The sequence below is a fragment of the Saccopteryx bilineata genome, chromosome 6 (assembly GCF_036850765.1).
Source record: "Saccopteryx bilineata isolate mSacBil1 chromosome 6, mSacBil1_pri_phased_curated, whole genome shotgun sequence".
Classification (NCBI taxonomy): Eukaryota; Metazoa; Chordata; class Mammalia; order Chiroptera; family Emballonuridae; genus Saccopteryx; species Saccopteryx bilineata.
In genome coordinates this window covers 175,434,230-176,007,701 of record NC_089495.1, presented here as the reverse complement: position 1 = coordinate 176,007,701, position 573,472 = coordinate 175,434,230, and the positions used below count along the sequence as shown (strand labels likewise).

Here is a 573,472-nt window from a genome sequence, read left to right as displayed (position 1 = left end):
TGGGAGCATAATTTGAAAGTATGTTTTACACAATCTTTCAGGGTGTTCTCAGAATAAAACTCCAGCTGCCCATAGTGGTAACCTGCTCATCAGTAACTTCTTTACTGGCTGCCTTCTCTTCCCTGTCTTCCTTCCTCATTCTCTTGCCATGTTTCTGAAATCATCTCCCATATAAACTACTGGACAGATCCTTTCCCCTGAGTCTGCTGTTAGGTAAACCCAAAGCAAAAAGATAGCTCTTTCCCTTTTACCCACAAATATCTCATCTTGAGGCCTACAGTTTTATTGAAGTCACAAGAACTTGCCCAGTAAACTGTGAAATTGTTACAACTTTCTCAAGGAAACACAAACATTAATCTTCCCAAAGTACCATCTTATCAAAGAGACCACCAACTGCATTGAAAGTACTCAGTCTAGATCAGTTGAATCTGCACTAACCCGCAGATATGAGAAATAAATGCTTATTGTTATAAAAAACTGAGTTGTTACCCCAACAGATGAGAAGTTCTATACATTTCAATTACCAGAATGGTAATGACTCAAAGGAAAACAAAAGACTGAGAAAGAATTTTTCTCAAACACAGAAGAAAAATATATATAATATATAATGAATTTATTTAAAAAGTGGCAATATCACAAAGAACCAATAAATTAGAGATGAGATAATAATTTCACATAAATAAATACATTTGAAATATTGAACTTAAATAACAATAACAAGAAATACAAAATAAATCTGTAGTAAGGTACCATGCTCAACTTTCTACCTATTAAATATGCAAATAATGGACATTGAGTTTTAGAGTAACTAATTTACTGCTCTTCAAACAGAATCCACAATGATCACGAGGCCTCCCCTCAGCACTACCTCTCACCTCTCACCTCCTTCACCTCTAATGGCTCATTTCCTAAACATTCTACCCTTCTTCCTGCCTCGGTTGTCAACAATACAAGGTCCCATCAGACTGGAAATTTCCCTTCCCCCTCTTCCTTTCCTCCACACCCCAGCTCTTCACTGCTCCTTTATTTTGGTTGACACAAGTATACTCTCTAGGAATTAACAGGCAGAATTGTCCATATTATTTAAATTTATATCTATGTATTAATTTTTTATTTAAGCACATTCATTTGATTTTATGCAACATAAATGTATGTTTGGTTCAATGCCACTTTGTGTCTTTATGACAATGGAATCCACTCTAAAATTTAAGTACAGAATGCCATTCTATTGACCACCTGCTATGGGTCTTACATTACTTTCTCGTGAATTTATGCCTCATAAAATCATGGTTGTAACATTGCAAGATAGCAACAAATAAATTCATTTTATAAATGGAAAAAAAAGGGACTCAAAAGGAATGTGTGAGGACTTAGAGCTCTGCTCTAACATGTAAAGCACTTGGAAGCTGTCGCTCCCATTCTTACAATAATAAATGACCAAACAACTGAAATTTAATGACTTTCCTTGGACCTATCATAGAACTAAGGTAGAGGTACAAATGACCACTTTGAAATCTGGAAAGACAGAGGTATCTAGAAGTCATAGTCAAGACCTGCTTACTTGGAACAGAAGCTTCTGGAACCATAAAGTATAACTAACATTGAAATAGTAACTTGGATGAGTTGCTAGAGGCTGGGAATTCCAGTCTTGAAAGGTGGGACCTAAGCATTCAAGGGGTTGACTTCCAGGAACCCCATGAGGCCCTCACAGTGAAGATCCAGGAAAGATATCCTCCAAGCTCTGAATAGGAAGGGAAGAAATAACCCTTGAAAAATATGTCCAGAACATTTTCCATAGCATAAATCTACTCTCCAGAGGCAAAACATGGCCAGAGCCTATACCATCTGGGAAAGGGGGATTTCCTGCACACCAGTTCCCTCTAGCCTTCTTGTTTCATCTAATGGGGTAAGGAGACATGGTCAACAGTAGACAGGGTTCCGAGGAAATGGGTGGGGAATGTTGAAGCCAGGGAAGGCAGTAGGAGCAAAGCAGGAAATAGCTCTACTATGTACTAGTAGAGCTTATGGAAGTCATACCCCAAAGACAGCATGACTAAAATCCTGAGATTTAATTGAAAGACTATAAAACACCTTCCCTCCCTAACTTCTTTTCACCACACTTACAAGGTTCCAGTATATAACAGTGACTTATAGATGAAAGCCTAAACAGACTCTCCCTGAGAAGAAATACTTAAGAAAGCCCAAAGTTAAGGCAAAACAAGAATATGGGAGGAATCCTAAACTTTTTTGCACCTATAGCTACCCCAAGCCTTAAAGAAAGTCAAACTCCTAACCAGACAAACACGCAACTCCACACTAAAGGTTTATTTACCACCTAACCAGGCAGTGACACAGTGGATAGAGCATTGGACTGGGATGTAGAGGACTCAGGTTCGAAGTTCCAAGGTTGTCAGCTTGAGTGCAGGCTCATCCAGCTTGAGCGCAGGCTCACCAGCTTGAGCACGGGATCACTGGCTTGAGTGTGGGATCATAGACATGATCCCATGGTTGCTGGCTTGAAGCCCAAGGTCACTGGCTTGAGGCCAAGGTCATTGGCTTGAGCAAGGGGTCACTCACTCTGCTGCAGCACATATGAGAAAGCAATCAACAAACAACTAAGATGCTGCAACAAAGAATTGATGCTTCTCATTTCTCTCCCTTCCTGTCTGTCTGTCCCTCTCTCTGACTCTCTCTGTCTCTGTGAAAGAAAGAAAGAAAGAAAGAAAGAAAGAAAGAAAGAAAGAAAGAAAGAAAGAAAGAAAGAAAGAAAGAAAGAAAGAAAGAAAGAAAGAAAAAGGGAGGGAGGGAGAGAGGGAGGGAGGGAAGGAAGACTTATTTACCTTAGTTTTTATTACCCAGTAAAACATTTAAAATAAAAAGCGCAGTCCAAAGAAACAAAGTAGCTATCAGACACAAACTCAGATGTGACACAGATATTTTTGTTTAGAAATAAAAAACACTGTAACTCTAATAAAAAAAATGCCTTTGGTGGGTTTATCAATAGACTTAACATGACTGAGGAAAGAATCAGTGAGCTTAAAGAGAGGTCAATAGAAACTCCCCAGACATACCATCCAAGACTGTGGGACAATTTTGAAAGGTAACATAGGAAATGGTGATGGACAAAGACTTAACTTGGGGGGGATGAACACACAGTACAGTGTAGAGATATGTTGTAGAATTGGGCACCTGAAACCTGTATAATTATGTTAACCAGTGTCACCCCAATAAAATCAATTGAAAAGAAAAAATAATGGTAACATGAATAATTGAACTTCCAGAAGAAGAAAGAAATGATGAAGCAGAAGAAATATTTGAAGTAATAATGCTGAGAACTTTCAAAAACTAATGACAGACACTAAAATACTACAGATCCAGGAAGCTCAGAGAACACCAAATAGATTTAAAAAGACAAAGAGAAAATCTTAAAAGAAATTACAGAGAGAGAGAGAAAATAAAAGAACACCTTACCGATGAAATAAGAACTATGGTGGGCTTCTCCTCAGAAACCATGCAGCAAAAGAAGACTGAAGTGAAATATTTAAAGCATTTTTAAAAATGCTATCAACCTAGAATTCTATGTCCAGTGAAATTGTCTTTCAAAAATGAAAGACTTATAAAGACTTTCTCTAACAAACAAAAATAGAATTCACTGCTAGTATACCTGCCTTGTAAGAAATATTAAAAGATTTCTTCAGGCAGAAAAAAAAATACTATAAGTAAGACATTTGAATCTATATAAAGACCTGAAAAGTATCAGAAGAAACAAGCAGAAGTAAAAAAAAAAAAAAACAAACAAACACATTTTTTTACTTCTATTTTTCTTAAATTAGTTTAAATAACTTTTTAAAAGTACTAATAGTAGCAATGTATCACAGTGAGTACAGCATATAGATAAGTGATATAAATAACAGCAATGTCACAGGAAATTCTGAATTAAATTTTCAAAATATAAAAGGACTTCTACACTACAGAGAAACCACTAAACAATTGTATGTATACTTGATATGCTAAAAGAGGAAATAAAATAAAACAATTATATAAAATGCTTAATTAAAACCAAAGAATGAAGAAAAAGGAGAAAAGAGTCAAAGAACAATACAATGAGAAGAAAATAATTACAAACATGGCAGATACAAATCCAATTATATCTGTAACCACTTTAAATGTGGATAATCTAAATATACCAATTAAGCAGAAGAGCCCAGCTCTGCTCCCAAGATGATCTGGCTCATCATAGAAGCTCTTTGTGCTGAACTAGAGCAGCTGGATGATTCTATTCTTTTTTCTGGAGAACTCAGTCACTGGCATGTTTGATACATGAATATCTCCTGACTTAGGTTACATCCATCAAAACCTAAAGAATCACATAGAGTAAAAAATTGGAAATGACTAAAAAGTCAGAGTTGTTAAAAGGAGATTGCATTTAGAAATTAGGAATGTGTTAGGATTCAGATAAGATCATACTCAACAAATAAGAGGTTAAACAAAGAGGAGTTTAGATTTCTCACCCAAAAGAAAGGCTAGAGACAGCAGTTTCCAGCATGGGTCTGCTGCTCAGTAGTGCCGTTAGGGAGCTAGACTATTTCTGCTTGTTCATACTACTTCCCTGACCTTTGTCCCCATCTCTGTTGCTTCATTATCGCAAAACAGCCGCCATAGTTCTGGACTTCACATCATCATTCCAGGTAGGAAAAAAGAGGGAGAGAAATGTTGATAGTGTATGTCCCATTTCATCAAGAAAGCAAATGCTTCCCTTGAAATTCCCTCAGAAGACATCTCTTTGGCCAGAACTGTATCATATAACCACCTGTAGTTACAACATAGACTAGGAAAAGGAGTGTTTTACTTTGCAATCCATGTAATCGAGGTAGTTGAGAGAGAAGAAGGTACATTAACCCCCTAGAATGGCTACCATCGCATGTCCAAATAAAAAGAGAAAAACTGATTTCTAGCTATCATCAGTTTTGCTTTTTCTTCCTTTGTTGTCTAAACTTATGATTTCTCAAAAAAAAGTTTGTATTAAATATTCTGCATATGAGCTACAAATTCACTTAAAACTGAAACAAATCTTTCTTTTTCATCTAGTTAACACTTTTGCTCTTCAATCCCTAACACAGAGCTGGTCTCCAAGCTACAACCTAAACCATATATATGCTTCCACGAATTATGAATACACTTCAAGTGAAAACGGAAAACCTCAAAGTTAGGTGAACATGTTGTGCAAATGATGCATGAAATCCCTCTAGGTCTTGTACACGGTTTCAGTTGTTTCATTATAGGATGACTGGAAGTCTTTGGTGTAGAGCAGCAAGCCAGCAGTCAGATAGAATGTTCTCGACTGCACGTGTTTCAAATCCTACTCCAAATTGCTTGCTTAAACAATAAAAATTTTTTGGTCTCAGCAGAGTCGTATGCAGTGTATTATCAACCATAACACCAAGGCTTTTGTTTTTGTTTTTTGCTTTTTGAGTGTGCTTTTTTTTTTATCTGTCTTCTCTGCTGATGATGATATCAGCTTCACCCTAAGGCTGGGTTGGCTCACGGTCACCTGATGACCACCAACAACTGCAGGGCTAAAGTGAAACGAGAGAGCAAGAGATCTCTTTATCTTATCCAAGACATTCAGTTTTCAGTTCTTTACTTGGCTCTGACTGAACTGAACCAGTCACTTTATCGATAGGAGCACAAAGGTCTGCTTGGCTTTGGCCAATCAAGGTCTATCTAGCCCTATAGCTGGGATTGGGATCAATTCCATGCAGAGTGCATTGTTGCATCATGGGCAATAGAGAATAAACAGGGTACTGAAGAATCAATCACAATGTCCTCCAGAGCCAACTCCCCACTTTGCTTCTTTATCATCTGTGAGCAGGGGTCCCAGAACCTCAGATGCTACCTCTGTAACATATGACTAGCAAAACCTGCTCAATCCACTCCTGGGGGTCTTCATAAGAATTGAGTAAAATACCATAGATGAAGCTCCTTTGTAACCATGTCCTCAACAGTGTAAAGGTACACTTAAATTGCGAAGTGCTGAAGGTAAGCTCTAAATGCATTTCCATTACACACATTGAGCTGCAACTGTCAGCAACTTGCCTAGATTCACCTGGCCCTTCCCACTCTTGCTCACACCATCCAAATTCTAACTGCCAACATGTACATCCCTTTGCCTGAGGTTTCTCTCTGGGCACTGAAGCCCTCTCTGCCTGTGTGGGAATTAGGTCACAAGTGCTAGGATATTAAAATCTTTCTTCTCAGCCCAGAAGTAGGCTAGCTTGTGACTGACAGAGTTGAGCAATAAATTTCTTGCTCCTGATGTGGGACAGTTCTGAAGCAGGGTTTACAACAATCCCCAAGGAGTGTCACCTCCATTAGAATAGGCTCCAGGTGTCTACTCTGGTGACCAGCTTGCTAAAGCACCTTGTATCATTCTCCTCCCCTCCCTTTCTCATTGCCCTCCACCTCCTGGGACCACCCGAATAAACTTCTTACACTCATAGCTTTGCCTCAAAGTTGGCTTCTGGAGGAATCCCAGTGAGGACATACCTCAGACTAGTATCATATGAATATGAGAATGCTTATATGGCATAAAAAGTATATTTCTAGACATGTAATTTTAAAATGCATTTAATGACTCTTTTTAAGTGTTTTTTGGGTGAGTTTTCATTTTCTATATAGAGCATACCTTTGTTTCTAATTAATTCATTATGTTGCTGGGCTGACTGAGAGGTCAAACATGGCCAGCCTGTAGACAAAGATGAAACACTAGCAATGGTACCCAGATGTATGTTCACAAAGTCCTGTCCTGAAGATAGATAATGCTATTAGAACTGAGAGTCTACAATTAGTATATTTTTCAGTAAAATACACATCAGAATGTGATGAATTTGCATGTTTGAAGGTAAAAGGGAAAAATATATATATGTTCAAGATGCATTAACTTAGCCATTATTTTTTTTAAAAAAGTTCTGTTTTGTACTGGGTTTATTTCTATTATAACCAGATTATTCAACTGAGCTGAACAGAACATCTCACTTAAGCCCATAAGAAATGATGGCCTGTTGTGTTACGTGAGCACTTTGAAAGCATCGTTTGGTTTTGAATTATTTAGCAGGGCTGCATACAAATGTTATAAATTGAATATCTAGCTGTATTTGTTTTCTTATTTTACAGTTGCATGCAAATTTGATTTAAAACTTTACCCTGCCTCAGCGCCTTAGCACTAGCTGATTCCTCTGTCTTGTGGGCAATATCTTTGCCTGGCTAGCTCTTTCTCATTTGGGGGTGGTAGAAAGTCCCTCTTTATCCACTATTTAAAGCTGTGCTGTTCAATATTGTAGCCACTAGCCATATGTAAATGCCAAACACTTCTGAGGTGCCATGTATATAAAATAGACACTGAAGTTTGAAAACTTGGTATAAAAAGAAGAAAGTAAACCATCTCAATAATTTTTATATTGTCTACATGTGAAAATTTCATTTTGGATATATGAGTTGAAGTGTATGTTATTAAAATTATTTCTTTTTCTTTTTTCTTTTGTTTCATTTTGCTTTTCTTAATGTGACTACAAGAAAATTTAAAATGGTGTATTTGCCACATTTGGCATATTTTTGCCAGTACTAATGTAACGTAATGCCCACACCAACATCAACACCCTGCAAAGTCCTACCATCATAGCGCCTTATCACTCCTACAAAAGGAAGTTCCAAACTATTTCTTTGTATACCTGAATTCTACAAGTAAATCCTAAATCATTCAGTTTTTTAAGTAAATAAATAATTGACTTGTCCATTGTAAACTCCAAGGATCTTATTGGCTAATCTTCCCCTAGTTTGGCCAATAGCAGAGGTGAAAATTTACTTAAAGAAACAAATCGATGAAGGAATAAAAGAATAAGTAGACCAACCATTGTCTTCTGAGAGCTCCTCTTGTCAATAATGACTCAGCCTCACTAAGTCTTCACCAGGCTCAGGAGCTGAACTCAAGTTCTTCGGAGGAAGAGAAAGCGGCATCACACACAAAAAAAACAGAACTAGCTCCCTGGCTACTTCTTAATGATATTATGGGGTTTTCTTTATGAAATCACAATCAGCTGTACAGGACTATTTGGTTCATCTGGTAAGAATAACCAGCACACCTAAGACAGATCTAGCTGAGCGGAGGATTTGCCTGTTATTAGGAAGCTAATGACTCAGTACCAAAGCAATTGACTGGGGTCAAAAAGACTTTAACTGACCTTCTGCTTAGCTAACGATCATTATAACCATCAAGAAACTAGAGGCACCTCTTTGGGCTAAAAGTCACCACTAATTGCTGAACTTTGTGTCCCGTAACTGCCATCAAACGGCTACCAGTGATATAATTAAACATCATAGTTGACAACCCCATTAAGATGAATGGGAAAGTTCACACTTTACTCTCTACTATTATTTTTAGATTTGTCTGTCTGAAGACTCAAAGACAACAGTGTGGTGAGTACAGAAGGGAAAGGTGGGCGGGGGAAGTAGAAGAAGGTTGGGGGAGGATAGATGGTGATGGAAGGAGACTTGACTTGGGGTGGTGAAGTGCAGTGCAGTGTACAGATAATGTATTATGGAATGGTACACTTGGAACCTATGTAATTTTACTAACCAATGTCCCCCTGATAAGTTTAATTTAAAAAGAAAAAGATATGGTCCAGACCAAGTCAAAACCTACTTATACTTTGCTCACTGAATTGGCTGTATCTTGTACAGAAAGTCAACAGTCTGAGATTAGGCAACCATATAGCCCTGTAAGTTATGTGATAAATTGTACTTACCATCTTATTATCCTAAAATAGTGATGTCCAAATTCAAAGAGCCAAGAAGATATGTGGTTTTCAGCTCACATCCAGGGACCTTAGGGGTCAAATTCTATGTGGGGCACTGATTTACAGAAAGGTTTTAAACAAAATTTTAACCCCTTTCTGCTCCTGTTCCATGATTTTGGATATATTCACTGCAAAAATACTTTTGTTGCCATTAAAATAAAGAGTTTGAGTTTCATGTACATACCGGTGATACCTTTTTTAAGACATAAATTACTTCAAAAATTAATTAAAAACTTGTCATCTAGCATGAATATGTAAATAGTAAAACCTCTCTGGGATTCTCCATCAGTCTTTGTCAAAAGCTAAGTAAATTTCCACTTTATTAATATTTTTATATTAATATCCAGATATCACAAATATTCAGTTATTTTGAAATATCTGAATCTTCACCTTTTTCATTTTTAATTAGATTCTCATTATTATGTAAACATGACCTGATAATGAACAATGCTATATTTCTACCTTTTACATAAATGCCCCCCAATCTGTTCAACTTTTTTTTCATTATTAATTCCCACTTCATCTCACAAACCTACATATTCATTCTCATCCTTATTCTTATTTCCCTTTACTAGAATATCCTTTCTTTTCACATCAGTTTCCCCAAGTCCATCTTCCCAATGGATGCCTGTTCAAAGCCTTCTTCCTCCCTGAAACCTGCCTACAGTAACTGGCTTCTATTCGAATAACAACAACAAAGATAATTTATTTCATTCTCTCTCTTTCTTTCTTTTTCTATTTCTTTCTCTCTCCTTTCTTTCTTTCTTTCTCTCTCTCTCTCTTTCTTTCTTCCTTTCTTCTCTCTTCCCTTCCTTTCTTCTTCACCCCCCTCTCTTCATATATTCAAAAAGCATGTATTGTGCTTCCGCACTCACTAAGACACCATCCGTGAAACAGACCCAGCTCCTTCCATCATAGAGCTCTGCTGCTGGAAGAGATAAAAGTGAACCTGTTTGACACTACAGCGAACTCACAAGCCCCTATAGAACAGGCAACCCTTTTCACTCTGAAGCACAAAAAAGGTTCTCAGGAACATCTCTGAAATTGACCAATGCCCCGTAAGTGAATTTGTTATTTATGTTCATAACTGACTTGGTGTATTTGCCTCTAGGAATCAGAAATTCTGGATTTCCATGGACAGCTGCTCACCATGTCCAAGGCAGGGCCTTACACCTTTCTGGGAAATACAAAGGTTGTTGAGGAGTGAAACCTGTCCTCACGCAGCTGCCAAGATGGTGCCCAAATCTAGAGATTTAAAAGTCAAGGCATTTCTTGCACTTCATCTCAGTGATTTTTCCTCTTCTAGGGTGGCTTATATTGTAGATTACCTCCTTCAACCAATGGTGCTAACTTTTTTTCTTTCTGTCCGGCCTTTCCAGGGCCTTATTCAGGAACTTTTACACTTAGGTAGCTTTATCTGGCAGTGATAATACCCATTAACAAGTATGTGAATTAACTCTTAAAGATTCTTTCAAACTAAAGTGTCTCCCTTCAAAATGATTCTAATAGATTAAGTAGCAATTTTCTCCTAATACACACAAAAATGAGTTGATTTCCCCAAACCCAAATAACAGATCATTTTTAAATAAATTTTCAAAGGCACTGTGGCCACTTCATTGACTGTTTACATCTGCATTCTTTATGATCTCTGAAATCAACTAACAGTGACCATCTGAGACAAACACCATAGAAATGAATGAAGAGTAATTTTAACATTGTCAGTGCCAGATGTCATTTGCAACATAATCAGTGTTAAGAAGATGAGTTTCCCTTAGAATACTGTAGGTTGTTGAGTTTGCCACTTGGGTATGCATCTGTTCTTTTTTTTTTTTTTTTTTTTTTGCATTTTTCTGAAGCTGGAAACAGGGAGAGACAGTCAGACAGACTCCCGCATGCGCCCGACCGGGATCCACCCGGCACGCCCACCATGGGGCGATGCTCTGCCCACCAGGGGGCGATGCTCTGCCCATCCTGGGCGTGGCCATGTTGCGACCAGAGCCACTCTAGCGCCTGAGGCAGAGGCCACAGACCATCCCCAGCGCCTGGGCCATCTTTGCTCCAATGGAGCCTTGGCTGCGGGAGGGGAAGAGAGAGAGAGGAAGGCGCGGCGGAGGGGTGGAGAAGCAAATGGGCGCTTCTCCTGTGTGCCTTGGCCGGGAATCGAAACCGGGTCCTCCGCACGCTAGGCCGACGCTCTACCGCTGAGCCAACCGGCCAGGGCTGCATCTGTTCTTTAAATTATCATTTTCCCAGAGCAGAGAATCTATTGAGAGTATCTTTTCTATGCAATGAGCACTAACTATGTTCCTAGAAGTTGGTCAACCCCAAGACTGAATAATAAACCTCAGCATCATAAGAACCAGCACTATAAACTCGAAGTCGCTTCTCTCTCTCTCTCTCTCTCTCTCTCTCTCTCTCTCTCTCTCAGGCTAATTTGCATCTCTCGTACCTACTAAGGAAATATATAGTTGAAGCACAGTGTCTAAGGCTGGAGGAAAGCACAGCATTTGGAACATGCTTTGCTTGATTTACCATCAACCCACTTGATTTAATTCATCTAGATATATTCAGTTTGAGGAGAAAAAAAAAACCCTGAAAACATCTATACAGTGACCAAAGAAGGAAAATGACATTTGAGTTAAATTTCCAGCATCTCTGGATAGTGTTAGCCAGGGCAGCTCTCGGCCTCTCGGTGAAGGGGAGGGTCTAGAGCAAGCTTTATTAGCCATAATGATAATTACACACACTTTCAAAGAGGCTTTTATCCCCAAGGCTTAAAGTGCTCTATAAACATTAATTAATTTAAGTCTGGGTAGCCCAGTGCCATTATGTCTTTTGTAAGGAAGGGTAAAGCGAAGTGCACAGGAGTTAAGTGGTTTTAGTAGGTTCATTCAGCCAGCCCAGTGCATAGCTGTGAACAAAATCAGGTCTGAATGACGGCTTCCAACCCCAGTCTCTAGGGCAGGAGGCTTCCAGGGACAGAGAGAAGGCGAGATACTGAAAAGTGGGGGCAAGTGAGAAAATGGCTAAAGTGTAACCAAAATAACAGGTTAAAGAGTGCAGCACAGTTGAGAGGATGAACCTCAGCAGGTAGATAACTATGGACACCAGTTTTTTTTACAACAGAACTTTTTTAATGTTAATATGCAGCTAAATAGCCTGGGGGGCCTTGCTACACTATGGACCCCACTTCAGTAGGTCTCTGGGGAGGCCTGAGGATCTTCAGGGCTAAACAAGCTGTCCGACTGCATTGTGATAATTGCCTGTGTCATTTTTTTTTATTCTTAATTTTTTTTACTTTATTCAATTCTGTACTACTTGACTTTTTTCAGTACCCATGTATTTTTTTTTCTTTTAAAATGGTTGTATGGTATTTAAAGGGGGAAACACACAGGTTTTAAGTGCTTGGTTTTAAGAGTTTTTATGAAAGTATGCATGCATGTAACCCAGAAGTCTATCAAGATAGAGACCATTGCCATCATCCCAGACAGTCTACAGCTCCCATTTTGTATAATCAGATCATAGGCTATATATGTACAAGGATATTGATTAGCTTCTAAAATGGGAGGCATATTACTTCCCTTGGGCCTTTTAATTTAATAAAATGGCATCACCACCAACCTCAACCACTTCACCGTGAACGTCTCTGTAATTTGGAGTCAGACTTGCAAACACGTTACGTTGCAAACACCGGTCTGGAATCTAGGCCACCTGCCCTTTGATCCCAGCATATAGAGACTGCCAGTTCTTTGAGCGGATCTGCCTTGGCTCTTCCTACAAAGTGCACAAAACAAATTCCACCCTCATGATATTTATTATTCAATATTAGTATTTTTAGTGTTTCTCAGCCTTTCCCTAGAGAGGAAACACTAAAATTTTTAAGTATTTTTTTAAAAAGGAAGCAGCGCTTGATGGAGGCAAATTTGCACTATTTAAACAAGGGAGCAAACACGGTTAGATTGATGAACAAATGAGCCAAGGAATTGAGTTTAAACAATTCTAAACCACCAAGATGAAAAGGAAGATATTTGATCAGTCACTCAGGGTTTTCTTTTTTTCTATATGATGCAAAACATCTGGACACTTGGAAACGTTTGGGTAATTAACTCATTTTTTCAGTTTTTCAAAATAAGGAAATTAATTGAACGACCTTTACGGTCTATAAAGCATGTTGCTGGGTTCCACGGGAATGGAGGGTTGTGTGGACTCTGGAAAGGTTGACGGTCCACTTTCACTCACATTCAGCAAAGTCAGAGCCTGTAGGAAGGCACAAGGAAGGAAGAAGAAGGTTCAGTAAAGGGCATGTCCATCTGGGAGAGCAGAGGGAGTTCGTGGAGGGGGTAGCCTGGAGGTGGGACCTCATCTACAAAGGGTTGTCATAAGGCAGCCAGTACGCCAGGGTAAAGGAATCGAACAAGTAATGGCATAGAAGTCGGAAGACATACGTGAGAGTGTCAGAAAACAAATTCTTGTTATCCTGTCAAAAGAGAAAAAAAGTTTATTTTCACTTGCATTTCATTGAAAAATGTGACTCTGGCATGACTACACTTTCATCTTTCAGTCAGTAAATGTTATTAATTGCCCACCAAGTCCCCGGCACTGTGCTAGGCATTGGGCATGCTCTGATGAGACAAGACAGACATGACCCCTGAGCTCATGGCTCATGCAGTCTAGCTGGGGAACCAGACAAAGACAAGTGAATAAACAAACAATACACATTCACCACTGACGAAAAATGCAGTAAATGATAAAAGCAACATAGACCTGTGGTGGAGACAAATATAAGAGGAGGGACCTATTTTCTCTACAATGAGCAAGGAAGACCTTTCTGAGGAGATGACACATTAGCCAAAGTCTGAAGGACAAAAAGCGGCTCGGCCTTGGGGAATGGGGATGATGGCAATGACCCACAGAGCAGAATTGTTGTGCCAAGGTTCCAAGGCAGGAGAGAACGGCTGTGACCCAGGAACTGTGAGAACTATGAGCCTGGTGTTGAGGGAGTCAGGAAGAGAATGGCCCAAGATGAAAGAAGGCAAACAGGCAAAGACCCCATCTCGTAGAGTCTTATGGGCCATGGCAAAGTACAATGCACAACCCTGGATATCTTTTAAGATGAGAATGACCCGACCTTATTTGCTGTTTAAAAAATCATTCCTGCCCTGGCCAGTTGGCTCAGCGGTAGAGCGTCGGCCTGGCGTGCGGGGGACCCGGGTTCGATTCCCAGCCAGGGTACATAGGAGAAGCGCCCATTTGCTTCTCCACCCCCCCCCTCCTTCCTCTCTGTCTCTCTCTTCCCCTCCTGCAGCCAAGGCTCCATTGGAGCAAAGATGGCCCAGGCGCTGGGGATGGCTCCTTGGCCTCTGCCCCAGGCGCTAGAGTGGCTCTGGTCGCGGCAGAGCGACGCCCCAGAGGGGCAGAGCATCGCCCCCTGGTGGGCAGAGTGTCGCCCCTGGTGGGCGTGCTGGGTGGATCCCGGTCGGGCGCATGCCAGAGTCTGTCTGACTGTCTCTCCCCGTTTCCAGCTTCAGAAAAATACAAAAAAATAAATAAAATAAAATAAAAAATCATTCCTGGTGGTTACGGGGGAGGGGGAGAGGGAGAGGGAGAGGGAAAGGGGGAGGGAGAGGGGCACAAAGAAAACTAGATAGAAGGTGACAGAGGACAATCTAACTTTGGGTGATGAGTATGCAACATAAGTGAATGACAAGATAACCTGGAGTTGTTATCTTTGAATATATGTATCCTGATTTATTGATGTCGCCCCACTAAAAATAAAATTATTAAAAAAAAATCATTTCTATAGATAAGTCTCAGAGCTCCACTAAGATAATTATAGTACCTACAGCTAATAATACTGTATTATATCATTTAAAACTGGCTAAGAGGGAAATTTTGTGAGCATTCTTATTACAAAAATAGTAATCAATAAAAAAGGTGGAAGGAAACTTTTGAGATGATGGATATGTTCATGGCATAGATTGTGATGATCGCTTTACAAACATATACTTCTTTTCAGACTCATTAAGTTGCATACATTAAATATGTACAGATTTTTATATATCAATCATAACTTGATAAAGTAATTTTTAAATAAGAAATTAAATTTATTCTAAAAAAAAGAAGCAGTCCCACTATTATAGGAGAAAGGGATTGGAAAAGGGCAAGAGTGAAAATTAGGTGAAGGCTGTTGGAGGCGCCTTAATGAGAACCGACGGAGGTCTGGCTGTGAGGCTGGAGCTGGGGCCAACGTGCTGGTGAATTTTAGATGCATTTGGGAGGCAGAGAATCGGTAGGCTTTGCTAATGGGTAGGCTGTGAAGAGAAAAGGAGAAATTTGAGCAGGTGGATGGCAGCACTTAATTTGATGCCATTTTGGATTTTTCCATTCCACAGCTACTTATATAATATTAGTACACATCTTTAAACACTGAATTTAAAAACAAAGAAATGTACCACCCAGTTCTCATAAGCATTCCAAAAATGCTACTCTTATGCTACCAAAGGTAACATCTCTTATTCAAATTCTTAAAAAGGTCTATCTTACTAGAACACTCATTAAGAAGCAATCGCTACCCTGGCTGGTTGGCTCAGTGGGTAGAGCATTGGTCTGGCATATGGACATCCCGGGTTCCATCTCTGGTAAGGGCACACAAGAGAAGCGACCATCTGCTTCTCGCCCCCTTTTTCTTCCCCTTCCCTCTTCCCCTCCTGTAGCTAGTGGCTCAATTGGTTTCAATGTAGGTCCCAGGTGCTGAGGATATTGATTGGTCCCAGTGTCAGCCTTATGGGCTAAAAATAGCTTGGTCAGGCCCTGGCCGGTTGGCTCAGCGGTAGAGCGTCGGCCTGGCGTGTGGGGGACCTGGGTTCGATTCCCGGCCAGGGCACATAGGAGAAGCGCCCATTTGCTTCTCCACCCCTACCCCCTCCTTCCTCTCTGTCTCTCTCTTCCCCTCCCGCAGCCAAGGCTCCATTGGAGCAAAGATGGCCCGGGCGCTGGGGATGGCTCCTTGGCCTCTGCCCCAGGCGCTAGAGTGGCTCTGGTCGAGGAAGAGCGACGCCCCGGAGGGGCAGAGCATCGCCCCTGGTGGGCGTGCCGGGTGGATCCTGGTCGGGCGCATGCAGGAGTCTGTCTGACTGTCTCTCCCCATTTCCAGCTTCAGAAAAAAAAAAAAAAGAAAGAAAAAAAAATAGCTTGGTTGATTCGAGCATCAGCTCCATACAGGGGTTGCCAGGTGGACTCCAGTCGGGGTGCAAGCAGTAGTCTGTCTCTCTATCTCTCCTCCTTTCACTTAAAAAAAGAAGAAGAAGAAAAAGAAGCAATTGCTAAGCATGAGCTACTTGTTCAATAACTGGGTGCTATGGTTTGGGTGTTATAAGTAATGTATAGATTCTTTATTAACTAAATACCCACAACAATTAGCTACTATTATTACTCCCGTTTTATGAGGAAAATCGGAACAAAGAGAAAGCTAGTAGATTGATCAGGTGACAACTTAAACCCTTCCTCTCAAGTTAAGATAAATAAAAATGAAGTAAAATCTCTCCTTCACAAACTCCATGATGAAACGTCTATATGTATCTACTTCATAAGCAAGCACTCATATCATTGCATGGATCAAACTTTTGTATCTTGTTTATATACTGGCACAATTTTTGCATTTTCCACTGCATTTGAAATAATGGTCTATTTTAATAAAATGGACCTTTTGAGGTTAAAATAATAATTTAATTGATATGAAAACACAATTATTAGATTCAGTGAACATGGTCAATACTTGCATTTTTATTAATAGTGACTTGTCGTACTTTCTTAGCCATTGACTATTTCTATGGATGCCACAACTTGTAGAGATTGAGTTTAAAGAAATGGTTTATACACCGATAAAAACCTCAAGCTCTGTCAAATGGAAAAACAAAGAAAGTAATTCGTACTGTCAGACCATTTTTTTAAACTTAGAAGTTGGGTTGGGGGCTGGGAGCTTCAGGCTAAGAAATGCAAAACCTGCAAGGATAAGCTCACCTTTTAAAACACTTTCTGACCCAACTCTTTAAACCCATTTTGAAACTACAATAAACGTGCCTTTCAGGGGAAAAACAGTGTTTATCCAAGTGCTTGTCACATTGGCTCACACAAAAACAGCCTTGCGAAATCACTTCGCATAAAACTTTAATAACACCATAAGACTTCACTGAATCCTCATGAATATAATAACTCAAATGATATTACTCAAGCATCTATACGTTCAAAGACTGATTTAATCAGTCTTTGGAGTACTGATTGGTTTTGGATTTCCATAGTTTTATTTTAATTTTAAGACGTCTTAGTTCCAAATCTCAAACAGCCTAATTGCTTTCACAACAGAATTCCCGACCGTTGAAGGGAACGGGGTGACAGAGACTCCCCTCAGAAGGCTGAGCTGTTGGGCTTGTCTGGACCACTTATTGTCAATTATTTTACATCCACAGTTCACAGTTTCCCCCGACACTTCCAGGATCGCTCGTTGGAGTTTTCAAGAGCCTATTTTGCCCACCTTTGTAATAGAATTCTTCCCCTGGGCATGGAAATATTGCTGGAGCCTCTTTTAATAATGTTAACGGGGTGTGTTGCAAAAGATATTTATTTTGTGTGGGGCGAGGTGTGGGGGGAATTGCCTTTTTAATCATGGCTCATATTTTCTTCCCAGTTGAATAAACTCCACTTTGGATCTGGTCTGAGTTGGCTGGCAGTTTAAGGGTTTTAAGACAGAATAGGGCCCAAGATGTCAGTGTAGAAAGCAGTGGGGTACCATCACCCATCTGCGGCCACCTCTGCCACCCCTTTCTGACAGGAGAAAGGACAGACAGACTATGATGGAAATGGAAGGCAGAGGACAGAGTTTTGGTCACCAAGCGCAGAGCCAATGGATACCACCAGTCCCCTCTTCCCCTTATAGGGAGCTCGGAAGTTCACCTTGTTGGGTACGCATGCGGTCTCCTGCCCGAAAGGGCCAATGTCTTGGTTCTTATATTTTTCTGGAAAGGTCTGTTATTGAACTTTGGGAACATAAATCAGATTTAATGTCTTCTCTTGACCCTTTGCTGGCTTTCCCTGTTTCTTACAGTAGAATCAAGTCAATCCTTTCAGGAATGGGGCCCATGCCCATGTCTCTAAGAGCCACCTCCACCATGCACCCCCTTGCTGCAGTCGGCCAGCCTCCCTCTGTGCCTCGGGCATGCCCACTTCTTCCCACCTGCAGGACTATTTTAAGTGATGAATCTTTTGCTTGAAACCCTCTTCTAGTCTGTCCCTCTGCCAATCCAAGTCTCTATTTAAAGTCTGCCTTCTTGGTGATGCCCTCCCTCAAGCTCTCTTCCTGTCCTGTAGAGCAGGAAGAAGTGAGAGTGAGTGGCAAGGAGCCCACAGAAGTGGTGTTAATGGGCAGGTTAGCACTGTGGCGATGGGTTGAGTCCATTTCCCCAACTCCTGTGTGAGCACCAGTGGAAGCAGCTCACAGGGTGTCCATCCCTGTGTGCTGGTGGGAAGCACTCCTGTGACCAAAGAACACCTTCAAGCAGAGTCACAAGTGATCAAAGTGAAGAGTCCTTGTCATCTATCACTGGTGCCAAGGCAATATGAGACATTGGCAGTGTCTGTTGCTATTTTATAATCCTGAGGGGACTAAATACGTGGACAACATCCCTGGAATATGGCCAGTCTGGGACTGGACATCTTGGATTCAAGCTTCAGTCCCTGCGGTGACTCACTGTGCATACTCAGGTGGCACCTTCCTTTTCTAGGGTTCAGTTTTTGTTTTGTTTTTTACTTTAAAATAGGAATTGAATCAGAGCTGGGTTTCCAAAATGTGGCATACGGATCACAGGTGGTACCAAAGTAAGCTTAGGTGATAACTAGATAGATATGTCCTCATTGTAAGGGTGATACATTTTTATTAGACAGGTAACTCGAACTGCTAAAACAAATAGCTCCAAGTTCTCAGTAGCTTAACATGGTAAGCATTGATTTGTTACTCATGGACAGTCTGGTGCTGGTTGGGGGAGCAAGAGAGGGTGCAGAAGGAAGAGAAAGAGGCCTCTGAGCTATGAGAAGACTTAAAACTCAACCTTCTACTGATTTTGCCATTTTCTAGGATGCTGTAATCCTAAACTATACTCTTTACATCCAGCCAGTAGATAAGGAAAGAGAGAGGCATGCGCAGGAGATTTCAGGAACCACATCTAGAAATAAGACAACTAATGCCAGTAATTCTGACCATTCTTTTTATTTTTTTTTATTTGCAGTTGACATTCAGTATTATTTTATATTAGTTTTAGGGTACAACATAGTGGTTGGACAACTATATAATTTATGAAGTGACCCTCCTGATAATTCTATTACCCACCTGACACTGTACATATATACGTTATTAAAATATTATCGACTATATTCTCTATGCTGTACTTGACATCTCCATGACTATTTTGTGACTACCAATTTGTGTTTCTTAAACCCTTCACCTTTTTTTTAACCAAATCCCCCAAACCCCCTCACACCTGGCAACCCTCAGTTCATTCTCTGTTACTTTATGTCTGTTCTTATTCTTATTTTATTCTGTAGATTCCACATATAAAAGAAATCATATGGTATCTGTCTTTCTCCGTCTGATTTATTTTACCTAGAAAATACCTTCTAGTCCATCCACTGTTGTTGCAAATGGTAAGATTTCATTTTCATGGCTGCATAATATTCCATCGTATATATGTACCATGTCTTCTTTATCCAATCATCTATTGATAGGCACTTGAGTGCTTCCATATTTTGTCTATTATAAATAATGCTACAATAAACATAGGGTGCATATATCTTTTCAAATTAGTGTTTTCTATTTTTTTTTTTGTTATATACTCAAAAGTACAATTCATGGCTCATAAGGTAGGTCTACTTTTAATTTTTTGAAAAACCTCCTTATTGTTTTCCATAGTGGCTGCACCAATTTGCAATCCCACAAATAGTGCCCTGGTGGTTTCTTTTTCTCTACATCCTTCCCAAACACCTGTTTGTAGATTCATTGATGAATGCCATTCTGACAGGCGTAAGGTTTTATCTCATTGTGGTTATAGTTTGCATTTCTTTGATGATTAGTGACATTGAGCATCTTTACATATGCCTATAGTCCATCTGTATGCCCTCTTTGGAGAAGTGTCTATAGATCCTCTGCCCTTTTATTAATTGGATTGTTTGGGGAGGGGGTTGGTGCTGAGTGGTATGAGTTCTTTCTAAGTTTTATATATTAATCCCTTATCAAGTGTATCTTTGGTGAATGTGTTCTCCCATTCAGTCATTTGTCTTTTCATGTTATTGATAGTTTCCTTTGCTGCGCCAAAACGTTTTAGTTGGAAGTAGTTCATTTGTTTATTTTTTTCTTTTGTTTTCTTTGACTGAGGAGATATATCAGAAAAAAAAATATTGCCAAGAGAAATGTCTGAGATTTTACTGTGTAGGTTTTCTTCTAGGAGCTTTATGATTTTGAGTCTTACATTTTAAGTTATAACACATTCTGAGTTTTGTTCTAGTATGTGCTATAAGAGAGTGGTCTAGTTTCTTTTTTTTACATGCATCTGTTCAATTTCCTGATACCATTTATTGAATAGAGTGTCTTTATACCATTGTATGTTCTTACCTCCTTTGTCATATATTAATTGACTGTATAGCTTTCGGTTTATTTCTGGGCTCTCTATTCTGTTCCATTGATCTACATGCCTGTTTTTATGCCAGTATTGTGTTGTTTTGATTACGGTTGTTTTGTTGTATAAGGTAATTTTAGATAACATGATACCTACAACTTTGTTCTTCTTTCTCAAGATTGCTGTGACTATGAGGGGTCTTTGTAGTTCCATATAAATTTTAGGATTATTTGTTCTAGTTTTCAAAAAATACCACTTGTATTTTGACAGGGATTGTGTTGAATCTATAAATTGCTTTGAGCAGTAAGGATATTTTAACGATGTTAATCCTTCTTATCCACGAATACAGTATATGCTTTCATTTATTTGTATCTTCTTCAATTTATTTCTTCAATGTCATAATTTTCCAAGTATAGGTCTTTTACATCCTTGCAAAAATCTATTTCTAGTTATTTTTTATTCAATTATAATTGACATTTTCTTAATTTCTCTCTCTCTCTCTCTCTTTTTTTTTTTTTTTTTTTTTTTTTTTTTTTTTTTGTATTTTTCTGAAGTTGGAAACGAGGAGGCAGTCAGACAGACTCCTGCATGCGCCTGACTGGGATCCAGCCGGCATGCCCACCAGGGAGCGATGCTCTGCCCATCTGGGGCATTGCTCTGTTACAATCAGAGCCATTCTAGCACCTGAGGCAGAGGCCACAGAGCCATCCCCAGCGCCTGGGCTAACTTGGCTCCAATGGAGCCTTGGCTACCAGAGGGGAAGAGAGAGACAAAGAGGAAGGAGAGTGGGAGGGGTGGAGAAGCAGATGGGTGCTTCTCCTGTGTGCCCTGGCCGGAAATCAAACCCAGGACTCCTGCACACCAGGCTGACGCTCTACCACTGAGCCAACCGGCCAGGGCCTAATTCCTCTTTTTGATAGTTCATTGTTGGTGTGTAAAATGACCCAGGTGTTTCAGAAGTGTCTCTTTTGTGGGTTGTATGTGACCTCCTGTTCTAGTTGAGGTTTGATTGCTGTCAGCATGCCAGTGGATGGGTGGGGGGACCTCAGGATGGCTGGCCAAGAAGATTGACCATGTCCATAGCATACAAGCTGCTGTGCCATAGCTGACCCATGGAGCAGGATTCACCCAGTGTGGTCTGGTTTCTGTCAGCATCTCCTCTTAAGTATGCCACCTGTGGAGCTAAATAGGTGGTAACCATTGTGGTCTGAAGCCAGACACCAAGTGTGTGGGTTCTAGTGCCTCTCGGGAAGGACTCTGGTGCAAGTCAATGTCACACACTGCCTGTGACTGGCCCAGGGCCACCTATTAGAGGTACAAAGCAATCTACAGTTGGCAGCTGCCTGTTCTGGACCTAGATGCACACGGGAGAGGCCAGCCGAAGCTGGCTGCCACTAGCACTAGAGCTGGGGCAGGTCAGCAAAAGACCAAAAGCACCTTGAGTCCTGCTGTTACCTGCCAGCTTCCAGAAAGTTCTAGTCACTGAAGGAGCTCTAGACTGTATGTGAGTTGGCTGATAGGGTCTCAGGCAATCACCAGAGTGAAGCAAGTGGCATTCACTAAGCTAATAAGAACTTATATTGGCACCAGTTCTGACCTGAGGCCACTCAGCAAAGTCTAATGGCACACCGTCAGCTGCCACCCTCTTCTCAGGACCAACCGACTCTTTCTGTGGTGAGGGGTCTCAGGGAGTTATCAGGGTGCAGCTAGTGGATTTTACTAAGCTAATATATCTCCAGATTTGGGCATGTGGGAAGAGGGTTCAACACAGGGACAATGGTGGTTGTTTCTCGAACCCTCATCCTGAAGCCACACAACTTAGTGTTTTCTTGCATGTCTCTTTCATCCCTGGAGCTGCTGTCCTTCTGCCGGAGCCCAAAGTGAGTGCCTGCCAGTGAAAGTTCACACACTGGCCCTTTAAGAGGACACCTGGGTTTCCAGCAGCCTCCCAACTCCAGATGGACATACTCCCTGACAACTTTCACAGCCAGATATTATGTGGGCTCCTCTTCCTGACACTGGTATTCCGGACTAGGGAGGCCTTTGTCGGTTTGAGGCACCCTCACTCCTCAGGGAGAACCTCTGAGATATTTCTTCAGATTCTCAGCTGCCACACATGAGTTGGGGGCCAACCCATTTGGCATCTCCACCCTCCCTACCAGTCTCGATATGTCTCCCTCTTTATATCCTTAATTATGAGATTTATGTTCAGTTAGTCTTCAGATGCTTATTCAGGTTAATTATTGTATAATTTGGTTGTAATTTTGATGTGGTCATGTGTTTCCCATCTTGACCAGAACATCTGATTCTGATCATTCTTGATCTAACCACTCTTGGCCAGAATTCAGTTACATGGCCTCACCTAACTTGAGAATGTAATCCTTCTATGTGTCCAAGAAAATAACAAATGAGATTTTATGAATGTACACATAGAAGGATCCTTACCACAGTATGGGTATACATATGGACATACAGGTATATATATAGATACAGGTACAGATATAACTATAGACATAGGTATAAGTATAAAAAAATATAACAACACATCAAACTTTGATTTCATAAATATTATTGCTCAGTTATAGACAGGTAGAAATGTTGATTTAAATGATTAATTTGAAATTAGTCAATGAACAAAATTAAGTTGAAAATAATGAAGAAATTATATAGGTGTGGCAAATTGTAAAAATGGGATATGAATATCTTCCAACTATATAGTTTTATATAGAATTTATGTATTCAAGTTTTGAGTACGTAAATATGAATCTGAGTCATAGACAAACAATTCAGGTACTTTTCCTAGTAATATTAGGAATCTGTTAACAACAATCACTCCAAAACTCGGGTGCTTAAAGCAATAATCGTTTATTCCTATCTATAGAGCAGGTGGAGGTTGGCTGACATAGGTTACCCAGCTGACCTTGGCATTCCAGGCTGCCAGTTGGGTCCAGTTCTGCTCCACACATCTCTCATTCTCCTTAAAATAGTCACTGCCTAGGGCAGGAACACAAGGTTAAGAAGAAACACACAATGTCTCTAAAGACTGAGTCTCAGAACAAACACACATTCACATACCACCAGCCAAAAGAAATCATGTGACTAAGCCTAATATAAATGAGGTAAAATACACTCCACTGGGAAACTGGGGAAAGTAATGCAATCCACCACAAGTCTCCTCAAAGACATCCAAAGGAGAAATGAGCGACTTGGGGGAGAATAAAATTCACACCCTATTTACTCAGTTACCAAAACTTACTCTGGTATCAGCTTCTCTGATCATGCAGTTTCTTCTTACAGTTAACTGAATGATGAACATTGAAAATATGGAGAAACAAACTAGACAAAGTATCGTGTGTCACCTTCCTCTGCGGTCATAAGGGACACTAGTGAACAACTTCCTCAAGGTCTCAGGATGAGCCTAAGGTCTTACTTAAATAGACAAAACCTATATCTGCTGATAACTTAACAATTTTGAAAAGCACACAGTAGGATCCTAAGTTAAGATAAACAATACAGGATAGTTTTTTTTTCCCCTCAATTAGGGGAAAGCTGAATTGAACTGGAATTAACAAAGTTGAAATATCTTTTTTGCTTTTTAAAATCCAGATGTCCCCTCCCTCTTCACCCTTACAAACTGCAACGTAGTCAGTTTGGGAGATTACAAAACCAGGCGCAATTTCCTGTTCATCCCTTATCTAAACCCTCTGCAGTGTGCCTTTGCAACTGCTCCCATTAAGCGGTGCAGACCTTTTGCTCACATTTTGAGTCTGGACCAGTGTTCAGCCAACAGAATGCAACAACAGGAATGCTGTACATGTTCTAGACCTAAGCTAAGAGCCTTGCAGGTTCCCATTCTCTTTTGGATCCTGCCACCCGTATGATAACAACTCAAGCTAGCCTTCTGGAGAATGAGACACCATATGGAAAAGAGCTAAGGTGACCCTGAATGAACCATTCCCAGCCCGCTTGCCACTGGACCAGAGATGCATGAATAAGACCAGCCTAGATGAGGAAAGTCACCGCCATCAATTCATAGACTTGTGAAAAATAATAACTTTAAATCAGGGGTCTCAAACTCAACTCAGCATGTGGGCCGCAGAGCAAGATCACAGCCGTTCGGCAGGCCGCACTAGGTCTACAAAAGGCAACTGTTACGCAACACTTTTCAGTGTCACAAAACGACCAGAAACTGTAGTTCGTGGATTAGTCTGCGGGCCGCAAAAAATTGTTCGGCGGGCCGCGAGTTTGAGACCTCTGCTTTAAATCATCCTATGTCAATGAGTTTTAGGGTTGTTTGTTACACAGCAGTAGTTATTAATATAGATGGAATATACTCACCCCAGTCTTCCTCATCCTCAGTGTGCTGATGTTAGGCTTAACCATGGTGCTTTGGCCAATGAGATGTAAGCGGATGTGACATGATGTGGCTGGGCCAGACCTCTTGGAGTTTCCACTCTCCATCAGGGAGCCCCACATTAGTTATTACTCTGTTAGCTTCAGTTTTTCAGTACAGACGTGGGGAACATGTCAGCCAAGATCAGTCAAACCACAACTGATCTGCAGGTTTGTAGTGTGAATTAAAGTGTTTGTTACTGTAACCCACTAACAGTTTGGTGTTTTTATTAAGCAATATTATCATAGCAGAAACCTTACTAATTTATTGAGTATTTACATATAAAGTCAATGTATGGATACTATGGGACGCACATTATCTTACTCCATAAACTAGCAGCATACATAAATACATATACAATTGTTTATTAATTGTATCTTAATTGAATTGTACTAGAAAATTTTACAAGATAAAGAATGCTATTGTGAATGCTTTTTGTAAAACAGCAATGCATGAAAAATCTTTAATCACATTGACTTTTGAATTCAGATTTCATATATTCACTGAATTAAGTTGAAACATATATGAAGTCCAAAAAAGAGTATAAGAGTTCTAGTCCTGACACCTCAACGATTATTATCCTTGGATAAATCTAAACACTATTAGAATTATCTGATAAATTCTACCCTTTAGCTTACGGGATAACAGAAATAAGTATCTGTAACAGAAAAAGAGATCATAGACTTTTAGAAAAAAATATGCTATTTAATTCAAAATAGCATGTTTTGTCTGACCAGATGGTGGCACAGTGGATAGAGCATCAGCCTGGGACACTGGGGACCCAGATTCAAAACCCAAGTCTGTTGGCTTGGGCATGGAGTCACTGGCTTGAGCGTGGGATCATAGACATGACCCCATGGTCACTGGCCTGAAGCCTAAGGTTGCTTGCTTGAGCAAGGGGTCACTGGCTCGGCTGGAGTCTCTCAGTCAAAGCACATATGAGAAAGCAATCAATGAACAACTAAAGAGCTCTAACAAAGAACTGATGTTTCTTATCTCTCTCTCTCTTCCTGTCTGTCTGTTCCTGTCTGTCCCATTCCCCGCCTCTCTCTTGCTCACTAAATATATATATAGCATTTTTTAGAACATATGAGATTATACTAAGGAATTCATTAAAGACATAGTCAAAACCTATCTTCAAAGATGTATCAGAGAGTATTTTTATTCTCATTTCTGTTTATTGAGGTACAACTTACAGAAAGTACATGTCTTGCATGAAGTTTACAGCTCAATCAGTTTTTCCATATAAATGTATTTATACCAGCACACAGTTCAAAATAGAACCCGTTTGGAGCTCTGAAGGTTTCCTTGGGTTACCTCCCAGGCTGCACTTCTTCCAAGGTCTTTCATCATCTTAGATTAGTTGTGCTTGTTAATATAAATGGAATGATACAGAATCCATTCTTTTGTATCTCTTTTTTATAGTAAACATTCTGTCTGGGACAGACAACCAGTCATCAGTTTTTTTCCCATTGATGACTAGTATTCCATTGTATGGCTATATCAAAATTCGTTTATCCATTCTAAAATTGATACATATTCTGATTGTTTCCAGCTGTAGACTATTAAGAATAAAGCTGCTAGGAATATCCTTACACATGCCTTTTTGTTGATATAAGCACTTGTTTTGTTGGGTATACCTCTCTTAATGTTATTTTAATTAAGGAAATTTTGTACCATGTAAGTGTTCAGAAATAGAGGTTAGGCTAAGTACATTATGATATATTTATACAAGATCATATGCTGCAGCCATTGAAAGCTTTCTTTTAGAACACTTTTAATCACCATATACAATATGGTTTCTATTATGTCCCAAACTGTGTAAGAATTTCTAAATAGGTATATGAACTATGTATATGTGTGTGTATGTCTGAGTGCATGTGTGCATATAAACAGGAAAGAACTATACCAGAAGGCTAACAGTGATTATCTTTAGGTGATAAGTATATGTAAAATTTCAATTTTTTAACATAATTTTCCAGATTTTTAACAGTGACAAATACTGCCAGACCAGGTAGTAGCACAGTGGATAGAACTTCGGACTGAGATGCTGAGGACCCAGGTTCAAAACCTCAAGGTCACCGGCTTGAGTGTGGGATCATAAACATGACCATGGTTGCTGGATTGAGCCCAAGGTCGCAGGCTCGTGCAAGGGGTCACTCACTCTGCTGTAGCCCCCCAGTCAAGGCACATATGAGAAAACAGTCAATGAACAACTAAGGTGCTGCAATGAAGAACTGATGCTTCTCATCTCTCTCCCTTCCAGCCTGTCTGTCCCTGTCTGTCCCTCCTCACCCCTCTCTCACTTAAAAAAAAAAAGAAAGAAAAAAATACTGCTTTAATCACAAAAATGCTTAATAAAAAAAGATCAAAGTCACAATAGATATCTTCTGTTATTTGGTAAAATTTTATATGATAAACCACAGTTTTGCAACACTTCCTTTGACTTACTATATTTACTTAATCTAAATAATGCAGAAAATCTTGTTCCTCACTGTACCATGCATCAGGATTGAATCAGGCCAAACAGACATCCATCCACGTGGCTCTGCCTGGACTAGTCCATGATTCCAGTTTCTGCTTAATATTACCCAGTTACACATTATTCAAGAAAAGTAGAGATTCCAAAATGGAGAGATGGAAGAGCACAGAGAAAGGCAACATCTGAGTGTTTAATTGAGATAACTGAAGTGCTAGATGAATCTCATTAAATGAAATCATTACCAATTAAAGTGGCCTGAAAATAATAGCCTGATATAACTGTGGATTATGTTGCAGAAATGAACACTTTTATAATGACATGTAAGTTTACTAATTTAACATGTAACCTACTTTTTGCTACTATTTAGTTTATAATAAATGTTATTTTAAATGCTATATCCAAGAATGTAACTGTTGTTTTATTATGCATAATCTACCAAACCTTAATTAAGTTTATATTCTCATATAATTTGACACAAATGGTCATTGGAAAAATCTCAGCCAAAGTCAAAGTCAGCTTAGAAAAGAATCTGAAACCCAGAAAATCCTGCAGCACCAAGTAGTTCCTATGAGAGTCTTTCTAGTCCAGGGATCAGCAACTATGGTTTCCTGAAATAAAAATGGTGTTTATATTTAAAACACTAATACTATAAATGGCTATTGTATACATGATGTGCTAAGTTTTTCTTCTTGTCCCACAAAGCTGAAAATGTTTACTTTCCAGCCTTTATAGAAAAAACTTTTTTGGCCCCTCCTCTGGTTCATCCATTTTCACATACTGGTAAAATGAATGGTGCATCGGGAGAGGTCATTTCAATGTGGAAAAAGAACTGTGCATTCAACATACACATTTTATTTTCCTCTTAAGTATACAGGAACTTTGTATTCCCAACCATTCTTGCAGTTGGCTGGGGCCATGTGACTGAGTTCCAGCCAATGGTTTCTGCTGGCCTTAAAGCTTTCCTACAAGGCTCCATATGCTCTTCTCTCTTTCCTAGTCTGCTGATGAAGTTTCTAGAAAATGCATAGCCAATAAATAAAATAACCCAGGGCTCCTTAATCAAAGGAAGACTTCCCTTTGAAGACCAAAATATTTCAACTTGCAAGAAATAAATTTTTATTGTGTTAAACCATTGAGCTTTAGGGGACTGTTTGTTATGGCAACCAATGTTACTTTCCCTGACTAATATATGTATAAAAATGTTTCAGTATTGTTGTGCTTCGTATCACCATCACATGTTGTTTACTCATATACACACCAAAAAAAGTGTGAGAACAGTTTATCCTCAAGCTTTGTGAGTAAACAAAACATCCTTTCAAAGTCTTATTTGGCATTCACATCCGCCAACAAATCTTTATTCCAAAACACGACTCTTTGTTTGCTGCTTAGGGATAAAATTGAGCTATGATTTCAGAACTCAGTTAGACAGCAGGTAAATAAAGGAAAATCCCGACCTTTGTAAAATAACAACCACCCAAATTTGAGCTCCAAAAACGTGTAAACAGCTCTTTCATGCTTATTCCTCCGCAAGGCTATTTCTCATCTAACTTTCATCATCCTGTTTAGAGTTTACCGAGTGAGAATCTTCAGATTTTAGTTGGGACACATCTGGCTCACAAATGAGGCGCTCCACCCCCAATCATTGTGAAATCCTGCCACAAGCCCTGGTGATGAGATCTTGTGTTTATTAGTAAAGATGTGAGAACCAGCCCGTCGCAAAACTATTTTGAGTGGAGACATCTCTGATGCGTCACTTAAATTTGTCAGTTTGATCTTTCTCTGCTGAGAAACTGCTGTCATAAGTTCACTTCTGAATACAAATGCCGCCATTTTAGCTTTCTTTCAGTTATAACCTCACCTGGGGCTGTTGAAAAGATTATTTTACCTCCTCTTTAGTTGTGAAAAAAGAGTTAACATTTTCAATCTGTGGGGTGGGGGTTCTTTATTTCACTGAGCTTTTAAAAATTTTTCTAGGTATATTTGGATCTGCATTAAAAAATGCATCATAAAGGTAGGATTTTACTATATTTAAATCACTGAAGAGAATTGTGATTAATAACAAATTTATTTTTCCTTCTTTTTTTTTTTTACACCCAATTTGGCTTTCTAACAAAAAGAAAGAAAAAACAGAATTTAAGGCTAATCTAGTAAGAATAAATTGATAATGACTTTGGGTGAGAACAAATTTAAAAAATAAGGGATTCATAGAGGAAAGTCACCCTCTAATACAATCACAGCCCACTGTTCAGAGGGGGCTGGCCAAGATTGACAATTTAGAACAAAGTGGAGTAGGTTTTTTGGAAAGTAGGTAAAGTCTTGGTTTTTTTTTTCTTTCCATATATGAAAAAGGTAACACACCAACATATTTTCAGTTAAGAACTTTTCCCACTTAACCTCGTAAAAATGACTCAATATTTTTGCATCTTGAAAGAGGGTTCCCAATAACTGGGCAAACTGGCATCATTGACCTTGTGATGTGATACACTGAGGGCACATTATTCAGGCCGTATCCTGCCCAAGGTGCACGGTTCAAAACTAACCCTGGAAAAGTACTCGTGCAAGTATAAACTACAGGGATTCTGCAAAACCAACTGGCCTAAACTTTCTAAAAAATGTTAATGACATTAAGGACCAAAAGAAAGTTGTGGGAAGAAGATGGAAGCTGTTCAAGACACATAGAGACATGACAATGACAATTAAGTGAAAGGTAGCCAAAAGGTACAAACTTCCAATTACAAAATAAATAAGTCATGGGGAGGTAATGTATGGCATGGTGACTACAGTTTTATAATACTGTCCTGTATATTTGAAAGTTCTTAAAAGGGTAAATCTTTTTAAAATTTATTTATTGATTTTAGAAAGAGAGGAAGGGAGAGACAGACAGAAACTTTAATGTGTTTCTGTCTATGCCGTGACCAGGGATCAAACCAGTAACCTTTGAGCATCAGGACGATGCTCTAAACAAGCAAGCTATCTGGCCAGGGCAAGAGGGTCAATCTTAAAAATTGTCATCACAAGAAAAAAATTTTCATTATTATTGTATGGTGATGAATATTAATTAGACTTACTGTGATGATCATTTTGCAATATCTACAGATATTGAATCATTGTTATATACCTGAAACTAATACAATAACTCAATTATATCTCAATTTTTTAAATCCAGTAAGTAATTCTCACCTGAATTCTGGATAGAAAAAAATATATAGTGATAAAGGATATTGTAGGGACAATTAGAAAATTTTGAGTGTGAATTGTAAATTAGATATTATTGTATCAATGTTAAATGTTTTGAGCATGATAATAAATTATATTGCGATGACGCAGGAGAATATCTTTATTCTTAGAAAAGATAAGCTGAAGGATTTGGGCAAAAGAATGAATGGTCAGTTTTTACTGTATGACAAACCCCCAGACCACAGCAACCAATTCCTTTGCTCATCATGCTGTTTAGGCCGAGCTCATCTGGGTGGTCTCTGTGAGATTGCTGCTGAGCTTCCTCAAGTGTCTCTCATCAGCAGCAGGTCAGCTGGGTGGATCTGCTTCTAGAAATAATCTGGTTGTTGACTGCAGTGGACCAGGACCCTGTCTCTTTTCTTCCAGCAGGCTAGTCCTGGCTCATTCACAGGCAAGTGGCAAAGTTCCAAGACAGACACAGAGAGGAAGCATGCAAGGCTTCTTGAGACCTGACCACAGAACTGGTGTCATAACACTTGTGCTCATTATTAGTCAAAACCAATCACAAGGCCAGGCAAAGACAATCACAAGTCCAGCACAGTCAAGGAGTGAATGCTCCCACATTGTGATGGGGAAAGCTGCAAAGTCACGTGGAAAAGAGCTTTGACACACTGAAGAAAACTGTGGTCATTAATACACTCTTCCCTAATGATGTATGGTTGTTTATTCAATTATACTTGCAACTTTTCCATAGGTTTAGATTTTTTCAAAATAAATAATTGGGGGTAGGGCCCTGGCCAGTTGGCTCAGTGATAGAGCATCAGCCTGACACGTGGAAGTCCCAGAGCACACAAGAGAAGTAACCATCTGCTTCTCCACTCCTCTCCCTGTCCCTTCCCTCTCTCCCTCTCTTCTCCTCCTGCAGCCATAGCTCAGTTAAAGCAAATTGGCCCTGGGTACTAAGGATGGCTTCATGGCCTCGCCTCAGGCACTAAAATAGCTCAGTTACTGAACAACAGAGAAATGCCCCAGATGGGCAGAGCACCGCCTGGTAGGGGGTGGGTGGATCACAGTCAGGGCACATATAATAGTCTATCTCTCTACTTCCCCACTGCTCACTTAAGAAAAATTAAAAAAAAAAAAAAGTTGTGGGGAGGAATAGAAGATAGTACAAGAAGCCAGGTACAAAAGATAATATACTAATAATATATTTTCCTAAAGACAAACCCAATGTATGGTGATAAAAGTCAGAGTATTGGTAACATTTGGGAAATTAGCTTCTGGGGAGCTGGTACTGTGCTATTTATTTATCTGAGTAGTAAAAATTCCATTGAGCTATAAACTTAGGACATGTACTCTTTTCCATATGTATGTCATACTTTAATTTTTAAAAGTTTACCTTGAAAAATAGGGCATTGGTCTTGGAGCTGGGGAACTTGTTGCTGCCACCAAGTCTCTCTGTGATATTGAAAATGTCTATTTCATCCTCTGGGTGTGAGTTTCTTCATCTGTAAAAGGAAACTAGATGAACTCTATGGGCCTCTTCTAACTCTGAGACTCAATTCTGACTGAATAGTTTGCTCTCTCTTCCTGCTCAGAAATGATTTGTCAGAGTTAAAAAAACAAACAAAAAACTTACATGATGAAGCACTTTTCTCTTCCAGCTATAACGTGTCCCTGTGATTTTATTTTGCTTTCTAGAATTTGCACAGAATTAAGCATAAGCAAAGCAAAAGCAAAGGGCCTATTATGAAACGGATGAACTCTTCAAGGGCCAGCTGTTTGCAGAAGAAGTCAGCAGAAATGTAGTCAAGGATCCTGCCACAGAAGGAAGAACCATCATGAACACTTTCAAAAAAGGTTTTTAACCTCTTCTGGTCACATACTCAGTGGTCTCTTGCGTTCTTGGTGCATGTTGGGGCTTTTAGGACCAAGTGGAGAGCCACAGGCACACCCTCTATCTTAATGTCCCGTGTCTGTGTTAGAGATCCAGGAGGTGGATGGCCCAGGTGTCCCACAAGCCGAGCTGTTGCTCCAGGGGTTGGAACCCCTGGGGCAGCTCTGAACCTCTGAGGGTGAGGATTTTCTCACTTGTGAGCACCATGAGCCCTTCTGAGTTCAAAGGACTCTAATGGAACATCACTTGGGGCTTTTTGTTTGTTTGTATTCCTTTGAGGGCTTAGAGTTTACCTCTAAGTCTCCTTTCAGCTACAATTTTCAACAGTTTTCTAAAACCTGCATCCATTGAACAAACATTACAAAGCATCTACTTTGTGAATTCAGAAGTGAATGACAATCCTCCTGCTTTCCTGCACACTATTTGGAGTCCTTCATCTATTAGAAAGAAAGAACGGGTGCTATTCATTTTGTCCTACTGTGGCGGCAATATTTGAACTTCGCAACAGCCCTGGAGTAGGCATTCTCAGCTCCAAGTTAGAGGTGAGGAAACAGACTCAGAGAGGTAAAATCACTTGCCCAAAAGTAAGTCCGTCCAACCCCACTTGCAGTAATTCCTTCATCCACGGCACCTAAGATGAGGTGGTGTCTTGCGTGAGTCTGTTAGAACAGAGGCTGGCACTGAGACATGCGGTTCGGCTGCCTGTTTGTGTACGCAGAGTTTGACTAAAACACAGCCACACCCATTTATTCATATATTTTCTTTGACCGCTTTCCCACTGCAACAGCAACAGTGGGATTGAGTAGTGGTGACAGTGACCTCAGAGCCCACAAAGACAAAAAGCTTTGTTATCAGACCCTCTAAGGAAAAGGTTTGCCACCCCTCCCTCTCAGGACATTGCCTACTATGTTTGTGACAGTAATGTAAAGCCTTATACAAACCCTAAAATTTTGGTGACTTAACACATGTTTTTAAAAGTTTATTCCTCAATCACACAATAGCCCAGCCAGGGTATTCTGGGTGGAGTAAGGAAGCCAGGATGATCATTGGCCTAAGGCCACCCTGGGCAGGAACATCCAGCCAGCAGCCAAAGTGAAAAGAGAGAGATCATGCAGAGGACATTTTTATGGGCTAGATATGGAAATTGCACACATCACTTCCATTTGCATTTTATTGGCCAGAGCTCAGTCATATGGTTGTATCTACATGCGCAGGATATTGGGAAATGTAGTTTACCAGTACGTCCAAGAAGATGAGAAAACAGGTTTTGGTGAACACATAACAATCTCCACCATAATCTCTAAATGCTAACTAATCGTTTTCACATCCAAAAAAAATGTCTCTAGTTTTGACATTTCAAATCTGTCTTAAAGCTCACATACAGTATAAATGTGGGGTGTTTTTTTTATTTTAATGTGTTTTAAATTGTCTTACTGGGGTAAGTTCGACCTTACCCTTTTGAGATACATGTTAAAATATGTACAAGTGAAATGATATGATGTCATGAATTTGCTTCAAACTATTCTCAGAGGGAGGAAGTGTTTGATAATATAGATGAGACAGGATAGGCCTTGAGTTTTGCTGAAGCTGGATTATGGGTATATAATGATTCATTATATTATTCTCCTTACCCTTGTGTATGTTTAAAAGCATAATATGATAAAAAGTTGTATTTTAAAGATTGCACTAACACTACTCTTTGCTGCCCTGCAACAGATATTAGTAATAATAACAAAGTAGTGATAATAATAAAGTAGAAACAATAAAGACCTTAACTACAATAGACCAAAAGGTTCTCTTCGATGATATTCACTGCAGGTGTTCTGGCTTATTGTTAATTTCTTTTACATTTTGCAAATATTTCAGTCAAATAAGTTTGTCGGCAAGATAAAGGGACCAATAATCAAAACTAAGGGGAAATCTATGAGGGGAATGGTATAGTCAAATGACAGAAGAATTGATATTCAAGGTCAGTCAATTATAGTAGGAACACTCTCAAGAGAGTTAATTTACTAAGTAGGATCTAAATAAAGACCTGATTTATTACATTCATTAAACAAACACTGTTTGAGCAACTACTCGATGCAAGGCATTATGCTCAGCTCTAGAAATATGCTAGTGATCAGGCAGATGTCCCTGTCTCGAAGAACATACCACTTGTCGGGATGGGTAATACTAGCTGCTATAGCAAACACCCAACAGTCACAGTGCTTCCAACAACCAAGTGTTATTTCACAGCATGCAAGGTTAAATAAATCCCTGATCCAATAGTTCTCTTTTGCGTAGTAACTGTAAGAATAGGTCTTCTTTCACCTCAGAGTCCTTGCCATGTATTAAGGGAAGAGAGAGTTGTACATAGAGGATCACTCAGTTGATTTCTGGCCAAACGTAGAAGAAGTAACAGAACTCTTCACTTCCTCGCCTAGATTCAAGTGTTGCTGAGAAATGTTTATGTAGCTGTGAACCTGAGAAGAATAAAACTGGATAATGCAGGGGTGTAGGGGAGAGGTATGCTCTGGGATGGTTTACCACAAAGGTGACCCAGGTCTGGTGGGAGGGTAGACATGTAATCAGACATTTTACTAATTAGTTAGATATGAGGATAGCGCTGTGGGAACTTTGAAGGAGGCACAACTTTTAAAACTCATCAGCTATTAGTAAGATTTCATAAACATGCTTGAAACTTAAATTTGTTTAGGCTATTAAACTTGTCATTCTCCAAAAAAAAAAAAAAAAAAAAAATTGTCAGCTCATGTTCCCTAACTCATCAAAAGCAGATCGTTGCTGGCAACCCTGTTTGCCAGCTCTGTCCCAGAGCACGGACATTTATCGATACTAGTTATGTGTGCTTACTAGAACATAAACTCACCTGGAATTTGGATCTCACAGCGTGAAAGGATTTTAATAGCAGTCATTCATACATTTGTTCAACATTTTATAAAGACTTCTGTCCCCAAAATTCAATTTACAATTTTTACAACATCTTACAAAAAGACTTTGATCTCCAACTCTCCCTGTACAAATTTACAAGAATTTACACTCACTGAAAGGATTTCTTTCCAGAGTTGTTTTTTTTTTTTAAGTCATTTTTTCTTAGGATCCAAAAAAAAAAAAAAAAAAATGTTAATTTTAGATGAGAGGAGAAGCAGTGGAGGTTCACATGTGGGGACTGTGTGTGATGGAAACACAGGACACAGCAGCGCCTGGATTCTAATTTGGAACAGCCTGCCTCAGGCCATGAGAAAGTCATTGTCCCCGTGCTCCCGCTTCACAATCTGGCACAGAGGGGGTTAGAGCCTGCCCTGAACCCGGGCTGGCTACAAGATTCCAGTTTGCCATCTTAATTTATATATTCCACCCATGTGCTGACTCCCCTGCCCTGTCCCCCACGTGACTCTAATGAGAAAACACACTGGAGGATCCTCGTGGGATCTGCAAGCTGCTGGGATCCTCTCCTTTGATCTCCCATCTGAACCACGGACGGTCTATTATTTCAAATTCTTCCCCCAGCGCTCCGGTTGGCAATTATTGGCATTTTAGAGCCTGGAAATTGGGATTAGATGCCTGACAGGACTGACTGCCTAAAAATCCAAAGCAAGCACTCCTTCCAAACATCCTCCCCCCCCAAAAAAAAAACAATAACACCAAAAAGAAAAAGATACAGTGTACTTTATAAACAGCTGCCAATTCATTAACACGATGCTAGAGCAAGATGAATTGTACAGATGCTGAAGGCATTTTTAAAGTGATAACTAAGCCCTTCCTTTCCCGAACGCAAATAAACTAACCAGCACCCCATACCTTAACCAGCGCTATTTAAATTCTGCACAATGCCATCGTGACCTGTGGAACTTTCGGAATGATGAAAGTGTTTCTTGTCTTAATCTGGGCGAGACTTGGCTGAAGTGCCCTGCGCGTCAAGATGTGAAGTCGGAAGGTAGTTGATTTAAGAACCTTTCCTCAGTTTGTAACACAGGGAGGAGGAGGACAGAAGCCAGGCGGGGGGACAGGCACGCCAACGAGAAAGGTCTGTTTATGTATTTAATATCAGTCACCAAGGGAGAATCGGGATGGCCCATCCCAGGGACCCTGGATGCGAGATGGACTTGGAAATTTGCGAAATGCTGGTATGCGAACGCCAGGACCGAGGGCTCCGCAAACCGGGTGGGAAGGGCTGGGCGGGCACAGGGGAGGAGGAAACCGGGGAGGCGGAGAAAGCTCATTATAAAAGGCACCAGACATGCAGAGCGTCCGCCACTCCGAGCCACTTCTGGAAAGGGGGAACCACAGCAATACCCAGAGGGAGGGAAACTTGGCGTGCTACTGCAGTTATCTGAGCCCACCGTCGGACCCAGTTGGTTCCTGCATCGGAGGCGAGGAACCCGCGCTCTCTGCCTGACCCAAGCCCTTTCACTCGCCAGCTAACCTCTGCGAGGCATGAGCGGCGCGCGGGAGCCCGAGGCTGCAGACCGGTCATGAGGCGGTGGCCCAAGAACGGCGGCTGTGCATCTGCAGCCTCCAGGTCCCCTCCGGGAGCGGCGCCTCCAGGATGAGTCCCCCGACCCGCGACTGGCAGAGCTGAGATTTATCCCCAGTGCCTCGCCTGCGTTCTGCGCGCCTGAGCCGCGAACACTCGGCCCCAGCATCTTCCTGCCTCGACACCTGCCCGCTGGACCAGGCCCACGCCCAGCGAATCCGATTTGCTTCCCTTCCCAGGCTCTACAGGGCTACACGGGTGCGTGAGCAGCGGTGCTCAAGGGGCGAGCTGCCCAGAGTCCAGGAACAAGTGTCAAGATCCTCTGGAACGACTCTTTATCATCCATCCCCCTCTTACGCACGCCAGATTCAGGCGGGGGCGCACAGTCGCAGACAGACACCTGGCTTGTCCTGCGCCCCCTCGGTTCTCCATCACCACAACTCCAACTCCACTTTAATAAAAGTTTCTAAACTCGCTCAGGCACCCCCCACCACCACCACCGCCCCGAGCCTCAGTGCGCACAAGGGCTGTGCCCTCTTCGGCCACAGCGACTTCGGCAGCGGTGGCGCGCACTTGGCACAGCCCGGCTGGCGGAAGCGGACCCCGGAGGGGTGCCCAAGTCACCTCCAAACAGTGACAACCCCCGTGTATCCGCAGCACCCATCTGGGGCTAGCTCAAACTAGCACTCGGCAACGGGGCGGTGCGTCCCGCGTCCCGAAGTAGCCCAGGGAGGAGGGGAGGTGGTTCGTCGGGTGAGTGGCTCAGGGCGGGGGAGCCAAGCGTGGAGGTAACTCCGGGCCGCCACTGAAGCCCTCCTCCTCCTCCTTCTCCTCCTCCTCATTCTCCTCCTCCTCCTCCTCCCTGCGCTCCTCTGGCGGCCGCTCCTGCTCCAGCTGCGGCGCCGCGGCCACATCTGGGGCGCCCATGTGCGCTCGGGGGCTCGGCTGCGCCCGCCCCGCCGCCGCCCCCGCTACCCCCTGCCCGCAGGGTGGTCCCAGGCCCGGCCTGGGTCGCGGGCAGCCCCCTGTCCCTGCCGCCGCAGGGAAGCGCCGGGGTTTGCTCCGCAGCCGCCTTGGACGCCCCCGGCCCCGCCGTGGCTCCGCCGTGGTGCGGTGGCGGCGGCGGCGGCGGAGGCGGCGGCGGCTCCTGCTCCCCTGGCCCCGCGCGCCCCGCCGCGCCCAGCGCCAGCCCTGCGGGCCCGGGGAGCGGGGCCCCGGCGGGGGCCGAAGCGGGAGCCGCGCTGCCGGGCTCCGGAGTTCCGACTCCTCCTCTCCCGGCGCCACCGCCGCCACCGCCCGCCGCGCCGGGTCCTAAAGCCGCGCGTCTCAAGAGGATGGTTCGCCTGGCGGCAGAGCTGCTGCTGCTGCTGGGACTGCTGCTGCTCACGCTGCACATAACGGTGCTGCGCGGGTCGGGAGCCGCGGACGGGCCGGACGCAGCCGCGGGCAACGCCAGCCGGACCCAGCTGCAGGTGAGTGCGTCGCCGGAGAGGGGCGCGCGTGGCATCGGGGACCCGGGGGAAGGGGTGCCGAGCTCGCACTTGATGTGCGCGAGGAGGCGGTCCCCCGCCCTACCCGAGAGCAACTGTTTTGGCAGCGGTTTTGTCGGGGCAACCCGTATTAGGCAGAGGCGGAGCGGGGATACGTGTCGGGAGGCTGGACTTGGCGCTGAGCTCTGGCGGACGCGCGCCCTCAGGTCTGCCACAGGTCAGATATCTGGGGGTGCACGGCGTGTAATGGGCGGAGGAAGTGCGGAGCATGTATGTGTTTGCTTTGGGGTGGTGCCAGGCTTCGGTGGCCCTTCAGAGGCCGAGTACTGTTATCGCTCTGGGAGGCGAGGCGTGCGAGGTTGCAGAGGGAAACTTTATAGGATAATATTCTCAAACTGGGTTTGGGAGCAGGAATCCCGGTGAGTCTGCCTCTTCAGAAAGCAATTCCAAAGGTCAGGAAATGATTTCCCGAGGAGAGTGGCCAGACATCCTCTCTTCTCCCACACGGTCCCGGTGCCTCCGATGTCCCTCGTGGGCCTCACCCGAAGCTCCAGGGTGCGCTCTTGGCCAAAAAGAGAGCACGGAGTTAAGACACCTGCCCTGTTTGGGGCCGGGGTTACCCGGGGCTTTCAGACTTAGCAAAAGACTTCTTCCCAGTGCTCTGTCCCTGTTGAAGATCACCTTGGGAAAAGGGTTCTACTGATCGATTTTAGCTCCGAACCTGAGAGGTGGGAGCCAGGTAAGGATTCCCTGCAGTTACCTTGGAAAGCGCTCTTTTCCTTTGGTTGGGTATGACAACTGTCAACTTGGGACATGCGTAGAAGTCTGCAGGGATTTTCTCAGAAAGCAGCGGAAATTCCCTGGCTCCTAAAATCCCCTCCTCAAATTAGCCCCTCTAAAACTCTTTGCTATGTCGAGATAAGTATTGTTTATTATTTCTAAGGGGCTTTACAATCATAGTCTCATTCATTTTTAACCTCTTTATGTAATTTGTTGCCAGGGGTTGGGGATTAAAAACTTTTACTATTACAGTAACACTTCACTTCAACACTTAAAACAGTGCTTCTTATGCTACTGTTTTAAGTGCTTTACAAAATTTAACTGATTTAATGAGGTACTATATCATTAATATAGCACAGAAAGGTTAAGGAACTTGCCAAAGTTCACACATTCCAAACCCTTGATTAACTGCACGAAGCTTGATCTTCGCCAGGTTGTTATAGACTAAAGCAAAGTGACCCTTGCACACTAACTCAAAACCAGGAATGGAAAAGTATACGCCCAAGAGCCTAAAATTCACTTCAGTTTGGGGCATTCCTGAACACATCCTAACATTGTGAGGTCCTCACACCTGCTCCTGGTGGGCAGACAAGTATGGAGACAGACCGATGGGATTTCTTTGGGGGAAACGGAAGATAGTACCATTCTATGGACTGTGCTACACCCACCGTTCATGTAGGAATAATACCTAATATCTTCAAGATTTCTGGAAGTCATATTTTATACATGATGCTTTCTTTCCACATGGGCTCGTGAAAAACTGTAAAAGTGATGTTCTATGGAAAAGTAAATTTGGCAGATTTCTTTATGAGGTGCTTGCTATCATTAGAAGAACCAGGGGGCAGTCTTTTCTGCCTAAACAGTAAGGTAATGAGAGAAGCAGCCGGTGGAAGTGGCAACTGCAAAGGGGAAGTGGATTACATTCTCCAAAGGGTCTTTGGCCGAGGACCTGCCCCCAGAGAGCAGAAGAAATGTGGGACTTACAGAGTCATGCTCTTAGGAATAACTTGAGCCCCGAGGACCTGTTGCTCTACCAGCTTCAGTTTCTCTTATTGGTAGCATTTGGTTATGCTGTCCGTTCAATGCACTTATCCAGGCAGAATGATGAGTTTAACAGTTTAGCTCATAATTTCACTCTCTTTTGTAATTTGTTATTATAAAAGTTTTATAGTCTTCCTGACTGAAGTTATTTCATTGGCCCTCTGACTCCCCAAAGGTATTATGATTCAAATGGAGAATGTATGTTCCACCGAGTGAGGAGGTGTGCAAAAGACATGTATTAGCCTGTTGTTTTCAGGGCCCAGAAGGTAAATTTGTTGGTAACAGGTGTATTTGAAAACAAAACTGTGGATGTTATGCTCTTTCTGTCTACTGGACTATTTTAAACTCCATTTAAATGCATTGGCTCTGTGTTATCTTAAGCTGCTAAAACCATTCTTTGCAACTGGAAAACTAATCCTTATACTACATTATTTTTTATTATGTCTCCTTGAAAACATTCTAAAATATGAGGTCAGAGTCAGAAATACAAAATGGTAGGTTTATTTCCCCAATTTGAAGTATATTTTGGGATCATTTAAGAAGAGATACACTCCTATATTTAAGATCTGGTAATTCTGACATATCAAGGATACTCAATAAAACAGTAAGAATAACTATAACAGCTACGATTTGTAAAATGTCTTTGTGTCAGACACTGTTCTTAGCACTTTAAATATATTAACTTTTTTAAATGTAAACTTTTTTTAAAGCAGGTAGAAGGTGCTTAATTTTTTTATTATTTTATAGTGTGAAAATATTTAAAGAATATTTTCATTCCAAGTTCTTGGAAAGTCACCATGCTGACCACGAGAGAGAGAGAGAAAGAGAGAGAGAGAACCTTTTAACAATTTACATTGTCAAACACATCTCAACAGTTTTCTATTGTTAGATATGAACAGATATGTATATATACACATAGACTGATTCACATATATATATATACATACACATATACAAACACACACATATATACATGTGTATATGTGTATATATCTATAAGACCTAACATTATTTGGTGGTTTCAGCATACTCAGGGGGATAGAGTTTTTTGCCTCTGTGACTGTCCCTATGCTGGAGTTACTCTGTTATGAGATGGCAGTAGACTGCTTTGAATTCACTATCTCTATTGGTCGTGTGGCTCATGAAAAATAATGATGTGTTTGTACTATTATCATTATTTTAAAATATCTAATAAAAGTTATCCAGTTGTTTTCAACAGCTGCATAAAGTGCAGAGACATGAACTTTTTTCACTTTTGAATGAAATCTTATCACCTCTCAGCCTTCTGGCTAAGATTAAGTGTAAATGAAACCTTACCTTTTCATTGAAATAAGTTTGGCTCATGTTGATTACATATGCAGATTAGTTATTTTGCATGTCTTTAATTTATAATAGTAAGAAAATATATATATAATAAAAGCAGCCTGAAAGACAAAGCATTACAAAATATATAACCTATAGGAGATAATAATAATAATATAATAACTCTTTAACTTGAAATTCAAATAAGTGCCTCTCTACTAAATCTCAGTCAGATTTAGAATCATGATTATCTCTAGATTTTTAAATAGTAAAGCCATTAAGATAGTGACATTTAAACAAGTATTATAACACATTAAGTTGATTATTTTTACAGTAACATTAAAGCAAACCAAACTCTGAAATGTAACTAAATGTCTTGGTTCTCAGTCTCCTAACTACAATTTCTTCCTTTTATCTCTCTACTTGCATTCAATAAACCAGCTGAGCTTCTTGTACTCACTGCTTCTCTGGATTCACGAGTTCATCTGAGCTATTTATATCAGTAGAAGCAAAGGAAACATTTATTTGTACTTAATACAAATAAGGTTCTTTAAAATGACCTTTTGAGATAGGTAGTATTTATACCCATTTCACAGATGAGGAAATTGAGGCCTGAAGAGGTCAGCGTAGCTTGCTCAAGGCCACACTGCTCTGAGGGGTCAGCACTAGGATTCAGACCCAGGCAGGCTGACTGTGGATCCCAAGTGCTTGTTTCAGTCCATCAACAAGACTCCACCAGCTCTGACTCAAGTCAACATCCATTGTGTTTCTTGTTTCATGACTTGCCTGCCCATTTTCTAGGCAGGCTGTTTGCTCTTGTCCTTGCAATTATATAAATGATGAATAACTGTCTCACTTAGCTATTGCTGCCTAACAAATGCCGAAACTTAGTGACTTAAAACAACCACCATGTTATTTGCTCATGAGTTCGTGTGTCATCAACTTCTCTGGAGTCACGTGGGTGGTTCTGCTGATCTTGCCTAGGATTACTCATAGGTTACAGCCTTCTGTGGGCATGATGTGAGCTGGATGGTTCAAGATGACTTCACTCGTGTGTCTGATGATTGGTGCTGGCTGTCACTTTGGCTCTCTCTCCATATAGTCTTTACTCCTCAAGGAGGATTTAGGGGCGTGCCTTTCCATGGTGGATTCAGAGCAGCAAGAGACTAAAAGCGGAAGCTGCAAGGCCTCTTGATGAATTTGTACATGTCACTTCAGCCACATTCTATTGGGCAAACAAATCACTGGGTCAGCTCAGATTCTAGGGAAGAAGAAATGGACTCTTCCTGATGGCAGGACCATCAGGTGAAATTTTTATTCATATTTTGTGGACTGTTGTCTGGAATACTTTTCTTGTTCTTTATTAGTATTACAACTCCTGCTTTATTTATTTAATTTTTGAATTTGTTGGGTGTTTTTTTTTCACCTTTATTATCAAACTTTCTCTGCCTTATTTGATTTACGTATGTCTCTTGTTAATAACCCGTAGATAAATTTTCTTTTGTCATGCAGTTTAACCTATTTATATTATTGTAATTACTAATAGATTTGAAAATTTTTTTTCCATTTTATTTGGTGTTTTCAATTTTATAATTTTTATATTGCCTCATCTTCTCCCCCTCCACTTATCTGTGTCACCTTTGGCAATAGGGTTACCCTATGCCTAATTTCCTCATCTATAAAATGGACATATAATCACTATTTCCTAACATCTTGGCATTTAAACATTTAATAAATACTTAAATAGTGTTTAATTTGGTCATTTTTCCATCAAGTTTTGACAGTGTTTTATTTCTGTTACTTCTAATATTTTAAGATTTGCACTTATATTTTTCTATCAATACTAAGAATCCATAAATGTTTGCAACCTACCCCTCCCCTGGAAAATACAATATATTGGCATTTTTTTGTTTCTCATGTCCCTCAAATTTTAATCACATTATCTGAAAATTTAGTGCTATATTATTTCTTTTTTTTCCTTTTCTTTATTCTGCCTTTCATTCTTTCATTTTCAGTGTAGTTATCTTAGAAATAATTTCTTAGCAGTTTTATTATGTTCCCAATAATTATTCAGATTTAACTATATTTCTTTATCTGCTGCTGCTGCTTCTTGAATCTCATATTTTAATCTTTTATTTTGTTGGAATACATCCGCAAAATGTTTTTTTCAGAAAGGTTTTGTTAAAGGGTAAACTTTATGAGATCCTACATTTTTTTAACATACATATATTTGTTTCTCACACTTAAAATGCTAATTTGATAGTTGGCTTGTTGAATATTGTTTCCTCATAGAATTTTGAAGCTATAATCCAATTTTACTATATCATATCATGTTTCAGTAAGAAGCCTGATGCTGTTTCTTTGTGGATAAATTAAAAAAGAAGACTGGAAGCCTTTCAGCTTTTTCTCTTTCTTTATAACATTCAGAAATTTTATCAGGCTGTGTTTAGATTTAGGGCTTGAGTCATCACCCTGTTCAGCACTTGCTGGATCCTTTCAGTCTTCAGCCTCAACTGAGTCTTTAGCTTGAGAAAATTTCTCTAGTAATACCTTTGATAATTTCCAATATCCCTGTACTCTCCGTTTGAAACTCTTGTTTGAGTTTAAAACCAATATTGGAATCTCAGAATCTATCTTCAATGTCTCTATTTTGTCTCTCATATTTTTATCTTTGTGGTTTTCTGATGTGTTTTATGCCGTGGCTCGATCTTCCATCGTTGGCGACCCCAGAGCTCTCTCCCCCCTCCACTCTTTCCTGTCCTTACTCTGTTCTCCCAGCTTCTACCCATCGCCTCTCCTCTCTTCCTCTCCTTGTCATTCTCCTCCACCTCTTCCTCCTTCTTTTCTTTCTCCTCCTTCTTATTATCTTTTTCTCTTCCTCCTTGCATTGTTCTAAGGTTTGTCAATGATAAATAATTTACATACAGTAAAAAGAATGGATCTTCAGTTCCATTTTTGAGAATTGTATATATGTCCATGTAGCTACTATCAAAATTAGGAAGTAGAACATCTCCTAACACCAGATAGTCTTCTAGTACATCTTTGTAGGCAATTTACTCCTCTCAGAGATAACCACTGTCTGGTTCTTATTACCGTAGATCATTTTTGCCTGTTCCACATCTTGATACAGATGGAATCATGCTGTGTGCATGATTTTTATGGTATGTCTGGCTTCATTTGCTCAACATAGTGTTTTTGAAAATAATTTGTGTTGTTGTATATATAAGTAGATTTCTCTTTTTCATTGCTTAGTGGTATTCCATTGAATAACTATACCACAGTCTATTTACCTATTCCCCTATTGATGTACATTTGGGTTGTTTCCCTTAGATATTATGAATGAGATCATGTTAACATCTTTGGACAAGCCTTTCTGTGCACACGGGTTTTCATTCCCAATCATTTCCCACTAGTGAAACTGATAGCATCTCTTTTTGATGTTACATATTATGGGAATCTCTCTAGGGAAATTCACTTCTTTAGAGATCTTCCTTTCACTTTCTCGGCGCTGTGGTGTTTCACTTTCAGTTGGTTATATTTGTTTCATACCTGGCAGAAACCATTCCTTCTTCCATAGGTGGCCCCTTCTCAGCTTTCCAGTTCTGTTGTGATTTCTTTTCCTAGTTTGTCTGCCCTTTCAAAAGAATTTGAAGGGGGGAGAGCAGTGAACAAAAATGCTTGGCCCACCACCTTGAACTGAAGCACTATCATTTTATTTCTTAATTTTACTTTCCTGTAAAACAGAAGAGAGTTACATTATTTCTGCAGCCCCGTCATTCATTGTCTTCCAGCCGTGTTCTAATAGGGTTGACCCTTGAGGCTGGCGGACAACCCCGGAGGTTGTGAGAATTACCTAAAGAACAATCTATTTTGGTTTTAAAGCCTCTAAAGGAAAGAATCCTGCAACCGTCTTCTATATTTTATATGACTGTATATTTTTTGACAGCCTTAGTGGCAGAACATTCTTCCTGGAATGTGTCCTTTAACTTGCTTCATGTTTGCTTTTTTTCTTCCCACTATATAGGAGCAAGTGACTTGTCCTCTTTTCAAAAAAATATCTCTTGCAGGACTTGAAGGTTATTATTTAATAGTTCCTCTGTCTTCCAGATTTGATTATCTCAGTTTCTTTAGCTTGTCTCATTGGTATTATCTTACAGAATTTAAGTCGTTTCTGTGCTTTTTCTCTTTCTCTCTCAACTTCTGAGACTGTCTTTTGCCACGCTTGGCTTGGGATTTTATGATTTATAAGGAAAGCATGGTGACGAAGCCCTTTTCTTCAGTGATGGCTCAGAGTGTCCCTCTGTCAGTGTTCATCCTCTAAAGGACAGAAGATTAATTAGGGGAAGGGATAGGGGCATCTGTTTAAGGCCCAGAATTATATGCAGTGAGTTTAAGAAACAGCAAGGGAATGTTAATGAAAAAAAAAATCTCATTGTACATTATATTTACATCTTGTCTGTACTCCCTTTCCATAAGAACTTAATAAGAAGCCATGAACATAAAAGAGGTAAAGCTTAACTTATTTCTTCTGTGACATATCAGCCCAGAGATTAGGAAGAGTGCCATGCTTGTAATGTCCACACGCTGTGGCCCAGCATTCCTTTTGGGACGACATGCTCACTGCCCGCTGTAGTCACAGGCTTGATAACATTACCTACACCCTTTCCTTGTCTGCCTTCTTTTTCTGTCCCCTTCCAGCTTTCTGGGCTTATCTCTGAGTAGTTCTACTTGCTCTTTGCCTCAGGTTTTGCTTCTAGGAGAACTCAAATGAAGCACCACTCATACCTAAGTCCTGAGGATCGAGGCGGCTTCTATAGGTAGTAATGGTATAGGAAAAGTAAGAGGCCAGTATCCATGCAGCACCTGCTTCTTCTTCTTGTTGTGAATGAAGTTGAAATCTGTTAGCCTCAGAAAGGGGCGTACCATAGGCAGCAATGGAATCAAGCCACACCAGGACCTCCCAGAGCAGCTGGGAATGGAATTGCAAAATTTTAGAAATGGGAAACATCAGTCCTAGCCAAAGCCTACAAATTGCTGGTATTTAGAGAACTAGCTGGTCGTGGTTGTCCTGAGGCCTGATTTTAGGTAAGAGGGTGAGTGGCCGTGGGAAGTCATGGGAAGTCATCAAAGGTGTGTGGGATTGTCATCTAATGCCTGGAAAAGGCAGAGGCCAAGGTGCCTTGATAAATATAGCTTTACATCAGCCCTCCCCCCCAGGCACAGACTAGCATGTGTCACTGGAAAGTTGTCTCTGTAAACTGCATAGAAGTAAAAACAGTAGGTTAACTGCCCCTTCTTCCTGTTAGCCTGACTCATGCTCATTTTAGTAAACCGAGTCATCTTTCACCGAGCTGTCTCTGTGACTGCTGTACTTCTGTAGGCCAGCAACATCCCATCCCCTGGAAGAGTCAGTGCCACAGGGCCGTGGGATGGGAGAGTTCTATCTTCAAGTTTGGGGCCTTGGGCTGCTGGAATTGCAGTTTGGGGCACCTCAGCCCCCAGATGTTTAACAGAAAAGACCCGGAAGAAGGAAGGTAGACTGCGAATGCAATAGACCACTTCCTGCTGGATACTACATCTCTATTTACAAAAACAACAAGGTGTGGCTGGAATCTGTATGAAGGGTGCAGGAAAGCTGGCAGCGATGTCAGAGGCCACCTGGTGTTAACTCACTCCCACGGGTGTCCAGGTAGAATATTCATGCCAATGCCAATGAGACAAATCAAAACCATGCCTTGGCTCCCAGCCGCCTCATGGAGATAAAGATGGGAAGAGAATGAGGGCAGAAGTGGCAGTTGTGTTATTTTTTTTCTAATACAGCTTTCTTGGGCTGTAACTGACATACGTGGATCTGCAATTACATATTGAAAGTGAAAAATCTAATGAATTTGACACCTGTGAGACCATCAACACCATCAAGGTGTAGGAAGAACTGTACAATCTCCTGGAGTTTCCTATACTCCTTTGTGAGTCCTCCCTCATTCTCTAGCAATCCCCGGGCCACCACGGCTCTGCCTTCCGTTACTCCAGGTTAGCTTTGCATTTACTAGATGTTCCTATAAGTGGAATCACACAGAATGTACAGTACAGTGAGCTTCTTTGCTCACCGTGATGATTTTGAGATTTATCCAGGTTGTTTTGTGCATAAAGAGTTTGACCCTTTTTATTGCCAATTAGTATCCCATCGTATGCAATCACAGTATGCTCATATGTTCACCCACTGAAGCACGTTTAGGTTGTGTTCCAACCGGAGCCTATTAAAATAAAGGTGCTATGAAGATTCAGGTATAAGGCTTTGCATACATATATGCTTTCATGTCTCTTGTGTAAAGACTGAGAGCAGAATGGCTGGATCATATGGTAGATATATGTTTAGCTTCTTGGGAAATAATGGCAGTCTTTTTAAGGCACTCACATAACATGTTTAGAATCTACAACAACCCAGGGACATCGTTGCAGAACTTCAGAGACTTTGGAAGTTGAATCCCAGATTGGTACTTTCCTACAGTAAAAACATAAGTGTGTGATCTATAGAATAGTATGAAAAACTGGAAGAGAGAGGATACTATCTCCTTGGAAAGAATTCTCCTAGTTTTTTTAGACTACCCGAAGGACAAACATCTTATGGAGCTCCATTCTCCAGGTTATGGTGGTCATGATGGTGGAGGAAGAAAAGTTAGGTGCTGGGCAGGAAAACAGAGTGGAGAAGTGTCCCAGCGGAAGACCCAGGCTGCTCCATAAGTTCCCTTCATCTTCCTTACCCTCATGCCCTGCCAGACTGGAAATGAAGAAAAACAGGTATAGATGTATCTCTTGTCTGGGGACTCAATTATATTGGGACTTGGAAAGATGCTATTGGTTATGAGCCCAACATGAACTGAAAGTCAAGTTTATTGTTAGGCATTTTCAAATTCCAGGAAGTAGAAAAAACAAAAATAATAAAAAGGGGTGGGGTGAGATCTCATTAGGTATTGTTTGTTTGTTTGTTTTTAAGTTAGCAAGGTGAGGGCAGACAGGGACAGACAGGAAGGGAGAGAAATGAGAAGCATCAATTCATTGCTGCAGCACCTAGGTTGTTCATTGACTGCTTTCTCATATGTGCATTGGCCAGGGGGGCTCCAGCTAAGCTAGTGATCCCTTGCTCAAGCTAGCAACCTTGGGCTCAAGCCAGAGACCTTTGGGTCATGTCTATGATCCCACACTCAAGCTGGTTATCCCGCACTCAAGCTGGTGAGCCTGTTCTCAAGCCAGATGAGCATGTGCTCAAGATGGCGACCTCAGGGTTTCGAACCTGGGTTCTCAGCATCCCAGGTCAATGCTCTAGGCACTGCACCCCCACTTGGTCAGGCTGATTAGGTGTTTCTAATCCTTAGCCCAGGAAATAGGCTGAGGAAACTTTAACATGAGCTGACCTCCCGGCCACTCTGGACATGAGGAGAGTGCAGATTATTAGACACGTACACTGTTTTCACCAGAAGGCAAAGACTGTCCTTCCCTTACACTTAAGGTGGCCCATTCACTGCTCCGAAGTTCAGCAGGTGCAGTCATGGCCCAAGGTGCAGATGAGAAGCCCGGGATGACTCTGCCCTTGCACCCAGAGTGTGGTCTGTGGAGCAGCAGTGGCAACAACTCCTGGGAGCTCCTTAGAAAATGGAAATCTCAGGTCTCACCCAAAGCTATTGAGTCCAAATCTGCATTTTAACAAAAGCCCCAGGTTAATCATATACACAATACAGAAAGAAGCACTAGTCAAAATGCATGCTTTTTCTGCAAGTTGCAAGTTTCAGAAAGTACTTAATAAAGGTCAGGTATTATTTAGCTATTGCCCAATTTGGGGAGCATGACAAATTACCCTAAAACTCAGTGGACTGTAAAAATAGGCATGTATTCTCACACTCAGCTCTCTGCGTTGGCTGGGGTTCAGTAGATCTGGGCAGGGTAGGCTCCAAGCTGTGGGTTGGGTCTGGGTGTCTCCCTTGTGTCTCCCGTACTCCTGCAGCCAGCAGTCTACTATACATCTCTCTATAGCAATGAAAGAGCACAGAAAGGCAGAGGTGAGCCCAGGTGGTCAGCACACCTCAGCCTTGCTTGGGTCACACCATTAGCACCCCATCAACCAAATCTAGTCACAGGGCCCAACAGAGTGGCCAAAGGCATGGGGAGTGGATTTGTCGGTTTCACTTCTGCTTCTCACTTTCTGTGTGTGCCCTTAGGTGAAAGTCTCATGCTTCTCTGTGCTTCTTGTCCTGTTCAGTAAAAAGGGGCAGAAATACCTACATCACAGGAAGGCTGTGAGGACCATCCTTGGTGCATAGCAATGGTTTAATGTGTGGGTGTTGGTATTACAGTGCTGTGTGACCTTGGGCAATTCACTTTAACTCTGCATTTCATTTTTTATATTCAAGATCAGACATTCTAGTGGGATAATTACTAAATTTTGAAGTTTAGTATCAGAATTGATGATGATGATTATGATGATGATATAAAGGCTGACATTGAGCATTTATTCTCTGCCAGGAACTGCTTGCTGTAAGGACTTATATATGTCCTTGCACTTTTAATTTTCATCATAGCCCAGCGGGGATTATCTCTATTTTGCAGCTGGAACACACGTCACAAACTAACTGCTGCAGTACTGGCTGGCTCCCTGTGGCTGCCTCGTGTCAATCAGTGATGCTTCTAAAAAGGCTCTTCTTGACTTCTCTGATGTGAAAGTAGGAAAAGACAGGGGCAGCTTGAGAGAAGGGACTGGGGAAGCAACTGGCCTCCTGGTTAAGCAGAGGCCCCCTCCCCACCCTGCCTAACCATGCAGCCACGTCCTGAGAAGCAGATGCCCGATGGACGTACTGAACATTTCCAGTGGGATCCAGCCATTACCTAGGGCTGTGTTGTGGGGCTGCTCAGCCTGGCCCTGGGCCAGAGTGAGGCCGAGGTGGAGCCCAGAGGATCCTGCCTCTGAGAAATGAGAGCTGGGAAAGGCCTGGGTTGTTCTGGCAGCACAGGACAGCGCCCAACAGAGGTTGTTTCTGAGTCAAGACGCACAATGTTCTTCTCTTCCCATCTTCCTTCTGAATGGTCTCCCTCATGTTGTTGCACTGCTTAAAAATCTTGTGCTGCATCCTGGTAGAGACAATAACTGTATCCGCCAATGTGCCACTCAGAGCGCTGTAATAATTTGAGCCTGCCAGCGCTTTCGCTGATGAAGCGGTTCCCCTTCCTACCTTCTCTTCTCAGACATAACAAGAGAAACAGGACAGGCCCGGGGACAGGAGTGCCACAGGCTCTGTATGCTGTGGACTCTGCTTTGTAATTACTGTTGCTGGCCAGAAGCACTTCTTCCATGTGACTAATCAGATTTTCCCTTTCCTCGGTGTACCACAAAGCCCTTTCTCCTCAAGGTCTTCTGAGGAACCAGTGGTCAGAGTTTTAAAAATGTTCTCCATAGTTGAGAGGAGTTTCATATTTTCTTTTTTTTATTTATGGCATTAACATGGCTAATGCCAACCAGCTGTGGACCGCTCTGGTTCTAGATCTTGTCTTGTTGTTCTTCCTAAGTCCCTGACTGCCCTGGGCTGCCAGTGAATGTTACCATCCTCTGTTGTGTCTCATTGGTGATCTGCTGTGTCCCACGCTTCAGTGTGTCCTACACCCTCTCTCCTCTCCCTCCGAACCTCAACTGTTGAGTTGGGACCAGTCTCATTTTAACTATTTTAATAGCTTATTAATTTGGTGATTATCACAGAATTGAGCACTGACTGGGTAGATAGGTAAAACAGAAAAGAAAAAATAACTTTAAAAAAATGTATCGCCACTAAAACTGTGAAATCAGCCTATTATCCCACAAGAATGGCAAAATGAAAAAAAAAAGAAAAAAAAAAGAAAGAAACACGAAGATGGCAAGTATTGGCGAGAATATGGAACACCTATAGGGAATGTAAACTGCTATGACTCCTTTGGAAAAAAATATTGTTTTTCCAAAGTCACTACTAAAACAAAATAGGCAGGGCGTGGTAAAAGTCGATTTAGAGTTGTGATCGTCTTTTATTATTATTTATTAATTACTGTATTATTTTCCATACGAAGAACTGTAAACCTACTTTTGCCCACTCTGTATATGTGTAACCTCTCCCCCAGCAATCTCCCCCTACCCCGGGTATAAACCCAACAAAAATATCTTCGTATATGTATACTCAAAGACCTGGAGAAGAATGCTTACAGCAGCACTATTTAAATAGCCCCAAACTGGAACTGGCGGCAACACCCATCAACTGTAGACTGGATAATAGTGCAGCAAATGCACATACTGGGAACAAGCAGGCGGCAGCTGCAGGCGACACACACAGCCTCACAAATGTAACATTGACTGAAAGGAGCCAGGCACAGGAGAGTACATGTCATCTTGATTCTGTTCCTGTGAAGTTCATAGCCAGGAAGAACTAATCTGTGCTGGGGGAAGCGAGGACACCGGTTGCCCTTGCCCGGGAAGTGACCAGAAGGCAGTACTGGGGCCATCTGGGGCACTGGGAATATTCTGTTTCTTGATCTTAGTGTTGGTTACACAGGTGTGTCCCATTTGTGAAATCCCACTGAGCTGTACAGTTACATATGTCTATTTTTACTTATGCATATCATACTTCAGTTAAAAATATAGTAAAGAATACAGCAGGCAGGGGTATAGTACCGAAGAGATAGCCATTTTCACTGGCAAAAGAAACCTGCAGCCCTGGAGCCCACTCTTAGGGCTCCCTGATGTGCACTACCCTTCACACTGGTCTCCACACTTCAATGAAATGTGGACTAGTTTCGATGATGGAGACCCTCCTCTGTCTCCGAGGCCCAGTGCTATTGTTACAACATCAAAGACCAACTGCTGGCTAAGATACAGTCCATAGGAAAAGAGTGACCAGCAAATTTACTGCTTGACTTCATTCCCTTTAAATGGAACTGGCCCCATGGTCCCTCTTTCAAAGCTCAATTGTGGACATATATCTTCTTTATAGGACATTGTTACAATAAAGAGGAGCAATAGCTTAAAATTTTCAAAAAAGAATACCTCTGAGAACGCCATGAGATGGGCCTTCCATCACTGTGGTTACATGTGCCCACACTCCTACAAGTCTAGCCATTGGTCTGAGGGCCCTCTATTCAACATGGTGACTTTTTTTAGACTAATTGAGTTGTCTTTTCATGCTCCAACCCTTTCCCTAGGCTCTGCAAGGTCTTGGGAAAGTATTAATGAAAGGTTGGTCTACTTCAAACCAGAAGGCCACCTCCCTGAAATCAGGCAAAATGGCGAAGTTCATATGCCATTACTCATTAACTTATTTAGGGTTGCCCTTCATAGAGTAAACATTAATCAAGGAGGGAGGCCCAACTCAGCTCCTAGATCAGTTCCATACAGTCCCCCGGTATCTATGTGGATAGCATTCCTCCTCACAGCCCTGGTGTGGAAATCTCAGGGAGTTACTGACCTTTACAGATATTAGAACAGAGTGGGAAAAGAACAGAGTTGTTTCTATGCCTACCAGGAGATGAAGAATGTTATGACCTTTCTAAGAGGGAAAACAGTTATACAGTATACAAGCAGAACTACTTATAACATAAAGGATGTCTTTGGTTTAGCTTGGAGTCTGACCCAGGTGCTGGGGAAAGAGGCATCTGAGATCCAAGTTACCAACCCACTCAAAACTAAACAATCCAGAATGATCCTTTCAATATGCAATCACTTATTACAGCTGTGAATCTGCCCACAGGGGATAAAACACTTTAAAGAGTGGCCAAGTCATACTGGCTCATATCTTCCATTCCTGTTCAATCTATTAGTCTCAGAAAGGTTCAGCACTGCACTGTGCTGGCCAAAGGCTAACTGCTGCCTAGATCTTTTTCTCTCTGCTCCCCTCACTTATGTAGGAAGACACAGCTACTGGTGAAACAGCTGCGATTTTCTGCTGTAATTGGATGAAGGCAAAACACTCAATTCAAAAGACACCTATGAAATGAGAGAAATCTCACCTGTAAGTGAGGATAAACATCGACTGGCGAAGACCGGGAATGTTTGGAGAGGCTGCGGAATCGCAAGGAGAATGACTCTGAGTACTGAGCAGCAGGGAGGAGTAATGGGAGCCAGGCTCTTCAGAAGGCACCTGCGTCAGACGGCTTTTCTGTTCCAGGCCCTCCCCGCTGGCCTCATCGCCCTGCCCTGCGGTCCAGTGTGGCTCCCACAGCCCAAAGCGGCTCTCTCACTGCTTTTTCTCCAAGGGCCAGCCCAATGCTACATTCAGGAATAACTCAAAATGGTGCATTAATGTCCTTGGCCTTAAATTTGCATATAAATGGAGGAGAAGAGAAGGAAGGTGGGCCTAACCAGACCCAGCAAACTCAATGACAGAACAATATGGCCCAAAATAAGGGAAGAGTTATTTCCCATGGGGCTGAGATTACAATACCTACCTTCCTAATGTGAAAGAAGGATGAGGATCTGAACAGAGGGGAAATGAAGAGAAGGGGTCACAGCCTTAAAGAGGTACCCCTTTGTGATGGAGACTGCATGGTTTCTTGGGACCTCTGAATGGTTGCTCCAAGGCTGCTTAAACCATTAACTCAGTTTCCTTTACTTTGAGGGCTTCTGTGTGTGTCTTGTTCCTTCTGTTGGAGTTCTTCCTGCCACTTAGGATGCAGTGCAAATAGACACGATCTGGAAGCCGGCCAGTGAGACAAGCCCACCCCTTTTGCCAGAGTTGTCCGCGGGCTGCACAGACTCCCTTTAAAAGAAAAACGCTGCACCCACAAAAGCCCAAGTGCTCAGCCTGTAGCAACAGGAGGGGGCCATCTGTGGGCTCCTCATTAAGATCCAAGGACAGGAGGATGCTGGCAGGAGAATTGCTGTGGCTGTGCCCCTGTGATGTTCAGTGTCTCTGTCCTAACAACCCAAGTGGAATGCCTTTTGTGTCACCAGGATGCATGGTCACATGACAGGTGCTTGTGTATAGATAGGGGTCACTCCGTGGCTGAGGTGTGGTCACTACCCTGCTTCCTGGGTTGAACCAGAGCTTTAGCTAAGTTCTGTCCACCCCCACAATCCTAATGAGGTACTCTGCTTAGAAGGCAGGCACTCTTCAAATTCTAGTATTTTGTTGTTGGCAAGAAACTTAGAAAAGAGTCCCAACATCATATTTTATACATGAGAAATCCAAAACCCAGAAAAATGAAAGAGCTTGCCCAAGACTATACCCTTCATCCCAAGTGGACTGACTTGCCAGCCAATTCTCTTTCACAAAGCCACGCAAACCCCCATTTCTGAATATCCTTAAGAGAAGTTTTCATGGTCTTGCCTTGCTGTAGAGAATTGCAGTGAAATGTACATCTAAAATGCCCAGACTCTGCAACATTCCAGTTGCTATTTGCTTATTACAGGATTTGAAAGAAAATTAAACGACTGTGAACTATGTCTCTTTTATTTCAAGTTGCAGTCAGATAAATGAAATAATGTACATATAAGTATAGCGCACAGACCAGCACACAGTAAGCATCCCATGGTTCCTTTCTTTCTTTGAGCATTTGCATATTGAGTGCCTATTATATGCAGGCATTGGGCTGGACACTGGCTGTTCAACAGAGGACAAGCTTATGTTCTAGGAGAGACTGACAGTAACTGATTTATAAATAAAGTAATTATTATAGTGATAACTGCTTAGCAGAACTATAAAAGGGAGCAAAGATAAATACCTACTAAAACAGGTGACCAAGAAAGGACTTGGTAGAAAAGTGACACGCTTGAGCTGGGGATAAGAAAAGGCCAACTCTACATACAATTAAGGGAGAGCAGGTCAGGCAGGCGGTCACAAGCACCAAAGCTCTGAGGTGGCAGTGTAGATATAAGGTGGGAACATAAGAGTTAACACGAGAAGAATGAAATATGCACTGAGGACAATGCGGAAGAGGAGAAGATCTGGAGAGAGAAGAAATGAAACAGTCATCTTGGGTACTTGGAAAAGGCGAGATTGTGAGGAAAGAGTAGTTGATTTTGGAACAGAACTGAGTACTCATTTGAGGTTTGAGAACATGAATCTAAAATTGAGCAAATTCTTCGAATCGAGCTATTTTATTTTATTTTTTATCACCGAACTGCTTTGGCTACCAACCTAGAGAAGTTGGGTCAGTAGGTTCAACCAGAACTGGGCTTTGCAGATAGAATAGGTCAGAGGGAAAGAAGGTGGCAAGGAGGGTTGAGAGGACTTGCAAAAGAATGGTTCTAGGAAGTGAATATGTGCTGAATAAGAAGGAAAGTAAAAGTTAGAGAAAGCTGACAGTTGGTGAGAAGGTGGTAGGGGACTGGAGACCTCAATGAGTTTGACCACTAGGGAAATGAGCGAACAGACAGGAAGTATCTTTGTGTAGCGGATTTGCTGACAAAGGGCACAGGGCCTGACCAGTGGTGTCACAGTGGATAGAGCAGGGATCCCCAAACTTTTTACACAGGGGGCCAGTTCACTGTCTCTCAGACCGTTGGAGGGCCGGACTACAAAAAAACTATGAACAAATCCCTATGCACACTGCACATATCTTATTTTAAAGTAAAAAAAAAAAAAAACGGGAACAAATACAATATTTAAAATAAAGAACAAGTAAATTTAAATCAACAAACTAACCAGTATTTCAATGGGAACTATGTGCCTGCTTTTGGCTAATGAGATGGTCAATGTCCAGTTCCATATTTGTCATTGCTAGCCCTAACAAGTGATATGATGCGCTTCCGGAGCCGAGACGCGTGCGTCCCACGTCACCGGAAGTAGTACTGTATGTGAGCGACACTGTGCTTTGTGGCACCACCATATACAGTACTCCAAGAGCACAGGATGCATCTGCACTGACCTCTCGCTGACCACCAATAAAAGAAGTACCCCGGGGAAGTGCAGCGGGGGCCGGATAAATGGCCTCAGAGGGCCACATGCGGCCCACGGGCCGTAGTTTGGGGACCCCTGGGATAGAGTATCAACCCAGGATGCTGAGGTCCCCAGTTCAAAACTCCAAGGTTGTCAGCTTGAGCACGGGCTTGTCAGCTTGAGTGCAGGCTCGCCAGCCTGAGCACGGAGTCTCCGGCTTAAACCCCAGAGGTCACTGGCTTGAAGCCCAAGGTCACTGGCTTGATCAAGGGGTCTCTGGCTTGGCTTGAGTACCCCAGTTGAGACACATACAAGTAGCAAGCAATGCACAACTAAAGTGAAGCAACTACAAGTTGATGCTTCTCACTCTCCCTCTACTTTCTGTTTCTCTCTCCCTTCCTGTCTCTGTCTCTCAAAGAAGATAAAAGGGCAGAGAAGGATTGTTAGGAGCAGAAGATGAAAAGGTTGGTGGTGATGAGTATGTCAAAGAACTGGAAAACTCATCTACATGGATGTTGAAGTCACCCGAATAAGATAACAGAGGAGACTAGTAAATAAGACTGGGACACAAGCTTAAATTTTCAGTGAATGAGAGAGAATGAACAGGAGCTGAGTAAAAAAGTTGGAACATACATTATCCTGAAAGAAGCAGAGTTCTTTTTATTGTTTTCATGATGAGCAAGCAGCTGTGGGACCAAGAAGATCTAGGAGGAGGTAGAAGGGATAGTCAGAGAACAGGTTGAAAAGGAGAAGAGATTGCTTATCCTGGAGTGGAATACCTGGAAGGCTCAGTAGAAAAAGGATTTGGGAAGGTGGAGGGAGACAAGTTAAATTCAACTAAAAGGCATTCATAGCATTGTGGGGTGGAAAGCCTATAGTCATGGACAATCTCTCAACAGCAGACAAACCATGGTGGGAAATGGTCTTAAGCTTCTCTTGAATGGAAGAGCCATCCTTTGCTCAATGGCATGGTAGCTTCTGAGCTCTTGTTTCTGTGGTTATTTAGGTGGGGGTAAAGGCATCAGATGAGTGGTGGGGGTTAATTAGGCCTTGGAAGATGGGCTTTTGGCATTAGCTCCCCTCGTGTTCACATGGAGTGGTAGAAGCTGGTATCTATGTAGCTCTCATCTGATTTTGTCCACCTGATTTTGCCAAACACTTATATAGCACTGGCTGTGGGCCTAGCACTTTTATTAGCACCTGACTTATATTAGTTTATGTAATCTATTTAATCCTTGTAACAACACCATGGGATAGGCACCATTCTTATCCCTATTTTACACAATAAGTTTAAATAACTTGCCGCACAGTTAGTAGAGGTAGAGGCAGGATTTACACTTCAGCTATCTGCATCCCAGAGCCCATGCTTTCAACCACTGTGGCTTCAGCGGCTCAGGGGAGAAGTTCCTTTTCCATTTTCAGAAAGAGCTCTTGCCTTGAGAGTCGAAGACATGAATTTGAATCCCCATTCTGGCACTAACTGGCTGTGACCTTGGGCACAGCTTTTAACTTCTGTGATCCTTAGCTTTCTTAGTGTCAGATCCATGCAGTCATTCAGGGACCCAGGCTGATGGAGGTTATGATGTCGTCTTAACAGTCCCAGCTCAGAAGGGACACACATCACTTCTGCTCACACCAATCACACCTTGATGCAAGATGGTCGAGAAGTACATTCCCCGCCTGGGAGTCTGCCTTAACCTTGGAGCAGGTGGCCAGGCAGTGCTCTCTGCCATATGGCTCAGTGGTTTATGGTTTCAGGACTCTGTATGTGCACCTATGTGTAACACACGTAGGCCTGTGCTCTCAGCTCTCTGTCTTTTTCCTGCCTCACCTCGATGAATCTCTTGTCATATGACAACAACTGACCATTAACCTCCATGCAGCCCACCACTTCTCAGAATACAAGACAAGAGTCAAAAGAAAACATATTCTTTCCCTGGTGTCAAAAACCAAAGGAAGAAATTAAGCTTGCCCAGATTTTCTGAGCCATATTCATCACCTCTTACCATCTGTTTTCACAATGAACATTTAGCCAGATGCTAATCAGCAAAACATAGTTTGGGTGGGAATTATAACCCACAGTATTTCCGCAGTTAGAGTAGCAGTCCCCCTGAAATAGTCAGATATAGGAAGGGGAGGTGGACTTATTTTCTCAGATATGGTTGTCCTGTGGAATAGAGATAGACCTCAATGCTCCTGGTATTTTCAGAGAGAAGTGTTCATCTGTTCCCACACATGCAATGGAGGACGCATTGATTCACCTTCAGGTGAGAGAAAGAGCCCATTAGTGGTTTAGAAAAGAAACACCATGGACAAACCCAAACAGTGTACTCGGCTATCTTCTTCAACCGCAGACTGGCAAAGTAAACTCAGGGAGAAGGTTTGCCTCAGTCTTGGACGAAATGCAGAGATCTGCTTACACTTTCAAAGACTGAATGCGCAGTCTCCATGGGCAGGAGACTGGATTCAGAATGACACCTTTCTTACTGGTTTACAGGTGGCAGTCTCTCACCACTAAGACGACCACGAGTCTCAACAAGGTGTCAAGCAGAGGCTTTGTTTCCTACTCTGGAAGTGTCATGTGAAAAAAAAAAAAAACACCCTAGCCTTAGCTAATGAAAACAGAGTGTGATTATTTACTTGGGCACTCTAGGTCCTTAAAGTCCTACAAGTTACGTAGTAAGGCAGTTTTGTAATTTGTTTTTCTCACAACAAGGAGATTGGTGAAAAGAATTTAATTACAAGTAATCACATTTCATATAAAAACATATTTCAAAGATTTAGCATGGAGATTTATTTCAGAGTTCCCAGGCATGATATTAGCTTTGCTCGATCCCACCAAAATAATTTCAACATCAATCAAGAGACAATGCAGTTTCTTAAACATCCCTGACCAACGTTTTTGTTAACTATCATTCAAGTATTCTGATGGTGTTAACGCATTGTACGATGACTCATTTTATATTGAGAGAATATTTCCCTTTCCTAGGCCCCTAAAAACAAACTCCAAGGCAAAAATCAAAGGCGGGTAAGATGCATTAAAAGGAAAGGTGTATTTCACCCAAGTGTCAGATTCAGAAGCATCTGCCTGGTGTGTATGGTATTAATTTCCTGCCAAGTTTTCTATTGGCGTGCCCCCCGAGTCGCTTGAAATTGAAAATCAAGTCATGTTTTATTAATCAGCTCTAGGAAACAGTGAGAGAAAGAGGTAGCAGAGAGGTTTCTCTTTATGAAAAATTTCTAATATCAACAAAGCCTAGAAAAAAAAAATGTATACACAACTTTGGGACGTGAATTGGGGATTTTAATCTCAAGAGTATTTGTTCCCTACCGTCTTCATGTCAGTTAAGTATCTCTCTCCCTGTATGAGATATTGCTGGTTCTAAAATGAGTGGATTAAAAAACAGACATTTCTTATCTCAGAATTCCTGTTCGGGCACAGCGTAGCTGGTCACCTGTGGTCCAGGCTGTCTCACAGGCCGCAGTTGAGTTTAACAGACAGGACTGCGGTGTCTCCAGGTGGGGCTGGAAGAGGACTGGCTTCCAGGTTCACCCACTTGGTCACTGGTGAGATTCACCTCCTCGTGGGCTATTAGCCGGAGGCGCCCACAGCTCCTTGCCACGTGGACCTCTCTATCAGGCAGCTCAAATGCGGCAACTGGCTTCATCAGAGCAAACAGGAGTGAAGCCGGAAAGAGAATGTGAGTGAGACAACATCCATGATCTTCTGTAACCTGAGCTCAGTGACATCCCATCACTTGTGCCATCTCCTGTGTGTTACAAGCAGGTCACTTCCTTCATCCCGCACCCAAAGGAAGGGGATGATACAGGATGTGAATTCCGGGACATAGGGCCACTGAGGGTTGTGCGGAAGCTGCTTCTGTCCTCCTGTCCTCGTGTACGCAGGTAGCTGACCGTTCCTGTTTGTCCCAAAGGTGGCAGGACCCCTTCACGGTCTGGCGTGGTGACCTGGGTCCTTATTTAACCAGATCTTGTTAGTTTCTCTCTCCTTGTGTCCATTCAAAATACAACACTCAAGGACATCTTCTTAAAAAGTGTTGCCTTCCCCAGCTTAAAAACTGCCAGTGGTTCCCTCAGTCCTTGCTCCAAGCGGGTAGTGAGGAACTGCATGCCTGGAATTAATCAACTTTTCTTGCCCTTTGCTTTATAAGTATATGCAGCCAAGGGGGGCTGTTACTAGTCCTTGTGCCCTCTCCATGATATTTGTCCTCTCTGCTTAAGCCATTTCCTCGGCTCATACTGTCTTTCTTCCAGTTTCCAGCTGCACAAATTCTAGATAAGCCACCAAAGCTTTTCCGTGAACTGTTGAGGTGAACGTGGGCCATATCTAAACCCTCATAGTATTGTGCCTCCATTAAGGGATGATTACACTCTTTTGCATATATAATTATCTGAGGTATGAAATATCCCCGGGGCCCACTCTGTCTGCCAGAACAGAGTAAGGGCTTAGAGAGCAGGAGCAGTAGCTTGCTTTCCTTTATGCCTGCAGCACGTCATGTAACCCTTGCCTATAGCAATAAAGTCCGGGATGTCAGTGGGGTTTGTGTTTTCCAAAATGCCCTCACTACATTTGGGGAGACAGAGAAGATATTGTTGTTTTCATTTTATAGATGAAAAAACAGACCCAGAAAGTTTACCTACTGACTGACAGCAGACAACGACAAAGCCCCTATTAAATTCCCAAGTCCCAAAGAGTCGTCCAATCTCCCAGAGCCCCATCCTCTAAGAAGGAAGTGACTAGGCTGGGCTTCTTCATTTGTATCTGTTTCTTTCGTTTTCAATGTAAGACCACCTACCTTGACCTGATTTTTAATATAATAACTCAGTCCCTCAACAACTCCTGCAGGTAATAAAGTCCCTACTCTTTGATTGACTTTTATTTTTTTATTGCATATTATTTATTTTGTTTTACCATTCTAGGGCAAAGGAAGAAACAGAACCGAGAGTTTTAAAAAATAAATTAGTAAAAGAGCATCAGGGGCAAGAGAAAGGCCTGCGCCTGCGGGTTCTTATTATTCTGTGACTTAAACTGTTTAACTCACCCAAAAAGCAGGTATAGGAAACATGCTTTTAAATGTCACCTTGTGTGTCTCTCGCTGTCCCCTAATTCAGTTCTGACCATGTGATGAAGTTATCATGCAGTTTGTGGCCTCCACAGGTCAAGGCTGTGTTCTAGTGACCTGCAACACCTTTGCCAGATGCTTGGGTTGGAACCACAGGCATTTCTGTCAGGAGAGTGGGGTGTGTGTGTGTGTGTGTGTGTGTGTGTGTGTGTGTGTAGGAGTAACTTGAAAGAGAAACTTAGGCAAAGGGATAATTATTTCTCAAAAACCCACTGCCTAGACCTCTGTAGGCAATATTCTGAATTCAAAATGACTTTCAGCCAAGTCATGTTTGCACCTGGGGACTGTGAAAAGTATTGAAAACTTCATAAAGGAGATGAAACTTGACCACGACAGGAAGTGACTTACAGCCCCAAGGCTCAGATGTATTGACATAAGGTGGTGAAGTAGGAAAGAATTATGGTTTTCAAAAAGAAGTCAGATCCTGGTTTCTCTTTTATCTCAGTATGAATGTGTGTCCTAGAATAAAATCCTCTAACCACAGTGCAAAAGTGACATTCATGTAACAGGCGTGGTCTGAATCCCTTGCTTTTGTGGGTCTGATACTGAGGAAAATCCAAGTTTCCTGTGACTTGCTCATCGTGTGTCAGTATTGTGGTTTCCAAACAGAGTGTAAACCCAATTTTCCAAGTTCCAGGTGGGCTGCGTGGGTGATGGCAGCAGCTAAAGTGCTGTAGGAATTGGCTACAGCCCCTGGGTGACTTGGAGACGGAGGCTGTGGCTGCCAGATTGATAGTAGTGTGTTTCTTTGTGCACAACTTAGAAACCTTAATGCTCTAGCATTCTTTCACTCAGTTCTCCTTTAAGAATATTTCTTATTGCTCCCCTTGAATTAAGGGTCTGAAGATCAGCAGCCGGTGATTATCCAAAAAGCTGAGCATAAACAGCATAGCTTGTACGTGAACTGACCCCATGGGGCCATGATCACCTGGAAAATGTGATATAAATTTGACAAGTTGATGCGCCGTCACCTTAACAATGAGATGGCTATACTCCACAGGAAGGTGTTTTGTTTTGTTTTAATGTAACGTTTTGCCCGCCATGCCCCTGAGAAGTCCACTGCGAGAGGATCTCAGGTTCCGTGGGAGCACTCTCCATCGCTTCCCACCAGGTGACTTCATAGTACACACCCCACTGAACTGCACCTCTTGAGCCTCGTCCCATAGCACTCATTTGTACCAGTTCTTCTCCTGTTCCTCAGGTGACCTGCACTAATTTTGTTTCTCCCTTCAGCCCGCTTATTCCTCCCTACTTCACCCCAATCCCCGTGTCAGAGTAACAACTTCAGTTATCAAGAAGGGATAAAACATGATGACTTGTGACACCACTTCCTTGATCTCACCAGATGTTTCCCTGTTCTGCATTGCCTGTTGTCCGGAGCAGTGGGATTAGTGGAATAGATATATATTTATCTCGAAAGCATAGCACTGGCTTTGGATTTAATGGGGAGATGCAAATGGAAGACAGGATGAAAGTATAGGAGGTAAGGAAGAGAGTCAATAAACATGAAGATCATCGAAAGGGCTGTTCCTTCTTAAGTTGCTCATATAGGAAGAAAGGCTGTTTATATTGGGGTGAGATGAACTTAACACGATGGGCCAAATTCTGACCCCAAGTACGCATGGTCAGCCAACGAGCCCTGGAAAGGATCTGACTTTGCCTTTGTCCAAATATTAGTCATTGCTGGGTGGATTTTTTTTCAGGATAACTTTTGAAAAGACAAATAAAAGAAAGACACAAAGACCTGGAGGAAAAGCTGTGTTTCACAGGGAACAGGGTTCTCAATGTTCTTCTGCCTGCCTGGGCACTGAGAGGTACCGACACAGGCGTCAGGTGTGAGCGAGGGCCAGCGGTGATGAGCCTGCCTGTTTCACAGATGGACCCGGACTTGGGAGTTGGTGTAGCCAGCCCAGGCCCAGGGCCTTCTGCCTCCCGGTCGCTGGTTCTGCCCAGAAGACCACTGCCGCCAGACATGAAACAAGAGCAGGCCCAGCAAGAAGCCCTCTGTGCCCCGAGTGGACGGACGCGGCGGGACCACACGGAGTCCGCTCTTCCCCAGCAAAGCCGTGATGTGTTCCAGGCAAAAAAAACACACTCTAGGATGTTTTGGCTCAAAGGAAACACTTACAACCAAATTATACACCTCAAAAAATAAATGAGCTTTCATTTTGGAAGGAAACCCTGCCAGGCTCTTTATTATTTGCACCACAATCATAAAGTTGGTTTTAATCTCTGTAGTGGAATGCCACTGGCTTGGCCAACTGGCAGGCTCTGGTGGTTTGAGTGGGGACCACTTCGCCCGTAAGAACGCAGAATGGGAAATGGGGGAAGCACTTCTCCTTCAACATTTTTCTCAGGATTCATCATTTTGGGGTTTTGTGCCTTTTTTTTTTTTCTGGCACATTCATTGCAACTTCAAAGCAGCCTCCTTTTTTCTTTCTCTTTTCTTTTATTGTCGTTCTTGAACATTCCTGGGGCTTTCCAGAGAAAGACTTAATGTAATGTTTCCTTCCTAAATTGATGAAAATCCAGGAGTAGGTCCAAGAAAGTATAATGAATTTCCATTGATCACTTGAAGGGGAACAGGATATAAAAGCTCAAAGAGAACAAGGAAAAAGGGTTTATTGAGCAAGTTCTTTTCTACCTTAACAAGAGAACCAGGTGACTTAAACCTGCTGGCAGTCTGCTCCCAGGATTCATGCCATAAAACGGCCTGTGGATATGACCGCCAGGAGCCTTAGGGCTTCTGGGACAGCCTGGGTTTCTAATATTTTATACCATGATCAGATTAGGTGCTGGGTCATGTGTTCTGATTTAGGTTTGGCATTAAAAAGGTCATCCTGGCCTTGGCCGGTTGGCTCAGCGGTAGAGCGTCGGCCTGGCGTGCGCGGGACCCGAGTTCGATTCCCGGCCAGGGCACGTAGGAGAAGCGCCCATTTGCTTCTCCACCCCCCCCCCCACTTCCTCTCTGTCTCTCTCTTCCCCTCCCGCAGCCGAGGCTCCATTGGAGCAAAGATGGCCCAGGCGCTGGGGATGGCTCCTTGGCCTCTGCCCCAGGCGCTAGAGTGGCTCTGGTCAAGGCAGAGCGACCCCCCGGAGGGGCAGAACATCGCCCCCTGGTGGGCAGAGCATCGCCCCTGGTGGGCGTGCCAGGTGGATCCCGGTCCGGCGCATGTGGGAGTCTGTCTTACTGTCTCTCCCCGTTTCCAGCTTCAGAAAAATACAAAAAAAAAAAAAAAAACGAAAAAAAAAGAGGTCATCCTACCAGTATTGAGTATGTGACTAGTACTTTGAGTTAGGAAACTCTCTCAAAAGGGCACAGACTGGATTAAGCTTACCGAAAACTTCACCCTTCTGCTGAAGTCGTTAGGATGGAGTCTTTGTAGGCACACAGAGTTTCAGAAAGCAGAGCAGGAGATACTTAGGTGAGCCATGGGCAAGATTTTGGTGCTCATTGATTGGACCAATCATGGAACCACAGTTAAGAATCCTAAGTGATTCCCAAACTTTGCTGAACTTGGGAATCCTTTAGGGATCTTTGAATGTATGGTGCCCGGATTCTACCCCAGACACCCTGATGAAATGGTTTAGGGTGTGACCTGGGCATCGGGAGGACCAACAAAGTTTGGGAACCTCTGCTGAAGGCTATCAACTCTACAAGGACTAGGACTCTACCTGTCTCCCTATCATTGTATTTCCAGCTCTTGGAATGGAGTAATTGGCTCTCGTTAATTGTATGATGGATGAGTAATTGAATAAAGGTCCTAAAGCTCATCTGCCCACATACCATCAATATGAATTCCCGCTAATTAGATGATTTCAGGTTGTAAGTAGTTGCGATTGTTCAGGGTGGAGTGTGGCTTCAGTTCTAGGTCTTCTCTGCCCTCTCTATTTATTCTCTACTTTTCTCTACTTAAAACATCCTGAGGATGATTGTATTGTATAACCTCTTCATAGATCACTTTTAATATTTATGACCTGGGCAATCTTGTACCTCAGGACCGTTGATTGCTTTGTGTTTTCCATAGGTCAGGCGTGTTATGCCTGAGCTTCCCTGCTCCTTGGGTTTCCTGGTCCCTCTCTGTGCTACAGCAGCCCCCGCCCCCTTTATTCCCACTTCTCACTTTCTTTTTAATTAAGTGAGAGGCAGGGAGGCAGAGACAGACTCCTGCATGTGCGCCGACCAGTATCCACCTGGCAAGCCCCTTACCAAGTGATGCTCTGCCCGTCTGAGGCCAAGGCCACTGCTCTGTTGTTTGACAACTAAGCTACTTCAGCGCCTGAGGTTAGGCCACAAAGCCATCCCCAGTGCCTGGGGCTAACCTGCTCAAACCGTTTAAGCCAGGGCTGCAGGAGGGAGGAGAGAGAGAGAGAGAAAGGGGGGGGGGGGGGGGCGGAGAAGCAGATGGTCACTTCTCCTGTGTGTTCTGACAGGGAATCAAACCCAGGACTTCCACACGCCAGGCTGACACTCTGCCTACTTCTGCAGTTTCAGTTACCTGCAGTCAACCATGGTCTGAAAATATCAAATGGAAAATCCCAAGAGCAAACGATTCATATGTTTTAAATTGAGTACTGTTCTGAGCAGTGTGATGAAATCTCACTCTGTCCTGCCTGGGACATGAAATCATCCCTTTGTCCAGCATATCCAAGCTGTCTATATGGTACAATAAGGTGTTTTGAGAGAGAGACCACATTCACAGAGCTTTGCTTATGGTATATTATTATTAATGTTCTATTTTACTATTAGAACTATTTTACTATTATTTTTTCTATTTTACTATTATTGTTGTTATCATATCTTATTGTGTCTAATTCCAAAGTTAAGCTTTATCATAGGTATGTGTGTACTGGGAAAACATCATATAGCTAAGGTCTGGTGCTCCCCACGGTCTCAGACATCCACTACAGGTCTTGGAAGATATTCCCCCATAGATAAGGGGGAGTAACTGTACTTGAATTATTTGAAGGTCGATCGACCCAGTTCTTTGCCAGCAATACTGTGTGGTGTCCTTCACTCAACCGTTGAAGGCACAGCACTTGTTCTCTTATTCTGATGCTGAAGTTTCCACTTCCCACTCCTTGCCTCCATCCCACTTCGCCCCTCTCCAACAGACACCGAATTCTGGCAGTGGATAAGTCAGCTTTGATTGTAAAAATGTTTATGGAGACTGTCAGTTCTTAACCTTAAAACTGAACCATGCTGTTTGTATTTTTCCAAGTGATGGAGAGTGTGAAGGACTAATGAAAATGGAGCGTGAAGAGATCAAACATGCGTCGTGAATCTTTGTTCAAGACCTGGAACGGGAGGCATTCCCTTGGAGGGGGGAGGAGTGGAATTTCAGGGAATAGGATCTTCTGTTCATGGGCTCAAGGCCTGAGATCATGATCTGGCACGAGATACAGTGAGGCGCGAGGGAGCGAGGGAACCAGCAGTGGCTTGCAGGAGGGAAGGATCCTAAGATGCTCTCCTTTTCTTTTGAAAAGCCAAAAACATATTTCCTTTGGTCAGAAAGGGAGCAAATCCACTCGTAATAAGCTCTATCTTCTGACTTTCCCAAGCCTGCTTTCGAAAGTCAGGATTTTGAAAGACGTTGTTCCTAAGTTTATAGAACACGGTATATTGGAGAACTTCCTGCGTCTCTGCGCCTTCTCTGTAGACTGCTGGGGAAGGTGAGCGTTTGGAGCTCTGAACACCTGAGCTTTCATTTAAAATTGGCTGGGCTTGCCCTGGCCAGATAGTTTGGTTGGTTAGAGCGTCGTTCCGAGATGCTAAGGTTGTGGGATCGATTCCTGGTCAGGGCACATACAAGAACAGATTGTTGTTTCTGTCTGTCTCTCTCTCTCTCTCCCTTTCTCTCTCTCTCTAAAGTTAATAAATAAAATTTAAAAAGTGAAAGGGCTGGGCTCTATGAAAAAACCCACTCTTTCTATCTGCAGCCTTGGGGAGTGAATGGGAGAGTCCAAATGAGCAAACAAATGAAATTTTCACAGAACGAGAGATAAACGTGCTGGAGTAGAATGAAGCTCTGGTTGTTGCATGGACCTTTCCAGTCCGGGCCTGTGCAGCTTGTTTGAGAGCATTTATGGGAGCTGGATTCCTGGCAGCAGCTGACCCTATTCACTGAGCCTTCAAACGCGCAGGTGTGAATGTATCCACCAGACTGCTGTTTCCAGAGCTCCCTAGAGCTTCTCAGGGTGTGTCTTCTTTAGACTAGGCACGTTGGACTTTTGGTTTTGATGGTAACTGCTGTGTATATGCTGGGAACAAGTAGATTTTGCTTCTTCAACTTTATACATGAGTCACTACTTTAATCTTGAAAATGGCCAGTTAGTTACAGGACAGTCTCTCCTGTCTGATAGGCTTACTGTGCATGGCAGGGGGCATTCAGGGCACCTGGGAGATTCCAGGTTTAAAGAGGAGCCATCTTCTTTTTTTTTTTTTTCCCTTTGATATACTTTAATGTATTTTTATTATTTTCTATTTCTGCAGGCATAAATAAAAGAACATTTTCATTCTCTTTGTTTCTTTTCTGGCCATTGTTATGTTTAGATTTATTTCATAATTATTATTTTTTTAATAAATTTTTATTAATGTTAATGGGATGACATTAATATTTCAGGGTACATATATTCAAAGAAAACATGTCTAGGTTATCTTGTCATTAAATTATGTTGCATACCCCTCACCCAGAGTCAGATTGTCCTCCATCACCCTCTGTCTAGTTTTCTCTGTGCCCCTCCCCCTCCCCCTAACTCTCTCCCTCCCTCCCTCCTGCGTCCTCCCTCCCCCCACCCCTGGTAACCACCACTCTCTTGTCCATGTCTCTTAGTCTCGTTTTTATATTCCACCAATGTATGGAATCATGTAGTTCTTGTTTTTTTCTGATTTACTTATTTCACTCCGTATGATGTTATCAAGATCCCACCATTTTGCTGTAAATGATCTGATGTCATCATTTCTTATGGCTGAGTAGTATTCCATAGTGTATATGTGCCACATCTTCTTTATCCAGTCTTCTATTGAAGGGCTTTTTGGTTGTTTCCATGTCTTGGCCACTGTGAACAGTGCTGCAATGAACATAGGGCTACATGTGTCTTTACGTATCAATGATTCTGAGGTTTTGGGGTATATACCCAGTAGAGGGATTGCTGGGTCATAAGGTAGTTCTATTTGCAGTTTTTTGAGGAACCACCATACTTTCCTCCATAATGGTTGTACTACTTTACATTCCCACCAACAGTGTATGAGGGTTCCTTTTTCTCCGCAGCCTCTCCAACACTTGCTATTACCCGTCTTGTTGATAATAGCTAATCTAACAGGGGTGAGGTGGTATCTCATTGTAGTTTTGATTTGAATTTCTCTAATAACTAATGAAGTTGAGCATCTTTTCATATATCTGTTGGCCATTTGTATTTCTTCCTGGGAGAAGTGTCTGTTCATGTCCTCTTCCCATTTTTTTATTGGATTGTTTGTTTGTTTGTTGTTGAGTTTTATGAGTTCTTTGTAAATTTTGGATATTAGGCCCTTATCTGAGCTATTGTTTGAAAATATCAGTTCCCATTTAGTTGGCTGTCTGTTTATTTTGGTATCGGTTTCTCTTGCTGAGCAAAAACTTTTTATTCTGATGTAGTCCCATTCATTTATCTTTGCCTTCACTTCTCTTGCCATTGGAGTCAAGTTCATAAAATGTTCTTTAAAACCCAGGTCCATGAGTTTAGTACCTATGTCTTCTTCTATGTACTTTATTGTTTCAGATCTTATATTTAGGTCTTTGATCCATTTTGAATTAATTTTAGTACACGGGGACAGGCTGTAGTCGAGTTTCATTCTTTTGCATGTGGCTTTCCAGTTTTCCCAACACCATTTGTTGAAGAGGCTTTCTTTTCTCCATTTTGCGTTGTTGGCCCCCTTATCAAAGATTATTTGACCATATATATGTGGTTTTATTTCTGGGCTTTCTATTCTGTTCCATTGGTCTGAGTGTCTATTTTTCCGCCAGTACCATACAGTTTTGATTATTGTGGCCCTATAATATAGTTTAAAGTCAGGTATTGTAATGCCCCCAGCTTCATTCTTTTTCCTTAGGATTGCTTTAGCTATTCGGGGTTTTTTATAGTTCCATATAAATCTTATGATTTTTTGTTCCATTTCTTTAAAAAATGTCATAGGAATTTTGATGGGAATTGCATTAAATTTATATATTACTTTGGGTAATATGGCCATTTTAATTATATTTATTCTTCCTATCCAAGAACAAGGAATATTTTTCCATCTCATCTTAGCAATGTCTTGTAGTTTTCGTTATATAGGTCCTTTACATTCTTTGTTATGTTTATTCCTAGGTATTTTATTTTTTTTGTTGCAATCGTGAAGGAGAGGAGCCATCTTCAAATGATGGGAATAGTCATTGGCATTTGAGGCAACTGAGGGAAACTCTTAGTCTAACACACTCCTCTGTCTCCCACCATCTCTCTCCCCACTTCTCTCACATACTGATGGGTAATTCCTCCTCTCTCTTAGGCCTGCCTGAGGGCCTCCTCTCAGGTCTTGCTTAATCATCTCCTGGCCTCTGAGCCAGAAAGGTTTTATCCAATCAGGACCCAAGCCTGTCTTTCCCCATGGGCAGACACAGAGAGAGGGGGCGATCAGCTAGAGACCCTTTGCTGCCCCATTTGGGACACTTGCTACCTCAGCACGTGTGCTGAGGCTAGACTACACTGATGCTGAGAGAAGCTCAAGTTCACCCTCCATCTCTGGGTTTTCATCTTTGCACTGTGAGCATTGATCACTGACGCCGCCTGACTCGGGAGCAGCTCCCTTCACCCAGGACCCTGGAGTGTGAGGAGCTCTGCCCGCCCCCTCACAGTGCCCCCACTGGGGGGTCCCAGAGGACTGGGTGGCTGCCCAGGCTAGACTGGATGCCTTGGGGCTGATTTGCTAATTGCCTGACTACATTTCCCCGAGATAAAAGTGCACAACCATTTCCCGAGCACCTTTCCCTTTGCAAAAGTGACCCTCAGAATAACAGCTATGTAACTGTTCCTCAGCCAGTAGCCTTCATCTTCCCGGGTTGAAGCCAAGGTTCTCAGATGTTAGCCCCACTCAGAATCCCTGAAGGGGCTGGTCAGACCACAGACTGGCGGCGTTAACCCCACAGACTCTGATATACAGGGGCATTTCAAATAGGTGCCCAGCTGATGCCGATGCTGCTGCTCTGAGGACCACACTTTGAGAACAACTAGATTAAAGTGGTAACTCAGCATTGTCACCAGCTCTTCTGTGAGCTTGTTTAGGACACTGAGGTCTTACAATTAAAAATTAAAACTGAGCCTGACCAGGCAGTGGCGCAATGCGTAGAGCATCAACCTGGGACATTGAGGACGCAGGTTTAAAACCCTGAGGTTGCCAGCTTGAGCACAGGCTCATCTGGTTTGAGCATAGGGTCGCCGGCTTAAGCGTGGGACCATCGACATGACCCCATGGTCTCTGGCTTGAGCCCAAAGATCGCTGGCTTAAAATCCAAGGTCACTGGCTTGAGCCAGATGGAGCACCCCCAGTCAAGACACATATGATAAAGCAATCAATGAACAAATAGGGTGCTGCAACTATGAGTTGGTGCTTCTCATCTCTCTCCCCTCCTGTCTGTCTGTTCCTGTCTATCTGTCTCTCTCTCTCTCTAAAAATAAAAATAGATAAAATAGAAATTAAAGTTAAACCACACATCCAGATGGGTATATATAAATAAATATGTATGAATATTTATATAAGTATACATATATAAACTTATAAATATATACTTGTGTATACATTTTATATATACACAAATATATATTTGTAGGTGCTTGTGTACACATACTTCTAAGTGTGTGTATTATAAATAAATATGTGTATATATATATATGTATATATATGTAAAATCTTTGAATTCTTATTTGACACTGAAGAGAAACAAGCAGATTCAGGAAATGTTCAGTATCAGAATTGAATTCAAAAGAGAAAAATACCTGGGCCCCTATACCTCAGCTCCTGTGAACCTCCTTTCTGTCCCTGCTTCAAATCCCTGCTGTCCCGTGGTGTCCACCAGGGCTGCTCTTCGGTGTACTTGCTGAACATTAAATGGTGAACTGGTCATACACAGGTGGCTGTTGTCATTGGTACATCCAAAGCAGTCTCTACATTCTCCCTGTGGACAAAGGGAGGAGCCAGGCCCTGCTCATGACATCACTGTGCTATAGCATGTTGTGCCAGGACTTGGGGTCACTACACAGGTGGACATCAAGCCAGAATCTGAGCCAGAGAGGTTTTTCTCCACTTCTGCCAGAGCTTCCCTCCATTCCTCCACATCCTGGACCCAAATGTGGCTCCAGAGATGTAGGGTGAGGCAACTGTGCCCGTGCCCACTGGGCTTTGAAACCCTGCCTGTCCATTCATTCACTAATCTATTCATTCGTTTAGTGAGATCCTGCTATGTACCGGGCTCTGGGCTAAAAGCCAAGGATACAGAAATGACAGAACAGACATAGTCTTGCTCCAAGGAGCTGACATCCTGGTAGGGGCTGACGACAAAGAAGAAAGTCCATAAATAGAGTAATTTCAGCTTCTAATAACTACTGGGAATGAAATAAACAGAGTGATGGAGGGAAACTGTTCAGGGAAGAGGGACAGTTTTGGATGATCAGAGACGTTCTCCTTCTGGAGGTGAAGTTAAACTGGGACCTGACAGAGTGACGATGGCAGTCTGCACTAGGATGGTAGCAGAGGAATTTCAAAAGTGGACAAAGTACTCCTTTTGTCCCTAGATATGCATTTACTAGAAAAAGTTAATGTGACTATTATAATTTACCCCTTTGTGTAGCTGAATTTACAGTTAAATTACTTTTTATGTGCCTTGATTAGCCAGAAACTGAACAAAAATGAATACACATTTAATAATATGTATAAATAGAATAAATGAAGTATTATAAGGTACAGAAGTAACGCAGAACAAGCTGAGATCAGGGAAGGCTTCCCAGAGAAGGCAGTATCTAAACAAGGTTTTAGAGGATGCATAGGAGTTTTATGTTAATAAAGGAAAGGAAGCCTTCACAGGAGACAGAAAGAGGTGTGGCACGAGCGCATCTTTAGCCACTGCTTTGGGCAGACAATAACCCTTTCTTGGGTCTGAATTTCAAACTCCATATGGCCCTCACCAGACTCTTGTGCCACACCCAAACTATATGGTATGCCAGGCAGCCCTGAACGGAACCACCGGGAGTCAATTGTGCCCACACCTATCAGCCTTTGAAATCCTGTATGTTCATCCCTCCATGCATCATCCATCCATCCATCCTTCCATCTATCCATCTGTCTGTCTGTCCATTCATTCATACATTTATCCAAAGGGCATTTATCAAGGTCCAGATTTTTTGTCAAGACTACAACTATAAAAGGAAAAGCTAATTTGTGTGATTCAGTCATGGAAAACCACAGAGGGAAACAGGATAATGCCACCAAAGTAGCCAGTTCACTAGGAAGAGTTCCAAGCTGGGAGTCAGGAACCCCGGATCCTGGGCCCAGGCCAGATACACTCCCATCTCCTCTGGATCATATTCTATAAAAATAAGGGGTTGAATCCCAAACTACCGTGTGCTCAGCTCCTGCCATGCAGATCGGGTGTGACTACTCCCAGGACCAACTATGATATATTTTAATAGGGGATGGTGGAAATGAAAATAACTTTTAAACTCAAAAGACTAAAGCACTGACCCCCACCCTTCCTGAGGTGGGCCTCTTTGGTTGGGAGTGGTCTGGGTCCTTTCTCTGTATCTTGACCACTCTCTTTACACTGGGGTGGTTGGAAGAGATATTACCACTCTTCCCGTGACTTTAGACAACACAGGCTGCCTTCTCTGTGTTCACTGGCCCAGTGATAAAAGATGGTGGAGGTGGAGGTGTGGTTATGACTAGGGAAGAGAGGAGCTGAGCCTGAGGTGGAAAATATTCAAGAGAGAAAAACAGCCATAAGTCTTCTCCACAAACCTCATTTTATTCTGTTCACAAGTTTTCGTTACAGTACTTACCTTTCCCTGTCGGAATCATCTCACTTAGCATAGGGCTCCGGGTTCATCCATTTTGTCACAAATGGCAGGATATCCTTCTTTCTCATAAATACCCCATTGGATGTATGAACCACATTGTTTTTTATCCATGCAGGATAAATGGGGTATGAAGAATGAGAAGGAGTTTGAAAAACAGGAGAGGAGGTTAGATATGTGTGCTCAGTAATGAATAGGGAGAGAGGGGCCTGCCATCCCAGATGCCAGGGAAATGGGCCACCCACGGCCCACCTTCTCACCTGGCTCCCAGGGCTCTCAGTGGCCTGGTCCTCTCTGGAATTAAAAAGAAAAAGAAAAAAAAAAAGATTAGGTTTTAGTTTCTGAGGAGAAAAAAAGAGAGAGGGAAAGATAACAATATAAACTGAGTACTAGGAAAGACCCACTGAGAAAGGGGAATAACAAAGGGTAAAAAGAAGTCATTTTACCACAGAGATTCTCCCCATTTTACAGATGAGATAACTGAGCCACAAGGAACTAATGTGCCAAAGGTGGAGTCCCTCTTTTTTCAAATGCATTATTTCCCTGAATCCTCTGTTGTTCAGAAAATAGCAGTAACAGAGAAGCTAGGTGTCTTTAAGAAATGGCTGTGACCTTGTCACTTGCTACTCCGCTCTGGTTCTATTTCCATTTTGTCTCTTTTGTGTTGTGGGCAGTTATGTAAGTTCTGAATGTAAGTAACATACATGCAGAGGAGCACAGATCACACATGAGTTTTCACAAAGTGAACACACCTGTAGATCAAGGAACAAAACATGGTTGGGGTCCCGAAAGCCCCCATCCCCACAAGGCCTTCCTTCCAGTCACTAACACCTTGAGGGTCACCACTGTCCTGACTTCTAACAGCATTGGTTAGTTTTGCCTGCTTTTGAACTTTATATGTAAAGAATCATAGTTTTATGCTTCTTTGTGTCTGAATTCCTTTGTTCAACATTACATTTCTGAAATCCATCAACTATGTTTCTTTCTGTGACTATTTTACATATATGTTTTACTTATATGTTCTTCTACAGATGGCCATTTGGGCCCCTGTCCTTTTCAGAGTTCACTGCAAATATTTAGAAGGTCTGAGAAAGGGTGTTGACCCCTATTGTCCAAAGCAGTATGTGTTGGCATGTTGGAAGCCTGGCATGTTGGAACCTTTCTGTGTTTTCTGCTTCCACTGGCCCACCCAATAGCTCCCTTAATGTTCGCCAGAAGGCCTTTGTCCCATTTATTCCTGCTTCTTCCTTCATGAATTAGTCACCATCCATTTTATTTCATGCTTATTATCTCAGGGTTCTTTTTGTTGACCTAACTGACCCTGTGACGTTGTCAGTCTGCACAAGTCAAGAAGCGCTGAGCTAGTAAGAGTTTTCCTAAGAAAATGAGGCCAGGACTCCTCATCAGAGAAGTGGGAAGCAGAGTTGAGGATTCGATCGGTGATGTGCTTCAGGCCAGTGTTCGTGGAACCGTTACCCCTGGACGGGGCTGCCGCTGGGAGAGGATGAGGACTTCAAGGTGGCTGCAGACGCTCTCTCTCTGAATGACACCTCCAAGGAGCAATAGGACAGCATGGACAGAGGAAGGCACAGAGCGGCGGTGGCGCCTCCTTACCAGCCCAAGGGCCTCGCCACTTCAATCTGCTCATCCCGAGAACTGGGGTGCACATGTCCACCTCAATGGATATTGTGATGATTAGATTTAATGTCCAGTGTCTGGCACTGGTGATGCTGTGTTCCTGCCGATATGTCCCGTGTGCCCAGTAGCTTCTGTGTAAGTCTCTAGCTCCAGTGTTTGCCCTTCCATCCTAAGCTATGCCTTAGGGACGTGGTCTGGATGTATTTTATCAACAGGCTCCCTAGCCTTGGGCTTCTGATTGGATTGGCCAATAGCAAACCTGGCAGGAGATGACCAGAAGAGGAGAGGGAGGTTGTAGTATTTAGGAAGCCCCCATGTCCTCCCCCAACACACACACATCTCACACGCACACACACACACACACACACATATCTCCCATTTAGGATAATGTTAACCTCTCCCCTTTCTTGCCCATTCACACCTGGGGGTGTACGATCTTCCTGACTTTATTGGCGCTGGGCACTCTAGCATCTTTGATGGGTGCCAGTCTCTGCCCAGACACCTGTAAATTGTTCCTTTATTAACCCCCCCCCTTAGTCACCCAGTACCTCAGGGACATCATTTCCTGCCCAGGTGCAGACTGAAACACCCCAGCACCATGATGTCCATCGTGGGGAAGAGTCATCAATGTGCACATGTGTTCTCTGTCCCACCCCCTTTCGTTACCACCTCCCACATGAAAACCACTGAGAATTTTGCTCTTTTCTCTTCTTGAACCACAGCCTCACCCCAGTTAGGATGAGCTCCCATGGGGGAATGATTTTCATTGAGAACAAAACTGGGGTGTGCTTTTTTTCTCTCTAGGGCCAGACCAGGGAATTGTATGGGGACAGGGAGGTAATAACATGATTGAAAGGAGTATGAGTGCCTCCAACACTAGGCACTTGGTCTCCTGTCCTTCTACGGGGCCCCTCAGGCAGGAGAGTCCCAAGAGCAGGCCAGCTCACAAAGCATGCTTCTCCCTGCTGGTTTCAGCTGTGAGGGCGTTGGACCCATGTCCACATGGAGGTCTTTGAGAGAAAAAAAAAGAACATAGTATGTTGACATTACAGAATCAATACACGGTGAGTTGTAGAATCATTATTAGGAGTCTGCCTGATTTTACTTCCTCATATTGAAAACTTCCACTGCTAAAGAATTTCTTACTTTTGACTTTACATTTTATAGGTGTGTAAGCATTTCCTAACCTCCCCAATGGAGTCTGAAGTCCCTGAAGACAAAAGCCTTCCAAATATGATTTTTATGATATTAAGAACATATCTTAGAAAAATACATCTAAAATGAATACTTTTCAAATATTTATTTAGCTAATTAACAAGGGAACTAAGAAGATGCTAATGGCAGTTTAGAGTGTTTGAGAAACAGATAATTACAAAATCAGTTGGGAAAATCATGAGGAAGTAAATTTGTAAGCTAGAAACAAAACTGGTTATATCCCCAAAGGCAAGAAGACACTTTTTATAAAAACCTCCCACTTTGGCAGTGCTGGTCAATCTAGTCCCTACCGCCCACTAGTAGGCGGTCCAACTTTCATGGTGGGCCAATCGCGGCGCCATTTTGTTGCTCTGCTACCGCCCACCATGAAAGCTGAAACGCCCACTAGTGGGCGGTAGGGACTAGGTTGACCAGCACTGCAAAAGTGGGCGGTTTTAATAAAAAGTTTGACTACCCCTGCGTGAGTAAGCTTTGAGTTGTTCTTTTTTTTCTCTAAGTTTATATAATTGACGTATCACATCATATAAGTTTAAAGTATACAATATAATGATTTTATACATATATATATGGTGAAGTGATTACCACAATAAATTTAGTTAGCATGCATCACCTCATATAGGTACATTTTTTTTTCTTTTAATGAGACCATTTAATGAATTATTGTTTCAACTGGACAAAAAACATTTCTATTTCTATAGAATGCACATCTACAAGTGAGCATGTAACTTTTAGTCTGGGCCCTAACCAATAGTAAGTAACAAACAAACAAACAAAGGAACGGACATTCTCCCAGAGAATTAAACAATCATGGGCAGGCCTGCCATACCGTGCCCTGGGATGAACTGATAAACTTGCTATCATCCTTTTGCTTCTTTTGCTTTATTTTAACAAGCCATGTGCAGAGCCCCAGGCACAAAGCACACCCCCAGGAAGGGTTTGTTGACCACAGCGAGTGCACCCCAAGGAGGACAAGCACCTCCACCGTTTAGGAAGAAGGGTTAGCCAAGCTAAGTCAAGGGCCCATAGTTGTGTCTGCAGCCCGCTATCCAAGTGGAGATCAAACAGTTTCCATGGCGAGAACAGAACAGCAGTCCAGACAGGCACAGTCTGTCCAAGCAGCGGGGAGAGGGGGCCATCCTGGGAGCTGCAGCCTGTTCTTCACCTCGAGTCGCCGCTAGTCTATGGTAGCACTCTCATAGTCTCATGGTGTCAGTAAGGGTTCCCAATAAATGAACATTGCTAGTTTCTGACCGCCCACAGGGATATCCAGGTGCCTTCTAAATGTGGAGGGAGAACTGTTAAGGCTGCACTCAGAATATTTGAAAGCCTGTCAGTGAGACTGTTAGCTAAGGAGCACGTGTAAATGACAGAACCAGTGTGGGAGGGACTCCCCAGCTTGGAGTCAGCAGGTGGGGGCATCGGAGAAAGGGAAGGTGCTCTGGTCATTGAAGACAGCAGTTATGTTGTCTGCCTTTAGAATTATTCGGTTCTGTTTAATCTCCCAATCCTCAAATTGATGTTTTCAGCATTTGGGATAAGTTAATTGTTGGAAAATAATTTCTCCAGAACAAGTGTCTCTTGGGGGTTTCATTTCGAGGATGTCAGAACTGAATGGGTTGAGAGGTTTTCTGCAGTTCCCATTTTTCCTCACCATGCCCATTTTACAGGAGAGATAACTGAGGTCCTATATCAGTTAGCTTTCCCTGTATAACAAACCATTCTGAATTTACTAGCTTAAAACCACAAATATTTATTATTTCTCATGGTTCTATGGGTCAGCTGGATGGTTCTTCTAGTCTGGGTTGGCTCACCGGGGCTGGATGGTCTAGGATGGTCTCCATTTGAGTGACTGGTCATTGGCTAGCTGGTTGGTCTGGGGAAGATTATCTTTATTTCACATGTGTCTCATCACCCTGTAGGTTAGCTCAGGCCTTTTCACACAGTAGTCTTCCGATTCCAAAGAGCAGCAAAAATAGGCAAGACCCAATACACAAGCACTTGTCTGTGCTTACTGTTGTCTATTGGTCAAAGTAAGTCACATGACCAAGTGCCAAGCCTATGGGAGGCAACACCCAAAGCATGGATATTTAAAGAGAAAGAATTTGTGAACACTTTTGCAAACCAATCTAACACAGGTAGAGGTACTGTAGCAGAGAGATCTGTCATAGGTTTCAACGACAAGTCTTGATTTGGGGTTTTGAGAGAAATCCATCTTCTTAATTAAAGTAATAAGCTGGGCAAGGGCCCCCAGGGCCACCCCACCGCAGAGTAACCTCAGAACTTCGCCATCTCATGCACTTTGGCTTGCCTTCCAGGTTCTGCCTTCCAACAGCAGAACACCAGCCTTGATATAGGCCTTGAGTACCCCCCATTCCATGTGAGGATATGCAGAATGACTGCAGGGACTATTAGCTTCCTGGGTCTCCTTGTGTTCAACACACTCCCCTTCTGATCAAAGGAGGACTTAGATAGTTGGGCCATTTGGGCGTACTATTAATTTGGTGCCTCTACAAATTGGCTCCCAGATAGTTACCACTATTCAGAAATGGAGAAAACATAACTTGAAAATTCCTCAATAATCCAGTCCTTAAACATTTGCTCACAGTTTGATTTAAAAGGAGGCTGAGATCCACACAGCTGGGAGCAGGGATCAAAGCCCCCTGGTGGCCACCCTGCTCTTTATAGCCCAGAGCAAGTTAGCTCTGCCCTCAAATTCAAATACCCCCCTTGGCAGACAAAGCCCTCCCTTAGCACACTGTTAAGGAGGGTTTCTCTCATACCCCCCAAGAGACCTATTAAAATGCTCCTTCTAGGCAAGCCCACCATTCCCCCAGAGAAGAGTTCTGGGAAATACAATTTCTCCATCTTCTTACATTTACAAAGATGTTTTAGATGATGAGTAAAGTTTTCTTTGGCCAATTTGGCTTTCCACCCTTGTATTCTACTTCTTACATGTTTTCTTAGACTTGAAAGACTAGTTCATGTTTCTCTTCTGTTCATTCTTTCGCCTCACAGGACATAAAGGAAATGGGTCCTGGAGAGTTCCCACTCTGTTTTCTTTGCCAGCAGTGGAGAAAGCACAACTTGAAAAATCACCAATAATCCGCACATTTTCAAGATCAAAGCTGTTTACAGAAGTATCCCAGGCGAGCCAGTGGGGTGTTGACTTCCATTTTGTCAGCTGGCCCCAAGAGCCTTCAATTAAGAAAGAAGCACAGGGGAGGGTGGCCCACACTAGTGGCCCCTTCCCCTGTGGAACCCACGTCTTGCCCAAATGCAAGGAGTTGCCCACCCTTCATTTCTTCTGAAGTGTCGACTGAGATCATAAGCAGGGTCATTCCCAAGCCCTAAAATAAACATGCTTATGATACATTCTGCCAGTAGAACAAGAGATTCCTCAGCTTTTAGTCAGGCTTTCAACAGAAGGCTCCATTGCCAACCAAGACACAACTGTCCTGCATTCTTCAAACACGCTGTGCTTGCGTCACCAGCTCTTAGAGTTGGCTTCAAGGTCCCACACCAAGGACTGATGCTCATTTCTGGCCATCTCCCCTCTGCCAGGAACTTGCATTTTCATCCTCGCTATAAAATAGAGCCACTGATGTGCGTGCTCTGTTCCTGATGCCTTCGGGGAGTGACTCCATCACACACAGGTAGAGCAATCAGGAGGTGGCCGACCTTGGTCTTGCGTGACAGTGTGTGGTTCTTCCCCTGGCTCCTGCTTACTCCTTCCAGAACAAGACCCCCCCCCCCCACCATAGCCACTCCTACGGTGATGGTCCTGAGCCCCAAGGACAAGTATGCCCCCTGGGAAAGCAGATTTTCCAGTCTGAAATTCATTTTGTTCTCTCTCTCTCTTGGTTTTCTCCTCCAAGGGGACCCTTGCTCCCCAGTCATATGTAAAGATCATCAGTGTGCCCTTTTATTCTTTTCTCTCCCCTAGCAGAGAAACTTCTGTACTTCCCTTTGAAAATACCACCAATGGCATTCTTGAACTTATTTTTAGACATGTGGAAGTGTTCCAGACAAAAATCGATGCCCATCACAGATAAAACCCTGAGTGTGTTTATCGTGGGTAGAAGCAAACGGAGTGTTTAATGTGGAAGGAGCACAGCCATATGCCTGGGTGCAGCATGGCTTCCTTTAATCTGGAAAAAGGAAACAAGCATTGTCGATAATAATATGCAGATGTCCAGCCCCAAATGAGGACATATTGCTAATTAGCTATATTGTTAGTATGTTTTAAGGAGAGAGGCTGCAGTGACGTTAATTATAATCTCTGTTGTTTGTTGTTCAAAGTCTATGAGACCAAAAGCATTGCTAATAATATCTTCTTTAATATCTTCAATAGAAGATTCCCAGATTTTTTTCTTCTTTAGAATCCCACATAAAAGCCACATGAGGGGTAATGAGGTCTATAGCCTGAGTCTAATTAAAACAAAATCTGACTAGGCCTGTGGCCATCATTATCATCAAGTAGTACTTATTGGGGCCTCCTGAGCCTGTGGAATGGGAGGGTGTGGGGTTTGGGATTGCAGATACGGCCAGTTCTCTGCCCTCCAGAGATCTGCCATCCCGTCGGCCTCCAAGAGGTCGGCCTGGTTGTGTTACCGTGGGAACACTTACCACAGCCTATTTTAAAAAAAAAATCAGTAAAACTGTCCTAGCCAGCCACAATTTGTTCTAGTTTGTGCCTCTTCTGGAGGTGCTGCAAGTGGTCGGCTCAGGCCTGTTTTCACACACCAGCGTTTGGCGGATGTTTGCAGAATAGGGCAGGTGGCTGTTTGCCGCCTGAGACACGATGCTTAGCAGGCTATTTCCAAATGTGGACCCCATCGCCCATTTGTACAACATGATCTCCCCTCCTGGAGCCGACTGCCCTAACTGGCCCTGAGTCTTGGTCTTCAGAAATCCCCTCCCTCTCCCTCTGCCTGAGCCGAATGACTAGCTGGGAACTCTGACCATCATGACCACTTTGACCTTGATGTGGCTTTGGTGATCCACCTTGGTCGCAAGGATTGCTGAAATGAGCCATGCAGGGGATGAAGGCAGTGCTTGGGCATCCTTGGTCTTGGGCCAGTGGTGTCCTGGGGAGAAAGAACATAAATCATAAAGCACCTCGGCTTCATCTAAGAGTCCCCAGTCTATAGATGAAAGATTTTCTCTTTTAGTTTCGCTTGGCATAGCTTTCCCAGGGGAATTTAGGGCCAACCGTGGAGAGCAAGGGAGGAGAGAAGACATCCCAACACAGATAGCTTCAGTCAGTAAGCCTCCAAATGACCCAGGGAATGCCACCAGGGAAGGGGTGGCCCAGTGGAAAAGTCCCAACACATTGTGATAGAAAGCTTTCAGATCAACAGCACTGGGTCTGACACTGTAATGTGGAGCTTGGCATTGATAGTATTTAACTTGGTGGTATCTTACTAAGACAGCAGATTGGCCTGCATCCTAGCAACCACTGCATTCCAGCTCTGATATCCTTCGGGTCCCTGCACCAGGTCCTGGGGAGCCCCCCCACCCACCATTTCCCTTCTCCTGCCGTAGTCACTGGCCCACCTCCCCTCTGCTCTCCTCTCCTCACCTGCTGCACTTCTACTCACCTTTTCAATCTCAGCTCTAATATGTCTTCTTCAAGAAAACCTTTATTTCTAACCTGTGTTCAAAGTAAGAAGGGTCATAGTTCCTACCTTGAATGGTGACAGTAGTTTTTCTGTCTTTCTTCTGTGAGTACCACATGCTCAGAGGTTTTCATAGATCCCATGTGTGGTGGTCAACGGTAGACTTCTTGTTTTGATGCCCAAATTGTCTAATCTTTGTGCAATGGGGCCCCTTCAAGCTGGCTCCTGTGTTCTTTAAAGAGGACGCCGTTCACCTGACCTGGCAGTGGCACAGTGGATAGAGCATCAAACTGGGATGTAGAGGACCCAGGTTCAAAACCCCAAGGTTGCCAGTTTGAGCGTGGGCTCATTCCGCTTGAGCGGAGGCCCACCAGACTTAGCGCGGGGTCGCTAGCTTGAGCGTGAGATCATAGACATGACTCCATGGTCGCTGGCTTGAAGCCCAAGGTCTCTGGCTTGAGCCCAAGGATGCTGGCTTGAGTAAGGGGTCACTTGCTCTGCTGTAGCCCCCAGTCAAGGCACATTTGAGAAAGCAATCACTGAACAACCAAGGAGCTACAATGAAGAATTGACACTTCTCATCTCTCTCCCTTCCTGTCTGTCTGTCCTTATCTGTCCCTCTCTCTGACTCTCTCTGTCTCTGTCAAAAATTAAAAAAAAAATTAAAATTAAAAAAAAAAGAGGACACCATTCATCACTAAAATCTCCCTTGCTTTGTGATACAGTAAAGTACCTCAAACTCACCTATACTTTTCTGCCCACGCTCTGGAATCAGCCATTTACTTTCCCAGGAGCTCTGATTCCTTTTAGTGAGGGCAAGCTCTTGGCCATTTAAGACAGTGTTTTAGGACAAATTAAAGGAAATATTACATTGCACACTGAGTAATTTCATATATGGATGCTGTTCAATGAGAAGACTCTGAGTGTGTATGGAGATGGGTACAGATGGCAGAGTTGGCATCGGGTATTAAGAAAGTGAGCGACACAGTTGACATCTGGTTGCCACTGTGAAGTTACCATGATGGTTCACTAAATGCCAGGACTGGTATGTGAGCCATAATAAGATATCTTCCCCATCATAGGACTTCCAATTTCTGAAGAGTTTGGGGGCATGAGTTTTATCCAAAGTTTATAGATAAATGTGCTTTGGTGGAGATGCAAGAGTAATTCAGATCTACAGAGACTGTGATTAGCATTTTTTTTATTTCTTCCCATCTTCCAAATCTTTTACAAGCACTGAACTTGGTGGGGGTGGCGGGGGCGGTGAAGGGTATGGGCAGGGAAAGGAGCGGATTGGAGAAAGATGGAAAAAAGCCACAATTGCATGCCTAACTCAAGCCAAAACATACTTTAGCCTCAGTCCATTCCCGGCAGAGGCACTTGTGGCCTATATTGTTCAGCCAATCACCTAACTCTATACTTCTCTTTTAATGTGTTGATACAACCTAACCTGAGATATCTTGACCATCCTGCTGGGATGGTACAGGACTCTCCATATAGTCTGCTCTGTTTTTCATGGGGTCGCTGAGCCACAGAGTCATTAAAGGGTTTTTTTTTCTTGGTCCATGGCTGAGCTGGATCACTCTGTGGTGAAGTATCTCCCACCAGGAAAAATTCCAGAGCCAGATCAAGAAAACAACAAGATGCGAGTCTTGCTTTTTCAGCCTTCTAAGTAAAATGCCAAATAGCAGCAAAAATACACTTCTTATCTCTTCTTCTAAAATATGTTCTAACTCAGGGGTCGGGAGCCTATGGCTTGTGAGCCAGATGTGGCTCTTTTGATGGCTGCATCTGGCTCACAGACAAATCTTTAATAAAAAAGATAATAATGTTAAAAATATAAAACATTCTCATGTATTACAATCCATTCATTTCCTACCGCTCATGTTAATGGTTGTGGGTGGCTGGAGCCTATCACAGCTGTCCTCCGGGACAACACTGAAATTTTATTGGATAATGCGTAAATTACACGGGTCGTTGTATGGCTCTCACAAAATTACATTTTAAAATATGTGGCGTTCATGGCTCTCTCAGCCAAAAAGGTTCCTGACCCCTGTTCTAGCAGGAGAAAGAGTCCTCCATCACAGCAGAAAGCAAGCTTCATTTGCAACCCAATTAAGTAGGAGCTCCCATTTGCTACAATGCCATTAGGGCTGGATTTGCAGGGAATTCTTTAAACAACTGGCAAGCAAGTCCTGGGCCCCCTTCTGAGACTTATATTCCCTAATGCTGTGCAACAAATTTTCCTTGAGAATCTAACTGCCCCCACTAATGCTGGTGGGGAAGTTTTGGGGTTGGAGATCCAGGGAGAAGAGCAAAGGAACGATTGCATTTAGCTACTTCCCCTTGGGATGTGATAGAGGTCTTGTGTTGAGAAAAGACATAGTATGCGCTCTCGCTTTCTATCTCTGCATGCACTGGACTCTGTCTCAGCATAAGACATTTGGCTCCCATTGAGTCGAGCAGCCCTGGGGATGACAGACCAACTCCCTCTACGAGATTTGCCAGGAGACAGCAACCATGGCAGAGAGGGGGCTGGAAAGGTGAACAAAGACACTGCCCCAGGCCACATCTCCTGAGCAAAAGAGAGAGAGAGGGCAGGCGAAAACACGCTGGGAGCACCCAGCAACCCCTCTACACCTCCGTGTTGCAGAGGAGACCGCAGACGTGCCGTCTACCTCAGCCTTCTCCTTGGCCTCTGGGAATGTCCACAAAGCTGGTCTCTGTGCCAACGGGATTACCCCTCAGCCCGATTCCTGTTTAAAGAGATAGGAGAATCCATTCCCTCGTGTTAGCTCTCTAAGAAGGTATTTATCCGCTGCATGAGTTTCATCCCAGGGCCATTCTTGACCTTGGGGACTCAGAGTCAGGAGTGTTTTGATCCCAGCTGTAACCCTTTGGCTGGGTCAGAAGCACTGTGGTGGGGGCGGGGCGTGTGTGTGGAGACAGTGTGCTGGAATATACGCTCCAAACCCCAGAACATGCCCAAGAATAACAAGAACATTAACCACTCGCCCAAGGGCTGGTGAAATTCTATCTCCACCTCTCCCTCAACCAGTAAACATGAAAATGCCAACCCCGAAGGAGTGCAGGAAGCCTCCAACGTGAGGTCCGGAGAGAATGCGAGGAGAGGGGCTGGTTTGGGAAAGAGGTCCAGCAATTTCTACACTCTTCAATCACTGGAAAAATTTCCCCCGAGTGACAACTCAATAGAGACATTCTTCGTGAGCTGGGAAAAACAACAGACTTGCACTTTTCAGAATACAGTCATTAAATGTTTGGAATCCTTCTCTTCATCTCCTGCTGTTCCTCCCTCCCTCGCTCTATACCTGCCTCACTGGCCTTCCTCCTGCCCCTCAGTGGGTCACGTTTATACCCACCTTGGGCCTGTCTCACTCGTTAGCGCCTCGACTAGAATGTTCTCCCGCAGATCTTTGCAGGCTGCCTTCTCCTGTTCAAGTCTCATGTCAGATGCTACCTTCTCAGAGAACTGTCCCCTCACTCCCTAATGGTCTCCCTGGCTGCTCTCTGACATTTCCCTTTTCCTTTTCTTCTTAGCAGTCACACTCTCTGATCGCATTTTATTTATGTATTCGTGTAGTTATTGTCTGTTCCCCTCAACTAGATGTGCATTCCAAGAGAACAGGGCCCATGTCTGTCTCGTTTATGACTATATCTCTTGTGCCTAGCATGTGGTTGGCATTTGTTGATTGGATGGATCGAATGGGAGGAAGGGTGGAAGGGAAGGAGGAAGGAAAGAAGGAAGGAGGATAGGAGGGAGGGAGGGAGAGAGGGAGGGAAGGAAGGAAGGAAGGAAGGAAGGAAGGAAGGAAGGAAGGAAGGAAGGGAGGGAAGGAAGGAGGGAAAGAGGGAGGGAGGGAGGGAAGGAAGGAAGGGAGGAAGGGAGGGAAGGAAGGGGGAGGGGGAGGGAGCGAGGGAGGGAAGGAAGGAAGGAAGGAAGGAAGGAAGGAAGGAAGGAAGGAAGGAAGGAAGGAAGGGAGGGAGGGAAGGAAGAGGGAGGGGGAGGGAGGGAGGGAGGGAAGGAAGGAAGGAAGGAAGGGAGGGAGGGTTGAATGAATGAATGAATATAATCAATGATTTGGCTGAAGTATTTTGTGCAGTGTGGTCAGATCTTTTACTCCATGATCCCCACCAATGAAAGAAACTCTGGACTACAGGGTTATAACTAAAGCCAGAGTGGTTCATCAGTTGAAGCTGTGAAAAGGAAACCATAATTTGATTCCAATTTTAAATGAGCACCTACTGTCCTTCAAAATAGTACTTGTGTGTGTGTGTGTGTGTGTGTGTGTGTTGATGTGTATAATGTTTAATAAATAGCCCATACCTCATTTACCCTCAGAAAGTTCCCAAGTAGCAGGCTGAAGGAAGTGTCCTGATGATTTGGCTTATCAAAGATGGAGACAGTAAACCGCAGGGCCATGAAAATGAATTGGGAATACCATCCTGGCTTATCCAGCCACTGCAGTTGTCCTTGCTCCTGAGTTTAATGGACCGTTAAGGGTGGCATTTTTTAATCATGTCCTATTTATTTGTTCATTTCCTTGTTTGTTTTAGAATAACCTCAACGTGGAAAGTGATGCTACATCAGAAAGCAGCTTTCCTTTCTCCCGAGAAGCCCCAGCGGAGCATCTGGACCACCAGGCTGCACACCAGCCCCTCCCCAGACAGCGATTCCAGCCAGACACTGGGCACCCTTCACTGCAAAGAGATGGTCCAAGATCTTTCCTCCTTGATCTGCCAAACTTTCCAGATCTTTCCAAAGCTGATATCAACGGGCAGAATCCAAACATCCAGGTAAGACATAGCAGCAGAAAGGTAGAAGAAAATGAAACAGTCTGTCTCTTTGTTTCCTGACCTGATTTCAGAGCAACTACCACCTACCTCGCTTTCTTTTTTAAGCTCTTAGTGAATCCTGCTTATTGTCAGGTTATCTCTATAGATAATATGTGATAAATATACATATGAGCAGTGTTGTATTTTGTCTAGGTAGAACCCTTGATTGTGAGATGAATGAGTGAGTGAATGATTGTGCATCTTTATTTGATAAACCACTAAAAAAAGAAAAAAGAAAACATTGCTAATTAAAGTATGATACACTGACAATTATTAGATAGAGGCATTGTTTTCAGAGGCACTGAAATGTCAAAACAAAGCAACACAAAATAATATGCCCCGAAACTGATGAAATACGGCCGTTATGGGGAAGGGCTAATCTAACACGTGGGTAGACGAGGCAAATCGCAGTCTGGTTTCACAGGTACTCAGAAGTTTCTCTCCTTCAAATGCCTCTCTAGCTTGCCTTGGACACCAGAAATTCCTTAAGGATCTGACAGCACTCCAGTTCTAAATAGTAAATGACTGATAAAAAAAAAAATTGTGGGGGTAAGAGGAAGGGCAGTGAGAACGGAAGTTCCTAAGTGAGAGATGAACATAACTGAGATAGAATGAGAGGAAGCCGAGGGAAGTAGAAGGCGATGCAAAGGGGGTGCCTGGGATTGAAAATGGTAATACTCATCTGCACTGAAATAGCCCAGTAGACTGCGCAAAGCAAATGTTGATCCGATTTGACTCTCCCAACACCCTGATGAAGCATAAGTCATTTTCCCAATGTTAATCAATAATGCGATCAGTACTCAGAAAGCTACTGTTTGGTGTGCCCAAGGTCCCATGGCTAGTAAACCACAGTAGTTGGGGGCTCAAATCTAGGCTCTCCAGCTCCCAGGAATACTCACCCCTCAAGTTTGTGATTCAGAGACAAACTCTCCATTTTGGATTTTGCTTGGACCTCCCTCTAGTTCTTCCCAGAGCTGGTCCCTGAGAGCTGAGGGAGGCTCCTTCTCAAGGCGACCCAGTCCGGGGGCAGCTCCTGCTGTCCGCCTGCTGCCACGCTCTTCAGCTTTGTTCTCAACTCTTTCCATTTGGGGAGGGACAGCGTTTCCACATTCTTCCTCTCTGCATCAAATTACAATTAGTTTACACGGCAGAAACTTCCTGAACCTGACCCCAGAGCAATTGATCCTTAATTAACTTAACTGTCTCTCTCTCTCCAGACTGACACTCTCTGCATGACATCATTTTAGATCAGGTTTCCTTGGCCCGAGAGTTGCTTTGCTCATACCACCAGCGTCATGGTGGCTAACGAGTGTCACTGAGAACACACCTCATTTAGAGAACATTGGCCACCCCCTCCTGTGTATAAAATGCTATGCTAGGTGCCGGGGAAATTCAGATATGTAAGGCCTTTTTCCTCCGTGAAATGGCATAGGGGTGAAAATCCTAGCTGCCACCAGAGACGGTGCCGGAGGGGTCACGGAGACCAAGGAGGAAAGGCTGTGTTCCACAGGGGCGGGGGACGGGGGGGGGGGGGGGGGGTGTAGGGCGGGCGGGCAGTGTTGACGGTGCAGAGCTGGAAAATGTTTCGGAGGTGACTCTTTGACGACCCATGCACAGAAATCTCTGCGTGCCTCCAAGTAATATGTCGGAGGACTCTTGTATTGTTCTAATTGATTAATTGGAAGAAAAAACAACAACAACAACAAAAACAGGCCTTTTGCTCCACTGCCCTCTCTCCAGGAACTGGCCAGATGGCTCTCTGATAAAGAACAAAGGATCCACCTGGAGAAGGTGCAGACTGGGAAAATAAATAAATAAAAGCGCGAACATCTCCTTACTGTTGCTCAAAATCACTCCCCATCATGCTTTCATCTACTGGAAGCCATCTCTCCCTGTTCACAGATTATAAGGGCCAGACGGCCCTTACCCCAAAGTGCTCAGGTCATGCCTGGAACAATTTTAGGCTTGCTGCGGCTCCTGTTTTTTTTTCCCCCAGAGGTAGGTTATGTCACTGGGGGACTCAATGCTAAGGACTGAGCTATTAGTGTAATAGGTTTTAAAATTCCTAATGTAAAGTTATGAGAACATGCCTGGATGCAGGGGAATGCAAGGCTTCAGGGAGTGCTTCCCCTCATTGAAACGTCACTAAGTACGTGGGCCTTCACCGAAGAATTAAATTTCTCAGGATTCCCCCTTTCTCCCCGATAAATTCCTCCATCAGGAAACCCTCAAATTCCACCTATACCTCACTGGGGCCCCTTTGAAATATTACCTAAATGTTAGGGAACGACAGTGGTGCAAAGGCAGTCGGGGCCCAAGGAGCTGGGAAACCCACATTACTTATCCAAGGAGAATCAAAGCAGAGGGCAACCGTGGGGCGCTAAGCCCTCTGCAGCCCGTGCGATGGGGCTGGGCATGAGCTCAAGAGAGCAGTCAAGTTCGCAACTCATTTGCCGTCACAATAAGCGGTGTTGTTCGGCCAGATGGGAGGTAAAGAATGCACCGGAGCAGTTTCACCTGGCCTCCTGAGAGCTGAGGGAGCTGTCGGGGCTTATTGGTGTGGAGAATCCCGGAGTGAGGTGAGCGCACAGAACTAAAGGCAGGGCGAGTTAGGAGAAGGCCACACGCGGTTCTCCCTGGCAAAGCCTCTCAGGCTTTTATCAGGTGCGGCTCCCCACGCGCTGTCACAAAGGCGCGGCTGCAGAGAGGACACAAGCGGAGATTATTCGCCCTCCTCTCCTCTGAGACCCCAAGCCACCTGCTCCTGTAGACTGGTAACAGGTGAACAGTAACAATGGGTGCTTTGTTTTCGCTCTCTCTTACCTCCCACCCCAGCACAGGAACCAGAAGTTCACCTCCAGGTGCTGCTTCTGAAAGAAATGCTTTGGAGCCCAGGGCTGGAAGAGGAACAGGGCCACTCCTATGAGGTCCCCATACTTTTCTTGAGTTACCCTTTGAACAGCAAAAAATCACCATAGCCCCCAAGAGCACAGGTTTTCCCATAGCTCCAACTATCAGGGTTATTGGCAGAATGGATTAGAAACTAATGAGACTCCAACCCAGATACCATTAAACTCAAAACCCCCAAAAGACTAGGCAACATCACCTTTTTGCCCACTGCCCAGTCAGGTCAGCCCCTTCCTCTTTGCACAATCCCTGCATCGTTTAACCTTCCGCAGGCACTACGGAGGGCTGGGGCGGCCTGTGTTTCGTTGATCATTGACCTGTTGTCTCTAAAGCAAAGAAAAGTGAGCTGTACTTCTGGCCTTCCCTTTCTAGAAGACTCTGAAAGATTAATGTTGGTCACTCAAAAGGATGTTCAAAGAAAGAAAGAAAGAAGCGGCTACTACTGCTGGGAATCCCGGCCCTAGGTCTGCGTGTAAGTGTGTGTGAATGCACGTACACACGGGCATGCATGCGCGTACACACACACAGGGCTGGCCACACAGCCCCATGCACCACTGCCCTTGACTAAACCAGTTCCCCGGTGGTCCTTTAACGATGAGGTGCTTCCGAACAGGGGGCGATGGTTTCCATGTTGGCAGCCCGAGCCCCTTCCTGCAAGCACTGCTCTTTTGTTGAAACCCACTGGTTTGACAGGGGCGGATTCAGCCAAGCAAACAGCCCTGCTGGTCACCGAGGTCCCCTGAAAGCATTTTCTCTCCCTGGGGAGCAGAGCGAAGACAGGTGAAGGACGATCAGCGGGCTGGTTTCCGCTGCCAGGGCCCCCACCCCCCACCCCCACCTCCGGGCCGGACTCCTCCTCCCCTGGCAACCTGCCCCTCACCCCCCTCCCCGTTTATCCCTGACTGGAGCCGGGGAGCTGAACAGGAATCCGATACCCCTCTCTCTGAGCCACTCGCAACCCCTCCAGTGTCTGGAAGTGTTTCCCACGCCCCAGGGCTGGGGTCCTCTGTCCCTCCTGCCGAACAGCCCACACTTCCAAAGTGATAATGCTGAGCCCAGGCAAGGGGCCACATCCCTCTTGGGCCTCTTGACTTTTAGGAAGGGAAATCCTTTAAAAAGCCCTGCTTTGTACAGCCTTTTTTTTTTTTTTAAACCCCCGTAAACCAGGTGGCCTCTCTCCCAAGTGGCCCAGGCTCTCCACTTTGAGGCTGGCTTCAGGCTGTGGAAGTGAGTGGGAGAAAAATGTGCAAAATTGAAAGAGATCGCCTCAAACGCCTGAAACCGATCTCCATATTAAATTTAAAACAATACTAGAAGTTGGGTTTTGTTCAAATAAATAAATAAGTAAATCGTGCAGGAAAGAAAGTCGATCCCCTCAGGACAAGTTAGACTTGAACTTTAATGTCTTTGGCTGGAGTTTTGGTCTGTAGCTGATGGTCAGATAACAAAGACAAAAATCTCTAAAATAAACTCATTATTAGGCTTACTGCATCCATTCATTCCCACAGTAGCTAGTTGTCACAACCTACTATTTCTCTGTTCTAGATCAAGCTGAGATTAGGATTCATTTCAACCAATATACTTATTTCTTTTCTTCCACTGAGAAAGAGTTTAAAATAGTCATTTAGAGGCCTTTCTTTTTCTTACTCAGGTGTACTTACATGGTCACAGGCCTCTTGAGTGCCACAAGATACAATCAAACGAGCTGGCCGGACTCTAAATGTCATATGTGCTTCTATTTCTGATGCCCCTCCCCCCCTTTTCTCTGATAAACTCTAGGACAGTTGGAGGGCCAGACTATAAAAAAAACTATGAACAAATCCCTATGCACACTGCACATATCTTATTTTAAAGTAAAAAAACAAAACGGGAACAAATACAATATTTAAAATAAAGAACAAGTAAATTTAAATCAACAAACTGACCAGTATTTCAGTGGGAACTATGCTCCTCTCACTGACCACCAATGAAAGAGGTGCCTCTTCTGGAAGTGCGGTGGGGACCAGATAAATGGCCTCAGGGGGCCGCATGCGGCCGCGGGGCCGTAGTTTGGGGACCCCTGCTCTAGGAATAGCAGGTTTGGCGGCATAACAATCAAGAAATTTCTATGCTCAAGACATGGGCCCACACATCCATGGGGACAACAAGCCTGTAATGTTCAGATCCTCAGTGGCCTCTGTGGCTCTGTGCAGGTTGCTTGACCTCTCTATGGCTCAGTTTCCTTGCCTGTAAATTCAAAATGGCAATGCCACCTATGATTACCTATATGGTACAATTCTACCCAGGAGGAGGGTTGTTTGGAGGATTAAGAGAGAGCGGCGCGGGAAACGCTTAGTACAGGGCTAGCTGATAAACTTCCCCAAAAGAGTAGATGCCAGTATGTGACAACAGTATAATGAAGATGACAGAGGCAATGTGTCTGAAACAACTGGAAATCAGAAGAGCTGGCTTTGAGATCAGCTCTACATTTTCCTCGCTGTTCATCTCAGGAAACTGAATTCTCCAAGCCAATCTCTATGCCTAAAATGTAGGTCTAACTTCTGTGGAGCAAGCAATAATGTCTGGGCAAGCAGGCGGCACGTGTCAAAGCATTAATGACAGTTAGCCAGGGTAGCCGGAGCTGTTTTTGGAGCATTATTGAGTCTGAAAGAGACAGAGTATATATTCTTCTGGTCCATTTTGTCTTCTTTCTGTAGCAGTTGTCAAAGAAGGAGGGTGTGTCATCTGGGGCCTAATTTTCCACTGAAGACTACCTTCCTGATGCTGGATGTCTGTGTTCCTGAGGAATCCATTCAGAGCTTAGTTTACTGTGTGAGAAATACTGACCCATGCCTGTCCAGTCACCAAGCTCGCAAGGTTTACAGGACCAACCAGCTAGAAGAATCTCGAAGAGTCTCCTGAGTTCGGAAGATCAAGGTTTTTGTATTTTGTGCTTCGTTATCAGTTAAACTTGATAATTGTGTTCATTTTCCTATGGAAAGTGCTTTACAGAAAAGATATAAAGCATTTGTTTTAATTATCAAGAGGAAAATGAAACTGGTAACGTGACATAGGAGCCTCATTTCCTGATTTTGGACAGAATTCTCCCAAATTGGCATGGATTTTGAACTCTGTTTCTCAAAGCTGATGAGATTTTGCCAGGGGTTGGGCTTGGCTATGTTGAAAGAGTTTTTCTTTCTTTTATTGTCTTGACTCATGGTGTGGAAAAGTCCAGAAGAAACAAATACACTAAGATACTTTAATCATGTGCATTAAGGGAGAGAAAGGATGGTAAGATCTAGAGTCTTTATCAGCTTGGAAATCTGCTGTGTTCACTCCCACACCTTAAGCTCATCACATCGATTATTGTTCAAGACATTTTTATAAAAGGCCTCTTTGAGGCTAAAGAACATGTAAGTAGAATGAGAGCAACAGGAAACATAAAACTAATCCCCATCATTCGAGAAGTCATTGATCATGCTCATTAAGTCTTTTTAATTGTATGCCTATAAAATTTCAGCTTCAAGATTAGATTTCTCCTTTTGATATCAGTATGCGGTTTCCACGTGAACTGGAGGGAATGGTGGATCCTAAGCTTTCTGTGGGGGGTTTTTGGTTTGTTTTTGTTTTGTTTTGTTTTTAATTCAGTTGAGGTAGCGGCTAGAAATTAAAGGGGAAAAAGAAACCTCTAAACTGTTGAGATTTAGTCATCGATATAGTTTTTGGAGTAAATTCGTATTTTGCTACTCATTGCCTGGCCGGGCAACACATCTATTTTGTTTGGATCTGAGCACCAGTTTGGAAGAAAAAGAATTCTATTGACGGTAATAGCTTAAAACATGAAATTGTTTTTTTTCCCAACTTGGAGAAATTGCAGGGCACGTTTTGTTTAGGCAATCCCTTTGACTCCAGTCTGAATACAAACGGAATACCAAAACCGTTGGGCGTGTTCCCCTTTATCTCCTACCCGGAGACTGATTTCATTACGATAATTGCAGGCTTGCCTGGCTCTTGGCAGCTTCTCCACTCCAAGACCCTTAACAGCCTTGCAGACGATTGTCAAGGCTCAGTTGTTCTGTCTGCCGGCAGAGGGGGATGGGACTGCAGGGGAGAAAGGTTCTGTCCCCAGAGGCTCAGCGGTGTCCTGCCGCTGCTCAGCTGTGCACTCCTTCTGCACTTGTCCTTCCAGGGTTGTGTGTGGGTCCCAGTCACTGTCACTCCCCCCGGCAACCACCCATTCTAGCAAACAGCAATGATGCATTCATTTTCTTCTCTTCCTGGGATTACTAAAAGTTCCATGATTATGTATAAATATGCAAGGGATTCTTACAAAATGGGGTTATGGCAGTAGCATGGAATAAATCCAATGGTGCCCTTCTAGGCATCCGACACCAAAGGAAAGATGCACTTGACCTGCTACAACCCACGTTTACTCTGGGTCTTGAAGGCCGCACTTGTTTGGACCACAGAAGGCCACAGTCCAGGCCCACCATCAGCTGGGCAACTTCCTTTGCATGTCAAAGTGAGTAGAATTCAGACTTTCCCATCCCTAACACAGAAGGAAGAGGCTGTTTGTCTCAGGATGGGCACACCCTGGTGCAGTTTGGCAGAGCGTCCTGCAACCCTCTCAGATGTCGGGTTAGGGCAAAACTAGAACTCCGTCTGCCCGGTACATCTTGCGCTGATTACTTGGAGCACGTGTTTCTGATTCATTTGCACATAACTCATCCAGGGGGTGTTGCAAGAGCTATGTGATGGCCAAAGGAACCCAATGAGTTTTTATTATACTTTTTAAACAAGTTTCTCTACATTGATTGTCTCTCAGAGCCAAGAAGCTGCATTCTTCCACTCCCGTGACTTCCAAACTAGGCTCAGTAAGTCCAAGAGCAAGTTCTGACCTTGGCTCTGAGGCTGTCTGTTTTGAACCTGAGGGTTGCTTGAAAGGTGTGCGTGCTGGGTCTGGACTGCAGTAGAATCACAGCTGGGAAAGCCTGGGCCTTGAAGACCTTGTGTTCACACCTTTAACCCAAGCTGTGGCATCCAACCTCACCAGCACCTTGGCCACTTTGATCCCTTGGTGGCATGAGAGGACAGTACCTCTGTTATTCATTTGCTGACAGATGGTGTGGCAAATTGGTAAGAGCCTGGGTTGTGGAACTAGACGACCCACATCTGCCAGTTCCTAGCTGTGTGATCTTAGGCAAGTTATTAACTTCTCTGTGTGCCAGTTTTCTCTGCCTATAAAAAGCTATCTATTGCCATCTGACAACCACTCTAAAATTCAGGTTGAAGGAACAATTGCTGGACTGCTCGTGGCCTCTAGGGGTCAGGAATTTGAGCAGGAATCAGCTGGCAGAGCTGTTCTCTGCACCACGTGGTGTCAGCTGGGATGACCTAGCTGGGTTGGATTATCTAAGATGGCACCATTCATACAACTGAGGCCGTGGAGCTAGCCAGTAGCTGAGGAGCCCCGCTCTCCTCTTTGTGGCCCACCCCCTTCGTGTGGTCTCTGTGTAAACAGTCGTCTAGATTGGGCCTCCTTACATAAAGGTAGGAACATGCCAAGAGAATGAAAATGGAAGCTGCAAGACCTCATGAGATTTGTCACATTGTAACTCCTGCCACATTCTACTGGACAGAGTGTGTCACAAGGCCAGCCCAGAGAGAAGGGGAGAGGAAGTAAACTCCACGTCTTGATGGGAGGGGTGGCACATACCTACAAGGATGGGAGGAACTGCCAGAGCCTTCTTTGCAAATCATCCATCATAAAGGCCAATCAACCAAACTTAGAAGGTTATTATAAGGAGTAAGTAAGTTAATATATGGAAGAGCATTTAGAACAGTGCCTGGTACAGAGTCAGTATTCAATAAGTGTTCAGTTTTATTATAGTTTATTCTTGTGGCATTTCAGGAATATACAGAATACATGTTTACTCCTTGAATTTAAGACTTCCCTGCAATGTAGTCATCAGTAAATCAGTGACCCTAGTAATGAGTTGTCTTCTACCAACCCATGGCCCAAGTACATCATTCTCTCTGGTCGTGGGGTGCATTCAGGGGTTTTGCACCCCCAGGGGTTTTGCCACCCCTGGGGCTTTTGCACTCTGTGTCACCATGTAGTCTCAGCTATCCTTGATGAGGGACCCATCCATCGTTTGTCTCTGCTCTCTCAGACTTTCTTCCAAGGGTCACCCAGCTTGGAGGCTATTGACTCCTCATTGACCCTGGCCTGTTCTGAATTCTTCAGGTCACCATAGAGGTGGTGGACGGTCCTGACTCTGAAGCAGATAAAGATCAGCATCCGGAGAATAAGCCCAGCTGGTCAGTCCCATCCCCCGACTGGCGGGCCTGGTGGCAGAGGTCCTTGTCCTTGTCAAGGGCCAACAGCGGGGACCAGGACTACAAGTACGACAGTACCTCAGATGACAGCAACTTCCTCAACCCCCCACGGGGGTGGGACCGTCCGGCACCAGGCCACCGGACTTTTGAAACCAAAGAGCAGCCAGAATATGGTGAGTTTACCACCCAGTGATATAAAATTGGTGGGGAGAATAAATGAGGATGATGAGGACATGGAGCCAAGACAAACCCAGTTTACAGTATGTGGCTTTTGGTCTGCTATGAGGCATACCTCATAAAGACTCTGCTCCGCAGAAGCCCCAAGAAGGCACCAGCAGCCACATTTTTCTGGAAAGACTATAATTTTAAAATCACACTAATTATCCTAGGAGAGACTTTTTTTCTTTTTTTCTTTTTTTTTTTTTTACTTAGGGGTCTTTGAGGTTCTGTCTCCCCCCTCAAAAAAATTAGTTTTATTTCTAAAAAGGAAGAAATCACCAAATCAACTTCCTTATATATTTTACTATAAAAATGCACACTGAAAATCAGTTTAGTAAAAGAGATGTGTCCAGCTGTTTCCTTTGACCAGGCCACTATGTTACATTTGACATTGTCAGTGGTGTGGCCCTTGGGAATCCACATGAGCATATGTTTCATAGGTGAGGCCTCCCCACCAATAAATTTTAAGACCCCCAAGTTAGGACTTCTAGTGTTTCATGTTTTTAGAATAAGACAGGTGAGGTAACAAAACTTTCAAACTCAGTAGTTTAAATAATAAAAGTTTCTATTTTATTTGAGATGTGAGACAGGGTAGGGGAGACTCAGCTCCATTCAGTCATTCAAGAACCCAGGCCCCTTCCATCTTAGCGCTCCACCAACTTTTAGAGACTGAGAGTTATCCGTTGGATGCTCTCTATGCCACTCAGCCAAGGAGAAAGACACAGTCTGAAAAAGGTACAGATGCTCTTAATCCCTTCAGTTTAGAGATGTAGCACATCACATTTGCTCAAATTCTATTGACCAGACCTGATGATATGGCCCCACATAGCTGCGAGAGGCGATGAGAAATCTGTGTGTCCAATAAGAAGAACCTGGCTTTGTGAGCAATCAGGCAATGTGCCTTATACTATAGAATATCTGCTATCTTACAAATGCGTCCATCATTGTTATATTCTGTGGCTTTACCATCAGCAGTCTTAGGAGCAGACACTGTCCTGACGAGGATGACTTGTCACGAACTCTCACCCTTATATACCTGTTTTCAGCAGAAAGACCGGTTGTTTGTTGAAGAGTTATTTCTGCCCACTAATAGATCATTCTAAGCAACTTTCCAAACAGCAAGATGAATTTTTTTTAGCTGTATCATTTAGTTGTTCAATAGACATTTATTAAAAGCAGCATATCTTGTCTTCCACATTATGTTAAGAGCTAGGAATCCAAAAATAAGTAAGACACAGTCCTTCCCTAAAACAGGTCTTACCTGTATGTGGATAAGGGGAGAAAAACTACCTGACAGAGCAAAAGAGTACCGTGGTGGAAACACACACCAAACGCTAGCAAAGCAGAAAGTGCGCTCCCAGACCTCTTTCCAACCAGGAGACTCATGAAATCTTCCCCTTTCCCAGAGGATGCCCAATTTCTCTATCTTCCAGGAGGAAGAACTAGGACTGGTAGCCAACATTCATATAGCCCTTAATAGACGCCGATCCTTCTTCATGGCGTTTAACATGTATTAGCTCATTCATTAACTCTCTGAGCTAGGAATCCCATTTTATAGATGGGAAAGCTGAAGCCTGGAGAAATTAAGCAACTTGACCTCAAGGATTTATCTGAGTCGGTCCTCTTGTTCACTATGTTATTCTACCTCTCAGGGGACAAGGAGGGTGGGAGGGGGAGGGGTAGCACATTCTTTAGAGCACTAGAGTGGATCTAGAAATGATCACTTGGATTGGAAGACAGGGATAGAAGGAAAAGTTCAGTGACGTTGAACAGTGAAACGAAACACACAGCCTGACATTACACAGCTTTGTGGCTGAAGCTGGTTGCCCCTCCCACACAGAACATTGTTTCTATGAGTGGGGCTTAGACCCTCAGCATCAGAACCCCTTAGTTGCATATTTAAAAATGCCAATTCTTGCCCCAACCTATCCCTCTATCTTAAAGGTCCTCAAAGTTTAGTCCCCAGACTAGCTCGATCAGCATCCCCTGGATGCATGATAAAAATGCAGACTTTCTGCCTCCTGATCCCCAGGCCTACTGGGTCATTCTTGGGTCCACAAAACCTCTGTTTGAATAGGCTTTCCAGGAGCCTCTGGTACATTGGGCATTTAGCACCAGTATTTGAGATCGGTGATTCTCAGGCCTGGTTGCTCATTTTGCTCACCTGGGGAATTCTTTTAGAACCCTGATGCCCAAATTTCTCTCCAGACCAGTAAGCTGGGATCTCTGGAGGCAGGCCCTAGTCCCTGGTGTGTTTTAGGCTTCCACGGGTGACCACTGTACAACTCAGGTTGAGGGCCACTGCTGACCTTCTACGGAACCAGAATGTCAAGCCAGGAGACCTGGAGTCTGTCTTTGCTTCTTCGTTTCTTTTTATTTGCAATCAAGATTAGCAGGTGATTTTCATGCTCACTGCAGTTTGAAGACTAACCTTAGAAACAAATCTTTCATCTAAAGATTGTACAAAGTACCCTCAGCTGAATTCATAACCATTAAGAACATCTTCCATTTCAATCTTGAGGATAGAATTTGCTTCTACTGGCGCAGCTCCTGTGGCTGCCTCAGCCTCCCTCACCCTGGCTTCTGGGCTTATGATACCTGTAGAGAATCTTGTATCTGAATCTTACAGCATCTCTGGGTCATGAAGAAACTCCTATCTTTTGTGATTTTGGAGCCTCTTTTAGAAACTTTCTCATCGTTAGGCTAGATGTCAGGATTGCTACTTTATAAAGAAAAATGTATCCCTTATAATGGTTCCAAAGCAGCGCTTTCCAGACTTTAATGTGCTCACAAACAACCTGGGGGTCTTGTTCACATGCAGCTTCCGAGGCAGTAGATGTAGGTAGGACAGGGTCGGGAGCCCAGGTGAGGCTGACCACCACTCGACCTTGGACCACACCTGGAGTGCCAAGACTTGCCACGCGTCATGGCTACCCATGCTGTATTTTCAAAATGAATGAAGAAGTATTGCTTTCAAGACTGATTCACAATGAATAGGAGATTTCCAGAATTCCATACAGCATTGGATGAGCTGAGTCCTCTTTTATTTCAATCTACAAGAAACAGTGAAATTTCTAAGTATTTATCCCTAGATGAGCTGCTGGGGAGGACCCAGGGAGAGAACGTCCTGCCCAGGAAGGGGAGGTTCGTGTACTGACGTAGCATCACTGTGCCTAGTACCTGCTGCCTTGTCTGTCTGAGGCGGCTCTATTTATCCCTAGATGAGCTGCTGGGGAGGACCCAGGAGAGAACGTCCTGCCCAGGAAGGGGAGGTTCATGCACTGACGAAGCATCACTGTGCCTAGTGCCGGCTGCCTTGTCTGTCTGAGGCGGCTCCTTCTGGAGGGTGCCGACCTCAGATTTTTGAAGGTAGGGCTTTGAATACAAGTTTAAATGCCTGTGGCCAAAGAGTATTTCAAAAAAAATTCCAGGTGAAATAAATAAAATAGAATGGCATCTTAAGACTAATCTACAAACTACACAACAGAAGTTAGTCAGACCTAACTTGTGATCGTGGAAGGCTCTATGTATTTGAAATACTACATTTTAAATACCTTCTGTGTCAATACTTAAGTTATTTCCCAGGGCGAGAAAGAGTTCAAATAAAAGTTTTCTGTCAAATAGTAGTATATCATTCCCAAAGTTGTTCAGAACAACCTGAATAATAAGATTAATAAACACTTCTTGTTTTAACCTAGGCTGGGGCTCAATTCTTTGCAATTCTCTTACTGGTCATGGTCCTATTCTAATAGAGTTCAGTGACTGATATTTTTTTTTGAGGGTTTTTCTTTGTAATGTTAGATTATAGCCACATAAGTAGGCGTTTCAAAGAAAAGAGGCCAGCCTGGGCCAGAATCAAAGCTGCTGGAATACCACGGTATAGAGCAGGACACAGCAGGAGTAGACAGACCTCAGATCTCATCCCAGCTCCGCCAAGGTTAAGCTGTGTGAGCTTAGGCAAGTACCTTAACCTCTCTGAGCCTCAATTTTCTTATTCATAAAGGGAGGCTGTTTCTACCTACCTTGCAAAGTTATGATAGGAGTTAAATCAATGTGTTAGAGCGGCTGCTTACAGCAGGCCTTCAATACTTGGTAGCCATTATCACCTAGGATTGGTGGAGGTTTTCCAGGAGCCGAGTTGAGACCCAAGTCACTTCAGTTGCCTGAACGTCATGACCAGCCCACAGAACTCTAGAGCCTTGACACAGTATAATGACTACTTTAGAATTTCAAATGACATGTTTGAAACCCAGCTCTCGGCCACTGGACTGTGCATTGTTTTTCTTCCCTCCCTGAGCAGTTTGATGTCACAGATAGGGGCTATCGAAGCCCAGGGACTGGTTTTTACTGTCATTGCCATCATCTTTGCAATTGCTGCTGCTCACATTCAGTTTCTGCTCAGAGCGATGCTGCCTCCTCGGTGAGCAGACGAGAACAAGTTTGTTTGATTAGAGTAAAAAGGAATACTGCCCTCAAAGCTTTGTTCCACGGTCAGAAATTCTCTTTTTGGTTCCTTAAAGACAGTAAACAAATAGAAATCCCCAAGAAGAAGAAGGTCTTTGCTAGAACGTTCACCCGGGCAGTGTGCTGTGGAGGCGCTCCGGTGGTGAGCTGGTGTACACACTTCTCCTACCTAGGAGGTCATTTTTGTTCATGGCTAGCCCAATAGAAATAACTAAACACCTACCTGGCTCTATAACTGTTCTGTGCTGAACTCAGAGGGACCCGTAGAAAAATACGTTTGGAAGCTAAGTGGCTTTGTGAGCACCTTAAATAAAGACATGAAGAAGCCACTTACTAGGATGAGAAACCCTCTTGGGTCCAGAGCCTGCTGATATCGAGAGAACACATCTTGGGGGAAATGTTCCGCTATATTTATAACAGTTAACCTGTGCTGCTTAAAACCTCCCCTAAAACTCAGTGGCTGAAAAGAACTTGTTCTCTTAACAGTGCGCAGATTGTCTGGAGTGTTCTGCTCTGGGCTATCGTGGCTGGGGCTGGAGGTCTGGGATGGCTTCGCTGACAATGATGGGAACCCAGCAGGACAGCAGGGGCGCTGTGATAGCTGGGCCCTCTCCTCCTGGTTCCTCCCCCTCCAAGGCACCGACCCCACCCAGGCAATTCACATGGCGGTGGAGGAGTTCCCTACATGAGCGCAAGCCCTAATGCAGGAGCCCTTGCCCTGCCTCTGTTTGCATGAAATTGGCTATTTTCCTATTGGCCAAAGCAGGTTGGGTAGACCGGGCTATGTGTCAGTGTGAGAGAAGGAGAGGAACCCTTTGGTTCCTTCTCCCTTTGGGAGAGGAATTATGGAAGTCGTTTTTCATGTAATCTGACACAGTATTGACATCCAATAATTTTGATTCATGATACCAAAACAAGAAATGACTGCATGCAGAGATTCCAGTGCAAGCGTCATGGTGAGTTTCATGCTAAAATCTCAGATTTCAGGGTGACATTGCCCAAAATTAGCTCTCCATATTTATTGCAACACTGAGGAAAGGTTGCCAGTGATTTGTAGATGGTTGGGACCCTGTTGCTTCTGCTGAGCCAAGCAGGACACCTCTTGGTATCATTGGATTGTCCTGTGCCTGTACCCACCACACAGGTGACGAGGACTCGATCTGTGTGATTTAATAATCTTTCTCTGTCTGACCCACTGGCCCCTTTCTATGAATCTAAAGACATTCCAGTCTTTACCTGTGACCCGTGCTGTTGGTGCTCCCGCCAACAAATCCAGCTCATGGGCACATGCAGGATGCGGTTGAATGTGTTCACATGTGTGTATAATCTGCTGGCCCGGAAGCTCCTGCTTACAAGTGTGTGATCCCGTGGTTGTTCCCGGCACCCCTCGGTGTAGTGTTCCTGGTGAAGTTACCGACAGCCCCCCAGCTGCAAAGTCTCTGAGGGAGCAGCAGTGTCCCCGATCTCAGGGCACATCCCTCTGAAAGTATCTTGTCACTCCAGCTCTACTTTGATCATGCCTGGTCAGAGATGGGAACCAGGAGGAAGGCCAAGGCCGGGAAAACAGCCCCAGCTCCCTCACGCGAAGCAGTAGTATCAAACATCTGTTAGGCCATGTTGTTGGGAAACGGTGTGTTAGAAGAAAATCAAAGTTCAGACACATTCTTTTTTGGAAAGGCGTAGAAGTAAATGGGGTTTCTGGAAGCAGGTGACATGTGAGCAGATGCTCCATTCTGGGTAGGGGAAGAAGACACAGCCAGGAATCAGCCCCTGCCCTCACTCTGCTGACGAGCCGAGGAGACTCCTGTGTTTGAGAAGTTCAGAGCAAACGCCATGGAAACAGCAGCTGGGAGGCTGGCATAGGCCCGCAGCTCAGGTGGAAACGTGTGGGGATGACACTCTTGCCCCACCTACACAATCACAGTCGCCACTACCTGTTGTGAATGGAGAGGACCACTTCTCTGCACCGCACATGCCTGTAGCTCTGAGGCTGGCACCAACAAAGGGCCGCAGGCTGTCAGGACATTTGGAAAAACCAGGAGAAATTAACACTGAGTGGAGATGCTTTAGAAAGAGGGCTCAGCGTGAGAGCCCAAGTTTTCCTTCCGGTCACCATTATGACCTTAGATAGTCACCCGGATGCTGCAGGACTTGGTTTCTTACTTATGACACGAGGAATTGAGTGTTAACAATATACCAGCCTCTCCCACAGCACTCACACATCAGGCGCCTCTAGCCTGGCTGCTGCTTCTATGCCACTCACCCACCAATCTCCTGTATAACATACTCATTCTTTGTTTGCTAATTATTGTCTCACTCTTCTCACTAAGGTATTAGTTCCACCAGGGCAAGGAATCTTTGAAAGTTCTGTTTAATGATATATCCTACATACATAGAATTATGTCTGGCATATAATAGGGGCTTGAAATATCTATTGGATGGATATTGGGCAATGATCTCAAAGGACCATCTCTGGTTTCATCATTAGATACCTGTTGTCTATTCCCATGTAACAAACCATCCCCAAACTTCATGGCTTAACCCAACACTTGATTATTTCTCCTGAGTTCAGACAAGGCCACACTGGGCAGTGCCTCTACTCCTGAGGGCACCAGCTGCGTTCAGCTGCCCACTGGCAAGCCGAAAGGTTCATGCATGCTTCATTCACATGGCTAGTATCTTGGTGGTCCATGTGGCTTCTCTCTTTCCATTCAGTGTCCCATAATTCACGGGTTAGCCTCAGCTTCTTCCATAGTGAATGGATTCCCCAGAGCAAACATCTGAGGCTGTCGGGCCTCTGAAGGCCAAAGCTAGCACAGGTTCTAGGGAAGGGGAAATAGTGTCTCTCTGTCTGTAAATGTATGCACAGGGAGATATGGACCACTAATGGTGATCATCTACCTATTGTTATTTCATGATCCCATGCTCTGCAAAGTTATGCATTCTCAAGAAGCACTCCCTGGGCACCTTTTGGGGGTCATGTGCTGATCATATCAGTGCCCAAAAACTCAGACAGAGTCACTGCCTTCATGACGTCCGTCCCTAAAGTGAACCCTGGGGCTGTATGCCTTTTGACTCCAGCAAGCATCTGGGCCCTCCAACAGTGAGAACGATGGAAGAGGACAGTTGGCAGGCTGCTTGATGGGGTGGACCTGGGGACTCTTTGGGTGAGGCTGTGACTGTCTCCATGGCTCCCTTCCAGATTCCACAGACGGGGAGGGCGACTGGAGTCTCTGGTCTGTCTGCAGCGTCACCTGTGGGAACGGCAACCAGAAGCGGACCAGGTCCTGTGGCTACGCGTGCACCGCGACGGAGTCGAGGACGTGCGACCGGCCCAGCTGCCCAGGTGGGTGATGCAGAGGGGTGGCTCCGAGGTCAAGGGGAAGTGTTTGATTCATGTACTAAAACTTCTAGAAATTGATTTTATTTTAAAAGACAACCACTCCCATAAGAAGAATTCTAACCAGACTGAGACAAGAGACAAGTAAAGAGCTTAATGATGTAAAGCTATCGGGGGTGAGAAATAATTATGACTGGAGCAGTGGTTGTCACACGACAGCCTGTTTTCCTGTGGCCCACACATGTGTAAAGAGTTATAGAAAATAAGGAGGAGGAGAAGAAAAAGAGGAGAAGAAAAGAAGGAGAAAGAAAAGGAAGACTATGTGGCCAAGACCATACGTGACCCACGAAACCCAAACTATTTAGTCTCTGACCCTTTACCAAAAGTTTACCAATTCCTGGTCTGTAGTTTTACATTTACTATGTGTCCCTCATTTCCAGGTAGAATAACAACCTAAATTAATACCTTTAGGCTCTTCCAAGAAACCACATATTCCAAATGGCTTCACCTCAAAGAATGTCAGATGCAGAAAATTCAGTCTCTGCATCCAGGACTTCTCTTTCTAGTCCTGAACTCCATTCTCAACCCATAAGGGGAGGAGAGTGTGGGGGACAGGAGGAAGGAAGGTGAAGGGATTAGCCAGAAAACATAGCTAAATAACACAGAGACCCAGTCAGCAGTGTGCTGGTGGCCAGAGGGAAAGAGAGGTGGGGACTACGTAGAAGTAGGCAGAGATGGGGTCAATAGGGACAGAAAGAGACACTGGTAAGGGCAAGGGGTGCAGATGTTGGTTTGCTGAGTGGTGCACTTGAAACCTGTATGGTTTTGCAGACCAATGTCATCCCAATAAATTCAATAATAATAACAAATTTTTTAAAGGAGAAATGGAGGAGCAAAGGGGTTTCTGAGGATAGAAAGGAACCATCAGATTGGCCATGTGTAAGTTAGCTAAGGGGCGTGTGTGGGAAACAGGGCTGAAATGTCAGAAGTCGCGGTCCCTGGCGCCCCGTCAGCCGTGCGGGGACTTCAGAAAGTGGAGCGAACATCAAGATGCTGTTCCTGCAAGAATTTTCTGAATGAAGCTGAGGTAGATGTCAGGCAGCATGGGGATTTGATGGGTAGAAATAAACCATTAGATAATAATAATAATAATAATAATAATAATAATGGAAGGAAGGAAGGAAGGAAGGAAGGAAGGAAGGAAGGAAGGAAGGAAGGAAGGAAAGAAGCAGTCCAGGAAGAAAACAAAGAAGGAAGAGGAGAATGAAGAAGATGAAAAAGCAAATGATGAAAATAAGATGAGCAAAAGAAAATAAAGATAAATATGAAGAAGATGAAAGTAATGAAAATTATGATTATGAAGAGTAGAACTTTGAGTATTTCGGCATCAAGCAAATTTCTAAGATTTTATATGTAGTATTTTGTTTATTCCTCACAATAGCCTTACGAAATAGGTATTTAGTATTGTGCCCATTTAACAGTTGTAAAAACTGAGGCACCAGGCTTAATTTGCCTGGAGTCATGCAAGCAGCAAGTGATCGCTCTGAAATTCAAACCCAGACAGTCTGATTCCAGAGTCCATATTCTTAACCATTAAACTGTTCCACCTTCAGCAGGAGGAAGGGGATCAGGCTCAGCCACACGTGGACACAGATAGCATTTGAGTTAGGGATTGGGGGATTGCCTCTTGTTTTCTCTTCCAAAGCCGGCATCCAGATCCAAGATGGTCCTTTAGATATCTCATTAGGGGAAGGTTCCTTTCTGGGCACCCATTTAGAATATCGCCTTCTCATTTTCCCTCACCACTGAGAGGGGTGTGGCCAGCAGCCCTGCTCATACTTTTTCTTCTCATCTGACTTAGCCCTCTTTCCATCTTTTCTGCCTCTTTGTTCCTGGCTCTTCCAGGTTTTCTGGACTCTCTTGGAACATGAAGGCTTTTTTTTTTTCAGGATCTCATTTCTTATTTAGTGTGTTGGTTCTCAGCCATATTAGAGTGAATCATGGGGCCAGGTGGTCTGTCTCCTCGGCCTCAGTGACCGCCTTGTAGAAGTTTTTCCCATCTAAGTCAACCCTATCAATAAGTTCAAGGGGCTTCACCTGTAATCAGAGAGAGCCTCTTCTAAGGAAATCAAGTCATGCCTAACAGGTAGCCAAAGCGCTCCAGCTAGGAGTGCTTCAACTGCATCAGCTTGCTCAGGATTCCTGTTTGTGGAGGAAGTCTGGGTGGGGTGGCAGTTTGGAGAGGAGAGGAGAGCCAAGAAGTTTGAGGCAAGCTGGGTTCAGTCCCTCAGAGCAAGTAATGACGAGCCCAGTTCAGTCATTCTGAGCCATCTTCAACAATGCTAACTGTTCCAGAATAGGAGCTACCTGGTCTCAGCTATGGACTACTGTATCCTCAAAATGAGCTGGACACGTATTCAAGGAACAACATCAGCTAACTGCCACCACTTGCTACTTAATGCTTTCTTGACATGTCCCTCATTTAATTCATTCAACACTGTGTGGTAGGTCATCTATTTCTCCCCATTTTACAGAAGTGAAAATAGTTACACAAAGGTTAAGTGGCTTGCCCAAGGTCACACAACTAGTAATGACTTAACCCAGTCAGTCAGTCCTTAAGACTGGTATTGACCACTAGACCGGTATTGGCCACTGCCTCCAGTTTAGTTTGTCACCCTGACCCCACCAGATCATCTTAACATATGATCCCCACTGCCCAAGCATCAATCCTCAGCCCAGTGAGCAAGGTTCTCGGGACCCCTTCAGGCACATTTGGATCTGATTTCATGCTTCACATGGTATCTGGGGTTTTAATATATTTTAGGCTTTGCTACCTGCTTTTTACTGTTTCCTCTGTTGGCAAGTTTCTACCCAGGAGTAGTAATGAACACAAGAAAAGGCTTTGTTGAGGTGTATTTGTTTTTTTAATTGGTGTTGGGGGAGGTGGAATTTTTCCATATAACTAGAGAAAAATGAGCTCCTTTCTGTGTTTAGGAATTGAAGATACCTTCAGGACAGCAGCCACCGAAGTGAGTCTGCTTGCCGGAAGCGAGGAGTTTAATGCCACCAAACTGTTTGAAGTTGGTAAGATTTTTTATTTTTAATTCAAATGTTGATTTAGGATTTCAGACATTCCTTTTGCCTTTGCTATATCATCCTTGGATTCATTTAAATGTTTTAGTTTCTTAATATGGGGTCCAATTCTCGCAGCAAATTTCCTGCACAACAAGTTCCTTAATGCAGAACTGCCTTTGTTTCCCGACCTGTAAAATGGTATAAGAAACTAGTGCATACCTTATAGAATTATGGTAGAATTAAATGAGCTCATGTTTGTAAGGCATTTAGAACATGTTGATCACAAAGAACATCTATATAAGTTTGATAGATAAAAATAAATCAACGGATGTCCCATAGGTACATGAATTATGATAACCTGCCAGACTGGCGGGAAAATACAAAGCTGTTTTCTGGGGCTGCACCAGATTTTGTTTCTGATGACCCTTCCCCCTGGAGGAGACCCTGCTGGCTTTGCAGACACACTTCCCAGGATGGAACCCCACTCTCTCTTCCATGGCTCAGTCAAGGGTTCTCAGGGATGGAATCAGAAAACTCAGCCAACAGCAGCCTGCCTCTGCGTGTCCCTGCTCGTGACACCCTGTCCTGTGCATTCCCGTGTTCCCTCCCATTTAATCCTCATCTCAATCAGACAGGAGCTGTTTACACTTTCAATTCAGACAGGAGAAAACTGAAGCACAGTGAGGGAACATGCCCTGCGCAAGGTCACAGAGCCACTGAATAGTGGCGTTGGGGTTTGCTCCCTGGCAGTCCAGCATTGGAGCCCACACTTTTCACCTAAGCCAGGACTGGCTGAGCTGCCAAGAGGTGCTCCCTCTGTCTCTTCCTCGTCTCACTGAAGAGGATCCCAGCTCTCCTCTGAGCTGCCCTCCTCTCCCCGCCCCTCTGGCCCCTGGCCCCTTGATTTTCACTCATGACACCACCCGCCTCCCGGGCACTGGGGTCAGAACTGGTGAGTCACCTTAGATGTCTTCTTCCCTTGACCCTCAAACCCACCACGGTCTGGCAGCCTTATTTCTCTCATCACTCTTGATCACACCTGCTGTTCCCTCCCTGGACTTTTACAATTGATATCAGCACCGAATCTTATCTTAATGTACAACTCAATTAATCGCTCACGGTTGCTCAAAAATCCTCAGTGCTTACATCAGGGGTCCCCAAACTACGGCCCCAGGGCCGCATGAGGCCCCCTGAGGCCATTTATCCAGCCCTCGCAGCATTTCTGGAAGAGGCACCTCTTTCATTGGTGGTCAGTGAGAGGAGCATAGTTCCCATTGAAATACTGGTCAGTTTATTGATTTAAATTTACTTGTTCTTTATTTTAAATATTGTATTTGTTCCCGTTTTGTTTTTTTACTTTAAAATAAGATATGTGCAGTATGTATAGGGATTTGTTCATAGTTTTTTTTATAGTCCAGCCCTCCAACGGTCTGAGGGACAGTGAACTGGCCCCCTGTGTAAAAAGTTTGGGGACCCCTGGCTTACATAGTGCTCTCTGAGCAAGCCTAGCCTGCATTGAAGACCTCCATGATCTGACACCAGCAACCTACTCCCCTGTCACCTCTCCTTCAGTGAAGGTGTGTCCCCACCACCAGAAATCCACACCAGATTCTTTCTGTTGTTCAACCTCGATCGACACAAGTGGTCACTCTGCCTGTTCACTCAGCCAGTTGTTCCCATAGGCAGTGCAGGACTGGCATAAACATCTCTGGTTTTTCAAATGAAACCAGGAATCCACATTAATAAGTGGAATCACCTAAATCTTAAATGTTAGTGATTAATTCAATATTTTTAATACTTTAAAGGCCAAATACAACTCTGGGAGCAGTTTCTGGTTTGAGGCCTAAATGTCAAGCTCCCTAAAAGCAGGACCACCAGCATCTTTTCATATGAATTAGGATACAACGATTATTACTGTTTGGTGCTTAAGGTTAAGAGGTTAGGCCATGAGCTCTAGTTTTAACTGGTCTGGAGTTACTGTCAGAAATACAACTTAACTCCTACAAATATTACTTTGAGTAATTTTCTACCCCATCTGTTTAAAGAAAAAATTTAAAAGGGCCCTCTGAGTTATTGTGAATTTTCTTATGGCTGATAATGGGGTTAAGGTTAACCCTATAACCCAATATCTTTTCTTTTTTTTTTTTTTTTTTTTGGTAGGGTTATTTCCCAAAAATAGAACAAATGAAGCTTATATAATGATGGTTAATTCTAGCGATGGCATAGAATTAGTCAAGTTCAGAGTTCCCAAATCCAAGGGAGGTGAGCTGGACTGGTGGCTCCTGGAGGCTGCAGGGGTTGACCCTGGGAGGGGAGGGGTAGATGTCAGTGTCATCCTGCTGTCTGTTTTGCCTGTGGTGAGAATGTTTCTTTGGCACCTTTTTCAGACACGGACAGCTGTGAGAGGTGGATGAGCTGCAAAAGCGAGTTCTTAAAGAAGTACATGCACAAGGTGATCAATGATCTGCCCAGCTGCCCCTGCTCCTACCCCACTGAGGTGGCCTACAGCACGGCGGACATCTTCGACCGCATCAAGCGCAAGGACTTCCGCTGGAAAGACGCCAGCGGCCCCAAGGAGAAGCTGGAGATCTACAAGCCCACTGCCCGGTACTGCATTCGCTCCATGCTGTCCCTGGAGAGCACCACGCTGGCCGCCCAGCACTGTTGCTATGGTGACAACATGCAGCTCATCACCAGAGGCAAAGGGGCGGGGACACCCAACCTCATCAGCACTGAGTTCTCAGCGGAGCTTCACTACAAGGTGGATGTCCTGCCCTGGATTATCTGCAAGGGCGACTGGAGCAGGTATAATGAAGCCCGGCCTCCCAACAATGGACAGAAGTGCACGGAGAGCCCCTCGGACGAAGATTACATCAAGCAGTTCCAAGAGGCCAGAGAGTATTAAAGAGAGACCACCACTGATATTGTGACACAAACGTACTGCACTGACCTGTCGCCTGGAGCAAAGTCCCTCTTATCCGCACTCGTGTGTGTTTGTATATACCACATGAGTATCTCATTACACTATGGACATGCACCGGGCCCAGTGACCACCACCTGAAGCCACCCTTGCCATCTGCACATGCCCACGGGCCTCCTTGGAACTCCTCCTAGGGGTGATGTGGGAAGGAGGATGAGGACAAAGAAACCAGAAGAACCAGGAAGCCGCAGTGGGTGGGATTCAATTCACACCCAGATCCGGTGTTTCCTAGAGAAGCAAAGGGGAAAAGAGACTGAAGTTGTAAACATTATAAGTTTTTATATATAACTTATTTAATATGAATGTGACTTAAACATAAACTTTTCTCTGGAGTTGCCATTGTGAAACTGTTTAATCACTTCTGTGAGAGTTCAGACAGGGCTTAGGGAGGTGGAAGAGAAAGGAAATTGGTGACGATTTCTTTAAAAATAATTCAATAGAAATATACAAAACAAGAAAACACCCACCCCACCGTAAACCAAATATTATTTAGTAATGAGGCACCTTGCTGAAATCTCAGCATCCAGAATGTTCTGGCCTAAGACCGGGATGGGGTTGGGGAATGGCTATTTTAGGGTGAAAACTGAGGTTTTAAATAGGCTTTAAAATAAAAGGCCAATATTAGCATAATGCTTTGATCCTACTTAAAGGCTTCAGAGTGGCAGAATTTCTGCTCATGTCTTAGAAAGTCCAGAAGGCTGTAGAAAAGTCGGACATAAAAACAGGGAGTAGCACTTTTCCAAAGAAAAATAAAAGCAAGATAAGTGAGAAAACAACATGGGTCTCACTTCATCTATTTTATTTTAATACCAACTTAATAACTTTTTTTTCCACCAATATAGTCACAGCAAATAAATATAAAAAAAAGGAGGAGGACTCAAGTCTAGGAAATCCTAATTTTTTATGTTTTAAGAAAGGAAAATAAAACTACATTATTTTTGTAAAGTATTTATTGAGTCATTAAGTCTAGTGCATCAAGCAGTTGTAATATGACCTAGTTCTGTAGTGTGGAACTTAGGACAAATAAAGAGTTGGTTATTATGCAATCTTTACTTGCAAAACTCCAGGAAAAGAGAATATATAATAAAATCATAATAAAAATGTGTTACCTGCAGTAAATGTGTTACTTGCAAATATTTATGACTCGAATACCATAAATATCTCTGGTGAAGCAGGGCTTTGAGGCATGGCAAAGAAAAGTTCCAGCCAGGTGGTAATAAAAGACTCTTTGATTGATGTGATGGTGGGTGGTATAAGTCATCGCATCTTTAGCACCAGGAGTGTCAACCCAGCCCCCAGGAGGATAAAGCTGATGGACCCACATACAATATTTTGCCCACCCAGAGCTAAGCAACAGCTATGAAAACCAAGCCAGAGCAAAAGCTTAACACAGCCCTGGTGAGTGGGGCTGCTTCCAAACAAAATTCTGCAATTACAGTATTAATCATGTAAATTATTTCTTTTCTAGATGACAAAAGCAAAGCTCAAATAAAATAAATCACATAGGATCCATCTTTCATGTCCTTGCTCAGGGCTCTTTCTACTATATCAAATTTTTGGTGTCTTCATATTCTTGGTGTCTTTGGTTTTCCAAATGACTCCACCCTTAGGTTCTCCTAATAAAGTCTTGTTCTTATGGAAAAGTTCTTATCAGTCATTTACACTTTAGAATGAATTATCCATGTATTTGGGATCTATTTCCAATTATAAAATTAGAAGCCTTATTCATATGTGAAGGAATTTTAAGTAACTAAATCAGTAGAGAGAGAATCAATAGGTCTATATACATATAAGGGAAGCAGATCTGGTCTCTAATACCAGGTAAACTATTTTTGCAAAAAGTTCATTGAAATGAAATGCACTACCTATGAGGTGGTGAGTTCCCTGTCAGGACAGGTATTCAATCAGAGGCTGGAGATGAAGCAAAAGAGAAGTTCAACTGAGCGGTGAGGAGAGAGAAAAATGTACAGCCACAACACCTCTGATTAAGAGTAAATGCAGACCCTGGCCAGTTGGCTCACTGGTAGAGCATCGGCCCAGCGTGTGGAAATCCCTGGTTCGATCCCTGGTCAGGGCACACAGGAGAAGTGCCCATCTGCTTCTACACCCCCTCCCCTCCTTTCTCTCTATCTCTCTCTTCCCTCCCACAGCCAAAGCTCCATTGGAGCAAAGTTGGCCCAAGCGCTGAGGACAGCTCCATGGCCTCTGCCTCAGGAGCTAGAATGGCTCCGATCGCAACAGAGCAACGGCCCAGATGGGCAGAGCATCGCCCCCTAGCATGCATGCCGGGTGGAATCTGGTCAGGCGCATGGGGGACTCTGTTGCTCTGACTCCCCACTTCTCATTTCAGAAAAATACAAAAAAAAAAGAGTAAGTGCAGGCCCTTGTTGGCTCAGCAGTAGAGCATTCACTTGGCATGTGGAAGTCCCAGGTTTGATTCCTGGTGAGGGCACACAGGAGAAGCGACCATCTGCTTCTCCACACCACCCCCCATCTCTCCTTCTTTCCCGCCTGCAGCCATGGCTTGCATGGTTTGAGCAATGTTGGCCCCAGGCACTGAGATGGCTCCATGGCCTCGCCTCAGGTGCTAAAATAGCTCGGTTGCCAAGCAACGGAGCAATAATCCAGACAGGCAGAGCATTGCCTGAAAGGGAACTTGCCAGGTGGATCCCTGTCAGGGCATATGTGGAAGTCTGTTTCTGCCTCCTCACCTCTCACTTAATAAAAAAAAAAAAAAATTTTTTTTAATGAGTAAGCACAAATTATGATGGGAAAATAGAGAAAGGAATCAGGGATGTACCTGTTGGGTCTAATGGAGAATTGGTATTTCATAAAGCAGTGAAGTGGAAAGGAAAAGAGAATGCATTCTGAGTAAGAAAACAGTATGGACAAAGTCAAGCAACTAATAAAGAGCTCAGTGTCTTCCGAAGACTGGGATGCTTAGAGTGATGAGCCGAAGAACAAGAGTGGCAAGTTATAGAGCCATGTCACAAGTGTTTTTGTTAAGAATTTAGAATGAGAGATGAAAGGCAGCAGAGCTTTTTCTGATTACAGTGAGAAGGACTGGGGTGAGGAATGTTTCCAATGGGCAATTTGCCTTTTCATATCAGATCCAAAGAACTGAGAGTTGGGAAGTAGGGTAAATCGGGAGCAGGGAAGAGCTGGGCTCTTCACCTTGTTAGAACACCCTTAGCATTCTCTGTGCCATGAGGAAATTTGCTGAACTATAATCTGTCTCTATCACGATGAGCTAGTTTTCAGTCCCAAAGCTCTAGGAGGCCAATGAATGAGCCTCGAAATCCAGACCGGTCTGCTCAGGTTATGGCCTAAGACAAGGAGACCTTATCTTACTCAATACATTCAATACAGGGCCCCACGCCAGCCCCAGGGTAAGCCCAGGTAATTGATTCCCTCATGGAAAGTTTGCCTGCAGCAGAGCAGGCTCTTTGCACCCACCCTTGTGCACTTGTAAATATGAACCCTTAGCAGCTGCACTCATCAAATGCTTTGCTCCTTTGCCTCTCCCTGGAAAGACAGCCTTATTTCTAGTAATCCACTGAGCCCCTTGTAGCATATGTGAGTAAGCCAATAGTGGCAAACAGATGCCCAAGGCCCTCTAGTGGCTGCACATGGGAAGGGCAAGGGAGAGGTGAGGGAAGTGCTCCGCTTTCTCTTCAGCCCATTGTGTCCGCCATGATTATTGTCTTCTCAGCATTTCTGTCTTTGTAGCTCAGTGGCCAGGAAGGAGTAGTTCTCCATCCTAAGCCCAGGGATCAAAGAATAGTTACTATACCAGCCACTCTTTCCTGAGCACACACTGGTGCCTCTGCACTAATCACTTTACCAGGGGAGGCAGGCATATTAAATCCATTATACAGAAGTCCAACAAGGTTAGCAAATTTTCCCAAGGTCATAACACACTAATGAGCTGTTTGAAGCCAGTTCTGTCTTATCACCAAACCCATGTCCTTAACCTTAACCCTTTGCTCTATACTCTTTCTAACTCTTCCCAATACTCACAGAATTTGTTTGTTTGTTTGTTTGTTTGTTTGTTTTACTCTCACTTACCGTACTGCCTTTGCTCAATTTATTCAAATCTGCCAAACAAACGTTCCTGCACCAACCTTTTTAGTTTCTCACACTGGAGACAGAGGATCTGTCTTCATGTCTCCGTATTCTGCTCTGTTCTCATTACACAGAGAATAGTTGATCCTGTGGCTGAGCCTTAGCTCAGACTAGGTAGGTAGCAGAGCTCAACATTACCAGAAGAGCTCCAAGACAAGAAGAGAGACCTGTCTGCTTTCCCCACTGCACATAAACCCCATGCTGTTGCCTGGTGGGTAGACCTCAGGGGCTGGCGCTGTGTCTCACACTCTCCTACAACCCCAGCTCCTAGCACTGTACCTGGCAGATGGTAGCAGGCAATATGCAGAGGACATAAGAGTTTGAGGGCTGAATCAGACTGCCTGATTTCCTGTCCTTATTCCCTTACTTGCCTGCTGGGTACCACTGGGTAAGTTAACCAGCCTCTATGCATTTCAGTTTCCTCATACAGTTGTGAGAATGAACTAAGATAAGAAACATGGAGTTCCTAGAAAGGGTCTGTCATGTGCCATCTGCAATAAAGGTTGGGCATGGTATTTAGTAACTAGACAAATATTTATTGAACATCTACCAGTTGCCAGACATTGCTCCAGATGCCAAAGATATAGAAGTGTACAAATTCAAGTGTTCCAGTTGGAGGGTAGACAGCTGATGAATAAATAAGTACATAATCTGAGATCATGATAAATTATATAAAGAAAAATAAATTATTTGATCACATGTGTATGTTGCATTATTTAAGGTAATGCTAATAACTATTATAGGTAATCCTCAAAATCACAGTGGCTTACGACAGTGAAAATCTAGAGTATTTTCAGTGGCTCTCCTCTAAATGGTGACCCAGGGACCACGGCTTCTTCCATACTGTGTCCCAGTCATCCTCAAGGTGTGCCTCGCTAAGATAGCTGGGGGTCATCTCTATTCCAGCCTGTTCTGAGAGTATGCATAAGGGTTTGCAAAGGTGAGGCAAGGAAGTAATATACATCACTCTCACTCAAAAGTCACAGATCTGTTCACACTCTTCTGCAAAGGAGCCTGGGAAATGGAGTCTAGTGGGAGGCCCAAGAAGCAGAGATGGACTGTGTGAGCACCCAGCCAGTCTCTGCCACACAAGTAGCCCCCCAACTACCTGATTACATGAGGCAAAAATGAAAGCTACCAGAAGGGGCTCTGGATGGGCCCAAAGTAGGTGATTAAAGGGAGAAATCCTTCTCATCCCTTCACTGCCTTCTACTTGGTGTTAGAGTGCTAAACTGGACCTTAGTTTATTATTATCTATAAGTTAAAGAAGACCACCTAGCCTACTTACTCATTGGCAGATGCTTTGGATGGCCTTCACATACCCTTGGCACTTGCCATATCTGTGTATACCAGACTAACTCTCAATTGGAAGCTCTTACATGTTTTTACCTGATGGCTTTCTCTGGCCAGTGGGGTCCACCCAGCTTGCATAGGGGCAGACTGGGGGGTCAGGGAGCTAACAGTGGCCCCCAGCAGAACTTCACAGTTGACTGGCAGAAACACGGTGAATCAGTAGTCCAGCTTCCTCACGCCTCAGGTGGGACAGGTCTCAAGCATGTTGCATACCTTTCCCAGAGCTCCCAGTGGGCTTGAACTCCAGTCGTGCACGGTCACCTGCTTGCTAAACCACCATTTACTGGCTTCCTTCCCATTCTTGTCTTTCATTTCCACTTCCCTGCTGCTGCTCATGGTTGCCTCTCCCAAATGAACTACTTGCTCGGAGCCTTCTCTCCGGATTGGCTTTTGGAAGGTTCCAAACCAAGACAGCACTTCATGCTTTAATATTTATTAAGCACTATTCAGAATTAAGCTTATTATTATTGTCATTATGCTCATGTGGAGATAAGGTTCTACTGGTGATAGTTCTACTAAAAAAGTAACTTGAATCTCATTCTGACCAGAGATAAGATTTCTATTAAATTTCAGTACCATTGTGTTTTTACTAAAAAAAAAAAAAAAAAATCAATAACCCCCCAGTCTTTATGAGTAAGTTCAACAGATAGAAAATAACTCTGTCAAACACCTCTAAAAATTTCTAAACATCTTTTCTGATTTTTGAATCCATCTCCTTGCTGACTACAGACCAGTCCCGCTCCACCGCCCACACTTTGAGCCGCAGGGAGCAACACCCCCATGAGCAGTGATTCTGGCCTGACGTACGGAGACTCACAGAAAAGCTTCTCGGGAAGTATGTGTGGTGAAGAGAAGGGATGGGCTTCTCTCTTTGTCATCCATTTACAATTTCCAATGGAAAACTGTGTGGGTCGTCACCATTATGCCTGCACAATTTCATACTAATTAAAGGCTTGCCTCAGTAATTACTGGGTGGGTAGACACAGAAACATGCATCCATGTGTCCAGACCCCGAATACAGTAGTGTCGATTAGGGCAGAAAGCATACAGCCAGTTGTTTTTCTGAAGTTCAGTGTTGGTTTACTGTATGGGATTAGAAGAGGAACATACATTCTCTAGGATCATAAGGTAAGACATTTTCTAGGAACAAATTTATGGGACTAGCAGCTCTTTGTGGAACCCACCAGAACCAGAAGAACAAAGCTTAGATACAGACTTTTTTTTTCTTCTTAGATCTCTATGTAGAGATTTGGAAAGCCAACGCATATAGACCAGCACCTTCCAGGGGTCGTCAAACTTTTTATAAAAACCGCCCACTTTTGCAGTGCTGGTAGACCTGGTCCCTACCGCCCACTAGTGGGCGTTCCAGCTTTCATGATGGGCCAATCACCGCGCTGTTGGTTGCACGGTAGGGACCAGGTTGACCAGCACTGCAAAAGTGGGCGGTTTTTATAAAAAGTTTGACGACCCCTCCTTGACTGTAATGGCAAAAATAGCATCATCCTTAACCATTTTAACAACAGGGAAATTGGAGGTGGGGGGAGCAGTTGAAACACAGCTGCAATAGCAGAGCTGGATAAGATTTTTATGACTTTGCTAATTTTCTATCTGTTCTGGGAGTAATAAATGTGCCCTTATAGATATTCATAATTACCTTCAAAATGGAAAAAAAAAGTCTTTTAAATGACACAGAAAAGCCTTTCATTCTTGGAGCATGTACTTCATGGATGATTTTCAAAATGTCATGTTTGAATTGGGAAAGAAACATTTCTTGAATTAATCAGCCAATTGCTTCGAGGATATGACTCAAAGGATATAAAAATTTCAAGCCTGGCTTTTAAAAAATAAAAAAGATTTTTTTTCTATGCAGCTAAGTTTATTTTTCACAAAGGTCATAGCTAAATATTTTATTGGCCATGGAAGAGAACAGCCTAAATGAAGTACACTTTTAATTCCTTAGTGAAAGAGAATGGTAGCAGATCTTAAGGACCACTTTAAAATTTTATACCACTAAACGTGCCATTTTACTTCATCTATCTGTGCCCTCTTTTATCCCCCCCCCCCCCTTTTAGGAAAACGGCCAGAAATTAGACTGTTGTCCTGAGACAAGTCTTTGGTGTGGACTTTGGAATGCTAAATCCTGTGGGGGCAGAACGCTGCTCTGGCAAGCACTGATAAGATTGTTTAAAAGGAAACAGCTGCCCTGGCCGGTTGGCTCAGCGGTGGAGCGTTGGCCTGGAGTGCGGGGGACCCGGGTTCGATTCCCGGCCAGGGCACATAGGAGAAGCGCCCATTTGCTTCTCCACCGCCCCCCTCCTTCCTCTCTGTCTCTCTCTTCCCCTCCTGCAGCCAAGGCTCCATTGGAGCAAAGATGGCCCGGGCACTGGGGATGGCTCCTTGGCCTCTCTGCCCCAGGCGCTAGAGTGGCTCGGTCGCTCTGGCGACGCCCCAGAGGGGCAGAGCATCGCCCCCTGGTGGATGGATGGAGCCCGGTCGGGCGCATGCGGGAGTCTGACTGTCTCTCCCCGTTTCCAGCTTCAGAAAAATACAAAAAAAAAAAAAAAAAAAGAAAGAAAACAGCTGATCCCTATGGCCTTTTCCCTACATACCTGAAAGGTACTAATTAATTACCCTTCTCTGCACCTGAACCCAGGCTCTGCTAATTTGCTTGGTCAGCAAAGAGACCAATAAATACGATGAAGCTGCAGAGATCTGGGCTCTTAGTTCTAGAGGCTGGGAGTCCCCTGTACCCATCTTTTCTGTATGTTGTCTCTTGTGTGTTTTTTTCTTAAGTCCTCATGCACACCCATTGCTGAGCTGGTCTCGGCACCCCCCCCCCCCCAACCATCCCTTTTTTTAACCTTTGGAGAATTCAGCAAATGGAGGAGGGAAAAAAAGGCATAAAAAAAAGCCAGGATCTCCCAGGATAAAAACTCTTTGGGGCCTCTAACATAATTCACTGTCCCTGTTGTCAACATAACTAAAGTGGGGTCTTTATAAAGAGGAAGATTGGAAAGCCCCACACCACTCACACCACTGATGCACCTGTCCCCCAGGGTCCTTCACATCCCCCCTCAGGGATGGCTGGGTCCTGCCCAGCTAAGACTAAGAATTGATTTCCAAAGGACGCACATGCCTGACCTGTGGTGGCACAGTGGATAAAGCGTTGACCTGAAACACTGAGGTTACCAGTTCAAAACCCTAGGCTTGCCTGGTCAAGGCACATATGGGAGTTGATGCTTCCTGCTCCTCTCTCCCCCACCTCCTCTCTAAAATGAATAAATAAAAATCTAAAAAAAAAAAGATCCAAAGAACTTATTCTCAGAGCCACGTGACCAGGATTCTTCCAGTCGCAAGAGAGCACGGGGCTCTGTGCTGACAGCTAGGAAGGGCAGCACTTCCTGTCAAGAATGTTTTAGGGTCCTCACATGGGGATTCTACAGAGTGGAGGCCATGGTCACCTGCTCCATGTCTCAGGAAAAAGCCACCACTGGCCACTCTTGAGTACTCCCTCTTGCTACTTCAGGATATTATAAAAAGGTGGAAAAAATGATGAAAGCAGGGATCTAGTTTCAGATGTTAGAGGCTGGTTCACACCACTTACCTGCAGCAAATGGATAAAACTGAGCTTGAGATATAAGTATAGATTTACTTTCCATTCCTACTTCTCTGATATTTTGCCTCCCAACTGGCCAACTTGTAACCAATTTCCATTCTTTGGGCCAATTAAAAAAATATCTTTGTAACACTTTGTTGATAAGTAACATATATTGAGAAAGATGCACACCTGTCATAGGTGTGCAGTTCAATGAATTTTCACAAAGTGAACATATTTATGTATCCAACATCCATGACCAAGTTTAAGAAATAGAACATAAGCTTCACAAGGGAGTTCTCTGGAATGATAAAAGTGTTCCATATCTTGATTATGGTGGTCACTACACAGCTATATCTAATTGTTAAAATTCAATGAATTGTGGGCCCTGGCCAGTTGGCTCAGTGGTACAGCCTTGGCCCGGAATGTGGTTGTCCCAGGTTCGATTCCCAGTCAGGACACACAGGAGAAGCGACCATCTGCTTCTCCACCCCTCCCTTTCCCCCTTCTCTTTCTCTCTCCCTTCTCCTCCTACAGCCATGGCTTGATTGGTTCAAGTGTATCGGGCCCAGGCACTAAGGATGGCTCTGTGGAGCCTCTACCTCAGGTGCTAAAAATAGCTCAGTTGTGAGCATGGCCCAAGATGGACAGAGCATCAGCCCCAGATGGAGGTTGCCAGGTAGATCCCAGTTGGGGTCCATGCAAGAGTCTGTCTCTCTATCTCCCCTCTTCTCACTTGGAAAAGAAGAAAAAAATTCATTGAATTGTGCACTTAAAAAATTGAATTTCTGGCCCTGGCCAGTTGCCTCAGTGGTAGAGCATCAGCCTGGCATTCAGGAGTCCTGGGTTCGATTCCCAGCCAGGGCACACAGGAGAAGCGCCCATCTGCTTCTCCACCCTTCCCCATCTCCTTCCTCTCTGTCTCTCTCTTCCCCTCCCGCAGCCAAGGCTCCATTGGAGAAAGTTGGCCCGGGCTCTGGGGATGGCTCTATGGCCTCTGCCTCAGGTGCTAGAATGGCTCTGGTTGCAACAGAGCAACACCCCAGATGGGCAGAGCATCGCCCCCTGGTGGGCATGCCAGGTGGATCCCGGTCGGGCGCATGTGGGAGTCTGTCTGACTGCCTCCCCGATTCCAACTTCAGAAAAATACAAAAAAATAAAAAAATTGAATTGAATTTCATCATATGTACCTTTTACCTCAATACAAGATAAATAAAACATTTTCAGCACTCCTGTACCTTTTTGCAGTCAGTACCCACTTCCTACAAAAAGCATCACAATTTCTACACTAGATTAGTTTTGCATGATTTTGATCTTCAAGTTAATGGAGTCATACCACATGTGCTCCTTGAGGTTCGGCATCTTTTGCTCAACATCATATTACATGGGTCTTCCATACTGCTACATGCAGCTACAGAGCATTCATTCCCATCAATATTTCACTATTCTACTCTGAGTCAGCATTTGGGCAGTTGCCAGTTTGGAGCTTTTAAAATAGCGCTGCTGAGAACAGTCCAGGGCATGCTTTTTAGTGCCCATATGCACACAACTCTATTGGGAGTGGAATTAACAGGTCATAAGGCATACACAACTTTAGCAGATACTGTCCAAGTGTCTTCCAAAATGACCCCATTGGTTGACACTCTTCAGGAGTGTTTGAAGGCTTTGGTTCTTTGACCAATCTTGTTTCTACTCGTAGGCTAAATCTTCCCTAACCATTCTGTTCTTTGATCTCTTCATTCTTTAGGTTGAAGCCACCATACATGTACAGAACAGTTACTGTGTGCATGTTGCCATTCACCATGCTGGGTGACACAAAAAGGAATGAACAGAAACCTTTGTCACAAATGAGTGGTCCATGGGGTTGACTAACTCAAATGACTATACTACAATGTGATAGGTACCATGGGGCTAGATGAGGGAGGTGGTTGTAATTAACAAACCAGTGTTGCTACATTTTATTTAGGAAAACAAATCTGATAATACCCAGTGATGGCAAGATCCTGAGGAAACAAATACTTATTGCCATTGCTTGTGGTGATGTAAATGAGAGAATAATTTGACTATTCCTAGTAAAGTTGAAATTGTCATGGAGCAGAATCCATCTATTTCACTTCCATGCCCCCCCCCTTTTTTTTTTACTATTGAAAATTGGAAACAAGTTGTCCATGAACAGGGAAATGGCCAAATAAAACCACATTGTATTAATGAGATAAAATGCCATCCAGCCATTGAAATAAATGATTCAGAGCTACAAATAGTGTCACAGATGTGTCATAAAAAATAGAGTGGGTAAAAAAGCAAATTGTAAATAGGTTTGTAAAGTATTATACAATTTCAATCATGTAAAAACTCGCAAAACAATACTGTAGTATGTCATAAAGGTACTACTAAGTTATGCCTGGTAAGGCTAACCACCAGCTTCAAGGTAACATTTACTTCTGGGATGATGACAGCAGGACTGGGAAGAAGGGACAAACTTTAGAAAGAATGTTTTATTTCTTTTTTAAAAACAGAAACCTAAAAATATGTATATGGTGAATGTTAATACTGGTTAAATGACAATTGTTATATTATTTTCTGTATAGTGATACATGTTAAACTAAGTACTAAAAATGAGCAAAGCTGAAAAAAAAAAAATCAATGATGTCGTTAGGTTGGATGGCAACCTACCAGGTCATGAGTCTAAGGTTCCTGGGCACATATGAGTCCACACACACAGGAGGGTGTGCAGGCAACATGGATTGATAGCAGTCAGGTCATCTGTGGTCTCCAGTCCCAGGAAGGGAGGCCACTCCTACCAGCCACCTTGGGTCCTCCAGGGGAAGCGTGCACTGCCTCTCCCCGACTTCTCCCTTCCTCTCTCTTGTGCCCAGTCTGGGATAAACAGAGCACCGGACTGGGAACCTGGTCCCAGACAAGCCTATCCTGGACAAAAGGCCTCCAGCCAGTGCCCCAGCTTGCCGACTCACCGTGCGCCCGGCCCCTGCAGCCCAGCCTCCGGGGCTGCAGGAGGGTTGGGGCAGCACGAAAACGCCCGCTCCGGCCTCTGGCTCCGCCTCCCGCTGAGACGCCCGGTGCCGGGTCCTCGCCTTCGCGCTAAACTCCAGCCTGGGAAAGCAGCGCAATCACCGTTTTAAAATGTCACAGGTGAGGACCCCAAAGCTCCGAAAGACTTGCCCACCATCACAGGAGTAGATCCGTATTGAAAACCGGATCTGTCTGGCTCCCAACCCGTATTTCTTTCACAGTTTGGGCTTTGAATGTGGCGATGGTATCCCCCTGTCCGCACCAAACCAGCCGCTGGGTGGGGTGCCGGGGAGCGAGATCTGGTTCTCTTCTGGGCCCCTCCTAAATCTGAGCGGGGCCCTGTGAAACCAAACGGGCCTTCCCCGGCCCTCCACAGCCCTGGTGGCCCATCCCCCGCCATCACCGGTGACTCGGCATCTGAGTGGGCCCACAGATGTGCCCTACTCTCTGAAAAACTGAATTGTCTAAAACCAAACATCGTAAGAACAACTGGACTCTCAGCCACTTCGGCTTCCGCGGGATGAACCAGATGTGAGCCTGGCAGGCCAGGTGTGTCTACTTCTTGTCCAAAATGGGAATAACAGAAGGCAGCGTAGGCGCCCAGGGCCGCTGATCCACCTGCCGTCCTGGCATCCCAGAGGCCAAACGCTGAGGATTGAGCCTCCCTTAGTCCTTGGAGAGCAGAAGCCAGCGACACAAGGCACAAGTTAGAGAAGAGAGAAAACTGAAAAGAAAAAAGAGATGAAATGGCAGCTGGAAAATCCCCTTCTACTTCATTGATTTGTGCCGAAAATAGAGGATTGGTTTTCAGTCCTGCAGTTGCTGGATGGGTTACCTTTTGGTCACAAGAAAGATTACTGTAAATTAACTTCATCCCCAACACACACACATACACACTCGCACCAGACATAAGACAGGCCTATGAAGGGCCTGCCCGGCATCCTGTCCCACCTGGCCTGAGGCCCCAGGCAGCACCTGGCACGTGGAACGGCTGGAGTCTGGTTAAAGGAAGGGGCTCTCTGACCCTCACGTCCCACAGCCTGTGCAGGGCTCTGCGGTGAGCAGGGAGGTGCCCGTGGTGCCCAGGGAAGAAAGCATGGGCAGTTCTGAAAAGGCCACCTAAGCACTGGGGATAGCATAGCTGCACAGCCTGCTCTGAGGAGGTAGGTGATCCTGGACTCCAAAGTCTGAGGCAGGGGCAGCGGGCGAAGCTGGAAGGAAAGGCAGGGGCCGCTCCCTCTCCGTGGCCCCACTCAGAGTGCCCTGCAGTGAGAACTCGCTCTCACCTCCAGTGCTGCTGAGGGGTTCATGGGCCCTAGGAAAGCACAGCATGTTCTCAAACCCACAGGAAAAAAGAGTAGAGTACACCTTAGTAAAAATAATCTCCAAATTCCCAAGAGAGTTCAGACTTCTGTGTGGTACGCTTATACTAGCTTTGTTTGAACGGGCATTTTAACCCTAAAAGCATCGGCATTACCCTGTTTGCAGACCCAAGGGCAGAACTTAGAGACAGACATTATCAGCCAGGGCTCAAGGCTCAAAACAAGATAACTTAACTCTAGTGAATTTAAAGAGAAGGAAGCATATTGGACAGATATTAGGCACTTAACAAAGATCTAAATGCATAAATCCACATCAATGCTTATTTTAAGAGGGAAGCTATTTCAATTCAGATTAGGTTTAACTACATTAGGTTAAAAAAAAAACAAGATAACTCTGGCTTAAATAAGATAGAAATTTCTTGTTCTCTTGTGAAAAATAACTCTGGAGGTAGATAGTCCCAGGAAGGTACGGGACCCAAGTTCCTTCCGTCCCATTGTCTCATATTCCTCTTCAAGCAGTTTCCGGTTCATGGTCTACGATGACTGCCAAAGCTCCACCCATCACGTTTATATTCCAGTCAGAAAAAATAAAAAGCAAAGAGCAAAAAAGGACTTTCCAAAAGTTGCACACACCATTTCTCTGTGCATTCCATTGACCAAAACTTAGTCATATGGCCACACAAGTGATGATGAGAAATGCTATCTTCATGTGAGGCAACCATATGCCCAAGCAAACAAATAAGAATTCTAGGTCAAATAAAGAAGAGACTGGAGAGAAAATTAGTACCGTATTTCTCCATGTATAAGACGCTCCCGTGTATAAGATGCACCTTAATTTTGAGGCCTGAAATTAAAAAAAAAAAAAAAAAGAATGTATTACATAATGTTATTGAACTCAGGTTTTATTCATCATAAAATTCATACAACTCCTCATCACTATCAAAACTCCCATCCATTAACTTGTCCTCATCTGTATCTGATAACAAATCACTGTCTTCATATACAGTATTCCTCATCCTCAGTTCCATCTACGGCATTTGAAATGCCACTCTTCTTAAATGAAAATCTACTCATACTGTATAAAATGCAATCAATTTTTAGACCCCAAATTTTTCGGAAAAGGTGCGTCTTATACATGAGAAATACGGGTAGTTTCTCCCACAGGTGTCTAAACCATATGAATCATGACTATGACGATGATAGTCAAAATTCTAATGTCAAGTGTGGGCGGAACAGGTAGGGAACCCCTCTGGAGCACGCTGCCTGGAGCAGGGATTGTCCCCTCTGGATAACTGACGATTGCTGTTTGGATCCAAGGAGAAAAATGCCCTTGCTCTAGGAAGTTCCAGGACCCTGGCCCCACGGCATCTAAAACCCGCAGCAGCATTGCAGTGTAAATGTGATTGTTGGTCTCTTGGCCCAGACCCGTTGCCTTGAAGCGTCAGCTTAAACACAGGGACCTGGTGTGTTTTGGTCACTATTCGATTCCCAGCACCTAGTTCCAGGCCAGGCACACACAATTTGCTCTCAAAGAAATGTTTATGAAACTGATGAATAAACTGCTACATTCAACTGCCTCCCATATAAATATGTGACTAGTTTTCATGTGTATGTAAATACTTTTAAATATTACTGAATTCATAAATTTATAACTTCTTTCCATGTGTATTTTCTTGGTGAATTTCTAAGTGTGCATATGTGTGTTGAGTTGTGGGGGTTGGGCAGGCAAAAAAATCAGACACTATACTTGGAATACTGCATCTGCCTCATGCTCGCTGTGTGACTTTGAGCAAGATACTTAACTTCTCTGTGCCTAAGTTTGCTCTTTTGTAAAATATGGTTACTAAATGGTACTGTTGCTCATCAGGTTGTCATGAAGACTTATGAGTTAGCACTGGTGTTTTGTAATTTGTGTGCATATCACTTATAACAATGATCGGCACAGAGGGTTAAGGAAAATAAAATATTAAAAATGCAAGTCTTCTTTTGCAAATGCACCGTTTTATTTTTTAATTTAGAGAGAAGAGAGAGAGAACGGGAGGTGGGGAGTACTGGGAAGCATCAACTCATAGTAGCTTCTTGTATGTGCCTTGATCAGGCAAGCCCAGGGTTTCGAACCAGCGACCTCAGCATTCCAGGTCAACGCCCTATCCACTGTGCCACCACAGGCCAAGTTAGAGGATCCGCTAGGTCCAGCCTAGAGGATTTTCAATTTAGCAGCTCTTTAGGTTTCAGCAATTTCTTAAAATTGCCCCCAGTTCCTCTTCATCAGAGATAATTTCTGGTAAATCTCCCTGGTGTCCCAATCTAGGTTAGTTTCAGTTGCCCCAGAAGAAGGGAATCTCCTCCTCCCCAGCCATGCTCACATACACCTCACACCCTGTTGTCTTAGCGGATGAATCCAGTGCCGGAACTGACTATATTTCTCTCTCCAAACCCTCCACCTGCCAACTAGCTCTGTTCTTAGCATCCCAGCCGCTGGCCATGTTGCAAACAGAGACCAATTCCCTTTGATGCCCACCACCAGACGAGGTCCATATGAGGCTCTCAAACAAAGCTTTTGCTTTGTTTCTAAACAACTTAAGAAGAATTCAAGGGGGAAGAAGAACCCTGTTTTCTCTGGCTCCTTTTCCTGCTCAAACAGAAAGAAAAACCCAAGATCCAGGGAGGGACCCAAAGAGACAGAGAGAGGCAGACTTTGGGAAGGAGACAGACGTGCAGGACGCAGAATGGCTGCAAAGCTTAGATTACTTCCTAACGTATGGGGGGGTGGGGATACATGATCTTTATCTAATCAGACAGTCTACCCAGGAAGTCCCTGAGATCAAAGCAAGGGGCCTTTTATTTAGCCCTGTGTCAACTTAAAAACAGTCCTGGCAAAGCCACAGATCTGGACAAGCTCACACCTCTCCCACCCCCACCGCCCTGACCTGTCTCTCTCCATCTGAACCCTCTTAACATTCCATTTGGAATAAAACCCTGGGATGAAAAGAGTCCCTGGGATTACTGTAGGAAGACACAACATATGACAGAGCAGGGTAGAAAACTTGGCAAAGCCACAATCCTTGCTGGCTTCCCAGGACAACTAGGTGTGTGCTTTAGGGTCGGCACCACCATTTTCATGTCTCTGAGTAGATACCCCACCACCTGCCATTCCTCAGGATCAAAGGAGTCCCCTGGGTGGGGGTACAAAACCACTTGTCACAAGCCTTTTCCCCAACCTGCCAGGCATTGTGCCGAGCAACTCGGAGAAAACGCAGGCTGTAAGAGAGAGCGACTGGACCATGATGTGACATGGTGAGGGACAGAGGCCAAGAAAGCAGAGATAACCATCTTCAGGCCTTTTCTGGCCCCAAGGATGGGATGGTGGGTGGCACCGGGGTTGGGGGTGTGTCCATAAAGCAAGAGAGACACAAAGGCTGAAGAAAAGACAGGTGTTGAGGGGACCAGGGACTGGTTTAAGAAGAGGAGGTCACTTCCTGGAAATTCAATGGCACAAGAGAAGTTAGGCCCTGGCCGGTTGGCTCAGCGGTAGAGCGTCGGCCTAGCGTGCGGAGGACCCGGGTTCGATTCCCGGCCAGGGCACACAGAAGAAGCGCCCATTTGCTTCTCCACCCCTCCGCCGCGCCTTCCTCTCTGTCTCTCTCTTCCCCTCCCGCAGCCAAGGCTCCATTGGAGCAAAGATGGCCTGCGCGCTGGGGATGGCTCTGTGGCCTCTGCCCCAGGCGCTAGAGTGGCTCTGTTCGCAACATGGCGACGCCCAGGATGGGCAGAGCATCGCCCACTGGTGGGCAGAGCCTCGCCCCATGGTGGGCGTGCCGGGTGGATCCCGGTCGGGCGCATGCGGGAGTCTGTCTGACTGTCTCTCCCTGTTTCCAGCTTCAGAAAAATGCAAAAAAAAAAAAAAGAGAGAAGTTAGGCAGAAAACTTGGTATCACACTACAAAGGAAGAAAAGTTCATCTTCCAGAATGGTAACCTATAGACCCAGAGCTCTGGTCACTTCTAATGCACTGTCATAGAGAAAGCTCAGCAACATTTCTCTCCCAGTGCAGTTAACTCCGTGCATGCTCTTCTTCCAAAACCATAGATGGCTCCCTCAGTACAGAGCTATTTGAAGGAGCTAAGACTTCTTAGTCATTTACTTTGTTGGGCATTTAAAACATATATTCTCTTATTTAATCTTCATAAGTACCTTATGATTAGGCTCATCAATTGGGAATTGAGTTTTCTTATACATGCTATGGATGGCTCTGGAGTTGATAATTAAAAGAATTTTTTTTTAACCCTAACTCTCACCCTAACCCTATAAAAGATATACTTTTAAGAGTATTTAACTTTCACCTTGAAGAAGACCTGGGGTTCTCTTTGAACCCCAGCAGTTCAAAAAGGAGGCTTACTAATGGCTAAATAGACAAATCTTTTTCTGTCCTCTTCTCCAAACAAATACTCTATTTTTTGAACAACCAAATCTATGAGAATTGCATTATTTCTTGTGATTCTTTTTGGGTTTCTTATGGAATCAGTTCTTCGCTCTTAGGATGTGTTCTCCTAAAAAAAATGTTATCTGCTGTCTTTCTAATAAGGACAACAAACTGCACGAATTGGAATTATAATTATAATCCAAGAAACATTGGAAGTAATTTTTGATTTTTTTTGTAGGAAAGCACTTTAACTTTTAGGTACCATCTCTGGGTTCTGGCCATGAAATCATCTTTAATAACACTCACTAAGGCTTGTGTGGGCCTTTACACAGCAAGTCCCTGTGGGATCTCTCACTTTCACGGCCCCAACTCACAGGTAAGGAAAAGGAAGGTGAGAGAGCCATTAAGTACACACTTGAAAATAATAAATACAGTCTGCCCTGTGGTGGTGCAGTGGGTAAAGCTCCATCCAGAAACTCAGAGGTTGCTGGTTCAATCCCCCCGTCAGGGCACATACGATTGATGTTCCTGTCTTTCTCTCTCTCTCTCTCTCTCAAATTAATAAATGAAGATTTAAAAAAGAAAATATAACTTCTAGCTTCAGGACTTATGAAGCCTTAAAATGATAAAGAGGACTCAAAGGTGTGATAGAGGACCTTGCCCACATTTTTCAGCAGTCGTGTAGGATTTAAATGTACATTCTATATCCCTCTGAAAATGAGTGGCTTTTAATAGTCATTGGATGGGAATTTTTTGGCGAAAAAAACTAAACTAAATTTCAATTGGCATAATTATGCTCTAATCACGATCGCCTCTTTCAAATAAATGCTAAGGAAGCTTGCACTGCCACAGATAGAAAAGGCTGCAATATGGAGGTCAAAGAGAAGTCCATGTGTTCCCTTTACAGTTTTTCAACTTCCCAGACACTGATCTCTCTGCTCAGGGCTGATGCAGTCTGGTGGCAGAAATGGCATCCAACACCCCTGCAGAAGACGCTTAGTAAACACAGAGCTATTAGCTAAGTTTAAAACTGGAAGCACATTTAGAAATAACCTAGTTTGTTTCTGAACTTGCCAATTGAGGAAACTACAGCATGGGGAGGGGAAGGGGCACAAAAAACCTCGTTCAAGCAGCTGAAGAAAAATACAAGGACTCCGAGCTCTGATGACCACATGTTAACACCATTGGTCAGAAAATGTTTCCTTTTCTGCTTCTGCTTCTTCTCTCGGTGGTCAGTTCTTTTTTTCTCGCTGATGGAAAGGAACAAATCAGAATGTTTCTCTTTGTTTTACACCAGTACTGCAGCCAGGGAACTTCTAGATGCAAAGAGCAGGGAGCCAGTCACCTAAGTGACCACCAGGGGGTGCCCACAAGACAGTCTGACAAATGGGGGGGTGACCCTGGAGAGTCTCCCTTCTCATGGGAAACACATGTGATACCACAACCAAGACTATTATCTTTTGTTCTTAGCAAGGGGTTAGAGGTCTCAGGTCCCTTCTGAAAAGCGAGGTTGCACATCTGTCCTGGGAAAGAAAATCTGCACCACATGCAAACCTCCTGCTTAAGATGTATTTGTTTAGAGCTCTCGTTTTCTTGCTTGCTGCTCTGATGTCTGTCTCCATAAATAAAATCAGGAGAATCCTGTCGCTTTGATTTCCATACAAGGCAGAAGAGAGTTGAGATTAGATGTCACGAGAGAGCTCACAATTTCTACTACAGGAGAGGTTATCATATAACTCACCCCTCCACAACCAGTTTTCTAAAACAGTCTTCTGGTTGTCTCCAGAGATTTGACCATGGACAAAACCCCTCTGATGGCTTCAGAGACAAAACTCCCTTCAGGAGGAAGCCAGATCCAACATGATCAGCTCTTCAATGAACTCCACCTGCATCAAACCACTGAAATGTGGGTCATATGTATTCATGCATAATTCCCATTTGGAGAACTGGCTTCATTATTTTGGCATGATTTGTCATATACGGTATATACCATAAAGTACTTACAGAGCTAATTATTAAAAGAAACTTTAAAAAGAAGAGCATTTAACTTTCACCTTGAAACAAAACTTTGTTCTTCAATTCCAGTAGTTTAAAAGGCAGGTTCCTTTATGGATTAAAAATAAAACAGTTTCATCAACCACCACCACTACCAAAAATTATGTCTTACCTCTTGTTATAGTCACGTGTTCTGCCTTCACCCTGTTGACCCCTGGCAACCTGATCACTATGGCTTTGTCTTTTCAAATGTCATGTAAATAAGATCATACAGTGTGTTCTTTTGTGACTAGACCCTTTCATTGAGCATAAAGCCTTTGCAATTCATCCAAGTTGGGGGGGGGGGGGTGTGCGCGCACGTGTGTGTGTGTGTGTGTGTGTGTGTGTGTGTGTGAATGGTTCATTGCTGGGCAGTATCCCACTGTAGGAATATACCACAGTTTGTTTATCCACCACCCACTAAAGGACATTTAAGATGTTTCTAGTTTCTAGATTGGGGCAATTATGAACAGAAGTACTATAAACAATTATGTACAGGTCTTTGTGTGCACGTAGAATTTCATGTCTCTAGGGCAGTGGTCCCCAACCCCCGGGCCATGGACTGGTACCGGTCCGTGGGCCATTTAATACCGGTCCACAGAGAAAGAATAAATAACTTACATTATCCGTTTTATTTATATTTAAGTCTGAACGATGTTTTATTTTTTAAAAATGACCAGATTCCCTCTGTTACATCCGTCTAAGACTCACTCTTAACACTTGTCTCGGTCACGTGATACATTTATCCATCCCACCCTAAAGGCCAGTCCGTGAAAATATTTTCTGACATTAAACTGGTCCGTGGCCTGAAAAAGGTTGGGGACCACTGCTCTAGGGTACATATCTGAGAGGGGCATAACTTGGTATATGGTTGACTTTGTAAGAAATGACCTAATGACTTTCTGGAGTGCCTGTGCCGTTTTTGAATTCACACCAGCAAAGTAGAAAGCATTCCATTTGCCACATTGCCTCATTAACGCTTGTTATTGTCCGTATTGTTAATTTTAGCCATTCTAATAAGTATGTGGTGGTGTTTAGTTATCTTCTTAGTTTGAATTTTCTTAATAGTTCATGATGAATGTCTTTTCCTGTGTTTATTCTCCTTCCATATAGCCTCTATAATGGAATATACATTGTGCATTTTTAAAATTGGGTTGCTTGTTTTATTACTGTTGAGTTTTGAGATCTATATACTCTGGATACAGGTCGTCAAGTATGTGTTTTTTAAAATATTTTCTCTCAGGATGTAGTTTTTCTTTTCATTTTCTCAAGAGTGTCTTTGGCAAAGCAAGGTTATTAATTTTAATGAATTCTAATTTATCAATATTTTTCTCTGACTTATCGTGCTTTTGGTGTCATGTCTAAGATATCTTTGTCAAACCCCACAGCAGGAAGATTTTTCTCTTTTGTTTTTTGTTTTCTTTAAAATTTTTTTATATAATTTTACATTTCATATTTAGACCTATGATTCACTTTGAGTAACTTGTATAAAAAGTGCAGTTTAAGTCAAGAGTTATTTTTTGGATAGGCTGTTCAATTATTCCAGTACCATTTGTTGGGAATAAAAACCATACTTTCTCCTTTTAATTATCTTTGTGCCTCTGTCAAAAAATCAGTTAATTTTACTTGTGGGGGTCGTTTTCTGTTATGTTAATTTATAAGTATATCCCTTCCCCAATACTTGTTTGTCTTGATTGCTATAGCTTTAAGATAGTCTTTAAATCAGATTGAGCCCACCAATTTTATTTTTTGGCAAATTTTTAAAATTTTTTTAATTGTTTTTTTTTACTTTTTTTTTTACTATAATTTTTAAAATTTTCTATATAAATTTTAGGATCAGCTTGCCTTATCTCTAGAAAAATCCTGATAGTATTTTAATTAAAATTGCAATAAATCAATATGGGAAAGCTTAACATTTTACTGTGTTTAATATTATAATCCACCAACATGGTATGCCTTCCCATTTATTTAGGACATCCATGATTTTTTTTTCCCCACCATACAATGAAGTCCTTAGCATACAGATTCTGCACAAGTGTTTTTAGACTTATAAATTATTTCTTTTTCTCTGGAGCTATTGTTAATCTTTGTTAGGAGCCGAACTATGTCTTCTCAACATTTATATATTAAAGTCTGAAACCCCAGTACCTCAGAATGTGACTCTATTTGAGATAGGGACTTTAAAAAGGTGATTAAGTTAAAATGAGGTCATTAGGATGGGCCCTAATTTAATATGACTGGTATCCTTAGAAGAAGAGGAGATTAGGACACAAACACTCACAGAGGGATGACCATGCAAGGACACAGACAGAAGACAGCCACTTACAAGCCAAAGAGAAGAAACCGACTCTGCCAAAACCTCAGTCTCAGACTACCAACCTCCATAATCATGAGAAGATACACTTTTCACTGCCTAAGCCCCCAGTCTGCAGCACCTCATCATGGCAGCCCTAGCAAACTCCTCATACAATCATCTCGCCTTTTCCAAAAACTTTATTTCAGTTGTTCATTGCTGGTATATAGAAAAAGTATTGATTTCTGTTTACCTTTTATCTTGTCATCTTTTAAAACTCACTTATTAGTACTACAAGCTCTTTTCTTTCATTTCTTTTCTTTTTCTTTCTCTTTCTTTCTTTCTTTCTTTCTTTCACCTTAGTTCTTTTTTTTAGAGATTCCTTGAAATTTTCTACATTGATAATCGTGTCATCTACAAATACAGACAGTTTTTATTTTTCCTTTCCAATCTAAATGCCTCTTATTTCTTGTTCTTACTGTTGAAATGATTAGGACGTTCTCCTTAATGTAGAATAGGAACAATAAGAAAAGACTTCCTTGCCTTGTGCTGAATCTTAGAGAGAAAACATTCAGTCTTTAGCCACTAAATATAATAGGTATAAGATTTTTAATTTATCATTCTCAAATTGGAGAATGTTCATTTTGTTCCTTATTTTTACCATGAATGGATGTTAAAATTTGTCAATTACTTTTTCTGTACCTATTGATATGAACGTGTGGCTTGTCCTCTTTTTTAACTGCTAATATACTGGATTATACTGATGAATTTGTAAATATTGAATCAGCCGTGCATATGCTCAATAGACCTTAGTTAGTTTTATATATTGTTACATTTTATTTCCTACTATGTTTTTGTGGATTTTGATCTGTACCCATGAGGAATATTGATCTGTAGTTTCATTTCTTGTAGTGTCATTGATTTTGGTATCAGGATAAAAATGGCCTCATAAAATGAGGTTAGAAGTCTTGCCTTTTCCTTTACTTTCTGGAGGAGATTGTATAGAAGTGGTGTTATGTCTTCTTAAAATAAATAGTACAATGTGCCAGTAAAAAAAATCAGGCCTGGTATCTTCTTTAGCAGAAGCTTAACTATAGATTCAATTTATTTACCAGTTTTAGGACTATTCAGGTATCTATTTAATCTTGGGTAAGTTTAGAAGTGTGTGTTTTTCGAGAAATCACTTCATTTCATCTAAGTTGTAAAATTTATGTGCACCTAGTTATTCATAGTGTTTTCTCACGATTGTTTTAGTGTTTGTGGGGTCTATATTACTGCTTTCCTCTTTTATTCCTCACATTGGTAATTTTTGTCTTTTCTCTTTTTTTCTCTTTATCAGTCTTGCTAGAGTTTAAAATTTTTACTAAACTTTTCAAAGAAGCAACTTTTGGTTTCATGGATTTTCTCCACTGTTTCTCTGTTTCAAATTTCACTGATTTCTGTTCATGTCTATATGATTTCTTACTTCTGCTTGTGTTGGGTTTGTTATGCTCACTTAGTTTCTTAAGCTTGAAGCTTAAATTGATTTGAGAAATTTCTTAATTCCTAGCATGAGCATTTAATGCTTTAAATTTCCCTCTAAGAACTGCTTTACTTGCATCCTACAATCTTGATATGTTGTGTTTTCATTTTGTCTAGTTTAAAACATCTCTTAAAGTCTCTATGTTTGTTATTTTTGTTTCCTCAATCCTCTGTTTCCACTTTCCTGCCTCCTTTTGGGTTATTGAACATTTTCAGTATTCTAAGACATTTTACCCAAGTCTCAGATTGGCACTTTCAACAAATCAGTGGCGCTTTTCTCCTGATGCCAGATACAGCCAAAAATAACAAGGACATTCAGGAGTCTCCTGCTTTAAGAAAAACCATCATGCCAGCATTTTAAAATACATATTCCAGTAGAAACATGAGTGATTATTTACATCAAAAAATGTATTTAAAGATTCTGTAGGCCCTAGCCAGTGGCTCAGTGGATGAGCATCAGTTCAGCATATGGACATCCCAGGTTTGATTCCCAGTCAGGGTATACAGGAAAAGGCAACTATCTGCCTCTCCTCCTTCTCACTCCCCCTTCTCTTCCCACAGTCATTGGCTCAATTAGTTTGAGCATCAGCCCCAGGAGCTGAGGATAGCTCCATTAGAACATATCAGCCTCAGGTGTTAAAAATAGCTTGGTACTAAAGCATCAGTCCCAGATGGAATTGATGGCTAAATCCCAGTCAGGGCACATAGAGTCTGCCTCACTATCTCCCATCCTTTCACCTAAAAAAAAAAAAAAAAAAAAAGAAAGAAAGAAAGAAAAAGAAAGAAAGATTCTGTAGTGGAATATTCAGTCTCCTTGTTCTGATAAAATCACCTCAGTTTTCTTTTGGGGAATTGTCTCTGCCCCACTCATATTTCTTGGGACCTGGGTTATACAAACTTACAGTTTTTTATTTTTATTTGAGACTGTTTTAAATGAGGTTTTTGTCTTTTTGTATTTTTTTGTTTGTTTGTTTGTTTGTTTGTTTTTGGTCACTTGCAATGAAAGGGTCTTGATGATTAATAAAAATTTCTATAAACAGGAATTTACATAGTGCTTTTCAGTATTTTTTTTTTACTTTACTCCCTTCTTTATTTGTTATATTCTATGACACTGACCTGTGAATTCCAAAAGGACAAGGACTGTGACTGTCTTGCTTACTGTGCAATATTCTATGACTAATATATATGTGTAGAATGAATGAAGGGTCACTGGTCATCAATTGTAGTTAGTATGTGTCAGGGTGCAAATGGGTTGGTTGACCTAAATGTAATAAGGCTAGACCATGTTTTATGACGATGACTGGGATGATATGTGGTAATTCCCAATGTGACTTCCTCCCTTGGGCCATGGTTATCATGAGACACTCATTGACTATGTCCCTGGAAATCACAAAATCTCTGACAATTCCTTTATAGTTTTGAAATGTAGATTACTGTACTTACTTCGAAATTGTATTAGCTTGTGATTTTGTCTGTCAAGGTCAATACTTGCAAGCAGAGTCAACTATGTAATTTGTGGAGCCAGGGCAAAATGAAAATATAAGGCCCTTGTTTAGAAAAACAGGAAAAAAGTGTCATTAAAGTTACTAAAATATAATGCTCTTTCCTTTCATGGTCTCCTTCTTGACTTGTCATGATGTTTTTTATTTGCTATTTAATGTTGTTCTAAGTAAAAGACAATTGAAATACAATTTTAAGTTATTTGGGCAAACTTTACTGTTCATCTTTATATTGTGCAATACCAGTTTTAAGTATAAATGTAAGAGTATTTTACTTGTATGCAGAAGCACCAAAATTATACAATTTGTGTTTCATGGCTTGTACATCCATATGGATTTCGTTCTTACCAGAACAGTAGAAATGTTGCAAAAACTAACTCAACTGTTTCATTTTATTTCTTCAAGCACTTACAAACTTTCAACAGACTCTACATTAGAAATGAGTTAGGAAATGGCTTAGAAATGAATTAGGAAAGCCTGAGAGGAAAAGGAACAATACAGTCTGACACAGTCTTCTCTCGTTCCTTTTCTTTCTCTGTCATTCTCAGCATCTACATTTGGTTATTATAGGGTATAACTTTTTTTGATCGTTCACATTTCTTACAAAACCATTTTCTTCTTTCTGCATTGGAAGCAACATAGAATGTGTCTCCCAGGGCTATTTATGCTAAAGCTTGCTCTTCATGTTGTAGACATGCATGCTTTGAGTCTTGCTGAACTCCCATGTACCACAGGTCCACCCTAGTACTATGTTCATGCGTCATCTCAAATATTATCTGCAAATGAGCAGCAAAGGACAGCAAAGCAGCATATTATTGTACATATCTCTTGTGCTCATGTGCATACTCTGTTGCCCCATCAGACTTCATTTATACATCACAAGTTAAAAGATCAAATTATTAAGATTGTCAAGATAACAACAGCAGAACATTCAACCATACATGAGGCCCTTCTGAGCACAATTCGTGCAACTGCCCAAGTTACATACCTGTAAAACTGGCCTGGCATATATTTGTGGACATCGCCAATAAAGCAATTCTGCATTTTTTTTGTTTGTTTTACAGCTTTACTCACACTTGACTTCCTGGGAAATCTACAGAATGCAGTGTGACATTTTGAGATCATTAACCACTTGACAGGGGAGGAGAGAGAAATTTAAAGCAAATGTGTCAGGAGTCACACCTAATCAAAGATCAATCTAAAGCAAAGATAAAAGCACCTTGGAAATTACAACATGAATCAATGGCAAGATAGGATTTGATCCCAAACATTTTGGAAACAGGTCAGTTATGTCAAAAAACACATAGCTGTTCTCCAAAACATAGTGAAATTAAAATATTCACATTTTTTCCACCTGCCACAATCCCTTTACACAGCCTTCTTTTAAGGAGACAGGGTTGATGTTCCATCTGTAAGTTATAATGTTCAAACTTAAACATCTTGGTGGTATAAAAGGATTGTTGTCCATATGAAAAATAGTGCTTCATTGTTCTATCAACAAGAAATAAATTTTATGATAAATTGAAGGTAACATTGCCCTTTATACATTATATAAATATGTTTCTTGTTTCATTTTTATTATTTTTGAAATCTTAAAAAAAATGTATTACACACTTATTTTTTTCTTAAACAGAGTGTACAGACTCTTACTTGACCTTTTCTTGAAGACTAAAGATTATCATGTCAAACATCAATTCTCATAATTTTTTAAAATTTTTATTTATTGATTTTTGAGAGAGAATAAGGGAGAGAGAAAGAGACAGGAACATCAATCTGTTCCTGCATGTACCCTGACTGGGGATCGAACTGGCAACCTCTGTGCTTCAAGAGAATATTCTAACCCAGGGGTCCCCAAACTTTTTACACAGGGGGCCAGTTCACTGTCCCTCAGACCATTGGAGGGCCGGACTATAAAAAAAAAACTATGAACAAATCCCTATGCACACTGCACATATCTTATTTTAAAGTAAAAAAACAAAACGGGAACAAATACAATATTTAAAATAAAGAACAAGTAAATTTAAATCAACAAACTGACCAGTATTTCAATGAGAACTATGCTCCTCTCACTGACCACCAATGAAAGAAGTGCTCCTTCTGGAAGTGAGGTGGGGGCCGGATAAATGGCCTCAGGGGGCCGCAGTTTGGGGACCCCTGCTCTAACCAATGGAGCTATCCAGTCAGAGCAATTATTGTATCTGTGATTGGATTCAAAACACAGTTATTCAGGAGTATTCACAGGCAAGACATTATGCCAAGATTAATAGCTGTTTCAATCAGTGTGGGCTGCTATAACAAATACATCATAATCTGGCTGACTTCTAAATAACAAAAATTTATTTCTCAAAGTTCTGGAGGCAAGAAGTCTGAGGTCAGGATGCCAGCATAATTAAGTTCTTGGGGAGGGTCCCCTTGCTGATTCGCAGACAGCCAACTTCTCCATGTATCTTCACATGTAAATGGAGGCCTGTCTCGCTCTATGGCCTCTTCTGATAAGGGCACTAATCTCATTCTGAAGGGCTGCACCTCACGACCTAATCACCTCTCAAAGATCCCACCTTTAAATACCATCACATTGGGAGCAGGGTTTCAACATATAAATTTAGCGGCTTGGGGGTGGATCCATCCAATTCATTGCAATGACCCTTGATATTTGGTGTGTATAATCCAACTGGAGAGTATAAAGTTCAAAATTCTTAGCAAAACACAAATGCTATTATATAAATCTAAACAAGAACCATGGGAACACAGAAGAGAAGGAAGCAAGAGAACATTGTGAGACTTCAAATGGATCCTGAAGGATGATTTGTGATGGGCATGTTAAGGTGTGTGCCATGCTAAGAAATTCACAGTGCCGAAATGGGAACTGACAAGCATGAAATAGAGCAAGGTAATTTAAAATGTTGGAACCACATGTGTTTGGCCATAGATGGAACAGTGAGAGAACGTTAAACGTATTTACAGACAGTGGGAAGCCATTAGAAGGTTTTGCAATAGGAGGATGACATCAGCATTACACTTTAATGCAGCAATGCGTTTTGAAATATGTAGAACTGTTTGCACCTATAGAAACTGTCATGCTCTTACATGTTTTTTAAGTGGTTATTCTAAGTAGTCTGTTATCTTTTGTTTTGCCAGGTGGTGTTCATAGTATCAAAATGTCTATCAGGATATAGATAAACTCAGATCTCACATTCTATTAAAATTCTGCCTCTAGCCTATTAAAAGCTAGGAAACTAAATAACCAAGATTATTAGAATTATCCGAAAGCATAAATATGTTTTGAGAAATAGACTAAAATATGCTATTTCTCTAGATTATTTACTGTTTTGTTTAGTAAACAGCAAGGATTAGCCAAGATTAGCACATGGATTTAGCTTTTAAAAAGGATTAAGATTTCTGAAGGAAACTTCTGGTTAAAAATAGTGAAATTCATCAGGACTATCTTTTCTTCCTAACCCAATCTCATTAAAATGGCTGCCAAGGAACTTTAAAAAAACAAATTAATCAACAAGGTTAAGGAGAATAAGAGACAATTTGCCATAAATGCTTTCAACAAATTTTTGGAAGGTGAGAAATGGATGGAGGAACGGTAATTGCCTTGGCTGAATGAAGAAAGAAAAAAGCCAATTGCTTGCAGACAAGTGGGAACAGAGCTGCTTTACCCCGAAGAACCTCTGACTTGCTCACTGTTTATAAGAAATGAATATTCCAAAACGAAGGTGAGAGCAAAACCCCCAGGAACAAAGAGCGTTTGTTGGAAGTTGGCCCACAGGGTGGTTGAGCCCATCACATCTCTGCTCATCGTGTGTTCATGCAGCAACCCTTCCCTTGCTTCCTGGCAGAGCTGGAGGTTTATTCTTTGGAGTAACTGGGCTTGGGAAGCAGGCCCAGAGAAATGCAGAGAAGTCGCAAGGGTGAAATAAGTCTACATGTCATACTGTAGACTCCCCACTCCCCCTCCTCACTCTGCTTCCAGAACTCCTCTTACACACAAGGGCTAGAGAGTCAGCTTCTCCTCTAGAACAGTCCAGAAAGAAAAAAACAGTGGATGACATTTGGGAATTCTTCAATAAATCGGTGATTCCCTTCCTGATCATTCTTTGGTGAGGTTGAGAGAAATGTTGCCTCCCTGGTCTTAGCACACCAATCACAGTGCCTCACTCTGGAATAGAGACCAAGAGGGTTTTACTTCCTGACACTGAGTACATGGTGTCTTTTCCAACTCTCTGCCACCCCCTGGAGAGCCAACAGTTCAGATCCCATAAGTTCAAGAGCTCAGTCCCATTGCCAAGGAACCATTTAAATCTTGTGCGTGTTGACAAAATACAATGTATTGTGTGGCTCAAAATGCTTCCTGGTTTGATTACCTACCCAGATTTTATTTAAGATAAGAAAGGATGACAACTTCACCAGAAATGACTCAGTGATATTTAATTTGTAGATTTGAGTTGAAAAAACATATTTTGATAAGTAGCAATAGCTGTTTCTAAGAAAATTATTGCAGCTATATTAAGAAGTAAAGTCTATTAATCTAGTTATTAATTCTCAAATCCTGTGTGTGCATGTGTGTATGCATATACGCATGCGTGTGTGATATCTTCTAAGTAAATCAAACCAAGTTATTGTTCTATTTCAACAACCTATGAAACAATTCCTTAACTAATGTTGTGAAAGGGACACTATGATAATATATATATTACAACATAGTAGAATAAAAATAGTCTGGAAATACAAAAAATTAAATAATTACATAAATAAATGGCTCAGTCTCACAAGACCGCCCCACTCAGATGCCAATCATAAGTCTCAGGCCAGCAGTAATTCTGACTAACCAGTTATAAATCAAGGGTTCCCATGACCCTTTCCTCGGGTTTGATAATTTATTGCAACAACTCACAGAATTTAAGAAAATGCTTTACATAGTATTACCAGTTTACTATAGAGCAGGGTCCCCAAACTACGGCCCGCGGGCCACATGCAGCCCCCTGAGGCCATTTATCCGGCCCCCGCCCCACTTCTGGAAGAGGCACCTCTTTCATTAGTGGTCAGTGAGAGGAGCATAGTTCCCATTGAAATACTGGTCAGTTTGTTGATTTAAATTTACTTGTTCTTTATTTTAAATATTGTATTTGTTCCCGTTTTGTTTTTTTACTTTAAAATAAGATATGTGCAGTGTGCATAGGGATTTGTTCATAGTTTTTTTTATAGTCTGGCCCTCCAACGGTCTGAGGGACAGTGAACTGGCCCCCTGTGTAAAAAGTTTGGGGACCCCTGCTATAGAGAATACAACTCAGAACCAGCCAAATGCAAGAGCTGCACAGGGCGAGGTATAGGGGAGGAGCACAGAGTTTCACCCCCTGGCACTTCAATGTGTCCACCTACCCAGAAGCTCTCTGAATCTTATGGCTTAAAATTTTTTACAGAAGTTTCATTATATAAACTGATTAGATCATTGGCTTTTGGTGATTTTAACTCAATCTCCAGCTTCTCTCTCCTTCCCAGAGGTCAGGGGGTGGGGCTGGGAGTCACAACCCTTCTAATCATGGTTCGGTCTTTCTAGAGACCAGCCATCATCCTAAAGCTATCTAAGAGCCCCTCTGCCAGAAGTCCTCTCACTGGTGTTAGCACACCCAAAACATTCTTCTCACTCAGATCCCAGGGGTTTTAAGAGTTCTGTGAGGAGGAAATGGAGACCAAGACCAAATATTTTTATTACATCACATAAACATGATAATTATGAAATGCCTCCAACAGAAAAGAATAAGATAAAAAAAATTTAAAAAAAAAGAAATGGAAGTAAGAATGAATAAAAATATTGAAAATGGTATTCTTAAATAGGTAATAAAAAATATTGATAAAAAATTGACAATGTTGACTAAAATTTTCCAAGGGGAGGAGGCAATAACAAAGAGAAATAGGGAAAGAAGAAAAGCAAATCAGAGGAGTGATTTAACATCCAGCAAAAGGAGTTGCAGAAAGAACAGAGAAAGAGAAAGAAAAATTATCAAAGAAACGGTGCAAGACAATTTCCTGAAATAGAAGGACATGGGTTTCCAGACTGAAAGTGTTCTGACAGCTCTAGACAACAAACAAAAATTGACACCAAGGCACACAGTTGAGAAATTCCTAAATACTGAGGTGAAAGAGAAGATTCTAAAAGCTTCCAAAAGTTCATAACAAATCACATAGAAAACACTGGTAACCAAAGTTATGGGGCGAGAAGGTTCCCACAAGAAGAGTCCATGGACTCACATGATGCTTTCACAATCCCAAGAGAGAAGGAGTTCCAACCAGGACTGGCTTCACGGATGTGATACCAATGCAGTCGCACAGCGCCCTCCACTCAGAGAGGGGGCGCCACACTTGGGTTTAATGGCGTGATCACCACTTTTAAAATCTTAATTTTATCTTTAAACTTATACTTTGGAAGAAAAGGCCCCCAGAAGAGTGGCACGTGCGCGTGCTGCTCCTGCTTCCTCCTTGCCACCCCCTGGCTTGTGCTCTCGGCTACCTGCTCCCAACCCTCTGGGAGGCTGCTGCTCCCCTCCAGCCCTGCCGCTGGCTTCGCAGGGCCTGGCACAGGTGCAGCGAGGATTGGGGTCGGGCATGCACACGCGCCAAACTTGGCTGTCAGGCTGGGCTCTCGGTGCCTGTGGAGATAGATCTACACTTAACCCACGAGTGTCCCCATGACTGAGAGAGCATGACATTAAAATAACAAATAAAAAAATATATACTGTGAGAGATTGCGAGAGGTCACAAAAGAAGTGAAAAATCTTTTTCCTTTCTTTTTTGGAGGAAAAAAATCCCACATTTTTATTTCGCACTGGGCCCCATGAATTATGTTGCCATCTCTGGTTTCAATTTAGAGACTGCTTGAGGAGGAAGAATTTTTCTTTTTGTACCTCGAAAGCTCAACTGTGAATATCACCAAAGATAAAAAGAGCAGGTACTCCTAACACTGGTTGACTTTTTTAATGATGTCAAGATGGTTCCAGTGTGGACCCTCAGTCCCACATTTGGAAGCTCCTGGTTCCCGTGCGTCTTTTCTGAAACATACCGACCGGATCAGGGTGCTGACACCGGCACCCTGTGTCATAGCCAAAGAGCCACAGTTTCTGACCCAAAAAGACAGGTTCAGACAGAACTTGATGCTCCTAAAGGAATCCACAGGTGGATCTGGGGGCCTAGCGGAGTTCTTGCCGTATGAATAGAGGTACCTGTTTTCGGAGAGTTTCTTGGAGTCTTGTAAATCCAAGTGAAGGCAATATTACCATAAGGAGAATGTGAGACTTTGAAACAGGCATCCAAGGATGAGGAAGATGTCCATCTCTGGGGAATTTTAAGAAGAAAAGAGATTCCTGCTCATCTGGATGGGCACAGTGTGGGCCAGCAGCAAAGGGCAGGGGTCGGGGACTCGGAGGGACTCTAGCCACCCCATCTACTTCCTGAGTCTCTGATTTTTATTTTCGTGGACACCAAGGTCATTGCCAGCAGCGAGAATAGCCAAGTCGCGACCTTGCTTTTAGAAGTCCTGCTACTTGCTTCACGCTGGTTGACCTTCCCAAAGCTCTTAACTCTCCCCCCATCTCTTCCCTCGCTGCCACCCCCCAGCCCCGCAGACCTCACTGGATTTGGTGACCTGACAACTGCCCTTTACATAGGGATTTGTATCGTAAATTACCACTAAAAGGCTTCTGATACACGTCTTCCTCACAAATTTATCTGTCGTGGTTTTCAGACAGAAACCGGCGTGCACACATGTGGCATGCCCGAGGTTCATCAGACAGGTTCTATTAACTCGGTCGCCAGGTGGTAACCATATTATTTCATGTTTCTCGGTAACTTTTGTGCAACACAATTACCTTTGACAGTTCTTGAGTGGGACAGCAATTTTCAGCAAATGTTTTCAGTAAGCAGAGGCCCGAGGAAAGGAAACGTGAGTGCTTCGGTTAAGCTCTGAGTGCAGCTCTGACAGCTCTTCAGCACCTCTGTGCTGTTGTTATAAATAGGAATGCAGTGCGGTGAAAATTCAGGCACATGGAACTGAACGGAAGGGAGCAGAGCAAGGCCGCTGCTTTCCACTGTATTAAAGAAGGAATTTGCCCTTGCACGGGATAAATTCTCCATGGTGAATTTCTTCCAAACTCCAGAATACTGGAAGTTTCTTTTAAGGGAGTTTCATGCTAACGATGTTTTGTCCTTCAGGCTCGTTGCACACTGCAAGCAGGGTGACTTTCACCTCTTAAACTTGCCTGAAATCACAGTACCAAAGTGTATCGTGCCTTCGGCATTCTGCAAAGTTACCCAAGGAAGATTTAGATCGAGTCAACCTCCACAAATCACCTTCTAGTTTGAAGGAAAAGATAGTAAACTATCACAGATGGGCTGTTCAAAATATGATCTTACAGAGTGAGAATGTGCAAGTGAATTGCTTTTCCACACTCCCCCCTCATCAGCATCTCACACATACATATTCACACTCACTTACACGCATGCAAGCATGCACATGCATGTGCAACAGCCACTTTCTAAAAAAATACAAAACAAAGCACCTTCAATCTCTAGTCATACACCATAGAAAAAGAAAAAAAACACATTTGGTCCCCCAAATCATCAGGAATTAAAAGGACTGATATACACAATTGATAAATCTGTAGTGTTTATGGCTGGTAGTGTTGAATGTGCGGTCACATGCCCACAACCACATCCCAGAGAATGTACTGTGATTCACATCCCACTGGCGTGGTGCACACAGCAAAACTCCCTTTGACACACCCAAGAGAAGAGCCTACTCTTTGCTCCAATTTCATTAGCAATATTTTATAGACAAGCTTTCTTTTGATCTCCATTGACTAGACACATTATTTCATCAGCTCTAAATCAAGCCACATTTTCCCCCTCTGCCTAAAACTGGTCTCATTGGCGAGGACAACATCAGCTAATCTGTAACATGTTGCAGATTGCAACATCTCCTGGTGTCATCATTTGTCACCTTCTTTATTTGCTAACCAGCCACTTTGTCAATAACAGTTGGTGGTTTTCCTTCAAGACTCAAAGAAAGAATTTTGATTATGAATTGTTTGCATACCTCATCCCACCAAAGTTTGATATTGGCAATGATGCTTTTGAGCTTGTATGTGTCTCAGGACTTTGTTCCTTCCTTAGATGTGATTCTTGGTAGCAACAGCACCCCAAAAGTGATCCGCAGAGGGCATGATATAGAATGACTCAATTAGACCTGGTTCTTGTCTCCCCTGTCACAAGTGGTGGTCTGTCAACCTTTTTCAAGTGTTGAATGTTAATCTTCCAGTTGGTTTGAAAGACAAGAGGAAATATGAACAAGAGGCAACAACACATGGATAATCAAGCTGTTCCCGCATCATGGTCAATATGCCAAGAGTAGGTTGAGGTCTTTTATTTGATTACATTAAAAATCACAGACCTTAACCAATGTCTTTTTTATTCTAGAAACATATAATATGTCAGTTACCAAAATATCAGGAAATATAAGCAAGCAAAAAGTGAAAAAAAATAAATAAAAATTCAAATTTCTCCTGTGGGATCACCGCTGGTCCTTAATAGGCTGTCTCTACTAAAGAGTCTGAAAAAAATAAATCATACCCAACCTCCCTCGCAGCTTAGGTAGTTGTATGACACAGTGCTAGTCAATGAGACCTAAATAGAAAACAAATAAACAAAAAACTCTTACGGGAGATTCTGGAAAAACTCTGAATTCTCCCATTTTCCTTCCTTGATTTGGAGCTCCAGCAGCTATCTTGGGGCCATAGCAGGAGATAATAAGCATAAAAATGAAAATATGTTAAGGGTGACAGAGTGGATATTTGGGCATCATTGAGCAACTGAACCAATGCCAGCAACCTCCCACCTTCAGACTTCTTACCTGGTAAGAAAATAACTACCTACTTATTTAAGCCACTGGTAGTTGCATTTGCTCTAGTAAGCAGTATTGTTCGCTGAAACACCCAGCCACCTAGAATACATTCCTTATCCCACTGTGCTAAAGTGTTCTGAGTGTTCTAAGGCTTTTGCTTTTAAAAGAGGTAGAATACATGTCTTGTTTAGCCAAACTTTTCAAATTTGCCATTTAAAATAACTGCAGTAATAACTTTAATCTTGTAATAATAATTAATAGTAGCAATTATAATTGATATTCTTATGGTACTTTAATTTTCCTTATCTTATTCTCTTATCTCTATCTTGAAAGTAAGAAAATTGTGACTATAGTTAACAATACCGTGTTGTATATTTGAAAGTTGTTATAAAATAAACAAGAGAAAGTTGCTAGAGAGTAAATCTCAAAAGTTCTCATCACAAGAAAATTGTAACTGGCCCTGGCCAGTTGGCTCAGTGGTAGAGCATCAGCCTGGCGTGCAGGAGTTCCAGGTTCGATTCCCAGCCAGGGCACACAGGAGAAGCGCCCATCTGCTTCTCCACCCCTCCCCCTCTCCTTCCTCTCTGTCTCTCTCTTCCCCTCCTGCAGCCGAGGCTCCATTGGAGTAAAGTTGGCCCAGGCGGTGAGGATGGCTCCATGGCCTCTGCCTCAGGCGCTAGAATGGCTCTGGTCTCAAAAGAGCAATGCCCCAGATGGGCATACCATCGCCCCCTGGTGGGCATGCCAGGTGGATCCCGGTCGGGTGCATGAGGGAGTCTGTCTGACTGCCTCCCCGTTTCCAACCTCAGAAAAATACAAAAAAGAAAAAAAAAGAAAATTGTAACTATGTGAGGTGAGAGATGTTAACTAGATTTATTGTGACAATCATTTTGCAAATATATATATCTAGTGATTATATTGCTTGTAAATTATATCCCAATAAAACTGGGAATAAAAAAAGAAAGCAAGAAAATTAAGTGTAGAAAAGATGAATTTTCCCAGGAAGTAAGTGGGGCTTAAATTCACGTATTGTGGGCCCTGGCTAGGTAGCTCAGTTGGTTAGAGTATTGCTCCTGAGGGTTTGATCCCACATGTAAGAATCAGCCAATGAATGCATAAATAAGTGGAACAACAAGTTGATGTTTCTCTCTCTCTCACTTTCCTTCTCTGTCTCTCCCCCAAAAAACATTTTTTTTTAAAAAAAAAGCACATTCTTTTAAAGAATTGCAAGTATTGTGGTTGTAAATACTTGCCTCTTTCAGGCATATTTCATGCTGTCTTCTCTAGTGAGTTCTAGCAAATACTCAAACCTGCAGCTTAGAGGCTGAGTAAACAGGAACTCTGCTGAGGTCAATTCTAAAAGCCAACTGAGATATCAGTCCCCAGGCACAGAAAGTTTTACCTCCTAACAGGTCACCCAGACAGAGCCTGGTGTCCCTAGGGCTCATAACTGTGCTAAAGGTGGGACTTGCTTCCTGCCATGGACTGAATGTTTGTGCCCTCAAATCCATGTGTTGAAACCTTAATCTTAATGTGACAACATTTGGATGTGTGGCCTCTGGTTGGTAAATAAGACACAAGTGGAGCCCTCATGAATGGGATTAGTGCCCTTATAAGAAGCCAAAGGGCTAGCTCTGTTCTCCACTGTGTGAGGATACAATGAGAAGATAGCCACCTGAAGAAGAGGAAGAGGGTCCTCAGCAAGCCCCCAACCATGTCGGAATCCTGATCTCAGAGTTTCAACCTTCAGACTGTGACAAATAAATGTTTTTTAAAACACCCAGTTTATGGCATTTTGTTATAGCAGCCCTAGCTGACTAAGACACATCCCGAAGTGTCATCGTGGAACCAGATCAGCATGCTATCTTTTTCTAGTCCTCTGAAAACAGAGTATTTTCACCTTTCCTTATCTCGGACATCAAGCCACACGCCTAACATCATCGTGCTTGGGAAGAGCGGAGCCAGGCTTTCACCCCTGATCTGACTCTAAGGCCCAGGGGCTAATTCACTAGGCAGGACTGTCCAACTACAGCACCTGTTTGATGTTTTCAAATATTGTGAAAATTCATTGTAAATTTTGCAGGTGGGAGAATAAGACCTTACAAAAAACTAGACAGGTCAGGGCCTGTATCTTCAGCCTGCCATTTTGTAATAAAAATGAGCACCTTACCTGTCCTGTTTGAACTTTGCCTATAAATTTAGGCAAAGGAGATGATGTATACCTGAGAAGGCTGGGAAAACAGCACTGACAACCCCTCCCCTGAAGTTTCCTTCTATCACCTCTCCCTTCTCCCCACCCTTCTTCTGATGACATATCTGTTGGTATACCTATTTACTTTTAGATATAGCAAACCACAGGCCCTGGCTGGTTGGCAAAGTGGTAGAGCATTGGCCTGGCATACGGACGACCCAGGTTCAATTCCCAGTAAGGGCAGACAGGAGAAGTGACCATCTGCTTCTCTACCCCTCCCCTTCTCCCTTATCTTGAAGTATAGAAAAGAAAGGCTCTTAACATGAATAATTTTTTTGGCAAAACTTACTTTCTCTAAAATAAAGAGATAAGCAGAACTTACTTTTTATGAAAGTAAGTTACTCCCTATTCCTAGCCTTGAGAATAGTCTCTCAGACTGTGGCCTTGGACTAGCTTTGAAGTAGCAGGTGTTCTCAGAATGTTTCTCCCTGAATAAACCCTATAGGTAAATATTGTAAGAAAGCTTGTTTCACTGCTTTGTTTTACTGCTATGCTTTCTCCCCTCCCCATTCCTCAGTCAGTATGTAATATTCCCTATAAAAGCCAGCCCCAAACTGTGTTCAGGGCTGCATTGATTTGAACGACTTAGGTTTCCATCTGGTCCTTGTTGCTGGCTAATTAAAGACTTATATCATTTCTTAATTTGGCTAATTGATTGATTGTGTGGCAAGACATTTGTTTCTCGCTATTCCGTTCTGATATAACATATATGGAGGCCCCAGTGAGATAAGAGTCTTTTGGACTCATTTGTCTTTGCAACTCAAGCGGGGTGCTGACCTCCTGGGTCTGGTTGCTGGGAGCAGAAATCTACAAGGGAGGTGCCACCTGAGACGTTCCAGGGCCCCGCTGGTCTTTCTGTCTGACCAACAGTCAGCCGTAGGCAATCAGCATGCCCATCCACCCATTTGGAGTCATCAAGAAAACCTCAAGAGGTAAGCAGAGCAGATTTGCAATCTGCTCAATCTGTAATCTGTCTGTGGCTAGCCGTCTGTACTATTATGATCGAGGGTCAGATGCTACCGAACTCACACAATAGGCTCTCCAGGGCCAAGAGGCTGGCAAAGAGTTATTTGAAAGAGGAATCTGTGTGCTCTGGGAAGGACAGTTGCTGGGACTGAGTCCCACCTCAAGCTTCCCAGGACATGTTTGGAGCTGCCTCCATATGTCCGCCCTTTGTTTGGTTTGCTGCTTTTGTTTATTTTTACAGGGTATCCTAAGACCCTGGTCGGGAAACTGTGGCTCACAAGCCACATGCAACTCTTTGGCCCGAGTGCGGCTCTTCCACAAAATACCACGTGTGGCGCTACCTCAATAAGGAATGTACCTACCTAAATAGTTTAAGTTTTAAAAATTTGGCTCTCACAAGAAATTTCAATCGTTGTACTGTTGATATTTGGCTCTGTTGACTAATGAGTTTGCCGACCACTGTCCTAAGACATCTCCTGGCTCGGTCCTCCTTCCAGCATTCTTCTCTGGATAGAGGACCTTTATTTTCAAGGGTCCCTCTCTGATTTTACTCCTGCTGAGATCTCATTCTTCACTTTTGTTTTGTTATTCTGTCTGTCTCTGTGTTGAAAACCACTGAGTAAATGTGTGAATAAAGATCTCCAATACCAGAGCCTGAGTTTCCAGTGTGTGGTTCTCCACGGGCACCCCCTTCCCTTTTTGTCTGAAAGTTCTTTGTTCTTTGGTTCTACAGGATATGATCCAAAGGGGGACATTTTACAGAACTGGCACAAACCTCAGTTCATGACCCGTTTTGTAATATTGGGAAGTTCTTTGGACTCATATTGTTTGTAACAATGGGGGAAGGTCAAAGAGTCAAACTCCTCTTGAGTGTATGCTTAAGAATTCAAATTTGGATTTTCTGATGATTATGTTGTAAAACTAAGCAAAGGGAGACTTTGAACTCTTTGTGAACTAGAATGACCACCCTTTGTGGTAAAATGGCCAAAACAGAGTTCATTAGATCATAGAGATGTCAGAGCCGTATGGAATGTAATAGCTAAGCCACTGGGCCACCCAGACCAGTTCCCATATATAGATCAGTGGAGGGCTCTGGTAGAGAATCCCCCTCCCTGGATGAAAGGCTGTGCTATCAGAAACGGTCATCATGTTTTGCTAACAACAGCCCCAAAATCAGACAAGAAGGTCCCTGTTTTGTAAGCTGTTCAGGAAGGTTCAGCATTTCCCACTCCATATCTTCCTCCTCCGTGGGCTCCATTCGTCACAGACAAGTCTCAGCCTATAACAGGACTGTTGGAATCTGTGCTATACACACATTGCCCCACCTGGGACGAGTGCCAGCAGATTTTAGTTACTTTGTTTACTACTGAAAGAGAAAAATAAAATCAGAGGCTAGAAAAGCTGTCATGCTGAGGAGAAATGGCTCTGAGGAGGACAATCGGGACCACCTTGATAAGGTATTTCCCATTGTCCGGCCTAAATAGGACCCTAACACTACTGTGGAACGGGAAGCTTTGAACACTTTTCACCAGTTTCTGTTAGCCGGGATCAGGGGAGCTGCTAAAAAACCCGTGAATCTGTCTAAGGTCTTAAAGGTTATCCAGGGCCCACAGGAAACTCCCTCAGCTTTCTTAGAGAGACTGCAAGAAGCTTACAGGGTCTGCACTCCTCTAGACCCTGAAGCACCAGAGAATGCTAGGGCACTTAACTTAGCTTTTGTGTCACAGTCTGCTCCAGTTATCAGGAGGAAGCTACAAAAATTAAAAGGCTTCCCAGGAATAGTGATTTCCCAATTGTTAGAAATAGCTCAGAAAGTTTATAATAACAGAGACACCCCTTGAGGAGAAACAGACTAAGAAAATAACAAAGGTAGTTGTAGCTGTTTTAGAACACCAGAATAAAAAGAAAAGGAAGCCTAAGTTTAGCACAAATCACTGAGCTTACTGTAAAGAAGGACATTGGAACAAAGACTGTCCAAAGCTGAAAGAAGTGTTACAGCAGACCCCAAGAATCCTTAATCTAAGGAGGACCAACGGGGCCAGGGCTCCGTACCTGTTAGTCTTTACGAGTAGGAGGCTACCCAGTAGACTTCCTCACTAGCACTGGAGCTTCTCGCTCTGTTCTCACTGCCCCCCTCAAATCTCTCTCAGGGGAGCAAGTGCCCACACAAGGTGCTACTGGGAATTCAATTCTTTACTCATGGACTTCCTGACAAACTGTCAATTTAGGAGACAGCACTGTCACCCATTCCTTCCTGGTTATTCCGGACTGTCCTTATCCTTTACTTGGAAGAGATTGTAGATGTTCAGCTTACTGCAAGTGCCATCCCCATATGGGTGAAGCAATACCCTATGTCAAGGGAAGCTAAAAAGGGAATAACCGCCCATATTAAAAGACTGTTAGAAGCTGGTATTCTTGTTTCTCGCCAATCCCAAAAGAATGCTCCTTTACTGCCTGCCCAAAAGCCAGTGACAATAGACTATCGTCTAGTCCAGGACTTACGGGAGGTAAACAAACGGGTTGAGACGATACACCCAACTGTGCCTAATTCCTACACACTTTTAAGCCTGTTGTCACCGGACTTGAAATTTTACAGTCTTAGATTTGAAACATGCTTTCTTCAGTATTTTCTTGGCCCCTGTAAGTCAGCCTATCTTTGTCTTCGAGTGGAATGACCCAGCGGCAGGCATTTCAGGACAACTAACCCGGACCAGATTACACAGGGATTCAAGAATTCACCGACCCTCTGTGATGAGGCACTACATTAGGACCTGCTCGACTTATACCAGGAACATCCAGAATGCACGCTGCTACAGTACGTAGATGATTAGCTTCTAGCTGCAGAAACGGAGGTAAACGGCTGCACAGCCACTGAGGGACTTTTACAAACACTGCAGACCCTGGGGTACCGGGTGTCAGCTAAGAAGGCACAACTCTGCACCTCTAAGGTGACCTATCTGGGCTACCACATTGAGGTGGGGAAGCACACTCTCTCCTCCAGTCGTATAGAGGCAATCCTTCGATCCAACCCTCACTAGCAAGAGAGAAGTTCAAGAATTTCTCAGGGCAGTTGGATATTTCAGGATGTAAACATTTAGGTTTGCAGAGATAGCCAAGCCTTTATACTCCTGTTCAGCAGGAACCCAAGAGTTAATTTGGACATATAAGGAACAAGAAGCTTTTGAAACCCTCAAGAAGGCCCTCACTGAGGCCTCTGCCCTGGCTTTGCCAGACATTACCAAGCTTTCCAGCTCTTTCTTCATGAAAGAAAGGGAATAGCAAAGAGGGTTTTGACCCAAACTTTAGAGCCAAACGTTATTGCTTATCTCTCTAAGCAGCTAGACCCATTGCATCTAGGTGGCCAAACTGTCTTCGAGCCATAGCAGCTACTGCTACACTAGTGAAGGAGGCAGATAAACTAACCATGGAGCAAGAATTGTTCCTGACAGCCCCACATGCAGTGGAGACTTTGCCTAGAGGAACTCCAGAAAGGTGGATGTCTAATGCTAGGATCACGCAGTATCAAGCCCTGCTCATAGAACAGCCTCGCATTAAGTTTGTTCAGACGCAGGCTATCAACCCAGCAAGCCTGATGCCTGACGAAGAACCAAGCATCCCCTTGCATGACTGCTCTGAAGTGTTAGACTGTTCAAACTGCAAGACCAGACCTTACTAATTACCTCTATTTAATGCAGAAGTACAGCTATTCACTGATGGCCCCAGTTTTGTCCTAGATAGGGTTCGATATGCTGGGGCAGCTGTAGTTACTCCTGATGAGACCATATGGGCCCAAGCCTTGCCCCAGGGTACTTCAGCTCAGCGGGGAGAACTTACCGCTCTCACCCAGGCGTTGAGGTGGGCCAAAAGAAGGAAGGTCAACATTTACACTGACAGTAGGTATGCTTTTGCTACTGCCCATGTTCATGCAGCAATCTATAAGGAGAGAGGATTCCTGACATCTGCTAGTAAGGACATCAAAAACAAAGAAGAGATTTTAGCTCCACTAGAAGCTATTTGGTTGTCGGACACTGTAGCACTTATTCATTGCCCAGGACACCGGAAAGCAGACTCAATAGAGGCAAAAGGAAATCGGGAAGGAGATAAGGCAGCCAAAGAAGTTTCTTTGAAACCAGTAGAGCAGGGGTCTCAAACTCAACTCAGCATGTGGGCCGCAGAGCAAGATCACAGCCGTTCAGCGGGCTGCACTAGGTCTACAAAAGGCAACTGTTACGCAACACTTTTCTCACTGCAGTTGAAAACAAAAAAAAATCAGTACAACAAGCACAATCGTACATGCAGTTTACTCGGTGTCACAAAACGACCAGAAACTGTAGTTCGCATCACAACTGCTGTTAACTAAGCTAATATCTAGCTAGGATGCTAGAGAAATGAAAAATACAAGTAGGCCCCTAGGCTTACTTAATTTTATCCAAAATATTTTGAACTTCGTGGATTAGTCTGCGGGCCGCACAAAATTGTTCGGCGGGCCACGAGTTTGAGACCCCTGCAGTAGAGCCTTGGTTCTGGCCGGTTGGCTCAGTGGTAGAGCGTCAGCCTGGTGTGCAGGAGTCCTGGTTTCGACTTCCAACCAGGGCACACAGGAGAAGCGCCCATCTGCTTCTCCACCCCTCCCACTCTCCTTCCTCTCTGTCTCTCTTTTCCCCTCCTGCAGCCATGGCTCCATTGGAGCACAGTTGGCCCAGGTGCTGGGGATGGCTCCATGGCCTTTGCCTCAGGCACTAGAATGGCTCTGGTTGCAACAGAGCTACGCCTCAGATGGGTGGAGCATCACCCCCTGGTGGGCATGCCAGGTGGATCCCGGTCGGGCGCATGCGGGAGTCTGTCTGACTGCCTCCCCATTTCCAACTTTAGAAAATACAAAAACAAAAACAAAACAGTAGGGCCTTTAGAAATCTTAGTATCTTTACCAGAATGCTTATTGCCTCAGACGCTTTTTTATAACAAACTAGAGGAGGATTTTGCTGTAAGAAAAGGAATATCTAAAATTAAGAAGGGTAGTTAAAGTTGACAGACAAGAGACAATTCTTACCTGAAGCCCTGAACAGAGAGGTTATCAGTCAGCTACATCAAGCTACTCATTCAGGCCAAACTAAGCTTATAGAATTATTTAAGAAAAAGTACTACTTGCCAGGTTTAGAAGCTATAGCAGAAAACATAGTGTCCAAGTATCTAATTTGTGCCCAAGTAAATGCTAAACAAAATAAAGAAGTCATAAAGAGAAATAAGAATAAAGAAGCTTTCCCAGGTGAACATTAAGAAATAGATTTCACTGAGATAAAGCCGCCAGCACAGGGATATAAGTATATATTAGCTTTTATTGACACCTTTTCAAGATAGGTAGAGGCTTTTCCTACTAGAAATGAGACTGCAATCACAGTTGTTAAGAAATTGCTATACAAAATTGTTCCCAGATTTAGCTTGCCCATTAATATTAGGTCTGATAATGGGCCTGCATTTGTATCTAAGGTCTCACAGCTAGTAGGAAAGGCACTCAACATAAAATAAAAATTCATTGTGCTTACAGGCCTCAGAGTTTGGTTTATTCTTTCAACTTATCCCAAACTCTGAAGTCCTAACTAAATTTACTTTATAAACTGGTGAAAACTGGACTGACTTACTCCCCTTAGTTTGCTAGAAGCTAAATAGAGAGGTACCTTAAGATATGAGCAGACCAACATACAAATTTTTAAGATACAAGCTGTGACTTGGTCCGTATTTTTGTTCGAGATCCAAGTGAAATTCCGAGATATGAGTCATGATTCAGAAAGCTGCCGCTAGTTGGCCCATTGGCGCACGGGTCTAGTATCGGCAGCACAACACCAGCATCTCGTTCTTTCTCACGTGTTACTCACAGAAGCAAGTCGAATCTCATGTGCTGTACTCTTTCTTGCATCATTTTTTGCATTTTCACTAACTTTTTTTGTGTGCTATCATGGGGCCAAAGAAAATGAGTGTAAAGGAGAGTGGTGAGGAGAAGAAGAAGAGAATGATGCCTATAGAAGTAAAGCAAGAAATAATAGAAAAACATGAGCATTGGTGTATGAGTGATTGAACTGGCAAGGCTGTACGACCGCAATACATCTACAATTTGTACCATCCTTAAACAAAAGGATGCCATCAAAAGCGCAAATCCAGTGAAAGGAACTACAATTCTGTACCAATGAAGGACAAATATCCATGAAGCAATGGAGAAGCTTCTGCTGGTGTGGGTGAAAGAGAAAGAGCTGGTAGGAGATACAGTGACAGAGACTGTAATATGCAAAAAGACATGTATTATTTACGGCGACTTGAAGAAGAAAGAAACATCAACCTCAAAAGAGGCAGCAGAAGATATGTTTAAGGCAAGTTATGGCTGGTTTGAAAATTTCAAGAAGAAATCTGGCATCCACTCGGTGGTGAGGCATGGTGAAGCTGCGAGTGCTGACATTAAGGCAGCGAAGAGGTACATCGCACATTTTGCTGCGCTTATCACAAAGGAAGGCTACATCCCCCAACAAGTGTTCAACTGTAAAGAAACAGGAAAAAAATGCCCTGGAGGACTTCTGTCACTGCAGAGAAGAAGAAGCTGCCAGGCATAAACCCATGAAGGACCGTCTAATTCTTACATTGTGTACAAATGCTAGTGGTGACTGTAAAGTAAAGCCACTGCTAGTGTATCATTCCAAAAATCCTCAAGCCTTTAAGACTCACAAGATTCTTAAAGAAAAACTGCAAGTTATGTGGCGCGCCAATGCTAAAGCATGGGTTACACGGCAGTTTTTTATTGAATGGGTATATCTCATCTTTGGTCCTGCAGTGAAGAAATATCTTCAAGAAAATAAACTCCCGATGAAAGCATTACTAATTCTTGATAATGCTCCAGCCCACCCACCTGGTCTTGAAGATGACATTCTCGATGAGTTCAAATTTGGGAAAGTCCTCTACCTCCCACCCAACACGACTTCAATCTTGCAACCTATAAATCAGCAGGTCATTTACAACTTTAAAAAGCTTTACACAAAGCACTTGTTCCGCCGCTGCTTTGAGGTGACTGAGAATACAATTCTAACCCTTCAAGAGTTTTGGAAAAATCACTACATCATGATATGTTTACGCATTATTGACTTGACATGCCAAGAGGTTACAAGAAGAACTTTGAACTTGGCATGGAAAAAGTTATGGCCTGATGTTGTTGCAGATAGGGACTTTGAAGGATTCGAACCAGAGACTGAGTCCGAGGTAGAAGCATTGGAGGAGATTGTGCCCCTCAGAAAGTTGATGGGTCTGGAGGTAGATGAGGGTGACATAAACAAGCTCATCAAGGAACATAAGGAGGAACTCTCAACTGAGGATTTGAAGGAGCTACAGATGATGCAACATACGAGCTTCTGCAAGAGATTAGTAGTGAGGAGGAGGTAGAGTCGGAGGAAGTAATTTCTACAAGTGAAATTTAAGACATGCTGGCAATGTGGGAGACGCTTTCAAGTTTCACTGAAAAGAAACACCCAGAAAAAGTTCCAACTGGTCGTGCTTCAGCACTTTTGAATGACACTTGTTTGTCATATTTCCATAACATTTTAAAAGGCAGGTAAAAGAAAACCTCTTTGGATAGATTTTTTATTCAAAAGTCCTGCAAGTGAAAGTGCCGAAAGTGCAGCCAAAAAGGCAAAAACAGGTGATGATTAAGTGAAAAATACATAATGTTAAGCTTAGGTTAAGTTTAAAATTAAGAAAGTATTTTTTTACAATTAAGTTTTTGTGATTTCATTTTAAGTAAAGAAAGTGCAGATTTAGTTTTGTTTAAAGAAAATGCAGTTTTAGTTTACATTTACTGTTAAGAAAGTGCAGTTTTAGTTTACATGTCTACAGTGACTGCATCCCTTCCTCCCTCCCTCCTCCTCCGCCATTCACTTCCTTTAGCCGCACTCATCTGATCCAAGGTAAGAATACAGTACTAAATAACACTTTTTTCTTTTATTTCATATATTTTTTGTGCATTGGTAAAGTATACATGTGTGGTTCTTAATTAAAAACATGTCTTTTTTCATAATTTAGGATGGTTTGGGAATGTTTCACAGGGCTGGAATGGATTAAACCTATTTCAGTTATTTTAAATGAAAGAAATTTGTTTGATATACTAGTTGACTGACCTATGAGCTTGGTTACAGAATGAATTAAACTCCTATCTCAAGTCGCTACTGTACACCTTGGGAAAAATTCACCCCACATAGAATTGTACTAGGCAGGGTGATGCCCCTTCTCCTTAGGCTCCCTTGAAGACCTTCTCAGAGGCAGAGGTGGTGCAAATGGATCCTTCCAACCCCTGTAAATTGACCCTGAGAAGGATGACATGCCCTGCTCCAGTCACAAACCAGAAGCTGGCTGGTCTATGCACGGCAGAAGCTTAAGGAACTTTGCCACCATGAGACTTCTTTATAATTAAACTTTGGGAAAATGGGGAACTCAGGTTAAGGGAAGGCCAGAGCGAGTCATCTTAAGATTTAATACATGTGCTGCTATGAGTCATAAAGAAGGGGGGTATAAAGCTCTTTGCTAAGAAAGAAGACTATTTTTTTAAAAAAAATGCTTATTGCTAACTTAAGTTATCACTGAAGGTTAAGATCTTTAAAATTAAGAGTTCTGGAAAAAAAGGGATTATATAGTTTTGATAATAGAAGGTGTAAGGTATAAATGTACTTTTAAGAAAAGAAAAGAGAAAAAGTAAGTTTTTATGAAAGCTAGTTATTTCTAAATAGATAAGAAAGCTCATGAAAGCTAAGGGTTTATGTATGTTGCAGAAAGTTTGTGCAGGTTGTAAGTGGTTTATACAAAGAGAACAAAAAACAGATTTGGGGAACAGAATAAGCCTCTATTATATATTCTAGCAAATGTTATTCCTCAATTTTATTTGTATACAAAATAAAAGAGGTTTAGATTTACTTTTCCTTCAACAAAGTAGCTTATGTGCATCATTAAGAGAAACTTGTTTCTATGCTAATAATTCTAGTGTAATTAAAGAAAGCCTATCTTTAGTTAGGGCAAACATAGAAAAGAGAAGAAAATAATTTGAACAGTCAGAGAATTGGTTTTAAAGAATGTTTAATTGGTCACCTTAACTCACTACCCTTTGTCTGCAGCAATTGATCCTCTTACTTTAATTTTAACTTGTTTAATAGTAGAACCATATTTAATTAACTTATAGAAAGGTTTGTTTGAGAGAGGATAGCAACAAAAACAAAAATAAATCAATGATTTGATTAAACTTTAATTAAAACCAGTAGGGAATGAAGTGTAGAAAAGAAAGGCTCTTAATATGAATAATGTTTTTGGCAAAACCTACTTTCTCTAAAACAAAGAGATAAGCAGAACTTACTTTTTATGAAAGTAAGTTATTCCCTATTGGCCTTGAAGCTGGTTTCCCAGACTCTGGCCTTGGAGTGGCTTTGAAGTAGCAGGTGTTCTCAGAATGTTTCTCCCTGAATTAACCCTATAGATAAACATTGTAAGAAAGCTTGTTTCACTGCTTTGTTTTACTGCTATGCTTTCTCCCCTTCCCATTTCTCAGTCAGTATGTAGTTTTTCTTATAAAATCCAGCCCCAAACTGTGTTCAGCGCTGCACTGATTTGAATGATTTAGGTTTCCACGCGGTCCTCGTCGCCGGCTAATTAAAGACTTTTATAATTTCTTAATTTGGCTAATTGATTGATTGTGTGGCAAGATGTTTGTTTCTCACTGTTCCAATATAACATATATGGAGGCCCCAGTGAGATAAGAGTCCTTTGGACTCATTTGTCTTTGCAACACAAGTGGGACACTGACCTCCTCAGTCTAACTGCCAGGAGCAGAAAGCTAGCAGAGGAGTTGCCACCTGAGATATAACAATCTCTATCTCTATCTCTATCTCTCCTTTGCCCTCCACAGCCATGTCTCAGTTGAAGCAAATTGGCCCCAGGAGCTGAGAATAGCTCCATGGCCTCACCTTAGGTGCTAAAATAGTTTATTGCCAAACAACAGAGCAACAGCCCCAGATGGGCAGAGCATCGCCTTCCTGGTTAGGGGACTTGCTAGGTGGATCCTGCTGGGGGTGCATGCAGGAGTCTGTCACTCTGCCTCCTCGCTTCTCACTTAACAAAAAGAAAAATAAAGAAACCATACAAACTTAGTGGCATAAAACCACCACCAATTATTAATTTTCAAAACTCTATGGATGAGCTGGGTGATTCTTGTCATCTGGGATGGCTTAGCTGACTCCTTCATGCATCTGTGAGCTAATGGAGGTGATCAGCTGGAAGCTGGCTGCCCCAGAGTGGCCACAACCACACCTGGTGGTTGGAGAGCTGTTGGTCAGGCAATAAGGGGACTGGCCACACGTCTGTCCCTTTCCACCAGGCTAGCTTGCACTGACTCATATGATGGTCACAAGAGAGACAGAGAAAGGGTGCACTATCCCATGAGGCCCAGACTCAGACCTGGCACATGCTCAGTCAAGCAAGTCCCGGGCCAACTCAGCTTCCACAGGTGAGGAAGTAGATTCTACCCCTCCATGAGAAGAGCTGCAGTGTTCAGGAGGCTTTGTGGCCATGTTAGCAACCAGTTATACTCCTCGGCCAGCTTTTGGAGCCGCATGTATGAGCCAGCCTTCCCAAATCTTCTCTGCCCGAAAATCCAGACAGAGTTTATTTTTCCAGTGGGACACAGATTGCAGGTCTGGACGGGTGTTTGTTTTTGTGTTTGTTTTGACTTTTAGCTATTTCCAGGATGTTTCTTCCAGAGAGAAGAGGGCTCAGTTCTGTCTGCCATCTGTATTGAGATGACTTGTGATGGAGCATCGCTCTGTGGTCAGAGGCCCTGGCCCCTGGTGGGAACAGTCCCGCAGACCGGGGCAGGCCCTCGGGGCACTGGAGCCTGCCCTTCCAAAATAAGAAGACAATCTCCCTTCTGAGGTGCGTGGAGCTGCCTGGCAGCCAGGGTTGTACAAGTCCAAAGCCTGACCCAAGTAGCTCAGCCCTGCCAAGAGTGACAGGGGAGTTCACCTCCCCAGCTAATCGGAGACACTCCCCGCCTGATGAATCTGTGGAACTCCCGGCCCTTCGATGACAATCTCTGGCTCACACTTCCTCTGCCTTCAAGTTTGGAGATTGCACAAGGGACGTGAAAGGTTGCAGAGGGCCTTGGAATGTCCTGTTTGATGAAAGTACACATGGGGCCCCTCTGGGCGGAGATGAGGAAGGGTCACAGACTCCCGACAGGGTGCCTCCTGAAGGCATGTGAGGGTCGCAGAGTGGGTGCCTACCCAGCTGGGGTCACGTCTCATCATCAGGGGCCAGATGAGGAGATGCTAGAGGATGTGGCTGGCAGAGAGGCAGGGAGGAATGTCTCAAAATGAACAAAAAACTGCTCTCATGCACTTTGCTGGCAGAGCCTCTGAGGATGGAGCCTTGTCCAGAGGAAATATTGCAACATGGCTGAGACGCTGAAGAGTCAGGGTAGGGTCTCAGACCGTGGGGGCACATGTTCCTGCCCTGGCCTCTCACCTCAGGCAGAGTCCTGCCCCGTGGCATTCCTGTGTGAGTGGGCACAATGGGGGATCCCACTGCCAAGCCCACACGTAGGCATTAAATGAGGCCCATAAGGATTAAATGAGGCCCGTAGGTATTAAAGGAGGCCCAGGCCCACACGGGAAAGCTGGAACCTCGGCCAGAATGATCTGTGGCCACGCTCACCCACCAGTCTCCTGGGAGAGCCGAGGCTCAGCAGTGCCGAGGGAGGCAGTTTGGCTTTGGAAAGGGGCCCTGTTGGGCTTCATGTCTCAGATACATTGCCTTTAGAAACAGGGCTAAATTCAGCTCTCACCCACGTGAAAGTTTCCAAATCCAAAAGCCAAGGAGACTGCACACCATACCTGGACCAGGGAACACACACACAAAAGAAATCCATCTCCTTTTCCTATGCGTTTCTCCCCACTCGGTGGGGCCCCTGGACCTGGGCCACGCAGCTGCGGTCTGTGCTCTAAGTACTACGAAACTCCTAATCAAAAGATGGCTCACCCTGACCTGAGCTGAGAGGGTCCCCAGTCAGACCTTCGTGCTCCCCGGGGCCCCGGTGAACTGCATTTCGGTCTGCTTCCTCTGTTCTTTCACCTGCCGCACCTGCGACTCCTGTTTCCGGAGCACCTGCTCTGGGTCTCCCAGCAGACGGCGGCGGCCAGCCTATCAGAAGAAAGATGCGAGGGACCCTAACAAACAGAGCCCACTCCTGAGGAGCCCAGAACCAGGCAAAGTTCCTAAGCCTAAGAGGGCAGCCCTATTTCCCATCCAAGTACTAACCAGGCCCGACCCTGCTTAGCTTCCGAGATCAGATGAGATCGGGCGCGTTCAGGGTGCTATGGCCGTAGACATCAGCCCTATTTCCAAAAGTAGCCAGCCACTAGAGCCAGGCTGGCCTGGCCATCCGTCCTCGTGACCCACAAGCCTCTGCGCACACCCCACCGAGGGATGTCCTTCCTCTGAGCCCTTCAGCTTGTCCACATCCTACTCCACCCTGTCCTCAACTTTGCAACCCCAGACTGAGTCCATCTTTTTTGAAGGAGGATTCTCTTTTCTGGCATTCAGCGGAAGTTGTGTAATACCAGGAGAAATCACATCCTGATGGGAGAAGCATGACCTTTGAAGGTCAGAAAGTACTCTTGATCTTGACATCCAGGCTCTGGGGGCATAGATGGCATTGTGGTTTACAATAATAAATATGTATTTGGCTGGCTTCCCATTTCTGTCACAGAGCTTCTAAAACCCTTGAAATTTCCTAAGTGATGAGAGCAACTAGGGTATCTTTTGTTATGTTAAGAAGGTGAGTTTTGGAAATTGCCTGGGATGGGGGACTGGTTGCCAAGGGAACCAATCGGGTAATTAGGGAGTTGGAACTTTTAGCCCCACCCATACCTCATTCCCACCTTGGGGAGGGGAGAGTAGCTAGTGGGTGAGTCAATCTCCAATGGCCAGTGATTTAATAAATTGTGTCTACATAAGGAAGCTTCCAGAAAAACCCAAAAGATGAGGTTCAGAAAGTTTTCAAGTTAGTGACATGTGGCAATTTGGAAAGACTGGTGTACTCAGAAATAGCATGGAAGCTCCATGCCCATATGCTGCCCTGAACGTCTCTGTCTGTTCCTGAGTTACAAGCTTTCATAACAAACTGGTGTCTAGTAAGTCAAGTGGACCCTGAGTTCAGTGAGCTGCTCTAGCAAATAGGATCCAAGGAGAGGGTTGTGGGAATCTTTGACTTATAGCCAGTAGATCAGAAGTGTACCTAACAATATGGGCTTGAGATTCGTAGCTGAAATGGGGGCAGTCCTGTGGAATTGAGTCCTTAACTTGTGGAATCTGATGTTATATTGAGTAAATAATGTCAGAATTGAGTTGAATGGTAGGATACGTAGCTAGTGTGAAAAAATACCCACCACATACACACGCACACACGCACGCATGCACGCATGCGCACATACATTAGAATGAGAATCAGAATCCTATGGGGGGTCAGATCTTGGGGATGACCTCAATGTTCCAGAGTATCTGGAATATACACACACACACACACAAACACACACATACACACACACACCTGCCCAGACTAGATTCTCAAGCCCAAAGTTTCCTTCATAACACCTTTAGAATCAGACTTTGCAGATTTTGATCAAAGTACGGAATTAATTTAAATAAATGCTTAATTTAAAGACTGTAAATAAATGGAGTCAATGGGAAGAGGTGGGTGTCTACATAATGGGAAGGGGACTTGGAAGAGAAGAGCTGAAGGAGTCAGCGGAAATACCTGCCAGTAGAGAGCTCTGGGCCCAGGGGAGCCTTTCCTAGACTCGGCGAACTCCCGGCTACGCTGGGTAACATGGGAAGAAAATGTGAAGTGAGCCCACAGGGTCGATACCTGTGAGAGAGGAGGGCCTTCAAGGCCACGTTCCCCAGCACCCTTTACTGTTCTGTCACCTCTGTCTCCACGGGGCCTTGTCTTCTCCACGTTCCCCTCGCCCCTCGCCCCTATGGTGGTCCTCCCCCACCCACGTGGGCCCTGTGTTCACTCCACTCCAGACTCACTCAGCAGCTGCCTTGATTCACGAGTCTCACAGGCCCAGGAGACAGCCCCAGTGGCCTCCAAGATTTCTGTGGCTGGAGGCATGGTGGGGGCCTTCAGTCGTTACTGAATTCCATTTCGTGTTTAAAAAAAAAAATTGGCCTCACACAGGTAAGCACATCCGGTCAACCCCCCAACTCCCAATGCACCCAGGTTTATGCGTGTTACACACAGTCACTAGGCTGGACACCTAGGAGCAGAAACCTGCCTTGTGCCTTTGAAAAACTGGTGAAATGTTTAAAGTTATTTCTTTTCCATATTTTCTAGTATGAAGAGAATATAACCACATTACAGAAAATGAAGAAACCACAGTTAGAATGTTTATTTTTATCTTGGTTTAGTCCTTACTTGTATGCATACAGATTTCTTCTACTTTAAACGGTAGTCATCAGAATGGAGGGAACGCGTTGGCTGGTCTTTCTTCACTTCGGCAGCACTTTCTGAGCCCAGAGGCCTTTGGGCACTGGGATTCAGCAGTGGCGAGGTGGCGTCCACGGAGCTGCTCGCTGGGCTGTGTCCTCAGTCCTTACCCTAGACAACATGTGGTGTCCTTGACCTCCACAAGGGGCCAGGAGAAAAATGAGTCACCTCCCTGTGCTGAACACCCCTGCATGTATCCAATATCAGGTCTCTGGCCCTGCTTCCTGGTGGGTCTGCCTCTTGCGAGAGGGAGGTCTAACACGCACACTTCCCAGTGGAGTGATGCAAGGCAGGGCCCTGGTAGAACAGAGCCGTCAGTGTCTCCGGAAGATGGACCGTGGCCCCGGACTCCGAGTGGGTGGAACACTGGGGGCTTGTTCGCTGAGCCAGCTCCACCAGTTCCTCTGTTTCCCCAAACCCCGCGGGTTTACCCAACTTGGCCTGAGGTTGAAGGAGGGGCAGCTGGGAACGCTGAGTAGGACTCCGGGGGACGGACCCCCACCACTGTCGCAGCCTCCTCAGTGCCTGGTCAGTCACTTCCCATGAAAACATGCAGCTCCCTTTGAAACCGTAAAAGACGAATGAAGAGCAGGTCTGTTCGGCCAGCACACTGGCCGAGGGAAAGCTTGGAGGCGGCTCCAGGGCTACTGCCCATCTGACAGGGGCCGTGCTTCCAAACACAAATATTACCCTTGGCAATCCAGCCGTCTCCTGCTCCACGACTTACACGGTGCTTTTTGGGGTCCTGTTTAAGTTGGGGAAGAGAGAAATGAAGCAAAAGGATGCAAAGTCTCCTGGAACAAAGCGAGCTTTTGATTTCTAGACAGTATTTAACTGGTACGAGTGTTTAAAATCCACCCTGGCTAAAGGCTATTTTTTTCTAGGAACTGCTAGAGCTGAGGGATTGTGTGGGTAAATTTTAGCAGCTCTTCTTGATGGGGTCAAGAAACATGAAAATTAAAAATGTCAATGCCCAGATTCTTGGAAAGGATTGCAAAATTCCTCAGGTGATAACCAATCAGCACACCTCAAGACTGGAAGCTTAGAGGAATGGTCTCATTAAGCCTGAAGACGTGTTCAATATCCTGGTATGAGACGGTCGGCAAGTGTGGTCACAGGAGGAGACACCAAGTTTATTGGGCTCACAGATCTAGAGACAAGAGGCAGGGCACAGCACACAGAGCCATGTAGGAGAGACACCAGCGTGGTCAGGAGGCAGAGACGGGACTGAGGGGACAGCTTAAGCCAAGGCCTTTATTGGGGTTTTTGTAGGAAAGGAAAGGCAGGGCAGGGTAAATAATTTAGGTTTGACTAGTTTGAACCATTTTGGTGGGCTCTGTCTCTAGGATAGTCTATAGCTCCCTGGCACCTGGCTCTGGTCCCATGATGATCAAGGCAGAGGAAGATTGCCTGCTGGGGTCCATGGACCGGAGAGAAGAGGTCAGGATCTAGGTAAGTTAGTTTGCATATTAAGGGCATGTTCTTGGCTGGGTCCTTTATTATCTCCAAGAATCACCTAGCCCAGGGTGGGGCATTCTCTACTCAGCCAGAAAGATTTTTCTAAGATGTCAGAACGTCCTAATAAACAGAAAATCTTAAAGGTGTACAATACACCTAGCCATCTTCAATTGAGTCCACAGCCGATAAAAACATACCTCCCCTGATGAGGGACGCCAACTCCAGAGGATGACATTGGTTCTGTCCACAGAACAGAGCTAACAGCAAATGTCTGTGGTGTGCCAGGAGGCCAGTGCACCCAGGCATGAGAGAGAAGAGTTTCCTGGGGACCCAGGAGCTGTCAGTTGCTTGGGGGGGGGGGGCAGCAAAACCCATCTCAGGGTTCCAACCTTTGGAACCAGGGCTCCCAGACTTCTGCAGTCCTCTGGACTTCAGAAACATACACGGATTGTCCTTCATGCTCTAGTTCTCTTAGCTCCTGCAGCAACATATAATTCAGGACCTCTTCAGTAAGGAAGGTGTTGTAATACACAGTATTTGAATCAATGATTCCAAGTCTGCTACTTTGCCCTGAGGAAATAATCAGGGACAAATGTGGTCTTCACCTCTTAGAACTTGAAGTGTGTTTGTAATAGAAGAAATCTGAAAACAACAAAAGTCCAAAGTGAAAAGTGAATTGGCTTCGGTGCATTAAGTACAAGCAAGCAATATGCAGCCATTTAAAATTATGTCTTCAATAATTTAGTGAGAAAAGTGTTGATATGGTAACTGAAAAGGGGTTATGAAACAGTATGTACTGTGCGATAGCAAAAAGGCGACAGAACACAGTGTGCGGTATAATACTATTTTTACTTAAAATGTATGATGTGTGCGTTTATATATTCTCATAAAACATCTCCATGTGAGGGAGTCCTTTGCCTGCTCCCTGTGTTACTGCTGCAACGCAGAAAACAGGAGCTTTCTCCAACTCCGACTTTCTCCAGGGGCTGAGGAAGAAGTGCCCAGCCGTGAAGCTGACCGCCCAACCTAGAGAGAGGGACTAATCTTAGTTGGCATATGGACAAACAAATAAGATGTGGTCCTTCTGCCTCAAAATCCCTAAAGGAAAACCTCCCTCTCTCCTGGACTGTCAAGCACAGCTTGTTTCCTGCCTCAGACAAGCCCGCCCAGGCCTCTTCCTCTGGTCCCAGCCTCCCAGACTGCTCTGGGTGAATGAGACCGGCCAGATTCACCTGAGGTCCAGTTGCCTCATCTTGAGCAATTACCCAAGCTGATAACTTTTATTCTATTGGGCTCAGTTCCCTGTATTTACACGTGACATCTAGACTCTGGGTGTGGTAAGAGGTGAATGATAGAATTTAGTCAACAAACCCCACCCTGGAACCTGGAATGACTTAAGGTAATTAGGGCCTAGGAAACATTTGGCAATGTCTGGAAACATTTTTGGTTGTTCCGACAGAGGTGGGGAGTAGGCAGGGAGTTGCTGTTGGCATCTAGTGATTAGCAGGTAGGGGCCAGAGATGTTGCTAAATAGTTTACCATCCACAAGGCAGCCCTCTGCAACAAAAGTTCAACCGGCATGAATTGTCAGTGGTGCCAATCTTGAAAACCCTGACCTTAAGAAAGTATACAGAACTGACTGCAATATGTCTTCTAGTTTCTAAATTTTCTTTTTTTTCTATAGCGTATATATGTTATTTTAGCAATAAGGGAAAAAAAACTAAGGTTACTTTATACTTTTATATAAAGTAACTATACTATAATTAGTATTTGCCAAATAAATGAAGGAAAAAAGTTGTAGATACCATGGCTTCTGTAAAGGGGGTAGCTAAGACCATGAACTTCTTGAAGTAGAGATGTCTGTATTTTGTATAACTTTGTATTCTGAGCACCTAGATTAGTAGCTGGCACATGGTAAGTGCTGGGTAATTGGAGATGGATGGATGGATGGATGGATGAGTCCTGTTTCAACATTATCAAGAACACTTACATGTGTTACACTAATCATTTTGCAATATATATGTATCAAGTAATTATGTTGTATACCTTAAACTCACACAATAGTGTATGTAATTATATCTCAAGAGAGCTAAAATTTAAAGAAAATAAAACAAGAAACAGTAGCTGAAGCATGTCAAAAGTTTGGCTGTGGCAACATGTGCTGAGTATTTATTGAAAAGAAATTAAAATCTAGTTCCAACCAACAGTACCAGGCATTCTTTGGAGCCCCCAACATCCCTAGAATGAAAATAGTGCCTGAGAGGCAAAGAGATTGGATTTGATAGAGTCCACTCATAGCTGTGCATTGCATATTGACAAAACTTGGCAAGTCAACCCATCCCTAGAGACCTAATGGATTCTGTGTTGGCTTATTTTTTCTTTCTTTTCACTCAAATGATGTGAATTTTAAGCTACTGACACTGTTGTACGGGTTCTGTAGTGCATGCCAGGGAGCCTGGTAATAAACCATAGGTTTATTATGGCTGGTCAGTCCTAATTAAAAGACTCCCTCGTCTTGTCTTTAAGACTTCCAGACATGGCGCCTGGGCTTTATTTTTGGCTCTGAGCATCTATGTTGCTTCCTGTTTTGTTGCCAGATTAATGATACACAGCATGTGGGCTAAGACAGCCCAAGAGAAATATTTCTCTCACCTTCCTTCCTATTTCCTACAATAATTCTGGACCCACAGCAGATCAAATACATCATACAGGAGCCAGCAACTCTGACGTGCAAAACACCCATGTCCTGCCACCTCCCGCGTGTTGGTATTTTTGACAGTCCTCAATTAAAGCAATACAGTTAACTTCAGCCTGTCATTTGTGTGGGCTAAGCTGTTTGAAAAATCCTGGAGGGGTCAGCCAGTGGTGGGAGGACCATTTTCCTATAAACAAATGATGGAACCTTGATGTCTGGAAGACACAAGCCGTGGTTTGGTTCCGGGGGCCTTGGAGGGGGCATAAATGTTAGCTCCCTTCCTCTCGTCTCTGTGGGCTGGCTTATTCCTGGGACTGCTGCTTTTTCATTCTGCTCACAGAAGCCCCTGATGAGACCTCTGGACCACAGGGATGTCTAGTTACAGTTTCATTTTATCATTACTAGCGCTTAAGACTCCACCTTTACCTCCAAGTAACTATATATAATAGAATAACTCATTTGAAGGTGTTGCTGGGTATGAGATTATAAATCCTTGAGAACACCTAAGAATGTTGAGTTGAGTTTTAGAATAGTTAATCTTTCAGAAGACCAGGTCACCAAAACCACTTTTGCCATAAACTGTTCATTTGGAAGAATATACAAAAGCCCTTATATTAGAGGCACGGGAGGAAAAGCATGCAGATCATCTAAACGGAGTTTAAATCAGGAGGGAAAAAATTTAAAAAAATGAATATGCAGCTTTATTTTACATCACTTATGACTTGAATTTTTTATCTGACTTTTAGGAGATTGTTACCCAAACCTTAATATTAGGAAGGAATCTCTGCCTATTCATAAATAACATGGTATTCTATGTAGAAATTTGCAAGGAATCTATAAAATAGCCCCTGGAACTAATAAATGAGTTTTAACAAGGTCATTGAATATAAGGTCAATATTTTTAAAATTCAATCATATTACTATATACCAAGAACCAACAATTAGAAATCAAAAATGTTCAAGTGCAATTTAAAATAAGTCCAAAAAATATCCTAATTGCATAGAAATCTAAAAAATATGTACAGATTCTGTATAATAAAACTTATAGAACAAGAAAATAAATTAAGGAAGATCTAAATAAATGGAGAGACGTACCACATCTATGAACCAGAGACGCAACATAGTTAAGATGTTCATTTTCTCCAAAAAAATGACCTCAGGATTTGACTAAATTTTCATCTCAATCCCAGTAGGATTTTCTTTGGTAGATTCAGTAATGCTGGTTCTAAATTGTATATGGAAAAGCAACTGGGACAACCAGAACAATTTTAAAAGAAAATAATAAATTTGAAAAAAAAAACACTATCGAAGGTTTATTATAAAGCAACAGTAATCAGAACCACCAAAATTTTTTTAAAAATTTCTTTGTAAAAGATACTACTAAGAGAATAAAACGAAAGCTACAGATTAGAAGAAATATTTGCTAATTACACATATCTGACAACTTATAACCATAGTATATAAAACAACTTTCAAAACTCAACAGTCAGAAACCAATCTGATTTTAAAATCGAAAAGATTCGGATAGGTACCTCTCCAAAGAAGATACAAAGATGGTAACTAAACACATTAAAAGAAGCAAAACAATTAGTCATTAATTAGAAATTACAAATTAAAACCACAATAAAATACTATATACATACATCTATTAGAGAGATAAAAAAAAAAGGCAATACTCAATATTGACAAAGATGCAAAGCTACCACTACAGTCATATATTGCTGTTATGAATGCAAAATAACATCACTATTCTGGGACATTGTTAGAAGTTTCTTATAAAATTAAACATATACTTACCATATGACCCAATGACCCTAGATATTTATCTTAGAGAAATGAAAGCTTATATTCACATTGAAACTTGATCACAAATGTTTTAAAAGTTTTATTAATAAACTCCCCAAACTGGAAATAATAAAGATGTCCTTTTATGAGGGAATGGTAAACAAATTGAGATACAAATATAAAATGGATTCAGGCTAGAAGAGGGTACTTGCAACATACGGAATCACTCTTAAAGGTACCAAGCAGTGTACAAGAAGCCCGTCTCATAGAAATGTCTACTTGAAATCTATATAATCTTATTAAACAAGGTCACTCCAATGAGTTTAATAAAGCAAAAAAAAAAAAAGCCTGTCTTAAAATGTTAAAAATTATATGATTTCATCTATCTTACATTCCTGAAAAGGTAAAACTGTAAGAGCAGAAATCAGATTAGGGGTTACTTGGGGTGGCAAAAAGGTTTGCATCTGAAAGGGCAGCATGAGGGAATTTGGGCATTTATGAAACTGGTTTGTATCATTGTGTGGTAGTACTTTTATTAAAACTCAGAAATGTACACACACACACAAATGTTTATATTACAATATGTAAATTTAAGACTTTTTTTTAACTTAAAGGTAGGCTTTGTATAAAACCGAATCATACCCTGGCCAGTTGGCTCAGCTGTAGAGCATTGGCCCGGCATGTAGAAGTCCCAGGTTTGATTCCCGGTCAGGGCACACAGGAGAAGCGCCCATCTGCTTCTCCACCCTTCCCCCTCTCCTTTCTCTCTGTCTCTCTCTTCTCTTCCCTCAGCCAAGGCTCCACTGGAGCAAAGTTGACCCAGATGCTGAGGGTGGCTCCATGGCCTCTGCGGCAGGTGCTCGAATGGCTCTGGCCACAACGAAGCGACACCCCAGATGGGCAGAGCATCACCCCCTGGTGGGCATGCTGGGTGGGTCCCAGTACGGCACATGTAGGAGTCTGTCTGACTGCCTCCTCACTTCTAACTTTGGAAAAATACAAAAAATAAAAAAAATTAAAATTAAATAAAAAACAAAACACGTCTGACCAGAAGGTGGTGCAGCGGATAGAGCATTAACTTGGGACTCTGAGGACCCAGGTTCAAAACCCCGAGGTCACTGGCTTGAGCATGGGGTCGTCAACTTGAACATGAGATCATAGACATGACCCCATGATCACTGGCTTCAGCCCAAAGGTCACTGGCTTGAGCCCAATGTTGCTGGCTTGAGCAAGGGGTCACTGGCTTGGCTGGGACCCCCCCCCTCCAGTATTAAGGCACAGATGAGAAAGCAACCAATGAGTAACTACGGTGGCACAACTGTAAGTTGATGCTTCTCATCTCTGTCTCTCTGTCTCTCTCTTGCTTGCTAAAAAAAAACAAAAACATTTTGCCCTGGAGTGCAGAAGTCCCGGGTTCGATTCCCGGCCAGGGCACACAGGAGAAGCACCCATCTGCTTCTCCACCCCTCCTCCTCTCCTTCTTCTCTGTCTCTCTCTTCCCCTCCCGCAGCGAGGCTCCATTGGAGCAAAGATGGCCCAGGCGATGGGATGGCTCCTTGGCCTCTGCCCCAGGTGCTAGAGTGGCTCTGGTCGCGACAGAGCGACGCCCCGGAGGGGCAGAGCATCACCTCCTAGTGGGCAGAGCGCCGCCCCCTGGTGGGCGTGCCGGGTGGATCCCGGTCGGGTGCGTGCGGGAGTCTGTCTGACTGTCTATCCCCGTTTCCAGCTTCAGAAAAATACAAAAAACAAAACAAAACAAAAAAACATTTTGGTTTACTCTTGAAACTAATATAATATTACATGTCTATTATATATCAATAAGAAATAGGTTCAGTGTAACCATAGAACAGTGCAAGAACTTTTGGTAATAAAAAGATTCTCTATCAGTGATATCCAGGACTATAGCAATGGTCACATGTGACTAGAAAGCATTTGAAATGTGGCTAGTGTGAGATACTAAATTTTTTTCTTTTTTAATGATTTTAACTTCATTCACATGTGGCTAGTAGCTACCGTATTGGGCAGCACAATTGTTGAACATCAGAAATGTTGTGTTGTGTTCCTGAGCTTATTTAACTTGTATAGATGCAAAAAGAACCCATAGAACGATCTGGTTAAGGTTTTAAGAAACCTGTGTTAAAATAAATTGCATTCTCTCAGCATTCGATGACTTGCCACAGGCATGTGGACTGGATGTGGTGGGAGGGGGAGGGGAAGGTGGCTGGAAACACACCCATAGCTTGTGTGTTTGCAGAAAGCCAGTGTGTGTCCTTTTCTATTTGCTGTAAATAATTCAAAGGCTGTTACTTATTGACTTTTCTTGGGTCAGCCACAATGAGTAACCGTGCTACTTCTCAGACCAGACACTGTACAACCGTTGAGCTAATGTTTTAAAATAATAACTGAGACTCATGGACACAGATAAAAGTGAAGTAGTTATCAGAATGAAGGGGTTGTGGGGGAGGGGGAAAGTATAAAGAAGGATAAATATACTGTGACAGAAAATGATTTGACTTTGGGTGATGGGTACACAACAAAGTCAACAGTTCAAATGCTATAGAAATGTTACCAGAAACCTATGCACTCTTATTGATCAATGTCACCCCATTAAATTAGATTTCATAATTAAAATTTAAAAAAATAAAATAATAATGCCTGACCAGGCGGTGGCGCAGTGGATAGAGCATCAGACTGGGATGTGGAAGACCCAGGTTTGAGACCCCAAGGTCGCCAGCTTGAACGCAAGCTCATCTCATTTGAGCAAGGCTCACCAGCTTGGACCCAAGGTTGCTGGCTCAAGCAAGGGGTTACTTGGCCTGCTGTAGCCCCCTGGTCAAGGCACATATGAGAAATTAATCAATGAACAACTAAGGAGCCGCAACGGAGAATTGATGTTTCACATCTCTCTCCCTTCCTGACTGTCTGTCCCTATCTGTCCCTCTCTCTGACTCTCTCTGTCTCTCTCTCTCTCTCTCACACACACACACACACACACACACACACAAATAATAATAACAATGATACTTAAGAAAATACATGGTTTTTATAATCTGGCCGCTGACCACCTCTTATCACCCTCCAGACACACAGAAGGATTTGTGACTGCCACCACCCCCCACCCCTCCCCACCCCACCCCACCCCCACTACCGGCTCTGTCCCTCTGCTCTGACTGTCGGTTCCACATGGAACCCTGTTTACTCTCTCTTAATGTAATAAAGATGCCTTCCTTTCTTTATCACCGAGTCTCCCAAACATCAGTCATTTTAGTACCTCCTTCATGGTATTTGGCCATGTCTATATCCCTCCTGTACTATTATTTATCTTAATACTTTTAACTGGACTCACTCTCATTTACTTAGCTTGTCTTAAAGCAATAATATCCATGACATCATGGGTTTGGTGTGCTAGTTATATTTTTGCCAACACACACTAAAACAAATAATCTTTATATACATATATATATATATATATATATTTAATAATAAAAAGGGTTTAGTCATTTTGCCCTAAAAATCAAGTCATGTGCCTCCAGTGACACATTTAGCAGCTTGGGTAACATGGCTTTTATAGGCAGATCAAGCCTCTATACTTCCAGGAAGTAGGCTGTGCACCCCCAACCACGCCAGCAGTTAGGCCACATACCACTCCACCCAGGAAGAAGACTCTGCGATGAGAAAATGAGTGCCGCCCTGGCCAGTTGGCTCAGTGGTAGAGCGTCCGCCTGGCGTGCGGGGGACCCGGGTTCGATTCTCGGCCAGGGCACATAGGAGAAGTGCCCATTTGCTTCTCCACCCCCCCCCTTCCTCTCTGTCTCTCTCTTCCCCTCCCTCAGCCAAGGCTCCACTGGAGCAAAGATGGCCCCAGGCGCTGGGGATGGCTCCTTGGCCTCTGCCCCCAGGCTCTAGAGTGGCTCTGGTCTTGGCAGAGTGACGCCCCAGAGGGGCAGAGCATCGCCCCCTGGTGGGCAGAGCGTCGCCCCTGGTGGGCGTGCCGGGTGGATCCCGGTCGGGCGCATGCGGGAGTCTGTCTGACTGTCTCTCCCCATTTCCAGCTTCAGAAAATTAAAAAAAAAAAAAGAAAAGAAAATGACTTCCCAGGTTCTGGCCCACTGCCTGATTCTACCATGAAGCCTCCCACCTTAGAATATAAAGTTTCCAATCATGTTTTAAGTCATTTACCGTAAAGAGGAGCAGAGAGCCAAAGACCACCAGACATTTGAGGAATGCCTTCTAATGTAAGAGTCACAGACCCAGACAAAGACAGGGGAGAAGAGGACAGAGAAGGACACAGAGCTGACGGGATCAGAAGAAAACTTCAAAAATTGCGCTGAAGTGAACACCTTAGATTAAAAAGGGAAGATGTTGCATCTATGAGACAAGAACAGAATACAGTGGTCCCTTGTCTATTGCGGGAACTAGGTTCCAGAACCCCCCACAATAGGCAAAAATCTGCAAAGTAGCAACCTTATATTTTATTATTTATACACATTTTAAGGCTTTATAAACCCTCCCCACACTCTTATAAACCTTTCTCACACTGTCATTAACATTTCCCACACTTATTTTGCTTATTTTACTGCAAAAATAATTAAAATAATAAATATATAAAAATACCTGTATACTGGAAAATCCCATGATATAGTGAAAAATCTGTGATACAAAATTAAATATATACAATTTAAAAATCTGCGATACAGTGAGACCACGAAAAGTGAACCGCAATATGGCGAGGGACGACTGTACTACGGAAAACAGCGAATTAAATAATAAGAAAGAACTCATAAATGTAAAATAAAATGGTTAAATTTTTTTTAAATCAGGAGATGGTTTGAAAAATAAGATAGATGAAACCTCTCAGAAAGTAAAACAAATAGAAAAAGACTCTTCTTAGAGAGTGATAAGGGCCTTGGAGAATTAATCCAGGAGATCCAAAATCCAAATAATAGCCATTCCAGAGACTTAGAGAAGAGGGAAGAAAAGTGTCAGTGAAATAATAAAAAAATAAAAGTCCTTAATTGAAGAACGTGCCTTCACTTTGAAAGGAACCACAGGGTGACTAGTAGTCTGAGGTTCATCAAAATAAAGATTCAAAACAATACTGTCACAGAAAGAGAGAGAGAATGTCATTCACAAAAAGATTGGAAATAGAATTTCCATTGGACTAGTCACAGCAATATATGAGCAATATGCATCTTAGAAGATAATGAAGCAATTGAGTTTCAACCAAATTATAAGTAATCGTCAGAGGGAGCATCAAGACATTTCAGATACATCTTGAGCTGCAAAATGACTGCTTCTCATGAGTCCTTCCTTGGGAGCCACTAAAGAAGAGAATACAGTGGGAGGTAGTAAGCCAAGAAATTGGAAGACGTGGGAGCCTAGAAACAGAGCGTCCAGAGGAGAAGTCACAGGGTGATGTGAAGAAACATGCCAGGATGCCAGCTGGGCCGCGGCCCTAAAGACCACGTCAGAACGGGACAGGGGGCCCCAGAGAGTCTCCGGAGAAAACAAACAAAATAGAACAAATAACTTATCTGATATGTTTGAGGTTTTAGAAAAACTATCAATAGGCAATGATACATCTGATGAAAAATAAATAAATAAATGAATAAATAAGATAAGATCCAGGCCTGACCAGGCGGTGGCGCAGTGGATAGAGCGTCGGACTGGGACGCAGAGGACTTGGGTTCGAGACCCCGAGGTCCCCAGCTTGAGCGCAGGCTCATTGGGTTTGAGCAAGGCTCACCAGCTTGAGCCCAAGGTCGCTGGCTCGAGCAAGGGGTTACTTGGTCTGCTGTAGCCCCCTGGTCAAGGCACATATGAGAAATCAATCAATGGAATCAATCAATGGACAACTAAGGAACCAAAACGAAGAACTGATATTTCTCATCTCTCTCCCTTCCTGTCTGTCTGTCCCTATCTGTCCCACTCTCTGACTCTCTCTGTCTCTGCCACAAAAAAAAAAGAAAAAAAAAAAAGATAAAACCCAGGAAACTCTGCAGGAGAGAAACAACCACAAAAATAAAGGATTGTACGGGAAAGATAGTCACCATTTCCTTCTTGGTTCTGGGGTAAATCATGTCAACAGGGACAATTGACTTAGGTAGAAATCATGGCACAATTATGAGATGAGGGAGACAGGAAAGGGGGAGGGGGTATAAGAGAATATTGTGTCCCGACTGAACACAGCAGGAGGTCTAAAATGAATACGTCCGGAAAGAGTATAGGCACATGGGAGAAATGCCCAAAGGAACCGTCAGAAAAGATGAAAGTGAGTCTTGGGCAGCAGGACCTGCAGGTAGGAAGGGCAAAGGCCCCTGCTAGTTTTGAGGTATATTATTTAATTTTAAAGTTGTGTTCATATACTTTATGGAAAAAAATTTTTTAAGGGATAAATTATGGTTGCTGGGCTACAGATCAGAGAGCAAAGGTTTAGTTCCTGAGAGGAGCTATAAATTGTAGCGCCACCAACTTTCTGAAGGCCCCTTCTCACACACATGACCCCCAGATGATGTGACGGTATTAGACCAGGGAAGAGAAGGAAAGCCATGCGGAGCTCCACTCTGTCTTTGGGGAGATGTTTGGCTCCACTCACAATACTGAGTCTTTGTTTCATGGTGTTTGCAGGACTCTCCCCTTTTGGAGGTGAGATGTTTATTTTCCACGGCCAGAAAGTTTCTTCCATCCCTACCCACCATACACGTGGCAAGGAAGTGCAGAAGCCCCCGAAATGCTTTCTGCAACACTAGTGTGTCAACCTTGGCTGCAAGTGCTGTGTAACATGATAGTGGCAGGGCCATTGAAATGCTTTATGGACTGACTCTGTCTTCCATGCCAACCAGATGAATAGTTAATGATGTAGCTAGGAATCTGATTGGTGGGGAAACAGCAACTTATTGTAACTGCATTTCATTGCCCTGTAACTCTCTGCTCTCCTTCTTCCTAACTTCCCAGTCCTGTTCATCTTGGTCAAGGAGGTGCCTAGTCAACAAAAAGTCCTGTGGCGATCTCACTGTGCTTCACATTGGCACAAAATAGCCATGTTGATGCCACATGTCAACTTGCTCATAACTCAGCTACCTGAGAGATGGGGTTTTCTAACAACCATCCACCATTACACTCACATACTAACATGCTGTTGGTACTGCTTCTCACTCCTCATTCCCACTGGATTTTTTGGCAGGGAAGTTAAACTTGGGTCTAGTAAAGCAATCATGAATCAAAAAATCTAAAGAAGAGATGACGTCAGAGTAATGGCGGAGTAGGAAGCGATACCGATAAATCTCCCCCAAAACTCAACAAGATCTTCAACCAGAAACAGAAAAACCTATACTTGGAGCCTCCAGATGCTTCACAATACACCCGAAGGTATGGTCGAGTGAAAAATTGGCTAAATATATAACCAAATCCTGAAGGAAATAGGGAGTAAGAAATGCTCCGCCTTCCTCACTAACCTAAACAGGGCGGCTTTCTCTGGTAACTGTGAATATAGAAACTGAGGCGGGCAAAGGGGGTGAATACATCCAGGCCGCGCACAAAAGGCCGAACCAGGCTGTGGCACGGAGATCCTAGCCGAGGAAAAACTGTTCCTGTGGCAAGCCGGGCAATACAAGCTAACACTCGCGCCAAACCCAAACAAAGAAAGACAAGCGGGGCAGCCATTTTACCCGTTCTCCTGGTTGATGCGCAGTTAGTGGGCGAGAGATCTCTTCCTAAGCCCCAGAAGTGGGTGTCCGTGTTGCCCCACAGAGAGGCAGGGTCAGAGGCCTTTCTGTGGGCCGAAAGCAGAATCTCTGGGCAGCCCCAGCGCCCTGGGAAAGCCGCGCACGGGAGGGAGCGAGAACTAATTGCAATGGTGGAAATTTTCCGTGCTGGTGAGGGTTTCACTCAGGGAAACGCGGCCGGCCTCATATCCTGGTGTGCGCGCGCAGATAGGTAGTGAGCGATTCCTCCGAGTGCCTCGGCAGGGCACGCCTGTGTTATCGCACAGAGGGGCAGAGTCAGGGGCCTTTGTGTGGGCAAAAGCGGAATCTCGGGCCGCCCCAGCGCCTTGCAAAAGCCGCGCACGGGGACAGAGCGAGAGCGAATTCCAGTGCTGCAAATTTCCATGCGGTTGGGGGTTTCACTCAGAGCGTGAGACTGCTGGCCTGATATCCTGGTCTGCGCGCGCAGATAGTGAATGAGAGTTTCCTCCAAGCGCCCCGGAAGTGGGCGCCCGCCTGTGTTACCGGACAGAGTGGCAGAGCCAGAGGTCTTTGAGTGGGCGGAAAGCCCGCCTGATTATGCTAGCAGCTCTGACTGACTGAGCCTTACCCAGAGCCCTGTGCTGAGTGGAAATAGAGTGGGGAGTTGCCAGCTCTTTGAACCTCTTACTATCCAGGCAGAGGCAGCAACAACCCCATAGCTGGATTATCAGGCTACTAATTGAGGAAGGAAAGACTAGGAGAAAGGCTCCAGGAACACGGACTCTCTCACTGTCGGAGCCTATGAAAGCTAATGAGCCTTGACTCCCAACGAGACTAAAGCACAATACATGACATTGCCATAGAGACTTATCAACTGCAAACCTCTACCTGAGCGTGCCAAAGGGGCAGAACCTGGGGTACAGAGTCACCGACCAGGAAGAGGGAGAGAAAAGAAAAAACAAGAAGATAACCTCTCAAAATCAAGAATAATCTGCAGACTTTATAACCTATCCCATTTTATTATATTTGTTCGTTTGTTTCTCTTATCTTCATTCTTGATACTTTTTTTCCTACTCCAATTTGGCCGATTAACTCTCTGCCGGTCTTACTCTCTCCTCTCCTTGAACTACACTACCCATAAGTGTTACATCTCCCATTATCTTTTTTCTCCTCTTCCTTTCTCTCTATGAGGGTTGCACTCCAAAACCCTTAACTCTCTCTCTCCTTTCTTTTTTCTTCTTTTACTGGTTCCCTCTTTTTTTCTCTCTCTCTCTTTCTTTTCTCCCTCTATATTAGTTTCTTCCTTTCTCCTTTACATCTCCTCTCATTCAAACCTCAATAACAAACAAATTATCTTATCTGGGACTCAAACTTATGTTTGTGGCATTTTGGGGGTTTTTTACTTCACCTTTTTAACTCACTAGCAGTGCTCCCATCCCTGGCTCTCCATATTATCTAGTTCTTGTTCCACTAAATACAATAGTAATTTTTTAATTTGTCCCCCCATTTTTCCGTTTTCCTCTTATTCCTCTCATCATAACTCTTAGACAACACCAACACCTAAAAGCAAATCATTTTATTCTTGACCCAAATTTTTTCCTTATTTGCTTTCTGTGGGTCCATACCGCCCCCTTTTTTTTTTTTTCCTTTTTTTTTTTTTTTTTTTTTTTTTTTTGCCCCTTTATTACTTTTCCCCAATTCAGGACCTCCATCACAGGCATTGTTTGTTATAATTCACAGTTCACCACAAGATTTTCTCAAGAAAAAGGGGAGAGGAGAGGAAAAAAGGAGGGGGGGAATAATTTCCTTTTTTTAAAAATTATTATTTTATTTTTCTTTATTTCATTATTAATTTTTAAAAAAAAAAACAACTCTTTTTGATTTTTTATTTTTTTTAACTTTTTATTCTTTATTAAATCTCATTAATACTATCAACAAAACCACCCTCAGATGCCATTAAGGAAAAGAAAATCGAATATCATGGATACAAAAGAAAGAGAGGTAACACAGCTAGATGAGGAAAAATCTATGGAGAAAAAATTTAATATATTGGAAACCTTGGAGCTAAATGACAGAGAATTCAAGATAGAAATCCTAAAAATCCTCCGAGATATACAAGAAAACACAGAAAGGCAATTTAGGGAGCTCAGAAAACAACTCAATGAACACAAAGAATATATGTCCAAAGAAATTAAAACTATAAAAACAAATCAAACAGAGATGAAAAACTCAATTCACGAGCTGAAAAACGAAGTAACAAGCTTAGCTAATAGAACAGGTCAGATAGAAGAGAGGATTAGTGAAATAGAAGACAAGCAACATGAGGCACAACAGAGAGAAGAAGAAAGAGACTCAAAAATTTAAAAAAATGAGATAGCCCTACAAGAATTATCTGACTCCATCAAAAAGAATAACATAAGAATAATAGGTATATCAGAGGGAGAAGAGAGAGAAAATGGAATGGAGAACATACTCAAACAAATAATAGATGAGAACTTCCCAAGCCTGTGGAAAGAACTAAAGCCTCAAATTCAAGAAGCAAACAGAACACCGAGTTTTCTTAACCCCAACAAACCTACTCCAAGGCATATCATAATGAAATTGACACAAACCAACAGCAAAGAAAAAATTCTCAAGGCAGCCAGGGAAAAGAAGAATACAACATATAAAGGAAGGCCCATTAGATTATCATCAGATTTCTCAGCAGAAACTCTACAAGCTAGAAGAGAGTGGACCCCAATATTTGAAGTCCTGAAAGAGAGAAACTTTCAGCCACGAATACTATACCCATCAAAGCTATCCTTCAAATATGAAGGAGAAATAAAAACATTCACAGATACAGAAAAGATGAGGGAATTTATCATCAGAAAACCCCCACTCCAGGAATTACTAAAGGGGGTTCTCCAATCAGATACAAAGAACAAAAAAAAAACAGAGCCACAAGTAAAAGCTCCAAGAAGAACACAATAAAACCAAATTTAAACTGTGACAACAACAAAAAGAAAGAGGGGGAGAAGATGGAGATTAACAGTAGCAAAGGACGATGGAGTGCAAAAGTACTCACAAAATAGTTTGCTACAATGAACAGGGTAGGGACCCTTTTCATTACTCAAAGGTAACCACCATTGAAAAAACCACCACAGAAGCACATGAGATAAAAAAGATAGCAACAGAGGAAAGATGTATGGAATACAACCAAATAAAAACAAAAGATAGAAAAACGAAAGAGAAGGATCAAACAAGACACAAAACTAACAGAAAGCAAGATATAAAATGGCAATAGGGAACTCACAAGTATCAATAATTACACTAAATGTAAACGGATTAAACTCACCAATAAAAAGGCACAGAGTAGCAGAATGGATTAAAAAAGAAAATTCAACTATATGCTGCCTACAGGAAACTCATCTAAGTAACAAGGATAAAAACAAATTCAAAGTGAAAGGCTGGAAAACAATACTCCAAGCAAATAACATCCAAAAAAAAAGCAGGTGTAGCAATACTCATATCGGATAATGCTGACTACAAGACAGGAAAAGTACTCAGAGATAAAAATGGCCATTTCATAATGGCTAAGGGGACACTGAATCAAGAAGACATAACATTTCTTAATATATATACACCAAACCAAGGAGCACCAAAATATATAAGACAGCTACTTACTGACCTTAAAACAAAAACTGACAAAAATACAATCATACTTGGAGACCTCAATACACTGCTGACGGCTCTAGATCGGTCATCCAAACAGAGAATCAACAAAGACATAGTGGCCTTAAACAAAACACTAGAGCACCTGAATATGACAGACATCTACAGGACATTTCATCCCAAAGTGACTGAGTATACATTTTTCTCCAGTGTACATGGATCATTCTCAAGAATTGACCATATGTTGGGCCACAAAAACAACATCAGCAAATTCAGAAAAATTGAAGTTGTACCAAACATATTTTCTGATCATAAAGCCTTGAAACTAGAATTCAACTGCAAAAAAGAGGAAAAAAATCCCACAAAAATGTGGAAACTAAACAACATACTTTTAAAAAATGAATGGGTCAAAGAAGAAATAAGTGCAGAGATCAAAAGATTTATACAGACTAATGAAAATGACAATATGACATATCAGAATCTATGGGATGCAGCAAAAGCAGTGATAAGAGGGAAGTTCATATCACTTCAGGCATATATGAACAAACAAGAGAGAGCCCAAGTGAACCACTTAACTTCCCACCTTAAGGAACTAGAAAAAGAAGAACAAAGACAACCCAAAAACAGCCGAAGAAAGGAGATAATAAAAATCAGAGCAGAAATAAATGAATTAGAGAACAGAAAAACTATAGAAAAAATTAATAGAACAAGGAGCTGGTTCTTTGAAAAGATCAATAAAATTGACAAACCCTTGGCAAGACTTACCAAGGAAAAAAGAGAAAGAACTCATATAAACAAAATCCAAAATGAAAGAGGGGAAATCACCACGGACACCGTAGGTATAGAAAGAATTATTGTAGAATACTATGAAAAACTTTATGCCACTAAATTCAACAACCTAGAAGAAATGGATAAATTCCTAGAACAATACAACCTTCCTAGACTGAGTCAAGAAGAAGCAGAAAGCCTAAACAGACCTATCAGTAGAGAAGAAATAGAAAAAAACATTAAAAACCTCCCCAAAAATAAAAGTCCAGGCCCTGACGGCTATACCAGCGAATTTTATCAAACATTCAAAGAAGACTTGGTTCCTATTCTACTCAAAGTCTTCCAAAAAATTGAAGAAGAAGCAATACTTCCAAACACATTTTATGAGGCCAACATAACCCTCATCCCAAAACCAGGCAAGGATGGCACAAAAAAAGAAAACTACAGACCAATATCTCTAATGAATACAGATGCTAAAATACTAAACAAAATACTAGCAAATCGAATACAACAACATATTAAAAAAATAATACATCATGATCAAGTGGGATTCATCCCAGAATCTCAAGGATGGTTCAACATATGTAAAACGGTTAAGGTAATACACCATATCAACAAAACAAAGAACAAAAACCACATGATCTTATCAATAGATGCAGAAAAGGCTTTCGATAAAATACAACACAATTTTATGTTTAAGACTCTCAACAAAATGGGTATAGAAGGAAAATATCTCAACATGATAAAGGCCATATATGATAAACCATCAGCTAACATCATATTAAATGGCACTAAACTGAAGGCTTTCCCCCTTAAATCAGGAACAAGACAGGGTTGTCCACTCTCTCCACTCTTATTTAATGTGGTACTAGAGGTTCTAGCCAGAGCAATCAGACAAGACAAAGAAATAAAAGGCATCCATATCGGAAAAGAAGAAGTAAAGGTATCACTTTTTGCAGATGATATGATCCTATACATCGAAAACCCCAAAGAATCCACAAAAAGACTACTAGAAACAATAAGCCAATACAGTAAGGTCGCAGGATACAAAATTAACATTCAGAAGTCAATAGCCTTTCTATATGCCAACAATGAAACAACTGAGAAGGAACTCAAAAGAATAATCCCCTTCACGATTGCAACAAAAAAAATAAAATACTTAGGAATAAACATAACAAAGAATGTAAAGGACTTATATAATGAAAACTATAAACCATTGTTAAGGGAAATTGAAAAAGATATAATGAGATGGAAGAATATACCTTGTTCTTGGCTAGGAAGAATAAATATAATCAAGATGGCTATATTACCCAAAGCAATATACAAATTCAATGCAATTCCCATCAAACTTCCAATGACGTTTTTTAAAGAAATAGAGCAAAAAATCATCAGATTTATATGGAACTATAAAAAACCTCGAATAGCCAAAGCAATCCTAAAGAAAAAGAATGAAGCTGGGGGCATTACAATACCTGACTTCAAACTCTATTATAGGGCCACGACAATCAAAACAGCATGGTATTGGCAGAAAAATAGACACTCAGACCAATGGAACAGAATAGAAAGTCCAGAAATAAAACCACATATATATAGTCAAATAATTTTTGATAAAGGGGCCAACAACACACAATGGAGAAAAGAAAGCCTCTTCAATAAATGGTGCTGGGAAAACTGGAAAGCCACATGCAAAAGAATGAAACTGGACTACAGTTTGTCCCCCTATACTAAAATTAACTCAAAATGGATCAAAGATCTAAACATAAGACCTGAAACAATTAAGTACATAGAAGAAGACATAGGTACTCAACTCATGGACCTGGGTTTTAAAGAGCATTTTATGAATTTGACTCCAATGGCAAGAGAAGTGAAGGCAAAAATTAATGAATGGGACTACATCAGACTAAGAAGTTTTTGCTCAGCAAGAGAAACTGATAACAAAATAAACAGAAAGCCAACTAAATGGGAAATGATATTTTCAAACAACAGCTCAGATAACGGCCTAATATCCAAAATATACAAAGAACTCATAAAACTCAACAACAAACAAACAAACAATCCCATAAAAAAATGGGAAGAGGATATGAACAGACACTTCTCCCAGGAAGAAATACAAATGGCCAACAGATATATGAAAAGATGCTCATCTTCTTTAGCTATTAGAGAAATGCAAATCAAAACAGCAAAGATACCACCTCACACCTGTTCGATTAGCTATTATTAGCAAGACAGGTAATAGCAAATGTTGGAGAGGCTGTGGAGAAAAAGGAACCCTCATACACTGTTGGTGGGAATGTAAAGTAGTACAACCATTATGGAAGAAAGTATGGTGGTTCCTCAAAAAACTGAAAATAGAACTACCTTATGACCCAGCAATTCCTCTACTGGGTATATACCCCAAAAACTCAGAAACATTGATACGTAAAGACACATGCAGCCCCATGTTTATTGCAGCATTGTTCACAGTGGCCAGGGCATGGAAACAACCAAAAAGCCCGTCAATAGATGACTGGATAAAGAAGATGTGGCACATATACACTATGGAATACTACTCAGCCATAAGAAATGATGACATCGGAACATTTACAGCAAAATGGTGGGATCTAGATAACATGATACGAAGCGAAATAAGTAAATCAGAAAAAACCAGGAACTGCATTATTCCATACGTAGGTAGGACATAAAAGTGAAACTAAGAGACATTGATAAGAGTGTGGTGGTTACGGGGGGGGGAGGGGGGAATGGGAGAGGGAAAGGGGGAGGGGGAGGGGCACAAAGAAAACAAGATAGAAGGTGACAGAGGACAATCTGACTTTGGGTGACGGGTATGCATCATAATTGAACGACAAGATACCCTGGTCTTGTTATCTTTGAATATATGTATCCTGATTTATTGATGTCACCCCATTAAAAAAATAAAATTATTTAAAAAAAAAATCTAAAGAAAATCATAGAAAGGACAAGAAGAAAGAAGCATTATAAATTCATATGTTGATTCTAGGGATTGCTGTTTTGTATAATAAAAGGCTTTATTTATGACTCAAATTCAACAGGTGAGAATGTAACAGTTAGTATTTCAGTCATGCCTAGATATTTTCCCACATTCAACAATCAACAATAAGAGCAATTGTGAAGCACAGTCTCTTCATTCAGCATAAAAAGGGAAGAGACGGAACCTGGGAGCTGGGTTTTAAGTCTGAGGAGCTGCCCACAGCCTCATAAATTGTTATCAGAAGTAAGCCTGCATCAACATGACTTTACTGTTTGTTCCAGAAAAGTCTTGCCCACTAAAAAAAAACTTCAGTATTTGCTCCAGGAACTTCATGAACATTTGTTTATTTTCAAACAAAGGACTACTCAACCAACCCCCTTTCTCGGGCCGACAGGTTGCTCCACAGACAGACTTTCTTGCTTACCAAAGCACCGCTTGCTCTAGAATGCCTACTTTCTGGTGTCCCTCAGCACCAAGCCCTTAAATAATGAGTTTTTCCCATTTGGAATCCCCCACATTAAAAGGTCTGTCTAAACCACTCAGAACCAGATCTAAAACCATATATATGTATCTTCCCTGGAACTTTCCCACGAAGACTGTGTCAAGGTGTGTCCTCCCTCACTACAGTGATTAATAAACAGCTTTGCTGGATCAACAGAGCACTGCTGTGGTCTTCTGGGCCAGCTCGTAGACTTTCAACCAGTTTGGTAGAGTCACATCTGTTGCCTCGAAAGCCTTGTTCTGTCAGGCTCTTTTCCAGTTCTGCCATTCACTTGTTCACTCATTCAAATGTTTCCTTGAGTTCTACTATGAGCCGGGGGGGACATAAAGAGATTCGGTTCCTTTCCATGAAGTAAGGAAGAAAGACGCTAATAAGCTAATTCCACAATATAAATGGCTATAAATTGTGCTAAGTGTTATAAATGAAGGGCATGTGGTACCAAAGAAATATTTAATAGGTCTCCTGAGAGAAATCTGCAAAGCATGAGGTCACTGGGCTGAGATAGGAGGAATGAGTCATCTCCAGGTAAGAGTCTGAAAATGGAGAATGGAAACCTTCCAGGTGGAAGGAAAAATTCAGCACTATTAAGCTAGGAATTCATTAGCATTCTCTTCAATTCCTTTACTTTCAGGATCAGAAAAATGTTTTGGGGTCTTTGGGGGCTATTTCTTTCTCAGAAAAATGAAGTAAAAAAGGAAAGTGTTTCATATAAGAAGAGAAACAAAGAGAAAAGACAACATATCCATGTTTCTCATTGTTAAACTTCCTTTCTCTAAAATTCTTTAAATCCCTGATAAGAAACGATCATGGTAAAAATGGAAGATCAACCACTCTGGAAATCAACCTGGCAATTTCTCATACTCTTCAATAGATTTAAAATACCATATAACCCAGGTATTTCACTCCTACGTATTTACTTAAGAGAAATAAAAAATTGCGCCCCCAAAAGACTTAGACATAAATATTCTTACCAGCACTATTCTTATAGCCCCAAAATAAAAACAACCCAGTGCTCACCAACAGTCGAGGAGCTAAAATGAACTGTAGTATATTCATTCAATGGAATACTATACAACAGAGAAAATGGATTAGCTACTGCTACATGCAACAACATGGGTGAATCTCTCAAACACATTTAAATCGCTAGGCACAAATGACTATACGCTATATGATTTCATTTATATGAAATTCTATAAAAGGCAAAACTCATCTATAGTGACAGAATCTAGACCAGTGGTTGCCTAAAGCCTGAAGTAGAGGGGGATTGCCTGCAAAGGAGCATGAGAGAGCTGTCTGAGATAATAGAAATGTGTTATAGGCCTGACCAGGCAGTGGCACAGTGGATAGAGCATCGGCCTAGAATGCTGAGGACCCAGGTTCGAAACCCCAAGGTCACTGGCTTGAGCATGGGATCATAGGCATGACCCCATGGTCCTCGACTTGAACTCAAGGTCGCTGGCTTGAGCAAGGGGTTACTGGCTCAACTGTAGCTGCCCCCCCCCCCCCAGTCAAGGCACGTATGAGAAAGCAATCAATGAGCAACTAAGGAGCTGCAATGAAGAATGGATGCTTCTCATCTCTCTCCCTTCCTGTCTGTCTGTCTCTCTCATACACTAAAAAAAAAAAAAAAAAGAAAAGTTTTATATGTTTATTGGGGTGGTTGTTACATGTGAGTACATGTTTGTCAAAATTCATTGACTTATGCACTCAAAATGAGTGTACTTTATCAGAGTAAGTTTTATCTAGATGAAGTTGACTTTTTTAATGAAATAAAGATAGAAGATTCGTGTTTCCACATGAGACCCTAAACTCTGCTCCAAATTCAACCACAGTCATAACTTCTAACAACCTCCTGAGGTCAATGTTATTATTGCCATTTCATACATGAAGAAATGAACTTTCAGGGTCCAACATCCAGCTGAGGGCTCAGGAACTTGGTATGTTGTTTTCAACCCTGCCGAAGCTGAAAGGTATGGCGTGGGTGGGCATGTGGGGTGGGGGTGGGGTGAAGAAAGGAAATCTCAATACAATCAGCCCAAGTGTTGAGTAAGGTAGCACCTTTGAAAGACGGAAACCCCAGGTGTGTCAATTCATATTTGCAAACACATTTTGTGCCTAGAATTCATTACAAATTACTTTTCCCTTATAATATAAAAAAAGAAAGAAAAATGATTGTATTATATAATATGTTAAAGAGGTCAATAGCCATTACCTTCTTCAATATAAGTGCATGCTGAAGTAAATATTTCTTCAAAGCCAAGTTACCATTAGCTTGTATCAAATCTTAGGTAGCTTCTCTGTGAGTTAGGTTCATGGATAAATGTCTTAAGTTCTTGTCTTCAACTTTGACGATATTAATAGCAACAACAGTAATAGCAAAAGAGCCCATAACTGTTCCTAAGTATAATGAAGGCTTATGGTATGAGCCAAACGGGAAATAAAAATGTTAAGTATGTTTCCTAGTTCTGTTTGGGTGTAATTAAAAAAAATGGATATATTTTAGTATTGGGCTACAATTTTCCTGCTGCCTTGGCACCGATAATACTTGGAACCTTCTACTTCATCAGCATTCCTGAAAGATCAACAACCTAGGTTTTAATGTCCACATTCTAAAGATGAGGCATTGTGTGCACCTCGCTGTCTCAGTTATCGTTTGCTGCCTAACTGACCACTGAAACCTTAGTTGTTTAAACATTATATTACTGGCCATGTTCTGTAGGCTCACCATTTAGTTCTTCTGTGTCAGATGGTATAGGCTGGGACCAGGGGATAACTGGAAGAGCCCCACGGCCTTGTTCACGTAGCGAGCAGCAGGTGCAGGTCGCCCTCGGCCTACCTGAGGCTGTCTTCACACGGCCATCCCCATGTGGCTCTTTGTGCTTGCTCACAGCATGGCAGCTGAGTTTCTGAAGGAACGTTTCCAAGAGGAAGAAAGCAGAAGCTTCCGATCCTCCTCAGGTCTGGGCTCACAAGTTCTATAACTTCACTTCTGCTGCATTTCATTGGTCAAAGCAGTGATGGGGGGGTTAAGATTCAAAGGGAAGAGAAACAAAAATGACAAGTGTGCACAGAGAGGGGGAAAATCAGAGGGTAGCCACCTTTGGAAACTATCTCTTGCGTAGGCACTCAACAGCTGTTTGTGGAAGTAACAGAAGAATGGCATACCCAAGGGTCCAACAGCTGCTTAGAGGCAATGAAAGCAGAACAAGAATGCGGGTCTCTTGACATTTATCTCTGAGGTTGTTGCGAGCCAGGAGAGGGTTGGGGACGCTGGAGCTCAAATAGCTGAATTCAAATTCTGGCTCTTCTACCATCTAGCTCACTCTGAGGATGATATAGCATCTTTCTGTACCTTAGTTTCTCCATTCAAAAAATAGGAAAAATGATCGTTTCTGCCTCAAACAGTTGTTATAAAGATTAAACAACAACTCTTAGCACTTCATACATATTCCCAGTTCAAGCCTTCTATCAGTTTGGTCATGGTGCTTGCAGGGATGCTTTGACTAATACCCATTAGTGCTTATACTTACTGAGCTGGCAGTTAGTATTCAGCTCTTTCCCTGCGATCGGAGTATAACATAGCGGGGTGCTGGCGCTCAGGGGGTTACTGCCAACGTCATTTCCAGTAAACATCTTCTGTGACTTCTCAAAACCTGACGTTATTTCCCATGAAAAAGACATCCAGATTTTTGAGGCAGAAGATTTAGGGAATATATCATTGGTATTAAAATAATTTATTCTTACTACAAAACAGTCAAGTCTCATTAATGATAGCTTTTTGAAAAAGCATACTTTTTAAAGATGATTTGGTTAAGAGCACATGCCAAAGGTTTATGACAATCTTGCAGCGGGCTAATCCAAGGATTTACTCTTAGTGGGGACATTGTACGGAAAAAGAAAAGGTGAGGTAATCATTGTTAAACTGGATATCAAAAATATGTCTACTACAAGATCTTTTAGAATCTTTACTGACAGTCAGCTGAGAGTTAACTGGGAAGATGAAGAACTGATTTCTCAAACATGGTCTCAGTCCCCTCAGAATCCACCAGAAAATTGCTTATGAAATTTATCAGGAAAGCTAATTGTTTCCTGTGAGGACATTTGTGCATAATGGCTCAAAAAAAAAGGGGGGGGTTCATTTCCAAATAAGATGTGAGACAAATTTTTTCCTCCAAATATAAATGCATTAAAAAAATGGTAGGAAAACATTTAAAAATGTTAATTGCTGTGGTTATTTCTCAGTGATGGAATTGTAAGAGAATTTGAGTTTTTTCCTTGTCTGTATTTTTAAAACTTTGTAGTATATTAATGTTACTTTTGTAGTTTTGGTAATAAGAAAGCAATGTTTTTCATCATCATTTGAATAAATAAGCCCATTCTTCATTTTAAAGTATTTATGAACAATGAAGTGAGAATTACGGAAGTGGTGATCTGGGAGCTTGTGGAGGACAGGCCCTGTCTTCTCAGCATCACTGAGATGAGGAGTGGAGGGAGGCGAGGAAGAGAAGACCACTCTTGGGGGAGGGAAAGATGCCGAGAGAATGGGACACATGTTGCTATGGCAATTGGGGGAGGGGCAGGTGCCGATTCGGTCTTGTCAGTTCTCCTCAAGTCTTCTGTGCCTACAATGACCAGAGATGGACAGACAGCAACGGTCTGCGTCTTGTCCAGCAGCTTGCCCCATGCTTGAAACACTCCATTTTGAGAACCAAGACCCAGGATTTGCATTTTACATATCTGACCCCTGAGATGGCCCAAGTTGATATCTCCACTGAAACACTGAAAAATAAAAATATCTTGAAATTACCTGGGAGTAGTTTGCTGTTCATCGGCTGTCCTACCGATTGCACCTCCAAGATGACCAAATGAGAACACGTCTTTCTAAGGCAGCTTGCTCCTCATGCTGGGGTTCAGTGTGTACTCTATGGAGCTGAGAAAAAGAGAGGACTCAAAGACGACCTTTAGAATTTTTTTACAGGAGTGACTGTGTAAATGAGAACAACTAGGGAGTGAAGAGCAGGCTAGGACCAGGGGGTGGGGAGATAGAGATGAAGGGTTCTGTTCTGGACATATTATACAAATGCTTTATTCGATGTCACAGTGCAGATGTCAAGTCAGTAGTCAGAGTTCAGGTGAAGTTCAGGCTGGGGATTTTGGAGGAATGATATTTAAAGCCATCAGACTCATCAAGGTCATCTATAGAAACAAGAGGGCTGAGAACCAAGCCCTGAGACCACCAGCGTTCAGAGGCCAGTAAGAGAAAAGAAACCACTGTAGGACATTGAGGAGGAGAAACCAAGAGGTGCAAGGAAAACCTGAAGCATAAGGTGTCTCAGGCTCCAAGTGAAAAAAGTCTTTAAGCCTTCTACTGCTCCAGCTTATCTTTGAACAATCCTGTAAGCAATGGCTGCATGAGTTCAGCCCAACAACTACTATTTCCAGACCTACTGAAAAGGTATTTACTATGACTAAGTCTTTGGACCATGGCCCAACATCCTCCTAGCCACCTATGTGGTTGATTTTTCCTCCTCCTGCCCAAGGAAAGGTCAGCCAAAAACAAGTCCCCTGAACAGAGCTTTATTCTCTGGCCTTTCTGGTGTGAAATGAGTCTTCCCCCATTAAGACCATCATTGACTTCCCTGTACTAAGAACAGTGTGTATTTAACAGACATGTTCTCCCAACAAGAGATGGCTCCAGAGAGTGTCCCAAAGAGTATTTTCCCTTTCTCTGCAGACTCTGCAATGCTCTTAGGACCAAGGGAGTATTGCCTTACTTGGCTACACACACACACGTCTAACTCAGGTCAGGGATTAAAAACACAGAGCAGCTCAGAAATTGGTTTTAGGAGCAAAAGTACCAAAGTTACCACCACCCAGCTATTACTAAGCCTTGGGCGTTGTAGCTAATCAGTTAGTAACATTGAAAGACTCCTTTTATGGAGGCTTCCCCACCATCAATGAACTCATTCTATATAAATATTTAGCCAGGCAATAAACTGGACAGCCTATATTACTCAACATCAGCCTCAAAAGACCCTCCCAATTTATATACACAGCATCTTGGTGGAGCAATACATTTTACACGCATGACATGGTCAGCGATAAATATACCAGGGTAGGTCAAACCGTATTTGGTTCTCTGCTTTTAACTGTCTTGAGCTTTGTGTGTTTCTTTAATCAGTTGGATGATTTAGATAAACAATGTGTATTAGTCTTTGTAAGTATAGCATGCCTTGAACTTTCTCCAGATATTCATTCCCATTCATCATCATAATAGTTGCTCCCCCTTGGCCATCATTAAGATTAGAAACGTCCTTGAACCATTTAATGATATTCCACAAGACGGGACAGACTTTTCATGCCTTGATGAATTGCGATCATTCAGCTTAGACCAATGAAACTGGATATCCTTTAATGTGCCTGATGACTTTAAGGAGTTTAGGGAAAGCAGTGCTTGGGAATCAAAATGGCCTCACAGAATAACCATTCATTTGGGGGAAGATACATAATTTAAGTAAAAATTGATTAATGAGTTGGCATCTAATCTGATTGCTAACTGCAATAGATATTTCTCTGTTCCTACTGCTGAATATGGTTTGATCTATAAGTGTCCATTTATTAAAGAACTCATTAGAAACCTTAAAAGATAATCCTTAAAGAAAATAATATTTTTTAAAACCCAAGTTAGAATGTTAAAGAATGGGATCCTTCCAATGAGGAGAACATCATTAAAATAAGGCTAAGCGAGGGTGTGTTGAACTACCTTGGAGCTGAGAAAGACTAGTCGCCTCTATTTTATGGGGCTCGCAGATCCAGTGGCCACCATGGGAATGATGTTACCCCCAATGTCTGTGTGATATAAACAAGTGAACTTGGCAATTTGTGCTATAAATATCTCTTATATTTTCATAGATCTTTTGATCCCACCAATCTTGAAAACATTGCCAACCACTATGGTTTAGAGCTGGCCGATGGTACTGGTATATCTAAGTTACCTGTAAGTTCCTCCACAAGCCATGATCGAAGATGATGAACAGGGATGGAACAGGACCTGAGTGTATAGTGAAAAGAGCATTGTGTTTGAAGTCATTCAAGTCTTGGCTCTCTCCAGGGCAGTGTGATCAAACTGCTTGCTGGAGCATCCGTTTTGCCTTTAGTCATCAATTATTATTGAGCATCCTTAATGCACCAGGTGCTGTTCTTGGGATACATGAGAGAACAAAACAGAATATGGAGCTCACAAGTCATTGTGGGTCTTGATTGATATAACTTCCTACCTTCTGTTTCAATGAGATATCATAAGTAAAAGTTTATGGTATCTCATTTGCTTCTCCCAGAAGCAAACCCTTAGATAAAAATTTGAGTGCTGGCCCTGGCCGGTTGGCTCAGCGGTAGAGCGTCGGCCTGGCGTGCGGGGCACCCAGGTTCGATTCCCGGCCAGGGCACATAGGAGAAGCGCCCATTTGCTTCTCCACCCCCACCCCCTCCTTCCTCTCTGTCTCTCTCTTCCCTTCCTGCAGCCGAGGCTCCATTGGAGCAAAGATGGCCTGGGCGCTGGGGATGGCTCCTTGGCCTCTGCCCCAGGCACTAGAGTGGCTCTGGTCACAGCAGAGCGACGCCGCGGAGGGGCAGAGCATTGCCCCCTGGTGGGCAGAGCTTCGCCCCTGGTGGGCGTGCCGGGTGGATCCCTGTCGGGCGCATGCGGGAGTCTGTCTGACTGTCTCTCCCCGTTTCCAGCTTCAGAAAAGAAAAGAAAAGAAAAATTTGAGTGCAAGAACTTCATCTGGGAGATATTGGAAACATCAATAGTGGAAAAAGGAGATGGGGGGGGGGGGGGAAGCCAGGCCATAAAGGATGCATTAGCAGTAAGTTAGCACTATGGGAAACTGGAAATACCAAAGGGAAATTCTGGAAAATCATGCAAACACAAGCCTCAGTAATATCCCACTCCAGAGCTGTGAGAATGGGGGTATTTATACACCAACTTCTGAGGGTCACGAGGTGAGAGGGCTGTTCCCAGAAGTGTTCATTTCCTGGTACTTCTGGCCTGCCACAGGCAAAGAAGTCATCTGTCGTTCTGGAGAGAACCCTTAGGCACAGGGATGCAGGTCTGGTAGCTGGAAACCAGCTAGATCACATTGTAAATGATAGTTTCCAGAGTCGTGGAGGGGGTGTGTCAGTGGATGATACTGTGTGCAAAGAATGGACCCACTGTCATCATCAGTACTCTACCAGTCAGACGGTGCCTGCCTGTCCCCTTCCTCCATCCGTGTGCCCCACTATTTAATAGCCACATGCTAGATAGTTTATAGTACGTTAGTAACTCTTCTCATTAACCAGATAGATCTAGAACTAGTCTGGCCCTAAGTTTCTCAAACTGGAGTTTGTCGTCTCCCATAAGTCAAGAGATGTCTCTAGAACTCATGAGTTTAATACATTTTGCAATTTTTTTAAAATTTTCATTTTTATAACAAACTAAAATATGAATACAAACATATTCAGAGTCACCTTGTAACTAATTCATGTTAGGCTATTTCATATGCATTTAAATTTGAGGTTGTAGTAATGTTCATACTGAATGAAGATTTCAGGTAACTGGGGAAGAGAAAGTGGGATAACTGACTTATAATCAGTAATAAAGGATGAATGAAACAAAAAAAATAGCCTGTGTGATACTATCTTTCTGTTCGGGGTTAAGCGGAGGTAGAGCATGGGTCAGTGTGCGCATGTACCAACCTTTGTCATAAGTAAATGGAGTAGTCAACTCTCAACTAGAAATTTTTCATAAAAAGCCTGTCTCACAATTTCTCATGGTGTCTACTTAGTGGATTGGCAGAGAAAGAAGATAATAGGTAGGTAGTTAAAAACAAGGTTTTTAATATCCAAAATGAAGTGGAATGCCAACAGTCAGTAATCTAGATGATGCTTATCAAGCTCAAAATGAAGAGAACCAAGTCAACGAGGGAGATAGTCAGATTCCGATTGAATGCTTCCATAATAAAAATCGGGACCTCTGCTCTGGAAAGATGGAGTAGAAGTGCTTTCCCATACTCTTCCACAAAGTACCGCTGACATGGGGCAGTATACAATATATAAAACAAACATCAGAGAAGCTGGAAAGGTGATTTAGGTAAACAGTGTGTACGGAAAAGAAGGCAGACCAGTTAGAGACCTCAGGTCATGAGGGACAGCACGGTTCTAAGTTCCCGGAGCTTGCACTCTGCCTCACAGATCCCACACTGGAGAAGCCAGCAACCCAGAAATGCCAGTGGACACAGACACAAAGAGCCCCAAGAAAAGTCTGCTCTCTTAGGCTAACAGACCAGGAAAGGGGCAGCCTAGCAGAACAGAAAACTTTTTAGACAATAACTGCTCTATTCCAGCCAAATACCAATGAGATAAAAAGGCTGCGACCTCACCTTCGCCACCTCCAGCGAAGGTCTGTGTGTGTGTGTGGGGGGGAGCATAGACCTCCATCCTTATCAGCCTGTAACAGGCATCCCAACATCCCCTCCCTCCTCCCTCGCAGAGCGGTGTCAGAGAAGGCTGAGCGGAGACCAAAGACTTTCATCTCCTCCAGGGAATTAGAGCCCATCCCCTGCCAGCTGGCTCTGTGTCAGGAAAGGCCTTGTGGGAGCCTCAACTCCTACCCCCACCGAGTGGTGATGCAGAACCTCTCCTCTGCGGGCAACAATGCAGCCTAGTGGGGAAACGGGGCTTTTCCGCTTGCACCTGGCAAGTAGCAAGGGAGCTCTCCCCTTCTCCCACCTGAGCTGCGTCGGAGGAAGCCTGCTAAAACAAGACTTAAATAAGAACCAAGGGCTCAAAACATAATACCCAGATTATCCAGGATCCAGTCAAATGCCACTGATCCCAAGACCCAGTGGATGACATGATAACCAACAAATGTTAGGATTATCTCTCTGACAAAGATTTTAAAGCAGCCACAATGAAAATGTTTCTACGAGCAATTGCAAACATGCTTGAAACAAATGAATACAAGAAAGTCTCAGCAAAAAAAAAACAAAAAACCACACACACACAAAAAGACAAAAAACAAACTTAAGACACAAAGAAATTTTAAAACCACACAGAAATTTTAGAACTGAATGAAATAAATCAAATAATGCTTTAAGGGAAAACAATAACAAAAAACAAAGAATATTATACATTATAAATGTTTGTTAACGTGAACTTTATTGGTTTTGGATTTTGTTGTATTCACTTAGAAATCTACTTGGATTTATGATTGTGTAAGAGCTATACACATAAGTTTACATCTAGTTTTATGTGTGTACATTTAAATTTTTTTAAATTTTCCATTACAGTTGGTATAAATATTATATTAGCTTCAGGTGTACAACATAATGATTAAACATTTATATACCTTACAAAGTGATCACCCCTATAATTATAGTACTCATCAAATATCACACTATATGATATAGTACTCATCTGATATCATTTACAGTACTGTTTACTATACTCCCTATGATACACTTAATGTTGACATGAGTCTTTTTATAACTGGCAGTTTGCACATCTTAATTCTTTTCCCCTTTTTACTCAACCTCCCCAAACCTCCTCCCACCTGACAACCATCAGCTTATTCTCTGTATCTCTGAGTTTGTTTCTGTTTTGCTTGCTCACTTATTTTATTTTTTAGATTGCACATACAAGTGAAATTATATGGTATTTCTCTTTTTCTGCCTGACTTATGTCAAATACCCTCTAGGTTCGTCTGTGTTGTTGCAAATGGCAAGATTTTATTCTTCTTAAGGCTGTGTCATATTCCACTTTACAGAGGTACTACAACTTCTCCGTCCATTCATCTATCAGTGGATTCCACTTTACAGAGGTACTACAACTTCTCCATCCATTCATCTATCAGTGGATTCCACTTTACAGAGGTACTACAACTTCTCCATCCATTCATCTATCAGTGGATTCCATTTTACAGAGGTACTACAACTTCTCCATCCATTCATCTATCAGTGGATTCCACTTTACAGAGGTACTACAACTTCTCCGTCCATTCATCTATCAGTGGATTCCACTTTACAGAGGTACTACAACTTCTCCGTCCATTCATCTATCAGTGGATTCCATTTTACAGAGGTACTACAACTTCTCCGTCCATTCATCTATCAGTGGATTCCATTTTACAGAGGTACTACAACTTCTCCGTCCATTCATCTATCAGTGGATTCCATTTTACAGAGGTACTACAACTTCTCCGGCCATTCATCTATCAGTGGACACTTAGGTTTTGAGCTTGATAGGCATCAGGTGGATTATTGACCATTTACATTACACTTCATTTTGGATATAAAACACTTCTTTTAACCACCTGTTATTTTTCTCAGCCATATCTTGGCTATTGTAAGCAATATGACAATTAACAAAGGGATGCATATCTTTTTTTGAATTTGTTTTGGATTTCTTCCAATAAATAAATACCCAGAAGTGGAATTGCTGGGTCCTTCTTTGTCTCTTGTTATAACCTTTGTCTTAAAGTCTATTTTTTTCTGATAAAAATACTGCTACCCTAGCTCTGTTTGCTTGTTTGTTTGTTTGTTTGTTTGTTTCCATTTGCATTAAAATATTTTTTCCACCCCTTTGTTTTCAGTCTCTGTGTGTCTTTCTTATCTATTCAGCCACACTGGATCTTTTTTTTTTTTTCCGAAGCTGGAAACGGGGAGAGACAGTCAAACAGACTCCCGCATGCGCCCGACCGGGATCCACCCCGCATGCCCACCAGGGGCGACACTCTGCCCACCAGGGGGGGTCGCTCTGCCGCGACCAAAGCCACTCTAGCACCTGGGGCAGAGGCCAAGGAGCCATCCCCAGCGCCTGGGCCATCTTTGCTCCAATGGAGCCTTGGCTGTGGGAGGGGAAGAGAGAGACAGAGAGGAAGGAGGGGAGAGGTGGAGAAGCAAATGGGCGCCTCTCCTATGTGCCCGGGCCGGGAATCAAACCCGGGTCCCCCGCACGCCAGGCTGACGCTCTACCGCTGAGCCAACTGGCCAGGGCTCTTTTTTATTTTTTTTCTTAAGTGAGAAGTGGGGGGCAGAGAGACAGATTCCCACATTCGCCTCCACCAGGATCCACCCAGCAAGCCCACTACCATCTAGGGAATTGCTCTGTTGCTCAGCAACCAAACTATTTTAGTGCCTGAGGTGAGGGCATGGAGCCATCCTCAGCACCCAGGGTTAACTTGTTCCAACAAAGCTGAGCCATGGCTGCGGAAAGAGAAGAAATAGAAAGCAAGAAGGGAGCAGGCAAGGGGTGGAGAAGCAAATGGTTCCTTCTGTGTGCCTTGACTAGGATTGAACCTGGGACGTCCACATGCTGCGCTGATGCTCTACTATTGAGCAAACCAGCCAGGGCCTATGTGTCTTTTGACTGGAGCATTTAATTCATTTACATTTAAAGTAATTGTTGATAGGTATGTAGTTATTGCCATTTTATTATTTATATTTTAATCTTTTTTTCTTCTGCTTCTTATGAAAGTTCTTTTAACATTTCTTATAACACTGATTTGGTGGTTATGAACTCTTTCCTTTAGCTTTTTCTTGTCTTGTTATTTTCTTCCTCTACTTGTTTTGGGTTTAGTTTGCTCTTCTTTTTACAGTGTCTTAAAAAGGATGTTTGATTGTTTTTTTGTTTTTTGGTTTTTTTTAACAGAGACAGAGAGAGACAGAGAGAGGGACAAATAGGGACAGACAGACAGGAACAGAGAGAGATGAGAAGCATCAATCATTAGTTTTTCTTTGTGGCACTTTAGTTGTTCATTGATTGCTTTCTCATATGTGCCTTGACCGTGGGCCTTCAGTAGATGGAGTGACCCCTTGCTCAAGCCAGCGACCTTGGGTCCAAGCTAGTGAGCCTTGCTCAATCAGATGAGCCCGCGCTCAAGCTGGAGACCTTGGGGTCTCGAACCTGGGTACTCCGCATCCCAGTCCGATGCTCTTTCCACTGCGCCACCACCTAGTCGGGCATTGATTGTTGATTTTGAGATCATTCTTCATTTTTAAGGTAAGCACCTATAGCTATAAATTTCCCTCTAAGCACTTGATTTGTACCTCGTAAGTTTTGGTATGTTATGTCTTCATTTTAATTCATTTCCAAGTATTTTCTCCTTTTTTTTTTTCTGTGATTCTCTCTTTGACTCATTGATTATTAAATAGACTATTGTTTACCTTCCACATATGAGTGGATTTTCTCAATTTATTTCAGTTAGTAATTTCTAACTTTACTCCTATGATCAGAGAATATACTTTGCAAGACTTTAATTTTTTATTGAGATTTGTGTTATGACCTAGCATAAGATCCATCCTGGTAAATGCTCCATGTGCACTTAAGATTTGTATTCTGCTATTTTTGAGTGAAATGTTCTTAAGTATACCTTGTATATAGTTTTGGTCAACTCTTTTATTTCCTTATTGATCTTCTGCCTAGTTGTTCCAATATTTAAAGTGGGGTAATGAGGTCTCTATTATGGTTGAATTGTCTATGCCTCCCCTCAATAGTGTTCGACTTTGCTTCATGCATCTGGGGGCAGTGCTATTACAGGCTTATATGTTTATAATTGCTATGAGTTCCTGCTGGCTAGATTCTTCTATCACTATACAATGCCCCTCTTTATCTCCAGGATTGTATTGTGTTTTTAAGTCTACTTGTCTAATATTAGTATAGGCACTCCATTTTTCTTAAGGTGGCTGTTTCCACAATATGTTTTTCATCCTTTTATTTTCAAACCTATTTGTACATTTAAACCTAAATTCTGTCTCCTATTGACCACATGTAATTGGATTTTGTCTCTTAATTCAGTCTGACAATAGCAGCCTTTTATTTATTTATTTATTTATTTATTTATTTATTTATTTACAGGGACAGAGAGAGAGTCAGAGAGAGGGATAGACAGGGACAGAAAGACAGGAACAGAGAGAGATGAGAAGCATTAATCATCAGTTTTTTGTTGTGACACCTTAGTTGTTTATTGATTGCTTTCTCATATGTGCCTTGACCACGGGCCTTCAGCAGACCGAGTAACCCCTTGCTTGAGCCAGTGACCTTGGGTCCAAGCTGGTGAGCTTTTGCTCAAACCAGATGAGCCCGCGCTCAAGCTGGTGACCTCGAGGTCTCGAACCTGGGTCCTCTGCATCCCAGTTCGATGCTCTATTCACTGCGTCACCGCCTGGTCAGGCAATATCAGCCTTTTGATTGGGTTGTTTAATCCATTTGTATCTGTGATGGTTAATTTTATATATAAACTCGGAGGGTATTTTGGATAAGATCAACATTTAAATAGTGAACACTGAGTAAAAAGGAGGTTGCCCACCAATGGTAGACTTTGTTCAATCAATTGAAATCTTAAATAAAACAGAGATGCTGACCTTGCTTATCAAGAGGGAAGTCTCCAGGGAACTTTCTTCAAACCTCACCTGCACCCTTGACTCTCCTGGGTCTCCAGGCTGCTGCCCTTCAGACTCCTGCATACCTGGGTCTCCTGGGGCTCCTGGGTCACAAGCCCACTGGCCCAGATAGAACATTTGGATTTTCCAGGTTCCATAATTATGTGAGTCAATTCCTCATAAAAAACAAAAAATCATATCTATATCTACATACACACACACACACACACACACACACACACACCACTGGTTCTATTTATCTGAAGAGCTCCACCCAATGACACAACATCTAATATTATTATTATTATATAGAGTTATACCTGCTATTTAATATTTTGGTTTTCTATGCTTCATGTTTTTGTTCTATTTCTATTTGTTCCTCTATCCCTCCTTTACTGCTTTATTTTGCTTTAAGTGATTACTTCTAGTGCAATTTAATTCTTTAATAATTTTTTTCACTATATTTTAGTTATTTCCTTAGTGGTTACTCTAGGGCTTACCATTTATATCTTAATTTATCAGAATCACTTTAGATTTATACTAACACAATCCATACAAGACATAGAAGTGTTACTCCCCTATGGCTCTATTCACTATTCTCTTTTCTTTATTTTATTTTATTTATTTATTTATTTATTTATTTATTTATTTATTTATTTTACAGAGACAGAGAGTGAGTCAGAGAGAGGGATAGACAGGGACAGACAGACAGGAACGGAGAGAGATGAGAAGCATCAATCATTAGTTTTTCATTGTGCATTACAACACCTTAGCTGTTCATTGATTGCTCTCTCATATGTGCCTTGATCTTGGGCCTCCAGCAGACCGAGCAACCCCTTGCTGAAGCCAGTGACATTGGGTTCAAGCTGGTGGGCTCTTGCTCAAACCAGATGAGCCAACGCTCAAGCTGGCGACCTCGGGGTCTCGAACCTGGGTCCTCTGCATCCCAGTCTGACGCTCTATCCACTGCACCACCGCATGGTCAGGCTCACTATTCTCCTTTTTGTGCTACTAGTGTGATACATATTATGTCTATAGATGCTACAAATGCAACAATACACCATTATTCTATGTCAGTTAAAGAAGCTGAGATGAGGAGAGCAAGTATATATCTAGTATATCTGCAGGTTTGTTACAGTTCTTCTCCCCACCCAGCCAACAGCCTGCAAGGATATGGGGGTATCTCATTCATACAGTCTCATAGTACTGAGTCCTGCCAACAACCTGAACGACCTGGAGACAAATTCTCCCCTAACACCTCCCAACAGGAATGAAGCCTGCCGACACCTTGATCTGGGCCTGTGGGCGCTGAAGCAAAGAAATGAGCCAGGGGCTTCTGGCGTACAGAATTGTGAGATAATACATTTGTATTACTCTAGCCTACTGAATCTGTGGTGATTTGTTATGGCAACAACAGAACATTAAAACACTGCTCCACTGCTTCTTCCATGTCACCAAAGGGAACCTTTATTCATTCAACAAATATTTACCGAGGACCCACTATGTGTTGGACACTGTTCTAGGTGCTGGAGGTAGAACGTGAATGACATAAGAATTTCTGTTTTTAGAGTGTCTACTTTCAAATGGAGGAAGACACATAAACCAGATATGTCAGTTACGTGGTTGATCAGAAAGTAGTAAGTGCCAAGAGGAAAAGAAGCGGAAAGGGACACACAGTGTGGCGCAGTGAGGAGGGTGCTATTTGAGAAGGAAACATTTGAGCAGAGAGTTGAAGGAGACAGGAGAGGAGCAAGCCATGTGGGTCCATCTGGAAAGTGCAACGGTTCTGAGATGGGAAGCTGTCTGCAACGCTCACAGAACAGCCAGGAGGCCAGGACAGCCAGAGCAGAGTGAGCAAGGGGTTGGACAGGGAGCAGATCCAGCCCGGGTGAGGGCTCTGGGGCCTGGTGTACTGCAGGGTTCTGAGCAGAGAAGCACCATCCAGATCCATCTGCCTGCTGGGTCGACAAGTAACTGTGGAGCAAGAACAGACACTGGGAGACCAGTGCGGACACCACTTCAGTAACTCAGGTAACAGGCGGTGGCGAAAAGTGGTTGGATTCAGGGTCTATTTTAAAGGCGGTCTGATGGGCTTCACTGAAGGATTGGTTGTAAAATGGGAGATAAAGTAGATTCAAGGATATCAGGACGGTGGCCCCCCAGTGAGCCCTGCCTCTGTGTTCATGTCCATATGCAGTCCCTTCCGTTTGAACCTGGGCGAAGCCAGCTGACTTAATTTAAGCAATAAATGTGGCAGAAGTGATGCTGGATCAGTTCTGGAACTGGGCCATTGTGTCCCTAGGGAGGGGTAACATGGAGAGACCACATGAAAAGGCCACGTGCAGACAGACCAGCCCTGAGGCTGCATGCGGCCAGCCCAGCCCAGCTCACCCTCCGGCTGGGCTGCACAGTCACCACCAAGAGCAGCAGAAAACTAGTGAATGAGGCCGAGCCTAGTTGATAGAATTGTGGGCAAGCAAAACAGTTGTTGTTTAAGCTTCTAAGGTTTGGGGTTGTTATACAGCTATAGATATATGAAAAAATGGCCTCAAAATTTTTGGCCTCAGCACCCAGAAGAATGGAGTGACCATTAAGCAAATGGAGAAGGCTGCTAGTTAACAGGTTTGAGGGACAAACTTGAATGGACAGGTTAAAATCTTAACTACTACTAAATAGAAAAGAACAATATTTTTCTCAGTACATTAGAAGAAGATTGGCCCTGGCCAGTTGGCTCAGTGGTAGAGCATTGGCCCAGCGTGTGGATGTTCTGGGTTCAATTCCCAGTCAGGGCACACAGGAGAAGCACCCAACTGCTTCTCCACTCCTCCCCTTCTTGGTTCTATCTCTCTCTCTTCCCCTCTTGCAGCCATATCTCCATTAGAGCAAGTTGATCCCGGGCACTGAGGATGGCTCCATGGCCTCTGCCTCAGGTGCTAAGAAGACCTCGGTTGCTGAGCAACAGAGCAATGCCCCAGATGGGCAGAGAATCACCCCCTAGTGGGCCTGCCAGGTGGGCACATGCCCACCAGTCAGGGCACATGTGGGAGTCTGTCTCTGTCTCCCTTCCTCTCACTAAATAAAAAAAAAAAATATGAAGATCTACCTCTTAAGCATTGCTGGATTATCTACAGCCAGGAAAGGCTATTTTCGGAGAAACTCTGTGGGTCTCCAATCTAATAGTAACAGCAGAGGTTAAAAGAATTATTGAGACGTTTTTCTTTGCAGTTTCTGAAGCTCTGCTGACAATCAGTGGAATCCCCACGCAGCCCAAGGCAGAGAAACCCTCGTCTGGTTTTTTGGTTCGGCTGCTGTGGTTTCAGGGCTCGGAGATTCTCCCACACTGTCTTACCCTCCAGCTTTCCACAGCTGGTCCCAGAGAACCACCTTGGGCTTGGCCGATGGGCTTCTGGAAGCTGAGGGCGCAGCCTTGAAGGGAGGTCCTTGCCAGTTTTAGATTTAATCCTTCCTGTGGCCACACTTCAGAGACAGCAGCGTGTGGGAAAGGAAAACTGCTGGTCAATTTGGTCAGCCTGTGGGTCTCTGGTGATAGACGTCTGAGCTAATAACTTGTGAACTTGAACCCAAACTGAGTATTGAGGAAAAGCAGTGTAGTCCTTAAGAACTCTTAACATCCCAGAACAAATGTTAATGTATAAGGATTACTTTTATGTTGCCAACCTCCCCCTCCTTCATTCCCACCTGTGGCAGGCTCCATTAGCGCACCATATTTCTTACCCTGCATAATCAGCTATTGGGGAAGGTTTGGAATACAGCTAAAGTAATACAAGTTCATCACAAACACAAAAGCTCATGCATTCTGGGTTCAACCTTTCCCTGGGCCCGTGTTCCTGGGCAAGAGGAATACCTTCTACCCACAGTCCCTTTCTTGGTCCTCCACTTCACGACTAAGCCCTGCGACCTTAAGTTGGACAAAGACACTGTGCTTCCCGGTACAAAGGGGTTCTCAAATTTTGAGCAGTTGCTGGGTTTATGTCAGAACAAAGTTGATGTGTTTGACTTCATAAACACTTTTTTAATTTTATTTATGTATTTATTTTTATTTTTTTGTATTTTTCCAAAGTTAGAAGCAGGGAGGCAGTCAGACAGACTCCTGCATGTGCCTAACTGGGATCTACCGGCATGCCCACCAGGGGGCGATGCTCCGCCCATATGGGGTGTTGCTCCTTTGCAGCTGGAGTTATTCTAGCGCCTGAGGCAGAGGCCATGGAGCCCTCTTCAGTGCCTGGGCCAATGTTGCTCCAGTGGAACCTTGGACGCGAGAGGGGAAGACAGAGATAGAGAGGAAGGAGAGGGGGGAGGGGGGAGAAGCAGATGGGCACCTCTCCTGTGTGCCCTGGCTGGGAATCGAGCCTGGGACTTCCACACGCCGGGCCGCAGAGCCAACTGGTCAAGGCCAACACTTTGTTTTTTAAAAAAAATGTTGGGAGGCATTAAAAACGTTTTAACTGTAAAATTATGTTATGGATATCCAGGCTTGAGAGATGACATTCGGGAAATGGGCACCACATGAGATTTTTACAGCAGGGTCATCATGATGTGTTCAGGACGTAGGGACTCTGGCAACCTCTGGTTTGGTCTCTTCAAATCCCTTAGTCATAACATGCTTTTGCTAGGGTTTCTTCCAACTACTATTACCACAATTCCAGGTCATCTCCTTTAAGGTGCCCCTCAGTCCTCGGTGGACTGCTGCTGTCCAGCCCTGTTTCTTCACTACCTCCTTGAAAGTGTGTTCTTGTCTCTAGCAGCCTGTCAGTACTGACTCAGTTACAAGCAAGCCTCCACTTTTGTGACACATCCAGATTATCACTTGGAGAATGTTCATCAGATGTTACAGATGAAAACAGTTCATCAGAGGTTCTAGGCAGGAAGAAAGACCCCAGTGGGGTACACAAGCAGGTGCATGGGCCCACCCTCTGGAGAAGAGGGTTTAAGGCCCACCAATGCCTTGTGGTCAAGAGTGTATGGAATGGAAAGTTTCTTAGTCTCAACCCCCCAGAAGCATCCTTGACACAAGGAGTGAAATGTTAGGAGCTCATGTGGTAGATGATTCCAAGAAACACAGGTAGGGGAACTGAAAGGGGCACAGGGAAGGGGAAAAGCTAATACAGGACATATTAATAACTACCACAGCAGGTCACTAAAGGCCAATCCTGTGGGAACTCTCTCAGAGAGTGTGCAACACGTCCCTAAGAATTATTTCATCCGAACAGCAAGGCAGCAGGATCTTTGCACACAACTCATATCTATCCCTGGTTGAGAGCAGCCTCCAGGGGTGCTGACTCCCTGGCACTCTGGCCCACCGCAGCCAAGAGAAGTCACCAGGCACAGAGGTGCAGGTATTCGCCTTTTAAAGTTGTCTGGGATAGCCCTGGCTGGTTGGCTCAGTGGTAGAGCATCGGCCCGTTGTGTGGAAGTCCCAGGTTCAATTCCCAGCCAGGGCACATACGAGAAGCGCCCATCTGCTTCTCCACCCTTCCCCTTCTCCTTTCTCTCTATCTCTCTCTTCCCCCTCTGTAGCCGAGGCTCCATTGGAGCAAAGTTGGCCCGGATGCTGAGGAGGGCTCCATGGCCTCCACCTCAGATGCTAGAATGTCTCTGGTTGCAATGGAGTGACACCCCAGATGGGCAGACCATCACCCTCTAGTGGGCATGCCAGGTCAATCCCAGTCAGGCGCATGCAGGAGTCTGTCTCTCTGCCACCCAATTCTCACTTCAGAACACTACAAAAAAATAAAAAATAATAATGATAAAAAGTTGTCTGGGGACCTCTGAAATAGAAGATCCACAGGCAGTGACAATGTTCAGTTCTATGACACCTGCCAACTGGCTTTCATTGGCGAAGCCCTTCCACAGTGCTCCCAGTGTGAATCTGCGGCCTGAAGGAATGGATGCCGACTGTACCTGAAGGACCATGAAGAATCTTCACAAACATTTCAGAATAAAGCTTATGTATTCGATGGCATTAGCGGAACCAGCTCTGTACAGGAAAGCAGTAACTGAGGTATTCTATAACTCTATAGGTCTAGACATCTTTCCATGATATTAAATGAAAAATGCAGGTTACATAATTCCATTTGAAGGTTCAATATAACCCCATTTTTTTTGTGCTAAAAAGACATAGAAAATTTATGCCTAAAGAATCTATAAGGATGCAAGCCAAAGTGTTATCAATTGCTGTCTTTAGAAAAGTGAGGTTATGAGTTAATTTTTTTCTTGCTTTTTCTTACTGATTTTATGATTTCTTATAAGCATAGATTACTTTTAATAATAACAATGAGCACGTTAAAAGATATTCCATACAATCCCAAGATTCAAGAGTAGTTCTAGCACTTTTGTCAACGTTCAAGTCTTCACTCCCTCTGTACCCAGGAACTTCCTCTGTCCTGCACACCCGGGAATCAGCATGCGGCGCCTCCTCTCTCACACCCGGGAGAAAATGAGGAATTAGGCACAAAGGGCTCTGAGCAGTCAAGAGAGATGTCCCCGTGTCTACGAACTAAAACTCTTCCATTTTGCTCGCAGACTAGCATTTAGGACTTGTTTATATGTACTTTGTACGTAATTGTGACGTCGATAGTTGAGTTCAAGTTCACATGTAGAAAAGCAGCTGTTAGAAGATGAGGCAGGGCCATCCCCATGTAGACACTCAGGAGGCAGAAGTGGCAGAACTGACCAGGCAGGAGTGTAGCTAAGACAAGGCGGTCACAAGCGACCAGTCAACACAGGCACTCTGGCTCCCTCCGCCTCCTCACCAAGTCTTGAAGGTGCCTGTCTCCAAACCCAAAGCGGGATCGCAGTGACCATCTGGAGGAATCCGGAACAGACTTAATTATGCTCAAGAAAACCAAACACCCAATGTCCAGGACTTAAAAAAAAAATAGAATATGGGCACCCAGTTAAGACCCCCCACTTTGAAAGTGGGCATCTCACTGAATGGGCACACTAAAAAAGGTTGAGACAACACATTGTATGTTACATAAATTTTACCACAATGAAAAATTTTAAATTAAAAAAATGGGGAGGGGGCATCTCAAAACATAGATTCAGAATTTTAATAATATAAGCCAGTCTAGGACATGAGGTTATTTTTTTTTACCTGTTTCTACCTTTTCTACTTTTGTATGAAATAAAGTTGATTTTATATTTGTCAGTATCCTCTGGTTACAGTATCTGTTCTTTAACATCCGATCTAATAATAAAGAAACTTAAACTACCCATTACATTTTGCCACGTGATTCTGAATCTCATTTTTTCTCCCTCCCTGGTTGACAATATTTCTTAAATTAAAAGGGAGGGAGGGAGGGAGGGAGGGAGGGAGGGAGGGAGGGAGGGAGGAAGGAAGGAAGGAAGGAAGGAAGGAAGGAAGGAAGGAAGGAAGGAAGGAAGGAAGGAAGGAAGGAGAGAGAGAGAGAGAAAGAAAGAGAAAGAAAGAGAAAGAAAGAAAGAGAAAGAAAGAAAGAAAGAAAGAAAGAAAGAAAGAAAGAAAGAAAGAAAGAAAGAAGAAAGAAAGAGAAAGAAGGAAACTGGAGAAAAAGTCTTAAACAGTTATGGGGCCATGCTCCTTCGTACTGACCAGTTTTTAAACTCTCCATAAAAGGGTCTTTAACAAGCCCAAACTTTTAAATATGAATGGAATAAAGTCAAAAGGAGATGAAAGAAATGGCATTCCTGGTGAAATAGGTCAGATGATTTTCAGACTCCAAAGTGTCCTGATAGTTTTATGTGATCCAGTCCAGCTCCTGAAAACACCCTGCCAACAGGTAACAGGTCTTTGAAAGCTTTTGAAGCCAAAGGCTCCCCACCAGCCAGCCCATCTCTCACTAGTTCTAAGCCTCATTAAGAATGAGAAACAGATACCATGGCACCAACCTGTCTAGAGAACACAGCGAGACAAATGTAATTGCCTGTACGAGGAATATAAGTCAGCAACTCCCAAATCATTCATAGTTATACCCACTCCATTTTGGTTGTCTTTCCTTTATAATTTGGCCATACGTCGATGTCAAGCATATAATTTCATCCGGGGCTTTATCAGTTACCGCCCAGGGCCATGATTATACGGTGCAGGGGACTTCCTCCCCCTGAGCAAGTCTATCTTTAGTATCTTCTTGATAGCCACTTCTTACACAGAATATCAAAAGGGAAGTAAGTCTTGGTTTTCTTGGGGCTCCAGAATCACTAAATATAACTTTTAGAAGCAATTTATCAACTGTAACTTTTGAGTTTCCAACTGCCACTACACTTTTTCTAAGCAAAGTGTTCTTGTTCCTTCCCTTTGTTATTTTTATCAAATTGCAAAGGAAATTTTAGGGGTTTTTATATTGACCATTCAATCATGTGCTAAGTTCAACTTCGACCTTGCTAGTGACTCACCTGACCACACAAATGTATGACTGCATTCTGAACGATCGGACCAGAGCAAGAAGGCTCAAGATATGATTTCTAGAAGTTTTGTTTTTACAAACAAAATAGAAAATGGCTCACCAAACTAGAATTTAAAAGATAATTTATTAGTCTGAGAAGAGGAGTCACACACTATACCCATTAATATGCTGCTTTTATTTTTGTGCCTTTACCTTAAAAATATATTTAAACAAGAAACAAAGATAATATTGAATTTTATCATAAATTTTGCTTTCATATTTACAGTATTACATTGTAAATAACATTCCATTATACACAAATTAAGTACTGTGCATTACTGTATTTTTTTTTTTTTACATATTCTTTCATATTATAGTACATACAGCTCAAAGCTATGCAGTATTTAAGCTTAGAAAAGCTAAGGAAAGAAGTAAAAACTTTATCAATAAGACTATTATTTAAAAAGGTTCTGACCTTAACTCTCTCTAGATTGTTTCACTGAAACCATTCTTTGTTAAAGAAAAATGCCCCATACGAGGGATGAGAATAACAGTTTAAGTTACCACAGGATTCACTTAAACTGATTAACAAATAAAAACACTTTATTACTAATTACTGTTATTAAATGGAGCACTACCACTGTCAAATTTAAACACATAGATTTACTCTTCAATTCAGACACACTGTATCAACGACAGTTGGTACCGCTTTATGAAATAAAAAATGTTTCCTGCAACTTTAGATTTGACTTGTAAACAGTTAAAGCACACATTTTGTAAAGATGACTTAATCATTCCTGGTCTTAGGTTACATGAGAAGGAGGAGTTTCTATCTCAAGGGAAAAAGCAAGCACCCAGGCCGCGCATGTGCACGCACGTGCGCATGCGCACACACACTTAGTAGTCCTGCTCACCCACCGAAGGCCGCACGTCCTAAGCACTAAACACAGCAGCACCCGTGTCGCCAGCGGTGCACGAGGCTGCAGTAGGAATTATAAAATGAAGACGATAAAATATCCACCTTCAGTTACAGACACCCGCAAGCTCAGGTGCTGGATGCCTCCCTGCATTTCATGCACAGCCGGAAGGTTCAGTTCGCTGGGCTCTCCAAGCGACAGACCCCACCTTCAATCGCCACGGACTGTCCTGCCACTGCGCCGGGAGGGAGCCTGGAAATGTGCGTCTGCAGAGAGGGAGACAGGAAACGTTAGAAGTGCTAGCTGTGTCCTCCCATGTGTGACCAAGGTGGAGGCAATGCCCGAGTGTCAGGGCTTCCCTTTGCTTGGAGCATACACAGTCCCCGATGGAGGAAGCTGGAGGTGCCCAGACGCCCTGCCTGCTCCCATCTCTCGGGGAGGTTTACTGAGCGCGCCCCTCTGAGCACAGCACCAGCAGCTGGAGGTACAGTGATGAAGACGCCAAGGCCCCTGACAGTGCAGAACTTACAGCTCAGTGCTGTTCAGAATAGCGGTGGCTTTAACAAAGCCAACTGTACTAATCGTATCCCAGTTCTCTGGAAACTAACAATTTACATACATTTTGTTCTCTGAACAGCCAAAACACCTAAGACTACCTGGTTCACATTTATACTTCCAATTTATTTGTTAAAGGATTTGAATAGCTTATAAGAATTCAGATAACTGGACAACCTAAAGTGAGGGAATGAGGAAAGAGAAAACTACGAGTTTACAAGCAAGGTGGAGACCGCAGGCGGTTAACACTCCGACCCCAGCTGGGCTCTGTCCCTGGGCTGCCGTCTCCCCGCTTCCCCGCGGCCATGATTGGTGGCTCACGTGGCGGCACACAGGGTTTCCACTAACCAACTGCTCAGAGAACAGCTGTTCTGGTACCGGAGCCAGAGAGCTGTTTCTGTTGTGGGGCTTCATGTGTAGGGGTGCCCAGAACAGTGGGCCAGCTGTACAATGAGTGGTGTAGGGGTGCATGCTACCACAGCCTCAAGGGAGGCTGGCCCTGAGTGGGAGACAGTAAGCTGTCCCACAGGGAGTCAGGGTGACATTAGCGAGGAATTCCTTTTTTGATGGTCCTGTTTAATTCAGGAATAAATAAATGTCGGGAGTTTTTAAGGACAGAGGACTGTATATCCCTTCGGTAATCCTCTCTAATTCTGTTGCTCTAAACAAGCTTTTCCTGAGAACTGCACCGAGGGGGGGGTTCAAGCCCCGCGGGAGGTTGTCAGATGCAGCTGGAGAGGGGCCAAGCAGCAAGTGGGGCTGACGTCCTCCCGTGCAACCGAACGCGAAGCAAGCTTAAATTTTTGATGGAATATCAGGTAAGATAGATGGTTTGTAGTTGAGGGTGGACACTATTCCTAAATCTCACTATATGAGTCCTATCAGAGTAGCTGATATAAGTCTACCATTTGGAAAGTTCTTGAGAACAGGAAATGCTCTTTGGGTACTTGGTTTTTCTGTGTACAAGCAGAGAAGCAGCCTGTAACCTTGGGTAGTGAGGTCCATTGCCCCAGGGTGGATAGCTGGGCAAGGCGATCTCTGTGGCATCTCCTGGGATGCAGGCAGAGTGAGTCCACTCACCAGGCTCCTGCCTCTGGGACCTACATCCCGGAATCTGGCCTCACTATCTATCACATCTGAGAGCCAAACTTGAGTCTCATGTCTTGCTATATTGTAGCTGAGAAGTTCACAGTGAGACTTGTGAATCCTCTGTTTCTTGTGATGCCTCGTTAACCTTGTGGGAGGAGTGAGAAGAGGGCATGTTGTTTGATTCTGTTACCTAACAGCCCTTGTCACATTAGGCACAACAAACGTTAACCCCATAAGTCCCAGGGCTCAGTGTTGATAAGGCCACTTTTATTCTCTCAGGACTTTATTAACATGAGGTGAAAGAGAATTTTCTGCCTAGGCATCATTCATCCATGTATTTGAAGGTTCTCCTAAACAAAAAAGATGCCTAGAGAGTAGAAGCCTCTCTGTGTGATCTCTAATCTCACCCCCCTCAGGTGGGAACACAGGTATGCAGTCCAACAGGGTTCCAGGATAAAGCAGAACCACTGTGCAAAACAGTATGGTAGCTCCTCAGAGAATTAAACAGAATTCTATGTGATACAACACTTCCATTTTGGGTAGCTACCCAAAACAAGTGGAAACAGGGACTCAAAAAAGACTTATATACCAATGTTCACAGCAACATTATTCACAATAGCCAAATGTGGGAGCAATCCAAATGTCCATCAGTGAAACAAAATGTGTCATATGCTTATAGTGGAATATTATGCAGCTTAATAAAGGAATAGTAATCTGTCACACACCACAATATGGATCAACTCTGAAGACATTATGCTAAATGAAATAAGCAACACAAAAGGACAAACATCGTATGATTCCACTTACGGGAGGTACCTGGTGATCATATTACAGAGACAGAAAGCAGAATGCAGTGGCCGTAAGGAGGTCGAGGTGGGGAGTCAGTGTTCAATGGGCACAACTTGAGAAGGTGAGTAAGTTCTGGAGATGGATGGTTGTATAACAGTGTGAATGTACCAACTGCCACTGAACTGTACACTCAACAGTGGCTAAAATGGTAAAATTTATGTCTTGTACATTTTGCCACATTATAAAATAAACTAATAAAGCAGAAATGACAGTTTCCTACCTGGTCCCGAGTAGTTCTCCATAAAATGACATGAAGAGAAGGGGTTAGGAGGAGTGAATCCAGGATGCAGGTCCCAGAGGAGAAACATTAACACAACTGGGTTCTGTTCACAAATAAGTTGGAATTTTCCAAACAGGTGAGTTAAATTATCTGTCCCTAACAGAGGAGCTCACCGGAAAATCCATCCTCATGTTTCCCAAAGATTCAGGGAGAACCCAGGCACCAGAAGGAACAAGAATGAATTACGAAAAGATCAAAGAGTGACCATGTGTCCAAGCAGATGGCCTGCAGCTTGACCAGAGGGAGGTCAGTCTTCAAGCAACTGATTTGCTGCTGACCATGGAAAAGACCCAGAACTAGATGGAAGACATTCATGTCCCCTGAACCGGGGGACATGATAGCAATCTCGAGATTTACAGAAACACACGCCAATCCAAACTTCCCTCTCATGTTCCCACCCCCATTAAATTTATAATAGAAGAACATCTAAATAAACCGAACTAAGTCACAAAGTGTCAGGAGAGTTAGAAAGGAAAAGAAAAAAGAATTGAAAATGATGACAGTAGTTCTAAGATACTAATAAACATAGGACATGGGCAGAATACTTCAAAAACACATTGAGGTTTGTATAAATTGAACTGTTTACCTAAGCCAAAAATGTTCAACTAGATAAACTAGTTACTAGGTTAACTTCTAAGGATTATCCCTTCCCTAAACTATCATCTAGTCAAAGGAGATTTTACAATTACAAAACACACTGGCATGATCTTCGTGTTAAGAGGAATAAAATCACTAACCATCCAAATGTCAATTATTTCACCAGTGTCATCCATCAACATGACCTTTCGACTCATCAAAAAATAAATGACCTTGGTCTGAAAAAGTTTGAGCCAAGATGTATTTGAAGCTTTCTGTGGATATTTCCATGAAGCATCATATCATATTACTAACAGTGAGAGCTATTTAACAGAATATTTTATATATGTGTTTTTCTTTAAAAATTATTTTATAGAAGTGGGTTTGAATTTCTTGAGCTAAACTTAGACCACTCTCTACAATGAACTTGTTGTATGTCAGCATTTAAAAGTGCAATAAAAATGCCTGACCAGGTGGTGGCACAGTGGAAAGAGTGTCGACCTAGGATGCTGAGGACCCAGGTTCAAAACACTGAGGTCGCTGGTTTGAGCGCGGGGTCACCAGCTTGTGCATAGGATCACAGACATGACCCCAATGTTTGCTGGTTTGAGCTCAAAGGTTTCTGGCTTGAGCCCAAGGTCACTCGCTAGCTTAAGCAAGGGGTCACTGGCTTGGCTGGAGCTCCCTGGTCAAAGCATATATGAGAAAGCAGTCAATGAACAACTAAAGTGCCATAACTATGGGCTGATGCTACTCAGGTCTGTCTCTTGTGAAAACAAACAAACAAACAAATAAATAAAAGTGCAAGAAAATATTTTATATTGACTAAGGCCTATGTATACTCTAGGGCAGTGGTTCTCAAACTTTTTGTAGTCGGGGCCCATTTAAAATCCTACAAATAATTGTAGGTGCACTATATACAAATTTCTCAGAAATGTTATAATTAAGTCAAATATTAAAGAAAAAAACATAAAGTCCAAGAGTGCTTTTATGGTAATTAAATGAAATAAATATGACAAAATTAAGTTTATTCTGACATTAAAAAACATTTTTATGTTACACTTTTTGAGTTATGCTTTGTAGAATTCGTAAAAAAGAGGGGTCAAAAAATAAAAAAAAATGACAAAAAAGCTATCTTTTTATATATATAGATACATTCTTAGTAAGATTTAGTAAATTCAGCAGGTCACGGCATAAATGTGTTAAGTTTTTTCATTCTTGTGTTTATGAGAAACATGAGCCTGATGTGTCCTAGCGATTTCTTCAATGTTTGGGCATATATTTGAAAGGCAAACTCTCATTTCCTCATCAATACATTGAAGAATTCCTCTCTTTTTACTCTTAACTGTGTTGAGTGCAGAAAACCCCCATCATACATATCATCTTAACTTCGCAACAAACAAAGGATAGAAGAAACTTGCCTCCAGTCTTTCTGGGGAACATGGGGGTAGTATAAACAATCCAGCACTACAGCTTAACAGCCTTTTGCAACCTAATCAGGCAAGTGAGGTGGGGGGTTGGGCAGACTGTCAACTTACAGCCAACTCCCCACACCTCTGTCTCCCCAAAATCTAAACTCCTAAAACCCTGTTGGTTTTTTGGTCTCTGACAGGCACATACTTCTCTGGAATACCATAGCATGCACCTGGAAATCCTCTAGGGCGCACCAGTGCGCCCTGGTGCACACTTTGAGAACCACTGCTCTAGGAAGGTATCTTCTAAGCATAAGAACTTAAAATGGTATCTTTAAAACCATTTAAATAGCAATGTACTTTCACTGGCATTTAGAAATAATGAGAAATATCCCATGAAAACGACATATGAATGAGCAGCAGACTGACCCACTTTGGGTAATCTCCCTCCAGTTCTTGCTGCATGCCCATTTCATATACCCCTCCAACCATGACTAAGGTCTCTTGTATCCTTTTCTAGTTCTTTCTCAAAGAAACACTTCCTTGACTGGATGCTCTACTCAGTCTAGAAACTCTCATTCTAGCTCCTAGCGCACTCATCTGGGAACTCATCTGAGCATATAATGTAACTGTCTTGATTTTGGTTTGTTTTGAGTTTTTAGGTCTCTGTAACTGAAAGTCAATTGGAGGCGGGAGGTTCCCTTACACACACCTAAGTATTCCTTGAACCTGTCATAGTACTTGACACAAAAGGCACACCCTGGAAATGTTCACTTAGTGTATAAGTGACAAAAATATACTTTCCAAGGCCATGTTTACAAACACAAAAGACTATCTAGTGCTTTAACTAGTGTGATCAGTTTGGTTAAAAAGTCAACCCAACTAGTTTATCATAGTAAAGATATTTTTTAAAAGAGTCTTATATATTATAGATTCACTGAACAAAGAAGATATTTGCTAATGATACAACTGATAAGGGGTGAATATTCAAAATTTATAAAGAACTTATAAATCTTGAGTTTTGATACCAAGAAAAAATAATATCCAATTAAAAAAATGGGCAGAAGGCATGAACACACATTTTTCCAAAGAGGAAATACAGATGATCAATAGACATATGAGAAGATGGTCAACATCACTAATCATCAGAGAAATGCAATTAGGACCACAATGAGATATCACCTCATACCTGTCAGAATGGCTATCATCAATACATCTGCAATCAACAAGTGTTGGCAAGATGTGGAGAAAAATGAACCTTCATGCACTGTTGGGAATGCAGATTGGTGCAGTTACTATGAAAAACAGTATGAAGGATCTTCAAATATTAAAAATGGAACTGTCTTATGACTCAGTGTTTCTACTTCTGGATATATCATATATCCAAAGAAACCCAAAACACTAATTCGAAGATATATGCACCTCTATGTTCATTGAAGCATTATTTACAATAGTCAAGATATAAAAGTAATCAAGTGCCCATCAATAAAGATTGAATAAAGAAATTGTGGTACATATATACAATGGAATATGACTTAGCCATAAAAAATGAAATCTTGAAATTTGCAACAGCTTGGATGGACTTAGAAGGTATTATGATAAATGAAATAAGACAGAAAAAGACAAATGTCATATGATTTCATTTATATGTAGAATCTAAAGAACAAAATAAACAAGGTTGAAAGGGACTCACAAATACAGAGAACAACCTGATGGTTGCCAGAGGTGAGGGGGCTTGGAGGAGTTGGTGAAAAAAATGAAGGGGCTAAGAAGTACAATGAGAGTTACAAAATCGTCATGAGGATGTAAAAGTACAGCACAGGGAATACAGTCAATGATAATTGTAATAACTATGCATAGTACCAGGTGGGTACTGGAAGTATTCGGGGGGAGCATGCTGTGAAGTGTATACTTATCTAAGCACTATGTTGTACACCTGAAATTAATACAAAATGATATTGAATGTAAATGGCAATTAAAAAACAATTTTCTTGGCCCTAGCCAATTGGCTCAGCAGTACAGCATCAGCTTGATGTGTGGAAGTCCCTGGTTCAATTCCTAGTCAGGGAACACAGGAGAAGCGACCACCCCTCCCCCTTCCCTTCTCTTTCTTTCTCTCTCTCTTCCTATGCCACAGCCATGGCTCAAATGGTTTGAGCAAGTTGGCCCTGGGCACTGAGGATGGCTCCATGGCCTCATCTCAGGTACTAAAAATAGCTTGGTTGCCAAGCAACAGAGCAGTGGCCCCAGATGGGCAGAGCATGGCCTGTAGGGGTATTGCCAGGTGGACTCCTATCAGGGCATATGTGGAAGTCTGTCTCTCTGCCTTCCCACCACTCACTGAATAAAAAAAAATTTTTTTTTAAATATAGACTGACTATAAAGTTTTCTACTTTCCAAATGACTGCATTATTAGAATAGGGATGAAACTTTAGATTTCCTAGATGTTAACAGCTCCACACCAATGGAACTCAATGGCCTGGTAGGTATAATTCCCTACTTTATTGCTAATTCCCTGAGTAGCAAGGACAGATCCTTGAGGTTAACACTCCTTGAAGAACCATCAACTTCTAAATTAAACTGACTATTCAAAGCCAATATCCTTAGGGCCATACCATTTTTGTAAAACCAAATATATTGTATAATAACATGTTTATTCTGAAGATTTTAAAATGAGAAAGTGAAAGAAAAAATAATATAGAAATTATATAATTGCTTGATGTTCTAATTACAATCTAAGTAGTAGCTGGGACTTCCTATCATTCATGCTCCTGACTTTAAACCTTTTAAGACCACCTTAGTGACTGCTCTTTTGTGGTTTCGAGGCAAACTACAAGCACACAATTTAATTTAAAAAGTCTCAAAACCTTTATTTAGTGGTTATATTTTAATTCATCTTTCCACTCTTAAGACAGTTGCTTGAGATCTGCCACAAGACTCAAGAAAAGCTTCCCTTAAACAAGTTATTATCCTCCTTTGGGGTCAGGAAAATAAAATCTAGAGAGATACAGTCCAAAAAAAGCTTTTGGGAATATTTTATTCATTGGTTTCATAATTCTGAAGGTGTGGTTTTCTAGTTTTAATTATTTTAACATCTTTTTTAGTTTACTTTTTAAAATTTATTTTTCAGTTACAGTTGACATACAATATTATTAGTTTCAGATCTGCAACACACTAATTAAACATTTATATGCCTTATAAAGTGATCACCCAGATAAATCTAGTACTCATCTGGCACCATTCATAATTATTAGAATATTACTGACTGTACTCCCTCTTCTCTACTTTGCATCCTGTGGTTTTCAATTTTTTAAAAATAGAGAGAGCCTGAAGCAAGATGACACTACAGTCAAAGCAATACATGCCCTGAACATACATATAGAACAAAGGACATTTGGAAAAGCACTTCCACCTGGAGAGTCCTAAGAAATAGCATTTCAAAACAGAGCAGAGGTGTTTTCATCAGCCAGTGGCTAACAAGGTACATGTAGCATACAACACAGCGTGTCTAATTAAACTTAGCTTACAGAGGCAGTTCATAATGGCTATGTGCATGGTTCAGAATAATAAACCTCCAAGAGCAGCCAAGTGCTCCCCCTCCCATCATTTTTTGAGATGTTAAGAAAGACGTTTTGTTAGAAGAGAGATGGTAAGAGATTAAAAAGGGACCATGGTCTGGGAGGAAGAAGGGATGAAAAGAGAAGGTATGGCACCTTACTTCTTCATTCATTTCAGCCAAAGACCAATTCTATGTTGTTTTTTTAAAAAAAATGAACAAGAGAGGTGGGAATAAAGTATAATAATTGTAAACTGCGAATCTTAAACTGCCGATACAAAAGAAACTGTGTATCTGGCTGGACTGATTTACTAGCTCTGCTTTGGATGACTAACCTGTAGGCTTATCTGTTTTAAATCAAATACAGTACCTGTGCCTGACCTGTGGTGGCACAGTGGACAAAGCGTCGACCTGGAACACTGTGGTCACCGGTGCGAAACCCAGAGCTTGCCTGGTCAAGGCACAAATGGGAGTTGATGCTTCCTGCTCCTTCCCTCCTTTCTTTCTCTCTCTCTCTCTCTCTCTTTCTCTCTCTCTCTCTCTCTCTCTCTCTCTCTCTCTCTCCCCCCTCTCTCAAAAGTGCATAAATAAAATTTAAAAGAATATATAGTACCTGTAGGATAAGTAAGCACCTTTTGGATTGACACAAAATAAATACTGCTGTCAGTTAACAGTCAAGTTTACTCAAGATCAATCTGACTACTTGGCGGAAAGTTCTCTTGTCAAAGATAAATGGGTGTTAGGATAGTGCATTAGTTGCCTAGGGCTTCCATAACAAAAGATCTCATGCTGGGTGGCTTGAATAACAAATATTTATTTGCTCACAGTTCTGGAGGCTGGAAGTCCAAGATCAGGGTGTCAGTGCATTTGGTTTCTCCTGAGCCTCTCTCCTTGGCTTATAGACAGCCCTTTCTCTGCGCATGCACATTCCCGGTGTATCTATCTTTTCTTTAAGGATGTAGTCCTATTAGATCAGACCTCATCTATCTGAATCAGCTCTCTAGAGGCCCATCTCCAAATATAGTCACATTGGCCTTAGGGCTTCAAGATAAGAATGTGGAGAGAAACAAGTTCATTCCATAAGTGATCTAATGGTGATCTTAAAATAATGCGGAGTAAAACCCAACAATGCCCCATATGTTGTGATCGTCATTAGTTCTCCGGGCTGAAACCCCCTGCTCTCTACTTTGGTGGTCCTCCCCCTCTCCATCTGCTCCTTGTTCCTCAACCACACAGCACCCTTCTGCTCAAGGCCACTGTGCGTGCTGCTCCAACCTGGCATACACTTGGATGCTGTTCTTCCATCCAAGGTCCGCCTGGCTCACCTGTTCACGCTGTCAGATCTCCACTCAAAAGCCAGCTTCACTCAAAAGGTGAGTTTACACAGTCCTCACCGGCCTCACTACCACCACCCTCTCTGCCTCGGCATCTCATACATCCTCACCGCTACTTAACCATCCATCCGCCCTCGTCTTTCTTGTTCCAGGCTTGTCTGCCCCATTTGCACAGAGCTGCCCAGGGCCTGGGGCTTTTATCAGTTTGGTCACTGTTTTCCCTCAGTACCTAAAAGACAGCCTGCAATGTGTCAGGGACTCGACATATTTATTAAAGGATTTTTTTTCCTTTAATATGAGGGTTGGGAAAGGAAGAAACAAACTGCAAATTAGGTATTTTATATTCCTTAAGTTTTTTTAGTTTTTGATTACAGTATATAAATTTGGTTTAAAATTTTGAAAAGATTTGTCTAAAGCAATCAAGATGATGATACTGAAGTTACAGACCTTAAAACTGAAAAAAAAAGAAAAAAGTCTACATATTTCCCACGACTGACATGGTATGATCTGACATTACCTGTTCATTTATCCCACACCACATGTGCACAAATACTGTCCTCCTTCAGAAAGGGGTCACTGGGGACATCAGAGCCTAGACAGTGGCCAGGTGGGGGCACGGGCTGATATGTGTCACGTTTGCTGCATTACTGAGACCCTGGTGAGTTCGGCACGACTCCGTTTTACAACATTATCACGTGCATTTGAAGAGTCAGACATTCCTTGTCCTTTCTCCTGTTAATTCTGCCTTGGTTTTCAAATTGTTGAGTCCCAGGTAACATATCTTTTTTCATCTACTAACAGTGTCACATGGACTCTCTTAGTTTAATGCTGAATAATGTTCATATTTTGTAGAATAAAGTTACATGAACTACAGGCTAAGTTCACCTGGTTGGTCACTGTGCTACTCGGGGCATGTGGACATAGTACTGTGAGGTGGTCATTGGCCGAGCCTACCTTATGTCCTTACATAGTGAATTCTTACTCAATATGACAACAGTCACTCTCCTTTCTCTCTGACTGGCCCACACGTGATAGACCTTAAATGACCCACTCCAGAGAGGAGGGCAGGGAAGTGTGTCTGGTTGGATGTTATTGCTTTGTTCCTATTATAGGCTTTTTTTTCCCTAATGAGTTGAGTCAGCAAGACACCCCCACCCCCAACCCCGCTGCCTCATCCTTTTTCCAGAAGTTCCCTGCCCATTGCTTTTTAGAGCTGTCTTTCAAGCAGACACATCGCGTGGATAAGTATATTCTAAGCAGTTGTTGTGTTTGACATTAAATCTTGGAATGTAGTTCACTACTCTAAAAATAGTTTGGTGTTCAGACTTCATACCGAAAGCAGATGTACTCAACTAGTTGACAGTTTCATGTGAACCTGCTCAGCACAGCTCAGAACAAAGTGCATACTTCATAGACACAGATCGAGAGACCTGGGTGCTCGCTTCCCAAGCCTGTGTGATGCCAGGCAAATCAGGGAGAGTCTGGGAGCTATAAAATGAGGACTCAGGGTTAGATGGTCTCCTAGTGTAGCCTGTTAATGAATCAAAAAGAGGAAAACAAGTATTTTACTTCTATTCCCTCATTGCTTTAAGCTGAAAGTAATAAATTGGCCAGAGCAATTTGAAGATGTGATTCCTAAGTTCAACCTAACAAATCAAAAATATCAACAGAATGAGGAATTAATGCCATATGTTCGTCATTTTACTGTATGCTGCCCCTACCTCGTTTTCCACATTTAAAACAAGGATGCCATAAAAGATTCATTGGCAAATCTGGACAAAACACAAAGAAAACATTACGGTAAATGTCATTATTAGTATTAAAACAAGCCTACATAAGGGGAAGCTCTATTGTTCTCACATATAAATATCATGTCCGAGGAGCGTTAAAATAAGATTAAAATGCTGTCTGATGAGAACAGCATGTTGTTCCAGTCTCATGGCAATGTTTGCGACTTCTTTTATCATGCAAACAACACCACACTTCAGAGGCAACATCAGCCAAGACTGCCCTCCTATTTTTAGCTTTAAAGGCCAGTGAAGGCATCTACATAAACAGGCAATCCCCACAGTACCTATTATACCACCATTCACAGGAGAATTGTCATGAATATTCCATTTAACACAAGGTGATAAAAGCTCTCCAGTGTTTAGCTAATATTTATTCTGCACTTACTATGAGGGAACGGAAAAATGAAACACACATGGATCTTGCTCTGAAGGCAATTATGTTTTGTAGGATGCGGAAACTAGTTCCTAGTGAAATCTTAATAAAAATATCAAGCCCCTGTATTTGCATAATGCTTTAGTTTCCATAGTGATTTTGCATCAAGAACTTCAAAATACCATGTCAGGTAAAAAGAGTCTATACATTTTTTTCAGGTGAAAAAAAAAAAAAAAAAAAAGGCAAGCAAGACTCAGAAGGGTTATGTGGTTTGCTTACCGTCACAGAGGAAGTGGAAAAACTGACTTCAGTGAAAACCCCGGGACTCCAAATTTAGGGCTCTCCGTACTCCCACAAAGCTCACCACGAAGGACTCTAAATCTAGCTCTGGGAAGACACACACCTTTCACTGCAGGAGGCTTATAACTAAGTAATTTTTCAGGGTAAAATAAGGCTTGCTCAGAAAAGCTATCACCACAAATTTTACTAACAGATTTCTGGGCCTCAGAGAACTGGGAACTGAGTCTTAACTCCCCTGCTGACATATTAGATAGTCTCTGGACTGGGAAGTCACTAGCTCTTTGAGTTTTAGCAATCTTTGAAGATAAAAGTGAAAAATCTGACTCAATTATATTCAGGGTTATTTCTGATTCTAACATTATATGTAGTTTTGCTTTACAAAGACCCTTTAAATGTTGTTTAAATAATTTCCCCCCAAATTCCACATGGCTAAATTTCTCTAGAATCAGGCTATAGATTTTAAAATATCCCTTTTAAGAATTCATTAAACTGCCAATTGGTCCTAGGATTTTGTATCACCTGCTCCTCAGACCCAACATAACACTGAGTGGTGTTCTTAGAGGGTGGTAGGGCCACCTACTAGATTCACTACTGCAGGGTATCTGATGATAGGGCCCAGCACACTGGATTTTCACCCCTCCCCACCGCACTGACCACACCCACCCCTTGGATTTATTTGTACCTCCTTCTATGCAGGAGCAAAGCCTATCCCTAGGATACCTCTCAGAGAAGTAGGTAGGAGGGCAGGGAGAAAGGTTGGTAGGTATACCAAGCAGACTATCTGGAAATATGGATCTGATACCATAATATTAATGGTCCATACTAAGACTGAAAAGACAGCTTATACTTTTTACTCTGATTTCCAAAGATTTCTTTACTCCTTTTTCAAATATCCTCAGAGAAAAACGTACTATTTTTATATTAGAAATTGATTTTAAAAAGAATATACCAATATATGCTATTCCATGTACTTTATACAATCATAATTGTGCATGTGTGTGTATGTGTGTGTATATACACATACACACACACACACACACACACACACACATATAAACCCACCTGACCCATGGTGGCACAGTGGATAGAGTATTGACCTGGAACACAGAGATCATGGGTTCAAAACTCTGGACTTGCCCAGTCAGGGCACATACAGGAAGCAACTACTACGAGTTGATGCTTCCTGCTTCTCCCCTTCCTCTCTCTTTCTCTCAAAAAAATTTTTTTTTAAATTCACAGTTGCAAAAACAGAAGAAAATATACCAAAATGATAACAGTAGTTAATGTCGGGGAGCTCACTGCATTCCAGAAGGATTCATTCAGGGCCCAGATTAAAATTCTTTCTGTCATTTTACTGTATTTTCTTAACTATGTAGCAGGGTGACTTAGTGAGTATTTAATGCAGCAATGTAATCTATTGAGAAATTACTTTATGTCATTTCCTTACTGTTCCAGACCCATTCTGGAAAGACAACTGTGTCCCGCTCTATGTCTGAGCATCAGTCAGAACAAATGAACAAAGTGACTGTCAAGTCCACACAGGACCCAGCAACAGCAGCTGATGAGCTCGATCCCTCTTCTCTGGGAACCTTCTCGCCTTGGTTTCTAGGATGCACACTCAGCTGGTTAGCCTTCACCCCTGTGGCTAAACTTCTCAGTCTCCTTTGCAAGTTCCTCCTCATTTCCCCAACTTGCACACATGGGGGTTTCCCAGGACTTGGGTCTCTTTCTTCTGTCTGTGTTCACTTACTTGGTGATCTCATCCAGTCTCACAGTTTTAAAAAAGCATTAGATGCTGAGACCCCCCCAAATATACATCTCCAGCCCAGGCCTCTCCAGATAACCTAGAACACTGGGTTCTGGAATTCAGATGGTCTGTCCTGAATCTTAGTTCTTCCTCTTGGAAGCTGTGTGACCCTTCTGGAAATAACTTAGTATCTCAGATGTTTCTTCACTGAGGGGGGCTAATGGTGACAAGAGGCACTGAGCTGAGAGAAGAGTCAGCTCTGCCCTGCAGACGGGGCATGGTGCCCAGTCCCTGCACCAAGGCTGGGGCTTCACCTCTGTTCTGTAGGGGTCAGCTCTAGGCCGCTGTTTCCTCTGGGAAAGTGAGGCCAGGGGCCTCTCCTCAGAGATCCTGGTAGAAAAGTCTCAGGACCCTGATGATTTGTGCTGGGTGAAAATCCAAAATGTCAGTTACAATCTTCTGTTTGGTGAGCTGCCAGATAACAAGGATTTTACTACAACTTGGAAAGAGCATCTTGTATTTGAAAAGAAATGAAAGGCTAATGTTTAAACTATCATAAAGAGTGAAACTACTATTTATGTAATGGACTATTTCCTGAGAATTTCAGTTGATCTGTCAGTGAGGAATTTTGGAGGGGTAAAAATGAAAACCACCAACAAACTCTTTAAAGAAAGCTCTCCTTGTCAAAACCATCTGCTCCTGACTTCTTACTGATCAGACCGCTGCAACACCAGAGAACCGTTTAGGCATTGATACTTGGAGCCCAGCATTTCCCAAGCTGAGTTCTGCTGGATCCGGGAAGGTGCTCTCTGGAAGAAAGGAGCATGGTCCACCATCAGGAAAACACTGCAACTTAAGTGCTCGGCCCCAGCCTGCTCTTCCTGGAACTACACAGGCTCGTGGGCACGTAAGGTTCAGGTATCCTCCAGGAAGAAAACCTGCATGACTCTTCAACCCGCTCATCCAAATGGCAATGAATGCCTTCCTTGAATTTCAGGGGCACCCAGAACTACTATAAAAAGGCTGCCGAAACTTCCCTTTTATTTACTCTAATGCTGACACCTCAGTCTCTTTTGTTGGTGCTCCCTCGCCTTCTCAACAACTGAATGTTGGGGTTCCCCAGGACCTAACAGCTGGGCCATGTTTCCTCAGTGCATTTTATAGAAGTGATTTGGACACACAGTGAAGCACCTGGCTGCATTAGGAAAAGAGGAAAGAATAACCCCTAACCTAACTCCTCTTTTAGTTACCACTCTATTTCTTTACTTCATTCACAGAAAAGTTCTTTAAAACTTTTGTCTATACTTGTTACCTCAAATTTATTCCTTCCATTCCTCCCTTAAGCCCTCTACAATCAGACTTCTGCCTTGACTGCTCCAGTGGTCTATGCTCAGGCCTGATAAAGTTGATCACCCTCTTCTCCTTGAAATAGGTCTTTTTCCCTCAGAGTACAAGACATCACACTTACCTTGTTCTCCACCAACCTCTATGGCCCTTTCCCAGAGTCCTTTGCTGGTTCCTCCTCATACATCAACTTATACATAAACACAGGAGCTCCTTTTCTCTTGTCTGTGCTCACTCTCTTGATCTCATCAAGCCTCGTAGTTTTAGAAAGCATTTCTATGCTGAAATTCCCAAATATATATCTCTAGCTTGGTGTTCTCTCCTGACATATATCTACCTACTGGGCATATCCGTTTGATGCTTAACAGGCACCCTGAAATTCACATGTCCCAAACTGAGCTCTTCCTACTTCCCCTAAAGCTCTTTTTCTCCTCTTTACCTTCTTCCTTACCCCAGGAAATGGCAACTTCATTTTCCAACTGTTCTGGCCAAAATCATAGGAGCCATTGTAGCCTTCCCCATTTCCCTCATACTTCTATCTAATCCATCCGCAAATCCCATTGGCTCTACCTTACAACATACACAGAAAGCAACTGGCTCTCACCACCAGTGCAGCTAACACTCTAGTTCAGGGGTCGGGAACCTATGGCTCGCGAGCTAGATGTGGCTCTTTTGATGGCTGCATTTGCCTCGCAGACAAATCTTTAATAAAAATAATAACATTAAAACTATAAAACATTCTCATGTATTACAATCCATTCATTTCCTACCGCTCATGTTCATGGTTGTGGGTGGCTGGAGCCAATCACAGCTGTCCTCCGGGACAACACCAAATTTTTATTGGATAATGCATAACGTACACAGGTCGTTGTATGGCTCTCACGGAATTACATTTTAAAATACGTGGCGTTCACGGCTCTCTCAGCCAAAAAGGTTCCCAACTCCTGCTCTAGTTGAAGTCATTATCTTCACTCACCTGAAGAGTACAGCCTAGAGCAGGGGTCCCCAAACTTTTTACACAGGGGGCCAATTCACTGTCACTCAGACCATTGGAGGGCCGGACTATAAAAAAAAACTATGAACAAATCCCTATGCACACTGCACATATCTTATTTTACAGTAAAAAAACAAAACGGGAACAAATACAATATTTAAAATAAAGAACAAGTAAATTTAAATCAACAAACTGACCAGTATTTCAATGAGAACTATGCTCCTCTCACTGACCACCAATGAAAGAGGTGCCCCTTCCGGAAGTGCGGTGGGGGCCGGATAAATGGCCTCAGGGGGCTGCATGCGGCCCGCGGGACGTAGTTTGGGGACCCCTGGCCTAGAGTCTAGTACCTGGCAAACTGAGTTTGTTTAACAGCTAAAACTTTGGAGGCAGAAAATTAAGGCTTCCTCCCTGGTCAGTCCTTATCATAAATCCCTGATTATCTCTAGCACTGGTTAACTGATGTTAGAAGAAATGCATTTTTGTCATCTATGCAATGGTGAAAACTCTTATTTGTATTTATTCCTTTTTTGCCCCAAATATGGCCTACTGAACAAAAACATAAATTGATAGATTCAGGAACTTGTTATACCTAAGCGATCATCACATTAAACACCAGGTCTTCCTGTCTAACCATGTGGCTTTGGAAGTTTGTAGATATTTGGGATGGAACTATGCTTTAGTCAGGGGCTACTGGGGTTTATTACTGCCTATTAAGAGCTTGTTTTGCCAAGATATCCCATTGTTTGTCCTGAAAATACACATCATAAACATTTTTAAAGGAGCAGTATAGTTGGCACATTCTAATTGTTCAAAATTTTACCATAATAAGCAGAAGAACTATCAGTGGAAGAAATAAGGTGATTATTAGGGTTTTCATATCACAGAAGACACATTTAAATAACATTAATCTTCTACTTCAGGTAAAGAAGAAGCTGTTTCCAAGTACTATGAGCATCTCCTAATAGCAACATGTTAACACAACCCTCATCCTAAATTTTCTTTTTTCCCCTTCAACACTACAGCAGACAGTGTAGTCCAACATGTGCAGTATAGTGGTGACAGCTCAAGCGCATAAGCATAAAATGTCAGTACTTACCACTTATTACATCCAGAGCATGTGGAAGAAATGTACATAGAGAGTAGCCCAACTGTATCCAAATGTCTCCATTAGTTATTACTGCAATGTTAAATTTCACCAATTTACAGCACTGCTTCACTCACAGGACATGAAAGTCATACATTTTCATTATCATAGATAAATTTCAATCCTTAGGAATAAACAGAATAGACACTCCAAGATGAAGATTTTAAAAAAGACAGAAACACCCTAGCCAAATAGCTCAGTTGGTTAGAGCATCATCGTGATGTGTAAAGGTTGCAGGTTCGATCCCTGCTCAGGGCACATACAGGAACGAATTGATGTTTCCATCTGTCTCTCTCTCTCCTCTCTCCTGAAAATCAATCAATAATAATTTCTTAAAAAGATAGAATCTATATTATTTGAATGAATGGTAGTTGAATGAAAGTGGATTTTCACAGACAGACTTTGTTTAGGGTTCCAACTCTAGAGCCTGGGTCAGTATCAGCTACCTGTGAGTGAAGCAGGACTGTCAAAAGTGCAGTGCCCAGGCCCCACTTATCAAGAGGCTACCACTTGGCCCCAACCAATCTCTGCATAGGATATGGGTCCCAGTGCTGCCAAATCAAATGCTCTTAGATAGAAGATAAAGCAGAAGAAAAATAAGTGTACTGATATGCAAAATTTTAAATGTTGAAATCTTGTAGAATTTGTATATAAAATTTGTATTTCGTGTAAATTCAAAATATTTTTATGTAAAAATTTTCAATTTTTTAATAAAGCTGATGAACCCAGTTTTTGGTTGTTTGTTTTTTTTTCTTTTTTTTATCTCAAACCCAGAAGTTACTGAGAATAAAAAACCTGCAGACAAAATGTGTCCAAACAACCATCTGAACTCAAAGTTCCACCTTCCCCCTCGACATGAAGTCACTTGCTAAAGACGTATTTATGGAATGTCGACACATGCAAGGCCCTGGGTAGCCATCAGTGTGCTTGATTCAGCTCTTGTCACTCACCTATTTAATAATAAAATAATGTAATAAAAATTTTTACAACATAAAATCAATGGGAGATTCTGAATATTTACAATCACAAAACCAATTCCTAATTAAGAATTAGCAAGAAGGTGACGTCAGAGAAATGGCACCGTAAGGAGTGGTACCAATAAATCTCCCCAAAATTTCAACAAGTTCTTCAATCAGAGTCAGAAAAATCTATCCTAGGAGTGTCTGGAAGTCCCATACACTGAAAACGAAGTGCTATCAACAAAACCACCCTCAGATGCCATTATGAAAAAGGAAATCAAATATCATGGATACAAAAGACAGAGATGTAGCACAGATAGATGAGGAAAAATCTATGGAGAAAAAATTTAATATATTAGAAACCTTGGAGCTAAATGACAGAGAATTTCAAATAGAAATCCTAAAAATACTCAGAGATATACAAGAAAACACAGAAAGGCAATTTAGGGAGCTCAGAAAACTACTCAAAGAACACAAAAAATATATTACCAAAGAAGTTAAAACTATAAAAACAAATCGAACAGAGATGAAAAACTCAATTCATGAACTTAAAAATGAGGTAACAAGCTTAGCTAATAGAACAGGCCAGATAGAAGGCAGGATTAGTGACATAGAAGATAAGCAACTTGAGGCACAACAGAGAGAAGAAGAGAGAGACTCAAAAATTAAAAAAAATGAGAAAGCCCTACAGGAACTGTCTGACTCCATCAAAAAGATTAACATAAGAATAATAGGTATATCAGAGGGAGAAGAAAGAGAAAATGGAATGGAGAACATATTCAAACAAATAATAGACGAGAACTTCCCAAGCCTGTGGAAAGAACTAAAGCCTCAAATTCAAGAAGCAAACAGAACACCGAGTTTTCTTAACCCCAACAAACCTACTCCAAAAGCACATAATAATGAACTGGCACAAACCAAAAGCACATAATAATGAACTGGCACAAACCAATGACAAAAAAAAAATTCAAAGTGAAAGGCTGGAAAACAATACTCCAAGCAAATAACATCCAAAAAAAAGCAGGTGTAGCAATATTCATATCTAATAATGCTGACTACAAGACAGCAAAAGTATTCAGAGACAAAAATGGTCATTTCATAATGATTAAGGGGACACTGAATCAAGAAGACATAACAATTCTTAATATATATGCACCAAACCAAGGAGCACCAAAATATATAAGACAGCTACTTATTGAGCTAAAAACAAGAACTGGCAAAAATACAATCAAACTTGGAGACCTCAATACACCGCTGACGGCTCTAGATCGGTCATCCAACACAGAATCAATAAAGATATATTGGCCTTAAACAAAACACTAGAGCACCTGGATATGATAGACATCTACAGGACATTTCACCCCAAAGCAACAGAGTATACACTTTTCTCTAGTGTACATGGAACATTCTCAAGAATTGACCATACGTTGGGCCACAAAAATAACATCAGCAAATTCAGAAAAATTGAAATTGTACCAAGCATATTTTCTGATCATAAAGCCTTGAAACTAGAATTCGACTCCAAAAAAGAGGGAAAAAACCCCACAAAAAGTGGAAACTAAAGAACATACTTTAAAAAAATGAATGGGTGAAAGAAGAAATAAGCTCAGAGATCAAAAGATATATACAGACAAATGAAAATGACAATACGACATATCAGAACCTATGGGATGCAGCAAAAGCAGTAATAAGAGGGAAGTTCATATCATTTAAGGCCTATATAAACAAACAAGAAAGAGCCCAAGTAAATCACTTAACTTCACACCTTAAGGAACTAGAAAAAGAAGAACAAAGACAACCCAAAACCAGCCGAAGAGAGGAGATAATAAAAATCAGAGCAGAAATAAATGAAATAGAGAACAGAAAAACTATAGAAAAAATTAGTGAAACAAGGAGCTGGTTCTTTGAAAAGATCAACAAAATTGACACACCCTTGGCAAAACTTACCAAGGAAAAAAGAGAAAGGACTCATATAAACAAAATCCAAAATGAAAGAGGTGAAATCACCACAGACATCATAGATATACAAAGAATTATTGTAGAATACTATGAAAAACTATATGCCACCAAATTCAACAATCTAGAAGAAATGGATAAATTCCTACAACAATACAACCTTCCTAGACTGAGTCATGAAGAAGCAGAAAGCCTAAACAGACCAATTAGAAGGGAGGAAATAGAAAAAACTATTAAAAACCTCCCCAAAAATAAAAGTCCAGGACCAGACGGCTATACTAGTGAATTCTATCAAACATTCAAAGAAGACTTGGTTTATATTTTATTCAAAGTCTTCCAAAAAATTGAAGAAGCAATACTTCCAAACATATTTTATGAGACCAACATAACCCTCATACTGAAACCTGGCAAGGACGGCACAAAAAAAGAAAACAACCAGACTAATATCTCTAATGAATATAGATGCTAAAATACTAAACTAAATACTAGCAAATTGAATACAACAACATATTAAAAAAATAATATATCATGATCAAGTGGGTTCATCCCAGAATCTCAAGGATGGTTCAACATACGTAAAACAGTTAATGTAATACACTATATCAACAAAACAAAGGACAAAAACCACAAGATCTTATCAATAGATGCAGAAAAGACATTTGATAAAATACAACACAACTTTATGTTTAAGACACTCAACAAAATGGGTATAGAAGGAAAATATCTCAACATAATAAAGGCCATATATGATAAACCATCGGGTAACATCATAGTAAATGGCATAAAACTGAGGACTTTCCCCTTAAATAAGGAACGACAGGGTTGTCCACTCTCTCCACTCTTATTTAACGTGGTGCTAGAAGTTCCAGCCAGAGCAATCAGACAAGAGAAAGAAATAAAAGGCATCCATATCGAAAAAGAAGATGTAAAGGTATCACTTTTTGCACATGATATGATCCTATACATGAAAAACCCCAAAGACTCCACAAAAAGATTACTAGAAACAATAAACCAATACAGTAAGGTCGCAGGATACAAAATTAATATATAAAAGTCCATAGCCTTTCTATATGCCAACAATGAAACATTAGAAACCGAACTCAAAAAAATAATCCCCTTCACAATTGCAACAACAACAACAAAAAAATCTAGGAATAAACATAACAAAGAATGTAAAAGACCTATATAACAAAAACTACAAAGCATTGTTGAGGGAATTCAAAAAAGATACAATGAGATGGAAAAATATTCCTTGTTCTTCGATAGGAAGAATAAATATAATCAAAATTGCCATATTACCCAATTCAATATACAAATTTAATGCAATTCCCATCAAAATTCCAATGACATTTTTTAAAGAAATGGAACAAAACATCATCAGATTTATATGGAACTATAAAAAACCCCGAATAGCCAAAGCAATCCTAAGGAAAAAGAATGAAGCTAAGGGGCATTATAATACCTGACTTCAAACTATATTACAGAACCACGACAATCAAAACAGCATAGTATTAGCAGAAAAATAGACACTCAGACCAATGGAACAGAATAGAAAGTCCAGAAATAAATCCACATATATATGGTCAAATAATTTTCAATAAAGGGGCCAACAACACACAATGGAGAAAAGAAAGCCTCATCAACAAATGGTGCTGGGAAAACTGGAAAGCCACATGCAAAAAAATGAAACTCAACTACAGTTTGTCCCCTTGTACTAAAATTAATTTAAAATGGATCAAAGACCTAAATATGATATAAGACCTGAAACAATAAAGTACATAGAAGGAGACATAGGTACTAAACTCAGGGAGAAAGAGCATTTTATGAATTTGACTCCAAAGGCAAGAGAAGTGAAGGCAAAGATAAATGAATTGGACTACATCAGACTAAGAAGTTTTTGCTCAGCGAGAGAAACTGACAACAAAATAAACAGACAGCCAACTAAATGGGAAATGATATTTTCAAACAACAGCTCAGATAAGGGCTTAATATCCAAAATATACAAAGAACTCATAAAATTCAACAACAAACAAACAAACAACCCAATAAAAAAAATGGGAAGAGGACATGAACAGACACTTCTCCCAGGAAGAAATACAAATGGCCAACACATATATGAAAAGATGCCCATCTTCATTAGTTATTAGAGAAATGCAAATCAAAAGTACAATGAGATACCTCACACCTGTTAGATTAGCTATTATCAACAAGACAGGTAATAGCAAATATTGGAGAGGCTATGGAGAAAAAGGAACCCTCATTCACTGTTGGTGGGAATGTAAATTAGTACAACCATTATGGAAGGAAGTATGGTGTTTCCTCAAAACACTGAAAATAGAACTACCTTATGACTCAGCAATTCCTCTACTGGGTATATACCCCCAAAACTCAGAAACATTGATACGTAAAGACACATGCAGCCCCATGTTCATTGCAGCATTGTTCACAGTGGCCAAGAAATGGAAACAACCAAAAAGCCCTTCAATAGAAGACTGGATAAAGAAGATGTGGTACATATATACTATGGAATACTACTCAGCCATAAGAAATGATGACATCAGATCATTTACAACAAAATGGTTGGATCTTGATAACATTATAAGGAGTGAAATAAGTAAATCAGAAAAAAACAAGAACTGCATGATTCCATACATAGGTGGGACATAAAAACTAGACTAAGAGACATGGACAAGAGTGTGGTGGTTACAGGGGGTGGGGGAGCGGAAGGAGGGAGAGGAGAAGGGGGAGGGGTACAAAGAAAACTAGATAGAAGGTGACAGAGGACAATCTGACTTTGGGTGATGGGTATGCAACATAATTGAATCACAAGATAACCTGGAAATGTTTTCTTTGAACATATATACCCTGATTTATTGATGTCACCCCATTAAAATTAATAAAAATTTATAAAAAAAAAATTAGCAAGGCAATATGAAATAAGAATGACATGAACATGATCGCCTGACCAGGTGGTGGTACAGTGGATAGAGTGTTGGAATGGGACATGGAGGATCCAGGTTCGAAACCCCAACATCGCCAGCTTGAGCGCAGGCTCATCTGGTTTGAGCAAGGCTCACCAGCTTGAGCCCAAGGTCACTGGCTTGACCAAGGGGTCACTCAGTCTACTGGAGGCCCCCTGGTCAAGACACATATGAGAAAGCAATCAATGAACAACTAAGGTGCTGCAACAAAGAATTGATGCTTCTCATCTTTCTCCCTTCCTGTCTGTCTGTACCTATCTGTCCCTCTCTCTGTCTCTGCCACACACACACACACACACACACACACACACACACACACACACACAAGACATGATCAAGACTATGGCCTTATTTAAGATTAAAAAAAAAAAAGAAGAAGAGATTCCTTTGTCATTTGTCCACTGCTTTCCAACCAAAAGAAACACCATTCTGTAATGTGATGGTTATGTGTACTATGGACAAATAGCAGGCATGTGTCTGCTTTAGGAAGGTAAATATTTCCCTAAAATGTCAGATACAAAAGGTAATAAGGTGACATTCTAATGTTAAGTTCACACCTGATGTGAACTATGTAGACAAATGATTATGTAACTATGGAGAGGTAGAGAAATTAATATTTTCTTTATTTTTCAAGTTGCTATAATAAAAAAAGGCTTATTCATTTATTTCAACTAACATGGATTATTGACAAGTCCAAGTAATAGATATATTTATCTTTGCTAAGATCTAACCCTACATTATGATTAAAACAGCATTTATTTGGATAAACAGTTAATACCTCTGAGAACATTTACGCTCTTGCCAACGTGGTGAATTCCCTCTGTGTTTATTCTATTTATTGCTTTGGAGCAAAGTTGAATGAATCATTTAAAATAAACTGATGGCATAAGACTAATTAGGCAAAAATAAAATTACCAATTACTCTTAGAAATAAACTTGAAGCTAAGGTAACTTCTGTCTTAAAAATCTGTCTTTCACATATTCAATCTTCTACAATCTTCTCCTATTTATCTAAAAGACTTTCTAAACAGACCCCATGGGATCCCCAGGCAGTACAATGAGCATGGAAAAGAAACACAATTTTTATATTTGAAATTCTCGGCAAGCTTAAAAGGTATAAGTAAAATCACAGATTAGCCGCTCTGTCTTGTGTTCTATAAGTACACCTGCCAAATTCAGTTGTCTGGAATATTTTCTCAGTACGCAGCTTGTTGGTGGTGCCCAAAATACCATCGAGGCAGTTGGCTTTTTGTCAGGGATCAGACTCCTTCAGTTACTGGGGTAACATGGGGACTAGATTATCGAAAGCAGTTAAAATTTGGTTCAGAGTAAGGCCAAATTGGTTCTCAGTGGTTCTTCATAAATATATAATATAGTCCAATAAATCTATCTAGTGACTGAATTCCACGGGCCACTATCAGAGAACTGAAGTCTCTTTTAAGGAATCCATGGTCAATACACCCGTAGGTGTTCCACTTCCTAGTGCTTGGCAGATTATAGGAAGACTGCCTGAGTGTTCACGGTTCACACAAGAGAAATTCAACAGCTGCTAGTGGGCAGTATTTTTCCCTCTTACTTTTAAAAGAAAAAATATTGTTAGGTGAGCTTAAAAGATATGCTGTGGGCAAATCTTAGATTTCAAGTGTGTGATGCTGTCAAGCTGGTAGGCCTCTAATTGGATACTTTTCTTAAAGGGCTCCATTACTACCCTACTGGCCTGAACTAGAGTTGGGGGTAGTGATGTGTGTCTATTCTTATAACTTCAAACATTTTTTTCCTCTTCAGGAATCTCCGAATTCACTTGTCAGTTGGTTTATATTTAAAGTTAGAGTTATGTTTTGTCAAAATGTAATAACCACTACCAGCTCCATCAGAGGAATAGGGTGAAAATGCAAGAGGCATCAATGTTGTCAAAGAATGTAAATGGCACCTTTGGGAGCACAATTACAGCACAAATGAGCCTGTGGATACACAGTGCGATGTCCTAAGAGACTCTCTACAACTTCTACCATTGCCTTTTCCTCCCACCACTTCACCATCATCATCACCATCACAATTAATGGAGCAGCTAGTACATGCACTTCAGTTATAGTATTCAATCAATATTCAGAATGCCATGAAAGTATCAGTAATATTCCTACTTTAAAGATAAGTAAACCAAGGGTCAGAGTTGTAACCTACCCCAGGTTATAAGGCAGGAGTTCCAGGATCGAAATCCAGGTCTGGCTAACTTCATTCTCTTATTATATCACACTACCTCTTTAATAAATGGTCTTGCTAGTAGCATTTTTAAACAACAAAAAAATAGAGGTATGATTTAGATACAACAAAATGCAGAGATGTTAAGTCAAGGGTTTGATGACTTTGGACCATTTGTACAGCCAGGAAATCAAAATCTAAATAGAACATTTTCCATATAGAACATTTCTATTCCCCCCTCAACAAAATTCCCCCATACCCCTCTCTTAAAGCAGCAACTTTCAGATTTCTATCATAGTACCTTCCATTTGCCAGTTCTTGAACTTCATATAAATGGAAAATCCAGTAAGTATTATTTTGTGTCTGGCTTTTTCCACTCAACATAAAGTTTTTAGTGTTTTTTTAATTTTTTTATTTTTTAAGGTTTAGAAGAACTGTTTAGGATAGGACAGTGTGGCTATCACTCATTCATAGGGTTTCCAGGAGTTGGAAGTCGATAAAACAGCATACAGAAGAGAAGATATTTAGCGTTGTGAGGCTTTCCTTGAACATGATACAAACTCTTCACACAGGAAGACCTTATTAAAGTTTTATAAATTGCTTTACTTGGGTAAAACATTAATGGTCACCAGGATTTGCATAATCACAATCAAACTGTAAAATAAACCAAAGAGCAAGACATTTTAATACCCATCAAAACATAATAAATTGTCATTTCTAGTCAAATATTTATTCCTATGCTATATCCATTTGGATCTCTGAATTTATTTTCCATTTTATACTCTGACATTTTCTCTGAATATAAATTACAAATAAACTTCTGTGTTATTTTTTCAGTCTCAAAGTCAGAAAGTCAACTTTTTCACTTTGGTTGCATTGGTATCCTTTAGAGGGCATTCACTTACTTAGCCAGTTGTACTTCAATAACCTTGTGAATAAAAAAATGTTAGAGAATTAAGAACAAATAATGGGGTCATTATTGTACTGTTCTTATTCAAATTTCAGAAAAATCACTTCCCCAAAGCAGCAATTCTGCTAAATAAATCTTTCTACCTCTAAACAGACTGAAAGAAAGTAAAATTAGGGAAAACTTATAATAATTTACTAAGTATTGTGTGCATTCAATAGTTCAACACCTGGTAGTGCTTGATGATCAAGCGTTAACTAATACATTAACATTGTAAAATGTATACTTTATTATTTTGTTTGTTTGAGAGAGGGAGAGAGAGAGAGAAGCATCAGCTTGTAATTGACTCACTTTTAGTTGTGCATTGATTGTTTCTTGTGTGTGCCTTGACTGGGGATCGGACCTCAAGCTCAAGCCAAGCCAGTGATTCCTTGCTCAAGCCAGTGACCTTGGGATCGTATCTAAGATCCCATGCACAAGCCCATGAGCCTACGATCTAGCCAGTGACCTTGGGGTTTCAAACCAGTAACCTCAGTGTTCCAGGTTGATGCTCTATCCACTGCGCCACCATCAGTTGGGCTAAATGTATACTGTAAAGCCAGTAGCCACGACCACCATCACAGCCGCCTGGCCCATGCAGGTTCGCATTAGATTCGGACAGACAGTAATGAAACAACGAAGCCAAAAACTGGTGGGCCATTAGCTTTAATCCTAGCTTGCACCCAGCAGGCAAGTAAAGACACACACTGGGCTCCAAAACCCACTCATTCAGTGTTCACAAAGCCACTGACTTATCCGAGTTTCCTAGAATCAAAGGTTCCTAGCTCACCAGACTTATTCACCTATGTTCCCCATCTCCTTCTCCCTGCACAAACTCTGCACAAACTGGCTTCTCCCTCAGCACTCCACCATCTTAGCTGCTTCTCCTGGCCTCCTCCACGTGGCCTTTCTTTGCTCTGCTCTCTAATGCTAATCTCAGGAACCGAGAGAGCAAGCTCCTGGTCTGCCCCACTTTATAGTGTAGAAACCAAAATCTTTAATCCAATATACAAACAAGGAAGTCTCTGATACAAAGTCACTTATCTGAGGCATAATGGGATTCCTCATGAGAGTGCATCACCCCACATCATGCAATCAGTCAAGGGTGTGGGGAAAAGCCTAGTCTTAAAACTAAGCCTTAGACTATAATGACCCGGACTGCTTACAGCCTGTCCCCCACACCCAATACAAACTACAAGCGAGCAAACATATATATCATATTTACAAACTTATTTGACCAACATATACTTTAATAAGGATAAAGTACATAAACAGGTAAGCTTGTGAAGAAGCTAACCAAGCTACATCAATTGGAAGAGTCAAGTGTCCATCTAAATTTTCTTCCATTGTTTTTACAGACTATTTTATTAAAATTGTTGTTGAATGCACACTTTCTCATCTGTCATTTTAGAGTCCTTTATTGTAAAAGACAATAGTTTTATCTGATGTCAAACAGCAGCCACACTGCCAGGGATTATTCTGGACCTCCACATTAGATACATTCAGTTTCTTTTTGAGACACAATTTCCATTCGTATTTCTAAGGCAGTGATGGGCAATCTTTTGAGCTTGGTGTGTCAAAATTCGCCAAAAAAACCGAGCATAACTCGGGTGGTGTGTCACTTCAAGAAAAAAACCATGATTTCGCGATATTTATGGTTTAAATAACAAAAGTGTATAATTATAATATATAACTGTATGTAATAAACCAAAAACTAATTATTTAACTTACCTGCTTAGTGACTTCTTTGTTCATCTGTCAGTCGGTTTCTTTTGTTGGTCTTGATATTATTTAACTTGTGTGGGGTGCCGTGAACTAAGATAAGTGAGGGGGAGGGGAAATTCTTTAACTAACCTGCCTATCAGTGACTTTTTTGTTGCTGAATTTCATTGGCTAAATCTTCAATTGAAGGTTGGTATTTTGTACACTTCAAGCCCAAGCAAGCGCTACTAACTTCATCTGTCAATCTGTTTCTTTTGTTGGTTTTGATATTATTTAACGCTGAGAATAAGGTCTCACAAAAGTATGTAGGGGGAAAAATTGTGAGTAAAGCCATTGCTATATTTTTCAGGGTGTTAAAAGTGTCTGGTAATCGGTTCCAGGCACTCCAAATTTCCTGTTCGTAGTGGCACTCCTCTTGATTCTCCAAGTGGCACCTTTCTAGATTCTCAAGCTTTGACCTCAGGTTGACAAACACTTGAGCCCAGATGCTGTCTTGAAATTCTGCAAGTTGCATCTTATGTAAATTAAGATGGCTGCCTCTATTTCTAATGGTGGGAAACGGCACCCATAGCACAGGCCCTCAACCTCTCCCAGCCTCCCCCTCACTTATCTCAGTAATGATGGTCAATTAGAAATCCACGACACCCCAGAACAGTAGATTGGATGATGGTTGCTATGGTTATGTGGTTGCTGGTAATGGCGATCACTGGGCCCCCAGAGATGCGTCCCCCCGCGGCATTCCACTGCTCCTTGCTCCACTGGCCAGAAGTGAGGTCAAAGATCCCCTAACGGCCTAACCGGAAGTCCCAGAACTAGACGCTCTGTGGTGGAGTTCTGTTGTTTTGGCCTACAGACCTCCAGCACAGAGTGTCTACACTACAGCAAATGTTTTATCCTTGGCTACTGCACCTGGCCGTGCAGGAGCCGAGGATGAAATGTCCTTCTTGGTATGTGGCCCCATACTTCTCTGGTATGCGGCTGCTTGCGGTCGTGTGTCATTGAAAATGGCTACGCATGTCAGTGCTGACACGCATGTCATAGGTTCACCATCACAGTTCTAAGGCAATTTTTTTTATAAATTCTGTAGTGTCTACTTTATCAGCAAATTTGGTAATTTACCTCCATTAGAATGCTGTGAAATTACTGAAAAGGGAGATGGTTTTCCTGCTGATCTCAAAGCTTCTGATACATTGGATTTAGAGTTGTCTCTTCTGTCAGGGAATACTTGCCTTGGTTATGGTACCTTGGTGGTGAGTCTTAAATCAGTTAAGTCCTCTAACTGTCATCTACTTTTTTACAGTTGATTTTTGCAATTCTGCGTTCTTTGCATTTCCATATAAACCTCGAAATCAGCTTGTCAATTTCTTATTTAAAATATCTGCTGGAACTTTGATTGGGATTGCTCTAGATCTACCATATTTCCCCATGTAGAAGACACACTTTTTTCAAAAAAATTGTGGTCTAAAAACTGGGTGCGTCTTATACAGTGGTTGTAGATTTTTTTTACTTGCATTTCCTGTTTTTCATGCTTGTTTTTGCGCTCATTGTTGAAGACAGTGATTCGTCATCAGACACAGATGAGGACAAGCTAATGGATGGGAGTTTTGACAGTGATGAGGAGTTGTATGAATTTTATGATGAATAAAACTTGAATTCAATAACTTTATGTAATACTTTTTTTTTTCAAATTTCGGGCCCCAAAATTAACGTGCATCTTATGTTATATATGGGAGCATCTTATACATGGGAAATATGGTACATATAAATTTGGAAAGAAAGGCTATCTTAACATCTTTGAGTTTTCCGGTGAACATTGCATACTTCTCCATTTATTTAGGTTTTATTTCTCTCAGCAAGGTTTTGCAGTTTTCAGAGGACAGATCTTGCTCATTATTTGTTAGCTTTATTCCATAGTTATCTGAAAACAACTGGTTTTTACTTATTTCCCAACTTTTGTCTTCTATATCTTTTACTTGCTTTATCATAGTGGTTAGGAATTCCAGTAAAATGGTAAATAGAAATAATGAGGGTAGACCTCCTCTTCGCCTGTTCTCAATATTAGAAAGTGTTCAGTGTTTCACCAAGTTGTATGACTTTAACTGTAGGTTTTTGTAGTAATTTTCCTATTGATTTACTCTTGGTTATCAGATTATAGTATATATGAGACTTCTAGTATTTCAAAGTTTTTATTATAAGTGGACGTTGGTATGATATTGAGATGATCAAATGCTTTTTCTCCCTTTTTGGTAATATGGTAAAATGCATTGGTTGATATTTTAAACAGATTTATTGAGATCTTATTAACATATAAAATTCATCTTTTAAATAATTGTACAATTTAGTATTTCCAGTATATCTGCCAAGTTGTACAAATCCACTTCCATAAAATTTTCATCACTTCAAAAAGGAACTGTACCATTAGCCTTACTCCCCCAAGTCCCCTCCCATCAGCCCTCGGCAATCACTAGTCTATATTGTCTCTACAGATTTGCCATCTGGGCATTTCATGTGTATGGAATCATTCAATAAGTGGCTTTTGTCTGGCTTCTCTCACTCAGCATAAGGTTTTCCAGGTTCATCCAGGTGTACTATGTCAGCACTTTGTTCCTTTTTATGAATGAATAATATTCCATTGTATGCATATGTCATTTTTGTTGATTCATTCATCACCTGATGGGCATTTGGGTTTTTTCTACATTTTAGCTATTACAAGTAATGCTGCTATAAATACCAAAGCACAAGTTTTTGTGTGGGCGTATCTTTTCAATTCTCTCAGTTATATACATAGGTGTGGAATTTCTGGCTCATATAACTCAATGTTTAATTGTTCAAGGAAACACTAATCTGTTCTGCGAAGTGACGACACCATTTTACATCCCCACCAACAACACCTGAGGGTTTCATACATCACCAAACACTTGTTATTGTTCATCTATTTTATATAACCATCTTGGTGAATCTGAAGTGGTATCTAACTATGATCTTGACTTGCATTTCCCTAATGACTACTCATGTTGGGCATCTTTTCATGTACTAACTAGTTATTTATAATCTTCTTTACAGAAATGTCTGTTCAAATCTCTTGCCCATTTTTTAACTTATTGTTGAGTTGTAAGAGTTCTTTATATATTTTTAACACAAATCCCTTACCAAATATGTGATGTATATTTTTTTTCTGTTTTGTGGGTTGTTGTTTCACTTTTGTGATGGTGTCCTGAAAAGCACAAAAGTGATTAATTTTGATGGTCTTATTTTTTTCTTTTGCTACTTGTGCTTTTAGGGTCACAGCTAAGAAATCATTGCTTAATCCAAGGTCATGAAGATGTTCTCCTAAGATTTATTCTAAGAAATTTAGTCTCAGCTCAAACAGTTTGGTCTCTGATCAGTACAGAGTTAATTTTTATATACAGTATGAAGCAAGGGTCCAACTTCATTCCTTAGCATATAAATATCCCATGTCTCAAAATCATTGCTGACACTGTTAATTCAGTGTACATTCCTGGGAAATTTTTTACTTTGTGTGTATGGCTTGTGTGTGCTTGCAATACTGCTAAATTTTTAATCCTAAATATATAATTAATAAGAATTCCTAAAACTGCGTTCATGAGCTTTCGAATCTGTAGTCTTCCAAGCTTATATAATATCTTTGTCATATTTTGATACTGAGCTAACCCTCACCTCATAAAACGGGTTGAAAAGATTTCCTCTACCTTGTTTTATTAAAAGAATTAGTAAGATTGTATTATTCCACCTTAAATGTCTGTAATAACAAACCAGTGAAGCCATCTCTTTGTGAGATTTTAATTATAAATTAAATTTCTTAAATATGTATATGGCTATTCCAATTCTGTGTTAGATTGTCTAAGTTGGGTTTTTTCAGGAATTTATAAATTGCATCCAAAATGCTGAATTTATTGTATTCAATTGCAAAGTTAATATCAACTTATTATTCATTTCATATCTGTAGGATCTGTGATCCTGCATTGATTTTTAATTTTTTTTGTTTTTGTTTTTGTTTTGTGACAGAGACAGAGATAGGGACATATAGACAGGGAGAGAGATGAGAAGCATCAAGTCTTCATTGCAGCACCTTAGTGGTAAATTGACTGCTTTCTCATATGTGCCTTGACTGGGGGCCCCAGGAGAGCAAGTGACCCCTTGCTCAAGCCAGTGACCTTGGGCTCAAGCCAGCAACCTTGGGCTTCAAGCCAACTACCTTGGGGCTCAAGCCAGCAAACATGAGGTCATGTCTATGATCCCACGATCAAGCCAGTGACCCTGCGCTCAAGCTGGTGAGCCCGTGCTCCCATTGGTAACCTCAGGGTTTCAAATCTGGGTTCTCTGTGTCCCAGTCCAACACTCTATCCACTGTGCCACACTGCCCGGCCAGGCTCCTTTTAATTTCTTTTTTTTTTTTTTTTGTATTTTTCTGAAGTGAGAAGTGGGGAGTCAGACTACTGCATGCACCTGCCTGACAGGGATCCACCTGGCATGCTCACTAGGGGGTGATGCTCTGTCCATCTGGGGCCTTGCTCCATTATACCCAGAGCCATTCTAGTGCTGAAGGTGAAGGCCATGGAGCCATCCTCAGCGCCCGGGCAAACTTTGCTCCAATGGAGCCTTGGCTGCAAGAAGGGAAGAGAGAGAGAAAAAAGAGAGGGGTAAAGTAGAGAAGCAGATGGGTGCTTCTTCTGTGTGCCCTGATTGGGAAACAAACCTGGGACATCCATACACCAGGCCAATGCTCTACCACTGAGCTAACAGGCCAGGGCCATCCTTTTAATTCTTGATATTGGTTATTTGTATATTTTTCTGTTTCTTTCCTGATCATTCTTTTTAAGGTTCTATGAATTTCAATATTTTTTCAAAAATACAAGTTCTGACTTTGTCGCTTTTTCTGTTTTTATTTTCTATGTTATTATTTTTATTTTGGATTATATTAAATTTATTACTCCTAAAACTTCTGAAGATAGACATTTAACTCATTTTAAACTTTTTTTTTCTATTACGTGCACTTAAGGATATATTTTTCCGTTAATGTTTTTATTATATCCTGTAAATTCTGACATGTTTTTATTATCATTCAATTTGAATTTATAGTATCTCTTGGTAAGTAGTACTTGTAAACTTGAAAAAAGTTACTTGTTGAGTGTAGTGTTCTATAAATATCACTTAGGTTAAGATGGATCATAATGTTGTTGTCCATAAACTTACTTTTATTCTACTTACCTATAACTGAGAAAGATGTTAAGATTTCTAAAGATGATTGTAGATTTGTCTACTCCTCCCTATAACTGTCTCAGTGTTTGCTCCCTTTACGTTACCAGGAAATATACATTCAAATTTTTAAGTCTATGATGAATTTACTTCATAAAGTTTCCTATATTTGACATTAATATAGCCACAATAGCTTTCCTATGCTTAGTGTTTGCATGATATTCTCTCTATCCAGGCGTCCCCAAACTACAGCCCGCGGGCCGCATGTGGCCCCTGAGGCCATTTATCCGGCCCCCACCGCACTTCTGGAAGTCATTGGTGGTCAGTGAGAGGAGCACTGTATGTGGTGGCCCTCCAATGGTCTGAGGGACAGTGAACTGGCCCCCTGTATAAAAAGTTTGGGGACCCCTGCTTACTATCAATTTTGTCTAAATCTTTATACTTAATGTCTCTTTCTAAAAAAAATAATAATTGGGTCTTCCTTTTAGCCTGAAAATGTCTGCCTTTTAAATAAATTTTTTAGCTTAATCATATTTAATATAATTATTGATACAGTTGTATTTATATCTTTTGGTATTTGCTTTCTATTTGTCTCACAGGTTCTGTTTTTCTGCTCCTCTTTCCCTGCCTATTTTTGAATTGAGAAATATGTAGTACTTTCTTTTATGTCATGTACTTGTTCTTAAGTTATAATCTTTTGTTAAATTTAAAGTTAAGGATGTACAGATTAAATAAGCATCCTTAACTTACCATAAACTCTCTCATGAGCAATGTAATAACTTTAAAGCTGTATAATTCCAAATGCACATAATTTAGACCATTTATCATAGTTTACACAGGTCATGCCCACTCTCTTTAGTTTCTTTCATTCATTTTTCTCTGTGTGCTTAGGTTTGGATAATTTTTATTGACTAGTTCTCAAGTTCACTAATCATATTTTCCACTCTGGTCTCTTGTTAAATCTATCAAATGAATTCAGTTTCTGATATTTTATTTTTGGGTTCTACCATTTCCATTTTTTTATAGTTATCATAATTATTTGATTATCCTTCTCCACTAATCCTAACATCTGGGTGATCTGTCGGTAAACTTCTATTGACTAATCTTTCTCTTAAGTATGAATCATATTTTCCTGCTTCTTCAGAGGACTCAATTTTTACTGCATCATATACACTGCATGTAAACAAACTATAAGTAAGATTTAAATAATATTTACCCCGAGAAAATAACAAACCCTTCGTCTAGGTTAGAACTCTGAGTCCCTCTATTCTTTAGTTGAGCTATTTCTGGGCTCTGTGTTGTTTTAGATTAAGTTCACTATTAGCTAATATGTGAAGTCTGGATCAGTAATTTCTTTTAAGCAAGGCTGGGACCTAAGTCCTGTTGAGACTCTGGAGATGTCCCTATGTCCTGTAATCCAGTTGCCAGCATTCTAACCATGAGGGATTTCTCCTTGTTGACAGCGTTGCTTAGCTGTTCTCTTTGCCTTGGGAACCAGTCCAGCTTTCCGTGCTGTGGCGTGTCTCTCAGCAACCCTGCTCTGCCGCCGGTGTTTCTTTGGCCATCGCCATGCATTTGGTAAAAATCGTAACCACTTTGACAAATCACTCTCAGTTCTTTGCCCTGCTCCAAGCCTTTGATGTGCTCACCTGAAGACTTTATAGAGAAGAACTGATGGTGGGTACAACACTCACCATGTGATAGGGGCTTCTCAGGATTTTAAACTGTCAGACCAGCTCACATGTGGCCATAAATAGTTCATTCAAAGTTCAGCTGGTTTCTCTTTATACTTGTCTATGTCAGTTTTACTCCCCTTCCTACTGCTCTGCCAGAAATACAGTTGAGTTTTTTTCTGCCTAGGGAAGGGAGGCTTGTCTCTTTCTGTAATTTAGTTACTAGGTTTTTCTAGCATATTCACCTTTTTAGATGATATTTTTAAAATCTGTAATTTTTCTAGTTTATTCAGCTCATTCTCATTGTTGGGAGTAGGAGCAACTGCCCCTTGTGACTTTCTTTATCCTAACTGGAAGTGGCAGTTTCTTTCTCACTTCTTTTAGTATCTCTGTCTTATGTACCTAGTGCTTTATACAATCATGTGCTACATGACAATGTTTCAGTCAACGACAGCCCACATACACAATGGTGGTACCATAAAAGTATAATAGAACTAAAAAATTCCTATCTCCTAGTGATGTCACAGCCGTCTTAACATTATAGAGCAATGTGTCACTCATGTGTTTGTGCTGGAACTGGTGTGAACAAATCCACTGCACTGCCAGTAGTATATAAAAGTATATAATCCATAAAATTATGTACAGTACATAACACTTGATGATGATAATGAACACTGGTTTTCATATTTACAATTCTGTACATTTTGTTGTTATTCTAGAGTGTAACTCTTCTTATAGAAAAGTCTGCTGCAAAGCAGTGTGCCATGTTACACTCCCAGCACCCTCTTCACACAGCTTGTTTTTATAGCATCACTTGATTGAATCATTGTTCTTGTACAAGGAGTCCCCAGGTTATGACACAGTTCTGTTCCTATGACAGTGATGTAACCCAAATTTTGGTGTAAGTCGTAACACACCCTAGCCTAAGTCACTTACCTATCCTAACACAGTTGAAAAATCATAATCTAGACTATAAAAACACAACTAAACCACAGAAAAAGGAAAAGAACATAAATATATTGACTGTACAATGTAATATAGAAACAGAAAAAAATGAGTGTAAAAAAATCCCTTACCTTTATTCCTGTGGTTGGTTTGCACACTGAAAGGGACATTGCAAGGTGGGAGAGAGTGGCCTATTGGGAGGAGGAAGCTGGAGAGGCAGGAGAACCTGCAGAAGGTGCTGGAGATACTGGGTCAGGTGAATCAGGATTGCCTAAGAACCATGCAGGAGATGCTGGAGATGATTCTACCTGTACTACAGGTGTTTCATCTCGAGAAGCAGCTGATGTGGAGGGTACAGACTCTGTTGCAGGCCTCTCTAACTTCTTAAAGAATTGTTCCAGGCCATTCTGGAAAGTTGATGACTTCTTCACTTCCAAAATCTGCCTATAGTATTGTAAGTCATCCATAACAGCTCTATAGACCTTACTGAATCGGCCATCACTGGGGTCCTCAGTCTGAAATTTTGCCAACCCATCCTCTACCACAGAAAAACCTTCTGCCAAACCCTTGGTAGTAAATCTCTTGGGTTCTAGGGTTTCTACCTCTTCCTCTTTAATTGGCTGCTTTTCCAGCTGAGTGAGGTGTTCAGTAGACAGCTCCTCTCCATGTGATGCCAGTAGCTCTGTGACATCCATTGTGATGACTTTCCTCTTCTTCAAAGCATGGCCATCTGAAGACTCTGACTTTCATTTAGGAGCCATGATAAGGGCCAAAAGGTCGCCAAACAAAGCAACACAAATGTAACACTTGGGCTTTTAACAGTCCAAACTGATGTGGGAAGCGTGTACTGGAGGACACCAACTCCCTCATATGCTGTGTTCCTGTGTATCCTTCCACCGCGAGCAACCAGACTAGTTCACCCACATAGTCTGTAAGTTTGATGCTAACAGTGTAAGCCAAAACACTCACATCTTCAAATTTTTAAAGTTTTTATGGGGTTGAGCGTTGTAAACTCGAAACATTGTATGCCGAGACTGTCATAACCCAAGGGCCCCCTGTACTTGATTTATTCTTGTGTTGTTTTATGAATTTAGTGTAGCCTAAATGCACAGTGTTTGTAAAGTCTATAGTCATGTGCAGTAATGTCCTAGGCCTTCACTCATCGATCATCACTGACTCACCAGAGCAACTTCCATCCTGCAAACTCCATTTATAGCAAGTACCTTTTACTAATGTAGCATTTCTTTATCTTTTCTACTGTATTTTTATAGTGCCTTTTCCATGTTTACATAAATACTTACTATTACGTTAAAACTACCAATAGTACGCAGTGCAGTAGCATGCTATACATGTTTGTAGCCTCTGAGCAACAGGCTATCCTATATAGCTACTGTATAGTAGGTTATTCCATCTGGGTTTGTTAAATATGCTCAGAAATGTTCACACAGCTACAGCCTGACCAGGCAGTGGGACACAGTGGATAGATCATTGGCCTGGGATGCAGAGGACCCAGGTTGGAAACCCAAGGTCACGGGCTTGAGCGCGGGCTCATCTGGCAGGAGCGTGGGATCACCAACTTCAGTGCAGGGTCACTGGCTTGAGCATGGAATCATAGATATAACTCCATGGTCGCTGGCTTGAGCCTAAGGTCGCAGGCTTAAAGTCTAAGGTTGCTGGCTTGAGCAAGGGGTCACTGGGTCGGCAGTAGCCCCCTTGGTCAAGGCACATATGAGAAAGCAATCAATGAACAACAAAGGTGCCACAACAAAAAACTGATGATTCTCATCTTTCTCTCTTCCTATCTGCCTGTCCCTATCTGTCCCTCTCTCTGTCTCTCTGTCTCTCTTGCTAAAAAAAAAAAAAAAATGTTCACACAACTTCAAAATTGCCAGATGCTGCATTTCCATCTATTCAATCCATCCAACGATTTATCCACATAATGCTTTTTTTCTGAACTGTCGTGAAGATTTTCCATATATTATGGCCCTTTACCCCTAGATACTTCAGTTTGTATTTCCTAAGAGTAAAGATCTTTTCTTACATATCCCAGTACAGCTATAAAAAAAATTTCACAATGATACAACACTTTTTACCATCCATGTTCTAATTTTGTAAACTGACCTAATAGTGCATTTTTCCCTTCCTGTATAGGGTCCAGTCTAGGATCAGTTATTACATTTAGTTGTCACACTCTTTAGTATTGTTTAGTAAGGAACATTTCTTTTATGACATTGATATTTTTTAAGAATAGAGTTGACCTTTGGACAACATGGGGGCTAGGTTCCTGACATCCAATGAAATAAAAAATCTATGTATTGCTTTCACTCTCCACAAATTTAATTACTAATAGCCTACTGTTGACCTTACTGATGAAGCCTTACCAATATCCAGTCAATTAATGTATATTTTGTATGTTATATTCTTACAATAAAGTAGTCCAAAGGAAAGAAAATGGTCTTAAGAAAATCATAAGAAAGAGAAAATACATTTACAGCATTTATTGAAAAAAAAAATCCAAATATAAGTGGACAGTATAGTTCACACCCATATTGTTCAAGGTCAACTTCTTTTTCTTTCTTAATAGAATGTTCCTAGTTTTAGCCTGACCAGGCGGTGGTGCAGTGAATAGAGTATCAGAGTGGGATGCAGAGGACGCAGGTTCAAAACCCCGAGTTCGTCAGCCTGAGCACAGGATCATCCGGTTTGAATGTGGGCTCACCAGCTTGAGCATGGGATCACAGACATGACGCCATGGTTGCTCACTTGAGCCCAAAGGTTGCTGGCTTGAAGCCCAATATCACTGGCTTGAGCCCAAGGTCACTGGCTTGAGTAAGGGGTCACTTATCTGCTGTAGCCCCCCTCCCAGTCAAGGCACATATGAGAAAGCAATCAATGAACAACTAACGTGCCACAACAAAGAACTGATGCTTCTCAACTCTCTCCCTGTCTGTCTGTCCCCATCTGTCCCTCTCTCTCTGTCTCTGTCACACACACACACACACACACACACACACAGAATGTTCATAGGTTTAGACATGCCTGTTTCCTTTTGATTAGAGTCAGTCACTTCCAGAAGTTACTACAAAAGTGATGTTTGTGTCTTCTCAGGTTATCACATCCAGAGGCACATGCTGTCCATCTTCCCCTTACTGATGGCATTAATTTTGATCACACAGTCAAGTTGTTGCCTGGTTTCTCCAGTATAAACTATTCTTCTCCCGAGTTACTAATAAGAAATATGTGCCTGACCAGGCAGTGGTGCAGTGCATAGAGCGTGGGACTGGGATGCAGAAGGACCCATGTTCGAGACCCCGAGGTCGCCAGCTTAAGCGTGGGCCCATCTGGTTTGAGCAAAAGCCCACCAGCTTGAACCCAAGGTCGCTGGCTCAAGCAAGGGGTTACTCATCTGCTGAAGGCCCGCGGTCAAGGCACATATGAGAAAGCAATCAATGAACAACTAAGGTGTCGCAATGCGCAAAAAAAACCCACTAATGATTGATGCTTCTCATCTCTCTGTTCCTGTCTTTCTGTCCCTGTCTATCCCTCTGACTCTCTCTGTCTCTGGAAAAAAAAAAAAAAAAAGAAATATATGGGGAGGTACTTTAAGACCACAAAATAGCTTGCTCCTCGAGGATAAATTTTTATAATAGTATTTTCACTATTGCTATAAATTGTGACCTCTACATAGAAAAAGAAACCTTGGTTTCTCTTATTATACTAGATTAAGTTCCATGCCAGTTTTAGCATCTGTTTTTATTATGGTAGTCCATGCACAGTGGGTGTTTATTACAAACTGTTCATTAACTGCTATCTGGTTAGGATATGAGCAATCTGATTTTTAAATCCAACTATTATCAATAGTTTTTGTTCAAGGAAAAGAAATCTCTTTAACTTTGGCTACAGAAGCCTCTAAAAATTAAATGATAGCATTAAAAGAACATTCTAGCTCTGGCTGGTTCACCCAGTGGTAGAGCATCGGCCTGGTGTGTGGATGCACTGGATTTGATTCCTGGCCAGGGCACACAAGAGAAGCACCCATCTGTTTCTCCACCCTTCCTCCTCTACTTTCTGTCTCTCTCTTCCCTGCCCACAGCCAAGGCTCCAGTGCAGCAAAGCTGGCCGGGTGCTGAGGATGGCTCCATAGTCTCTGCTTCAGGTGCTGAAATAGCTCAGTTGCCAAGCAACAAAGGAGTGGCCCCAGATGGGCAGAACATCACCCTGTAGGGGGCTTGCCCAGTAGATCCCGGTTGGGGCACATGCAGGAGACTGCCTCCTCGCCTCTCAGTTAATTGAAAAAGAAAAAAAAAAAAAGAATATTCTACAAAAGAAATAAAGAAACTTGTTAAAGAATCTACCACTATTCAAATTATTCATGAATTCTGGTTACAATGATATTTGTTATTATCCAGCCTTTTTAAGCAGTATGATTTTGAGGTGAGCTTTCATTCAAGGCCTTAACTTAGATTAAACATAGTTATCTTATATAAAATGGTCAAATAGCCTGGTGGCTTTAGTTTCTGAGTTTGGTAACAAGTACAAAGAAGGCAATTTTTAGAAAGCAAGGCAAATTTAAAAAAATCTTTTGAAATAGTTTTTAAATAAAAAACAATATTTTTTTTAATTTTAAAGATGCCTCCTTTCTCATTTTACTACCATGATTCTCAACATTATGTGAAAGCATGTTTTATAAACCAATCGTCCTGCTGAACAGTTATGCCACTAATTCAACAATTCTTTTAGAGAAGTCAGGAAACCGTGGTGGGGGGAAGGGGTACCAAAGGCTTCCTCTCTCCAAAAGAATATGAACTTTGTTATAACCCCATTTTCTTTTGAGCCCAGCTTCTCATCTATAACTTTGTCTTACTTGCAATACAATAAAATCCCCGCGTGTATGAAAGAAGAGATGGTTTTTTTGATCAATAGAATTCAGCAGCCAAAGCATTAGTGTTTGGGTTTTTTTTTTTTTTTTTTTTCTTAAAAGCATTTGTAGCCACAGGCTCAAAGGAGGAAGAAAGGGAGAGGGATTAACTCTCTGCAAAGAAGGTCAAAAACATAACTTACAAGTGAGGCAAGAGGAGCAGCTGTATCTGCCGGCCTAATCAAGACTACCAGCTGGAGAATTTGCCAGCAATATGAAAACCACGTCCACCAGATGTCAAGTGATGCACCTGGAAGCCAAACAGCTTCAGCTCAGTGCAATCCTCTCTCCACTCTCTACCACTCACATTGCACGTTAGACAGGAAGGTGTCTTCCACGGGCCACGAGGACTAACAAGAACATTTCCACACATGGACTGAAGAACATGGGATTGCACTCCACCAGACTGGCTTCGACACTGAAGCCCACCTCACACAATGTTCTTTTGTTAAAAAGCAATTTCAGCTGAGATTCAACATGTAGGGGGTGAGAAAAACATACATAGCAGCAAGTCGTTCTTGTGCAAAGATTCTTGTGGCTTCTCGGACATTTTCTCTTTGGGAACTATTTTGCCATTGGGGAAAAAAGAATGTTCTGAAAATACTTACTTGAATAGCCGTGTTTTTACTCATTCTTACACCTGTGCCATTCAATACAGCAGCCACTAGGCACATATGGTTATTTATATTTAAACTAAGTAAAATTTAAAATTCTGTTCCTCAGGCATATTAGCCACATTTCAAGGGCTTAATAGCCATATGTGGCTAATGGCTATACTGTTGGACAACACAAAATGCCGTAAATGTAAAACCTTTCCATCATCACAGAAAATTCTGTTAGTGTTTTGCTAAACCTATAAATCACCTTTAAAATGGGCAGTTATGATTCCCTTCTCTAAATACTATGAAATAAAGTAATCTTTATGCAGGCTCTTATAAATGAGTCTACTAATACAATCTAAAGCCCGTACTAGGTGAGGGCCCTGCCGATGGGAGCACGGGCCCAGCGTCACGAGTGGAAGCTGGTGCTGGTCCGATGTGATGCGCTCCTGCGCTGTGCTCACAGAAGTCTGGGATGCTACCAGCTTGCTGGATGGTGTACAAAGGCCAGTCTGGATGGGTGTCACATGACAAATAAGCAATTAAGTATTCTTCCTTATTTGTTAATGATTGCAAGTCTATTGGACAGTTTATCTCAGATGTTTCCTTACTCATGTTTCCAAATGTGCAAAATAAATCATGTCCCTCAAAAAAAGAGGCTGCCCAACTTCACAGCTCTACAAATGAGGTGCTTTAATGCCAAGTAAACATCATATGCCACAGCTGTTTCTAAAACTTTCTGAACAAGAAGAACATGAGGCCAGTATAAAAGAAAAGGCACAGATCATGCCTCTTACTCCCCGGCTCCGCTGTCTTGAGTACGGGAAAGCCAAGCGATGCAAGAGGTGCCGCGTGGACGTCTGTGATGGCTGTGACTCAGAGGGACGTGTGCAATGGCACGTGACACGCAGGGTATGGACCTGACTCTGCCCGCGAGGACACCATGCCAGGGCATGCCAGAACACAGCGGAGCGAAAGCCAGGCGTCCTCCCGAGCATGTCAGCCTCCTGCGCTCTCCCATGTGCAGAGTGCGGGCCAGGCACTTGGCTCGCTCTGCCTCGGTTTCCTTTATCTATTCCAGCACTCCTTGCAAAGTTGCCCAGTCCTGACAGCCCATCAGCTTCACTCCCAGTCTCTCTTCCCAATCCCAGTTTCCTCTTTCCCAACTTTTCACAATGAACAAAGCAGAATAAGATGGAAAAAAGTTTCTCCCAATCCTCCCCGCTCCATCATCAAAAGCACAAAAGATCTGCTGTTTTTCTTTAGGATCAGGAACTGTTTTTAATCAGATTCTCATAGAGATCATAGAGCTACTGCCCAGGAGAGGCTGACAGGATTCATTCAGATCGACTGAGCCTGTTAGAGGTTCAAGCCACGGCTGCGAGGTTTGCAGGTCACGCTCCAGCTTCCCGCTTACCTTGGCTTTCCCGTCCTGGGCTGACATGTATCCCACACACATGCTCTCCGTCGTGTGGCTCCACAGAAACTCCACTGCCACGGGAGGGAACACAAACAGGCACATTCAGATCACAGATGGAAAATAAATCTTTGCTTTTTAATAGAACAGTTAAAGATAGCTTTATACTTAACACACTCAGTTCCTTACTTTCCATTTGCTCCTTCATAAATGTCAAGATGATTTAGTACTCAAAACTGTGTAATGCCATTTACTGTGAAATGAAAAATGTATTTCTTTCTTGTCAAAACTTATGATTATTACATGTAAAATAAATGCTCTTCTGTTTGAAACTTGTAACATTACAGACACACACGTGCACACACACACTCATATGTATAATACACAATGATTTAGTAAATGTAATATTCCATAACGTAGTTTCCTTTAAAACACACACACACGTCTTGGTTTCCAAATACCAGTCAGCATAAAAAGGGCCCAGGATTCCTTGGAGAAATGTCAATTCCAGGGCTGGGGCAGAGAAAATAGAAAATGAATCGGGAACATCTTGTGCCAGAAAGTAAGGATGCACTCAAAGAATGATGAGGGCTCATCGAAATGACCAGGGGTCAGCTACTGGCCAAATCTGTGTCAACCTAACTATCAAAGTAAATTATAATAGCAATGAATTATCACCACTGAACAAAATAAGACCCAACAAGCCCATACTAACGCGAACAAATAAATGAGTAAGTAAACGGGGCAGAAGAGAAAGGCCTTCCTAGCATAAGAATGCCAACGAGCAAATACAGACAAAATATAAGGTCTACCGGAAAGTTCTGTCTGTTTTTGGAATAAAACAAAATACAAATTTTTCTTACCGTCAATAAACTTTATTAAATAATATAATTGCCATTATTATTAATGATTTCTTGCCAGCATGAGGGCAATTTGTATATCCCATTTTTGAAAAATGTTTTATCTTTTGATGCAAAAAATTGAACCAGTGCTTATTTGATATCTTCTTCATTTTTGAATTTTTTGCCCTTCAAAAAATTTTGTAAGGACAAAAACAAGTGATAGTTGGAGGGTGCTAAGTCCGGGGAATATGGTGGATGTGAAAGACATGCTTCTGTAGCATTTCCTCCTTTTGAAATTCGCAAAAATTACAGCGGCATAAATGAACTTTATCAGTAGCCATGGGTACACTATGGCTTCACACATAAGACTAACGTGAATCAACTTTGTTTTAGTTAATTTGCTACGTCAGTATGTATACATTAAGTGATAAAAATAGAGAGGCACATATGCGCCAAATAAACATGTGCTTACGCGTCGAAACTTGTTGTGATAGAAACGGACAGAACTTTCTGGTAGACCTTATAATAGTCAGCAAACCATCACAGTGGCTAAAACCAGTTGTTGAAAATTTGAAGAGGAGCAAGCTATTTCCATAGTCTCAAGGTGTCTCTCCATAAAATTCTTATTAAACATAAAGAGGAAAAATATCAGTTTACTGTGGAGAAACCTGGTGGAATACACTTTAACCAAACGCCTGAGGGATAAATCAACGCAATGGGCCTCCTGACGAGGCGCCCAGAGATGCACCACCACGTCTGTGGTGCTCTTGCCAAAAACGCAGAACTGGGATTGCATAAGGAAGCAGCGCACAAATCTGACACAGGGTTATTTCTAAATGACTGGATTAAACTCTTCAAAAATGTCAAAGTCAAAAAATACGAAGAAAGTTGAGAAATGGTTCCCATTTACAGGAGACAATGGAGACACAACATCTCAATGCAATGTGTCATCCAGATCCTGGACAAGAGGGTGGTGATGTTACAGGGGACATTACTGAACCAACTGATGGTAGGGACGATGGGTTCGACAATAGTGTTGTATAAATGTGAAATTTTATGATTTTGATATCTGTATGTAATTATTTAGGAGAATATCCTTGTTCTTAAGAAATACAGATTGAAGTATCTGGAGTAAAGACCCTTGAAATCTCCATCTTAGTCTCATACAGTTTAGAAAACAACGCACATGTCTAAACGTGTAAAAGTGTGTGCGGTGTGTGTGTGTGTGTGTTCGTGTGCCAAAAGGAAGACAGAGGGAAGGAGGGAGCGAGGATGGAAAAATGAGGAAAAATGAAAACAATGGAGAAATCTGAGTAAAGTAATTATGGGTGTCCCTTGTACTATTCTTGTAAGTTTTCTGTAGATTTGAAATTATATTTAAATTAAGTACAAAAAGAAAAATCCACAACCATACAGAGATATACACAAAAGTTTGTCACCTTCAAATACATACTTTCTAAGTTCTAAGTTTTTTAAAGACATTTTTTAAAGTTTTGAGGCACTTCTCCAACAAAAATTTCAGAAGTCTTTGATAATAAAACTGCATTGCTCAACACTAAACCCTCTGGGTCCCAGGCCATCCATCTGTTTACATCTCCGAGCTAATGAAGCCTGAAGACAAGTGTCTGCGCTGAGACACAACTGTGGGATCAGCGCTCCTAGGCTCTGAAGGCTCTGCCAGACATGTGGGGAAGAAAGAAGCAGTGAGGGACAAAACTGAGTCCCTCAGATACGTGGCTCATTCCCTCATCATTAATTAATTATCAAACCTGCCAACCTGCTAAACAGACGGTCTGCTAAAGAGCGCAGGAAAACAGTGTCACGCAATGAGGCAAGTTCTCTTCACCAGATGTTTTTTCTTCCTCACACATCGCCTTTGAACTTCAAATATCTTCAAGTCCAGAGCAAGGTCTGGGATATTCTAAATTGCCTAATAGAGGAAAGGCACTCACATTTACTGAATTTCCCTAGAGTAATGACAATGCAACTGTATTTATAAATGCAAAGTTAAGGCATTTCTAAAACTGTGCCTTCTCCTTATGCCCCTAATGTTAAAGTGGTAACTGCTCATGAATTAGCCAAAAAAATACTTGGATATGTAGTCAATCTGATCATGAAAGTAAAAGATAAAAACATCGTCCTCTATTTTAAACTGCATTATTCTAAAACTGTAGCCTGCTTTAAGTAAATATGATATATAAAACATATAGACTTACAAAACAGAATAAATTGGGTATTCTGATTGACTATACTAAATGTTTTATATTGAGTGGTTTTCAATAAAGTTTCTAGATATAAAGTTAGGAGTCCTTACAGAAAGTAACTCAAAGTGTAGAAATTCAGCCTTCACCCTTTTCACAAATTAAATTTAAAAAAAAGGATGCATTGTACTAACACATTTTTAATACCAACAATTCAAATCAGTAGATAGTGATTAGTTCAATATATAAGTAGTTCAAGCTAGCTTGATAACTCAGCAGGAATTGTTTATAATTTAAATTATAGAATGCTTTTGAAAAGAAATCCTACTTTATTAATTTTAGTACATGTCTTTTAATAAAGTATTTCTTGGAGGACTGACTTCATGGAAGCAGCAGAGGGAAGAGCTATTCACAATCTCTCATAAGCTCGGCACTGTCTTGTAGAACTCAGCAAAGCCTGAATGGGTGCCTGACGCTCACAGGAAGTACGTAACACGGCTTATGTCATTTTACTACCTGAACAAACTGGGATTCAAACTGGACTTTTGGAGTCCCAAGCTTGTGACCTTCCATTGTTCTACTACTCTGAAATTTACTCATTGAAAAGGACTTATAATTAGTGTTACATATTAGGAGTATTAAATTCCACACAAACACCAAAGGACCACAAAACATCAAACACAAATATAACTTTCAAATATCTCTAAAGAAAAGCTTTTAAAACAGTAACAAAATCCAGAGGTCATAAAAGACAAGATCAATAAATATGACTACATTAAAAAATGTTTACAGTATTTTCTTTGCCTTGTGGAGAAAAAAGTCAAGAGATGAATGACAAACTAGGGAAATACTTGCAATTCATAGCAAAGAAAAAGGACCAATATTCTTAATATATAAAGATCTGCTACAAATCAATGAGACAAATATCCAAAGATAAAACAAAAAGGATATAAAGAAAAGAGAACATGCATGTCTCTAAAACATAAAAAAGATGTTGTATAGTTCTTCTACTAAAAGAACTGTAAATTAAAACCACAAGATACCATTACTCAACTATCAGGTTATAAGATATCAAAAGATTTGAAACAACTTCTTTTTTGTCTAGGGGTGAAAAAATGAGCACTCTCAAATAATGATGGTGAGAGTATGGCCATTTAGAAATACATTCTTATAATCTGTAGTAGTTAGGTCCTATAAGGTCACCATGAACAATTAATTAGAAGATACGGAGCTATTGTTTCTAAGAGAAATACAGCACTAGGTTCCAGCAAGTCGCTGGTCACAACATTTTCAATCAGTATGTAACTTTATTTTACGTGGGTTTCTAGTTAAAGACATCTTATTTACTATATATATATTTCTAGTAAGTAATTAATTATATGCAGTATTCTTTTATGATAAAACACTAGCCAAGAAGAGTTGAACACTTTCCTGACCCTGGATAACCTGCTCATGAATTTCTTTGGCTTTCAGTCTCACAACAGTGCTGTCCCCTGTGCTCTTTTGATGGGCCATCATCTCATAAATCCATAGATGTCAGCTGAGCAGTTTTGGGAGCATCTTACAGATTGGTGATCTTCCTCTTTTTTTTTTTCTGGACATACAGTACTGTTGGTGCATTCACTTTGAACTGATGGCCAACAACACTGTAAATCCTGCCTGAATGCAGCTTATCCCTCATGCACATTTTCTACACGAGACACTACAACCTCCTTGCACTCAGGAACGTTAGACAACCATTCAGCACTGTGCTTGGGGGCCATTTTAAACAGCAAAAGCTTCTACAAAGTGCACAAATCCGTGAAAACTGGCATAACAGCATGGAGGCTGAGACAAGATGGCGGAGCAGCACCTGTTTGCCTCAGCGGGGAACCTGCATGTCAGGTAACTCAAACTTTGCGTCTCTCTGTGCATGCCCACAAATGACTGGGAAAGTGCCAGGAGCACTAATTTTAAAATTACAAGTAAACTTCAGCAAGTAGAAAAATTAATAAACACAAAATCTACTGACTGTAGTTACCAAAATGACATACCCCTTGACCCTACAATTCTACTTCTAAGTATTTATTCTACAGATATGTTTATATTTATGAAATAACATCTTTGCAAGGATATTCATTGGGGTAGTTTTAATTAGGAAGAAACTGGAAATGGCTTAATTGCCTATTGGCAGGAGGATCTATGCGTAACTATGGCACTCTATATAATGGAATACTGCACAATAATAGAAACAAAGTAGTTAGCACTAATAGGTGATAAGGAGTCATCTACATGGTTTTTTGAACTTTTTGACCATGAACCACAATAAAGCAAAAACAAAATAAAAAAGCCCCACATACTGTCACTTAGTATACACATTTCTTTATAACTGAACTTTCATAAAATATTTTCATATTGCTAGCAATGCATTGGTCTCTTCTTTACATTCTACCCACTGTGGTATAAAGATTATGCTTGTGACACACTAAATTGACTTCAGACCTCATTAATATAACTTACTTTACTAATCTGTAAGATACATAGTTTATCAACAGTAAAGGGCAAGGTGGAGAATGATCTATGGAGATGTGTGGCCATTTTTGTGGAAGAAAATAAAAGGGCGCCACAGGTGAGTGCGGGAACACACACGGGACACCATCCTGGGAACCAGCGAGGCGGCTGCTCCTACAGAGGCAAAGGTCGATTCAGAGAGCTGAGTGGAGGGCTACCTGTTTTTCACAATCTATTCCTTCTAAAAGTTTTAAATTTTGTCCTGTTTTCATCCATGTTCTATTTTTATAAAAATATCCCTAGGAATCTCAATCAATTACCCTGTCAGCCAACATAATCTATAAAGAATTAAGTTCTGCCTAACTAGGCAGTGGTGCGGTGCATAGAGCATCGAACTGGGATGTGGAGGACCCAGTTTCAAAACCCCAAGGTCGCTGGCTTGAGCATGGGATCATAAACATGACCTCATGGTCGCTGGCTTGAGCCCAAGGTTGCTGGCTTGAGCAAGGGGTCACTTGCTCTGCTACAGCTCCCAGTCAAGGCACATAAGGGAAAGCAATCAATCAACAACTAAGGTGCCGCGACAAAGAATTGATGCTTCTTATCTCTCTCTCTTCTTACTATTCCTATCTGTCCCTGTCTCTTTCTCTGTCTCTGTCACTGAAAAAAAAATTAATTTCTTCCCTGTTTAGATTATGATATTCTGAACTACTAAAATTTGACATACTAGTAGTGAGATGTTAGCATTTTCTTTTTTACTCCTGAGTTTATTATTCTATTTCTCTTTTCTATTAAAGTAGTTCTCGGTGGCTGGGAAGCTTGGCCTTTCACGACCAGGGTCAGTTGGCACTGGTTGCTGGGAGGGGGCTGGGCTGGAAGCTAGGAGCCCCCCGCTCTGGGGGTGGTCCTGGGTGAAGGCGACTGCACTTGGCAGAGCCTGCTGTGGTGGGAAGGGGATGGGGCAGGAGCAGCAGGCTGGGGAGAGGGACCCACCTCGGTCCCAGCCTCACTCTCTTCTGTCTCCCCACTGGTGGCAGTATCTGCAATCTTAGAAGCCTTTGTTTCTTTTTCTTTTTCTTGGTTTTCCAACTTGCAAAACACTGGAGCAAGGCCTTTCGCTTTGCATCCTGGATCTTCATCTCAGCCTCGTAAAGGTTAAGCTCAGAGGGGCCACTGCTTACCTGTGTGGGGCCACTGGGCATGAGCAGAACTAGAAGTTGGCCCTCCTTCTCCCAGAGAACATTAAATGGCTCTGCAGCAGCATGTGTTGGGCGCACTTGACCATAGCCACCTTCTTCTTGTCTTCAAATGCTTAGTAAATGGCATGGCCTCAAAACCTGACAAAGGCTCAGGAAGTTTCCATCTTCAGGCCGTCTTGTTTAGAAAAATCTCGTTTGTAAACGGTGCCCCCCTTGGCCTTGCCCTCTCCTGAGCTGACGAGAATGTCCACAGCAAAGACATCATGTACCTCAAAATCGGCTTTTTGTGGTCCTTCTGCTGCTGGTCAGCGAGATTCAGAATAATGGTTTTCTCTCCATCAACAACATGCTACTTCAGTTGGTGTGACAACACTCCTTCTATTGGTGTGCTATTAAATGACTGGGCAACTTTGTCCCAGGCTTCTGTCACTTGTTTGTTCCCAGTGTCCAGGTCTGACCAGGCGCAGGGCAGCTTCAACACGATGGGGAGGTGCCTTAATGACATCTGCTTTCCTCCTGGTACTTGGGTCCCCTGAGCTACATTAATCACAGAAGGACCCTAAGTCAATTTTTACCAAGTCACCTTCCTTGAGAAGTGACATCAGCAGTTATTTACTGAAATGCTGACGAGACAGGCAATACCTTCTTCATTGCTTTATCTTTCTTGACAAATGGCCCTGTCCCTTCTGTAACCGTGGCGTCACTCTTCTCACACAGGGTCAGGTTCATTGCTGACTCACCTAAGCGGATGTGCTTCCTGCCAAGATGGAGGTACCTGGCTGGCGATGTCGCCCCCATCTTGTTCCTGCTACTTATCCTCACCTGTCATCTTCCCACCCCCACTCACCGCCAATGCAGACTCGTTCCCCTCAGTTGCTGCCTCAGTCTCCCTTCCTAAACACACACTGTGGCCAGAGCCCCCAGCATGGATTTTTAACTGTCCTTCATAAGCATGCTTTATTATGATGTGAAACCAATCTAGTGCTTTCAAACTGTTTCATGTTGCATGACTAAAATATGACCAGATCTTACAAAGTGCCATGAATAAGTCCCTACTTATATTTATATTTACGCTGAGCATATACATTTAAGGCAAAACCTGCTATATTCAAAGGGCAATCAAAGCAAACCAAACAAATATTTATTTCCATTAGAAATTTAAAAAGTCAAGGCCCTGGCCGGTTGGCTCAGCGGTAGAGCGTCGGCCTGGCGTGCAGGGGACCCGGGTTCGATTCCCGGCCAGGGCACACAGGAGAAGCGTCCATTTGCTTCTCCACCCCCACCCCCTCCTTCCTCTCTGTCTCTCTCTTCCCCTCCCGCAGCCAAGGCTCCATTGGAGCAAAGATGGCCCGGGCGCTGGGGATGGCTCCTTGGCCTCTGCCCCAGGCGCTAGAGTGGCTCTGGTCGTGGCAGAGCGACGCCCCGGAGGGGCAGAGCATCGCCCCCTGGTGGGCAGAGCGTCGCCCCTGGTGGGCGTGCCGGGTGGAACCTGGTCGGGCGCATGCGGGAGTCTGTCTGACTGTCTCTTCCCGTTTCCAGCTTCAGAAAAAAAAAAAAAAAAAAAAAAAAAAAAGAAATTTAAAAAGTCAAAATCTTTATATGTATTTTTAAATGAGTTGAAAACATTTCCCTCAAGAGTAAAGTTTGTCATAAAATCTTTCACTGTTTAAGTCATAATTTATAGTTAAAATCCAGCAAAGGATAGAACGAAGTGTGCTCAAATACAGTTGCATAGAGAAAAACTTAATATTTCAGTAAAAGAGTAGCATTTCTTATCATCAGTGATACCTATAAGTCTATAATTAGTTTTTGATTTGGGGGACTAAATATGAAATTGTTCCAAACACTAAAAATTAAAGTTTATGTAACTATTTAAAATTATTCTAATACTACTACAGCAAACTGGGCTGATGCTACATCACTGGATCAGGATTTTTCCCTTTATGTAATTATTACATATAGGGGACCAGGAACTCAAACAACATGCAGGGAAGACAAACGGCCCCTGTAAGTCAGCTGAGCCTGTGAGAGCGTGCTTCCTGACAGCCTTTAGTGTGGTCAGCGAAAGCGTATTTCCATTTAGAGATGCTCCTGGCCTCTCGGTAATGACCCTGTTCCCATGGTAGTGGGCCCAACACTGTTTACATCTCAACTACTGATTTGAAAAGGCTTTTGGGTTGTTTTGGGGTGTTTTTTTATATTTTTCCGAAGTAAGAAGCAGGGAGGCAGACAGACAGACTGCTACGTGCACCCAATCGGGATCCACCTGGCATGCCCACCAGGGGGCGATGCTCTTCCCATCTGGGGGCATTGCTCCATTGTGATTGGAGCCATTCTAACGCCTGAGGTGAAGGTCATGGAGCCATCCTCAGCACCCTGGCAACTTTGCTCCAATGGAGCCTTGGCTGCGGGAGGGAAAGAAAGAGAAAGGAGAGGGGGGAAGGTGGAGAAGCAGATAGGTGCTTCTCCTGTGTGCCCTGACTGGGAATCAAACCCAGAACTCCCACATGCCAGGCTGATGCTCTACCACTGAGCCAAATGACCAGGGCCTAGGCTTTTGTTTTTTAAAAGGCCAAAGTGCAGTGATTGTGAAGCTACTGGAAATGCCCAGACCGTGAAAAGCTCTCCATTAGGAAAAATTCAGAACACCCAAAGCCATGCTAAAATAAATTTCTGAGTCGGCTTATAAATTTTCTGAGTGGGTTCATTATGAAAAATGAACAAAGGGATTTGTTAGGATATTTCTCCACCACGTGACTTCCCAACACGTCACAGCACACAGCGGGTGTGAACAAAGGGCCACAGGACCGGGTGGTCCCAGGGCTGGAGGTGTGTCGGGGGTGTGCTGTGCGTGCGCTTCCCCCACAACAGCAGGTCAGAGACATTACAGGACACTCAGAAAGGATCAGTACAGAATCGCAGAGGCCAGCCCTTCTGGAGAGGTGCACCTAGTGCTTGGCAACAAATGCATTCACCTTTGGGTATAGGGCCCACGAGCGGTTCTACTCCCGTCTTCGCATCCCTCCACTACATGGCAGCCTTCAGCCTTGCGGAGAGCTCTGCCTCCTGCTGACACTTAGTCACCACCCTCGCTGGTTAATAAGCCATCCCTGGATGGTGATTCCCCCCATGATACCTCTTTCTCTTCAAAATGACTCACAGACCATTCTGTGTACATTAAGTCAGACAAAATTTCCTTATCAGCATTGCAAGCAAGTTTTTTCTAGCTAAATGGTTTCTCTTTTCTGACCAGAGGGAAACCATCAGCCATACACCCCCCTTTTTTTTAATGTTGTCCAATTATTGTTAACAACCCCCAGCTGTACTGGCTCCTGCACCCAGTTAAAAACCCTCTCTGGGCCCTGGCCAGTTGGCTCAGTGGTACAGCATTAGCCTACCATGTAGATGTCCCAAATTCAATTTCCCGGTCAGGGCACACAGGAGAAGCACCCATATGCTTCTCCAACCCTCCCCCTTCCACTTCTCTCTCTCTCTTCCCCTCCTGGAGCCATGGCTCAATTACAGTGAGTTGGCCCTAGGCACTGAGGATGGTTCCATGCCCTCTGCCTCGGGTGGTGAGAACTTGGTTGCTGAGCAACAAGCAACGCCCCAGATGGGTAGAGCATTGCCCACTAGTAGACTTGCCAGGTGGATCCCAGTCAGGGCACATGCAGGTGTCTGTCTCTCTGCCTCCCCTCCTCTCACTGAATAAAAAACAAACAAACAAACAAAAAAGCCCTTTCTACCTGGCTCCACATTCCAGAGTTTCTTGCAAGGAAAACAACTCAAAATCAGAACTGTGTTGAGCTGAGCAACTAACTGCCAAGTCAGCTGCTGCTTCTTAGCTTTGTGTCAAATGGTTTACCCTAGGACATTGGGCACAGTGTTTTGAATAGAGATAAATTCATTTTTAATTTTTTAAATGACTGGCTCAAGAGAGAGAGAAGAATTCATTTGTTGTTCAACTTATAGTTGTGTATTCATTGATTGCTTCCTGTATGAACCCTGACCAGGGACTGAACTCACAACCTTGGTTTTTTTAGAAGATGTGCTAACCAACTGAGCTAACCAGCCAGGGCCAAGATAAATTCACTTTCAAATACAACACCCTCCTCTTACCTCTGTAGACTTTTTCCCCGTGGTAGTCAGGTTCTTTTTTCCCCAGGTAGTCATGATAGGGGGTTCATAAAAGGATGCTTTACTGTCCGGACACACAATCCTTAAGGTTCACATAATGCATGTCCCACTATGGCCATGGAGTAGCTCTGAGTTGGCTTGCCTCTCTGAAAAACTTTCACCACTGAGCTGTCTTGGGAGATTGAGGTAGAGTTTCTATAGAATCCCAGTTATACTAAGCCAAGAAAAGAATAATCCTCGCTTTCTAAGGGTCACTCTCATTTGTTCAAGACTAAAGCAGGATGCTGACTGAACAGGAAGAGAAAGATGTGGGTCAGATAGTGATACAAGCCCGAAAGAAGACATTTCTAGTCTTTTCCCGTTTCGTCCGTTTGCTGTGTTAGAATGCCAGAAATAGGCGCCACTGGCTGGAGCTTGGAAGTTCTCTGCTGAAAGGAAAAGTATTCAGTGAAACAAGTTTTATTGAAACGTGATTTCATTCATTCAACAAATATTTTTTTAGGATTTATTTCATGCTAGGGCAATCTCTATTACCCTTTAAGCAGATGAAAACTGACTATAAAATTTGTCAAAATGTTTTTCTGAGAGTTTTAGGAGAACCACAGTAATAAGAATTACATAATCACTAGACTTCTATTCATAAATCTTCATGTTCTTTATTTCAGATGGAAAACTTGGTGACCAAAAAAAAAATACTACATGGTTAGTTTATAGTTAGAACTGTACTTCTCATGAGGGAGAAGTAAATTATAGATGAAAATCTATTTGTAGATTTTCTACAGATCTAATTGTAAAGAGTATACTTGTGATATTTAAGGGAAAAAAAAGTTTTGTTTTAAAACAAGCAAAGCAAGCCTGACCAGGAGGTGGTGCAGTGGATAGTGCGTCGAACTGGGATGCAGAGGACCCAGTTTCAAGACCCCGAGGTCGCCAACTTGAGCGCGGGCTCATCTGGTTTGAGCAAAGCTCACCAGCTTAGACCCAAGGTCGCTGGCTTGAGCAAGGGGTTACTCGGTCTGCTGTAGCCCCATGGTCAAGGCACATATGAGAAAGCAATCAATGAACAACTAAGGCACCACAATGAAAAAACTGATGATTAATGCTTCTCATCTCTCTCCGTTCCTGTCTGTCTGTCCCTGTCTATCCCTCTCTCTCACTCTCTCTCTGTCATAAATAAATAAATAAATCAAAACAGATTATAGCTAATTGTACTCAACATCTTTGTGTTTTAAAAACAAAAACTAGAAGTACTAATTGATAGTTACGAAGCAGTCATGGGGCTGTAAAGTACAGCATAGGGAATACAGGTGACAATATTGTAATAACTACGTATGGTGCCAGCCGGGCATCAGAAATATTGGGGGGAGCACTTTGTAAAGTGTATGATTGTCTAATTACTATGTTGTACATCTGAAACTAATACAAAATACTGATTAAAAACTGTAATTGAAAAATATAAATAAAACAAAAACTAGTTTTGAATTATATAAATCTCAGAGCACTACCTCAACAGATTAACCCAATTCAATTGTTGAAAAGTTGAAATATCATGTCTGCCTTATTCACTTGCCTCTAAGAATAAGTTACCTAATTTGTTTCTTTCCATCTGATCCTTAAATAAGAATCCAAACACCAGCCTATCTCTTAAGACTAATGAAGATGTAATAATCCCAAAACATTGCTGAGGCACTAAAGAAATAAGCTTCTAAGCAGACACTGAACTCTCTCACAGAACGAAGTTTTAGTTATGTTTTTAAGACGCGTTATTAACATCAGATGAACATCCCTAAGCTCCTCTTTCCCACTACCAGCCTAATAGCTAATTTGCCTTCCCTTTGAGGGTTATTTTTATGATTGTGTGAGCCCAGCAGCAGCCTGGTCATAAGTGCTCGTGGTGGCATGTGCCATGAAATGGAAATAAGTCATATTGCTGGGGCCTTGAGAGTGAAGCTCCTTTGAAGTTTGTGTGTTTATACACGCTTGCCAAATTTTTAATGCCAGTAAAACCAAAAGACGATTTGGAATTTTAACTTACAGTAAAATGACATTTTATCTTTTTAATGTTCTGGGAAGCATCAATTCAATCTAACATTAAAAAAACTTAAACCATAGCTACTTTGGGTAACAGTGACAAAAATAGTACTTGATAAAGAATGCTGCCTGTTCTGAAAACCAGGGGGAAGTGCCACAGTGAAGGTCTAACTGGCAACTGAAGAACAGTTGGATTTGATAGAGCTAAGTCTAAAATGACAAAGGGAGTCATTATCCTTTTAGTTAATGATGTAAGAAACTGCAAACGTTCTCATAGGAGAAATCATGGGATATACCATGAATATAAAACTCAGGCCACATGGAGGCTTCAAAGATACAGGTAATGGGCAATTTTTTAAGGTGGGTGGCAGGTGCACAGGTGTTCATTGTATTATTATCCTTTATAACTTACAAATATTTATATATTACAGTCCTCTTTTAAAAATACCTGTATATGAAACATTTCACAGTAAAGTTTAAAAAAACAGGGGTAAAGGGGGCTGCTGGAGAATTAGAAGCAATGTCATATACAAACATATTCCTAGATAGCAAAGAACCAGAAGTTATTCTCCGAGCAAGGAGAGGCCACCTTAATAGGAAGGTAACAATGGCCACATGCGCATCAGGTGGTCAGGCTCTGGCTTTACTGTGGGCCTCAAATCGATTTGGGAGGAAGGGTTCCAACACAGGCTGTCATTAAGGCCGCTGGCCAAACACACAGCCTTCCTTCCACCCCCCGACAGTCCCTCTGCCTCCTATTCTGAATTGCTTCAGATTTCCCTTAGTCTGTTTCTCATTGATCCCCATGCTCACTGCTTCGTACTAATCACTAAGGCAGGAACCCCTGAACTTCACACAGTCTGTCGGGCTCCCATCACCAGAGTGAGGGCAGGCTACACGGGAAGAAATGCGACCATATAGACAGCTTGGCCCCTTACGTCACATATTTGCATATATTCTAATTACTGTTATTGAATCACAAGCTTAAAACAGAAAAGAACTCATTTTTTCCACTGGAAGGCTTGACGTGTCTTTGTTTACACAATTATTAACATACGACATACAGCCGCCTCAATAAAGCACTTCTGTAGAGGCCTGGAGAGCACATGCAATTATACTTCAGCAGGTAAAAATATATTGGGGTTTTTTCCCTAAAAGCAGAGAAAATTAATTCTTTTCAGCTGTGTCATTCCAGGGACAAGCATTTGCTTTGCGTTAAGCAGTGATTTGTAGGCTGGGCTTGGCCAGCATCTCGTGACGTGGGGGGGGGGGTGCACACACACTCACGTCCAAATGTCCTGTCCCCAGGCAGTCGGCAGGGGCTGCCTCCTGCAACCCATCTAGACCGTCTCTAAACCAGCTTTCTCCCGGACACTCGTCATTATCCCACACTTCCTACCTGTACTGTTTGTTTTTAAGCTCATGTGAGGTTATTTTATGTAAATTTTCATTTTTCTAAAAGACTGTTCAATTTCCTTTAAAATTTCTGCTTAATAATCAATAAGGAAATTCTATCTGGTGCTTTATTTATTCACGTAGTATTTCCTGGGAGCCTACTATGGACGGTGGGTAGAAAGCTGAGCATGACACAAGATGATTTGTCCTCAGATGATTCACAAGCTAGTAGTGGGAGTCTCAAGAGGCAGTGGGATCTTCCAAACCTTGGGAAGAGATTTCAAACCCCTGGACAGTCCGTATGAGTCACTGAGGTTCAAAGACCTGTGATCTGTTCCTTTGAAATAACGGAGTTCATAAAAAAGGTTAGGAAGTGCTGGCCCAGAGGGCGGAACAGACACTGACACGTCTGCGATGTGTCCTGGAAGCGGCAACTGCAGGCCGCAGAAAGCACGAGGAGGAAACAAATCAGCAGGGGAAGGGCTTGCAAAGGACTGCACGATGCCTATCTACCCTGGGCCTCAGGAAAGAATGTCCTTGGCCCGAGCATTTCAAGCACAGGTAAGAGCGTGTGAAAGTTACTGGGGAAGGAACAGGACCTTTTGGAAGAAGACCAAGCACTTTGGGGTGGCCAGAACCTGGGACTCTGTAGATGAGTCAGAAACAACACTGAAAGCGTGTTCTGGGCTCCTACGAGGGAAGTGTTTTCCCATTAAGTAGTTCCCATGCATCTCGCAGGGAGGTGGGCAACAGGCAGGCGTGTGGGCGTGTGCATGTGTGTGTCCTCACTGAAGAAGTGAAAGTGGACAGCAGGGGAGTGATAGCGATACCAATTCTGCTTCTAGAGAAAGTTACTCAACACTTACTTAGACATAAAGAGAAACTATATATACTTATACGTTTCTTGTGTTAACCACTATCATCCCTCTGACCCTGAGACAGGTGCAGCTAAGTCACAGTGGCTCAGGCTCTCCTGTTTGCCCTTTCTGCTTCAGGACAGCCTGCTTCCCCTGACCCCCCTGTTTTTCAAACCATGGGTAGGTTCTCTAGAGAGAGAGAGAGGTCTGCTGGCAGTTTGGAGGGAGGGATGAGTCGAGGTGGGAAGGAGGGAGCTAGAGAAGAGTGATAACGGCCTGCAAAGCGGACGGCACTGATCACACCTGTCTCAGAGAGTCCAGAAAGGAGAACCAGGATCCAGTGATGCAGGCTGAAGTCTGACAGTCTGAACTGCCTAAAGACATGAGAGGACACACCTTGATTTGTCCCTGCAGCTTGTTAGACAAACTACAGAGCCATTTGGCCTCGAGAGGATTTCAAAGGTTTATCAGTTATCTATTGCTACATAAATTACCACAAAAGTAGCGGTTTAAAACAAAAAACATTTATTATCTCAGTTTCTGGGGGTGAGGAATAAGGAGTGGCTTTGTGAGCAATTCTTGCTCAGGACCTCTCATGAGATTTCAATCAACAAACATGCCCAGGGCTGCAGACATCCAGAGGCTCACTCAGCGCGGAGGATGCTGGTGGGAAGCCTCCATGCTTCACTGGCTGTTGGAAGGAGGTCACACATTTTTGACACATGCTGCTTGAGTGTCCTCACAACATGGTTGTTGGCCTTTCCCAGAGTGAGTGATCCAACAGCGAGGGCAAGGAGCAAGCCACATGTCCTTACCGACCTCGCCTCAGAATTTACACACTGTCGCAGTGCATATGTCCCAGTGCATATTTTTATGCACTGGGAATCTCAAGGAGAAAGGAATGAAGCTCCACCTTTTGCAAACAATTTATGGACACATGTAACAAGGTCAGACAAGACAACTTTGAGGCTTCCTTCATACCTGAGATTCCTCAACTCTATGAACCAGTACAGGAAGATCAAATCTGGAGGAAAGTACCAGTATTTGAGTCAGCCCACCCTTAAAGGGGCACCCTGGGCCTCTTGTAATTGATGTCATCTGTCAAGAGGAGAGACTCAGTAATGCCATTCTGGGTACTCAATCAAGTGGCAATAGGATGAATTAAAACTGGTGTAATGAAAACACTATTTATGATTTTCAGAAAAGAGAGTAGACAAAAAAAGCTGAAGTTAGAGATTGTTTTGATTATTCTATTCTTGGGACAAAAACAGTAATTGAAAAATATCTAGCAGTTATCTTTTTTTTTTAATTTTGGGACTTACTTTGCTTTATTTGAATGTGTAAGAAAGAAAGATCTCTGAGCATTCTTGTCATAGATATTATTAAGCATTAGGAAGCTATGAGTTTTATAAAACAATAAATGAAAAGTCATGGTCAAAACATGAAACAAATGAAGTTCTGGCCGGATCTGGGGTAAATGATGGGGTATAGCACAGGAGAATAGACCTGAACCCGATGTCTGAAACGCTCTCCTTGTCCAGGCAAAGGTTTAGGATAGACACTTCTCGCCTATGGGTACAATCCGCCACTACCAGGATCTGCAGTGACCAGCATTTACACAATCTTGATACTGTCAATGCTAGCTACTAATTGGCAAACCATTTGGAATCAACCTCTAATCAAGGAGACAAGTATAGCCACTGGAAAGAATGCAGATGTTAATAACCCTGACAATAATGATACGGTTGCTAGAGGTTGAGGTAGGGTTGGGAGTGAGGGAAGGAGAAAAAAAAGTAAAAGAGTATATGAACTTTCCTAAACTTACACACAGTCTAAGTAAGGGGTGAGGATAGTTGGTAGAGATTATATAAAGCTGATAAATCAAGAAATTGTGTGTTAAAGTAGCAATAAAATTAAAATATAAGATTTCAAGTTAGAGTTGAATTCTAACAAAAGTCAGAAGGAGGGTGGAAAGTGGTATGAGCTATGTTCTTAATTATTTTCCCAGAGAGAGTCATGCGTTACTGACTAGTCCAGAAAGAGGAGCGTGAACACATTCCATAGAGTAAAGGTGTTTCACACCAGAACCAGAGACTGCTGGCTCTGGGGACAGGGTGGTGAAGAGGACTTTCACCGTCGTACCTTCTGTATTGTGTTTGCTCTCTCACTAAATACTGAATATACATAGCTTCTTTAAAGCAGAAAATGTAAAAGTCTGTGTAGTTTGTAGCATCTACATGTTGATACTAGTGTTCACTGGGTTTCCATAGATGAACCTCATGAATATCAATCCCTCTAGTCGACTTTAACAAATGGCAAAATTTCACTTATTTCATGAACTGCATTTCATTCTTCTTCTTGAGACAGAGAGTAGAAATCAGTTTACAGATTACTACCTTGCTGATAAATACTATTTAGCATAAACTAAAATTCTATGACTTATCCTGAAATATGCATTCTATACTTTACCACCAAATATACCTTACAATTTTCAGGATTAACTCAAATGGGCAGGAGTCCAGGCTTAGTAAAGAATTGACTCTCTGTCCTAGGAACAGTCCATGAAGCAGTTTTAATAACTGCCCTCCTACCTCCTGGTACTAAAGGTTATTTCTGAGTTCTTTTGGAAGGCCCACATACATCCTCTGTATATTTTAAAAGCAAACTCTCTGCTACCTAACTGGGGAAGATACTCAAAGGACTCAACAATGATTAAGATACCAAAGAAGCAAATGGCTAATGTGCCTACGTTTAACAAAAGGTGGCCATTTATCTATTTCAATTTTTTTTTTAATTTTTATTTTTTGAAAGAGAGAAAAGGAGAGAGGGAGGGAGAGAGGGAGGGAGGGAGGGAGGGAGGGAGGGAGGGAGGGAGGGAGGGAGGGAGGGAGGGAGGGAGAGACAGATAGGGACAGATAGACAGCAATGGAGAGAGATGAAAAGTATCAACTTGTAGTTGTGGCATCTTAGTTGTCATTGGTAGTTTTCCCATACCTGCCTGAACCGGGGGTCTCCAGCTGAGCCTGCGAACTCTTACTCAAGCCAGCAACCTTGGGCTCAAGTCGGTGACTATAGGATCATGTCTATGATCCTCCGCTCAATCCAGCAACCCCATGCTCAAGCTGGTGGGCCCGTGCTCAAGCCAGATGAGACCGTGCTCAAGCTGGCAACCTCGGGGTCTCAAACCTGGTCCTCAGTGTCCCAGGTTGATGCTCTTTCCACTGTGCCACCACCCGGTCAGGCTATTTTTTTTAAATTTTTAAAAGGTGGCCATTTAAAAAAACATTTCCCCAGATCAGCATCAGTACCAAATATAATGAAAAAGAATACAACAAGAAAAATGATGAGGTTGGTGGTCAAAATCCAGGTGGAGAAAGAAGCCTTTAATATAAAAGTACATTTTTTCCTTTGAGAAATAAGGGGAGAGATTCTATAAAAGCTCTTTGAGCTTCTACAGAAAAAAATACATTTTATACTCCTAAGAAATGCTCAGTCTTCTATTTTACAGTCATAGAACCTCAGGGTATGAAGAGAGGTGTACTATAGCAATCCACAACAACTATATAACACAGATCAAGCACCACCCACACTTTCTACAAGGAAATTTACATGAAGGGTTGAACTACGACCGCTCCTGTGAATCAGCTTCACTGCTTATATAAAAACATACTGAGAGAAGAATGGGAAAATGTGCACTTGTATCCACACAATGAAATACTACATGGGAATGAAAATGAACAAACTACTGACACATGTCACATGGATATCTCTAACAGGCTGAAAGCTGACTAGGCACATCAGACACAAATGGTACACAATCTGTGATCCCATTTACATAAAATATGAAACCAAGCAAAACTAATCACGGTCAGCATAGTGGTTACCTTTGGAGGAGGTAGAGAGTGTGTGTGGGGGGGGTGCTACAAGAGCCCTTTAGGGTTGTAGTAAAGTTCCATTTTTTTTTAATTGGATATAGTGGTGGGTCCACTCTGTAATAATTTGTCAAGCACTTGCAGTTATGATATGCACACTTTTCTGAATGTATGTATACTTTGATTAAAAAGTCAATTTAGGCCCTGGCTGGTTGGCTCAGAGGTAGAGCATTGGCCCAGTGTGTGGAAGTCCTGGGTTCGATTCCTGGCCAGGGCACAGAGGAGAAGTGTCCATCTGCTTCTCCACCCTTCCCCCTCTCCTTTCTGTCTCTCTCTTCCCCTCCCACAGCCAAGGCTCCATTGGAGCAAAGTTGGCCCGGGCGCTGAGGACTGCTCCATGGCCTCCGCCTCAGGTGCTAGAATGGCTCCAGTTGCAATGGAGCAATGCCCCAGACAGGCAGAGCATCGCCCCCTGGTGGGCTTGCCAGGTGGATTCTAGTCAGGCACATGTGGGAATCTGTCTCTCTGCCTCTCCATTTCTTACTTCAGAAAAAATGCAAAAAATAAAAATCAATTAAAAAAACAACAACATAGGGCTTCCTGCTAGCTTAATATGGCACCTTTATGCAGACTTTTTAAATGTCCCTCTGGATGAATGAACTGGAAAATGGCACCCGTGGGCAGAGCGAGCAAGTTTGGGCCCTGGCAAGTAGAAAGCAAGCTGGTCCCACTGATGCACTTGGCTAGACACAAACTCAGACATCTGGACGAACATCTGCAAATCTGGAAAACACTCATTGACCTGCCCTCACCACAGTTTATGAGAAGGACATGGCAGAGCCCTTATATTACAGATGTGGAAGTGACACAGAGCATTGAGACTGGTGCATGGAGGTGCCACAGCTGATAAGCAGTGGGGTCAGTAGCTCTCCACATGATTCTGATTCCTTCTTGGGAGGGAGAACAGGAAGAAGCCTTCTCTGTTACTGTGTATATTGTTATTGGTCATCTCAAATGTTTTGTGGATTAAGGCATGGGATAAATACATGTTCATATATTCTTTTTTTTTTTTTAATTCAGTGAGAGGATGGGAAGCAGAGAGATAGACTCCCGCATGTCCCCAGATAGGGATCCAACTGGCAAGCCCACTAGGGGGCGGTGCTCTGTCCATCTGGGGCATCAGCAACCAAACCCTTCTTAGCCCCTGAGGTGGATGCCATGGAGCCATCCTCAGTACCCAACTCACTCCAATTGAGCAATGGCTGCAGGAGGGGAAGAGAGCAAGGGAGGGGTAGAGAAGCAGTTGGGTGCTTCTCCTGTGTGCCCTGACCAGGAATCGAACCTGGAACATCCACACACCAGGCTGATGCTCTACCACTGAACCAACCGGCCAGGGCCTATGTGTTCATATATTCTAATATTGGGCTTTAGTGAAGGTCCTTGGTTTTAAGCCCATTTGAAAATATGCTCTAAGCATAGACTCAGAAATAAACATTCATCTCTTAGATGTTTATCTATACAAAAAGATCTGTAGAATAGAGAAGATTGCATATTAACGAGCATCCTGGCCCTCCCACAGCTTACTGACTTACGGATATAAACTCTTCCATGTCTGAAAAAGTGAAAGAGAAAGACACACACGTAATGTTTATGTCCAGCTTACCTAGAAGTGTCTGCTTATTCTGGGCGGAGTCAGGCTCTGAAGAACACCTGCAAGAGCGGAGGACAATCACTCCTCCAAGCACACCGTCTTCACTGGCCAGGAACGGTGAACCTGAGGCACAAATGACTAGTGATCACTGCTCAGTTAATTTTAACATGTTCATTCTCAACTTTCATTTGATTACTAGTTCAAAAAAGTAGTATGAGTAAGATCTAGAATGATGCCCGTTTCCTGACAATCACCACAGTTCCCACCATGTATGGGCTTGATAGCAAAGGCAAGCTGATGCCTGAACAGGGGTCATTTGGCAAACACAGTGCCAGATGCTGCCAAGAAGACTTGAGTGGGGGTGGAGAGTGCACTGCTCTATATGGCATGGAACTGGAAACACCACCAGATTAAAGGACCAAACACAAATCCAGGGAAAAATGCTCAGCGGCGCCCTTTGATCAGCTCTGAGGGATCACTTACCAGACTCTCCCCGCTGTCACGGGCATGCCACCAAAAGCTTTGATTTACTACCTTATATTCAATTTTAAACAATAAGCTACAAACTTTATTACAAACATGTTAAAATCCTCCTGATGGCTTACACAAACAAGGGTGAAACCATGTTTCTATACTATTATGAGCGTCTAGTGGTCCGAACGACTAGCCTCTGTAGGATCTCACACACGGGTCCGCCGTGAGCATTTCGAGAACACTCCACTTTAAAACCTTCGTTTCCCCTCCCCAACATCTTCAGACAGCTGGCACAGCAAGTACGCACGTGAAGACAAAATGCTCAACTAGCCTAGCCAGAGCACAATCAAAGAAATTAAAAATAAAAGCCAACCAAATTAGATTTGGAAGGAGCTTCTCATTAAATTTAGCAGATTAAACACATGCTTTGATCCCCACTCCCTCCTCAAGTCCCAGTAAGCTCAGGGGACAGGAAGGAAAAGGCACGCCCGAGAAGGACAGAGAAGAAGACAGAAGTACAGAATTGACCTTTTAGAAAGAGGAGAGAAAATGGACAAGCAGCTGCTCACCTAGCAAAGCTGTGAAACCTCAGCTTCCACAGGGTAGTAGGGGAAAGGATGGTTGGCATGAGGAGACACGTATAGGAAACCACCCAGTTTTGTCATAAAACCGAAAAAGGATCAGAAATTGGAGGCTTCAAGTTCTTCTGAAGGCAGGGGTGCAGGATGGGGCTGAAACACAGATGGTTGGGTGAGAGCACCGAAAAGGATTCTGAGTTCCTTATAACTTATCCCTGTTCAACCTCCTCCCTTTCCAATGACCCAACACTTGAGCCAGGTTACATCCCGTCAGTTCCCGCACAGGATTGCGCACATGCCCGTCTCTGCCCCTTCACTTCTACTGACAGACTCTCATCATGGGTACCACACTGCACCAGGCTCCTGTCACTCAACTGTCCGAACTCATTAATTCAATCAATATGTACTATGTGTCAGAACTGTTCTAGATAGTGAGCAAAATGAAGTCCCTGATCACATCTATTTGAGCATGTTGGGGAACAAGTAATAAACTCACAAGTCAATAAAGAAACCCACCCAGAAGTAGTAAATTAAGAAAACAAGTCCTGATATGATAGAGGGTGTGACTGGGGCAAGGACCACTTTACATCAGGGGGCGGGAGTGGCACCATTTGGTAAGGAGCTCATCTGATGAAGATCTGGAGAAGGGCATGAACCAAGCAAATACACAGACTCTGAGGTGGGAAAGGATTAGGGTGCTCAGTAAATGCAAAGGAGTCTAGAGTGGTGAGAGCCCAATGAGAGAGGAGGAAGGGAGGGCAGGAGCTCAGAGAGGTAGGGCCAGGTCATGGGAGTTATACAAGGCCTTGTGGGTTCGGCAAGGAGTTTGACTTGTACTCCAAGTGTGATGAAAAGACGAGCAGGGCTTTAACCAGGCCATTGACTGTTTTTATTTGCACTGGCTTTGTTGGCTGCCATGGCAGCCCAGTTGAGAAATGACAGAGACTTGAGTGAGCCTAGCAGCAGTGGAGACCATTCGCAGAGGTTAAGGCTAGGATTTATTCTATAAGTAGAACTGACAGGGTTGTTTACATAACTTATATGAGGGGCATGGGAAACAGGGATATCAAAGTTTATTCTAATAATAAGTATGTATTCAAGCTATGATCACATTATTAAACCACTCAAAAACAATCAATGGCTCCGAACTGCCCACAGAATGATGTCCAACCATCTGACCCTGACCTAGCCTCATCTCCCTTCCCAACCTTGTCTCCCTATCTGTTTATACACACATCATATGCTTCAGCTAAACTGGACTTCCTGTATCCCATTTCCCCAAGATATTCCCTAGGACCATGGTTATGACCTGTCCTTCCTGGCTTCCTTTCTTCTCATGAACAGAATCTGTTCTTCAGTTCCAATGCCTTTATACAGATCCAAGGTCTATGGGATAAAGCTCTCTGATACCTTTAAAACTCTCTCAGTGATTAACAAAGTGCTTTCATGTATTCACCACCTTCCCCATCCCCAACCTCTTCAACATAAACATACCCACTCACACACTCCTGCCATGTGTGATCTGTGGCACAAGGATGGTAAGACAGTACGTGAGGACTCTGAAGGGTATAGGGTCCCAGGTCACCATGGAAGCTTATTACCAGGGCTCCTGATCCTTTGTATGAATTCATGGAGTAATTTAATCAAACAATGATTAGGCATATCTAAAGATTCCAAATTTTTCAAGGGAAGTATTCAGATTTCATACTATCACTGTCATGTTAAAGAAAAAAATACTGACTCCGACAGAAGACTTTTTTTTTTAGTCTCAGGGTAGCAATTGTGTTCTTAAGCAAGACATACTAACAAAGCCCCATGATTCAGCTTCTTCAGTTATAATCATGGTTAGCAAAAGACATCTTTCTGGATTGTGGTGATGACTGATTTTGTATATTTGAACTTTAAACCTCTATGGTGCTACTTAAATATGTGGTGATAGTAGTACTAATAGCAGAAAGACACTTTATAGCATTTGCAGGTTCTCAAAGATTATCATGTTAAACAAAATCTATTAATGTAGCTACCTGGATACCCTTCTACAATAGCTGGAACCAGTGCTCAACTGACATTCAGCAATTGAGTGGTGGTGGCAGAGTATCAATTTCCCAGGTTAAAATGTTAAACAGTCTCTGCATAAAAGGAAACACTATTTCTTATTCTTCCCAGTAAGAAAAGAAAAATTAACATGGAATGCCATGTTGTTGGGCACCGTGCTAGATGCTTTCTATGCCCACACAGAAAACTGGTGCCAGATATTAATAAACTAAGACTATCTAAAGCCTTTATGGATATATATGCAAGGAGTTGTATAAAATAAGAAAATTAAAGGAATAAAGAAATAATAAAAATTAAGTTTCATTCACTCTAATAAAGTGTCTCAAATAGATTCTTTAAATACTCAAGTCTATAACTGCTCACTGGAATGAAATTATAGTTATAGATGGTAAGAGACATTCACTGGGATCAAATGTGTATAATCTGGACATTCATTCAGATTGTAAACTCAGACTGAAAACAAGTAAGACAACTACTTACTGTATCTGTGCCATAATTCCTAAAGATGAAGAATTTGAAGAAAGTGAAAGGAGAATCACAATTAAGTATTAAAATAAATAAGTCAACGGGAATACTAATCCATATCTTTTGATGGCTAGTCCAGAATTCCCATTAGAATGATTTTAAGTAAAAAGGATAACTGCTGGCTCATAAAATCCAAGAGGAAAAAATCCAAACTTCTGGAAGGGTAGGGATGTGATGGTTTCAGAAATAGCAGAAACCGCTTCCTCCGCTACTCATGGCAATGCCCATCAGTAGCTCCAGAACGGCATACCTGACAGCTCAAACCAGCAGAGAGACTTCCTCTATTTGTCATTCCCAGGGGCCACCAATAAGAATCAGGAAGATGGGAAAACATGACTGGCCTGGCTCTGGTCAGGAGGTAAGCTTACAACAATCAACTGTGACCAAGAGGCAAGGGAGTGAGTTCACAGCCAAACAATTCACAGATATCCACAAAACACAAATGGATAAAACACTGAGTGTTGGAACCAGGAATCAGGGCCCCAGATTTGGTGTGGTATACTTGAACTTAGACAATCCACTTTACTACTCTGAACTTTGCTTTTTTTCCTCATCTGAGAAATTAAGAGACTGGACTAATAATCTTTGATGTCTCTACCAGTCCTAACAGACACAGTCGTAGGAGTACTGTCAGTTTTAGAGAATCATGTCGACCCATAAGCAGCAATCAGCCATTACCTGATGCCAGTAAGCACCTTTTGCAAAACCTGATAGAACACTTCCATTTCAACATGCCAGAACTTATCAAGAGAGCAATTCTGTAGTCAGAAGGCAGCTGCTAATGTTCCACCTTCCCGGTGCGTTTAATGAAGAGACTGTCTTTTAAACACATTTCTGTGGATTTCTTTCTTCTTAATGTCTATATGCCAAATCACTGGAATGCCATTTTCTCTTAGAGGAATTACACATACGTTGGGGAAAATAAATGTACCGATACACAGAGAGCAATGACTGGTCACCAGGTAAGCAGGAGAATGAAGGACTGAAGAATAATAATGTTCCCTAATGGCAACACACACCTCTAATTCCAAAAGAACAATAATAATTACAAATATCCTTTAAACATAGAAACAGGGGACAAATATTGATCGACTTATGACCTGTGCGACTTACGACCATTCGACTTTATGACCACAATCTCTAGCCACGACTGCTCTGCGTCTGGCAGCGCAAGCGTTGCCCAGCTGGGCGTATGACAGTGCGGACCAGCTTCCGGCAGCACTACCATCTCTGCATGCACCATTTCAACTGTTATCCCAGATTCGGTACAGAAATTTGTGTTTTGTGTCTTGGATATTTTTCATCAAACCCCTCCCAAGATGTCTACCAAGAGGAAATTGTCTTTGCAAATATTAAACCAGTTGTACTGGTAATAAAATGTTTTACTTAAACCTGACGAATGTAAAAATAAGAAACAAAATGGTGTAGAGATGATACAAATGGCATAAAATGAACAAAGAAAATTATAACAATAATGAAAAAAATTATGATAAAATATGACTTAAAGATTTTTATAACATCATTTCACAGTACTGTACATATAGCCTACTCAACTTACGACCAAATTGTGTTACCACCGAGCTGTCGGAACCGATAGTGGTCGTAAGTCGAGCACTAGCTGTAATAGTTTGTACTTCCTGGCCAACCAAGAACCTTTACTCTGAAGACGCACTTAAGTTAGCTTATATATCTTTTACAGACACAAAGTATAGGCACAGTGACATGGAGACCACATAACTCAATAAGAGGAGCCAATCACTAACTTCAGAATCATGAGCTCATTAATAAAGTGATACTACACTCCCCCTTTGAAGGAAGATCTATAGAGTGCCACCATCATCCTATCAGACATACATTGACTGCATTCTACCATCTTCTGCTCCCACAAAAATCCCAATGGAATAATTATTACTACATTCATTTGACAGATGAGAAACCAAAGGAAGGAAAGAAAGAAGCTGAGGCCCTAGAGCAGCGGTTCTCAACCTGTGGGTTGCGACCCCGGTGGGGGTCGAATGACCAAAACACAGGGGTCCGCCTAAAGCCATCGGAAAATACATATTTACTATACAATACATTTTTAAATAAAATATGTATTTCCGATGGCTTTAGGCAACCCCTGTGTTTTGGTCGTTCGACCCTCGCTGGGGTTGCGACCCACAGGTTGAGAACCGCTGCTCTAGGGGGAAATGAAGTAACAGGAAGAAGTGGGAGTGAAACCCACAGCACAGACTCAGACCCTCTCTCTACACGGCACACCGAGATGCGCACCTTTTCCGACAGCCCCCCTTACCACAACTCCAGGTGTCATCACCATGTGCATTTCTCTGGTTTTAATAAACAGCGTTTTAAAGACTCTCATTTAATTCTTTATAGAGGAGAGTAGCCAATGACCCTTTTAAAATCCCTATCTACCAAATTTGAAAGATAGGAAGTTACTTTGTTTTAGAACACAAAATTCCATTTCATTCCATAGAAGTATAACCAGAATCTTAACATATGAGAGACATTCAATCTTTGGAAAAATTTACTGACTCTGCCACAGAGATTAGGGGTAGAAACCAAACTGAGGACGCCATTAAAGCCTCTGCCTTTTGGTTTAACCAATTATAGAACTATATTCACCTGACACTGTTCTAGGAATGACAAGTGATTTTTAAAAAAGGTTTGACACAGTGTCTCTATCTTCAATGAACAATTCAGCTAAAGAGGGAAATTAACACACTTCAAAAATCCTGAAGCAATTCCAAGAGAACCAGGGGGTATCTCCTGCTGAACGTCCAGCCCCTCATTCTATCTGCAAGGGGGGGGGGGGATCCAGCATTCCACAAATTCACCCTGAAGTGACAATGACAGAACGAGAAAGGTGATTTCCCAACAGAGGAAGCAAGTGACAGTGGGCTACAGAGATCTGCAGACTCCCTGGAGAGGAAGCAATGGGCCCGGTGTTCCTGCCCCGGTCCTGGCTCTCACCAAGTTAGCTCTAACAAGTAAGAGGAGGATCCTCTGCCTTGGTCTCCTGAGTCCTCCCCATCAACTTCCTGGGGAGGCAGAAACACCTTTCCCCTCCAGGGAAAAGGTTACACCTGCCAGGCCTCCCATTTCCGGAAGTGTCACAAGACAGAAGGGGGCAACATGGGAATAGCAGCAGAAAAAAGGGGTCCCTACCAGGCAAACTGTCTTCAGTGGGGGCAGGGGGAGGTGGTGTAGATGTATACTTGCTCATTAATACCAGACTAGAAGCCATCAATTTGCAGACAGTATTCATTCAACAAATATTTCATATTTTGTAAACATTCACTTTAAAAGAAGCAACTCTGTCAACCGAGGGGACCTGGGTATGCAATGATTAAGGCAAAAATCTGTGTCCCTAAGTGCTGTGGTCTAAATGTCTGTGTCCTCTCCAAATGCATATGTTGAAAATCTAGTGGCCAGTGTGATGGTATGAGGAAGCAGGCCTTTGGGAGGTGATTAGGTCATGAATGAGATGAGTGTCCGTATAAAAGAGGCTCAGGAAGGTCGCTTGTCCTTTGTGCCACGTGAGGTTACAATAAGAAGACTTCAACCCAGAAGTGGGCCCCAACCCAACCAGGCCGGCACCCTGATCTTGAAAGTCCAGCCTCCAGACAAGCCACCTGGTCTGTGGCATTTTGTAAGGCAACCCGAATGACCTACAACACCACGTCATCTCTGACAACAAACAAAAAGGATCAGCGCGAAAGGAGCTCGGGCAGCACAGGGAGATACAGGGCGTGGCAGCTGTGGGGGCAGACGGGCCTTTACCAGCATGGCCAGAAACAGCTTTTCAGATGCAGGTGACACTTGAGGACAACAACCCAAGCAAGTAAGAGAACAGCAATATAGGTATTTGGGGCCTTAGAGCAAAAAAGACGCCAGCATAGTAAAGAAACATTCCCATGTATAACAATGCCTCACAAATAGGAATGGTACACCCCTCACTTCCAATCACGAGAAGAAGGGGCTGGTATTCAGCTGATGGCTAACAGCCCCTGTCCCTACTGGTTAGTAACTCTCTTGACTATTCCCTGACGTAAGATATAACCATCATTTTACTTCTAAAACATGTTCTATTAAAATCACACATGCAGGTTTTAAAATACTCAAAAACAACACACATAACACAAAGGTATCTGTCTTACTTCAGTTCCATTCCACAGAGGTAAGTACCATCAAGAGTCCCTTGTCTGTCCCTTCTGAAATTATCCATACCTGAACACACATCCTTTTTCAATGTTTCACTCAGTGGGACCATTTCATATAAATGATTCGGTATCTGGCCTTTTAAATTCAATAATATGACTTGGAGAGCCTTCCATTTCAGCACATACAATATACCTCATTCTTTTTAACAATGAATATACTCTTGAACATACAGTACACACCTTCACACCTTTAACTACTTCCCTAGTGGTGGACATTTAGATTTTTAGTTTTGTTTGTTTGTCTGTTTTTGCTATTACAAATAATGCTACAGGGAAATCTGGATACATACAACTTTTATCCACCTATGAATATAGATAGCTACAGAATATATTTCTAAATGTAGAGTTAATGAATCAATCAGCATACACAAATAAATTATTTGCTACAGATTGCCAAACTGCCTTCTAAAAAGATTTACACCCATGAGAAAGTGTTTGACAATGCCATTTCCTTAAAACCTTACCAAAACTGGGTATTAGCAAACTCATTGATTATTACTAATTTGATATGTAAAAATTGGTATCACACTGTTGATTTATATTTTTAAAATTATAAATAGCCCTGGCCGTTGGCTCAATGGTAGAGCATCAGCCTGGCATGCAGGAGTCCCGGGTTCGATTCCCAGCCAGGGCACACTGCACCCCTCCCCCTCTCCTTCCTCTCTGTCTCTCTCTTCCCTTTCCACAGCCAAGGCTCCATTGGAGCAAAGTTGGCCCTGGTGCTGAGGATGGCTCTGTGGCCTCTGCCTCAGGCGCTAGAATGTCTCTGGATGCAACAGAGCGATGCCCCAGATGGGCAGAGCATTGCCCCCTGGTGGGCATGCCAGGTGGATCCTGGTCGGGCACATGCGGGAGTCTGTCTGACTGCCTCCCCGTTTCCAGCTTCGGAAAAATGCAAAAAAAAAAAAAATATATATATATATATATATATATGTAAATAAATTTAAATATCTATATGCTGACAGTCATTTTTATTCTTTTATTTGTGAGTTGCCTTCATAGTTGTGGCATACAAAACTGGTTACCTACCCATTATCCAGTCTCCCTTCCTTCCTTACAAACAAACCTCTGTTTTGTTTGGGGCAGAAATGTGCCCAGCTTCCCAAATGCTGTTGTAGCTGGCAGGCCAAGTGGCAGGGTTTCTAGTAGAGCTTGTTAAAGGGCAGATTTGACTAACATGCATCTTATTAAACGCCCGCCTCTGCACAGTGCCTGAGACCATGAAGAATGAAGCCACCAACAGAAATTGCCAAAAAGACTCTAGCTTCCTGAGGTACTGAGCGCCGCTGTGCCAGCTTCGGACTGCTTTCAGACTCTCACCTATAAAAAGTAGGAAGCCCACATTCTGTTAAGCCTCTGGGCTGGGTTTAGGTCATATCAATCAAACATAATCCTAAAATGAAAATTCCCTTGATCATTTCCTATCCTGAGTTCTTGTTTATTTTTTTCTTACTAATTTGCTAAACTCTTCACATACTATGTCAAGAAGTCCTGGGTCATATATTTGGTAAATATTTTTCCCACTGTCATACATCTTTTAATTCTGTCTATAACTTTTTTTTGGTAACAGATAAACTTTTCATGCTTATATGGTCAAATTCATCATTCTTTTTCCTTTACAGTTTGTGTTGGAAGTTTTACTGAAAAGACCTCTGTAATCCAAAATTATAAAATGAGATGCTCATGTTTTGTTAGCACTTTGATAATTTATATCAGTTTTTATATTTAAACTTTGGTCTATCAGGAAGTAATTCTGGTGCAAGGACGACAGTGGAGATGCTGTTTTATTATTTCTTTCCTAAGTGGTCAGCAAGTTGCCTAACATAAATTTGTTGGAAAAGTCACCCCCTTAGCCACTGATTTTTATTACATATTACATTCTTACATGTACCTGTATTTATACCTAAATTACCCCTTTCCTTTGATGAAACTATTCTCACAGATAACAAACAGCTTTATTATAGCTCGACAATACATTCTATCTGATTGAGCCTGCTTCCTCTTGTTATTCATTATTTTCATGACATTCTTTGTTACTTTCACATGACTTTTTCACATGATCTTAAAAACAGGCTTGCTTAGCACTCTTGCCTCCCACTCTTTCTGGAATTTTCATATGAACATAACTTCATAAAACTGTGATTTTGCTTGAGTCAGGCTGCCCTGATATATTTTACCCAGGAAAACCTAAAGAGGGAGTCAATTATATTCTTGACACTTCCAAATGCTGAAACATGGATTTTTAGACACGGAAATGTGACATGGTATCCTTAAAATAAAATTTGCAGACACACTTCTATTTGGTTAAACAAAACAAATAACTATCTCTATAGAATGTCGTCTGAGATGTAGACTTAGTATGAAAAACAACCGATTTTTATTTTCTTCCCAGTCAGTTCTCACTCTTCTGATCCATTTTATCTGATTCACTACATGCTACAGACACTATCGATAACATTTTTAAGCAAGAAAAATAATTTTCAGGAACCTTAAGCCTACTCCCACAGAACAGGACAAAAACACAGCAAAAAGGGGCTGGATAGCAAGTTGTCTGTGGGTGAGGTGGAAACACTCTGGATTGGCAAACTTCTAGGTCAACTATTCAACCATAAGTACATGAAAGTGTCTGAAACATGAAACAAACTTTTCTGGGTGAATAAAGTTATTGCTCATTGACTACTAAAGTTGTGCTAAGTATCTTATGGCATCAAGGTACCAATGCTCTTAAGCAATGCCATTTGTTTCAGGAAAACTACGCTGGGATTTTTCAGCTAAACTTGGTAAACAAAGTCGATACTCTCAAATATGCAGACAAGCACCCGGGAGTGCACTATACTGTCATCACCAGTCGCTGCACAGAGACTCTCTAAGGACACCAGACCTTAAGGACCCATACACTCATCCGTCGCTTCCTGTTTTGAGCTGCTCACTGCTGCTAAGTGAGCTTCTCCTCTCCCAGTCGTTCCCTCGCATATGCGCTATGCCCTGTGAACAAAGTCTTCTCACTTTTACTCTGCAGGGGCAGACCCTGCTCGCTGACTGCACAGAAACACGTGGAACTAAGGCTTCTTGCTACGCTTTACATTTAGACTCAGAGTCAGCTTAATGTAGCAACTACTTTGCTTTCAAGTAAATAAATAAATTTATTTTATTGTGACAAAATGGCTTCCATAGTTTCTGTCTGCAAAGCCTGATAAAATGGTGTGCTATTGTGATATAAGAAGAAATATAGATTTTGGTCTTAATCCACAGTTGCTAGCACGCAGCTCCTAAAACCCTCAAATTTTCCTAAAAGAGCTCTAGAAGAAGCATCTCTTTTGGGGGAGTTTGGGGGTATTGTTTACTTTTGCTTTTACTGATTTCCCCTTTTAAATGTTTTCTATTCAATTGATTGGGGTGACATTGGTTAATAAAAATATAGGTTTCACGTGTACAATTCTGTAATACATCTTTGAATATTATGTTGTGTGTTCACCACTCAAAATCTGACCTTTACTCTTTGTAACCATCCCAGGGGTCCCCAAACTTTTTACACAGGGGGCCAGTTCACTGTCCCTCAGACTGTTGGAGGGCCGCCACATACAGTGCTCCTCTCACTGACCACCAGTGAAAGAGGTGCCCCTTCTGGAAATGCGGCGGGGGCGGATAAATGGCCTCAGGGGGCCGCATGTGGGCCATAGTTTGGGGACGCCTGCTCCACACCCTTTGCTGCCGGTAACCAACATACTATTGTCTGTGTCTATGAGTTTTTGTTAGTTATTTGTTGCTTTCAACTTTATATCCCACATGACTGAAATTATACAGTTCTTGACTTTTTCTATCCAACATCTGTCATAACAGTTTTGTATTCCCAGTTCCTGCAACAACTCCAGAGCAATAAAAGTTCCTTTTAACTCACACCTGAGATTATGTAAATGAGGTGACTTCCAGAAAGCCCCAGCTAACAGGAAGAGGAGGGCCATTTAACAGAAAAATAAATCAGACAATTAGAGCATAGGAACTTTCAGCAACCCCTGCCACCTTAGACCTCAGGGAGAGGGAGGGATTAGAGGTTGAATTAATCATCACTGGCAATGATGTAATCAATCATGCCTATGTCACAAAGCCTCAATGAAACCCAAGAGGACAGGGCTCGAAAGCGCTGGGGGGGGTGGTGCACGCGTGAGGGGGTGTGCCAGGAGTGTGGCAGCCCAGAGAAGGCGGGAGCTCCGAGCCCTTGCCCACATCCCTTGCCCATGATCTTTTCTGTCTGGCTGTTCCTGACTTCTATTCTTTAATAATAAATCAATACTCTAGTAAGTAAACTGTTTTCCCGAGTTCTACGAGTTACTCTAGCAAATTATTGAACTCAAAAAGAAAGTCATGCCTGACCAGGCGGTGGCTCAGTGGATAAGAGCAGCAAACTAGGCTGAGTAAGGACCCAGGTTCGAGACCCCAAGGTCGCCAGCTTGAGCGTGGGCTCATCTGGTTTGAGCAAAGTTCACCAGCTTGGACCCCCAAAGTTGCTGGCTCGAGCAAGGAGTTACTTGGTCTGCTGTAGCCCCCCAGTCAAGACACATATGAGAAAGCAATCAATGAACTAAGGTGTCGCAACGAAAAACTGATGATTGATGCTTCTCATCTCTCTCCGTTCCCGTCTGTCTGTCCCTGTCTATTCCTCTCTCTGTCTCTGTTAAAAAACAAAAAAAGAAAGTCATGAGAACCTCCAATCAATAGGTCAGAACAGGTGACAACCTGGCATTGTGGTTTTGTGGCTTCATGGTTTTGTGACTGGCATCAGTAGTGGAGTCAGTCTTGTGAGACTGAGCCCTTACCCTGTGGGACCTGATGCTATCTACAGGTAACAGTGTTAGAATTGAGTTAAATTGTAGCACACCCAACGGGTACCTGGAGAATCAGAGAACTGCTTGGTGTGGGGAATCCCCCCCACCACAGTGGGTGACCAGGAGCATTAGAAGTGAAATACTAAAGTAGAGGAGACACACAGGAGTATACTTTTCCTTAGCAAATGGTGATTGCTTCAGTATTTTTTACATTTGTTATTTTATTGAGAGGGTATATAGTTAGATTATTGTGTATGCAGATTATCAATACTATTTAACAGTGCTTGAAATTATAGCTCTGGTTTTATAATCACTGCACTGTTTACAAGGTGAACTTAAATGAAGCTGTTTTATATCCATATATAGTGAGTTAACATATTCTCTTGCACCCTTAACAGGGAGACACCCATTAATGCAGAAGGGCTAGACTACAATTAGACAGTGTATCAGTACCATAATATATGGTACAGTGTTTCTCACATCAATGTACTTTCCTATTTCCCTTTTTGTATTTAATTTTAATGAAGTCATTGAACTTATTGAATATCTGTTTTGTACTTAGCGTTCTCTTAAGCACTGTGGTATGGAAAGCTTAAAAAGAAGTTTCTGAAAAACTTATAATCCTGTTGGCCAAACACAATTTACTTACAGAAAAGGTATATAACAGCATCTAATAACATTTAATTTGCATATACACAAATACTATAAATATGTGCATGTGTCCACTAGAATGTATGGACAACTGCAATGTCTTGCTCACCACCCACCAGTGGGTGTCTGACACACAACAGGTGATCAACAGTATTTGTTAGATGTATGAATAAACAGCCCAATAGTGGGCCTGTGTTGTGTTTTTAGGACTTAGTAAAGACAAACTCACTTTATTAGGAAAAGGCTTCATGGTGGAGCAAAGGAAGAACCTATCCTTGGACAGTGGGATGAACTTGGATCCTTATCATGGAGCAAGCAGAGAATGAACAGCCATAGCTCTTGACTATTTGTGCAATATGAACCTTGAGAAGATCATAAAGGTGCAGAGAGCTGAGAACATTATAGGGACTTAACATCTGCTGATGAGCTAGACCTGGACAATAGCAAAGGCCGTTTGGCCATTCATGTGTAAAAGCATGCTGTTCAGGCGTAGGCGACCCTGGGGAAAGAGATGACATAGAGGGCAGTTTCATCATATCAAGAAGAGAAGAGTTAATGCAGGGGTCTCAAACTCGTGGCCCGCTGAACAATTTTGTGCGGCCCGCAGACTAATCCACGAAGTTCAAAATATTTTGGATAAAATTAAGTAAGCCTAGGGGCCTACTTGTATTTTTCATTTCTCTAGCACCCTAGCTAGATATTAGCTTAGTTAACAGCAGTTGTGATGCGAACTACAGTTTCTGGTCGTTTTGTGACACTGAGTAAACTGCATGTACGATTGTGCTTGTTGTACTGACTTTTTTTTGTTTTCAACTGCAGTGAGAAAAGTGTTGCATAACAATTGCCTTTTGTAGACCTAGTGCGGCCCGCCGAACGGCTGTGATCTTGCTCTGCGGCCCACATGCTGAGTTGAGTTTGAGACCCCTGAGTTAATGAGAAGACCAAGGAGAGAAACAACAGGAGCAGAGTCTGGAGATCCAAGGAAGAGCAGCACAGAGAATGTCTAAGACTGTGCAATGTGAGAAACGGCCTAAGAAACAGATCAAACTGGCCCTGGCTGATTGGCTCAGTGGTAGAGTGTCGGCCTGGTGTGCAGGAGTCCCGGGTTCAATTCCTGGCCAGGGCACACAGGAGAAGTGCTCATCTGCTTCTCCACCCCTCCCCCTCTCCTTCCTCTCTGTCTCTCTCTTCCTCTCCCACAGCCGAGACTCCATTGGAGCAAAGTTGGCCCGGGCGCTGGGGATGGCTCTATGGCCTCTGCCTCAGGTGCTAGAATGGCTCTGGTTGCAACAGAGCGGCGCCCCAGATGGGCAGAGCATCGCCCCCTGGTGGGCATGCCAGGTGGATCCCAGTTGGGTGCATGTGGGAGTCTGTCTACCTCGTTTCCAACTTCAGAAAAATACAAAAATAAATAAATAAATAAATAAAAATCAAATTAAAAAAAAAAAAGAACCAGATCAAACTGACTGAACCGGAACTGTCAGAGCAGAAAGGCAAGGACCCAGGGGCCCAGAAGTGGTCCGCCTGCTGCAACAGGAACAGCGGAGGAAGAAACAGACTGCGGGTATCTTGTGGCAGAAGAGAAGGATGATATGACAGCTATAAAAAATGGCATTTGGTGATCCAGAGAGAAAATGGTATAATTTCGTTTTAAAAAATTTTTTTTTATTTATTCATTTTAGAAAAGAGAGAGAGAGGGAAAGAAAGAGAGGAGAGAGAGAGAGAGAAGGGAGGGAGGAGCAGGAAGCATCAACTCCCATATGTGCCTTGACCAGGCAAGCCCAGGGTTTTGAGCCGGCGACCTCAGCATTTCCAGGTTGACGCTTTATCCACTGCGCCACCACAGGTCAGGCCGAAAATGGTATAATTTCTAAGATCATCTGCTTAGCAAGCTGATGACAGTGGTCATAATAACTAGGGACTTAACTTGTTAACAAAGCTTCAACAATATTTTTAATTGTTTCAGAAAGTCAAGCAAGTGTCACTAGACCCAGAGCTCCCACAGTGAGCTCTTGACTTTCTTCTGGAAGTGTCACACCTAAATTGGCTTAAGGAAAATAAGGAAGGCTATAAACTGAAATGGGAGAGGGGACAGAAAAAGGGGTCCCGTCATGTATAACAGTGTGTGGATGTCACTGCTGCTTTTCCTCTATTCTATAACTATTTGAGTATCTGTTACTTCCATACTTGATGCTATTCTGGGGTTCCATCAGGAACAGACATATGTGGTCCTGGCTCTCAGAGGGGCTACATTCTGATGGGGAGATCACCCAACAAACAAACGCACACACGTTACTTACACTTGTGACAGTTCCCTGAAGAAACACAAGAGGGACTGAGATGGGAGGAGCCCGGGCAGGCAAACCCACTGATGACAGGCCTTTCTGAGAAGGTAGCATTTTTATTTTGATTAAAAGATAAGGAGAAAGGAGCCAGTTGAAGACTGAAAACAGCAACACTCCATACAGAGGAAACAGGGCATGCTGACGTCCTGAGGTGCGCAGAACCTGGGACTTTAGAGAAACACGAGGAAGACCAAGGAAGCCGGCATAATGAGCAAGGGAGAACAGCAACAGGAGTCAGAGACCAGGGGGGTAATGGCTGCATTCTGCCCTTCCTATAGTGGAGGACAAGCAAAGGGACAGAGACGTAATTAGAATAGGCTCCTATGTGGGCAATCAATGGAGTTGGGAGTAGTTCTCAAGAGAAGAAGGCAGACTGCTGAGGAGGCTTCTGGGTAGTCCAGGTGACAGTGCCTCAGTGAGTGTGAAGCGATACCCTCATGTGCCTTGTGGCCTCCCTTCTCCTGGGCTCAACAAGGTGGCCTAGCGTGGCTGAACAAACCATAGCTCTACCATTGTGCTGTGTACACAGTGCGGCAGATGCTGCTCAGAATAGAAGTAGGGCCAGAAGAAGTTCTACTGGCCTGAAGGCAGGTGCTCTCTCTACCGAAAAGAGAATTTGGGTCACTGCTCACCATGTACCACACCAGAGTGTACACACAGGGCCACTGAAACCAACCTGTCACACCTTATTTATATGTCCCAGTGTTATCAGGTAAGCTCAGCTGCAGTGCCTCCGGGACAGTGATCAGAGAATCAGGGCACAGAAAGGTCTACTGTCTACTGTTTCTGTGAAAGTCTTTCCATAGTTCAAGGCTCCAATTTCTTTCCCTGTGTTGGCCCATAGTGGCCTTCTTCATCTCTAAAGTCCCCACCCTGTCCTAATTCAGTAGAGCTCTAATCGTTAACCTTGGGGGACTGAGCAGGATCTATTTTTCAACTTGTCATTCTTTACTAAATAAAGCCCTGAACTGTTTTTTCACCTTCGTGGTGGAATTTTCGCTGCTCTGTTTGATTTAATTATGGATTTTTACAGTGTACATGCCTAGAAGCCTTGGGCTGTGGGTAACCATTCACTATGTCAATAAATAAAACCAAAAAAATGAACTGCAGAGGTAAACCATAAATACCTTCAAGATTGAATGATAGGCAAAAATGAGACATGACGTTTTAAAAATTTGCCAGCATTTTTGGAGAGAGATCTTGTCATAATAGAACAATGAGAAAGAAAGCAACAGTAACCAAAAAATTTTAACTTCATTCCTTCATTTGCATTTGTAAAAGTATCTATTATGGAATTAGTGTGAAATCGATGGCATTAAATGACCAAATTGATTTGTCAATTAACTTCAGTTTATAAAAGGATGAGCAGGAGAACACCAAACTCAAGCAGCTCTAAGGAGAAAATAATACCTGGGATAAAGCTAAAAGGTCACTGTTAAGAATTCTGGGAATTCTACAGTTCACACATTTATCCAGACACAGAGAACATTCACAGGATCTCATAGAGTTTGTATGTTAATAAGCTGAGATAAACACTGAAATGTCACTCTAAGAATCTAGAAACTTCCATATAAGCAAGCTCTATTTTGGACCTGTATCCCAGAAAGAGATAATTACTAAAGAGCAAAAAGGTCCTCCACCCACAAAATTGTGCATAGACATCAAGTGAAGCACTACTATGAGACCCATAAAGTTCTAAATTTGAAGAGGGAGAGAGAGGGATGTTTTCATTTGCATGTTTTCAATTATGCATATCCACCAAGAGAGACAACTAAATATAGCCCAGCCAGCGGTGGCGCACAAAACCTTAATCCAGTGTGCAACCAGAGAGGTTAAACGGTAGAGAAACCACTCAGCCTGACATTTCAAAACAGCACACATATTTCAGAGCCATTCCTTTTTTATATAAGTGCAAGAGCTATGCGGACAGCTGGGTGAACAGCGTTGCTTTGATGGTGAGCACCATGAAAGAAAGGGCGGAGCGCCAATAACTCAAATTCTTCATTTCATACTGAAGTTTATGCAGCAAGCTCTGGGCTGAAGAAGAGAAGAATCACTCACTTTCTGTGCCTATCTGGCCGGGGTCCATCCTAGATTCCTGAGCCCTGTGGCTGTTCCACGTTCTTGTCAGTTAATGCCACAGCTCAGTGCGGAACAGCAGATTTGCGGACGTGCAGGTCCACATGCCAACATACGTTGGATTCAGACAGCCTGCATTTTTCTTTCCATTTTAATTGTAACCAACAGTTGGCATTTCTACACTCGTTAGGAGTATACAAGGTTTGAAATTTATGCTAATGTAAATGAATTATGTGGAAGAAATAAAATATTCATGCTGTGTCTGGAGTAGGGTAGCATCTTCCTCTCAGGGCTGCCCATACACCCTTAACCGGATTTGAGTGTCCTGTCACCAGACTCGTCCGTGCGGCAGTTCATCGACTGGCCCCCAGAGGTCACTCCTTATCACTCCTCAAAGTCTTATGCTCCTGGCTCAAGGTTTCTCTGACACCTGACCTGCCACAACACCTAGTGATTTCACGGTGTGAAGGCTGCACCTCCAACTCCCTGACCTCTTCTCTCCCAAGAATCTTGTCCTCCACTCTCTGTGAGCCACTCACTCCCCTTATCATACCTAGTCCTTGTGATTACCAACAACTTCCCCTCTTCCATAGATCTCGCCTGAAAGCATCCCACTAACTACTACCGCTAACTTTCCAGGGAGCACTGTCTGGTATGCATTCCCCAAAATTCTTCACCTGTTCATCACCCCTTCAAGTCCTCACTTTGGGTTCAAGTCCACAGTCCATCATTATTATTAATTCCCTGAGAAATCATCAACTATTTTGTTCTGGTCTTGGCTACCTACTCACCTAGCAAAACCCCAAGCATAACTAAATCCTACTCTATACCTGCACCCACACATTGAATTTGGCTGGAGAATGGCATGATCATGGCCAGCCACTCTCTTTAAATCCATGACAACCAACCTCAGGGTCAGCACTTGATGTTACCCAGCAATCACACACTTCCCAAGTACGGACCTTTACTTTCTTCTTTCTCCTTCTTCACCTTAACTCTGCAACTGACCTTGCTTCCCAATGCCCTGAGAAAAACAGAAGCAATCAGAGGGAATCTCCCTAGGTCCCACCACATCTTCTTGATTCATGTACATGGTCCATTTTTTTCTCACCCACTCAAAAACCTCATAATCACAATTCACTCCCCACATTACTCCTCCCCAAGTACACACGGTAGTCATCTGTCTCTCCTGCACCATTCTCCCAGATCACTGCCCTATTTCTCCTACACACAAAACAAACATATATTCTTTGTCTGCTATGTAGACAAAAACAAATAAGAAACCAACTTCCCTCTCCAGCTATCACTCATCTCTTCATCCCTTATAAGATAGGAAAGCTTATCTTGAAAGATTCCTCTCTACTCACTGTCTCCTATTGCTCTCCTCTTATTCCCTTCCTCTATCCACTCAAACTGACAAATTATCCTAATTACTCCAACCAAACCCTCCTTGCAAGGTTACCCCAGACTTCCACAGAGTGCTAAAGTCAATGATCAGTCAATCTCTTGGTCCACATCTTCCAGGCTACTTGTCAGAAGCATCCAACCTGCTGAGCGCTCTCTGAGCACTCACTTTACTTCACTTCAGAATTCACAAGCTCCTGGAGGAGCATTGGATATCCTTCCTCAGTCTCACTGCTGGTTCCTCTTCATCTCCTTGACCTTGATTAGGAATCTAGGGTCCCTCAATATCTTCATTTATCTATATTCACTCCCCTGATAAACTCATATGGTCCATCACTTTAAAATATCATCTGCATACTCTTGATTCTCAAATTTAATTTTATCCCAGACCTTCCTCCAAATGAGAGACCTAAATATGCAATTGCCTAATTAACATTTGCACTTGCATATTTAATAAGCACTGCCTGGAACTCATAATCTTTCCCATAAGACCTCTTTTTCCTGGAGGCTTCCCCACATCAGTCAACAGAAACTTTATTCTTTCAGTTGCTCAACCAAAAACCAAGTCATCTTTGATTCTATCTCTCACCCTATGTCAACTGATCAGCAAATCATGATAGTTCTACCTTCAAAAACTATCCAGAGTCCAACCACTTCTTTCCCTCCTACCACCATCACCTGAGTCCAAGCCACTATTATCTTGTCCCTGATATAGCCTGATAGCACCCAGATGGTCTCCCAGGTCTCACTCCCCCACTGTCCGCACAGTAGCCAGATTGACTGTGTTAACATGTAAGTCAGGGTCCTGGCCAGTTGGCTCAGTGGTAGAGTGTCGGCCCAGTGTGGGGATGTCAGGGCACACAGGAGAAGCAACCATCTGCTTCTCCGCTCCTCCCCCTCCCCTTTCTCTCTCTTTCTCCCTCTTCTCCTCCCGAAGTCATGGCTCAATTGATTCTAGCTTATCAGCCCCAGGAGCTGAGGCTGGCTCCACAGAACCTCCACCTCAGGTGCTAAAAATAGCTCAGTTGCAAGCATGCCCCAAATGGCAGGGAATCGCCTCAGAAGGGGGATGCCAGGTAGATTCCAGTCGAGGCGCATGTGAGTGTCTGTCTTTCAATCTCCCCTCCTCTCACTTGGAAAAGAAGAAGAAGAAAAAAGTGTAAGTCAGGTCATGTTATTCCTCCTCTAAAGACCCTCCATGGCCCCCATGTCACCGTGGCTTGTAAGTCTCTGCAGGGCACCCTCACCGCCTGTCCTCTGCTCCCTCTGCTGCAGCTCTTCTGGCCTCCCTGCTGCCTCTTAGCCTCTCCAGACACACTGCTACCTCCTTTATATGTGCTTTCTGGAATGTTCTTCCTTCCACTGCCACAGGGCTTCTGTCCCTCACATTTGGGTTTCTATTCAAATGTCACTTTCTAAGGGTGTCTTTCCCTGACCATAAAACTGCAAGTCCTCTCGGGCACATCTGCCCTATTGCTCCTGCTCCATTTTTCTCTGTAGCTCTATTAACATGACAGACTCTAAGTTTTACTTATTCACTTACTGTTTGTCCATTTTATAAAATGAAAACGTTCATGACTTTATTTTATTCATTGCTATACCCCTAGTATCTGGCCTAAAGCCTGAAATGCAATATATATATGGTCAAATACTTACTGAATACATGAATACGTGCTTGTTTTTGAAACCCCCCAAATGGAAGGGCTCTCCTGGATCCTCTAAGCCAGGGATTGGTAAACGTTTTCTGTAAAAGGCCAGATAGTATTTTCAACTCGGCAGGCCATCCAGTCAATGTCACAACCACCCAATTCTACCACTGTAATGTAAAACCAGTCATAGTCAATCTGCAAGCAAGTAAGTGTGGCTGTGTTCTAATAAAACTTTATTTACAAAGTAGGTGAGTAGCAGGATTTGGCCTTTGGAACATAATTTGGCAAACCCTGATCTAGGTTATTCTGTTGTACTGAGCCTTAATGTCTTAACCACCAATTCTCCTAGAATTTGTTAAATAGAGTTCATAACTTCTAGAATTAGAAAGGGCCATCCAAATAGACCAAGGATCATCTAATCCAACCCCTATACAGTAGAGGCTCAACCAGTGTCCATATTTTCTTCCTAACTAAAATGAGCCCTGGTTTGTTGGGACAGAAATATACTCAACTAAGAAACTACTTCTCACAGATCTGGCCAATGAGACAAAAAGAGAAGTCATTTGGAGGGGCTTTCTAAAGAGGACTTTAAAGAGGGTTGACATGTGGCACCCACATTACTGTGGCTCTTTACCACCCACCCCCATTAGTTTGAAATGCAAATGTGAGGCCCAGGGAGTGGTGAGGCCACACCCCAAGGGGAGGAGGCAGGACTGCTGAAGACATTATGGAGTAGGGGCACAGGTCTTATTATGAGAGTAAAAAATTAATCTCTGCTTAAGTGGCTCTTAAAGAAAGGTTTTTAAAGAGCAAAAAGCCTTTGGTTAATCCACTATAAGTAGCTTTTAAAGAGAGAAATGAATCATCCCTGGTCGTAAAAGCCAGCAAGTGACAGAAGAGGCATGAACCTATCCTGTGACTTCCCTTTCAGTCATCTTTTCTCATGATACTTTCCTCTCAAAGACAATAGAAGACTCGATATGCTATTTCACGCAAAGTGAGGCAGCATGTGAATGAGACGAGCTTTGTTGCTATTCAAACAAGGTCATTTTCCAGGCTGAAATAAGTAGGAATTCTAGAGATTTTCTCTAGTTTCAGACATGGTTGGGCCCACACCACTGACAGCCTCTAAGTCAATCCTATCACTCACAAACTAAACAGAAAAACATGGTTCCTTCACATAGCTTTGGCAGAAAAGCTCAAGAAAGTATTCTGATCAGCCTTGCTTGGGTATCAATCATACTCATCACTGACCCAACCACTATAGCCAGAATGCTGACTATTCTGATTGTCTAACACTATAGTGGTCATGTGCTACCCCTTGTGGCATGGGAGACCCGCCAGTCCCACCCCATGGGGTCTGAATGACTCCTCCCAGATAAAAACTAGAGTTCCGATACCGTGGAAGGCAGACGGGCAAGAGCAGAGCAGCAACGTTAAGCCAGGTAAAGAAGGTCACCAGGGCAGAGGGCCCCGGATGCAGAGCAACGGACAACTGTAAGGTGGGACCTCGCCCCCAGTGACCTTTCCTCCCCCAGCATGTTGCTGGCCATGCCGTTTAGACCCCCAGACCTTTCATATCCCTGGTCCTGTGGTTCAGATCCTCCCCTGACCTTTCTTCCCCTGGCATATCATTAGTCAGGTGGTTTTAGACCCCCTTACAGGGAAGTACTAGAGGGCCAGAAATAGCCTCATACAACCCTCCCATGACCACCCCTGTAACCATCAAGCCATAGACATAACACCTAGCCCTCTCAGTGTGTTTCTGTTCCAGGCCCAGGAAAGCAGCAAGGCCAGGTGAGATAACACCATGGCTGACATCAGGACCAGTTGCATTGACTAATAACCCCCTCCCCTGACAATGACCAATCACAGTGAGCGGACACACCTAGACCTCCCCTAAAATCCCCACCTTTAAAACCCTTAAGCAGTAAGATCTAGTGGCTCTTCCTCTGGAGTACCCCAAAACTTTCCCCTCCCATTCCCCTTCCATTCTCTTCCCCTTCCCCCAGGTATGTTCTCTCTGCCTTTCTCTGTCCTAAGCTCCAAGGTCCTTTATTTTGCCTTGGTAACTTTTTCCTGAGTCCACGCAGCTGGCTCACTTCATCCACCTCTGTGACTTCCTAAATAAACTTTATTTTATAATTTGAGATCCTTGACTCTGAAAAAAGGAAAGTGAAGGTTTGGTAAATAGATTGCTACCACTAGTTCAAGAAGAAAGAAAAGACCACATTTCCATACTGTAAAGCCAGTAGCCAGGGCCACTATCACAGCAGCCCATGCAGGTTCACATTGGATTCGGACAGTCGGTAAAGAAACAACGGAGCCAAAAATTGGTGGGCTATCATCTTTAATTCTAGCTTGCACCCGGCGGGCAAGTAAAAACACACACTGGGCTCTAAAACCCACTCACATTCAGTGCTCACAAAGCTACTGACTTATCCGAGTTTCCTAGAATCAAAGGTTTCTAGCTCACCAGACTTATTCACCTTTGTTCCCCATCTCCTTCCTTCTCCCTGCACAAACTCTGCACAAACTGGCTTCTCACTCAACACTCCGCCATCTTAGCTGCTTCTCCTGGCCTCCTCCACATGGCCTTTCTCTGCTCTCCTCTCTGCTCTCTCCTCTAATGTTAATCTCAGGAACCAAGCCCCAGGCTACAAGGATCCTGTCTGCCCACAGCCCGCCCCCAACACACATTAACATCACCTGGGCAACAGCTTCCACATGGGCAGCGCCATCTTTAACAAAGTGAGCATAATATATTTTATCTGCCCAACACATACCATCCACAAATGTGTGGGATATCTCTTGATGAATACAAAAAAACCCTAATTTTCTTGGTTGCTGTTGGTCAAATAAGTTTGTAAATATGATATATATGTTTGCTCGCTTATAGTTTCCATTGGGTGTGGAGGACAGGCTGTAAGCAGACAGGGTCCTTATAGCCTAACGCTTAGTTTTAAGACTAAGCCTTTCCCACCCTTTTAATACTAAGATCTTCTCAACACTAAGCTTCTCCCCACACCCTTGACTGTTGCATGATGTGGGGTGGTGCACTCTTACGAGAAATCCCATTTATGCCTCAGATAAGTGACTTTGTATCAGAGACTTCCTTATTTGTATATTGGCATAAAGGCTTTAATTTCTATAATACAAGATAAGGCAGATGGGGGAGACTGTCTCTCAGTTCCTGCCATTAGCATTGCAGAGGAGAGGCAGCCAAATGGTAGAGTGCTGAAAGAGAAACCAGTTTATGCAGAGTTTGTGTAGAGAGAAGGAGATGGGGAACAGAGGTGAACTAAGGCTGGTGGGCCTTTGATTCTAGGAAACTCGGATGAGTCAGTGGCTTTGGGAGCCCTGAATGGAAAGGAAAGTGTTTTCCCACTGTGTGTACTTTCTTGCCTGCTGGGTGCAAGCTAGGATTAAAGGTAATGGCCCACCAGTTCTTGGCTCTGTTGTTTCATTACTGTCTGTCCGAATCAAACCTAAGCCTGCGCTGGCCAGGCGGCTGTGATGGTGGCCGTGGCTACTGGCTTTACAGTTGCCTCTACAGAGAGAAACTGAGTTGGCTGAAGGATAGAGTGTGAGAGAGACTTCTCCCTGTTTATTCCTTAGTATCATTTGAATCTTGTCCTATGTAAATATATTACTTTTGTACCAAATGAATAAGAGATTGACAGTATAATACAACACAAACCTTATGGAAGAATAAACATACCACCCGGTCACAAAGACCTCTAATAACCAAACACAGAGACTGATGTACTTGGGTGCCAGAATAACCAACTTTAAGTTTAAGTGTCTAACACAATAGCTGTGTGAGCGCAGGGTAGCAGCTGGAATACAACCATCACCCGCCCTTCCCTACTAACTTTATTTGTGTATGTTGGGCAGATAAAATGTATTATGCTCACTTTTAAAGAGGCCATTGCCCAGGTGATATTAATGTGTGTTGGGGATTGTAGCCTGGGGCTTGGTTTTGGGATTAAGCCTTTCCCACCCTTTTTGATGTGGGGTGGTACAATCCAATCATGCCTCAGAAGTGACTTTGTATTAGAGACTTCCCTATTTTGTATATTGGATTAGAGGTTGTGAAGCTACACTATAAAATAGGGGTAGAAGGGAACGCGCTCTTGGTTCCTGAGGTTAGCATGAGAGAGCAGAGAGAATAGAGCCAGCAGCGGGAGGAGGCCACGTGGAGAAGGCCAGGAAAGGCAGCCAAGATGGCGGAGTGCTGAGTGAGATGCCAGTTTGTACAGAGTTTGTATCTGGGATAAGGAAGGAGATGGGGAACTGAGGAGAATAAGGCTGGTGAGCTAGAAACCTTTGATTCTAGGAAACTCGGATAAATCAGTAGCTTTGTGAGCACTGAATGTGACTGGGTTTTGGAGCCCAGTGTGTATTTTTACTTGCCCGCCAGGTGCAAGCTAGATTAAAGACTATGGCCCACCAGTTTTTGGCTCCATGGTTTCTTTGCCGACTGTCCGAATCCAATGCGAACCTGCATGTGCCAGACGGCTGTGATGCTGGCCCTGGCCGTGGCTTCTGGCTTTACAGTGTACTCATGGTTCTATTAGCAGGAACATGCAGGAAATGAGGTGACCAATTAGGTATTCACACAAGACCATCCCCCTTCACTTCTGTATGCAAGTATGTATATATGTGTGCAAATATATACATAATATACATGTTATATATTATATATGTGTGTGTGTATATATATATATATATGTTATCTTCAACATACTCTGCATTTCACAAATATTCACTGAGAATACACAAGGATTAATTTAGGAGTGTATTCAACAACAACTAATAGAAACCCAAACCTACTATGCCTTAACAATTTGGAGTCCACTCTTCCCAGCTAATAAGTAGTCTGGAAGAAAAGTGGCTTTTGCATTTGCAGCAGCAGGTCCACAATGTCAAGGCCATGATTTCTGTAGTCTCCTGTCCATTCCCTCATGGCTACAATATGGTTGCATTTACTACAGGCATCACATCCATATCCAGGACAAGAAGAAAGAAAATGGGAAATCAGATCTTTTTACAAAAAAAAAAAAACAAGGCTCTACTAGAAACCTTCAAGCAAACTGTTACTTATGTCTCACTGTCCTGACCCATGTTGTATGGCTGTTCCTAGCTGCAAGGAAGCCTTACGATGTACATATTCAGCTTTTACAATTTATGTATTAAGGGGTACAAGAGCAGAGTAGGTTGAGAAAGACGACTAGACCAGCCAACCCACGCTGTCCAAAAGCCTCGAAGAGGTGAGGTATGACTTTGACAGTTTATATTCTTTATTGCCTACTTTAATATTAAGAATATTTTTAAATGACAGTATTATGAATCAGACACATAAATTGAGAAGTGAAAATATTGAGAGCTTTTTATGAATTCAAAAATAAAAAGTTAACCTATAAGCCTGACCACATGGTGGCTCAGTGGAGCGTCAGCATGTGATGCTGAGGACCCAGGTTCGAAATCCCAAGGTTGCGGCTTGAGCACCAGTCATTCGGCTTGAGTATGGGCTCACCGGCTTGAATGCAGGGTCACTGCCTTGAGCATGGGGTCATAGACATGACCCCATGATCGATGGCTTCAGCCCAAGGTCACTAGCTGAGCAAGGGGTCACTTGCTCTGCTATAGCCCCCTGGTCAAGGCACATATGAGAAAGCAATCAATGAACAACTAAGGTGCTACAATGAAGAATTGATGCTTCTCATCTCGCCCTTTCTGTCTATCTGTCCCTGTCTGTTTCTCTCTTTGTCTCTAGCTAAAAAATAAAAAAAGTTAACCCATAAGTCATATATTTATATTTATGTGCTTCCCTATTAACATGTAATTCTCCTGCCAAATAAACACACATCTAAAACACACATTCACTTTCTGTACATTTCTTCTTAAATATACAGGGTTTTTTGTTTGTTTAATGAACTACTTTATAATTTCAACTAACATCTCAGGATCTACAAATCAACTATGTTCCCTCAGTTTTGTTAAGTGGTAAACAGTTTTGTTATAACATAATTAATTCAACTCCCAAATATCTACTACTAGATCATAAGTTTTCCTACAAAGAAAGTCAATTACCTTATGGAGGCTTCATCAGCCTATAGGATAAAACCATCGCATACATATATACTATTTTTCTGAGCCATCTGAACATCACTTTCAAATATTATAATCCTTCATCACAAATAATTCAGAAAGCATCTCTTTTTGTTTTTGTTTTTTTTGTATTTTTCTGAAGCTGGAAACGGGGAGAGACAGTCAGACAGACTCCCGCATGCGCCCGACCGGGATCCACCCGGCACGCCCACCAGGGGCGACGCTCTGCCCCTCCGGGGTGTCGCTTTGCCATGACCAGAGCCACTCTAGCGCCTGGGGTAGAGGCCAAGGAGCCATCCCCAGCGCCCGGGCCATCTTTGCTCCAATGGAGCCTTGGCTGCGGGAGGGGAAGAGAGAGACAGAGAGGAAGGAGGGGGAGAGGGTGGAGAAGCAAATGGGCGCTTCTCCTATGTGCCCTGGCCGGGAATCGAACCTGGGTCCCCCGCACACCAGGCCGACGCTCTACCGCTGAGCCAACCGGCCAGGGCAGAAAGCATCTCTTAATAACAAGAGCATTCTCTTACCTAACCATAATATTATTATGTCTAATTGTAATGCTGGTAGCCGAGGCCAGGCAGGTTCACATTGGATTCAGGCAGATGGTAGAAAAACCGAGGAGCCAGAAAGGGTTGGGCCATTCTGTTTAATAAAGTCTCACAACGGCAGACAAACACACAGGCAGAGAAAACCGCCTCTCGGGCAAACAAACAGCAAAATAGCCCCTCACAGTGGCGGGCAGGCAATCCGAGCATTTGCAGTCCCCTGAATGCAAGCACCCATAGCCTATATAGGCCGTGCACACGTGGCGCTGCCACATGCTCACACACTAATCAGGCAAAGGGCTTGCAGCTGGTAAACCAGTGAGCAAGCCTAACACAGCTGCCCCACATCCCACCCCTTTAGGGTTGCTCACTTCACAATCTACATGACAGGAAACAGAGACTACAGCAACAGCAAAAGTTACACAATAATTACAAAGGTGCCTTTCACAATGTCTCCCTGAGCACTTTGCCCAGGGTGTCACCTGGGGGCCCACCTCTAACTCCCTATCCCATGGTAGGTAGGAGGGCCTGTATAGGTCAGGGCTGTGTCCATGGAAACCATAAAGCGTCCTTGGTGCACCTCTGCAACTGGATGAGAACCAGTGCAGGAGGGCTTCCACAGGTGCCATGGGCCAACTCCCAATAAGGGTCTCTCATACTGTCCACAAGCGACATGTCCATCCATCAAGTGAGCCAGTGCCCCCCTCTGGTCGCAGTCCAAGAGTCAGTCCATGATAGATAGCCTTGTTGTCTGTGCAAATCACCAAGGTAAAGGTCCATTACAAGCAACTAGCCATACAGCTTTACTAACGGCCTCAGTACCTTTCCACAGTGTGCTGTTCATTGCCACAGCCCCATCCAGCCCCTCAACAACCTCACAGGGCCTGGGGGGTCAAACACATTCATGACCTGCGTCGCCTTGACAGTTCTCTTAGCTGCAGTTGCTGCTGTAAAAAACAGCACCTATTACCTTCTAATGCCAACACCTGCTGCACATTAGAAAGGGACCAGTGTATTGCCAATTTCACATGAGACTCTGACCCCCTCCCAGCCCTGTTGGACAGGTCCCTCGTCCTTCCCCCTGTTTCAACTGGGACAGTCTTGGGGATCGTGTAACCTGAACACTAGCCATTTTCCTGGCAGATGCTGGGGCCGCCTGCTTCCCCCCCTTTTTCAACAGCTAGAACCTCTGTTCTGACTCAAGCTGCCGCCAAAACTCCAACAAGACTTTATTAGGCTTGCTATCTAATTTCTCTCTATCTGCCCAGACACAATCAAATCTACCCACATCTGTGTTCAGGTAACTTTCACAGCCCTATTTATCTTGTGAGTCGGGGGCAGGGAGGCAGCACGGGCAGCAGCCCTCACAGCCTTTTGGTCCATCTCTGTTCAGGAGAGCATGATGCCATCCACCCATATGTCCCATAGCCACAACAAGCAGACTGCCAGAGGCTCAGGGTTTCTGCCTGAATTTCACACCCAACTCCATCAGCTCTGCCCAGGTGTAGGGCTGGGCCATAGAGTGCTCCACTACCTGGAGAGGAGGCTGTGGCTGCCCCTGAGGGACTCTTGGTGCTTGCTGTTTATCTTCTTTGCAGCCATAGGCTGGGCTCTGAGTATGTGGACAGCAGTTGCAACCTGAGCCTTCCCCTCAGAAAAGTCAGAAACGTCTGCTCCTGCCAACTCAGAGCTACTTCGCTGACAGGAATGCAGCTCCATCTTTTGCACCCACTTCATCTCGTGTGGCTGCTGGCTCTTGGCATGAAGCTGATTCTCGAGCTCCTGAACCTACAGTTTTTTCTCCAATAGCCATTGCTGCCAACTTTCAGCTTCCAGGGCAAACTGCAACTCGTGAATCCATAATTCTTTGTTCAGAGACTGCTCCAGTTCCAGGCAACATTGGTGTCCAGCCTGCAACTCACTGCAACTCTCGGACCGGTCGGCCTCCTTCTCCAGTGCTCACTCTAATTCACACCATCATTGGCACTCAGTATGCAGCTCATCCTGGAGCTTTTGACCTCACTCAGCTTCTCACAAAGAGAACACTCTTGGTTTCTTCTCACAAAGCTGTAAAAAATACTCAGCTTATGGCCCCAAAATGACAGCTACAGTGAACCATATGCTGGAGAACAGTGACCACTCCTCCACCTCACCCTTCAAGGGTGTTGGCAGCTCCACACCCATCTGCTCGGAATCCTGCCGACTACGCCAGATATAATGCTGGTGGGCCAGGCCAGGCGGGTTCACATTGGATTTGGGGCAGACAGTAGAAAACTGTGGAGCCAGAAATGATTGAGCCATTCTGTTTAATAAAGTCTCACAACAGTGGACAAGCACAAAGCCAGGGGAAACCACCTCTCAGGCAAACAAACAACAAAATTGCCCTCACAGTGGCAGGCAGGCAATCCGCTGTCCACAGTCCCCCATCTCTCTCAAGCGTAAGCACCCATAGCCTTATCTAGGCCATACACACATGGCACTGCCACATGCTCACACATTAATCAGGCAAAGGATTTGCAGCCAGTAAACCAGCAAGCAAGCCTAACATAGCTACCCCACACTAACACTAATAATAATTCTAATTACTAAGACAATATTTATAAGTATTAATTACTTAATCTATTAAAATTTCTTTGTCTTAAATATTGTTTAAAATCAAAGGCTAATCACCCCCAAATTCTTGTGTTTAAAGTGTGTTCCTCAAAATCAGGAGTCCCCAAACTACAGCTCGTGGGCCGCATGCAGCTCCCTGAGGCCATTTATCCGGCCCCCGCCACACTTCTGGAAGGGGCATCTCTTTCATTGGTGGTCAGTGAGAGGAGCACTGTATGTGGCAGCCCTCCAACAGTCTGAGGGACAGTGAACTGGCCCCCTGTTGAAAAATTTAGGGGACCCCTGCTCAAAATCATTCAACCAAAGGGGGTTAATTTTCACCGATATCATTTTTGTCAGTTGTCAATAGTACTAATTGTGTGTGTGTGTGTGTGTGTGTGTGTGTGTGTGTGTGTGTGTGTGTGTATGAGGGAGACAGAGAGAGGGACAGACAGACAAGAAGGGAGAGAGATGAGAAGCATCAATTCTTCATTACAGCTCCTTAGTTGTTCACTGATTGCTTTCTCATATGTGCCTTAACCGGGGGTTACAGCAGAGCAAGTGACCCCTTGCTCAAGCCAGCTACTTTGGGCTCAAACCAGTGACCTTGAGCTTCAAGTCTGTAACTTTGGGCTTTAAGCCAGTGACCCCATGCTCAAGCGGTGAGCCCGTGCTCAAGCCAGAGGAGCCCATGTTTAAACTGGCCACCTTGGGGTTTTGAACCTGGGTCCTCTGTGTCCCAGTCTGATGTTCTATCCACTGCACCACCGCCTGGCTGACCAGGTGGGTCAAATTCTTTAAATATAGGTTTCTGTATTTATAAATGGCCATTTGTTTTGCATTTTTATATCTAAATAGTTACAGAATATAATAAGAAACTCTTTTGAACACTGTATTTTATAGGAAGAAAAGGAAAGAAGGTAAGAAAGACAAGCAGGAATCTTTTTGACCTTCAAAGAAACTTCTAAATGTTCGTGTACCACACACACACACACACATACACACACACACACACACACATACATACAGTCTCACAGCAAACACATTCGAAATTTACCCCCAAAGCAATTACAGAATTCCTTGTCACAAATTCAAGTGAAGACTGCTGCTTGATTTAAGTGTTTTAAATAAACTTAAATCTACTACTTAAACAAAGAAGATACTCTGAGCTTACCCAATCTGAAACTGAAAATCAACAATGAAGCAAGATAAAATAGCAGAAACACACCTATGTCACTTAGCCTCGGGTGGATAATATGTGAAAAGCACTCAGCAAAAGCTGCCCACGATTAATGCTAATGAATAGATGAGGTTTACCACATGTAGAAATGGTTAAGGATAATGTTGTTTACATCTACTCTATTCTTCCCTTATGAATATATGGTTTTCACAGGCTTAAAAATCAGTTGCTCTAAAATATCTGTTGACTAAAAAAATTTTTTTAGGTTATATTGATGGGAAGCAACTTTACAACAATATAAACAATTCTAAAATCTATTATGAGCATTATATTAATTATGGATTTATTTATTTAGCCACATCCACCAAGTATAACTTAAACCCTATTCAAACTAATCACTTAATATACTGTACATTTCAGCCTTCAGCTTCATATGATTTAATTTTCCTTTCCTCCTTGCAACATTATAATTATGTGCTCTGAGTTTACCATAACTAATATTAGTGGTTTTCTCCACATGCTCACAAACTAAGGGAACAGACAAAAAGCTTTTTGATCACCTAATCAGTACCCTTAGGAGAAAAAAAAAATTGTTAATATGGAAACAAAGATCTTTATTTTTCTTTCGTGTTTTTCCTGCATGGGATAAAGCAAATTCCTTGTGTGGTTTTAATTATATCCTAATACTTCATAAACATCTTTTAACATAAAATTCAAAATAAAGTACCTATTGTGAATAGCTCAGCAGCTCCCAATTCTGTGATGACACCAACCTTTATAATCAAGTCCATGGCCCCTAAAAATCAAATAGACCAGCAACAAAACTACGGTCCTTTTTAAAGTAATATGACACTGTTTACAGAGTGGTTGTTTTTGTTTTTTACAGTTTTAGTCCTGTGCTTATTATTTGCTTTCCAACCAAATAGTATTAGCAGTTTATTTCCAGTTATCAAAATTTGATAGCCAATATAAATGGTTTTTGTTTCCCAAAAGGTCTGAGTGAGAACATATCTGTGGTTAACACACAACCATCCTCAGCTATTTAAAAGCTCCAAGTGTCCGAGGGGGGATGCATTCGGGGCAACACTAGAATCTATGTAAACACAATAAATTAAAATTAAAAAAAAAAAAGCTCCAAGTGTCCAAAGTAGATGGAATTCCAGGCTCTAAAAGGAGGCTAAAATTCTTGTGTAAACAGGAAACCGAGGCCACAGCGAGAAAACCAACTTCAGCTGTGAATGCCCAAAACCCTAGAAAGTTACTGTTTCTGTCTATCCATTTCCATTTACTCCTAATAAATCCATCTTGTTAGTCAGCTGCTTATCAAGACTGTTAGCAATTCAATACAATTACAAGTTTTTCTTTTTCCTTATTTATATGATGCTGATTTTTTTTTAGACAGAGAGAATGAGAGAAAGAAGAGGAGAAGTGGGAAGCATCAACTCATAGTAGTCTCTTCCTGGTTTGAAACCAGGTAAGCCCAGTGTTTCAAACCAGCAACCTCAGAGTTCTAGGTTAAAGCTTTACCCTCTCCACCACCACAGGTCCTTTTTCCTTATTTGTAAGAGGAGAAGAAAAAGTGAAAAATGATTGATGCTGCTCCAAACTAGGTGACCCAGTTTTATTCCAAGATTTGCCTTTAGAAGCAATGCATCCACCATGTCAGAAAAGATAACTTCTCGGTCTCTTGGAAATTGTGATGATTTTGGTTCTTACACTCAAAAAGCACAGAAAAAAATCAAAGTTAGGTATTACTCAATTTAATAAGTAGGTGAACTATATATTTTCAAATGATGACTGCTTGGGTCAATAAATGTGACTTTTAACCATCCATTCTTACCAAATAGTAATAATAATAATAATAATAATCTCTCAAATTTTTTTCTTCTTTCAACAATTCCACTGATTATTATCTAATTAACCACTCTTCCTATTATCAAACCTTCTAGCCTTCTCACACAAGTTTTATGCACCTTGTTTTAAATAAGATACATTTCTAAAACATTATTTAAGTTTCTATTTTAGAAAAATAAAAAAAAAAGGATGCCTCTCTAAGAGACTGCAACAACTCCCAGAAGGAGACAAGCAAAAAATATTCAATTTTACCATTACCTTCCTAAAGAACATTCTTGAAGGCCCTTAAAACACCACATTCATTTCTAAAATGACTTCTATCCTTGTAGCCATTGCTATCTTTTCTTTTCTTTTTGTCCCCATTCCACCCACACACCTAAATTTATTCTGATTTGTGCCCTGGCTGGTTGGCTCAGTGGCAGAGTGTCGGCTTGGGATATGGAAGTCCTGGGTTTGATTGCTGGCCAGGACACACAGGAGACGCACTCATATGCTTCTCCACACTTCCCCCTCTCCTTCCTCTCTGTCTCTCTCTTCCCCTCCCACAGCCAAGGCTCCAAGGGGACAAAGTTGGCCCAGGCACTGAGGATGGCTCCATGGCCTCCACCTCAGGTGCTAGAATGGTTCTAGTTGCAATGTAGTTAACACCTTAGATGGGCAGAGCATTGCCCTCTGGTGGGCATGCCAGGTGGATCCCAGCCAGGAGCATGCAGGAGTCTGTCTCTCTGCCTCCCCACTTCTCACTTCAAAAAATATAAAAAATAAAATAAAAATAAAAATAAATTTATTCTGATTTGTAAAACTTCTACACATTTAAAAATATTCTGGGATTCTACATAAGTATCTTATGTCATCTAGGAAGGAAAACATAATTTATTTTGCAACTTTGTGACCGTCTATGAGATGTACTCCAGTTAAAATAAAGAAAAACATGAAAAGTACAGTATTATCTTCAATAAGTCTGTGTATTAGTACGCAGTTTAAATGCAAAGTTGTAGATGACAGTCGTCTATCAAACTCTAAACCAGCTATCTTGTTGCCAATGATCTTGACTCAAAACCCTTCTTCACCATTCTGGCCCTCCTTCTGTCTCAGCTGCTCAATGGAGTTTTGTTTTTACCATCACTGCACAAGCTTAAATTCATACCCTCCTAATGCCTAGACCCAAAAGCTTTTTCTGGACATTCATTTACATTTCTAAACATGTAACTGTTGTGATGTTTGCTTGTGTCAGAACAATTCCTTCTGCCTCTGACTTCCGGATCAGTGTCCTCCTTGGTTGTTGGTCCATTGTCCCTCACTTCCTATCTCCTTCACCTGCTCCTCCCCCACCCTCCCTAAAAGCCTCTAAGCTTTTCACCTTCAGCTCTGTTTTCAATTCATTAAATACGTAGTTTGTTAGAACTGTTCTAGATGCTAGGGCTATAGCAATGTGGGGGAAATAACAGTCAATTCACAGCTGTCATACAGTTTATGCCTTGCTGAGGAAAGATAGACAATAATAAACAAATATGTCTAGAATATAATAAGATGAGTTAACAAGAAACATAACCCAGGATAGGAGGACAGAAAAAGGAGTAAGAATATTTTAGTGCTTGGGAAAGACCTCCTTGAAAAGACATCATTTGGCTCAGTGGTAGAGCGTCGGCCTGGCGTGCAGGAGTCCAGGGTTCAATTCCAGGCCAGGGCACACAGGAGAAGTGCCCATATGCTTCTCCACCCCTCCCCCTCTCCTTCCTCTCTGTCTCTCTCTTCCCTTCCTGCAGCCGAGCTCCACTGGAGAAAAGAGAAAAGTTGGCCCGGGTGCTGAGGATGGCTCTATGGCCTCTGCCTCAGGCACTAGAATGGCCCTGGTTGCAACAGAGCAATGCCCCAGATGGACAGAGCATCACCCCCTGGTGGGCATGCTGGGTGGATCCCGGTCGGGCACATGTGGGAGTCCGTCTGACCACCTCCCCGTTTCCAACTTCAGAAAAATAAAAATAAAAAAGACATCATACTAGCAGCTCCAGCCTTCAGAGCTGCATCATCCCCTCTGCCGACGACACCATGAAGGATAAGGACAAGTCAAAAGCCTCAACTTCTCTGTCAAGCTCCAGCCTCATTTATCCACTGACTGCCCTGCTTACAAATACCTATATGACAAAAGGGTCTAAATCAATCCCATTCTCTCTGCATGTTCAACGCTCCAGACATAATATTCTCATAATCTCTTATTGACAAGCAATTTCAAGTCCATCATAATCAAAACTCCAGTTTTTTGATGGCTCTTTGACTGCATCTGTCACATTCAATCAACCATCAAGTCCCAGAGATTCTCTCTTTGAGAGTCTCTGGTGTCCGACTCTCCTTTCTATCCAAACTAATTCTGCTTTTCTAATTGCCATGGCCTTCACCCTATAGATGAGGGTCTCCCTCATCAAATAGCAAAGCATATACATGGTTTCAATGAATATTTCTAAATAGAAAGATGATAAAGATTCTGAAAGTATAAAAGCCCAAGGACGACGAATTAGTGATAAATAATCCTTTAGAAGATGTTTAATTTGTTTTTCTTAATTTGCAATTTAGACATATGAGTATAACAGGCTATCACAGTAGTATTTACAAATATGGAAGGAAAAAAATCTTTAATTTTTTAATGATAAAAATAATAAATTCTTTTAGAAGTCCCAGATGGCTGCAAAGGAGAAAAATTTTAGTGTTTGAAAAAAAAAGAAACATGTATAAAGAATACAGAGAAAACTCTCAAACTGCACTGGAGAAGAGAACGATATAATTTTAACGTTTTCTAAACATAAAAAAATTCATGAAACATACCTGATAGTCTCAGGTAAGGTGTTAAAATGTGTTAACAACAATGTACTTTTGTTCTATGAAAGTAATGCTTATGAATTACTGGTGTATTAGCTAAAAATCTGGTCATTAAAAGAAAATATTAAATATAATTTCTCAATTTGGCAAGAAGCCACAAGAGTGAGCTCCCTTCATCCTTAATTGTTAATGGCATTCTGTATTTGATAATAAACCTATGATATCACTAATATTGTAAGAACACTCCCAAAGGAATAAAAGAACTAAGCAAACCACTTCTTTTTATCATAATGTATATACCACATAGAATTTTTCAACAACAGTCACGCAGACTGTAGGTTTTGTTTGTTTTACAAAGACAGAGACTCAAAGAGGGAGGGACAGATAGGGACAGACAGACAGGAAGGGAGAGAGATGAGAAGCATCAGTTCTTCATTGTAGCACCTTAGTTGTTCATTGATTGCTTTCATATGTGCCTTGACCAGGGAGCTACAGCAGAGCGAGTTACCCCTTGCTTAAGCCAGCGACTTTGGGCTTCAAGCCAGTGACCCCATACTCAAGCTGGTGAGCCCATACGCAAGCTGGATGAACCCATGCTCAAGCCAGAGACATTGGAGTTTTGAATCTAGGTCCTCCGCGTCACAATCCAATGCTCTACCCACTGCACCACCACCTGGTCAGGCTAAACTGTAGGTTTATAACACTAATAACTTAGCTTAGAAATTCAAAAAGAATAAAAACACATTTGAGTTTTATAGACAACATTTTATCAGCCATTATATTTAGTAGTGAGTAGAACCAACTAAAAATGGTCTAGGCTTTGCTTGTTGAGAGCTGGTCAGGAAGCTCTAATGCCACCCTGAAGTTCACATACCACACATGTAGCCGCAGTCTGCATGAAAAAGAATAATTCATGAAACCAAGTTCGTTCAAAAATAACCATGAATAGGAAAAATCACATCTGAATCATTGTAAGGGCTTGTGTGTGTGTGCACAAGCACGCACGTGTGTGTGTGTGTGTAATCACTTAAAAAGCACAACTAAAAAGAAAATCTATTTATTTCTTTCCTCTACTTAACTAAGCATTCAGTCTATAATCAGTTGGTTAGCATGAAGTATTATTAAGGCACTATTTTTACAGTACCCATTTTTATGGGTTTTGTATGTTACATAAACAGTGGTTTTTTTTAAAAAAAATGCATGAATTAGTTACTCTCTCTGCTTCTCATGTTAAGTCAAACCAAAGCTCTTGGCATAATAATAATGCAAATAAAAACAAAGAAAGATTAATTTTCAAAGTGTCTTTCAATTTTACTCCATTTGTCTTACCACATTTAAGTCTCATTTATCAAAAATAAAAGATTTTTAAAGAACCCCACATGTAAGATAATTTGAGTTTGCTTTAGATTTCAAAAAAGAAAAAATCACTATCTTAATAATTCACTGGCAACTTTAGAAAAAATACATAAAAACAAATTATTTCATCATAAGTGTAAAATTACTTTGTAAAAAAATCCCTTATTGGTGCAGGTTGTAGATATCAAACACACCGCCACTCAGAAAAGACAAGGTTATTTTAAAATTCTGCTATGCCATTTTACAATCTTTTATTTAAGGTAATTATACCATTAACAAAAGTCAACCATCCATTAAAAGACTATCACCCAAATAGTACAACAGAAAAACTGTCAATAACTATGATAATTCACAAATTAATAACAAAGGCCAAGTTATCTATGAAAAGCTGCTCAATCTCACTGATCAGGAAAAGACAAAATCAACTGGAAACCACTTTTTTAAATACATGATCTTGGATACGATTTTAAAATCTGAATCTGGAATTTTTTGGACTGGGGTCAATATACACCACTAGGTCATGGGATCCAGTGGCAGAATGAAATACTGCAGTCAAATTCTCTGAGTAGTTTTAAAGAGGAGAGTTTTAAAAAAGAGAACACAATAAAGCAGCAGAAGAAACAGCAGTGCAGTTCAGGAACTCCATGACCAGGACCCGAATCAGGAGAGGTAAGACGAGCTACTGAATCTGACCTTTCAGACTCAGCCAAGTGCCTCAGGCCACTCTCAACAAGAGGAAAGTTACCAGGTGCCATAATGACCCTCCTACCACAGGGGTTCCCAGGAAGTTAACTTCTCCTGAGCATCTAGTGTTCACCTCTTCCTATTCCTTCCTGCTAATGTTCTGAGAATGCATCGAGTATAGCTGGACAGCCAATAACAACTTATGTAAATTACATATGCTATTAAGGCCAAGTATTTGGATTCCCTTATAAACAGCATTCAATAATGGTAATTGTTAAAACAAAAGAATAAGACCTAAAGTCTGATTCTGATGTATCTGAGAATATAGCAATGTGAACTAGAGGCAGACTTCAAAGTCCTGTTTCTAACTCATTCCTCAGCTCACATTTTACCATAGGGCAATTCTTATTAACATGCATAGAGTTAATACCATTATTTATGTCTTCATGAGCATCCCTTGCTTAGCCAGGTCCCCACCAGTACCCTAAACAAAGGGCTTGAGTAGACTCCAAGTTTTCAGACCTCCTGACTCCACCACCGCCATCACCTGCTGTCAGTACTGAGGAAGCCACAGACATCACACTGAATTCTACAATGACACAGTCCAGTAAGTCACAAGGCAGGGAGAGGGCAAGTTCCATCTCAGCAGAAGCCAACAATGGGAAGAGGATGACCATGGACCAGAGAGTCCCTCCCACAATGACAAAGAAGCTCCCTGGAATCTAGTTACCACCCAGTGGAGATGGAAGAGGGGACAAATATAGAGTCATGTAAAAAGCGACTAGGGACTAGCAGAATGAAGGCAAGAATCTGAGGTAGAGAACATAAGAGTTACAGCAAGCACCATTCCTGCAGTTCCAGCATGTGAAGAGAGGCAGGCTGGTGTGGGGACACCTGGTACAGTCAACCCCAGCCACAGACCCAGACTGCGGTACATCTGTGTGACCTTGCAGTAACCCTTCCAAAGCCCTCTCAACATGAAAACCAGAGGCTCCTAGCAACCACACACCATGATTTGCCATGACTGCTGTGTCAGGACACCACTCACTGACATGCAGCCCCTGAGGCCCAGAGTTCAAACACCAAACAGTCATTCCCTATGCAAGTGCCCTGTGGCCCATGTGCTCTGATGACCTCTGTGTCCACTGATTAACCTAATACATAGTTTCTATCTCCTGAATGGACCCAGAGGGCTACATCCTCCTAATCTCAAAATCAAGTCTATCAATAGTTCCACTTTCTACTGATGCCTCCCTCAAAATCACGATTTCTTCTCCATCCCCTGGACCATTCCCAGGAGCTAATGTCTCTCTCCTATAGAAATAGTCTTGGACAACTTTAGCTCTACTCTATAACCCTCCCCCCAAAGACCATTTTATTTGTCAGATAAAGAACACAGACCCTATCAGATCAAATGTGCACTCCTACGTTAGGACTGTAAGGCCCTCTGTGACCCGGACTTACTTGGACAGCCTAGCCACACCACTCATCAGGAACCCTGTGCACCTCCCTCCAGGTAAGTCATGAGGCTGTCTAGCCCTCACCATGCCTAACTAACCCTACTGCCTCATCTGTGTTCAGGTTTTTCTCTTCCTCCCCTTTTTCCAATAATCCCAGAGCCTTTGGAAGCCAATTCTAAGAGCCCTTTATCTGGTAGTCCTTTTGGAGTAATTTCCTCCTACACTTTGTGTTGCCCTCACTACACAATTTTCACCTTATTACAGCCTTTTGTCTTAATTCTCTAAACCAGCGGTTCTCAACCTGTGAGTCGCAACCCCGGCGGCGGGGGGGAGGGGGGGGGTGTCGAAGGACCAAAACACAGGGGTCGCCTAAAGCCATCGGAAAATACATATTTATTATACAATACATTTTTAAATAAAATATGTATTTCCGATGGCTTTAGGTGACCCCTGTGTTTTGGTCGTTCGACACCTCCCCCCCCCACCGGGGTCGCGACCCACAGGTTGAGAACCGCTGCTCTAAGCGGACATATCTCCCTTTCCCCGCAATTAACCCTGTGATAGTCTTTCTTTAATCTATGTGTTCATGGCTAATTAGGCTAACATATTTAATGCTTTATGTTTCTTATAGTGCTTCACCAATCTTTTGCACAGTGATAAGCTCAGTGCGAACTGATGGGAAAATTGGGCAAAGTCGCACAGTTTAAACCCTTGAATAGCTTGGCAAATGGAGCATAAGCAGGATTTCAACTCAACCCTACACAACTGTAGATGGCAGCATTGGACTCATGAACACTGAATTTTAAAATGCTAACTTTTTTTTAAAAAAGAGTCAAATTGTATTTTAATTCTTTTCCTTTTTTTTTTTTTTTTTTTTTTTTAGTTTTAGAGAGTGGGGAGAGAGAAAAGGGAAAGAGAAAGGAGGAGGAGCAGGAAGCATCAACTCCCATATGGGCCTTGACAAGGCAAGTCCAGAGTTTCTAACCAGCAACCTCAGCGTTCCAAGTCAATGCTTTATCCACTGCGCCACCACAGGTCAGGCGTATTTAAAAAAAATTATTTTAAATTTGTACCTTGAATTTTATATTTTAGTAGAATTTTATTCTACTGTATATCACTTGAGTCCTAGACAACATCTCACAGCTTGGGCATTAAATTAGTTATATGGCAAATTGCATGCTGTAGTAGCTACTATGATGGTTCTTTTCACGACCAATATTATTTGAGGGTCTAAGTCTATGCTAGGCCCTGGACCTAGGCTGAACGAAAGATATGTGGTGCCTGACTCACAGCAAAGTAAAGCAAGCTGTATTTAAAAGAATGTGGCTGGTCCGATGGTAGTGGGTTATCAGAACTTATTAACTTAGTGTCACTAAAAGAATGTGATTTTCTTCATGTGATACTTACCAATGAACTTGTTTTGCATAGTCTCCAACAGAGCTTGGTGAGCATCTTCAGACTGTAAAGCGTGTGAACACTCTCTAGCCAGTATGGTGCGTACAAGATGCTCCCCACATCCTAGAAATGGAACGAAACCAAAACTGTTGAGGAAAAGCAGTACTAAACATCTGTCTTGTGTTATGAGCATTAAAACACCCTTATGCACCACTTGAGAAGTAGCTATGCTGGAGAATAATTCAGTGACGGATGAAATGATTTCTATAAGCAATCTAGTAATTTTCGTAATGACATTTGGCAGAAACTAGAGAAACTCGTGACTATTTAATCTCAAAAGGAAACAAACAAACCCCAAAACCAGGAAAACTTTTTTTCATAGGAATAATTTATATGATCTAAGAATTTAAGATTCTCTACCTAAAAAATCTCCTAGGATTCTGTCTCATTCCCATGGTTGGGTAACTATAAAAAAACTCTGCTTTAGAATTTCTTTGTTTACATTCGGTCGGCCCTGGTCTCCCATTTCCCCCTGGCACCCACATACCTGGGATTTGGGGGGAAATCTAGTCGGCCAGTGCCAATGTGAATCTCCCCAAACTTCCTTTCCACTAAAACGTCTACCACACCTCAATAGCTGGAAAGTGGACTTAATAAAATAGCACCTTTTCATCCTCTTATGGCAATTCACATGGCTTTCCAGGGTGAATGTGCTCTGTAGTTCTAAAGAAAGAACGTGTTTTAAACCCCGGAGGTGAATCGGGACCATTCAGATACACTAATAGAGTAGGCACGGTGGTGATGGGCACTGCCTCGGATGATAAGTCTCTAGCTGTTAAAAGTAGATACTGCCCGCAAAAGTAGAGACAAAGTAAATTTAATTTATAGGCTGGTAAGTTCAAATAAAAGATTTCTGAAGAAAGAGCCAGACTTTTTATTAAAAATACAAAATATAAAAAAGCTACTTTGACAAACATTGGGGAAATAAGCCTTTTTTAAAACACAGTAATATAAAACCAATTTCACTATTAAAATGACAGTGACCTTTTATCCAAATGAGAACCGTAGATACAAAAGACCTTTACAAAGTCTCTTTCTTAAAAACTTTTTTCCATTCAAAATGATTCCTCTCTCCAACTAAACTTCTGCTTCCTATCTCTTAAAAAAAAATCCTGCCACAAGTGTCCTATTAGTTTATCAGAAAATCAAGTCCTCTATTAATTCACATATCAAGGAAAGGGTATCAAATGATCTAAGCATCTCCTGAGATTAAAGTTTGACTAACCCTATCACCAAAAACAAATCACAACAAAAAAAGAAGTATGTCTGGGATTCCTCAATAGAACCAAAGGCAAAGGAACTTTTCTTCATGTCACTAATTTGCACACAGATATCTGCGTGCACACACTGGTAAATGAAGACGGGATGTTATTAGCAATCCCAAAGAAATGTGGACTAAGATTACCAAATGAAAGAACTTCTTTTAAATAATGCCTTAAATTTCTTAAATTCATGAAGTTTAACCTACACACACAGATATAACCCACAGTTCTCCGTTCGGCAAATATGTATTGTGACCAACAACAAATCTCATTAAAAATATAATCTGTAATTGTTAAAACTTGTTGGTATCTTTCATTTCAGAAATTTTCCCTTATATATAGACCTCTCCTCTCCTCCCTTTCTTTCCCCCTCCCCTCTATACATACATGTACACATAAACACACACGTGTATATTATGTATACACATACAATATATGCTCATTGCCAAAAACATAAACTGCTCAAAAAATCAAAGTTTTTAAAAAAAATCATCTGGCAGTTTTCCTGAAAGAATTCCCTTACACATTTTTGTAAAGTGAAAATGTATATACTCTTCAAGATCTAATGTCTTTATGAACATCTACACCTGCAGGAGGATTTAAATATGCAATTTAATATGTAACTTTGTAGGCAGGATTACAGTGACCCCTATTTTGTTAAATTTTTGCAGTATTATTTTTATAATTGGGGGAAATGACAATAAAGCAAACAGAAAAGGAACCATTTTTGACATTTACTATGTGGAGACACTGTGCTAAGCTCATGAAACTCCATAAATTTTAATTCCCTTTGTGTACATATTTGATGTTGAACAGTGAAATGTTATACTTTAGAACAATAATAATTGTTAGGAAATTGGCATATTATAAGCTAAATGAGTGTTCAGAAGGTTATGTACACACACCTCAAGTCAAACAGCTAAACCACATGAAGTTAACATTACATCAAAAATACACAATACATGTCAGAGAGACTTTTTCCTCTGTTGTTGTACAGGAATAGCAGGGTTTTCCCATGATTGATTTTTACCAAGGAACTTCTTAAATTATGACTTCTATTCTGACATATATCACCTCTAACATAAGAGCCCTGACACCAAAAGCTTGTTCTATGCAGGTTCCAATCAAAGAAAAATTTGACTGCTGTGGTTTTACCCACAAAATTCCAAGGTTTCTTAAATGTGATGCCATGTAGCTATAGTGTAATTCAAAGGAAAACAGTACCAGTCTTTATTCAGAGATATTAGAAATAAGCCTTTCATTACATCCTCCTTTTGTCCTCACTCATGCAAGTAAGAGTGTATTTACCGTATTTTTCGCTCCATAAGATGCACTTTTTTCCCCCAAAAGTGGAGGGGAAAATGCCCATGTATCTTATGGAGCGAAAAATACTGTATTTTATTAAATATTTTAACACACCATTTGGTTCAGAATATTTTTTTTTCTTATTTTCCTCCTTAAAACCCTAGGTGTGTCTTATGGTCAGGTGAGTCATATGGAGCGAAAAATAAGCATGTTCTCAGATCTGAGCAGAAAACATTGATTATATATAGAATAAAGACTCAGGAGAAAAGTGAGATCAATACCACGTTCTAAAAGAACTTAGGAAAATATACACTTATTTACAATTGATAAAAATGACAACTGAATGGATTGAAACACATAATAAATTCATAACTATGTTTTAAAAAGCATTTGTACGTCACGGAAATGGTGCCGTGAGAAGCACGTCCGACAGCTCTCCCCTAAATCACAACAAATTTATCAACTAGAAACAGAAAAATTTATCCACACAAACTGAAAGCAAAAGGACTGTTATCACTTGAATCTGAGAGACGAGGGTGTGGAGGAAGCCACCGCAGCGACGCTCATTCAAGCCGCCAGGGAGTGCGCCTGCGGTGAGTCAGCCCATATACTTGGGAACCGCAAGCTGCCGCAAGCGGCCGACCGCGAGCCCCCGCGAGCCCCCGGGAGCTGCCGCGAACCCCCGTGAACCGCCACCGCGAGCTGCCGCAAGCCCCCACGAACCGCCACCGCGAGCGGCCGCCACGAGCGCCACGCGTGCGCCCGGTCCGGTTGAGCACCGCTGACGTTCCCAGCGGCCCGCACACTGCGAGTGGGGGTTGCCGGCCACTGGTGCCCGGAGCGCCCCATTCGCGCGCGAGCCTTGGGCATTCCACGCGCCCAGGGCGCCCTACTGGCCCGCACACCCAGGGGGCTCCATTATCCTGCGCCTGGTGCGGTCCAGCCGCCAGCGGGGCGAGCGGGAGAGGCTTGGGAGATTCTCTCCGTGGGCGGGGCACCTCACCCAGCCATTCAAGCTAACAATCACGCGTTGGGGGAGGGGCGCGCGCAGGCAGCCTAAAATACCTTCGGAAACACAGCTGCGACCCAATCACAGAAATTAGCTTAACCCATAAAATCTGCGCACCCTCGGTTCTAATTGATAAGATCTCTCTCAGTTCAGCGATCCAAGACAAGAGGCGTGATATTTTTTAGTGCCTCTCGCTAAAGGGGTGGGGGCAACTTCTGATTGATAGAGCCTCCATATTCAGGGATAAACACTAACAAGAAGGACTCGGCAGATAATAAGGTCTATACTACACTAGTCGCAAGCAGAGACTAGTGCCTCTTCTTCCCTGCAAAGACAGGCTACAAAGTGTGGAAAGCCTGGGTTGAGAGGTCCAACTAAATGATAGGCGCTGAACAGTCACCTTGACAACAATTGACTCCCACCCCCGCCTGATTACACTGGAGGCCCTGACTGTCAGAGCCTTTCCCAAAGCCTTGCACTGAGTGGGGATAGAGTGGGGATTTCCCAGCTCTTTGAGCCTCTTACTCCCCAGGCAGAAGCAGTTGCAGCCTTATAGCTGGATCACCACGCTGCTAATTCAGAAAGGGGGGACTAGGAGAGAGAATCCAGGAAAGCAAACTCTCTCATCGTTGGACCCTGCAAACGCCAACAAGCCTTTACTTCCAGCAAGACTAAAGCCAATTATATGACATCGCCATAGAATCCCATCAACTGCAAATCCCTACCTAAGAGTGACACAGGGGCAGAGCCTGGGGTACAGAGTCACCGACTAGGAAGAGGGAGAGAAAAGAAAAAGGAAGAAGTTAACCTCTCAAAATCAAGAAAAACCCACAGACTTTACAACTTGATCCACTAATTTTTTGTTGTTGTTGTTGTTGTTTGTTTCTTCTATCTTTTTGCCTTTATTTCCTCCACCTCAGACCTTCTATTCTCTGCCCATCTTATGCTTCCCCTTTCTTGAACTACACTACCCATGAGTGTTGCATTTTATTTTTCTTCTTCATCCTCACCCTCCTTTAAGGTTATACTCCAAAACACTTAACTCTCACTCTCTCCTCTTTTGTTTTTTTTTTTGTCTTGCTTTATTTTGTTTTTTTCTCCTCCTATTTTATTTCTTCCTTCGTTTTTCTCTTTTTCTTATTTTTTCCTTTCTATTCGTTTTTTCTTTTCTCATTTTACTTTCCTCCCATATAATCCTCAATCACGAACAAATTAGTTAATTTGGGACTCAAGGCTTTTTTTTGGCTTTATTTCTCTTTTTTGCTTTTGTTTTTATTTTTTTTTCTCTTGTTTGTTTATTTTTGTGGCATTTTGGGTCCTCCCAACCCAAGGTCTCCATTGGATTTAGTCTTCGCTCCACTTAATACAACAGATTTTTACTTATTATTTTTATTTTTTCTTCTTTATTATTCTTTTTTGGTCCTTTTTTCTGATTCCCTCTTATCCCTCTCATTATATCTCTTAGTTGACCATCACTTACAAGCAAATCATCTTATGCTTGTCTAAGATTTTCTTCCTTTTTTTTTTTTTTTTTTTTTTGCATTCAGTAGGTCCCTACTCCCTTTTTTTGCCCCTTGAACTCTTCACCCCAAATCAGGCCATCCATTATAGGCACGATATTTCCCTGAGGAGGGGAGAGGAGGGAAAGAGAAGAGAGAAAAAAAAAGGGGGAAATAATAAATTATTACTGTTTTTTTTTAGTGGGGTGTTTTACCCTTTTTTTTTTTTCTTTCTTTTTTTTTCTTTTTTTTCTTTTTACTCTTTATTAATTCTAATTAGTGCTATCAATAAGACCACCCTCAGATGCCGATAAGAAAGAGGAAATCAAATATTATGGATACAAAAGAAAGAGAGGTAACACAAATAGATGTGGAAAAATCTATGGAGAAAAGACTATACATATTGGAAGCCTTGGAGCTAAATGACAGAGAATTTAAAATAGAAATCTTGAAAATACTCAGAGATATACAAGAAAACAGAGAAAGGCAATATAGGGAGATCAGAAAACAACTCAATGAACACAAAGAATATATTACCAAGGAAATTGAAACTATAAAAACAAATCAAACAGAAATGAAAAACTCAATTCACGAGCTGAAAAATGAGGTAACAAGCTTAGCTAACCGAACAGCCCAGATTGAAGATAGGATTAGTGAAATAGAAGACAAACAACTTGAGGCACAACAGAGAGAAGAAGAAAGAGACTCAAAAATAATAAAAAATGAGAAAGCCCTACAGGAATTGTCTGACTCCATCAGAAAGAATAACATAAGAATAATAGGTATATCAGAGGGAGAAGAGAAAGAAAATGGAATGGAGAATATACTCAAACAAATAATAGACGAGAACTTCCCAAGCCTGTGGAAGGAACTAAAGCCTCAAATTCAAGAAGCAAACAGAACACCAAGTTTTCTTAACCCCAACAAACCCACTCCAAGGCACATCATAATAAAGATGACACAAACCAATGACAAAGAAAAAATTCTCAAGGCAGCCAGGGAAAAGAAGAGTACAACATATAAAGGAAGGCCTATTAGATTATCATCAGATTTCTCAGCAGAAACTCTACAAGCTAGAAGAGAGTGGACCCCAATATTTAAAGCCCTGAAAGAGAGGAACTTTCAGCCAAGAATACTATACCCATCAAAGCTATCCTTCAAGTATGAAGGAGATATAAAAACATTCACAAATACAGAAAAGATGAGAGAATTTATCAACAGAAAGCCCCCACTCCAGGAAATACTAAAGGGGGTTTTCCAACCAGATTCAAAGAACAAAAGAAAACAACACCACAACTAACAGCTCCACCAAGAACACAATAAAACCAAACTTAAACTGTGACAACAAAGGAAAAAAAGGGGGGAGAGGAGGAAGATTAACAGTAGTAAAGGATGATGAAGTGCAGAAATACTTATAAGATAGGGTACTACAATGAATATGGTAGGTACCCTTTTCATTACTTAATGGTAACCACCCTTAAAAAAACCACCACAAAAACACTTGACTTAAAAAAGGTAGCAACAGAGGAAAGAAGTATGGAACACAAACAAACAAAAACAAATGATAGAAAAACAAAAGAGAAGAATCAAACTAGATACAAAACTAACAGAAAGCAATTTATAAAATGGCTGTAGGGAACCCACAAGTGTCAATAATTACACTAAATGTAAATGGATTAAACTTACCAATAAAAAGACACAGAGTAGCAGAATGGATTAAAAAAGAAAATCCAACTATATGCTGCCTACAAGAAACACATCTAAGCAACAAGGATAAAAACAAATTCAAAGTGAAAGGCTGGAAAACAATACTCCAAGCAAACAACACCCCAAAAAAAGCAGGTGTAGCAATACTCATATCTAATAATGCTGACTACAAGACAGAAAAAGTACTCAGAGACAAAAATGGTCATTTCATAATGATTAAGGGGAAGTTGAATCAAGAAGACATAACAATCCTTAATATATATGCACCAAACCAAGGAGCACCAAAATATATAAGACAGCTACTTATTGACCTTAAAACAAAAACTAACAAAAATACAATCATACTTGGAGACCTCAATACACCGCTGATGGCTCTAGATCGGTCATCCAAACAGAGAATCAATAAAGATATAGTGGCCTTAAACGAAATACTAGAACACCTGGATATGATAGACATCTACAGGACACTTCATCCCAAAGCGACAGAGTATACATTTTTCTCTAGTGTACATGGAACATTCTCAAGAATTGACCGTATGTTGGGCCACAAAGACAATATCAGCAAATTTAGAAAAATTGAAATTGTACCAAGCATATTTTCTGATCATAAAGCCTTGAAACTAGAATTCAACTGCAAAAAAGAGGGGGAAAAACCCACAAAAATGTGGAAACTAAACAACATACTTCTAAAAAATGAATGGGTCAAAGAAGAAATAAGTGCAGAGATCAAAAGATATATACAGACAAATGAAAATGAAAATACGACATATCAGAATCTCTGGGATGCAGCAAAAGCAGTAATAAGAGGAAAGTTCATATCACTTCAGGCCTATATGAACAAACAAGAGAGAGCCGAAGTAAACCACTTAACTTCACACCTTAAGGAACTAGAAAAGAAGAACAAAGACAACCCAAAACCAGCCGAAGAAAGGAGATAATAAAAATCAGAGCAGAAATAAATGAAATAGAGAACAGAAAAACTATAGAAAAAATCAATAAAACAAGGAGCTGGTTCTTTGAAAAGATCAACAAAATTGACAAACCCTTGGCAAGACTCACCAAGGAAAAAAGACACAGGACTCAAATAAATAAAATCCAAAATGAAAGAGGAGAGATCACCACAGACATCATAGAAATACAAAGAATTATTGTAGAATACTATGAAAAATTATATGCCACCAAATACAACAATCTAGAAGAAATGGATAAATTCCTAGAACAATACAACCTTCCTAGACTGAGTCATGAAGAAGCAGAAAGCCTAAACAGACCAATCAGCAGGGAGGAAATAGAAAAAACTATTAAAAACCTCCCCAAAAATAAAAGTCCAGGCCCAGACGGTTATACTAGTGAATTCTATCAAACATTCAAAGAAGACTTGGTTCCTATTCTACTCAAAGTCTTCCAAAAAATTGAAGAAGAAGCAATACTTCCAAACACATTTTATGAGGCCAACATAACCCTCATACCAAAACCTGGCAAGGATGGCACAAAGAAAGAAAACTACAGACCAATATCTCTAATGAATACAGATGCTAAAATACTAAACAAAATACTGGCAAACCGAATACAACAACATATTAAAAAAATAATACATCATGATCAAGTGGGATTCATCCCAGAATCTCAAGGATGGTTCAACATACGCAAAACGGTTAACGTAATACACCATATCAACAAAACAAAGAACAAAAACCACATGATCTTATCAATAGATGCAGAAAAGGCTTTTGATAAAATACAACACAATTTTATGTTTAAGACTCTCAACAAAATGGGTATAGAAGGAAAATATCTCAACATGATAAAGGCCATATATGATAAACCATCAGCCAACATCCTATTAAACGGCATAAAACTGAGGACTTTCTACCTTAAATCAGGAACAAGACAGGGTTGTCCACTCTCTCCACTCTTATTCAACGTGGTGCTAGAAGTTCTGGCCAGAGCAATCAGACAAGACAAAGAAATAAAAGGCATCCATATCGGAAAAGAAGAAGTAAAGGTATCACTTTTTGCTGATGATATGATCCTATACATCGAAAACCCGAAGGACTCCACAAAAAGATTATTAGAAACAATAAACCAATACAGTAAGGTCGCAGGATACAAAATTAACATACAAAAGTCCATAGCCTTTCTATATGCCAACAATGAAATATTAGAAAACGAACTCAAAAAAATAATCCCCTTCACGATTGCAACAAAAAAAATAAAATACCTAGGAATAAACATAACAAAGAACGTAAAGGACCTATATAATGAAAATTACAAAGCATTGTTAAGGGAAATCGAAAAAGATACAATGAGATGGAAAAATATTCCTTGTTCTTGGATAGGAAGAATAAATATAATCAAAATGGCCATATTACCCAAAGCAATATACAAATTTAATGCAATTCCCATCAAAATCCCTATGAGATTTTTTAAAGAAATGGAACAAAAAATCATCAGATTTATATGGAACTATAAAAAACCCCAAATAGCCAAAACAATCCTAAGGAAAAAGAATGAAGCTGGGGGCATTACAATACCTGACTTTAAACTATATTATAGGGCCACGATAATCAAAACAGCATGGTATTGGCAGAAAAATAGACACTCAGACCAATGGAACAGAATAGAAAGCCCAGAAATAAAACCACATATATATGGTCAAATAATCTTTGATAAAGGGGCCAACAACACACAATGGAGAAAAGAAAGCCTCTTCAACAAATGGTGTTGGGAAAACTGGAAAGCCACATGCAAAAGAATGAAACTCGACTACAGCCTGTCCCCGTGTACTAAAATTAATTCAAAATGGATCAAAGACCTAAATATAAGACCTGAAACAATAAAGTACATAGAAGAAGACATAGGTACTAAAATCATGGACCTGGGTTTTAAAGAACATTTTATGAACTTGACTCCAATGGCAAGAGAAGTGAAGGCAAAGATAAATGAATGGGACTACATCAGAATTAAAAGTTTTTGCTCAGCAAGAGAAACTGATATCAAAATAAACAGACAGCCAACTATATGGGAACTGATATTTTCAAACGACAGCTCAGATAAGGGCCTAATATCCAAAATTTACAAAGAACTCATAAAACTCAACAACAAACAAACAAACAATCCAATAAAAAAATGGGAAGAGGACATGAACAGACACTTCTCCCAGGAAGAGATACAAATGGCCAACAGATATATGAAAAGATGCTCAGCTTCATTAGTTATTAGAGAAATGCAAATCAAAACTACAATGAGATACTACCTCACTCCTGTTAGATTAGCTATTATCAACAAGACGGGTAATAGCAAATGTTGGAGAGGCTGTGGAGAAAAAGGAACCCTCATTCACTGTTGGTGGGACTGTAAAGTAGTACAACCATTATGGAGGAAAGTATGGTGGTTCCTCAAAAAACTGCAAATAGAACTACCTTATGACCCAGCAATCCCTCTACTGGGTATATACCCCAAAACCTCAGAAACATTGATACGTGAAGACACATGTAGCCCCATGTTCATTGCAGCACTGTTCACAGTGGCCAAGACATGGAAACAACCAAAAAGCCCTTCAATAGAAGACTGGATAAAGAAGATGTGGCACATATACACTATGGAATACTACTCAGCCATAAGAAATGATGACATCAGATCATTTACAGCAAAATGGTGGGATCTTGATAACATTATAAGGAGTGAAATAAGCAAATCAGAAAAAAACAAGAACTACATGATTCCATACATTGGTGGAACATAAAAATGAGACTAAGAGACATGGACAAGAGTGTGGTGGTTACCAAGGGTGGGGGGAGAGGGAGGACATGGGAAGGAGGGAGGGAGAGAGTTAGGGGGAGGGGGAGGGGCACAGAGAACTAGATAGAGGGTGACGGAGGACAATCTGACTTTGGGCGAGGGGTTTGCAACATAATTTGATGACAAAATAACCTAGACATGTTTTCTTTGAATATATGTACCCTGATTTATTAATGTCATCCCATTACCATTAATAAAAATTTATTTAAAAAAATAAAAAAATAAAAAAAATAAAAAGCATTTGTTACCTTTGGCCGTTGATATGGAACCAACTCACTCTTCTGAAAACTGATAAATGGGTGAAAAAAAATCCATCAAGGATTTCTCTGTATTTCCTATAGAAACTATACAGCAAGGTAACCAAATAGTTTAGGAAGAAAAATTTTCTCCATAGATTATCCCAGCTAATAAATGAAGAAGAAATTAACAGAATTAGGATATTACCTTTTGTAACCTATAATCCAATAACTAAGAATAGGCAACAATCATAAGTGGCTACTAATATAAAAAATCACACCTGAATCTGATCAAACCTCCAAACTCAATGATCATTTTCCAGAAATAAAGTATATCAACAACAACAACAAAAAAAACAACCCTATAGTTAACCCTATAGTTAACAAAATTAATTGTGAAAGGTTGAATTGTTTCTCCTTAAGATCAGGAACAAGGCAAAGATGTCTACTTTTATCACTATTATTCAACAATATACTAGAGGTTCCAGCCACTGCAATAAAGCAAGAAAAAGAAGTAAAAGACTGAAAGATAAGAAAGGAAGTAAAACTGCCACTATTTGCAGATAATTGTTTATGTAGAAAACTCTAGGGGAAATCAACAAACAATTCTAGAGGTATCTCCAGATTCTTCCTATCTGATTAGTAGTCTAAGGCAAAGGTTCACAGCAAATATCAGACTGGTACTTAACAGTACCCAAAATGTGGACCTGATTTTCATTTCTTCCCCTATTCACTCACTTAACAAATTGTTACTGTGATTAGCCTAGAGTACACAGCAGCTGGCAGGGGTGCTGCTGTATATTTTAAGATCTCCTCAAAAATATTAAACCCCCTACTCATTTTAACTGTCATTCTGAGTACTCATTTTAACTGTCATTCTGACTAATCCAGATGCCAGCACCCTGATTGTGTGTCCTACGGGCCAACCTTAAGATTTTAGATAAGAACCCTGGACTCAGCAGGAACCCTGGACATTCTCACAGCCTACTGAGAGCCAGTCTCCACGGTCAGGTGATCTCCTGCTAATTACAACCTTTAGCCCAGCCTTGGCTGACTCTTCCCAATGAGCTTCCTGTTGCTGAGATTCCAATATGTGCTACATCCAACAACTTCAGAATTATAATACAATTCCTCTCTTGTGGGGATCCTTTACTTATCATGAACCACACTAAAGATAAAATGACAACAAAAAAAATTACGAACCATAATATACAAAGTCCACACTTACAAGGTGGAATGGGCAGGTGCAAAAATCACAATGATGATCAAACCAAGAAGAGGTACTAACAGAACACAGGTTGACAGACTGTTTCTGCGTAAAAAGATAAAGTAAATATTTTAGGCTCTGCAGGCTACATTTGATATCTGTCAAAATCTTCTTCTTTTACTTTTGCAATAACTTTTTAAAATTTTAAAAATCATTCTTTGCTTATGGGTTGCGCAACCAGAGGCCATGGGTCAAATTTGACGCACAGGTCATAGACTATTCTTGTAATAGAACAATCTGTAGTACAAAAATAAAAAGCAAAAAAAGAGTATAATTTTAAAAAACAGACCAATCTGGGAACAGGGTCAGGGGTATGTGCAGTTTTCTAAAGGAACCAGATAAAACTTTTCAAATTAAAAAAAAAAAAAAGTTTAAAAAATGCATGTAACAAGATTAAATGCAATTTGAGCAAGAGAATTAGAAGATTTATCAGTGGAAAACTCAAGAGCAGTCTGGAATAATAAACAGAATAAAATGAAGCCTGGATTATAAAATGAGACTATCCAGCATATAAACAGGCATTCTGAAAGAGAGAAGAGGAAGAATGGAGGAAGAGGCACTAATTTTTTAAGAGATCATGAAGCGAGTTTTCAGACTTTAAGTTATAAGAAAATCCTCAAACTGAAAATGCACAGAGTTCCAAAGAAGAGGAATAATAAAAATAAACTCATCCTTAGGTATACCACAGTGAAGCTCAGGGCAAAGGCAACAAGAAAATATTAAAAACTAATCATAAGGAAAAGGAGAATTATCTACAAAAATATTTTGAAATTTAACTTAGAAATTACATATTGCCAAGCAACAAGAGAGGCTGGAAGACTCATATCTCAAAGATGGCAATAAGCAAACAAACAGAAAAAAAGAACAAAACAAACCTGGTCAATTTTGGATCAATTCAACCACCACAGAGTGAGATGAAATATTAAGTTTGAGACAAATACAGACAATCTCATTCTATTGAGATTTTAGCTCTCAGCTTACTTCCACTCTGCCCAACACTGCTCCTTGTCATAATTGTCACTGATTTCAATATTTACTTAGATGAATCTCCCAACACCTTGGCTTCTAGAGTCTCTGATATCCTGTCTTCAAGCTCTCCACACCACCTCATAAAACTCATTCCCGTGACTGTCATTTTGAATGAGATCAACTCCTCCACAGGCTCAACTGCAACCATCCCACCCCTCCTATCTTTCCAGCTGATCTCCTGAGCACTTCAATTCCAACACTCCTTTATCTCACCAAAACTGCCATTCTACTTAATGCTGCTTTTTAATTATCCCTCACTCCCGTTAGGTCCCCACCTCGTTCCTTAACCAACTAAAATTTCATGCTTCATCAACTTACATTCATTCTCTTACTCCTGAAAGCCTCCATATTTCATCTCCATTGACTGTCTGACCAAAGCCCATCTTGAACTATCAATCAGAAAAACTACACTAGACTGCAAAAACAAACAGCCCCCAAATCTCAGCAGCTTCATACAACAAAGATAGAATTCCCATTTATGTTACCGGTCATGCCTAAGTCACCAGGGAAGCACATAAAGTTCCTCAGGAACAAACCTACACTGAGAGTGGCTTCTTCATCTGTCACTGCACCTCCTGCCTGGGTCATGTACCTTCCAGAAGAGCAAGAGGGCCACCGAGGGCTGTTTCAAAGCTGTAGTGTGCAAATAACACTGCACTCACTCCAGCTCATTGGGCAGAAATAGCCACATGTTCTCAGGCAACAACAATGGGGCTGGGAAATACGGCAGAGCCTACAGATATTCAAAGAGCATTAAATTAAATGTCTCTGCCATATCTGACTCAATCTAAGTTTCTAGGCCTGCACCTACACAGCTGAACAAGGCATCCTATGACCACAGGATAACAAGCATGAGCACAAAGCCCTACCTGAAGGGAGAGGAGAAGGGACAGGCCCGGTACCGGACAGCATTACTAGATAGCCTGACCCACCCCAGTCTCTTCCCAGGCATCATGTCACATGAGATTTAAAACAAAGCAAAAACTACTCTATGTTTAAGCCACAGTCACTGAGTTCTCATTTCTTAAGCCCAAATGTATCCTTTGTTTTTTTATTTTGCTAAAATATATACAACAGAAAATCATTTCACCACTATTTTAAGTGTATGACTCAGTGGCAGTTAGTATATACATCCCCATTGTTCTGCCACCATCGCCACCATCCATCTCCGGAACTTTCTCATCTTCCCAAACTGAAACTCTGTGCCCAGTAAACACCTCCCACTTCCTTTCTCCCCATTAGCTCTGGCAACTACCATTCTCCCTTCCATCTCTATGAACTGGGCTACTCTACATATCATAAGTCAAATCATACACCTCTGTCCTTTACGCCTTATTTATTCCGCTTAGCATCATGTACTCAGGGCTCATCCACATTGTATAGCATGTCTCAGAATTTCCTTCCTTTCTAAGGCTGAATAATATCTCATTACATATATCACATTTTGTTTACACATTCATCTGTTGATAGAAATTTGGGGTTTAATACATTCTTAATAGAGAGAGAACAATTTGCTGGTGAAAACTGCTCAGAAAACCTTATTTACACTGCAAAGACAACTTCTAGCTACTTCCCATTCAAACATACAACTTGCATTGAGTCAAATATGGTTGCTGATAAGTTAATGTAGACAGATATATTCATAAGACACCCATATGCAGCAATACATGAAAAAGATCATTTGGCCTGAGAACATTTATTTTAACTGAGTCATTTTTGGAAAATCTATGATATATTTAATTGCTACCAATAGGCAAATTTCTTATTTTGTTTGAATAAATGAAAATAATCTGATTAAAAATAAATGCTTTATGATGCCTGAAAACATAAAATCTGACATATTTCAGAGTACCTTTTATCCATGGAAAGAATGACCACTTCCCCTAGCCCTATGAAACTATTTCAGAAGGCAATCTTTAGAATGCCTGTTTATAGGTTTGTTTGAAAACCAGAAAAAGTTGGCAAAAAAACTCGAAGGAAACGAGAAGAATTATTCTTTATTTTTCCCTCATCTAAATGTTCCCAACAAACGCCATCACATCTCTAGTGAATGCAATGTCCTGCATTACCAACGTGCTTCTGTATCTTCACTAATAAGGAGAAATCTAAGATTTCTGGCCCAGCAGCAGGGTCTTGTTTGTCTTGTTTAGAGAAGAACAGCTTGTGCATTCTACTATATTTATTCAATTCTCTCTCTCTCTCTCTCTCTCTCTCTCTCTCTCTCTCTCTCACACACACACACACACACACACACACACACACTCATACACACCCTACCTTAAGACCACAGGGCACTACAGAGCAGAGGTTAGCCTTTTCTCTTCTACAGTCATGTTTAAATCAAGCTGAGGGACTCTGGGACTCTTGATTTAAGCCTCAGGTGTAAAATGGGGAATGGGAGCAACAACTGCCTCATCTAGTTATTTATTGTGAGGACAAAATGAGACAACGCACATAAAACATTTAGCAGAGGGTTGGGCACTTAGTAAACGCTTCATAAATACTACTAGGATCGTGACTGCCTTAAGAAAAACCATTTTCTAACATTGTCTTGTCTCTCCTCACCCTAGTCTATAATTGCCTTCTATTAGGACACGTTGATTCCCAACTAGCCTGACAATATCACCTCTAAGAAGCCAGAACAGAGTTAAAAAGGAGGTTAGCCTTACATTTGCATTTCTGACAGCTACTGATTCAAAGCAAAAGGAGCCTTCATATAAGGTCAGAATGACCACGGGGGTAACCTTTCATTATTAAAACAAAACAAATAATACGATAAAGATTTGTTAGCTTGGCAGGAAACATTTTAACTGTGTTTATCCAAGATTATACATTATGCATGATTTTTGTTTATTTTAACCAACTTCTATAATAAATACCTGTTTTATTTTCCCCTTAAAGGGTTTGTTGCCTGATTTCAATGTTACACTCCTATATATATAATATAAATACTTTCTCTTAAGGCAAGACAGGAAAGAGAAAGGCAGAGTCTCCCGTAACAGGGTCTGGTCCCACGCACATCACTGCCCCATACCTGAGCTCATGAGCTGGGTAGAGTGAGCATGAACCAATGCTACAGATGTTACATTTCATCTGACCTTCGCCACACATTTAGTATTTTCATTTCAGCTCTAGTGACAAATGCATCCTTCAAATTAAGATAATTAAAAGTATGTAATGTAAGAGCCCAACAAAATCATATTGTCATATCATGTTTTACTCTCAAAAAGTATGTAATAAACTAAAAAGTGTTTGCAATGAGGACAGAGAAACATGAAATTTACCAACTTTGGCTGACATTTAAGATGCAGCTTCATCGCAGTTCAAGATAACTTAATCTTTTTTTATTTCTCTCCCTGAGTGGTGTCAGCATTGGTCCTAGGAGCCAAATTATTACAAAATGAAAATTAAAAGGCCCCTAATGTTAAGCTTTTAATGTAGTATTCAAATGTAGGGTTTTAAATTAGTGTTTAAATGGTAGAGGATTCTGATCTAATTCTTCCATGAACACACGCGAGTTCAGCCTTCGTAGTGTCTGCGTGGTAATCAAACCTGGAACCTATTATACACAAGAAGAAAATGAGATTAGGATTTTTCAGTCTAACCCTAACCTCACAGATCTTTCTCTCTGTGGGGAGACTATTTCTTCTAAACCACTCTAACCTCAGTTCTGATACAAAGAGCCCCCGGAGGGCGAAAGCGAAGTTCCGTTCACAGGAGAGACACAGCCCCGTCCCAGGCAGCCCGCGTACAGGAGTCGGGGATCAGCAGCAACAAAAGCGCCCATTCAGGACCACTGGCATCCCACACATCTCCGAGGATCACTGATGATTTTGAAGTATTTATGTCATCTTATAAATGCTGCCATTCACTCTCACTGCGGCTAGTGGGCATCTGAAAAATCTTTCAACACATCCCCTGTTAGAAGTCCGCAGGGACAGATAAGTAATGAGGAAAGGCCTTTCCAAATTTAAAAGGAAACATTTGGTACTTCATTTTCCAGTATTGCAACATCTTTTTCAACAAAGGAATTTATTACACAGTACGTCACCTTTTCCCTGTCGGAGGATTTACTGCCAATTTTGGAGTTGGGTTACTTCTGGTTTTCAAGCCTGTCTTGTGAAATTAAAGAGAGGGCTGCCTTAAAAATGATAGAACACACATGATTTCAGTCTTCACAGTGTCCCCATGGCTATCAAACCTGGAACCTATTATACACAAGAAGAAAACATAAGGAGCTTTATAAAGAGGTGAAATAAGTAGTGAAGATGTGTAATCCGGTCAAGTCCAGAGGTTATAGTCACCAACACACATGTAGTGCTTCTCCAATACTCAGTTATCTCTCATGCATAACCCCACTGGATATTTACAGTAATCTACCAAAAACAACTCAGGCTTTTCAAATTTTTTGTTAAATAATAAACAAAATTAATTTTGTGATTATCTCCTAGAGATTTCCCTCTTTTACAAACTAGAATGTGATTGATATATGCTTTAGCATTTCATAATTATTCAAAATTTATTAGAATAGTTACAACAAAACAGGAAAATATCTCCTTCAGAGCACAGTGCTAAGTATATGCTACCTACAAAAAATGCTTGATATTTAGTAATTATCACTTTATTGAGAAGGTATAACTAAACCACAAAAGATTCAACTGTCTGAACAAAAAGTAGCTGCATAAATGGAAAGAGTTCCAGTTTTGTAAACACGCAAATACTTTCACAAATTAAAACCTATTTCAAAAAAAACTAAAAACATAAGACAAAAAAAGCTTCAACAAAAATGAGTAGTGAAAAATCCTTTATCCAATCTGCCGTGTCAGAGGGTCTGTGGTAAAGGACACAGAGGTGTCCTCTCCATCCTTTCTCTTGCCCCTCTCTTCATCGAAGTTACATCTCAATGTAGGAATTTACCCAACATTCACTGTGAGTGTGAATACAGATGATAAAATGAAATCTTACTTTCTGCTCCAAATTTTCTCCATTTAGTAATCTAAATTCCAACATTCTAATTCAGGGACTAGGGATATATGGGCTCAGGCTGAGGAAAAAAATCAGAAGCAACCACCCTCAGTAGAAGTCATGTTCTTTTTTTATAATTCAGTGAGAGGAGGGGAGGCAGAGAGATAGGACAGACTCCCACATGCACCGCAACCAGGATCCACCCGGCAATCCCACTAGGGGGCAATGCTCTGCTCATGTGGGGTGTGGCTCCATTGCTCAGCAACCAAGTTCTTCTTAGCCCCTGAAGCAAGATCATGGAGCCATCCTGAGTGCCCTGGGCCATCTCACTCCAATCGAGCCTTGGCTGCAGGAGAGGAAGAAGGGGAAGGGGAGAGAGAGAGAGAGAAGCAAGAGGGGAGGAGTGGAGAAGCAAATAGGCACGCCTTCTGTGTGCAGTGACCAGAAATCGAACCCAAGGCATCCACACACCGGATGATGCTCTACCACTAAGCCAACCAGCCAGCTATGAGGGAGCCCCTAAAATCCTATCACTACTACTACATTTGTCTGGGACACATATTACATATATGAGCATTAGACGTATCTACACTTGAGAACATCATTAGAGCAGCAGCCATAAAAGAAACATCATTTTTTGTAATATTCAGTAGATGCTCTTGTACATCTTCTACCTGGATCCCTGTTCCAGTAGAGAGAAACCACAGATGAGAGACATCATCTCCAGTGGAACCTAAAATGAGTCACTTAAGATCTCTGTGCCTCAGTTTCCTCACTGGAAATATGACTTAGTTTGCATGGCTTTAAAGTCTTCGCTGGAAAAAGAAAATGACTTAGCTTAAATGGCTTTAAATTCCTCACAGGATAAAATTTTACAGCTGAAAGTACTTCTGGAAGTTCAGTAATGTTTAAATTTTAGTTAAGAGACTTGCAATGGATAGAACACTTATGAGAAAATGCTTTTAAAAAACTGCTAATTAATCAAATGGCATACTTAGATTAAACTGAACTAAAGAGAACTTCATTCTTAAGGGAGAAGAGGTCACTGACTCAATTCACGATTCAACTACTATATCTACATATCTGGGGTTTTCACAAATATCATCCCATTAAGGCATACAATTAACTTGTAAGGAAGGCATCATCATCCACATCAACACATAAGAAAAGTGAATTGGAAGAAGGAAGATTCTAAGATCCAAGTCTTGTACTTCCCAGGAGCACGCCTGTCCCATGATGCTCACCCCTGCAGAAACCAGGCTACTGTCATCATACAAATAAAGGAGATACAAGCAAAGAAAACCCAATAGCCTCAAATACCTGAATTCTTGGTCAAGATCAAAGTAGTAATTGTCTGCAGATAAGTAGTATAACAAACCTGATACCAATACTTAGGACTATAGAGAACCCCCATATTTAACCACAACATCTTAGAAACAGTCATTAAGCAAGTCCTAAAGCAAGGGGTCGGGAACCTATGGCTCGCGAGCCAGATGTGGCTCTTTTGGTGGCTGCATCTGGCTCGCAGATAAATCTTTAATAAAAAAAAATAATAACGTTAAAAATATAAAACATTCTCATGTATTACAATCCATTCATTTCCTACTGCTCATGTTCATGATTGTGGGTGGCTGGAGCCAATCACAGCTGTCCTCTGGGACAACACCAAATTTTTATTGGATAACGCCTAACATACACGGGTCATTGTATGGCTCTCATGGGATTACATTTTAAAATATGTGGCGTTCATGGCTCTCTCAGCCAAAAAGTTTCCCGACCCCTGTCCTAAAGGAATAATGTTAAAATTGGAGATTTCATTTTGCATAAGGCCTAGTGTACATTTTATGAGGAAATAAAGCCAAGATGAAGTTATAAACATCAATAACAATGTAGATGTAACATAAAATAAATACCTCAGTATACATATTGATTATATATGTAGTATAAAGCCCACAAACTGAAAGAACATAAGCAAGACAGTTACGCTATACTATACATTTAACCTATAACTACTAAGTCAGCCATATATACTAATAACAAATGGTAAACATTTAATTAATAACTTTTTTAATGACAAAATTTAGAAGTAATTTATAGGGGTGACCTGAATGGCTGGGGCCTCTTTAAAAACTGAAAAAGGGAGTCTGAGTTGATGTTATTTCTCAGTAAATTCCTCTGTACAAAGGAGAGGCCAATATAAATCATTTTATCAGTTTTAAAGCTGTACTCAGAGTTTAAAAACAGCATTCAGTATTTAGAGGTTTCATGAAGTATAATGGGAACAAGTTGTTTGTTTTGTTTTGTTTTGCTTTGTTGTGAGAGGAGGGGAGATACAGAGACAGACCCCTGTATGTGCCCCAACTGTGATCCACCAGCAACCTCTGTCTGGGGCCAATGCTCAGACCAACTGAACTATCCTCAGCACCTGGTGGTCCAGGGATGACACTTGAACCAACTGAGGCACTGGTTGCAAGAGCGAAAGAGAGAGAGAAGGGGGAGGGGGAGGAAGAGAGAAGCAGATGGTTGCTGCTTCTGTGTGCCCTGACCAGGGATCAAAACCAGGATGCCAGCACATGGAGCTGACGCTCTATTCACTGAGTTAACTGGCCAGGGACAGGAAAAACTTTTAAGTAGGCTCACCAGCAAAGCTCATTCCTTTCTCTACTCAACAAAGTGTCATGGGTGCATATGAGATTGAAGACAAAAGTTGTAAAGATGGAAGGAGAAAATAGTAATCATATTCATTTGTCTAGATCAGAGTAGAATTTAAGGACAATGAAGAAACGGTCCTAAAGCTATCTTACCACAACTAGTATAACTATCCTATAAACAAATAAAGAACATAAAAGCAAACTAGGTAGGCCACCTCAAATGAGACAATGTAGCAAGAAGCAAATAGACAATATGAAATTTAGCACACTTCAAGGTTTCCATTCAATACTATTAAGAAATAAAGCTAGTGGCCTGACCTGTGGTGGCACAGTGGATAAAGCGTCAACCTGGAAATGCTGAGGTCGCCGGTTCAAAACCCTGGGCTTGCCTGGTCAAGGCACATATGGGAGTTGATGCTTCCAGCTCCTCCCCCCTGTCTCTCTCTCTCCCTCTCTCTCTCTTCTCTAAAATGAATAAATAAATAAAAATTTAAAAAAAAGAAAAGAAATAAAGCTAGTAAAAAGAAGGAGCCTGACCAGGTGGTTGCACAGCAGTGGATGGAACATCGGATTGGGACGCAGAGGATCCAGGTTTGAAATCCTGAGGTCACTGGCTTGAGCACAGGCTCATCAGGCTTAAGGTGGGGCTCCTCAGTTGAGCACAGGAATCATAGAAATGACTCCATGGTTGCTGGCTTGAGCCCAAAGGTCACTAGCTTGGAACCCAAGGTTGCTGGCTTGAGTCCTAGGTTGCTGGCTTGAGCAAGGGGTTACTTGGTCAAGGCACATATGAGAAAGCAATCAATGAACAACTAAGGAGCCACAACGAAGAACTAATGCTTCTCATCTCTTTTCTTTCCTGTCTGTCTGTCACACACACACACAAAAAATAATAATAATAAAATATACTCACTTTTATTACTTTTTAACTTTATTTTAGTAAAGAAATTTATTTATAATCTATTCAAAGTTACCAGATTGTGCTTCCTAGGTCATCAATTAAAAAAAAATACAACTTTGCCTAAAACTAACCAATTCAGGAAATTTACAGAATTCTCCATGAAAATCCATGTGTAGATTCCACTGGGAACACAAACCCCAAATTAACAATCCACATACCTACTTTTTTACTTAAAATCTATAAGCATATGGTTATAAACCAGTAGGCTAAACTTTCATTTTGATTTCCAATAAAAATACTTACTATTGGGACCACAAATTTTATGTGACAAAGGCAACAGTGACACTACCATTACCTAGAGGCTAATATGAAATTTTCAGTGAAAATATTGCAATTAGATTACCATGGTGCTTACTCTGGCAACACATATAAGAAGATTATCATGTTGAAACTACCACTATCTGTTAAAAAGAAATAGGGATCCTTGGAGAAATGGCTGGTTCTGGGTCTGCCTGAAGAAGTTCCCAAGAGGAGTCTGAGACATCTTGTTTCACCTGAAAGCAAAGATATCATCAAAGACAGCCGTGTCCAAGAAGCCAGCCTAAAGGGGCCAATCTGAAGGGGCTTTCATTGACAAAAGAAACAATTTTACCAGCAAAAAGAGTAACATTTCCAAACTCTTTAATGTGTCTCAAGACACCAAAATTGATCGCTTAGATTTCCACTTCTAGTTGGGTAGGGGAATCTTCAAAAGTCCACCATTCCCACCCTAAGAGCAGTGAGCCAGATAAGCTACAACATTTGATTTTATAAAAGCTCAGAGAAAAGACTACTCAAAGATATCTCAATGAACTAAATTCCCCAAAGGGACAGTCCTTTCCTATGAAAGAAGAGGCCAATGGCCCTTTTATTGTCCAGGAGGCAGTGGAAAAAAAGAGAAATGCTATAGATGAGGCTAAGATGAACCTGAACAAACTTAAATGACCATATCCGTGCTGACATAATGAATCGGAATCCAAAGAATCCCCATTAACTGAGAAATCTGATTGCATACTGACTCCTTCCTGCAGGCCTCACCTAGAGCTCCAAAAACCTGGGGCGGGGTAGGAGAGCTCACGAACATCTACACCCTCTGTCACACAGGTCTCCCTAAGTGCAAAGCAGCAGCATTTCCAAAGCTGGGAACAGAGAAAGAAAGCTAACAGAGAGCCTCCCTTACCACCTGGTGCAGAGAGTGATCGCCTCGTGCAAGGCAGTAGCTGCCAAACAATGGGAGACAGGCAGGAGAGAGAAGAGAAACAGGAGAGAGAAGAGAAGCCCCACAGACACACCGGGTCTTCCCTAACTGCACGGCAGCAGTCCTCCAAAGCAGAAGGGCAGAGCAACAAGGTGGAAGATCTCGCAGGTGCAGAGATGGGGGTGAGGGCTAAAATCTACCTAGCAAACTTCATAATAAGCTGACAGCCAGGCTGTAAAGGAAGAGAGTGGGAGAGGGAGAGAAAGGGAGAGGTTAGAGAGAAAATTCATCACCAGCAATCTGCACTATAAAAATAATAAACAGCATTCTTTAAGCCAGTGGTTCTCAACCTTTCTAATGCCGTGACCCCGCAATACAGTTCCTCATGTTGCGGTGACCCCAAACCAAAAAATAATTTTGGTGGCTACTTCATAAGTGTAATTTTGCTACAGTTATGATTCGGAATGTAAATACCTGATATGCATTATGTATTTTCTGATGGCTTTAGGTGACCCTGCCGGGGTTGCGACCCACAGGTTGAGAACCGCTGCTTTAAGGTAAAGGGAAGTAATACCAAACAAACAAACAAACAAAAACAAAAAACCTCACCTGGTATTAGGAATAAAGAGTACCACAAAGAACTATTGAAAGTTAGGTAGGCCCTGGCCGGTTGGCTCAGTGGTAGAGCGCCGGCCTGGCGTGCAGAAGTCCCGGGTTCGATTCCCGGCCAGGGCACACAGGAGAAGCGCCTATCTGCTTCTCCACCCCTCCCCCTCTCCTTCCTCTCTGTCTCTCTCTTCCCCTCCCACAGCCGAGACTCCATTGGAGCAGAGATGGCCCGGGAGCTGGGGATGGCTCCTTGGCCTCTGCCCCAGGCACTAGAGTGGCTCTGGTCGCAACAGAGCGTCGCCCCTGGTGGGCGTGCCGGGTGGATCCCGGTCGGGCGCATGCGGGAGTCTGTCTGACTGTCTCTCCCCGTTTCCAGCTTCAGAAAAATACAAAAAAAATAATAATAATAAAAATAATAAAACCTAAAAAAAATGCACTAGAGTTATAGAGCAACTATAAGAACAAATACTATGGAAATATAATATTCAGTGAAAGAAGCAAGTCACAGAGAACTATATACTATATACTATGTTCTTATTGTTAAAAAAATCATAAAAATAAACAATACATTGTCTAGGATGCATACATATGTGATTAAATGTCTTTTTTAAGCAAGGGAATGATACAAAATGCAGCACAGTGGTTATCTCTAGAGAGAAGAGGCATGGGTTTGGGAAAGAGTATATAATACTATTACTAACGTTCATGTTAAGCTGATGATAAGGTTAAGGAATTTTATTTTATTTTTATGATTCATAACTTACATGTAAATATATTCTTTACATGTATATAATAATTCTATTTTAAAATACTTAATTCTTGAGAAAAAAGATATAATCAGTCAATATCTACCAAAATTTTTTAAAATGTCCATTCCTTTTGAGTCATCAAGTATATTTCTACAAATTTATGATGGAAATAGACAAATATAAAAAAGCTTTGTATAAGAATATTGCTGTTATTAGAACAGCAAAGATAAATAGATAAGATAGAGGGATAGACAGACAGACAGACAGACAGACAAAACCCAGGAAACAACCCCAATGGTCATTCTAAGAAACGAAAATAATCATTGAGTAGAGTTTTGTGCAGCTATTTTAAAATAATACTTACTATTTAAATCACTAATTTAGGATTTAGTAAATTCCTTAAACTTTATTAATTAAACCAGGAGTACTACTTATGTAGGACAATCCATGACTTAAAATCTCATGAAATTGAACTAGAATTGTGTATATATTATGCAGATAACTGTATTCACATGATGGCTCTAAGAAGAGAATCCATAGTTAGACTCTCAAAGGGCCCATGGTTGTGCTACAATAGTTACTATAGTTCCCCCAGTGAATGCAGCTTCTTCCCAGTATCTGTGCCCTTATATGATCCTCTCCTACACTAAGTCTGGATTGGCCCTGTGATTCACTTAATAAACATAATGCCAGTCTCAGGCCTAGGCCCTAAGAAGGCCTGACAGCTTTTGCTTTTGTGCTTTGAGAGTCCTGAGCTACCTGGTAAGAAGTCCAGCTACACTGCTGGTGAGGCCACACTGGAGAAGGAGAAGTCTTGATACTCCGAGGGAAGAGAGCACAGCCAAAGCATAACAACTGAGTCCAACCTTCTGACGGTCCCCCATAAGGCACCACCATGTGATAAAGCCATCATGGACATCTACTCAAACCACCACCTGACTGAAGCCACAGAAGATTTCCCAAGCATGAGAGGCAAAAATAAAATACAGACTGAACAGGTGGTGGTACAGTGGATAGAGCGTCGGACTGGGATGCCGAGGACCCAGGTTTGAGACCCCGAGAATGCCAGCTTGAGCGCGGGCTCATCTGGCTTGAGCAAAAGCTCACCAGATTGGACGCAAGGTCACTGGCTCAAGCAAGGGGTTAATTGGTCTGCTGAAGGCCTGCGGTCAAGGCACATATGAGAAAACAATCAATGAACAATTAAGGTGTCGCAATACGCAATAAAAAACTAATGATTGATACTTCTCATCTCTCCGTTCCTGTCTGTCTGTCCCTGTCTATCCCTCTCTCTGACTCTCTTTTTGTCTCTGTAAATAAATAAATAAATAAATAAATTACAGTACTGTCCCCTTACAGTGTTTTTTTTGTTTGTTTGTTTGTTTTTGGTGACAAAGAGATAGAAGAACAGATAGGGACAGACAGGGAGAGAGATGAGAAGCATCAATCCTTCATTGTGGCTCCTTAGTTGTTCACTAACTGCTTTCTCATATGTGTCTTGACCAGAGGGCTACAGCAGAGCAAGTGACCCCTCACTCAAGCCAGCGACCTTGTGCTCAATCCAGAGACCTTGGGTTTCAAGCCAGCGACCTTTGGGCTCAAGCCAGTGACCCGGAGTGCAAGTCGAATGAGCCCACGCTCAAGCCAGTGACCTCTGGGTTTCAAACCTGTTTCCTCTGCATCTCCGTCCAATGTTCCCTCCACTGCACCACCACCTGGTCAGGCCTCTTACATTTTTTTAACTGTAAGGCTTTTTAACTCAGTTAACACATATAATCCTAAAGATAAGGAAATGGTTTTTACTTCTAAGCCATAAATTTTAGGGGGCAGGATGATTTGTTAAACAGCAACAGATAACCAAACAGTTATAGGCTGCTGGTTTAGACTAACTTCACCTAATTAAGCACCTAATACATTGCAATATAATGGCTGAAACAAAAATCAGGAGCGATCCATATAACATCATTCCTCAATCCTCTACGTAATCCCTGTGTACCCATATATACGTGTACGTGCACGCACGCACATACACACATACATACACACAAAATGATGCCATTTATATAACAGTTTCATTGAGCAAAAAACAACTTTAGGAACTTTGATTTCATGTAATTTATTTACATAGGCCCTTTTATTACACATAAATGAAACATACACCAAGCGTCTAACTTTGCCCTTATATTAAAAGAGATGAAAAGGAGACCCTCAAATGACCCTTCATTTTAAATATCACAGTGGTTACTTATGTAAATCGCCTTCCTTCCCTCTAGACTTGAAAAAAAAAGTACACTGAGGTTAAAGAAACTCATTTTTAAAAGGTATTTTATAATACTAATAAAATAGCATTGTTTTATGTCATATTAGGGCAATTACACTGCTTACTGAATAGAAATACTTTCTCTTTATTAATTTCCATAATAATCTTGCAAATGATACTTGAGAGGGAAATAATTCAAACAGAACCAGGAATCCTGCCCCAGAACCAAGAAGCAAAGCAGAACATAAACAATATGAAAAAGGCCAGATCCCATTTCATCTCTTCAATTTGAGTGAAATGAAGATATAAACAAACTTTGTGGTGGCGCTTTTTTGGGGTTTTTTTTTTTAATCTACTGCATTTGATTTTTCAAAAAAAAAAAAAAAACACATCCATTTTCCACAGCCAGCTCTCTGTTAGCCAAAAATAATGGCAAGAGGCATGCGTAAGGGCAGACTTAAATGACAATAAAACATTTTTTAATTCTTTTAATACCTAATCTACAACATTTTTAATTTTATTTATTTTTTATTTTATTTATTCATTTTTAGAGAGGAGAGAGAGAGAGAGAAAGAGAGAGACAGAGAGAAAGAAGGGGGAGGAGCTGGAAGCATCAACTCCCATATGTGCCTTGACCAGGCAAGCCCAGGGTTTTGAACCGGCGACCTCAGCATTTCCAGGTCGACGCTTTATCCACTGCGCCACTACAGGTCAGACATAATCTACAACATTTTTAGTAGAACAATAGCGGGTTATTCAGTTATGAAATTTCAATTCAGCCCATCTTTTTCATATTTCTCTATCATTGAGTAAAGATTCTCTAGAAACTGGCACATTGACCTTTCTAAACCTTAGATCTCTTGTTTGAAAATGAGACTCATTCTGCCCTGGCTGGGTAGCTCAGTTGGTTAGAGCATCATCCCAATATGCCAATGTTATGGGTTTGATCCCAGGTCAGGGCACATACAAAAATCAACAAATGAATGCATAAATAATGGAACAAGTCGCTGTTTCTTTCTTTCTCTTCTTCACTCACCCCCCTCAAAATCAATAAAAAGTGTAAAAAACAAGAAAAAAGAAAAGCATTCTGTAAAAAGTACCAGCACAGTTTCTGACCATAGCAAATGCTCAACAAATGATAGCTATTATCATACTTATTTCTGATAAAATGACAGCAAGTGTCACGTTTAGTAAGATACCAGTGATTACCTGCACAATATCTGTTTTCTTCTCCCAGGTAACAAAATCCTGAGTTTGTTCTGCTTGCTACTCTTCCCACCCACAGACATGGCATATGCCCATGATTAGTTCATGTCAGTGATTAGCTGAGGAATGAGCATGTGACCCAACATTAGCCAATCAATAAAATATGAGAAGTTTGCTGGGGAGTTTCTGAGGAAAGTGTTCCTCACTCCTAGAAAAGAGCTACAAAGAGACTTCTCATTCCTTCCTCTAAATTTTTATGTGATAATTTCTTTTTTTTTTTTTTTTTTAACAATGCAGTAGCCATTCTGCCACCAGCAAGAAGTCACCAATGACAACAACAGACCAAGCAAAGGACGTGGAGAACTGGATCCTTAATGTCATCCATGGAGCCCCTGAACCAGCCAATCCTGGAGTCAAGCAACCTCCAAACTTCCTCATATGTGAAATCACATCATGCCTTATCGTTGAAGCCAGTTTGAGTGATGGTTTCTGTTATCCACAGCCCAAAATACTCTAATTACTACAGTAATAGAAATGTGTGAAAACTGTAATGGATTTCATTAAAAGTAAACTAAACTAAAAGTAAACCACGCTTCTTCTCTTCAGTAGAATAGAGTCTCTAGCATGAATATCTGGAGCTCTTACACAAGCAGGAGCGTGAGCTCTGGTTTACCAATGACAAGAAGTCATTTTGCCAGTCAGAATCTGTTTTACGTGCTTCAAAATATGCAAAGGGTTACCGAATTCAATTGAGCAGATAGAGTACCACCTATATTTTAAGCGGCTACCCTCTTCCTCAAGGAGCAGCTTTTGTGAAGAGGAACAACTTGGGAGTGGTGTGCACGCTACACGAAGGCACTGCTGACTGCAGAGGGAATGAATCTGCAAGGCGGGCTGAGGAAGGAGGATGGAGCCTGCAGGAAAGAGATGTTTGAGCTCAGTCTTGAAGAATGAACTTTATCCACCAGGTGTATAAAGAGGAAAGGGATTCAACACAGGGACAGAAAAAGAAACATGCACTTCTGCCTCAGGAAACTGTGCTCAATTGTTGACATTGCAATGTCAGAAAATAAAGAAATGAAGTGAATGACAATAACTAGAACTTCCTAAGAAGAGTTGCCCAAATTTAGGGAACAAAATTAAAATTACCTATGCAATACTCAGAGTGAGTTGCTGAAAACTATCCATTAACTTGATGGCACAGCAGTATTTACCTGCAAAAGTTGCTCTGAGGACAGCCCCAGGCTGTGCATAAACCCAAATCTCGAGGCTTATGTTTACTCCAGCTGTAAGTGGGCTTTAATCCGATGTGGAAAGGTACAAGGGGGAAGTACTGCAAGATGTGAAATGAAATCAAAGTAGATAAGACAGATCACACAAAAAGAAGATGTATAGGATAAGTATTTGAAAATATTTCCATTAAGAATATTATATTCCTAGACCCTGACCAGTTGGCTCAGTGGTAGAGCATCAGCCTGGTGTGTGGATGTTCCAGGTATGATTCCCAGTCAGGGCACATAGGAGAAGTAACCATCTGCTTCTTCACCTTCATTCTCTCTCTCTGTCTCCATTCCTCCTGCAACTATGGCTTGATTGTTGGCCTCAAGAGCTGAGGATGGCTCTATGGCCTCCACCTCAGGTGCTAAGAAGAGCTTGGTTGCTGAGCAACAGAGCAACGTCCCAGATAAGCAGAGCATCGTCCCATAGTGGGCCTGCTGGTTGGATCCAAGTCAGGGACATGCGGGAATCTGTATCTGCCTCCCCTCCTCTCACTAAATTAAAAAATATATATATTATATCTCTGCCTGACCAATGGTGGTACAGTGGATAGTGTCCACCTGGGACACAGAGGACCTAGGTTCAAAATCCCGAGGTCACTGGCTTGGGTGTAGAATCACCAGCTTGAGTGTGGGATCTTCGACATGATCCCATGGTTGCTGGGTTAAGCCCAAAGGTCACTCTCTTGAAGCCCAAGGTCACTGGCTTGAGCAAGGCTCACTTCCTCGCCTGGAGCACCCTGGTCAAGGCACATATGAGAAAGCACTCAATGAGCAACTAAAGTACCTCAACTACAAGTTGATGTTTCTCATCTCTCTCCCTTCCTGTCTGTCTGTCTCCCTCTCAGTATAAAAAGAAAAAAATGAATATTATATTTCTATATTCCATTAAATTTAGCATGAGAAAGTTTGAAAGGTAAAGCTGAGGCAAATCTAAATTTTGAAGATAAGGGAGAACCCAGATGAAACAAATGCTCACTAAATCTTAAATCCTTATGACCCTCTGGCATGAACTTTACTAGCTATTTTAGCTATTGGGGCCCAATAGTCTCTTATAGTTCTGAGAAGAAACCACCACATTGTCATGGTAGAATCCAATCAGGAGCTCATAATTTTATAATCAACATTAGTAAACAATGAGTAATATGATGGGTTAAAACACATATAATTTACCAGGAAATTATGAAGACTAAGGAAAACATTCTCATTTAGGGCTAGAATAGAGAGACAGAGATGAAGAAGAAAGCAATACTCCTTAACATTACAACGTACAACACTCAGTCCCAACTTACAGGAGATGCAATCAATGGTATGAAGTGAGAATGTCAGTGGTAATTACCATATCAGTATCTCTCCCCTCTAAAAAGAAAGCTGCCCCAGTCTTAGGCCAGGTGGACACACCCTCTGTACTTGCTCCCTCCCTATGATTCAAACCCAAGACTGAGTCCCGAGCCCATGATCTCTCTGACCCCAAACCGCCCCCAGAGTGCACCTGCTCTTCCCGTCAATGTGGGTATGTGTAGACCTAAAACACCACTGGAATTTTAATGAAGTCTCTAATTCTTTGATGTCTAACTCAGATCTTTTTTAAATGGTTATCCGTGCTTTCTTTCTACTAGCTAGTGCTTGTTAAAAAACTTTTTCCATCAAAGTCAAAAGACAAATACAACACACAAAAATTTTCATGATGTGAACAAAACATTCTGAAAATAAAAATGTAAGGTATCCTTTTGGTCATGACATGTTATACTGCGGGCTCGACTGCACTGTGATTCACTAATGAGAACCATGACATGTATTCAGTAACAAGTTAATAAAAAATGCAAACTGTTTCTACATCTTACATATTCATGCCTCCACTTTTCCTCCATTATTTGCCAATAAATCTTTTTGCTTGAATTAACCAGCCACCATGGACAGAGCTGGTTAAAATAAAACATTTGCTTCAACATTATGTCTTTCTAATGTCTCTATCAGCACCTTTTAGAGTTGGCAGTCAGTTTTATCCATTTCAGTTTGCAACAAGAACCTAGGCTGATGTAGATCATGGCTAGTTGTACCCTAGAAGAGTCTGGAAACATAATTTCTGCCAGCACAGTGGTCCTTATCTATGCTGGCCCGTATGGTCGTTTATTAAAGCATCTGCTAATGCTCTCAGGGTTACCTGGGGTCAAGGATATACACCAGCTCTCCTTAGCTTTAGATTCTCCAAAACACAAAGACAGCAGAGACTGGTCGACGGTATAGAATGAGTGTTATAGGCAAGGTACAGGTGGGGACAGGACCACTCTGGAAATGCCTTACTACTTGAAGTGTCATCTATGGACCAGTAGCACTGGCACCACCTGAGCTTGTGAAAAACGCAGAACCCCAGGCCCCTCCCGGACTCACTGGATCACCGTCTGTATTTTAACAGGTGATTCATACATACAAAAGTGTGAGGGAAAGGTACACTTAAGAAAAATAGCCTAAGAAACTGTTTCTGAAGATTCGCCATTAAGATTTTTACCCCAAATAACTCAGAAATAGGAAGCCTAAACCAATGTTTGGGTATAAAAGAACTATGTCCCTTATATTGAAAATGCCCAGGGAAACCTTACTGGGAACCAAAGATCCCCACTTCAAGCACTGAGAGCTAAAGCTCTGGATTTCCTGGGCATCAATTTTTTCATAACAGATTGCCAACATCAGATACAGTATGTACCTTAGGAAAGTGATGAGTTATACCATGTACAACTTTCATAGCAACAAATTATTAATTTACAAAACTCCAAGTCAACATATTGTGCCTCACAGTCATTTAAGCTGGCAAGACTTAAAAGTGCACACAAATCTGAAGTAATGCATTGGAAATATTTGATTTATGTTAAACAGTGCTCTGGAATTTAAACACTCATATGCTCAACCAAACTCTATTCCTGGCCAATCGGTTCACTGATCAGCTTACATGAACTCTTCCAACATATACTGCCCAGCTAAATATAACATTTAAAAAAATTAAGACCTTTCTGTATATTTTTAAAATAAATCTCATTTCAAGTAAATTTCCTGAACTGAAAAGAACCACCACCACAACAAAATAATACCCAAATGGTCCTGTGCTATAAAAGGCACTGCTTGTATTGAGTGAACTACGCCTCTAACAAGGACCTTCTAAAGAAGGAGCTGCGATGGCAAAGCCGTGAAGGCCTTCGTTCCAGGAAGGGACACGAAGCAGCGTGTCAGAAAGAAATTGTTTTTCTGCTCCTTTTGATGGGTTCTGCTTTCAAGTCAGGAAATTAGAAACAGGTGTGCCAGAGGGCACACACATCCTCGCTCCACACTGAAAAACACGCGTTTTCAATTTTCAAACATGAAAGAGACTCCTGTTGAATGAAAGAAGAAATGAAAATCCAGCTCTGTGTCTGTGAACCATATGAAGGGAGCTTAGAAAGTCTTTGACAAGTTGCTCAACCTAACTCCCTCTCCCACTGACAACAGGTAGTACTCGACAATAGGAAGGAAAGGCATTCTTTCAAGTGAGAACAATCAAAGAGAGAATTACACCAAGGATCATAGCATTGACGTTTTAACCCATCACTTGATCTTATGCTTCTGTTTCTACCATTTCTTCACCTTGTGTTTTTAAATTAGAAGCCTGTTCTTTTACAAAACAACAACAAAGCAATGCAAAATAAATATCTGGCAAAAAAAATCTGAGAAAGTACAAATATCAAAAGAACATCTTTGGGCTCATTTGATGCACTATCACTCACATCTACAATCTCTTTCAAAGAAAGACCTACTTTTCTTCCTGATGTCTGAGCTCTCCTGAGGTCCTGGAGACACTTCAGTGAATTACGGATGTGATGGCTGGAGCTAAGCTTAAAGGCAAGTGGTTTTGGTGGGACTTTGGGGACAGGATGCTCAGTACTAACGGCTGCAACAACACTCCAGTCGTCAGGTACACTAAGGTGCCTGCAAATGATCCCTAGGTACATGGAAGGAGCAGAACCTCGTTCAGGGTTAGCAAGCCTCTGGTACAGCCAAGATGTTGAAATATTGGCTCTACCTAAGTTGGCAAGAAATCTCCCTATATTATCAAGTAAGGCCACAGATCTGACACCCTTTCAGAAGAAAGACTATCTTTACTTCTCTTTTATCACACCCAGACTACAGCACAGATAACAACCTTTAAAATAGCTGTTGTTTTGTAGAGCAAAGGCAATCACAAGCCATCTTATATAAAAGCAAAATACCTGAACTTATACATGCATAAAAAGACACCCTTCAGATTCTTTAAAATTATGTTTTGAATGATACTTAATGATACATAAAAATGTTTGTTGTACAATGTTAAATGGTTAAGTCATAATACAAGCTAAAAAGTACTGTTGTTTTATTTTATCTACCAAAAATCTATCAAAAATATTAACACACTACCACATGATTGCAAAATTATCAGTTTCATTTGCCAAATTCCTTTCAATGAGCATGTGCTATTTCACAATCAGAAAAATATCCACTCACTGAAAACCTCCAAGATACATAATAACCAAAGCTATCACACTGAACTGACTTCTTAGCATAATTCAGAATTCTACTTTATTTTGGACCATCAATGACTTTAGTTAAGTAAAAAGTAGGAGATAATATGTTAATAGTTCATCAGATATGAGGTGACCTAATTAGAGTAAGCAATAGTCTCAGAATAGAATTTCTGTCCCAGATAATTACTTTATATATTTTTTTATTTTTTTTTAATAAGTGAGAGGCAGGGAGGCAGGGAGACAGGCTCCTGCATGCACCCCGACCTGATGCCACCCAGCAAGCCTCCTATAGGGGCTTGCCCAGCCCTTCTGGAGCCACTGCTCTATTGCTCGGCAACTGAGCTACTTCAGTGCCTGAAGCAAGGCCATGGTGCCATCCTCAGCACCCGGCTGTGAAAGGGGGGGGGGGGGGGAGAGAGGAGTGGAGAACAGATGGTAGCTTCTCCTGTGTGCCCTGACTGGGAAACAAACCCAGAACTTCCACATGTCAGGCCAATGTTCTACCATTGAGCCAACCAGCCAGGGCCCAGATAATTACTTTAGTTCTCTGAAATGTGCTAATACTTCATATACTATTATCTGTATAAACAATATTTCTTCCCCACTCTTACTAATTAAACAATCCAAAAAGTCAAGTGCTTTTAAGATGATGTTTACAAATGTCACCGTTTTATCTATGCTTATATCTAGAAGTCATAATTCATAAAAAGATTTCTCATGGCATTACTCCCAACCGTACATATTAATCCAAATTATTTCAGCTTAAGTGGCTTCTCCTTACCCTGAGCCCTCTAAGAATCTCGTTTAATGTGACAAGATTATGAAAGTTTATTATTTTATAAAAACAAGAAGCTTCTGAGAAGCCACAGTGTCAACCATGTGAAACACCTCTGCCTAATGAAGTAGATAAAGGAACCAGCATGGGCTGAAGAGTTTGAATTCTACAGTGATATATTTAACTCCATGACCTGACTGGTCTCTCAATGCTGAGTCTCTGCTCGTCATTCCAGTGCAGCCTCAGGGATGACTTATCTGTCTGTATCTTCAAAAAGAATGAGCATAAAGGGTCCCCACTTTATACAAAAGTTTAAGACTTAGTCAAGCCTGACCAAGCAGTGGTGCAGTGGATAGAGCGTCGGACTGAGACACGGAAGACCCAGGTACGAAACCCAGAGGTCGCCAGCTTGAGCATGGGCTCATCTGGTTTGAACAATGCTCACCAGCTTGAGCCCTAGGTCGCTGGTTTGAGCAAGGGGTCACTTGCTCTGCTGTAGATTTACATGTTTAAATAGGGCAATCAGGGAAGATTTCCATGAGCAGATACATAATCTGAAAAAGAGTCAATCAGGTCAAGGGCAGGGCTAAGATACTGAGGGTAGAGAGCTAAATGCGAAGGAAGCAACTCAAGTAGAGATCCGCAGTGAAGTGTGCCTGGCATGTACGACATACATCAAAGTGGCCAATATAACCAAAACTGCAGGGGAAGGGAAGAAAAGCAAGACCTGAAGTGGAGGAGAGGAGCACATCGTATGAGGCCTCAGAGCCCTGTGTAAGGATTCTGGATTTTCCTTTGGGTAAGAGGGAAGCAGTTGGACAGTTCAAAAAGGAGGTACAACACATGCTATGACTTAGGTTGAATACCAACTTGTGTGTTGAGAATTCAATAAAGGGCAAAAGAGCAAAAAACAAGAGACAAGCTAAGGCAGTGGTTCTCAAAGCGTGTGCCAGGGTGCACTGGTGTGCCTTAGAAGATTTCTAGGTGCACCCTATGGTATTCCAGAGAAATATGTGCCTGTTGGGGACCAAAAAACCAACAGGGTTTTTGGAGTTTAGATATTTGGAGAACAGAGGTGTGGGGAATTGGCTGTAAGCTAACAGTCTGCCCAACCCCCCACCTCACTTGCCTGATTAGGTTGTAAAAAGCTGTCAAGCTGTGGTGCTGGGTTGTTTACACCAGTGGTCCCCAACCTTTTTTGGGCCACAGACCGGTTTAATGTCAGAAAATATTTTCACAGACCGGCCTTTAGGGTGGGACGGATAAATGTATCACATGACCAAGACAAGAGTCAAGAGTGAGTCTTAGATGGATGTAACAGAGGGAACCTGGTCATTTTTTAAAAATAAAACATCATTCAGACTTAAATATAAATAAAATGAAAATAATGTAAATTATTTATTCTTTCTCTGTGGACCGGTACCAAATGGCCCACAGACTGGTACTGGTCCGTGGCCCAGGGGTTGGGGACCACTGGTTTACACTACCCCCCTTGCCCCCTGGAAAGACCGGAGGCAAGTTTCTTCTATCCTTTGTTTAGTGTAAAGTTAAGATTTGCTAATGGCCTCACTTTGCCCTATAAATAAAGCAAGATGCAGTTTTGGGGAGTGCTTTGTTCTTGCCAGCAGCAATTACAGGGCCCTCCTGACCCCGTATTTTCTTAATTCCACACCATTTCCACTCAGGACCTGGAATTACTAGCTGCGCTGGTTTGCGACATGAGCCCAGATATAAAAATCAATGTAGTTACCCTATTTTACCATTTCATTACAGAAATACTGCTCTTTTTGCTAACACATCATTATTATATTTATTATTAACACATTATATTATTTTTAGATAAATACACCCAAATAAACTGGATAGATTTCTCAAAAAGAAGCATGATTTTGAAGAATCCAATTCTGAAAGTGAGCAAAAGTTAAGTCTAAATAAAATAGGACTTGAAGGCTGACAGGCAGAATTTAGTTTATAATATTTTCCATCACTTACCACTGAACAATACGATTGGATCAGAAACCCATTCATGGAAGTTCAAGTGATTTTGGTTTAAAATTAACAGAAGAAGAAGAACTGGCAGCTATAGCCACTGATCGTGAATTGATGATTAAACATAAGAAATTGTCTCTTGAAGCCTTCTATAAAAGAAGAATATGGCTCTGAACATTTTACTACAATTTTCAAAATCCTATTTATGTGAATTAGGATTTTCTACCCTCAACATAATTAATAATAAAAAGAGAGGAATTCTTCAATGTATTGACGAGCAAATGAGAGTTTGCCTTTCAAATATATGCCCAAACATTGAAGAAATTGCTAGGACACATCAGGCTCATGTTTCTCATAAACACAAGAATGAAAAAACTTAACACATTCATGCTGGGACCTGCCAAATTTACTAAATCTTACTAAGAATGTATCTATATATATAAAAAGATAACTTTTTTGTTTTTTTTTATTTTAACCCCTTTTTACAAATTCTAAAAAGCATAACTCAAAAAATGTAACATAAAAATGTTTTTTAATGTCAGAATAAATTTAATTTTGTCGTATTTATTTTGTTTAATTACCATAAAGGCACGCTTGGACTTTATATTTTTTTCTTTAATATTTGACTTAATTATTATAACATATTTTTCAGGAATTTGTATATAGTGATATAGTGCTCCTACAATTATTTGTAGGATTTTAAATGTGCCCTGACTTCAAAAAATTTGAGAACCACTGAGCTAGGGTCTAGTACAATAATCCTGATTAAAGATAACAACACTTTGAATCTGTTGATAGTAGTAGAGTTGCTAAAAAATGGTCAGACTTTAAATATATTGAGGGAGGAGGGTCAACAGGGTTTGTTTTGCTTTGGATGGGGATAAACTATAAAAGAAAGGAGGATCAAGATCAAGCATGACTCCAAGAGTTTGGCCTGAGTCACTGGGAGGCTGGAGCTGCCATTTGCTGTGAGGAAAAGACTGCAAGAGAAGTGGGTGGAGGAGAGGAGGGCAATGCCAAGAGATGATATTTGGACATGCTAAAGTTGTGACGTCTGTGAGACACGTAAGTGCAGACTTGGAACCAGCAGTTCGATAACTGACATCGGGGGAGAGGCTCAGGTTGCTGACAAAATTGTGGGAGTCAGCATATATATGATACTTAGCCATTAGACTGGATGAAACCACCACAGGGAGTGCGTATACAAAAGAGAAAATTTCATGCACTAGGTCAACACTGAGAGGTCAGGGAGATGAGCAACACTACCAAAAGGAGAAGGAGAGGCCGGTGAAGGGGAAGAAGCCAGGGAGTGTGGTACACTTCAAGTCTATCAAGCGCAGCATTTCCAGGGGGAGCAAGTCATTCAAGCACTGTGTCAAATGCTGCTTAACAGGGCTAAGGACAACCACTGGATTTTAAATGTGATTGTTAACCTTGAGAGAACAGACTGGTGGCTTGGTAGAGGAGGATGCCTGACTGAGGAAGACTTAAAAGCACATGATAGGAGAGAACTGAGAATAAAAAAAATATATACCTCAAGTGCAGACAACCCTTTGAAGTTTCACTTTGAAAGGTTGCTAAAAAACAGCAAAGAAAATTGGAAGGGACACTCAACCACTCAGGTGACCTACACAGAGTCCAGGTAGAACAGGGCTTTATTCAGGACAACAATCAAGAGACTGAGCCACCAAGAATGCCTGTGACATATAGACAGTACCAAAGAGAAATAATAGCTACTTCTAAAAAGGAAGCAAAAATGTGGATTCCTGCCTGCCTCCCCATTGCCCTCTGGGCCCCCAGACAGCAGGGAACACATAGCACCTGTACATGTCTCAGCAAAGGTTTACCACTGGCTCTTCCGCCATGGGCCTCCACTCCCACAGGGAAAGCTGCCTTGTGCCCTGCTGACAAAGGTCCCTGGGAAGAAGTTTTGCAGCAAAGACTCATGAGGTAATCTCCCACAGAGGGGCAGAGGACACCTGTAGCTGACTGGAAGGCTGAAAACCCAGAAGGGATGATATCCATCCCAATCACTGCCTCGGAAATGTGAAGGCGAGAGCCCGGTCTCATCCATACACTTTTTTCTTTCGCCCATCTTTAACCACACTCCTGGCAAGCCCTCAGGTTTCTAGGACTACCCAGAGCCAAGACCTAGAAAAATTAAAAAAACCCAGAAAATTAGAACCCCTGGGCCTCAGTCCAGAAACAAAGTAGCAGATCTTTCTTCATGCCAGAACACTGTGAGGAAGTGGAATTAAAGCCTACCTCTCCTGATCTCGTCAGCTGCCATAGATCCTCTGCACTCACTGTTTCTCTTTAAAACTAAAACAGACTGCAAAAAGTAGTAACAGAAGATCAATGTTAAGGTCAACCAGGGCATAAACTCAATCTCCTTTTTTTCTTCTTTCTGATCCTCTAATCCTCAATCTACTCCACTTTTCCATAGCCAGTGAGAGACCACAGATGTGTCTTACATTATGCATGTGATGTGTTACTGAAAAACTATCTGTAAATCTGATTTTGGCAAGTTAAATCAAATTTTAAAATGCTATTTAAAGAAATTTCATGGTAAATATGATTTCTGAAAAGACAACCTTCTAGAAGAGGGAGGAAGCACATATGCATTTCTTTCTTTTTAATTAAAATATATTTTGCAAATAACATTGTGTAAATTTAAAGTGTATAACATACTAATCTGATACATTTATATATTGTAATATAATTGCCATTAGAGCAATAATTAGCACCACTATCATGTTACGTAAGTGTTCTTTCTTTTGAGTGGCTGGAATAAGTAAATTCTAGTCACTGAGCAAGTTTGGTAATTATAATCCAACATTGTTGTCTATACCTTCGCAGCCCTTAATTTGTCTGTTAAGCACTTACTAAATGCAAGGCCCTGTGCCAGGCACTCAGTAGAAAAACACCTACAGCAACCCCCTTCCCCAAAAGCTTATGTCACAGTGAAAGAAAGCTTGAAACAAATTATTATCACAACATAAAGAAACTGAGAAGAAAGAAAGCTTGTACTATATCTTCTCAATTCTAAAGTACTCTTCCTCACATTTTAAACTTCCTGAAATCAAGAGGTGCGTTAAAATGGCCGCCACCACCTCTGGAGCGCGGCTTCCCAGTGCCGACCCCTCGCGTGAGGCATAGGCTGTGCTAGAACCCCACCTGCTGAGTTTAAGAACCACTTAAGGTACGTTCAAAAGGATTATGGGATGATACAAAATTGAAACAAAACTGATTTATACATAGGAAGGCATGGAAACAGCAATGAGCATGATGTTATCAGTGATGCAAATATTTCTTGAGGGAGGAGTATGTGAAATTCTATATTTTCTTGTAAAGCAACAACCACATGTTACATGATGAGAACACAGTGTGTCATAATTGTTAGTCTTTTTCTCTCTTAGTGTATGTTTCTTTTATTGGTGTATTTTATTCCTGGATATGATGCTAAATATACAGGCAACAAAAGCAAATATAGACAAGTGGGCAAGTAGGACTACATCAAACTAAAAAGCTTCTGCAAAGAAAATAAACAATAAAATGAAAAGGTAACTTATAGAATGGAAGAAAATATTTGCACACCATATATCCGATAAGGGGTTAATAACCAAAATATATAAGGAATTACTACTGTAAATCGATAGCAAAACAAACAAAATAAAAAAACAGTAAGATAAAAACATGGGTAAAAGACTTGAACAGACATTTCCCCAAAGAAGATACACAAATAGCCAATAGGTACATGAAAAGGTGTTCAACATCACCAATCATCAGGGAAATGCAAATAAAAACAATGGGAGGAATATCACAACCATGGCCCCCTGCTGGGCTTCTGCCCTCAGCAGAAGGGCATAGGAAACCACGACTCCAATCCTATAGGGTTCATGCACACATTCACTGACTCCAAGCTCCAGAGCAGAGGCAGTAGTCTGTAAAGTATCTGGGTCATACTGACAAATTTTAGGGCCAGTGCCTGAGGGGCAGGGATCTTCTGGGGACATTTATTCTTTGTTTCTTTTATTTTACTCTCTTTCCACCTAGCCGGCCCAAGTAACACTCTACATCAACCTTCCTAACAATGTTCATACCACTGTAATGTTTTCCTGAGTTCCAACCCTGCCCAACCTGCCCGTCAATACCAGAAACCCTCCCAAACAGCTCCAGCCCGACACATAGAGAAGACAGCCTCAGCTGGGCACCGGAGTCCCACCCAAATGACACCAGTCCCAAAAGACTCAGCAGGCAGCTTCAGACAGCATTGGAGCCCCTCCAAAATGGCTCCTGCTTTGAAGAGTGAACCCACACACACCAGTATGTCCACAACTGTTGAGGCAAAACCTCTCCGCCAAGCAGGCTGGGACCATCCCTGTCCACCAGCACACCCAAAACAGCTGTGGCAGAGCCTCACAGACAGCTATGCAGGGACTCAGCCCTTCCCACCAGCATATCTGCAGCATCTGCAGCTGGGCCTTTCAACCAGTCATTCTGAGGTCAACACTGCCCACCAACACACCCACAGCATCACCAACCAAGTACAACAGGAGAGCACATATAGCTACACAGAGGATTGTCCGACTGGGACCCAAAGGACACTGTCTACATAATGCCACTCTCTAAAGACCAGGAAAAAGACATAGCTGACCTGCCTAATACAGAAACAAACACAGAGAGATAGGCAAAATGAGAATACAAAGGAATATGTTTCAAAGGAAAGAACAAAACAAAACCTAAGAAAAAAAATTAATGAGACAGAGATAAGCAGTAAAACAGATAAAGAATTCAAAGTAATGGTCATTAAAACACTCACCAGCCTGACCTGTGGTGGCGCAGTGGATAAAATGTCAACCTGGAAATGCTGAGGTCACCGGTTCGAAACCCTGGGCTTGCCTGGTCAAGGCACATATGGGAGTTGATGCTTCCAGCTCCTCCCCCCTTCTCTCTCTCTGTCTCTCTCTCCTCTCTCTCTCTCTCTCTCTCTCATCTCTCTCTCTCGCCTCTCTAAAAATGAATAAAACAAACAAACAAAAAAAAAAAAACCACTCACTAAACTCAGTAGAATAGTGGACAAAGTGAAAACCTCAAAGATAGAAAATATGCAAGAACTCAGCAAAAGAGTGGAAAAAGTGAAACCCTCAAAGAGATAGAAAATATAGGGGAAAAAATCAGCACTAAAGAATACAATAACCAAAATAAAAAATATACTAGAAGGAATCAGCAGCAGATTAGATAATAAAGAAGAATGGATGAGCTATCTGGAAGATATTGTAACAGAAACACTGAATCAGAACCAAAAAGAAGAATTTTAAAAAATGAGGATAGTTTAAGGGATCTCTAGGACAACATCAAGCATATTAATATTCACTTTACAAGGCCCCAGAGAGAGAAGAGGGAGAAAAAAGGGGAAAGAAAATCTCTGAAGAAACAATGACTGACTGGTGAGTGGTGGTGCAGTGGATAGAGCATCAACTTGGGACACTGAGGTCCCAGATTCAAAACCTCAAGGTTACCAGCTTGAGCATGGGATCATCAACGTGAGCCCAAGGTCACTGGCTTGAGCAAAGGCCCAGTCAAGGCATGCATGAGAAGCAATCAATGAAAAACTAAAGTGATGCAACTACAAGTGGATGCTTCTCATCTCTATCCCTTCTGGACTCTCTCTCTCAAAAAGAATTAAAAACTTCCCTAACCTGGCAAAGGGAACAGACGCCCTAGGTCAGAAAGAATAGAGTAGAGAGTCCTAAATAAGAAGAACTCAAAGTAACAAAAGCCAAGACACATAAATAAAATGTCAAAAGTTAGAGAAAATTCTAAACGAGGGAAATCCCCATAAGCCTATCAGGTGAGTTTTTAGCAGAAATATTGCAGGCCAGAAGGGAGTGATGAGATAAATTCAAAGTGCCAAAAGAGAAAAACCTACAACCAAGAATACTCTACCTGGCAAGATTATCATTTAGAATTAAAGGAGATAGTTTCCAAGACAAGCAACAGCTGGAGGAGTTCGTCACCACTAAATTGGCACCACAAAAAATGTAAAAGGGACTTCTTTAACCCTTTGGGTAGTACAAACATTCATGTAAGTCCTCACTCAAAGGGTTAACAAAAAACTCATTACTCAAAGGGTTAAGTGAAAAAGAAAAATGCAAAATTAGAAGTGAGAAAATATATATATAAAATAAAAATTTTACTGGTAAAGGTAAACATATAGTAAATGTAGTGGATCAATCACTGATAAAGCTAAAAAGGTTAACCGAAAAAAAAAGTGGTAAAATCATCTAATTCTACAATAATTAGTAAAGGGATATACACACACACACACAAAAGATGTAAAATATGGCATCAGAAACATAAAATGGGTGAGTGTTGTACATAAAAATGTACTACTTTTAGAATGCATTTGAACTTAAAATAGACTGCTATATAGATAGGTTGTTATGTATGGACCTCATGGTAACCACAAACCAAAAATCTAATACATACACAAAAAATAAATAGAAAGGAATCCAAATATAACACTTAAAAAATCATCATATCACAAGAGAAGAGAGTAAGAAAAGGGTTACAAAACAACCAGAAAATATACATAATTAACAAAATAGAAATGAGTACATACCTACCAATAATTACTTTGAAAGTAAATGAACTAAATGTTCCAATAAAAGGCATAGGGTGGATGAATGGATAAAAAACTGTTAAGACCCATACATATGCTGCCTACAAGAGACTCATTTCAGATCAATACACACACATACACAGACAAAAGTGAAGTAACGGAACAGATGTTTAATGCAAATGGAAACAAAAAGAAACTGGGGTAGCAATACCTGTATCACACAAAATACACTTTATTAAAAACACTATGACAAGAAACATTTCATAATGATCAATGAATAAACTCAGTAAATAAATACAAAGTTTGTACATATTTAAACACCCAACATAGGAGTACCTAAATTTTTAAAGCAACTATTAACAGACATAAAGGGAGAAATGAAAAGCAATATAATATTAGTAGGGGACTTTAACACCCCACTTTCATTAATGAATAGATCATCCAGACTGAAAACCAAATAGGAAAACACTGGCCTTAAATGACACATTAAGTCAGATGGTCTTAATAAAACATTCCATCCAAGAACAGACAAATACACAGTCTGTTCAAGTCAACATGAAACATTCTGTAGGATAGATCACATGTTAGGCCACAAAACAAGTCTCAATAAATTTAATATCAAGCATCTTTTCCGACTGCAACAGTATGAAATTAGAAATCAAATACAGAAGAAAACTGGAAAAACACAAACATGAAGGCTAAACAATATGCTACTAAACAATCAATTGATCAATGAAGAAATCAAAGAGAAAGTAAAAAATACCTTGAGACAATTGAAAATGGAACAACAATGTTCTAAAATCTATGGGAAACAACAAAAGCAGGTCTCTAACAGGAGTGTTTATAGTGATACAGGACGACTTCAAGAAACAAGAAAAATCTCAAAAATTCTAACCTTACACCTAAAGGAACTAGGAATAAAATGAGCAAAACCCAAAGCCAGTAGAGGAAAGAAATAAGAATCAGAGTTTTTGTAAAGATAAACAATACTGATAGAATTTTAGTCAGACTCATCAAGAAAAAACAAGAGGGCCCAAATAAAATCAGAAATGAAAGAGAAGTTACAACTGACATCACAGAAATACAAAGAATCTTGAGAATACTATGAATAATTATGCACAACAAATTAGATAACATAGAAGAAATAGATAAGTTCCTCAAAACATACAATCTTCAAAGTAGGAAAGAAACTGAAAATCTGAACAGACCATTTAGCAGTACCAAAATTAAATCAGTAATCCAACCAACAAAAGTCCAGGACCTAACAGCTTCATAGGTGGATTCTACCAAACATTTAAAGAATTAATACCTATCCTTCTTCTCAAACCACTGCAAGAATTAAAGAGGAAGCAATGCTTCCAAACTCAATCTACATGGCCAGCGTTACTCTGATACCAAAACCAAACAAAGACAATACAAAAAAAGAAAATTACAGGCTAATATCCCCAATGAACATACATGCAATATCCTCAACAGAATTCAACAATTTATTAAAAGGATCATATACCATGATCAAGTGGGATTTATTTCAAGAATGCAAAGATGGTTGAATATATCCATAAATCAATCAACATGATACCCCTCATTAACAAAACAAAAGATAAAAATCATATGATAATCTCAATAGAAAAATCATCTGACAAAATTCAACATCCGGTTGGGATAAAACCTCTAACCAAGTGGATACAGAGGGAAGATACTTCAACACAATAAAGTCCTTATATGACAAATCCACAGCTAACATCATGGCCGATGGTAAAAAGCTGAAAGTTTTTCCTCTAAGATCAAGAACAAGATATGAATACCCACTCTCACCACTTACGCTCAACATGGTACTGGAAGTCCTCACCACATCAATCCAACAAGAAAAAAAAAAGTACCAAAACTAGAAAGGAAATGTAAAACTGTCATTATTTACAGATGACATAATATATATAGTAAAACCTAAAAACTCCACAAAAAATTAGAAAAAATAAATTGAAGGATACAAAGTTAATATGCAAATTATTGTTTTTATACACTAATAATGAACTATACAAAGGAGAAACTAAGAAAACAATCTCATTTACAATTGCATCAAAAAGAATAAAATATTTAGACATAAGTTTAATCAAGGAGGTTATAAAACTTGTACTCTGAAATCTATAACATACTGATAAAAAGAAATTGAAGACCACACAAATAAATGGAAAGATACTGTGCTCACAGATGGGAAGAATTAATAGCATTAAAATGGCCATATTACCCAAAGCAATTTACAGATTCAATGCAATCCCTATCAAAATACCAATGACACTTTTCACAGAACTATAACAAATAATTCTAAAATTTGTATGGAACCACAAAAGATCTAAATAGCCAAAGAAATATTGAGAAAGAAAAAGAAAGTTAGAGATATCAATCATAGACCCTGATTTCAAACTATACTACAAAGTTATAGTAATCAAAACAGTATGGTGCTGGCACAAAAATAAACCTATAGATCAATGGAACAGAATTGAGAGCCAAAAAATAAACCCATGCTTTTATAGTCATTTAATCTACAACAAATAAGGCAAGAATATACAATACAGAAAGGACAGTCTCTTCATAAAACGCTGTTGGGAAAACTGGACAGATTAATAAAAAAATAAAACTAGACCATTTTCTTATACCATATACAAAGATAAGTTCAAAATTGATTATTAAAGACTTACATATAAAACCTGAAACCATAAAACTCATAAAAGAAAAATATAAGCAGTAAATAATTTGGTATTTCTCTTAGCAATATTGTTTTGTATATCTCCTTGGGCAAGGGGAACAAAAGCAAAAATAAACAAATAGGACTACATCAAACTAACAAGGTTTTGCACAGTGAAGTAAAACATCAATGAAATGAAAATGCAACCTACTGAATGGAAAATGATACAGTCATACACACCACATAATCACAAGGGTGCATTCTTAAAAACGCATTGTTAGAGGTGATTTCATCATTGTGCAAACCTCATAAAGTATACTTACACAAACCTAGATGGAACAGACCACTACATACGAAGGCTATATGATATATCACTATTGTACATGCAGTCCATCATTGACTGAAATGTTATTATGCAGAGCATGACTTTATTTATAAATTATATATCCAAGAAACAGTTAATATCCAAGATATATATAAAAAAACTCATACAACTCAACATGAAAATATAACCTGATTAAAAAAATGGGTAGAGGGCCCTGGCCAGTTGGCTCAGTGGTAGAGCATCGGCCTGGCGTGTGGGGGACCTGGGTTCGATTCCCGGCCAGGGCACATAGGAGAAGCACCCATTTGCTTCTCCACCCCCCCCCCCTTCCTCTCTGTCTCTCTCTTCCCCTCCCACAGCCAAGGCTCCATTGGAGCAAAGATGGCCCGGTGCTGGGGATGGCTCCTTGGCCTCTGCCCCCGGCGCTAGAGTGGCTCTGGTCTCGGCAGAGCGACGCCCTGCAGGGGCAGAGCATCGCCCCCTGGTGGGCAGAGCGTCGCCCCTGGTGGGCGTACTGAGTGGATCCCGGTCGGGCACATGCGGGAGTCTGTCTGACCGTCTTTCCCCATTTCCAGTTTCAGAAAAATACAAAAAAAAAAAAAAAAATGGGTAGAGGATCTAGATATTTCTCTAAAGAATACACACTGATGGCCAATAGATACATAAAAAGATACTCAACATTACTAGTCATCAGTGAAATGCAAATCAAAATGAGAATATTACCTCATACCTGTCTAAATGGCTATTATCAAAAAGATAATAAATAACAAGAGTTGGCAAGGATGTGGGAAAAAAAAAAGGAACCTGCCTTCATGCACTGCTGGTGGGATTGTAAATTGGTACAGCTACCATGGAAAATAGTATGAAGATTCCTCAAAATATTAAAAATAGAACTATAACCTAGCAATCTCATTTCTGGGCATTTATCCAAAGAAAACAAAAACACTAACTGGAAAACAGACATGCACTCCTGTGTTCACCGCAGCATGATTTATAATAGCCAAGATATGGAAGCAGCCTAGGTGTTCACAGATGGACGAATGGATAAGGAAGATGTGCTATATAAACACAACGAAACATTACTCAGCCATAAAAAAAGAATGAAGTCTTGTCATTTATGACAATAGGGTTAGACCTAGAGGGTATTACGTTACATGAAATAAGTCAAATAGAGAAAGACAAATACCATATGATTTCACTTATATGTGAAATCTAAAAAATAAAACAAAGAACAAACAAAACAAAACAGAAACAGAATCATAGACACAGAGGATAAACTGATGGTTGTCAGAGGGAAGAACAGTATGGAGATGGATGAAAAACAGGAACGGGATTCAGAGGTCCCAACTTCCAGTTTTAAAATCAATAAGAAATAGGGTGCAATGTACAGCACAAGGAATGCAGCCAATAATACTGTAATAACCTTGTATAATGACAGATGTTTACTAGAGGTTACTAGACTTACTGTAGTGATCACTTCATAAGGCACAGAAATGTCAAATCACTATGTTGCATACCTGAAACTAATATAAAATTATATGCCAACTATACTTTAATATTTAATGGTTAAAATGGTAAAAACAAAAAAACTAATCGTAAACAAGGTAGTTCTCAAGTTAAATTGTTCTTACAGTCAACATTTGATACAAATCAACTAGTAGTTTTTTAAAATAATAATCTTAGTTACTTAGATTCAATGAAATACAGTTAAGTATTTGAGCCCACTATTCAGGACCAAGAACTGTGCTTGGTGCCTTTCATATGTCAACTAACTCAATCCTCTTAAATATTACGGTAGATATTATTCTGTTTTATAAATAACCCCTTGCCATTGTCACAGCCAACATGTAAAACAGTCTGAAAAGGACCCAGGTACAGTACCTACCCTTCTCCCTCCCTAACCAGGCAAATGTCTATAATGCCAGAACATGAGTCAGCATTTGCAAGGTAAGCTCCCAGTCACCCTAGCGTCTTCCCCACTCCCTACTCAGTCCTCCCCACCCAGTGATGAGAACAAGATGCTAGAGTTTACCCCTCAGGCTAATGATCATGTCCTGCCTGGCCTTAGGAGAGACTTACACTGACCATAACCAACTATCTTCCCTCTGCCTTTCAATTATCACCTTCCAAAAACTATAACCAAAAATGTAAACCAGGTCTCCGGATTTTCTGCAAAGGCCTAAGGTACAAGTCTTATTTATTTTGGTCAAAAATTGCAAAATTCTGTGCTCCACCTTTCTTCTGACTTGATCACCCAACTCTGCTGTTGCCATTGTCACCTCAGAGCAACAGCCCCAAACAAGGATAAAACAATCACACAAAGCCCCACAGATAGAAGGAACTAGAGACCTGCTCTAATACTTTCAGGTTCTATGGGCTGATGATGGCCTTGTACTTGAAAGGACATAACATAGTGAGCTGGGTATCCAAGTCAAAAAGGTGCAGTGGATGTCATGAAGGGGAAAGCTGAACTTATCTTTAGTCATACGAAGCAATCCCCACCCGATGCAATGCAAGGTGAGCAAAGAAGGAACTATCCAGGGGGAAGGGGAAAAGACCTTAATTCTACAATTTTAGCTTTACCCACCCACTGCATTCTACTTAACAGAATCAAATCTAGTAAATCTTATCCCACTTCCACCAGTTTTTAAAAAAAGGAGGGGATGGTGGTGAATAATCCCAAGGAAATTGAATTTCTTTTCCAAAGTGACAAAGACAGGCTCTAAGAATTTCAGTTTCCTAAAAAGTAGAATACAGGTTTTCCAACATCTAGACATGAAAGTAACATTTAAAGATGAAAGTAACATTTAAAGAACAACAAACCAACTCAATGAGCAACATACTGACCAATAATCAAACTGACAGATGATAAAACTGATACTCTATTTTAGACTTCAGTTTATTCATATACCACTATTTTCCACAGACATAGAGCCATACTTAATTATGAGCACAAGCTAGTTCCTAAATATTATATGTAAAGTTTCCATGTGCTATTTTCCCAGTAGAGCCCGAGCTCTAGGCCGATTGATCAGGTGTCCCCGCACAGTGGGACACTCCAGCTTAACAGCAGGGCTGGTGGCCTCTTTGAGACTACTCTTGAGGCGGCTATGAGGATTCTACTTCTCAGTACTTAGACGAATTGCCATCGCAGGAAAGATGACTGACTCACAAGTTAGTTGCAAGAATAACACAGGCAGTTTATTACTCACAAATCCGATGGCATGCCGGGGTACAGCTTAAGGGGGCCCCGTCGGTGTGCTCCTCTCATTTGCCCTTGATCAGTGGCGTGGAGGTAGTCCACATTCAACACTGGAGTCGGGACAACTAACTGAGCCTGGGGATCCTTCTACTTCAGTACACTTTTCTTGCATATGCCTTCTAACAGGTGTTAATCTACAGGATTATCACATCAAGCAACTTTTTGGGAGTTCCTGCAGGGAGCTCTTTTTATCTATGTATAATTTCACACACACTCTCACTGGTCCCTGCACAAAAGGCATAGGCTGCCTATCATATCTGTACACACTAGATAAGTTCCCACCCAGAGGGTGTAGCCTTACTCACTTGCCTTAATGGCTTTTAATATTATATCCTAACCTATTTCTATATAGCATCTATATTTTTCTATATTTCTATATATTACTGTAACAGCTACCAATTTTAATTAAAAATTAACTCGTATTATTCTATAATGCTCACCCATCTCTTCAAAATTAAAAAACTAAAAACAACCTTTTGCCAATTATGTTACTGTAGTTTGGGTTCAACATTAATTTGTGTTTGGACTTTACCTGCTAGGCCAGTGGCTGACAGTCTTATTTTTCCACTGCTATAAGAAAAGGATCTAGGTCAGGAACAGGCGGGCAAGATAATATGGGTCTGAAAGGCCAGAGTCACGTCAGCAAAAATGGAAAGAAGCAAAAAATATGAGAATAGTACCAAGATTTCAAGACTGAGCAAAGACTAGGGTAGTGATGGCAATAAAAGAGATAGGACCTGGCCTATGGTGGCGCAGCGGATAGAGCATCAAACTGGAATGCTAAGATTGCTGGTTAAAAACCCTGGGCTTACCTGGTCAAGGCACATACAACAGCAATCAGTGAACAACTAAAGTGAAGCAACTATGAGTTGGTACTTCTCATTCCCCTGCTCTCTCCTCTGTAAAATCAATAAATAAAATCTTAAAAAAGAGAGAGAGAATACAAGAGAAAGATGGTCAAGGAGTGGGACTAAAAAACAAGATGTTTTAGTTGAGTCTGCTGAATTTGATGTTTATACATGACACTCACCAAGACATGTCCAACAGGAAGTAGGAAATGACTCCCATTGGTCACAAGAGAAAAGTCCGGCATACTGACAGACATGGGAGCCAATATGCTAAAAGATCTGCTGAACTCATGGGAGCACAGCAATAGCACCCTATCACCAAGAACTGCATACAGTGAGAGGAAGGAGGGACAGCAGAGCCCCCAGTCTGTGGCTGTCAGCATTGGGAAGACTCTGTGAAGAATAGAACAGGTCCGAGAAGCAGGAAAAACCAAAAATTCCAGAATCTATGCTACAGACAGAAAGAAAACAGCCACCTCCATCAGAGATCACAGAAAGTCAAGAGTTATCCGGAGAAGAAGGCAATCGGATAGAAGAGGGAGAGGGGGCGTGGCAGCCAGACAACCCTCCCTACGAATAAAGCCTGGGGATATGGGAGAAAGGCCTATGGCCAGAAAGATAGAGAAAAGCAATCCAATGTTCTTTGGTTGATATAAACCAATATTACTTTGCTAACCACGCATATCACCACATTAAAAAGAAAAGGCTTCAAGAACGTCTGGCATAAGCATATAAAAGCTGGTATCTAGACATCAAGCATTCTTCCCATTAAAATGCACCCCCCAACACACATACTCACACTCCTTTCTAAATGAGACTGATTTTTTAATGCAGGTACAAAAAGAAGATACACATTTTATTTATGAAAAGTGTAGTAAACTGTATGTCATAAACTATACGTTTCAAAATGAGTTTTATTTCAACATTTTACTCAAGAGAATATCTCTTAGTCTTTGAAATGCTTTTCTATTTTTATATCTATGATCTAAATTTGACACGATCATGAGTCATTACCAAAAACTAAAATCCATAGAGACTATTATTAAGTTATAATTAACTCCAGAGTTGCCTTGAAATGTTAGGAAAGCAGTTACACTGATACTCACGTTGTGCCACATCCTTAAAAGCTCCCAGCAACCAAAGATCTTTCAGGCGCCAGTGCTCTTGTCTATGCAGTGCTTTAGCACATGCTTTATGCTTATATACAAGTGTTGTTTTCCATCACTAAATGACCTACAAGGCTATGAAAAGTGGTCACGAAAGCAGCAAATACCTGAGGTACTCACAGCTGTGGAGTAGGGGCTATGCACTCTGGTGTTTTCCGCCCAGCAGCCACACCCGTACAGAGCAGCCTGGGGAAAGAAGGACAGATCGGTGCAATATGTCAGAAACTCTGTATGTGATCACTGGCTGTCAACAAAGACAAAATCATACCCAGCTAATAAATTTAATAATGGTATCTATCAACCGGGTAATAATACCAGAGGTCGTATAAAACCTGGCCAAACACCAATTTCACACTATCAAAGCTGTATTTTCAGCTATTGCAGTCATCTAAAATTTTTCAGAAAACAGCAGAAGAACTTTTTAAAATCATATCAGCAGTAATTTTTCTTTCCCTGAAAAAATCTTCCCCCATTGTAATTTGCCAGCTGGTTGCTCTTCTGGCCCCTTGAAATCATTGTGTTTACCTTACAATAGTGGTTCTCAAACTAGGTGTGTATCAAATTACTTGGGGAGCATGGTGATAGGAGCTGGGGTCCCCAGATAGTCTATGTCAGTGGTCTGGTCTAGCCCAGGAAGTAGCTACATTACCCAGGGCCCAGGGACATAGGGATGCTGGTGGTCCTCCTGGCATGTTCTAGGAAACCCCATTTCAGGGGGCCTTTTCCATGTCTTCCCTGGTTGAAACAATAGGAACTGTAAACTGTTGTGTACCAAAGCGCCCCAGCACATGCTCACCATGGTGCTAGATTCTGCCAGGTATAACGAAAGGAGGAAGAAAGGACTGTTCAAGCTGATTACTTTGAGGGTTATGTTGACCTCATAAAATGTGTTTGGAAGTATTGCTTCTTCTTCAATTTTTTGGAAGACTTTGAGTAGAATAGGAACCAAGTCTTCTTTGAATGTTTGATAGAATTCACTAGTATAACCGTCTGGGCCTGGAAATTTATTTTTGGGGAGGTTTCTAATAGTTTTTCCTATTTCCTCCCTGCTAATTGTTCTGTTTAGGCTTTCTGCTTCTTCATGACTCAGTCTAGGAAGGTTGTATTGTTGTAGGAATTTATCCATTTCTTCTAGATTGTTGAATTTAGTGGCATAGAGTTTTTCATAGTATTCTACAATAATTCTTTGTATATCTATGATGTCTGTGGTGATTTCTCCTCTTTCATTTTGGATTTTGTTTATATGAGTCCTTTCTCTTTTTTCCTCGGTGAGTCTTGCCACAGGTTTGTCAATTTTGTTGATCTTTTCAAAGAACCAGCTCCTTGTTTTATTGATTTTTTCTATAGTTTTTCTGTTCTCTATTTCATTTATTTCTGCTCTGATTTTTATTATTTCCTTTCTTCAGCTGGTTTTGGGTTGTTTTTGCTCTTCTTTTTCTAGTTACTCAAGGTGTGAAGTTAAGTGGTTTACTTGGGCTCTTTCTTGTTTGTTCATATCGGCCTGAAGAGATATGAACTTCCCTCTTATTACTGCTTTTGCTGCATCCCATAGATTCTGATATTTCGTATTGTCATTTTCATTAGTCTGTATATATCTTTTTATCTCTGCACTTATTTCTTCTTTGACCCATTCATTTTTTAAAAGTATGTTCTTTAGTTTCCACATTTTTGTGGGTTTTTTCCCTCTTTTTTGCAGTTGAAATCTAGTTTCAAGGCTTTATGGTCAGAAAATATGCATGGTACAATTTCAATTTTTCTGAGTTTGCTGATGTTATTTTTGTGGCCCAACATATGGTCAATTCTTTAGAATGTTCCATGTACACTAGAGAAAAATGTATACTCTGTCACTTTGGGATGAAATGTCCTGTAGATGTCTATCATATCCAGGGGCTCTAGTGTTTCGTTTAAGGCCAATATATCTTTATTGATTTTCTGTTTGGATGAACAATCTAGAGCCGTCAGCGCTGTATTGAGGTCTCCAAGTATGACTGTATTTTTGTCAGTTTTTGTTTTTAGGTCAATAAGTAGCTGTCTTATATATTTTGGTGCTCCCTTGGTTTGGTGTATATATATTAAGAATTGTTATGTCTTCTTGATTCAGTGTCCCCTTAATCATTATGAAATGACCATTTTTGTCTCTGAGTACTTTTGCTGTCTTGTAGTCAGCATTATTAGATATGAGTATTGCTATACCTGCTTTTTTTTTAGATTATAGTTGCTTAGAGTATTGTTTTCCAGCCTTTCACTTTGAATTTGTTTTTATCCTTGTTGCTTAGATGTGTTTCTTGTAGGCAGCATACAGTTGGATCTTCTTTTTTAATCCATTCTGCTACTCTGTGTCTTTTTATTGGTGAGTTTAATCCATTTACATTTAGTGTAACTATTGACACTTGTGGGTTCCCTATTGCCATTTTATAAATTGCTTTCTGTTAGTTTTGTATCTTATTTAATTCTTCTCTTTTGTTTTTCTATCATTTGTTTTTGTTTGGTTGTATTCCATACTTCTTTCTTCTGTTGCTACCTTTTATAAGTCATGTGCTTCTGTGGTGGTTTTTTCAAGGGTGGTAACCATTAAGTAATAAAATGGGTACCTACCATGTTCATTGTAGTACACTATCTTATGAGTACTTCTGCACTCCATTGTCCTTTGCTATTAATCTCCGTCCTCTCCCCCCTTTTTTTTGTTTTTGTTGTCACAGTTTAAATTTGGTTTTATTGTGTTTTTGGTGGAGCTTTTACTTGTGGTTTTGTTTTGTTTTGTTCTTTGTATCTGGTTGGAAAACCTCCTTAGAAACTCCTGGAGTGGGGGTTTTCTAATGACAAATTCCCTCATCTTTTCTGTATCTGTGAATGTTTTTATTTCTCCTTCGTATTTGAAGGATAGTTTTGATGGGTATAGTATTCTTGGCTGAAGTTCCTCTCTTTCAGGACTTTAAATATTGGGATCACTCTCTTCTAGCTTGTACAGTTTCTGCTGAGATATCCAATGATAATCTAATAGGTCTTCCTTTATATGTTGTATTCTTCTTTTCCCTGGCTGCCTTGAGAATTTTTTCTTTGTCATTGGTTTGTGATAATTTCATTATGCTGTGCCTTGTAGTAGGTTTGTTGGGGTTAAGAAAACTAGGTGTTCTGTTTGCTTCTTTCCTGGTCGGTAACTGTACCCCAGGCTCTGCCCCTCCGGCACACTTAGGTAGAGATTTGCAGTTGATAAGTCTCTATGGCAATGTCATATATTAGGCTTCAGTCTTGTTGGTAGTCGAGGCTTGTTAGCATTTGCAGGCTCTGACAATGAGAGAGTCCGTTTTCCCGGAGCCTCTCTCCTAGTCTCTCCTTTCTGAATTAGCAGCCTGATGATCCAGCTATGAGGTTGCTGCTGCCTCTGCCCAGAGAGAAAGAGGCTCAAAGAGCTGGCAGATTCCTACTCTATCCCCACTCTGCACAGGGCTCTGGGTAAGACTCTGTCAGTCAGAGCCACCAACGTAATCAGGCAGGGCTGGGAGCCAATTGCTCTCAAGGTGTCTTTCTCTGAGCCTCCAGGTGTGTCCAGTATGCCTCAGCACTCTGCGGGACCACTATCCCCAGGCTTTTTGCACTTTGTAACCTGTTTTGGCTTCTTTTTCAGTGTGTGAGACTTCCAGTCACTCCAAGGATAGATTTTTCTGTCGCTGGTTGAAGAACTTGTTGAAATTTTGGAGAGATTTATCAGTAGTGCTCCTCACGGCGCCATTTCTCTGACATCACCAGCACATTTTAAAAATAGTCTTTGTGCCTGACCAGGTGGTGGCGCAGTGGATAGAGTGTTGGACTGGGATACTGAGGACCCATGTTCGAGACCCCGAGGTTGCCACTTGAGCACGAGCTCATCTGGTTTGAGCAAAAGCTCACCAGCTTGGACCCAAGGTCACTGGCTCGACTTGCTTACTTGGTCTGCTGAAGGCCCACAGTCAAGGCACATCTGAGAAAGCAATCAATGAACAACTAAGGTGTCGCAATGCACAACAAAAAACTAATAATTGATGCTTCTCATCTCTCTCCGTTCCTGTCTGTCTGTCTCTGTCTATCCCTCCTCTGACTCTCTCTGTCTCTGTAAAAAAAAGTCTTTTCTTTAAAAAAAAAAATGAATCTGCTTGTGTGTTTTGTTACAATATGTGCCAATTGTCAAGAACAGTACTTTTTTTTTTAATGCTTATTTTATTGATTTTAGAGAGAGGAAAAGAGAGAGAGAGAGGGATGGGAACACCAATCTGTTCCTGTATGCACCCTCACCGGGGATTGAATCAGCAACCCCTGCATTTAGGGACAATGCTCTATTCAACTGAGCTATCAGGCCAGGGCAAGAACAGTTCTTTACCACTCATCTGATGCTTACATATTCCCAGCCCAGGCTAATTACATCTCCTTATCCAAGCAACATAATCCAATTAAGCAACTGTATTTTCCTGTAGGTACCTTGTCTCCTCTCTTCCACACCGTTTCCTGAGTTTTCATCTCTTACAAACTGTGTATTCATAAACTAACAAAGTGGATCAAATAAACACTAAGTTTTACAGAAGTGATTCTTTTTTCAAAATAGTCCCCTTTGCAGTGGCAGAATGGCTTCAACAGTGTTTGATGTAATATCCTGCTAACACAGTCCAGAACTATCCTCAGTTCTGTTGTTGCTATTTTGCTAACCAAAACAAACAAAAACAGTGAGAAAATCATGGGAACAGCGATGCTACGAAGGGGGCTCTGGAGGCTTTCTCTCTCCTCCACCAAGGCACCCAAATCTGATATGCCAACCTCGGTTTTCTTATTCCAAACTTAACAAACATACAGGACTTTATAATGTGGAAAAATACCATGACCAGACAAAGGCTTTTTATAATGAGTTCAAAGCATTGTACACATGTTAAGTAATCATTCCTCATAAATCCCCTTGTACAGTAGACAAAGAATTGCACTAAATTAATTATTCTTCCCTTCTTCCCTCCCCCCAACAGGACTGTAAGTGGTTTGTCCACAATAAAGGACAGATTAGGGAACAACACTGGAGGCTTTGCAAAGATGTCTTCCTTGATTCAGGTCACCCTGCTTCAAGCGTTCACTCACCACTGTGTCCAAAGCAACTGTGACACTGACTCTTCTTCAAACATGAGAAACAAAGTGCGGAACGCAGCCAAGCAGTGCTGCATAAGTAACACGAGATCCAAATGCTGAGCTTAAACACACCCCTTGCAACTACTTCTACAGATTCCACAATGGTATGATATTCATTAGTTCACTCAACAAATATTTATTAAGCCCGTAAGTAATGTGCCAAATTGGTTTTTTCTCAGAAAGCTTACAGATCAAATAGACTGTTAACTTTCACTCTCAGTATAGTCCTAATTGTTGATGATGGGGGTTGGGGGGTGGGAAGACGTGCAAGGGAACTGGAAATATGGCAGTTGCACATAAATTAGAGCCTCCTTATATCTCTATTTCTTGAGTGGTATCATGTGTTGGTGACCTGAATGAAATACTGGTTAATCTATAAAATAACTGAAAAGCTTAACCAAAGGAGGGATTTAGAGGGTGAAAATGTTCCTTGAATGGAAAAAATACAAAATGTGGCTCTAAAATCATTTTCCCACCTAAAAAGCAAGCAGCAGTTTACTCAGGTAGTGCTTGCTCCGAAAGAGAATGACATTCACAAAAACAGAAAACAGAACACACATTTCTTAAATGCCCAGCCAATTGAAAATATTGTAGTAAAACATAGGATGACCAATGGTAAAGAGCAGAAAGAACCCTATTACTACAAGATCACATTTTTTACAAAGAATCTTGAAAAGGTTCTTTACAGTTTAAAAATTGTGAGCTTGAAAATCCCATGTTTTAATTTGAAAAGCTGGTTAACAGCCCCCATACTTTCTTACCTGCCCAACTCTCCCCGGGTGCTTCAAGGCCAAGCCCCCACTCGAGACGGCAGCGGCTACATTCCCTTCATGGTCCACAACCACAGCGCCCACTGTGTCCAAAGTGCCTGCGTCATTCTCCTGCAGAGCAGAGGCAGCGTGAGCATTCACTGAGCACGGCGCATGACAATTTGAGATGACCACGTAGCACTTTTCAGTAAAATCGTGACATAAAATCTGAGCTAATCCTTGAGTGGAACATTCAGCAACCTCCTAAAATTATCTATTCTCAAGTTGCTGTTTAAACCCTGTTCAAGTCCAATGTATTTTCCACTGAAGAATCCTGAACACGCTTTCTTCTCATAGTAAGCCTAACATGTGTTGCTAGGGGAGGGGAAAAAACTTAGTATGATTTACATTATCTCACAGAGCCTACTTATTCTCAAGCATTAAGTTTATAATTGAGATTTTGTAAAGGAAAGGATCTGTGCCATAAATAAATTGCCGTTACTAGTATTTTTTAAATATTATATACAAACTTCTAACAGGAAGTAATAGAGTCAGCACAATAAATAAAGAGAATGGTATTTACAATCTGAAAGTACACCATGCTGTAATTTTCTTTAATAGTTCCCTGCCTGTGAGAAACTTTACAGTGAGCCCCCTTCTCTGCTATAGCAATAATATGCTTGCCAACTGCATGTCAGAAAACTGTATGCTCTTTACAGGGATCTCTGTGTTTCTGTGTCTTGTCCCAGGTCCCACCTGCTTAAGGAATGTCTCATACAGTGACTACAAGCAGCTGTCTTCCTTGGACATTACTGGATCACCTGTGCAAGACAGAATAACTTTATACTACTGGATAAAAACTCAGAATTAAAGGAGGCAGGTAAAAGATGTCATAAAAAAATATCATTTTTATATACCAATAGCAGTCATGGTGGAGTTCTCAACACTAGGACAGTGGTTTTCAACTGTACCGAAGAAGCCAAGACCCTTTCCTCATCCCCAGCCCCCAGGATACAAGAAAGAGCCAGGTGGAAGCTCAGTGCAGTGAAACTGCTCCCCTCCTGTGCAGTTTATGCTCACACTACTAGGACTCCACTCCCACCGAGGGGGTCTGGCTAGGCAGTTCGTGAAAGACTATCCCCAGAAAAGTCAATGAGCACCTACACCCACCTCAGAAGTTGAGCAAAACTGAAGGGACTTTTGAAATAATGGAAGCAGAATGCAAACAAAAGAGTTTCCCTTAAACTGAAAAATTCAGAAGCAGAGTAGGCTACAACAAATGTCCCACAAAGTCTGTTAGGAGAAGGCACATCGAGATATTTACAATTCTTTGGTTATTGCTCTGAATTCTAATTCCCCTTAAATATACTAATATGACAGGATCTGCTTGGATAGAAAAGGAGTAACTAACTGAAGTAAGCGCTGTATTCCTACTCTCCCTTTAACCACAGCTGGGAGAAGCCTTGCCAATAGACCCACATGGCCACAGCCCAGAATACCATGGTTCTGCAGGTAGCAGGCTGCTGGACTTCCAAGGATAGTTCCCTGTCTGGACTATAAACTCTCTGAGACCCACTCTGTTTCATTTGGCACACAGCAGACATTCTGGACTTAACTAATTCATTAATTACCAGGAAATAAAGTACGTCTGCATCCCGGGTGTCACAAAACAAGCCTAGTAAGTGATGACAGAGTCATGCCATTCTAATGTCAGGGTCTCAGTATTCCTTCTCCTTTTCTCAAGACTCTATTTCATGCAAATTTAGAGGACACCACTGTCTTAGGGATAACTTAACAATAACCAGGTATTCTCATTTGGTATGGATAAAGTAAAGTTTACCATCTTTGGTGGATAAGATGAAGGTATCAAAATAAAGAAATGTATTAGACATATTTTATTACAGAAAAGATGAGTAATCCTAAAGAGAAAAGTACTTTTAAGTTGAACATGTTTCATTATTCTAAGAAATAATTCCTAAAACTTATATCCTTATAACCTTAGACACAGAAGAGTTTGTTTCTCTTCCACATGCTGTCTTATGTCTTCTACAAGAGGGTTTTTCAAACTTTAAAGTGCATGCAAACCATCTGGAGAATCTGTTTAAATGCAGATGCTAATGGAGTAACCGGGAATGGTCAAGACTGTACATCTACCAACCTCCCAGTAATGCAGATGCTGCTGGTCCACGAACCCTACTTTGAAAAGCAGGTTGGGCAGCATCCCACAGCATCATTATCACCCAAATGTCTGCTCTACTCATTCTGAGGCAAGTAATTTCATAAGCACAAAGCTGCCAAAGGAGAAACTTAAACCACCTAAGACTAACCTATGTCAGCATAAAAGATTTAAACTCTTATCTTGTTCAACTATCAACTGGCAGCAAGTCACCAGGATCACACCATCATAAACATACTACAAAGTATTTTAAATTACTGATCTTATACTGGTTCTTTTAGAAATGAACAGCTTTCATAAATACAGACACTATAAAATAACTTTGCTCAAGAACAACAAAAAAGTCAAGAAACAGTATTCTTTATTAGTTCTTTTTTTATTAGCTGAGACTGCTGATCCTACCCAAGCATTCTATAAAATAAAAATACTGTGGGGATACATAACATACACACACAGATACACCTTATCGGTAAAACAACTTGCTTAGCATTTCAACAGGATATTGTGAACTATGAGAACTGGTATACCTAACCGAACTACTGTTGAAAGAGTCAAAAGGATTATACATAGATGGATTTCCTGTAACTTAGTTTTCAAAAATTAAAGACCATGCAAAAAAATAGAGAATTCTGTTCCAAATTAAGCTAAATATTCCTAAGGGCTTGCAACACCTGCAAAAATCAGGATTACTTCATAAATATTCAAGAATTAGTTCATAGATTTCACATACTGAAAAGCAAATTTAAAGATGATGAAGTAATATTTAAGCATTTTTATGAAGTGCAGATAAAGTGAGTGAAAGACAAACATTGGTATTTTGGCCATAATAATTTCACAGCACTCATTTGTACAGAAATGAAATCTTAGACAGGTTAAAACACACACACAATGACTGTTACTATACAGAGCTGCTATTACACTCTTACACTCCATAAATACTTAAAAGAACATGCACCCCACAGATACACATGTTCCTGTTCTCCTTGACAGAAACACACTGTTTGTATTACTTTCTTGATAAAACTGCAACTAAAGAGAAGCTATATAAACTACAGTTCCCTCAAAATAAACGCATGTATACAAAGTTAGATACAGAGTACATGTGTCAAGGAAAACATTGAAGAAAAACTTCCTTGAAGTAACCAATAAACTAGTAATCACTGTTGGGCTTAGTGTACAAAGTTTTTCTCTGCTTCAAATTGGAGACGACTATTAGACAGTAATGGAGAGAATTAAATTGAAGAACACATATAAATTACTTTAAATGGAATAAACCCCTTAAAACAAAGTTTAGGTACTTTCCACCAGAAAAATTAAGCCTCTAACCTGTACTCTAATTCTGAAATTAGCCAAAAGACACCATCTATCAGTTATTTATCTCATTTTCTTTCTCTATGAAATTACTCAATATCAAACTGCCAAAATCAAGAATAATATCAAATGTGCATCCTGAAACTGGTGGAAGGTGAAATTATCCTGATATAATAATAAAGAAATACCTTTTTTGAAAATATACAAAAACTTTTTAACATACCTCTGTTAGGTTTGTGGGCAACATTACAATTGGTATGAGTGTCCACTTGAAAAAAGCAGACAACTAATACCTTCCATAATGGTACAGCAATGCCAACACAAAGCTTTACCCTCTTTGAGCATCCTCAACACAGAATAATAGCTCTGGGTACAGGAGACCCAGGTATGGCTCCATGTCTAAGTCCCAAACCCAGCCCCCTACAGTGGGGCCACAGTGGGCTCAGAGTATATCAGATGTGTATAAACAAAGTATGATTCAGCTAAAATTACCTAACCTCACATATATGGCTTAGCTAAAACCAAAGAAAAACTGGATATAAGAACACCCAGTGGCCTTCTTTTCTCTTTAGAAAATCACAGTTCTATAACTAAGTTCTATAACTAGCCAGCCTAGGCCAGCATGGCAATCATTCTTGAAAAACTCTCAAGGATTTCCAATGAAGCTCAGGGAGTGCCAGAGAAACACAGGGAGAAACTGAGTAGTGTGGCTTCAAGGCAAGGACCATCTCCTTCAATGGCCAAAAAGCAGCACATTTCCTGTGTTAAGCCTTCCCTCTACACAGCCAAATCTTAATCTGCTGAACTCGACTAGCTCTATACTGGTGGCTCCCTGAGACCCTGTGCCACCAAAAAAGCCCAGGCAGGTGGTAGTTGGCCTCGGTGTACCCTGACACTTTTGCTGAGTGGTCTCCAGCTAAGCAGTGATGCTGAATTTGAAACTTTACTAACCTGATGAACACCACTCATCCCTACCTGGTGACTCCCAGAGAACCTGCCTCATGCACCTTGCATTCTGCCTAAGGCTCTTTCAGTGTCTTGAGACTAAGAGGAAGCCAGCAGGTAACAGCAAATCTCAGGGTGTCTTGGATATTTTGCTGACCTTCCCCAGACCCAGTACTAGTGGGAGTAGGCCTCAGATCTAGCTTGCCCCAACTCCCACATGTAGCTCCTAACAGATAGCCCAGGGCCAGTCACAGTGTCTGACATTGACCTGCACCAGAGTCCCTCCCAAGAGGCCCCAGAATCAACACAACCAAGGGCTGGCTTCAGACCACAAACCAGTACCACCCAATTAGCTGCATGAATAGCACAACCAAAGGAAGATTTCAAAAGCACCACATCTTGCTGGGGACAATTCTGCTTCATGGAATCAGCTCCCAACAGTAGCTCTTATACTGCGGTCATTGCCAGTCCTCACAGCCATCCAGCCTGAGAGTCAATCCCACCACAAATGTGGTAACAGCAATCAAGGCTCAACAACAAAAAGAGGTCTCACCAACCCAAATAAGGGACACTCCTGGAACACCTGGCTCAGGTGACCAGGTAGACTGAACCACTGGATACCACAGGACATCTACTACATAAGGCCCTCCTACCAAGACAGAGAGACATAGCAGAACCACCTAAAATACAGAAACAAACACAGAGAGGCAGCCAAAAGGAGGAAACAAAGACGTATTCCCCAAATTAAAGAACCAAAGAGTGCCTGACCTGTGGTGGCATAGTAGATAAAGCGTTGACCTGGAGCACTGAGGTTGCCGGTTCAAAACCCTGGGCTTGCCTGGTCAAGGCACATATGAGAGTTGATGTTTCCAGCTCCTCCCTCCCTTCTCTCTAAAATAAATAAATAAAGTCTTAAGTAACTAAAGAAATCTCCAGAAAAATAACTAAATGAAATATAGGTAAGCAACCTAACAGATACATAGTTCAAAACAATGGTTATAAGTATGCTCAAATAACTTAGGAAAAGAATAGATGAACTCAGCAATAACTTCAACAAAGAGATAGTAAGCATTAAAAAAAGGACATAGAAACCATAAAAAAGAACTCATCACAAATGAAAAACATGATAACAGAAATGAAGAATATGCTAGAAGGAATCAAAACCTGATTAGATAAAGCAGAAGATCAAATCAGCAATCTGAAAGACAAAGTAACAGAACACACACAATCTAAGCAGCAAAAGAAAAACCAATTTAAAAAATAAGAATAGTTTAAGGGTCCTTTGGGAAAACATCAAGCATTATAACATCCTCATTATAGGGATATCAGAAAGAAAAGAGATAGCGCAAGGAATTGAGAACCTAGATGAAGAAATAATGACTGAAAACTTCCCTAACCTGCTGAAGGAAAAAGGCACCCATGTCGAGGAAGCACAGAGTCCCAGACATGATAAACCAAGAGAGGCCCACACCAAGACACATCACTATTGATATGGCAAAGTTTAAAGAGAATCTTAAAAGAAGCAAGAGAAAAGCAGTTAGTTACCTACAAGAGAGTTCTCATAAGACTGCCAGTTGATTTCTCAACAGAAATTTTACAGACCAGAAGGAATTGACATAAAATATTCAATGTGATGAAAAGCAAGAACCTACAACCAAGGGCATGCTACTCAGCAAGGCTATCATTTAAAATTGAAGAAGCAATAAAGAGTCTCCTAGACAAGAAAAAGATAAAGGAATTCATCACCTTCAAACCAGTATTACAAGAAATGTTAAAGGAACTTTTTTAAAACCAAGAAGAAGAAAAATATATATAAATACAAATAATAAAATGGTAATAACTACATAACACAATAAATCATTTTAAATGTAAATGTCTTAAACATTCCAATCAAAAAACATAAGGTAGCTAGCTGTATGGATAAGAAAATAAGACCGATATGCTATCTACAAGAAAGAGAACCCACTTCAGATTGAAAGATACACACAAACTGAAAATAAAGGGATGAAAAAAGATGATAAGATATACAGCAGGTGTCCCCAAACTATGGTCTGAGTAAAAATAAATGAAATAGAGTCTAACAAAAAAATACAAAAGATCAATGAAACCAAACTGATCAATGAAACAAAGAGTTGGTTCTTTGAAAAGATAAACAAGATTGATAAACCTTTAACCAGACTCATTGAGAAAAAGAGAAGACCCAAATAACTAAAATCAGCAATAAAAAAGAAATGACAACTGACACCACAGAAACATAAAGGATTATAAGAAAATACTATGAACAATTATGCCAACAAATTGAACAGTTCTCAAACTATTCCAAAAAATTCAAGAGGAAGGAAGACTCCCAAGCTCATTTTATAAGGCCAGCAATATTCTGAGTCTAAGAACTAACAAAGACATTATTTAAAAAAAGAGGGAGGAGGGGTAGGGGGAGGGGGAAGAGAAAGGGGAACAGAAGAAGAAAGAAAAGGAGAATAAAAAGAAGAAAATTATAGGCCAATATTCCTGAGGACACAGACTCAAAAATCCTCGATGAAATGTTAGCAACCAAATTCAGCAATATATTAAAAAGATCATACACCATTATCACATGGGGGTTTATTCCTGGAATCAAGTTGAGTTCAATATCCACAAATCATTTAACATGATGCACCACATAAAAAATGAGAAATAAAAATTATATGTTCATATCAATAGATATAGAAAAGCATTTGTCAAAATCTAGCACCCATTTATAATACACACATTGGAAATAGAAGGAAACATCTCAATATAATAAAAGCTATATATGACAAACCCACAGCAAACATTACACTCAACAGAGAAAAACTAAAAGTGTTTCCCTTATGATCAGGAAGAAGACAGGGATATCCACTTTCACCACTCTTATTCAATACATCAATCAGACAAGAAGAATAAAAGACATTCAAACTGGAAAAATGTAAAACTGTCATTCTTTGCAGATGACATACTATGTATAGAGAACCCTAAAGATTACACAAAAGAACTACTAGAACTGATAAATTAATTCAGTAAAGTAGGATACAAAGTAAATGTCTAGAAATCAGTTGTATTTTTATATACCAACAATGAACTATCACAAAGAGAAACTAAGAAAATCCCATTTACAATTGCTTCAAAAAAATAAAATACCTAGAAATAAATTTAACCAAGGATGTAAAAGACCTGTACTCAGAAAATTAAGACATTAAAGAAAGAAATTAAAGAAGATACATTAAATAGAAGCATATATTGTGCTCATAGATAGGAAGAGTTAACATCATTAAAATATCCATACTACTATCTGATCAGGCAGTGGCGCAGTGGATAGAGCGTCGGACTGGGATGCAGAGGACCCAGGTTCAAGACCCCGAGGTCGCCAGCTTGAGCATGGGCTCATCTGGTTTGAGCAAAGCTCACCAGCTTGGGTCCAAGATCGCTGGCTTGAGCAAGGGGTTACTTTGGTCTGCTGTAGCTCCACGGTCAAGGCACATGAGAAAGCAATCAATGAACAACTAAGATGTTGCAACAAAAAACTAATGATTGATGCTTCTCATCTCTCTCCATTCCTGTCTGTCTGTCTGTCTGTCCCTATCTATCCCTCCCTCTGACTCTCTCTCTGTCTCTGTAAAAAAAAAAAAAATCCATACTACCCAAAGCAATCTATAGATTCAGCACAATCCCTATCAAAATATGAATGGAATTTTTCAAAGAACTAGAACAAATTATCCTAAAATTTGTCTGGAACCACAAAGAGTCCTCACAGCATAGCAATCTTGAGAAACAACCAAGTTAGAATTACAATGCTACCTGGGACCAAACTTTACTACGAGGCTACAGTATTCAAACCATCATGGTACTGGCATAAAAACATATACATAGCTGAATAAAAACAGAATAAAAAGCCCAGAAAAAAAACCCCACCAATATAGAAAATAACTAATAACAAAAGTAGCAAAATCATATAATAGGGTAAAGACAGTCTATTCAATAGATGATGCTGGGGAAACTGGACGGATGCACACAAAAAAATGAAACTAGACCAAATTCTTACACTGTATATAAGAATAAAATAAAAATGGATTAAAGACAAATATAAAAATCCTAGAAGAAAACACAGGCAGAAAACTCTGTGATATTTCTCTTAGCAATATATTTTCTAATAAATCTTCTCAGGCAAGGGAAAGAAAAGAAAAAATAAACACAGGACATCAAACTAAAAAGGTTTTACACAGCAAAGGAAACTGTCTACAAAACAAAAGACAATCTAATGAATTGTAGAAGATATTCGCTAATGATACATTCAAGAAAGGCTTAATATCTAAAATTTATAAAGAACTTATAAAACTCAACACCAAAAAATAAAATTCAATTAAATGGGTAGAGGCCCTGAACAGACACTTCCCCAAAGACAACATACAGATAAGTCAACAGACATATGAAAAGAGGCTCAATGTCACTAATCATCAGAGATATGCAAATTAAAATCACAAGATATCGCCTCACACCTGTCAGAATGGCCGTATCAATAAATCCAGAAATAACAACTGTTGGTAAGGATTTGGAGAAAAGGCAACCCTTTGTACTGCTGAAGGGAAAGAGAATGATAGTTTCTATGAAAAACAGTATGGAGATTCCTCAAAAAAATTAAAAACAGAATTCCCTTACAACCCAGCAATTCAACTGCCAGTGATATATCTAAAGAAACTCCAAACACTAATTTGAAAAGATATATGCACCCCTATGTTCATTCATCAATATTTACAAAAGCCAGATGTGGAAGCAACCCAAGTGCCCATAAGAGACAAGTAGATACAAAAGGTGTGGTATATATGTATATGCATGTGTGTATGTAGATTAAGATAAGATAAGATAGAATAAGATAAGATGATAAGATATACAGCAGGTGTCCCCAAACTATGGGTTGAGGGCCGCATGCGGCCCCCTGAGGCCATTTATCCGGCCCCCTGCTGCACTTCTGGAAGGGGCACCTCTTTCATTGGTGGTCAGTGAGAGGAGCACTGTATGTGGTGGCCCTCCAATGGTCTGTGGGACAGTGAACTGGCCCCCTGTGTAAAAAGTTTGGGGACCCCTGATATACAGTATTATTAGGTCATAAAAAAATGAAATCTTACATTTGCTACTATATACTGATCTACAGGGTATTATACTAAGCAAAATAAGTAAGACAAAGACAAATATCATGTGATTTCACTTATGGAATAAAGAACAAAATAAACAAACAAAATAGAAACACTCATAGATGCAGAGAACAAACTAATGATTGCCAGAGAGAAGAAGGGTTGAAAAGGGGAAGGGATGAGAAGCCCAGATTGGTAGGTACAAAACAGTCCCAGGGATGTAAAGCACAGCATAGGGAATACAGTCAATGCCATTGCAATAACTATGTGTGGTGTCCCGTGGGTACTTGAATTATTGGAGGATCACTTTGTAAATTATGTAATTGTCTAAGCAATATGCTGTACACCTGAAACTAATATAAAACAATACTAAATGTCAACTGTAATCAAAAAATAAAAATTTAAATAATACCTCAAAAATAAGTAAATATATTTTAGTAAATTATAAAAGTTAGAAATGTTTAGATTTCTAAGTGTTAGGTTGGTTACTTTTTTATCCTTCTCTCAGACTAAATAATCCTATGTCTTTTTCTACCATAATATTTTAATCTTCTTAGTATGTCTCATGACTAAATTTGTTAAACCTTTAGAATTATGCTGTCAAATTGGGCACAGAGCTCTCTAATAAAAGGCATTTGATTTTTAAAAAGGAAAAAGAAAATCACCCTCTGATGCCCAATACTATAAGGAAGGCTTCTTGAAAACTACAGTCAACTTGTTTATTCTTTAAAAATGCTTTATTTTCTTTGTTTAATAAATATGCATTAAATATCTTTGCAGCACAACATAAATCAATGCCAAACATATCTACAACAAATAAAATTTTACATTACATAGAAATTGTGTTATTTATTCTCTAAATCAACAAAAGTTAACAGAAATATTTTTAGCTCAAAATAAAACTAAAGTGGGCTAACTATGCTTTCAAAGAGCTTTACTATACCTGGATTAAAGCGTTAATTATAAGATCACACCATAACAAAATTCCAGCGGATTATCTAAAAATGTCAAATCCTCAAAGATAGCAAAGGATAATGTTTTCTATTGGTCAAATACCTATATAGCATGCTGGGGCTTGCAACATTAAAAGTAAAAAAGGCAATGGTTTTAATCTTACTTTTTAAATTAATCTTTTAAATAATGACTTACAGGATTTTTCTCTTCAAAATGGAACTGTTTGAAAGCCTCAGTGTGCTTGTTGAGTAAAAATACGATTGATGGTAGACACTAGGTAAACTTGCTCACGACTTAAGATTATTACACAGTTGAACAGTGAAAACCCCCGTGATAGTAGTTTTACATAATGTTAAATAAACCATTTTTATTCTTATCACATTGTTTAATTAATATTATTTAATTTATACCCATAAAGAACCACTGGTTAAAGACAGTAAATCTAAGATATACTAGAGTTTAAAATAAATATTAAAGAATTTAAGAACAATGATAATTCTGACAAGCTCTTTAAAATAATTTTAACTAGATCATTAAATTGTTTTAAACTGTTCAAAATTTTCACAGAATACATATCAATGACTTTTTTAAATCTGTTTAAAAATATAATGATGAATATCTAATTTGGCTTATTTTTTTCTGGAATAAATATTAATTACAATTTTATATTAAAAATTTTTTAATTAAATATACACTTAACTATTTCCCAGGAATTGAAGCCCTAAATAATCACCCAAGATAAATCAAAGTCCACATGATAAATCAGTCAAGAATGTTCATAGCATTTTAACTGCAATAGCCCAAACCCAGAAACAAACCAAATGTCTGTCAACGAGGGAATGAGTACGCAAATTATGATACGGGCAACAGTAAAGGACTACTCAGCAATTATAAAAAAATAAAAACTCCTGATATGTACAATGATATGGATAATCTTTGACACACATGTTGAAGCAGGACACAATAGAGTACAAAATATATATCCCATTTATATCTAGTTTTAGAACAGGTAAAACTCTCTATGATGAAAAAGAATCAGAAAAGGGTGGTCTTGGGATAAGGTACCAACTATGAAGGGGCATGAGGAAGCTTTCTGGACTAATGGAAATGTTTTATATCTTGGTTACATAATTGTACACAGATATCAAAATTCATTGGACTATATATACTTGAGATGTATGCATTTCACCATGTTACCTCAAAAAATCAATAGCCAATGAATTTCTCTTAAAGTATACAAACAAGAATTTGAAACATCAAAACACAAATTTCCCTAGCCCTGGCCGGTTTGCTCAGTGGTAGAGCGTCGGCCTGGCGTGCAGGAGTCCCAGGTTCGATTCCCGGCCAGGGCACACAGGAGAAGAGTCCATCTGCTTCTCCACCCCTTCCCCTCTCCTTCCTCTCTGTCTCTCTCTTCCCCTCCCGCAGCCAAGGCTCCACTGGAGTTTGCTCCACAAAGTATGCCCGGGCACTGAGGATGGCTCTGTGGCCTCTGCCTCAGGCACTAGAATGGCTCTGATTGCGGCAGAGCGATGCCCCAAGATGGGCAGAGCATCACCCCCTGGTGGGCATGCCGGGTGGATCCCTATCGGGCACATGCGGGAGTCTGTCTGACTGCTTCCCCGTTTCCAGCTTCAGAAAAATACAAAAAAAAAAACCCACAAATTTCCCAACTTGTTCCTAATAGTATGAAACACTTATATTTATATAACATTTAATACACATTTTATTCCAATTGTAAGTGGAGGAGGGAAAAGGTGATAGAAAAGATTTTTAAAAGATGGCAAAAAGTCTGGATGAGCGAAAATCTAATGTATATCCAACTGGAAAAATATATACAGAATAAAAAAGAGAAAATGTTTAAAGAGAAAGTGGCTCAAATCTCCCCTAACTGAAGAAAAATAAGAATGCAGATCTACAGAAAACCAGAGAGGAAGGCAAGGAGCCAGACAAAAAGGAAAGATAATCTACAACAGAATTCCCAGAAGCCAGAAGACAGCAGAGGATATCTTTAAGGCACTGGAGAAAACTATTAACCTAGAAGTGAGTACCCAATAAAGTTACCTTTTAGGAACAGCAATAAAATAAGGACATTTATTAATAAATAAAATGAGTTTGTCAACCAGAGACCTGCACTTACTGAAGTTCTGAAGGACCATTTTATTTAAGGCCACACTGGACCTGCTCTGCATCCTCCCCAGCACCTACTCATGAGCATGCCCAATCTCCCTTTCTTGACTCTAACTTTATCTTTCATCCATAACATCTCATATTCTAAAATACACAATTTATTTTTGTTTTATTTAAATTGCCAATCTCCCCCACAAGATTGGAAGCTCCAAGGAGGTAATAATCTTTGCATGTTTTATTCACTAACATAAGCTAAGCAGCAAGAAAATTATTTGACACCTATTAGGTACTCAATAAATATTACTGAATGGGTGAATGAACAAACAAATGAATATACTTCAAGAACAAGAGAAAGAGTTGCTATAGTTTAAATGTTTGTGACCTCACAAATTTCACATATTGAAATCCTAACCCTCAAGATGATGGTATTAGGAGGTGGGGCCTTTACAAAATGACTAGGCCACAAAGGCAAAGCCCTTATTAAATGAATTAATGCCCTTAAAAAAAGAGGTGCCAAGAAAGATTTCTTTCCCTTCCTGTTATGTGAGGTTACAACAAAAAAATGGCCATCTAGGAAGTGGGCCCTCATCAGATACCAGATCTGCCTGTGCCTTGATGTTGCACTCCCCAGCCTCCAGAACTGTGAGAAACAAATGTCTGTTGTTCATAAGCCACCAGTCTATGTTATCTTGTTATAGCAGCCCCAACGGACTAAGACCATAATCCAAGAAGGACAATCAGACATGAAATGTGGGATAAGCAAGCAAATCCACATGTCAATCAAAACTAATATTGTCTTTTCCTTTTCTTTTTTTGTGCATATGAAAGAGAGAATGAGGGATGAACAGGAACAGACAGACAGGAAGGGAGAGACATAAGAAACATCAACTCACAGTTGTAGCACCTTAGTTGTTCGTTGATTGCTTTCTCGTAAGTGCCATGCCTAGGGTGCTCCAGCTGAGTCACTGACCCCTTGTTCAAGCCAGCGACCTTGAGCTTCAAGCCAGTGACCTTTGGGCTCAAACCAGCAACTATAGCATCATGTCTATGATCCCACACTCAAGCCAGCGACCCTGCACTCAAGCTGGTGAGCCCGTGCTCAAGCAGGAGATCTCAGGGTTTTGAACCTGGGTCCTCAGTGTCCCAGGCCGATGTTCTGTCATCTGCACCACCACCTGATCAGGCTAATACTGCCTTTAAAGTTAATAATGCGTTCTTGGAATGTCAGATTGGGTTTTAAATCCTGGCTATATGTTAGTATAAGAAATATACCTGGCCCTGGCCGGTTGGCTCAGCGGTAGAGCGTCGGCCTAGCGTGCGGAGGACCCGGGTTTGATTCCCGGCCAGGGCACACAGGAGAAGCGCCCATTTGCTTCTCCACCCCTCCGCCGCGCCTTCCTCTCTGTCTCTCTCTTCCCCTCCCGCAGCCAAGGCTCCATTGGAGCAAAGATGGCCCGGGCGCTGGGGATGGCTCTGTGGCCTCTGCCTCAGGCGCTAGAGTGGCTCTGGTCGCAATATGGCGATGCCCAGGATGGGCAGAGCATCGCCCCCTGGTGGGCAGAGCGTCGCCCCTGGTGGGCGTGCCGGGTGGATCCCGGTCGGGCGCATGCGGGAGTCTGTCTGACTGTCTCTCCCTGTTTCCAGCTTCAGAAAAATGGAAAAAAAAAAAAAAAGAAATATACCTAAAGTATAAGGATATGGAAAAACAAAGTAAAAGTACAGGCGACAGAAAAAGAGATATACCTAGCAGGTACCAATCCAAACAATGTAGCTGCGTATTAACAGCAAGCAAAATAAGTTTTAAGATACAAAGTTTTAATAAATAGTCTCTAGATGATAAATGCTGAAAGTTATAGTTATCAAGAACACATAATTCTAAATTTGTCTGTACCTAAAAGAACAGCCTCAAACAGCAAAAACTGAGCGACAAGGAGAAATTAACAAACCATACCTTATAATGAGATATTTCAACACATTTCTCCAATTATCAGTAAGAAACAGAAGACCTGATTAGTACATTAAAAAGCTTGATTAGATGGGCATTCACAAATGCCAACAATTAGAGAGAAAACATTCTTTTCAAGCACATATAAATATTTATAAAAACTGATCATACACTCAACCATAAACTAAACCATAACAAATTTCAAACAGAATACACCCTCTGACTATAATACATAATTTAGGAGTTAATAAAAATAAATAAAAGTTAGGAATTAGAAAAGAAGAAATAATTCTAAATAACTTAAAAATCAAACAGGAAATTTAAATAGAAACAAAAATACTTAATGAATGATAAGCAAAAGATTACATTTTTCTACTTGTCGGATACAGCAAAAGTGGTGCTTATAGAAAAATACGCAAAATGTTGATATTAGAAAACAACAAAAAATAGGCTAAGTGTCCAACTAAAAAAGTTAGAAAGAGAACAAGATAAACACAAAGAAAAAGGAGAAAACAGAGATATAATGGAAAAATCAGAGAAAGAGAAATAAACATAAAGTAAAGAGATCAGAAAAAGGTAAATCTGGTTCTTTGAAAAACTCCTAGTCACTAGGACCTAGTGGAATGGATGAACTGAATGTTTAAACCTGAAAGGCAGTAATTTTCTCTGTGCGTCACCTAAATGCCAGGGAAGGCTCAGCCCTCTTGCCTTCTCTTCCAACATGAGCACTGAGTCTCTGGAGCAGGGGGCCAGCTCACTGTCCCTCAGACCGTTGGAGGGCCGGACTATAAAAAAAACTATGAACAAATCCCTATGCACACTGCACATATCTTATTTTAAAGTAAAAAAACAAAACGGGAACAAATACAATATTTAAAATAAAAACAAGTAAATTTAAATCAAGAAACTGACCAGTATTTCAATGGGAACTATGGGCCTGCTTTTGGCTAATGAGATGGTCAATGTGCTCCTCTCACTGACCACCAATGAAAGAGGTGCCCCTTCCGGAAGTGCAGCGGGGGCCGGATAAATGGCCTCAGGGGGCCGCATGTGGCCCGCGGGCCGGCCGTAGTTTGGGGACCCCTGCTCTGGAGTAACAGAAACTTGTTTCCTGCCTCTCTCATATATAGTACAGTGCAAATGTGGCTCTTCACACCTCTACCCCACCCTATGTCAAAACACTGCTCTTCTTCAAGTCCTGCGACCTCAACTAACTCCAGAAGAGTTTCCTGAATGACTTCCCACACATACAGGAGGCACATCCCATAACCTCTCCAGAAAGACTCTACATTCTGGCTTGTTCTGGGATATTTTGTAGCTTACCTTGTCCCTCATCCACCAGTAGGCGGCAACTAGCAAAGTGTCATGTAAATGTTTTTTAATTGAACCTCACTAGTCAAACTTTGTGCCCTCTGAAACTGCATCTTCCTCAATTTATAAACGTGATTCAAACTCAAGCAATTTTCCTATAACCTCACAAGTTTTTCTCTGATTATTTTATATTCAGATCTTCCCTAACATAATGCTTTTGCATATCACTCCTAAATATGTTTTCCCAAAAGTATGTCCTTAAACAATTGTGTAATCTTTGGCTGGTCCCCATAATAAGCAAACTAAAATCCAGACTCATTTCTCACAACACGGGAGTGATCTTTACGTCAGGAGATTCTGCACGCACTTTGGTCTACTGTACAAAACAAACGCCGAAGGCTCTCGCCACCAAACCTCTCACTTTATCAATAAAGAAATTATGTCTTGATATTGGTCACAGTTCTCCATTCAATATTTCTGTCATAACACTTCTTTACTGCCTTCCCATCCCCTTAGGTTATCTGGCTTCAGATCACATTCTTCTCTTTTTTGAAAAATCAATTCAGTTTCTTCAACTGTAAATATGTAGCTTGCTGAAAAGCTCTAAATAAGTAATACCCATTCTATCCTCTAACTTCAACTCTGCATTTCCCACTGGCGAGCTGGTCATCCTTCACTATCTTACACTCAGTCATCACTGTCTGGGACATGTGTTTGAGGGAGAAGGAGGGAATCAAGACTATTTGGCAGCTTCACTTGACAGACACACATATATCATAGTGCTTCAATGGCAGAGATAGTACGACATGCTACCCGCATACTCCCTAATAGGCTATGAACTTCATTATATGGGCAGATTAAAAAACACATATATACATGGGCTAAGACCTTACTAATTAAATAGACAGCAATAAAGTCTCTTTAATAAGAGCAGGCAACCCTTTTCAATTTAGTTGTCCAATTTGGCTCTTTTCAGGAACACCTGGTCGTGGTCTGGACCTCCGGTCTTTCTTTCAATTTGGGGCATACATTTACCTTCTCTGGATAAAATTACACTTTTTCTTTTAAATACCACAGCTCCACTGGCCTTTGAACTGAGTCTTAAAGCAGTGGGGAACAACAGATAAAGGACTAAAAGGTAACCGGGACAATCTGGAGTCTATTCCTGCCCAGAAACACCAGGACAATTGAAATGGGTCATTTCTCCTGGATTTAAATCCGATCCCCTCCAGACTGAGGAACAATATATGACATGGACTTTAATAACACAGTAATAAGTTACTTTATTTGGTGTGATTTTAAGTACAGCAGTATCTATTTGACTACACAATTAAGACTATGCTCATAAAAACAGAAATTTCAAAATCATAAATGCACAACTATTACAGATAAGCATATTAAAAAGGAAAAAAGAAAAAAGATCCCATATTTTTTTTTCTCCTTTTATTTCCTTAACTGCTTAAAATCTTACTTGAAAGTAGTAATATATCAAAAATTACAAAGAACAGGAGAGGAGCTAAGTATCTTCTGAATATAAAATGCAATCTAAATTAATTATAATAGCAGTATATCCTAGAAATTCTAATGCCATTTAAATTAAACTCAATGTTTTAAGAGACTTGCAACATTCAAAAGTAAGGACAGGACCCATTTGTACGTGTTTCAAAATAGTCTCATTTGCTCCTAAGTACAGTCAGCATGAATAAAAGCAGACAGACATTCAGCCTCCCAGACAACAGCCTCACATCCCTGATCAGTAACACTGTGACCCACTGTCGCTCTGGCTATGCACCTAATTCCTTTGGCCTATAGTACTTTGCTAAATTCTGTGGACAGTTGAACCTTATCAATTATCATGTCCTCATGAAGATAACAAACTGCCAAATTAGAGTTTGGCTTGACCAGCGAAGTATTTTTGTTGTTACGTATTCTGCTTTTTGAAGACCTTAGCATGGAACATGTATGGCCAGCAGTCCCACCTCTCTGGATTAGCTCACACGTTTGGGCTACCTGCCTGACTCCCATGAGTATTTGAGTTTGAAACCACTGTCCTGTAGAAACTCTATAATGCAATCAAGTTTATTCACTCAGATTTCTAAACCTAGCACTCTTTTTCTCTCCATGTAGATAGCTAACTCTTACTTTTCTTTAAGACTCAGCTTAAATTCTCTCTCTCTTGTAAGCCTACCATAAGAAAGTTAGCAAGCTTAAAGCAATTTCTCCATCCTGCTAATTCTTGTAGTTCTCACTGATGATCTCATTCATCTAGCACATACCAAATGGTTTGATTTCCCTTTATTGTTTAATTCTTCTGAACCAGATATAATGGTCAGGGCCTAGATGCCAGATTCTCTGTTTACTCCCTAAAGCTTACTATAAGCCTGTACAGAACAAGCATTCAGTACATGTTTGCTGGTGATAATGTTCAAGTCAAAGATGAAATAGGTGCTGGAAAGAAAAACCAAAGATGCCATGAGGCCATGACCTCTGGTGGAAACGTCACCCGAGCCAGTGCACTCCTGGTGGTGACTTGAGGGTGAATTCCTCATAACCTCAGGCGATGCAGATCAATGGAGCAATGAAAATGGACCTATTCCTTGGATAAATGAACCAGAATGACCACAGAACTTGTGAAATGCAAATGCTCTCAACATAGAGGGGGGAAAGAAAAGCACACTCACAAGCTTCATAAACTTGTCTTAGCTTGTAAGGCACTCCCCGTTCCATTCTGTCCCCAGTCCTCCTTATAAAATCACACAACCACAATAAACAGGTGCTAGGAAATGGATGGAAATTCTTGTCGTGGTGAAGGTCCATTCTTTTTCCTGGAATATAAGACATCTAGAAGTACATTTGTTAAACAGCCATCTTACCTGCATATCAGAAAAGAGTCTTTGTCAAGTTTCTCTAGATGGGCACGCCCCCTTGTGGGCACTTCCTGACTCACCTCTTTGGAGTGGTCAGATTGTGGCTGTTTATATTTCCTGACAATCATTTCCCTCCCTAACTTATATAGTAACTTCTTTCTTATCTCTGCAATATTGAGGAAGTGCAATAATATTATTAGTAATATTTTAAATAAACTCTCCTACTTTATTATGTTCTCAGACACAGCTTATTGTTAAAAACAAAGCATAGTTTTGGACTAACATATGCTTGAAACAAATAATAGATTCAGTTATCTTAAAAGACCGTAAGACTTACTATTAAAGAAAATAACATTTTTTTCTCTCAAAATTAATATTAAAGTCATCAACTGTAGATGTTTAAGTTAGTAATGTTCACTAAATGAAGGCACTTATGCTAAGGATAAAAAGCCAAAATGTTCATGCCTCCCTGAGTCTACACAAATATGATAAATTAACCACACACAGCAATCTCAAAATGACAAAGCTGTAAAACAGAGAATTCAATTCAATAAGCATTTATTGAATGTCCATTACACATACTAAGCAGAAGAGAGAAATATGTTCTGATCTGAGATTTGAGCTGGTCCTTTAGAGAGGACTTATATTAGAATTTCAGTAGTCAGAGAAGTCCCTGGCATTTCATTATTATTTAGTCTATGAAAGGAAAGAAACATGAGCAAAAACTTAGACATAAGAACTTTGAGCAAATTCATGAAAAGTCAATAGAGAAATGTGTTTGGTAAAAGAAAAAGATTATTCCAAAAAGAAATAATGGAAAAGTAGGTTGGGTCCAGTTTTGAAGAGGGTTTGTAAAGTCAGGCTAAAAAGTTTGGGTTTTAATCTACAGACAATAAAGACTATATTAAGGCTTATTACAGGAAAACAACATGACCAATGCAAGTATTTTTAAGGAAATGTATCTTGAGATAATATATAGGATTAAAGAGAAACAGAGAAAGGATAGAAGCAGGCAGAGAAGCAGGTTCCAAAGATACTACCACCATCTAGCCATCATGGGTGAAAAGGTATGGTCTTGATGTTAGTAAATATACCAGAAAGAAATAAGCAGAATATATATATAAATAAATAACATGTATTCGTTAAGCAAATGTTACTGAGCACTTACTACATGCCCATCTGAGAAGTCATGGTCTCTAAAACATACATAAACCCTGTCCACCTGGAAACTGTACTTCAGTGAATGAGAATGACATCAAATAACAACATTAAGAAAGGAAATAGACAGTGGAACAGTATGACAGCTTAAAATGAGAAATGGGGAGGGGGAGAGGCAATATTCCTGGGATCTGAAATCATAGGAACAAAGGGCTCAACTCGGGAAGAATCTTTACAAACAATGTGACCCAGAGCAAGAGAGCAAAAGGTTGGAAGAAAAGACTGGCGCCGGCGCCTGCGCCTGTCTAGTCCTGTGGGCTCTGGTAAGGAGCTACACTTTCTTCTCAAGAGCAGCTGGAACTGACTGATGAGTTTAAACAAGGGCATGACTATATGAACAAACAAGAGAGAGCCGAAGTAAACCACTTAACTTCACACCTTAAGGAACTAGAAAAAGAAGAACAAAGACAACCCAAAACCAGCCGAAGAAAGGAGATAATAAAAATCAGAGCAGAAATAAATGAAATAGAGAACAGAAAAACTATAGAAAAAATCAATAAAACAAGGAGCTGGTTCTTTGAAAAGATCAACAAAATTGACAAACCCTTGGCAAGACTCACCAAGGAAAAAAAGACACAGGACTCAAATAAATAAAATCCAAAATGAAAGAGGAGAGATCACCACAGACATCATAGATATACAAAGAATTATTGTAGAATACTATGAAAAACTATATGCCACCAAATACAACAATCTAGAAGAAATGGATAAATTCCTAGAACAATACAACCTTCCTAGACTGAGTCATGAAGAAGCAGAAAGCCTAAACAGACCAATCAGCAGGGAGGAAATAGAAAAAACTATTAAAAACCTCCCCAAAAATAAAAGTCCAGGACCAGACGGTTATACTAGTGAATTCTATCAAACATTCAAAGAAGACTTGGTTCCTATTCTACTCAAAGTCTTCCAAAAAATTGAAGAAGAAGCAATACTTCCAAACACATTTTATGAGGCCAACATAACCCTCATACCAAAGCCTGGCAAGGATGGCACAAAGAAAGAAAACTACAGACCAATATCTCTAATGAATACAGATGCTAAAATACTAAACAAAATACTGGCAAACCGAATACAACAACATATTAAAAAAATAATACATCATGATCAAGTGGGATTCATCCCAGAATCTCAAGGATGGTTCAACATACGCAAAACGGTTAACGTAATACACCATATCAACAAAACAAAGAACAAAAACCACATGATCTTATCAATAGATGCAGAAAAGGCTTTTGATAAAATACAACACAATTTTATGTTTAAGACTCTCAACAAAATGGGTATAGAAGGAAAATATCTCAACATGATAAAGGCCATATATGATAAACCATCAGCCAACATCATATTAAACGGCATAAAACTGAGGACTTTCTACTTTAAATCAGGAACAAGACAGGGTTGTCCACTCTCTCCACTCTTATTTAATGTGGTACTAGAGGTTCTAGCCAGAGCAATCAGACAAGACAAAGAAATAAAAGGCATCCATATCGGAAAAGAAGAAGTAAAGGTATCACTTTTTGCTGATGATATGATCCTATATATCGAAAACCCGAAGCACTCCACAAAAAGATTATTAGAAACAATAAACCAATACAGTAAGGTCGCAGGATACAAAATTAACATACAAAAGTCCATAGCCTTTCTATATGCCAACAATGAAATATTAGAAAACGAACTCAAAAAAATAATCCCCTTCACGATTGCAACAAAAAAAAATAAAATACCTAGGAATAAACATAACAAAGAACGTAAAGGACCTATATAATGAAAATTACAAAGCATTGTTAAGGGAAATCGAAAAAGATACAATAAGATGGAAAAATATTCCTTGTTCTTGGATAGGAAGAATAAATATAATCAAAATGGCCATATTACCCAAAGCAATATACAAATTTAATGCAATTCCCATCAAAATCCCTATGAGATTTTTTAAAGAAATGGAACAAAAAATCATCAGATTTATATGGAACTATAAAAAACCCCGAATAGCCAAAACAATCCTAAGGAAAAAGAATGAAGCTGGGGGCATTACAATACCTGACTTTAAACTATATTATAGGGCCACGATAATCAAAACAGCATGGTATTGGCAGAAAAATAGACACTCAGACCAATGGAACAGAATAGAAAGCCCAGAAATAAAACCACATATATATGGTCAAATAATCTTTGATAAAGGGGCCAACAACATACAATGGAGAAAAGAAAGCCTCTTCAACAAATGGTGTTGGGAAAACTGGAAAGCCACATGCAAAAGAACGAAACTCGACTACAGCCTGTCCCCGTGTACTAAAATTAATTCAAAATGGATCAAAGACCTAAATATAAGACCTGAAACAATAAAGTACATAGAAGAAGACATAGGTACTAAAATCATGGACCTGGGTTTTAAAGAACATTTTATGAACCTGACTCCAATGGCAAGAGAAGTGAAGGCAAAGATAAATGAATGGGACTACATCAGAATAAAAAGTTTTTGCTCAGCAAGAGAAACTGATATAAAAATAAACAGACAGCCAACTAAATGGGAAATGATATTTTCAAACAACAGCTCAGATAAGGGCCTAATGTCCAATATTTACAAAGAACTCATAAAACTCAACAACAAACAAACAAACAATCCCATAAAAAAATGGGAAGAGGACATGAACAGACACTTCTCCCAGGAAGAATGGCCAACAGATATATGAAAAGATGCTCAGCTTCATTAGTTATTAGAGAAATGCAAATCAAAACTACAATGAGATACCACCTCACCCCTGTTAGATTAGCTATTATCAACAAGACGGGTAATAGCAAATGTTGGAGAGGCTGTGGAGAAAAAGGAACCCTCATTCACTGTTGGTGGGACTGTAAAGTAGTACAACCATTATGGAGGAAAGTATGGTGGTTCCTCAAAAAACTGCAAATAGAACTACCTTATGACCCAGCAATCCCTCTACTGGGTATATACCCCAAAACCTCAGAAACATTGATACGTGAAGACACATGTAGCCCCATGTTCATTGCAGCACTGTTCACAGTGGCCAAGACATGGAAACAACCAAAAAGCCCTTCAATAGAAGACTGGATAAAGAAGATGTGGCACATATACACTATGGAATACTACTCAGCCATAAGAAATGATGACATCAGATCATTTACAGCAAAATGGTGGGATCTTGATAACATTATAAGGAGTGAAATAAGTAAATCAGAAAAAAACAAGAACTACATGATTCCATACATTGGTGGAACATAAAAATGAGACTAAGAGACATGGACAAGAGTGTGGTGGTTACCAGGGGTGGGGGGAGGGAGGACATGGGAGGGAGGGAGGGAGAGAGTTAGGGGGAGGGGGAGGGGCACAGAGAACTAGATAGAGGGTGGTGGAGGACAATCTGACTTTGGGCGAGGGGTACGCAACATAATTTAATGACAAAATAACCTAGACATGTTTTCTTTGAATATATGTACCCTGATTTATTAATGTCATCCCATTACCATTAATAAAAATTTATTTTAAAAAAAAATAAAATAAAATAAATAAATAAATAAATAAATAAACAAGGGCATGATAAAATAAAATGGCACTTTAAATGATTCTACAAATGCTGTTTATAGAACTGAGTGGAAGGGGCAACAGCAGTGTGGGCACTCGGGTAGGATGCTATTGCAGTCATCCAGGAGAGAGTGATGAAGTTTGAATCTAGACATGCTAAGTTAGGGTATGATGATTCTAAGAAGTGAAACTATGTAACACGCAACTGGAACAGTTTAGGACATGAAAAGAGTTAGAAATATAAATTTAGATTCATCTATTCAAGCAAAGTTTAATTAAAGGGGTGCTATGTGCTGGGTGCCTGTGGACAATGACAATGACATCAAGATAAGCTCTAGTCTAGATCAAGGAGAAAAGAGCTCCAGTCTACCTGGAGAAGGGCTAATTGAGTGAAGGTGGACATGAAGTTACTAACTAAATGCAATCATGTAATTCTCAACTCCTCTAGAATATTCTGAGTTCATTATACAATGATTTCTAGACCAGGCCCATTGTGACATATTAGGCAAAATAAAGCAATAATTCTCAAATGCTGGCCCAATACCTTGCCCATTCCTGCATATTCTGATTCAGTATATTGAGAATAGAGCCTAAGAATCTGTAGTTTTAAAACTCCCCAGATGAATCTAATGGTCGGCCAGGTGTAGTATACACTAGAATAAAGAATCTCTCAATCAGAGGATCAAGAGGGTTTGGACAAACCACATTGCCAATTAAAATATTTTAGAGAATTATCCAGCTGGAAAGAAACATGGTAATTATCTGGTCCCGCATGTTGACTTTACTGCTGAGGAAAGTAAAGTTTAGACAGGTTCTATGTTGGTCCAAGGTCTCTAGGCTAGTCAACAGCAGATCTAGATTGAAGTCCTAGTCCACTATCCCCCATCTCTCAACCTATCCTACTCCCTACACTCCTTAAATAATCTTACCCTCAGGTATTGAATTCTAAAATAGTTCTGGAATCAGACTACAAAATCTTGGCTGATTAGAGAAGAAGTGACTCAACCAAGCTTCTAAAGACTCACAGATAGCTTTTCCTCACCTTCATCAAGTATTGCTTCTTACCTTCTGATCTTAAAACATCCTTGTAATTGATCTGTGTGTGTGTGTGTGTGTGTGTGTGTAGACACAGACATTTGTCTCTTCATGCATTGGTTTATTCCACTGGTCTACTGGCTCTAAGAGTCAGCATCACTATGTGATGGGTCAACTCAGGTCATTAATTCGTAGTAATACTCTACAAGGAGATATCTAAGTTCCGACTTAGAATCTGTTGCTCTTAATATCATGATCTGAGCCAATTCCCAGATGGGAAGGCATCTATCTGTACTCCCAATTAAATTCCACTCACTGGAGGTATTGTCTGTTAGAAAAGCTATAGTATAGTGATTTCTACATTATGTTCAAAATCAACAGGGAGTATTCCAATGATAATAAAGGAATGCTCTTTTTTCCCTCCACTCATCCTGTCAAACAATTAAAAATTTTTTAATTTTTTTTTAATTTGTTGATTTCAGCAAGATAGGAAGGGAAAGAAAGAGAGAGGAACATTAAGCTGTTCCTGTATGTGTATTAATCGGGGATAGAACTGGCAACATCTGTGCTTCAGGATAATGCTCCAACCAGGCAACACTTAAATTTTTTAATATATTTTTTTATTTTGAAATCAAATTTACTGTGTGACCTTGATCAATAACATAACAGTACCTAGGTTTCCAGTGAACATCTCTATAGCATTTGAACTGTCAATTGAGTTGTGTGCCCATTACCCAAACACTTAAATTTAAAGAAGGCTCTACAGAGCTATTGAATACTAAAAATTGAGAGACAATTTATAAGACAATATTTGATGTCAGTGTATAACAAGTTTCCTGGAAAGCCACAGGTTACTTTTATTATATAACAAAAACAGCAATTAAGACTTATTAACTGTTCATCTTGTCTCAATCTTACCTCATAACTTTAAGGTTCAGTATATCTTTAAAGCATAGCTTAGTATGGGCTTAAGAAAGACTTGGAAAGAAACTCAGCATGAGGTGGTGGTAATCTAGTAACACATTTATTTAAGTCATTGGACCACCTACTTATTTACATATAAATTCTATAGGCTTATTCAGTAATCAAGATAGTCTTAGGTGAGGCGACTGTAATTTTTATAAAATATTACTTACAACTCAAAGAAATCATTTCATACAGAAGATAATCCCTTCAAGGATGAATTTACAGTTTTATTAAAAAACAAATGAATAAAATATATTTCTTTATGTAAGAGAAGTCAAAGAAATTTCTTAATCCTGTTTACTCACACATCTATGTATTAACCATCTTCTTGAGAAACTCAACAAAACTCCAGGTTAAGTAAATTTCTATAGAAGACTAATTACTTGTTTCCCTGAACATATAATGCAAAGACAAGTACAAATAGTACAATCTGAGGAAAACATGTTGTTTTTGTGCATTTATTGTCTTTGATCTTAACCTACCTCTCACCCAAAAAATAGAGTGATTTAGTATGATACAGTTAAGCGTTTACATAATAATTTCAAGATGGTGGATAAAAGGGAAAAATGTTACCCACAATATACTTCAAAAGGATAGAATCTATTTATATGAAGCACACAAAGGAAGGCCCAACATTTCCTTTCTAACATGTGGCCAATTTGATATCCCTATATGGTGGCTAAAGAAGACAAAATTAGAAGTTGTAGCATCTCTTTAGAGTGGTTTTGAACATACAACATTGTATAAAGCATGGCAAAATTTTCTAACTTGTTCATTAAAAATTAAAGAATTAAAGATATTTGCACAATAAAAAAGGTCTGATTTTCTTGTATTTCACTACCCTATACAAGAACTGCTTTATTTAAAAACCAATGAAATTAATTGAAAACTTAAATTACTTTGGAAAAGTGGTGGGAGGAAGCAAAGAATTCTATGTACATTCAACTGTAAAATCTGTTATTAAAGAAAAAGACATGGAAACTATTTCGACAATATGCTTGTGAAAAATGAAGAGGAAAAAAAAAAGGCTTGAAACATCAAAAATGTTGAGATCAAACAATATCCCCAACCTCTTTTAATACTCTAATAATAAAAGAGTCCCTTCCAGTAATATTCAGGGCTAGCTGTTTGAAACTGATATTTGTGAAATCTAGATTATGGTATGAATTGAGTCTGTTTGTTTCCCCAGTGTGAGCATCTTTGCAGCAACTCAGTCAGTCCTGTGGCATAAGCCAAGAATAGCAATTGGCCAATGAGTTAACTTCTTCGTTCCAAGAGAAAGGTTTCCTTATTCAAATACACCGCTCACAAAAACTAGGGGATATTTTAAAACGAATATGAAGTGATAAAATATCCGCTAATTTTTGCGCACAGTGTATAATAAAGATTAATACCCATATAAACTACCATTTTGTTTTTGTATCAAAATGAAGCAAAAAATAAATAAATTTAAAATATGTCATAATTTCATCCCATGGACCACAAAATTACTGAAAAATATTCTAACAACAAGACAGTCCACGGCAATACTGCCAGGGGAGAGCCAGAAACCAGTTTTCAGGAATGACAAGAGACAGAGGAACATGCTGAACTATATCATGAACAGGGGATCAGCAAAACTCGGGGCGAAGGAAACCACAGGACAAACAGTTCTGGTTCTTTTACAGAAACACAGCCCTCACTCTGCCTAATTCTAATCTACGTGCATTTGAGTTACCCCAGTTTAGTTAAGTAATAGCAGTCACTCAACATGGTTCAAATTTCAGTTACCGCAGCATATATTAACTATGAGCAACTGAATCAAGTACAAACTTCGCTCCTAGTTCTTCAATCCACAGATCACTACTCATCAGGATCAGTGACTAATCATGTCATTTCTGTCAGTGATGGGTCACTGTTCACAAAGAGTAAAGCTGTCTCCTTGTCTCCCAGCAATTGAACCACATGACATTTTACAAAAACTGATCAAAAGAGGGAACTGGCCAACAAAGAAGACAGTGAAGCAAAGAAACAAAAAGTGATAATGTTGGAAGTGAAATTTAATAAAAAATATATAATGTTATAGAAGAAATGGTTGACCACGGTAATGTTCAACACCACTAGCATTTAAGAGACTCTACACCAACAGTCAAAGGAACTTAATGAAAACAAATATATCAACATAAATAAGAAATGTAGTCGTCACAAAAAAAAAAAAATTAAGATTCCCAGAGGAAGTGGCACTGGCAAAAAACTTGACATTAAAGACATTCTCTGCCTGGCCTGTGGTGGCACAGTGGATAGAGTGTTGACCTGGAATGCTGAGGTCACCAGTTCGAAACATTGGCCTTGCCTGGTCAAGGCACATAACGACAAGAAGCAACTATAACTTGATACTTCTTGCTCCTGCCTACCTTTCTGTAAAATCAATAAATAAAATTTTTTTTAAAAGAAAAGAAAAAGAAACTCTAGAAGACATTTCATAAGACAGAAAGAGCAAAGGATAAAATGTTATAAGCCGATTCAAAATTAAAAAGGAGTTTGAGAATTCACCATGACCTAAAAAAATGCTCCCTCCATATCATAAGTTATAAGACAAGAAAGCAAGCACTGTTCATACTACTCTTGATAAGTTTTTACAGATATAAAACACTTGAATTCTTAATGCTTCTAATGTTTTAAGTTAGTGCACTAAATATTTGTTTTACTATTTTTGTTTGTTTCTCTATGCATTTATAACCAACATGAACAGTTTTTAATGTTTTGACAAAATAAAGGTCATGGAACAGCATAATTTTTTGCATGAAGACCCCTTTAGACATGTGCAACTTGTCCACTCACTTTTATGGTCTGGCTCTACTATGAATAGTATGGACTGTGTACATCATAATAGAAACAGGAGGTAAAAGAACAATCCAGAAGAGTTGGGTCTACCCAGAGAGGAGAGTGGAATGGAAAGTAAATGGCTATTATTTTGACAGTACGCAATACTAGTTAATAGTAATCTTTTCCTTCTCCTGCACGTCTTCCCTCTAAGTCACAAAAAATAAGCATGGATGAAATAGAGACGCCAATTACTAAGAACAGACAATTACTAAAAATTCATATTCTGCATTTTTTAATATTATGTCCTAAAATCTATATATCTTAAGTCAAGACAAAATGTGTTTTTATTTGATTTATGTGTAGATTAGCTGCTTAACCAAATATTGGTTTGCTATAACAACAGACATGTTAATTGTGAAGAAGGAGATAAAGAACTTTCTCCATTTATGCTACACAATACCAGTGATCTACCTGTTAGGTAACCTCTCTCCTACTCCTTCTTTGGCAACAAAAACTACTACATATTTTGTTTGAGAAGACAATGTGCCCATCAGCAAGCCATGAGCTGAGATAGTACTTAAAATAATCCACTCATTTTCCCACTCTCCCTTGCAGCCAGGAGCAGCCATTGTGATAGAATTGTGCCTGCTCTCCGCTACTTTCCCGCCAAATGAGAAGACTATTGAGGGAAATTCTGAAAAACTTGCATACCAGTTAAAAAGTGACAAACACATCTGGCACTATCTCCCCACTCCCCCTCCACTCTTTCCTTCTCACCTTGAATGCAAATGTGACATCTAAAATTTTAGGAGCTGTATCATATCCACAAACCAGAGGCATGAGAGAAAGGCCAAAGAGAATCCCAGATGTGCTGGTCCTATAATCACTGGAAATCTAAGCTAATGCCTGCAACCAACCCACCTTCAAACTGTGCATTACGTGGCAGAGGGCCAGGAAGCAGGGAACAAATGTGCATTTCCTACACCACAGTAAGCCTTTTTTTCTTTTCTTTTCTTAAATTTTTTATTTGTTCATTTTAGAGAGGCAAGAGAGAGAGAGGGAGAGAGAGAGAGAGAGAGAGAGAAAGGGAGGAGGAGCAGAAGCATCAATTCCCATTGTGACTTGACCAAGCAACCTCAGGGTTTCGAACTGGCGACCTCAGCATTACAGATCAATGCTTTATCCACTGTGCCATCACAGGTCAGGCCATACAGTCAGCTTTTCTACTGTTTGCAGCTAAAAGCATTCCATGGATGAACCCTGCTTATTTTAAACTAAGTCAAAAGTAAATGTCAATGCCAAAGACTAAGGAAAACAGAAGCACTCTATTGAGGTAACAAGCTGATGTAATATTTTTCTTACATTAATTTTTACTTCTATTAATACTGTTATAATGTCCATACCATTACTTTTTCAAAAAAAATCAATATATCAAAAATTTCTAAATTTATCTACTTTTTTTAGGCCCCGTGGCTCAGCAGTAGAGTGTCAGCCCAGTGTGTGAAAGTCTAGGGTTCAATTCCTGGTCAGGGCACACAGAAGAAGTGACCAGCTGCTTCTCTACCCCTCCCTTTTCTCTCTATTTTTCTTCTTTCTCTCTCTCTTCCCTTCCCACAGCCATGGCTGCATTCGAGCAAGTTGGCCCCAGGCACTGAAAATGGCTTGATGGCCTAACCTCAGGTGCTGAAGTAGCTTGGTTGCCAAGCAACAGAGCAGCAGCCCAGATGGGCAGAGAATCACCCCATAGTGGGCTTGCTGGGTGGATCCCGGTTGGGGTACATGTAGTAATCTGTCTCTCTGCCTCCCCACCTCTCACTTAATTAATTAACTAATTAATTAAATACAATACTGACATATTCTACTGCATCCTCTTTTCAAGACAGTATTTATCTCCTTCAACACTAGTAAAATGTGAACATCAGGAAAGTTACCAAACACTGTATTCTTTTTCTTATATTTACATACCCAACTCACAGCTCCTTTTCTATAGCCACAACAAACAGGAGCACCAGGCCTTAGTCAATGCAGGCACACCAAAACTATGCTGAAACTATACAGACAGGACAGGGAGAAATAAACTAAACGCAGGTTGATTTAGAAAACAGCTATTTGCCCTTTCCTACCCTATCTCTAAAAATTACTATACTTCCTATTAAAATTTTTAATTTTCTGCTCAATTGATTCATTATCTGGTGGTCTTTTCTTTCTGAGAGCATGTTTTAATTACACTTACCACAAGAGACAAGGCAGACCTAGGTTATATACACACTTATAAGGAACCAGAATGTCCTACATCTTGATAGGTACATGAGTATATACATTTACAGAAATGATTAAATTGCTCACCATACGCAAATTTTATCACAATTTTATAAAAGAACAACAGTCCTAAATTTTCTTACTCAGGTATCACAGGGATACAAAAACCTGAGAAATGGAACCACACTGTCATCCACTTTCACCAAGGTCTACTTACTAGACTGTTCATTTTCTTCCTAAATTCAGACTTTCCTCTGGCAGAAATATAAAAAGATTTGGATCAAAATTATTGAGTAGTTGTTCAATGTGACAACATACAGGGGAAAATCTGTCACTATGAAAGATGATTTATTATGCATTTATATATAAGTAAATCAAATAAAACTATAATAAAACTCATAGACCAGTATTAAGATGCCAAAGCACATCAAATAACTGTTACATGAGACACCCATCATGAACTATGTGCTAATAAATCCCTCAACCATAGACTAAGCAAGAATGTTGTGGTTTTCAATTTCTTTCCACCCCTCAAACACCTAAGAAATGCCACACATGGACTCATGATGGTACATTAAAGTGTGAAATGCAAATAAAGAACATATAACAATGAGAAACAGAGGCCTGTAATTAGAATGTAAATTTTAAAAAAACTACATAAATCTAATATATACATATCTTTACAACATACTCTATCCCCCAAATAGCCATGTTGAAAGTCACTATCTATAGCTGCAAGGCCTGATTAGGTTGTAGTACAGTGGATAGAGTGTCAGATTGGAATGCAGAGGACCCAGGTTCGAAACCTCGACGTTGCTGCCTTGAGCACAGGTTCATCCAGGTTGAGCACGGGGTCGCTGGCTTGAGCATGGGATTGTGGACATGACCCCATCGTTGCTGGCTTGAGCCCAAGGGTCGCTGGTTTGAAGTCCAAGATCACTCACTGGCTTGAGCCCAAAGTCCCTGGTTTGAGCAAAGGGTCACTTGCTCTGCTGTAGGTCCCCAGTCAAGACACATATGAGAAAGCAATCAATGAACAACTAAGGAGCTGCAACAAAGAATTGATGTTTCTCATCTCTCCCTTCCTGTCTGTCTGTCCCTATCTGTCCCTCTCTCTGTCTCTTTCAAAATAAATAAATAAATAAAGCCGCAAGGCTCAAATCAGTAGCCATCAACTACATGTTGCTACTGAACACTTAAAATGTGGTGAGGGCAAATGAGATATTAAATTTTTAATTTTATTAAATTTTAATTTTAAAACATTTTCAAATCAATTATTGTAAAGTTTTAAGTATGTTTGGAATAACTTGTCATGTAAACTAATATTTCAACTGTTATCTTTTTTTTTTACAAGACAGAGACAGAGAGAGGCACAGATACGGACAGATAGAAAGGGAGAGAGATGAGAAGCATCAATTCTTCATTGCGGCACCTTAGTTGTTCATTGATTGCTTTCTCATATATGCCCTAACTGGGGGGCCATAGCAGAGCAAGTAACCTCTTGCTCAAAACAGCGACCTTGGGCTTCAAGCTGGTGACCTTTGGGCTTGAACCAGTGATCATGTCGTCATGTCTGTGATCCCACACTCACACCAGCGACCCCATGCTCAAGTTGTGAGTACATGCTCAAACTGGATGAGCCCACGCTCAAGCCAGTGACCCTAGGGTTTCAAACCTGGGTCCTCCACATTCCAGTTCGAAGCTCCATCCACTGCACCATTGACTAGTCAGGCTCAACTGTTATCTTTATGAAATCCAAATACAGACCAAATATTTCCAGTGCAAGTTCAGTGTCACAATTAAGATGTGCTGGGAGAGTAAAATACACGCTGGCTTAGAAGACTTAACACACACACAAAAAAAGTTTAGGCCCTGGCCGGTTGGCTCAGCGGTAGAGCGTCGGCCTGGCGTGCGGGGGACCCAGGTTCGATTCCCCGCCAGGGCACATAGGAGAAGCACCCATTTGCTTCTCCACCACCCCCCTCCTTCCTCTCTGTCTCTCTCTTCCCCTCCTGCAGCCAAGGCTCCAGTGGAACAAAGATGGCCCGGGCCCTGGGGATGGCTCCTTGGCCTCTGCCCCAGGCGCTAGAGTGACAGAGTGACGCCCTGGAGGGGCAGAGCATCGCCCCCTGGTGGGCAGAGCGTCGCCCCTGGTGGGTGTGCCGGGTGGATCCTGGTTGGGCACAAGCGGGAGTTTGTCTGACTGTCTCTCCCCGTTTCCAGCTTCAGAAAAATACAAAAAAAAAAAAAAGTTTAATAGCTCACTAATGATTTTTTTCATTGGTTACATTTTTAAGTGATATTTTGGATTCACTGGTTTAAATAAATTATTAAAATTTATTTCACCTGTTTCTTTTTAATGAAACTATGAGAAAACTTTAAAGTACGTATGTGGCATGCATTATGTTTGCACTGGATCACATTATTTTAAAGCTTATATATTTAAATGCAAATGAATCATTATGATACATTAATGGTAAATAGTCCAAATACTTCCTGACCTTTTCACTTGATTGTCTTCTTTTCTTTAGTTGAATGAAATCTGTTTCCACCCTTTCTGCCAGCTCTAGTTTCCTCTTGTTTCTTTTAAATGCAGCTAAACTGAATCCTATAAAAAAAAATTAAAAATAACATTTGATAAATATTAGGGAATGGGGCAGATGAGATATCCTGAAGAGTCTTCTCAGGACAAAATCCTTTAAAATGTTGGATAAATGGTATAGAAAGTCTTTTCAATGTACACTGAAGTGGTGAGAAAACAAAAGGAAAATCCTAAGGTTAAAGAAATAAGAAAAAGGTCAAATCCAAAGATACAAGTGAGCGCTGAAGGTAGATGCTACCCATAGTTACCTGCTAATGCATATCACTGCCAACTTCAGTACTGAAGGTCTCTGTGCATAAGATCCAATGGGTGAAACCAAGAGACAATGCAGCACAAGGAAGCGTGCTGAAGATCATCCACAAATAAAAGTAAAGAAACCCGATTTGAGGAGTGACATCACGGAAATGGCACCGTGAGCAGCACGTCCAACAGATCTCCCCTAAATAACAACAAATTTATCAAATAGAAACAGAAAAATTTATCCTCGCAGCATTCCGGAGTTCCACACAAACTGAAAGCGAAAGGACTGTTATCACTTGAATCTGAGACTAGGGTGTGGAGGAAGCTACCGCAGCGACGTTCATTCAAGCCACCAGGGAGTGCGCCTGTGGTGAGTCAGCCCACACTCGGGAGCCGCAAGCAGCCGCGGGCGCGCGCCCGGTCCGGTTGCAGAGCGAGCACTGCCCACACTCGGGAGCCGCGAGCAGCCACCGGCGTGCCCGGTCCGGTTGCAGAGCGAACACCGCCCACACTCGGGAGCCGCGAGCAGCCGCGGGCGCGCCCGGTCCGGTTGCAGAGCGAGCACCGCTAATGTTCCCAATGGCCCGCGCACTGCGAGTGAGAGTCGCCAGCCACCGGTGCCCGGAGCACCCCATTCGCGTGCGTGCCCTGGGCATTCCACACGCCCAGAGCGCCCTACTGGCCCGCACACCCAGGGTGCCCCATTATCCTGCGCCTGGTGCGATCCAGCCGCCAGCGGCAGGGCCAGCGGGAGAGGCACCAGGGTGGTCTTCTACTTGGGAGATTCTCTCTGTGGGCGGGGCACCTCACCCAGCCATTCAAGCTAACAATCAAGCGTTGGGGGAGGGGCGCACGCAGGCAGCCTAAAATACCTTCGGGAGCACAGCTGCGACCCAATCACTGAAATTAGCTTAACCCATGAAATCTGCGCACCCTCGGTTCTAATTGATAAGATCTCTCTCAGTTCACCGACCCAAGACAAGAGGCGTGATATTTTTTAGTGCCTCTCGCTAAAGGGGCAGGGGCAACTTCTGATTGATAGAGCCTCCATATTCAGGGATAAACGCTAACAAGAGGGACTTGGCAGATAATAAGATCTATACTACACTAGTCGCAAGCAGAGACTAGTGCCTCTTCTTCCCAGCCAAAACAGGCTACAAAGTGTGGAAAGCCTGGGTTGAGAGGTCCAACTGAATGCTAGGCGCTGAACAGTCACCTTGACAACAATTGACTCCCACCCCCACCTGATTACACTGGAGGCCCTGACTGCCAGAGCCTTTCCCAAAGCCTTGCACTGAGTGGGGATAGAGTGGGGATTTCCCAGCTCTTTGAGCCTCTTACTCCCCAGGCAGAAGCAGTTGCAGCCTTATAGCTGGATCACCAGGCTGCTAATTCAGGAAGGGGGGACTAGGAGAGAGAATCCAGGAAAGCGAACTCTCTCATCGTTGGACCCTGCAAACGCCAACAAGCCTTGACTTCCAGCAAGACTAAAGCCAATTATATGACATTGCCATAGAATCCCATCAACTGCAAATCCCTACCTAAGTGTGACACAGGGGCAGAGCCTGGGGTACAGAGTCACCGACCAGGAAGAGGGAGAGAAAAGAAAAAGGAAGAAGTTAACCTCTCAAAATCAAGAAAAATCCACAGACTTTACAACTTGTTCCACTAATTTTTTTGTTGTTGTTGTTTGTTTCTTCTATCTTATTGCCTTTATTTCCTCCACCTCGGTCCTTCTATTCTCTGCTCATCTTATGCTTCCTTTTTCTTGAACTACACTACCCATAAGTGTTACATTTTATTTCTCTTCTTCATCCTCACCCTCCTTTAAGGTTATACTCCAAAACACTTAACTCTCACTCTCTCCTCTTTTGTTTTTTTTTTTATTTGCTTTATTTTGTTTTTTTCTCTTCCTTTTTTATTTCTTCCTTCGTTTTTCTCTTTTTCTTATTTTTTCCTTTCTATTCGTTTTTTCTTTTCTCATTTTACTTTCCTCCCATTTAATCCTCAATCACGAACAAATTAGTTAATTTGGGACTCAAGGCTTTTTTTGGCTTTATTTTTCTTTTTTACTTTTGTTTTTGTTTTTTTCTTCTTTATTATTCTTTTTTTGGTCCTTTTTTCTGGTTCCCTCTTATCCCTCTCATTATATCTCTTAGTTGACCATCACTTACAAGCAAATCATCTTATGCTTGTCTAAAATTTTCTTACTTTTTTTTTTTTTTTTGCATTTAGTAGGTCCCTACTCCCTTTTTTTGCCCCTTGAACTCTTCACCCCAAATCAGGCCCTCCATTATAGGCACGATATTTCCCTGAGGAGGGGAGAGGAGGGAAAGAGAAGAAAGAAAAAAAGTGGGAAATAATAAATTATTACTGTTTTTTTTGTGTGTGTGTGGGGGGGGTGTTTTACCCTTTTTTTTTTTTTTTTACTTTTTACTCTTTATTAATTCTAATTAGTGCTATCAACAAGACCACCCTCAGATGCCAATAAGAAAGAGGAAATCGAATATTATGGATACAAAAGAAAGAGAAGTAACACAAATAGATGTGGAAAAATCTATGGAGAAAAGACTTAACATATTGGAAGCCTTGGAGCTAAATGACAGAGAATTTAAAATAGAAATCTTAAAAATACTCAGAGATATACAAGAAAACACAGAAAGGCAATATAGGGAGATCAGAAAACAACTCAATGAACACAAAGAATATATTACCAAGGAAATTGAAACTATTAAAACAAATCAAACAGAAATGAAAAACTCAATTCACGAGCTGAAAAATGAGGTAACAAGCTTAGCTAACAGAACAGCCCAGATTGAGGACAGGATTAGTGAAATAGAAGACAAACAACTTAAGGCACAACAGAGAGAAGAAGAAAGAGACTCAAAAATAATAAAAAACAAGAAAGGCCTACAGGAATTGTCTGACTCCATCAGAAAGAATAACATAAGAATAATAAGTATATCAGAGGGAGAAGAGAAAGAAAATGGAATGGAGAATATACTCAAACAAATAATAGACGAGAACTTCCCAAGCCTGTGGAAGGAACTAAAGCCTCAAATTCAAAAAGCAAACAGAACACCGAGTTTTCTTAACCCCAACAAACTCACTCCAAGGCACATCATAATAAAGATGACACAAACCAATGACAAAGAAAAAATTCTCAAGGCAGCCAGGGAAAAGAAGAGTACAACATATAAAGGAAGGCCTATTAGATTATCATCAGATTTCTCAGCAGAAACTCTACAAGCTAGAAGAGAGTGGACCCCAATATTTAAAGCCCTGAAAGAGAGAAACTTTCAGCCAAGAATACTATACCCATCAAAGCTATCCTTCAAGTATGAAGGAGATATAAAAACATTCACAAATACAGAAAAGATGAGAGAATTTATCAACAGAAAGCCCCCACTCCAGGAAATACTAAAGGGGGTTTTCCAAACAGATTCAAAGAACAAAAGAAAACAACACCACAACTAACAGCTCCACCAAGAACACAATAAAACCAAACTTAAACTGTGACAACAAAGGAAAAAAAGGGGGGAGAGGATGGAGATTAACAGTAGCAAAGGACGATGAAGTGCAGAAATACTTATAAGATAGGGTACTACAATGAATATGGTAGGTACCCTTTTCATTACTTAATGGTAACCACCCTTGAAAAAACCACCACAAAAACACTTGACTTAAAAAAGGTAGCAACAGAGGAAAGAAGTATGGAACACAAACAAAAACAAATGATAGAAAAACAAAAGAGAAGAATCAAACTAGATACAAAACTAACAGAAAGCAATTTATAAAATGGTAGTAGGGAACCCACAAGTGTCAATAATTACACTAAATGTAAATGGATTAAACTTACCAATAAAAAGACACAGAGTAGCAGAATGGATTAAAAAAGAAAATCCAACTATATGCTGCCTACAAGAAACACATCTAAGCAACAAGGATAAAAACAAATTCAAAGTGAAAGGCTGGAAAACAATACTCCAAGCAAACAACACCCAAAAAAAAGCAGGTGTAGCAATACTCATATCTAATAATGCTGACTACAAGACAGAAAAAGTACTCAGAGACCAAAATGGTCATTTCATAATGATTAAGGGGAAGTTGAATCAAGAAGACATAACAATCCTTAATATATATGCACCAAACCAAGGAGCACCAAAATATATAAGACAGCTACTTATTGACCTTAAAACAAAAACTAACAAAAATACAATCATATGCCTGACCTGTGGTGGCGCAGTGGATAAAGCGTCGACCTGGAAATGCTGAGGACGCCGGTTCGAAACCCTGGGCTTGCCTGGTCAAGGCACATATGGGAGTTGATGCTTCCAGCTCCTCCCCCCCCTTCTCTCTCTGTGTCTCTCCTCACTCTCTGTCTCTCCCTCTCCTCTCTAAAATGAATAAAAAAAAAAAAAAAAAAATTACAACAGCCTACTCCTGCTATAACAATGTTTAAAAAAAAAAAAAAATACAATCATACTTGGAGACCTCAATACACCGCTGACGGCTCTAGATCGGTCATCCAAACAGAGAATCAATAAAGATATAGTGGCCTTAAACGAAATACTAGAACACCTGGATATGATAGACATCTACAGGACACTTCATCCCAAAGCGACAGAGTATACATTTTTCTCTAGTGTACATGGAACATTCTCAGGAATTGACCATATGTTGGGCCACAAAGACAATATCAGCAAATTTAGAAAAATTGAAATTGTACCAAGCATATTTTCTGATCATAAAGCCTTGAAACTAGAATTCAACTGCAAAAAAGAGGGGGAAAAACCCACAAAAATGTGGAAACTAAACAACATACTTCTAAACAATGAATGGGTCAAAGAAGAAATAAGCGCAGAGATCAAAAGATATATACAGACAAATGAAAATGAAAATACGACATAGCAGAATCTCTGGGATGCAGCAAAAGCAGTAATAAGAGGAAAGTTCATATCATTTCAGGCCTATATGAACAAACAAGAGAGAGCCGAAGTAAACCACTTAACTTCACACCTTAAGGAACTAGAAAAAGAAGAACAAAGACAACCCAAAACCAGCCGAAGAAAGGAGATAATAAAAATCAGAGCAGAAATAAATGAAATAGAGAACAGAAAAACTATAGAAAAAATCAATAAAACAAGGAGCTGGTTCTTTGAAAAGATCAACAAAATTGACAAACCCTTGGCAAGACTCACCAAGGAAAAAAGGCACAGAACTCAAATAAATAAAATCCAAAATGAAAGAGGAGAGATCACCACAGACATCATAGATATACAAAGAATTATTGTAGAATACTATGAAAAATTATATGCCACCAAATACAACAATCTAGAAGAAATGGATAAATTCCTAGAACAATACAACCTTCCTAGACTGAGTCATGAAGAAGCAGAAAGCCTAAACAGACCAATCAGCAGGGAGGAAATAGAAAAAACTATTAAAAACCTCCCCAAAAATAAAAGTCCAGGACCAGACGGTTATACTAGTGAATTCTATCAAACATTCAAAGAAGACTTGGTTCCTATTCTACTCAAAGTCTTCCAAAAAATTGAAGAAGAAGCAATACTTCCAAACACATTTTATGAGGCCAACATAACCCTCATACCAAAACCTGGCAAGGATGGCACAAAGAAAGAAAACTACAGACCAATATCTCTAATGAATACAGATGCTAAAATACTAAACAAAATACTGGCAAACCGAATACAACAACATATTAAAAAAATAATACATCATGATCAAGTGGGATTCATCCCAGAATCTCAAGGATGGTTCAACATACGCAAAACGGTTAACGTAATACACCATATCAACAAAACAAAGAACAAAAACCACATGATCTTATCAATAGATGCAGAAAAGGCTTTTGATAAAATACAACACAATTTTATGTTTAAGACTCTCAACAAAATGGGTATAGAAGGAAAATATCTCAACATGATAAAGGTCATATATGATAAACCATCAGCCAACATCATATTAAATGGCATAAAACTGAGGACTTTCTACCTTAAATCAGGAACAAGACAGGGTTGTCCACTCTCTCCACTCTTATTTAACATGGTGCTAGAAGTTCTGGCCAGAGCAATCAGACAAGACAAAGAAATAAAAGGCATCCATATCGGAAAAGAAGAAGTAAAGGTATCACTTTTTGCTGATGATATGATCCTATACATCGAAAACCCGAAGGACTCCACAAAAAGATTATTAGAAACAATAAACCAATACAGTAAGGTCGCAGGATACAAAATTAACATACAAAAGTCCATAGCCTTTCTATATGCCAACAATGAAATATTAGAAAACGACCTCAAAAAAATAATCCCCTTCACGATTGCAACAAAAAAAATAAAATACCTAGGAATAAACATAACAAAGAATGTAAAGGACCTATATAATGAAAATTACAAAGCATTGTTAAGGGAAATCCAAAAAGATACAATGAGATGGAAAAATATTCCTTGTTCTTGGATAGGAAGAATAAATATAATCAAAATGGCCATATTACCCAAAGCAATATACAAATTTAATGCAATTCCCATCAAAATCCCTATGAGATTTTTTAAAGAAATGGAACAAAAAATCATCAGATTTATATGGAACTATAAAAAACCCCGAATAGCCAAAACAATCCTAAGGAAAAAGAATGAAGCTGGGGGCATTACAATACCTGACTTTAAACTATATTATAGGGCCACGATAATCAAAACAGCATGGTATTGGCAAAAAAATAGACACTCAGACCAATGGAACAGAATAGAAAGCCCAGAAATAAAACCACATATATATGGTCAAATAATCTTTGATAAAGGGGCCAACAACATACAATGGAGAAAAGAAAGCCTCTTCAACAAATGGTGTTGGGAAAACTGGAAAGCCACATGCAAAAGAATGAAACTCGACTACAGCCTGTCCCCGTGTACTAAAATTAATTCAAAATGGATCAAAGACCTAAATATAAGACCTGAAACAATAAAGTACATAGAAGAAGACATAGGTACTAAAATCATGGACCTGGGTTTTAAAGAACATTTTATGAACCTGACTCCAATGGCAAGAGAAGTGAAGGCAAAGATAAATGAATGGGACTACATCAGAATAAAAAGTTTTTGCTCAGCAAGAGAAACTGATATAAAAATAAACAGACAGCCAACTAAATGGGAAATGATATTTTCAAACAACAGCTCAGATAAGGGCCTAATATCCAAAATTTACAAAGAACTCATAAAACTCAACAACAAACAAACAAACAATCCAATAAAAAAATGGGAAGAGGACATGAACAGACACTTCTCCCAGGAAGAGATACAAATGGCCAACAGATATATGAAAAGATGCTCAGCTTCATTAGTTATTAGAGAAATGCAAATCAAAACTACAATGAGATACCACCTCACCCCTGTTAGATTAGCTATTATCAACAAGACGGGTAATAGCAAATGTTGGAGAGGCTGTGGAGAAAAAGGAACCCTCATTCACTGTTGGTGGGACTGTAAAGTAGTACAACCATTATGGAGGAAAGTATGGTGGTTCCTCAAAAAACTGCAAATAGAACTACCTTATGACCCAGCAATCCCTCTACTGGGTATATACCCCAAAACCTCAGAAACATTGATACGTGAAGACACATGTAGCCCCATGTTCATTGCAGCACTGTTCACAGTGGCCAAGACATGGAAACAACCAAAAAGCCCTTCAATAGAAGACTGGATAAAGAAGATGTGGCACATATACACTATGGAATACTACTCAGCCATAAGAAATGATGACATCAGATCATTTACAGCAAAATGGTGGGATCTTGATAACATTATAAGGAGTGAAATAAGTAAATCAGAAAAAAACAAGAACTACATGATTCCATACATTGGTGGAACATAAAAATGAGACTAAGAGACATGGACAAGAGTGTGGTGGTTACCAGGGGTGGGGGGAGGGAGGACATGGGAGGGAGGGAGGGAGAGAGTTAGGGGGAGGGGGAGGGGCACAGAGAACTAGATAGAGGGTGGTGGAGGACAATCTGACTTTGGGCGAGGGGTACGCAACATAATTTAATGACAAAATAACCTAGACATGTTTTCTTTGAATATATGTACCCTGATTTATTAATGTCATCCCATTACCATTAATAAAAATTTATTTAAAAAAAAAAAAAAGAAACCCTAAAGCGGGGGGGTATGCCCAGTGAAAGGGGCAACCAGAAAAGACTACCGTATGCAGAAGAAAAGGGAACTTGCAGGTCTCAGCCTTGGATTTATATGTAAGGGAAGACAAGTCTCTATTATCTAAATTCATGAGCTAAAAAGGCTTTCAGATGGATTTAGAGGAGAATTCGTATTACCTGGGTAGCCTTAAAAAAACTCAAAAATTATCTCAGTGTGCCAGTGCTTCAAAAACCCATACAACACAAATGTGGATACTGCCTAGAAAAACACACCTTATCTTACCAGACTTCAGAGAATTCCTATGTTCCAGTTAACGTGTGCCCATAGTTTTTTTTTTTTTCAAAAATTAACAAAACATATAAGAGATAAACTACCAAGAATAAGTTTTCCAAATACCAGCAAGCATAATTCAACTGAAACTGAAGACCTCAGACAGTGAAATAATCAGATACAGAATAGAAAACATGTTTATGCTCATAGAAGTAAAAGGACACTGAAAATATAACTAAGGAACAAAAGATAATAAAATGATCAGGTAGACATGAAGAAGAACCAGATAAAGCTTCTTAAAGTAATAAATATAATAATTTAAAATTTAAAACGATATACAGATTTAAACAGCCAATCAGATTCACAATAAAAGAGATTACAAACTAGAATATAACACTGAAGAGATTACCAAAGCTTTCTGATAATGGCAGACTACATTATTCAGAGTAATTCTCCTACAGAATATTACTAAAAATGTTAAATTATAATATCAAAAACCATCACTTTAAAAGCATTTAAAACCTATTAAAAGTCCCAAGCTAAATTCTGGGAGTAAACTGAAGACTAAAGCTATTACTAAGACTGTGAGCATTTGCCAACACTACCACAAACTATTTAGTTAAATGGCATCAAGGAGAGATAATGCAAGCCCAGAGCCCACTGAAAGTGGAGTGGTATTGTAGACACTTCCCAGAATAACTGGGTATTGAAAGGGCTAACAAACTCACAGCAGGGTTGACTCAGAACTATGCAAGTCTGCCCCTACTCTCTATCCCAATAGGAGTGGATCCAGGCAAGGTTGTCTTAGATTATGGCAGATCAGGAGGTGGAATAAAGGAGGAGGAGGTGGAACAAAAGAAGGGGAGGTGGAGGAAACTGGAAAGAAAAAATCTATCCCTGAGAACTTTTGGCTTGACTGGGGCCTTTGCATAGATTTGCAAGCATGTGGCTTAGGTCAGTGGTCCCCAACCCCCGGGCCGCGGACCAGTACCGGTCCGTGGGCCATTTGGTACTGGTCACAGAGAAAGAATAAATAACTTATATTATTTCCATTTTACTTATATTTAAGTCTGAATGATGTTTATTATTTTTAAAAAATGACCAGATTCCCTCTGTTACATGGTCTAATACTCACTCTTGACGCTTGTCTCGGTCACGTGATACATTTATCCGTCCCACCCTAAAGGCCAGTCTGTGAAAATATTTTCGACATTAAACCAGTCCGTGGCCCAAAAAAGGTTGGGGACCACTGGCTTAGGTAATTCAGGGAATAATAAGCTTATAACTAAGTTTAAGTAGATTCTGATTAATATTGTGTGAAATCATAGAAAATATATAGTGGTTTCACCTGGCCTGTGGTGGCACAGTGGATAGAGCTTCAATCTACAACGCTGAGGTCACTGGTTTGAAACCCTGGGCTTGTCAGATCAAGGCACATACAACAGGCACTCAGTGAACAACTAAACTGAAGCGACTATGAGTTGGTACTTCTCACTCGCCGCCCCTCTGTAAAATCAATAAATAAAAAAAGAAAGGAAAAAATATATATATAGTGGCCTCTGTCCTGATTCCTGGCACAGAACTCTTAAAACCTTTATAATTTCCTAAGTGATAAGAGCACTAGGACCATTTTTTATTCTAACATTGGTTCTTTGACTCCAGTTCCTAAAGAAGAGTGAGCTCCTAAATCCTTTTAAATTTCAAGGAATGATATGGGTGTCTTTTGTTTTGCTAAGGCAACTCTTAGTGGGCTTCTGCATAGTTTCAGAATGGGTATGGGTCACCAGAAAGACAAAGCCATGATTAAAAGCTTAGAACTCTCGATTCTGGCCAGTGGCTCAGCGGTAGGGCATCAACCCTATGTGTGGAAGTCCCAGGTTCAATTCCCAGTCAGGGCACACAGGAGAAGCGACCACCTACTTCTCCATCCCTAACCCTCCTCCTCCTTTTCTCTCTCAATCTCTCTCTATATCTATCTATCTCTCTATCTCTTCTCCTCCCATAGCCATAGCTCAATTGGCTCGAGAGCATTGGCCCCAGGCACTGAAGATGGCTCTGTGGAGCATTCGCCTCAGGCACTAAAAATAGCTCAGTTGCGAGCATGGCCCTACATGGGCAGAGCATCAGCCCCAGACAAGGGTCACGAGATGGACCCTGATCAGGGTGCATACGGGAGTTTGTCTATCTCCTGTCCTCTCACTTAAATTTACAAAACAAAAAAAACAAAAAGAAACTTGGAACTCTCAACCTTATCCCATTCTCTGGGAAAGAGAATGGTACTGGCTATTAAGTTAATGAACAATCATGCCTACAAACCTCCGTAAAAATCCCCCAAATACAAAACTCAGAGAGCTTCCAGGTGGCTGAACACATACCTGTGTTGAGAAGGCAGAACATCCCAACTCCGTGAGGACAGAATCTCCTGTACTCAGGACCCTTCCACACAGATCGTTCATATCCTTTAATATCCTTTGTAATAAACTGGTACTCTAGTAAGTAAACTGCTTTTGAGAGTTCTGTGAGCAACTGTAGCAAATTAATCAAATCCAAAGAGGGGGTCAAGGGAACCTCTGATTTACAGAAGTCAGACAGAAGGCACAGGTGACAAACGGGGCTTGGGATTGGCACCTAAAGCAGGCGAGGTCCAGTCTTATGGGACTGAGCACTGCGCTCCGTTAGTGTGAGGAGTAACTTAAACTGCAGGACACCCAGGTGGCATTAGAGAATTGCTTGTAGAAAAGTCCCACATCTGACGTCAGGAGTGATGTAGGGAGTTGTAAGTGTGATAGCAGGATGAAAGTAAAAGAGAAACAGGAGTGTTTCCCATTCACCACGCACATAAACTTGGCAAAAGTAAAAGCAAAAACTAACATCTGGAGAAGGACATGAGTGAGTTTACACAAATAATTATTCAAGGCAATAATAAACATACAGTCAAAGATAATCAGGCACAAAGGAAATGAGGCACCCTGAATAAAATTAAGCAGAAAAAAATCCCAATCTGTAACACATAAAATGGAATAATTAGGTACAATATAAAACAAGTATTCCCTTAAAAATTAAAAAGAGGCCTGACTTGTGGTGGCGCAGTGGATAAAGTGTCGACCTGGAATGCTGAGGTTGCCGGTTCAAAAACCTTGGCTTGCCCGGTCAAGGCACATATGGGAGCTAATGCTTCCTGCTCCTCCCCCCTTCTCCTTCTCTCTCTCTCTCTCTCTCTCTCTCTCTCTCTCTCTCTCTCTCTCTTTCTCCTTCTTCTCTAAAATGAATAAAAATAATTTTTAAAAAAATTAAAAAGGCCTGACCAGGCAGTGGTGCAGTGGATAGAGCGTCAGACTGGGATGAGGAGGACCCAGGTTCGAGACACTGAGCTCGCCAGCTTGAGCACGGGCTCATCTGACTTGAGCAAAAAACTCACCAGACTGGACCCAAGGTCGCTGGCTCGAGCAAGGGGTCGCTCAGTCTGCTGAAGGCCCGTGGTCAAGGCACATATGAGAAAGCTATCAATGAACAACTAAGGTGTCACAACGAGAAACTGATGATTGATGGTTCTCATCTCTCTCCGTTCCTGTCTATCTGTCTCTATCTATCCCTCTCTCTGACTCTCTCTCTCTCTGTGTCCCTGTAAAAAAAAACTTAAAAAGAAAAAACAAGTATCATAAAGATTAAAGACTAAACAAAACACATAAAAATATCTATATTGTATACTATAAAGTAAAATAAATTACAGATTCTTAAAGAAAAAAACCAGAACTTCTAGAAATAAAAAGGCAAATTACCAAATTAAATCTCAATGTACATACTTAGTAGTCACAGGATATAGAAAAAGAAATCAGTGCATTAGAAGACTGATCAGAAAAAAGTTATCCAGAATGTGGCTAAAAAGATAAAATGATGAAAAATACAGAAGAAAGATTAAGCAATAGAAAAGATAATATAAGAAGGTGTATTATATATCTAATCAGAACTTCAGAGGTAAAGGTAAAGAATAGAAAAAGGTAATATTTTTTAAGATTGGGTAAAAATTTTTCCAAAATGCTAAGCCAAAAATCCACAGATTTAATTATTGCAAATACTATCCATAAATTACATTAAAATCATAAAAGTCCATAACAACACACATTAAATAAAGAAAATAAGAATGAATACCCTGGCCGGTTGGCTCAGTTATAGAGCATCAGCCTGGCATGTGGATGTACTGGGTTCAATTCCCAGCCAGGGCACACAGGAGAAGTGCCTATCGGCTTCTCCACTTTCCCCCCTCTCCTTTCTCTCTATCTCTCTTCCCCTCCTGTAGCCAAGGCTCCACTGGAGCAAAGTTGGCCCTGGGCGCTGAGGATGGCTCCATGGCCTCCACCTCAGGTGCTAGAATGGCTCGTTGCCACGAAGCAACACCCTAGGTGGGCAGAGCATCACCCCCTAGTGGGCATGCTGGGTGGATCCTGGTCAGGCACATGTGGGGGTCTATCTCTCTGCCTCCCCCTTCTTACTTCAGAAAAATATAAAAAAAGAAAAGAAAAGAAAGAAAGAAAGAAAGAAAGAAAGAAAGAAAGAAAGAAAGAAAGAAAGAGAAAAGAAGAGAAAAGAAAAGAAAAGAAAATAAGAATGATAGACACTATATCCAGGGAAAATATCCTTCCAAAATAAAGGTGAAATACAAATGTTTAGATAAACAAAGATGAGCAAATTTATCACCAGCAATACCTATACAGTACTAATAAAAATACCAAAGGATATTCCTCAGAAATAGAGAAAATAAAATAAAGTAAAAGCACAAAGAAAAAATAAAGTGGGGTGGGGAAAAAGAAGTACAACAAAGGGTAACTACTTAGACAAATCTAAATGAAAATTGTAACAAAGCAATAGTTAATGTCTAGTGGTGTTTTAAATACATATACACTTAAAAATATGAAAACAAAAGTTGAGGAAATGTTAAATGTAATTTATTCAAATATTCTATAGCTTTTGTATTGTCTCAGAATTGATAAAAGGTAGTATTTTCTAATAGACTTTAGTAAATAAGTATGCATGTTGAAATCTCTGTTAACTGCAACAGAATGGTAATAGAAGGTAAAACAAACATATTGATAGAAAATAAAATATAAAATAATCCTAAGGAAGTCAAGGAATGAGATAAAAGGAGGATAGACCACATGGGACAAATAGAAAGTAAAAAGTAGATTCAAATCCAAATATATAGGTAATTTACATTAAATGTAAATAGAATAAATATATCAATTAAAATACAAAGATCTGCCTGATCTGTGGTGTTACAGTGGATCAAGTGTCAAACTGAAATGCTGAGGTTGCATGTTCGAAACCCTGGGCTTGCCTGGTCAAGGCACATGTGTGGGAGTTGATGCTTTGTACTTCTCCCCCTACCCCTCTCTTCTCTATAATGAATAAATAAAAATATTTTCAAAAAATACAAAGATCTTTCCCCCCCAAATTTTAATACATATGTGTTGCTTCTAAGAGATATATCTTAAATATAAGAATAAACAGAAAGAGTGAAACACAAGGAAAGAACAAGATACACAGGCACACACTAACCAACGGAAACTATTGTAGCTATCTTAATATCAACCATGTAGGTTTTCAGGCAGCAAGCATTACTAGATAGAGAGTGACATTTCTTTAAAATACAAAGGTCAATTAACCAAAGTCTCTTGTGGGGCTATTAACATGTATGCAAGTAAAATATATAACAACTATAACAAGAGGGGCGAAAAAGGAAAGTGTTGTTGGGTCCTTGCATAATGCAGCATATGACAAATATAAGAGATATAAGATTTTTTAAACATTTAAAAAATCAACATAATTCATTAGACTAACAAATTAACATCATAATAAAGAAAAACACTAAAATCTGTTAAATTAGATTTGTTTACAATTTTTAATCTTGCAGAGAAAACTCCCTACATATGACATATAGCCGCAAATTTTCAATGATACTTAAAATTATGCCCACTAGTCATCACTGCTTTTTTAATTTTTAAATTTTATTTAGTAAATTAACTTTAACAGGATTACATTGATCAATAAGAGTACATAGGTTTCAGGTGTATTCATCACTTCTATTAAACTCTATACTAATAATCTTTTGTCAGTGTGACAGGGAAAAGTATAAAGATTCAAAATGAAAAAACAAAACTCTCATTCACAAATGATATGGTTGTATTTTTAGGTAATCAACAAGAACCCACAAATAAATTAGATGAATGAATATGAGTTTAATAAGTTAGCTGGATACAAATATATGTGTATATATACACATATGCACATATATAAGCATATTTATTAAAAACACACCATTATATTTACTGGTAAAAACCATTTTGAAAAATATTTTGGCACTATCAGGTAAAGAGGAAGACAGACTGACACTATGATCCAACAACTCTACTGCACTGAATGCATCTAGATAAAGTCCACTGACTCAGAATACATGCACAAGAAAATTGGTGGGTTTGTTATAATTCCAACCTGAAACCAAACCAACTATCTACCTGTAAGAGGTGTGTGTACAATGATGAAAAGGTTAAAAAAGCAAACTGGAGGAAGATACCATTTATATTACTAACCCAACCAAAATTGCAAAATATCTAATAATAAACTAATCATGACAAACAAACAAACACTTATCAATACAGACGCCAGCATGGGAGTTAGCACCGGGTGAAGGAGGCAGGGGAAGAAGAGGGTAAAGGGGTAACTATATGGTGGCAGAGGAGACTAGGCCTGGAACGGCAAGGCCACAGCAGACTACCCAGATGACGTGTTATAAATTCTACCCCTGAAATGTATATGTTATTAACTAATGTTATCCCAATTAATTTAATTTTTAAAAATTGCAAATCACATTTAAAAACTAATAATAAAATATGAAATGAAACTACTGAAAAACAAATAAAGTAGTCCTGAACAGATTTGTTCTGGATAGGAAGATTCAATGTTACAACAAACTAATTAGTTAGAAAAAGTTTCTGGAAAAGAAACCATAGTTGTCCTCCAAAGAAAGTCTAACAACAATACTAGAGTAATGACATAGAAATTGACCAGAAATGTTTTTTTAAAAATTAATAGAACTGACCATCAAATCCTTATACAGACAAATTCATGTATATTCTAATGGAATTTGAGAATATGAGTGATATTTCATACAGTAGAAAATGGATATGTTATTCAATAAGCTGTCTTGGTACAGTATGTTATCTACTTAGAAAACAAGTTTCCTACTTCATACTACACACAAAAATATAATTTTAAACTATTAATGATTTCAACATAAAAAACCTTTTTAAAAAGGTTAAAAAAAAAGTAAACCATCACACAAAAACATAGGCATAAATATCAGTCATTTTGTGACTTGTTTTTTTATTTTTATTTTCTTATTTTTAATTAGAAGATTTTCCATAAAATGCTATCAAAGCCAGATTTCATCATAAGGTGGTTGAAAGTTATAACCACATGAAATTTAAAATGTCTGTAAGGCAAAAGATATAATGCACAAAGGTAAATGATAAATGACATTTAAATTTTTTAAATTATATATGCAAATCATTATAAAATAAGATTCATGTATTTTAATCAGAATGGTCTCATGAAAAATTAGTACCATGGAGCTAAAGGGAAGATGGTGGAGTAGGAAGCGCCTGGAATCCATCTTCCTACCTGGATGACTGGCCTGACACGAGGTTTAATGTAAACGTGATGGAACTCTAGGTCCCTATAGGCTCGTAACTTCCAGGGGGAGGCTTGGATGTAAACTGTGGTTAATCTGGGACAATTTCAACTCTTACTGCAATAGCATCTACTCATTTCCCATTCCCAACCTTGAGGTAAACAGCTATGCATGTATTCCTAGAGCAGCTTGCACACAGCCCGAGAGCCAGGGCAGGCCACAAAGACCCTGTCCTTCAAATACCTGGATCTGTGCTTGATGGCTATTTGTTGGATCTAATCAGAGAGATGCAGACAGTGATAAGCAGCCATTTTTGCAATGCCCTCCCTTGCAGCTGAACTGACTTCCAGTGTCAATGCTTTTTGGCCCCTTCATTTTTCAATTTTTTCCCCTTTTGGGAGACAGACATTTAAGGAGATACACAAATGGCCAATAAGAACATGAAAAGATGCTCAACATCAAAATCATTAGGAAAATGCAAATCAAAACCACAATAAGATACCACTTCATACCAATTAGAATGGCTATTATTTAAAAAATAATAAGTGCTGATAACAATGTGAAAAAAACTGGAACTTTGGTGCAATACTAGTGGGAATTTAAAATAGTGAGGCCACTGTGGAAGAGAGAGAATGGCAGTTCTTCCAAAAACTGACACTAGAATTACCATATAATACAACAATTTCACTTCCTAGTACCCAAAACAACTGAAAGCAGGGACCCAGACATCTGTACACCCACGTTCAGAGCAGCACTATGCACAACAGACAAAAGTTGGCTGCAACCCAGGTATCCATTAACAGAAGAAAATATAAACAAAAGGTAGCATTTACATACACTGCAATATTATTAAGCCTTAAAAAGAAATTGATGTGTGCGACAACAGTTAAAAAGTAACAAATATAATGTTTAAATAATCAACTCTTTCATAATGTGAGATCTGTTAACTTATACTATTATTTATATTGCTATGCTTGATAACAATACACAATTACAAAACAACAAATGATGCATGGTTCCACTTATCTGAGGCACCCAGAGTAGTCAAATTCACAGAGACAGAACTCAGAATGGCGGCTGCCAGGGGCCAAGTAGAGGGGAGGGGCCTGTTTCCTGAGTACAGAGTTTCAGTTTTGCAAGACAAAAAGAGTTCTGTAAAAGGATGGTGATGGCCTTACCACAATATGAATGTACTTAAAGGTAGTGAACTGTGCCATTAAAAAGGTTTAACATGGCAAATTTTATGTTATGTATGTTTTGCCAAAATTTTAAAAACGAATTACCAAAAACATCTATACAAATGCTTATTGCAGCTTTACACATGGCAGCCCCAAACTGTGAACAACCCAGCTAGCTGGGTTTCAAAAGGTAAATGGGTAAACTAACAGTATACATCTGTACCGCGGCATACTTAGCAATAAAGTGGGACAAGCTATTGATAAACACAACCACCTAGATGAATCTCCTAAGTGAATTTTAAAAAGCCAATTCCCAAAAGACAGTGTACTGTATGATGCCATTTATATAATGTTCTTGAAATGACAAAATTACATAAAGTGACTGCCAGGAGTTAAGGAAGAAGGTAGGAGGTGAGTGGGTGTAACCATAAAAGGGCAACACGAGAGATTCTTGTGTGGATGGAAGTGTTCTGTATCTTGACTGAATCAATATCAATGTCCTGAATATGATATTGCAACTATAGTTTTACAAAATATTACCATTGGAGGAAACTGAGCATAGGGTACACAGGATCTCTCTGCATTATTTCTTAGAACAGTGTGTGAATTTATAGTTACCACAAAATAAAAAATTAAAATCAGCATTGCTGAACTTATTAAAGAATAAAATTAAGTACTGATATATAACATACTAATTATAATAACATTATACAATTAGTACATAAAATGTTTTATATCAAAAAGTACCCTGCTTAAAAACTGTAAGAATACAATCTAGCCAGTAGAAAAGAAAGTTAAAATCCTTTTGGCAGAATCATGCCCATTATTGACAGGACAGAATAATGTCCCCAATCTAATCTTCACTTAATTTAAAGAAGGGGTCCCCAAACTTTTTACACAGGGGGCCAGTTCACTGTCCCTCAGACCGTTGGAGGGCCGGACTATAAAAAAAAAAACTATGAACAAATCCCTATGCACACTGCACATATCTATTTTAAACTAAAAAAAAAAACAAAATGGGAACAAGTACAATACTTAAAGAACAAGTAAATTTAAATCAACAAACTGACCAGTATTTCAATGGGAAATATGGACCTGCTTTTGGCTAATGAGATGGTCACTGTCTGGTTCCATATTTGTCACTAGTTTGTCATTTGTTGCTAGCTGTAACAAGTGTTGCTAGCCGTAACATATGACAGTGATATGACGCACTTCCGGAGCTGTGACGCATGTGTCCCGCATCACTGGAAGTAGTACTGTACGTGAGTGACGCTGCGCTTTGTGGTTCTACCACATACAGTACTCCAGGAGTACTGCATCCTGTGCTCCTCTCACTGACTCCCAATGAAAGAGGTGCCCCTTCTGGAAGTGCAGCGGGGGCTGGATAAATGGCATCAGGGGGTCGCATGCAGCCCATGGGCCATAGTTTGGGGACCCCTGATTTAAAGACATACATCAAATCCAATCAAAGCGTAAAACAGATGCTAGCTAGCACCTTTGCAGCACAAACTATTTAAGGTCATCCTTTGCCAAGAGAAAACAAAACCACTGTACTTTCATTTCAACTTTAATGAATCTTCTGGAAGAACTCAAAAGAACATACAAGCTCTATCTCATACATTCCTAAAACTGAATGCACAGTAAAATTACCTACAAACCTTTAAAACCTTCAGTTGCCTGGGTACCACCTGCAGAGTTGCTGGTTTCATTGATACCCGGTGCACTAGGGGTCAGAATCTTTCAAAGCTCCCCAGGGAGTCAAATGTACCACCCAAGCCTGACCTGTGGTGGTGCAGTGGATAAAGCGTCGAACTGGAAATGCTGAGGTCGCCGGTTCGAAACCCTGGGCTTGCCTGGTCAAGGCACATATGGGAGTTGATGCTTCCAACTCCTCCCACCTGTCTCTCTCTCCTCTCTCTCTGTCTCTCTCTCTCTCTCTCTCTCCCCCCCTCTCTCCTCTCTATAATGAATAAATAAAAAAAATAAAAATTTAAACAACAAAAAAAAATTTAAACAACAAATGTACCACCCAAGCTGAGAAACCCCGCTCAAATGGTTACACTTCGCTCCAGATAGTATCAATCACTTTATCAGTCAGTGCTAAAGAGCTAGACCTGTTAAACTCTGATTAAGTCATATCACCAGGATCATTTTCACCAACAACATATTGATAACTAGAAGAATATTAACTTAACACATGAGTGTGTCTATGTTCCAGAAATTAGAATAAGTCTTTATATATTTTCTCATGTAATCACAACATGTCAAGATGAAAGTTTCTTGGAAGTAACCTGCCACTGGTACACAAAAGTATATACCTCTAAAGCCTATGCTCTGAGATATTATGTGGTCACTAATGGCAACAACTTTACAAAACCAGACTTCTCAAAAGTATAAAACTTCTCAGGGGGGAAATCTAGCAAAAACCAGCAAAACAATAAATGCACACTCTCTGAGTCAGCAATTCTACTTACGACCATCAGTTTTAATAAAACACATATGTATAAAGTGATATATACAAGAATATTCATGGAATCATCAATGTTAATAACAAAGCCTAGAAACAACCTGAATGCCCATCAATAAAGAAATAGCTGTATAAATATGATAAAATGCTATTCAGCATTTAAAAAAATTAATTGATCTTTTTGTATCAACATGGATAGACTTCAATATACATTTTTCTAACTGACAAAACATTAGCAGTATCATATTACTGATCTAAGAACTTACTAAAGATGCAGTATGTCATTTATCTAAAACTTACAGAAAGAATAATACAATACAGTCTAGCATGTCTGTTGATATAGAAAGAAGTATTCCAATAACTGTGGTTAATAGAGTGAACAAATGGGACAGTGACTGAATACAAAAGTGAAGAGGAAGATTAGGTTTATGCAGAATGCTCCAATTTTTACAGAGAAAACATACTCCTATACCATACAATTAAAAAGTAATGGGAGAAACAACACTAGTAAAAACTGGAGGCAGACAACACCAAGCCTAGACTCAACCAGCTCTACAAAGAAAACACCCAGACACAATGAGAAGACAAAGAAGTGCAATCCAAATGAAACCCCAAGAGAAATCTTCAGGAGATGAACTGAGTGATATGGAAATAATCCAACTTCTGGATGCAGAGTTTAAAATAATAATTGTAAGGATGCTTAGGTATCTTAGAACAACAATGGATGGTCATCACGAACACCTAAATAAAGAAATAGCAAGTATAAAAAAGGATATTGAAATATTAAAAAAGAATCAGTTGGAGATGACAAATACAATATCAGAAATGAAGACCACAATGGAAGGAATTAAAAACAGGATGGATACAGCTGAGGATCGAATCAGTGAGTTGGAGGACAACTGGAATGAAGGCATGAAAGCAAAGAAAAAAGAAGAGACTCAAAAAGTCTGAGGAAACTCTTAAGAGAGTTCTGTGACAACATAAAGAGAAATAAAATCAGCATCATAGGGGTTCCTGAAGAAGAAGAGAAAGAACAAGGGATAGAGGTTTTGTTCAATCATATCATAGCTGAAAACTTCCCTAAATTAATGCAGGAGAAACTCTCACAAATTCAAGAAGCACAGAGAACTCCACTAAAAAGAAACCCAAAGAAACCTACACCAAGACACATCATAATTAAAATACCAAAGCTAAGTGATAAAGAGAAAATATTAAAAGCTGTGAGAGAAAAAAAGGCTATCACCTACAAAGGAGCCCCCATAAGGATGAAATCAGACTTCTCAACACAAACACTTGAAGCCATAAGGGAATGGCAAGAAATATTCAAAGTAATGCAGAACAAGAACCTACAACCAAGACTACCATATCCAGCAAGGCTATCATTTAAAATTGAAGGAGAAATAAAGTTTCCCATAAAAAAACTCAAGGAATTCATTACAACCAACCAATGCTGCAGGAAATGTTAAGAGGCATGGTGTAAACAGATCAAAGTGGGAAAAAATATAGCAAAAGAGGAATACAGCTTTAAAGAATAAAATGGCAATAAACAACTACATATCATTAATAAAAAAAAAATGGGAGTGACGTCAGAGAAATGGCGCCTTAAGGGGTGTTCCCGATATCTCCCCCTGAAATTTCAACAAATTCAACAACTAGAGACAGAATAACAATCTCAGGAGTATCTGAAATACACATACACCAAACAAAGGTACGACTGGGTGAAAAGGTGGCTGAATATATAATCCACTCTGAAGGAAATAAGACCGAGAACAGAGTATTCCGCCTTCCTCACTGACCTGAGGAAGGGCCACTTTTTCTTGGAACTGAGAAGGAAGGAGGGCTGGGGAGAGGGAAGAAGCTGGGCTAGGGCAGACGATCAAGCCAAGGACAGAGCGCACCCGTGGCTCAGCCTGAGATCGCGGACCCAGAGCTAGCGTGAGCGACAGACTCTGGCAGAGGTGGCCGAGAGGGTTGCCTGCAGAGGCCGGCACCAGAGCAGCTTTGGGCTTTGTTCACTCCAGGTCTGCAATTGCGGACAGTGTGCAAGTGGCTCCACCTGGCGCCTCTGGCATGGGTGCGTGCATTCGCAGATGGAGGAGCTGGGCCGGAGACTGTCAGCAGTGGACTTTTGCATGGGCCACAGCCAGAGTTTCTGTGTGGTCCCAGCTCCCCAACCAACAGCACAGGAAGTGCACAAGGGCCCGGTTCTCTAGGCCTAGACCTGTCTGGGCGGGGCACCTCTGCCAGCCAATACAGGTCACAGAGAACACTGTAGAAGTTGTGTGGGGTGTGCTGCGGGCTTCCCAAACAGGGCACAAGGGAAAAGCCTGTGCAGATCAGACACGCGGAGCGCTGACACAAACTAGACATACTCGGGGACCCCTAGAAAGGAGCCTGACCAGCAGTCGGCTCCCTGCCCTGCCTGCTTACACTGGCAGCTCTGGTTGACAAAGCCTTACCCAGCACTGTGCTTTGAGCAGTCCTGGAGGAGGAACTTGGCAGCTCTTAGGGCCTCTTGTTCTGGAGGCAGTAGCTGGGGCAACTTCCTGCCAGCCAATACAGGTAACAAAGTGCATTCCCACAGAACAGGAATCAGGGAACACTGCGGAAGTTGTGCGAGCTGGGCTTCGAAACAGGGCACAAGGAAAAAAAGCTTGTGGAGAGTAGGCCCGCAAAGCACTGAGGCACACTACACATGTCCAGAGGCACCTGAAAAGCAATCGACTCCCTGCCCTGCCTGCTTACACTGGCGGCTCTGGTTGGCAAAGCCTTACTCAGAACTGTGCTTTGAGCGAGGCCGGAGGGGAGACTTGACAGCTCTTAGAACCTCTTCCTCTGCAAGCAGTGAATGGGGCAACTCCACAGCTGGGTCCCCAGGCTTCTGGATCAGGAAGAGAGACGTAGGTGGGAGAGGCACCTAGAAAACTGACTCTCCCACTGGCAGAGCCTGCAAACCCTAACAAGCCTCGCCTACCAACAGGACTGAAACCTAGCTTATGTCAACACCATAGTGATACATCAATTGCAAATCTCTACTCAAGAATGCCACAGGGGCTAAACCTGTGGTACAGTGCCACTGGCCAAAAAAAAAAAGAAAGAAGAAAAAAGAAGATAACCTCTCAAAACCAGGAAAAGATCACATTTTTATAACTTTTTTTTCCATTTTTTTCTTGTATTTTTCATCTTTTTTTCCACTTTGGTCATTATAACCTCTTTCCATTTTATTCTTTCCTTTTCATTTTGAACTTCACTACCCATAGGTGTTACATTTTCCATTCTTGTTTTCTTTTATGAGGGTTAAATTCCAAAAATCTTAACTCTTTCTTTTTTTCTTTTTTCTTCTTTTCTCTTATACTTTTTCTCTCATTTGATCATCATTCACAAACAAGTTACTATATTCTGGATTCTAATTTTTTCTTTGTGGCATTTTGTGTGTTTTTTACTTCATTTTATATCTCTTTGTCATTTCCCCCCAACTCTAATTCTCCATTGTATGTAGTTTTTGTTCCACTTAACACAATAGAATTTTCATTTTTATCCCTGTATTTTTTCAATCTTTTTTTTTTCTTTTTTCTACTTTTCTCTTTCACTTTTTCTCTCATTCAATCATCATTTACAAACAAATTATTTTATTCTTGATCCAATTTTTCTTTGTGGCATTTTGTGTTTTTTTACTTCATTTTTTTATTTCTTTGCCATTTCCTCCCAACTCAGGCTCTCTGTTCTATGTAGTTTTTGTTCCACCTAGCAAAATATAAATTCATTTTCTCACTGTATTTTTTCAATTTTTTTCTTTTTTCTTTTTTAATCATCTCCTATTAGAGTTATCAACACTACCACTCTCAAATGCCATTAAGGAAAAAGAAATCAAATATCATAGATACAAAAGACAGAGATGTAGCTCAGACAGATAAGAAAAATTCTATAGAAAAAAAATTCAATTGCTTGAAAACCTTGGCGTTAAATGACAGAGAATTAAAAATTGAAGTCCTAAAAATACTCATGAAAATACAAAAAAGCATGGAAAGGCAATTCAGAGAGCTCAAAAAACAATTCAATAACAAAAAGAATACATCACCAAGGAAATTGAAACTATGAAAATAAATAAAACAGATGAAAAACTCAATTCATGAATTGAAAAACAAGGGAACAAGCTTAGTTAATAGAACAGGCCAGACGGGGGAGAGAATTAGTGACATAGAAGACAGACAACTAAAGACACTACAGAGAGAAGAGGAGAGAGACTCATGAATTTTTTTTTTTGTATTTTTCTGAAGCTGAAAACGGGGAGAGACAGTCAGACAGACTCCTGCATGCACCCGACCGGGATCCACCCGGCACGCCCACCAGGGGCGATGCTCTGCCCACCAGGGGGTGATGCTCTGCCCCTCCAAGGCGTCACTCTGCCACGACCAGAGGCACTCTAGCGCCTGGGGCAGCGGCCAAGGAGCCATCCCCAGTGCCCAGGCCATCCTTGCTCCAATGGAGCCCTGGCTGTGGGAGAGGAATAGAGAGACAGAGGGGGGGGGTTGGAGAAGCAAATGGGCGCCTCTCCTATGTGCCCTGGCCGGGAATCGAACCCGGGTCCCCCGCATGCCAGGCCGATGCTCTACTGCTGAGCCAACTGGCCAGGGCGAGACTCATGAATTTTTAAAAAAATGAGAAGGCCCTACAGGAATTGTCTGACTCCATCAGAAAGAGCAACATAAGAATAATGGGTATATCAGAAAGAGAAGAGAGAGAAAATGGAATGGAGAACATATTCAAAAAAATAATAGACGAGACCTTCCCAAGCCTGTGGAAAGAATTAGAGCCTTGCTTGACCAGGCGGTGGCACAGTGGATAGAGTGTCAAACTGGGATTTGAGACCCTGAGGTTGCAAGCTTGAGGGCAGGCTCATCTGGTTTGAGCAAAGCTCATCAGCTTCAACCCAAGGTCGCTGACTCGAGCAAGGGGTTACTTGGTCTGCTGAAGGCCCATGGTCAAGGCCAGGGGTCCCCAAACTTTTTACACAGGGGGCCAGTTCACTGTCCCTCAGACCATTGGAGGGCCGGACTATAAAATAAACCATGAACAAATCCCTATGCACACTGCACATATCTTATTTTAAAGTAAAAAAACAAAACGGGAACAAATACAATATTTAAAATAAAGAACAAGTAAATTTAAATCAACAAACTGACCAGTATTTCAATGGGAACTATAGGCCTGCTTTTGGCTAATGAGATGGTCAATGTCTGGTTCCATATTTGTCACTGCTAGCCGTAATAAGTGATATGGCATGCTTCTGGAGCTGTGACATGTACGTGCTGTGTCACCAGAAGTAGTACTGTACGTGAGCGCTGCCGCTCTTTGTGGCACCGCCACATACAGTACTGACTACCAATGAAAGAGGTGCCCCTTCTGGAAGTGCAGCGGGGGCTGGATAAATGGCCTAAGGGGGCCATATGTGGCCCGCAGGCCGTAGTTTGAAGACCCCTGGTCAAGGCACATATCAGAAAGCAATCAATGAATAACTAAGGTGTCGCAACAAAAAACTGATGATTGATGCTTCTCATCTCTCTCTGTTCCTGTCTGTCTGTCCCTATCTATCCCTCTCTCTGACTCTTTCTCTGTCTCTGTAAAAAGAAAAGAAAAGAAAAAATTAGAACCTTGAATTCAAGAAGCAAACAGAACACCGAGTTATCTTAACCCAAACAAACCTACTCCAAGGCACATCATAATGAAATTATCACAAACCAATGACAAAGAAAAAATCCTCTAGGCAGACAAGGAAAAGAAGAATACAACATATAAAGGAAGGACCATTAGATTATCATCAAATTTCTCAGCAGAAACTCTACAAGCAGAAGAGAATAGACCACAATATTTAAAGTTCTGAGAGAGAGGAACTTCCAGCAAAGAATACAATATCCATCAAAGCTATCCTTCAAATACAAAGGAGAAATAAAAATATTAACAGATATAGAAAAGATGAGGGAATTTATCACCAGAAAACCCCACTTCAGGAAATACTAAAGGGGGTTATCTGACCAGATACAATGATCAAAACAAAACAAAACTACAAGTAAAAGTTCGAACAAGATCACAATAAAAACAAGATTAATCTGTGACAACAAAAACAAAAAAGGGGAGAAGACAAAAATTAACAGTAGCAAAGGAGGATGTATCCTTTCTATTACTCAATGGTAACCACCCCTGAGAAAATCACCACAGAAACACATGGCTTAAAAAAAAAGAAGAAACAGAAGAAAGAAGTATGGAATACAACCAAATAGAAACAAATGATAGAAAAACAAAAGAGAAGAACCAAACAAGATACAAAGCTATCAGAAAGCAATATATAAAATGGCAATAGAAAACCCTCAAGTGTCATTAATTACATTAATGTAAATGGATTGAACTCACCAATAAAAAGACACAGAGTAGCAGGATGGATTTTAAAAAAATTCCAACTGTATGCTGGCTTCAAGAAACACATCTAAGCTACAAGGATAAAAACAAATTCAAAGTGAAAGGTTGGAAAATGATTCTCCAAGCAAATATCCAAAGAAAAGCAAGTGTAGTCATACTGATATCTTACAACGCTGACCACAAGATGGCAAAGGTAATCAGAGACAAAGATGATCATTTCATAATGATAAAGGGGACATTGGATCAAGAAGACATAATACTTCTTAATATATATGCACCAAACAAAGGAGGACCAAAATATATAAGACATCTACTAACTCACCGTAAAATAAAAACTGACAAAACTACAATCATACTTGGAGACTGCAATACACCGCAGACAGCTCTAGATCATTCATCCAAACAGAAAATCAATAAAGAAATATCGGCCTTAAACAAAACACTAGAACAACTGGATACGATAGACATCTACAGGACAGTTCATCCCAAAGAGCCAGAGTAGACATTTTTCTCCAGTGTACATGGAACATTTTCAAGAACTGACCATATGTTGGGCAACAAAAATAACATTAACAAATTCAGAAAGATTAAAATTATACCAATCATATTCTCTGACCATAAAGCTTTGAAACTATAATTCAACTGCAAAAAAGAAGTAAACAAACCCACAAATATGTGGAAATTAAAAAACATACTTCTAAAAAATGAGTGGGTCAAAGAAGAAATAAAAGCAGAGAGCAAAAGATACATACAGACAAATGAAAATGACAATACAAAATATCAGAATATCTGGGATGCAGCAAAAGCAGTAATAAGAGGGAAGTTCATATCACTACAGGGCTATATAAACAAACAAGAGAGAGCACTAGTAAACAACTTAATTTAACATCTTAAGGAACTAGAAAAAGAAGAACAAAGGCAACCCGAAACCAGCAGAAGAAAGAAAATAATAAAAATTAAAGCAGAAATAAGAACAGAAAAACTATAGAAGACATCAATAAAATAAGGAGCTGGTTCTTGGAAAAGATCAACAAAACTGACAAACCCTTGGCAAGACTCACCAAGGAAAAAAGAGAAATGACTCATATAAACAAAATCAAAAATGAAAGAGGAGAGAACACCATAGATATCATAAGTATACAAAGAATTATTGTAGAATACTATGAAAAACTATATGCCACCAAATTTAACAATCTAGAAGAAAGAGATAAATTCCTAGAACAATACACTCTTCCTAGCCTGAGTCATGAAGAGGTAGAAAGCCTAAACAGACCCATAGCAGGGAGGAAATAGAAACAAATATCAAAAATCTCCCAAAACATAAAAGTCCAGGGCCAGACGGCTATACTAGTGAATTCTATCAAACATTCAAAGAAGACTTGGTTCCTATTTTACTCAAAGTCTTCCAAAAAAATTGAAGAAGAAGCAATACTTCCAAACACATTTTATGAGGCCAACATAAACATAACCCTCATACCGAAACCTGGCAAGGACAACACAAAGAAAGAATACTACAGACAAATATCTCTAATGAATATAGATGCTAAAATACTAAACAAAATACTAGCAAATAGAATACAACAATCCATTAAAAAATAATTTATCATGATCAAGTGGGATTCATCCCAGAATCACAAGGATGGTTCAACATATGTAAAACAGTTAACATAATACATCATATCAACAAAACAAAGAACAGAAACCATATGATTCTATCAATAGATGCAGGAAAGGCATTAAATAAAATACCACACAATTTTATGTTTAAAACACAACAAAATGGATACAGAAGAAAAATATCTCAACATAATACAGTGTTACCTTGAGATATAAATTTAATTCATTCTGCTACCGAGTTAGTAAGTCACTCAACTCATATATCAAACTGCTGATACTGGACCCCTGCGCCAACATGCCAACTAGCAGCAGCTTCCCGAATCACAACTCATATCTCGGATATACACTCGGATCTCGAACAAAAATATGAACTGAGTCGCAGCTCATATCTTTTTTTTTTTAATTTTTATTTTATTTATTCATTTTAGAGAGGGAGAGAGAAAGACAGAGAGAGAAAGAGAGAGAGGAGAGAGAGACAGGTGGGAGGAGCTGGAAGCATCAACTCCCATATGTGCCTTGACCAGGCAAGCCCAGGTTTCAAACCGGCGACCTCAGCATTTCCAGGTCGACGCTTTATCCACTGCACCACCACAGGTCAGACGCAGCTCATATCTTAAAAAAATTTGTATGTTGGTCTGTTCGTATCTCAGAGTACCACTGTAAAGGACATTTATGACAAACCATCAGCTAACATCATATTAAATGGCATAAAACTGAGGACTTTTCCTCTAAAATCAGTAACAAGACAAGGTTGTCCACCCTCTCCACTTATATTCAATGTAGTGCTGGAAGTTCTAGCCAGAGCAATCAGACAAGAAATCAAAATAAAAGGCATTCATATTGGGAAAGAAGAAGTAATGGTTTCACTTTTTGCATAGGATGATATGATCCTATACATCGAAAACTCCAAAGACTCCACAAAAAGACTATTAGAAACAATGAACCAATACAGTAAGGATACAAAGATCGCAGGATACAAAATTAATATATAGAAGTCTATTGCCTTCCTATATGCCAACAATGAAACATCAGAAAACAAACTCAAAAAAATAATCCCCTTCAAGGTTGCAACAAAAAAATTAAATATCTAGGAATAAAAATAACAAAGAAAGTAAAGGACCTATATAACGAAAACTACAAAGTATTGTTAAGGGAAATCAAAAAAGATACAATGAAATGGAAAAATATACCTTGTTCTTGGGTAGGAAGATTAAATATAGTCAAAATGACCATACTACCCAAAGCAATATACAAATTTAATGCAATTCCCATCAAAATTCCAATGTCATTTTTTAAAGAAATGGAACAAAAAATCTTCAGGTTTATATGAAACTATAAAAAAACCCAAATTGCCCTGGCCGGTTGGCTCAGCGGTAGAGTGTCGGCCTAGCGTGCGGAGGACCCGGGTTCGATTCCCGGCCAGGGCACACAGGAGAAGCGCCCATTTGCTTCTCCACCCCTCTGCCGTGCTTTCCTCTCTGTCTCTCTCTTCCCCTCCCGCAGCCAAGGCTCCATTGGAGCAAAGATGGCCCAGGCACTGGGGATGGCTCTGTGGCCTCTGCCTCAGGCGCTAGAGTGGCTCTGGTCGCAACATGGCAACGCCCAGGATGGGCAAAGCATCGCCCCCTGGTGGGCAGAGTGTCGCCCCTGGTGGAAGTGCCGGGTGGATCCCGGTCAGGCGCATGCGGGAGTCTGTCTGACTGTCTCTCCCTGTTTCCAGCTTCAGAAAAATGAAAAAAAAAAGAAAAAGAAAAAAAGAAGAAAAAGAAACCCAAATAGCCAAAGCAATCCTAAGGAAAAAGAAAGAAGCTGGGGGCATCACAATACCTGACTTCAAATTATATTACAGAGCCACAATAATCAAAACAGCATGGTATTGGCAGAAAAATAGACACTCCGACCAATGGAACAGAATAGAGAGCCCATAAATAAAACCACATATATATGGTCAAATAATCTTTGATAAAGGGGCCAACACACAATGGAGAAAAGAAAGCCTCTTCCATAAATGTTGCTGGGAAAACAGGAAAGCCACATGCAAAAGAATGAAACTCGACTACAGTGTGTCCCCTTGTACTTAATTAATTCAAAATGGATCAAAGACCTAAATATAAGGCCTGAAACAATCAATTACATAGAAGAAAACATAGGTACTAAACTCATGGACCTTGGCCATAAAGAGCACTTTGTGAATTTGATTCCAAAGGCAAGGGAAGTGAAGGCAAAGATAAATGAATGAGACTACATCAGACTAAGAAGCTTTTGCACAGCAAGAAAAACTAACAACAAAACAGTCAACTAAATGGGAGATAATATTTTCAAATAACAGCACAGATAAGGGCATAATATCCAAAATATAAAAAGAACTCATAAAACTCAACAACAAACAAGCAAACAATCCAATAAAAAAATGGGAAGAGGACATGAACAGACACTTCTCCCAGGAAGAAATACAAATGGCCAACACATATATGAAAAGATGCAAGCGCGGGGGTATAGCTCAGTGGTGAAAAGATGCTCATCTTCATTAGCTATTCAAGAAATGCAAATCAAAAGTACAATGAGATACCACCTCACACCTGTTAGGTTAGCTATTATCAACAAGACAGGTAATAACAAGTGTTAGAGAGGCTGTGGAGAAAAAGGAACCCTCTTTCACTGTTGGTAGAAATGTAAAGTAGTACAACCATTACAGAAGAAAGTATGGTGGTTCCTCAAATAATTAAAAATAGAACAACCATATGACCCAGCATTCCATCTACTGGTTATACACCCCCAAGACTCAAAAACATTGGTACAGCCTGACCAGGTGGTGGCGCAGTGGATAGAGCGTAGGACTGGGATGCGGAGGACTCAGGTTCGAGACCCCGAGGTCGCAAGCTTGAGCGCGGGCTCATCTGGTTTGAGCAAAAAGCTCTCCACCTTGGACCCAAGGTCGCTGGCTCGATCAAGGGGTTACTTGGTCTGCTGAAGGCCCAGGGTCAAGGCACATATGAGAAAGCAATCAATGAACAACTAGGTGTCGCAACGAAAAACTGATGATTGATGCTTCTCAACTCTCTGTGTTCCTGTCTGTCTGTCCCTATCTATCCCTCTCTCTGTCTCTGTAAAAAAAACAAACATTGGTATGTAAAGACACATGCAGCCCCATGTTCATCACAACATTGTTCACAGTGACCAAGCATGGAAAAACCAAAAAGCCCCTCAATAGATGATTAGATAAAGAAAGATGTGGTACATATATACTATGGAATACTAGTCAGCCATAAGAAATGACGACATAGGATCATTTACAACAACATGGATGGACCTTGATAACATTATACTGAGTGAAATAAGTAAATCAGAAAAAAACTAAGAACTGTATGATTCCATACATAGTTAGGACACAAAAATGAGACTCATGGACATGGACAAGAATGTGGTGGTTACCAGGGGGATGAGAAGGGAGGAGAGAGAGGTGGTGGGGGAGGGGCACAAAGAAAACCAAATAGAAGGTAACAGAAGACAATTTGACTTTGGGTGATGGGTGTACAACATAATCAAATGTCAAAATGACCTGGAGATGTTTTTTCTGAATCTATGTACCCTAGTTAATCAATGTCACTCCATTAAAATTAATTGTCTAAATAAAAATAAAAAGGTAATGGATACAATGTTTAAATAATCAACTTTCTTTATTAATGTGCAACATCTAATACTTGTTAATTTATTCTTTTATAATTTACATTATTACATTTGTTAATAGTACACAATTAAAAAGCAGCCTGCAGTGGATAGAACGTCGAGTGTCAATCTGGAACACTGGGGTTGCTGGTTTGAAACCCTGGGCTTGCCAGAGGAAGGCACATATGAAAAGCAATCAATCAATGAACAACTAAAGTGAAGTAACTATCAGTTGATACTTCTTGCCCCCCCCGTCCCTCTCTCTCCTCTCTCTGTAAAATCAATAAATAAAATCTTTTCTTAAATAAATAAATAGGTTCTAGCACCTGGTAAAGAAGGAGTAACTTTATATCAGATTAACCACAGACCACTAACAACTGCAAAATCTGGATGGAATTTTAAAGATTAAAAAATATATATATTTGGCCCTGGCCGGTTGGTTCAGTGATAGAGCATCAGCCTGACATGTAGATGTCCCAGGTTTGATTCCCAGTCAGGGCACACAGGAGCCCGCCAACTTCTCCTTCCCTCCTCCTCTCACTTCTCTCTCACTCTTTCACTCTCTTTCTCTCTTCCCCTCCTGCAGCCATTGCTAGATTGGAGCGAATTGGCCTCAGGTGCTGAGGATGGCTCCATGACCTCTGCCTTAGGTGCTAAGAAGAGCTCAGTTGCTGAGCAACAGAGCAATACCCCACAGGGGCAGAGCATCCCTCCCTAGTGGGCTTGCCAGGTGGATCCTGGTGTGGGCACATACAGGAGTCTGTTTCTCTGCTTCCTCCCCTTTCACTGAATTTAAAAATATATACATATTTGAAGGAACATGACAAAAAGCTGGCAGAAATAGAAGAGGATTCGCCTGACCAGGCAGTGGCACAGTGGATAGAGTATCGAACTAGGACGGGAAAGACTCAGGTTCGAGACCCCAAGGTCACCAGCTTAAGCACGGGCTCATCTAGTTTGAGCAAAGCTCACCAGCTTGAGCCCAAGGTCACTGGCTTGAGCAAGGGGTCACTCGGTCTGCTGTAGCCTCCCGGTCAAGACATATATGAGAAAGCAACCAATGAACAACTAAGGTACTGCAACAAAGAATTGATGCTTCTCATCTCTCTTCTTTCCTGTCTGTCTGTCCCTATCTGTCCCTTTCTCTGACTTTCTCTGTCTCTGTCAAAAAACAAAAATAAGAAAGGATACAACCATTGAAAGAAAGACACACAGTGTGATCTGCATTCACACAACTTTCCCCATGAGGCAATCCCCACTGTGAGGTACACAGAAAATAGATCTCAAGTAAAACACTACAGTCTTACTGGCCTAAGATGAAAGAGTTTGGGATTACTGAAGAAACTAGAAACTGAGGGAGAAATCCTGGGAAGAAGGAAGCCACAAAAGGGGAAGTCCCAAATCTATGTAAATGTCCCCTCAAATCTATGAATGATCTCAAAGTGTTCATACAAGGATGCAGGGTTTTCTAGTCTAGTGAGGAAAACAACAGTTAAAAAGCTAACAGATGCAGTGCCTTAGGAGGCTAACAGTAAGGGTAAAGTAAGTCTCCATAAAACCCTAAGAAGAGATGAGTAAAACTCCTCTTTGTTTTTTTTTTTTGTTTTTTTCATTTTTTCATTTTTCTGAAGCTGGAAACGGGGAGAGACAGTCAGACAGACTCCCGCATGCGCCCGACCGGGATCCACCCGGCACGCCCACCAGGGGCGACGCTCTGCCCACCAGGGGGCGATGCTCTGCCCATCCTGGGCGTCGCCATGTTGCGACCAGAGCCACTCTAGCGCCTGAGGCAGAGACCACAGAGCCATCCCCAGCGCCCGGGCCATCTCTGCTCCAATGGAGCCTTGGCTGCGGGAGGGGAAGAGAGAGACAGAGAGGAAAGCGCGGCGGAGGGGTGGAGAAGCAAATGGGCGCTTCTCCTGTGTGCCCTGGCCGGGAATCGAACCCGGGTCCTCCGCACGCTAGGCCGACGCTCTACCGCTGAGCCAACCGGCCAGGGCCTAAAACTCCTCTTTGGATCCTGTCTGGAGTCACAGTTGGAAAAAAAAAAAAAAAAAAAGCTGACAGAGTTGGTAAATACTTAACATAAGAGAGACAAAGTTTTAAAGTTTGAGACTTTGCACAGAAACCTCAGAATGGCCCACATATACATCTTTGGGAATAAATACAACAACCTACTACTAAGAAAACAACTCTATGTTTAAGAGCAAAACTGAAACAGATTTACTTTAACAAAGCCTAAAGCCAGGCTGTAATAACATCAAGGCTATGTACAAATAACTTAAATACATACTAGGACAAAACTCATTATCATTCAAAGGAAGATAACAAATCCATAGTCCACAAAACATATCATCCACAATGCCCAAATTGTGATAAAAGTAATTGAGACATGCAACTAAACAGAAAGAGGTAATCTAGAGTTAAAAGAAAAAAATATCTATTAATGAAAAATGACCCACAGATGACCTAGATTTGAGAATAATCAAGGATTTTAAAATAACAATGACAAATATGTTAACAGCCTGACCAGGCGGTGGCACAGTGGATAGAGCATCAAACTGGGACATGGAGGACCCAAGTTAAAACCCCAAGGTTGCCACCTTGAGCACAGGCTCATCCAGCTTGAATATGAGCTCACCAGCTTGAGCGCAGGGTCACTGGATTGAGTGTGGGATCATACACATGACTCCACGGCTTGAGCAAGTGGTCACTTGCTCTGCTGTCACCCTCCTCTGGTCAAGACACATATGAGAAAGCAATCAATAAAAAACTAGGCCCTGGCCGGTTGGCTCAGTGGTAGAGCGTCGGCCTGGTGTGCAGAAGTCCCGGGTTCGATTCCCGGCCAGGGCACACAGGAGAAGTGCCCATCTGCTTCTCCACCCCTCCCCCTCTCCTTCCTCTCTGTCTCTCTCTTCCCCTCCCGCAGCCAAGGCTACATTGGAGCAAAAGATGGCCCAGGCGCTGGGGATGGCTCCTTGGCCTCTGCCCCAGGCGCTAGAGTGGCTCTGGTGGCGACAGAGCGACGCCCCGGATGGGCAGAGCATCGCCCCCTGGTGGGTGTGCCAGGTGGATCCCAGTCGGGCGCATGCGGGAGTCTGTCTGACTGCCTCCCCGTTTCCAGCTTCGGAAAATACAAAAAAAAAAACCCCAAAAAAACAACTAAGGTGCCACAACGAGGAGCTGATGCTTCTCATCTCTCTCTCTTCCTGTCTGTCTCTATCTGTCCCTCTCTCTGACTCTCTGTCAAAAATAATATATATATGAGCCCTTGCTGGTTGGCTCAGTGGTAGAGTGTTGGCCTGGCATGTGGAAGTCCTGGGTTCGATTCCCAGCTAGGGCACACAGGAGAAGCACCCATCTTCTTCTCCACCCTTCTCCCTCTCCTTTCTCTCTATCTCTCTCTTCCCCTTCTGTAGCCAAGGCTCCATTGGAGCAAAAGTTGGCCCGGGCTCTAAGGATGGCTCCATGGCTTCCACCTCAGGCACTAGAGTGGCTCTGGTTACAAAAGAGCAACACCCCAGAAGGGCAGAGCATCTGCTGGGTGGATCCCAGTCAGGCGCATGCAGGAGTCTGTCTGCCTCCCCCGCTTCTCACTTTGGAAAAATACAATAATAATAAAAATAAAAATAATAATTTATGTATGTACAAATACATATATATGTTAACAATGAGCATAATGGGTGAATATACAGGGAATTTCAAGAGCAAGATGGAAACTTTTTTTTCTTAAATGGAACTTCAAAACTGAAAACACAATATTTTATATTTTTAAAAATGATTACGAGATTAATATAAAATTGGACAATGATGAAGGAAAGATTAGTGACCTTTAGACAGTTCAATAGAAATCATACAAATCAAAGTATAATGGTTAATTTTATGTTTCAAATTGACTGGGCTATCAGGTACACAGATATTTGGTCAAATATTATTCTGGATACATCTGTAAAGGTGTGTTTGTGAGGATGAGATTAACATTTAAATTGGCAGACTGACTAAAGCAGATTGTCCTACCTAATGTCCGTAGCCATCATCCTATCAGTTGAAACCTTTCGGAGAGCCTGACTAGGCGGTGGCGCAGTGGATAGAGCGTAGGACTGGGATGCCGAGACCCCAAGGTCGCCAGCTTGAGCGCGGGCTCATCTGGCTTGAGCAAAAGCTCACCAGCTTGGACCCAAGGTCGCTGGCTCAAACAAGGGGTTACTCAGTCTGCTGAAGGCCCGTGGTTAAGCCACATAAGAGGAAGCAATCAATGAACAACTAAGGTGTCAAAAACAAAAAATTGATGATTGATGCTTCTCATCTCTCCGTTCTTGTCTGTCTGTCCCTATCTATCCCTCTCTCTGACTCTCTCTCTGTCCCTATATTAAAAAAAAAAAAAAAAAAAAAAGAGCTTTTGGAGAACTAACATGTGGACTCTCTCCTAAGTAAGAGAGAATTCCTCTTGCCTGACTACCTTAAAATTGGAACACTGACTTTTATCTGTCTTCACACTTAAACTGAAATCGGCTCCTCCTGGGTCTCGAAAATGCCAGCCTTCATACTAGAACTACACAGCAGCCTTCCTGCTTCTCAAGCCTCTGGGCTTGGATAGAAAATTCAGCTCCCTGACTCACCCTGAAGATCTTGGGACTTATCAACCTCCATAACTGCCAATTTTTTCTAATAAATGTATTTAGATAGGTAGATAAATAGATATATAGACAGAGAGACAAAAAGACATAGATAGATCTCCCATTGGTTTTACTTCTATGGAGAACCAGGAAGCACAGAGAGAAAAAAGGTTGAAAAAGGGCCTCAATAATAAGTGACAGCACCAAATGTTTTAACATAAGCAGAAGTGAAACCCTAGAGCCAAAGGAAGACAGCAGAGACCAAAGAAAACATCTGAAAAAAATACTGTCCAAGAGTTTTCCTAATTTGATTAAAAACTGTAACTCACAGATTCAACAGGCACGGTTAAAACTAAGCACAAAGAAAACCACACCTACGCATGTCCTGTTTAAAATGCTGAAAACCAAAGATAAAGGAATAATTATTAAAAGACATCAGAGAAAAAACAAGACACATCACACACAGGGAAACAATGATAAAAATAATGTCTAACTTCCAATCAGAAACAAAGTAATCTAGAAGACATGTACCAGTATCATTAAAAGTGCTAAAAGAATACAATGGAGTATTATTCCGTTATAAGACAAAACAAAATTCTGAAACATGCTACAATATGGTTAAATCTTGAAAACAGTATGAGAAATTAAATAAGCCAAACACAAGAGGACAAATATTGTATTGAGACAGCACAAGGACTTTGGGCTTGGGAATAGAAAACATCAGATGCCCAGGAAGCCAAGTGAAGATCAAGTGGTCAGAAAAATTTCAGGTGAGCTGAATGCAAAACTGTCACCACTCCTTCGCTCCCACTGAGAAATGGGCAAGTAGCTAATTTTATCTTCCTTCTAACTGCCTGCTTACACTACTGACTGCATGTGCAGGTGATCAAGGTTTAACGCTATATGCCCTTCCTAGGGGGGCAGTATTGAGCAGTCTGCCATCCTGCCTCCACAGTGCAAACATAAACACAGTTACCAGGCAGCAAGCAGAGCTGGTAAAGGAAGTCAGCTCATCCTGAAATGTAAAATTCTGCAAGCCTGTCTTTTACAAAAAGCCCGCCTTGTCCCCAGCTTATAAAAGGAAACCAAGCGATGCCAGCTACCCCACACACACACACACACCTCGAGCCAGTTCAGACAACCTCCTTTCCTCTGAGCTACCTCCCTTGTGCTCAAGCATAAGCTTAAAAAATATGTCTAAAAATTTCTCTGGGATTTCTTCTCGATTTCTATCTTGGGGAACCCAATGCCAGTAACAGTATGATTCCACATATAAGAAGTACCTGGTACTGTACAGGCAAATTCAGAGGGGAAAAAAACAGACTAGAGGTTACCTGTCTGGGAAGAGGGAAGAATGAGTACTTACTGCTAGAGAAGTACAAAATTTCTCTTTGGGATAAAAATGTTCTGGAAATGCATGATAGTTATACAATGCTATGAATGTGCTTAGTATCAATGAATTGTAAACTTAAAAACTGTTAAAATAGTAGGTTTTAAGCTTTATATATTTTATAGCAGTGAATAAAACAGATGAAAAGTACAAAAGAGCCCGACCAGGTGGTGATGCAATGGAGAGAGCATCAGACTGGGATGCAGAGGACCCAGGTTTGAAACCCCGAGGTCACCAGCTTGAGCATAGGCTCACCAGCTTGAGCGTGGGGTCACTGCTGGCTTGAGCGTGGGATCATAGACATGATGACCCCAGGGTCACTGGCTTGAGCCAAGGTTGCTGGCTTGAGCAAGGGGTCACTCACTCTGAGGAGCCCCCCAGTCAAGACACATATAAGAAAGCAATCAATGAACAACTAAGGAGCCGCAACAAAGAATTGATACTTCTCATCTCTCTCCTTTCCTGTCTGTCTGTCCCCATCTTCCCCTCTCTTGGTCTCTTATCTCTGTCTCCGACACACACACACACACACACACACACACACACACACACACAGTACAAAAAAGAAATCCAGCCAACCCAAGACAGTTTTTAAGATAAACCTTAGAAGACATTCCATAAACTTGTGAAACGTTGAAGGGAGATAAAAGCCTTTACGTCCCCCCAAAAGGTAATCAAATATAAACCATATAACTAACTACTATCAATATACAAGCTAATTTTTATTGAGGATTAGAGAGTGTTGCAATATAAGATAAACTTTTTAAAAAAATTTTAATCTATATAATAGCTATAATTTCTTCTTCTTTCTTTTGCTGCAGAAAGTGTTATTGTTTCCATTTGGTCAGAAGTATGGGCTGCCCAGTGGCTGCACGGAGAGGCTCAGGAAAGAGCCAGACGTCAGGAGGATGCAGGAGGCCCCTCAGAAGCCTCTGGGTTCCAAAGGCTCCTCATGGTGCTTGAGGGTGAGCCTTCTGAAGCGATACAGTCAGCCTGGGGCCAACCAGCCTGTAGAGGCTGGTCAGGTTTCACCTCCTCATCCAGGAAGTGTTTCTCCACAAAGTCACAGAGATGAGGTTCTGCAGGTAGAACCCAGGGCATCAAGATCCTAAAGGGCCTGATTCAGGTTCTTCCTCATGACCATGGCGGCTTCCACGGTGTCCTGAGTTTTAGCCCACTCATCCTGGGAAGGCCTCTGCATGTACTGGAAGAGGGAGCAGCCACCACGCTGGTCTTCCATCTTCAGGAGACACTTGGCACCCTCGCAGTTCTCCTCCACCAACTGGCAGAAGTGGCCGAGGTCTCCAGAGCCATGTTGCCAGTCAAAATGAAAGCCCAGAGAGAGGCAGGCGTAGATCTGCAGATGCAGGGTGACCAGGCAGTTGACGGCAGCCTCCACCTCAGTGGAACAACCCTGACGAATTCGGAAGCTCCTGGTTGCTCGGCAATAAGAAGGTAAGCTCAAAAGCAGTGTTGGCGGGTCTCAGAGGCCGAGGCAGCTGAGCTGGCTCCAAAGGGGATGACAAGAAAGAGGTTGGAGGGTGGTCGGGGGCTGGAGAAAGGGGCGTCCCTGGACCTGTTCCATCCAAACACTGTTGAAGCAAGAGACAGATGCGAGGGACCACCAAGGGCACCGCCAGAGCATAATTTCTCCTTCTAAATTCACCAGATGTCATTACTGTTCTTTTCTGCACTGAAGTGGCATGGTCACCTGTTTGATCCTGGGGTCACTGGCTCAATCCCGAGGGCACTGGCACAAATCCCTGCCAGAGCACATTGAGAAGCAATGGCACAATTGAGTGGAACAATAAGTTGATGCTTCTCTCTCTCTCTATTTCTGTCTCCATCTCTCTCTCTCTCTCTCTCTCTCTCTCTTTCTCTCTCTCAAAAAAAATTTTTTAAAAGATGAATATATCACTTAACTTTCTTTTTGTGATTATTTACTGATTGATTTTAGAGAGATACAGAGAGAGAAGCACTCATTTGTTGTTCCACTTAGTTGTGCCTTCATTGATTGTTTCCCCTATGTGCCCCAACTAGGGATCAAACCCACAGCCTTGGCATTTCGGGATGATGCGCTAACCAACTGAGCTAATTGGCCAGGGCCAAACTTAACTTTCAAATACCTTATTTATTCAAAAACCACCTCTTGTTGATTGGTTATGGAAGTCATAAGAAATCTATAGGAAAATATATTTATATATACATATAGACACATTTTTTGCTATAAGCATAAAACACTTAATAATGTAGAATCAAAATATTTTGTCATCTGCAAAATATCTAATAATATTTTATAACACTGTTTTATATAAACGTTCTGAAGTAAAACTGGCAGACTAAACCCACAAGTAAGTTCCTCTCTGCACCCTACCAAACCCTTACCAGAAAGACTGGCATGCACAGGGAGAACAATACTGAGCAGGGCAGCATCAACACAATGCTGGGAAATAGATCAGTCTCTGCTGTTTATTTTCCTTTTCCACAATTATATTTCCCTGCCATATTATACAAGTTCCTTGTTGCTTATGAAACTACTTTTACGTGATATTTCTATTTCTCTTATTACCTAATGTGGTGTTTGCTCAGAATAAGCTGTTTAATAAAAACCTTCTAAATAAAAAAATAAAATTTTAAAAAACAGAAAGCAAATGGATGAATAACCAGTAACTAATTGAAGAGAGGAAGATAAACACCAATGCCTGGTAGCCAAGACATCACTAAGCAAACTAATCTCTTCTAATGTAAACTAATTCCTTACAAAAAAAAAAAACCAGAAGAGCTCCAAATAGAAAGCACCTGTTACCTCTGAAAGCCAAATGGCAGAAACTGTCAATAAGAAACATGTAGATGCCTAACTCCTGTCCTCATGCTGCAGAAAAGGTTAGCTGTGGAGAGGCTGAAGCAGATGGGCCCCAAATCAGCAGACATCAAGTACAGTGTGGGGCCACATACCATGACTCCACTTAAAAGTGAGTTTTGGCCCTGGCCAGTTTGGCTCTTCCCTGGCTAGAGCATCAGCCTAGCCTGTGGAAGTCCCGGGTTCAATTCCCAGCCAGGGCACACAGGAGAGGCACCCATCTGCTTCTCCACCCTTCCCCCACTCCTTTCTCTCTGTCTCTCTCTTCTCCTCCCATAGCCAAGGCTCCATTGGAGCAAAGTTGGCCCGAACTCTGAGGATGGTTCCATGGCCTTTGCCTCAGGTGCTGAAATGGCTCCAGTTGCAATGGAGCAACGGACCAGATGGGCAGAGAATCACCCCCTAGTGGACATGCTGAGTGGATTCTGGTTGGGCGCACGCACAAGTCTGTCTCTCTGCCTCCCCGCTTCCCACATCAGAAAAACAAACACACACAAAAAGAAACAAACTGAATTTTATTTAAAAAGTTCGAATAAGGCAAGGAGAGATCTCCGGTCCCTTCCTTCATTCTACACTAGAATACTAGCTATTGCCCTGCCAGAGCTGGGAAGACTTCCCTCTAACTGATAAAACAAAAAACATGGACATTTGGTTTTGTTGGGGAAACACTTGGGAATTCCCGTAACCAAAAAGCCTGATCACACCACAGCCTCTTGAAGTCACCCAGACCAGTGTTCACAAACAAAACTTCCAAATGGCTTTTAAGTGTCACACTCACAAGTATGAAAATTGCAGAGGGTCACTAGATGGTTGAGGAAACTGGCTAACATGTATTAGGGTCTGAAACAAAAAAAAATAAGACAGCAGAAAGAAAAACAGCAGATAAGAACTAATTTTAAACAATACCCTAAGAAATCAACCAAATTATGTATTATGTTAATGAACCAAGAACAGGATATTATTTTTTTAAAGTATTAATCAGAATTGAATCTCTAGAAATTAAAACTATGAAAACCAAAATAATAAATTCATCAGAGTTAGAGGGCTTGGGAAATAAAATTGAAGAACCTTCCAAGATAGTAGGACAAAAGACAGAAATGTTTAAATGAAGAAAAAATAGTTTTTGAAAAAGAAACAAGATTTGGAACACTATCAAACATTTAATTCATAGAAACTAGAAAAATAAAATTGAGGAAAGATAGTAGAAGAGATTAGGACACTATTTTTTTTAATTTCTCCAAAACTGAAGCATATAAATTTCCAGATTCAAAGTGCAAAATGAGTCCCCAGAATACTGAATAAAAAAGTTCCATCCCAAAATGCTTCGTTGTGATCAGGAGAATGTGAAGATTAAGACACACAAAAACATGGGAATCAAAATGCCAAAGGATTGCATAATAGCATGGCTGGAAATTAAAAAATACGAACAATTTCTTCAAAAACCTCAGGGAAAATTATTTCCAGTCTTGCATATACCAAATGAGAAAGTAAAATAAGAAAGAAAGAAAAAAAAAACTAATAAGATTCAGGAAGCAGGGAATGTGATTTTGGAGAGAGGAAAGGAGAATTCAAAATAATGGTGAGGTTAAGACCAGCAATGACAAGCAGAAAACCTAGTGAGCATCCACTCCAGTCTCAACGGTGCCGGGTGGAGGGATCTCCAAGGAAAACCAAACGGAACTAGCAGATAATCTGCTTCGTTTATTTGGTATACTAACTCTACCATGAGTTCCACTGGGAAGACTGCAAGGCCGCATGAGAGATGGGGGCTACGGGAATTAGAACTCCCATAGTCCCTGCTTCCTGCCACATGCACATTTCTCTCCAGCCTTCCTATACTGAACTAGCAGGTAGCTCCATGAACATCACTGTAAGAGCTGCTCCCTGTTATATACTTACAATGCTACAGAATCCTTTCTTTTTTAGACTATTTGGCTTCCTGGGAGATAATCATTCTTCATTAACTTCCTTTGATTATTTAAATTATATTCATAGATTACGTTGATAAAAAAACAAAATTTTAACTTAAAAAACAAGTAGTATATTTTTTAAATATTTGTTCTTATCCACATATAGCTATGATTTTTTAAATAGATATATCAAACATGCATATATACATATTTAAAATTTCATTTTTCATTTTACAGTCATTAGATTTAATCACTATCAGACATTAGTCTTGATATCAATTTTTAATTAAGAACATAAGAATATATAGTAACTTATTTACTTACATTCCTCTGTGTTGGACATATTTTCAATTTGTTTTATATTCTTAATGCTCCCAAAGTACCCTTCTATTTAAATCTTTGCCTCTCTAATGACAAGTTCCTAGAAGCTGAATAAGTTGAAGGCTTTTGATCTATACTACTTAGCTGTCCTCCAAAATGTCTGCCAATTTATATTTGTACCTGCAATATATGATGTTCAGTTCACTAGACAGCTACCAGCAGTAATATATTTTTTAGCACACAATTTAAGAGAGAACAAATTTGACATGTACTCATTTTAATATAAATTTCTCTATTATATTATCTATTTATGACTTTTTTACCATATTTCTATTGTGGTATTTACAAGTATTTGTATGGTTTTGAACTCGGCAAACCTTTTCGTAGATTAAGGAAGGATATGTATCCTTTTGTCATATTTATGATGTGTTTTCTCAGTCATAACTCTCCTGTAGTCACTTTTTCTCCCTCTCTTGTACTTGGTACCTAGAAAGGCCTTCCTCAGCTCAGGAGCAGTTAAGTAATAATACACGTTTTCTTCTCTCTCTCTAAGGTGGTGGTATTAAAGTTTACCTCTTAGCAATTATTCTAAGTAGCCTGAGAGCCACCCTTTAGCAATACTTCTATAAAAGCATGAAAAGGCAATGTGGGGACCTCAGGAATATAAACGTGGCTTAAAAGCAAATAACTTTCTATGTGTCTCTTAACTAGAAATATTTCAACATATATAAGCTTTCTTCCTTAAATATCAGTATTTTTTATGGGTCAGAAGCAATGTAACACTCTCGGGTATATATGCTAGTACAGCTTAATTTTGAAAAGGTTTTACTCACTTGTGGTCATGATGTTAGGAGGGCAGGAGGGGATTCCATGATCTACTGCCCATCTGTAGGCTCCTTCTCCAACTAAAAAGCTAACAACAGAAAAATTATTCTTTTAAGAATTCCCAGTGTCATCTCCTCCTACATATTCAATAAAGTAATACAGTAAGGCATCTGAAAAAGATTTTGCATATAGATATAATTCTAGATTTTTCAAAATAATAATATGATTATATGCCAAAAAAATTCTTTAAAATTTTTCCCATGTTAGAAATTTTACAATTAGAAATGTTACCATTTCACTTGCAATAACGAGTAAGTAAAATGCAACATAACAAGTAAAAAATGTTTCTTTCCCAGTGGAAAATATTAAGATATAACTTAGGTCAACATGGGTCTCAGTTTACATCACAAGATCTATGGAATTTGGTTAAGAATCAAAGTCTACGTGAATGCCTTCAGCTATGGTATTCTCGCCTACTGTAACACCTGGCATAATTCAAAATGAGTAGGTACATCTAAAGATGCACCAAAACAATGAAATGTGCTTAAATTTCTAAGCCTTGATGCAAAAGAAATATAAACCTGACCCTCAAAATCATTTTTATTGTGTTAAGTACTGTGATGTCCCAGAAGTAATTTTTAAGCCCCAAACTGCACATTTCAACATAACAAAGTAAATAAAAGAATACTGCTAGCTTTCAAATAGCATGCAGGATAATTAACCGCCCTATTTTCTAACACATCATAGCAAGCAGTTACCATTATGATCAGTCACTTCATCTCCTTCCATAGCCAACTTCTTAAAGATCTCAGCCAGCTAGTAATGGATTCCTTGAACAAGTGCCTGCTCATTAGTTTCCTGTTCCCTATTTTTTGTTTCTGTTCTTCTAATCATTCCAACACGAAAAACTCAAAGCAATACATATTGAAATCCTTAGATTCGACTGTTAATAAGAAGATCAGTGACAGAGTGGCAAAACAAAATCTAAGTAGACACTCAGGAACATACCCAAATGGTTCCAATGAAAAACCAATGGTTACGCCCAATAACTGTTTTTCCAATGTACAGAAAGGTGGGGATGGAGGGGGCACTGAAAAAAGAGGAGAGAGGGCCAACAAGAACAAACAACTTGACCTCTTCAAACTTCCATTTATTTTTAAATTCTAAAGGAATCTGAAAATAGAGAAGTTTCTCCTATTCTTGTATCAAATGTAGAACACTGCAAAGAAACCGAAGGGAAAGCTGCCCATAACATTCACACGGAATAATAACTGAAATAGGAACCTGGACGTGAGCTGACCTGTCTCGGTGGCATTTTTAGCACTTTCTTCTGGAAAAAGAATTTGACATAAGAAATGACTTCTCTTCGTGTAAACATGTAAAAGAGATGCTGAAGTCATAAATTAAATAAGCAGATCAGCATGCCCATTGACCATTTGGGGTTCAGTTACAATTTCTGGAATCAGTGGAATTTTACAAAATACTTTTAGTTTTCTTTTTTTCTTTTCTTTTTATTTTTAGAGAGAGACAGACAGACAGATAGGACGGGAGAGAGATGAGAAGCATCAATTCTTTGTTGCAGCACCTTAGTTGTTCATTGAGTACTTTCTCATATGTGCCTTGACTGGGGGGGGCTCCAGCCAAGCCAGTGACCCCTTTGCTCAAGACAGCCACCTTGGGCTCAAGCTAGTGACATTGGGCTTCAATCCAGAGACCTCTGGGCTCAAACCAGTGACTATGGGGTCATGTCTATGATCCCATGCTCAAGCCAGTGACCCCGTGCTCAAGCTGGCAACCTCGGGGTCTCGAATCTGGGTCCTCAGCATCCCAGGCTGATGCTCTATCCACTGCACCACTGCTTGAGCAGGCTTAGTGTTATTTTTCATTCCTGATTCTAAATAAAAATCAGTTTGCCATTGTCTGCCATGCAAGGTTTTAAATACTTTAAGTATTTTACAATATTCATAGAAAGAGGAATATTTGGATGCCATCTTATGAATAAGAACACTGAATATCAGACCTTAAACTGCTATCAAAAATTGTCTTGTAGCTCATCATCACACAAAATGGAATAACTGCTTTTGAAATCACTTTATGATCCTGTAAAGCTCCATAAGATTTTGCAAAAAAAAAAAATATACTAACATGTCAAGAAAAAGTCACTTTCCAGAACATTAAATGCAGTACCAATTTAAATCTCTCTGTCTTCTGACTCTCCAAAGAGAAAACTTGTAGAAAGGTTTCACCTCCTGACCTGCGGTGGCGCAGTGGATAAAGCATCCACCTGGAATGCTGAGGTTGCTGGTTCAGAACCTCGGGCTTGCCCTGTCAAAGGACATGCAAGAAGCAACTGCTATGAGTGGACACTTCCAGCTCCTCCACCCCCGTTCTCTCTCTCTCTTTCTCTCTCTCTCTCTCTCTCTCTCTCTCTCTCTCTATATATATATATATATATATATATATATATATATATATATAATCTCAAAAAAGAAAAAAAGAAAAGTTTTACCTCAATCGAGTTAGAAAAATCCTACTGACACTGCCTTTACACTATATCCAGAATCTGACCAATTCTCACCACCTTCACTGCTAAAACCCTTGTCCGAGCCACCATTACCTATTTATTACCTGGATTGTTGCAGAGTCCTCATTACTTTCATGCTTGCCTTGCTCTGCCCCCAGACCCAGTATACTCTTACCAGCCACTGACATCATTGTAAAACACATGTCAAATGATGACATTCTTCTTCTCAAAATCCTGCAAAATCTCTCATGAGAACGCTAATGTAAAGCCTGGAGTTTTCACAAGAATCTACAAACTCTCTCAAGGGACCCGACTCTTTCTGCCCCTCACCTCATCTCTTATTCCTGTTGCCCCCTTGCTAATTCTACTCTAGCCTCTAAAGACTTAAACAACCACAAGGGCTCCGGTCTCAGGGCCTTCACCTGACCGTGCTCTCTATCACATGTTCCCAAAAGCCAGATCTCCTTGTCCACTCCAACATCTGTGCTTGAGAAGGCCTACTTAAAACTGTACCCGGCCCTGGCCAGTTGGCTCAGTGGTAGAGCGTCGGCCCAATGTGTTGAAATCCAAGGTTCAGTTCCCGGCCAGGGCACACAGGAGAGGCACCCATCTGTTTCTCCACCCTTTCCACCCTCTCCTTTCTCTCTGTCTCTCTCTTCCCCTCCCACAGGCTACATTGGAGCAAAGTTGGCCCAGGCGCTGAGGATGGCTCCATGGCCCCCACCTGAGGCACTGAAATGGCTCCAGTTGCAACAGAGCAATGCCCCAGATGGGCTGAGCATTGCCCCTGGTGGGTATGCTGGGGGTATGACCGGATCCCGGTCAGGCGCATGCAGGAGTCTGTCTGGGTGGATCCCAGTCAGGCACATGCAGGAGTCTGTCTCTCTGCCTCCCCACTTCTCATGTCAGAACAATACAAAAAAAAATTTGTACCCTTATCCAGTGCTCCCTCCAAGCTCTCTCATTCTGGTTTCACGTTTTTCTTTTTTCTACCTTCGAAAATACTGTATATACTTTATAATTTACATATTATACATATGGTTTATTTCTGTCTTCCCTAAATAAACTATAACCTTCATAAGAGTGGGAATCTTTGTTTTCTTTGATCTATCCCAAGCATTTAGAATAGTGCCTAAAGCACCTAAGCATTAAATAAACATTGACAAGATATTAAAAATATAGTAAACTAGAGTGTCAATATTCCCAATGAAAAAACACTTTCCTTCATTATACCCACTTTAATTTACAAGTCTAAAGTGCATAAACAACAAGCAACCACACTCTAGGGGGACCAGCCCTGAAGCAGGATGATTAACACCTTCAGTGAGCTGAGTTATAGGTGCTGTTAAAGCTCAACACAGCCAGAGGTCCCCAAGAAGGGCTACCTGGGCAACACAGTGATGTGAATTACAATCTTATGAATGAGAACCACCCATTTTCAAAAAAACCAAGATTTCATAATCAGTCTAAAATTGTGTATTTAGTGATTGAGAAAGCTCTGAACAATACTCAGGGGCCCCACGAATCAAATTCTTTATTAGATGAGAAAGTTATAGGAGAAAATGATAGCTGCTTCTTTGGACATAAACACTGATTTTTTTCTATTTTACCTGTCACTTCTTTGTTCATCATAAATATACAAAGTTGAAGGAAGACAAATTAGCGGCTATTGATTAGGTAACAATTACAGACATATGAAGTACAAATAAGGAAGAACTTGCTGTTATTTGCAAATAGCATACTTTCAACCAACTTTAAAAATAAGAATTGAACTTTTTTAAAAAAATTTTATTATACAAATTTTCAAACATTACATTACAGAGAACAGTATAATGAGTCAAATGAATCATCAACCTATTTCGTCAATTATTAATACATTGCTAATCTCATTCATTTAAAACTTCACTCAAATTATTTTGAAGCAAATCCCAGATATCATAGAATTTCAAATATATTTTGCACTCAACTCAAAAAATGACTTTTTTAAAAAAACATAACTACAACATAACTGATACAAAAAAAGTAACAATAAATCCTTAGACTCAAAATGTAGTCAATGTTCACATTTCCCTTATTATTTTATAAATTTGTTCTATTGTTTTTATTGTTTAAAAACTGGTTTGAATGGAAATCCAACTAAATCTATAGCTTCTGATTAGTTGACAGGTCACTTATGTATCTTTTCATCCTTAGGCTTTCAAATTTTCACATTCATACAACAAAAGTAGCATATTCAAAAATTTGAATAAATTTATGAACTACAAAATGTTAAATAGTATTTTTAAAGAAACAATACATTAGGATACTCAGGGAATGGGGCTTTATTGCAGGTTTACAGCGAACTTTTTAGCTTTTGGACAAGATGGAGTAACAAGGAATAAATTTACACTCTTGCTTGGCCCAGTGAAAAACACAATCAGACAAAATAAAGAAGATAACAGTTTTTAAACATTAGACAATAGGCCCAGAAAGATAGTGATCCTTAAGAGAGAGGAAACAAATGAGGTAAACCCTGTGACTGCCCCAGCTTGCTGCCTGGAGTTTCCTTGCCACAGCATAAGATGGTTAATTCAGGAAGAGCCCAGCAGTCTCTTAGTTGGGCATCCAAAGAAGCCAAGGTAGCCAGAGTTCAATGGGCAGAGGACCAGAGAGGAGACAGCTGCACAGAAAAGGGACTCCAGAGATGTGCAGAGTCCCCCTCTAGTCTTCAGCTGAAGGGAGATCAGTGTATGTGTAAGAGGAAATTACCCAAAGTACGGGAAAGAATGTGCAAGTTTTAGAAGAAACAATTCCCCCAAGTTCACACAAAGCCAGAAACAACAGCTCTTGTTCCCACCAAAGTAAAAAACCTCATTCTAGATGCATCTGTTATAATACTTAGAAGGGTTTGGCCCAGAGAGCAGAACAAAATTAGCTCAAAGCTAAATGCTTCCCTAGTTGCATGTAACAAAGTATAAAGCAAGATCTGAAAAAATGAAACTGCACCTCATAATCTAACCACATCCTAGAATAAAGCTCAAGAATATTTATTAAAATACAAAAGTATCAGGCACTAAAGGTAGAACTCACAATGTCTGGAACCCAATAAAAAATTACCAAGCATGCAAAGAGCAGAAAAATATAATCTATAATGAGAGAATCATTCAATTGAAAACAATCCAGACACTGTAAAGATGATTGAATTAACAAAGATATGAAAACAGTTATAACTCTATATGTTCAAGAAGCTATAGGAAAGATAAAATATGTTAAGTAGATACATGGAAGACAGCTTTTTAAAGATGTAAATCAAACTGGAAGATAAAAAAACTCCAATGTCAGATATAAAAAATAAATTAGATGGGATTAGCTGGTGATTATATACTGCAGGATAATAACTTAAAAACTACTCAAAATGAAACAAGAAAAATGAATGGAAAAAGTAAATCATCATTTGATCAGTAGGACTAGGACTGTGATCTATAGGACTACTACAAGAAGCCAAATAGATGTGTAACTGGTATCCTAAAAGATGGAGAGGTCAGCAAAAATAGCTGAAGAAATAATAGCCAAAAGTTTCCCAAATTTGATGAAATATATAGTGTCTGTAAAGTCATGGTGCACTTTTGACCGGTCACAGGAAAGCAACAAAAGATGACAGAAATGTGAAATCTGCACCAAATAAAAGGAAAACTCACCCAGTTTCATACCTATTCAGTGCAGTTCAATGCGGGCTCACGCACAGATTTTTTAGGGCTCCTTAGGTAGCTATCCCGTATAGCCTCTACAGACTCGCCACTGACTGATGGCCTACCAGAACGGGGTTTCTCCACCAAACTGCCGGTTTCCTTCAACTGCTTATCCCACCAAGTAATGTTATTCCTATATGGTGGTGCTTCATTATAAATGCACCGATATTCACATTGCACTTTGGTCACAGATTTGAATTTAGCAAGCCACAGAACACACTGAATTTTCCTCTGTACCGTCCACATCTCAACTGGCATGGCTGTGGGCTGCTCCGCTATATACACGGTATTACATTATCATCTGCACATGCGCGCATGCTGCCATATCATCCTACAGAAACTAGGAGGGTTTTCCTTTTATTTGGTGCAGATTTCACATTTCTATCATCTTTTGTTGTTTTCCTGTGACCGGTCAAAAGTGCACCGTGACTTTACGGAAACACTGTATATCCAAAAAGCAAAACAGGCCAATATCTTTCTTAAACAAAGATGGAAAAATTATTTACATACTATTTAGCAAATTGGATCTAACAATATAGTAAAAGAATAATATTATTTTGACCAAGTAGAAGTTATCCTAGGATTGCAACTGTTGCCTTAACAGCCAAAATACAACCAATCACTACATTAACTGACTAGATAAGAAAAGTATAAGATCATTTGCCTGCCCTGTGGTGGTGCAATAGATAAAGCATTGACCTGAAATGCCGAGGTGGCTGGTTCAAAGACCTGGGCTTGCCCACTTAAGGCACATAAGACAAGTAATCAATGAACTACTAAAGTGAAGCAGCTATGAGTTGATACTTTTCGCTCCCTACCCCTCTCTCTGTAAAATCAATAAATAAAATGTTTAAAAAAAATTTTTTTTTAATTATAAGATCATCTAAATAAATACAGAAGAGCATTTGTGAAAGTGCAATACCCATTGCTATCAGAGTCTCAGCACACTATGCAAAGAAGAGGACTTCCTCAGATAGACTTCTGGTCATGAGGGCGGCATAGGTCAACGTGGTATGCACATCCTCCCACAACCATGTCAAAATTAGAACTAAATCACAGAAAACCAGCACTCAGAAACCTAGATGAATGGAAGTCCTACAACTAGGGACTTAAAGAAGAAGCCACATCAAGACTGGAGGAGGGACAGAGGCATGGAACAGGCTGGTTGCACACTTATGTGAGGCAGATAAAAATTGAGAAGCTTATCTCAGCTGTGAAGCCCCCCCCCCCAGGAGCGATGTGTCCCAGCCCCACACCAGGGCCCCCAGCAGAGGGTCCCAGTGCCAAGAAAAGACGTCCCTATAACTTCTGACTGTAAAAAACAATGGAGATTGTGGCTGAGTGAGACAGAGGACTGCAAGAGCCTTAGCAAATTCTTCTTAAAAGACCCAAGCACAGACTTACTCAGACTAGAAAGGTACCAGGGACAGACAGGAAGGAACTGGATTGTCTGGAATCAGAGCGAGAGATGGGGAGCAGCCTTCTGCCAGACAAAAGTGCTGGCAGAGGCCGTTGTTCCTTTTCTGAGCCCTCCCCTAACAAAGCCAGCAGGCAGTCCCCATATCTGAGTCTCCATCAACCTGGCTAACAAAGTTTGTCCCACCCTGGTATTCCCTGAGACCCGACCTCACCAAACTTGCAGGCCCATCCAAACTGTTTCCAGTGGCTTTCCTATACAAATAGCCTGTCTTGGCTCACACCTCAGACTTTCTTCAAATCTCTCCAACAGGCAGCATCTGGCCACAGTGTGCCCTGTACCTCTTGCTAAGTGGCCCCAGTCCTGGCACTAGTAGTAGCCGGTTGTGGTTAGCAGCCTGGCCTCTCCTGGGCACCTCCAAGACCAACACAAGTAGCAGCCTTCTACAAATCAGTCTGTAGCTCAAGCAGGGTGGCTCTGGGCAGAACACAGGTGGTGACTGACATTGGTCTTCACCTCCCACAAGGCCGCAGAGCCAGCACACCCGGTAGAACACTTCAGACCACATTGAAGCACCACCCAACCACCTCCACAGTGACACACTGGAGGGGCGGATTCAGCAGAGCCCAACTGAAGTAAGTCCTGCTCAGTGGGGTGGGCCCCTGTATAGCTGATCCTTCACAGAGGGCAGTGATCACAGCCAGTCCTTGCAGCTGAATGGCCTGGGGGGTAAATCCTTTCCAACTGACATTCCAGCAGCAATCAAGATTCAACTGCCCAGTACCCCCACACAGTGCACACAGCAGGTGGGGGTACTGGGCAGGGGAGCATGCACCTAAGTGCCCAGTGGATGACCAGGGAGGCTGTGCCACCGGACCCTACAGGATACTTACTGCATTAGGCCACTCTATCAAGCCTGAGAGATGTAGCAGCTCTACCTAATACACAGAAACACAGAGAGGCTGCCAAAATGAGGGACAAAGAACACTGTTCCAAATGAAAGAAAAAACCAAAACTCAAAAAAAAGAACAAAACAAAATGGAGGCAAGCAATCTACTGGATGCAGAGTTCAAAACACTGGTTAAAAGAATGCTCAATGAACTTAAGGGAAGAGTAGATGAATTTACTGAAAACTTAAACAGCATAAAAAAGAACATAGAAACCATAATCGAGAATATGGAAACTATAAAAAACCGGTCAGAAATGAAAGATATACTAACTGAAATGAAAAATAATTTACAGGAACTCAACAGGTAGAGAAGATAAAGCCAAGAATCAAATAAGTAATTTGGAATTTAAGGAAGCAAAATAATACATGTATCTAATCAGAATAGCAAAGAGAAAAAAGAATCCAAAGCAATGAAGATAGTGTACGGAGCCTCTGGGACAACTTCAAGCATACCACCATTTGTATCGTGGGGGTGTGAGGAGAATAGAGAGAGCAAAAGATTGAAAACCTTTCTGAAAAAATGACAGAAAACTTCCCTAACCTGATGAATGAAATAGAATACAAGTACAGGAAGTGCAGAGAGTCCCAAACAAGATGAACCCAAACAGGCCCGCACTAAGACACGTCATAATTAAAATGTAAAAGCAGTTAGCTACCTACAAGGGAGCTCCCATACATTGTCAGCTGATTTCTCAACAGGCCAAAAGGGATTAACAAGAAATATTCAAAGTGATGAAAAGCAAGGTCTACAACCAAGATTACTCTACTCAGCAAAGCTATCATTCAGAATCCTAGGTCATATAAAGAGCTTCCCAGACATGGAAAAGTGAAAGGCATTCATCACCACCAAACCAGTATTACAAGAAATGTAAAAGGGTCTTCCTTAAGAAGAAGAAAAAAAGATAAAAAAAATATGCACAATAAAATGTCAATAAACACATACCTATCAACAAATGAATCCAATAAATAAGTAAATAAATAAATGAGCAGAGCAGAAAAAAAAATAGAAGGGGACTTACTCAACATAAAAAAGAGCATCTATGACAAATCTATAGCAATCATAATACTTACCAGTAAAAGACCAAATGCTACTTCCCTAAAACCACAAGGCCAGAATGTCCACTCTCACACTACTAGTCTACATTGCATTGGAGGTACTAGCCAGTGTAATAAAGAAAAATAAATTTTAAAAATGCAGGTTAGAATGGAAGAGTAAAACTAGATCCTCAAAAGGCATGACTATCCATGTAGGAAATCTTGAGGAATCTATAAACGTGGTACTAGACAAATGAATTTAGCAGGTTCCTAGGATAGAATATCACTATAATAAAATCAATTATATTTCCATATAGTGGCAATAAATGATTAGAAACATTTTTTTTTTACAGACACAGAGAGAGAGTCAGAGAGGGGGATAGACAGGGACAGACAGACAGGAACGGAGAGATGAGAAGCATCAATCATTACTTTTTCGTTGCTCATTGCGACACCTTAGTTGTTCATTGATTGCTTTCTCATATGTGCCTTGACCGCGGGCCTTCAGCAGACCGAGTAACCCCTTGCTGGAGCCAGCGACCTTGGGTCCAAGCTGGTGAGTTTTTGCTCAAACCAGATGAGCCCGCGCTCAAGCTGGCGACCTCGGGGTCTCGAACCTGGGTCCTTGGCATCCCAGTCAGATGCTCTATCACTGCGCCACCGCCTGGTCAAGCTAAACTAACATTTTTAAAATATGCAATTTATCACAGCATCAAAAGGAAGAAGTACTTAAGTATAAACTGGACAAAAGCTGTGCAGGACCTACAGACTGAAAACTATAAAACATTGTCCACAGAGGTTAAAGAAATTCTTAATAAATGGATATGCTGTAATACTGATCAAACCTCCAATAGTTATAGAAATTGACAGGCTAATTCTTAAATTCATATGAAAACACAAAATGCCTAAAATAGTCAAAACAAGTTTAAAACAAAGACCAAAGCTAAAGAACTATGTACACAAGAAAATGAGATCGCTAGTTCCAGATAAGAGTAGCATCACTGTCTGGTATCATTTTAATTGAAAAATGGCCACCACTTTTTTCCAAATATTTTTTCTTTGTAATATATAAAAATATTACATGTGCCCCCTTTGGTAATCGCCTCAGCTTGCTTCCTCCTTCCTCCTTCCCAAAGGTAATGACAGAGAGTTTGGTAACCTTTACAGACCTTTTTGTCAACTATGTACACATATATGTAGCCTTAGAAAATTACAGTATTGAACGTGAGTAACTACACTAGGAAGGAACATATGAGAATAAGAAAAGCTTCAGTTCAGGAAGCTTGGGGTAAGAGCAGAGATGGGGTCAGGGCAAGGGTATAGGACAGACGGTGGGAAGGATAAGGATGCCATCAGAAAGGGTTCAGTCCCGTCAGCTTCAAATCATTTGGTAATGTTTCATTTCCTAACCTGGGTGGTAGGAAATAGGTGTTCATCTCATTATTTTGTAACTTTTTAAGAAACCATAGTTAAATTGAACATATAGGGGTTATGACAGTCTCAACATACGACATTTCGAGTTTATGACTCTCACTCCCATAAAAACCTAAAAATATTAAGACATGTTACGGCTTAAACCGTTAGCGTCATACCTACAGACTATGTGGGCAAACTACATGCACAGCAGAAGAATACACAGTAACGTGGCATATGAGTGAGGGAGTTGGTATCCCCCGGTATACTTACCTACATCATTTTGGACTATTAAGGTGCAAGTGTTCTGTTTGTGTTAGGCTAGGGTGTGTTTCAACTAACACCAAAATTTGGGTTACATTACTATAGTAGAAACAGAACTGTGTTGCAATCCAAGAACCCCCTGCATTCAGCAACTTCTTACTCCACAACGTAGCATCTATCCATGTTACTCTAGGTCAGTGGTAGTCAACCTGATCCCTACCACCCACTAGTGGGCGGAGCAACCAAAATATAAATAAAAATATAGATTTAACTATAGTAAATTGTTTTATAAAGATTTATTCTGCCAAACTTAGTAAAAATTCATCATAAAGGACTTGGTAAGTAATTATTATTATATGCTTTAACTTGCTCTAACTCTGCTTTATAAATTTTATAAAGTAAAGTTATTTCCTACTTTATAAATCACCATTACTGTGGAACCGGTGAGTGGTTAGAAAATTCTACTACTAACAGAGATACAAAAGTGGCAGGTAGGTATAAAAAGGTTGACTACCCCTGCTCTAGGTAAATGTTCCTCACTTTCTTTTATGCTGCAGAGCATTTAATAACACAACTAGAAAGTAGTTTACTTAGTCCATGATGGACCCTTGACTTGCGTGCAGTTTATACACCACAGGCACCACTGCTGTAACTTCTTTTGTTGTAGCCTTCCTATGTACATGTGAAGGTGTTCTGTCTTAAGATGTAATTGCTGGAGCATGTGCACTTTCGGTCTTTGACATTAATAATGTCAAAAAGTCTCTCAACTAGTGGTATCAATTTAAGTTCACATCACTAGTAAAACAAAAAACCTATTCTTCCACACCCTCAAGAAAACTAGATATTATTAGTCTTTGTTAATTTTGCTTCTTTAAATAAAGTAAAAATATCACCTCATTTTAACTTACAATTCCTTGACTGTATTATAATTCAACACCTATTTTTTAAATAATTTTATTTTTTTAATGGGGTGACATCAATAAATCAGGATACATATATTCAAAGATAACAAGTCCAGGTTATCTTGTTGTTCAATTATGTTGCATACCCATCACCCAAAGTCAGATTGTCCTCTGTCACCTTCTATCTAGTTTTCTTTGTGCCCCTCCCCTTCACCCTTTCCCTCTCCCTTTCCCCCCTCCTTCCATAACCACCACACTCTTATCAATGTCTCTTAGTTTCACTTTTATGTCCCATCTAGGTATGGAATAATACAGTTCCTGTTTTTTTTCTGATTTACTTATTTCACTTCGTATCATGTTATCAAGATCCCACCATTTTGCTGTAAATGATCCGATGTCATTGCCATCAATATTTTTTCCTATAAATTGTCTATTTGTATCCATCAGTTTTTAAATTTTAATTGTCCTTTTATTATTGGTATTATATACTTAAAAATTGTGGAAATAACTAAATACATATTAGAACTGATCTTAAATCATATTTGCTTCTCCTTACCCTTGCTGTATTGAAAACAAATATTAAAAATTAATATTTATTTGAAAATTTTTTATAATTGACCCTTCTAATACCATAATACCTTAAAAGTATATAAAAAATTAAAAGGATACCTTTAATTTATTTAGGTAAAAGGTTTTAAGATTTTTCAAAACTATATTAATTTATTTTCTATGACTTCAAATTATAACAGTCAAATAAAGTGATTCCTATCATACCACTGTCATAACTTTCAACACATAACCTTCATGTCACCTTCAGAGCCAGCTATGCTGAACATATACTGAGTATGAGACAGTATTGAGGCATATTTGTTAATAATGTTAGGCCTGCTAACAGGATGGTAGTTATATTTTGCAAACAGACAAATTTACAGAACTATTTAAGGGTAAAATAGGATGTCAAGGATTTGCTTTAAAATACTAGAAGAAAAAAAAAGATGCATGAAATAGATGAAGAGCAAAGACATTGTTAATTATTGGAACTGGATGACATATTCATGAGAACTCTTTACAATGTTCTCTCTACTTTTATAAATATTTGAAAAGTTCAAAGTGTTTTTAATAAAAATAGGATGTTAATGCTGGAGAAAAGATGTGATCTTCCTAATCTTAGTGTCACGATGTGTTTCTGCAGAAGAGAAGAAGTAAGTTCTTTTATTCTAAGAACTCCTCAAGATCAAAAACTACTTTAGACTCTGGACTAGAATGTGCAGGATACTTTTAAAGTGTAATACTAAAAAGACCTGAGTTGAGTACTTAGTACAGCAAAAACATCCTATAGTCAACTATAAAACCGAAAATTAACTCTGATTTCTTTCTGCTTTCATCCATATTATTGTGTTCCACCCCGAGTTCTAACAAGTAATACAAAGTGTTCCAAGATCACAGAACAAAGTGAGTCTTCAACTCAGAGGCAAGCTACTGCTGGTGTATAACCAACTCCATCAACCTTCCATGGATAAAAATAATCTTCAAACACCGCATGCATCAAAGACCAAAGACCCAGAGAAATCAGGCAGAACAAAGTGGTTACCAAGGAGGAATTCGGCCAGCGGAGAGCTTGCCCTTCTGCCCCTCACACAAGAGTCTGTTTGCAACTGAGACTGGGTTCTTGATTCCTGTGAAATAAAATTGACAGAAAATGAAGTTGAAGTCAAAAAAAATTCTTCAAATTTCCCACCTAGTTTAATGGCCATTTCAATAACACAACTTTTAAATATCTTGGAAAATTCTTTTTATACATTAATGAAAATGCTTAATTATCTTGCATAATATAGATCAAATAAACAAATACAGAAATACCTAGTAAACACAATAAAAAAAACAAATATTAAATATACTTTCTCATATTTTGTCATATGCTATAGCAGCCAAGATTGAATTTAAAATAATATATATTTAAATTAGGTTCCTTTTTAATAGATTTCAGAATAACAGAATTGAAAAATGAACTGAAAATGTGACATCTACCATCGAAAACAAGAATAGCCTCTAAAGAATAAACATGGTTACAAACAGCCTCAAATTTACCTTGGGGAGAAAAATTACTGGCCAAACATTTTAAATCTCACCAGCAAGAGGGACTGAACATAGTGGAAGTTGTGCAAATTAGATAAGGGTGGCGAGAATAGTCTAAATATGTACAAGATTATAATCTAAATGAATTATGATTGAGATTGTTTCCAGGAGAGAAAACAGAATGTGAAAAGTGAAAAGAGGGTGCTGATCTGGGAGGAATGACACAGCAATAACTAATAGTGTGAAAACATCATCAGGATGGCAATGCCAATAACAAATATTCCATTGACGACGATGACAGAAGACAGAGACAGTATCTTAGTGTCTAATATGTACCAGGCCCAGCACCAACTCCTTAAACGTAATCAGATTATTTAATTGATCCCTTCACTCTATCACATATATAACTTGTGAATCCTATCTCATCACTGAAGAAACATTTGCACAGAGGGTTAAGTCACTTGCCCAAGATCACAGTGTTGAGATTTTAACAGAGACAACACCCTTAACCACAAAACTATAGCTGCCTCTCAAGAATGCTACTAATTTAAATAAATAAATAAATAAATTGGCAGTGGACAAGCATAGTGCAATGGGACAGAACAGAGAACTCAGAAATAAACTCACACCTTTATGGTTAATTAATTAATACTTGACAAAGGAGACAGGAACATATAATGGAATAAAGACACACATAGGAACAAACTCAAAATGGATGAAAGACTTAAATGTAAGTCAGAAAATCATAAAAATCCTGGAATAAAACATAAGCAGTAAAATCTCAGACATCTCTCAAAGCGATATTTTTGTGGATACATATACTGGAGCAAGGGAAACCAAGGGAGAAATGAACAAATGGATCTATGTCAAACTAAAAAGCTTTTGCACAGCAAAAGAAATCATCAACAAGAAGAAAAGCCAAACCACTGAACGGGAGAAAATGTTCACTAACATATCTGATAAGGCAGCGGTTCTCAACCTGTGGGTCGTGACCTCGGCGGGGGTCACGACCCACAGGTTGAGAACCGCTGTGATAAGGGGTCAATATCCAAAAAAGTTTTTTTTAATTTTTATTTATTGATTTCAGCAAGAGAAGAAGGAAAGAGAGTGAGGAACATCAAGTTGTTCCTCTAAGTACCCTTACTGGGAATCAAACCAGCAACCTCTGCACTTGGAGACAAAGCCCTAATCAACTGAGCTATCCAGTCAGGGTACAATATCCAAAACTTATAAAGAATTTATAAAACTCAACACCAGGAAGACAAACTATCCAATTATGAAATGGGCAGAGGACCTGAACAGACCATTTTTTTAAAGAAAACATACAGATGGCCAATAGGCATATAAAAAAATGTTCAAGGTCATTAATCAACAGAGAAATGCAAATTAAAACCATAGTGAGGTATCACCTCAACCCTGCCAGAATGGCTAACAACAATCAACAAATAACAAATGCTGGCGAGGATGTGAAAAGGGAACTCTCCTGCACTGTTGCCAAAAAATGCAGACTTGTACAAACACTGTGGAAAACAGTACGGAGTTACCTCAAAAAATTAAAAATGGGCCCTGGCCGGTTGGCTCAGCGGTAGAGCGTCAGCCTGGCGTGCGGGGGACCAGAGTTCGATTCCCAGCTACGGCACATAGGAGAAGCGCCCATTTGCTTCTCCACCCCCAACCCCTCCTTCCTCTCTGTCTCTTTCTTCCCCTCCCACAGCCAAGGCTCCATTGGAGCAAAGATAGCCCGGGCTCTGGGGATGGCTCCTTGGCCTCTGCCCCAGGCGCTAGAGTGGCTCTGGTCACGGCAGAGCGACGCCCCGGAGGGGCAGAGCATCGCCCCTGGTGGGCGTGCCGGGTGGATCCCGGTCGGGCGCATGCGGGAGTCTGTCTGACTGTCTCTCCCCGTTTCCAGCTTCAGAAAAATACAAAAAAAATAAAAATAAATTTTTTTAAATTAAAAATGGATCTGCCTTTTGATTCAGCAATCCCTCGTCTTGGAATATATCCTAAGAATCCCAAAACACTAATTTGAAAGAATATATACACCTCCATGTTGACTGCAGCATTATTTACAATGTCAAGATCTGAAAGCAAACCAAATGTCCGTCCATCAGTGAATGAGTGGATAAAAAAGCTGTGGTACATTACACAATGGAATACTACGCAGCCATGAAAAAGAAGGAAATCTTGCCTTTTGCGAGGGCATGGATGGACCTGGAGATTATTATCCTAAGTGAAATAAGCCAAAGACAAATACCATATGATCTCACTTATATGTGGAATCTAATGAACACAATAAACTGGTGAACAAAATGGAAACAGAGACCTGGACACATGGAACAGATGGACAGCTGTCAGAGAGAAGCGTGAAGAGTGGACTGGATGAAAGAAAATGAAGGGATTAGCCAAAAACAACATATATACATAACACATAGCTACAGACAACAGGGTGGCATTAGCCAGAGGGAACGATAAGGTGGAGGTTGGGGGAGGGGAGCAACGCGGGTGAGATGGGATGGAAAGAGATGTTGCCTGGGTCACAGGGTACACGATGCAGTGTGCACACGGTGTTATACTGAGTTATACACTTGAAACATGCATGGTTTTGTGAACCAATGTCATCCCAATAATTCAAATTTAAAAAGTAAAGAAAGAAAAGAACTCACCGATTAAAAAAGTCAGCAGTAGGATATAAAAACGCTATAAAAACTCAAATTAAGACCACCAGATTGCCATAAAATAAAGTGACTACATATTTAGCTAAATAAAAAAGCTGTTACATAAAAAGAATATAAACTACCAAAGGAAGGAAAAAGCTCAGATCTCTGAGCTCTTAAAATATATTCCTGTATAGCCCTGGCAGGGTACTTTGGGTGGTTAGAACGTTGTCCTGAAATGCCAAGATTGCAGGTTCAAGCTCCGATCAGTGATACACAAGAAACAACCAATGAAAGCATAAATAAGCAGAACAACAAATCGATGCCTCTCTCAAAAAATAATAATGATAATAAATAAATAATTGCAAATTAACTTATAAACTCAAATCTATTCATTCAAAACTTCAAAAAAGAGTTCTATGTGTAGGACAAGGTGACTTAAATTCATCAGGAAGAGACAACTTTTGAGAAAAATTAAGAGGTATTCAATGAAACACCATTTTTAAAAGCTATTCTAACAAAAAGAGTGTGAAGTATAAAATAGACAAACACAAACATATAAACTGAATAGAATAAAGCTAAAGTTCAGACGCAGACACATGTAAATTTTGATATTTCAATACATGATATAGAGAGTATTTCAAATTAGTAGGACAAGGATAGGGTATATGTGAAAGGTGGAAAGAGCACAGAGTGCTGGGAGTCAGAATATTTTATAACTGCACCAACTATCAATTTACCAACTCTCAAATACAACTTCATCCTTTGTTCTCTGATCTGTCAAAATGGATATGGGCCCTTTAAATGTTTCCTTTGCCAGCTGGCACACTGATACACTTTGTCAGCAGAGGGCACTGGAGACACACTGCAGGAGGGCAGGATGGCTTGCTATCCAGGCTCCTGGTGAACACCAGATTTTCTCCTGTTTACCCACATGGTAGTCTCCAGTGCTAAGAGACTGCAGGGAGCAGTTTTCTCCAGCATTTGGCCACCACGTGTTTTCCCGCGCTCTTGATTCAGGCTGCAGCAGCAGAGCAGACATCCCCAGAAGATCCCCACATCTTCTCAGCCCCACAAGTACACATAGCAAAATGCCCCACCTGGGTGACCATCCAATAAACCAAAAGCCCAATGGTCATTCTGTGTAACAGAGGCTTAATTCCTACGGCTTCCTGACCTCTGTGTGCTCACCTACCAGGCTAAGCTCACCTGAGAATTATTCCTGCTCTCACAGTGACTACGGCTGGGCACCTCAGCAACTTCTCTGCCTGACAGTGGTTTGCAAACCAACCTTCTACAAGGTCAGAACCCCATTCCAAGTTGACCCTTACTTGGATATTCACTTTCTGCCTTAGGATACACTTTGAGTTTTCACTGTTATATACTTACTCTCCTATCACTAATAATTCTTTTCTTTTTTCTTTTTTTCTGAAAGAGACAGAGCATCAGAGAGAAGGAGATACAGGGACAGACAGGCAGGAATGGAGAGAAATGAGAAGCATCAATTCTTTGCTGTACTTCCATTTTAGTTGTTCATTGACTATTTTGTCATACATGCCTTGACCAGGGGACCACAGCAGAGCGAATGACCCATTGCTCAAGCCAGCAACCTTGGGCTCAAGCCAGCGACCATGGGGTCATGTCTATGATCCCACACTCAAGCCAACTACTCTACACCAAAGCTGGTGAGCCCACACTCAAGCTAGTGATCTCAGGGTTTTGAACCTGGGTCCTCCGCGTCCCAGTCCGACTCTCTATCCACTGTGCCACCACCTGGTCAGGCTGTCTAATAATTCTTTATATTATACTTCTCCTGTTGAAAGTATTGTGTGGTTTCTATCACCTAGTTGGACCGAGACTGATACAGTAACCTTGGACAGATTATTAAATCCTGCTTGTGTCTCAATTTACTCATCTATAAAATAGGGGGAAATCTGCTGACCTCATAATGTTATTGTGAGAACTAAATGATTGAATACATATAAACTACTGAAGCAAAATGCACAGTATGTAATAGTCATCCAATTAATGACAATTATTATTGCTGTTATTCAATACATGATGTAGGGACAATTTGTTGGATATTTCAGAAATGCATTCAAGAGTTAAATAAAAATATATTATACACATATTAGAAAAAAATATAGGTGACCATACTTATAATTATGAGAGAAACCTTCTGAAATGCAAAATATATAAGACACAAAAGAGAAAGTAACAAGTCTGACAAATAAAGATTTTAAATTCCAGTATGATAAAGCACATTATAAACAGTTTTAAAAGGCAAGCCACACAAGAGGTAAAAATAGTTCACAGAAAAATGTTAATGGCCTTTAAACATATGAAATTTCATTAAATACCAATAAAATTTTATAATAGAAAACAAAATTAAAACTAATTGAAATATCCTTTCTTACCTATCACACAAATCAAAAAGAGTATAGATCATTGGTACAAATTAAAAGAATCAAATAGACCTAATTGACATGTAGAACACGCACCCAACAACTGCAAAATACATACTCTTTTGAAGTTCACCTGGAACATTTATCAAAACACACCATAATCTGGGTCATAAAGCAAGTCTCTAAAGCTTTAAGGGCTTAGAACCATACAGCATGTGTTCTCTTACCACAGTGAAATTAAACTAGAAGTTAATAATAAAAGCTAACTAAAAAGTTTTTAGGCAAATAAATTTGAACACTCATATGAGAATGACAAATTCCTTGAAAAACACACATGAGAAAAAGAAAATATACTCTTATAACTGTTAAAGAAATTGAATCCCATTTTATAAAACTTCCCACAAAAAAAACTCCACTACTAACTGAGAATAACTAATTCCTCCAGACGATTAAAAAGAAATAATTCCAATCATACACAAACTCTTTCAAAGATCAGAGAATAAAAAATTCTTAGCTCATTTTATGAGGCCAGCCATACCATGATTCCAAAACCTGAAAAGAATATTATAAGAAAGAAAAATTAAAGCCTATCTATTATGTGAACATAAATGTCAAAAATCTTGAACATCAGCAAAATATTTTTTTTAAAAAACTTATGACCAAGATTTTATGACAAGAAGGGAACATAAATTTAATCATATTTAACAAAATAAAGGAGAAAAATTCATCTCAGTAGATGCAGAAAAGCACTTAATCATATTCAGGACCCATTTATAATAAAAAACAATCAGCAAACTAAGATTACAAGGAAATTTCTTCATGATAAAGAGCATCTGTGAAAAGCCTACAACTAGCGGTATGCAGAATGGTGAAACTTCTAATGCTCTCTCTCTAAAATCAGAAACAAAGCAAGGATGTACACTATTACCACTTATATTCAACACTGCCTAGGATGTCATAGCCAGTATAAAAATGCAAGAAGGAAATAAAAATTTTAAACATTGCAAAGAAAAAAGCAAAACTGCCACAATTCACAAGTTACATAATTGTGTGTATAGAATTACAAGGGAATCTATTTTTATTAAAACTCTAATATGCACTGGGAAACCGAAAACTTCATGTGATTCCCTTTGTTGAGATATTCACTTTATTGAAGTGGTCTGGAACAGAACCCACATTATTTCAGGATATGCCTGTTTGTCATTTGAATTATTTAACAATAAAAATTATGATTTCAAATAATTATAAAATTACTAGGATATGCTAACACATTTTAAATGTCTATAACCTCTTGACGGAATGGAGGAGAATGACCAAACTTTAACAAAGACTCCCCATAGCTAAAATTTCATGGTTTAAATTCAGTAAAAGAGAAATATGTTTGTTTTCACCACAATTCCAAACAAGAATGGTGGGAAACCTGGACTCCATGTCTAGGTGACACAGAATAGTCAAGTCTTAGTTCTTTAAAGAATAAAGAAAGCATGTTCTAGTGTCCACATACCGCTCAGGGCTCCAACAGCTCCAAAGTTTAAGGATTTTCCATCCATTATGCTGGCGTCACATTCAATCTCACCCAAGAGATTTAGATTAGATCCCATTCCTGCATTTGTAAAAGGAGAATCCTAAAAGATAAAAACAAAAATTAAAATACCTTTAGTCTGAAAGATGTTATGTCAATCCTTCATAACCTGTTCCATAAACTAGAAAGGGAAAGAAGATTTCCAAAGTCATTATATGAGAGCAATACTACTATGATGACAAAACAGACATCATGAGGAAAGAAAACTACAGACAAATAATAATTTATGAATACTGATACAAAAAAAAAATCCTCGGTGAAATACTAGCAAACCAAATGCAACAAAACATAAAAGAACTATATAGCCCTGGCCGGTTGGCTCAGCGGTAGAGCGTCAGCCTGGCGTGCAGGGGACCCAGGTTTGATTCCCGGCCAGGGCACATAGGAGAAACGCCCATTTGCTTCTCCACCCCCCACCCCCTCCTTCCTCTCTGTCTCTCTCTTCCCCTCCCGCAGCCAAGGCTCCATTGGAGCAAAGATGGCCCGGGCGCTGGGGATGGCTCCTTGGCCTCTGCCCCAGGTGCTAAAGTAGCTCTGGTCACGGCAGAGCGACCCCCCGGAGGGGCAGAGCATTGCCCCCTGGTGGGCAGAGCATCACCCCTGGTGGGTGTGCCGGGTGGATCCCGGTCGGGCGCATGCAGGAGTCTGTCTGACTGTCTCTCCCCGTTTCCAGCTTCATAAAAATACAAAAAAAAAAAAAAAAGAATTATATACCATGACAAAGAGGAATCCCAGGAAAGCAAATTTCTTTTAAAATTTGAAACTCAATGCAATAATAAAGGACCAAAAAACAAAACACCATGATCATGTCAACAGAGAAAAGGAATCTGACAAAATTCCACCCTCTCATGAAAAAAAAAAATTCAACAAAGAATACTGCTGGCCCTGGCCACTTGGCTCACTGGTAAAACATTGGCCCAGCATGTGGAACTCCCGGATTCCATTCCCGGCCAGGGCACACAGGAGGAGCGCCCATCAGCTTCTCCACCCTTCCCCCTTTCCTTTCTCTCTATCTCTCTCTTCCCCTCCCACAGCCAAACTCCATTGGAGCAAAGTTGGCCTGGGCACTGAGGATGGCCCCATGGCCTCTGCCTCAGGCACTAGAATGGCTCTGGCTCCAGTTGCAACAGAGCAACACCCCAGATGGGCAGAGCATCACCCCCTGGTGGGCATGCCAGGTGGATCCCAATCAGGCACATGTGGGAGTCTCTCTCTGCCTCCTTGATTCTCACTCCAGAAAAATACAAAAATAATAATAATAAAATAAAAAAGAATCACAAAAATTAAGGGATATTTCAAAATGATATGAAGCAATAAAATACCCCCTAGGTTTTTTATATTTTGTATTTTTCTGAAGTGAGAAATGGATAGGCAGAGAGACAGACTCCCGCATGTGCCCTACTGGGATCCACCTGGCCTGCCCACTAGGGAGCGATGCTCTGCCCATCTGGGGCATTGATGTGTTGCTACTGGAGCCATTCTAGCACCTGAGAGGAGGCCATGGAGCCATCCTCAGCACCCAGGTCACCTTTTGCTTCAATAGTGCCTTGGCTGCGGGAGGGGAAGAGAGAGAGAGAAAGGAGAGAGGGAAGGGTGGAGAAACAGATGAGTGCTTCTCCTGTGTGCCCTGGCCAGGAATCAAACCCAGGACTTCCACACGCCAGGCTGACACTCTACCACTGAGACAATCGGCCAGGGCCAATATCCCCTAATTTTTGTGAGTAGTGTAGAAATAGAAGGAAACTTCCATAATATGATAAAGGGCACCTACAAAAAGTTCAGGACTAACAGCATAATCAATGGTGAAAGGCTCAGTGCTTTCACCTATGATCAGGAACAATATAGCACAACAATGTTCACTCTCACCACTTCTCTACAACATCATACTAGATATTCTGCATAGGACAGCTAGGCAAGAAAAAGAAATGAAGAGCATTACACTGGAAAGGAAGAAGTAAAGTTATCTCTATTAGGAGATGACATGATCTTGTGAACAAAAAATTCCTCAGGACTCCACTAAAAATACAATTAGAACTGATACACAAGTTCAACTGGGTTGCAAGATACAAGGTCAATTTTATTTCTACACACTAGCAATGAATTATCCAAAAAAGAAACTTAAGGAAACAATTCCATCCCTGGCCAAATAGTTCGGTTGGTTTGAGCATTCTTCAATGCACAGAGGTTGCCAGTTAGACTCCTGGTCAGGGCACTTTCAGGAACAGACCAATGATCCTTGCTCTCTCTTTAAAATCAAAAAATAAATTTTAAAAAAATTGTTTAAGATTTTATTTATTTATTTTAAAGAGAAGAGAGAGAGAGAGAGAGAGAAGGGGGCAGATGAACAGCACCAACTCCCATAGGTGCTTTGACCAGGCAAGCCCAGGGTTTCAAACCTGCGACCTCAGTATTCCAGGTTGATGCTTTATCCACTGCACCACTACAGGTCAGCCCTTAAAATATATTTTAAAGGAAACAATTCTACTTATAATAACAGCAAAAGAATACTTATAAATTTAACAAAAGAACTGTAAACCTATACACTGAAAACTACAAAGCATGTTGAAAAAATTAAAGACCTTAACAAATGGAAGGACAGCCAAGTACATAGATCAGAAGGCTTAATATGTTCAAGATGAAATATTCCCAAACTGATCTGAATCAACACAATTTTTATCAAATAATAGGAGGCTTTTTTTTCAGAAATTGACAAACTAATTCTAAAATTTATATGGAAAGCTAGGGATTCAGAATAGGCAAAATGATCTGAAAAGAAAAACAAAACTGGAGGGCTTATACATTCTAGGTTTTATAACTTACTACATAATTACAGTAATTAAGACAGTGTGATACAGACATATCGCTAAAGATAGATCAATAAAACAGAATTGAGAGTTCAGACACAAGTCTTCCATTTATGGTCAATTCAACAAGAATGCCAAAACAATTCAATAAGAATAGTCTTTTCCATAAATGGTGCTGGGACAGCTAGATATCCATATGCAAGAGAATAAAGTGATGCTATCTCACACTATACACAAAAATTAACTCAAAAGGGTCAAAGACATAAATGTAAGAGCTAAGTGTAAAATCCTTCAAAGAAAGCAAAGAAGCAAATAAATATTCGTGACCTTGTATTAGACAATGGCAATTTCTTAGATATGGCACAAAAAGCATACAACCAAAAAAAAAGTAAGTAAATTAAATTTCAGCAAAACTAATAACTTTGTGTTTCAAACTGCACCATACAAAAAAGGTAGAAATAATTCACAGAATGGGAAAAAAACTCCAAGTCATTTATCTCGTAAGAGATTTGTATCCAAGATATATATTAAAAATTCCTATAATTCTAAAATAAAGAGATAACGGAACTTTAAAATGGGCAAAAGATAAAACCATTTCTCCAAAGAATCTATGTAAATAGCCAATAGGCATATAAAAAGATGCTTGACAACATTAGTCATCAGTGAAAGGCAAATCAAAACCACAATAAAATACTACTTCATGGAGATTCCAAGATGGCAACAGAGTAGGTGGATGTTTCGACTGCCACCTCCCAGGACCAAATTAGATTACAACTTATTCAAGAACAATCATCTTGAAAAATCAACTTTGGACTAAAAGAAGAGGCATCTATAACCAAGGATCACAGAAGAAGCCACATTGAGACTGGTAGAAAGGGTGGAAACACAGAAAGGGCTGCCCCGGTCTCAGGAAGAGTGGGGCTGAGGATCCAGAGGGACTCTACTTGACCTGATAAATGAATTTGGCAAGGTGGCAGGATATAAAATCAATATACAAAAATCAGTGGCATTTTTATACATCAATAAACTGTCAAAAATAGAAATTAAAGAAACAATCCCCTTCACTATTGCAACAACAAAAAATAATAATAAAGTACCTAGGAGTAAATTTAACCAAGGAGGTAAAAGATTTTTACTTGAAAAATTATAATACATTGAAAAAAGAAATCAAGGAAGATACAAACTAGTGGAAGCAACACCATGTTCATGGATAGGAAGAACATGGATAGGAAGACCATACTACCCAAAGCAACCTATAAAGTCAATGCAATTCCTGTTAAAATACCAATGGCATACTTCAAAGATCTATTATAGAACAAATATTCCAAAAATTTGTATGGAACCAAAAAAGAACCTGAATAGCCTCAGCTATATTGAAAATGAAGAATGTGGGAGGTATCACACTTCCTGATATCAAGTTATACTACAAGGCTATTGCAATCAAAACAAGTTTTTATTGGTATAAGAATAGGCATACAGATCAACAGAATAAAACAGAGAACCCAGAAATAAACCCACACCTTTAAGGGCAAGTGACATTGAACAGAGGAGGCAAGAGTACACAATGGAGTAAAAACAGTCTCTTTAATAAATGGTGTTGGAAAAATTCAACTAGTATGTGCAAAAAAATGAAACTAGACTACCAACTCACATCATTAATGAAAATAAACTCAAAATAGATACAAGACTTAAATGTAAGTTGCAAAACTATAAACATCTTGTTAGAAAACATAGGCAGTAAACTCCCTGATATCTCTTGTAGCAAAATTTTTGCTGATATATCTCCACAGGCAAGTAAAATAAAGGACAGAATAAACAAATAGGACTATATCAAACTAAAAAGCTTTTACACAGCAAATGACACCATTAACAAAACAAATAGACAACCCACACAATGGGTGAACATATTCACCAATACATATGATAAGGGATTAACAATCAAAATTTATAAAGAACTTCTAAACTCAACACCAGGAAGGTAAACAATCCAATTAAAAAATGGTCAAAGGAACTGAATAGACACTTCTCCAAAGAGGACATACAGATGGCCAATAGGCATATGAAAAAATGTTCCAGGTCACTAATCATCAGAGAAATGCAAATTAAAACCACAATGAGATATTACCTCACACCTCTCAGAATGGCTATCATTAACAAATCAACACACAAGTGCTGGCAAGGGTGTGGAGAAAAGGGAACCCTCCTGCACTGCTGGTGGGAATGCAGACTTGTGCAACCACTGTGGAAAACAGTATGGCATTTCCTCAAAAAATTAAAATTGGAGCTGCCTTTTGATCCAGCCATCCCACTTTTAGGAATATATCCTAAGAATTACAAAACACTAATTCAAAAGAAGAAATGCACCCCCCCCCCATGTTTACTGCAGCATTGTTTACAATAGCCAAGATTAGTGGTCAGGAAACTGCAGCTTGTTAGCCACATGCGGCTCTTTGGCCAGTTTAGGAGTACCCTAATTAAGTTAATAACAATGTACCTACCTATATAGTTTAAGTTTTAAAAATCTGGCTCTCAAAAGAAATTTCAATCGTTGTACTGTTGATATTTGGCTCTGTTGACTAATGAGTTTGCTGACCACTGGCAAGATCTGGAAACAGCCCAAGTGGCCGTTAGTGGATGAGTAGATAAAAAATATGTGTTACATATACACAATGGAACAATACTCAGCCGTGAAAAAGAAGGAAATCTTACCATTTGAAATTGTATGGATGGACCTGGAGATTATTGTGCTAAGTGAAATAAGCCAGGCAGAGAAAGACAAATATCACATGATCTCACATATATGTGGAATCTAATAAACACAGTGAACTGAGGAATGGAATAGAGGCAGAGACGGGGTCATGAGGAACAGAGGAAGAGCTGTCAGAGGGAAGAGGGAGAAGGGGACAAGATCTGAGAAGATAAAAGGATTAGCAAAATTACAATATATATACATAACACATAGATACAGATAACAGGACAGCAAATCCCAGAGGGAAGGGGGAGAGGGACAAAGGGAATGTAATGGGGGCACATTGTTGGGAGTTGAGGGTATTATATTGAGTAAAACACTTGAATCCATGTTAGCACAATAAATTTAAAAATTTAATAATAAATAGATAAATAAATAAAATGGGGATTATGAGAAAAAAATATTTCATCCCTACAATTCCACTTACAATAACATCAAAATGAATCAGAAAGACAGATGTGTTGGCAAGGATATAGAACCCTCATACATTGCTGGTGGGAATGTAAAATGGTATAGCCACTTTGGAAAACATCTGGAAGTTCTTCAATCTGGAAGTTCAACAGAGTTCCCATTTGACCCACCAATTCTACTCCAGGTGTATATCCAAGAGAAATGAATTGTCTATTAACAAAATCTGTACATGAATATTCAAATACTTGTATTTTAGCACTATTTGAAATAACTCAAATACCATCAACTCATGAATGAATATGTAAACTATGATATAGCTGTACAATGCAGTATTAATTAGCAATAAAAGGTAATAAAGTACTAATGCATGGCACAATATGGATGACCCTGATAAATATTATGCTACTTTTTTAAAAAAGCAGTCACAAAAGATCACATAATGGATGATCCTATTTATATGAAATGTAGAGAATACACAAATCCATTAAGTAAATGAGTGGTTGTCAGGAGTTGGGAGAAGGAGCAAAAGGGAATGACAGCTAATGGCTACTGCCTTTCTTTCCTAGTTGATAAAAAAAAAATAAAGATGGTGGTGACAACTGCAGAACTTCATAAATATACTAAAACCCAGTGAAATATCTCAAAAAAATGATATCATAACGAAAAAAACCACTTGTGTCAACAAGGTACACAGAACATAAAGGCCTGGACTCAGAAGCCAGCTGTGTACTTGAAATCTAAAAATAGAATACCACCTTGATTTTCTAATACAGTGAATAAAGTTTTCAAAAATATATATCACTAGTCTGGTTATATGAAGACCATATAATAATACATGATTTCCAACAAGTTAAATATGTTAAAAAAAAAAAAAAGCTAATATAAAATCCTACAATAAAAATAAATGTCATAGGGACAAAGTTCCAAAAGACCCTACTTTTTAAGAGGAGAAGGGAAGGGGAAAGATTTGATTGACAGTTCCCAGAGTCACTGCACAGATGAAGCCTGCTCCAAAATAACAGAGGGTCATAAAATATGAACAGCTCTACTTCTCATTTTAGAAATCTGAGTCAAACCAGAAAATCATCTGTTCTAAAGTAAGACCAATATTACTAGGAAAACAGGGCAATTTAGGTCAAACTAAAGATCATCAAATGACCCTAATCATTTACAAATGCCCCCAGTTTCATGAATTTCTGACAAATCTAAGAAAAAAATGACAACCTTCCTAATATGCACCTATACCTTGAACAAAAGGGTCAGGAACTTGAAGCCAGGTTTTTTTTTTTCCTAATGCAGTTGGATAATTTAATTGTCCACAGAATTTTAAAAATTAGATCATAGGGTAGAAAACAACAAAAGGGCTGTATAATTAAATAGAAAATTAATGATATAGATTATCGATATTTTGAGCACTCAAAAGGAAACAGCCCACTATCAGATGGAGAAGTTAACAGCAGGCTTCCTGGAGGATGTTAATCAAAAGCAAAGACTAGCCAGGAAGCTAGAAAATTGCACTTGGTAGAAATGACTTGAGCAACATGTAAGCAATGGGTAAGTGTCAGAGCCACAGATGATGCACTCAGCAAAAAAGGTTGCTTGGGCCTGACCAGGCAGTGGCGCAGTGGAAAGAGCGTCGGACTGGGATGCAGAGGACCCAGGTTCAAGACCCCGAGGTCGCCAGCTTGAGCACGGGCTCATCTGGTTTGAGCAAAAGCCCACCAGCTTGGACCCAAGGTCGCTGGCTCCAGCAAGGGGCTACTCAGTCTGCTGAAGGCCCGCAGTCAAGGCACATATGAGAAAGCAATCAATGAACAACTAAGGTGTTGCAACGCGCAATGAAAAAACTAATGATTGATGCTTCTCATCTCTCTCCGTTCCTGTCTGTCTGTCCCTGTCTATCCCTCTCTCTGTCTCTGAAAAAAAAAAAAAGGGTTGCTTGGGGCCAAACATGGGAACTGCCCTATGCCACCCACTAGAATCTGCAGTCAATTGGTAAAACAGGGAGAAGCCAGTTAAACCTTCTGTACCAAAAAAAAAAAAAAGACAAGATGAGTATATTAGTCAAGGAAACATAAACTGACATTCATATATTGTATGAAAAAGAAGGAGAAGAGATATGATGTGGAATGATAGTGAGAATAAGGAAGAAGAAGAGAGAGGAAAGGATAAAACTTTCAAACCTTGGAGACAAATAAAATCATCAGTGAGAAAAGGCATTTTATAAGATGGACAGAGAGCTGCACAATTAGGTGTAACGATTTTGAATAAGGCCTTCCAAGTGAGTATCTCTGGCTAAATCAGTTCTAAATCTTGGGAAAGAGGTTACAATTAATGAAAGATTATGGCTTAAAACAGATGAAGACTGAATTCTTGCCTAGATTATTTTATATTTTGAAAAGTATAAAAATCCAGATCAAAAGTCTCTATAAGACATAACAAGGAGATTTTAAGCAACTTACCACCATATTACAAGGTCTTTTTAAACTCTATATAAACTCCCCTGCCTAATCATGTACATCTTAAAAGTATGTGATAAAGACAAATGTGAGAAAAATGTAAAGCATCCATATCCAGTAATTCCCAAAATATACATACACAATCACACTACAGACACTATTTCAACAATATTTGAAATAGGATTTATTGGCTAATCAGCTCTTCAAATTAAATTCAACATAATATCCAATTAGAAATCACAAATTGAGCCCTGGCCGGTTAGCTCAGCGGTAGAGCGTCGGCCTAGCGTGCGGAGGACCCGGGTTCGATTCCCGGCCAGGGCACACAGGAGAAGCGCCCATTTGCTTCTCCACCCCTCCGCCGCGCTTTCCTCTCTGTCTCTCTCTTCCCCTCCCGCAGCCAAGGCTCCATTGGAGCAGAGATGGCCCGGGCGCTGGGGATGGCTCTGTGGCCTCTGCCTCAGGCGCTAGAGTGGCTCTGGTCGCAATATGGCGACGCCCAGGATGGGCAGAGCATCGCCCCCTGGTGGGCAGAGCGTCGCCCCTGGTGGGCGTGCCGGGTGGATCCCGGTCGGGCGCATGCGGGAGTCTGTCTGACTATCTCTCCCCGTTTCCAGCTTCAGAAAAATGAAAAAATGAAAAAAAAAAAAAAAAAAAAAAAAAAAGAAATCACAAATTGAACAAACTAAGTTATTCTGAAAGTGGCACTTACATGACAGTTTAAATTTGACAGTTTGAAATACATAAAAAATGTAAGCAGGGTAAAGGCTATCATAGAAGCAATTTATTTTTCAAAAATATATCTCCTACTTCAAATTATATTTATAAGTTCAAAAGTGTGTCTACTAAACTTCTGCTTCTAATAATAAAGATGTCATAGAAACTATATTTGTTTTGTAACTAGAAAATCAGACAGATATATGAGACAAACAGACTTCACTCAGTTGCCAGCACAGGACTCTAATCTTGAGAGAAAAGACACAAATTAGGCACCTCAAGTTAATTCCTGGAGATACTTTCCAGGCCACAGCACAGGAAAGAGGAACCCAAAAAGAGTCAATAATCTTCTAGAGTTGAAGAGACAATTATGAGTTCAAGGAGGCCAAGAAGGCTAGAATATGCAGTACAGGGTGCAAAAAAGAGAAAGCTACAATGGTGAGAGCTCCAGAGACCCTTACTCTTTAAGTATCATACTTGGAAGCAAATTACCAAGGCCAAAGAAAGAACCCTTGCCAAACTTCAGTGAGCTGAAAAATTTCTTGAGCTCACATAGGTGAGAATAGGTCATGATCCCATCAGTCAGAGTGAGGATATAAGGAAAAGTCTTAAGAGGTAATGAAATGCTTTAAGAGTTGAGACAAAATAGCCCTAGAAAGAAGGCTGCTCTAGACCTACACTAACAAGGTTTTGAAACAAGCCTCAGAAAGATTGAAGTGATTTTAACAAGTGTTCCAGAACAAATTCCTACAACATTTAAATAGATACCACAATATCCAACTCCCAGAAATGTAAAGATTCATAACATTTAGTATACAACCAAAAATGACTAGACATGTAAATAATCAGAAAAATATGGACCATAACCAGAATTACCAAATAAAACAGACCCAGAAATGAAACAGATAAAATTAGCAAACAATTCTAATGTTAGCTAACATTAAATTACTTTTCATATAAACATACTCTACATATTCTGGGAGGTATAAGAAAAAATAAGAATAAGGAGGAAAGAAAAGGCATTAAAAACTAAATTGACATTCTAGAAATGAAAAATATACTCTAAGATAAAAAACACTTTGGAACAAAAAAAGATTTTTATTCATTAGGTAAAAACAAAGAAAATCTGAATAAAGTATGAGCTTTATAGAAAAACAATGTGTCAATATAGGTTCATTAATTGTGAAAAACATACATGCTAATATAAAATGTTAATAACAGGGAATCGGGTGTTGGGTATATGGAAATTTTCTGTACTATCTTCTCAATTTTTCTGTAAATCAAAAACAGTTCAAAAATAGAAAGATTATTTTAAAAAATCAAGCCATAGCCTAGTTGAAAAATTTAACAAAACACAAAGGGAAAGGAGTTGTATTCAGAATAGACAGGGTGGGGCAAAAGTAGTGTTACAGTTATGAGTACACAAACACAGAGTTTATTCTTGCATTATTATTTATTAATTATTGTCTTATTTTCTATAAGAACAATTCAAAACCTACTTTTGCCCCACCCTGTATATATCAAAAATACTCATACAATTCATTAAGACAAAAAAATCCAAAGTTTTTAATGGGCAATTTTATGTACAGATTGCAAATAACACATGAAAAAAAATGCATCATATCATGAGTCATTAGGGATATTCAAATTACAACCACAAGATACTACTACATAACCACTAAAATGGCTAAAATTAGAAAGACTGACAATACTATACATTGGGAACACTGTGGAAGAACTGCCACCTACATTGATGGTGAGAATGAAAATGGCATAGTTCAGCAGTTTTCTTTAAAGTGAAGCATATACTTACCACAGATCCAACAATTTTACTCCTAAGTATCCAAGAAAAATAAATATGTTCTCATAAAAAATTATATTCAAATGCTCCTATCAGCTTTAACCAGAACAGCCAAAACTGGGAACAATCGCAATGATCATCAACTGGTAAGGGCAGGAACTGTGACACAACAATACAATGAAACACTCTCAAAATCCTTAGGCTAAGGGAAAGAAGCCAGTCACAAAAGACCTCATATTGTATGATTCCATTTATACCAAATTATAGAAAAGGCCAAAGGATTCTAAAAAGCAGAGTGGTTGCCAGGGGCCAGTGAGGCAGGGGATAAACTGCAGATAGGCATATGAGAGAATATTGAAGGTGATTAAAATATTGAATCGTTATGACTATATCAGTGGCTACATGATTGTATACATTTCTTAAAACTTTATCACACCGTACACTTAAAATTAGTGAGTTTTGTTGTATATAAATTGCACTTCAATAAAGCTGACAAAAATGTATAACTGATCACCTTATATACTAACTTTACTCATAAATAATATATATATATGCTAGTTCAATGCTCCTTTGTAACTCTCTTCTGACCTCAATCATTTTATATTACTAATCATGATGACAAATCAGAAGTCAACAATCCTTTACAAATCCCATACGATAACCTACCATAGTTATCCATCACACTTTAAGAATAAATTCCAAAGTGCCAATTTATAAGGTTTCCAAGGTCCTACATGATCTGGCCCCTCCCTTTCTCTTCCAACTTATTTCCTCCCACTTCCCCTCTATTTATGTTGCACCAGGCACACTGACCTCCTTGTCTTTCCCTGAGCACACCAAGAGCACACGCATTTCAGGGCCTATGCATTTGTTCATTCATTCGTTTGAAATACTAAGTTTCATGCAAGATACTAGTTGGGGAAAAAGTCAACAAATACAGACTCCATGTATGTATAGAAACATATGAGTATATATAAATGCCTGCTATCCAATGAGGATAAGTAGTATAAAGAATGAAGTAGAATAAGTAGGGACAACGGGATACTTTTCCTCTAAATAAAAACTCCTTCCTCAACATATTCTCATGGCTTTTTCCATATTTTGGTCATGTCTCTGATCAACTGACATCTTATCAGAGGTCTTCCTCTTACTGACTTGGTGTTCCCCCAACCAATTTCTTCTCTCTACTATTTTATTCTACTTTATGGCATTTCTTACTACCTGATATTATATATAATTTTGTTTGTCTAATTCTCCCCATAGAATGTAAACCCTCTACATTTAAGTGTTATGTCCCCATAGCTAAAGTAATGCTTGGTACACAGTAGGTACTCAAAAATATTTGCAGAATGAATAGAGTTAATTACAATTAGATATAAATAGAATCATCAAACACTGTGAACAATAACCATTTAAGCAAACTATACTTATTGATTCCTACAGAGAAATGCCAGGAAAAATGTAATAGTGTGTTAAGAAGCAATCTTTTCACAATTAAAACATGAGAAATGAAATAAATTCAGGCAAAAGTATTTTCCGTTTTTATTAAAAGCAAAATATTTTTCAAGCTTACTCATACCTTTCAGAAGAGACAAAGCTTGTAAAAAATAAGATCCCTTTAACTGCTTAACCCAGCACTGAGAGGGCAGGAAGGCCAAAAGGCAAGGCATTTCACTCCGGCATGGTGACATGGAAACCCTTTCCAGTAGTGGAATTTGGAAACAGCGAGCCAAGGCAAAGATCTGCAAAGCATTACTCTTTCACTGTAAACCACAACCTGTATTACCCATTTAATGTCTTTGGCTGAAAGCACAAAATAAAAGAACTGTTTGCAAGGCTATAAGGTCCACTGTACCTCTGGGGGACAAATCTATAATGAGACCTATATTAACAACTCTTACAGATGCAAACAATTTCGTTTTCAAATGTACAAAAACTAGACTGGCACACTATAAACTCATTTTTATATAAAATGATTTATATTGGTCCAATTTCCAATCTTCCTTTAAGGATAAGTTAGACATTTATAGGAAATTACTAATATGTTAGTATTTATACCCTGTTATTCAAGTACAAATTGAACAAAAATTGAATTTTTGTTGAAAAAAAATTAAAATATAGAAGACTAGGTGATTGAAATATAGAAGAAGAAAGCTTTGTAATAATACAGTTTGTTATTCAAAATTAAGTAGGCTAAGCAGATTCCAAGATGGCAGCGCAGTAGGCAGACATACAAACTGCCATCTCCCAGAACCAAACTGGATTACAAATTAATTTAAGAACAATCATCATGAAAAATCAACTTTGGACTAAAAGAACAGGACTGGAAAACGAAGGAGCACAGAAGAAACCACACTGAGACTGGTAGGAAGTGCAGGAACATGGTGGGGTTCCCCCACTCCCAGGAAGCAAGCGGCGGCTGAGGGTCCAGAGGGATTCTCATCGCAGGGAGAGACACCCTGAGAGGTGGGAGTCCTCAGACCCAGGACCCGAGCACCAGCCTAGATACCCAGAGACTGGAAGAAACAGCCTGACAGCATTGAGTGGGGAGAAGAGCGGGACTTCTGTAAGCAGGAAACAACTTATGAAGAAGCTGCAACCTTAAAGGGCCAGCAAAGAAAATCTAGCTCACAGCCACTTACCTGGGACTCTGAGGACAAGGAGAGCTAGGAGGAGAAGTCTTGCATGAGGAGGGTGGGGTGATGAAGACACAGGGACACAAACAGTGACAGGGAGAAGAAAACCTGTGCTGAGTCATTCTCCAATACAGAGAAAGCCATAGACAGGGGGAGGGGTACTCCTTTTGACCAGCACAAGCCTAGAGTAAGGCAAACTGACCCACCTCCAAGAAGCTCTACAGCTCCAATCAGTATGAAAGGTCGTTCGAAAAGGAAGAACTAAAGTGAAGCGGCAGTGTTGGGCAGATAAAATATATTATGCTCACTTTGTTAAAGATGGCGCTGCCCATGTGGAAGCCGTTGCCCAGGTGATGTTAATGTGTGTTGGGGGCGGGCTGTAGGCAGGCAGGATCCTTGTAGTCTGGGGCTTGGTTTTAGGACTAAGCCTTTCCCACCCTTTTTGATGTGGGGTGGTGCAATCCCATCATGTCTCTGAAAAGTGACTTTGTATTAGAGATTTCCCTATTTTGTATCTTGGATTAAAGGTTTTGATTTCTACACTATAAAATGGGACAGAATGGGAGCTTGCTCTCTTAGTTCCTGAGATTAGCATTAGAGGAGACAGCAGAGAGCAGAGAGCAGAGAAAGGCCACATGGAGGAGGCCAGGAGAAGCAGCTAAGATGGAAGAGTGCTGAGGGAGAAACCAGTTTGTGTAGAGTTAGTGCAGAGTTTGTGCAGGAAGAAGAAAGGAGATGGGGAACAGAGATGAATACGTCTGGTGAGCTAGAAACCTTTGATTCTAGGAAACTCGGATAAGTCAGTAGCTTTGTGAGCACTGAATGAGTGGGTTTTGGAGCCCAGTGTGTGTTTTTACTTGCCTGCCGGGTGCAAGCTAGGATTAAAGATGATGGCCCATCAGTTTTTGGCTCTGTTGTTTCTTTACCGACTGTCTGAATACAATGCGAACCTGCATGGGTCAGGCGGCTGTGATGATGGCCGTGCCTACTGGCTTTACAGGCAATGACTAAAGTTTCCAGGGAGACCTGAGCTACACCTCCCCCTTCAGATATGGAGAACACTGTCTGGCCCCCAGAGAGTAACTGGGCAGAGGCCACACCTTCTGGGGTCAAACCCACCACATTCCTGTAGGCTTACCATACAGAAAAAAAAAAAGAGAGAAAACAGGCCTGGATAGAGTTTTAACTGGGGCCAAAGAGGAAGATACACCCACTACCCCCCTCCTAAACATAGAAATTCCCAGCTGGGCTCAGCAAACAAACAGCAGGGAAATTAAGACCTAAGCAGCTCAACTTTTTAAGAAGAACTAAGATCCCAGCCACCAACAGAGGCTGAAGGATAAAGCCCTGGAGGAGAGGTCTCACTCCATATACCAACTTCAGGTGCCCAACCCTAATAACCTTGCAAACTGCACACAGAAAAAATGGGAAGACAAAAAAGTATAATCCATTTGAATCAACAAGACAAATCCCCAGAAAAAGAACTAAATGAGATGGAAGTAACCAAATTATTAGATGCAGAGTTTAAAATAATGATTGGTATGATGCTTAAGGATGTTAAGCTTTTTATGGATGGTCTTAATGAGCACCTAAATAAAGAAATTGCAAGAATAAAAATGGACATTAAAATCATAAAAAAGAATTAATCAGAAATGACAACTACAATATCAGAAATGAAGACTACACTAGAAGAAATCAACAGCAGGCTGGATGAAGCAGAGGATTGAATCAGTGAATTAGAGGATAAGATAAATAAAAACACAGAAACAGAAAAGCAAAAACAAAAGAGGCTCAAAAAGTCTGAGGAAACTGTAAGAAAACTTTGTGACAATATGAAGAGAAATAATGTCCGCATCATAGGTGTTCCCAAAGGAGAAGAGAAAAAACAAGGGATAGAGAACCTGTTTAAGAAATCATAGCTGAAAATGTTCCTAAATTGATGAAGGAAAAGTCACAAAAGTTCAAGAAGCACAAAGAGTCCGGGAAAGAGAAACCAATAAGCCTACATCAAGACACATCATAATTCAAATACCAAAGTTAAGAGATAAAATAAAATACTAAAAGCAGAAAGAGAAAAGAAGTTAGTTACTTATAGAGGAGCCCCCATAAAGATGACATCCGACTTTTCAACAGAAAATCTTGAGGCCAGAAGGGAATGGTAAGAAATATTCAAAGTAATGCAAAACAAGAGTCTAGAACTAAGATTTCTTTATCCAGCAGGATTATCATTTAAAATGGAAGCAGAAATAAAAAGATTCCCAGACACCCCCCCCCCAAAAAAAAACCTAAAGAAATTTATTACAACCAAATCAGTACTGCAGAAAATGTTAAGGGGCTGGCTGAAAAATGAGCAAAGGAAAAAAGAAATTGAGAAAAAGAGGATTATAGATTTAAATAACAAAATGCCAATAAACAACTACATATCAATAATAACCTTAAATGTAAATTGATTATGCTCGAATCAAAAGACATAGGATAGCTGCATGGATAAGAAAACAGGACCCATACATATGCTGTCTACAACAGACAGACCTCAGAACAAAAGATACACATAGACTGAGAGAAAGGGATGGAAAAAAATATTTCACGCGGGCCCTGGCTGGTTGGCTCAGTGGTAGAGCATTGACCTGGAGTGCAGGAGTCCTGGGTTTGATTCCCAGCCAGGGCACACAGGAGAAGCGCTCATCTGCTTCTCCACCCCTCCCCCTCTCCTTCCTCTCTGTCTCTCTCTTCCCCTCTCACAGCCGAGGCTTCATTGGAACAAAGACTGCCCGGGCACTGAGGATGGCTCTGTGGCCTCTGCCTCAGGCGCTAGGATGGCTCTGGATGCAACAGAGCAACGCCATAGAGGGGCAGAGCATTGCCCCCTGGTGGGCATGCCGGGTGGATCCTGGTCGGGCGCATGCGGGAGTCTGTCTGACTGCCTCCCCGTTTCCAGCTTCGGAAAAATGAAAAAAAAAAAATATTTCACGTGAAAGGAAAAAAAAGCTAGGGTAGCAATACTAATATCTGACAAAATGAACTTTAAAACAAAGGCTATAATAAGAGATAAAGAAGGACACTACATAATGATAAAAGGAGCATTACAACAGGAAGATATAACTAGAGTGGTACCTTGAGATAAAAATTTATTCGTTCTGTAACCGAGCTTGTAAGTCAGTCAACTCGTATATCAAACTGCCAATACTAGGACACGTGCGCCAATGTGCCAACAAGCGGCAGTTTCCCAAATCAATGACTCGTATCTCGGAATTTTGCTAGGATCTCGAACAGAAATTCGAACCAAGTTGCAGCTCATATCTTTAAAAAAATTTTGTATGTTGATCTGTTCGTGTCTCAAGGTACCACTGTATTATAAATATATGTGCACCAAATATAAAAGCACCTAAATATTTAAAACAGATTTTGATGGACAATAAGGGCAAGATCCACAGCAATACTATAATAGTAGGGGATTTTAATACCACACTAACATCAATGGATAGAACTTCCAAACAGAAAATTAACAAAGAAACAGCAGCCTTCAATGATATACTAGATCAGGGTCCCCAAACTTTTTACACAGGGGCCAGTTCATTATCCCTCAGACCACTGGAGGGCTGGACTATAAAAAAAACTATGAACAAATTCCTATGCACACTGCACATATCTTATTTTAAAGTAAAAAAACAAAATGGGAACAAATACAATATTTAAAATAAAGAACAAGTAAATTTAAATCAACAAACTGACCAATATTTCAATGGGAACTATGCTCCTCTCACTGACCACCAATGAAAGAGGTACCCTTCCAGAAGTGCGGCGGGGGTCGGATAAATGGCCTAAGGGGGCCGCATGTAGCCCACGGGCCATAGTTTGGGGACCCCTGTACTAGATCAACTGGACTTAATAGATATCTTCAGAACCTTTCACCCCAAAGCAGCAGAATATACATTCCGTTCAAGTGATCATGGTACATTTTCTAGGATAAACCATACCTTAGGACACAAAACGAGTCTCAATAAATTTAAGAAAATTGAAATCATATCAAGGCTCCTCTCTGATCACAATGGCATGAAACTAGAAATCAACGACAATAGAAAAACTGAAAAACACTCAAACACTTGGAGACTAAATAGCAAGCTATTAAATAATAAGTGGGTTAGCACTGATATCAGGGAAGAAATCAAAAACTTCCTTTAAACAAATGAAAATGAACATACAACAACTCAACATTTTTGGGACACAGCAAAAGCAGTCCTGAGAGGAAAGTTCGTCACATTACAGGCATACCTTAAGAAGCAAAAAAAGAGCCAAACCAGGCAGTGGCACAGTGGATAGGGCGTCGGACTGCGATGCCGAAGACCCAGGTTCAAGACTCCGAGGTCGCCAGCTTGAGTGCAGGCTCATCTGGCTTGAGCAAAAAAGCTTACCAACTTGGACCCAAGGTCACTGGCTCGAGCAAGGGGTTACTCAGTCTGCTGAAGGCCTGCGGTCAAGGCACATATGAGAAAGCAATCAATGAACAACTAAGGTGTCGCAATGCGCAACGAAAAACTAATGATTGATGCTTCTCATCTCTCCGTTCCTGTCTATCTCTCTCTCTGACTCTCTCTGTCTCTGTAAAAAAAAAAAAAAAAAAGAAGAAGAAGAAGCAAAAAAGAGCTCAAATTAACAATTTAACCCTGCACCTAAAAGAACTAGAAAAAGAACAGCAACTAAAGCCCAGAGGAAATAGAAGCAAGGAAATAATAAAGATCAGAGCAGAACTAAATAACATAGAGGAAAAAAAAATACAGAAGATCAATGAAACCAAGAGCTGGTTCTTTGAAAAGGTAAACAAAGTTGATGAACCTTTAACCAGAATCACCAAGAAAAAAAGAGAGAGGGCTCAAATAAATAAAATTAGAAATGAGAGTGGAGAAGTATCAACTATCTCAGCAAAAATTCAAAGGATTGTAAGAAAATATTATGAAGAACTGTATGACAAAAAATTGGACAACCTAAATGAAATGAATAAATTCCTGGAAACATATAGTCATTGAAAAATCAATCTGGAAGACTCGCAAAACCTAAAAAGACTGATTACAACAAATGAGATCAAACAGTTATCAAAAAACTCCCAACAAACAAAAGTCCTGGGCCAGATGGCTTCACAGGTCAATTTTACCAAATATTCAAAAAAGAATTAACTCTTATCCTTCTCAAGCTATTTCAAAATATTCAAGAAGAGGGAAGACTTCCAAACTCCTTTTATGAAGTGAATAGAATCCTCATTCCAAAACCAGGCAGAGACACTACAAAGAAATAAAACTATAGGCCAATATCCCTGATGAACTTAGATGCTAAAATTCTCAATAAAATATTAGCAAATCGGATCCAGCAATACATTAAAAAAATCATACATCATGATCAAATAGGGTTTATTCTGGGGAGGCAAGGTTGGTACAATATTTGCAAATCAATCAACGAGATTCATCGCATAAACAAAAGGAAGGATAAAAACCAAATCACAAGATAATATCGATAGATACAGAAAAAGCATTTGATAAAATCCAGCACCCATTCATGATCAAAACTTTCAGCAAAGTGGGAATACAGGCAACATACCTCAACATGATAAAGGCCATCTATGACAAACTGACAGCCAACATCATATTCAATAGGGAAAAAATTAAAAGCAATCCCCTTAAGAACAGGAACAAGGCAGGAGTGCCCCCTTTCACCACTCTTATTCAACAAGTTTTGGAAGTCCTAGCTATAGCAGTCAGACAAGAAGAAATAAAAGGCATCCAAATTGGAAAAGATGTAAAACTTTCATTATTTGTTGATGACTTGATACTGTACATAGAAAACCCTAAAGTCTCAGTCAAAAAACTACTGGAACTTATAAATGAATTCAGCAAGGTGGCAGGATATAAAATCAATATTCAAAAATCAGTGGCATTTATATATACCAACAATGAACTGTCTGAAAAAGAAATTAAGAAAAAAATCCCCTTCACTATTGCAACAAAAAAAAAATAAAGTACTTAGGAGTAAATTTAACCAAAGTGGTTAAAGACTTGTACTTGGAAAATTATAAAGCACTGATAAAAGAATTCAAGAAAGATACAAACAAGTGGAAGCATATACCGTGTTCATGGATAGGAAGAATAAACATCATTAAAATGTTTATACTAGCCAAAGCAATTTATAAATTAAATGCAATTACTATCAAAATACCAATGTCATATCTCAAAGATATAGAACAAATATTCCAAAACTTTATATGGAACCAAAAAAGAACACAAATAGCCTCAGAATTCTTGAAAAAAATAAAGCAGAAGGTATCACACTTCCTAAAATCATATTATACTACAAGGTCATTATACTCAAAACAGCTTGGTACTGGCGTAAGAACAGGCATACAGATCAATGGAACAGAACAGAGAACCCAGAAATAAACCCACACCTATATGGACAATTGATATTTGACAAAGGACGAAAGAGCATACAATGGAGTAAAAACAGACTCTTTAACAAATGGTGTTGGGAAAATTGGACAAATACATGCAAAAAAATAAAACTAGGCCACCAACTTACACCATTCACAAAAATAAACTCAAAATGGACAAAAGACTTAAATATAAGTTGTGAAAACATGATCATCTTGGAAGAAAACATAGGCAGTACGCTCTCCGACATCTCTCACAGCAATATATTTGCTGATATAACTCCATGGGCAAGTGAAATAATGGACAGGATAAACAAATGGGACTGTATCAAACTAAAAACCTTCTGCACATCAAAAGACAACATGAACAGAATAAAAAGACAACCCACACAATGGGAGAACATATTTGCCAACACGTCCGGTAAGCGGTTAATCACCAACATTTATAAAGAACTTGTAAAACTCAACACCAGGAAAGTAAACAATCCAATCAAAATTTGGGCAAAAGAACTGAATAGACACTTCTCTAAAGAGGACATACAGATTGCAGGTAGGCATATAAAAAAATGTTCATCACTAATCATTAGAGAAATGCAAATTAAAACCACAATGAGATATTACCTCACACCTGTCAGAATGATACTCATTAACAAAACATAACAAGTGCTGGCGAGGGTGTGGAGAAAAGGGAACCCTCCTGCACTGCTGGGGAGAATGCAGACTGGTGCAGCCACTGTGGAAAACAGTATGGAAATTCTCAAAAAATTAAAAATCGAACTGCCTTTTGACCCAACTATCCCACTTCTAGGAATATATTCTAAGAATAACAAATCACTGATTCAAAAGAAGAAATGCACTCCCCCCCATGTTTACTGCAGCATTGTTTACAATAGCCAAGATCTGGAAACAGCCCAAGTGTCCATCAATAAATGAATGGATTAAAAAGCAGTGGTACATATACACAATGGAATACTATGCAGCTGTGAAAAAGAAAATCTTACCCTTTGCGACATCATGGATGAACCTGGAGTCTATTATGCTAAGCGAGATAAGCCAGGCAGAGAAAGAAAAATATCATATGACCTCACTCATATGAGGAATCCAATGAACAATGCAAGTTGAGGAAGGGAAGAAAGGGTGAGAAGGCGTCAAAGAGTCCAGAGGGAAAGCAGTCAGAGGAAAAGGGGATGAGAGGAAGGGATCAAAGAAAGGAAAAACATTAGTGAAAGTATATACACATAACAAAGAGAGATAGAGGGCAGAATAGTAAATCATGGAGGAAAGGGGAAAGGCGGAGAGTGGACGGGGCCAAGGGGTTATCAAAGAGAACACGGAGGGGAAGGAGATATATTCAGGGGAACACTTGTAACTATGTAAACACAACAAATTAAAATCAATTTTAAAGAATTTTTTAATTAGGCTAAACTATCAAAAATTACTATGTTCATTAATAAGGAGATAGCTTTAGTAATATAAGGCTGATGAAACCAGCTTTTGAAATAAACTATTTTTAAATTTTTTAAAAACAGAGAATAATAGCAGGATGTATACTCCATTTTCATTAAAGTCTTTTTCAAACTAAGACTCGTAAAACTTATACAATATATCTATCTTACCTGATACTAGCCTAAGAATTACAAATTCACCGGTAGTTCATCATCAGTTCTCATCATGTACAGGACGAATGGCGTCCAATGAAAAGGGTTTACCAAAAGACACTGAAAGATTTGTTTAGTGCCTAATTAAGCTCAAATTTTCTAGAACTGCATTGCTAAGATTTCCAATTTAGGTTCTTCTGTGGTGATATCCATTAAGATTCATTCATTCAAAAAATATTCATTGGACACCTATATGCCAGGGAAGTCTTTCTGTAAAGAAACAGATATACAGTGTGTCCGTAAAGTCATGGTGCACTTTTGACAGGTCACAGGAAAGCAACAAAAGATGACAGAAATGTGAAATCTGTACCAAATAAAAGGAAAATTCTCCCAGTTTCATACCTATTCAGTGCAGTTCGATGTGGGCTCACGCACAGATTTTTTAGGGCTCCTTAGGTAGCTATCCCATAGCCTCTACAGACTCATCACTGACTGATGGCCTACCAGAACGGGGTTTCTCCACCAAACTGCCGGTTTCCTTCAACTGCTTAGTAATGTTATTCCTATGGTGGCGCTTCATTATAAATGCACCCATATTCACGTTGCACTTTGGTCATGGATTCGAATTTAGCAAGCCACAGAACACACTAAACTTTCCTCTGTACTGTCCATATCTCAACTGGCATGGCCGTGAGCTGCTCTGCTGTATACATGGTGTTATGTCATCATCTGCACACGCGCACATGCTGCCACATCATCCTATAGAATCTGGGAGGGTTTTCCTTTTATTTGGTGCAGATTTCACATTTCTATCATCTTTTGTTGCTTTCCTGTGACTGGTCAAAAGTGCACCATGACTTTATGGACACACTATTAAATAAAAATAGTTTGGGCTTTGTAGGCCACAGAGAAATTTCTACAACTACTCAATTCTTTTCTTTTTTAATTCTTATTTTTTAAGTGATAGGATGGAAGATAGACAGACTTCTCATGCGCTTGACGGGATCCACCAGGCAACCCCCATCTGGGGCCCATGCTCTGTCCATCTTGGGTCATGTTTGCAACCAAGCTATTTTTAGCACCTGAGGCAGAGGCTTCACTTTTGAATTTTTTTTCAACTATTGATTGATTGATTTGAACACTGTACTAGAATGTTCACAGCAACGCTATTCACAATAGCAAGAGTAAAAACAACTCAAACGTCCATCAACAGAATAACATTCTACAAAAAGAAATCAGTAAGGATACATGCTACAATGTGGATGAACCTTGAAATCATGCTAACTTAAGCCAGAGACACACAAAAGGTCACATATTGTGTGATTTAATTTACATGAACTCTGAAGAATAGGTCAATCTATAGCCTGACCAGGCGGTGGCGCAGTGGATAGAGTGTCGGACTGGGATGCCAAGGACCCAGGTTCAAGATCCCGAGGTCACCAGCTTGAATGCTGGCTCATCTAGCTTGAGCAAAGCTCACCAGCTTGGACCCAAGGTCGCTGACTTGAGCAAGGGGTTACTCGGTTTGCTGAAGCCCCTCGGTCAAGGCACATATGAGAAGGCAATCAAAGAACAACTAAGGTGTCGCAACAAAAAACTGATGATTGATGCTTCTCATCTCTCTCCGTTCCTGTCTGTATGTTCCTAACTATCCCTCTCTCTGACTCTCTCTGTCTCTGTAAAAAGAAATAAATTTTAAAAAAAGAATAGGTCAATCTATAGAGAGCAAGCAGAACAGAGGTCACTAGGGATTAATGGAGGAGAGGACAGAGAATAACTGCTCAATGGGTATAGGGTTACTTACTGGAGAGATAAAAATGCTTTAGAATAAGACAGAGGTAGTGGTGGCATAACATTATGTTTAAATGCCACTGAATTATTTACTTTAAAATGATTAATTTTGTGTTGTGTGAATTTCTCCTCAATAAATAAACAAAAAAAGGCAGACATAAAAGATTACATACTGCATGACTCCATTTCAAAGCAGGCTTCACCCTAAAGTGACTGGAAGCATGAGGGGCCTCCTAGAGCAGTGTTTTTCAACCAGTGTGCCGTGAGACATGATCAGGTGTGCCGTGGGGAAATTAAACATAGGTCCCCAAACTACAGCCCGCGTGTGGGATACGGTCCTCGGAGGCTATTTATCCGGCCCGCCAGCCGCCTCCATCTGAACATAAACATCCCCCTCACAATCCCTCCAGCTATCAGCAACAGGAAGAGTGGAGGCACAGGGAATGCTCACTGACCAATCACCTTCTAGGATTCATCCCGACCACTAGCAATGAACCAATAGTAGGCCGCAACACTGCTGCAATATGCGAGGTGATTGGCAGACATTTGAAAACTCTTGAGATGTTGTCATTTTATTTCTCTTCAGCCTTCACAGAATGCCTTGCCTTGACTGGGTTAGGGACCCATACAGCTCAGTATCTGTTGTTGGAAAGGACATGACTTTAAAGGAGCAAGAGGAACTCATTGAACTGAAACAAGATCATGGTTTAAAGCTAAAGTTTGCTGATCTTCCTTTGGACAGTTTTTGATTATCTGTTGCCAAGGAATTCCCCATTCTGGCCAACAAAGCTATTTCAACATTGCTCCCGTTTTCAACCACATATCTATGTGAGCTGAGCTTCTCAAGCTTGACTGCGATAAAAACTAAAAACAGAGAGAGTCTGAGAACTTTTGAAGAGCTTCGTATGTGTCTTTCTACCATTCCTGCCAGGATATCCCTTTTGTGTTCATCGAAACAGGCCCAGGTTTCACACTAAGTGAGTATAAATACATTTAGAAACTATGTTATTAACTATATGTATAATATGTACTGTGTTAGAGTGTCATTTTGTGTCATTTTGGTAGGTGGTGTGCCCCAGGATTTTGTAAATGTAAAAAATGTGCCGTGGCTCAAGAAAGGTTGAAAATCACTGTCCTAGAGGGCTGAAAATGTCCTTTTTCCTAACCTGGGTGCTGGTTACACACAGCTATACTCACTATAGAAAATGTACAGAACTATCTCTTAGCCTGACCTGTGGTGGCGCAGTGGATAAAGCGTCGAACTGGAACACTGAGGTCACCGGTTCAAAACCCTGGGTTTGCCTGTCCAAGGCACAAATGGGAATTGATGATTCTTAACTCCTCCTCCTTCTCTCTCTCTCCCTCTCTCCTCTCTAAAATGAATAAATAAAACCTTAAATAGTAATAAAAGCCTGACCTGTGGTGGCGCAGTGGATAAAGCGTCGACCTGGAAATGCTGAGGTTGCCAGTTCAAAACCCTGGGTTTGCCCAGTCAAGGCACATATGGGAGTTGATGCTTCCTGCTCCTCCCTTCTCTCTCTCTCTCATTCTCTCTCTCTCTCTCCTGTCTAAAATGAATAAATAAAGTCTTTTTAAAAAATTAAAAATAATAATAATAATAATAATAATAATCAGAAATGAAATTTTCCAGACTCCCATCTGCAAAGGTTGTCATGTGAAGTAAAGACAGGGATCTTCATTTCTTCGAACCAGCTACCTCAGGCAATTCTGATCCAGCTGGACCACGGCCCTCACACTGAGAAACTTCAACCTAAAGAAACTTCAGAAGCTGTATAACTTCATATTCTGTGCAAGCCCATGCTGGGGAGGCTTGTAAAGGCACCTATCAGCACAGCACAGAGGAGGTGGAGTGAGAAAGCACAAGATAACCATGAGAGGCTACGAAAGCTAACCTTTCTGGGGGCCAGGATTCAACTTATCCTGGATAAAAACTAGATGAATTAGAAAAACATTAATAAAAGGTGACTCACTGGTAAAAAGACATACAGTGGTACCTTCAGATACAAGCAGACCAACATATGAATTTTTTAAGATACGAGCTGCAACTTGGTCCGTATTTTTGTTTGAGATCCGAGCGAAATTCCGAGCTTTGAGTCATGATTCGGGAAGCTGCCGCTAGCTAGCACGTTGGCGCACAGGTCCAGTATCGGCAGCACAACACCAGCATCTCATTCTTTCTCACGTGTTACCTACAGAATCATGTCAAATCTCTGTGCTGTACTCATTCTTGCATCATTCGTGCATTTTTTACTAACTGTTATTGTGTGCTATCATGGAGCTGAAGAAAGTGAGTGTAAAAGACAGTGGTGAGAAGAAGAGAATGATGTCGATAGAAATAAAGCAAGAAATAATAGAAAAGCATGAGCATGGTGTAGGAGTGATTGAACTGGCAAGGCTGTATGACTGCAATACATCTACAATTTGTACCATCCTTAAACAAAAGGATGCTGTCAAAAGCACAAATCCAGCGAAAGGAACTGCAATTCTGTCCCACTTAAGGACAAATATCCATGAAGAAATGGAGAAGCTTCTGCTGATGTGGATGAAAGAGAAAGAGTTGGCAGGAGATACAGTGACGGAGACTGTAATATGCAAAAAGACACGTATTATTTACGGCGACTTGAAGAAGAAAGAACCATCAACCTCAAAAGAGGCAGCAGAAATTCCATTTAAGGCAAGTCACCAGCTGGTTTGAAAATTTCAAGGAGAAATCTGGCATCTACTCGGTGGTGAGGTATAGTGAAGCTGTGAGTGCTGACATTAAGGCAGTTGAAGAATACATCACATATTTTGCTGCACTTATCGGAAAGGAAGGCTACATCCCCCAACAAGTGTTCAGCTGTGAAGAAACAAGATTGTTTTAGAAAAAAATGTCCCAGAGGACTTTCATCACCACAGAGGAGAAGCTGCCAGACCATAAACCCATGAAGGACTGTCTAACCCTTGCATTGTGTGCAAATGCTAGCAGTGACTGTAAAGTAAAGCCACTGCTAGTGTATCATTCCAAAAACCCTCGAGCCTTTAAGACTCACAAGATTCTTAAAGAAAAACTGCAGGTTATGTGGTGCGCCAATGCTAGGGCATGGGTTACGTGGCAGTTTTTTATTGAATGGGTAAATCTCGTCTTTGCTCCTACAGTGAAGAAATATCTTCAAGAAAATAAACTCCCGATGAAAGCATTACTAATCCTTGATAGTGCTCCAGCCCACCCACCTGGTCTTGAAGATGATATTCTTTGCATCCCAGTCCAACACTCTATCCACTGTGCCACCGCCTGGTCAGGCAAAGAAGACATTCTCGATGAGTTCAAATTCATGAAAGTCCTCTACCTCCCATCCAACACGACTTCAATCTTGCAACCTATGGATCAGCAGGTCATTTCCAACTTTAAAAAGCTTTACACAAAGCACTTGTTCCACCACTGCTTTGAGGTGACTGAGAATACAAACCTAACACTTCAAGAGTTTTGGAAAGATCACTACAACACCGTGATATGTTTACGCATTATTGACTTGGCATGCCAAGAGGTTACAAGAAGAACCTTGAACTCGGCATGGAAAAAGTTATGGCCTGATGTTGTTGCAGACAGGGACTTTGAAGGATTCGAACCAGAGACCAAGACCAAGGTTGGAGGAGATTGTGTCCCTCAGAAAGTCAATGGGCCTGGAGGTAGATGAGGGTGATGTAAACAAGCTCGTTGAGGAACATGAGGAGGAACTCTGAACTGATGAGTTGAAGGAACTATGGATAATGCAACATATGGAGCTTCTGCAAGAGATTAGTAGTGAGGAGGAGGTAGAGTCGGAGGAAGTGATTTCTACAAGTGAAATTAAAGACATGCTGGCAATGTGGGAGAAGCTTTCAAGTTTCATTGAAAAGAAACATCCAGAAAAAGTTTCAACTGGTCGTGCTTCAGCACTTTTTACTGACACTTGTTTGTCACATTTCCCTAACATTTTTAAAGGCAGGCAAAAGCAAATCTCTTTGGATAGATTTTTATTCAAAAGTCCTGCAAGTGAAAGTGCTGAAAGTGCAGCCAAAAAGGCAAAAACAGGTGATGATTAAATGAAAAATACGTAATTTTAAGCTTAGGTTAAGTTTAAAGTTAAGAAAGTGCATTTTTTTACAATTAAGTTTTTGCAGTTTCATTTTAAGTAAAGAAAGTGCAGTTTTAGTTTTGTTTAAAGAAAATGCAGTTTTAGTTTATATTTAGTGTTAAGAAGTGCAGTTTTAGTATACGTGTCTACAGTGCCTGCATCCCTTCCTCCCTTCCTCCTCCTCTGCCATTCACCTCCATTAGCCAGACCCGTCTGTCTCCAAAGTAAGAATACAGTACTAAATAACACATTTTTATTTCATATATTTTGTTATGCATTGGCAAAGTATACATGTGTTTCTTAATTAAAACATGTCTTTTTTCATAATTTAGGATGGTTTGGGGATGTTTCACAGGGCTGGAATGGATTAAATCTATTTCAGTTATTTTAAATGGTAGAAATTTGTTTGATATACAAGTCGACTGACTTACGAGCTCAGTTACAGAATGAATTAAACTCGTACATCAAGGTACCACTGTAAAAAGTTTTCTGGAAAATTATCACAGACACAGCCACAAATACTATGTGCAAATCAATGATTATTTTCTTTAGTATGTTTTCCATTTAGAAGTAATGGAATCAAGATAAGATAAATGATGTTAGAAGTTCAATATCCTTTAGGAGGTTAGGAAGACAAAGTTTGAAAATCAGTACAATATGCTTGTACTTACAGTCATTTCTGGTATAATCTTCACTACAAACACTGAGAATAGTATTTTATTTCTGGGACTGGAAGTAAATAAAAGAACAGTTTGGTTCAATCTTAGTTTGGTCATTGAGTATTCTCATCTGCTTTATTTGCAGATCAAATTCTTTGGAGTGATATACTTTGATTCCAGTTCAAATTGCTTCAACAAGAAGGTTTCTGAAAAGTCATTAGTTTGATTTGAAGTTCATTTTTAAAATAGTTAATATAAGTCTAGTTCCAATTTTTAAAAATTAAAATTAATTTAATACTTTGGGTAGAAATCCTTATTGTGATAATTTATGATCTCACAGCATTAAATTAATGCCAATTAAATCATCGATTCTCTTTCTTAGCCCTTCCAACAAGATGAAAGTTGGCATTTCTGTCCAACCATTATTTTCAGCTTGAACCAAAATACAATCTTAGTTACACAGCCTACTATGCTCAAAGGGGACAGCTGCCACTCAGCCCCGGCAGAATGCAGCCCTGAGAGAATGTATGCTCCATGTGGCCAGATCTCTCTCTTTTTTTTTTTTTCTTTTTTTCTGAAGCTGGAAACCGGGAGAGACAGTCAGACAGACTCCCGCATGCGCCCAACTGGATCCACCCGGCACGCCCACCAGGGGCGTCGCTCTGTCGCAACCAGAGCGACTCTAGCGCCTGGGGCAGAGGCCAAGGAGCCATCCTCAGTGCCCGGGCCATCCTTGCTCCAATGGAGCCTTGGCTGCGGGAGGTGAAGAGAGAGGCAGAGAGGAAGGAGGGGTTGGGGGTGGAGAAGCAAATGGGAGCTTCTCCTATGCGCCCTGGCCGGGAATCGAACCTAGGTCCCCCGCACGCCAGGCCGATGCTCCACCGCTGAGCCAACCGGCCAGGGCAGATCTCTCTCTTTTTTTTGAAAAGAAGTTAGAAATATTTTTATGGGTATCCTGATTTTTAAATGTTGGCAAATATTCCATTTTTTAAGAACTTTGTCTATGGGCTGATCAACACACATCAGTTAAGTCTCTTCTGTATCATTATTTTGTAAAGGTTAAAAGGTCTCAAGCTTCTCCAGATGCAAAATCTGAGCTTGGTTAAGTCTAGTTTTTCCATGCAATACAAATTTCAGACAAAGTCATTCTTTGACACACAGTGCCAATCCTAACAATAAATCATAATTTCATTCTCATGCTTAGTTGAATATTTAAAATATTGACTATTCTTACCTCTTGCTACTTAAAGAAGCATGATGATAAATATAGAAGTCATTTAGTCTACACTACCATATTTTTTTTCCTCTTTTCCAAGTGAGAGGAGGGGAGATAGACAGACTCCTGCATGTACCCCAACTGGGATCTAACAGCAACCCTTCTCTGGTGCCATGCTCTCAATGGAGCTATTTTTAGTGCCTGAGACAGAGATTCCACAGACCTATCCTCAGCACCTGGGGCCAATGTGTTCAAGTCAATCAAGCCATGGCTGTGGGAGGAGAAGAGAAAAAAAGAGAAAGAGAGAAAGGGGAGAGGGTGGGGTTGAGAAGCAGATGGTTGCTTCTACTGTGTACCCTGATCAGGAATCAAACCCAGGACATCCTCACACTGGGTAGACACTCTACCACTAAACCAACTGGCCAGGGATACTGCACTATCATATTTTAACACACATTGACTAAGAAAATCCAGGTTAATGACCTAACTCCACTTATGGGAATATATCCAAGGAAACTTGAAACATTAATTCAAAAGAATATACGTGCAATATATTCACGTGTAATAATCCAGTCAAAGAAAGATAAGAACCATATGATTTCACTTACATGTAGAATCTAATGAACAAAAAAACAAAATAGAAACAGACTCATAGGCATGAAGAACAGACGGACAGCTGTATGAATAGATAGGGATTGGAGGACTGAATGAAAAGGGTGAAGGGACTAAGCAAAGGAAAATAAAAACCTACAGCCTGCCAGGCACAGCAATGGCACAGTGCACAAAGCATTGGCCTAGGACGCTGAGGACCCAGGTTTGAAACCCTGAGGTTCCTGGCTTGAGCACAGGCTCATCTGGCTTGAGCATAGCATCACTGGCTTGAGCATGAAATCATAGCTATGACCCCATGGTCGCTGGCTTGAGCCCAAAGATTGCTGGCTTAAAGCCCAAGGTTGCTGGCTTGAGCCCAAAGTTGCTGGCTTGAGCAAGGGGTCACTGGCTTGGCTGGAGACCCTCAGTCAAGGCACATAGGAGAAAGCAATCAATGAACAACTAAGGTGTTCCTATGAAGAATTGATGCTTCTCATCTCTCTCCTTCCCTATCTGTCCCTTTCCGTCCCTCTCTCTCACTCGCTAAAAAAATAAAAATAAAAAAACTTACAGACACAGAAAACAGTGTGGGGATTGCAGGAGGGAAAGGGGGTGGTAGAGAGATGGGGGATAGGTGGTGATAGAGGGAAAGTTGACTTGGGGTGGTGAGCACACAATGCAATGTACAAATGATGTGCTGTAGAACTGCATACCTGAAACCTGTATAATTTTATTAACTAATGTCACCCAATACATTCAATAAAAATGTTTTTTAAAAAGGAAGAGCCAGGGCCCTGGCCGGTTGGCTCAGCGGTAGAGCGTCGGCCTAGCGTGCGGAGGACCCGGATTCGATTCCCGGCCAGGGCACACAGGAGAAGCGCCCATTTGCTTCTCCACCCCTCCGCCGCGCCTTCCTCTCTGTCTCTCTCTTCCCCTCCCGCAGCCAAGGTTCCATTGGAGCAAAGATGGCCCGGGCGCTGGGGATGGCTCTGTGGCCTCCGCCCCAGGCGCTAGAGTGGCTCTGGTCACAACATGGCGACGCCCAGGATGGGCAGAGCATCGCCCCCTGGTGGGCAGAGCGTCGCCCCATGGTGGGCATGCCGGGTGGATCCCGGTCGGGCGCATGCGGAAGTCTGTCTGACTGTCTCTCCCTGTTTCCAGCTTCAGAAATATAAAAAAAAAAAAAATTAAAAAAATAAATAAATAAAAAGGAAGAGCCAGGTTAGTGGTAAGAAATGCCACGTATCTTCTGATTATAACAATTAGAATTTATAATATGTTTTTTGCTTCTCCAAAATGAATCAGGTAAGCTTTCACCAGAAATCGATATGAAAAATGATGAAACATCATATCTTTATCAAGAAACACCTTGCTCACCATTAATTAGTATAGACAAGTTTACCTACAACTTTGTGCAATGGTAAACTGCAATTATCAAGATGCTAAGAGATGGTATTCTCTTCAGAAATAGTAGTTTGAAACAAAAAAAAATTTTTTTAATTTAGCCCACATACAAAACTTACATAGTTACATGGGAGCAGTGGTGGGATTCAGCAGGTTTGCACCAGTTCAGTGAACCGATACCTAATTTTCTGTTCAGTTCAGCAAATCGGTTGTTAAAATGGCACTTGTAATCAGGGTTCTCTAAGGTGGGTACCTGGGCAGCCGCCCAATGTGAAAATCACAAATTTATATTTCTGACTTTTTAATTTTCATCTGAGCAACAGTGTACTGTATTGTAAGAGCCCATAGTAATGTTCATCCCAACCACACAGCTGATGATGCTCAGATAAAAGCAAAGGAAATTGCAAGTGAAGACGCCAATCAAGAAGTAATATGGAGCCTGACTAGACGGTGGAGCAATGGATAGAGCATTGAACTTGGACACAGAGGACTGAGGTTCGAAACCCCAAGGTCACTGGCTTGAGCGCAGGGTCATCCAGCTTGAGCACGGGTTCACCAGCTTGAGCAAGGGGTCGGTTGGCTTGAGCATGGGATCATAGACATGACCCCATGGCCGCTGGCTTGAGTACAAGGTCACTGGCTTGAGCAATAGGTCACTTGCTCTGCTGAAGCCCCCCAGTCAAGGCACATATGAGAAAGCAATCAATGAACAACTAAGGTGTCACAACAAAGAATTGATGTTTCTCATCTCTCTTCCTTCCTGTCTGTCCCTATCTGCCCCTCTCTCTGACTTTCTGTCTCTGTCAAAAAAAAAAGTAATATGGAAATATCTTAAATAACAGTTTTATTGTTTTTTGTCAGGTATTATTTAATATTTTTTTATTCTAAAACTCTTATAATCAAGTTTTGTGTACCTCTTTTATTGTTCTTATTTAAGTATTAAATACATGAAATAATAAACAACCTTTAAGTACATTTTTTTTATACTTAAAATGGTCATAAGGGCAGAGAACCGATTGTTAAATTATTTGAATCCCACCACTGTATGGGAGGGAGAATATAAATAAATATTCAAGTAACATGCAAAAAATGACAAAGAGATAATCAGGTAAAATAAAGATAATGAGAATCTATCTATAAATTAACTACCAGATGCCATATAGTTTTTATAAAAGTTGGCCCTTCTGTTCTCAGTGCAAACTTTCATGATTTCAAGATCAAGGCAATAAGTATACACATTAAATTAAACAAGTATTAAATTTTGATGAAATTATGCCATTCAGATGGACAATATTTACAGGAAGAAAAACTTTGGGGTAAAAAAAGAACAATAACAAGGTAACCACCACAGAAACACCCTGCCTGTGAACATCACCATTAGCTTATCCAGACCCTGCCCTTCCACCTTCCCCCCCATGTGTGCATTCGCCATTTCTCTGCATCTCTTTTAGGATGCAGGGGCTGGGCTTAAAGTGGGTATATTTACCAATTATAATGCCCTATGTCCAGTTCTAAAAAAATGCTAATGAAATGAAAGTGAAACTATGATAAAACCTTTTTTCATTATTGAAAATTTTATGTAACCGTATGAACCTTGTTCTCTATGGCTAACAGGAGAGTAGAGATCTGCAACATGAAAATCACAAGATTATGGATTCCTCCTAATGTTTGGTACAATACTGACCTAAAAAAGCAGAATTTTCACAACTGAATCTAACGGGAGGCCATGGTATCTTTTATCATGGGTCTATAGAAAAAAAGATCAGAAAGAAGCTAGACAGATCATCCAATTTAAATATCAAGTTTGCAAGCAGTTTTTAGCTACACACCTTACAGATATCCACAGAAAGCTATATTCATGTGGTATGAGCATACTGTTTCCAAAAAGACAGGAAACGTGCAGCTGTCACATAGCAGAAACTGATTTACCAGTATATTCTTAGTTAATAAACCAGTAGACATCTGCAAATTCCTTTTCAGGTGACTAAAAATAACCAGAAAACCTATTTTCATCCATGTACTAGACACAAAAGGTATATGGGATTATTTGTTTATATTGCCTATTCCAAAACAAGGTCATATTTTCACTCAAATATTAGCCAATTATAAACTACACATGCTTTACTCAGATACATACCATTCTTTATGTTTAGGTTTTTTGGCCAATTAATATTGTATTAGTAAAGAATGAAAAGTTTCAGGATTAATGGGCTTTAACCAATAAGTTCCAGCAGAGTTAGCCAGAAAACATTTTTACTAGGTCCAAGTGAAGTATGTTTCATTCATTAATACAGAACCACAGGGCATACTTAGGCACCAGAGGCTCAATTACCTAAAAAGAGTTCCTAGGAAAACAAAAAACTTTCCATTTTCATTCTGTAACTGCTCTTAACGACAGAAAGTATTCTTTCTTTTCTGGCATTCTCCCTTTTCTCTCTACCTCAGGACATATTTACAGATGCACTGGCTGCTTTACAGGCATGCTAAAAGTTCTTACTGTGGTTGATCAAAGTTGGAATGCCTGAGGAAATTACTCAACTTAGACAGTCCAGAATTACAGCTAGCCAAATCGTTACAGTGCTCTACTTTAAACATGTGTTAAAGTAATATTTTAGCTATCCTGGAAGCAAGTTGAGAGAACATTTGTTTGCATCACACTGTGAACACTTGAGTCAAATATAGTATGTTGAATACCCAATTTTAATATCTGTGACAGTTCATTTTTTTAAATGTTCAACTACACACAAAAAAAACATACTTTATGTTTAAAAAATAAAAACCCTCACACACAGCAGCATATATATGAGGAACTAAAACTGCTTACGATCTTCTTGAAGCATCCAAGCTCTTCTGGAAAAGTCAGAACAGAATGTTGATATTTGCTCATTAGAGCATTTGTTGATCTGGCATATAAAGTCTGTCAAAAATGAAACCATATTTTTCTCTAATTTATTATTTAAAATCTTTTAATAGAAAAGCACTGCACATCTGTCCTTGTCTCCTTTCTATTATCAATCTGCCTAATTTTCAAAGAAACATAGGCTAAAATTAAGCAGAAAAATGACATCACAGCAGTTTATTTTCATTTTGTTTTAATTGAAAGACACAGGTTTGCAGTACAAAGAGTTACTTGTCAAAGAGAACACAAATCTCTAGAATTAAATATTGGCTTCAATAGACTTGCACATCTGAAATAGTTTTAAACCTTATTTTAGTTGGATTCTTTATGATGTCCAGGAAGAGCTTAGCACACACGGTACCTGAAATTGTCTTTTCCACATGAGCTCTAATAGAAAAGACAAATGTAGCTGTTTCTCTAGCAAAGCTACGTTTGGCATCCACTTACACTTCTCTTCAACCTAAATAATTACACCTTTTAACCATGTTGACAATAATATGAAAATATCACTCAAAAAAATCACAACAGACCATGGAATTACAATAACTTAAACCATCCTTCTATCGTGAGGTGAGGACATGGTCAGAATGGGGAAAGGGGAAATTACTAACTTCTAAGTAGTAACTTATAACTATGCTTTTCATTAAAAGACTTCCAACCCACCAGAAAATGTTAACATCTGCACATAATCCAAGAGAAGAAAATATAAGTTCTTCACTTTGAATTTTCTGAGAAGTCTAATAAGTGTTCTAGTGTCGACGCCCCGTGTTACGGTATATATGTGTCATGAACTGTCAGGAAATGTGTGCCCCGTGCAGGAGGCTGGGCCCCGAGTGAGAGTGACTGCCAGTAATAACTCCCTGGCAGTTGGAATGGCCAAAGAACTTCTGTCAACTGGGATGCCTAGGATTCTATTTTAAGCTGCCTGCTCTGCTACGGTGAGATACAATCCCTCATTACTGTAACACTTAGGTAAAGACTACTTCCCACATAAAAATTAGATAGAGAGAAAGAATGACTGGGGGAAAAAAAAAGGTTTATTCTGCTTTGGAGCAGGATATGATCTTGATGGGCTCTAAAAACTGTATCACTTTCTCATTTCGTTCCAGATTCTGAATAAAGGCCTGGGTTTGAGAGATGGACGAAAATTTAAAATCTAAAGGCAGTTTTTCAGATTGACCTTCATGACATCAGCCTGTGATTTTGCTGAACACAGAAAACTCTTCTTAGCCTAGCTCCTTAATTAACCAGAGCAAAAAAAAAAAAGAGAGAAAGAGAGAATTAGATTATAAAATTGATGCCCCACATGATACACACACACACACAATATGATTTAATAGACACAACACTATATATCCAACAGCCAATGAATCTAATATCTCTATTAATATAGGACAAAAAGACATTTTACATTTAATCCTCAAAGGCAAATTGCTTTCACATAGCTAAAACTCAGGATTACCACCAACTCTACCACATTGCCAAATGTAGTTTAAGTAGCTGAAAAGTTCATTTCAAAATGTAATATATTCTCTAAGAGTTTAACAACTACCAGAGCAAAATAAGGGCTCACACATAAAACTACATGTCCCTTAGGAACCACTATGTCTTTCTGGTTTTGGACCACATCTTCTAATAGACTCAGTCAAGATGCCTACAGCTCATCAAGACATGGTGAGAACGGGGGACCATCAGTACAAAGAAAAACTGGAAAGTTCTGTACTTCAATGTTTTGACCTGGTCAAAAACTAATACACAGTGCTGATGCACTGAAAAATTAGTCTAGAATGTAATAATTGATTCAGTTTTCTTTTTAGTTAAAAAACAAATGGAAAGGAAAAACAAAAATCACTGCTTTTCCACTAAGCAAGTACTTTGTGCTAGAGAGCATGTTTAATTTCTAGGGTCTTAGAAAAAGAGCAGATGTACCTAATGTGTTAACACAAACAGTAAGTTACAAGTTGCCCCTTAGTATAAAAGGCAAGAATCAGCATCAGTACTCAAAAGGGTTTTAAAAAGAGTGTAACTTACTTTTACCGTCCCAGGCTAACTGGGCTGTCTGGTGCTTCTTTGTCTGCACATGGCCACCCACAGCCTGTCTTCTAATTAAATCAATGCTCTAGCAGCAGAACAAGCAAACAAGTTGCCTCCATCTGCGTACAGCTCCTCAGGACACATTTCCCTTGGTCAGAAGGTGGAATTTCTTGGGAGAGGTGATTTTCTCTGCCTCTTCACAAGAAGAACATGGACACTTGGCTGGATGCAACTCCATGAAGTGTAACTGTGTGTGTACACCTCAAAAAAAAATAAAACAAAAAAATGCAGAGAAACATAAAGACTCTATAAACAGCAGGAATACACAGAAATACTGAAGCACCACTGGAAACACGCTAAACAGACAGGCAAATAGGGTCTTTGAATAAAATAATCAATGATACAAAGTTGGAAAAAAAATAAAAAGGAAAAATAGCATCTAAAGTAAAAACTCAGATTTCATGCAATGAAAACATTTTAAGTATCAAAAAAGGAAAAAGGTAAAACTCCTTGCTTCACATGCATAAAAGCAGGACCTCTTCCCATCACAGAGGATAAGAGGTATTACCAATAGAAGAGAAAAGTGAGCCTTCCAAAGGCAGCAGGTCTAGAATCAGACTCATCAGTCACACTACGGTTAACGGGCACTTGTGAGCTAAATGCATCAAGTTGTCTTTCCAAGGTGTTCAGCCCGACAACAAAGGGGGGAAGGAAACAAGGAACCACTGAAATGCTCAGCTACCCTCTGCTTATGAAAAGATGATTTCTGAAAAAGAAGAAAAAAGCCTGACCAGGCAGTGGCGCAGTGGATAGAGCAGGCACGGATGGCCAACAGACGGCCCAGCCCACATAATGAGTTTATGTGGCCTGTGATTATATTTGTAATATTCTCCACTAATTAAAATCTCAGCTACTCAGAAGAGGAAGCATCTTTAATTATTGGAAATCGAGATATTTAAGAAGATAGTGATAAGTGGAAAAGAATTCCGTGTGTGACTAATCTAGGGTTAACTTCCAATAATTGGTCAAATAGATTTGCAATACTTCTTAATTTTTTAAAAAAAATTCCATTATAAAGATTTACAACTTTTGTACTTGTCTGTACTCCATATGAACTGTTTGACATTTAGCGGCGATGTGAAACCCACATTCTTTAAGGTGGAGTTTGCCAGTGCGCACCCAAGGTCAAACAATTCGTTATTTTTGTCAAGTGGTCAAGTGTGCTGAATCAAGTGGCATTGTAGCATAGACAATAGCTGCAGTTGATAACTGAAAATGTATCCAAGCTGTTTGTAAAACAAAGTAATTGTTTTATTTGCGATATAATCCCTTCAAGCTCATTCTATTAATTAAATATTGTTTCAATTGATTGTGATACAGTTTGGGTATTTATATGGTATGTAATTATATTTTTATTAAAATAATATTGTATATTAAAATTTTTTCCACTCATATCTATTCATAAACAAATTACATAATAAAATTTTGTTTACTTAAACAAATCGTTTTTGTATTTAACATTTTTTAAGTTTAATATTTCGTCTGGCCCATGAAAAAATTTTTCTTTCTAATCTGGCCCAGGGGCAAAACCTGTTGGCCACACCTGGGATAGAGCAGAGGACCCACGTTCGAAACTACGAGGTTGCCAGCTTGAACACAGGGTCACCAACTTGAACAAGGGGTCACTAGCTTGAGCTTAGGATCATAGACATGAACCCATGGTTGCTGGCTTGAGCCCAAAGGTTGCTGGATTGAAGCCCAAGGTCACTGGCTTGAGCTCAAAGTTGCTGGCTTGAGCAAGGGGTCACTCACTCTCCTGGAGCCCTCCAGTCAAGGCACATATGAAAAAGCAATCAATGCACAACTAAGATGACGCAACGAAGAATTGATGCTTCTCATCTCTCACCCTTCCCGTCTGTCTGTCCCTATCCATCCCTCTCTCTGTCAGAAAAAAAAGCAGACAAATGGAGATACTCATTAATTTAAGTAATTTCTTAACCTCCTAAATAAGCATAAATGACTGTAAAGCAAATGCCCCTACTTTTTTTGCAATTAGAAACAAACATTAAGTGGAAAAAGGAGCAGTATGTGGTTAAGCATCTACTCACAAAGAAATCCCACAAGTGAACCTGCTACAGGTTTGGTGAGCGAAATGGGGATCACATCAGCCCTTGCCATTCAACATTCCCTTCCAAACTAGATATGCCTATATGACAGCAGCAAGCCCCATCCTCTCTATGACCACTGAGCATTTCAAGGACTAGCAGTCCTGAGGTGCTCTCTCCCTGAGGTACACAAAGAATTCCAGCCAGAAGTACACAGCCCAGTGAAGTGGGTGGGGCCTAACCCTGCTGCTGCACAGAGAGGCCCAGCCCTGACTCACTAATAACCTACTACCTAACAGTGATGATTAGGTAGATTCTGAAGATTCCTACTGTACAGAAATGCACAGAGAGCTGGCTCTGGGTATGGAGGATATAGAGATACAGATAAATATATAATAGTATTATATAATATAATATAAATATATAATAATACCTACTTTTTGTTTCTCATAGCCCAATTATCAGCCATCTGGATAAAAAGTTACTTCTTAAAAGATTTTCCTAGAGTTTATAAGTATGCATTATACTGGATTCTATAGAGTTCAAAGGACAATAGACTATTTTTAACAGACAGATATAAAAACTTGTGCCCAAAAGCATCTTCTCTTTAAATGCCAAAGCATTTGGACAATAAATTAAGTTTCAACCATGAATTACCACCTCCCCTGGCCATAGGGAGCCTTTAATCATGGATCAAGTTAACAAAAGAACAGAAGGGTCCACTTAAGCACCATGAATTCAACAAAACATGTTTAATAAAGGAGCCTGTGCAATTTGCCTTTCACTATATGAAATGCCAAAGCCATATCTATCACCATTTTTAATGCAGAGTATTCTACCTACCAAAATAACCAGCTTTCAAAATGAATTAACCAAAATCTCCCAAAGGCTAGCTACATCGAGATCTTCAAAATCTCAGACAGATTCACAACTTTTCTCACACAAGATTACAAATAATCGCTCAAAAGTTTCTCATCCATAGTTTATCTATTATTCTTTACTAGAACTTTTTAACCAGGCCTCAGTGCTTTCTTAAAATATATATATTGATGTACATGGGAGCTTCAATAATTATTTTATTATGAGTACTAGTTTATTTTTTACCAGAATCTATTAAACTTTTTTGCGTTAGTAGAGATATCATGACTCACCCAGATCTATATCCCATTTCCTCAAAGAAGAAACTTGTATCAGAAGCTCTACCATGCAAGATATGCAAAATTATCTTTAAAATTTTAAATCCACCACTACCTGAACAAAAAATATTTCAAAAGCGGCCATGAAAGCAACTGTCTTCTAAATGCATAGCCCTAGCTATGAAGATAAAATTATTTCACAATATTTAACTTCTCTACTGTGAGTGAAATCAGAGTTGCACTATCCAGTGGATATATCTCTTTCCTATCAGGTACAAAGATAATCTCAAAGAAGCTATAAATAGCTAACTGAAACAATGGGACCAAATCAAATTAGAATACATTATTAAAATATAATCTATAAACTGACCTTTGTATTTCCTTCCCCATATTTTGAAGATAAACAAAATGCACAAAGCATCAAATCATTTTCATGCTTGACTGTGGTGGCGCAGTGGATAAAGCCTCGACCTGGAGCGCTGAGGTCACTGGTTCGAAACCCCAGGCTTGTCTAGTCATGGCACATATAGGAATTGATGCTTCCTGCTCCTCCCCCACCCATCTCTCTCCTCCCACCTTCTGCCACCTCTCTAAAATAAATAAATGAACTTTTTTAAAAAATCATTTTCATTTCTACACTGCAAAACACCTCTCCTATTGGAGTGGTCACCTCCATCCCAAAACCCCAAAGGGAGAAGCTAGTCAGATTAATAGGCAGAAACGTATGCACTCAACCTGATCTCCCTTATTTAAATGAAAGAAATACCCACTCTGGCACCCAGAAGTGGTAGTCTTAGGAAAACACCACTTGTCTGTACTGGCAGACAAGACACATGAAACTACACAAGGTAATCGGTTTCCAAGAAAAGCTGAAGCATGATGTGTCTAGGTGGACTGTATTAAGTATATAGGCCACCTAGAGACATCATTTTTTATTGTAATCAAATATATAAACTTTCTTTTCTTTCACTTTGTCTCTTCCTCCTCCATAACTTCAAGTTGAGATCAGTAAATTTTTTACTATTTGGGTAAGTGCAAATTTTCATATTTTTTAAAGTTCAAAGCCACATATACCTTTTGGCCATTAGAGACCATTAAACCATTTTAGTCAGTTCAATTCAGTCAGTAAAGTGTTCAAAAAATTCAAACTGATTTTTGTTGTATGTAAGTGAAATGTAACAGGCAAATTTTAAAAGTACAGTTTCATTTCAGTCAAAAAGTAATGCCAAAGTCAAAAAGAAAAGGTGTGATCATTGTCCACATCTAGTCAATAATTAGGACAAGATTGAATAGAGTAAATTAGGACTCTTACTGAACAGATTGATGAAAACTAAAGATAAGTATTTACTCTCAATAAACATAACAGTACAAATCAGACTGTCTGGGACTTTTCAGTAGATTGAAATTACTCTATATTGTTGCTTATATTTCCCCAAATACATAAAATTTTATAATCTGAGTTTCATATATCTTTCCATTGACACAAACTGTTATAGTACTTCAGCTGAACTCCGGCTGAAAAGTCACCCTGCTTAGAGATGATGAATCACAACTGAAACTGCAGGGGGCACAAGAGCATGACTTGCTACACAATTCTGAAGACTCAGGAAAGTTCTCCCAGGGAAGCCTTAGCCTTTAAACTATAACATATATTTCAATTAAAGACTCCACATAAAAATGAATTTTTAAAGATAATTCATTGACATTCTTCTCCAAATTTAATAATTAAAGGGAAGAAAGTATGCTAACCTCACTCAGGACAGAATTCTATGCTACCATTATCCATATAACAATAAAAATAATAAAATATTGTATATATTTCTTTAAAAAAAAAACCTTCATTTCCACACTCTTAAAAAACACAGGTTATCATTCAATATTATAAAGTTCACTTACTTTATAATATAGTATTCCAAAATGTATTTTAAATAGTTTAAGTATAAATAAGGAAACTTTTAAAAATAGGACTGATATAATACATCACAGTGGAAAAATATACTGAAATATGCAACATGATATAAGTATGACTTGGGGAAATTAAAGTTATGCTCAAATGAAAAATAAAAGAAAAACTAAATCTTAATTCTGCGCTCATGGCTGCCATTCCAGTATATCCCCCTGCTCTTCATTAACCTTTCTTCCCCAGACCCACAGGGACCCCACAACCGCAACCTCAGCTCATCTCGGGAAACCACCTTCTGCACAAAGGAGAGTGATTTGCGATTAACAAATGAATTAAATTAGATGAAGCTTTCCTTGTGTGAATGTGCTGAGTCAATGTTGTTCAGTGGTAAGTATACATCAATCTTTCTTGCATTTCTTTTCCCTTTTATCCACAATATATAAGAAATCTTTCTTTCATACTATAAAGCTTGTCATTAATAGTTACTAAAATATTCACTTCATATATGCCTTTTCCAAAGCACCTCATAATAGTAATTAATAATTTCCAATAGTTATAAAGTGTTTATTATGAACCACACACTGTTCTGAGTGACTGTCAGGTGAACTCAGTCATCACAACTCTGTAGGGCAGGGATTACCCCCAGATTATAAACAGAAAAACCGGATCAAGGAGAGATTGTGTGGTTCCCAGAGATACATGGCTAATGACTGGTAGAGCTAGCATCAGTTACAATAGGAGATCACATATCTCGAAGTCAGATGCCTTAAGGACCAAACTACAACAGAACTGGTTCCCACTACATCTGTTTACCTTCCTTGACTAAGCCAAACTGAAAATGTTAATGGGAAAGATTAAAATCTATAAGGCATGATCAAAAGTGCAGCTTCACAATAAAGGAAGAGAAGAACAGAAAACATGGCTAAGATTCTTGGCAAACTCCTGGGCAATTCTCACAGGGGAAAGCAACGCCTGGCATGATAGGATCTGTGCCCTGATATGAGAGCTTAAACACAAGGACCTCAATCCAGTCCATTTAGGAAGATCTGCTCCATCTCCTGAAACTCATCACTATTTTATCTTCCTGTCTTATTTGATTTCCCAAGTAGTCTTCTCAACCAAAAAACTATTTGTTCACTATAACCTTCTAAATTGACTTACACAAATCTATCCACTCTAAGTCTGAGCACAGAAGTTGGTCCTCTGAAGGACCCAACATTCCCTGGACAAACTCACTGTCAAGGTTCCATGCTAAGGAAACTAAGAAATCTTCACTCTGGAGTACAAAGAATTACAGCAAACCTGAGTGCCTCCCCACTGAATTCCCCGGTGGCTGCAGTTAACTGGAGGCCAACCTAACAACCACACTGAATAAGACATACTTCACAGAGCATAGCGTCAGAATACATATTGTACCATCAGGTTGCTAAGGAAACTTGCCCCTCCACTTTAGACAAGATCAGGCACATTCCGGGTGGGATGGCCGTACACTACCCTTCCACTTTAGACACTTCTAAACAGTTGGAAATTTGTTTTCTAAACATGTATTACTTTGGAGTGAGTTCAATTCAGGAATTTTCCTACAAAAATTATGGAGGAAATATAAATACCCAGTAACATTAGTAGCCAGTAACTTCTGTATTTATGAATCTCACAAAACAGGGCAAAAAAGGAATTTAACAAACTTTCAGAGAAGTCCTCCAATTAAAAACAACCTAACAATATCATAGGCTTCTTCACAACTTTGTTAATATTGTTGGTAAAAACTGGTCATATAATTGATGGTTGACTAACTTAACAATTTTATGTCATTTAAGAAACAAATATTTTAAATAAAACATAGAGAAAAGAAATACCTCAAGTTCCACCAGAGCTGCAGTCACTGCATCTGTAGCAAGAGCACCAGCCTGTAGCTTTTCAATTGCCTGTGAAACCAAGGGGAGAGATATTCATTGTAAAAACCCAACTTCTTGAAAACATAGGCAGTAAATAAAACCTCAGACATTTCTCATAGCAATATGTTTTCTGATATATTTCCTCAGACAAGACAAACAATAGAAAAGATACGCAAATAGGATTATATCAAACTAAAAAGTAATTGCATAACAAAGAAAACCATCAACAAAATGAAAAAACAGCCTGACCATGCTATGACGCAGTAGACAGAGCATCAGACTAGGACACAGAGAACCCAGGTTCAAAATCCCAGAGTCGCTGGCTTGAGCGCGGGCTCAGCCAGCTTGGGCACAGGGTCTCTGGCTTGAGCGGGGGATCATAGACATGACCCCATGGTTGCTGGCTTGAAGCCCAAGGTTGCTGGCTTGAGCAAAGGGTCATTCACTTCTGCTGTAGACCCCCCCTACCCCCCGTCAAGGCACATAAGAGAAAACAATCAATGAACAACTAAGGAAATGCAAAGAGGAATGAATGCTTCTCCTCTCTTCCTTCCTGCTTGTCTGTCCCTATCTGTCCCCTCTGTCTTTTTGTCTGTCACACACAAAAAAAAGAAAAACAACTCACTGAATAGAAGAAGATATTTGCCAATGAGGCATCTGATAATGGGTTAATATCCAAAATTTATAAAGAACTTTAAAATATCAACACCAAAAAATCAATCCAATTAAAAAAATGGGCAAAGGATCTGAATAGACATTTCTCCAAAGAGAACATATAGATGGCAAATAGACTTATGAAAATATATTCAACATGGCCCTGGCCAGTTGGCTCAGTGGTAGAGCGTCAGCCTGGCGTGTGGATGTCCCAGGTTCGATAACCGTTCAGGGCACACAGGAGATACACCCATCTGCTTCTCCACCCTTCCCTCTCTCCTTTCTCTCTATCTCTCTCCTTCCCTCCCGCAGCCAAGGCTCCATTGGAGCCAAGTTGGGCCAGGCTCTGAGGATGGCTCTAGAACTCCACCTAAGGTTCTAGAATAGCTCTGGTTGCAATGGAGCAGAGGCCCCAGATGGGCAGAATACCGCCCTCTAGTGAGGTTGCCAGGTGGATCCTGGTCAGGGCACATGCAAGAGTCTGTCTCTGTGCCTCCCAGTTTCTCACTTCAGAAAAAATAAAAAATAAAAAGATGCTCAACAACACTAATTATCAGAAAAATGCAAATTAAAACTACAATAAGACATCACCTCACACCTGTCAGAATGGCTACCATCAATAAATCAACAAACAAGTGCTGGCGAAGATGTAGAGAAAAGGGAACCTCCCTTCATGCACTATTAGTGGGGACTCTATTGTGGAAAAAAATATGGAGTTACCTCAAATAATTAAAAATGGAACTGCTTCATGACCCAGCAATCCCACTTCTGGGAATTTATCCAAAAAAACACAAAATACTAATTTGGAAGAATATATGTACCTCTATGTTCACTGCAGCATTATTTGTAATAGCCAATATTTGGAAGCAGCCCAGGTGTCCATCAGGAATTGAGTGGATTAAAAAGCTACAGTACATGTACACAATGGAATAATATTCAGCCATAAAGGAAAAAATGGAAATCTTAGCTTTTGCTAAGATGGGTGGACCTGGAGAGCATTAGGCTAAGTGAAATAAGCCAGTCAGAGAAAGACAGGTACCACACAATGTCACTCGTATGTGGAATCTAACAAACAAAATGAACTAACAAGCAAAACAGAGACAGACTCATACATAGAGAGCAGGCTGACAGCTGTCAAAGTGCAGGGAACTGAACAGGGGCAGTGGAGGGATTGATCAAAAAAGAAGAAGAAAAGGTAAAAAAGCACTCATGGACAGGAACAACAGTGTGGTGATTGTCAGGGGTTGGGGTGGAGGAGAGGTGGAGGTGGGTACAGTGAGGATGGACAAAGATTTGACTCAGGGTGGTGAACACACAATATACTGTACAGACAATGACACAGAACTGTCCACCTGTACCTGTATACTTCTGTTAACCAGTGTCACCCCAGTAAATTCAATAAAAAGGAGGGGAAAAAAGTAAAACCACAACTTCTCAAACATACCCAAAAACTTTCCAAAGGCTTAAAGAAGTATAAAGGACATTTAGAGTTAATAAAAAATGACCACTATTTCTATTCTATACTTTAAGATATAAACTACCTAGATTTACAACAAGCAAGTATTTATTATATTCAGGATAATTTATGATATAGCTTACTTAATATTCAAACTGAGACAACGGGGAAATAGCCACTAAATGCAAAGTGCAAGAAATTTAGTAAGTGAAAGAAATTCATTCATCACAGTGCAATTCAAATAGCTAGACATTATATGAATCCAGATTGATTCAAATAGCCTGACAATTCATATTTTATACAGACAATTGAATCTCAGGCTAAACTCCTAATTTTTCTTCCCACTGTTACTACTCTCCCCACCTCTACCTATTAAAAGAAACAGTGACTCCCAATCACAGAGGCATTTCAGAATCCTCAGATGGAAACAAACATTTTACAAAAGAAGTTTATTCATTATATAAACTGAGGAAGCTGTTGTATACTCCAAATGTATTAGGTTTCTAGGACTATAGAAGTTCTTTATTAATAAAACATTTTTCAGATAATAAAAAGATTTCACACTTTGAAAATAAGGTAAAAAAAATACAAGAGCTTAGAGAACTTTTAGCTTCATTATATTAGAAAAAATCCCTATAACACAATGTTCTTATTAATGAGATTTCATTTGTAAGGAAAAGCTTGGACCTCTGATAAAGTATAATCTTTCTTTTAAATGATATGTAAATATAAATCAAAAGAGCTGAGAGACTGGCCCTGGCCGGTTTGCTTAGTGGTAGAGCGTCAGCCTGGCGTGCATAAGTCCTGGGTTCGATTCCCGGCCAGGGCACACAGGAGAGGCGCCCATCTGCTTCTCCACCACTCTCCCTCTCCTTCCTCTCTGTCTCTCTCTTCGCCTCCCACAGCCAAGGCTCTATTGGAGCAAAGATGGCCCAGGCACTGAGGATGGCTCCATGGCCTCTGCCTCAGGCACTAGAATGGCTCTGGTCACAACAGAGTGACACCCCAGATGGGCAGAGCATTGCCCCCTGGTGGGCGTGCCAGGTGGATCCCGGTCAGGCGCATGCGGGAGTCTGTCTGACTGCCTCCCAGTTTCCAACTTCAGAAAAATACAAAAAAAAAAAAAAGAGCTGAGAGACTAATTTACTTGATATACAATACCCAATTAATATTCTATTTAAATAAAAGTAAATGAAAGTTTTCACAAGATTATATAGTCAGGATCAAAATAAAAGCAAACAGTATGTCTTCTGATCCCATTCCTGATTCCACATTAAATATTCAACAATTCAGCAAAACCTCAAAAACCAAAGAGAAATAAAGTTCAACTGAGTACAAGGGCAAAGCTAACTTAGGAATGACAACAAATTTCTAAGATACAAACTATGTGATGAAAAACAAAAAGAAAATATACAGGAAAATCTCCCTAAGAAAAGTACCCATTTTCACTTCTTGATATTTTTTTCTTCCCCTTTGCAAATATTAAAAGATATATTTTTATCTGCCCATAATTCCAAAAATATAGACATTAATCTGAGGAAGAAAGATCTAAGCATGATTTGAAGAATAAAAAAATACAAAACAAAACCAAAACAAGACCTCACAAATATGAGAAAAATTATTTTATGGTCCAAACCAAATAATATCTTATAAATCAAGCCTTAAAATTTTGAATTTCGGCCTGACCAGGCGGTGGCGCAGTGGATAGAGCATCAGACTGGGATGCGGAAGACCCAGGTTCAAGACCCCCAGGTCGCCAGCTTGAGCGCGGGCTCATCTGGTTTGAGCAAAAGCTCACCAGCTTGGACCCAAGGTCGCTGGCTCGAGCAAGGGGTTACTTGGTCTGCTGAAGGTCCACAGTCAAGGCACATATGAGAAAGCAATCAATGAACAACTAAGGTGTCGCAACGAAAAACTGATGATTGATGCTTCTCATCTCTCTCCGTTCCTGTCTGTCCCTATCTATCCCTCATTCTGACTCTCTCTCTGTCTCTGTGTAAAAAAGAAAAAAAAATTTTGAATTTCGGCCCTCGCTCAGTAGATAGAGCACTGGCCGAACATGTGGACATCCCAGGTTCAATCCCCAGTCAGAGCACAAGTGAAGCAACCATCTGCTTGTCTCCTCCTCTCTTCCCCTTCTCTCTCTTCCCCTCCCACAGTCAGTAACTTCATTGGTTCAAGGGTCGGCCCAGGCACTGAGGATGGCTCAGCTGTTCTGAGTGCATTGGCCCCAGACAGGGGCTGCCAGGTAGATTCTGGTCGGGGCACATGCAGAGGTCTGTCTCACTATCTCCCTCCTCTCACTTAAAAAAAAGAAAAAGAAAAAAATTCTTAATTTCAAGGAAAAGCTGCTTTATAGTGAAAACTGAAATGTATGTAATCATACCTTTTGACAAGCTCGTTTGCACACATGTTTATATTCCTTGGCTTTGGATTCAGAATGATAACCTGCACCTGTAGTGGAACAAACCAACCAATTATTAGTATTCGTTAAAATGTCAGAAAACTTGCATATATATGTAGCTCATACAAACTGATGCTCTCCTAGTGACAACATTATTGTCTTAACTGTCTAATGCTTGTAGCTTCTTTCTCCACCATAACCCTTTTTCTTTTTTTATTTATTTATTCATTTTAGAGAGGAGAGGGAGAGACAGAGGGAGAGAAAGAGAGAAGAGACAGAGAGAGAGAAGGGGGGAGGAGCTGGAAGCATCAACTCCCATATGTGCCTTGACCAAGCAAGCCCAGGGTTTCGAACCGGCGACCTCAGCATTTCCAGGTTGACGCTTTATCCACTGCGCCACCACAGGTCAGGCCACCATAACGCTTTTTAATACCATGTCTTATCTTCTTTTTCAAATGCTATTTTCCTGGGCACTAGAAATAGCTCATGTCTCCAAAGAGATTTCACCCCAAGGTCATCTCCTTTTGAATAACTTCTCTCCAAAGTCAGGAGTCTTTTGGCCTGGAGTTAATAACCCAGGGAGTGTCAGGAAAAAGAGTCCCTTCAAGTTATTCTCTGTTGACCTTCAGAAAGCACCTGCAATTTGGGAATCCAGAATTCTTAAAAGTAAGTTCACAAAACCTGGTAGTCTCTTAAATAGCATTTACCACTCCACAACCACCACCAATGCTACCACTCCTGCCCACACCCTTACGTCCTCTCTCCTTCAGGAATTCAAGCCCAGAGTGTCTCTGAAGCCTCAAGGTGGCACATTAACGACTGCCTGTTAGAAATTCTGTAGAGAGGGACAATACATGGAGATTAAAAATTATTTGATTTTGGGTGATGGGTACACAATCAATAATTCAAATGCTATAGAGAGGATCACCTGAAGTCTATTTATCTTTATTGATCAATGCAACCCCATTAAATTTAATTTCTAAATAATAGATAGATAGATAGATAGATAGATAGATAGATAGATAATTGATAGGTAGGTAGGTAGATAGATAGATGATTGATGGATAGATAAATAGATAGATGATTGATAGGTAGGTAGGTAGATAGAGGATAGATAGATAGATAGATACATACATACATACATACATACAAACATAGAAATTCTGTTGCTCCCTGGCTCTTAATCAAACACCAAGTAACTTCCTCAGAGAATGGCTCTGAAATTTATTTCACTAAAAACATTAATAGATGCTTAGTCACAGATCTGAGAATGATCTAAATAAGAAAGAAACCAAGACAAAAGTACTTAAAGTGTCCTAATAATTAGGCTTCTAATCAAAGTTCTGAACCCTATTCCTCCCCACACTACCCCATCCCCACCCTATCCCCACCCAAGCTCCATGAGAGTACAACAAGAAAAGATCAGAAAAGGGAGATTGGTGAAATTATATACACATAACAGCAATATAGAGAGCAGGAAAGCAAATCCGGGAGGGAAGGGGGGAGGGTGTTGGGGAGAGGGGGCAAAAGGGATGTTGAGGGGAACACAAGGGTGGGGGATGTATTCGGTGGGACACTTGAATCTATATAAACACAATACTGTAAATTAAAATCAATAAAAAAAAGAAAACTACATCCTGGCAGTGTTGCAATGGACAGATCTTTGGCCTAGGATGCAGAGGACCTAGGCTCAAAACCCAAGGTCATGGCTTGAGCACAGGGTCGCTGCCTTGAGCATGGGGTCATACACATGGGATCATAGACATGACCCCATGGCCGCTGGCTTGAGCCCAAAGGTCACTAGCTCAGCTGGAACCTCACAATCCTGCCATAACCCCCAGTCCCTCTCATTACTGCTGGCCCCCAGCACCAGCTCTATCCTGGAGCCATTACTGTCCAGTGTGTGTCTGAGAAAGGATAGATACCACCATGAGAGTCATAGAAACCAGCACTTCCCAACTACTCAAAAGCTCTATCTTGCTGCTTGTTATAAATTTCAGACTTCCTTGTACAATTTTCAAATACTCATTCTGATTAAAATAACTCACTGGGTACCATGAAAGATGTACCTTCGACATGGTATACTAAAAGAAATCACTGCCCTCGGAGTCTGAAGGTCAGGGGTTCTTCTAGTCCCTGGATTATTTCTATAACTCTACTTCATTTTTTTTGGAAAATGATTTGAAAGAAAAGGAAATTGAATCCATTTTTTCTAATTCTGGATTTGATGTCCCAAGTTGTCCAGTCTAAACACAGGTTACCAACCAGGTAAGACATCAGTTTGACAAGAACAAGCAATTCTACTCCTCAGCCCCATGTCAAAGCCAATCTTGCTCCCATACTGCTTGACTGTCTATGGAAAATTAAGAAGAGACTCAGCCATTCCTTCTTCCTTCAGGGAGGTCATAAACTTTAGAATCTTAAGACAAGCAAATAAAAATGACTAAAGAGAAAGGAAATTAAAAAAAAAAAAAAAGCCTGCTGAACAGACCTGGGCAAAGATACACAGCTCTAAAACCCAACACCTTTCAAGGATGAAGAGTCCAAAGGTTCAACTTCATAGTATCTGTCCTTCTGGTCCTCTGAAGTAGACTGTAGGCTGATACATTGCTAAAAGCACCACACCTGGGCTGAAAGGCCTCTTCAGGGTTTCTCAGCCTGGCTCTAGGAGGAACTAGCCATGTGGCGGAAGCCACTCAATCTCCCTAGTTTTAAGGTTTCTGACATATCATATTAAAAAGGCAAACTAGCTCTAAGACTGTGTAAATACACTCTAAGATGGTCATAGTCAAATACAAAAGTCAATAAAATTTTTTGAGCAGTATTATTTTTGAACCTACAAACCAGAGTTTAAAAAATACTTTGAGCTTAACATTACCTAACTATATTTATTACATAGGGTAAAAGTAAGTAATAGGGTAAGGGAGTGAAGAAGAAATAGGAAGGGCTGTCATTACAAGATCGTCCAAGTGGGTAATTAGGGGAGGCCCTCACTATATCAAAGTCAGTCTCTTTGGTTTCAATTCATCTCTGGAACTGTGCTTCCACCCAAGGTGAAATTCAATTTTCAGTGTATCTCAAGGCAAGAAAGAAAAAAAATTAATTATTAAGATGGCTTCCAACTCACTCAACTCGGAGCTTACCTGCATGCACCAGCACGAAGCCCCCTAGCTTCTCTTTATGGGACTGCTTTGTTTCCAACTCTTTGGCTGTTATTTTAGCAGCCGAGACCTGAGATGATCTGGAAGGCAGCCGTTCTCCAGAACTCATCCCCTTCTCCATGGTCATTCTCCAAGTTTACCATCTTCTATCGGAAAAAGAGCATATTTCCATCCAAAAGTAACTGCAGGAGAGGATTTACCCTAAAGGAAAACACACAGAGATGGTATGCATTCCTTTCCACTAGCACATACATAACATATACAAATTAATGCAAAGATAACTTTCAAAAATTCAAATTTTAAGTTATTTAACTAGGTAATACAAAGAATATAAAAAGGTTAGAATTTAAATGTCTTTCTACTGACAGTACTTGCCTAAAGTCATATAACAAATGAACTACTATAAAAAGACTTCATACCAAGACCAAAGTTATTTTATCTTTCTTTCTATCTACATTTAAAAAAAATCTCAATATAACTTAAATATCACTTTCAACTCCCTCCAAAAAAATACTAATAATCTGTGGGACATTCGAGAATCACAGGCAGTGCTAATAGCACCAAGCCTTAGTATAAAGCCTAGATTGCTACTTACATTTTTTTCAGCATTATTGAGATATAATTGATAGGTAAAATTTTATGTACATTTAAGGTGTACGTGATGATTGATACTCATATATGCTGCAAAAACTATTTTCACAATAGGTTAGTTTACACATCTATCACCTCAATATAATTACAAATTTTGTGCCATGAGAACATTTAAGATCTATAAATTGCTGCTTAAAGAAATGAAGCAACATAGACATTCACACTGTCTGTGAAGAACCCCCTAAGCGAACAGTCTAATGCTCCACAGCTTAACTATAAAACACAAACACTAACTAAATTATATGACTACTCAGGAATTTTAAATAGTGTGTGCAAATATTTGCTAACTTTTATGAAAGCATTATTTCTGAGGTTCACAAAAGATAAATAATGAAAAATAAAATTTAATGAAATAAATGACAAGCAACTTATACAGTGGTACATTGAGATACAAACAGACCAACATAACAAATTTGAGATACAAGCTGTAGCCTGACCTATGGTGCAGCAGTGGATAAAGCGTCAACTTGGAAATGCTGAGGTCACCGGTTCGAAACCCTGGGCTTGCCTGGTAAAGGCACATATGGGAGTTGATGCTTCCAGCTCCTCCCCTCTCCTCTTTCTTCCTCCCTCTCTCTCTCTCTCCCTCTCTCTCTCCTCTCTAAAAATGAATAAGTAAATTAAAAAAAAAAAAGACAAAAGATACGAGCTGCGACTCGGTCTGTATTTTTGTACCAGATCCTAGCGAAATTCCGAGATACGGAGTCGTGATTCAGGAAGCGGCCACTCGTTGGCACAGGGGTCCAGTATCGGCAGTTTGATAGTTTGATATACGAGTTGACTGACTTACGAGATCAGTTACAGAACGAATTTTTTTTTTAATCAGTTACAGAACGAATTAAATTCGTATCTCAAGGTACCACTGTACCACAAAGTTTCTGATTTTCCTCACAGGCTCACAAATTTCAAGCAATCTTGGCTTAACAACAATAACCATGAACCATGGCAGAACACATTTCATACAGGGAGGGGCAGAATCAATCCTTCTTTCCAATATCATGCATCAATAGTAACACAAAGAGACTTAGCAGCCTAATCCAAAAAGCAGTGGTGTTCAAACTGTGCTCTGCCTCCGGTCTGAAATAAAATATTATTTTACTAGTATATTAAATTGCTTTATATGCACATTTTCAATAAATAATTTAGTTTTGTATTTTTCTATTTCCTTGTGTTTTATTTATACTTATATTTTTGAAATAGTTTTATTGGTTAACGCTAATAAAAATTTGAGCTTTTATTTTTATCTTTCCGTCACATTTCCATATTTCAGTTTTGTTTGGATTTTTCTTTGGTTTTAGGTTCTTTGTTTTTGCATTTTATGAAAGAAATGTCCACTAAATAAAAATTTTTGAAGCTACTCCTTTACAACAGAGATGGTATTGTAGAAAAAAAAAGGCTCTTAAACATGAATAATTTTTGGCAAATTTACTTTCTCTAAAACAAAGAGACTTATAGCAGAACTTACTTTTTCTGAAAGTAAGTTACTCCCTATTGGCCTTGAGGCTGGTTTTCCAGGCTGTGGCCTTGGACTAGCTTTGGGAAGTAATAGGTGTTCTCAGAATGTTTCTCCCTGAATTAACCCTATAGATAAACATTGTAAGAAAGTTTGTTTCACTGCTTTGTTTTACTGCTATGCTTTCTCTCCTCCCCATTTCTCAGTCAGTATGTAATTCTCCCTATAAAACCTAATCCAAAACTGTGTTCAGGGCCACACAGATTTGAACAACTTACGTTTCCATGCGGTCAGCGTAGCCGGCTAATTAAAGACTCCTAATTTCTTAACGTGGCTAATTGATTGATTGTGTGGCAAGATCTCTCATCTCACTGTTCCAATACAATATATGAAGTCTCCAGAGAGTTAAGAGCAAGAGTCATTTGGACTCATTTGTCTTTTTGTCTTTGCAACTCAAGCGGGGTGCTGACCTCCTGGGTCCGGTTGCTGGGAGCAGAAACCTACCAGGGAGGTGCCACCTGAGACGTTCCAGGGCCCCGCTGGTCTTTCTGTCTGACCAACAGTCAGCCGTAGACAGTCAGCATGCCCATCCACCCATTTGGAGTCATCAAGAAAGCCTCCGGAGGTAAGCAGAGCAGATTTGCAATCTGCTCAATCTGTAATCTGCCTGTCTGTGGCTAGCCGTCTGTACTATTGTGATTGAGGATCAGACATGACTGAATTCACACAATAGGCTCTCCAGTGCCAAGACGCTGGCGGAGAGTCATCTGAAAGAGGGATCTGTGTGCTCTGGGGAGGCAGTTGCTGGGACTGAGTCCCACCTCAAGCTTCCCAGGACACATTTGAATTTGCTTCTGTATGTCCGCCCTCTGTCTGTTTTGCTGCTTCTGTTTATTTTTACAGGGTATCCTAAGAGACATCTCCTGGTTCGGTCCCTCTTCGGGTCCTCCTTCCTGTATTCTTCTCTGGATAGAGGACCTTTATTTTCATCCCTCTCTGATTTTACTCCTGCCGAGATCTTGTTCTTTGCTTTGTTTTGGTATTGTCTGTGTTGAAAACCCAAGTAAATGTGTGAATAAAGATCTCAGGTACCAGAGCCTGAGTTTCCAGTCTGTGGCTCTCCACGAGCACCTTCTTCCTTTTTGTCTGAAACTTTGTTCTTTGGTTCTACAGGATATGCTCCAACAAGGGACATTTTACAGAACTGGCACAAACCTGGGTTCATGACCCCTTTTGTCACGTTGGGAAGTTCATTTGTACTCATATTGTTTGTAACTATGGGGGAAGGGCAAAGAGTCAAACTCCTCTTGAGTGTATGTTTAAGAATTTCAAATTTGGATTTTCTGATGATTATGTTGTAAAACTAAGCAAGGGGTGACTTTGAACTCTTTGTGAACTAGAATGACCATTCTTTGTGGTAAAATGGCCAAAACAGGGCTCATTAGATCATAGAGATGTCAGAGCCATATGGAATGTAACAGCTAAGCCACTGGGCCACCCAGACCTGTTCCCATATATAGATCAGTGGAGGGCTCTGGTAGAAAATCCCCCTCCCTGGATGAAAGGCTGTGCTATCAGAGACGGTCATCATGTTTTGCTAGCAATAGCCCCAAAATCAGACAAGAAGGCCCCTGTTTTATAAGCTGTTCAGGAAGGTTCAGGATTGCCCCCTCCATATCTCCCTCCTCCGTTGGCTCCATCCAGCCTGGACAAGTCTCAGCCTATAACAGGACTGTTGGAACCTGTGCTGTACACACATTGCCCCACCTGGGACGAGTGCCAGCAGCTTTTAGTTACTTTGTTTACTACTGAAAAGAGAAAAAGAATAATATCAGAAGCTAGAAAAGCTGTCATGCTGGGGAGAAATGGCTCTGAGGAGGACAATCGGGACCACCTTGATAAGGTATTTCCCGTTGTCCGGCCTAAACGGGACCCTAACACTACTGTGGAACGGGAAGCTTTGAACACTTTTCACCAGTTTCTGATAGCCGGGATCAGGGGAGCTGCTAAGAAACCCATGAATCTGTCTAAGGTGTCAGAGGTTATCCAGGGCCCCCAGGAAACTCCCTCAGCTTTCTTAGAGAGACTGCAAGAAGCTTACAGGGTCTGCACACCTCTAGACCCTGAAGCACCAGAGAATGCTAGGGCACTTAACTTAGCTTCAGTGTCACAGTCTGCTCCAGATATCAGGAGGAAGCTACAAAAATCAGAAGCCTTCCTGGGACAAGTGATTTCCCAATGGTTAGAAATAGCTCAGAAAGTTTATAATAACAGAGACACCCCTGAGGAGAAACAGACTAAGAAAATAACAAAGGTAGTTGTAGCTGTTTTAGAACACCAGAATAAAAAGAAAAGGAAGCCTAAGTTTAGCACAAATCAGTGAGCTTACTGTAAAGAAGGACATTGGAACAAAGACTGTCCAAAGCTGAAAGAAAAGTTACAGCAGACCCAAGAATCCTTAATCTAAGGAGGACCAACGGGGCCAGGGCTCCGTACCTGTTAGTCTTTACAAGTAGGAGGCTACCCGGTAGACTTCCTCACTAGCACTGGAGCTTCTCGCTCTGTTCTCACTGCCCCCCTCAAATCTCTCTCAGGGGAGCAAGTGCCCACACAAGGTGCTACTGGGAATTCAATTCTTTGCTCACGGACTTCCTGACAAACTGTCAATTTAGGAGATAGCACTGTCACCCATTCCTTCCTGGTTATTCCGGACTGTCCTTATCCTTTACTTGGGAGAGACTTGCTAAGAAAACTAAAAGCTACTATCTCTCTTAGTCATAACTCTGCTGAGTTCCACACTGAGGCTGACAGCCATGTGCAGCTTATGCATACTTGCCCTTTGTCAGAAGAATATCTATTAAATATGGATACTAAGAAAGAACAAGGAGTTTCAAATGACTATTTAACAGTCCTATAGCATAGATTCCCTTCAGTTTGGGCAGAAACCAACCCACCTGGGCTTCCAAAGGATCAAACCCCAGTAGATGTTCAGCTTACTGCAAGTGCCGTCCCCATATGGGTGAAGGAATACCCTGTCAAGGGAAGCTAAAAAGGGAATAACCGCCCATACTAGGAGCTGGTATTCTTGTTCCTCGCCAATCCCAATAGAAAGCCCCTTTACTTCCTGTCCAGAAGCCAGGCACCAAACACTATCATTCAGTCCAGGACTTAAGGGCAGTAAATAAATGAGTCGAGACAATACACTCCACTGTGTCTAACCCCTACATATTGTCTGTTGTCACTGGACTTGAAATTTTACAGTCTTAGATTTAAGATACTTTCTTCAGTATTCCCCTTAGCCCCTGTAAGTCAGCCCATCTTTGCCTTCGAGTAGAATGACCCAGAGGCAGGCATTTCAGGACAACTAACCTGGACCAGATTACACAGGGATTCAAGAATTCACCGACCCTCTTTGATGAGGCATTACACCAGGACCTGCTCACCTTCCACCAGGAACATCCGGAATGCACGCTGCTACAGTATGTAGATGATCTGTTTCTAGCTGCGGAAACGGAGGTAAGTGGCTGCACAGCCACTGAGGGACTTTTACAAACACTGCAGACCCTGGGGTACCGGGTGTCAGCTAAGAAGGCACAACTCTGCACCTCTAAGGTGACCTATCTGGGCTACCACATTGAGGCGGGGGAGCACGCTCTCTCCTCCAGTCATATAGAGGCAATCCTTCGAATTCCAAACCCCACTAGCAAGAGAGAAGTTCAAGAATTTCTCAGGGCAGTTGGATATTGCAGGTTGTAAACATCTAAGTTTGCAGAGATAGCCAAGCCTTTATAATCCTGTTCAGCAGGAACCCAAGAGTTAATTTGGACAGATAAGGAACAAGAAGCTTTCGAAACCCTCAAGAAGGCCCTCACTGAGGCCCCTACCCTGGCTTTGTCAGACATTACCAAGCCTTTCCAGCTCTTTGTTCCCAAAAGAAAAGGAATAGCAAAAGGGGTTTTGGCCCAAACTTTAGGGCCATAGAGTAGACCTATTGCTTACCTCTCTAAGAGGCTAGACCCTGTTGCATCTGGATGGCCAAACTGTCTCTGAGCCATAGCAGCCACTGCCACACTAGTGAAGGAGGCAGATAAACTAACCCTGGGGCAAGAACTGTTCCTGACAGCCCCACATGCAGTGGAGACTTTGCTTAGAGGAACTCCAGAAAGGTGGATGTCTAATGCTAGGATCACACAGTATCAAGTCCTGCTCATAGAACAGCCTCACATTAAGTTTGTCCAGATGCAGGCTATCAACCCAGCAAGCCTGATGCCTGACGAAGAACCAAGCATCCCCTTGCATGACTGCTCTGAAGTGTTAGACTCTGTTCAAACTGCAAGACCAGACCTTACTAATGTACCTCTATTTAATGCAGAAGTACAGCTATTCACTGATGGCCCCAGTTTTGTCCTAGATGGGGTTTGATATGCTGGGGCAGCTGTAGTTACTCCTGAGGAGACCATATGGGCCCAAGCCTTGCCCCACGGTACTGCAGCTCAGCAGGCAGAAATTACCGCTCTCATCCAGGTGTTAAGGTGGGCCAAAAGAAAGAAGGTCAACATTTACACTGACAGTAGGTATGCTTTTGCTACTGCCCATGTTCATGCAGCAATCTATAAGGAGAGAGGATTCCTGACATCCGCTACTAAGGACATTAAAAACAAAGAGATTTTAGCTTCACTAGAAGCTATTTGGTTGCTGGACACTGTAGCACTTGCTCATTGCCCAGGACACCGGAAAGCAGACTCAATAGAGGCAAAAGGAAATCGGGAAGGAGATAAGGCAGCCACAGAAGTTGCTTTAAAACCAGTAGGGTCTTTAGAAATCTTAGTGACTTTATCAGAACGCTTATTTCCAGAGACACCTCTTTATAATCAACTAAAAGACCTTTCCCAGGAAAACATTAGGAGATAGATTTTACTGAGATAAAGCCACCAGCACAGGGATATAAGTATCTATTAGTTTTTATCGACAGCTTTTCAGGGTAGGTAGAGGCTTTTCCTACTAGAAATAGGACTGCAATAACAGTTGTTAAGAAATTGCTATATAAAATTATTCCCAGATTTAACTTGCTCATTAATATTAGGTCTGATAATGGGCCAACATTTCTATCTAAGGTCTCACAGCTAGTAGGAAAGGCACTCAACATTAATTAGAAATTACATTGTGCTTACAGGCCTCAGAAATCAGTTCATTTTTTCAACTTGTCCCGAGTATGAAGTGCTAACTAAATTCATTTTAGAAACTGGTGAAAACTGGACTGACTTACTCCCTCTAGTTTTGCTAGAAGCTAAATACACCCCATACTAGGAAAAATCCACCCCACATAGAATTGTATTAGGCAGAGCGACACCCCTTCTCCCTAGGATCCCTTGAAGAACCCCTCAGAGACGGTGCAAATGGATCCCACCAACCCCTGTAAGTTGGCCCTGAGAAGGATGACATGCCCTGCTTCAGCCACATACCAGAAGCTGGCTGGTCTACCTATGACAGAAGCTTGAGGAACCACGCCGTGAGGGGACATCTTTATAATTAAACTTTGGGAAGGGGGGAAGCTCGGATCGGGGGAAGGCCAGAGTGAGTCATCTTAAGATTTAATACATGTGCTGCTATGAGTCATAAAGAAGGGGGGGGTATGAGTCCCTTCACTAAGAAAGAAGCTACAAAGTAAATGAAAAATATATGTACTCATAGCTACCCCTGTAAAGTAACCTATAAATATTAATCATGTGTCCAACAAGCTACTTAGAGGGAGGACATCACAAAATAAAAGAGGCATATTTCAAAAGAAAATTGCTTATTACTAACTTAAGTTGTCACTGAAAGTTAAGATCTTTAAAATTAAGAGGTCTGATTAAAGAAGAGATTGTATAGTTTTAATAATATAAAGTATAAGGTATACTGACCAGGCAGTGGCACAGTGGATAGAGCGTCGGATTGGGACGCGGAGAAGGTATAAGATATAAATATACTTTTAAGAAAGAGAAAAAGTAAGTTGTTATGAAAGCTAATTATTTCTGAATAGATAAGAAAGTTCATGAAAGCTAAGGGTTTATGTAAGTTGCAGAAGGTTTGTGCAGGTTGTAAGTGGTTTGTGCAAAGAGGGAAAAAAAGGATTTAGGAAACAGAATAAGTCTATTATATATTCTAGCAAATATTATGCCTCAGATTTATTTGTATAAACGAAATAGTTTTACAAAATAGAAGAGGCTTAGATTTACTTTTTCCTTCAACAAGGTACCTTATGTGCAGCATTAAGGGAAACTTGTTATTTCTATGCTAATAATTCTAGTATAATTAAAGGAAAGCCTATCTTTGGTTAGGGCAAACATAAAAAAGAGAAGAACTTGAACAGTCAGAGAATTAGTTCCAAAGAATGTTTAATTAGTCACCATAGCTCTTGTCTGCAGCAACTGGTCCTCTTACTTTGTTGTAAACTTGTTTGACAGTAGGGCCATGTTTAATTAATTTTATAACAAGGTTTATTTGAAAGAGGATAAACTCTATCAAATTAATAGTAATCAGAAACCAATACACACCAATACAAGAGGATAGCAATGAAAATAAATCAATGATTTCATTAAAATTTAATTAAAACCAGTAGGGAATGAAGTGTAGAAAAGAAAGGCTCTTAAACATGAATAATTTTTGGCAAACTTACTTTATCTAAAACAGAGACTTATAGCAGAGCTTACTTTTTCTGAAAGTAAGTTATTCCCTATTGGCCTTGAGGCTGGTTTTCAAGACTGGCATTGGACTAGCTTTGCAAAGTAGCAGGTGTTCTCAGAATGTTTCTCCCTGAATTAACCCTATAGATAAACACTGTAAGAAAGCTTGTTTCACTGCTTTGTTTTACTGTTATGCTTTCTCCCCTGCCCATTCCTCAATCAGTATGTAATTCTCCCTATAAAACCTAGCCCCAAACTCTGTTCAGGGCTGCACAGATTTGAACGACTTAGGTTTCCATGTGGTCCGCATAGGCGGCTAATTAAAGACCTTAATTTTTAATTTGACTAATTGATAAATTGTGTGGCAAGAATTCTTATCTCGCTGTTCAGATACAACAGTATGAGAAGCACTGCAATATGGTTCCTTTTTTATAATATACTTATTTTATTGATTGCAGAAAGAGGAAGGAAGAGAGCAGAAGAGAGACAAGAACGTCTGTTCCTGTATGTGCCCTGACCAGGGGTCGAACTGGCAACCTCTGTGCCTCAGGACGATGCTCTAACAGACCAAGATATCCAGCCAGGGTGCAATATGGTATTTTAACTTCCTTTAATTATTGGTGAAAAGAGTCCATTTAATTTTTATTTCATAACATTTAATTTAAAGGACAAATGATATATGCTGTTGTATTAAATGTTTACATCTATTCATAAACAGAGGGAACATTTTTTTTAGTACAAAAGAGTGCTGAGCTGATTAAATAAACAGTGAATTTAAATGCCTGCTTTTGTTTTTGTTTTGTGGTGGTGCCTGTCTTTCTAAGGACAGATGTTCTTCCAAAGACTTCACAAAGAACTGCCTCAATTACCTTTATTTGACTTTGGTTATTTCCCCAAGATAGGTTTCTGTTTATTCATGTGTCAGCTAAATTTAAATAACTAAGGTTCATCTACCAGCCTATACTGTCCATGTCTGACCTAAACATGAAATGAGGTTGGGCCCACTAGTACCCACAAAAATATGCTGAATAAAAACTCAGGCTTTGGAAAATTAAGAGCTTCAGTTAAAAACACATCCAAGCAGTGTGGGTTATTCATCTTCAGGCTACTCTGACTGTCATCAGATGTATTTTTTTATAAATAAAAAATTAGAACATCTACATTTTATAATGAATAGTATGTTGTAATAGGCTTTTTAACATCCATATATGAAAGATTTGAAAACACTGCTTCTCAAGCTTGTCTCAAAAAAATAAAATAAAATGTGGAAGATGAATTAATATGTTACTTCTTGAGCAACCTACCATCCCTCTGAGACTATCTGAAATATATTTACTTTGCAAACCATGTCCTCTCAATAAATTCCTCCAAAAATGCTGGCCCCAAAGTTCTGCTGGACTGGGAATAGAACTCAAGTAGACAGGCAATCCAATGGACAACTCTGGCCTCCAACTCACAATAGTTACTGGAATGTTTTTAATTTAATTAGAAATGAAGTAACTTCTACTCTAACATCAGTTTTTGTTTAACTCAAAACCCATTAAAGGTCTGACCTACCTAATAAATAAAGAGTTCCAACAAATGACTAAAAAAGACAAAGAAAAGGGCTAATGGATAAAACCTAGTTTACAGAAAAATTATATAACAGTTTAAATAGATCAAAAGATGCTAAACATCACTCAAAAGAAAGGTGCAAAATAAAATGACACTGAAATACCATGTTTTGAGTTGGATTGGCAAACATCAAAAAGATTACATCCATGTTCTGAGGGTATGAGAAACAGGAGTTCTCAAACATTACTAGTGACAGAATACAATACTACTACTCAACAAAGGCATTTGGCAAAGTTGAACAAAATTATAATCGTACACAGAAGGATTGTCTATAGTAGGAAATATATAAGCCAACAATACATCTCAATGGAAGTGGTTACAAACAAGAGCAGCCATTGGAAAAATGAGAACATTCTTAAGACATAAATATGGAACGACAGACAGATCTTGAAGTATTTGGGTAAGTAAAAAAGACAAAATACAGAATTATATACAGTATCATTTTTTGATGGAGGGGAAAAAATAATAGTTAAATATATATGCAAAGTACAAATCTGAAAGAATATACCAAAAAAAAAGGATAATAATAGTCATCAGTAGATTTGGATAACTGATAGGCAAAGATGATACAGAAATCTGTTTATCACTTTATACCTTTCAATTTTGAAGAAACTGAATGTATTACTTATAAAGAATTTTTTCTATTTATGGGAACATGAGGTAACTAGCTAAGTTCAAGTTCCAGAAGAGGGCAGGCCTGTGAGATCCCACTTAAAAACTGCGGTGAGATGGGAAATGCCACGTTCTGAAACTTCGCAACACTATTCTACATAGGAATAGACAAAAACATAGCCAATAACAGTGGCCCAAAAGGTCAGTTTTGTTTTTGTTTTTCTGGATCTTGAACTTCTGGGGCGACACAAACTACCAGTAATGTTTTTATCATATTTGTAGTCATTATTATAAATTATTTTTTGAAACTGATGAAGCCTAAGTCAATACAGAAAAATGACTAACCCTTCAGCTATGCTTTGAGGTAACACTCAACACAAAAGGTTCCCAATGAAAGGATATGCATGTTACAGTTTTATAGAACAAAAAACGCAATTTTATAGACCCATTTTTATTGACTTTATTTCTGAATATGTCTGGATATAGAAATTCTGAAATTTCCCACCAGTGATAATATTGAAAGTAATTTTTTTATTTCTAAAAATCACTGGTAACCTGTCCATTCTCTGCAACAGTTGCTTGAGAAGTTAAACATAAAGTCAGCATATGACCCAGGAATTGCTCTCATAGGTATCAACCCAAGAGAACTGAAAACATGTCCACACAAAAACTTGTACATGGATGTTTAAAGCAGATTTATAAAAGTCAAAATGTGTAAACAACTCAAATGACCATGAACTGGTGATGATTAAGTATGATATATTCATACAATGGAACATTATTTAGCCATTAAAAGGAACAGAATATTGATACATACGATGATATGAATGAACCTTGAAAACAAAGAAATCAGACACAAAAGGCCATATGTTGTATGCTTCCATTTATATGAAATGTCTATGGTAGGCAAATACTATAAAAAGAAGCAGAAAGTAAATTAGAGGTTGCCCAGAACTGGAAAGATGGAGAAGATTGGGGAGTGACTGCTAACAGGGGCAAATTTTTTTTGGAGGCAATAAAATTGATTGTGGTGATAGTTACACAATTCTAAATATACAAAATACCACTAAATAATATACTTTAAGTGGGTAAATTATATGATAAATAAATTATATCTTAATAAAGCTGTGTTAGGGAATAAAAACTTGTTTCCCATAAATTATATCTTTATACATAAGATGTACTTTTCAAGTTACCAAAGCTAATGGCCTTTTCTTAATCTTCTGCTTGCAGCCTCTGATTCTGTAGATCCCTCGCTCTTCTTGGCAAGCATGCCCATCTACTGCCCCAGCTCTTCATGGCCCATCTGACCCCTGCCAACTCTGTCCTCTTACATAACTGGCAGACAGCCTGTCCATGGACCTATGTTCAAATGTCTCCTTCAACAATTTTACCCGCTGTCAACCTTTCAAACTATTTTCTCAGTAAGTCAAATGTTTCCTAACCCTTTACCTTCGGTCTCTTGAGCTCGAGCCACACATCTGGATAGCTCATCCTGGGACCTCCTCTCTTTCAGCCTGCCCCCAAAAAATTCATTTCTCCCCAGAAATCTAGTTCTTTCTACAGTACTCCTTATTTTTCTCAATAGCACCATCCTTTTCTAATTCACCTTAAAGTCATCTTCAACTGCGCCCAGTTTCCAAATCCTACAGATTTCTCCCTCAGGCATTTAACCTCCTTTTCCTTACTGCCTTGACCCTTGTTCAGCTCACATACCTCTTAGCATAAAATGTTACAAAGAGCATTTTAACTTTTCTCAAGTCCAGGCTATTATAAAACATTCATCCACAAAAAAAGCTGCCAAGATAAATCTCATAAAGGACAACTCCAATAAAAACAAAGGGCATGCCAAAAGACGTGAGCAGACAATACATAAAAGAGGAAATATAAACTGGATTCCAATATTCGGGAAAGAACACTCAAAGAAATACAAACAAAAATGAAATTTTTCTAACTAGCACTGTAATTGCTATCATGAACTGATTGAACCATGTTTTATAAAGCATTTGTCAGTCCCAAGAGCCTTAAAATGCGTAATTTCATCTATATCTTTTCAGAGATACTCTATGCATGAACAGACAAAAGTCGAGTACCACGGACACCTCTCAGGAGAACTGGGAGACTGTGGGGAAGGAGTAAAAGGGAAACTTGATTTTCTCCTAAACCCGTTTGTTATTGAACTGTTTCTAACTGGGTACTATACCACAGAGAGAATTTTTAAATTAGCCATCTCTGAGATCACGATGAATATCATTAACCTGATTATCAAGACCAGTATAGAAATTCAGAATAAAACATTGTTTTTGCTCTAGGAACTTCATGGCATAGATTTATGTTCTAAATTTTGACCCCTTTCCTCTCAGATTGCTTTATTTTCCTACTGCACATGATGACATCACTTTTTTTTTTTTTCTTTAAACCATTTAGAAAACTGCCTGACCAGGCGGTGGCGCAGTGGATAGAGCATTGGACTGGGATGCGGAAGACCCAGGTTCGAGACCCCAAAGTCGCCGGCTTGAGCGCGGGCTCATCTGGTTTGAGCAAAAAGCCCACCAGCTTGAACCCAAGGTTGCTGGCTCCAGCAAGGGGTTACTCGGTCTGCTGAAGGCCCATGGTCAAGGCACATATGAGAAAGCAATCAATGAACAACTAAGGTGTTGCAACGTGCAATGAAAAACTAATGATTGATGCTTCTCATCTCTCTCCATTCCTGTCTGTCTGTCCCTGTCTATCCCTCTCTCTGACTCTCTCTGTCTCTGTAATAAATAAATAAATAAACCATTTAGAAAACTACTACATGTCCTGCTTGTCCCTAGTGTTGAAGGTTTTTTGCTCTAGATTTAATTTCGTTTTTAGAAGCAATTGAAGAAGAAAGTGGTGGAATCCATTCAACTTACAGCAAAAGGCTCTGAAAGAAATCCAGCCCTTAAGCTGTAACAACTGAGGAGTAAAAAAGTGTTTGGTGCTCTTGCCTGACCAGATGGCGGCACAATGGCTACAGCGTGGGCCTGGGAGGCTGAAATCCCATGTTCAAAACCTTGAGCTCACTAGCTTGAGCTGAAGCTCACCAGCTTTGAGTGCAGGGTCACAGACTTGAGCGCAGGGTCATAGACATGATCCCCATGGTCACTGACTTGAGCCCAAAAGTCACTTACTTGAAGCCCAAGGTTGCTGGCTTGAGCCAGGGGGTCACTGGGTTGGTTGGACACTCCCGGTCAAGGCACATTTAAGAGCAATCAATGAACTAAGGTGCTGCAACGAAGAATTGATGCTTCTCATCTTCCTCCCTGTCTGTCTGTCCCTCCCTCCCTCTCTCTCTAAAAAAAAAAAAAAAAAAAAAAAAGTGCTTGGTGCTCTTAACATGACACTGAAGGTTTAATGCTCCATTAAGTGAACTCCAAACATACTTATTTCTTCTTTGACCCAGTAATTCCACTTCTGAGAACACTTTCTAACAAAATAACTTTAAATACAGAAAATGTTTTATGTCTTTAATGCTGTGTTTAATAAAGAATAACTTTTAAAAATTCAGGGAGCAAATTAAATGTCCAACATAGAGAAATGCTTTAAGATAAGGATAAACTTACATTACAGTCAACTGGTTTTTGACAAGGGTGACAACACCATTCAACAGGAAAAAGACAGACTTTTCAACACATAGTGCTGGGAAATCCAGATAGCCACATACAAAAGGATGAACTTGGATGCCTACCTCACACCATATACAAAAATTAACCCTACACATATCAAGACCTAAATGTAAGAGCCAAAACTATAAAACACTTAGAAAAGAACAGAAATAAATGTACAAGACCTTGAATTTGGCACTGGTTTCAGATATGGCACCAAAAGCAGAAGCAAGCAAAAAAATATAAATTGAACTTCATCAAAATTTTAAACTTTTGTACTTCAAGGACACCATTCAATAAAGTGAAAAAGAAACTTCACAAAGTGGAGAAGATGGAAAAAAATACATTCCAAATCGTATATATGATAAGAGACTTACCTGGACTATATAAAGAACTCATACAACTTTAAAATAAATTTTTTAAAAATTCAACTTTAAAATGGGCAAAGGAATTAAATTGACATTTCTCTAAAGATATTCAAAAGCCAATGAGGACAGGAAAAGACATTCAACATTATCAGCCATCAGGAAAATGCAACTCAAAACCACAATGACATACCATTTCACAACCAATAATATGGCAACAATCAAAAAGACAGACATTTAGCAAGGATATAGAGAAATCTGAACACTCATATCAACTTTGAAAAATATATGGCAGTTTGTACATCCAAATAACTGAAAAACATACATCTACACAAAAGCTTGTACATGGATGTTTAAAACAAAATTATTCATAATAGTTAAAAAGTGAAAATAAACCCAGATGTCCATCAACAAAATCCACCATATTCATATAATGAAATATTATGCAGCCATAAAAAGGAATGGAGTAATACATAATACATTAGTTAACCTTTAAAACATACTAAGTTTAAAAAGCCAGACACAAAATGCTATGTTTCCATTTACATGAAATGTCCAGAATAGGAAAATCCAGACACAAAACATAGATTACTGGTGGCCAGAAAGTGAAGAAACATGAGGAGAGTAGTTCTAACAGAGTGATTATAATGGGTACAAAGTTTCTTTTGGAGGTGATAAAAATGTTACATAATTATATAGTGGTGACATGTGCACAATTTTGTGAATATGTACTGAGAACCAAATTTAAAATATAGAATAGATTTTATTGATGTAAATTGTATCTCAGGAAAAAAATAAGACCTATCCATATAATGGATGCAATGTAGAAATATTATATTTCTACATTGTTACACGGTCCTTCCTAGAAATCAGTTACTAGTAGGTTGATTCCAGGACCCCCTCAGATACCAAACTACAAGGATGCTCAAGTCCCTTACAAAGTAGCATTTTTTTCCCACATACTTTCGATCTGTGGTTAGCTAAATTTGCATACAGAATCCGTGAATACTATGGCCAAATGTAATATTTTATACATATACACTATGAACATAGATTTAGAATATACTATGGAAAATTACAAAGATCAAAAAGCTGGGTTGGTGGAACCATAAATGATTTCTTTTTTTTTTAAAGATTTTATTTATTGATTTTAGAGAGAGGAGAGACAGAAGAGGAGGCAGAGCGGGAAGCATCAACTCAGTAGCTGCTTCTGGTATGTGCCTTGACAAGGTACGCCCAGGGTTTCAAACCTGTTACCCAAACATTCCAGTTTGACCCTTTATCCACAGTTGCCACCACAAGTCAGATACTATAGATCAGTGGTCCCCAACCTGTTTTGGGCCACGGACCAGTTTAATGTCAGAAAATATTTTCACAGACTGGCCTTTAGGGTGGGACGGATAAATGTATCACGTGACTTGAGACAAGCGTCAAGAGTGAGTCTTGGATGTAACAGAGGGAATCTGGTCATTTTTTAAAAATAAAACATCGTTCACACTTAAATATAAATAAAATGAAAATAATGTAAGTTATTTATTCTTTCTCTGCGGACCGGTTCCAAATGGCCTACGGACTGGTACCGGTCCGCGGCCCTGGGGGTTGGGTACCACTGCTATAGATGATCTCTTAAAACACTTCTTCTGCATTTCCCAGATATTCTTTAATAAGCATGCACCGCTTCTTAGAAGCGCGCAGGGGGTTGGGGGGGGGGGGAGGGTACAAACTTTATTTAAAATTAAAAAGGAAATTATTAAACTCCCGAATGTATAAAGATTCCGTAGCTATTTCAAATCACATGTTCCCAAAATACCTTCCATTCCCCTGCCCTACAAGAAGCCAGTCAAGTTGAACTCCCTCCTTCCGGAAACAGGGGGCCCTCGATTTCCAGGACTCCTCCAGCTCCAGTTTTCCTCCCTCCCCTCCACTGCTGCTCCTCCTCTTTCTCAGTCCTTCCCTCCTCTTCCTCCGCCGGAGCAGCAAACGCTAACGCCCTGCGAGACTCTAACCAGGTCTCCACTACACACCGGGCGGCGCTGGCCCCCATCGGCCACGCAGGACCAGAACGGGTCTCCGCGAGCATCTGTCTTGGAGAAACTCGCAGCCGGACGCTGCAACGTGGATGAAGGGCTGCGAGGACTTCCCGCACACAGACAGTCCCTTCCCCAGCGAGGGAATGAGGGTGCCCAGCTGGAGCCAAGAGAGAAACGGGCCGGCGCGGGCCCCACGCGCGACAGAGGGAACTAGGGACGTCCCGGCTCCGCTCCACCACCGCCCCAGGCAAAGGGCAGCCTGTGCACCGACCCCTCCCGGCACTGGAGCAGAGGTCCCAGCGAGCGCACGGGAACCGAACAGAGGAAGCGACGCGGCAGCGGCTGCGGCGCGGACAGCGTGAGAAAGAAGGACACTCACCCGCGTTAGCCCTGAGCCCTTACAGCACCGGAAATAGTCACCGGCCCGTTGCCAGGGTGAGGAAGCGGGGGGTCACGTCAAGCCCTCCCATTGGCTCTGAGCGTTGCCACGTGGCCGGAAGCATACGTTCACGCGCTGCTCTGACTCCGCCCTCAGCTCCGGAGCTTTTCACCTGGCCGCGGAGGTATCCTGGGGACTCTACCTGCACCCCTAGTTCTGTGCTGCGCCGGCGCAGTTGCCTGTGGCTCCTCACTCGACCCCTTCGTGAGCCGACAGAATGTGACTGCATCTGATCCGAGTGGTGGGCTGACCAGCGATATGTACAGGAAACGAAATAAAAGTAGCTGCCATTTGTTGAGCTGTCACTTAAGAGCTTAATTTCATCAAATCTTTGCAGGCCCTTGATACAGTAGGGAAAACTGGGGTTCTCCCTGGACTGCATGTGGGAGGTGGGGGCCAGCCTTGCCCTGGGGAGAATGAGCGTGTGGTTGACATTTCTTTTACCATGTAGCACGTCCAACCAAGACCTAGTAACATAGTGTAATCCCTTTGATGTTTCCTTCTAACTATTAGAAAAAATCCTTTAACATATAACCACCTCGAAACCTGCCTTGGGGAGGTGACTGAAAGGAATAACGCCGTAGTTCTCCACGTATGGCCTCCAGACCAGCAGCTTCAGCATCTCCTAGGCTCTTTCTAGAAATTCAGATTCTTAGGCCTCATTCAGACCTACTAAATCAAACACTTTTTGGGCTTGGGATTTAACAAGCCCTGGTGAGCCAACCATTTGAGAACTGTAGAGCTAGAGGGACCCTCTCTTTAGCTTGCTTGTAAAGGTGGGATGGGATGGGGAGGGCGCTGTAAGGGGCTCCTCAGAAGAGAGGGGAGCAACCAAGAATTTATGCCTTCAGCAAGTAGAAGAAATGTCAGAAAGGCAGTGTGGGGCAAGTATGGAAATGAGACCCTGGAACTAATTCCCATTCTAGTGTTCCTAGGTAAAAATATGTGTAAGTTGTGTGGGAAAGATTTCTCAACGACCAGTAATCTCCAGTTCATTTCAATAACTTTTGTATTATCCAGTGCATTTTTCTACTACTATTTTTCCCTATGGACAAAGGTAACAGGGTAGAAAACAGTATGGAGTTTTCTCAAAGAATTATAAATAGATCTACCATATAATCCAGCAATTCTTCTGGGTATGTACCCAACGGAAATAAAAACAGGATTTCAATAAGATAATATGCACTCCCATGTTCATTGTAGCATTATTCACAGTAGCCAAAACATGAAAACAACCCAAATGTCCATCAATGGATGAATAGATGGGGTTTTTTTTTAATGTGGTATATTCAGCCTTGAGAAAAGAGGATTCCCTTTCATTTGGACAACTTTATGCTAAGTGAGATAAGTCAAGCAGGGAAGGAGAGAACTGTGTGATATCACTTAGATGTGAGGTTTAAAAAAGTTAAGTCTGTATGAAACAGAGTAAAATGGTGGTTACAAGGGGTACGAGGGGATAAAAGTGATGATGTTCAAAGGTACGAATTTGTAATGAGTAGTAAATAAGCCATAGAGAGCTAATGCACAATATAATGAATATAGACAATAATGTACTATAATTATGCAATGTGATAAATACCACATTCTTTCCATTGTTACTTCCTATCCTTCCCACAAACTCCTTTTTTTTAAAACTTAGAACAAAACAAACAAACCAGAGATTACATGACTCTTATTTCAAGCCCTGATGACAACAAACACGCTCTTCTTTTTTTTCTTTTTTTTACTATTTTATTAATTTTTAGAGAGAAGAGAGAGAAGGAGAGAGAAAGAGAGAGAGAGAGAGAAGGGGGAGGAGCAGGAAGCATCAACTCCCATATGTGCCTTGACCAGGAAAGCCCAGGGTTTCAAACCAGCAACCTCAGTGTTCCAGGTCGACGCTTTATCCCACTGCGCCACCACAGGTCAGGCTAAACACACTGTCTTCTGAGCCCTGACAAAGACTAGTAAGATTATAGGAAACCCAGTGGCCATCTCTTTGTACTCTCGTAGTCTGTCTGTCCATCCATCTCTCTTCGAAGTGTTTGGCCAGCAGTGTCTTCATCCCTGATTCATAGGCCATTATAAAGTGTTTCCTGAGCAGCAAACTGTCCTACCTCTTTGTAGTTTAATTTTGTACCTTTCTCCATATCCACCCACCTTAACTTACTTTAATATGCAACAGTCTCTCACACCTTCATAAATTTTTTGTGAGGATTAAATGAAATTTACCAAAACAAACTAATATCAACTTCTTAACTGCCTTTCCCTGACCACTTTGTTTTGTTTTGTTTTTCAGCTTCATTGAGGTATACTTAACATACAAAAACAGCTCACACATATTTAATGTATATATTTATATTTTGCTGATTGGACATAGCATACAACTTTGATACTGCCCTCATAATGAAGGTAATAAAAATATCCATTCAAAAGATTTCTTGTGCTAACTATTGCTTTTGTTTTGGGGGGGTGCAGGTAAGAAAACGTAGCACGAGGTCTACCTATTCAACAAGCTTTCAAGTGTACAACATCGTATTGTTAATGATAGGCTCTGTGTTATATAGCGGACTCTAGAACTTACTCATTTTGCATAACTATAACTGATAGCCATTGAACAACACTTCCTAATTTCCCCTTCTCCCAAACCCTGAAAATGGCATTCTATTCTCTGAATCTATAACTATCTTAATATCTCGTATCAGTAGAATCGTAGAGTATTTGACCTTCTATTGCTGACTTATTTCACTTAGCTTAATGTCTCTGTTGCCAAGGGCAGGATTTCCTCCTTTTTTAAAATCTTAATAGTATTCTCTTATATGTATAAATACATACCACTTTTTTTTATCCATTTGTCTGTCAGTGGACAGTTGCATTGTTTCCATATCTTGGCTATTGTGAATAATGCTGCAATGAACATGGGAATGAAGCTATCTCTTCCAGATCCTAATTTTAATACCTTTGGATAAATATTGAGGAATGAGATTGCGAGACCATCACATCCCCCTTCTAGTCCTCATTGGCCCCCTCCCTACTTTATCTGTGTCAGCAGCACAAACATAGCTCCAGCTAATCCTCTATAATTATTTCCTGCTTATTTTGATTATTGACCATCTCTTCTGCAAGGTCAGCTCTATGAGTATAGGGACTTTAGAAGAAAAAAACATTTTATTGATACTTAACATAAGTAAAGAAAAGTGCAGATTGGTGGCTATACAAAATGGACATGCTGTGTAATCACCGAGACCAAATGAAAGAACTCTGTTATGTCCATCAATATCATGCTTTGAGATTAGTCCATATTGTATGTTTATTCTCATTGCTCTGTGGTATTTTATTATGTGGCCATTCATTGAGCCATTCCTCTGTTGAAGGTCATTTGGATCCTTTCCAGTTGGGCTTGTTATAACTTGAATTTAGTCCCCAAAATAAGATATGTTGAAATACTAATCACTGGTACCTGTGAATGTGATCTTATTTAGAAATAGGTCTTTCCAGATATAATCAAGCAAAGATGAGGTCATTACGGGAGCCCTTAATTCAATATGACTGGTGCCCTTATAAGAAGACTAAAATTTGGACAAATTGACAGAGACACAAAGAGAGAGCACCATGCGATGACAGAAGCAGAGACTGGAGTTATGCAACTCCAAACCAAGAAATGCCACAGATCAAAGGCCACCACCAGAGACTTCAAAGAGGTAAGGAAGGATTCTACCTGAAGTCTTAGAGTGAGCATGGCCCTGCTGACACCTTGATCTTGAACTTCTAACCTCCAGAATGGTGAGAGAATGGCTTTCTCTTGTTTTAAACCGCCCATTTGTGGTTTTATTATGGCAATCGTAAGAAACTAATTCAGTACTTCTGTGACCAATTTAGTACATGTTTTTTGCTATCCCCATGCACACATGATCTTTACACTCCAGTTCTAAGGTTGACTGGGCTTCGCTGAGCAGTTTTCCTTAGTTGTTAGGTAGAACAAAGGCAGCTCCATTTTGCCCCTCCTACCTCCCATGTTCATTAGGACTCTGCAGAGCACAACAACCATGATCTAACCCAGTGGTTTAAGCGTGAGCCTGGGTGCACTGGTGCGCCCTAGAAGATTGCCAGGTGCGCCCTATGGTATTCCAGAGAAATATGTGCCTGTTGGGGACCAAAAAACCAACAGGGTTTTTGGAGTTTAGATTTTGGGGGGACAGAGATGGGGGGAATTGGCTGTAAGCTGACAGTCTGCTCAACCCCCCCCACCTCACTTGCCTGATTAGATTGCAAAAGGCTGAAAAACTGTGGTGCTGGATTATTTACATTACCCTCTATTTTCCCCGGAAAAACTGGAAGCAAGTTTCTTTTATCCTTTGTTTGGTGTAAACTTAAGATGATATGTATAGTGGGGGGGGTTGGATTGATGATTAAACATAAGGAATTGTCTCTTGAAACCTTTTGGATTTCTATAAAAGAAGAATGTATGGCAATATCTAAAAAATCTTTGAACATTTTACTACAATTTTCAACATCCTATTTATGTGAATTAGGATTTTCTACCTTCAACACAATTAAGAGTAAAAAGAGAGGAATTATTCAATGTATTGACGAGGAAATGAGAGTTTGCCTTTCAAATATATGCCCAAACATTGAAGAAATCGGTAGGACACATCAGGCTCATGTTTCTCATAAACACAAGAATGAAAAAACTTAACACATTCGTGCCAGGACCTGCCAAGTTTACTAAATCTTACTAAGAATGTATTTATATATATAAAAAGATAACTTTTTTGTCATTTTTTAATTTTTAACCTCTCTTTTTTACGAATTCTAAAAACCATAACTCTCCTGACCAGGCAGTGGCACAGTGGATAGAGCGTCGGACTGGGAAGCGGAGGACGCAGGTTTGAGACCCCGAGGTCGCCAGCTTGAGCGCAGGCTCATCTGGTGTGAGCAAAGCTCACCAGCTTGAACCCAAGGTCGCTGGCTCAAGCAAGGGGTTACTCAGTCTGCTGTAGCTCTTGGTCAGGGCACATATGAGAAAGCAATCAATGAACAACTAAAGTGCCACAACGAGAAACTGATAATTGATGCTTCTCATCTCTCTCTGTTCCTGTCTGTCCCTATCTATCCCTCTCTCTGACTCTCTCTCTGTCTCTGTAATAAATAAATAAATAAATAAATAAATAAATAAATAAATAAATAAAAGCATAACAAAAAATGTAACATAAAAATGTTTTTTAATATCAGAATAAATTTAATTTTGTCATATTTATTTCATTTAATTATCATAAAAGCACACTTGGACTTTATATTTTTTTCTTTAATATTTGACTTCAATATTGTAACATATTTCTTAGAAATTTGTATATAGTGCACCTACAGTTATTTGTAGGATTTTAAATATGCCCCGACTTCAGAAAGTTTGATAACCACTGGTCTAACCCAAGGAACAGACATGGTTGAAAGACCCAAAGGTTGTAAACATCCTTCTGGTGTTCCTGGAACCGAATAATTGCAGACTAACCCACCTGAATTCCAAGGAGCAGATGAAGGTTCACCTGTTCCTTAGCAACACACATCAGCAAGAACTTTCCAACCATATAAGGCCCCCAGACTCCCTCCTATTGGGGCTGACATCCTTTTCAGCACCAGCCCATCTGCACCCAGATGCGCTAATCAAGTCTATGGTTTTACCTCCCTTTGTCACATGCAATTCCTCTCAGGGAACCTAACAGTAATTCTATTGTAGCTGGGGCTAGAGTCACCTAAAGGCTTTTTCACTCATATATCTGGTACCTGGGTTGGCATACGTAGAACAGCTGGGAAGTAGTTGAGTATCTTCTCTCTCTCCATGCAGCCTCTTCGTGTGAATTGGGCTTCCTCACAGCATAGAGGTCACAGTGTAATTGAACTTCATACATTGCAGCTAACTTTCCCAGGATGAACATTCTAAGAAAAAAGGAAATGAATACTGCTGGTTCTTAAATTAGGCCCGGAACTAGCAGAGTGCCACTTACCCCATAGAAAGGCCAGATAAGGTTTAAAGTTGTGTGTCACTGTCTCCATCTCTTGATGGGTGGAATGGCACATGTCTGTTGGGAAGGAAGGAATTGGTGGTAGCATTCTTAAAGATAAACTGCCATATTTGGTAATGATTCAATGGTTGCATGTGACCAAAGACCTCCTTTGTTCAAGTAAAAATGTAAAAAATTATTAAAAGGATTTGCATAGTTCACAGAGGCAATAGGAAATTCCAGGAAAGTTCTAGTTCCCTAGCAAGTAGTAATGAACAAGCTTTTCCAGATACAACCACAGGATGGGTCAATTTCCTCTGTTTCTGCTACTTATGTTTCTCTGTTCAAGATTCAAATTCTAGAGTGGAAAAAAAATTATGGCATAAATTGGATTATGTGTCCACACCCTGTCCAACAGAAGGCAAGATTCTTGAACCCATAATCCCACTAAAATTGCATAAAATAGAAGGAGATGAGAAACTTCTATAAAAGTAGGGGACATGAAAGTACAGCTGCACAAACAACAGATGCCTAGTGTCCAGGGCACTTTGGGTATAACTTTGCCTAAAATAAGAGGACCAGTCAGGATCCTACCCCTCTCTATACTTTCCTCCATATCCTTTGTTTAGAATTATTAACCCTTATTGTTTTATATAGTTTAGAAGCAATAACACCTCTCTATCCTTTATTGTATTATTATTTTTAAATTTTTACTTATTTATTTTAGAGAGAAAGGAAGGGAGAGAGAGAGAGACAGGAACATAGATCTGTTCCTGTATGTACCCTGACCAGGGATCAAACTAAACCAGCAACCTCTGCGCTTCAGGACGATGCTCTAACCAACAGAGCTGTCTAGCCAGAGCTCTCCATTTTCTATAATATTTACAGAGAAAAGTGAACCTGATAGTATTTGAAAGAACAATGAGGTTATTGAGCATCTCTTCCAATGTTTCTCTTAAGTGTGAAGATGACATTGAAAGGAAAAAAATTTGTGTATTAAGCTACAAATTCTTTTTACTTCTCATTATGGAAAATTTCAAAGATATGCAAAAGTAGAGAGGATAGTGTAATGCAGGGGTCCCCGAACTACAGCCTGCGGGCCCGCATGCGGCCCCCTGAGGCCATTTATCCGGCCCCCACCGCACTTCTGGAAGGGGCACCTCTTTCATTGGTGGTCAATGAGAGGAGCATAGTTCCCATTGAAATACTGGTCAGTTTATTGATTTAAATTTACTTGTTCTTTATTTTAAATATTGTATTTGTTCCCATTTTTTTTTTTTTACTCTAAATTAAGATATGTGCAGTGTGCATAGGGCTTTGTTCATGGTTTTTTTATAGTCCGGCCCTCCAACGGTCTGAGGGACAGTGAACTGGCCCCCTGTGTAAAAAGTTTGGGGACCCCTGGTATAATGGAATTTCTTATTCTAATCACCAATTAGTCTGGTTTACCTGGGTTTATTCTGGCTACTCACATTTGATCAGATGCCTCTGGTAGCCCTACTACATCTTCTTGGCTTCTTCTTATTCTTTTTTTTTTTTTTTTTTTAGCAAGAGAGACAGAGACAGAGGGACAAACAGGGATAGACAGGGACAGACAGGCAGGAAGAGAGAGAGAGAGAAGCATCAATTCTTTGTTGTGGCACCTTTGTTGTTTATTGATTTCTTTTCATATGTGCCTTGCAGGGGGTGGGGACCACAGCAGAGCAACTGACCCCTTGCTTAAGCCAGCAACCTTGGGCTCAAGCCAGCGACCATGGGATCATGTCTATGATCCCACACTCAAGCCAGCAAGCCTTCACTCAAGCCGGTGACCTAAAGGTTACGAACCAGGGTCCTCTGCATCTCAGTCCAATGCTCTATCTGCTGTTTCACTGCCTGGTCAGGTGGCTGCCTCTGATTTCATCTCTGGCTGGCAGCTACCCTGTGTTCTCCTTTCTGGCCCAGGGCAATCTCCAATGGTGCAGTAGCTTGCTCAGCCTTAATGTCCAAAAGCACAGACTAAAAGTTTATACACACACCCCAGGGGCAACTCCCAAACAAATAAGGTATGGCCAACAGTTTTTGCCCATGGGCCAGATTAGAAAAGAAACTTCACAGGCCGGATGAAATATTAATATTAAAAAATATTAAATACAAAAACGATTTTTTTAAGGAAACAAAATTTTATTATGTAATTTGTTTATGAATAAATGTGAGTGAAAAAAATTTTAATATACAATATTATTTTAATAAAAATATATTTTAATAAAAATATAATTACATACCTTATAAATATCCAAACTGTATTGCAACCAGTCGAAACAATATTTAATTAATAGAATGAGCTTGAAGGGGTTATATCGCAAATAAAACAATTTTTTTAATTAAATTTAATGCAGTGACATTGATAAATCAGGGTACATATGTTGAGAGAAAACATCTCCAGATTATTTTGACATTTGATTGTGCTGTATACCCCTCCCCCAAAGTCAAATTGTCTTCTGTCGCCTTCTATTTGGTTTTCTTTGTGCCCCTCCCCAACCCCCTCTCTCCTTCCTCGCCCCATCCCCCCTTCCCCCACCTCCCCACTCCCATTGCCATCACATTCTTGTTCATGTCTCTGAGTCTCATTTTCATATCCCATCTATGTATGGATTCATATAGTTCTTAGTTTTTTCTGATTTACTTATTTCACTCCATATAATGTTATCAAGGTCTGTCCATGTTATTGTAAATGATCCGATGTCATCATTTCTTATGGCTGAGCAGTATTCCATAGTATATATGTACCAAAGCTTTTTAATCCACTGGTCCTCTGACGGACACTTGGGCTGTTTCCAGATCTTTGCTATTGTGAACAATGCTTCCACAAACATGGGGGTGCATTTCTCCTTTTGGAGCCATTCTATTTTGTTTTACAAACAGCCTGGACACGTTTTCAGTTACAATGCCACTTGATTCAGCACACTTGACCACAAAAATAACGAATTGTTTGACCTTGGGTGCGCACTGGCAAACTCCGCCTAAAAGAATGTGGGTTTCACATTGCTGCTAAACGTCAAACAGTTCATATCGAGTACAGATGAATACAAAAGTTGTAAATCTTTATAATGGAATTTTTTTTAAAAAAATAAAGAAGTATCGTGAATCCATTCCACCAATTATTGGAAGTTAACCCTAGATTAGTCACATGCAGAATTATTTTCCACATATCACTACCTTCTTAAATATCTCGATTTCCAATAATCAAAGACGCTTCCTCTTCTGAGTAGCTGAGATTTTAAAGTAGTGGAGAGTATTAAAAATTTAATCACGGCCGCATAAACTCATTATGTGGGCCGCACTCGGCCCACAGGCCATTAGTTGGTCATGTCTGGGTTAAATGCTCCAGTCTTCTGCCCTTCAGGCCATTTTTGAAAGGCATTAAACTTCTTCGTGTTTAAAGTGGGTTACTAAGTCCTGAGTTGCCTGCAGTGGCAATTGATGAAGATACCGTATTTTTTGCTCCATAAGACACACTTTTTTCCCCCAAAGATGGAGGGGAAAATGCCCGTGCATCTTATGGAGAGAATGTTGGTGTTTTTTTGTTTTTAGCAGGTTTTTTGTTTTTGTCTGCAGGTTTCCAAACAACTAGAAGAGTATTTGAACATTAAAGTCTCTTCTCATGTGTTAATAACAGTGCTAATGGTTGTTAATACTGCTGTTGAGTTTACATTGTTGAAATATTATTGTGGTATATTTTATTAAATATTTTTACACACCATTTGGTTCAGAATATTTTTTTTCTTATTTTACTCCTTAAAACCCTAGGTGCAACCTAACCAGGTGGTGGCGCAGTGGATAGAGCGTCGGACTGGGATGCGGAAGACCCAGGTTCGAGACTCCAAGGTCGCCAGCTTGAGCGCAGGCTCATCTGGTTTTGAGCAAAGCTCACCAGCTTGGACTGAGTAACCCCAATGTTGCTGGCTCGAGCAAGGGGTTACTCAGTCTGCTGTAGCCCCATGGTCAAGGCACATATGAGAAAGCAATCGATGAACAACTAAGGTGTTGCAATGAAAAACTAATGATCAATGCTTCTCATCTCTCTCCGTTCCTGTCTGTCTGTCCCTATCTATCCCTCTCTCTGACTCTCTCTCTGTCTCTGTAAAAAAAAAAAAAAAAAAAAAACCCTAGGTGCATCTTATGGAGTGAAAAATATGGTACTTCACATTGGCTTTCCCTCCTCCCTGCTGTAGTCTTTACAGTCCCTCACTTCTGTCACCCACAACCACCTTTCAAAGAGCTTCCTGCACCTAAGTTCCTGTCTCAAGGTCTGTTTTCAGGGGAATCCAAACTAAGACTGACATTTTTTATGCATTCATATTTTTTTCTTTTTAGATTTCACTTATTAATTTTAGAGAGAGAGAAGCTGAGCGGATCAGGAGAAAGCATCATTTCATAGTTGCTTCTCGTATGTGCCTTGACCACGCAAGCCCTGTGTAAGGCCAGTGGCCATGGCCTTGCAGGTTCCCATTGGATTCGGGCAGACAGTTAAGGAACTGCGGAGCCAGAAAATAGTGGGCCATTCCGTTTATTAAAGTCTCCTAATGGCAGATGAACAAGCAGGCAGGGAAGACTGCTTCCCTCTTACTCCAGGCTCCCAAGCCCCAACCCCCTCCAGATTCACCAGATTCACAGGCCCCCACCAGCCTCAGCACTCCCCAGCCAAACAGGGCCGGCAGAAATCTAGCCTCTCCGGCAATCAGCCCTCCCCATGGAGGCAGGCAATTTGCAGTCTGCTGCCCTGTGGGCAAGCACCTGCATTTTTTCACAGACTATACACATATAGCACTGCCCCACACCAACGTACCAATTAGGCAAAATATAAGCAAGCCAACCTAACTTACTTGTTTCATGCTTAAAACACATTAGTTTGCCCAACATTCCACCCCTTTACGATCGCTCACTTCACAATCTACACCACAGGCATCCCTGTGCGAGGAATGAGGTATATTACATAAACAGACTCCAACAGCAGCACAAGTTATACAATTACAAAGGTCTTCACAGTGTCTCCCTGAGCACTCTGCCCAAGGTGCAAACTGGAGGCCCATCCCCAGCCCCCTACTCCACAGTAGGTGGGAGGGCCTGGATAGTCCAGGTCTGTGTTCATGGAAACCTTAAAATGTCCTTGGTGTGTCTCTCCAACTGGATGAGAGCAGCTTCCAGATGCAGGAGGGCCACCCCCCCCATCAGGGGTCTTTCATACTGTCCGAAGGCGGCATGTCCATCCAACAAGGGAGCCGGTGCCGCCCTTGGGTTGCAGTCCAGGAGTCCCTTACACCACTCAATGATCAGTCCATGATAGACAGCCTAGTTGTCTGTGTAAATCACCAGGGTAAAGGTCCATTAAAGGCAACTAGGTTCACAAAGGGCCTCAGGTCACCCCCTGCTGTCACGGCAGCTCTGAAGATGCTGCCCCAAGAAGGAGCACATGGCAACAGTGGCCAACATCTCCACCTCTGCTCCAGAGAACATGATGCCATCCACCCCTAGGTCCTACAATTGCAGCAACCCTACCAGAGGAGGTACTCTTTGCTGCTGGGATTTTATCTTCTGGACGATCACTGGCCAAGCTCTGATTGTGCGAATGGCAGCTTCAGCCCGAGCCTCCTCATCCCCAGAAAAGGAGCTGAAAACGCCTGCTCCCGCCAGCTCAGAGCCACTCCACTAGCCCAGCTCCTTGTTCAGCTCCTGCGGCTGCTGGCTCTCGGCCTGAAGCTGAACCTGCAGTTGTGTCTCCACCAACTATCACTGCCAGTGTTCAGCTTCCTGGGCAAACTGGAGCTCACAAACCTGTAGATCACTCTAGTTTCAGGCGCCAACGGTGCTCACCCTGCATCCCTGCTCTTAAACCTGGTGGGCCTACTTCTCCAGTGCTCGTTCCAGTTCAAGCTGTCTCTGGGTCTCAGCCTTTAGCCTGATCTGCAGTTCTTGGATCTATAGCACTTTCTCCAGTGACTGTTCCAGCTTGTGCCGTTGTTGCAGCTCATTCTAGAGCTCTCAACCTTGGGCAGCCTCTTGCAGGGCTGTAAAAAATAGTCAGCCCACAGTCCCCAAAAGGACAGCCATGGGGAACCATAACAACAACCACTCCTCTACCCCACCCCTCAAGGGTGGCTGTGGCTCCATACCAATCTGATCCAAATCCTGCCGGCTGCACTAGATGTAAGTCCAGTGGCCACCGCCATGGCCATGCAGGTTCCCATTGGATTCAGGCTGATGGTCAAGGATCTGTGGAGCCGGAAAATTGTAGGCCATTCCATTTATTAAAGTCTCGTAATGGCGGATGAGCAAGCAGGCAGGGAAAACCACTTCCCTCTCACTCAGGGCTCCCAAGCCCCTCAGCACCTCCTCAGCCAAACAGACCTGGAGGAAATACCCCCTCTCCAGCAAACAATAGCGAACAATCACCTCTCCCCATGGAAGCAGGCAATCCACAATTGGCAATCTGCCACCTTGAGGGCAAGCACCCGCTGCCTTCCATAGACTACACACACTTAGCGTTGCCCCAGCCAATGCACCAATTAGGCAAAATACAAGCAAGCAAACCTAACTCACTTGTTTCACACTTGAAACACATTGATTTGCCCAACACCCAGGGTTTCGAACCTACAACCTCAGTGTTCCAGGTCCACGCTTTATCCACTGCACCACCACAGGTCAGGCATCATATCTTTTAATTACCCTTAAAGTTTTTTATTATTATAGTACTGGTAATTTATATGAGGCTCATTTTGCAGACAGGACTCAAACTGTGTTTCAAAATGCTAACCAATGTGGCTAACAGCTGTAGAGAAATTAGGAGCAGCATAATTCTGCTTTTCTATAAAAATTAAGAGTAGTGTTCTCTTTCAATATTTTTGCTTAGCTAAAAAGGAGGGAGGGAGGAGGAGAGGGAGGGAGGAAGAGAGGGAGGAAGGAAGGAAGGAAGGAAGGAAGGAAGGAAGGAAGGAAGGAAGGAAGGGGAAAGAGAAAGGAAGGAAGGAGGGAAGGAGGGAGAAAGAAAGAAAGAAAAAGAAAGAAAGAAAGAAAGAAAGAAAGAAAGAAAGAAAGAAAGAGAAAGAAAGAAAAGAGAGAGGGAGGGAGGAAGGAAGGAAGGAAGGAAGGAAGGAGGGAAGGAAGGAAGGAAGGAAGGAAGGAAGGAAGGAAGGAAGGAAGGAAGGAAGGGGGGAGGGAGGGAGGGAGGGAAGGAAGGAAGGAAGGAAGGAAGGAAGGAAGGAAGGAAGGAAGGAAGGAAGGAAAGAAGGAAAGAAAGAAGGAAGGAAAGAAAGAAGGAAGGAAGGAAAAGAAAAAGAAAGAAAGAAAGAAAGAAAGAAAGAAAGAAAGAAAGAAAGAAAGAAAGAAAGAAAGAAAGAAAGAAAGAAAGAAAGAAAGAGAAAGAAAGAAAGAAAGAAAGAAAGAAAGAAAGAAAGGGAGGAGAAGAAAGGAGAGGAGAAGGGAGGGAAGGAGAAGGCAGGAGAAAAAAAGGGGAGAGGAAAGGAAGTGGATGACCTGTTCTTTCTGTCTTTCTGATAGTTTTTACTACAGAATTAAAGTGTGCTTTAAGCGCTGAACATAAATAGTTTCACCCACCCGATCTGAATTCTGAGCTTTACTTCCAAATCCCAGACTAGAGTTTCTAACCCATGAGTACCCTTAGGATGTGTTAGCAAGTGAGTTGGCTGTCAGCACCTTGAGACCTGGGAGCACACCCAGGCCCCAGGGAAAGCTGGGCTCAAGGGTCAGAAGACAGCAGTAGTATCTCTAATGGGAAACAGACTCTCCCAGCTGTCACCTGCCATCAGCCTGCTCACCAACTGTTTTCAGCCGGGCTCCTTCTGGACCAACCCAGCTGTATAAACACACTTTTATCCGCAAGCTGACTGGGGAACAGCCAGCAGATCTGTCTTCTTTTCTGTTAGAAGAGCCTGCCTATGTTGAATCCAAAGCTTAACTCATTAGAATAACAATTAAACAAAGGTGGGTTTTCTTTTTCTTTTCCTCCCTTTGTAATTTTTAGCCTCTATTTTCTTTACTGTCCAGATGCCTGGGTGGTATTAGCTGATGGTTAATCTATTGAGAGGGCAGAGGGACTCTGTGAAGTAAGAAGGCTTAAAGGAGGCGGAGAAGCAGTGTGGGAGACCAGAATATTGGAGTTCTAGAGGTAACCACATGTCTTTGAGAATATCATTGAACCTTTGGGGCTTCATTTTCCTTTATCTGTGAAATGAAGGAATTAGACTAGCTGATCTCTGAAGAATTTTCCCATTACGAACAGTTTAAATAATTTGTTATCTTCATGGCTTTTTACAACATTTTTTCATTTGAAAAACATTTTCTCAGCATCTGTTAGGTACACAGCAGTCTGATCAGCACTTATAAAATATTAGCACTAGAAGATTCTTTAGAGAGCCCAGGCTGTGGTAAGCATCTGTTCTCTTTTCTCTTTCCAGATTCTCTTTCTTTCTTTTTTTTCCTTTGGTAACAATGTCCCTTGGACTAGGAAGACTGGTCCCCCTCCCCCCCCGCTTTTTATGTGGCTTTGCTGGGTCTTTCAGTGGAAGTATCCTTGCAGCCTGGCCCAGATATGAGCAAGTGATCCAGGCCTAGCTAATTACATACCATCCCTGGGGTTAAATCAAAGCTCATTACTCATTCCAGGCTAATCTAAATTCTCCCCTGGAAATTTATGGACTTTTGGAGAGAGGGTCTTCTTTTACATGTGGGGTTACTAAATTGGAAAGAGGTGTCATCTGCAGCCATTCCCCTTCCCTGCTGCATGGAGAAAGTCCATCTGAAGTTTGAAAAACTGAGACTAACACATGAAGAGAAGCAGAGTCGAGACATGGAGAGACATTTCAAATGTCTGAAGTCCCCTGCTTTCCGGTTACATGGATATCTCTCTCTCTCTCTCTCTCTCTCTCTCTCTCTCTCTCTCTCTCTCTCTCTCATGTGAGGTGGCTTTCTGTCACTTCTGGCCAAGAGCCCTGACTGACTAATAAACAGTCAAACTAATTTCTAAATATAATTCTCACAGTGTTTGGGATTTGTCCAAGGTTACATGACTAGTGAGGAGCAAAACTCAGACCAATTACAGATCTCCTGACTTCTAAGTCAATTCTTTTATTTTTTGAGTTTCTTCCACTCTTTGTGATAAAAAATTTTCAAACATACAGAAAACTTAAAATAAAATTTTTAAAACAAGCACCTACTTATCTACCATTGAGATTCTACCTTTTACATTTAGCTATACTGATTTTATCACACATTTAGCCATTTTTCTATCCAGGAATAAACCTATCTAATTTTATTAAATGAATTTCAAGGTATATTGCAACCAGTTCTCTTTTTGTTCTGCCATTCTCAGCCTTTATAAGCATCGTGGTGAGTGAGATGGGGCATGGATGGGCAAGCTGGCCTACCCACATGCATGTATGAGGGCCCCTCCTGGTACAGGATGGAGCAGGGCAAGAGGAAGAAAGGCAATCGGACTGTGAGGCAGGAGCCTGCATCAATGAATGGTTAGCTTAGAAAAGACCCACAATAAATAAGTCAAAACATAAGTGAACAAAGTGGCCCTGACCAGTAGGCTCAGTGGTGGAGCATCGGCCCAGCATGTGCATATCCCAAGTTTGATTCCTGGGCAGTGCACACAGGAGAAGCACCTATCTGCTTCTCCATCCCTCCCCCTCTCACTTTTCTCTCTCTCTCTCTCTCTCTTCCCCTCCTGCAGCCATGGCTTGATTAAAGATGGCTCCATGGCCTCCACTTCAGGCACTAAAGCAGAGCTCAGTTGCTGAGCAACAGAGCAAGCCCCAGATGGCCAGAGCATCGCTCTCTAGTGGATCCCATTGGGGCACATGTGGGAATCTCTCTGCCTCCCCTCCTCTCACTGAATTTATATATATATATATTATATATATATAATCACACATCTAGCCATTTTTCTATCCAGGAATAAACCTATCTAATTTTATTAAATGAATTTCATGTATATATATGGTCTACCGGAAAGTTCTCTCCGTTTTTGGAATAAAACAAAATACAAATTTTTTTTTACCGTCAATAAACTTTATTAAGTAATATAATTGCCATTATTATTAATGATTTCTTGCCAGCGTGAGGGCAATTTGTATATCCCATTTTTGAAAAAATGTTTTATCTTTTGATGTGAAAAATTGAACCAGTGCTTGTTTGATATCTTCTTCATTTTTGAATTTTTTGCCCTTCAAAGAATTTTGTAAGGACAAAAACAAGTGATAGTTGGAGGGTGCTAAGTCCGGGGATATGGTGGATGCGACAGACATGCTTCTGTAGCACCTCTTCCTTGTTGAAATTCATAAAAATTACAGTGGTGTAAATGAACTTTATCAGTAGCCATGGGTACACTATGGCTTCACATATAAGACTAATGTGAATCAACTTTGTTTTAGTTAATTTGCTACGTCAGTATGTATACATTAAGTGATAAAAATAGAGAGGTACACATGTGCCAAATAAACATGTCCTTACGTGTCGAAACTTGTTGTGATAGAAACGGACAGAACTTTCCGGTAGACCTTATACACACACACACACACACACACACACACACACATATATAAAGTACAATAACTTTTGTTAGTTTTGAGTGTTATGAAGAAACTAAAGCAGAGTAATGTCACAGTGCATGTCTGTGTGTCAGGGAAAACAGTATTAGCTTAGCCTTAGGAAAGCCTTATAGAAGAGGTGACTTGGATTATACCTCAATGAAGAAAGAAACCCAGATCTGGAGGAATAAGATCCAGGGAGGAGGAGAAGCCAGGACAAAAGCCCCAGGGTTCTCTAGCCACAAAAAGAAGCTTGGCAAAGTATCCTCCATCTCCTCCTCACCATCTCATCAACATCCTCATTATGATGGGAAGTCCATGTGGTATATTTCATAATCAGTTACTGCAGCTTCTAGGTGACTTGAATTATTACGTTTTGTTTGTAACTCTGGTGGCCAAATGGTATCTCAGTAACTCTGCCAGTCACTTTTTAGATAAAGATAAACAGCTCCAAGAGTATTTTGACACACAGAAGCCCGTAAGCCTACAGAAACAAGCTGGTCTAAACAGGAACATGTTGGTCTTGCACAATTTTGCTGGCCCAAAGAACAAGCTCAAGTTACATCCCAAATAACTCATGATTTCTTATGCTGCTCTTTTAACATTGTAATTGGCAGGCCCTTGGCCAAAAAAATTGTTAGTTTATCTTGTGTAAATGGCTTAAATATGTGTCTTAACATTAAAATGATCCAAAACCAACACTTTGCATTGCTTTCAAGTGCCTTTTTGACCTGCCCTCTGTGGAAACCCGATTAATTTAAAACTTTGTAAGTGAAATGTCTTAATCTTCCAAGGGACCATTCTGCCATCAGTGGTTCCAGGATCATGAAGAGATGGGCCTTTTTCTTTTATTTTCAGGTTTTGTTTTCTTTAATTGTTGAGATATTTGCTCAGAAATGAGCCAGAGAACATATGCTTCAAGTTTTACTTTTATGGTTTTCTAACCAGGCCATGAATAATGTCCAAAACATTAATATTAAACCAAATTAATACCATAACCAATCAGGAGGACATTTGGATCCAGTATGTGGTCAACTGCATTTTTCTAGTCCAATTCTACTATACTTGTAAATATAAAAACTCCAAAATATCCTTAGAAACAACCAAATGGAATCTTTTAAATGCAGAAATTATATAGACCACGGTCATTTAAAGCCACATTTACCACTGGAAAAATTTATTTCCTGGGAGCAAAACTGTATTTATTAAAGACAAATGCATGTCAAGTAAAGAGGTGTGTGTCAGAATTCTCAAAATGTATATAAGTTTCTGCACATCCCGACATGGAGACATTGTCACTTGACAGCCTATATCCACAATCTTAAAGCCAGAAGAAGCCATGGTGAACATTGTTGGGGCTCCACCCTAGTTCCCCTCATATCTCTTTGCCCATTTCTGTACCCCTTTCTTGGCATTTGTGTTTTTGCTTATAACAGTCAGCAATGTGGCTCTGTTTAGAGGCCATTGTCTGGGCTGTTGAAGCCACTTTGTGCACGTTGTTAAGATCCGGACATACCTCGGTATTCACATCCCCTTAATCAACAAGTGACTGGCACTGGGCTAGGAAAGCCCCAGGTCCCATTCCTTGTGAAAGTACAAATTCTGAGTGTAGTCTAGACCCCGAGCCTCCCCATGGGACCAAGTGGAGGCTGGTGCTCTGCCCTACGTCCCTCCTTTGCCTGGCTCCTTCCTCTTCCCCAGTGTCCTGTCCCCCTCCTCCTGGACCTGTCTCCTCAGAAGTCCCTCCTTAACATGTTTCACACACATAATTCCTCATCTCAGGACCTAATTCTAAAGAAACCCACTTAAGACCTGAGAGGAAGTTCATATGCTCCAATCTGCTCTTTTACAAATGATTAACCCAATCTATCAACCCACCAATATCTGAATCCTGCCATGTGCTGGGCACAAGTAGCCATGGAGAAGTGGATCTCCAGGACAGTGGAAAACAGTCTTCTGACCCAGGGTCAACATGATCTTCCATCAGGGCCAGTATAAGAGTTCAGGAGAGGGTGTAACTGATGACAAATGCATGAAGTCATCCATTATTCATGCAGTGTTCATTTATACGTTATTAACTAACCAACGCTCACGGAAGCTAGGAGAGAGAGAATCCTAATGAAGATAGATCGGAAAGTTATATAAATCATCTACCCCAATGGGAAGCAAGTAGAAAAATATCTGTAGATTTATTCAAGTCCAGCAGCATTCACTGAGAAACTCTGAAACATTATTGTTTTGTTTCGTTTTTGTGGCAGAGACAGAGAGAGTCAGAGAGAGGGACAGATAGGGATAGACAGACAGGAAGGGAAAGAGATGAGAAACATCAATTCTTCGTTGTGGTTCCTTAGTTGTTCATTGATTGCTTTCTCATATGTACCTTGACCGAGAGGCTACAGCAGAACGAGTGACCCCTTGCTTGAGCCAGCGACCTTGGGCTCAAGCTGGTGAGCCTTGCTCAAACCAGATGAGCCCGTGCTCAAGCTGGCGACCTCGGGGCCTCGAACCCAGGTCCTCGGCATCCCAGTTTGATGCTCTATCCACTGAGCCACTGCCTGGTGAGGCTGAAACATTATTATTTGATTATTTTTATAATTTTTCTATTCTCTAGTCCTATATCTAAGGTTTGCAAATATAAAACATAAATGAGCCCTGGCCGGTTGGCTCAGCGGTAGAGCGTCGGCCTAGCGTGCGGAGGACCCGGGTTCGATTCCCGGCCAGGGCACACAGGAGAAGCGCCCATTTGCTTCTCCACCCCTCCGCCGCGCTTTCCTCTCTGTCTCTCTCTTCCCCTCCCGCAGCCAAGGCTCCATTGGAGCAAAGATGGCCCGGGCGCTGGGGATGGCTCTGTGGCCTCTTCCTCAGGCGCTAGAGTGGCTCTGGTCGCAACATGGCGACGCCCAGGATGGGCAGAGCGTCGCCCCTGGTGGGCGTGCCGGGTGGATCCCGGTCGGGCGCATGCGGGAGTCTGTCTGACTGTCTCTCCCTGTTTCCAGCTTCAGAAAAGTGAAAAAAAAACATAAATGACAGATCGGAAATTAGAGGAAGTAATCTTATTTGCCCCAAAAGATCCTAAACATTCCTGTGGGAAGCTGCCAGATAAAGCACCTCTAATCCCACTCTGCTTTGTAATCCTCCATTCAATAAGGATTTCCTGAGTGTTGGCCAAGGATACATATTATATTTTTGCACAGCCCCTGGTACTCAACGGTTTGAATTGCCAGTGAGAAACGGATAAAGGGAAGTGGTCTGGGCTGGTCCTGTTTTTTTCTAGAACCCATTTCTAAACAAATAAAAAAAAAACTGTTGTGATTCAGATCTGTGGTAAACAGAATAATGCCTCCCCCCAAAGATGTTTATGTACTAACCTCCAGAACCTTTGACTATGTTATTGTATAAGGCAAAGAGAAATTACAATTGCAGATGGAATTAAGGTTAATAATCAGCAGGTTTTAAAATAGAAGATTATCCACCTGACCTGCGGAGGTGCAGCGGATAGAGCATTGTCAACCAGGAATGCTGAAGTTGGCAGTTGGAAACGCAAGGCTTGCCTGATCAAGGCACATACAAGAAGCAGAGTTGATGTTTCCCATTCCTCCCCCACTTTCTCTCTCTCACTCTTTTTAAAAATCAATAAACAAAATCTTTTTTAAAAATTAGAAGATTATACTAGATAGCCCAGATGAGCATATATATTAAATACGGAAGAGAAAATCAGAAGCTTTAGCGTGAAAGTAATATTATGTGAGAAAGACTTGAATTGCCCCTGCTGGCTTTGAAGATGGAAGCACCATAAGCCAAAGTATGTGAGCAGCTTCCAGGAGCTGCAAAAGGCAAGCTGGTGGTAATTTGTTACAGCAACAATAGGAAACTGATACCATTTGCTTTTTGGGTCCATTGCTGCTTCTGAAGAAACTGCAAAACCTTCTCATGTGTTACAAACATAATGCATTTGTTATTCACTCAGTTTTGACTCCTATGACCTGTATTTGAAATATCCTGCCATTCTTTCTGGCTGTCAGCAGGGTCTTCTGTATTTTTCCCAGACCCTCTGTGTAACTTGATTGTAGTTATGTTTCAAGTCCTATCAGTTTCATCTGGCCTCATTACAAAACTAACACCAACAACAGTGAATATTTTCAAGCTTAGAAGTGTTAGTTTCCCCTTGCAATTTTCAGTTTGGGGTATTCAACTTCCTTTTCTGTTTCCCTTTCCACTTGTATATTCTTTTTAATTTGAGGTTTTGGAGATATGATGTTCAGTGATGATAGCAATAAAAAATGAAATCCACATGGGTTTATGACAACTGGAGGAAAATTTTCAACTTCTCTGTACAAGATCTATTAAGATCAAAGACACAGAGTGATGACGTCAGTATCACTGAGGCCCCAAATAACTCTACATGCATTTACTTAGGCAGTAATTTATTCATGTATTCATCCAATTGAACATTAACAAATACTTATTGAGTGCTGACCATGTGCCAGAAACTGCTATAGGGACTGAGGATTCATTGTGACAGAGATCTCTGCCCTTGTGAAACATATATTCTGGTGCAGGGAGGCAGCTAAAAAACTAGATAGGTATGTATCATAATATATGTTGAGGATTGTAAGTGTAATGAGAAAAAAAGAGCAGAATATGTGAGATGGAATAGTGGTTTTATGATTTAACTTGAGTAGACAACATAAGCTTCACTTTAAAAAATGACATTTGTGCCTGACCAGATGGTGGTATAATGGATAGAGCAGGGGTCGAGAACTTTTTTGGCTGAGAGAACCATGAATGCCACATATTTTAAAATGTAATTCCATGAGAGCCATACAACGACCCGTGTACTTTATGCATTATCCAATAAAAATTTGGTGTTGTCCCGGGGGACAGCTGTGATTGGCTCCAGCCACCCACAACCATGAACATGAGCGGTAGGAAATGAATAGATTGTAATACATGAGAATGTTTTATATTTTTAACGTTATTTTTTTTAATTAAAGATTTGTCTGCGAGCCAGATGCAGCCATCAAAAGAGCCACATCTGGCTTGAAAGCCATAAGTTCCTGACCCCTGGGATAGAGCATTGCCAGGGATGCTGAGGACCCAGGTTCAAAACCCCAAGCTCTCCAGCCACTGTGCCAGGAACAGATAAAGACCAAATATATATTCCTCATTACAAACATGATTTAAGACCAAGAGCGACATGATCTTATCAACTATCAAAGAGGCCATTTTAGTAATCTAGGTGAAGGATGATGGTGACTGGGGCCAGGGTACTGATGCTGGAAGTGGTAAGAAGTGGTCAGATTCTGACTGTATTTTGAAGGTAGACCCAACATGATTTTGTGTTAGACTGCATGTGTGTTATGTGAGAAAGAGAAGGATAAAAGATGACTTCAAGCTTCTCAGCCTTAGCAACTGGAAGGATGGCAGTTTCAATCATTGAAATGTAGAAGACTATGAATGGGAGATTCTTTGTGGGTAGGAGAAAATGAGAAGGTCAGGCTATTAACTTTGATATATCTAATAGATATCCAAGTGGGTCTATCAGTTTGGCAGTTTGATATATGATGATAGAGTTTCAGGGACATTACTGGGTTGGAAATATATAATTGAGAGTCAAGACCATATGGCTCATCTTTAAAGTCATGAGAATGCAAATGCAATCACATAGGTGTAGATAAACAAGAGAAATGCTCAAAAACTGAGCTCAACAGCATGCAGCATTAAATGGCCAGGAAGATGAGGAGGAACCACACAGAAGGCTGAGAAAGAGAGCTTGGTGAGGTAGGAGAAAAACCAGTAGAGTGTGGGGATCTGAAAGCCAAGTGAGGAAGTTGCCAAGAAGAGGGAGTGATGGAGTAAGACGCAGATTAGGAATTATCCATTAGATTTAGCAACATGAAGGTCACTGGTTGACCTTGATCAGAGCAGTTTCTTGGAGTGTTCACAGGAAAACCTATTTTGAGTAAGTTTGAAGGAAACTGGGAACATAACATAGTTTTTAAAAGAGTTTTTATTTATCAAAAGTTAAGTGAAGCAAAATAACAAAGCAATAGCAAGAGAAGTGAGGTGAAGGGAGTGTTGGCTTTGCAGTTGGAAAAGTAACAACAGGAATAAGTGTACTGATGTGAATGGTCCTATACAGAGGGAAACTTTGATAATGTCAGAACAGAGGGAAGAATAGTTGGAACTTTGATCTTGAATAGGCCAAAAGAATGGTATAAGGGCAAGTTTAGTGTGAGTCAGGATACCTTAGAAGGCCTGTCAAAACCCCAATTGCTGGGTCCCCCTCCCAGAGCTTCTGATCCACTGTGTCTGAGATGGAACCTGAGAATTTGCATTTCTAAGCTCCCAGATAATGCTGAGCTGCTGGTTTGCCTGCCACACTGGGAAGCACTAGTAAATCAGGAAGGGGGTAGTTGATGCTAAATAGGAGCCATCCATTAATCCATAGCAACAGATTCACTCATTAAAGTAGTTACACAGGAGGGTTTATTTTGGAAAGACACAGTCAAGAAGACTAAACTGTGAACAGAGCCAATCTCTATGTTAGGCTGTATGATTTAGCAAGAGCCTGGCAAGGCTTCTGAGGAGCGGTCACTCAGGATTAGTCTAACGCTGCAGACACGCTACCTTTACCTCCACACTAGTGGGGCGTTTTTTTGACGACCGATCAAATAGAAACACGTGGTTTGCACACGCAGTCCCATCGCAGGATGGGAGCGCCTGGCGGCCCCTCCCTGACCCAGCAGCTGCGCATTCATGGGAGTTCCAGGTACACCCACCCCCAGCCTGCTCTTTCCAACGCCTGCTCCGTAACGTCGCAGGAGAGCCTAACTAAATGTAATTGTGGCCTGACCTGTGGTGGCGCAGTGGATAAAGCGTCGACCTGGAAATGCTGAGGTCGCTGGTTCGAAACCCTGGGCTTGCCTGGTCAAGGCACATATGGGAGTTGATGCTTCCAGCTCCTCCCCCCTTCTCTCTCTCTGTCTCTCTCTCCTCTCTCTCTCTCTCTCCTCTCTAAAAATGAATAAATTTAAAAAAAAAGAATTTCATTCATTTAAAAAAAAAATAAAAATAAAAAAAAAATAAATGTAATTGTGTTGTTTTCCCGGCCAGCATTTGGAATCGTCACTACCTGGGGGCTGAGCTAGAAACCTTAAGAAGCCTAAATCTTGTCCTTTCTTTAGTTCTTATTGCAATATTCATGGCTTGCCAGAAAAGGCCGTTAGCAATCAACCTTTCCCTAAAGTTTTATTTTTTTTTCTCATTGAGGATATGGGTAGGGCAATAGATATTCAGAAGGTAACAACAGCAACTGCTGTTTAGCTGTTTGGAGTCCAAAGACATTTTCATATCCAATTTATTATGCCCATTTTATACATGAGGAATCGGGGGCTCATGGAGAATAAGCCAGGACTCCAGGTCTTTGATTTGTAAAATTTTAAAAATATACGGCACAGTGTAAGTTTAAGGTGTACAGTGTAATGACTTGAATTACATATATTGTGAAATGATTCCCACATTAAGTTAACATCCATCATCTCATCTAGCTGAAGAAAAGGGGTGGGGTTCCTCTAACGAGATCGGATATACTCTCTTAGCAACTTTCAAATATGTCAGGCAGCAGTTTTAACTGTAGTCATCACGTTGTACATTACACCTCCGGCACTTATTTATCTTATAACTAGAAGTTTGTTCTAATTCCCACCTGCCACCCTCTCCCCCACCTCTGGTTACCACGAATCTGATCTCTTTTTCTAGAAGTTTAGGTTTTCTGTTTTTTAGATTCCAAATATGAGTGAGATCATACAGATTTGTCTTTGTCTGTCCTTTCACTTAGCACAATGCCCTTCAGGTTCACCCAGGTTGTCCCAGGTGTCAGGATTTCCTTCTTTGTTTATGGCGGAATACTTTCCATTGTGTGTGTGTTGTTGTCGTTGCTGTTTCTATGTTGTAAGACAGGGGTCCCCAAACTACGGCCCGCGGGCCACATGCGGCCCCCTGAGGCCATTTATCCGGGCCCCGCCGCACTTCTGGAAGGGGCACCTCTTTCATAGGTGGTCAGTGGAGGAGCATAGTTCCCACTGAAATACTGGTCAGTTTGTTGATTTAAATTTACTTGTTTGTTATTTTAAATATTGTATTTCTTCCCATTTTGTTTTTTTACTTTAAAATAAGATATGTGCAGTGTGCATAGGAATTTGTTCATAGTTTTTTTTGTAGTCTGGCCCTCCAACGGTCTGAGGGACGGTGAACTGGCCCCCTGTGTAAAAAATTTGGGGACCCCTGTTGTAAAAAATGCTGCAGGGAGCCTGCGAGGACTGATATCTCTTTTACTTAGTGATTTTGTTCTCTGAAAACCAGAGAATGAAAATACTGGATCATATGATGATTCTATATTTAATTTTTTTGAGGAAGCTCTATACAAAAATATTGTCATTTGAATCATTCCTTTGAGGTCCAATACTGATCTAGCAATCTAGTCCTACCACTGGCTTGAGTCAAAGCCCCACTTATAAAGGCATACAGGATCTTATATTGAAAAACTGATTTCTTTTAGAAAGATAATGTTAATGTAGGTTTAGAGGAAGGAAGATTTTTCCCAAAAATTATGGATCTAATTCACACTCTATGTTGACATAACTTGGTAGAATTTCATGGAAATATTAACATATAGTTGTAGGAATGGGGGTGTGGGGAGGGGCTCTCCTGGCTCCAGAGATTTTAAAGTCGTAGAAATAAATTTAAAAGGCTTCTACCTTCTCAAATGACTGTGGTTCAGACAAGCTATTTGTACCAGTCAGGATTAGTGGCTGAGAACAATAGAAGTGGATATGGCAAACTGAAGCAGAAAAGAAATTAGCTGTTGCTCACAGAATTGATCGGAATGCTAGAAAATGGACAACAACCAAAGGAAAATCATAACCCAAATCTTGCTGAAGAGACTGGTTATGATGCCACTGAACACTCTTTGCTATGACCAAAGAAAGAAGTTCTACATGAGCCCTTCTTATCTGTATTCATTGCTCCAGATTAAAGGCTCTGGAAAGAAGACAGTGTCTGACTGGCCAAGTCAGATCACATGACTATTACTGTATTGCTATCTGGAAGGGGAGTGGTCAGAGAAGACTTGCCTCCCACTCAGATTCACACACTGACAAAACTTAGAGGTAAAGCTAACAAATATGTTCAATACTGGGAAGACAAAGGGCCCTGTGTCATTCAACTATTGTTGAAATAATGCTGTATAATCAACAACAAAAATGTCAGTGGCGGCCCTGGCTGGTTGGCTCGGTGGTAGAGCGTCGGCCTGGCGTGCAGGAGTCCTGGGTTCAATTCCCGGCCAGGGCACACAGGAGAGGCGCTCATCTGCTTCTCCACCCCTCCCCCTCTCCTTCCTCTCTGTCTCCCCCCCCCCCCTGCAGCCAAGGCTCCATTGGAGCAAAATTGGCTCGGGCGCTGAGGATGGCTCTGTGCCTTCTGCCTCAGGCACTAAAATGGCTCTGATTGCGGCAGAGCGACGCCCCAAGATGGGCAGAGCATCGCCCCCTGGTGGGCATGTCGGGTGGGTTCTGGTCGGGCACATGCGGGAGTCTGTCTGACTGCCTCCCCATTTCCAACTTAAGCAAAATACAAAAAAAAAATGTCAGTGGCTTATAATAATGAATACTTACTTTTTACAAACATTTATGGTTAAATTGCCTGGGGAATTTCTGCTTCAGGTTATGAGTTCATTGGGATTGGCACCAGACTGCAGGTGAGGTTTAGAACCACTCTACCTGTCTCTCGTTCTAAAAACCACAGTTACCTAAGCAAACTCAATAGCTCCTTAGAGACCTAACCAAATCATGCAAGCACATGTAGAACCTGCTTGTTATCTGTTGTATGATATATGTTGTATAATCAGCTTATCATCTGTTTTACTTAATATTGGATATTTTATTTATTAATTGTACAGAGAGGGAAGAGAGAGAATCAAGGGTACAAGAAGTATCAACTCACAGTTGCTTCACTTTAATTGTTTATTGATTGCTTGTCATATGTGCCTTGACCAGGCATGGCCAGGGTTTTGAACCTGCAACCTCAGCATTCCAGGTTGACACTTTATCCATTGCACCACCACAGGCCAGGCTTATCTGTTATATGATATTTATTAACATTCCATTGGCAAAAGTATGTCACATGGCCAAGTTCAAAAACTATGAGATGGAGACTATACATTGTTCTTCTGGGAGACACTGAAAAGTCACCTGGCAAACACATTGGTACAGGGGGTCCCCAGGTTACAACACAGTTTCATTCCTATGACAGTGATATAAACCAAATTTTGGTGTAAGTAGAAACACACCCTAGCCTAAGTCACTTACCTATCCTAACACAGTTGTAAAATAATATAGATCATATAAACACAACTATGCCACAGAAAAAGGAAAAAGACATAAGTATACTATACTATATACACACTGTACTATAGTAACAGAAAAAATTAGTGTAAAAAAGTTTCTTACCCTTATTTCTGTGGTTGGCTGGCACACAGGAAGGAGCATTGCAAGGTGGGAGAGATTGACCTATTGGGAGGAGGAAGCTGGAGAGGCAGGAGAACCTGCAGAAGATGCTGGAGATACTGGGTCAGGTGAATCAGGATTGCCTAAGGAACATGCAGGAGAGCTGGAGATGATTTTACCTATACTACAGGTGTTTCATCTAGAGAAGCAGCTGATGTAGAGGGTACAGGACCTGTTGCAGGCCTCTCTGCCTTCTTAAAGAGTTATTCCCGGCTACTCTGGAAGGTTGATGACTTCTCTTCCAAAATCTGCCTATAGCATTGCAAGACATCCATAACAGCTCTGTAGGCCTTACTGAATCTGTCATTGCTGGGTCCTCAGGCTGAAATTTTTTGTGTGTGTGACAGACAGAGGGACAGATAGTGACAGACAGACAGGAAGGGAGAGAGATGAGAAGTATCAATTCTTCGTTGTGACACCTTAGTTGTTCATTGATTGCTTTCTCATATGTGCCTTGGCCAGGGGGCTACAGCAGACCAAGTAACCCCTTGCTCAAGCCAGCGACCTTGGATTCAAGCTGGTGAGCCTTACTCAAACCAGATGAGCCTGCGCTCAATCTGGCGACCTCGGGGTCTTGAACCTGGGTCTTCCGCATCCCAGTCCAACGCTCTATCCACTGTGCCACCGCCTGGTCAGGCCTCAGGCTGAAATTTTGCCAACCCATCCTCTACCATAGAAAAACCTCCTGCCAAATTCGTGGTAGTAAATATCTTGGGTTCTAGGGTTTCTCTCTCCCTCACTCATATATCTCATTATTGCATATTCTTTTGCTGGGCGCAGCCAAACTAGTTCACCCACATAGTCTGTAAGTATGACGCTAACAGTGTAAGCCAAAACACTTGTGTCTCCATTTTTTTTTTTTTTTGTATATTTTCTGAAGTGAGAAGCAGGGAGACAGAGACAGACTCCCGCATGTGCCGACAGGGATCTACCCAGCATGCCCACCAGGGGGCAATGCTCTGCCCATCTGGGGGTGTTGCTCCTATGCAGCTGGATCCATTCTAGCACCTGAGGCAGAGGCCATGGAGCCATCCTCAACGCTCGGGTCAACTTTGCTCCAATGGAGCTCTGGCTGCAGGAGGGGAGAAGAAAGAGAGAAATGAGAGGAGGGAAGAATGAAGAAGCAGATGGGCGCTGGTCAAGAATTGATCCCGGGACTTCCACATGTCGGGCCGATGCTATACCACTAAGCCAACTCTCCAGGGCTCATGTCTCAATTTTTTTAAAGTTTTATGGGAGTGAGCATCATAAACTTGAAACATCGTATGTCAAGACTGTCGTAACCCAAGAACCTCCTGTATATAATTCCTATTGTAAGAAGTGAAAAATTGGGAATAATGCAATCAACTCTAGGCCCTTTAGGGTATAAAAGAAGGATCAAGGAAGTTGGTAAATGGGGCTTGGGCTTAAGCAAGGGGTGAGTCCGGATTGGAAATCAGAATTGGCCTTCAAGGAAATGATACAACTGATAATGTTTCTGTATGGTTTAACCAACCTTGGATGGGACCTGCAGTTGGTGTTGGAGGGTGCAGAAAGCCTGGCTGAGGGGAAGACTTTTAATGCTTATTGGCTGTCACTTTTTCCTTGCCTCAACATGATTCTCTAGAATCGTACAAAATGAAACTCTTCGGATGATGGCAAAGAAGACTATAGTCATCAACCTGAGGAGAAGTGAAAAAGACAGAAGAAAAAGGAGAATAGAAAAACTAAAGGTATAAAAGAAATATAAAGAAATTTGTTGTCAGAAGGTAGAAAAAAGGTAAAATCAGAGATGAACCCATTTAACAGAATGGCCAACCTCTGAGATAGAAATTCAGGTAAAGACCTCATGTGCAAAACGTTCCTCTCTTTCCCTGCATACCCCGAGGGAGGTGTCTCTTCCACACCAGTCAATGCCTTATTCTAGAACAGGAAACCCTCAAAACAAGAGTCCGGATTTTGATTGAACTCACTTCCCAGAATTTGGTCCTGACCTCCTTTTCTAATTGCAGAATATGAATCAGAGTCATAGTTAATGATTCTGAAAGATAAAATGTAAGATACTTCTTTGTCTGTGGAGAAAGGACTAAGTACACTATGCAGTTGTGTTTCTGATGCATTTCGGAGTCATCTTCACGTTAACTCAGCTAAAGAGTAATTAGATTTCCTCTGGAAGAGAGGAGAACATATTTCCAACATGTTAGGGGGGGAAAAAAAAAGATCAATAGATTCCAGGGCAGGAGCTACTTGCAAATGTTCCCATTTTTGAAAAGAATTCGTTCTGACCTCATTTCTAAGGGACTCAGCATATGTGTCTTGGGCTCATTTTCCATTTGCTAATTAAAAGTTCCTTGTCAGCAGTATTTAGCACTATTATTATTGGTGAGTGAATCATCCTCTTTTTCCACCAAATCTATTTTCCAGGCTCACCCATTCAAAAAGGCTGGCTTACAGCTCACTCATGGGTGCCAAAGCAACCCGCTCCGATGAGCTTCCTCTGCATTTTTCTGTCAAAACATTTTTACTCTCCGATCCGAGACTGAAAGTCTTATTTGAACAATTGCCTGCTTTTTAAAAATTTTCTGGATTGACATCTGTCTTACTCTCAAACCAAAACATTTTTTGCATTCTTCCAAGACCATGTCAGAGACCCTTAGAAAGGCCTCATAAAAGAAATAGATTTGCCTTCCGCTTAGCATTTTCCAGGGTACAACGGTGAATTCCAAGTCTCACAAATGCGTGCACATCCAGGCAGGTTTGTATTCTCACATCCTCTCTATAGTCATGAAATATCGTGGCAACGGAAATTCTAATCAACACAGTAAAAAGGGGAAAAAAAAGGTTACTCCAAACCTGTTCTTTATATTTTTCATTTTAAAAGTTTTAACTTTTTATTTTGAAATAATTTCCAACTTTCAAAAACATTGTAAAAAATAGTGCAAAGAATCTTGTATGTCCTCATCCACTTCCTCAAATGTTAACGATGTGCATAACCACAGCTCTGTTATCAAAATCAGAAAATTGAAATTGACTCATTATTAACTTATCTATAGACCTTATTCAAATTTTGTTGACTGTCTCACTAACCTTCCTTTTCTGGTCCATGATTCAACCCAAGATCACGTGTTGCATTCAGTTGTCAGGTCTTTGTAAATTTGGAACAGTCGGTTTTCCTTTGTATTTTAAGACCTTGGCAGTTTTAAAGAGTCTGATATTTTGGGTCAATTATTTTGTGGAATGCCCCTCAGACTGGGAAATCTATTTGTAAAGAATGGCCATTCCTGTTCAGACCCCTCCAGTCAAGATTCTGGAAGAGTACTAGGGTTTCTACTCTTGTGAGCAAACGTGTGCTAGTGGAAAAATGGTGAAATCGTGCCAGGTAAGTACTATTTCTTCTATAGTTTAAGGACATCCTGAGAAACACAGCCTATGCAATTACTCTCATAAAGTTTATATGCTTAAATGAGGCTGAAATTTGGTCATCCTTTTCAAAGGAGCAATAAGGTCACGCGTAATTAGTTACTAACAACAGAAGAGCAAACTTAAACTGGTTTAACGTGGGGAACTGATTTGTTGGCACATGTAATTGAGAAATCTGGATTTAAGTTAAATTTCAGGTCAGAGCTGATCCAAGGCCCTCCAGAGTCTTTCCATCTTAAGTCTACCTCCCACAGTGTTGGCTTCATCCCAAAGCTGGCTCTCTCTGTGGTTATAAGGTGGCTACCAATAGCCACTGAGGTCATACACACCCTCACCTACATCCAGAAAATCACTGAGAGCTGTCTCTAACCTAGTCACCAGGGCTAGCATATGGAATGCACTGGTTGCCTTAAACCCAACATAGCTCAGCTCTTGAGCTGAGAGTAGAGCCAATGTCACCCAGTTCACTAGTAGAGCGCTGTTAGGAAGGCAGAGGCTATTGTGGGCATTTAGCTTGCATCCACCACAAACTAGAATCCTGAGTGGTGGAGCACAGCCAAGCGTATTCGTGGGGGGAAGGCGATTCTGTGTGGGTGCGTTCCAATGGCTGCTCAATCACTGCTAAAATGGACTCAGCCAGAATGTCAGAAAGAACAGTCTGTAAGAAATCAGGCACAATAACCGAGAGATGGTGGTTTTTACTACTTCAGTATAACATTGTCTCTAGCGGCTATTTAGACCTGTGCACCCATGAGTGTGTCCTGCACAATGCTGGCACCATGGGATAACCATGTCTTTCTATCTGTCTCTGTCATACACACACACATACAAAAAACATTATAACTAGCAGTTCCACAAACAAAGAGTAAGAGGAAGGGCATGTAGTACCTCAAGGAGCAAAAACTATCAGAGGATGTGGGAAAGAGTTTAAGCCTTGGGCTTAACCCTTAGATTGCAAGGATCTTGTCAGCTTACAACCTGTTTCTCACACCTTCCATCTCTCAGGTAGAAAATTCTGAGGTTTATTCTACCTAGCTCATCAAGGGAACCTTATCCACATTGAGCTCCTGTTGCCCACCATGGTCATCAAAACAGCATACTACTGGACTTGTTTCTTTTTCTTTCTCTCTTCCACTCTTTCTATTCCTCAAGATCATTTAATGCAAACAAAACAAAACAAAAAATCTACTTGCACACAAACCAGTGTGTCAGGCTCTGATTTTTGGAGTAATCCAAGATAAGACTCTTCAGGCATCCCCAAACTATGGCTCGCAGGCCGCATGTGTCCCCCTGAGGCCATTTATCCGGCCCCCCGCCGCACTCCTGGAAGGGGCACCTCTTTCATTGGTGGTCAGTGAGAGGAGCACTGTATGTGGCGGCCCTCCAATGGTCTGAGGGACAGTGAACTGGCCCCCTGTGTAAAAAGTTTGGGGACCTCTGCTAGATGAAACAATGTCACATGAGTGTTTCCAGTGCAGAGCTTTACTTGGTCCTTAATTTTTAACAGACAACATGGTATTTTAAAATTATTTATAGTATGGATCTTTCTCTAAATTAATTGACATGGCCATACTTCTTCTTTCATGAACAGTTTGTGAGGCTAGTGTTCTACAGATATGTTTTAGACAAGGCTGGCCTAAATCAAAGCCCTTGGATTTCACCTGACCAGGCGGTGGCACAGTAGATAAAGCATCGAACCAGGATGCCGAGGACCCAGGTTCGAGACCCTGAGGTCACCAGTTTGAGTGTGGGCTCATCTGGTTTGAGCAAAGCTCACCAGCTTGGACCCAAGGTCGCTGGCTTGAGCAAGGGGTTACTCGTTCTGCTGAAGACCCACAGTCAAGGCACATATGAGAAAGCAATCAATGAACAACTAAGGTGTCATAACGAAAAACTGATGATTGATGCTTCTCATCTCTCTTTGTTTCTGCCTGTCTGTCCCTCTCTCTGACTTTCTGTCTCTGTTAAAAAAAAAAAAGAGCCCTTGGATTTCACGTGGTGTAGTTTTGGTAGCTGGTCTCCAAGGAATCCCCCAATGAACCACTCCTGGTAACCATGCCCTTGTGCTGGCCCATTCCCCATTCTTACACTGAATCAGGGCTAGCCTGGGACTTATGCCAGCCAATAGAATGAGCAGAAATAACACTGTAGATCTGGCCTTTAAGAAGACTCATTACTTCTGCTTTCTCCCTCTTGGAACACTTACCTTTGGGAGCCTTGCGCTGCCATTTAAAAAGCTTGACTAGTTTGTTTGAGAGACCATGGAGAGAGGCCATGTGAACGAGAGGCCTTGTCATCACACAGAGAGGTGAAGAGACCCAGCTGTCCCAGCATCTCAGGTAAATCCCCAGAGTGTTCCATCCTCAGCCACCATCTGACTGTACCCAAGTGAGACCAGATGAATAATACCCAGCTAAGGCCAGTCAACCTATAGAAGCATGAAGATTATAAAAGGTTTGTTGTTTTCAGCCACTAAGTCTGAAGTGGTTTGTTATGTTGCAGTAGATAACAGAGACAATGGCAGAACAGAGCTGGGAGCTATTTGGTTTTTGAGCCCCCAACGTGGAGCCATAAAACAAGGAATTAGACACAAACATTTCAGTATTTGAATTTCTATTTGGGTGACATCTTCTCTTAGTGTCACCTGTTTTGTGAGTTTTTTGTTAAATTTTATTTTAAAAGTGTGGGTCTATTATTATTATTATTATTATTATTATTAAATCAGTGGAGGAGAGATATAGGGACAGACTCCCACATGCACCCCAACCAGGATCCAGCCAGCAAGCCCTGTCTGTGGCTGATGCTCAAATCAACCAAGCTATTGTCAGCTGCTGAGGCTGACACTAGAATCAATTGAGCCACTGGCTGTGGGAGGAGATGAGAAAGGTAAGGGGGAGAGTGAGGGGGAGAGAAATAGTCGCTTCTCTCATGTGCCCTGACTGGGGATTGAACCCAGCACGTCTGCTTGCCAAGCCAATGCTGTATCCACTGAGCCAACCAGCCAGGGCAGGGTCTCTTGTTTTGAGTTCCAGATCTACCATCTGTTTTTCATGGCTTCTACCTCCCAGCATTCCTTCTAACCATTTTCTTGTCCTAGTTCTCTGAGGAATCAACCTTTCCCACCCTCAGTTCATGTGCTGGACCCACCCTGGCTCAGTGGAGGAATTTAGGACACAGGCTTGGCCAATCAGAGCTTCCCTTCTCCCTGACCACAGTGATTGATGACAGTGATTCAGGGGAATAAGATGAATCACAATTTCTGCTTCAATGGTCTGAAAATAAGCATTTGGGCTTGTGAATCTCTAAAGCAACAAAATTGAAGAGTAGAAAAGTATATATTGGACCAACACACCTCACACTGTGGGCTCTAGCCTGGACCTCTCTCTTAAAGGCCAGGCATGTGTAGTCAATAGATTGCTTGACGTCTCTACTTACATGTTGAATAGGCAGTACAGCTTTGAAGCTCCAAAGCAACATTTTATAGTCAAACAAATTAAACAGGCTTTTCCCTTGGTTTCTTCCATTTTGCAAATAGCTCCACCACTGACCCAGTTTTCTAGACCAAAAACCATGAAATTGTTGTTGACTCCTCTCACATTATACATCCGACCCAACAGGAAACATTTCTGCTCTACCCTCAAAGAAATATCCCCAATTCAAACACTTCTCATTATCTCCACTAGCCTGTTCCAGTCTGTCGTTATCTTCTGCTTGGATTATCTCGATAGCTTCTCAAAGTTCTACCTCTTGTAACCTGACCCGTAAAGTTCTCTGCACACAACTAGAGTGAGCCTTTCAACCCAAAGTCTGACAGTGTCACCCCAACTGCCTCCTTAGCAATTTCCTTAGTAATCGTAAAATCTCCTAGTCTCACTCAGTAAGGTCTTTACCTTACTTGCTATTCTCTGGGGTCCAGCTGCCAGTTAACCTCTGATGTCTCTCCTCCCACTCACCCCCTTCCTTGCTTTGCTCCTGCCTCACTGGCTTCCATACTGGTCCTTCAACATGTCAGGCAGGTCCCCGTGCATTGCATTTGGACCTTCAGTGCTCTGGCTGCAAATCCCTTTCCCTAGGCAGCTGTTATCTGCGATCTCGCCTCTTTCATATACCACCTTACCACTGTGTATTCACTGATACTAAAGATTTTATGGTTAATTCTGCTAGATGCAATATGGTATTGTAGATTATGCAAAAATATTCTGATGTGTCATGACTATATACTTATGGATGGGGTGGTATGATGTCTTGGATTGGCTTACTGTGTATGACTATAATTGTGTGTGTGTGTGTGTGTGTGTGTGTGTGTGTGTAGCTGTAAAGGGAATAAGTGAAACATGATTAGAAAAAAAATGTCCTTAACTGGTAAAACTGGGTGAGGGGTCCACACTATTTCCTCTCTTTTTATATATTTGAAAATTTACATACTAAAATATTTTAAAATTATCTTATCATAGGTAATACCTTTTTGAACCTATATAAAAAGTAGACATGCACATCCTCACTCCTACCTTCTCCTGATTTAGTCATCTTCACCATTCTTATCAGCATCTGACATAATACATATTATTTATTTGTTGTTTATGCTCTCTCTTTCCACTAGAATGGACATTCTATGAATATTTCCATTACTGTGAGAGTGTAAATTTCATGAATATTTTAAAAATAGCAATGTGTTAGTCACTGTTCTAAACACAGTATTTTGTTCATTGTATCCTCTGTGCCTACAACGACTAACATATAAAAGGTGTTCAAATAAACATTTGTTAATTTAATGCAAAACACATACACAAGAGAGTGACCAGATTATGGAGAACGAACAAAGTGCTAATGTCATAGTGTGAGCTCCCGGGTCCAGCTGAACCTGAAGATCTTCTTCTGGGCTTTGAGACTGAGTGAGCAACAAGCTCTCTCTCCTTTTTATTTTTTAAAATTTTTCTGAAGTTGGAAATGGGGAGGCAGTCAGATTTCCGCATGCGTCCTACCGGGATCCACCGGCATACCCACCAGGGGGCGATGCTCTGCCCATCTGGGGCGCTGCTCTGTTGCAACCAGAGCCACTCTAGCACCTGAGGCAGAGGCCATGGAGCCATCCTCAGCGGGTGGGGAAGAGGAGTGGGCGGACGCAGTCCACTAGAGCAGCCGCCACCTCTTCCTCCAAAAGCCATGTGACCATTCACATTTGTAAGGATCTGATTGATACATTGCTACATGTAGAAGCACGTTGCTGACTTCAGTATAACTGCAAATGTGTATTACTGTTATTCATAATTACGTAAATAATCAGAATTAAAAGGAGAGTTGGACTAGGAAACTCTGTTACTTATAAATTATCAGAAAAGTCATTCTGGCTGCCTAAGTGTTTTATGCAGGGACAGAAAACAACCTTGCCCCACTGAGAACACTTAACAGGATGAAGAAAACCAAGAATAAAATTGCTTTAAAAGTTAAAAAGAAAAAGAAAAAGAAGTGGGTGGAGGGGGGAGTCACAGATAACCATGCCCAGATCCCTTCCTTTTATGGAAGAGGCCAAGAAGATGTCAGCGTTTTGTCCAAGGTCACACAGCTACTATGTTCAGTAGTAGAGTTGGGACCAGAAACCCAAGTCCCTTGGCTTCCTATTCCATACTTTTTCCAACACCACAACTGTACAGTTTCATTCTTCTGAAGTTTTTCTCCTTGTTTTTCCTTCCTCTAAATTTTTGGAGGTAAAGCATAGTTTTGAAGATCAAATTTGAAGTCTTCTTCATTTTAATATTTGACCTATGGAACAATTTGGAGACAGAAGAGGAAAAGAGAGAGGAAGAAAGTCTCATTCCAGTATTCCAGAGTTTTCTTGCCCAAAAAAATCTCAATCGCTGAAGCTGTTGGCTGCCATCTGTACTTTGAAGGCTTAAAACTCTTTCTTCCAAAGTCTTTTGGCTCTGAGATCTTTAAATTACATTGGTTTTTGTATTGATTCCTAAAGGTCTTTTCATAAATACAGAGCTATGAAATCAAAGAAGACAAAGATGAAAAATCAGCTTTCACAGCAAAAGGAAGAGACCCACTCACACAGTTGTGTGAGATGTGAGGGAGGAGTGCATTCATGCGAAGGCTGTTGAGTGAAAGAGTGGAGGTCACAGGAACAGTTCAAGATCTGGGATCCACTTCTCATGGAGCCATTCCTAGGATAATGATCAACCCTCAGTGGGAGGGGTGGCACCAGCTTTGGTTCCCTGGTTTCTGTTCAACAATTTTTCTGCAGGTGCCTTTACCATCTTGCTCTGTTTCCACTCCTGGCTCTCAACCTCTTCCTCCATTTTGAGATGGGAAAGACATATGAAGTTGGCAGTTACAGAGATCAGAAGCTCAGAAAATGGACTTTTGAGTCACTCATGCCTCAGGGATTGCCTCAACTTCAGGGAGCTGACTCATCCAAGGCCACCTACTTTGTAGGACAGCTCCATCCAATGACTAATTGATGCTGGGGCACCATCTCAGTGGACTCAGGACAACTCTGCAGACCCATAATGGCTTCTAAGCTTCTCAGGCACTGCCTAAGTCTGTCATTAGCTCCAAGTGGTAGCTCAACTTCTCCCTCTCTCCACTCTTGCTCCATTCCTTCCTTTCCTTAGGCGCTGATCCCCAGGACACTCATTAATAAACATCTTACACACCAGGTTCTATCTCAGAGTCTGCTTCCCAGGGAATACAACTTGCAGAATGCTCCCTCATCTCCGACTTGTTTCAGCTTTGCTTCTGGGGTCCCTCTTTCCTGGCATCCTGTTGGCACCTGTTCCTACAGTCCCTATAATTAACCACAAC

General features: G+C 40.9%; 2 protein-coding genes, 1 long non-coding RNA gene and 1 pseudogene across 7 annotated transcripts; 2 read left to right on the top strand and 2 right to left on the bottom strand.

The window, feature by feature from the left end:
* Positions 1-38,272: 38,272 nt before the first annotated feature.
* On the top strand, positions 38,273-111,791 carry ISM1 (isthmin 1). Of its 2 annotated transcripts, XM_066234261.1 has the most exons (7): positions 38,273-38,410; positions 86,702-86,941; positions 94,248-94,388; positions 96,114-96,378; positions 104,091-104,234; positions 107,223-107,312; positions 109,691-111,791. In XM_066234261.1, exons 1-7 carry the CDS (start codon positions 38,273-38,275, stop codon positions 110,206-110,208), a joined length of 1,536 nt encoding a protein of 511 aa, XP_066090358.1. In that variant the 3' UTR covers positions 110,209-111,791. The 2 variants fall into 2 exon arrangements, with proteins under 2 accessions (XP_066090358.1, XP_066090359.1); XM_066234262.1 differs by lacking the exon at positions 94,248-94,388.
* A 95,856-nt stretch (positions 111,792-207,647) lies between these two features.
* On the bottom strand, positions 207,648-536,908 carry TASP1 (taspase 1). Of its 4 annotated transcripts, XM_066234263.1 has the most exons (15): positions 536,078-536,908; positions 518,662-518,880; positions 515,501-515,568; positions 510,966-511,034; positions 467,586-467,706; positions 460,538-460,622; positions 446,723-446,802; positions 402,985-403,091; positions 375,077-375,199; positions 369,889-370,008; positions 364,093-364,171; positions 312,766-312,876; positions 271,969-272,079; positions 251,282-251,355; positions 207,648-208,669 (listed from the first exon to the last, which is right to left on the bottom strand). In XM_066234263.1, exons 2-15 carry the CDS (start codon positions 518,804-518,806, stop codon positions 208,577-208,579), a joined length of 1,386 nt encoding a protein of 461 aa, XP_066090360.1. In that variant the 5' UTR covers positions 518,807-518,880; positions 536,078-536,908; the 3' UTR covers positions 207,648-208,576. The 4 variants fall into 4 exon arrangements, 3 of the variants coding, with proteins under 3 accessions (XP_066090360.1, XP_066090361.1, XP_066090362.1); XM_066234264.1 differs by lacking the exon at positions 375,077-375,199; XM_066234265.1 differs by lacking the exons at positions 518,662-518,880; positions 536,078-536,908 and adding an exon at positions 503,963-504,226 and having other exon boundaries at positions 515,501-515,566.
* LOC136308391 (proliferation-associated protein 2G4 pseudogene) lies at positions 255,995-258,742 on the bottom strand (annotated as a pseudogene).
* LOC136307667 (uncharacterized) lies at positions 536,307-546,038 on the top strand. Its single transcript, XR_010725984.1, has 4 exons — positions 536,307-536,417; positions 538,416-538,528; positions 539,599-539,817; positions 545,905-546,038. It is a non-coding gene; the product is annotated as an uncharacterized lncRNA (long non-coding RNA).
* The last annotated feature ends 27,434 nt before the right edge of the window (positions 546,039-573,472 follow it).

What these genes read in the sequence shown, in the direction of transcription:
- TASP1 (XM_066234263.1), bottom strand. Translation starts at nt 518,806, where the DNA reads ATGACCATGGAGAAGGGGATGAGTTCTGGAGAACGGCTGCCTTCCAGA. An exon ending in TATCTACTATGCCACCACAG is followed by an intron (nt 370,009 to 375,076) that starts GTCAGGCACTCT and finishes TCTGCTCTGCAG; the next exon opens with GAGAATGACGCAGGCACTTT. An exon ending in ACCCGGGGAGAGTTGGGCAG is followed by an intron (nt 364,172 to 369,888) that starts GTAAGAAAGTAT and finishes TTCTTTCCCCAG; the next exon opens with GCTGCTCTGTACGGGTGTGG.
- ISM1 (XM_066234261.1), top strand. Translation starts at nt 38,273, where the DNA reads ATGGTTCGCCTGGCGGCAGAGCTGCTGCTGCTGCTGGGACTGCTGCTG. An exon ending in GGCAGAATCCAAACATCCAG is followed by an intron (nt 86,942 to 94,247) that starts GTAAGACATAGC and finishes GTGCCCTTCTAG; the next exon opens with GCATCCGACACCAAAGGAAA. An exon ending in CAAAGAGCAGCCAGAATATG is followed by an intron (nt 96,379 to 104,090) that starts GTGAGTTTACCA and finishes GCTCCCTTCCAG; the next exon opens with ATTCCACAGACGGGGAGGGC.